At 33.6% G+C, this 547,838-nt stretch overlaps 12 protein-coding genes and 6 long non-coding RNA genes across 20 annotated transcripts; 10 read left to right on the top strand and 8 right to left on the bottom strand.

Annotated features, from left to right (window-relative positions):
- Window positions 1-2,892: 2,892 nt before the first annotated feature.
- On the bottom strand, window positions 2,893-3,726 carry LOC140432719 (UPF0598 protein CG30010). Its single transcript, XM_072520788.1, has 2 exons — window positions 3,479-3,726; window positions 2,893-3,432 (listed from the first exon to the last, which is right to left on the bottom strand). Exons 1-2 carry the CDS (start codon window positions 3,623-3,625, stop codon window positions 2,941-2,943), a joined length of 639 nt encoding a protein of 212 aa, XP_072376889.1. The 5' UTR covers window positions 3,626-3,726; the 3' UTR covers window positions 2,893-2,940.
- A 45-nt stretch (window positions 3,727-3,771) lies between these two features.
- Mpp6 (M-phase phosphoprotein 6) lies at window positions 3,772-4,472 on the top strand. The gene has a single exon (XM_072520789.1). The coding sequence runs from the start codon at window positions 3,881-3,883 to the stop codon at window positions 4,313-4,315; it is 435 nt and encodes a 144-aa protein (XP_072376890.1). The 5' UTR covers window positions 3,772-3,880; the 3' UTR covers window positions 4,316-4,472.
- Window positions 4,473-11,084: 6,612 nt separating this feature from the next.
- On the top strand, window positions 11,085-40,059 carry LOC140436670 (probable multidrug resistance-associated protein lethal(2)03659). Its single transcript, XM_072525705.1, has 11 exons — window positions 11,085-11,344; window positions 12,800-13,030; window positions 15,221-15,651; window positions 17,507-17,663; window positions 18,239-18,823; window positions 20,877-21,521; window positions 22,710-23,079; window positions 26,384-26,534; window positions 31,491-31,721; window positions 32,398-33,309; window positions 39,842-40,059. Exons 1-11 carry the CDS (start codon window positions 11,268-11,270, stop codon window positions 40,057-40,059), a joined length of 4,008 nt encoding a protein of 1,335 aa, XP_072381806.1. The 5' UTR covers window positions 11,085-11,267.
- Window positions 40,060-41,576: 1,517 nt separating this feature from the next.
- LOC140432717 (probable multidrug resistance-associated protein lethal(2)03659) lies at window positions 41,577-94,299 on the top strand. The gene is made up of 11 exons (XM_072520786.1): window positions 41,577-41,726; window positions 57,044-57,277; window positions 60,218-60,421; window positions 62,859-63,085; window positions 65,757-65,913; window positions 72,309-72,893; window positions 75,857-76,510; window positions 79,707-80,067; window positions 80,215-80,365; window positions 80,694-80,924; window positions 93,365-94,299. The coding sequence occupies exons 1-11, from the start codon at window positions 41,650-41,652 to the stop codon at window positions 94,282-94,284; spliced, it is 3,801 nt and encodes a 1,266-aa protein (XP_072376887.1). The 5' UTR covers window positions 41,577-41,649; the 3' UTR covers window positions 94,285-94,299.
- A 9,755-nt stretch (window positions 94,300-104,054) lies between these two features.
- Window positions 104,055-146,522, top strand: LOC140432716 (probable multidrug resistance-associated protein lethal(2)03659). The gene is made up of 11 exons (XM_072520785.1): window positions 104,055-104,235; window positions 106,945-107,178; window positions 110,014-110,217; window positions 113,711-113,937; window positions 122,228-122,384; window positions 125,551-126,132; window positions 127,939-128,592; window positions 134,706-135,063; window positions 135,611-135,761; window positions 137,799-138,029; window positions 145,083-146,522. Exons 1-11 carry the CDS (start codon window positions 104,159-104,161, stop codon window positions 145,997-145,999), a joined length of 3,792 nt encoding a protein of 1,263 aa, XP_072376886.1. The 5' UTR covers window positions 104,055-104,158; the 3' UTR covers window positions 146,000-146,522.
- A 7,232-nt stretch (window positions 146,523-153,754) lies between these two features.
- On the top strand, window positions 153,755-163,779 carry LOC140441751 (3-hydroxyisobutyryl-CoA hydrolase, mitochondrial-like). Its single transcript, XM_072532654.1, has 3 exons — window positions 153,755-153,876; window positions 158,127-159,106; window positions 163,080-163,779. The coding sequence occupies exons 2-3, from the start codon at window positions 158,590-158,592 to the stop codon at window positions 163,232-163,234; spliced, it is 672 nt and encodes a 223-aa protein (XP_072388755.1). The 5' UTR covers window positions 153,755-153,876; window positions 158,127-158,589; the 3' UTR covers window positions 163,235-163,779.
- A 4,795-nt stretch (window positions 163,780-168,574) lies between these two features.
- On the top strand, window positions 168,575-170,876 carry LOC140441742 (uncharacterized). The gene is made up of 2 exons (XM_072532643.1): window positions 168,575-168,770; window positions 168,894-170,876. The coding sequence occupies exon 2, from the start codon at window positions 168,902-168,904 to the stop codon at window positions 170,000-170,002; it is 1,101 nt and encodes a 366-aa protein (XP_072388744.1). The 5' UTR covers window positions 168,575-168,770; window positions 168,894-168,901; the 3' UTR covers window positions 170,003-170,876.
- A 227-nt stretch (window positions 170,877-171,103) lies between these two features.
- LOC140432714 (3-hydroxyisobutyryl-CoA hydrolase, mitochondrial-like) lies at window positions 171,104-179,677 on the top strand. The gene is made up of 3 exons (XM_072520781.1): window positions 171,104-171,288; window positions 174,888-175,863; window positions 179,402-179,677. The coding sequence occupies exons 1-3, from the start codon at window positions 171,277-171,279 to the stop codon at window positions 179,551-179,553; spliced, it is 1,140 nt and encodes a 379-aa protein (XP_072376882.1). The 5' UTR covers window positions 171,104-171,276; the 3' UTR covers window positions 179,554-179,677.
- A 1,402-nt stretch (window positions 179,678-181,079) lies between these two features.
- Window positions 181,080-207,439, bottom strand: Ak1 (Adenylate kinase 1). 3 transcript variants are annotated; one of them, XM_072520783.1, is made up of 4 exons: window positions 207,327-207,439; window positions 191,058-191,195; window positions 185,790-186,161; window positions 181,080-181,278 (listed from the first exon to the last, which is right to left on the bottom strand). In XM_072520783.1, the coding sequence occupies exons 1-4, from the start codon at window positions 207,345-207,347 to the stop codon at window positions 181,207-181,209; spliced, it is 603 nt and encodes a 200-aa protein (XP_072376884.1). In that variant the 5' UTR covers window positions 207,348-207,439; the 3' UTR covers window positions 181,080-181,206. The 3 variants fall into 3 exon arrangements, with proteins under 3 accessions (XP_072376884.1, XP_072376883.1, XP_072376885.1); XM_072520782.1 differs by lacking the exon at window positions 207,327-207,439 and adding an exon at window positions 203,733-203,867; XM_072520784.1 differs by lacking the exon at window positions 207,327-207,439 and adding an exon at window positions 194,389-194,644.
- Window positions 207,440-209,969: 2,530 nt separating this feature from the next.
- LOC140441735 (uncharacterized) lies at window positions 209,970-211,450 on the top strand. Its single transcript, XM_072532630.1, has 2 exons — window positions 209,970-210,115; window positions 211,058-211,450. Exons 1-2 carry the CDS (start codon window positions 210,092-210,094, stop codon window positions 211,412-211,414), a joined length of 381 nt encoding a protein of 126 aa, XP_072388731.1. The 5' UTR covers window positions 209,970-210,091; the 3' UTR covers window positions 211,415-211,450.
- Window positions 211,451-231,710: 20,260 nt separating this feature from the next.
- On the bottom strand, window positions 231,711-346,811 carry LOC140441718 (uncharacterized). The gene is made up of 9 exons (XM_072532604.1): window positions 346,543-346,811; window positions 309,200-309,367; window positions 300,169-300,279; window positions 276,952-277,094; window positions 276,624-276,806; window positions 258,279-258,431; window positions 246,688-247,134; window positions 235,570-235,734; window positions 231,711-233,010 (listed from the first exon to the last, which is right to left on the bottom strand). The coding sequence occupies exons 1-9, from the start codon at window positions 346,562-346,564 to the stop codon at window positions 232,666-232,668; spliced, it is 1,737 nt and encodes a 578-aa protein (XP_072388705.1). The 5' UTR covers window positions 346,565-346,811; the 3' UTR covers window positions 231,711-232,665.
- On the top strand, window positions 290,705-299,283 carry LOC140441726 (uncharacterized). Its single transcript, XM_072532618.1, has 5 exons — window positions 290,705-290,864; window positions 291,080-291,243; window positions 294,395-294,740; window positions 298,571-298,828; window positions 299,125-299,283. Exons 2-5 carry the CDS (start codon window positions 291,085-291,087, stop codon window positions 299,226-299,228), a joined length of 867 nt encoding a protein of 288 aa, XP_072388719.1. The 5' UTR covers window positions 290,705-290,864; window positions 291,080-291,084; the 3' UTR covers window positions 299,229-299,283.
- A 36,323-nt stretch (window positions 346,812-383,134) lies between the features above and the next one.
- LOC140441711 (uncharacterized) lies at window positions 383,135-399,910 on the bottom strand. The gene is made up of 2 exons (XR_011951030.1): window positions 399,533-399,910; window positions 383,135-383,309 (listed from the first exon to the last, which is right to left on the bottom strand). It is a non-coding gene; the product is annotated as an uncharacterized lncRNA (long non-coding RNA).
- Window positions 399,911-424,179: 24,269 nt separating this feature from the next.
- On the bottom strand, window positions 424,180-426,818 carry LOC140432713 (uncharacterized). Its single transcript, XR_011949836.1, has 2 exons — window positions 426,408-426,818; window positions 424,180-424,339 (listed from the first exon to the last, which is right to left on the bottom strand). It is a non-coding gene; the product is annotated as an uncharacterized lncRNA (long non-coding RNA).
- Window positions 426,819-442,830: 16,012 nt separating this feature from the next.
- Window positions 442,831-445,906, bottom strand: LOC140441704 (uncharacterized). Its single transcript, XR_011951029.1, has 2 exons — window positions 445,551-445,906; window positions 442,831-442,996 (listed from the first exon to the last, which is right to left on the bottom strand). It is a non-coding gene; the product is annotated as an uncharacterized lncRNA (long non-coding RNA).
- A 48,873-nt stretch (window positions 445,907-494,779) lies between these two features.
- LOC140441696 (uncharacterized) lies at window positions 494,780-502,588 on the bottom strand. The gene is made up of 2 exons (XR_011951028.1): window positions 502,272-502,588; window positions 494,780-495,008 (listed from the first exon to the last, which is right to left on the bottom strand). It is a non-coding gene; the product is annotated as an uncharacterized lncRNA (long non-coding RNA).
- On the top strand, window positions 497,464-500,517 carry LOC140432712 (uncharacterized). Its single transcript, XR_011949835.1, has 2 exons — window positions 497,464-497,728; window positions 497,870-500,517. It is a non-coding gene; the product is annotated as an uncharacterized lncRNA (long non-coding RNA).
- A 32,029-nt stretch (window positions 502,589-534,617) lies between the features above and the next one.
- On the bottom strand, window positions 534,618-538,837 carry LOC140441691 (uncharacterized). Its single transcript, XR_011951025.1, has 2 exons — window positions 538,203-538,837; window positions 534,618-534,795 (listed from the first exon to the last, which is right to left on the bottom strand). It is a non-coding gene; the product is annotated as an uncharacterized lncRNA (long non-coding RNA).
- Window positions 538,838-547,838: the final 9,001 nt, after the last annotated feature.

The raw sequence follows: 547,838 nt of genomic DNA, 5'->3' as shown, positions 1-547,838 counted from the left end.
CACATTTTTAAAATTTATCTAATATTTTCAACACGTAATCTAAAGATTATACTATGTGGGTAGTTTCAACTACTTTACAGATGTTTTCACTAATGATGTTCTGATATAGGACCGAAAACGTTATGAAATTTTTAATCCTTTTGAATAATTTAAATTTTTTAATAAATATATAGGTACCATATACATCAGATGTATTTACTTCATTGAAAGTTTTTTTTTTATTTTAATAAACTTCAAATCAAAACTATTTAAGAATATATCTCGATGGGTGCAACATTAGGTAAGATGAAAAATTTTATACCAATAAAAGAAGAGCCAAAATCCCGCATTCCATATGGTAAAATCCCAATTAGTAAAAGAAATTAATTTTATTATGCCACAATAAATATCTGGGTCAAAATGTCAAGGTAAGCAAAGAAAATCAGACTACCGAAATAAACAGACGTGTAAAAATGGGATGGGCAGCATTCGGAAGACTCTCATACGTACTTAATAATAAAAATATACCTCAAAGACTGCGAACCAAAGTGTTTAATTCCTATATCCTACCTGTACTTACATATGAAACTCAAACCTGGACATTCACTAAAATAAACATGGAGAAGATCAGAAAAACTCAGAGCTATGGAACGACAGATGCTGAGTATCTCACTCAAAGACCATAAAACCGATAAGATGCTGTCGAACATGCAGCTAAACTAAAATGGAAATGGGCTGAACATAACGAACGTCTTAAGGATGGCCGATGGAATAAAGAAATTGGAATTTCGCGGCCATATGAAGCCAAAAGACCACGAGGAAAAACACAAATGCGCTGGAGTGACGATATTAAAAGAACTGCAGGACCAATGTGGAAACGTCTTACAAACAACAGAGATGAATGGCGAGAATTAGGAGAGACCTATATTCGGCAATCCGAATAGAGAGAAGTGCTTAAAAAAATTCTTTGTAGTGCAATGGTCTGGATTGAAGCGGCAATAAATTTTCTGTTGTATTTATTGCATTTTCTCGAATATTTTCTGGTAAATACATAACTAAATATAAATCCAACTGACAACTACATAATGTAATCAACAAACGTCAAAATATCAATAACTGACATAGATAATTTTAAATATTTTATTTTGTCATAGCCTACTAAAAATATGCACATATTTTTTGAAGGTGTAGTAAAATAAAAAGTAGAAACGTCTCAATATCCATCCCTCGGGCCAGAGGCCCTCTGGCTGAATTATGTTGCTCTCCGGGCGTTATCATCTTAATAATACTCTTGGAGGATAAATTTTAGTTTGTGTGTTCTTTTTTTTAATTAATTTTAATTAATAGTGAAGCTGATTTTAGATAGAGAACATCTTTTAAATGATAGCTTATATTATGTCAATTAAGAAGACATTACCTATTTATATTACATAAGTATGCAAAGAGTAGATCTGATAGTATGTTTTAAGAAGATATTTATTATGGTCTAGAAATGCCAATTCTGTATAAGTTTAAACAAATATTGAAATACAATGGGAGCTCTCCATTTCTTTCTATGTTGCTACAGCACAAACTTAGCCTTGGTCTCTTGTAATTTATGTGTCCAACATTGGCTGTTACTTAGACAATTATGCAGCACTCTTTTTTTGATGTGTATAAATGTATTCTTGATCCTGATAACTTCTTAACTGCCCATTAAAATACCTATATGACGAAATCGTAGGCTTCCACGGCCAGAGTCAGAATTATAGTTTATTCGTCTTCCGGGTTTGGACCGTGTCATTTGTGAGTGACCCAAAAGTGGGTTCATCTCGACGTTTCGCTACAATTGTATGTAGCTTCTTCAGGAGAACAAAAAAGAAAAAAAAGACAGGAAGATGGGTAGTTAGCAACGGTAACTCAGTTACTCAACGCAACCAGAGGCGAATACTAACTACCAAGATGGGCATTTGGTCACAGTAACTCAACTACTCAACGCAGCCAGAGGTGAAAACCAAATGCCAGGACAGGGATTCACGTCCAACAGCTCAGAACACTAACGCGTCGAGAGGCAGGATTCACTCCCTGCCTCTCGACGCGTTAGTGTTCTGAGCTGTTGGACGTGAATCCCTGTCCTGGCATTTGGTTTTCACCTCTGGCTGCGTTGAGTAGTTGAGTTACTGTGACCAAATGCCCATCTTGGTAGTTAGTATTCGCCTCTGGTTGCGTTGAGTAACTGAGTTACCGTTGCTAACTACCCATCTTCCTGTCTTTTTTTTCTTTTTTGTTCTCCTGAAGAAGCTACATACAATTGTAGCGAAACGTCGAGATGAACCCACTTTTGGGTCACTCACAAATGACACGGTCCAAACCCGGAAGACGAATAAACTATAATACCTATATGACGTTGGTATTTTCCAATTTCCAAATATCTATTAGAATGGTAATATGAAGGCATAATTTTTCCTCCTTTAATAGGTACTTGCAATCTCTTTGCCATCTTTATCTGGGACTATTGTTTTTCATTTCTCTTAAAGTTATTGCAATTTATAATGATGTAATTTCCATGTATAACTGAATTTACTCATTGAAAACTCTTGGACTACATATTTGTGAGTGGCATGTTTTTTGTACAGCACAGTGTAGAAGTCTTCCACTATTAGTTATTTTTTTTAACCAATTATATATTATTTCCTATCTGTTCCTTAAATGTTTTGTAAAGCCATCTCAGAATATTGATGTAAATTGTTGTTTGAGAGTATGAAATAATTTTTCTATGGATACTTACATAGGATATCGATCAAGTTTATCAAATCATGACTAAAAACCAGTCTATTCTTCAATTCTACGCTTCAGTAATCATACTCATACTATGTACAACAATGATATGAAACTAATTACAGTGTACAGTAAATAAATGATGAATTACTAATATTAATATAATTTTTATTAACCATAAGCATAAAACTACAACACTATTAACTATCTTTCAACTTTATTTGCCTTTTGATACCATGAGGAATCTAAATCATAAGTAATATTTTCAAATGTAAAATGAGTAGGAGGATTCAAATCTCCATTTTCAAATGTAAATGATTTACTAAATTCTATAGCCAATTTTGAAGCGACTAGTCCCACTCCACCTATCTTATCACTACAAGGATGGTAAACTCTCCCTGTTTCAGGTAACATGATAACTTTATCTGGGAGGAATTTTGTTGTTAACAAATCTCCTGCATGATTATATCCCAAATGTATTTCGTCTGGATCTGTTTTATGGACAATATGTGTATATACAATTGGATAGTCATCACATCTAACGAAGTTCCTCTCTTTACCACAAAGTGAAATGTAGGGAAATTCCTGATAACGAGCAGTGGTGTTTATTCTGAGCTGATTAAAAAAGAATCGTAAAAATTTCTTTTCCTTGAAGCATGACGTAAAGTTCTTCATTCGGGCATCATCTAAAAACAACTGAAATTATCGTAACTCTTTAATGTGTCTTTGAAAAGTCTCTTACCATTCCTTGATGGTCTATGTAATAAAAATATTCTCTCACTTTCGGTTCAGGGCTTTGTCCTTGTATGTAAGAAATATGTCTAAGGTTTATCAGCTTATTTTCGAGGGTCAAAAAGGACTTTAAATATCTATTCATAGTTTTGATCATTATGAACAATTACTTTTCTTGAAAATCAACCTTTGAACCTTAACAATGAAAATTGAAAATATTTTCTTATAGGTTTTAAACTTTATAAAAATAAATAAATGTGAAGATAGCTTTACACTGTACCTTTATGACATTGATTTAGTAGAATAGAAGAAGAAACGTGGTTAGAAATTTAGGTTATATTTTGATAAACACATTTGAAAAAAATTGAGTTTTGAAAGCTTTTTTTTGGAAAATTTTCAATAAAGCAGGAAAATGGAAAGCAGCGAAAATGATGTTAGACTATCTCGAGCTATCCTTGAAATGAAATTCATGAAGAAAACCAAAGAAAAGGTCGAGAAAGAAATTGATGATGAAGAAGGTAGAAGTATGTATTCCAATGAAATAACAGATGAGATGAGAAAGTCGGGAAACCTTGTATTTGTGTCGACTAGTATAGTAAATTGTAAGAACCTAATTGACGGTAGATTATCATTTGGAGGAAAGAATCCTGATATTGAGAAGTTAATGGCCAGTAACTACACAAAGCTACTTGAAGAACAGGAACAGAAAAAGGAAAAAGATGTTTCAGATGCTGATATGGCAAAGGGATATTCAACTCTAGTTAAAACGATAGGAAAGAAATTTAATAAAGACAAGAAGAAAAAGAAAAAGTTTGCAAAACCATCAACAGAGGAAAATTTGATTTAATTTGTATTAAAGTGATGTGTTTAAGAAAAATGAATTTGATATTTTATTAGTGCGTTTGGACATAAGATGTAGAATGATTGTTGGAGAGCTATTATTTAAGATGTTGTTGATTGGAAGAGCACCAGAATAAATTAAAAATAAATAAAATTTTTATGTACATTTGTGATTTTGACTCCAAAATTTATCTAAGCTGAAAAATGTCTAAGTACATAAAACAAATAAATAAACTGTATTTATTATACTGTATAAAATATTTGTTTGATATTGCTAAAACAATCCAAATAATTCCTGTAGGACTATTTTTATCATATTTCATAATAAGAGGATTTAACCCTTAACTTGGCGTGCACATAACCGCTGTAAGAAAAATGTTATTGCTTACTGAATATTATCTTTAGAGGGCTGCATTTTCAGAGTTAATTACATTTTTGTTTCTATTTTAATTTTTTTGACATTGTATCTCCTAAGATACACTACTAGGCATACCATACATTACAATGTATCTAGCAAGACGCATTGCCAGGAATCCTATAAAACAAGTACTGATGACCAATAGATACATTGCCAGGTTATTAGAAAAACACCTCCTTATCTATAAAGATACATTGCAAAGATGTATATTTGTCGTTTGGACCAATATATTAAATAATATTGGGTCATTGAATTAAATGAAAATTATCAAATTTTCACAAAATACAATAAAAACATTAAACAAATCTACAATTGTTTCGCTAAAGGTCTTTAGCATTTTCAAGACTTTAAGCAAAATAATTGTAGATTTGTTAAATGTTTTCATTACATTTTATGGTACTGTGTTTTACTTCAATTATTATGAACAGATGACAGATACCATAAAGTAGGGGTTTAAACCATAAACATAATATTGGATCAATTAATATCAATCATTTACATTTAAAAATTATAAATAAACTACAAAGATGATCAAACATTTATTTTTACAGCTTAAATTCCAAACTTCAAATAAAACTTGGAACACTCAAAAAATAAAAGTAAAAAGTAATAATTATAAGTTGTTAAAAAATTAAAAAATTTAGTTATGAAAATCATAAAAACAATTACGGGATTCCACTGAACATAACCTCGCTCTACATTTTGAACAACTCATAGTTGTTTGTCCTTTGCCACAGTTTCGACATCATCCTTTGGTTGTAAAAGTTGGAAAGTGTCCAAAAAGATCTTTTCTAACATCTTCTCCAGGTATATTCTGGACGTGAGTACGAATCTTCTTTTTTAGTGTATTAATTCCGTCGGATCTCCTTTTTCTATTTTTCAATAGAAGGGAATCTAAATTCCTTTAGACCATACCATTTTCTTTGTCCTCGAGTAAATTATTATCTCTGCGATATAAAAGCCAAGCGTTATTGACACATATATCCAATATTTGGGAAAAAATTGAAAGGTATTACCTGTGGCTTTTAAAAGGTGTTCGATAAAGCGCAACTAACATATCTGCCAAATCTACGCCACCCATATGTGCATTGTAATGCTTGATAATTAATGGACGGGGTATTTCAATTTTCTTTTTAGCTTCTTTAGAGAATCTTTTAATAGAAGTCATAGGATAAGCACTTACATACGAACTGCACACATGAACGGCCTTGTTATCAAACCACTTTATAATGCAAGTTCTTTTTTCGTTATCCACTTTCTGCTGAAAAGATCCTCTTCCTTTTATTTAATTCCGCATCTGTTTGAAAACCACAACCTTGTAGACGATCTGCTCTCAATGTTCCAAGAGATAGAATTCCTTTTTCGTGTCTTAAGTAGTGTACTAAACTAGGGGAGCAGAAAAAATTATCAAAATAAACCATGCAACATTCAGGGTTTTTTATTGTTTAGCAGAGAGCTAATACCGTCTTGGCTCCCAAACCAAAAGATTCCTAGTCATCAGCGAAATATCTATCTCTGAATGTATCATCCCCTACGTAAGGTAAAAAATCGTATACTATTCCAGATACACCACATTTAAATCATTACAAGCATAATATACCAAATGTTTTTATCCCTTTTCTGTTAATCCTCTAATGGGCAAAGTATCTATACAATTAGTAGGTATTTGTCCGTATACCGGGTAATGTATCCAAAAAGATACTTATTCTATTTTCGTCAGTACCTGCCAATGTATAGGTACCCCAGGATACTAACTAAATTTTTGCTTAACTGGCAATGTGTCTTCGGAGATACTACTTTTCAAAGTGATCCTATCTGTTTGTTTATAGACAAATCATGAATATTATTTTATACAATTATTTGCTGAAGACCAATTAACTATAATTATAGTTTATCAATCCATACTGTTATGTATTTAATGAGGCACCGACTATTGTACAAAACTATTTATTAAAAGATACAGTGGTTACAAACATACATTATGGATAGATCCGTAGCCACGGCCTTCCATCACCTAACCTCACTATCGACCCCTAGTCTTTTCCACAGTGTCTCTTATTCCGCTGCCGGACTCATATATAACACATACCATAATACACAATACTAATAACTAGACTTCGGCAAATATGCAAATAAAAATGTAGAAAATATGCGCATAAATATGCACGTGTTTACCCGAAAATATGCAAATATTTTACAAAATATGCATACAAATAAATAAAAAAATCGTAAAATAGTAACAATTTTATTTAAAAAAAAAAGTGTACATAACTAAACATTTCCTACTATTCATTAAGATTTACATTTATTTTAAGTAACTACATCATTTTTAAGTATGAATAAACTTATTTAGAATTATGGTAACAATAAATGACCAAGTGGTGTTCAAAATTTTCTAACAAAAACTTGTGGCTTCTGTCTGAGTACATATATTTATATATGGAAAAACTTCGTTCAACATCAACTGATGTAACGGGAGCATTTTTCAAACTAACCAAAACATTTGGTTCTAAATTAATTGTTTCCGAAATATTTCCAGCTAGAACACTGACTACTTCAGAAAGAATATGGTAACCTTTATTTTTTTCCATAGTAGCTTCAAATTTTTTTAAAATATCTTTTCCAATATTACCTCTAACGTTCCGACAACATGACGCAAATTCTTTTATTAATGCTGTACTTTCGAACAATGACAGTTTTGGTGATTCTAACTAAGTAATTGTTTTTTGAACAAAACTAAAATTTGATTTTATAAATGAAAGTTCTTGTTGAAGCAAGTTACTCTGAAAAGTTTGTTTAGAATCCAAAAGAGATTGGGAACTTTCATCTGTTAACGTATCAATTATGTTCTTTATTTTAACAAAATGATCTGCATAAAAATTAGCTGCTTCTAACCATGTTCCCCATCGCGTTAAAATAGGTTGTGGTGGAAGAGGAATGTTAGGTAGCATTTCTTTATAAAGTTGAATTCTTATAGGAGATTTAAGAAATACTTTTTTGACACTGGATATCATGGTATTTACAAGAGGAAACTTTTTTCGTATTTCCTCTGCAACTCTGTTTAATCCATGCGCTACATAAGTAACATGTATTAAATCTGGGAAAAATATTTTTAAATTTTGTCCTGCTTTCACCATATAAGAAGCAGCATCCGATAAAATAAGCAGTAATTTATTAGAAGGAATAGTTGTCGGAAGAAAAAAAGTTGCTAATGTTTCTTGTATAAAACGCGAAATTGTTAAAGCATTTGTTTTCTCAAGTTGCTGGCATAAAATAAGATGAGATTTTGGTAAGGTATCTTCTTTAAGAACACCAATCAATAAATGAGCAATATACTTTCCTGAGGAATCAGTGGTTTCGTCTACAGATATGTAAAAATAATTATCTGCAATTTCTTCCTTAATATTAATTAACACCGACGAGTATAGCCCGTTCACATTATTTCTTCTTAGAGACCGATCACTTGGAACATTAAGTTTGCAATATTTTTTTAGAAACGAACTAAAATTTACATTTTTTGCTAATTTTGAAAGCGGTATGTTTGCAGACACTAATGCGCGACACAAGTCTTCATTAAAAGTTTCTTGCTCATCTAATTTTTTTGAAGTAGATTGGAAACATTTAGCCATTGAAGTTTGATGTTTTCCTCCTATTTTTCCTTTTTTTGCAATGTGTGAAGCAGTTCTCACATGTTGGTCTATCTGAAATTTCTTCTCACATGCTATCTATAAATAAAAATAAAAACCTTTATTTTAACCCAACCTTTAAAATATAAAAATATACAAGGTGTTTTTGGTTAATCAAATAACTGGTTTGGAAAAAAAACACTCGCTAAGTGTTTTAAATGCAGTATTAATCCACAAATTAGTTTTTGTTACTAACCATTAGTACATCATATAACTTATTTTAAAATTCAACAAAAGTTTTTTTTTTGTTAATTCAATTACAATAAAAATAATTGTGTTTTAGAATAGCTGACTTCATAAAAAAAGTAAAGGTGAAAAATTTTTCTAAATACACACCATTGTATTGTACCATGGACAATTTTTTCTCACTAAAGGAAGCTATTTTTCATTTAAAAACAACCTACGAGTACTAAATTTCAAGTAAATACGTTTATTGCTTTTAAAGTTATTGTTGTTATTAACTAAAAGAATTTAATTTTTTTTAATTTTAACACCCTGTATCTCGAAAAGTAAATAAGTTTGACCCCTCATTAACTATATCGTTTTGTTCAATTTTTCGAGAAGTATCTACAGTCAAACGTTGTAAGTGTCATTTGGAAACACCCTGTATGTATGAAATATTAGATATTTAATAGAAAATAATAGATACTTACAATTTTGCCACATACTGAACAGTAGATTTTTCCCATATCCATAGACAGCTCTTTATAAGGTTTAATCCAAGTTGAAGCACTGGTTGTTTTAGGCATTATAAAATCACAATCTTCCTTTTTGTTACGCACAACGAGTGTTTACGCTTTGAATATCAAAACAAAAATGATTTACAAATCTGAGCATCAAATTAGAAATGTTTAGGTACCTAATTCAATAAACTGGGAGATTTTGGAAAATCCCTAAATTAGGAACAAAACTATTAGCCGTTTATACCACGTCAATACCACAAGGAAAAAACAGTGGAAAAGAAAGGAATGACTTCCAGATAAAAATTCATGGCAAGATCTAAAACCAACATTAGACGAAGAAAATAATTGAGAACAAAGGATGAGAGGAGTATATATACGAACATAATATGAAAAAAGGCGGTAAAAAGTAAAAAATTTACACGAATATAGGCAAAAAATATTCCAGATATACTTTTTAGCTAATTCCACATAAAAACCAATTCGCTCGGAGAATTATCGAAACTGAAACACAATTATATAATAACACTGCTGCATAGGTAGGAAAATGCCTATGTTCAGCAACTTGATAAATCGTCGTCTTTAGATCTTCTTTGACTGCATCTTTCCACCTTTTTCTAGGCCGCCCTACAGACCTTCTTCCCTCTGGCCTTTCCCAGAACACATTGTTTATAAGGCGATTGTCGTTACTGCGTTTCACATGCACTGCCAATCTGAGTCTATTGGCCTTTATAATTAATTTAATAGTAATGAAATGGATAATTTTTAATATAGAAACCTAATATAGCTTATATCAACCCCTGGATAAGGGGTTACATAGGTCTTGTAATTTCAAAAAATATAAAATTATTTCATATGAAAGTCTAGTACTTCAAGAGTATGTTCAAGTTAATTCGAGCAATATTACCGGAGTTATAGAGATTTCAATACCGCACGGTCGGTTTAAAAGCCGTTTTTCTTTGTTTTTCCGTGCGATAGGCAAGATTTCTCGTAAACTAATTGACTGATTTTGCTAAAATTTTGCACAGTTCATCTTGTTTTTCATATTGTTTGATGATTGAACCAAGGGCGGTGGACTCGTTCTTGTTTTATACGAAAAAAAAAATGTTTTAAAGACGATGGGAATCGGAAAATTGTTTAAAAGTTTGGGACAAACATTCATTCAAACTTATTTCAAAACTTTTGGCTTTATTTTTTTTTATCACGAGTTAAGGTCATAAACTATAAAAAAAATTATCGAATTTTTGAATTCAGATGAACCTGCTCCGAAATATTCTGCCTACCGCAAAAAAAGGCTGGACGAATAAAGCTGCAGGAAAAATTTTACAATTTTCAATATTTTTAGCTGAAAATATTTTTACAACTTATGTAAATGCTAAAATTTTCTGTGTATAAATTTTAAATGACATATATTTTTGTTTTTTAAACTACAATTATTTGAAACAGTTTTTTGTTTCTTTAAGACCTATGTAACTCCTTAAACGAAATTTTACTTAAAAATTTTTATTATTTTAATTTAATTTTTATATAGAATTACATCTATTTGAATGTTTTAATCTTTCACTGTGCTGTATTTTATTTTTATTTGAATTTGTTTTAACTTAAACTGTAAGATTTGAGAGCAATGTAGTTCATACATGAAATAAAAATTAAACCATAAGAATTTTCAAACCAACAGTCAAGAGAAGAAAATAAAACAAGGAATCGAAGAAGAGCAAGCAGTTAAGCAAATCTAATGATAGAAAAACAACAGGAAAAACTTTATGCATTGAATTTCTAGAAGACGTGACACCAGTTGCGTATTTCATTCGTATTGACTTAATAAACATTGTATAATATTGGTGCTTCTTCGACTTTCACACGAATCCAATAGTAAGTAAATAAATGAATAATTGAGAATATTTTTATTGCAGGAAAATTTATCCTACCTACAATAAAATACATTTGTTGTAAACGCTTCAACTTCGTTTAACAAAATCCAGAAGCCGAATAACAGTATTGTATAGTTTTGTCCGTATTTACTTTTTTATTTTATGGTCTAAAGAATAAATGCGTCAAATATTTAACATCTTACAAACAATATAAGAATTCAATTCATTTGTTGATAAGATAAAGCGAGTTATAATATAATATACTTCTTGTCTGTGGACGATAACATTTGACGTGTTTCTAAAGATGGATACCGGTGATAAAATTCGAAGACAAAGAAATCCCAGAGAAACTGCTAATATTTTTTCTCTTCTGAGTTTCGCGTAAGTACATGTACTACCATATCGTTGGACTATTTTTTTTAATGACACCTGTTTGTAATCTGCTCTATACATACAAAGGAGTATTATCTAAGTTAAACTGATAAATTCGTTGGAGCTGCTGCTGATCAGAACCGGTTCATCGGTATCTTGGTTTTGGCTTATCTACGTCTCTTGGTTACTGTTTTGTAAATCCTGGATCTTGGATGATAAGCGTATAATAAGCTCATTGCTATTAGTGTTAGTTGTCATATTAAATTTTTTATGAAGGATAATTCCAATTGACATATTTGCCAAAATTCTTAATATTTGCGATGTGTGTGTCATAATCACTATTGTTCAATCGGGCTAGTAGAAAAGCCAATTCTTTTGTCTGCTTTGTAATTGTAATCCTACTTGTACTTTTTACCGATTAATGTATGGTTTCCGCAATTTCTGATAGATATCAAGAATACTTATTTATTCACTTTCGTGTCTTATTCTCCTTTTTTTTAGTACCGTCTTCGGTTATCGAACGTTGGCTAGTTTCGGAGATTTTAAAGCTAGGCTAGGATGTTCTTCTTTGAACTGGTCCCCTTCTTCTGACGAAATTGCTCTATATTAAGAGATGTCTAAGGTTAAACTTCTCTGGATATAAGCTAGCCGAAATATTTCAGATTTCGCATCCTAACTGTTTTACGTTATTTTTGTTTCTTTCTATCTTTTATATTCAGAATAATATTACTTCATTTTTATTCGGTTTACCCAACTTATTCGTAATATTCTTCGATAGTGCTACATCTTAAAGGTTTCCATTTTTTTCATAAGTGTCTCGTTTAGTCTGTATGAAGAGTTCAGGTCTCCACTTCTTACAGCAATGTTGAGAATATAAAACATTGTATTAATCTGAAATTTAGTTGTAATTTAATATTTTTATTTAATATCATTATTTTGCTATTAAATACAGATGCTCTAGCTAATAGACCGTATGAAGACCAGTTGTCCTACATCCTTACATCTTTGAACCATAAGCTGCAAACTGAATAATCTTTTTTTGGTGCCAAAGTTACTTCTGAAATTAAAGTGTCTTTCGCCTAATTATTCTTCCATTTTATTTTGAATTCTCGAGTGTAGTATTGTTAAGAAATTTTTCAATTCATGGCTCATTAGACTGATGGTGTGATGATCGCTGCATTGTTCAACAAATTTTTACATAGTGTGCTAAAAAAATCATCAAAATATGGCTAAAAATAAAAAAAAAACTGAAATACTTGTACTCTATCATTGGTGTAATCGCCCAAATTTTCAATTAGTCGAAGTTTCATTTTGTGTTTCACTTATAACGCCTATGTTTATGTTACAACTTTTATTTAGGTATGGAATAAAAATTATAAATTTTTTTCCAATGCCTTTTTATAATTTTCGATATGAAGACAAAGATTTAACTTTTTAATCCTTATTTTTTATCCATTCTTTTAGATACACTGGAAGTTTATTCCGTCAAGCACTAAAAAACGACTTGGAGGAGTCTAATGTCTACGATGTTCTCAAGAACTTGAAATCTAAAACATCTGGAGATCTTCTGGAAGAACAATGGGCGGAGGAAAGCAAAAGAGCCAGACCTTCCATGGCTCGGCTTATGTGGAAACGGTGGGGATGGAAGTATATTTTTATAGGATGTATTGATCTAACTTGGAGGACTTTCAGAAGGTAAGAAATAAATGTTTGTTCGAATATATTGGCCCTGACCAGAAAACAAAAAGGTTATTGTAGTAGTTTAAAATTCTAAATGGATCTGGTACTTAGACTAGAACACACTGATGTATTAGATCGATTTATTGGTGAGCAGGGACATGCAAGGTTTAATGAGAAATAAGTCATCTTGATGGATATTGTGTTCAGTTTCCAGAATATTTAGGTTTCGTTTATATGAATGTATACGTTTATATGAATATGAATGAACAAGAATCATAGGAGACTTCACCACAACAAAAGGGATCCTGCAGGGTTGTTCCACATCTCCAACCCTATTCAAAATATACTTAGAGAAAGCCTTGACTATATGGAAAAGAAAATGCGAACGCATGGGAGTACTGGAATACCTATATACGTTAAGCTTTGCAGACGATCAAGTAGTGATTGCACAAGACCAAGACGACCTCAGCTATATGATGAAGAAACTACAAGAAGAACATTCCAAGGCTGGCCTAGATATTAACCTCGCGAAAACAGAGTAACTATCTACCAGTGAAGAAGACATAGAAGATCTACAGATTGATGACAACGTAACAATCAATGGAAAGGATAAATTCAAATATTTGGGGTTTATAATCACGAGAAAGGCAACAACAGAGGAAGAAATTACACAAAGATTAGGACAAACAAGAACAGCAATCCGACAACTTAACTCAGTATGGTGGGATAGACACCTAAATATGAAGACAAAAACACAGATTTATAAAACATTAGTGTGAAGTATTATGACATATGGGGCTGAAAATTGGATCATAAACAAGAAAAACAGCAGTAAGATAGTAGCAACAGGGATGGAATGCCTGCGAAGATGCTGCAGAGTAACAAGAATGGATAGGAGAAGTAATAACGAAATAAAGCAAAGAACATCAATAGAAACAGACATATTAACATATATAGAACAAAAAAGACTAAAATGGTATGGACATGTAAGAAGAACTAGCGACAGCAGATGGATAAAGAGAATAACCGAATGGAGCCCCATAGGAAGGAGGAAAAGAGGACGACCCCGAAAATCCTGGAACGAAGTAGACGACGCCATGAGTAAGAGAGGCCTAAACGATGGAGAATGGGAAAACAGAGAGAGATGGAAACAGTTGAGCGAGGGAAGGCAGTGAATACTGTAGAATCCCTGAATATACATATTATATCAATGTTTTTGAAAACTAAAATGAAGTCAAAGCTTACTAATATGTCTATGGATTAGATAGGATATTGTTTAAGGAATGTTATGGGATACTAATATGCACTGATAATGGGCGTGATGCAGTGGAATATCGACTTTATGAATTTTAGATAGACTGTATATTCCAGGTATTCTAAAAGACTTTTTACGGGGAATAAAAGTTTGCTTTGAAAGGAGCGTTTTATTGATAATCGCTCTGGTTGTTTTCTCCAGGTAAGTTCACGGATTATTAGGAATTGGTTAAAAGTCGTGAAAAATGATGAGATTTACCAGTTTATGAATATAAAAAGTATTTAAAAGGACCGTGGGTTCCATTTATCGACAAAAAGAATGATTAGATTTGAGTTTGATTGTCTAATGTTTGGAATAGGATGCTTTGAGTTTCTAAGAACCCTGTCGTTGTCTTTTCTGCTTAATTCACAATCATCAGAACGTAAGTTGGAGATAGCTTCTTTAGTTTGACAGATGATTTTCTTAATTAAAAAGTGAGTTTTGGGTAACCGACTAACTGAAATCTTTTGCTAAAGCTTAAGTGGTAGTGGTAGAATATCAGAAAAAGTTTAAACTGCACTGGTTATTCTAATGCCTTAGGATTGCAAGATTGTTAAGCAATTAGGCATGCTAATTTACGTTTTTTAGTTTAGATATTGTATTCAAAAATGTTTAAGATTGTCTGTATGTTTACATGATCGAAATTGTTTTGTAATATGGGACGTTAAGTAAAAAAATTAATTGAGGACCTCGTATTAATAATATTGGTGTTTGTGACATCTAGCGAAATATATTTAGAGTAGAATTTAGAAAATAATGGACGTCCTAGTTTAGATTATGTATGTTTATAGTTACTCAGATGGATTGATTCTCTTTTACACTAAAAAAACCATCAATGTGATTCTTTATTCAGGTTTTAGTTTTTATATATTTCACAAAACCTACTTCATTTGTTTCTAATTATGTTTTAGTATAATGGAACCATCAGCTGTCAGCAACCTGATCTCATATTTTAAGCCAGGCCAAACTAAAGTTACCAAAAATGACGCATACTATTATGCAGCTTTAGTCCTCTTTCTACACGTAACGCACTGCATATTTCTTCACAACTATATCATGTGGGTCCAAGGACTAGCGATCGAAATTAAAGCTGCGTTTTCTTCGTTGATATACAGAAAGGCTTTGAAGCTAAGTCCAGCTGCCCTGGCAGATATAAGCTTGGGAAATATTGTTACGTTGATAACGAAAGATGTGTACACGTTTAGACTGTCGATTTGGATCATTAACGAAATTTGGACCGGAGTGGTACAAGTTATAGTTGTTTGTTATTTGTTATATTCCAAAATTGGACTGGTATCTTTTGCTGGAATTGGAATTTTGGTTCTAGCTATACCAATACAAGGTGAGTTTTTATTCAATAATAAATTTCCTAAAAAATTGTATGTGTATATAAATTTTTAAGTATTTTAAAGAATTACTTGGATTCTCTAACTAAAATTCTTTTTTAAATGACTCAAGTTTGTACAAATAATCGTATTAACATATTTAGGCAAAAGTGTATCAAAGATTATTAAAATAGACTGAAAAAGTATTTTACAGTTAAACCTTACGATTATACAGTCAAATACTGCAGAAGCTCTTAGAATAAATGTCGAAATGTAGAAATACACACGTTGAAACCACGGTATACTTCCACCCTCTAAAATGCCTTCTTTCGGACCACGAAACATAGGATCATTATGGCTAAACCCTACACTTGTTCTACAGATAGACTATATAAGGAGAGCAAAATATTTGACTTAAAGCAGTCATACGTTCTTTGTATATCTGTAAAATATCACACCATGAAAGTTAAAAGCAACTTACCTTCACATGGATATCATACTAGAGGCAAGCACCTCTATATGGCTCCAAAAATGACGAAATCTTTCTGTCAACGATCTTTCTTATTTTTAGCCCCTAAAATATACAATCATATTCCCCTTGTTATTAAAAATACGAAGAATGTCTTTCTCTTTAAAAATAAATTAAGATCATATCTCATTTTATTGTTTTATTTAATGTGTTTATCATATTTACTACTGAAGCATCTGTGTTTACACTTTTGTCCTTTCAAAAATCTTGTTAACTAATTGATTAATACATAAGTACTGTATTCATACCAAGGGTTTCTACTAAAATTTTAATTATGGTTATTTTATGATTCAAAAAGCAATATATATTATTGTATTGTATACATTTTATTGTTTATTTTATTTAGCATATTTACCAGAACATAATTTGTGTATTTGCAGATCTCGTTAAAAACTTATTAGTATCTAAGTTTAATTTTATTATACATCTTTGATTGTTGTATCTAAATTTTCAATCTGCTTGTTTCTTATGGTTAAATTTATCTTATATATATTTATAGTTTAGTATAGTATGTTGTATTTTTATTTATTGTATGTTACATTTACCGAAACAGGTGTTCCCACACCTCTCGGAGAACTTCGGGTTAATTTATTCACATATTTTTAATTATTGAAACAAATTTTGTATGACTGTTGAAGAATAAATTATTATTATTACTATTATTATTATTATTATAGATATGCACATTCAGTCTGCAAAATTACTCAAACCTCTGTTATTCGGAATTTGATCTAGCTTTAAAGTAGGTATTCACGTAACATCTCTTCTTTTATTGAACGATAATCACTACTACCTCATACTTAATATGGATTTCGATGTGGACATACTACAATCGATACAGTAGCTTAGCTGGTTCTAGATATTAAGACTTGTTTCTTTTTATAGATCTTAAAGGGACATACGATATCATAATTTTTAACACTCCTCAAGAGAGAATAATATACAGTGGTATCTACCATATAGCTTCAATCAACATTGTTTATTTATTTGTGAATGTGAAACTACAGTTTCCACAGGGTTCCATTTTAAGACCTTTCTAAGCTCTAGGCTCTAAACCTAAGTATCTTGTAGCTCATTCTTTTCTCGCAAGTTCATTAACTCTTTCATTGTAATGTATTCTGTGACACTGTTACATTCTCCGAAAGTCTATCGAATTCTTCGTGGCACTTTTACACTAACCTAGAATCTATCTTAGCGCTCCTAAAAGTCCATTGCCGCTAAACTATCTGTGCATATATTATTAATTCGCTTCACTTTGAAAGTCCTCTTGGTATTTGTTTAATATGTTGTCTTTCTATAGTTAATATATTTTTGTTTAATATGTAACAGAAATTATCTTTTAGTTTACCTGGGAAAGATTGTAACGGATCTCAAATTAAAAACTGGAGAAAAAACAGACGAACGGCTACAAGTCACACAAGAAGCACTGAATTCTATAAGAATCATAAAGATGTACACATGGGAAGAATATTTTAATAAAAAAATTAATGTAACAAGATGGTAAGTCTTAATTTTTTTAAAAACTAACAACATCTAATTAATGAATCTATCTATATATCTACCATTTATATATCTATGTGTCTATCTGTTTATCTATCTATCCGCTTTGTTGGTCTGAGCTGATTTGGTCTAATACCTTCCATTTTTTCCCCTTATCTTCAATTTTCTTTATCTTAAATCATGTGCATCCATCTCTAACTGGCGTGGATTCTCAATTCGTCTGTCATATTCTCATCCGTATTTTCCTTCTTGTTCGCTAATAGTCCGTCGTTTTCACTCTATAATCATCATATTGAATATTGTTCTGAAGCTATTTTCTTGTGGCATTTTAAAGTAATTACTATTTAAATGGGAATAAGCCACAATTAAAGGTTAAAGTACGTTTATTGACGTTTCAATTTCCACTTCGGAAATCGTTCTCAAAATACAACAAGTCTTTCAGCTCTTTATTCGCTTTTTATGACCTTTGTCACATCTTCTACAATCATACTTTTTCTTCTCATACCTACTTTATGCCTATTTAAGCGTAGAATTACAAATAACATATAATAATATATGTATTAATTTCATTTTAGCAAAGAACTGTCTAAACTTCTATTGGTATTCTACTTTAAAATGCTGATCATCTTGACTGGATTAATCTTTTCCAAAGCTGGCTTCTACGTTCTCCTAACTGCTTATATCTGGCTGGGATATTCTTCAGATACAACATTAATCTTTTACATCCTGTCAAATTTTAAGGACTTGAAACAAACTCTAGGAAATGTTATACCAAATCGCATGGGAAAAGCCGGAGAATTCATCTCGTCGTTTAAGAGAATCAGCAAGGTAATGAACTCTGAGGAAATCAATATCAAACCACAAAAGTCAGAACCAACGGGTAGTCCTTATGTGGAGATGGATAAAGTTTCAGTATCAATTAGAGACAAAGAAATTTTGAAGAGTGTTAGTTTTAAAGTTAACTCTGGATTGACCTTGGTAACTGGAAAAGTTGGATCAGGAAAGAGTTCTTTGCTAAAAGTTTTAGTTCAGGACTATCCTATTACGAGTGGAGATTTTGTTACTAAAGGTAGGATTTCTTATGCCTCTCAAGATCCTTGGCTGTTTCCTTCGACTATTAAACAGAACATCGTTTTTGGACAACAGTATAATGAAAAAAGGTAAGTATTATCGTTTACATAACTTTTTTAAAGTATAATAAACTTACAGCCATGTCTATTTTTTCTCTAGTTTGCATAACTTTTCAAATTATTTCTTGCTCAATGTCTGACATCTTGTGTAGCTGGTTGTCAGTAATTTGTTTTTTGTCTATATTTTTATTTGTCTTGTGTTTTAATTGCTATTTGTTTAATTGGCCGTGATACTTCAATTCCGTCTTATGGTACAATGATTAGAATAGACTTGTCGTATGTTTTATCTATTCTTAGTTCTTTGTGTAAATTTGTTCATTTGTGGTGGGGGACTTCTTTGAAATCTTAAATGAGAACCCTCATTTCTTATTGCAGACTGGGATTACTGATAAAAACTAAGTAATGTTTATAGGGAAAATTGTTGATAGATGGCGCTAAAATTGGAAAAAACTATTTATTGTGATACTATCGAAAAATTATGGAAACGTCTAATATCTCGAGAAATATAATTACAGATGAAAAACCAAAAAGCACTTGTATAATATTTTTTAAAAATCTATCGAATGGTACCAAACACGACCCTGCTCCCCTACCCCCTGGTAATGGTGCCGGGGGCAACTTTAAAATCTTAAATGGAAAACCGTATTTTTTATTGCAAATTTGGGATTCTACGTGAAAAAGTAAACAAGTTTTATCTAAATTTTTTTAGATTCGCGATAGATAGCGCTGTAATCACAGATAAACATAATATACAGATCAGAAGTCCGCAAACTAATTTTTATGGTACTGAATACATTTTTACGAATGTTTTGTAGAATCAGAACCTGCAATAAAAAATGGAAGTTTCTATATATAACAAATATATATATATATATATATATATATATATAACAAAAAGGATAATGCGAGTTAATAGCAAAACAAAGTTAGTAGGTATAGGCATAGCTCGCAACAAAGGAAAAAATATGTGTATAAGATGGAAGGCAGCCAAGTTAGAAAAGGAGCATATTAACTTGGGAAATGATTACTACAGGAGCAATGCGACCAATTTGTGGCAATAATGTTAGAAGACTCTGAGAGTTTCAAAGTAACAACTAACACATTCACGGAGGAAGCACAGCTATCTTAGAAAAGCAATGCCACACGTTTAGAACGTTTCAAACAACAAAACAAGGTTAATATAGGTTAATACCAAAATAAAGTTAGTAGGTATCGGCATAGCTCGCAACAAAGGAAGAAAATATAATGAAATATGTATATAAGATGAAAAGCAACCGTATATACGTATTTCTGACTATTGGTCGTCTACATTACGATGCAGCCAAGTTAAAAAAGGAGCATGTTAACTTGAGAAAGGATTATTACAGAGGCAATGCGACCAAATTGTGACAATAATGTTAGAAGACTGAGGATTCCAGAGCAACAACAACAGAGCCGATAGCTACTAACTTTGTTATTTCTCTGTACTTGTTGCAATCCGTTCTATTAACCTTTTTATCTGTATCTCTATCTGTTCTTTTTTTCATACGGCATTAAATATCTTTATTAATAACTCTGCTGCATTTTGTTCCCTGGTGCCTTCCCTTTTTTCATTTCTGCAATAGCTTTTTGCAGCTAATTTATGGTTATAGGATCTACATTATCATCTTTTATTTTTTGGATCATCAGGTTATTTTCTTCTTGATAGTAGTGATTTTTTTTAACATTTCTTGAGAATCTTCTCTCTATCTATTCATTATGTCATTTTCTTCTGTGAGAATTTCGCTAGAATAATTTTTTATGTTTTTTATGTCTTGAATTTTTTTTTCTCATTTGGGCATATTTTCCATAAATATTCTTTTACAATTCACCATAAACCATTGGAAGTGTTTTCACTTATTATTTATTTATATTTTGTTTAAGGTCCATACATTCTACACATATTCTAAACACATTGTAACTTGTTCTTTATACATGTTTATCTATCAAACTTTTTCTTCTCGTACCTTATGACGTTGGCGATTATTCGGGCACACATAATCTGAAATCATTTTTTTAAATAAATGTATTATAATACAATATTTACCTTCTTTTTGAATTGTAGATACCAAGAAGTGATTCGGGTATGTGCACTTCAATACGACTTTTCTCTTTTCGAGAACGGGGACGAGACAGTATTATCTGATAGAGGATCTAATCTTAGTAAAGGACAACAAGCCAGAATAAATCTAGCACGAGCAGTTTACAAACAGAGCGAGATATACTTGTTGGACGACGCATTAACTGCGTTAGACCAAAGCGTCCAGGACTATATTTTTAACGAGTGTATTTTAAAATACCTCAAAGACAAAATAGTTTTCTTGGTATGTCAAAAAGACAGTCATATTCAACACGCCGATAACGTTATATTGATAAAGGACGGTGAATTAAAAGAGTTTGGGAAACCGAATGACTTTATAATAAAAGAAGTGGGTTACATTATTACTACAGATGATGATCTAGAAAAAGAATGTGTTAAAACAGAGAGTGATAATCAGGTTAATGAGTATCACAAGCTTCTCGAAGAAGAGAAAGTTGAAGCAGCTAGACCCGTATATAGTGAAATTCAGAAGAAAGGTTCTGTAAGTGTTAATGTATATGGAAAATACTTTATCTATGGAGGCGGATTTGCATTGGCGCTTTTTAACCTTATGATGGGTGGACTAACGCAATATTCAGAAAGTTATTCTGATAAATTGCTTACAAGATGGTAAGTACTTTTAACATTTCTTAATATATTCTCTTTCAAGTTCAATACTGCAGTAAACATTCTTTAAAATATCAATGTAGCGCTCCTATCATCACTTTATACATCACCTTATACAAAACGTTATCAACCATAAAGGGTATCCCCGTTAAGATAGGCAAAATAACCTCACTTCAATTTATATCTAGAAATATATGAAAAAGAATATTTTCAGTTTTTGAAAAGCAAATACAACATTCATGATTTACATGAAAAAAACTGAGTTTACAGCAAGTGAGGGCTGGCTTTGGGGATGGAAAAATCATCACTGCATTAGTCAGATTGTTATTACAGGTGTAAAACTTTCGCCGACGATGATGTTGCTAAAGAGTTTGTTGAAAAGTTCGAAAAATTTGTGTCTGAAATTATACTTTGTAGCAGATCAACTTTTGTGAATAGTTTTCTGACGTAGAGAAATGGCTAGCTTGTGGACATAACCAGCGTTACAAATAAAGATCTTGCAGATGAGCATATCATTGACATCGTCGTGCAACAAGCTAGTGCTGAAGAAGAGGAATCAGACGAAGAAGAAAATAAGAAAGACGAAAACATCAACCATTCTGCAGCACATAATTCCTTCGAGACTGCCCTAAAATACTTAAAACAACAATGTACATATACAGCCATGGAAGTTACGTGAACAAATAGTCGCGTGACTCAGCAGCCAAGTCTAGGAGTAAAAAATTGAAACAAAAAGGACTTTCCAATTATTTGAAATTATTGAAAAAATTATTTAACTTCAGTTAAACACGTTTTGATTTTTAACTTATAGCTTAGTTCATTCTCTCCTGATTATTCAACTTTTTTAACCTTCGGACTACCCTCTAGTGCCGAGGATATCGATGTGCTATTGTATATAGATATCTAGTACATATATACAATTATTCTTTTTTCCTTTCTTAAAAATGTTTGTTAAAAATAGAGTCCTAACCAAACTTTACATTGAAATATCAAACTATAAATGTCACTTCATTCACCGTGGTGAGTATGCTACTACGCAGCTGTAGAAATACGCGATTTCATGACCAACTTAAATTACGATGTTTTTTCATGGTTCTATATGTACTTTTTACTACTAAAATTGATTTGGCAGGTGGGTGGGAGAGAATTAATCATCAAAAATGATATTACATAAAAAATATTTTATTTTAGGGTAGACAACCAACAAGACGTATTAATACTCCAATCCAACATATCTTGGCACGTTCCTCCAAATTCACAGCCAATGAACAATGCGTCATCTTACCTAGAGATTGCTCGTGAAAAAGAACAACACACCTTTAGAAGTTATACAATAATGATCGTCGTATCAGCGATCTTGGACCTCATTAAAACATATCTGATGTTCGATTTTTGTAGACGAGCTTCTGTAAACTTACACAATACCATTGTGAACAAAATTTTGAATGCTGTTATGTTATTTTTCGATAGAAATTATATCGGTAATATACTCAACAGATTTTCTCAAGATCTGGTTAATATCGATGAGCAGTTGCCACAGACGCTGAGTGAGTGTTACAGGGTAGGTACAAATATTATGTAAGAATGTAAATTATGTAAGAAGCTAACAACTACAGTAAAAGCCAATTAAGTGAAGTTTCGGCGCGAAGATTTTAAAAGTACCCATTTTAGCAATTTGGTAAAGTAAATCGTGACAATGATACAGTGTCTGTGTAGGCACAGGTTCGTCTGATAAGCAAAGTAATAAATGATAATTTGTATATATAAACCATTGAATGAATACAGAGTTTTCGATCGTTTCGTCGGTAGACGAAGTCCAGAGACTCGTAGCGCAAGTACGTCTTTTTTATTACTTTATAATGAATGTTATTTTTTTCTTTTTTTTTTTCTTCTTCTTTTTTGTAGATATTAATCATTTCTTTCCCGATATATTTATTTCTTCTTATTGTTTCATTCAGGCAACTTGCGGCTCTGTTTGCTCTATTCGTTTGATCTTCCACTTCTGTTTCGAGCTTTCCATAGCTAGATAGTGTGATTTCTAGATATTTAACCCGGAATCTTTCGCTATCTTCGCTAGGACGCGATCGATCGCGCGATAGATTATATCTAACATTAAGCAAATACTCCGTGGTCAGTATTATTTGATAAATGTTGCTGTTTTTAGGTACAGTGATGCAAAAAAAGTACCTATTCATATTTATTTACCACAAAATATTTATTTACAAAGAATTCTCCTCACTGGAATTGTTACAGTCAATGCAAGTATGTGGTTGTTTGTGTATGTCGTTGCAAATTTGCACATCGATGTTTGGTGAATCGGTTTTTCCTAATTGGGCAATATTTACAACACCTAACTTTTTGTTAAAGCTACTGGTTGGACAGTGATGCGGTGACCCTATTTGTATTTTTGCCAATAACATTGGTTATTTTTTCGAAATGGAACAGACAGGTTTAAAATTGAAGAACGCCCGTTCATATGTGGTCGTGTTAGCTATTTGGAAAGTTCGGCAATAAATGTTCTTCTTGCATATATATAAATTATCTGAGCATTTATTATAACTATGGTCAGTAATAAAAAAAATACTGCTAGTGGCCACCGATTGCTGACTCTTGCAACAGAATATTTCGATTTTAATCAATCTAACACATCCACCCCGCCTTTTGTGGAATTATAAAATATTATAATATCGGGTTTGTAAGATATGCTACTGCACAAAGGTCGACTTTTCAGTTGAAGGAATCCATTTGATATTTTTCGCTTATTCTTGCGAATTGTACAAACCATAGTCAGTTTATGATTTACGTGCAAGTCGTTAGCAAGTGGCACATAACTAAAGTTATTGTCCATTATCACGTGCCTTCCAGACTTATTAATAGCTTTACTACACAAGAAGTATCATTTGGCAACCGATATGAACCTTGTGGTTGGTTTCCAGCATAAATTTCAATATTGTACGTACCTATAAAATGTCTTGGCGCCAACCAAGTTATATATTTTTATGCCATATTTAACAGGCTTGTTAGCAATGTACTGCCTAAAGCGGCACCTTCCACGTAACCTATCAAGCATCTCATCTATATACACTTACATACTCTCCAACGCTATAATATGAAGAGCATTCCTTTACAAATTGATCGAATATTTTGCGAATTGAGCTAAATTATTATTTTCGGCACTTTTTTTTCTGTCAGTTATGTCGTCGAATCGTAAAGCCCGAAGAATAACATAAAATCTTCGCTCTGACATTAAAGCTGCAAAGAGCCATGCATAAAAGTCCCAAGAATGCGTATATTTCATCAAAATCAACTGGTGGACAGTCGCTAGGTCGCGAATAAGATTCCCTTAGTTTTTCTAATTTCTGGTTCGTAAAATTAACAATTTGTTCTACGACTAAGTCAGAAAAAAATAATTTCCAGGAATCTAAAATGGTTGCAGCTGTTTTGGCAACGGCTTTTATACCAGGCAGTTGAGTAATAAGGTTATAGGGACGTGTTTTTTGTTTCGACAAGTTAGGTTTGTGCTTTAGCCACTCTGTTTCTATGAAAATAGGTTCCCTTCTCGTTCGCTGTTGAGCCACATGTTGGGCAAAAATCACGTCAATGTCATTTTGGTCAGATTGTTCTATATCAGGATTATGCAAGCTAAGGTCGGAAGGAATACCGTAAACGAGAACAGCAAAAATATGTGACTAAACTTGCCAATATCACCTAAATTGGAACAAAGGGCAAAAAAAATTTTCAAACGTAATTGGTCGCGTCGTTAGAATTTTGTGCAACACATCTGTGCACGTTATCGGTTGCGTGCTAGATTCAAACTAACAACTAACCACCACGTATCGCTCGGTTCGCTCGGTCGCCAAATTACATACCGGACTGTCCTGCGCTTACGTAGTATTCCTTCAGACACTTATGCTCCAAGTGATTCTGTTGCTGCATTAATTATGGTATTTTTGAGATGTTCCCAGCTTTCCTTGATGTTATTGTTTTCTAATATTTTATCTCTCTATAGTTCTTATAATTATGTTGATCGCCCTTCTACAGGACAGGTAAAATCAAACCTTTTTCCCAGTCTGTAGGCACTTTTTCTTCTTTAAATGCTATATTGAATAATTCCAGTAGTTTTTGTTTTCCTTTTTTACTCATATTTTTAATCATTTCTGCCGTAATTTTATTATATCCAGGTGTCTTTCCATTTTTTAGTTTGCTTATTGCATCTATTCCTGATTTCTCTAATGAAATGTTTTCTGCAATGCCATATTCTTCATTATCGGTTTTTTCTTTCTGCCAATATCTAGGATTTTTTGTTTCCGCCTGTAAAAGTATATGGAAACATTCTCTTCATCTCTTTATTACAGTCTCTTCTTCTGTCAATAGGTCCCCGTTCTCATTCTTCATCGACGTTACTTTGTTTTTATAACCTGTTAGGTATTACCTATTTCACTGTTTTCCTATACTCTTTGTATTGGTTATGGTTTTTATCTCTTCTATTACGTAAATCTTTTCTCCGTGTATCCTTTTACAACCGTATTTGACGCCTATATCCATCTAAAAAGACTTAAACTACCATAAATTTACATAACTTAACTTTATTATAACCTAACCTAAGCAGCTATACTAATCAAAGCCAATTTAACATACACATGTGACATTCATTTATTATATTATGATTTTTCCCATACTTTCCATACTTGAATAGCGTATAATGCTTCTATTCAAACCACTTTATTGCTTTATTATTTGTTAGTTGTTGCTTTCCGTCGAAGGAAATACAATCTTAATACCTTTTACTGATCATACTTTTTTGCTATATAGCGTTTTAATGTTTACACTTTCATTGATACTGAAATATCCATATTATCTTTTAGTTCGTATTTTCCGTTGGTGGAATAATAATCCTAATAGCATCTATCGATCGCACCTTCCTGCTGTACAGTGCCATAATATTCACACTATTGTTGATACTAAGATACCTGTACCTCCCAGCGGGAAGAAGCTTAAAACGATTAGATGCCTCAAGTAAGTAAATCTTTGTTTTGTAAGGTCTTTAAATTTTTTTTATCAGTTTTGATTTGATTAGTGGTTCCTTTTCGAAATACGATCAAGCGAAATTTTATAACGGAAAGTACTTTTCTTTATAAAACCATCTTACTATTTTTTGAAATATTTCGAAACAACAAACAACAGTTAATGTAATTTTCGTTACAATGAATTGTTGCATAATCCCGTATAAGCATGATATGTAATATGTAACCAATTAATTCAAAAAGAGAACAAACTTTCACAAATGGTTTCTATCTCAGAATATACCTTTGTAGACAACATTGTAATTATTTCATCAATGAAAAACGAGCTATAAGGTAATACAGTAGAACTATTGGGACCGGACCCGATCCGGATAATCAACAATCCGGATAATTGAATTTTTCTCGAAAAAGACCTTTTCCTCCATCCATTTAAACGCGGTGTCTATTTCTACAAATGCCTCACTCGCAGTCGGCCCCTCGTCTAGCTCGGTAGCGAAGTCCTCGTCTTCCGGTCTCGGGTCATCAGTTCCTGCTGTCACACTTTGGACGAGTTCATTATCATCGAGAATCTGGAATCCGGGATCCGTAGAATCACTTAATAACCACTCCTCTACACTGCACTCGGAACATCCGGGAATGTTTATTTGATATCTCTGATTTCTTTAACCTTTACCTCGTCATTTTTCTCCTCTCTCTCTTCCTCTTCTTTTTTTTTCTCTTCAATCTTTTAAATTGATTTTTTTATTATGAGTGACAATGCCTTTTTCATTTTCATTTTCTATCAACAGTTTCCTAATTAATTGCCTCCTGTAATGATTCTTCATTGTTTCAATAACCGACTGATCCATCGGCTGCAACAAACTCGTTACGTTTGGTGGCAAAAACATTGCTCGAAATTTTCCATCTTCTCTTTCTAGCAGGTTACCAGTGTGGTGGGCGGGTGGGTGCATTATCAAAAAGTAACAGCACCTTGCTTCCTTCTTTTCCCAAAGTCTTTTGATGTTTTTTGACATCAGGTATGAAAACTTCATCAAACTACTCTGTAAATAAAGTAGCAGTCATCTAAGCCTTTTTTTGGTTTTTATAGACCACGAGAAGTATTTTTACATTCTTGAATGCCCTGGGATTTTTGGATTTTTCTATCATGAGTAGGGGTAATCTATGATTTCCGGTTGCGTTAGCACAATTAAGGGTAGTCACGCGCTCTTTGCTTACTTTGTGACTAGGAGCACTTGATTCTCTTTTGGAAGCCAATGTTGTTTTTGGCAAGGCTTTCCAGTTTAGGCCCGTTTCATCAGCATTGTATACAAACTCAGGGTCATAAGAATCTGATTCAACTTTAAAAGTTTCAATGAAGTTTTCAGCAGCTTTAGGGTCAGCTGAAAGCTTCTCTCCACTTAAGTCCAACTCCCGTGCCTGGCTTTAAAATTTCGTAGCCACCCATTACTCGCTTTAAGTGAACCACACTGTCCATTTTCTCGGCAAAAAGCATAGCTTTTTCACAAATAATAGGGCCTGAATAGGGGGTTCCTCAATATTCGCTGCTGCAAGAACCACTTGAACACCACTTCTTCCAGTTCTTTATTTTTAGCTGTTTTCATACTCTTTCTCGATGAACTTTCATCTTCATTCTCGAGGACGGATACAAAGTTTACAATAGAGAATTTATTTTTTTTAATGTCAGATACTGTTGACGTTCCCACTTTGTACACCTCGGCTAAATGTTTACGGGACACACCTTTATCCAACTATCTGATAATTGTAATTTTATCGGCCAACGATAATACCACACGTTTCCTCTTAGAACTCATCGTAGTTCACTGAACACAATCAAAACACTAAGGAACATGGACAAGTCAACACATCAATTCACTCTACTGAAGGTTGAAGAAGCACTGAACACTGAACCAATGACTATGTAGCAGGTGCCACGAGCGTGGGTCATCGCTCCCCCTCCCTATAGCCCGTTGCTATCGCTACACTATGTACAGTGCGTTCGCAGTTAGAAGGGTCAACTACGCGCGCGGTTCCTGCATACATATTTATTTCTCTTAGTACGTGGTGCCTAGGACGTGATGCCTATACAAACTTGATTTTTTCTTTTTTCAATCTGATCCGGATAATTGACGATCCGGATAATTGGAGTTCGGATAATTGGAGTTCAACTGTATATATTTTTGGGACAAAGAGACGGAGGAAGAGAGGATTAAAATTAAATGAAAAGATAATATTTTTAGTGGATAATAGTCATTCAATCATTAACCTATATGCGTTCACTGCTGGACATAGGTCTCTCTTAGTTCTTTTTATCTGTCTCTATCTTATGCGAGTTGCATCCAATTATTCAGTCCATCTAGTTGGTGGGCGTCCTCTGCTCCGTAGTGTTTCTTGTCTTGGTCTCCACTCGATAATACGTTTTGTCCATCGGTTGTCTGATAATTTGGCGACGTCTCCTTCCCAATTCTATTTTAGCGACGCGGTTTTTTTATGGCGTCTGTTCGTTTTTGTTCTACGACGTATTTCTTCGTTTGGGATTCGGCTCTCAGGAGATCCCAACATCTAACGCCCCATAGCCCTCTGAGTCACGCGAATCTATTGACTACCTGTTTTGTGATTGTTAATTTTTTAGCTCCATAAGTGAGTACAGGTAACATACATTGGTCAAAGATTTTTCTTCTAAGGCATATGAGTACCTAGGTCCAATTTAAATACATAGTTTAATTTACCAAACACTGTCCAGGCAAATCCTATGCGACGTGGGAGCTCACATGTCTGGTTATCTCTGCCCAACCGAATTTCATGTCCTAAGTACTTATACGATGTAGTCGTTGCATTAGTTGTTCCTGCAGTTGTTCCACCAACAGCAATATTTCGATTTAGCACTGGATTAGTCATTATTTGCGTTTTGTTCATATTAATCTTTATTCCGACCTCCAAGGAAGCGTGATATATGATGTCATCTGTAAATCTCAAATGACTGAGCTAATAATGATTAGCGTATTAATAATAGACTCCGAAGACCCAAAAACGTTGAAAGAGGGAATGACTACTATGTTAAGAAATCATCTAGAAGTCAAAACTAACATTAAAAGATCACAAAAAATAGGCACAACAACATGCTTAATTGAACTAGAAACTGAAGAGGAAAAAACAACAGTCTTAAGAAACAAATATAAACTTAAGAATGTGACGTCCGAGAAAATATGGATTATCGAGGATTTAACAAAAGAAAACAGAGAGAGAAAGAGAGAAAAAATAAAGATTTGAGAGATAAAGCAAGGGAGATGAGGAAAAATGGAAAAATAGTCAACATTGGATACAACAAAATCAGATTAGACGGCAAGGAATGGAGATGGTGCCAAAAAGAAACAAAAATAGGAGAAATAGCGACAAATCCCGCTTGTTCTTCTGATATCTTAGGTAATAGAAAAGCTTTTAGTCTTTTATGTATTACATGAAGTAGAACCCTGCTTGCATGGGATATTAGGGTTACCGTTCTGTAGTTGCTGCAATCTAGAGGAGTTTCTTTTTTAAATATAGGGATGAAAGTGGATGTTGTCCAGTCGTTGGGCCACTCTCCGGATTCCAAATCTTTTTGCAGATCATATGCATAACATTTACTCCAACATCTCCAGTCTCTTTTAAAACTTTTACGGTGATCTGGTCTGCGCCAGGAGATTTTCTATTTTTTAAATTTTTGATTGCTTTTTCTACCTCTGACTTTAGAATGTTTGGTTCTCTCTCTGTAGTGAACTCGTCGTGATTTGCATTCTGGTGATCATCTGCATATAGACTTTGACAGTATTTTCTTCATACCCCCGCAATTACTTTCTCGTCATTTATAATATGTTGGTTTTGATCCATTATTGTTTATGTGATTGGTTTAAATTCCCTGGATAGATATCGGACTTTGTTATATAGCTCATGGGATTTATACCGGTTTGCATGTCTCTCTAGTTCTTCGCATTCTTCATTTATATGTTTATTTTTATCATCCCTACATGCTCTTTTAATTTCTCTATTTAACCTTGCTAATTCGTTTTTGTTGCTGTCGTTTTGATATATGAGAGATTTCATTCGCCTTCGCTCTTCGAGAAGTTGCAGCGTTCTGTCTGCCATTCAGTGTTTTCTCTTGATAATCTTTTTTTTTTCGGTTCTGGTTCTTTCTACAGAGGTTTCTATGACAGTTCTGAAACCTTTCCACATTTCTTCTTGGGTTGTCTTGTGTGTTCAACATACTAGTTTCCTTTAATGCATCTCTAAATGTTTTCGGGTTTGAAATCCCCAGTCTGTTTTGATTTTGGTGCTGCGCTGTTCTTTTTAGCTTCATCTTAAAGCAAGCCCATAACAATTTATGATCGGATCCACATTCAGCTTTTGGTCTAGCTCAGTCATTGTGTTTACAATGGCCAAACTGTTTTCGGTTGCAAAATCTATTAAACTTTCGCCTCGGCTGTTTCTACTACCTAACCCATAGTTTCCTACATTTTGGATGTTATCATTTCTTGTTTCTCCTACCTTAGCGTTAAAATCGCCCATGATTATGAGTGGTTCTTTAGATGAAATATTTCTTATTGTGTCTTCAATAACGGAGTATACGTCTTCCTACTACGTCTTCCTATACGTCTTCCTACTACGACTACGTCTACAGTTATTAATCACTCTGTAGATTTCCACATATTTTTCAAGTATGGAGAATATCATTGCCTACATTTTAGTTGAATATCTTGTACCACAATGAAATTATCGATCGATGTGCACTAAAAAACTCACCCTGTATATTGTCAATTTTACAGCTTTCTCGCAGTCTTTTGTAACTTATTAACTTCATCATTTATGCGATTCTGCTTAAAAATATTTAGAAAAAAAATATATACTGACACAAACAAAGCCTTTTGAATCTTCTATTGAATATATTGGAATATTACACTTTTATCAACTGTTTTAGCAAGAAGCCCGATGATTGGCCACCTGAATGCTTCTCTGGAAGGCTTGACTACTGTAAGAGCTTACGGCGTACAAAAAAGACTCATAGATGAGTTCGACAAGCATCAAGATCTGCACACGTCTGCGCACTACATGTCCGCATGCACCATCAGAGCTTTTGGCTTCCTCATGGACTTTTTGTGCTCAACGTTCATGATTATAGTTATAACGAGATTTATTTTTGTCGACACAGGTAATTTGGTTTTTTGTAAAGAGTATATTCTATTATCTCAATTCCATTATGGAATTTTTAGTAATACATGAGCAGAAAAAGTGTTCTTTATCTAAACCTTTTTTTTTGACCAGTGACATTTTCTTCTTTAAAACTGTACATTGCAGCCAAATGACTTACTGCATTCTAATTCCTAATTCACAATCACCGATTAATTCTCCTTGTTTTTCTCTGCCAGTCTTTAAATTAAAATCTCCTATAACTATGACCATGTTTTCATATTTAAATTGTGATAACCGTTGATGATAATCGAAAATTTCAATTTCTTCGTCACTTGCATCTATTATGGTACCGTATATCTGAACCATCTTAACATTGTTATGATCCTTTCTGATATAAATGAGAAATTCGTTACATATTTATTGATTTTTTTGTTGACCAAATAAGTCCAGGTTTATAGTATTAGTTATTTTCAGAGTAAAATACCTCTTATGTTTTTTATTTGAAACTATCCTAAACCAATCCATTTCATTTGACTGATATTCATTATATCAACGTCAAGAGCCTGATCATTTGTTAGTTCAGCAACTAAAACATTTATGAATTTAAGTTTGATGCTTCAGAAAATAGAAAAACTTTTATTAGAAAAGTACACTATTACATTATAACAGTTCATAATATTTAATTTTGGTTTTAGATACCAGCGCAGGAAACGTTGGGTTAGCTCTAACTCAAGTAATGCTACTGGGCAACTCGGTTCAGTGGGGAGTGCGGGAATGGTCAGAGCTGGAAAATCTTATGACATCTGTAGAAAGAGCTTTGGAGTATACCGAAATTAAAACTGAAGCAAAATCTGGATCTACGCTGGAACACTGGCCGAGCAAAGGAACAGTAACATATGAAAAGGTCTCCCTTAGTTACACTGAAAATGTTAGGGTGTTAAAAGACTTAAACTTCAGCGTCAATAGTCAGGAAAAGATTGGTATAGTTGGAAGAACTGGTGCAGGAAAATCTTCAATAATTTCTACACTATTCAGACTATACGATATTGATGGAAAAATATTAATAGATGGAGTAAATATTAAACTTTTAGACTTAACATTTCTAAGAAAGAAGTTAGCTATAATTCCACAAGATCCAATACTATTCACTGGTACTATTAGAACTAATCTCGACCCTCTAAATGAATATAAAGACACTGAATTATGGGAGGCTTTGGAGAAAGCCAATATTAAACATTGGGTTACTAATTTGAGCCAGCCAATCAGTAAAGGTGGTTTAGATATAAGTTCTGGACAAAAGCAGCTGATTTGTCTAGCTAGAGCTATCTTGCGACAGTCTAAAGTAGTGTTTTTGGATGAAGCCACTGCGAATATGGACCATGAGACTGACGAACTCCTTCATAGAACCGTTAAGAGTAATTTTGTGGAGAGTACCATGTTTATTATAGCACATAGACTGCATTCAGTTTTAGACTGTGACAGGGTTATGGTTATGGATAAAGGACAAATTAAAGAGTTTGACAGTCCGAGGGTTTTGTTGCAAAACACAAATGGAGCTTTTTATAGTATGGTTAAACATGCTGGATTATTAAATTATTTATCTCTAAGTTAGCAATAAATATTTTTTATATAGATTGTTGTTTTAATGTTAGTATTTTTTTATAAAAGATTTCTTATCTTAAAAATAAAAATTTTGCAAGTGCAGCCATTAAAATAGCAAGACTTTTGATCTGGAGTTTTTAATTCGATTTTGACATGCTTTTTGAAGTAATAATAGAACATCACCAAACAGATCTTGGTGCATAGTTATAATTCGAGGAGGATTCAATTTCATTTCAACTATCAAAGTGTAACGTAAAATAAATCTGGTTGGGAAGAAAGTATTTCCAGAAGTTGGGCTCTACTTTGGGTAACCTAAAAATTAATCCAAGGGGAAGTTTTGTCTTGGAATTTAAGTGAAACGAAATATTTTAGGTTTCAAGACCCTCACTATGCAAACCGTAGAGTAGTTAGTACGAGTTTTCCCCTAAAAAATATTTCTATTTAATTTAAATTAAAGGGCAACCTCCGTTAAAGATGTTAGATCTTATAGAGGCGCAAATTACGATTTGAAATATTTCTTGGTCAAATCGTAGATAAAACAAAGAGTATCAATAATAAAAAAAGAGAAGGGTGCCAAACAAAGAAAATGGAACAGATATGTTTAAAAATCATAAGAAGAAGAAACAGTACCAGCAGAAAATAAACCTAATATTTAATAAAAGAGGAAAAGAAAATAACATCAAAAATGAACGGAATATCGTCCAAACATCAATTACCAATAGAGCAAGGTAAACATTAGGCCAACTCTCAAGCAAAAGAAATGAGGAATGGTTTGACCGATATTGCCAACAAGTAATAAGTAGCAAAAATACAGCCAGGCAGAAATGTCTACAAAGAAATTCCCAATTGAATAGAAGGGCATATGAAGAACTAAGAAGGAATGTAAGGAGAATATGTAGAAAGAAAAAGAGAGAAATGTTAAATATAAAAGTACAACAAATTACAGGCTATAATAACAAAAGGGAGACAAGGAAACCAAGCAATACACTCATGGACACATGACAAGAACAACAGTGTGCATGAACAAAAACGAGGCCATTATTAGCGAGAAAGAGGAACTAATGAAAAGGTGGAAGGAGCATTTACAATAGCTTTAAACCCAGAAAAAGAACAAAACCAAGAAGAAGAAATAATTTATCACACAGTAGAACAACTATTTAAGTGACCGACATTGAAGGAAACTATACATCGTAAAATATCTGAAAAGTAACAAAGCGCTTGACACACATGGAATAACTGTAGAACTAATAAATAATGGTAGACATGTGCTGGGGAAGTGTATCCATAAATTAATCTGCCTCATATTGATACTAGAAGTCTTTCCAGAGGATTGAAAAATAGGAATCATATTTCCTTTGTACAAAAGGGAGACAAACGACTCTGCGTGAAAATTATAGAGACATAACAGTGGTAAATGTCGCCTACAAGGTATTATCAGAAATTATATACAGCCGCCTGTACTTATTATATATTTCGGTGTACAGAAAACAAAAAGTCTAACGCAGCAGTTTAAAATTCTAAATGAATCTGCGGCTTAGACTAGAATAGGCTGGTGTCTGATCGGCCTATGGTGGAGCAGTACGGCAAGAGATAAGGGCTTGCGGCTCAGTGATACTCCTCCATAGATCCCTACCGGAAGGGCGAGGCGCCTAAAAATACCGGGTATATATATATATATATACATATATATATATATATATATATATATATATATATATATATATATATATATATATATATATATATATATATGTAGGTCTAAACAATTTTTTTTATTATTTGAAGAGGAATTAACGTTATAGTAAAAGTCCGCGATCTATGCGAGAAGTCTTTATTACATAAAATAAACTGTAATGATGTTATTTACATGTACACAAAATTACGGATAATTGTCTGCGAATTAAAATATCGAACACCGTCTTTCCGTGGTTCCGTCTTTCGTCTTTTTCGGCGTGCACGATAATTTAAGTCTACTCAGTTCGGGCGACAAAAATCGAATCCTGTTTAGCTCAGGAGGAGAGGAATGTGTGATCTCGTCTACATATCTCCTGTCCCCTTCGCCCCTGAATCCCGTCTCTTTTATAGCGACTTAAGCATATTGTTTAAGTGGTATCTTGCAGTGGCGTAACTAATGAATAAAACTATGCTAAATACTTATACTAAGAAATATTCCTACATATATATACAGGGTGGTCCTTAAGTAATTGTACAAACAGAAACCGTAGATTCTGCACTTTAAAATATTACGATTTAAGCCAACTTGCTTTAATAAAATGTTGATATTAAGCAAGATATAGGGTGTTAAAGTGGAAATTTAAAATTTTATTTTTCGCTATATTTTTTACGATTGTAAATATTTTTGGACAAAAATTTACAGTTGGATGCTTTTAAGTAGGATAAATTATAATTTTATACTTACTTTAATGTAACTAATAGAGGGCGCCACATATGCCACATGGGTGACATAAATTTGCGCTTAACTTTTTTGCTTTTTAAGTTAGCTCTATTTGTGTTAAAAAATATTAAAGATACATTATTTTTACAAAGCAAAGGTATACTTGTTAGTAACCTGAAAATTCAACCGTTTTCGAGATAAATGCATTTTATAAGTCAGCTGCACAATAATTCTTAGTTTGATATTTGTGCGGTAAAGCACTGAATACCTGTAGATACGCATAATTCATAGTATTCTTGTTAAAACAACTTAAAGATAATAATGTAACATCACAAAATGCTTTGTTATGGGTGTTAAATGTCTTATTGGAGAAAAGATATTTCATCTTCTTCTTTAGGTGCCGTGTCCGTATCCATATCCTTTGCTATCGCTCTTAAGTTCCTATAATGGCGTTGTATTACTTTTTCTCTATTGTAAAATGCTAAAAACCCAAAATATGTGGTTTATGCAAGATGGTACACCACCACATTCTAGAGAGAAGGTAGTTAGATCATACTTAAATAAAATTTTTCTGATCGTTGGATTGGTCGTGGTAGTCATATTCCTTGGTAATGTGGTAAGATATTGACATAATTATTTAATTCATAAAAAAATCCGAATAGAATACTTATTGTTCATTACATAAATTGTTTACCCATTGTTATTAGGACAAATATAAACTAGAGCACAGGTGTTGAATAACACATATGTGTCCTGTTTCATAATACTTTTGCTACAAATCTAACCTGAGAGACTCAGCATTTTTACAAAAACATCATCGTTGTTCTAATAACCGATATTGTTATAAATATAGTAAACACACAGGCAATTTATTTCAGCATAATATTAGTTCGTTAGTAAATCATAATAGTCCATTTGTTCGAGATGTAATTATAGTTACTTCGTAAGCTGTAACATAATCATATAAATAAATAATGTCATCGATAGGTTATTCCGTGTGTATATAAGTAACCAATGAACGAGATACATCACAGTTTAATACATTATTTAACTTCTGCGACAAATAAGATATGGTTCCATAATATAGCATAAGATTTGGACATGTATCCAAAATAATATATTCATCCATTATACATTATAGCCACCACGTAGCCCCGAATTTAATCCGCTTGATTTTGGTGTATGGGGCGCAATAAAACAACGTGTCTATAAGAATCCCATAAACATTCGCAACCAACTATGGAAAGAAATAAATACTGCAGCAGCTTCTTTAGAACCAATGATGCTATTTAATATGAGACGATCTTTTATGGAATATATTGACAAATGAATTAAAGAAAATGGTGGACATATCGAACACTTACTTTGACAAAAAGATATGTTCTTTAGTTTAACTATTTCTTAATTTGGTTTGTAAACAAATTTTTTTGATTATGACTTTAATTTAACATAAAACGTAAAATGTTTGATGTAAAATTCTATTATTGTGTTATTTTGTCAAATCCTATTATTAATTATCCTGCTGATATATTTATTCTATTTAATATTTTGTTAATTATTAACTTTAGTTAAAGGTATTTTATACCAAAATTCAGAAGTATTAATGTTTTTGTCTATTTTTTCTTTGTTGCCTGGAGTAATTGCCTTAGATCAGAATTATGTAGCTGATTTTTAAAATGCGATTATCTCGAAAACTGTTGCGTTTTGAGGTTAATAACTAGTATACCTTTTATTTGTTAAAATGATGTATCTTTAATATTTTTTATCCCAAATACAGGTAACTTAAAGAGCAAAAAAGTTAAGTGCAAATTTATACCACATATGTGGCATAAGTGGCGCCCTCTATTAGTTACATCAAATTGTGCATCAAATTATAATTTTTTATATTTAAAAGCACCGAGTTGTAAATTTTTATGCATAAATGTTTACAAACATGAAAGTTATAGCGAAAAATAAAATTTTAATTTTGCACTTTAACACCCTGTATCTTTCTTAATATCAACATTTTATTAAAACAATTTGGCTTAAATCGTAATATTTTAAAGTGCAGAATCTACTGTTTCTTTTTGTACAATTACTTAAGGACCACCCTGTATATACAGCCGCCTCATATTATTTTCGAAAGAATTAATTGGTGAATACCAAAGTGGTTTCAGACCAAAGAGGCCAACTATAGACCTAATACATATATTAAGAGGTATACATGAAAAATGTGCTGAATATAACATACCAATTTACAACTTCTATATTGATTTCAAACAGGCATTTGTTGGAGTAGATAGACAAAAAATGTTAAAATAACTATTTATTGTAGGAATACCAAAAAAGTTAATTAAATTTTATATTTATTATTATATTTATATTTTATATTAAGTGAAAAAGCTATAGATTTAAAACGGAAAGCCGCTGCATTTGGCTTAATATAAATAAAAGGAAAACAAAATATATGGAGTGCAAAAACTCGAATCGACATGAGAATCTGCAGGTAGACAATCAGACCTACGAATATGCCTCCATATTTCTCCACCTAGTCTCAATAATAAATGACGGCAACGTCAGTCAAGAAATATAAGCACGGATTTTTAGCGGTAATAAGTGCTTTTATGCATACAAAGACTTAATAAAGTTCGTTACTGAATCGTGAGTCTAAGTAAAATCTACAAAACAGTAATTAGACCACTGGTCACATATGGATATGAATTGTGGACTCTTTCAACCACTGATGAAAATCAATTGAGGTTATTTGGGCGCAAAATATTGGGAAAGATATTTGGTCCAACCTATTGAAGCGATAGTTTGTGAAGACTAAAAAAATGAACTATGAACTAGACGACTTAATGCAGAGCGCAGATATCGTTAAACTAAACTGGCTTGGCCACCTAGAAAGAAAGTAAGATAATCAAGCTGTAAAAGTAATCGAGAGATGGAAACCCCAAGAAAATAGAACAAGAGGAAGGCCCTGTAAAAGGTAGATAGACAATGTAGAGGAAGATCTTAAAAAATGAGCATCAGGCAGTGGCTAAGGAAAGTATCCAACAGATCAGAATGGAAGGACGTTGTTAAGCAGGCCAACAAAGAGTTGTAGCGTCATCAGAAGAAGAAGACTGTGTAAACCGTCTCTCAGGTGTTTTGAAAGACACAACGGTGAACTTTGAGAAGTCGGTCAGCAGATTTCTAGACGGGGGAAACTGAAGTCGGAAAGAAATTAAATAAGTGAATTGTACAACTAAAAATTGAACTAAATAAAAAAGAAAAAGGGCGCTACCCAATTTTTTTTTTGAGTGACAAGGAAAACTCATGGATCCTATATTTTGGAGAATTTATACACAAAAAAATTATAACGATAATAGAACAAATAGGTTAAATATTTCCTAAAATGTACAAAGTAAAAAGAAATAATTACACTTACATTACTGGACATTAAATTACATTTTACACAAACACAAATGCTCTTTATGAATAAAAAAATGAAAATAAATCAGAACAAAATACCAAATTTATCTTGGTCATATTCATTATTATTATTACATTGATTAAATGCATTTATTTAAGCATCACTATAAATACAAGAAAAAAAAATAAAAATTAAAAAAATATTCCTATCTCTATATCTATCTCTTAAGACTTTATTAACCACTGTATTATTTTAAAAGTAAACAGCACATTAAAAAATTTGTATTTGTAAAATACAATTTTTTATAATCTTCTTTAGCAACAATACTGAAAGTAAAATAAAAACTTCAATAAATTTTGGGTTTGTTTAGTAAATCCTTTTGACTGCAATCTATGCGGATCCCCCTAATAAGGAATAAGTGGATGAACTGCATCCTAGGACTAGTTCTGAACCAAAGTAGGAATCCATGGAACTGATGAACATCATAACAAGGAAACGATAAGAGATTTCTCGAAATTAAAACACACAAATTGCCAAAGATATACTTATATCGAAGACACAAAAATGCATACAATACTGTATAGCGAAAAATAGAGCGGAAAGAAAGAGTTCGGAGTAGCTTTCATAGTTGACAATAAGTTAAAACAAGCCATATTAGATTTCAAAGCAGTGAATGAGAGAATATGTAAACTAAGAATAAAAACAAAATTCTTTAATCTCTCAATCATTAACACACATTGCCCAACAGAAGAACATAGCATGAAAATAAAAGAAGATTTCTACGAACTGCTAGAAGAAGTATACGACAGCTCACCAAGAAACGACATTAAGATCCTACTAGGAGATATGAATGCTAAAATAGACAAAGAAGCACTTTTCTTAGGAACCATTGGTAAACATTCACTCCATCAAAATACCAATGAAAATGGAGAATTACTTTCAACTTTGCCAGTAGAAAAAACATGATCATAAGTTCGACTTTTTTTCCACACCCCGACATACACAAAGCGACATGGATTATGCCTGGAGGAACAACCGCCAACGAAATTGATCATGTCTTAATAGACAAACGGGCCGCAACAAGCATACATGATGTGAAGAGCTGAAGAGGAGCATGCTGTGGATCTGACCATATCCTAGTGCAGATAAAATACAGATGCAGAATTCAGAGAAACAGGAGGGAAAGACAGGAACAAAGAACAGAACAGCTAGATATACAAAAATTTAAACAACAAGATGTCAAACAGAACTATGAGAGAGAAATAACAAAAACACTGACAGACACAGGCAGTCTAGGCACCGAAGAACATTGGGAAGAAATCAAAACAAAAGTTATTGACGCAGCAAGAAAAATCATAAACAAGAAAAAAAAATACAAAAAGGGAATGGTTTAATGACGAGTGTAATAAGGCCATACAGAAAAGAAATAAAGAACACAAGAAATATATGGAAAGAAGAACCAGAGAAAGAAGGGCAAGTTACCAAGATGAAAGTCGGAGGGCCAATAAAATATGCCGAACAGAGCAAAATATAATCACATTTATTGTTTTTATTTGTAACATAAGTATCCTGTCTGAGAATAAGACGACGTTTTGTACAGCTTTATCTGTTTCCATCGTTACAATTATAGCTACACCTTTTTTTTTGTTTTGAACTGTCAATATACAATGTGATCGTCTGTAGTTACTTTGCCAGACATTGGCCATTTCATTTTACTTATTCCAAGTATACTTAACCTTATGCGCTTCATTTCTTTTATGGTGTTGTGAACCTTTCCTGTTTCGTACATGCTTCTTACATTCGATGTAGGTACCTATTTTTCTTTCAACAAAAAATGTATTTATGCTTCTAGCTGATCGGGAGATTCTTAGCACCGCTGCTCCAATTTTAAAATCTATAAAATAATTTGCGTCTCAAGGTTAAATTCCCTTCGTTTTTGGTTAGAAGAACAAAGTTTTGTATTACAATAGGATGATACAGGTTATAAATAGGTTTCATTAACCTTCTTTTGGTATGCAGAGCTTTGCCGGAAGTAATCATCAAGTGCCTGCTTTTTCGTCGAACAAGAATGGATTGTAGTGAAGTATAAAAGTTTCGATCAAAGTTAAATTCATTATTTAAGTTAGTAGTTGGTGCCTAAGTGGTTTTGACTAAATTGTTCTTATTATAAGTATGGTATAATATGGAAGCAAGCTTAAAAGCTAGCCACGTCTTCAAAATGTATGCCTAAAAAGATAAATAGGTACTCTAATGTCTGGCATATTGAGCATTACGTAGAAATTCTAAGGAGAGTGATAAAACATAAGGGACCAATATTTTTTGTTAATCAGTGAGAGGAAGTTATAAAAAGTTCTGTTTCCAACACCCAGTAAAAGGACAAATACTATATTATCTTCTAAAACAAATGTTACTTTGTACGTTAAAAAAATTAATCAGACTAAATCAAACAACGTTGATCTATTACAAAAATAAAGAACTGGCTGATATTTACTTCTTCGTGATAAGATATTCAGTTTCATTGGTGTCTAGTCATTCAATGTTAAGTATCTGTGAACAATGGATCATTGTCAAAGAGATAGGAGAAAACCTAATCCTAGAGAGACAGCTAACATCTTTTCTTTTTTAACTTTTGCGTAAGTAGATGACGATTTTCAAACCATTGTTCTAACTAATCTAAAACACTTTGAAGGTAAACTGCACGGAAAAAATGCTTTTATATTGTTCATCTTAATGTTATTATAATATTTGTATCAGTTTAAAATTCATATTTGATAGATCAATACAGTTTTCAATTAATTTTTCTTCCTAACATCTCTTCCATTGAATTTTTTCTTAATTCTTGACGTTCAGAGAAACTTTTAAAACCATTTCGGTTTCGCTTTTCCAAATTTAAAAACATTACCTCTAAATTCTCTTTCGCATAGGCTATAAAGTTCTCCTTTGGTGTTAATACATCATACAAGTATTGATGTACTAGTTTTGATAAAATCGCCAGCAGACCGAAGATTTTTTTCAATTCAGTTTTTTGTATACATCCTACAGTGTAAACTAAATTTAACGGTTTTTGAGTAATTGTTTCTCTATGATTAACTTCTCGTCTTAATTTAACTGGTTCTCTTCCTTAGCATACTTTTATGTCAGCTTATGCACTTGCATATGTTCTGAATAAGCTTTGTATAGTCGATTTGGTTACTGACAGGTCTTGCCTGTGTTGGCTTACTTAGTTCTTATAGTTTTTGAAGTTCTTTGTTCGTATTTTTTCCCGTCTTTCTTTGGTGTACTTCAATTTCTTCTTTACGTAGTTATATATATTCCTCCTTTGCTTGTTGGAATCTGTACCCCTGTTGAGTCAGTAAATATGCTTTCTTTTTTTTTTCTATTATCATCTGACGTTTTTCATCAAACCAGGTATTCATTCCTGTTCTACTTTGTTTACCTTTCGTGCCTAGTACTTCTTCAGCTGCTTCTGTTATAATTTTCCTGCACTTTTCCCACTCCTTATTTATGTTTTAGTCCGTTTTCTACTTTTATGTTTATATTTTATTTATATTCTCTATGTTTGTTTGTATCTTTGTTTCGAGTTCTTCTTTTTCGAGTCTTTCTACATTGTATCGTTCATGTACTTGTCAGGTAGTGATTTCTGAACTGACTGAGTTACAGACTGACCAACTAGAGTAAACGAGCACTATAAATATTAATAATATTCATTAGTATTTTTTATTAATACTTCCACAGTTAGTATATTATTATTACTTTCTCTGTCTTATATTATCTCTGTGACCTGTTCTGGTCGGTTGTGAAGGCTGTGGTTGTATTCGTGATGTTGAATGTCGGCTATCTTGTAATATTTTAAAGGGTCTAGTGCTCTTAGTCGTAAATCTAGCAGACAGACTGTTGTGTTGTTATTAAAATTTCGTTGATCCTTTTGTTCTATCGAAGCTAGTATTTTCTTTAGATTTTAGAATTTTGTAGGCGCCGCAGCACATCTTATAGAAGATAGATATATTTATGATACACCTACAGTTTTTTTATTTTTCAACTGTTCATAACGTTTGGAGTTTTTACTTTAAAATAACATTATTCAACACCAACAATATTACAATACTCAATACAATGACAACTATAAACTTCAAAATACTTTTTTAATTTAACTGTCAACTTCCTCTGTTTCTATAGCAGATGGTTGCCAATATTGTATCACTTAACATATCTCAAATGTTAATTTGAACAATATACGTCATATTTAACAGAATAATATACTTATTAGGATAAATAATAAACATTAACACATACATGATAATTTTTGTAACTTGGTATCATTGATTTTACTGTTATTTCAAGCGGTACAATTTAGAAAACTAGTTGTATTTATTGTACCATGATCATCATCATTATCATCATGGTGCTACAGCCCTTAGAGGGCCTCGACCTTCTCAAGCTTTCTACGCCATTCTATTCTGTCCCTCGCTTGCATTTTCCAGTTGCCGACTCCGATCTTCTCGGCATCTTGTGTTACCCCGTCCATCCACCTCAGCTTTGGTCTACCCCGTCTTCTCATTCCCACGGGTTGCGCTGTTAGAATCTTTTTTATCATGTTTGACTCAGGGGCCCGGGCTACATGTCCTGCTCACTGCAGGCGGTTTCGCTTAATTATAGTGGTAATATCTTTACCACCAAACGTATGCTTGTAGATATTCTGCAGTTCAAAGTTATATCTACGCCTCCATATTCCGTTCTCACAGACCGCTCCGAGTTGTACCATGAGTTTTCTTAATTGTACCCGTAGTAACCTTTATAGAGGGGTTAGTGTATAGTAAAATAAATTTTAGTGTAAATGCCATTAAGCATGTTTTGTTTAATACAGTTTATTTTCCAATATCAGAAATTATTTAGTTTGAACATACATATTTTTATTTAAATTCAAAGCAAGAAAAAGTTTGGGTTTTAGGTTGGACTCCTGCGCAAAGTTCGTGGCTCCATGAACGGCATTTGTGCATTGGATCATGTCTTCCATTCTTTTTTCCTCGCAAATTGAACAGAACCACTCATCAACAAACATATCTATAACAACGTCAGGTTGATTTGAACTTGACGCGGCATTCAGAAGAACAGACTCTGTAGGATTTTCACATTTCTTTTTTGCTGTTTTTCCTGACAGATTCTTTGTTCCTTGTAAGACTAGTTTTATTTTTGGAGCACTTATAATTGCACTTACACTGGACGATTTCAGTTTAACCTTTCCCAATTCCATTTTATTTCTTTTATCTGTTCTTGCGCTAACTGTATCTGTTTAGTTAATTATAATTCATTTTTATAGGGACTTCCCTTTTATGCTGTTCCCTTGTTTGATTTTGGATGAGGCTTCAGTATCGGGGAAATTGAATCAATTGAAATGTTAAGTTTTGGACTTACTTCACGAGTTTTTTTGATAGGCCTAGTGGGTGTTGTAGTCGTAGCTAAACTCTCTTTAGGACTACGTAGTTCTGGTCAGATTATTTTGTACTCTACATTTGCTCCTGTTGTAGACCTATGTGGTTTCTTGTTGGTCTCATTAGACCCTTCATTTTAACTATCTTACCAAGTTTCACTGCCTTTATGGTCATTTAAATTTTCAGCCGCCCAAAAGTCATGATCTTTGAAGAGCATGCGATCAAGAGGCCGTACTCCACTAGTTAGGAAACCATTGGCTGCAATTTCAATGCTTGCAGCTCTCCCATAAGCTTCAGAAATAACACGAGCTACGTAAAGTTGTGTAACACATAATTCGGGGTTAGAACAAAGCAGCTTTTCAACTGATTGACTGTAGTAGCCTTTGAAAGGCTTAAAGAATGATCTATTCAAAGGCTGCACGCGATGAGTCGTATGCCTAGGCAATTGTAGCATTATTACACCGTGCTTTCTAGCACGTCAAATTGCTTCAAGACTCGTGGAGTGCGTTATATGATCATCCAGTACCAAAAGAACTTTTTTTCTACCGTTGGGTTTACAAAGTCAATAAAATGCTGGAGCCATTTTACAAAGAGATCACTAGTCATGTAGCCTGATCTGATATCTCAACCATACTCCCTGGTGGAGCACCAACCCTCAAATCATTGTTCATTTTCATACGCTTAAATATAAGCATAAGTGGAACGTAAATTTCTGAAGCACTTGCACATCAAATAACTGTCCTGTTGACTCCACTTTCTCCACTTTACACTGACCCAACTTACCTTTTTGTGGAAGAACTTTTTGGCATTTGTTCTGCACGGTGCTGATACTCAAGTTGCATGAATATTATTCTCATCAACAATTTTTTCCAGAATGTCGAAAAAGACATAAACATTTCTTTTATTAAATGGACATTGCTTGAGGTTCTCTCTGTGAGATAATGTCCTTATAACGAGGTTTGAAAGCATAAAACCACTTCTTTCTTGCCACTTCCGATTCTTTATTAAAATTAGGTGGTATTTGATTTCTCTCGACGATTTGAAATGCAAGCTGTCGAACAATATTAATGAAGAGGCCAACGTCTCCAGTATTAAAATAATCAACTAGTTCCTTCTCCACTGCTGTTAGTAATACACCGTCTCGGCCAAAGGCCTTCGTTTCTTTATTTGAGCCTGGCTCATGTCGTCCACATTCAAAGTCCCATATTTTCCTTTGGCCACTTAAAACACACAAGAACGGTGTGTGTTATTTATTTGGTATCTAAATGGTACATTTGTATTTATTATGGTATCTAAAATTTTACCAGTACAATAACCGCAACTAGGCGTGGAAAATATGGGAAACTTACACTTTATGTAAATAAACTACGATTCCTAACCTTAAAATGGTCCGGCAAAGGGAAACAACTCAGTTTTATTACCCTAAATACACGCTTTTCTTGTATGTATGAATCAAAATAGTTTGCACATATCTTTCAGATGCTGTAACCTGACATATGGAACTAGAAAAATATACTGAAATACCATGAAATACACACAATTTGATAAAACAAAATCAACAAATGTGAACGTTGTAAAACTTCATCACTCAACTCTAGATAGTAACAATTCCACTAAACGACATAAAAGCGCTCTGGATTCCTCATAAAGGATAAATACAGCTGTGGTACAATTTCGGCTAATTTCGCATATATTTTCTGTCGTTCCAGACTTCACTAGGCATTTCAGGATTTTTCGAGGGCTTCTTGAATATTCTAGAATTTTAATACTTATTCTTCTTCTTCAAACCGAATTTTATTTTCTAAATGGGATAAATGTTACAGAACTGTCGTAACTCTGCTCTATTCTTTATAGTTATTTGTCTCGAATAACTGCTCTACCAGGCAACGGTTGAAGCCAACAGGGTGAATCAGTTCAATGGTCGGGAGCTAATAACTCGATATTAACTACCTTGGGTTTGCTTCTAGGTGAAAACTGGATGCGGTAGATTAGATCGTTCATTTTCTGCAGGATGGTGTGCGGGACAAGTTTCGAACAAAGTCCTTTCTTACGTGTGGAATTGTATAACCATACTGGCTCACCTCTTTTGAAAGTTGTACCTGTAGCATGTATGTCGAGCCTGGCCTTGGCTTTTCTTGGTTAGTACTGTATTTCGTTATTTCCTGTCAAATAGGTCTTACTCCATTTTAAAGCCATTCTCGTATGACTTATAAGTCATTGTCATTCTTTTAGCTCTTTTTAAGGTTTCCAATGGAAGTCTGATTATGATTTTCGTCCTGTTTAACTGTGATTCTTAGGAGATTTACTTCTTTTGTTACTTTTTTTTTCAATCTAACAACGACTTTAAACCTGTAATTTGTTCAAAGGATCTTGAAATTCTTGTAATTGTTCATTCTGCAAAATTGACACTTTCATCCTCCACAGCACTCTATTTTCCTTCACCTTCTCTGAGGTCTCTATTATAGCATTTCTTATGTATGTATTCTATTTTGTAGCAGGTCTTCCTCTTCAGTCCAATATTCTTTTTGGCCACCTGTGCTCTGGAATCCTTTGCACATGTCCTTACCATTGCAGGGCTCTGCTTTTCAATTTTTTCGTAAGTGAGCATTCTTTCCTGTCTGTTCCATATTTCCTCTATTCTTATTCTATCCACACTAGTGATTTGTAGACACCTTCTCATTAAGTTTCTTTCAACTGTTTTTATTTTATTTCGTATTGATGATGTCATTGGCCATACTTCCGCTCCATATAGGGTAATATTTATTACTATGCTTTGAAAGATCCTTTTTTTTGTTTTTTTTTGGTTAGCGTATTGTTTCATATCATTCCATAGAGAGTTTTTGTAGCTTGTTTTGCCCTTGCTATTCTCATTTCTATATCTTTCATACAAGTACCATCTCGGCTTATCATTGACCCTAAATACTTAAAATCTTGCAACTCTTAATAGTCTCTTCTTTTAAACTTAAGTTCAAATCTGCAGCTCGGATCCAATACGTAAGTATTCGGTCTTACATATATTCAGCTTGAGTCCCCATAGCTCATAATCTTCCTTTAATTTCCATATCATATATTCTATATCCTCCCTGTCTTGTGCAAAAATGACATGGCCATCTGTGAAAAGTAGTGAATGTAATATATTCTCTTGTTGAGTATGTCCATTGTTCCGTATTTATTTTGCAATTTATTAGCTAACGGAAATAGAAAAATACACAAAAAACCATTCATACACAAAACACTACATAAACAAAAATTGTAGATTGATTGATCTCCCACTACATATGGGTATGATCTCCTACTCCCATATATAGTAGGAGATCAATCTATAATTTTTGTTTGTGTAGTCTCTTATGAATGAATAAATGGTTTTTATGTATTTTTCTATATGTTTCTATGTTTCAAACCAAAGCTAAATTTAATACTAATAAAATTTACTTGGTTTTTAATGGTTCAAGCTGGGTAGACCAAGTTAAGCGCATAAGCATAAATGATAAATCAGTGTTGGTCGATCATGGAGGAAAAGTACGTAAGATATAATACAAAGCACGTATTAAAAATTACAGTATACACAAAATTTTAACTTAACTAAATTATTGAGACTACCTAAAAAGATACAAGAGAGTTTCAAAGAATTCCACAGAATTGTTGAACATAGGAAAAGCCTTTACCAAACGTCTAACCCAAGTACCAAGACTATTAATTCTTTCTATCCGAAGTTATCTGTAACTTTAATGAGCTTTGACATATGTACACCAAGTTTTTTCTTGGACCAAGAGGGACCTGTGTACCAACTCTCAAGACTCTAGAAGTTTACCTACAAGGATTACCGCATAGATAGATAAACAGATATCAAAATAATACGAGATTTCGAAAAGGATCTGTCAAACCTAATGTTGGTCATGGGAAGTGTTCTATTTTAGCAAAAATAGTTACGGAAGAATTGCATTCTATAACCAGCTCAAAGCTCTATATACATTCTTCTACAGTTCAATTTGCTAATTTAGTGAATGGCTGAATTAACCTAAAAACACGTTTAATATAAATTTAGGAATGAATTTGCAGTTCTATTTCTAAAAATATTTGCAATGTATTAAATATTTGTCTTTTACATATTGTCAGTATTAATTTTGTTAAGCTGAATAAAATCCTATTGTGACATACGAGTCAGTTTGATTTATATGTATTTGAATGTATTAAGATATACTTATTGAATAAACCAGATATCTGACGGAGTTTCCAAAAGCGTGTTATCTTGAACGATCTTAAATTCATGTTTTAATTATAAAGTGTTAACAATAAAATGAGGTATTATCAAAATTATACGTAAAAAAATCTTCTCTAGAAGACAATATTCATTCTTTGATAATTACTATATTAAAAGATTCTCTATAATAAATGTTCCTTGATTTATATTTTCCTGATCTGCTCCACAGATTCCAGGTGGTCCCTGACCCGGGGAACTAGTACCTGTTTAGGGTCCCTTGTACAGGGTTACGGATGAAGACCACAACGGCAATCTCGGCGGAGAAGGATACCTTCGGTACGACGAGGATGGCGGAAGTGGCGACCCCAGATTTTAGGGCTAGTATAAAGTCAATTTTGACCGAACGATCGCCGGTATAAGCGATGTCACTCACCTTGCCAACGGTCTCTGGATAGAGGGCTGATGACCATACGTGAGACAGGGCACTCTTTTGTCCTTAGGGTAGGAAACTGTCTTTAAAAGCGGATGAACAAAGGCTGTCAACGGCATAAGAATATGGAAGGCAATGGGAAACTACCGTATTAAAGGTTCCCAAGGATATCCCAAAAAAGACAAGAATGGAAAAGACATTGCAAGCAACGGCTCCTAGTCCGTGGCAGACCTTAAGTGGCCAAGGGATGCTAAGAATCTCCACGAAGAAAAACAATGCTAGGAACCACCCGAAAGTGGGAAAAACCCCAAAGCTAAAACTGGGTACTTGGAACGTTAAAAGTCTTTACACCGCCGGTAAACTAGACAACATAATACAAGAAATGGAACGATGCGACCTAGACATCATAGGACTTGGCGAAATCAGATGGCCTAACAGTGGTAAATGTACTAAAGAAAAAAACGACACTATATTACTCAAGAAAATGACCTACCACATCATTATAACGGAGTTGGATTTCTAGTTAACACAGCCTCAAACAAATCAGTAAGGAACTTCATGGCATACTCAGATTGGACAGCACTACTACAAGTCCAAGCCGATCCTGTTGACCTTAACAATATACAAATATATGCACCAACCTTTTACAAGCCTGAAAATAAAGTAAAACAATTGTACAGAGATATTAACGAGATAATGAAACTGATCAAGAAGAACCAGACAATTGGTTGCACTCGGCACAATGTAAATGTAGTTGACTCTTTTTGTCAATAAAGGGTTTTCCTTTTTTTAGCTAGAAGTACAATGGGTAGCAACCCTGCTATGGCAAATATTGTATCCTCAGATACTGTGCGGAAGGCGCTGGCAATTCTTAAAGCGCTCAGACGATATACTAATGCGACTTTCCTCCTTAATTTCTGATGACAATAACGTCCTCTTTTACTTTGGACCAACTACATTCGGCATTAACCGTGAGAAGGATGCTCTTACTACTGACGCTTTAGCAGTGATATACTCTACTTACTGCTTAAAGCTGAGTCTGGCATCAATTCGTACTCCCAAGTACAGAACGAAAATGATTGTGATGTGATATCATTTTCCCCAATGCTCAGTGTTATGGTTTCCACCTGTTTAGGACTAGTAATAAGCACTGCCTCCGCTTTGCTAGTTTTAAATTAACTGTGTTCATTTACTGGGAGATTCTCTCGAAGAGGATCACCACAGCCCCTGCGATCACCTCCTTAGCTGTCTTACGACAAAATCAATCGCATGTAGTGTTGAGTGTCCTTGTCGAAAACGATACTGATTGTTGTTAAGCAGTGTGTGTATGTATGTGTGTTTACACTCCTGCGACCTCTTTATATTATATCTTTCGCTGTTTTTAATTATTTGATTATTTTATTCAAATGTTTTATATTTAATGTTTAAATTTTCCCGCGCATCTTCAGTTGCTACTTGGATTTTTTTGTATATCATTGTTTTCAAGTTTTTTTGATTGTTTATTTAATATTCATAAAAATAGGATTGTGAAAATTACAATAACTAAATCGTAAAAAAACAGATGCGTCATAAAACGGAAATTTTAAACAAGTGATTATTGACAAATGATAAGAAACAATAGCTTCTTTCAGCTGCAACAAGATAAAATAAAAATGCTACTATTTATCTAACGTTGGACTAACATTTAATAGTTACTGACTAAATTATGGGATTTTTAAACAAATATTAAAAAATCAATATTTATGTACATTCTTATATATATATATATATATATATATATATATATATATATATATATATATATATAGCAAAAATCTCTGGTTTTAGCAAAGATATACAGTGAGCGAGAATACTTAACTCCTGTGTAAATTTTATAATTTGTCATTTTAAAAAATATTTTTTTTTTATTTATTTTGCTCGTTTTGTGTAAATATTTCAAAATATATATTTAAAATAAATACTGCAGATTACCAGTTTATCTTTAAATTTTACCTTAACATTTTTTTACATTTTAATTCATTTCTTACTTCATCTGGGATTGGTTGTGGCATGGAGTTGGTTGTGGTGGACCATTCGATTTTTGTAAAAATGTATTTTTTTATCCATTTTTCGAGCTATGCAAAAATTCCTTTTGGCTTAGTTAATAGTATTTACTCAAACTAACCGTGTGTGCTAGTTGTAGTTTTGGTATCTTTCACGTTCTTTTAACATTAAAAACACACATCGGTCGAGTTCATCCCAAGATAGCTTAAACCGATATATCCGAAAATCATTGATTTATGCAAGGCAGATCAACAATAGCCAGAACTTTCATAGTAAGATAGCTGATGGAAAAATATAGACATAACGAAACACACACTATATAATACTAATTGATTTTGAGAAATCGTATGTCCCCAGTGGACTTGTGAAGATTTCGAGTAAGACAGGGTTGCTCAGTGGCTCCAACCTTCTTTAAAGTTTATTTAAATTTTGTACTACGATGATGGAGACTTACCTCTTTTAACATGGGTATCTCTATAGATGATAGCAAACTTGTCACCTTTGCACTTTGCTAACGAATAAGTTATATTAGCTGAGGATGAAGATGATGTAAGATATATGATTAGAAAAATGGATGAAGAGTACAAAGCTTGGGGTTTGATGATTTGGAATATGGAAAACACTGAATGTCTAGTTGTTGAAAAAGCAGATCGAAAGAATAAAGTGCTAGAACACAATGAAATTAGGAATGTTGAGTTATACAGGTAATTTTGAGTTATAATTACTAAAGAAGGCTCTAGTGAGACTAAATTTAACCTGATGATAACGTTATGTCTCTCGCACCGACTGTTTCAAATTTTCGGTGTTTGAGCCCCGCTAATTTTTATTTCAATCTGCATTTTAGTAGGTACCTTTCGAACGCGCCTGTATACAGTTCAGTCGTAGTTTAGCAAGTGGCCAGTGTGTATCATTAATAGGAATTTTGAATGTTATACACAATTCGGTCTCACAAACCGTTATAATGGCCGTTACATCTTGAGGTAAGAATAATTTGTCTGATTTTTTGTTTGCAGTACTGATTTATATTATATTTTAGGGCATATATTTATAATAGCATCTGGAACCAGCAACCGCACTAACTGCATTCTGTAATCCATCCAACCAGCATTAGAAGTCGTTAACAAGTAATCCTGACCAACTACTTGAAGCCAACAATTTTTGCCATAAGAATTATTTGCACACTTTTCTAGATCTATAGGTAGGATTTGCTTTGTTTTTTTATTAATATTAAAATTATTTTTTTTTGTACAATAAAAATAATTAGTTAATATCTTGGTTTATTTTATCCAGCCAAGCTCATTTTTCAGATTTACATTTTAAGATAAAACGTTTTCACATCTGAGAGACTGCGATAGACGAAGCCTAACATTTGACTACCAAAGAAAGTTGTGAGTTTTATTGTTATAAATTTTCTCCCAACTTTCAGAGGTAGTTAAGTTGTTACACATTGGTGCCCACCGCTTCTAATAGTTCGTTCGATGGTTACACATTGGCGCTTAACGTGAGGATCCAAGCAATTTGAGATGTTACGGACATACAAGCGATATGACTGGAGGCAGGTGGCCAAAAAAGTTATGGAGTGGAACACAATGCAGAAAAAAAGAGGAGGATACCCGAGACGAACATAGTAGGAGGGCATCACATAAGCTATCACCGAAATAATTCTACAGGATGGTGATCTGTACAGACCGAGATAGAAAGATGTGAAAACTAGGATGTGAGAAATTACTATAATGTAAATTTAAGCATATCTATATATATATATATATATATATATATATATATATATATATATATATATATATATATATCCCGTGTGGGTATAGTCACCCATCGGGCATGTCCCCGGGTGGCGGATAGGGGAATGCCTCCCAGATATGGGTGGTACCGGGGAAATAAAATACCCGGCGTGGACCAAAAACTAGCAAAACAGTAGCGTCTGATCCAGATTGGACGGCTACGAACAGCGTCTGGCCCAGAGTGGGCGGCTGATACAGAGCTCACCAACCCGTCTGGCAAGCGAGGTGTTTTAATGCCAAAAGGCCTCTTCAGGCAACATGTCGAATTATGAAACAAACGGAATAGGACCCTAGGTGGGTAGAGTTACTAACTCGGAATCCCACACCGGGAAACCGGTCCGCCTCAAGGATTTTGGAGGAGGCAAATATTTGACAAAAATAAATGTAGGAACGTATAATATCAGATCTAACATAAGGAAGAACTGACTAAAATACAGTGGGATAATATCGGCATATCCGAAGTAAGAAGAAAAGAAGAACAAAAAATACAGCTAAAATCAGAAAAATGGACCTGGATTAGTCCCAATGGTGAAACTAAAAACGAAATTGATTATATTCTTTCAACGCAAAAATCCATGGTTAAAGACGTAACAGCCCTAAATCGCTTCTCAACTGGTAGCAACCATAGACTAGTCCGAGCCAAGCTGATCATTGGTAGTAGATTTGAAACAAGAAAGAAAATGGAAAATAATCAGAAATTAGACATGGAAAAACTAAAACAAGAAAAACAGACGTACAAAGAGAGAATAAAGGAAATATTTCCGACCAAGGACCAAGCTCTCCACGTTAAGCGCCAATGTGTAACCATCGAACGAACTATCTGAATCGGTGGGCGCCAATGTGTAACAACATAACTACCTCTGAAAGTTGGGAGCCAATGTATAACAATAAAAGTCAAAACTTTCTTTGGTAGTCAATTGTTAGGCTTCTTTTACCGCAGTCTCTCAGGTGCGAGAACGTCTTATCTTAAAATTTAAATCTGAAAAATAAGCTTGGCTGGAACAAATAAACCAAGATATCAACTAGTTATATTTATTGTACAAAAAAAAATTTTATTTTAATATTAATAAAAAAACAAAGCAAATCCTACCTATAGATCTACAAAAGTGTGCAAATAATACTTATGGCAAAAATTGTTGGCTTCAAGTAGTTGGACAGGATTACTTGTTAACGACTTCTAATGCTGGCTGAATGGATTACAGAATGCAGTTAGTGCAGTTGCTGGTTCCAGATGCTATTATAAATATATGCCTTAAAATATAATATAAATCAGTACTGCAAACAAAAAATCAGACAAATTATTCTTACCTCAAAATGTAACGGCCATTATAACGGTTTGTGAGACCGAATCGTGTATAACATTCAAAATTCCTATTAATGATACACACTGGCCACTTGCTAAACTACGAATGAACTGTATACAGACGCGTTCGAAAGGTACCTACTGAAATGCAGATTGAAATAAAAACTAGCGGGGCTCAAACTGCGAAAATTTGAACCAGTCGGTGCGAGAGACATAACGTTATCATCAAGTTAATTTTAGTCTCACTAGAGCCTTCTTTAGTAATTCTAACTCCAAATTACCTGTATAACTCAATATTCCTAATTTCATTGTGTTCTAGCACTGTATTCTTTCGATCTGCTTTTTCAACAACTAGACACTCAGTGTTTTCCATATTCCATATTATCAAACCCCAAGCTTTGTACTCTTTATTCATTTTTCTAATCATATATCTTACATCATCCTCATGCTCAGCTAATATAACTTATTCGTTAGCAAAGTGCAAAGGTGACAAGTTTGCTATCATCTATAGAGATACCCATGTTAAAAGAGGTGAGTCTCCATCATCGTAGTGCGAAATTTAAATAAATTTTAAAGGACGTTGGAGCCACTGCGCAACCCTGTCTCAATTGCAATCCCCACTGGGGACTTTTTTTTATTAAGGAAACCACATAATTTCTGTTATACAATTGTTCAAGATCAATGAGTATTATATAGTGTGTATTTCTTTATGTCTATATTTTTCCATCAGCTGTCTTCTTAGAAAATTTCTGGCTATTGTTGACCTGCCTTGCATAAATCAATGATTTTCGAATATGTCGGTTTAAGCTATCTTGGGATGAACTCAACCGATTTGTGTTTTTAATGTTAAAAGAACCTGAAAGATACCAATACTACAACTAGCACACACGCTTAGTTTGAGTAAATAGTATTAACTAAGCCAAAAGGAATTTTTGCATAACTCGAAAAACGGATAAAAAAATACATTTTTACAAAAATCGAATGCTCCACCACAACCAACTCTCGACCACAACCAATCCCAGATGAAGTAAGAAATGAATTAAAATGTAAAAAAATGTTAAGGTAACATTTGAAGATAAACTGGTAATCTGCAGTATTTATTTTAAATATATATTTTGAAATATTTACACAAAACGAGCAAAATAAATAAAAAAAAAATATTTTTTAAAATGACAAATTATAAAATTTACACAGGAGTTAAGTATTCTCGCTCACTGTATATCTTTGCTAAAACCAGAGATTTGCTAAAATAACACATATGGTTAAAACCCCTTTTTAGTTATATTGTTAGAGGTCATAGAGATTATTAAACAATGAATATAAATAATAACACCAAAACAACTTAACATATTTTCAACTAATGGAATTTTTAAAATTACAACAATGGAAATTTCCTGTTATCTAATCCAGTCGTAATGCAAATAAATAAGGACTTAACATTTAGACCTGATGCAATGTCATTCTCATATAAAATTTATCACCATCTTCAACTCCTGGACCAGAACTAGTACTATAGTAATTTGTATATCATATTCATATCTTCCACAATTGTCTTTTATATTTACTCTTTTAAGTATGTATGTATTTATAGCATTAACAGACCTTTTAGGCCTATTGCTGGATGGATCATTTCCATCGTTTTCTGTTCCTAGCTGTCAGCTTCCAATCTATCTGACATCTTCCATCACTAAATCTCTTCATTTCTTTTTCGATCTTCCTCTCTTTTTTGCTTTTAGGTACTCTCCAACCAATATTGTTGACTTGTCTATTACCTTGCATTCTTACTAGATGTCCGAGCTATTCTAGTATACATTTTTCACTATATTATTATGAGGTTATTGGAGGGTAAACATACATTTCGGAAACTTCTACATTAGTTCGTCTTCTCCATTCTTCCTCTACTATTTTTCTACCAACCATTCTGTGAAATGTCTTTCTCTGGAAGTCCCAAAATACCAAACATTTGATTGTAGACAGAGAGTTGAGTTGGTCAGGTCCAGGCCTTCTCTGTAATACCATGAGGTAGCAATTAGTATATTAGATGATTACAAAATATAATTGTATGTATTCGAAATGTCTACTAAGATAGACACAAGAAAAATATGTGGAGGAGTAAAAATAAAAGAATGAAAGAAGAAAAATAAATAAAGCAGACAAGGGAAAGTTGAAAATAAAGAGAAGTACGGTAGTTGTATTTGTTTGATTTATTTGACTTAATTGGGAAATTAGATGGCCGTCTGGTCCAATGCCAAAAATTCTCCCAACAGGTACTCATTTATCATCGATCTTTCATTGCATTACTTGTTGAGGAAGTTCTGAAGCTATTTTCTTGTGGCATATTAAAGTAATTACTATTTATTTATTTAATTTACTAATGTTTATATTTTGAGAACGTACTTTAACCTTTAATTGTGAGAAAATAGAAAAAATTGTTGGGGAAGGTTGTATTTTTATTTATATACACATATACATACGATCTGATTATGAATCCATGCCTCCAACGAATATAATGGTATGGAAAACACAGCTAAGGACTCCAATTCTTGTACGGATATTTAGTTACATGTTGTATTATGCCATTCATGCGCCTTATGTTTTTCTGCGCTTTTTCATTTCTCTTGCGCATATTCATGCTCTTGCGAACAGTTAAATTTGAGATTTTGTTTTTTGACAGGATTACATTCTTAATACTTAGTTCTACGGATATACTTTTCTCTCCTTAACCAATAAATTATTAATTTGCAGATATGTTGGAGGCTTGTTTCGAAAAGCAGGTAAAGCTGACCTCACCGAGGAAGACATTTTCGAAGTCATCACAAACTGCAAGTCAAAAACTTGTGGTGATTACTTGGAACAAGAATGGATGAAAGAGAAAAAATTGGAGAAAAATCCTTCGTTGGTCAGAGTAATATGGAATTGCTATGGTTTGAAATATCTTCTGCTTGGCTTTATTGATTTTGTAGTTTGTACAGCAAGAAGGTAAGATTAACTAAGGTTTTTTTGCTATTTGTCTTAAATACAGATAGGTAACATACAACTGGACATTTTTCTGAAGGAAGATATAACAAAACTCGCTAGGGTGTAATTATATTATTACACAAGGAGAGTACAGCTAGAATAGAAAGCTGCACATAAATTAGTGACCAGATTAAAAATTTAAAAAAGGCAGAATTAAAATTTAACAAACTAAAAAATCTATTATGCAACCAGTTATTAACCATCAATTTATGCTTACGCTTGGTTTGCTGCTCTGTTTACTCAGTTCTATTATAACCTATTAAACCCGAACACTCAAAGTAAATACTTTGACGTTTTTGAAGCCTTTGAAATGTTGATCTATAGAAGACTCTTAAAAATACCGTGGATCATGTACGTAACTCTTAACAAATTCTTTTCGATAACTAAAGTGGTGGAAATTAAAGGATAAGGATTTGGTAAGAATCTTTAATAGTAGAGTGCTGGAAAAGCTTGAGAAAAAAGATACGGTAAACGACTGGTGGAAAGCCAGCAGTAAAGTTATGGTGCGAGTGTGAGAGGATTTGGTAGAAAAAATATCTGGTAAAGAGCCTCCTAGAGACAAAGAAACTTTGAAACGATGAGATGCAATAGGAGATTAGAAAGAAAAAGAGGTATGCCAGGTCTAAAAGGAAGGAAAATAAAGATATATACAAGGTGGCAAATAGGGAAGCAAATCACCCTGCAGCTATTGCCAAGAAAAGATCGTCTACACAGCTGTATGAAGAGTTGGAAATAACCCAGGGGGTGAAAAGGTTGTACAGCATTGCTAAAGCCAGTGACAAGTCATCAAAGGTCTTGGCCCACGTACGATAGGTTAAAAGTACAAATAGGAGAGTGCTAAAAAGCGATGTTAAAATAAAGCAAATATGGTATGAATACTTTAGAAAGTTGCTAAATGAAGTAAACCACAGGAGAGACAAAGAATGCGGGATCTTAAATTAGAATATAATACCGGGTATAGTAAGAGATGAAGTTGCCGAGGCATTAAATAAGATGAGGAAAGTTGACAGAGCCTCTGAGCCAAATAAAGTTTACATCGAGCTGATTAAACCTATACATGAGGACAATTTAAGCATAATAACTCTGCTCTTTAACAAAATATATAAATCTGGCGAGATACCTACACAATGGCCACCGAGCTTTTTCCACTAACAAGAATCTCAAACACTGTAATGACGATAGATTGATCTGAGTAATAGATATGAGACTGTGTGATATCACACTGCAATGACAAGGAATAGATCTGAGTAATAGATAATTTGGCTTTCATAGTAGAACAGCTTCGGAAAAAGCTCTATCTTGTTTCATAAGTCTTGCTAAAAAATATCAAGACCAACAAAAAGAAATGAAAAAGCTTTCGACAAAGTTAGGCAAAACATTATCATAGAATATATAAAGCGAAAAGAGCTTGACAAACATTATTATAACATAGTGAGAAATCTATATTGGAACCAACAGGCTGTGGTAACGTTAGATGTAAATAGCATGGATCCGCAACACATAAGCAGAGGAGTGAGACAAGGCTGTGCACTTTTAGCATTACTACTTAATATATACTACCAAGAATTATTGCACTACATTAACAAGCACTTGAAAATTTTATAGAAGGGATCAAGATAAATGATAAAACTATAAATAACATTCGTTATGTTGACTTTACAGTCATTATCGCCCAAAATGAGAAAAACCTACATATGCTACTAAGCAAAATTTGTGATACTGGGAAACAGGTTAGCTTAACAATGAATATAACGAAAAAAACCATGGTTACGAGTAAGAGGAGGTAATTCATAACAATAATCCAAATAAAAAATGAAGATACTGAACAAGTGGACAAAAAATTAAACACTTAAGAGTTCGGATTACTAAAGATATATTTCCAGAATCAAAAATTTGATCAGGAAAAAAACAATCCAGAGCAGTTGTTTTGAAGATGAGAAAATTTCTGAGTAACCAAAGACTCAATCTACAAATCTGATATCGGATGGTAAAATATTATATCCTCTATAGTGTTCTTTACGGTGCCAAAACTTGAAATGTTATTGTTGACTTAATAAGAAAGACAGAAGCTTTTGAAGTGTGGCTTTTAGAGGACTTTTAAAAATACCATCGGCAAATCTTATTACGAACGAAATGGTGTACAGAATGTGAAGACATACACAACTTTTGATTTAAAACAAGAAAGACAGCATATTGGGTAGAGATACTTAAATGTTAAGTACGAGTTGTTGTAGCTGATTATGAACGGTAAAAAAACATTCGCGCTGGACCACGTTAAACACACAGACACTTTTAAAATATATATATATATATATATATATATATATATATATATATATATATATATATATATATATAAACTAAGGTACACTAGAAGAGTGGTGGGTTTTTCGGTCAAAGTGGAGAAATAAAAGACAAAGAAGGTGGCTACTTCATCTATTGTATGATGAAGTAGCCACCTTCTTTGTCTTTTATTTCTCCACTTTGACTGAAAAACCCACCACTCTTCGAGTGTACCTTAGTTTATTTTGGATTGACGGTCGTACTCCTTTTCTCGATGTTTTCTATATATATATATATATATATATATATATATATATATATATATATATATATATATATATATATATATATATATATATATAGAGATAAATTTGTAATGGGTGTAGTCAACCTTCATTATTAGAGTCAGCACTAGAAGAAGAACAAGATCTGACTGACATTAAAAGGTTTTTGTGCCTCGACTGTTAATAAAAATTCCTTAAATCTTTTTCCTCAACTACTTTACAGTAAGAAGATGTTTTATAATAGTAGCATCACATAAATATTATTTTTAAACTTTTATTATTTCAACGAATAAATAAGCACACTGTTTAATGAATCTATATTTTTGATTTTTAGTATAATGACTCCTTATTTCATAAGTCATTTAGTTGGATACTTCGCGCCAGGACAAACAACATATACCAGAGAGGACGGATATTTTTATGGTTTTTCCTACCTGATATATATGATAGTGGATACTGTTTATAATCATCAGTATTTTTTGTATGTCCAAATGTTTGGAATGGAAGTGCGGACTGCGTTTGGATCTTTACTATATAGGTAAATTTATCAATTATCAATTTGTTGGTTATACAATTTTAATTTTTTCACAGCTAAGTTCTTAGTATCCAGTACGATCGTGTTAATCCGAACGGAATCGGGAAAACGGGTTGTTCGGATGATCGCATCGTTCGGATTACCTACGACTTTTTTATTGGGAGCAGAAAAACTGCAAAAACACAATGAAAATTACTAAAAATACTTATATATATATATATATATATATATATATATATATATATATATATATATATATATATATATATATGTATATATATATATATATATATATATATATATATATATATATATATATATATATATACAAGGATTTTCACAGTTTTCACTGTATTCCTTCACTCAACCGTTTTCTCCAATTTTTCCTGTTAAGCCAGTCCCCTTCCTGTAGGTTTCTTCTACTCATTGCTTCGTCCACTTCATCTCTGAAAGATCTTCGGGGTCTGCCCCTCTTTCTTCTTCCTATCGGACTCCACTCTGTTATTCTATTTATCCACCCATTTTGGTCTGCTCTTCTGACATGTCCGTACCAGGTTAACCTCTTCTGTTCGATGTAGTCTATTATGTCGGAGTTCATTCGCATTCTCCTCTTAATCTCCATGTTATTTATTCTATCTCTTCTTGTTACTCTGCAGCTTCTCCTTAGGAATTCCATCTCTGTTGCTCTTATTTTGTTTTTGGTTTTCTTATTTATTGTCCAATTTTCACACCCATAAGTGAGGATACTTCTTGTCATGGTATTATATATTTTTTTCTTTGTTTTCATGCTGATGTTCTTATCCCATAGTACCGGGTTCAATTTTCGTATGCAGTCTCTTGTTTGCAGTTTGCAGTTGTAAAAATACTTTATGTATATTAATACAATATTATATTATACAAATGCATATACAATATATTTAATAAATACATATTATCTATATAAATTTCAATGGAGAGCAGTAAAAAAAATCTGTAATTTTTTTCTGAACGCCAATCTCGACGTGCTGATCAAACGCTCTGTCTCTTATACGCCTCAGCATCATAATCTCCTCGCTGCTGTTAAGGCTGTCTTCGGCCGAACTGATGGCCGTGTTCATGGCTTGAACAGCTTTAGCAGCAGAAGTTTTTGAAGCAGGTGGTTCATCATAGACATCCTCCTTCCCCGTTTTGAAAACAATGTCCTTGAGATTAATTTTCTTCAAAGCTACTACCAGATCCGTTCCACTTTGCTCGTCAGCAAGAATGTTGGAAAGTAAAGCTTTTTGATAGAGCAGTTTTGTGTTCTAGGTGACATGCTGGTCCATTGGTCGAATCATAGCTGTCGTGTTGGGTGGTAAGAACATGGCAAAAATTTGACCATTTTTTCCTACGAAGTTCATCAGCGGATGAATGACCAGGGCAGTCCAGCAGCAACACTGCTTCCTGAGCTCCAAATCTCTTGTCACCCATGTACTTTTTTTGCACTCGATACCATACAGGAAGATTACACACATTTAAATTGATTTAAATTTAAACAGATTTAAATGCACGAGGCTTGTTAGCCGTCCCCACAACATGCAAACAAAGTTTGTGAGTCCCTGAAGCATTTGCACAAGGCATAAAGGATTCTTTCTTTTATAATTTTTCGACCAGGAGCGTTTTTTTTCTTGAGATGACACCAATTTGTGGTCTGGTAACATACGCCAAAATAACCCACGTTCATCTGTAAATTTGCTTAGGTGTTAAATTGTTTTAAATCACAAGTTGTTCAAATGCAGTTTGGAAGGGTTCGATGCCGTCGGCATTACTCAAAAGTTTCCCACCAATAATTTTGAGATGTCCAACTCCCTGACGTCGTTTGAAGTTGTTTAACCAACCTTTACATGCGCTAAAAGCTTGGTAATTTGGTGACATTTCACGATTGAAATGACGGGCTTTTTCACACAACATTTCACCACTCATCGGAACATGCTTTCTCCGCTGTTCTAGGAACCACATGAACAACGCACTTTCTACCTTCGGATATTCGGAGGGTTTGATGGTTTTCCTCTTCCCTGGACCGCTTTCCGTTTCGCTGATGAACTTTCAGATCTTTTTTTCGTTCTTCTTAATGCCCGTAACGGTAGATTTGCCAATACTGAACTGTTTTGAAATGAAACTGTGGCTAGTTCCTTGCTGTATTAACTTGAGAATTTTGGTCTTTTGTTCGATAGTCAAAGTCACGCCCGTTCGGACTACTGCGTCGTTTGGACGACCTTAAGTTCAGATTAACGCGACTACTGTATTCTTTTTTTTTTAATCTGATGATAACTAATAAGGCCCGTGCGCACACAGGCAGCGGTCAGGCGACCTCGGTGGTCATTAAGAACTCTTGCGGTCTGGCGTTCTGTTCACAGAAAGAACGCGAGAACTTTGCTATATCGAAAACAAAAATTTAGTTGTTGATTTATTTGTGTTTTAGGAAAGCTCTGAAGCTATCGCCTGTAGCTGTAGCAGAGACCTCTTTGGGAAATATCGTTACACTGATAACAAGAGACGTGCAGTCGTTTGTGGCAGTAATTTTTACCATCAATGATTTTTGGATAGCAATAACACAGACAATTGTTATATGTTACATGCTTTACTCCAAAATTGGAGTTGCCTCGTTCGTGGGAATTGGAGTCTTATTAGCATCTATTCCTTTACAAGGTAAGGTCTATTTAATTTGTTATCTGGATGAATAATTAACTATATTTTTTAAATAACTTGCACTCGCATCGCACAAGAAAACTATTATGAAATGTTTGACATTTGAATAAAAAATTTTGGCAGTAAATAACGTCATATTTAGTAAACTTTTTTATTGTTGCTTTTTTACAAAAAATTTTCATTAACTCGATATCCTTGTCTCCACTTATTCACTCTGAGCTGGCGCTCAGAGATGCATAGACTTTTACTAGTACTACATTTATTTTAACTTCTGGGGGATGCAGTTGTTACATTATTACTGTTCCTGGGAATAATGCCAGTGACTGATCTATTGACAATTTTGTGCAACAACATTCCAACTCTGTTTGGATGGATTTGCTGATTGTCCGTAAATCTGTGATTTACCGATACCCGCCACATGACTTCATTAATCTAGAAAATATTGATTTTCAGTTGGGCCGTGTTTTTTTCTAAATTATGTAATTTACCAGCTTGAAAAAGATTTTTGACGTTTCACGTTCTAATTTTTAAATTCTTTCCGGGGATTTTTAGCTCCTTCTGACAATAAAACGTCTACCGGGGACTGAGGGCGTTCGCTTGGATTTCAATTTTTATGATGATTCTGCTAGGGAAGAGTAATTAAGTTGTTTCTCGTTTCTTTCTCCATCGCTGCCTAAAAGCCATTAAAACTTCTAGTATTTAATAATAGACAGGATCATTTGCTTTACGCTCTATCTTGGTACTGATGTTGCTACTGCCCGACATCAGAGTAGGATATGGAAAGGGTGACTTTGGTAAATTTATGGAAGAATGGTTCTAGGAAATAACTTTATGTCAGGTACCAGGAGACACCAGGGGTATAATTATGGCTGACGTGGACAGGGTTACATTCCATTAAGGTCAGCTAGCTTAGCTTAATACTTAAATAGTATAAGGTATCTAATAATTTACTTAATATTCATACAATATAAAAATGAATATAAAAAAAAACCTGAAAAATCTATGGCATGCCATACCATTCCGATAACGTTCTAATAGAAGAAAACATGAATCTCTTACAGAATATACTAGACAGAGTTAATAATGCAAGTAAAGCAATGGGACAAATAATAAATCTTCAAGAAACTAGATTATTGGTGATTAGCAAAACCGATGAAAATTAACGCATTTTCCTAAATAATACTCAATTTGAACAAGTTCCCAACCTAAGGGTTAAGTCTCAGTAGATCGTGCCATGGAGACTGTTCTACCAGGTACAACACCCTGCCAGGTACATAAGTTGTCTACAGATAACTCCAAGGTACAACATTAAAAAAATTATGAACCGTCGAAAAAATAAGCATGATATTCCTTCTAAAGATCCAGTCTACTAACAATAATCGATTCTACTGAAAATAAGAGCTTGTGCGACAATAATAGTGAACTACGATTTGGCTTCGATTTGCAAATTTTTTCGAGAAGGGACTTATGTTCCCGGTTTGTTATCCAATTTCATTGGCATACTTTAATTAATGTAAATCCAACCACTGTTTCGTTTTGCGGTTATGTATGTAAGTACTACAAAAGGTCACTGAAGATAGACTGACTAGTCCAAAAACGTTTTGAACTGTCAATCAATTTGGATTTTTAAATTTAATTTTAATTAAATTATATCACTTACAATAGAAGTGTTTTACTTAGAAGTTCGAGTTTTTAACCACGATTGTCTACTATATTTTGATCTTTTTGACTTTTGTAACACCAAAAAAAATATCGTTGTCATTTTTGACTAGACGGGATAGGGTCTTAATGGAATTTAGGCATAATCTCACGAATGGTAGCTTCGAACCATTACCTGCTGGAGTAAATGCATTAACCAAATGTCCAAACCTGTGGTTCTTTTCGTACTGAGCAGCACAACTATCGCACCGCCAAGTTATCAGTAGGATTAAACTAACCTATTTCACAATGATCTAAATCCAGCTTACGTTATCTGTCTATAGTTCAACAATCCAACGATTGGCAAATACTTTTTCGCAATGATGGAAAGAACCGACATCAAGGATCAAAAAGTGACGTCACTATAACAACGACCTTTTGCTGAAAACTATTCAAACCAAAAGGATCAATTGACCGTGATTTCATAGTCTCTATGCATACTGAACGTCAAGGTCAAATCAAATATTTGGCTCTAGTCGAAGTTTCTGTACTCGCTGAGCAGACCCTAAGACATCTGCGTTATTTTTTGACCCCCAAGTACCGCCCAAGTCAAACTCCCCACCTGACAATATTCTATAATCAAATCAGGTTGAAGGTAAGTAAGTTGTCTTAGTAATAAGATGTCTTTATACAATACCAGACTCGAGTTAACTTCAACAGGGTCTTCTATCAATGTCAATTTCTACAAGCTTATTTCTGTGTCAGTGGTTTCACTAAGAGGGTAGTGACATTGGGACATCCAAGACTTACCAAGACCAAGATAAGAGTGTAGTTCTGTATACGACAAAATATAGACTATCATAAATCTTAGTTGTCTAGTATTTTTAAAAATAATATGTACATTGTTCTTTGAAAGAGGAAAATATGATTGAAATTTAGTTTCATTTTATTTTTTTTTATATAAAACCGGATTTTATTTTTATACTCTGATTAAAAGTTAATTTTAAATTGATATCTTTTTTTATTTTTACAGTATGTATTGCGACTATCACTGCTAAATGTAGGTTGGCTGGATGTAAAAAAACTGACGAGAGGTTGCAACTTACTCAAGAAATTCTTTCGACGATAAAAATAATTAAAATGTACACTTGGGAAGACTTCTTTTCCAAAAAAGTTTCACTGGCCAGGAAGTAAGTATGTAATGACACAAATAATTTTTCAGGTAGTAATAAACTGGTCGTAACACCAGCACAATACGAAGGTCTAGTTGCTAATTATCGGGAGAGTCAGTGGTGTGGATATAGATATAAATAATAGAAAGATAACCGTTTGACCAAAGAAACCAAGAAATACTGGATGCTAGAAAATTGCAAACTAGGGACCAATAAATCTTAACCAGAGATAGATAAAGCACTCAAATTCGTTATAAAATATATCAAATCGGACCCTGGAAATTACAGAAGAATTAATTTATTAGACACAACACTAAAATTAACAACCAAAGTGATAACAAATAAACTGAATGAAATTATAACACTAGCAGAAGAACAACAAGGTTTCAGGTCGGGAAGATCATGCACCGACGCTATATTTATAATGAGGTAAGTGCAAGAGAAATCGTTAGAATACAACAAACCGGCATATCTATGTTTCGTGGACCTTACGAAGACATATGACCGGGTCAAATAAAAAGACGTTATCCACTTACTGTACTCAAGAGATATACCTCTAGGAATAATCAAAATGATCGAAAATATCTACTAAAACAACACAATAAAAGTAAAAGTAGAAGAAGAACTAACCAACCCTATTGAAGCTGGTAATGGGATCACACAGGGAGATTCCCTGACTCCTCTATTGTTTAACCTGATTGTGGATGAAATAATAATAATATGGGAGAAAAACCACTTAAAATAATCTGCTATGCAGACGACGCAATACTACTCTCCCAAAGTGAAGATGATTTACAACGTACGCTGTACAAATTTAATATAACCGCTAGAAAATTTGTTAAAAAATGTTAATTTCCCCAAAAAAGACAAAATGTATGGTTACAACAGCAAATTTACTAAGATGTAAATTGGAGCTGGAAGGTCAGATAATAGAACAAGTGATGGAGTTTAAATATTTAGGTATCATAATATCTAGCTACGGAAAGCTCAAAACTGAAATGGAAGATTAAGTGAATAGAGCAAACAGAGCCGCAGGTTGCCCAAATGAACCAATATAGGGAAATAAAAATATCGGGAAAGAAACGAAAAGCAGAATTTACAAAACAGTCATCAGACCAATAATGACATACGCGACAGAAACAAGACCTGACACAGAGAGGACAAATGGATAATAGAAACAGCCGAGATGAAAAATTGATGGTAAGACACTATGGGACAGAGCTAGAAGTACAGATATACGACGTAGATGCAAGGTGGAGAACATCAAAGACTGGATAAGAAATAGAAGAGTAGAATGGAAGGATCATATAAGCCGAATGACAACAAATAGAGTAGTAAAGACAGCAAGAGACAGTTCCTCAATAGGAAGACCACGAAAACGATGAAACGACAACTTACTGGAGGCACATTGAAAAACAGACAGAGTCATGTCTATATAAAAAGAAGAAGAATCAACTATTAATATTAATATGCTTATCTGCATATGTAAAGCAGAAAAAAATAGTAAATAAAATAAAATTGTAAATCGTAAAAAAAATTAACTCCAACACGCAGTATTTATTCATTGCTGTCAAAATGGGTATGTAAATTGGTTAATGAGTAAATAATACCTAAATCAAATGTGGCCACGCGTCAAATAAAAATAAGTGATTCATAAAAAAAGTAAATTAATTACTATTTAAATTTTTAAAAATGAACAATGATAGTATGGACCACAATTTTTCAGTCGAAAAAGCTTTTTGGTTATATATCGTACTTGTACTATACTGAATTAATAAATAAACATAAAATATCTGTTCACACGTACCTTAAAATTAGCAGGTCAATAATCTGAGGTTCGTCCACCATAAGCGTGTCGTAAAGCGGGTTCTTAAAAAAGGTATGCACGAATTTTTTTTAGAAGATTAAATCCTAATCTTAACTGGTCTGATTTAATGAAACAATGTCACAGAAGGAGTGATAACGTCGTAATGAAGAAGCTACGCGGTAAAACTAAGTTCTTCCTATATTTTCGTGGTCAAACAAAGAGAGACAAAATTAGAGGAACTTATCGCAAATGCGAGTTAACACTACAAAACTGTATTTAAGAGACTAATACATTAACGTCTGCCGCCATCGCACACCAAAGTAATTTGCCTCAAACGTTGCCATCTAGATACTTTTTAACTAGACAAAATACAGACGAAATTAATTATAGGGGAATTGAAAATACGGCATGGCTATAAGCAATAAAAACAGCCTACGAAACGGTATAGGTTTCACAATTAAAATTTAAGAGCAGTTATTTCTAGAAAAATAAAAACGCTATACGTACAGTAGATTATTACCATTACTTTATTCGTGCGTAGGATTTGCTTCTCTAATTACATTTAAATGTATTTTGGATAATACTTATAGCATCTATGTCATATTGAACCCTTGATTTTTAATTTTGGGCTTTATATGTGGTGCTAAAATAAAATAAAACTACGCATATAATTTTCTTAGGTAACTTTCGGCGGGTCAAACTATATTTTAAAGAACGAAGATGTACCCATGTGTTTAAAGCGTAGAGTGTATGACAAGTAAATGTTTCTAAAAAAGTGACTAAGTACGAATTGAGACCATATCTTTTACAAAGAAAACTTTAGAACAGCTCTGTCAAACTCAAAGAGCGATGGAGAGAGCCATACTTAAGATCAGTTTGAGAAACAGGACTCAAATAGAGAATACCGACATTCGTAAAAGAACAACACTTACTGATATCGTGGAATATATAGCTAGGTTTAAGTGGCAATTAATTGGGCATGTTGCTGGAGATAACGCTGAAAAATATACATAGAGAATAACAATCTGGAGATCAAGCCAGAACAGGAGACGAGTGGGAAAATCGCACAAGAGGTGGACGGATGGTATCAAATCTATCATGGATAGATTTGATTTGATTTGGATAACCCCAAACACGTGAAAACTACATGAGATTTGTTGGCGCGGTTATCTCTACAGCGAAGAAAACTATACCCAGGGGATATCGTAAAGAGTATATCCCAGGATGAGATGAAAAATGAGAGAAATTATATCAAGAATACAACGAAAGCCAAGACCGAGAAATTGCGGACGAACTACTGCACAGTTTGGATGCAGTCAGACGACAAAAATGGATGGAAACTGTGGAAAAACTAGACTTTAGTAAATCAAGCAGAAAAGCATGGTCCTTACTTAGAAAACTTGGTAGTAGCAGACACACAACTAGAGATAAAGTACCAATAGTTCCCAACAGAGTGCCTTCCACATTGTAGCTACCTCAAGAGCACCTAGAGATCGTGACCACACCACAAAGTAAAGCAAGAACTAAAAATACTGAAGTCTGAATGCCCGCTTACATCTCAATACTCTGAAGCGTTTACTCTAGAAGAAATTAACTCAACAATATCAGAAGTTAAGTCTGGAAAGGCACCCGGCTTCGATAAAATTCATCCAGAATTTTTACTCCACTGTGGCAAATATGCTAGGAAATGGCTAGTTGATTTCTATACAGATATGATAAAATCAGGAAAAATCCCCCACTCACTAAAAAGGGCCTCCATTAAAGCCATATTAAAACCGGGAAAGGCAAATGATCAGCCTCAAAACTACCGACCGATTGCACTGCTGAGCTGTGTCTATAAACTGTTGGAACAGAATTAGTAATAACATATTTGAATTGATACCTATTGAGCAAGAAGGGTTCAGACCTAACCGCAGCTGCACAGATCAGATCCTATCCCTAACAACACATATTGAAGCAGGTTTTCAAAGAAAGCAAAAAACATCCGTTGCTTTCATTGACCTATCAGCTGCATACGACACCGTCTGGAGACAAGGACTAATCTGCAAACTAATCCGTGCCATCCCGTGTCAGAAGATAACTAGACTCATTGATAGCATGCTCACCGATAGACCTTTCCAAGTCACAATGGGCAACTCAAAAAGTGTCCAAATGAAGCTCAGCAATAGACTGCCACAGGGATCTGTTTTGGCACCCTTACTGTTTAATTTATACATCGCGGACCTACCTAGGACAAATTCGCAGAAATTTGGCTACGCTGACGACTGGGCCATTGCAGCAAGACATAATAACATGGCAGTTACAGAAACAATACTAACGGATGACCTTGCCATTATGGGAGAATACTTTCGCAAATGGAGGCTACGGCCTAATGCGGTGAAAACCGAAGTGTACTGTTTCCATCTAAATAATGCCCAAGCCAACAAAAAACTGTCTGTTCACTTTGAAGACAGACTACTAACTCATAACTCAACATTAAAATATCTTGGAGTGACTCGTGACAGAACTTTAAGTTTTAAAGAACACCTACCTACAGCCTCCGTACTCAGATCATCTGCTATCGGACTTGTATACTCGACAGCTGAATATGCTTCCCCCGTATGGCTCAATAGCAAACACACGAAGATTATTGACACCCAATTAAACCAGACAATGCGAATGATTTCAGATACAATTAGACCAACACCCAACTATTGGCTTCCCATCCTGAGTCACATTCCACCGCCGAAACTACGAAGAAGTCACTCCCTTCTCAGAGAATATTGAAAAATCCAGTCTAACCATCAACTACCCATCCACCATGATAGGCGTGATATCGAAATGAACAGACTGCGCTCCAGATATCCTGCCATGTTAAGGGCCACCTCCTTACATCAGGAACACTTCGACCTTACCAACGCTTGTAGAAGACAATGGGAGCGCGACTCACCACAGGAAGCACAGCAAATGGCCTGTATCGATCAGAAACCGCCAGGCTTTGAACTGACCCGGAGTACATGGACAACGCTAAACAAAATAAGAACAAGAAGCGGTAGATGTGCTGACAGCTTACATAAATGGGGAAAAGCCCTTACTCCGGAGTGTGACTGTGGTGCGCAACGACAGACCGTCCGTCACATTGTTGAAGAATGCCCCCGAAGGCGGTTCCCTGGAGTTTTTGACGAGTTCCTGAATGCGACCGAAAATGTTTTAGACTATATTAATGCATTAGATGTTCGTTTGTAATACTCCATGTAATGTTTTATATTGCTTTTTAAATATGTGTTCTTATTGTATGCCATACGATAAAATAAATAAATATCGTGGATAAGCAATGGATGAGAATTTCTAATAAGAGTAGACATTAATAGAGACAAATAGAATAGGTCTATGTCCAGCAATTCAACGTCTATATTAATAAGCATATACTTGGCCTTATTTGAAAGCAACAAATATTAAAATAGAAAAGGTTAACCACAAGAAAACTCTTGTCCGTGAAAAATTATGCCATAAACTCAATACTTAGTAACATAACCCTTTGGTTATAATAAGTACCTGGCATCATCTTGGCATACTTTACTCTGCATTTTTGGTTGTTTTGTTGAAGTGTTTACTTCTGTGTCATACTAAGCGCTTTATCAGTTGACTCTTTTTGGTTATAATTTCATTAGATATTTCTTTCTTCATTAGCTTTTTTAGCAAAGATTTTTTGTTTCGAGCACCATTACCTAGTTGTTGAATTTTCTTACAGTTTATGCCTTGTGGCAAGGTGCTCAATCATATATACGTGAAACTGTTTTGCGGGAACCACTCCTGGATCTGGGGAAGCTTTTTGTATATGGTACTCTCAAGTACTGGTCCTCTCGCATTGTTCCTTCGACGATGTAAAGTCTAACAGTTCCTTGGCTGCTTACAATTTACGATAAACCACATCATGACATTCAGGGGATATTTTACCGATCTTATAATGTAATCCTTTTTGTACTGTCCTCAGGTCTTCTTCTTACAAATTCAGCTCTAACTCTAATATCAGAAAACCAAACTGGAATATTATTATTTTAGAATCCTGGATAATTAATCAATTGTAAAATATATAATCAAAAAACAATATTAAGTATTGTTATTTACCTTCTTCCAATCATCAACAGTTCAGTCTTTGTGATCTTTTGTCCACTGAAGGTTTTTTTTTCTTCATGGATACATCGTGTACAAGTTTTTTCCTTATGCAGTCCATAGTTACTTTTGAAATTTTAGAAATTGATACTATATTTCTGTTATAGTGATTAGTATTTAATAATAAAGTTTTTATTTCCGCTTTTTTACTTGTTGACATTTTTTTCCCTTTACCCAAGATGAAAAAGTTCTGGTCACAGAACTGACATAACATATCGCCTGCGTCACATATTGCCACGCCATCGGTGTTACCAGTAAAAGTATTAGAACATAATAAAATGGAAACAAGTGCACGACTATATTATAAATATAGCTCAATTATGTATTTCTTTTGTAAAAAAATTTGATGGCTCTAATACTTTGGTCACCCTCTGTAGGTACCTACAATACATTAATAATTAAGGTTTTTACCATTTTTATTTTAAATATTAATATAAAAAAATTACTCTTTTAGACAAGAAATGAAAAAACTTACATTAGGGTTCTACCTCAAACGAATTATGATCCTCACCGGAATAATATTTACAAACTTCGCTTTCTTCATGGTTATCTTGGCCACAATTTGGACAGGTGTCTCAACCGACACAACAGTGATTTTCTTCGTTCTCTCTAACTTTAGATATCTTAGAGGATGGCTGGGAGGTGCAGTTCCATTTGGTTTAGGTTTAGGCAGCGAGTTTGTAGCATCCTTTAAGCGAATATCTAAAGCATTACATGCCGAAGAACTAATTAAAGATCAACATGGTGAGCAACTTACAGAAAAACCATTTATAGAACTCGATGAAGTCTCAGTACAACTCAAAGGGGAAGCGGTTTTAAACAATGTTTCCTTTAAGATAACTTCTGGTTTGACTATGATTACTGGTGCTGTGGGATCTGGTAAGAGCTCAATTTTAAAAGTTATTCTTAAGGATTTGCCGTTGACGAAAGGTTTCGTTGAAGCACAAGGCAGGATTTCCTATGCCTTACAAGACCCATGGCTGTTTCCTTCAACGATTAGGCAGAATATTTTATTTGGGGAACCATACAATGCTCAACGGTAAGTACATTAATTTTTTATGTATTATTATTATAATAATATAATGCCCTTTTCTTTGCTATCTGACATATTTAAGATCTTCTTCCAGTCCCTTAATATTGTTATCTATCAATATAGTTCGTACGTTATACAGAACGTTAAGTTTTAAATTAGATATACACACTATAAATGGCAACGCTGCGCGCCGTCGACTTTTCACGAACCTTCGTTGCCCCGTCACCAATAATTTGTCATTATACAGTGGTTGTTTAAAGCAATAACAGCGCAGATTTTTAATTTATTTTTGTAAACAACATGTCTGTTTATACGCCCGTGGAAAAGCTTCAAATAATAAAATGGTTTTATGGTGGTAATTCTGGACAACGATGTGTAGATTTATTTTCTGTGTTTTTTGAGGGGAGACCCAATTACTTGCGTACAGTCAGTTGTTGTTAAAAATTTTGAGAGTTGTTATTGCCTCAAAAATTGCAGAAAAGATGTGTCACCAGAAAAAGTTGAGGAAAGAGAATACCGGGATACACAAATTTTGTGCAAAAGTCGAGGTAGATTCAACACGTTAAAGTAGATGCGTTGCTAGAGAGTTAGATGTTAGCAATGTTACTGTAATGAAAGTATGGAAAAAGCAGCTTTATCCAGACGACTACTTTCGAAGAATGGAGTTTTGTGAAACTTTAATAACGAAGGCTAATGATGAACCCAATTTTATTAAAAACATTTTATTTACTGATGAATAGTAGTAGTAGTTTCGTTAGTAGGGAGAAACAATCTTTCCATTATGAGGTATTGGGCGTGGAAAAACCAGCACAGAAATGTTGTTTACCGAACTCAACGTCCTCAAAAAGTTCTAGACTGGCATTTTAGGAGACCACATAATAGGTCCATCTTTTATTGAGGGCAACTTGAATAATAGAGTATATCTCGATTTGTTACAGAATCACATTCTTCTGGCTATTCTCAATCTTTCTGATAGAAATATAGAAAATATTTGGTTCCATCAAGATCCATCAAGTTATCAGTGGACCAGGCAATATTAAGTGGCCTGCGCGAGCTCCAGATCTTAGACAAATTGACTTCTTTTTTTGGGGACATTTAAAAAGCATCATCTACGATCATCCTGAGGCTAAAGCCCAAAATTTGGACGAATTAAGAAACCGAACAAGAGAATTCTTTAATTCTATTACAGCAGAAACTCTTACACCAGTCCGCAGAAGTTTTTATGACAGATTGGGATACTGTTCAGCCGTATAAGGTCAAATATTTGAATCATTTCTGTGGGGCATAAAGAATTATTTCTTATTTTACTAGGAATTATATTTTATTCTCAATAAGAGTATATTTTTTGTTTTACATTTTTGAAAAAAGCGCTTTTATTATTTTAATTTAACCACAAAAATTGTTCACATTATTGGAGATCTTATGCTCTTATAACCTGGAGATTTTTCGCACTTTCTGACCGCTATCTATGAATCATATAATGGTTGGGAACGAGCGAGCTTTCGGTGACTGAGGACCCTCTACTTAAATGTTTGTTCATGCCGAGAGGGTTTTGGCATTTGAGCACCACGCTTACCAGTTGGGTTTTAGATTAGGAAGATCATGCCCCGACGCTATATTTATAATAAGGCAAGTGCAAGAGAAATCATTAGATACAACAAACCGGCATATCTATGTTTCGTGGACCTTAAGAAGGCATTTGGCAAAATATTATACATATATATATAACCTGATTATAAATGAAATAATAAAAAAAGTAAGAACTAAAAGAGGATACCGAATGGGAGAAAAACAACTTAAAATAATCTGATATGCAGACGACGCAATACTACTCTTTCAAAGTGAAGATGATTTACAACGTATCCTGCACCTATTTAATATAACCGCCAGATAATTTATAATGTTAATTTCCCCAAGAAAGACAAAATGCATGGTTACAACAGCAAATTTACTAAGATGTAAATTGGAACTGGAAGGTCAGATAATAGAACAAGTGATGGAGTTTAAATACCTAGGTATCACATTATCTAGTTACGAAGAGCTCAGAACTGAAGTGGAAGATTAAGTGAATAGAGCAAACAGAGCCGCAGGTTGCCTAAATGAAACACTATGGAGAAATAAAAATATCGGGAAAGAAACGAAAAGCAGAATTTACAAAACAGTCATCAGACCAATAATGACATACGCGGCAGAAACAGGACCTGACACAGAGAGGACAAAAAGGTTGTTAGAAATAGCAGAGATGAAAACACCTAGAAAAATTAATGGTAAGACACTATGGGACAGAGCTAAAAGTACAGATATTAGACGTAGATGTAAGGTGAAGAACATCAAGAACTGGGTAAGAAATAGAAGAGTCGAATGAACTGATCATATAAGCCGAATGACAATAAATAGAGTAGTAAAGAAGGCAAGAGAAGGTTCCCCAATAGGAAGACGATCAGTAGACAACTTATTGGAGGTACATTGAAAAACAGACATGTCTACATAAAAAAAAGAAGAAGCTTGCCAGTCTAGTTGCTGGGTTAGTTTGGAAAATTGATAGGACGTGGAAGGTATTTCGCAGGAATGGGGTTAATATATGTTTTTCTTCAGTACAGACGTTGAAAGAGACTCAAAGATTGCGTATCGCTTAATCGCATTCGTGAATCATATTGGGCTTAAAAAATTCTTGTTTTAAGCTTGCTTCGTAGATGTTTTTATATTGGAAATATGGATATACATTAGGTTGAGAAATTAAATATTTTGTATGTGGTAATAAGTCGGCCTGTCAGGCTTAAAAAGTCTTATTATCTGATAAAAATAACGTGGCTAAACATAACAATTAATTAGCTTTTTTCTGATTTATTTCTAAAGCCAAAAAAAAATTCCCTACATATGCTTAGAGTTGATGGAAATATAAAAACGTATAAAGTATACAAATTTTAACTTATTATGGTAGAACCAAAAACTAAATAACTATTTTTTAGATATCAAGAAGTAGTTAAAGCTTGTGCCCTTCTTTTTGACTTTAATCTCTTTGAAAATGGAGACGAAACAATTTTAACCGATAATGGTCAAAACCTGAGCAAAGGTCAACAAGCCAGAATAAATCTGGCTAGAGCGGTATACAGAAATAGCGATATATATCTTCTAGATGACAGTTTGACCGCACTAGATGCTTCAGTTCAAGATCACATTTTTCACGAATGCATCCAAAAATTTTTGAAGGAAAAAATATGTATTTTAGTGTGTCAAACAGCATCTCAAATAAAAGAAGCTGATAACGTGATCATAATGGAAAATGGTAGGATTAAGGACATGGGTAAACCTACTGACCGAATTATTCAACAAAGTTATATGATAGCAGATCAAGATGACAATTTAGAAAAAGAAGTCATTCACGATTCTAACCAGCCATCAATAGAAGAACCAAATGAAAAAACGGAACTTATAGAAACAGAACAAACAGCAGCAAGAACTAAAATTTATAAAGAGCAGAAAAAAGAAGGTTCCGTTGATTGGTATGTGTATAAAAAGTTCTTGATTTACGGTGGAGGAGTTCTCCTGATTCTTTTAAATATAGTTATGAGAGGATTTACGCAATTTACGACCACTTCAGCAGATAGACTTTTAACAAAATGGTAAGTAAAAGACTAAATTGTTTATTATTATTAATTATTCAAAATGCTTGTTTACGTCGTTTAAAATTATGTCATAATTCTTTCTTTATCCTCATTTGTCTTTGTTTAGCCATCCTTGTCTTTTTTTATTCTTTGACATTTATTTACTTGTTTTGGTATCTGATATTCCTCTAACGTTTCTCATATAATTTGCACATCAACATTATATATGCATTTATTATTATCTTGACTTGGCTTTGTGTTCATGATATGAAATACATATTACATTACGTCAACTTTTTACATTTTATAAACAACCCAAGTTCTCCAGTTGCAGAATCGCAACTGGAGAAACTATACCTAGCCTCCCTATAAGTAGGATTAAAAATCAGCCACACAAAAACACAAATCATGACAAATCTTGTGTCAAGCGAAAAGATTTCAGTAAATGGCATGCATATTGAAGAAACCACCTCATATAAGTACTTAGGACATGAGATACGCATAGGAAGAGATAATCAAACGTGCGAACTAAGCCGCCGCATAGGACTCACTTGGGTGGCATTCGGCAAGCTAAGCTATGTTCTTAAATCAGAACTGCCTATGTGTCTTAAAAGAAAAGTCTTTAATCAGTGCGTGTTGCCAGTACTTACATATAGTGCAGAGACATTAACACTAACCAAGAAAGTAAGAAATAAAATTTGTGTTACCCAAAGAGCCATGGAACGATCGATGTTAGGCATTTCTCGTAGGGATCGGATCACGAACAAGGAAATAAGACGGAGAACAGGAGTGACAGATGCCATAGAAAGAATTATGACCCTTAAGTGGAACTGGGCGGGGCACATAGCTAGAATTTCGGATAACAGATGGACACAGCGAATAATACAGTGAAGACCGAGACAAGAAGCACATCGAAGTAGAGGTCGTCCACCAACAAGATGGTCTGATGACATAAAACGGATCGACAAAAATTGGATGCAAACAGCACAAAATAGAAATACATGGAAAAGACTGAGGGAAACCTATATCCAGCAGTGGATAGATCCGGGTTAAATGATGATGATGAAACAACCCAGGTTCTTTACATTAACAATACACCAGATCAACATAGTCTTAAATATTTCCAGTCATTAATAGGAGCGGCAAACCAAGGAGAACGACTTCTTCTTCTTCTTCTTTCTCTTTATAAGCAATTATGCTTGTTCATACCTCTGTGGAAGGTTGTCACTCCATCTTTTGCGCGGTCGTCCGATACTTCTTCTGCCGATTGGTGACTTATCTCTTGCTATTTTGAGGACACGAGTCTCCTCCATTCTGCTTATGTGGTTAATCCATTCTTTTTTCTATTTTGTGTCCATTCACTTATACACTGTACGTTACATTTTCTTCTAATGTCTTAAATTCTCTGTCAATCACTCAGCGTATTTCCTGTAATTCTTCTGAGTACCCTCATCTCTGGCTTTATAAATTCTTGACTTCATCTCAGTTTTAATGTGTCTGTTTTGCCATATAGTGTTATTAATCCATCCTGCCAGTCTATTTGCTTTTTGTACTTGATCTCTTACTTCTTTGTCCAGGTCTCCATAGCTATATAGTGTAATTCCCAGGTATTTTATTTCCATTACTTGTTCAATACTGATGCCATCAATTTCTATTTTATATCTGGTTGGTTCTTTACTGACTACCATTGTTTTAATTTTCTAAGATGAGATTGTCAAATAAAATTCTTTTGCTCTTATGTTAAATCTGTGGAATAGTCTTTGCAGACTATCTTCATCTTGGGCTATCAATATTGCGTCGTCTGTGTAACACATTATTTTTATTTATTTGTTTCTCATTCTGTATTCTTTTCCTTTGTTAACGCTTTTAATGATTTCCTCCATGATTAAATTGAAGAGTATGGGGCTCAATGAATCTCCCTGTCTTATTCCGTTGCCTATTTCTATAGGTTCTGTAAGTTGTCCATCTATTCTGACTTCAATTTTGTTGTTTTGGTAGATGTTTTTGATAGTTTTTATAATACTTAGGGGAACTTCTCTATTATACAGTAGATGGATTACATCTTTAAGTCTTACTCTCTCAAACGCTTTCTTTAGGTCAATCAGACAGAGAAATGCTGGTCTATTATACTCTAGTCATTTCTCAGTAATTTGCTTTATAACAAATATTGCATCTGTACACGATCTTCCACTATGAAAACCCTGTTGTTCATCTGCTAAACTTATCCTCTGATTTATTAGATACTGTAAGATTTTCGTTGTAAGTTTGAGGGTAGTATTTAACAAGTTTATACCTCTGTAGTTGTCTGGTTGTTTTTATTTTTTTTAAATAGTAGAATTAGTTCGATCGCTAAGAACGACTTACGCTCATTAATTACTTTTCTTCAGATTTCCATAAAAATGCAAATTTGTTTTGGGATTCTCTTCCAATATCGCTTATGACTTTCTTGAATTTAGTCATCTACAGCGTTTGGTCCTCAAAGGGTAACAGCAGGTCCGTTTGTTTCGTATGATACTCTTTGAGTAAGTCAATCTAATTTCCGTTAAATTCGATGCCCTGATGACCTGGTACGCAGATAAGATAAGATCCACCTTGTTCTAGTCTCCCATTTGATTCAATTCTCCGATGCAGTCCCAATATATACCAGAATATACGTTACTTTTTAATATGCCAATCTTTCAGTTCCACTTGAGTATAATATATGGATGTTCTCTTTTTATTATCTTTTATTGCTTGCACATTGCAGTATTGCATGAAACTTTGCAGGAAAAATGGTGCAACTCCTCCCCAAGGTAAAGCTTTCACTAACTCTTGGATATTTAAAGTATATTCCTGCGTATTTTAGCATATGTATTACCTTTGCAGCCGTTTGAAGTATATGAGTCTACTACCTCGACGCTGCATAGGTAAGTGGGAGTCTGATCACTATGTTGTACAATGAAACTCCATAATGCAAATTTCCTTTGATAATTTTAATTTCTCGTAGCACTTTTTGATTTTTGAGTTCTCGTATTGCATTCTAAACTTAATTTTCTGTTATTGTCCTTGAATTACATTGGACAGGAGCTAATATTACCTAAACACTCTCGTTCCTTATCTGGGCTTGGGACCGGCAATGGTCGATCGACCCAGTCGCCATTATCACTACGGACTGAGCTTATATGTATTTTTAGTATTATGTTGTGAATAACAAATGCCGATTGTATTATTTTAGGGTAGACAAGAAACAATCAATCATGTCCATACAGAATAATATGACAAACATGTCAACAGAAACATTCAGCTACATGAATATAACATTGGAGAAAGCTCAAGCCGAGGAACATACCACTTTTAGGTTCTATTACTTATGTATACTAGGCTCTTCTTCATTAGAATTACTAACGACATGGTTACTACTAAACTTCTGTAAAACGGCTTCGATAAATATTCATAAGGCCTTGGTGTATAAGATTAACAATTCGGTTATGGGATTTTTCGATACGCACTTGATCGGAAATATCTTGACCAGGTTTTCGCAAGATATGATGAATATTGATGAAAGTATTTCGTATAATCTGGATCAGTTTTGCCGGGTAAGGTATTTTTTTATTTATTACTTTTATATAGACACTATATTATATATTCTTATGTATATATTTGGACTTCCACGAATAGTAGAGAAATAATAAAAAAAAACTTCACCAAAGTGTTCCTTAAATGTAAATTATCCCGAATTTTAGATGCTGTTCACTATGGGAGGAATATTAACCCTAACGATTTTCATTAACCCTGCATTCGCTATATGTGTAATTATTGTGACCATGATGTTGTTTTGGGTAAGGAGCTGTTATTTGCCAGCAGGACGAAGTATGAAACGATTGGAGGCATCATGTAAGTTTATAAATTATTTACAATCGGTATATAAAGCAACCTCTGGGTTTTACCTCTACGGTAGCCAAATTATAATTGTTTATCTTGTTTACTGCGCACATTACAATTTTATAGTCTATTATGTAGGTCATTGTTATATAAACATTTTCTGCGTAGTCATTAGATTTGAAATTCTAATAAACAGCATGTCGGGCGTGTGTAGAAAAAATAAAATAAATATACTAGTTTTTATGAGAAAGGACTTATTTAAAACTGTTCCTGTATACGTTATAAGAAACACGTGTATATATCTCACATATTCATAATGTCTTGATTTTTTTGTTTACAGCTCGCAGTCCAATGTTAGGTCATCTTAACGCCACACTGGAAGGCTTAACTACCGTGAGAGCATCCAATGTTCAATCTACCCTCATTGAAGAATATGACAGACATTTAGATTTATACACGTCTGCCAATTTTACTTGGTATATGAGCTCGAGAGCTTTTGGATTTTTCGTCGATATGCTCAGTAATTTGTTCTTGATTTTCATCATAATGGAGTATCTTTTCTTTAAAATTGGTAAGTGATATTAAAATTAAATACTACTCGTCAAATATAGCGTGAGACTTGGTAATTTTGCTATATGCGAAGAAAACTAAGTGAGAACGCAGTCGGAAGAAACGAAATACATAATGAGCTATCTACCTTCGCCTTGTTGGTACACTCTATGCGACAAGTTTACAGAGTTTTCTTTTCTTCTTCCTCTTTATAAGCAACTCTGCTTCTTTATTGACAGATTAATACCTCGATGGAAGGTTGTCACTTCATCTTTTGTGCGGTCGTCCGATACTTCTTCTGCCGATTGGTGACATATCTTGCTATTTTGACGACAAAGGTCTCCTCCATTCTGCTTATGTGGTTATTCCATTCTTTTTTTCTATTTTGTGTCCATTCATTTATACACTTTATTTTACATTTACTTTTAATGTCTTCACTTCTCTTTCGATGTCTCAGCGTATTTCCTGCAATTCTTCTCAGTACTCTGATCACATCTCATCTCTGCCGTTTCCAGTAGCCTTTGCGTTGTGGCTGTGTCGAGTCTTCTTTCTGAGGCATATGTCATTATTGGTCTTACACTGGCTTTATAAATTCTTAACTTCATCTCAGTGTTAATGTGTCTGTTTCGCCATATAGTGTTATTAAGGCATTCTGCCAGTCTATTTGCATTTTGTGCTTGATATCTCACTTCTTTGTCTAGTTCTCCATAGCTAGATAGTGTAATTACCAGGTACTTTATTTCCTTGATTAAGATTACTTGGTCAATAGTGATGTTATCAATTTCTATTTTACATCTGGTTGGTTCTCTGCTGACTACTATTGTTTTAGTGTTTTATGAGATGGGATTGTCTGTCATACTAAATTCTGTTGCTCTTCTGCTAAATCTGTGGATCAGTCTTTGCAGACTTTTTTTTATCTTGGGCTATCAATATCGCGTCGTCCGCGTATCAGAGTATTTTTATTTCTTTATTTCCCATTACAGAGTGTGAGCTTAATTTGTAGAGGAACTTTTTACATGGAAACAATTTTTCAAAGTGTGTATTTGTTGAAGGAAAAGATAACCATGTATCTGTGCAATGTGTAACAATTAAAAAATTTCGGAAATTATTATATAACAATAAAATTATCGTTTAAATATTAAGTTAAATACGTGTGGTCTAATTATTTTTTTTAATGAAAATTCTTTTTGGAAAAAATCTAATTTGACTACGCAAAAAACTTGATATAATGTAATTTTGACCATACCACAAAAGACGAGATTACCTTTAAATTTTAAAAGCTTCCTCGTCTGTCTCAGAACTACTGTTTTCCAGAAAATCCACGCCATCATTATCACTCTCTTCCTGCAAATATATTATTTTCATCTACAATTAAATCTAAAGCTGGTTTTTTTCTGGAGAAAAACTCATCACAATATTTATCAATATATATCCAAATGTTTTTTTGCCACATGTCGTTTTAGAGCAGCCGACACTAATTCGATTGGATTTAAGTCCTGGTGGTAGGGTGGTTTTCCGAGATAGGTTGGTAGGTTTTAAGACATAGTGATCTATATCATTTATATTTGTGAATATTTATTATGCTATATAATTCTACCTTTCTACTTTTTTCTGAAAATGGAAGGTTCCATTGTCTTAAAGACTCCTTCATTTTGTCTTTTCTACACTGTACCATAACTAGTAATCTAGATTGTGCAGAATCAATCTTAGAACGTCAGTTCAGAAAAGGCTCCAAGGCACCGTTGCTCAGTCCAGGTAGATTATGGGTGGAGGTGTTCTTAGAGGTAAAAAACGTAAGGAAGAGAAGATACTGGACAACCAAGAAAGGAAATTAAAAATGAGAACAACTATTCAAAGAAAACAAGGCCGCAACTCTTTTGAAAATATTTAAAATTCAAAAAGAAATGTATACAATTCAAAGAAAAAAAATGCTAATATCATTTTAATAAAAAAGGTAAAATTAAGTATATCAACTACATTCAAAAATATTAAAATCATAAATATCACAAAAGAGACATATAAATATCCAGGTAAAATATTCAAATAAGGTGAAAAAATATTGTATGAAACATATCAGATATTGATACAGTTATTATCATAACACATAAAGAGCTGTCTTATTAAATCCGTTAAATAACTATTAAGTCCTTTCTTTAATAGATTAACTGTGCTGGAAATATATGAAATACAAAAAAAAATGATATTAGATTTAAAATGTAAAATGTAAAAGAAGAAATAAAAATTGACTGTCAATTTATTCGCCTTTGAGTTAAAAAAGTTGCAGACTGCTGTGACCTGTAGCACTTTCAGACAACAGAGGCAGGTTTAAATAAGAATAAAAATAGACTACGACATGGGCGCATGGCTCGGCGACCCACTGTTAAATACCTGCGAAAATAAAATGCAATAAATGTGATAAAATTGAAACGGCAATTACGGTGTATTAATATACACGCAGCGAAGAGGGAAAGAACGAGTCAGAGGAATAGAGATAAAATGGGCCGATCAACACACGGTTCGACGAGAAGTAGAAAGCAAATCAATACTTAACCACAGGAAAGAATAGATCTGTCTCAGATTTACACTCCAAAACCGGATACTGAACTGCCACTAAATCAACACTCTAGCAGAAGCGGTGGGCCATCAGTCAATACCCTAAGACCAGTGAAGTTGTGATCAGATCAACACTCTGACGGAACTCGCTTTAATAGTGCTGCGGCTGCTGTTTTATACGGTCGTAGGCCTTCCATTTCCTTTAGCGCACATCGATGGAAGAGGAATTTGTGGTGGAAGTGCGTGTGTATGGAACCTTGACTGGACCGAGGCGATGCATATTGTTACATCCCCTGCTCTTTGAGAAAAAAAAACTATGATACCTTTTTTTATGGCGTGTAGCCTACAACGGCGTGATCCCATTCAACGGTATGGTCTTGGTCAGTTAGGCGATGGCCTACTTAATAAACTGATCAAAAAGATGCTTCTGACTGTGGATCCTGGTCCCGGTCCCACCAACTTATTATGCCAAGGTATTTTAATAGTGGATAGTCACATATTTATGCTGGTTGCATCTGCGACGGTTTACACTTAAGCCATTTTCTTATAGTTTGTAACATAGCGTGTTATTATAACATAGCCAGACCACCATTTTTGCGTTATTCTGCAAACGGTTGTCGAAATTCTTAACTGGACTGCTGCAATGCCGTTCTTATTCGGTTTGGTTTATATTCGGCTTAAGTTCTTCTTCAGACTGGTTTATTCCTATTCGAGTTAGTTTAAGTTTCGGTTCTTTTTCGGATTCGGTTACCACTCGGGTCATATTTGGCTTTTGTCATATCTCTGCTATCTTAAAAGAAATTCCTCATCTTAATCCTACATCTTTGACGTTTTTTTTATAATCTAAGCTGAACTTTCCGGCTTCGTGCTGTAATTCCTTTCTGGACAGGCGGTATATCCACGACTTGATCCGCTGCTGAGTCTGTGTCTGTCGTTGTCATTTTCAATATCAATTTGTGACGGGTAACAATTTTTAATACTGCTTTATACCTGCGATAATAAAGTACAATTATTGTCATTCAATTAAAACGTGTTGATACACACGCGAAGAAGACAGGAAAATACGGGCCAGAGGAATAGAGATGGATCAACACTCAGTCCGAGTAAAAGTGTAACTGGTGAAAGTAAGAAAAATAAACAGGACATATTAAGAAATAAATGCTTTTCATCTTACCAAATTAAATTAGGTAATTTAATCAAGAGAGGCGGTGACAGAAGTTACAAATTTCTTCTGCAAATGAGTAGGTTAGTCAGAGTTGACCTATTTATAGGAAGATTTTCACATAAACTAACGGGACCTTAGATATTTCGGCCGGATCTTCTAATGAACAATAAACGATTTAAAATGTACCATTCGGCATTTAAAATATTACGGCAGTAACTTTAGCAGGTTTTTTTTTATTAGGAACCTAACGGTTAGTGAAAATAGATGAATCTTAATAAAAAAATTTCGTGTGAAGAGATTTTATAAGATAATTTAAAATAACGAAAATTGAACAGAATAGATCATCCGGATTTTAGAAACTAGGACTTGTCTTAACGATATGGAGCATTGTCTATAATTAAACACTGTAGGTTTATAGGTTAAAAATATTTTTTTAGTACTAGATTTACATTTTTAAGATCAGTTTTTTATAAAACTTATTTAGTCGCCTGCGTCAACAATAATCGGTCTCTGTACTCTGTACCCTGGCTGGCTTCTGCAAACCGTCGGTGGTATTTTCTCCTCAGTTTTGCATACGAGAAGAATGAATTTTCATCCGTCTAAATTATAGACAAATTTTTTGCAAAAACGTCTGAACAACTATTTTTGTTGTATCATATTCAAGCCCTTCTAATCTCCAACAAAATAAGATTTTAAAAAACTGCATCGAGCCATTTGTTACTAAGATATAATAATTTGTTTATCCAAGTACGAAAAATATAAAAGCATCATTTTCTTCTGAAAGCCTTATGTTTAATCACAATAATGTAAAACAAAACTCAAAAAAAGTTTTATTTATTATAATAAAAATATGATTAATATTTTTATAAACATTTGGAGACGAATAAGAGACGAGACAGCCCCTTTTCGAGCTCCGCCGATTTATAGTTCTGTATTCAATTTTGTTGCGCGCCTGTCAGCCGGAGAATGATTTCCCTCACACCTCCGTAACTTCGCAGAAGTTCAACTTTATTACTCATTTTCGATTAATCAAAAAGCGTGTTTTTTAAAATATTATAAACGTTTCTTGAAAATATAGGTTATGAGTATCAATTTCGTTTCTTAATTATTATTTAATAAAGTAGCAGAGATTAAAAAATACTATCTCAGTTTCTATTGGCCGTAGAAACTTTTTTCTTTAGCTAGATATGACTTGAAACTCGTAATCATAATCTATGTATAAGTTGTAAACTACTACGATATTTAAGGAGCGCTCAAGCTCAAGCTCTAAATATTAAAAAAAATTATCATTTTGATGTAACAAAGACTAGGTATTATTTTTTAGATTTTATTTTATATTATTCTGAAAATATTCATTAATTAGTGCATGAAATCGTACTCTTTTTAGCCACAGCTTTCGCTATTATTTGCCCACGCTACATAAAAACAATTACATTTTGCTATGACCTCCCTCGTTTATCCATACAATATCTTCTTCTATAATATCCACAAAGTCTTTTATTCTTGATCCAATATTCATGAAAGTAATTTAAAAACTCAAACAAATCACAATAACAGCTCTTCAAGTGAAGACAAAAGAAAAACAATATTTTTTTTATAGCAAACTCGGCTATTCCAATTGCAAAATAATAAATGGGGATTCCAAACCGTCAGAGACTGAGAGTCTTATTGAAATTTTGTTTGCTTGTTTAGATATAAATAATAAACAAGATAACTTTCTTGTTTAAAAATTACGTAGCTTCCTTATTTTCGGAAGTATCTTGTCCAACACTATTTATTTATTTATTTAAGTTCTATATTTAATCGCTGACCTTTTGCACTTAACTGCACTACATAATGTTTACATACCAGATAAGGAAATAATAAAAATATATTTATATTTGTATTTTTACTACTATTTTCATTATTATTATCTGTTGTTAATGCTGTATCAAATTATACATTGTCTAGAATACATGATAATTTAAGCTTATAGAATAAAAATATATATTGATCATCATCATCATCATCATCTGTCAATCTCTTGTATCACTGTTGGACATAGATCTTCCCTATTCTCTTTCACTGTTACCTATCATGTGCTTTCTGCATCCAATGTCGTGCTGTTTTTCGTTAGTGGTATATCATTTTGTTAGTAGTTTACCGCGGTGACTCTTATTTTCTCTAGGTCTCTATTCTGAATCTTTTGGTTTAACTATTATTAATTAAACCTGCTGTCACGTGCTTATACTTGCTGTTTATTATATTATAGACTTGTTGTTTTTAATTTATTTGAGGGTAACGATAAAAATAAAATAATAAATCTCAAAAAAAACACAAATATATGCCAATATCATAAACTAGGCAAATTTATTTACTGTATTTACTAAATACTCAAACATAACAATAAACATTGTTGTCAATAATAACATTGTTGAAAATAAATACAATATGAGCTGTAGTCTCGTAAAAAAACGTAAAGCTTTTCGTTTCGTTTCTTTCATCGCAGAAAAATACATTACTTTTAATAATAAAACTAAAAAATATTAATTAATCAAAAAAACTTTAACATCATTTGTCAAAATAAAATAAAACATTCACTCATAAAAACTCACATTAAAGGTCTATGCCTTTGTAGAGTACACATGATACAACCAAAACAAGTACCTACATCTTCTTCTTCATGTGCCTTGTCTGTTCCGAACGTTGGTAATCAACATGGCTATTCTGACTTTGTTTACGGCAGATCTAAATAGTTCAGCAGATGACAATCCGAACCATTGCCGCAAGTTTTGGAGCCACGAGTGCCTTCTCTTCCCTGGACCCCTTCTGCTGTCTATTTTCCCTTGAACGATCAGCTGTAGTACTCTATATTTATTACGTGTCACGTGCTCAGTCCAGGATATACGTAATATACGTTGGTAAGCCCACATTTCGAAGGCCTCTACTTTTTTCATCAATGTTGCGGTCATTGTCCACGCCTCCATTCCAAATAACAAAACTGCGAATACATAACATTTCAGAAGTCGAATTTTGGGAGGTAGGGTGAGGCTTTTAGAGGTGAAAATTTGCTTCATGCTAGTGAACGATGCTCTTGCCTTTTCTACTCTTATACGTATTTCCTTCGCTTGATCCCAATTTGAGTTAAAAAATTTATTAAAATCCTTTGTAAAAGGTATATATTTAAAAACCCAAACGGGCTGTTTGTGTGGTGTGTGATGGAATGATGTATTCCGAAAACGTTCTGTCTAACACAGCCCGTTTGGGTTTTTAAATATATACCTTTTACAAAGGATTTTAATAAATTTTTTAATATATGGTATACAGCCAAATACAGGAACGTAGATTCCTTGTGAATTTGAGTTAACTGTTGTTCCCAAGTAGATGTACGAATCCACGTGTTCAATTCTTTCATTGTCTAATATCAGTTGCTGTGGTGGTTGTTGGTGCTTCTCTTGTCCCAAGAGAATTCCGAAACCCAAACTGCGAATCTCCAATGTTATCCTCGCATTTTTTGCTTATTCTGTTGTAAATAAACTTGGTGTATGCCTTCGAAATGTGGTTAATTAGACTTATCATCCGATGTTGATCACAAGACTTTGCTTTTGGTTTTTTCGGTATGGCAACAAAAGTTGACTCTAGCTGGAAGTCTTAAGGAAACTCCCCGCTGTTATAAATATTGTTAAAGAGTCTGACGAGTGAGTCTAGAAATTGACTGTTTCGCACAGCATTTTCAATACTACCCCGTATACGTTATCGTTGCCTGGTCTTTTGTTATTTTTAAGACCCTTTATAGCATTCTCCACTTCTAATTTTAGAATAGAAGGGCCAGTATTATCATTGCTCAGTGTATACCCACTAGGACGGTCATCATTAAACAGTTGTTCCACATAAGTTTCGCAGATTTTAACTATTTTGTCGGGGTCTAGTTGTAGATTTCCATTATCATCGCACAGCCCTTTCGATAAAATATTGTAGCTTTTCTTTGTTGTGAGTTCCTTTATCTTCTTATGCATATTGTGATAGTAGTATACCTTTTCGCACTGTTCGATTTCTTCGCATCTCTCCGAGAACCATTTCTCTTTAGTTTTTCTTATCTCAGCTCTTATTCGTCTATGGGTTTCGCGGTATTTGGCAGTATCTTTAGTTTTATATATTCTACATAAATACCCAAATATACAAATTTATAGTACCTACATATGTTTCGGTAATATTTAAAAGGGCTGAAGTTTGACTCCCTCAAATAACCAGATGTAGGCGATAAAAGAAAAAAGGTCTGGCAGTGGGGGTACACGTAAACTCATCACCAATTAGCATAAATACTCTAGTACATAGCACAAACTCATCACCACCATAAAACTAGGGATTTTAAAATAGACACCGAGAGATTGGTACACTCATCACTGGCCTTCCTACACATTTGGCAGGTATAGACCATAAACCACTTACAAACCGCTAAGCTTTGGTAATTTGACATAATAAATCTAAAATAGATGAAAATTTCTCTTAATACATATTTTTGATAAAAATTCAAAGTGCTAGGATTTATAATTCATTTAGTATAAATAACTAATTTCTGTCTATAATTCCAATTGTACGCTTATAAGTTTTTTAATACTACCTGAAGATTTTAAAACTAAATAAGACTTTATTTTATGGAATAAAGTCCAGTTGTCTGAAAATGTCCACTAAGTGTTTATATTTCTATAATTCTATTATTTTAGTTGCCAAAAATATTCTGCACTGCGACTTGGAACACAATCACTTAAGCGACCTTCGAAAACTAAGCCGTTAAGTCATCAGCAACTCCTGCAAGATGAAAGCTCAAGAGAACTTATCGGAGACCATCAAAAATCATTTACCAAGAGATTGCAACTTCTTTCAAAGAACCTCTGACAACAACGGACATCTCTTGTGTTCGGAGGAATATAAGCAACGATCGTTTGTCTTTTATGCTACCTGTACCAAAGACAATGGGGAAGCTCATTAAGTAAAACGATAGATGATTCTAAATACGGACCGCGATAAATGTTTTGTGTTGCATAACGATTCGCAACAAAATATTATTTTTGGTATTCTTGAGAACTTACGTTACTTGCGAAAACAGAGGAATATTACATGGATGGTACATTTCAATATGCTCCAAAATTGTTCTTGCAATTATTTACCATCTATACAGTATTACGTGTCTCTTATATTCTGTGTTCTTCCTGACAAACGCATAGAAACCTACGTCACGGTCTTTAGTCAATTAATTCGTTGCTCCGAAGAAGTTGGTGTCGTTTTCAGTCCATAATGACTTGTGACTGATTTTGAAATTTCGATTCACAAGGCCGTAATTGTCGTTCGGCCATCTGCAAAGCGAATTGGGTGTTTATTTCACTTGACTCAAAGTTGGTTTTGCAAAGTCCAAAAACTTGGTTTGGTACCCACTTACAAGAGGGGAGATTCCAATGGCAAGTGGCTGCACCACATATTTGGCTTGCCATTTTTGGACCCAAAACGAGTCGACGATTGTTTTGTCAACGATTTCATGCGAATATCCCTAACCTGCCTTCATTTATAAAAATGGTCGATTTGTTTGCTATATACATTTCACCACAAATCCATGCGAATTCTTTCATTCCCATTTTACAACTGTTTTTAATAAATATTTTCATTATAATGTTCACTATCGAAAACCTATGCAAGTGAATTTTCAGATCTCAAAACCGTTTAGATGGGCAGATAAGTCAGATGGGCCACATCGTAAGAAACCCGATATTATTATCTATTTTAAAGCAATTTGTTTAAAATAATTTCTGAATTTAATAAATAACCATATTATAAACGAGAAGTAATGAGTTCGTACACGTCCGCAGTGGGTAACGGCAAAAAGAAGTGAATTGCCAGTCGGACTGTATAAATATACGAAAAAAAAAGAACTCTTATAAACATAATTTATTACTAAAAGGGAACTTTTAAGTACATACACTTATACGTATTCGAAGCGATAACATTAATAATTTCTACATAGAGTTAACTGAAAATATCTTCTTCTTCTTCTGGTTCCTATCCATTTCGGATGTTGGAAATCATATTGGCAATCATGACCTTGCTCGCTGCGGCTCCGTTAAGGTTTTCTTAAACCATTTTCTTAAATTCCGCAGCCATGATATTCTCCTTCTACCGGATCCTCGCTTATCTTTGACTGTACCTTGCAATATAGACTGCAGCATTGAGTAACGGTGCTGATTTCTCATAACGTGTCCCAGATATTGCAATATAATGCATTTGATCGTAAACACAATCTCTGGTTCCTTCTTCATTTTTTCTAGAACTTCCTTGTTCGTGATCCTTGCTGTCCATGATATTCTCAGCATTCTTCTATAAAGCCACATCTCAAATGCTTCAAGTTTTTTAATAGTGGTGTCTGTAAGCGTCCATGCCTCCGCCCCGTACAACAACCCAGAGAAAACATAGCATCTCAGATGTCTCATTTTTGTATCTAGGGATATGTGGTGACTTTTGAAGATGGCGCTCATTTTGTTAAAGACCGTTCTTGCCTTTCCTATGCGGCACTTTATTTCCTGTACATTGCTCCACTGTTCGTTTATAATAGTTCTCAGGTAGCAATACTGTTTTACTCGCTCTATCTGCGTCCCATTAATGTATAGATGAGCCCCATTTATATTCTCCTTGCTGATAATCATTTGTTTCGTTTTTTGGGTATTAATGTTTAGTCCGTACTGTTGACTGTACTCGTTTGTTCTGTCCATTAGCCTCTGAAGTCCCTCTAAACTATCTGCTATCACCATGGTGTCGTCGGCATATCTAACATTGTTTACTCTTTCACCATTTAGAAGGATGCCTTCGTCTATTCCGTAAAGAGCCTTGTTAAAAATTTTCTCTGAGTACATATTAAATATCAACGGCGATAGGATACATCCCTGTCTAACTCCACGTAGTATTTTTATGTGATCTGTTTCTTCTCTGTTAATTTTCATGTATGCGGTCTGATTCCAGTAGAGTACTGAAAATATAGTCTCGTCAAAAGTTTTAAATTTAAGGGAAATTAACATGCCGCACATTCATTAAGTCAAAAATGTCATCTGTCATTCATAGTTTTGTCGTTTACCACTTTTGTTGCCCAAAGACATTTTTAGTAGCAGCTCGTATATTTCTTTTGAGCGTATTCCAGATGTCATTAGATGCATTTTTTTGACTGGTTTAGTTCTTTTTGTTAATAATTTGTAACGAAAACAAAAGTTATCAATCAGTGGATTATGTAATTATGCATTGAGCCTATATCTGCTCCCGGATATACTTACTTACTTATTAGCCAATGCCCACCCTTGGCATGTTAGCCAATTGGTGGTGCGCTGACCAGTATAGACGAGCCGTTTCTCGTAGGCGATCTTCATCCTCCTCGGGTGGGTCTGTTTTCAGGGCTAGGTACTCTGGAAGGTGAGCAGCATCCATCTGGGGCTGATCACATAGTGGACAGTTGTCATTTTCGCGGACGCCGATGTGATGTAGATGGGAGGCCAGGTAGTCATGCCCCGTAGTTGTTCTGAACACGGCTACACTAATGGGTCTCGGCAAGTTGCGAGGGATTGGTGACTCTATTAGGTGGGCCCAAGATTTTCCAGCACCGGCTTGTATTTGCTGCTCTTTTATCTTCGCTTTGATTCCTCTTCTAATGGTGGACTTTGCTGATGTGTACGATTGAAAGCTAGGGGGCTGTGGAAGAGTAGTGACTTCTTTTGCAAGTTCATCCGCCGCTTCATTTCCTTCAACACCGACATGACTAGGGATCCATTGTAGAGTAATCAGCCACTCTTTTTCCATCAAGTTCGATAGTTGGACGAGGCAAGATATTGTTTTGGCATAGTCGGTGTATCGATTTGTCGACAGGGCGAGGATTGTGGCTTGGCAGTTAATGAAGAAGGCAACTTTTTGGGGGTGTTGGAAATTCTCAAGATTTTTTGCAGCTTCGTGTATAGCAGCAATTTCGCCGTCGTAGTTGGTGAGAGGAGCACCCACAGCTATAGAGCCTTTGAAGAACGTTGAGACATATCCTGCTCCTGTTCTTTCCGAGTCCGGCATCGAGGATCTATCGCAGTAGATGTGGAGCCACACATGTGCTGGGTACTTGGTGTGTATCGTCTCTAGGGCGGCTTTCCTTAGGGCAATGTCTGACGATAAGTGCTTCGGGTCGTTATGGTTTTCTAGCAGTAATTCTGTGTTTGGTAGACAGCGGGGCAGTGTGGTTTGCGCTATGAAGGGGGCGGCTTCCGACAGGACAATGTGGTATTTTTCCATGATTTGCTACTGTAAGCGGAGTGGTTTGTGTTTTAAGACGTGAGGCCGCTTGTCTATATTCGTCCCATTTTTGTGGGAGTATTCGTCTTTGCCTTTCCCAGAAGGTTAACACGTGTTGCTCTCTGCGGCATTGTATTGGTTCAATACCGGTCTGGGCTTCCATTGATGTAATCGGTGTTGATTTTGGAGCACCGGTGATGACGTGAAGGGCAGTGTTCTGAGCGACTTCAAGCTTGGAGGTGGTATTTGTGCTCCCGGATATGCTATTTTGATATATTATGTTATAATAATATTCTGATTTGATCTGATTTTTTGCCTATATGTCTAATATATACATTCTAATAACCGGCTATTTATAGATAATAATTCATATATTACGAAAAACGTGAAAAATCAATAAAAAATTAAGTTTAAACTAATCTTTTGCCTGTTTATAACACAACTTTCTGTTTTTATTCCAGATATTACTGCTGGTGACATTGGTTTATCTTTAACGCAGATTTCCCAATTATCTATGGTACTAACGTGGGGTATAAGAGTGTTTACGGAATTGGAAAACCACATGACGTCGCTCGAAAGAGTTATTGAATACACAGATATTAAAACAGAAAAGAAAGACGGTTTGACAGTACAAAATTGGCCCAGTACAGGAACTATTTCTTACCAAAGCGTATATTTGGCATACGGCGATAGCGATAGCTTTGTATTGAAGAACTTAAACTTTGAAATTAAGCCCGGCGAGAAAATCGGTGTAGTTGGTCGTACAGGAGCTGGAAAGTCATCAATTCTTGCTACTCTTTTTAGGTTGTACGAAGTCAAAGGCAAGATAATTATCGATGGAGTTGATATTAAGACACTGGCGTTAGATTTTTTGAGAAAAAATATTGTTGTCATACCACAAGATCCAATTCTATTTTCAGGAACTATCAGATCAAATTTGGATCCTCTGAATGAATTTGAAGACAAAGATCTGTGGCATGCACTGGAAAGAGTTGGAATTAATACATCTATTACCAGTTTGGAACAACCAATTAATAGCAGCGTCATGAATTTCAGTTCGGGTCAAAAGCAACTGCTGTGTTTGGCTAGAGCGATTCTACGCAAAAATAAGTTAGTAGTAATGGATGAGGCTACAGCGAATATGGACCATGAGACTGATAGGCTGTTGCACAAGATAATTAGTGACAATTTTGCTGATTGTACGGTGTTAACGATAGCACACAGATTGCATTCTGTGTTAGTTTGTGATAAAGTAATGGTACTAGATCGAGGAGAAATGAAAGAGTTTGACCAACCTCAAACATTACTTAAGAACAGGAATGGAATGTTTTACAAAATGGTTAAGCAAGCAGGATTACTAAATTATTTAGATTCTAAATAAAATTTACGTATCTATTTTAAGAATTTTATTTTTACCTGCCTTATTTATCATTATTCACAGAAAATATAAAATAGCTAATGATCATTTGTAGATAGTTTTTAAAAATTTCCGGAATTTGGATCCAATCCTTTGGATGCACAATGGGTCAATTGTGGCCTAAGTGCTGTGAAACTTAACTCGCCCTCCTTTGGAGCATCTGCGCACTATCTAACAGCAACACTGTATCGTTTGCATATCTAATATTGTTTATAAGTTGGCCATTTACAGCAATCCCACTTTATGATTCGTCCAAGGCCTCTCTAAAGATGTTTTCAGAGTATATATTAAATAATGCCGGTGACAATATGCAACTCTGTCTAACTCGGTATTTTGGTAAGTAACCAGTCTAGTAGATGTTGTTGAATAGCTTTGTAAGAGCTGTGATTTGGTATGCATATAATAGCTTTAAAATTTCACCATACACCTCATCAGGTCCTGGTGATTTTCCATCTATAATCTATCATCCATCTATATTCTTTCCATCTTCGTAAATTATCTTCAGTATTAGTCAACAACTATGCCTGTATTGCGTTGTTTTCTGGTGTTCTGTACCTCTTTAATTTTATTGTGCATATAGAAATCGTTAGGAAAATGGAAAAATTTGGCCAGCTTTAGGTGAAGCAATACTTTTATTTAAAAAGCCTCAGCTCAACCAATATAAAAGCTAAACTGGATTATACTCAAGGTGAGTCTGCTTTTTCGTTTCCAACAGTAAAATATTGAGTAGCACATTTGAAACAAGGTTGTACGAGCTACCAAGACGATTATCGCAGTAAAAGACCAAATTAGGTAACGACTTAGAAACAGTGAAGAAAATCCACAAAGTGGCACTGGATAATAGTCTACTGAAAGTGCGAGAGCTAGCAGACTTGGTAGGCATTTAAAAAGTGCGGTATATCGCATATTAACTGAAAATTTGGATATAACAAAGCTGTGAACAAGATAGGTGCCGTGAAGATGATTCAATTGTGTGTTAAGCAAAGTTTCCTAGCAACAAAGTAGAATTTTTATGCTATTTCGTAACCATAGATAGAACTTGGGTCCATTACTTCAGATCCTAGAAGAAAAAAATAACCAAAACGATGTACTCAAAAGAAAAAAAAACTGCTCAAAAAAAAACTCTCTGCATGCAAGGTCATGGTCGATTTTATGGGATACGTGTGGCATAACGTTTATTGACTACTTTGAAAAAGAGAAAAACTATCAATGATTGATATTATGCGAACTTATTGCAACGTTTGTAAAAAAAATCAAGCAAAACGGACGCTTTCGGCTAAAAAAAGTGTTGTTATAACAAGAAAATGCACCAGCTCACTCAAATGCTAGCTCATGCATTCTTTTTACCAGATTTACATCTATGAGACTATTTTCTGTTCACAAATTTGACGAACTGCCAAAGAGGTCAAAAATTTTATAGATTTGTCTTGGTTGATTGAAATCTCCTGGCTTCCTTAAAACACATGGCATATTCCGGTTGGTAGGTATTGCATTCTTTTCTTAGTTCTCTCTCAGCGATAAATTATGTTGAAGATCTTTTCGATTAATATTTTTGCAGTTTTTAGAAGAGGAATTCTAGGGTACACCCATTCACCAACCTGCGAGTAGGGACAAGAAATCTAGTGCCGTTAATTTAACTGTTGATGCTGAGGAAATCCAAAAAAAGAGAAGAGAGAAAAAAATGTGGTACCGAATATCTTTTGCAAGATTTTATCAGGGAGTCAAATGTGATACCTAGGCTATTTTGTATTGTATTGGATACGTACGCCCGAAAGTCACATTGAATATCAGTCTTATTTTAAATTATATATACTTGGATAGTCTGTTTCCAATTATATATAACTCACAATCTTTCACAATTAGAAATACATTGGTTAATCAATAAAAATATGTTAGAAATACATTCGTTAGTCATGTTGATATAAGAAAAGCTGTATATAGACTTCAGATAAGAATATAATTATTTTATAAAAAAATCTAAAATTGTTATATGTCAAAATGCTTAAATTTTAAAAGACAAAATAGTTATAAATAAAAATGTCCAATACCTCTTCTAAACGGGCCGCTTATGACTGCAATTAAAGAAACTTATTCACTCCAAACGATTCAATACATCCAACTAAATAAATGAAAAAAATATTATTACTTAAAAGACAACCTGTTTTAAAGATATTTTAATTAAACTGATGTTAGGGGGTCAACTTTAAAAGCTTAAGCTCCCTTAAAAACATTTTTGGACCCGGTGATTTACGTAAAATGGACATAAACTGACTTCCAAAATTAGTATTTTTTTATGAACATCTTTTATGGATACCCTGTATTAAAAAACACATAAAAAACCGAATTTCTTTCGGAAAAAATTAAATGTTAGTTGAATTTTCTTATCTTATCGTGGTATGTGTATTCATATTTAAGAAATGGATCTTCACTGCAAATCTAGAAATATTTACACCATAATTTTTGTACAAATAGGTTCAGTTAAAAAAAAAATCAATGGATTTTATCACAAACAAGTATGATTAACAAAAGACGGAATGTTTTATGTAATGTTCTTATGTCATAGCCTATCGAAGTATACAGGTTGTTTCATGTAGATTGCACCTCTAAAAATTATCCGATTTGAAATCTGAAAATTCGCACTTAATCTGAATTAATTTTGTTTAAGTAAAAATTTCTAAATATAAACTGCGAGGAATAAGTTAGGGATATAGCTAATTAATAAATAAACAACAATAGAACAATTATACACTAATTAACTACAGGAAAATTTTAAATGAAGAGCTGACAAGAATTCAAGAAAATTTAAGTATAGAAGAACACTGAACTAAATGCAAGGAAACTATCCATACAGCGGCTAAAGGCTTTTTAAAACCTAACGAGGCTAAAATAAACGAAGATGGGTTTGACGAAGAATGTAGATCCATTAACCAACAGAAAAATGAAGCATATAAGAGACTTCAGCAGCGCAGAACGAGATCAAACCTGGAAGACTATGAAAATCTTAAACGAGAAGAAAAAAAAAAAGTTTAGAAGGAAAACGAACGAGCCATACGAAAACGCTACAAACGAGGTTGTTAACCAACACAATAGAAAAGACTCGCGAAAATTCTACCAGAAGATAAACAGCTGCAGAAAAGAATTCAAATCCAGAATAACAGCTTGTAAAGACAGAGATGGTTCCATAATTAGTGACAAAGAACAGATACTAAACAGGTGGGCGAATCGTTTTGAAGAAATGCTTAGAGACAGTGGTGAAGAAGACCAAATAGAAATTAATTTGCCTGAAATGGATAAAAACGCTCCAGAGCCGCCTTCCACCGAAAAAGAAATTAGAGAAATCATTTTAAAACTGAAAAATAATAAAGCCCCCGGTTTGGACAATCTTCCTGCTGAACTCTTTAAAAATGGTGGTGACAACCTTTTTAAACAGATGCATAAATTAGTAACCAAAATCTGGCAACGAAAGGAAACGCCCGCGGACTGGAAATTGGGGACTCTTCACAAAAAGGGAGATATGGTGGTGTGTGATAATTATAGAGGCATTACCCTACTTAACGTGGCATATAAAGTATTGTCCAACATGTACAGAAAATTGATCCCCTATGCTGAACAAATAGTTGGGAGCTACCACTAAGCTCACTGAGTTACCGACCCAATAAATCAACTTCTTCTTCAAGTGCCATCTTTGTTTCGAAGGTTGGCGATCATCAGGGCTATACGTGTTTTCGAAACTGCTGACCGAAACAATTCGTTGTTGCTACAGCTATACCATTCCCGTAGATTCTTTAGCCAGGAGTTTCGTCTTCTTCCTATGGACATTTTTCCTGCTATTTTCACTTGCATAATTATTCAAAGCAGTTCATATCTTTCGCCTCTTGTAATGTGTCCCAAGTATTGCAGTTTTCGTTTTTTGATCGTAAATATGACTTTCTTTTCTTTATTCGTTCTTCTCAAGACCTCGACATTTGTGACTCTCTCGGTCCATGATATTCTCAGGATTCTGCGATACATCCACAGTTCAATGCCTTTAATTTTTTTTTAATAAATCAACAAGGGATCAAATCTTCAGATTCAGACAGATTCTTGAGAAAACGCTTGAGTTCGGAGTCGACACTCACCACATATTCGTGGATTTCAAAGCTGCATACGACTCAGTCAACAGACAAATACTTCAACAGGCTATGGTGGAATTTCAAATGCCGCTTCATCTTGTTCAACTAACGGAACTTACACTTAGAGGCGTAGAGAGTATAGTCAGAATCCAAAACGACTTTTCAAGACCCTTCCATTGTAAAAATGAAATGAGACAGGGAGATGGACTGTCGTGTCTCTTATTTAACCTTGCACTAGAAAAAGTAATTCAAAAGTGTCATATTAATATGAACCGCACCATCTTTAATAAATCTGTACAAGTGGCCGGATATGCAGATGCTATAGACATTATTGCTAGGTCCACAGAATCTCTGATCGAAGCATTTCGATCATTAAGGGCGTCTGCACTGAGAATGGGATTAAAAATAAACGCACAGAAAACCAAGTGTATGTATTGTACTAGATCAGGGAACCAGATACCTAGACTATTAATTGATGATCTGGAACTGGAAGGTGTGGACACCTTCGTCTACCTGGGCTCGCTGCTAACCAAAGACAACAATGTCAGCGAAGAAATTAAAAGAAGAATAGTGCTTGCCAATAAGTGCTATTATGGCTTGAGGAAACAGATGGCCCCAAAACTACCCAGAAAAATTAAATTTACCATATATAAAACAATAATAAGGCCAGTGTTAACCTACGGGTCAGAAACGTGGTCACTTACACAGAACAACCAAGAATTGTTTAAACGTTTCGAGAGAAAAATTCTAAGGAAAATATATGGAGGAGTGCAAGAACAGGGTGTGTGACGTTGGCGCTACAACTTTGAGTTATACAGAAGCTTTAGAGAACCTGACGTTGCAAAAGGTATTCAATTAGTACGCCTTCGATGGATAGGACATGTAATTAGGCGAGATAAAGATGCAACGATCAGAAAAATTTTCGACCGAAGAGGACCAGTGAGAAGACGAGCCAGAGAAAGACCAAAACTTAGGTATCAAGATAACATAGAGGTTGATCTAAAATCCATCGGAGTTAAAGCATGGAGAAGAGTTGCCAGAGACAGGGGTAAATGGTAGATTGTTCTGAAGAAGGTTTTGGCTCATAACAAGCTGTAATGCCACTGATAATGAGGACAATTATACAACTGCATAAATCAATTAAGTCACTTATGTATATCAACAATTAAGTTTTTGTTTTTTTTTATTCAAAGAAATAAATAATTTAATTAAATTAAATTTATAAGTTGTTTATAGTTTATTACATCATAAAACGAAGTAAAAAGTCACTTAAAAAATCGGAAAAATTCAATAGAAAAGGCGTATTATTTCCTGGTTATTGAAACTTTGACAGAGACATTTAAGCAAAAAAGCGAATTTTCTTATTCATTTAAATATTGTGAAAAAACTATGCATTCTGTATAAAAAAATCTCTACATGTCCGACCATGTTTAAAATATGACCTAGTGGTGACGGCGGAAAAAGTTGTCTTGTGTTTGGGCTATCGAAAATCAACTATTTTAATGATGTAATTTGTCCACCAGCTTATCTTATTGTATATTAAGTATAAATACCATTTTAATTTCAATATAAATATTATTGTTGATTTCTAAATAAGTGCTAATTTACCTATACACCCAAAATATTTGTTATAAGATAATAATTGATGTTATAAACAAATCCTAAGAAACTTTCCTTCTGTCTGGTGTTTTTGTTTAGCATGAAGTTTAGAAAAATATTTACGTATGTTTTATATATTTCGAAAAAGCCTTTAATAGAGTACCACATACACTACTATTTCAATGCTTGGACTCAGTTCATCTGAACACGTATGGCATTGGATTGCTCAAAGATCTTCTACGATCTACTACAATCAGACCGCTTATATTAACGTGGATTAAGAGGTTTCAGCTAAAGTTTCTCTTAAGCGTCACCGCAAAGGTAATAAAATCGGTAGTGAAATAATTAATAACATCAGATACGCAGATGACATTGCCATAATGGCAGAGACCCTAGAAGACCTTCAAATCCTGTTGAACGCTGTTAATAATGAACTCACTAAAAAACGTTTAACAATCAACGCAAACAAAACCAAATGGATGCTGGTGTCAAAAATTAATATCGAAGACTCAATACTAAAATTGGATAACAAAATCCTGGAAAGGGTGAAATTCTTTAGATATCTTGGTAGTTGAATTGACTGCAGGGTTGAAAGTGACGAGGAAATTTCGACCAGAACAGGCGTTCACTGGCGTTCTTTATTGTGCAGTATAAGTCTGTCGTTGACCACACGTCTAAGAGTATTAAAGTACTACGTCTGGTCCGCTTTGTGCTATGGATGAGAAATCTGGACAGCAAAAAATAAAAAATCTTAATAAATTAGAAGCACTCGAGTTGTGTTGTTACCGTCGCATGCTCAGAATCCCATAAACAGTACACATATCTAACGAACATGTGCTAGAGACCATGCGCAAAGGGCGAGAATTGATGAACATGATCAAAATGAGGAAGGTCCAATACAAAGGCAATTCATAATGAAAATTATGACAAATCATACAAGTAAAAAAAAACTAACAGCTAAAAACACTATAAAAAGCAATTATACTGACCATCAATTATACTGGTTATCAATAAATAAAAAAATATTTATAGATATCGAGAAAGAACTTAAAATATCGAAGAAAGATATCTAAGACTATGAAAAGACCAAGAAACAGAACCTGCATTGAAAATACAGTTAACCAGACAATGCAATCAAATTAATGCAAAAATATGGAAAGGAAATATATATTGACTATAGATCGGAAAATACAGTGCTCATGAAGTCACCAACAACAATGGAAATAGAATAGTAGGATTTGCAGCTTCCAAGGGCATGGTCGATGGAGGTTCCTGCTTTCCCCACAACAATATCTATAAAGTAACATGACCTTCGTCTGATGAAACAACAAAAAATAGATCCTAATAAACTGGGAACTTCTTTAATCCAATGGATGTACGTACTTATAGCTGGACTAATATTATAGAATCGCACAGGCTTTGGTAGGTATAAAGAAAGAGAGCCCCGCACAATAGGGAGGTATCAAAATTACTTTGAAAAATAAAAACACAATAGATCGATAGATGAGAATGCAACAGCTAGAAAACAATGGGATAGATGTAGAAAAACAATTAAGGAAGCAGCAAATGACGTACTAGGACCAGAAGGACCCACTTCACCCAACAGTTGGTTCGATGATGAATGTGAAGATATCAGTGAAAGAAAAAATAATACAAATAAACTTATGAATATACAGTTTATTATTAGTGACACAGTATGCAGCAGATGGACTAAGCACTTTAAAGAACTACTTCGTACTGAAGTGGAAAATATTGTGTCACCCCAAAGACTAAGATATAACACACCCACGTACAACGTCCTTCAACTTTGGAAGTGAGAGACGCAATCATACGACATAAAAATAACAAGTTTTCAGGAGTGGACTGCATCCCCACCGAACTAATGAAAGATGGAAGTAACAGCATTATACATTAAATTCACAGCAAAGTAGTCAAAGTCTGGGAATAACAATAAATGCCAGAGGAATGGTGCTCTGGAATCATATGTCGACAGCACAAAAGGGAAATAATTTGTTGGAATGTAAATAGTATAAGGTACAAATCCTGTACAAAGAATTCCTTGGTAAATAATAAAACACAGGTAGGTGAACAATTAAATAGATTTTTGTGCTACGTCCAATATTAGAAATAACCAATGAATTTAATATTGATACGTTCCATCATCTCCTTGTGGACTTTAAGGCCGTGTATGATAGCGTTCTAAGATGTAAGTTATATGAAGCAATAAATTAAATTAACTTTTTTTATGTGCCGTCTTCTACCGAAGGTTGGCGACCATCAAACGATAGGTTTCTCTGTTTTATGTCGCATGTAATATGTTCGCAGCTTCTGGTATTTGAAACCATTCTCTCAAGTTTCTCAGCCAGGATTTCTTCTTTCTGCCCAAACCTCTTCTACCTTCAATCTTGCCTTCCACGATAAGCTGTAGCAGACTGTACTAATCATTACGGACCACATGGCCCAGGTATGACGCTTTCCTCCTTTTAACAGTTGTTAACAATTCCACCTCTTTACCCATTCGTCTTAATACCTCTGTGTTGGTCACTCTGTCTGTCCAAGGTATTCCCAGTATGCGTCGATACAGCCACATTTCTAGAGCTGCTAACTTCTTTATAGTTGCTGCTGTTAGCGTCCACCCTTCAACTTCGTAAAGTAGCGTAGAGAGTACGTAGCATTTCGTGGCGCGCCATCGGAGGTTAACGCTTAGGTGGCGGTTTCTTAAGAGCTTTCTCATTTTGATGAATTTGGATCATGCTATTTTAATTCGGATCTTAATCTCTACGTCCCACGTATCATTTACTGTATATCCCAGATATTTAAATCGGTGTACTCTTTCAATACGTTCGGCTTCAATATGTCCATTCTTCATGTGGGCTGTTTGATTTCAATATAGATTTTTTATAATCTGGATGTCCTTAGTGTCAAGTCCTGTAAGATGTAGTAGTTCTATGAGTTTGTCATGTTTGATAGTATCGAATGCTTCGGAAGGAACGAACACATTAGTAGAATAGCAGAAGATAGGATAGTACGAATAGCACGAAATAAGTCACCAAATAGATGAAGAAGTATTGGCAAACCAAAAAAAAGATGTTGCGATAATTTAAACAATTTAGGAAGCTAATATTGAAGAAGAACCAGGCTTTAAAGCCTACATACAAGAAGGAAGAAGAAGACAAAGAAGAAAACACCAAAATGTTGGCATTCATTTCAACTAATAGATATATAGCTAGAAACAAATAACAAAACTTTAGCATAAACCACTATAATTTAGAGGTAGTTAATAAGTTTCCCTATCTGGGTTCCCTCATAAGAAAACTCCTTCATAACCAAACTAACAATATATAGAAGACTGATTCTACCGGTGCTGACATATGGATCAGAAACATGGACCAACTCCAAAACAGTCGTAAATCATCTGTTTGTGACAGGAAGATACTAAGCAGAATAATGGACGCAATCTATTAGAACAGTATTTGGAGAAGGCGATATAATTTCGACCTGTACGAGAAGTATAAAGATAAATCGTAAATGGCAGAAATGTAATATCTTTCATAAAAATAGGTGAGCTCAGATGGACTAGTCATGTTTGTGTCAACAGCAAATGAAAATTACCCACCCTGACCAACCCTATTAGCCGTACTAGTAGGAAATAGGAGTAGAGATAGACCAAGACTAAGATGGGATAACGGTGTGGACGAGGACAGGAATATACTTAGAAATATCGAGGCCCAACTAGGGCTGTAGCATTACTGATGATGATGAATGGTCCAGATACAATAAAATATTACATGCTCACAAACTTCTTAGCATAAATTGCAAAGAAAAAGTATAATAAAACATATTCTGTCTCTATCTTTTTTCCCTAACCTTGCCAATTTTATTACATAAATACTCGTACTTTAAATATTAATTTAGATATTTAATAAAAAGAGAAAAACATTAGGTGATTTGCATTTTCACTCAAAACAAATATTTAAACTGATTAGTAATAATTGTATCAAACTAAAAATGACAACTACAACTCTCATTATAAAAATAAAGTAGTTTAAGAATGTTTACCTCTTCGTGATAAGATATTTTTCAATTTCGTATTGTTCGTATTATTACATTGTTTGTGCAACTTGAAAATGGATCACTGCAGAAAAGAACAGAAAAAAACTAATCCAAGAGAGACCGCTAATATATTCTCTCTCGTTACTTTCGCGTAAGTTTTTATTTTATTTTTCCTAAATTTAATATAAAAATGGTTCCAAAATGAACAAACAACCAGGAATAGAGTTAAAGCATGTTTAGTGGATGCAAGCAGGGCAGAAAGAAATGTGTATTTTGGTACAATTCTCTTCTATTTTCATTTTATTCCTATAATATTAATCTTCATCTGTCTGTGTTACTTTTTATATTTATATATCGTAGGCCAAATTTTTTTTATCTTCGAATACTTTCGTTTAACAGATATATTTTGCCTAGATGCATTAAACGCAGTTTAGTCAAGTAAGATATGGTCAGTAGATTCGATTATGAAGTATATATCATCAACATTTTCAGAGTATTCTACCTATAATGGTACAAGCCCACGATTCTCTAATATTCGCTTCTCTATGCTAAGTTAAAAATGCTCGTTTCTTTGTTTATATTTCCATCTGAAGTTTGGACGTCATCTTGGTCACTTGATGCCTCTTGAATACCATATATAATTATAATGTCAGTTCTTCTCTCTAAATGTCCCACCCACTGCCATTTTATAGATTTGCTTTTGTGGATTTAATCAGTGACCTTGGTTTTCTGTCCGATTCATTATATTCTTTTGCGATCTTTCTTAGTCATGTCTAACTTGCATCGTTCCATTGACCTTCGTGTGAAGTTTCGCTATTATCTCTTTCTTTAGTATGTTTCGCAGCCGTGTGTCATGATTGATAGTATACACCGATCGAACGCTCTTTTCTTCAGGTAAAATGTTCATTCTGGATTTGAATTTTACCAAAATATGCCCAAGTCAATTTCATTCCCGTGTGGATTTCCGAGAGCCAGATTTATGTATTAATTGTCTCAGGTATACATACTCGTCTACTGTCTCAAGTGCAGTGTTGTTTATTATTACATCTTGAACATCCACTAGCTCACTGTACAGGGTGTCCCGGATTGATATGTTTTACAGGGAATACCAAAAATTAGAGGAGATAGAAAAAAAGAAGTTTAGATGCCATGACTTATTTTTTCGTTAAAGTAACGATTAAGGTCCATTTGCTCAGCTTCGGCATATTTTGACAGATTCATAGCTGGAAACCTACAACACAAACGTTCCTATTAACCCAAAAGTTCCTTTTAAATAGTGAAAGTGTATACTAAACCCATAAAATGTTGGGTAGTATATATTTAAACAATATATTTCAGTTGATATAATTCAGCATATTCCCGTAAATATTTGTATTAACCACGCTTATAATTTTTTAAATTGTTATTATACATTATATGGTGTAACTAAATTGCCATAATCACGGTGTCATCTGCATATCTTATGTTGTTAATAGATCTTCAGTTAATTATTATTCCTTCACTTTGAATTAGTAATGCTTCTTCAAAAATGGCTTCACTATATACATTAAATAGTAATGGGGACATAATACATCCCTGCCTAACTCCTCTCCTGATTTCAATTTCTGGACTGGGTTTGCTATCTATTACGATTTGTGCTCTTTGATTCCAGTAGAGGTTTGTTATTATTCGTAAGTCCCTATGGTCTATGTTTTTTGTCTTTAGAATTTGGACTAATTTTTCATGTCTTACTTTGTCAAATGCTTTTTCGAAATCAACGTAACAAACATGCACATCAAAATTCATATCCATGCATTTTTGAGCTAATAGTTCCTAGTCCGTTTCTGAACCCAAACGGACTGTCATCTATTCCTTCTTCCAGTTTTTTATTTATAAGACCATGTATTATTTTCAGGAATAATTTGAGAATGTGACTTATTAGTGGTATTGTTCTGTATTCACTGCAATATTTAGCGTTTGTATTTTTAGGGATAGCACAAAAGGTGGAGAGTAACCATTGTTTCGGTATGTGTCCTGTTTTGTATACTGAGTTAAATAAGTCTACTATAATATCTAAGGTTTCATCATTTAGGCATATTAAAGTTTCTATAGGGATTTGGTCTGGACCTACTGCTTAACCATTTTTGCTGTTTTTTAATGCCATTTTAATTTCCTCTTTTAATATCCTTAAAACCATATCCTCTTCTACTTCTATCTCCATATGTTCTGTTCTATTGTCTTTGAACAGTTCATTGATGTATTCTTCCATCTCTTTAATTTGTCCTCAGTATTCAACACAAGTTTTCCATTTGTATTTTTCAGTATTCCCGGTTTTCTTGTTCTATTGTTGCGTATTTTTTAATTTTTTTATGTGTGTTAAAACTATCATGTCTTTTCTGGTATTCCTCTATTTCTGCGCATTGTTTTTTTAACCATTGTTCTTTCGCTGTTTTAATTCTGTATTTTATTAGTTTATCCACTTTGTTGTACATCTGATTTTTTTTTTTTCATATTGACCTCTTTCTTCCATTGAATCTAAAATTTCTTCCATCATCCATTGCTTCTTTTTATATCTGGCTGGTATTAGAATTTCTTTTTGACTTTTATCTATTTCTGTCTTTATTAATAACCATTTTTATCCGTCTCAGTATTTTGTAGAATTTGTTCTTTAACATTCATTAATCCGTTATTGATTTTATCTGCCAGGCGTTGCCTTATGTGTGGGTTCCTTAATTTACTTGTATCGATTTTTGCATGTTGATCTTCGTTTTATAATTTTTATTTTGAGCCTAATTTTGGTCACTACTGGGTTGTGATCTGGTTGTGTATATAAGGCTTTTTTTAAAAAAACCATGACATTTTTATTACGTTTTGTTTTTAGATATATCGGAAGTTTATTCAAAAAAGCTTTTAAGCTAGACCTCAGTGAGGATGATATCTATGAAGTATTAAAGCAACACCGTGCCAAAAAGTGTGGTGATCTGTTAGAACGAGAATGGTTAAGTGAAAAAATGCACACAAAGAATCCGTCGGTTTCTAGGGTTATGTGGAGATGTTATGGAAAAAGATATTTGTTTAGGGGTTTCATTGATTTTGTTTTTAATACCATCATGAGGTAAGGTTTATATTTCTTTTTTCGGTTTTATCTATTTATATTTAGTTTATATGTCGTCGGTATCATATGAAAATTGCGTAAGTACCAATATGTTAATTTTATAAAGGGTAAAAAAAACAGTTTTTATCTTAGAGTAATTATAATACTTGTAGTTTTTTCTTGGAATCATGTTAGTTTTGAAAGATAATTTTAGTAATATTAAAAGAAATATCTTTTACTTTTAGTTTGGATAATTTAACGCGCTTAGGCAAAAATCACACAAACATTTGTTAAATATTTGAACTTGCGCAAATTCCATTTAAAAAGAAAATTATTATTTTATTAAAATTTTTTTATTAGTGGCTAAAAAAAAACAAAACGCTAGACATTATAAATCTATATTAACTAAAAATGATAATTTTTCGACTGTTCTAACAACCATTCAAATTTTGTCATTTTGTGTCATGTGGAACAATTTCACCCAATCATGTCAACATTAGACTGATAATTGCATTCAGTGCAATTTTCAATCCCTATGACAACACGATCGAGTTTGACAACTTAATGTTGACAACGAATCTAATGTTAACTTAAATTTTAATAATTGTACTTTCACTAACTGTACTTTTAATAAATAAATGTTTCGTTATGTTGAGTTATGATTTTTTTTTTCGAAAAATTATCCGCCGAATATCCCTCGGACATTGATGAATGCCTCATAATTTCATGACAAATTTCTCAAGCTCGTTGCTTGGTAACAGCACTCAGCCTTCGGCTTCGTGCTGTTACCAAGGAACGAGCTTTCGATTGTCATGAAATTATCTCGTCTGTTATCAATGTCCTAGGGATATTACTACTGAAAATTACGCACAAAAATAATGCTTAATCATGTTCAAGACATAAAAAGGTTGGTAATCTGGTTCCATAGTACTTTTTAGGAATTGAATATGTTCAAATTTCTCAGTTTAATTTTTAATTTACCTTGCTAAATACCCGTCTCTAATGATTCCTTTTAGGGTGAAATACGTATAAGCGGATATACAGACGCACTAAACTTGAAATCAAATCTTAACTGTGTTTTTTCTTTTACCTTGCTAAAGTTTGGGCAGTTTTTCAATGGGAACAATAATTGAGCATTTCTCATTGAATCTGACGAGAAGGATCAGAAACTCATCAGAATAATCTTATATTCTATGGATCCAATCCGTCGGAACTGTATTTTAAAGCTCTAATATTTTGCACGGTAGAGTCATTAGTTTTACGTCCAGGACGAATTGAATTGACCAAGTTGATTTTAGAAAAATCTTTAAAATAAACATGGTTTGAATATTGTACATCATAAGGTCTTGGATTTTTTCTCGCATCTTTCATCAAATTAACATAGTCGGCTGGTACATTTATTACCCTTCCTGCAATCTTCCTTTCAATTGTCGAATGCATAGAATCGTATTCCATTTGTGCATGCGCTTTCTCTAAGTATTAAGTATTTTTGAATAATATAAACATTATTTTTCATCGAAAAATTTAAAAGGGCATTCGATAAAGTGAAATTGCGATTCTGTGCACCACAATCGTCACTGTAAAGGATAATAAATTTGTTGTTTGGATCCATGTTTGGTATGTTTGGTAAGACTTTGGTAGATAAAAAAGTGCAAATAATCAAGGCAAAACAGTTCGCCTTTAACTCTTCTTCTCCCTCGTGCCATAAAAAACACTAAACATCCTTTGTAGGAACATCAAAAAAAGTAAAATTGTAAAGAATCAACTTAGTTTTATAATACAGCGCAGACACGTTTGACTGTGGCCACAATAGAACAGATTGAAGATGCATAGTAAAAACTTGATTTAGTGACTCCTTGTCTTTTTTTTTTTCATAACGCTCCTCATTTTTTTTTAATTCTGTGTTTATGATAAACTAACTCTGAAACGTTTTTTGTTCGATATCCCACACAGATATCACATTCGTCTTTTTTGGGATTAAATAAAGACAAATTTAACTCCTCAAAAATATATTTAAATAGGGTCAATCCAGCCGGTTCTGTTTTTCTATCTGTTAACCAAACATTTTTGTAAAAGTCATACAATTCAGCTTTGGTTTTCCAGCGTGGCTTTAAATATAATTTAGAAGAAGATTTACGACAATAATGAGACTCTAGCTTTGGCAAGTTGGTAAAAAATCTCTAATTGTTTCTTTTTTTCTCATCTTTTTTAACTGCTTCTGATTATCGAAGTCATTACTTTTTCTAGTTTCTACTCGATCACTTTTTTTTGTTTCTGGTAAGTTGAGGCTTCCATTTAACCAATGAGTAAAAGTTCTCATAGACACACTAAGCGTGTTGCAAAATACGGTTTTGCACACCCTTACTCTTTACTTTTTTTTGTCTAAAAAGAAAGAAAAAAAGCATTTTCTTCGACTCTCCCCTTCAGATTTTCGGTTTCTGGCTCTTTTGATACTTAAGGCAATCGCTTTTCTACTGACAAACACTTTTTTTCTTCCCATGTAAAGCTCCAGAATTTTTGAAATATCTGCTGTCTTTCTTCTTCGCTTAAACTATAACATTTGAAAGTGATTTTTTTAGACGTTTTTTCTTCACACGAACACCTAATTTTGAATTTCCTGTCATGTTTTTGCACTACAAATTTATTATCCTTTCTTTCCTTATATGATGTCCCTGCTTGTCTCTTCTTCTTGTTGGTATGGTACTTCCAGTCTTTTCTGCTTCTGAGCTACTCTCTTTTTGAAAACAGGTACTGACGGGATTACTACAAAAGGAATGTTCGATAATAAGATGAAAATAAAAAAAAATATTTTAAAGCCTTAAATACCATCAACATGTTTAATAATTTTTTTTTCAGTATTATACGCCCATATGTGATCAGCCATTTTGTTGCATACTTTGCTCCCGGGCAAAAAGTTTTAACGAAAAATGACGCCTACTTTTATGGATGCGGCATTTTGGTCATCCACTTTGTGGCTTTATTCTACAACCACAATTACATGATATGGATTCAGATGTTTGCCATTGAGATGAGAACTGCATTTTCATCCCTTTTATATAGGTAACTTACAAGACATATATACACATAGTCGGTTCGCTATATTTACGCGGGTTTCGGATTAACAAAATTATGCTAATGACTCATTGATAACCAGTTGCAGTAAACGACTTCCCAGAAAATTAGGTAAAAACTGCATTAATGGTCATATTTTAAAATACATTAAAATAACATTAGGGTAGGTATAAATTTGTTACAATATTGCAGTTGAATTGATTCTTTGCCAGTGTTGACATTGTATGTTTGGTGGAAATATTTAAAAATGCCTAGACGTGTGTTAGATGTAGATAGTCTAATTTGTAGTGTACTAAAGTATTTTACGGATGAAAAAGAAAATGGCGGTCCTTTAAAATCGGTAATGTCTGTTCAACAACGCGTATGTGATGCTCTAGGAATTAGTGAAACCAAACTAAGAGGAGTATTACAAAATCGCAATAATGAACGGCCGAAAAAAGATCACCGAAAAACTCGCCTATCATTGAAAACGAAAGATATTCCAGATGGAAAAAAAAATTGACATTCGTGATACCATTTATCGAATGCAAGCCAACAAGGAACATGTGACCTTAAATACAATTCTCTCGGAATTAAAAGATAGAAAATTTGACGAAATTGGCAGAACAAATTTCAAAAGGAGGATAACAGAAAAGCCCTTTGTGAAAGAAGTTCTGTTGTGCATAAAAGAATTAACTTTCTAAGAAAATATTCTAAATTAAAAGAAGAAAGGGCAAATTTTATATATTTAGATGAAACATGGATATTTTCTAGGGGTGCAACCAAGAGAATATGGCAAGATGATATCGTAAAGTCTATCAAACATACTGATGAAGAAGGGAAGCAACACATAATTTTACATGCAGGAGGGAAATTGGGTTTTATATAAGGTGCTGATTTAATATTTTCATCTAAATCAAAATCAAGTGACTATCACGATAATATGAACACAGAAATGTTTGTAAAATGGTTACATGAAAAACTTCTCCCAGGTTTAAGTGAGCCCAGCGTAATTATTTTAGACAATGCACCTTACCATTCTGAAGTATTAAACAAAAGTCTAACGAATTCTTGGACTGTTAATAAAATTAAAGAATGGTTGACAAAGGAACATATACCATTTACACAACATATTTTAAAATCAGAATTATTACGCTTGGCAAATATCCACGCAAAACCAAAAACCTTTGTTGTGGATCAGATTATTGAAAGTTACGGTCATCAAGTTTTACGTCTGCCACCGTATCATTGCCAGTTTAATCCCATCGAATATATATGGGGAATAGCAAAACAATATTATGACATCCATATTGGGCCTAACGGTTATAGCGACGACGCAGCTCGGGAAACTTGGCGAAAGGCACTTTCAATTGTAACTCCAGAAGTGTGGTGCAACTGTATATTCAAGTGCGAGAAACTAATAGAAGATTGGTGGACTCGTGAAAATAAAATAAACGAAATAAGTCCAATCATAATAACAATTAATGGTGATGACAGTGATGATGATGACGATTATGATATTTTTGATGATAATGACTTATTTTCATTTTTGTTGGCAAGTTAAATTTTTTTATTTTTCATTAGAAATTCTCTCCATGGAACAAATATACATAGACCATATTTTCTGTGTGAAGTGTAATATAAAATTATTATTAGGTTTATATTAGCCACATTAGACTCCATTAATGAAGTAATTCTCCTTATTATACTGTCAATTATATAAAAGATTTTCCATTATTATTTAATTAAAAAAAGTTATGGATTATTTTTCATTTCATTTGACCAGTTGATATTTCCCCAAAGAGCAGGTAATTAAAACTGGGTACTTACAATAAAATTTTTAATCCGAAACCCGCGTAAATATAGCGAACCGACTTTATTGCTAATTCCAAACTGTTTCTATGCTGTATGTCAATTTATTCAGAAAAAATATTACTTTGGTTATGTCATTTCAGTTTCGTACATGTATTGATAGAATAGAATAAACTGTGAATAAAAAAAATATTCAAAGCAATAAAAGAGATAGGAATACCAAATCAGTTGGTAAATTTAACAAAACTAACTCTTGAAAAAGTTGAATGTAGAATACGAATTAGGGGGAACTGTCTCAAACGTTTAAAACAAATAATATACTGTTCAATCTGGCTCTGATATCACAACTATTGGTTTAATATATAATAAATCAGTGCAAATCCTTGCCTATGCTGATGATATCAATATTATTGGGAGAACGAAAAACGCTATACGAGAGGCGTATGTAGCATTAAAAGAATTAGCTACAAAAAATGGATTTAATAATAAATACCAACAAAACGAAGAATATGAAAATAAGCACGCAACCACAAATCCTACGATTTGTTATAGAAACTTATTATAGAAAACGACGTCGTGGAAGCAGTGAACGAATTAACATAACACTGAGCGTTATTTGGCAACAGATGCTATTTTGGGCTCAATCTCCTCCTTAAATCCACAATTATATCGAGAAATACAAAAATAAAACTCTACAATACAAACAATAATACGCCCAGTCCCAACATATGGTTCAGAGACCTGGACTCTAACAAAAAGTAATGAAAACATGTTATGATGTCTCGAAAAAAAAGTACTAAGGCGAATCTAGGGAGCAGTGAATAACAATGGAGTGTGGAGAAGACGATACAACTTCAAACTTTAAAGAATATACCAGGAACCAGATATCGTTAAACATATTAAGATAGGACGTCTGAGGTAAATAGGGCATGTAATGCGGATAGAACAAAATGACCAAGCTAGAAAAACGCTCCTTAATAGATCCATTGACCAGAGAAGAAGAGGAAGACCCAGAACAAGGTTCCTTGATAACATCGATTAAGACATGAGAAATATAGGAATACGTGCTTGACGGAGGAAGGTGATGGGTAGGGACGACTGGAGAGAAATTCTTGAGGAGGCTAAAACCCACGCAGGATTGTAAAGTCATAATGATGATGATTGACAACTTCTGGTGTCGAGAAGCTACGAAAGTTCAAACGATATCTAGTAGAGTGATAGAGCTTCTACTATGGAGTTATTGGTAAAGATAAATAGAATTGCTCATAGAGTGCAGCAACTGTCAAACCCCGCTAAATTGAAATACTTTAACTGTCTTATACAGGCCCATATCTCATTATGACCTACTCTACCCTACTCATAAGATTAACGCTGAAACAGGCAAAAAATGCCTAAATCCTGAATTAAGTAAGAATTAAAAATAAGACAGTATTATTTAAGCAAGTTAAGGCAAAGCTGTAATAGCCGATTTGTTTTAGATTACCTAAGAGAGATTCCTACCTAAATTCAATCGAGCACCCTGAATATATACAGTTCGATATCATGTAGGTATTGTTTTTTACCAGAAATACAAGTGGATACATTAACTGATTTGATTAATTAACTGAGAGCTTTTATTCGACATATAACTTGAAATTATGTTGATTTTACTATCAGCTTTACTACAAACTTTAATGTAATTTGTTTTTAGGAAAGCTCTGAAACTTTCATCAGCTGCTACAACTGACACAAATCTGGGAAATATAGTTACTTTGATTACCAGGGACGTGCAAGCATTTGTGTCCGTAATTTTCAGTGTAAATGACGCTTGGGTATCTATAACGCAAGTTTTGGTCATTTGCTATTTGCTGTTCAATAAAGTTGGCGTCATATCATTCGTAGGAATTGGAATTTTACTATCAGTTTTTCCCTTCCAAGGTAATATGCACATTCGGTACAAAGCTTTTACAAATTATAATAGACTTTCGCAAATTTGGGTATTCATAAACCAAAAAATGTTTTTGAAATCTAAAAAAGCAGGTACCGTTGGATACCATAAGAGAGCAATTTTTGCAATGAATATCTTATAGTATACAGGGTATTTCATTAAGAATCGTCCTTATAGTAACTGGAGAAACCTTGATACAAATAAAGAAGTTCTAATCTAAAACACTTAAATAAAATATTTCTTATTGCCGAGATAGATAGTGTTTTATTATTATAAATGTTTTAAAAGGATTTTAGCCCATTGTTTTAACACCTTCCAATATGTTTTATTCAAACTTGACAAACATTTTACACATATTGGGATACTTTAACTAGTGTTAAAAGATAGTTTTCCGTTGTTACCAGAGACGTGCTGCAGGAATAGATACTTCCTTTTTCCCCTCACAATCTGCGCCACTGTCGTAATATTCATTTTAGCATTTTTTTTCATGTTTCATTACTTTCAACGTTAATATTAGCCTTTTGTCTTAACTCGATAGAGTAAGCATTTTAAAATTTATTTTCGTTTAAACGTAATTGTTCGGCTCACTATTAGTTTACCGTGAGATATAGTTGCTATAAAATACTATTTTATCAAATTAAAACAATATACGACGACAATTTTGATAGAATTGTTATTGACTAAGCTAAACGTGTGTACAGAACTGAGTTTCGAATGATACTTCTAAAAATACATTACAAAACGTCTAACAGAAGCCCCTAGTGGAGGGGAGGGCGTTTCTAAAAACTATAAAATTTTATCTTGGGAAAGCACGTATTGTCCTTCTCAGAAATACATAAATACGTAGCGGGCACGAGAACAATGAACCGCTTGATTCGACTAACTGTAAATGTTAAAACTACCTAATTTCTAAAGACAGGGATTATTATCTACAATTTTTCTGGAAGCCAATTTACCCAAACTTTAAGAATTACCGATATCAATCTAAAATAATAAAGTAAAATCGACAAACATCATGAAGTAAATTATAATGAGACGGAACAGTAATGTTTAAAATACATAATCTTATTTTTTTACTTATTTCACACGAGTGTCTTTAATATTTATTTATCGTATGGCAATTACAACACATTTAGAACAAATACACAAACACTAGTAATATAGGTATTTGACAAACTTTAAATAGTTACAAACAAACATCAAGTGTATTTATATAATCAATTGACTCTGAAGTTGGCAAACAGGAAGTCTTCAGGGCTACCATTGTAGGATCTTGAGGGACACTCTTGAATAATGTGGTCGATGGTTTGGTTCTCCCCACAGTCACATTGAGGAGACGGGTCCTTTCCCCATTTATGTAGCATGTATGCACATCTGCCATGTCTGGTTCGGATCCTATTTAGAGTGGACCATGTTTTGCGTGGAAGATCAAAACCTGGTGGCTTGTGGGTAATGCAGGGCATGTTATTTTGCCATTCGTTCCATTCTTGGGACCAGGCATTCATGATGTTGAACTCCTCATGTATCATTCTTGCCGTTTTCATTGGTGGTTTTCTAGAAAGGAGACGGGTATTTCGTGCATCCTCGGTATCTTGGTGGATCGGCAGGTTTATATTGTTCATAATCTTTTTGTATTCACGTGTAAGTGCGTCGACTCGTTGTAAATGTGGAGGTGGAATGTGACTTAATACTGGAAGGCATTGGGTGGGAGTTGATTTAATTGTACCAGCTATCATCCTCATAGTGCTGTGCAGCTGATTGTCGACCTTTTTTACGTGTGGACCATATAGCCAGACTGGAGCACAATATTTAGCGGTCGAGAAAACAAGGGCTAAGGCAGTAGAGCGGAGAGTGGAAACCGATGCTCCCCAGGTGGTACCGCAGAGCTTCTGTATAATGTTATTTCTTGTACTCAACTTTTGGGCAGTTTTTGTTAAATGCTCTTTAAATGATAGCGTTCTGTATAGTGTTACGCCCAGGTACTTCGGTGTTTTGTTGTGGGTAAGTGTGGTATTTTCAAACCGTATGTTGAGTTCCTTTCCAGCAAGTTTTTAATAATTTAACCAAGTTGCTAATAAATTTTGTTAATTTTACTCGTAAATTTTCATGAATCTTTAACAGTTATTATACAAATTTTTTCAACGATTGGAATTATGAAATCAGTCTTTTAAAAATTATCAACCTGACAAGTTGTAGCGCTCATTAAAATTAAGTAGGCCAATATATCATTTATTTATGTTACAACTGTCAGACCGATAATTGTAGTTGAAAAGCGTAACAGTACTTACTTTTATAATAAAGCCTTTGTGAAAATGCCACGTCATAATAATTTTTCAAATGCGGAAATGCGGGATATGGTTTCTTTGTGTTTCTTCTTCTTCTTCTCGTAGCACTACAACCCGGGGTGGGTTTTGGCTGACTGCACAACTTGTTTCCATCTTGAACGGTCGTTCATAATAGTTGGGTCAGTGGGCAGCCCCATTGTTCTTAGATCTGACCATATATTGTCTCTCTATCGCATTCGTGGACGTTCTAAGGGTCTTCTTCCTGTGGGGGCTTCCTCCCATATTAATTTGGCAAGGCGGTTATTAGGGAGTCTATGGACATGGCCAGCCCATCTAAGACGTTGGGATTTAATCTCTTGGACTATATCGCTCGCTCTATACATCTGCTTGACCTCAGCATTTGTTCTCATTCGGTATTGGTTGCTATTAATGTCGTGATAAGGCCCAAAGATTCTTCTGAAGATTTTCCTCTCAAAACATCTAAGTTTTCTTTCAGTTTCTTTGATCAGGGTCCACGTCTCACACCCATACATGAGCACCGGTCTAATCACCGTTTTATGGAGGCTGTACATACATCTGTTTGCTGCCTGAATTCGTCATTTAATCTCTTCCGCGATATCGTTATCTGCAGTGATTGTTGCTCCGAGATATTTAAAACTCTCCAGTCTTTCAAAGTTATATGGATCTATTGTCACATTTTGCCCTATCCCATCTCGTCCCTTTTGTCTGTTGATGCACATGTATTGGGTTTTCTCTTCGTTTACCCTTAAACCAGTTTTCTTTGCCTCTACCTCCAATTTATTAAAAGTCTCCTTCACATTGGTGACAGTGTTTCCCACAATGTCAATGTCATCTGCGTATGCTAGTAGTAATTTTGGTCCATTTACTGTCAGTAATTCTGTTTTAAGGTGTGCTGCTCTTACTACTTTCTCCAGGATGATATTAAAGAGGAGAGCTCCTTGTTTCATGCCATTGCTTATTTCGAAAGATTCTGAGAGTTTGTTACTTATCCGTACCCTGGATCTACAGCTATTCTGGAGCTACAACTATAGGTTTGTGTTTCTGCACAAGCAAATTATACAGGGCGTGCCGCTGCTCAAAAATATTCATGAATATATTCTAACAGACGACAACCCCATTACAGGACTTTTAATAATATTAAAGTATAAGAGGATATTGAGGTCTTTAAAACACGCGCAATTTTTCGAGCACGACGACGCAGCCATAATGCTCGGAATAGAGCCAATGTTTTAAAGACCAGTTATCCACGAATACTTTACGCTATTTTTTCATTGGTACACTTTGAAATCATGTATTATTACTACAAAAAATTGAAATAAGAGCTAATAATGTAAAATGGTTGAAATTGTGATGTACCTCCGTTGATCAGTATACCTTCCGTTGTTATGGAAATGAGAAAAACAAAAATTAATTTGCAATCTGTACATAAGATTAATATTGTTATTACTAGTTGCATATTGCTTAAAAATGGGTTCTAACATTGATTACCTAAATAGTAAAGCAGAATCGCAGTTCTTCTTCTTCTTCCTTCCTGTATGTAGGCTTTAAGACTGTTTCTTCTTCGATATTAGCCTCCAAAATTGTTTAAATTATCTGTGTATGTTAATATAGGTCTAATTGCTGCTTTATAGATTCTTTAGTGTGTCTTGTCTTAGGTGTTTGTTCTTCCAGATTGTGTCATTAAGAGATCCCGCCGCTTTACTTGCTTTTAAGCTTTGTTGTCGTACTTCTTCTTCAACATCTCCGTAACTAGTTATATCTATTCCCAGATATCTAAACCTTGCTTCCTGCTTTATTATTTTGCCATCAATTTCGTTTTTACATCGTAGTGAGTATTTAGATGTTATTATACATTTGGTTTTTTCTCCTGATATTATCATATTGTATTTCTTGGCTTTTGAATTGAAGATATGTGTTAATCTTTGGAGCTCGTCTTCTGTCTCGGCGATTAATGCGGCGTCGTCTGCATAACATATTATTTGGATTTCTTTGTTCCCCATTCTGTAACCATGACCTTTACGTACTGCTTGTAATTATTTCATCCATTATTATATTAAAGAGAAGTGGGCTTAATGAGTCACAATGTCTGACTACGCCTTGTACTGGTATACACTGTGTTAATTTTCCATTTATCTTTGCCTGTATTCGATTATGTAAGTAGATATTTTCGATGGTTTTTATAATATTGATTGGTATGTTTCTTTTGAGATATAGAACCGGATTAAAATAATAAAATGTTTTTGAGTCACATGCAAACGATATTTTATTCCCATCATATTTTTATACCTATTAGCGGGTACGATTTGTTATAAATGGACTTTGTATTTCTGCCCTCATAAGCTAAAAGGCCCTAACTCCAACATTTTTGTAAATGTCTTTTATGGCCATTGATGAATCAGCGTACAAAAATACACCTATAAATGTCATTAGAAAGCCTTAAATCTATCAAAAGGACGAGTTATTGTGAAATATATATTGGCCCTAAATCCAGTTTGGTGTCATTTTTGTTAAAAGAAAGCCCTATGTAGCGAAAAAGAACTAAAAGTAGGTACCCTAAATTCACACAAATTTGTATTTAGGGCCATTTTTCTTCAAATTACGGCTATGAATACCGAATTAAGGTCGTCTTCTGTGAAATACCGCGGAATAGTTTTTGGAGTAAGGGTATTCTTTTATCAAATGTTATGACGTGACTAGCTGTTTTGACGTGGCTTTTGCCAGTTTCATCATTGTCATTAATTGTTTGACGTTGACGAGTACTACTTCTTTTGTTTGTGGATTTAATTTTGTTTAGTTGTAATTTTAAGATCCCGTTTTCCCAAGAAGATATAATATCCATTTTATTTTCCGCATCATTTAATCAGGTAAGTTCATTCATATTATGTATTTAAAGATATTCAGTTATCAGTAAAGTTGTACCTACGTTAACCTCAAAATGTAATAGTCTAGGTTCTTGAATCTAATTTTGATTGACCAACATTGTTGCTTAACTAATATTACCAATTTGGACATAGTTTAAAAGTTGCTTGCTTAAAAATTGAGCAATTGAGAAATTATAAGAAAATTGACAGAAGCGTCATTAGAAATCATATCGAGAGTTACAACCCAAATATTGCTCATTACAGAAAAGAACATGCACCAAATCGCCGATACCTCCCAAATGATGTGACCATTCAAAGGATGTATGATGACTTTAGACGAAGTGATAACTTTTGTGACTGTTCTTACGATTTATACAGAAAAGTTGTTAATGAACTCAATATATCATTTACGAAACTCGGTCATGAAGAATGTGGTATGTGTTTCAAGTTTAAAGAACATAATAAAGATCACAGTCAGGAAAACTTATCATCCGATTGTTTGGTTTGCATCTGTTGGAAGGGTCATATTGCAAAAGCTACAGAATCAAGAAAATTATATAAAGAGCATACAAAACTACAGTCTTCCAATGATACCATGTTCTTTTGTGCTGATCTTCAAAAAGTCATTATGTTGCCACGCATGGATTTCTTTAAAGTCGTGTTTACTCGAAGAATGGTAGTATTTAATGAAAGTTTGGTACCTATTGGCACTAAACGTAAGACTAAACCACTCGCGGTATTGTGGCATGAGGCAATAAGTGGAAGAAAAAAGGAAGACATCCTAAATGCCTTTTACTCGTTTTTTTACCATTTCAGAGATGCAAAACATATTTGTATTTAGCTGGACAATTGCTCAGTACAAAATAAGAACTAGACTTTCTTTACCTTTTTGGTGTATATTGTTAATTATTGCGCGGAGATTTCTGTTGACGCCATTGATATTTTTTATTTCGAACCAGGTCACACTTTTATGGCTGCTGACTCCTTTCACCATCAGGTAGAATTAGCTATGAAGCATAGTGGAAAAGTGTACGATTTCCAAGATTTTGTTAAGTGTGTTCAGGAAGCAAACTTAGGAAAAGGGAAAACAAAGAAGCTTAGTGGTGAGGATCTTTTCGCTTGGAAAGTCTACACTTCCAAGCCAAAACTTAAGCCTCGTGGCAACGATAGCGTTCCGTATCTTACAGACATTGTAAAAATAATAGCTAAGCGAGGCAATACAAATAAACTATATTCCACTGATTACCAAGAATCTAATACCAAAGTGCTAAATTTCTTACAAGCTAAATATATCAAGAACTTTCCAATGCCTGAGAAAACTAAAGTAGTAAGAGGATTTAATAAAGCTAAGAAAAAAGAAATAGTTAAACAATTGTGCCCTCTTAAGCCATCTAATCGCCGTGGATTTTGGTTAACCATTTAAGAGTCAGAGGAGCCAGATTTATTAAACAGTGACTGACGCTGAATGAGTCATAAAACCAATTTTTCCCTTATGTTACTTAGTTCTAAATTATTTCATAACTTCAAATTTTTATATGTCTATTCATTTTTAGATATTACACAGTTCTTAAAAACATAAGTTGTATTTTCAGTAAACCTTTTATTTTCAGTGTTTATAAAATTACATAGTTAATTTTTAAAGTAAAAAGTTTTAACTGCCTATACGAGGCAGTTAGAGCTTATTAGAATCTAATACGTCAGCATCCAACTTTAAAATAAAAAGCCCTAAATCCATTTTTCTCCTAAAAAATTTAAATATTTTTATGTTAACGTTAAAATCATAATTTTAACATTGAAACAAAGCTATTTACACATTAAATTCATTTAAAAATATTAAAACTGTGATGCTGGAGAAAAAATTGGTTTTCCTTGTCTCCTGTAAAATTTTGTTCTCTGGAGATAGGGCTTTTTAGCTTATGAGGGCAGATTTGGTATTAAGATATATGTTGTTGCTACAGCTAGTGTTACAATTTCTAGTGGTGTAGAAGTAAAAAAACTCTTCAGTTTCATCCATTTCAATTATTATCTCATCAAGAAATAAAAAATACTAAATTCTATGCATTTGATAATGACACTAGAGTCTGTTTATTTTATTTTTCGTCGACCGTCCATTTATGATCAATTTTAACACCCTCAAAATCGTTGATTAATGACCCCTATTAATGAATGATTTTCTATTAATAAACGATTTTATTATAGGCAACACAACATACATTGCTTGCATAAATTAATTAAACGCTCTGTGATTGGCAGTGACCTGTGGTGTAGGCAACCAAACATATACCTATTTATATTCAAACTAAAAAATTAATTTATAATGAAGTAGCCGCTGTTAGTACTATCTGTCATTGTATGTTATTATTTACTTTATTGTTTAAAATTCTGTGTATTTGAAATTAAAGGATGGATATTGACGTAGAGTTTAATTTAACTCCACCAAAATTTAACTTCTTCTATCACAGAATTTACAGAGGTTCAAGAAGACTTAAATATAAATTTGTCAAAATTCTATACAGCAGATAATCATTTATCAATATCTTCCTTTAATTTCAGTAATTGCACCATTTAGAATATTAATGTTTACTATAATAAAACTACCACATAGGAAACTTTGAATAAAGTCAATGAAAGCTGAAAAAATTGTTGTTTATCGTTAAGTAAATAAATATTTAAACTAAGATATCTTTATTTCTAAAAAGTACGGTCGACGGAAAAGTTTTGTAACGAACTCGTGAATTAAAATGGCGATTAACAATCTCGAACATTAACGCGCTCGCTTTGCTCACGCGTTAAAATATCTCAATTGTTAATCGCCCTTATTAATACACTTGTTGGTTAAATAACTATTCCATGATAATATTTAATTTGAAAATTTTTTATAATGGAGTGCAATAGAGAATAAGAACCATTAATACCTCCTCATTATTTTGAAAGGGAATAATATGTAGTGCTATACTGTAAAGACATGAGTATAATAATGGCATTATATATTAGTCGTAGATAAATTATTTATTTTTTTAACTTAATTTAAAAGCGACTCATTGGAGAGCTGTGGACATTTTTAGTTACAATATCCTTATTATCTATCTAAACTCTTTTGTTTTAATTTCTAGTTTATATCAGTACATGGATAACCAAGTTAAGGCTGCAAGCATGTAAGAAATCTGACGAGAGGCTACAACTTAGCCAGGAAATATTGTCTACAATAAGAATAATCAAAATGTACACCTGGGAAATGTTCTTCACAAAAAAAGTTACTAAAGCAAGAAAGTAAGTACGCAATGCTATGCATTTACTACGATATATTCTACAGTTATATAGTGCAGCAATGTTTTTGTGTTGGTCAATATCTCTTCAATCTCTCTCTTGTCGTTTTTCCATTACTGATGACTGTAATTATTCGACAGAAATAATTAATTGCTATAAATTATGAATACCTTCAGGAACCACGTGACCAAAAGACTGTAAAATTCGCTGCAGACATGTTGTGGACAGTCTTTTGTTTATGCTAAGTTGGTTAAAAATGGAAACGTTTGTCAGATGAGCTGTTTAAGATAAGTGCAGCATTCTTCTCTAACATCGCATCTCACAGGCATCCATTTTTTGGTGTTTTTCTGTGCGAAGAGTCCAAGTTTTTGCCCCGTATAGAAATATTGAGAATACAAGTGAATTTACCAGTCTCGTTTTGATTTTTTAAGAGATAGATCTCTCTTGACCAACTATAGTTAGGCGATTCATTGCATTTTATGCATTAGAAATGCATCTCCGAACTTCTGATTCGAAATTGCTATCGATAGTTACAATAGATCCACTTTAATTGAAACTGCCTACTATCTGGTAATTCTGACTAAATTTAAGAAAGTGTTTAAGAATTGAAATATGGAATGTTCAGGAATTGATCCAAAATGATGAAAAGCTACAAATAATTAAAAAAAAATAGCAAATCACAATATTTCGGCATTGGGACTTTCAGACATTCACTAGAGAGGTACGTCTACTTTTCAGGCCCAGATAATGTAAGTATAAGTGGAGTCGTAATAACTGTACCCTCCAAACTGAACGACTGCATGATTGGACATGATACTGTTGACGACAAAATAATATCCATTAAAATGCGAATATTCACCAATACTCTACACCTTATACAGATATACGCTGCTACAATAGCTGCAAAAGATGAAGACTTTGACAGGTTCTATGGTGGTCTAGAAGAAACTATTAGTGGTATTCCCAATCGTGAACTAGTCACAATTCTAGTCACAACATTTTAACACCAGAATAGCGTTATCTAACGAAAATATTGAAGAAGTATTGGACAGTAATGGACTAAGGTAGAGAAATGGACAGTTTTGTGGAGTTCTGTGTAGAGCATCATCTTGCATTTACAAATACGTTTGATCGGCACCATCTACGTAGACTGTACACATATTTCACACCATCCGACCCTAAATCGAGATGATGCTAAGAGTGAGTCAGATCACTAAGCAACATATCTTCACTTTCTGTTACTGTCATGTTGTGAGAAATTCTCTTGGGAATATATAGTGCAGTATTTTCATTTGCATTTTGCATCGCAGTACCACAACGATTCAAAATGCTCCAGTCATACTTGGTAGTCCAGTTTGAAACCGATTCAGGATAATTTTTTCTGCGCCTTGAGCTGGTAGGAAATTAGATTTTGGAAGCATAAAGGGATGGGACATGGTTTCTAATAGTAAGGAATTGAGACCGAAGCATGGCTCGAGTAGGCAAGGTCGCTTCCCTAAAGTAGACGTATTATTTACTGAGATTGTGGAAAAGTGTCTATCCGCTACCCCACATTGGTTGGTCAATCGAGGCTAATAATTTCTCGTGGTCCACAAATATTGAGATCAGCAGTTTGCTATGTACTTGTTTTTTCTACAAACTTATCTAGTAGAAATTAAGTAGAAAGATATTGAGATTTTTACAGTTCCCAAATATCTATTTAATATAATTTTGATATCACAATGACATATTTTGGTTGAGCTCTATTGTTCTTCATTTATCTTAATGCCATTTCAGTTCCTGATTATAAAATTGTCGATATACGTATCTGCTAAACATTGATCAAAAACACGTAAAACACATATGTGTTAATTGATTATTACTTGCATCTTTTCTATAAAACATACTATAGAAATCTTGTCCTTTCCCTCTCTTTCGTGATCAGATGTTAATGTTCTTTCTATGTTTATGACTATATTTTGTTACTTTGTTACTTTTGTTAATCTTTCTCTTAGTGCTGTTAAGATTTTAGTCTTCTACATTACTTTTGAAATAGTTAGTGTATATTTATATTATACATCTTTTCTTATTTGTTTAATTTTTTTGCGCTATTATTGTGGTTTATGAGGTTGGCAGATCTAAAAAACTAACAGAGCATTGGTCCTAAGAAGCTGCTTTGTCAGATTTCTGATTTACTTAGATATAAGTCTGAATATTCTGACTGATCAAAGAAATGCAGCTGAGCAATATCGTTTATTTTGGGCGTCATGGCTGATATAATTGATTAATCTATGGCTCTATAGCTCCATCTTCTTGTCTAAATCCAAATTGGTATTCTGGGGTTTGGTTGAGGATGAGGGAACTGACTGAAACTCGCAGAAATAATATGACGATTTTCGGTACAGCAAGAAGAGATAAAATAGCGAAGAGAAATAAAATGAAAATGAGGATGAAAAAAATTGGACAAATTTAAAAGAAGACAGACAACTTATCAATCAAAAATTAAACAGCAAAACGGAATGGAAGAATGCAGACATACAGAAAAAATTGAGGAAATAGAAAACGGTAAGTGGTGTAAGAAATTCGGTGAATCATTTGGTCAAAATTAGAACAACAACAATAGAGGTTTATGGAACAAAAAAAGAAGTTTAACCATTAAAATCAGCATAATTGAAAAGCGTCAGCATCTTCCTGAGAAAGGTTTCAATTTCCCAGAACCTAACAACTTTAAGTACCAAGTTTATCCTTGGTTATTTCAACTGTAGGAATATTTAATAGAGTCACGGAAAACTAATGGTAGTGGTAGAAAGCTGAAGCTACGAGCAGATCAATAACAACTACAACTGATACGTAATTCCAAAATTTTCTCATATTTCAATAGCACCAGTTGGAAGATAGGATACTATACAGATACTTTTGTATGAACCAAAATAAGAGCTTAATATAAAAAGGATATTTGAGATGCAATTGCTCATATCTAATAAAACCTAACAATATGTACTATAAACGCTGCAATAAAACTAAACTTACATCTCAACTATATAGTTGCAACAATTTTTTACAATCAATAAAGCACAGAAGAATATTTTTTATATATGTTTCGTTACTCGATTATCAATTTTTAAAAATCAACTTAACTAATTTAACTTAACCCAACTTTAACTTAATTTAACTAATTATTTCTTTTTAGAGAGGAAATGAAGAAATTAAATTTGGGATTCTACTGCAAAAGAGTTATTATAATCACAGGAGTGATGTTTTTAAGTTTTGGTTTTTACATGCTAATAATGGCTTGCATATGGGCAGGCGTATCTACAGATACCACCATAATATTCTACATTCTATCCAACTTCAGAGATCTCAGACATTTTTTAGCTATTGTGATGCCTCTTGGTATGGGAAACGTCAGTGAGTTTGTATCTTCTTATAAGAGGTTAGTCAAGGCTTTGAAATCTGAAGAGCTCGTCGAGGAAATCACACCAGAGTCTAAATCGCCACCATTTATTAATCTAAAAGAAGCTACTATTAAAGTGAGAGACCAAGAAATTTTAAAGGGTGTTTCTTTTCAAATATCTTCTGGTCTAACTGTGATAACAGGTCCGATTGGGTGTGGTAAAAGTACAGTATTTAAAACTATTTTAAAGGATATACCATTAGACAGTGGATCAGTAGTCACACAGGGTAGGATTTCGTATGCGTCACAAGATCCGTGGTTGTTTCCTTCGACGATAAGACAGAATATACTTTTTGGAGAACCCTATCAAGCCAAAAGGTAAGTCAAATAGTCTGTAATCACGGTTCATTTAACCACAAGATTCTTCTTCTTGTAGCTTCTTCTCCTATCGGAGGTTGGCTATCATCACAGCTATCTGTACCTTATTGGCGGCTGCTCTGAAAAGATCTACTGAGCTGCAACTATACCACCCTCTTAGGTTTCTTAGCCAGCAAATTTATCGTCTTCCTATGGATCTTTTACCCTTGCTTTTACCTTGCTTATGAGCCTTAATATCTCATATTTTTCACCTCTGGTAATGTGGCCCAAATATTCCAGCTTTCTTGTTATTATGTGCTTTATGACCTAGCAATCCTTTTCTAGCCTTTTTAATACTTCTCCATTTGTAACTCGTTAGGTCCATAGTATTTTCAAAATCCTTCTATAGCACCACATCTCAAATAATTCCAACTTCTTTATATTATTTACTTTTAGTGTCCAGCTTTCCATTCCATACAACAAAGTCGAGATCACGTAGCAACTTAAGGCTCTTATCCTCAGCTCCAGAGGAAGGTCTCGATTAACAAATATTGTTTTAATTTTTATAAATGCTTGTCTTGCAATTTCAATGCGTGGCCTTATTTCTCTACCTTGTCATTTACCCAGGTTCCCAGATATTTGTAGTTATTCACTTTTTCTACTTGTTTTCCCTCTATATCTAGCCTTCCTACTGTAAGTTGCTTAGAAATAATCATGCACTTGGTTTTCTAAACGTTCATTTGTAGTCCATATTTTATACTGACTTGATGTAATCTATTTACTAAGCGTTGCACTGCTTCTAGAATGTCTGCTAAGACAGCGGTGTCGTTTGCATATCTTATGTTGTTCAAGATTTTTCCGTTTATTGATATACTTTTTTGTTCCTCTAATATTGATTCCTTAAAAATAGCTTCGCTGTACAGATTTAATGACAATGGGGACAGCATGCAACCCTGTCCAACACCTCTTTTGATTTCTATAGTTTCTGTATCGATATTTTCGATTCTAACCTTTGCTTTTTGATTCCAGTACAGATTGACAATAACCCGTATATTTTGACTATCCAAATTCTTTTCTTTTGACAGTTTTACGAGCTTTTGATGTCGTACTCTATCAAAAGCCTTTTGATAATTTATAAAGCAGACATAGAGATCCTAGTTCGTATGTAGACGTCTTTGCGCGAGAACGTTAAAAGCGAACAGAGCCTCTCTTGTTTCTAGTCCTCCTCTGAACCCAAACTGGGTGTCATCTATATCTTCTTCAATTTTTTTGTATAGTCTTCCATATATTATTTTGATAAATATCTTAAGTGTGTGGCTTATTAAGGAAAAATTCTTCGTCAATCCATTTAATTAGCTTAGTGGGTATCTGATCTGGGCCTACTGATTTTGCGGTCTTTGCATTTCTAATTGCCTGTTCTAATTTGCACATTATTATTTTCGGTCTTGTTTGTTCCTGTGGTTCTTCTTGTTTCATTATATCATGGTCGAATAATTTCATTATGTATTCTTGCCAAAATCTTAGTTTATATTTGATGTCTGCAATGAGTTTACCATTATCATCTTTGAGTATCCCATAGTGTGCTCGCTTTTTGGTATGTGTTAGTCCTTTTATTTTTTTATGCATATTAAAGCTGTCGTATTTTCTGTCGTACTCTTCTATTTCTCGGAAAAGAAGAGTATGAGTTCTATACTGCAAGATTAATATAAATCAATAGAATAAATAGAATAAATACTTATACAGGGCGATTCAACACAACGAAAAGAAGAAAGCTTTCACGTATCTGGTTAATTTTGGACAGTGTAGTAAAGTTTTTTTTTATTTTAGGTATAATGAAGTTATAACAGCCTGTGCCCTAACATTTGACCTAAGCCTTTTCGAGAATGGAGACGAAACTATAATAACCGACAGAGGACTTAATCTAAGCAAAGGTCAGCAAGCAAGAATCAATCTAGCCAGAGCTATCTACAGATCTAGTGATATATATCTTTTGGATGACTGCCTCACTGCATTGGATGCATCAGTTCAAGTTTACATATTCAATGAATGCATTAAGAAGTTTTTAAAAAACAAATCGTGTGTTTTGGTTAGTCAAAATCCTAGTCACATACAACAAGCTGATTATGTCATAATATTGGAGGATGGTACAGTAAAAGATGTAGGTCAACCAAGTGAGAAGATTATTAAAGAAGTCAAAGAAGTTGTAGATCACGTTGTGGACTTACAAAAACAACAATTTAAAGAAGATAAATCCGCAGATGTCAATAATGAAGTGACAGAGGATATAGAATTGCTTCAAAAAGAAGAAAAGTCGACGAAAAAGATCTATAGTGAAATAAAGAAACAAGGATCTGTAGATTGGAGAGTTTACAAACAGTATTTTATATATGGAGGAGGATTTCTCTTCGTTCTATTTAATGTTTTTATGAGAGGATCCACACAATTTGCAGTAAGTTATGCAGAAAGACTACTAACCAAGTGGTAAGTTTAACTTTGTCAAAGTATATGTTATAATTTTACTTAATATAATTAATAAAAACTAAAATAATGCATGAAAATAGTTTGGGAAGAACAGAAATAGATAGGATGAAAATAATAGGAGATTTGGAAATCTAGAAAGTCATCTTTAAACTGTAAATCTTCAGAAAGTTCTGTACTCTTGATGAATGCTTTCAACTTTTTACAATGGGTTTAAGCACGTCTTCTGGATACACAGGTCTCATGTGCAAAAGATAAAGATGGCCTTTTTATTCTCTAAAATAATAGTACGGCAGCTAAGTACCTTTTTTTATGCATGAAAGGGTGGATAGTTGAAATCTATTCTATCTTATGTAAAATTTTTCGCTTAATACGAATATGTAGGTCTTCCATCTGAAAAAATGGTACTAATTTTTATACATGGGCTTCCTTCCATCGGTTTGAGAAGTGCCCGTATCTTAGTATTGCGTTTCTTATGTTTATCAGATATACAATTTCTTCCCTTTTTTTTATAGCCCTTTTTCTATCCGAATTGTCGAATAAAGGCCTCTCCCATTTCTCGCCATTCATCCCTGTTGTGTGCTAGGCGTTTCCACATTGGTCCTGCGACTCTTTTGATATCGTCGCTCCAGCGCATTTGAGGTCTTCCTCTTGGTCTCTTCGCATCGTACGGTCGCCAGTTTCCGACTTCTTTGTTCCATCTACCATCTTCGAGACGTTCGTTGTGTCCAGCCCATTTCCATTTTAATTTAGCTGCTTGTTTCGCGGTGTCCTTTATTTTTGTTTTGTTCCGGATTGCTTTGTTCGTTTGCCGATCTATTAGTGAGATACCAAGCATCTGTCGTTCCATGGCTCGCTGAGTTTTTCGAATCTTGTCCATGTTCTTTTTTGTGAATGTCCAGGTTTGAGCTCCGTAAGTGAGAACAGGAAGGATACAAGAATCGAACACTTTGGTTCGAAGGTTTTGGGGTATCTTTTTGTCTTTCAGTATGTATGAGAGTTTTCCAAATGCGGCCCATTCCATTTTTACTCGTCTGCTTATTTATCTATATCAATACAATCTTTCGAATGAAGATACTTTAATGCTCTGTTAGTAATTTTGTCTGGACCAGGTGCTTTTCTTTGGTGAACTTCTTCTGATTAGTTCACTTATTTCTCTTGGTGATGTGGGAGCTGGTACTAGTAGGCACCAGACTCGTCAGCCTGGGGCCTACTACAGAAGATCCTGACAGTTATTTTTCGATACGTAAGTGCTATGCAGATTAGGGATTGGTAAAATATGCCTGTATGTCTGGTTAAAGGCATCAGTATGGAACAGCACAATAGCGTCAAAAAAATATTATATGTTATACAAATGTATATACACATTAAAAGTTTATTACATTAAAAATTACAATAAAAAAAATACATTACAAGACATACATTAAAAATTTAAAAAATCTTTAATACTATAAAAAGCATGGCTAACTAAAAATGTTTTTAGCTTTTGTTCAAAGCATTTAATAGTGCCAAGATGCATCATGTGACATCAACATGTCACTGAACTTATTCAAACATTTGATCCCCATGTAGCTAGGAGCATGCTGTGCGACTCCCAGGTGGGGAAAAGGCTTATGTATGTTATCCTTTAGGCGTGTGTTATGTGGATGAAGATCAGCGTTCCTAAGAAATGTTGTGGTTTAGTGGTTTACATGATGTAGTTGATGATACTTTAAACATAGTTCGTTGTATTTTTTTTTTAGATATAAAAGCTCCAACTATATGGAGATAAGTCCCAAAATATTAAGCAGTACTGAAGGACTGACTGCACCAAGCCATAGTACATTAGTTTTAATATATCGAAGGATATAGTATCCCTTATATTTCTAATTACATAACAACGACTACTTAGTGTCGAGGTTACTTTATCTATGTGATCTTCTAAACTTAGCTTTGGATCTAGCACCAGTCCTAAAAATTTTATTACTTCAGCATTTTGAATGGACTTGTGATCAATATATAGATAAGGATCATAGTCAGGGGCATATGTTCTTTGTTAAAAATCTCATAAAACTGGTTTTTGTTCTATTTAATTTAAGGCCGTTGTCTTTGCAATACTACTTACTAATTTACTGAGATGTTGTATTGCCCTTAGTAACAATCTGTCATACTAATGATGTAATATAATGAAGCTTGTATCATCTGCAGATTCAATAATTTGATTAGGGTTAGTGCAAACTTGGTTGATATCGTTAATAAAATCAATAAAGAGAAGACCAAGATCCGAACCTTGTGGTATTCCCACAGCAGACTTCATTGGGTCTGATAGTCTACCATATAATGTTATTGTTTTCAAACGATTTGAAAAATATGATTTTATTCAGTCATGTTGTATACCTCAAACTCTCCTGCCTTTCATCTTCATCAGAAGCAGCCTGTAATCCACCACGTCAAAAGCACAACTGAGATCATAAAAAAACCCTACGTGTTTTGTTTTTCATTAATAGCTTCATTGATAAAATTAAAACAGTCTTCAACAGCACTTAAAATAGTACAGCCTTTCTTGAATCCATTTTGGACATCTGGCAGTAAATAAAATGCTCTTAGATAGCTTGTTAGTCTTTCACAGAATGCCAGTTCAAACAACTTGACAATCTGCAATCAATTTCATCTAAACCTTCAGCATGTTTAGATGTGGTCTTACCTATAAATGACAGTACTTCTGCAGGTGTAGTTGAAGAAAGAAAGAAAGTCTTGGAAAATTGATAAATTTTAATGAGAAAATTTGAAGTTGAGTTATTATTTTTATTAATGAAATAGTTATTTATCAGGTTAGCTTTACCTTTAGTTTATATATAATCATTGTCATTTGTTTTAATTGTGTTTGCTAATGTAGGTTTATTTCTATTTTGATTATTATTGATTATTTTCCAACTTTCTTTTATCATTTTGTTGCTATTTTCAATACGTCCATTATTTCTTTGTTTTAAATAGTGCTGTTTGATTTGTTGATATTCCTTTTTAAAAGTATTATATCGTTCTGTATAAAATTGACTATTTAACCTTTTGCGTAATACATTCATTTCGCACAGCATATTATGCATTTCTTTGATGTGCTTAGGAAACTTCTTTTTGATATACAATTTGGCTCGTTTCATAGATCAAAGATTTCATAAAATGCTGATATTTTATCGTTAAAAGTGATAGTCGAATAAGTTTCATGCCACGTTTCCCTAGATAATACATTTCGGAAATCATCCATATTAGCTTCCATAAAATTACGGGTTTGAAAGGAATGATTACAGTTATGCATTAATGGGACAATAAAAGAGCCTATTTGATATGTATGATCAGAGAAAAATGAGTCAACTACTTCTATGTTATTTAAGTCCAAACTACTAAAAAAATTATCAATACATGTTGAAGATGTGTTTGTTATCTGATCTCGGTCTCACCGAGAATCCACTACTTCGAAAGTTTGCTGCAGCATACTGTTTTTCTGAAAAAACGACACAATAGCTCCTGAGGGCCACACTTCGCGCTTTCAAGCTTGTTTCAAATTTTCTCTGTTTAGTGTAACTTTTATAGAACAGTAGAGATCATGCCCCTTTGACTCATGAGGTTCACAGTCTACCTCAGGGAATTTAGGGAATAAAAATTCTTGAGTTTGTCTGGTGGCAGGTTCGAGTCTAGTCACATGCAAATGAATTTGTTTTTTTTTAATGCCGTATTGCCAGAATTCAGTAAGAGCCTAAGAAGGTATCCATTGAATTCTGACAGGCAACGGTGGGGGAAATCTTTTTTGGACATCTACATCTGCTCTTTTTTCTTCATCACTTTAGAAATTAGACAGTGTACTTCTCTCCATTATTTCTCTCCTCTCAACATTATGTTTACAACGTTTCTTTCATCCAGCCCGAAACCCATTCGCCTCTCGAAATCTCCCCTCTCATTTGCCCATCTCTGGCAGTTAAAGATGTGGGCGATAGCGTCCGGTATCCCACAAACAGTACAGTCTGCCGAGACAGATTTGCCTATTCTATTTGTGAAGGTGCCAAAACTACCATGTCCGGTTAGAAACTGTGTCAGGAAGTAGTCTAGTTTCCTAAACTTACATTCCCACCACGGCCTCAGATCGGGAATAAGCTTCTTCCTACCTTGCTTTTCCGCTATCTTTCGCCTATTCTCTCTGCCACACTACTATCGTTCTTTCTTTCTCATTTTCATCTATATTTACATCCATCCTCCTCACATACACCCTTGCTCGCTCTTTGCACAACAAAACGATCGGTATCACCGCTCCAATGACATATAGAGCCTCATTTGAAACTGTCCCATATGCGCTAAATACCTTAAGGAGCTTTCGCCTTTGCGAAGTCTCCATCAGCTTAGCGTATTACGCAATGTTTAGTCCGCTACACCACACAGGGGCAGCGTAGGTTACCACCGACTGGAAAACTCTATTAACACCTTTCTTTTGGTGCTACCTGGGCCTCCAATGTTTGGCATCAGCCGTATTAACGCCTCCAGATTTCGGTTCTCCTTCTCTACCGTCTTTAAGATGTGTACTCCGAACCTTAGTCCTTCCGACAACCAGACTCCCAGATACTTAATCGATTTAACCTGTGCAACCTCCATACCTGCTACTATAAAGCAAAGGGAGGATTTTTCCCGGCTCCCTTTGAGAACTAACAGCTCAGTTTTCTGAGGCGCTAGCTGTAGATCGTTCTCTCTGATCCACCTACTAATGCGACGCAGGGCTGTTAGCCGCATTAGCCATGTCCGTTTTCTGACTCGCCTTTGCAACCAGTTCTAGATCATCGGCATAAGCTACAAGAGTGTATTCCCTTTCCATCTGTAGCCTCAACACCCCATCATACAGGACATTCCAGATGATGGGACCTAGTACTGAACCCTACTGAACTTTAACAATTTATTTAATGAATCTAATGAAATCATTATATAGTATATGGTATATGTATTATATATTATATGTATAGTACAATCATTTTCATGTTACCTCCAACAAAGAAACGTCTGCGTTTACGTTTTTGCTGCATCCATCCACCAGAATTTTCCTCTGTGTTAGTCGGCCATTTACTAAGTTGTTTACTAAGTTTTTGCATTTTAGCAATTTTATTGTGTACAACTGCATTGTGTATTGCAGATTTTATTTTTTGGAAATTATTTCTATTTCGTTTAGAGGTACTCTTAGGTTCTTCATTGTTTTTATTTTTATTTGTCAACTGTTGTTTGTTTATATTTGCTTGCATCTGACCTTGCCCTTGACCAGCTGTTTTGCTGGCATAGGTGACTTCTTGAGTGGTCGATTTTGTCGTTTTGTTTTCTCATTGTCACTAATGATAGCTTTTACAACAGGTTTTTGTTGGACATCAATAATTGTTGAAATACGTGACGTTTTCTGCGATATGGTATTGTAATGTTTCAATAAATTGTAGTTTTCCTGTAGTAAATTATTGTTTTCTTGCAAAATTTTATATTTTTCTTCCATTTCCCGGATTATTCGATTAAGAAGTTGAATTTCTCGTTTACTCTCCTTGGTAGTTAACGCTCCATTTTCGTTGATAGAACTGGCACAGTTTTTATCATTTTCAGTGTCACAGCACTTAAGGAACTTTTCTTTTAAAAATTCTAGTTTTTTTACTTTAGCACAACTGTAGTGAAATATTTCACCGCACTTTATGCACTGAATGTTGTTAGTTGTTTTTGTTTTACAATATTTAAACACGCGCTTAAAATTATCGTCTTCGTCAGTCGGTCTGATGATGAATAATCCCATGTTTACATTTTAATTTTCATTAAACCTTAAATTACTTAGCACTTTTTCTGGTTTTTGGTTACTTCTATCTTTATTAACTTGTTTGTAGATTGGCAACTTTCCTAATCTTCTTTTTAAATATATCTATGAACTCTCATATATATCAATAAATCCATTAATCTGAGATCTGGGAAAGGAAACTTTGTTTTAAATAGAATTGGAATATTTCGAGATATTGTCTTTATTTAGGATATGTACCTATTCTCCTTAGGGTAAGGCTATGTACATAATACCAGGTATGCTTGTAGTGCTACATTTATTATAAGTAAAATGCATAATTTTTAATAATTTTTTTTAGGGTTGACAAAAAGCAAATTGTGCTAAACATCGAGAAAAATATTTCGACCAATCCTCTTTCTAATGATACTTTATTTCCCTCATTGTCATTGGCTAAATCCATCGAGCAAGACACTTTTAGATTGTACTCGGTATTTGTTGTATTAGGTACAGGAATGGAGTTGCTGACCACTTACGCTTTATTGGAGTTTTGCAGAAGGGCGTCTGTTAATTTACACAAGGCCATGATCAAGAAGATTATCAACTCAGTGATGGTGTTTTTCGATACTCATTTAATAGGAAATATATTGAACAGGTTATCCCAAGATATGCTAAATGTTGATGAGTACCTTTCTGCAGTTTTGGATCAATGTTGTAGGGTAAGATCTTATTTAATGTTTTTTTAACAACTTCACTTTCCCAATGGTAATATTTACTAGAAGTCTACCACGTCCAAGGCTATTTTAATATTAAATATGGCGTGAGTCCTGTAAATCTAAACTTTTATTTCTACCAAGTACTCAATGTGTGATGCAGAACAAAGCAACGCTCTGATAAACGCTTAAATGTTGTAAAATTGTGTAAACCTCTTTTGAACAAAACGAATTTTACACTTACTTATCAATTACTAATTTTTTAATCCTTTAGAGAATTACAAAATAATTCCATTTAATTAAGAAAGCAGTAACTTTTATGCGACCCTGTATAATGTTTTAAAACTACGCATTACAAATAACCGAAGAAAACATTTTAGTGTTTAACTTTAAATTACCTTGAGTAAAATGCTGCCTCTTGGAATTTAAGTAGTAATAAACACTTATGGTTGTAGTTAAAACTTCTTTCTTGATTTGTCAAAGTGATTAAACGATTTAACAGTAGCAAGGGGAATTGAGTGGGTTTATTTAAAATATGAAATTTTTGTTTTAGACGATATTTAACGTCGGTGGAATAGTTTTCTTAGTTACACTAGTCAACCCTTCTGGCGCTGTCATCATCGCTTTGATTTTTGCGTTAGCTTTTCTGATGAGAAAAGTGTACTTACCTGCAGGAAGGAGTTTAAAACGTCTTGAGGCAGCAAGTAAGTATTTTATTTGTATTACAGATTATTGGATGAACATATATCCTGCATAATAGCCCCTGATGTGTCCTGTTACAAGCGACCTTGGATCTTCTGGTAATTCTAGTATTGACGAATTTATACTGATGGCAATACCAAATATTTATTAAACCAAAAACCGAATAAAACCATGAACTAACGTAGATACCAAATCATAGAAAATTGTACTCTTTTTCCTTCTATCCTACTCATTATGTTTTATGTCTATCTTAATATCATATATTTATCATCTCTCATTATATTTCTCAAATAGGAAACATTTTGTTGTTTTATAGTTTGTAACAGGTTCGATCCCAGCTCATTTTGAATAATTATATATGATTTATTGATCTTAATTTGAAACACAACGCTTGTTAATGCCTGTTATTATACATTAGTATTATACCTAGATTTTACCACGCCAAGACTTAAAAAAAGAAATCTTTTCCCGTTAAAAGTATTTTTGGAATTTAACTATTGCTGACCTTGCTATCAATGTTCTTACCAAGATCATCCAGAAAGTACAGAACGATTACGCTACATGCTCGTCGCCAATCCCTCACCGCCGCGACTTTGTGCACGTTTGTCTGTTTCAATAGTGTGGACTAATCCTCGTTAATCTTTTTTTTTGGACTGAGAAGGAAAGGTTCTAAAAACGACTAGGGAAGGTGACCCTAGTACTGTTGGATTCAATCCTGAGAGGAACGCATGCTAGGACCTAACATCCAATGTATAGATTATATGCGTCGCAAGCAACGCTGACTAGTCGCCTACCAACTAAAACCACCCCTGCTTCGGAAAAGGCACCCCGGAGGAGTTAAATCGGCGAAGGAAACATTGGGATGCCTTGCACAGCCTGAGAATTCAAGTGAAAAAACTGGAAGAAGATTCTTAACTTAAAATTAAATCTAGGGGCAGTATTGTAAAAAGACCAAATATGGGATGATAAAAGTTCAGATGTTCGTGGCCTGACAAGGGTGAATGTAAAAATAAAAAAGAGGGTACACAAGGTCGTAAAAACATCGTACGTAATATAATTACAGATCTAGCTGGAAAGGTGCTTTCTATTCCGTCGTGTAGCTAGGTTGTAAGCGAGTGACCGCACTATATATAATTTGTTACCTCATTCCCCTTCCTGTCTCGTTCTTTCTAGCGTCTCCTTTTTCTTTATTATTTGCGTAATTAGGTCGACAATGACATCGAAGAATACTCTGTTCTGCATGGCTTTTTGTATCAAATTGTTGGGTGTTATCTCGTTAATCTGCGTTCATGCGTCTTTGTTATCAAAGCGAAAATTCCGCCAATGTAATGTACGCAGTGTGATTAGGTTTTTGAATGCGCAAAATATTCGCCCTATCAATATTTATAGACAAATAAAAGTTGTTTGTGGTGAGAATGTAAGAAACAAATCTTGAGTGAGGTAAATAGTGCATTATGTTTACCCAAGAAAAAACCAGTGTTCACGATTAAGAACGGAGTGGGAGGCTATCTCTTGTGACGGAGGAGTTGAAAGAAAAAGTTGAAACAAAATTCAGGAAAACCGGCTATTTATTTTAACCACATTGCATGACTGTTTTCCACAAATTTTTTGATTCCTATTTCATGAAATAGTGACCAAGCACCTTGATTATGTGAAAAATGTAAGCCCGGTGGGTACCAAAATTTCTGAAGTCCATAAGATGAAACAAATGGGAGCATCCCTTGATTTATTGACCCGATATGACAGTAATGGTGAAAAATTTGTCGACCGCATTCTAACAGGGGACTAAACTTGGGTTTCTTACACCTGAAACAAAGCGACAATGACCTGGTATCATGTTAACTTAAAATCCAAAAGAGAAAAACTGAACCTGAATACAAGAAAACTGATAGCAACTGTTGTTTGGCTCTTGTTGTTTTTAATATATTTGCCTAAGTTGTTGTTTGTTCTAAAAGCTGGTGTTATTTCATTTTTTTATGTGTTGGGCTATATGTATGTATTATTTTACACAAGTAACTGTAATAAATAAATGTTTTTAGGTCGAAGTCCTATGATTGGCCACCTCAACGCTACATTAGAAGGGGTCACCACTGTGAGAGCTTCGAAAGCGCAAGAAATTTTAATAGAAGAATATAACAGACACTTGGACTTATACACTTCGGCAAATTTTACATCCATGTGTACCGCTAGGGCTTTTGGATTTTTTATTGACTTAATATGTTCGTTATTCATCGTTTTCGTAGTGGTCAAATTTTTGTTCTTTAACATAGGTACGTATTGATTTATTCTATGTTATATATCTATAACATGGATTTTTTTATATAAACTCTTATTTATTTAATGTTTTAAGTTTTGAATTAGATTTATCGGTTTATTGCTATAAATTATTATTATATCTAAATGGTATTGACCAGTTTTTTAAAGATATTGTTCGATGTCTTCTTAATTGTTCGATGTCTTCTTAAGGTGCCCTCTCCATTACTGAAGGTAGGCTATAACTGCAGCAAATTGCTCTCTATCTGGAGCTATCCTTAGTATCGAATGTGTGTCCAGTCTCTTACATTTTTCGGTCAGGAGCATTTTCTTCTTCCTGGACCTCTTCTTCCTTCCACTTCACCTTCCATTATCAGTTGTAATAAGTTGTATTTTTCTCCTCTGTAAATATGTCCTAGATAACTCGTCTTTCTGGTTTTCACAATACTTAGAAGTTCTCTCTCAGTTCCCATTCTTCTCAGCACCTTGTTGTTGGTAACGTGCTTTGTCCAAGAGATCTTCAGCATCCTTCGAAAAACCCACATCTCAAAGGCTTCTACACGTCTCATACTTGTGATTCCGAGAGTCCATGTTTCCACTCCGTATAGCAATATGGAATAAATGAATATTTTTAAAAATTGGTATCGGATATCCAACGATAAGATAGAGTTTATTAAGAATTTTTTCATTCTTTGAAAAGCGGACGTAGCATACTCTATACGAGCACGTATTTCAACTTCGTAGTCAAGGTCGTTTGTTATCCAGCAACCAAGATACTGGAATTTTTGTACGAGTTCTATCTATTTGTTGTAGATACGAATATTAATGTCGGCATTTGGTGCACGTGTATCAGCGATTAATTTTGTTTTATTTGTGTTTATTTTAAGCCCCCAGCTATATCTCTCTCTGGTTATGGCATTCAAAAGTCGTTGCAAACCCTCAGCACTGTCCGCAGTAATGACGGTGTCGTCTGCTTATCTTAAGTTGTTTACATATTCTCCGTTGATTTTTATTCCTTCTTCAATATTTTCGAGGGCATTTTGGAAGATCTTTTTGGAAACAATATTAAACAATAGTGGAAAAAGTACACAGCCCTGGTGAACTCATCTTTTTATTGACATTTCTGTTGTCATACGATTGTCTATTTTAATCGACGCCATTTGATCCAAATATAGGTTTTTAATAAGAGCCATAGAGTTATGGTCTATACCATGTTTTATTAGGGTTTCTATGCGTTCTGTATGTTTTACTTGATTAAATGCTTTTCGTACTCGATAAAACAGAGAAACACGCCTTTTCGTTGATCTCGGCATTTTTGTAGTAATATCTGGAGGCCAAATAATGCCTCCCTCGTACCAAGCCCCATACGAAATCTAAATTGATTGTTGCTCAGATTTCTTTCGCACTCTCTGTATATACCTTGATGTACAATTTTGAGTAAAATTTTCAGAAAATGGCTCATTACGCTAAGTAATCTGAACTGTGAGCATCTATTTACTTCTTGGGTATAGGTATAAATGTCGATCTAAGCCAGTCTTCTGGGAAGATTCCAGTGGTATATATTTTGTTAAATAGTAGTGTTAAGGACTGAAGATTTTCTTCAATAATAAGTTTGATCATCTCTACCTATATCTTATCTGGACCTGAGGCCTTTCGTGGCTTTGCCGTATTGTTGGTTTTTGTAATTTCCGATCTTAATATATCAAGGATTGTGTGTTATACTATATTAATTTGTGGTGATGTTCTCTCTTCATCAAACAGATATTCGATGTATTTTTCCCATATATTTTTTACATTTTCTAGGTTAGATACTATTTGGTTGTTATCATCTACTAGAGTTGTTGTAGTGAATTTTTTCTTCATATTTGTGACTTCCTTAATCTTCTTGTATGCATTTAAGTAGTCATGTTTTTTTTTAGTACTTCCCTCAGTTCCTCACATCTACTGTTCATCTATTCTTCTTTGGCTTTTCTGATTTTGTCTCGGATGGTTCTCTGGGTTTCTTTATATTTTACTTCATTGTGGTTTTTGGAAGATCTTCTTACGTCCATCAGTTCTAGGATTTCTTCTATCATCCATGTATTCTTGGTTTTTCTTGTGTTGTCTTGTAGTTGTTCTGTTTATATAGTTGTGATTGTTGTTTTGAAGGTGTGCCAAATACTTTCTACTGAGTCTTCTGCTACCGCTGGTACTTCACTGAATTTTTGCCTTCACTCTGCTTGTACTCCTGGATCTTTAAGTTTTTCAAGGCTAGGTTTTACCTTCTCTCTGCGTTTGATTTTCTTCAGTTTAATTGAGATTTTACCGATAACAGAATTTTGGTCGGAACCTATGTTTGTCCCGGGATATGTTTTAACTGCCCTGATTCCATTTCTATACCGATTGTCAATTAATATATAATCAATTATGTGGTTTTGATTATCTCCAGGTGCTTTCCAAGTATGTAATCTTCTTTTTGGTAATTTAAACCAGGTGTTTGCGGTCATTAGATTTTCTTCTTAGCAAAATTGGACCAGTATTATCCTCTATCATTTCTTTGGCCCAAACCAAAGTTTCCGACAACGTCTTCGGTCCGCCCTTCGCCTATTTTGGCATTTAAATCTCCCATAATAATGTGTACAGCATTTTTCTTTGCGATCTTCATTAGCTGTTTGATCTCTTGGTGGAATTCTCATAATTTCTCTTTCTGGTTTTTTTTCTGTAGGAGCATATACTTGAATAAAGTTAATATTTTGAGGAGTGGTATTAATTTGTACCATAGCTACTCTATCAGATATAGGTATAAAGTTTTTACTGCTTCTCTCGTCAACTATAAATGCCACTCCGTTATAATGATGAGGATCGTCATTACAAGCATAGTATATCACATGGTTATCGATGTTTGTCTGTACAGATCCAGGCCACCTAACTTCACTAACTCCGAGAATATTGACTCCTATTCTTTTCATTTCTCTCACGATGTTATGAGATTTTCTTGGCATAAAGAGAGATTTTTCATTCCAGGTTCCAATTGTTAATGTGTCATTTTTCTTTTCCACTTTCGTTGGTGGTTCCCAGCATTTAACATGGACCCAGCATTTAACATTCTTAGCACCCCCTGACCATTTAAGGTCTGCCACGGACTAGGGGCCTTTTGTTTATCATAACTTGCCATAGTCATAATATCTTGAGAATATTTAGTGTATTGGTTTCTCCTTGCCTTACACACCGCAGTATTACAACCGATTAAACCAATATCTGATTGTCACCTATAAGTATCTGTTTCCAAGCCTATTAAGAAGTCATTCTTCTCTAGCCTTGGAGTTAGTAATGGCATAACTGCTGCCCTATATCATGCCCTCAGTTGATCCGCGGGTGCTTATTTGGCGAGCCTTATTCGCACCTATTCTGTATAATATACAGGACGTCTCCTCTCAGCCATATGGGACGCGCTGTGTCGGGGTTGAGGACTTCCCAGCACAGTCTGTCTTATGCGGAGTGCTGAAGAATCCCTACTTAGTTCAGAACTCTTCCTCCACAAAAGCTGAGACCGGCTACAAATTGTTCGTTATAGTCTTGTTAAAATGCACTTTAAAAAGGCTATTGGACTAACCTTATTTACATTTAATAAAAGTTTTATTAAAAAATTCTTTATAAAAGGTAAATAATTAAAAAGACCCTACATCACAGCAGAACGTTTCTGGACTTACTAGCCCATAATCAGTGCATTTAACAAGTGAACATGAGACAAGTTACTTAATATATGGGGAAAACTCATAAAAGGGTAGAAAATTTGTTATTTATTGCCATATAGAGCCCATACAGAGACATCGTGTCAGACTCAGTTTGTTTTCTACATTCTTGGATAGTAACTGGCGGTATGTTGACTTTTTGTCTCTAAAAGTAAATACAAGGCCAGCACAAATATTCGTATTAAATAAGCAGATTTAGGAATAAAGGGATTTATCATAAATACCAATTGAGAATATTTCTGTACTTTTTAAATATGCCGGGCATATAACCTTTTATATTTCATATAACCTTTTAAATTTTAGACCCGAATTAGGCTTTTTTTCTTTTATTGTTATCACAAGTGCATTCTTCGACTGATAAACTGTACAGTCCAAATCTAGCCTTTGCTTCCTCCAAACTACCTCCCCACCTTGCCTCCAACCTTCCCGCTACCGTCTCGATCTTCTCCATGTTCTCATGTCTACCAAAATTTGCGCGTCCGCTGCCACTTCATTTTTTCCACTTTTTCCTAGACCTTCCTTTGTAGTTCAGTAATCAGAGCTATTTTACCTCCAAAAATCATAAGTTTTGTTTTCGCATTTCGAAGCTTAGGAAGAAATCAAAAGCATTTCGCTTTTGGTTTCTTCCTAAACTTTCTGAATTTCTGCTGGTAATTTGATTCATATATTACCTATATCTTCCTTATGCTGTCTTTCGAGGAGGTCTTTTGTAGTTTTTCGGTATTTTTCACGACTAGTTTCATCATACTATATTTGATACTCGTATCTTTAACGTTTTTATCGGCTTTGGGTTTTTAGCTTGGATTTTACTAGATACTGGTCGCTGTCAACCTCATCTTTTCTGTAGCTTCTTTTCAGAGTTTTTATTTGTTTGAATAATAATTATTTACAATTCAATAATTTACCTAATCTTTAAACTAAGTACAAAAATCCAAATTATTTTCGACTTCGAACCCATAATAAATGAAATGTCCTTCAAGAAAAGTAATAAAAAATATAGAATTTATTCATTATTGACATGACGTACCTTTTTAGTTCTGCAAAAAGTACATGATAAGCAGATAAATTAATTTTTTGTTAAGTTTTATCTGCTTATTAAAAATTATAATTATATTACACGTATAAAAACGTTAATACCGGGATGACATCGTAGGATCAGAGGTCATTACTATTTATATAATGGCGCATGGCACAATTGTAAAATAGGCAACTAAAAACAATGAATATATTACTTTGTTCCACACGTATACGTTTGCTGGTTAGGAAAGAATGGAATAGGATGGCAATAACTTCTGATAGCAACCATGTTATCACTACCACTACTAAAGTTTCATATGAACCAAGACTTGTTTCGGTTTTAATTTATCTAGATACAGTATAACCTGCCACATCCAGATCAATGTGGCGACCGACCGATCCGGATATGAGAAAATTCGGATATCAAGACTATTTAAAAATATGTAGCTGTAAACAGCCTGAAATTTTTACAGTACATAGTTTATAGCGTTTTAGGCATTTAATATCAGGACTAAAATACAATACATACATACATTACATAGATAAGAAAGGTAAAATAAAAATCTAAACATTATAGAGTTTTCAAGCTGTATTTCTTTTGTTATAAACAAAAATTAAACGTTTATAAACTTAGTACATACATACTATTTGCTCCATTCCTTGTTTTATAATTGAGACCTGTTTCGTCACAATTGTAAAGCTCGTCTCCGGTAATTCATTCTTCTTCTAGTAAGCTGTGCAAGATCTTTTTGAAGACTTCGACAACTTCTGGGTCAGCAGACAGTTTCTCACCACATATCTGTAGCTTCCGCACACCGTAACGATTTTTCCAACTCTCCAACCATCCTTCACTTGACTTAAAGTCATTATCACCTTCAATTTCTTTGTTGAAGTGTAAGGCTTTTTCTTTTAATATAGGCTCTGAGATTGGTAATCCCTGTTCCCTCTTTTGGGTGAATCAAAGATACAAACACTCATTCATATGGTTGTTAGGGACGTTTTTTATTATTTTCAGTTTCTTTATCCCAGTTGTTGAAGCCTGCGATGAGCACCATCGTTCAATTTTATTTCTAGATTTTTTTCAGTCATTCACAGTGATAGTGACACCCATCTTAACAGCAATCTTCTTAGCCGTTTCACCAGCATCTAGCCTCTTCAACGTACGAAACTTTTCTTCCATTGTTAATGGAACATTCCGATGAACTTTTGAAAATTATTTTTTGCCAATGCAAAAAAGGATGCGGCGTTTCATGTGGGTGCAGAAAAGTTGGTTTATACTGTGACTCTACTTGTTTTGGGTGCTCAGGTGAAGGGTGCAATAATAGTCCACCAATAATTGAAGAAGATGAGGATGACATAGATCACGATGAAGATGTAATTGATGACGAATAAAATTAATATTATTATTGTTTTACCTATAAATGTAAATATTTTCAACTACATATTTATGTAAATGTATAAGAATATGTGGTGCCTTTTTATGTTGATAAATTTTTTTGTATTTAATTCTACTTTTTTCAATTTATATCTATTAAATTAGTTTATAAAAACTGCAATGTTGTAAAGGGTGATTTTCAAAAGTTGAAAAGTTGCAAAATTTTGGCCAAAAATTGTTTTCACCTATAGCACTCATAACAATTGATTTTTAAGGGTTAAAAATTTATGAAATTGTATTTTAAAGTATAAAAAAATCACTATTTAACTAATCCAAACCAAATTTCACTCATCTTAAGATTTGTAATGTTATTTTACAATTTTTGAAAATTAGGGGTAGTTTTCACCCCTAAGAACAATCAGTGTTCATCGGCATGACATAAACTATAAAGTAGAGGGTGAGTTGAGCTTAATTCCAAATTTTTATGCAAATCGTTCCAAGGCGAAATCATTTTCTGAGCATTACTAATTTTTTTTACATTAATCTTTAACAAAGGTTGCTTTTTAAGGGTTGAAATATGATGGAACTCTATTCAAAAGTATAAAATAATCATTATTTAACTAATTCAAACCAAATCTTACCCATATTCAGGTTTAATATGTTATTTTATAATTTTTGACAATTAGGGGTAGTTTTCACCGCTAAAACCCTTCCGGGCACTTCGGTTCGATATAGATTTTGATCCTTGGGCTATCATCTACCTTCTGTTAAAATTTCAACTCAATCCATGCAGGACGAAAAAATTGCGAGGTTTTAACTTTTTTCGAGCTTCATTTCCTGAACTATATAGATATAGAAAAGATATAGATAGCGTGTTTTTTTAAATTTAAATTAAATTTACCAATTGATTTTTTACCTTGTTTTTAATCAAATGACATTTTTTACAGATAATACAGCTGGTGATATTGGCCTTACTATCACTCAAGTCTCTGCTCTTTCCATAAGTATAACCTGGTGCGTACGGATGTTTACTGAGCTGGAAAATAACATGACGTCATTGGAAAGAATCCTGGAATACACCAATATAAGAACGGAAAATAAGGAAGGAGCTGAAATCAATAACTGGCCTTCACTTGGAAATATATCATATCAAAATGTGTACCTGTCATATGAAGGCAATAACCATTATGTTTTAAAAGACTTAAATTTTGAAATTAAACCTACAGAGAAGATTGGCATAGTAGGAAGAACTGGTGCAGGGAAATCTTCAATAATATCTACGCTCTTTAGGCTTTATGACGTTCAAGGAAAGATCCTTATTGACGGAGTTGATATAAAAACTTTGTCTCTAGATTTTTTAAGGAAACATATTGTTGTCATCCCTCAGGATCCCACGATATTTTCAGGAACAATTCGATCAAATCTTGATCCTTTGTGCGAATTTGAAGACAAAGACCTCTGGAACGCTTTACAAACAGTCGGAATCAACGATTCAATCACAACCTTGGAACAACCAACAAATAGTAACTTACTCAGTTTTAGTTCTGGTCAAAAACAACTCCTCTGTCTGGCTAGAGCTTTGCTTCGAAAGAACAAGATTGTTGTCATGGATGAAGCCACCGCCAACATGGACCACGAAACTGATAAACTTTTACATAAAATTATTAAGGAAAACTTTTTTGATTGCACAGTATTAACCATAGCTCACAGATTGCATTCTGTGCTTGGCTGCGATAAAGTGATGGTGTTGGATAGAGGGGAGATAAAAGAGTTTGGAGAACCGACCACGCTGCTCGAAAATAAAGAGGGGATTTTTTATAGTATGGTGCAGCAAAATAAATTGAATGACGTTTTGGTGGAGTAGCTAAATTAATTTAAGATTTTCTTTATTGATTGGTTTTAATAACGATTTTAGTATCGTTTCGTTTAGTCAATAATATTTCATCAGTTTTACAACGATTTATTAAAGAAATTGTTATAATAAATCACCATTTTCCCAAATTTTATGTTCTCTGAATTTATGTAATGCTTAGTAAACTTTTAAGCTTACAAATACCAAATAGAAGAAGTAAACTACATGTTTTGCAAAATTTGAAGTAACAAAATAAAAAAAATTACTTTGAAACTATTGTTAGTTAGTGTCTCCAGTGATCTTATAATATGAGCTTTTTGTATGTTTAAGCAATCAAACGTAGGTGATCAGTTGATAAATAACCTTCATTAATACAACTAAAACTAGGAAGTTACATGTTCGCGATCTGCAATTTGCTTATCTGTATTTTAACAGATCATATTGATCTTATTGTAATTTCGTAAAAATGAAACAAAATAAACTGTAAAAACATATATTTATTTATAATAAAATCTTTAATTTAGTCTACTGTATTATTTTGAAGCTGCAATGGATTAAATATATCTATCTATTTTGGTCTTCACCAATCTAGAAATCATAGCTATATTTCTACAGTGTTGCAATTCCAAGAAATTAATGCACAACTGATTCATTTTAAACCACTAGACAAAAAAACAACAGAGAATAGTAAAATAGTAATTTCAAAACATTTAATCTACTTTACGTCACAACATTCATAAAATTGGTAAATATACTCAGTGACATTAGACGTGTTACACCCAAAGGGAATCATTTCTTGGATTTATTTTTTTGGCAACACGGTAGATTTACATCAAGAATGAAACGATAACGTTGTCGAGAATTTTTATTAACAAGTAATCAAAACAAAATAATAATGTGTTTGGCCACTGTAGCTGAATATTCTCCTGTACACGTCTAGGCATTGACAAAATGAGATGATGGATGTCTGCTTGTGGTACCTCATTCCAAGCAATTTGAACTTCTGTATTAACTGTGCCAGAGTCTGTGGCGAATAGTTAAAGTGGATAGTCTCCTTCCTATCATATCCCACACATGTTCGTTTAAAATCTGAAGCACGGGGCGGCCACGGCAAAACATTAACCCTATCAACGCCATCTTATTGGAGAAAATCCATAGTTTGACGAGCAATATCGAAACGCGCGTTGTCTTGCTGAAATAAGACGTCCCGACGGCCGTCGAGATAAGGCACTAAAGTGGTTTATAAGATGTCATCAATATAACGCACAGCTATCATATTGCCTCGAATAAATACAAGTGGTGATTGGCTATCATAGGCAACAGCCCTCCAGCCCTCCAAACCATTACTCCAACTGTCCTGTGTACATGCCTCTCAATAGCAAACCCGATATCTCGTCGCTCTTACCATCCTACAACCATCATGCATTCCTAAACAGAATCGCAATTCATTGCTAAATGCTACATTACGCCATTCTGCCACCCAATGCTGCCGTTCTCTGCACCAAGTCGTGGGCGGAATGGAACCAGTCCAAAGGCTCAAAAATTAAGTTCGAGAAATTATTCCTTCTGGTTTTAACACTTCTAATGTCACTGAGTATAATTATACAACTACTGTTAAAGGCTATAGTGGAATAAGATGGTAAAATTTGCACTTAGCTGTATTTTTATTTGGGGTTATAAAGTACACATTTAGAAACCCCATTAGACAAATTCTTAGCTCTGGGGTCATCTGTCGTAAAAAATGTGCGAAATTTTCTTGAGCGATCGTTTGGTTTACAAAATTTGAAAAATTGACAAGAAATTCAAAAAACTCATTATTTTTGATACTTTTTTCCCATGTTTTAAGCACATAATCTCATTTAAATGTGACAATTAACGATTTTTGTTTCTTTCAACCTTTTATTCGAGTGGTGATTATTATTTAATTTTATTCTCCTGAGCTCAATTTTGATCCAAAAATCTGAAAAGAGTTTTTGGGCATTAAAATATATGTCCATGAATTTTTTCCAAAAAAATTGTTTCGTGAAAAACATTTTTTCCTAAATATGGACTTTTAAGTGTCCAAAATGAAAAATAACAGTCTTGAGATAATGATGTTGAGGATTCGACGCCTTCGGGAAAGTTATGTTGGGCATTATATTTGTCAAACCATGAAGGAGCTCTTTGAAGAATGTGGCATCGCTCTGGCTAGAGCTGTTGGCGCCTCACGGATGATGGAGCGACCATGGTGACTGGAGTGAGAAGGTTGCTGAAGAAGTTGATATCGAAAAATGCTTGAAACCGTTTCTATGATAGTAAGGAAGAACTAAAATGACATAAAAGAGAACTCACCCCCATCAACCCCCTAGGCCCCACCCACCACAACCAAAAAAGTTTAAATTGCAAACCCATACTTATGATACATCATTGAAAAGGCTACAAAAATTGCTCTTCTTCTAATGGCGCTACAACCCTTTGTGAGTCTTGGCCTGCTTAACAATGTTCTTTCATTCTGCTCTGTCGGGCACTTTCCTTCGCCACTGCCTGATATTCATGGTTTTAAGATCCCTGTCTACGTCGTCTATCCATTGCTATATGTGCAATACAAAAATTGCTATCCAATGTTATAAATAATAATTATACAGGGTAAATGCAATTATTGTAAAACTTTGGCTTAAATGGAAAATTTAATGAGGTTTTTATTAAACTACAAATTTGTTAAAAATGTCAATTAAGTAAATGTTCAAAGTGGGTTCCGTTGTTTCGTAAACAATAATATAGCCTATTTTCAAATTCTGCACGAACTTTGGCAAATGTTGGCAAACCTTGCCGAAATTTGAAAACTTTCTGCTTCCTGCTCTTTACAGACTGAAAAGTCCAAAGTGGCTCTATCGTATTTGGAACGGGATTTCTTTGTCGTATGCCGCTTTTTAGGTGATCCCACATGTGCTCTATTGGATTTAAATCCGGGCTAAACGGTGGCCAATTCAATCTTCGAATTTGGACCTCATCAAAATAATTACTCACTATGGCAGCGGCATGTGGTCAAACATTATCGTGCATTAACGTGAATCTTTCATATCCAATGTAACCAATATATGACAAAACATGATATTCCAGGATGTTTTAAACGTAAGAATCACTAGTCATCCGTCCAATCACTTCCACAAGTGCGGTACGTACCTCCCAACTAATACCTTCGCAAATAATTATGCCATCAACTCCAAAACTAACGGTCTGGGCGAGACTGCAGCTGACGAATCATTGTAGACGTAGTTTTGACCACCTGGTTTCCATAATAGGATTCTGGTCTCATCAGTGAAAAGAACGTTTTTCCAGTTGTCGATATTCCACTAAATATGTATTCTTGCAAATTCCAAACGACGAATTTATAATTTTGGAGAAGACGTGGAACTTTGGCGGGGCGTCTAGGCTTTAAGTTTGCTCTTTTGATCTTCGTCTAACTCTTTGTGAACTCACATTAACTTGTCTAACATTTAATAGCTCATTTCTGAGGAGCATCGATGTCAATGAACGATTTCGTGTAAAATTAAGAACCAAAAAACGGTCATTAATTCCAGTTGTGCACCTTGGCTGTCCTTGACCAGGCCTTCGTACAAAATTTCCTGTTTCGCGGTACCTTTTTCGAGTATTCGAGACTATAGATTCAGTTCTGCTGAGACGTCGTGCATATCCTTCCTCGTACAAAATTGCAATATGTGCTACTTGGGCTTCATCGCAGTATCGAATTGGTGGGATACTTATTTTAAACTTAGTTAAATAAAAACAATATTTAATTAAACTTAATAAATTAAACTAAAAATAACCGAATTAGTATGATTTTTGCTTTACGTGATGAAGGTTTTCTATGATAAAATGTACGGCTGACACCACTGAATAAACGTCAAAATAAACATCAAAATGTTTCAAACCAGTTGAGTACATCAGCCTACTTATATGAGTATTATCAGTGATCTAAAATTATTTTGAAATAATACTGACTACAAAAAAATTGGAAAATTCCAAAATATCCGATATTTTTGTCCATGAGTGTATATTGCTTTAACCATTGCATGGTGCCGATTTCAATTCTTAATTGTTTTAAACAAAGCAGCTGTAACTTTTTAAACAAATTAAGCTCATTCCATTTCTGTTGGTCGTAGAAAACTTTTTTTTAAATCTTTCTCTTGACTTTAGCTGTAAGAATCATTAAGTTAACAATATGTTACTGTATAGGAAGCGCCGTAGCTTAATTAACTATAATGCAAAAGTTGCCTGGGCTTCCAGGCAATAAATAAGGGATTGAAACATTTTTTAAGCAAATATTTTTATTTCCTCATAAAAATATAAACGACCAAGAAGAGAAGCCGTTTAAAAATAGATCTTTATCTTAAAAAAATATTTCAGGACCTGTAAAATTTATATAGTTTTAATAATTTTTATAAACAATTAAAAGTATCTCGAAAAAATAGCTAAAATATAGTGGTTCTTGCGTAAAAAAATAATTTTTACAAAAGTTATCTCAAAAAATAAAAGTTGCGAAAAATTTACATTTTTGAACATTCAATCATTAATTTTGCATAAACTATTGGGTCAACTTTAATATAGCAAAGCTCAAATTAAAGATTTTTTTATGTTATTTTATAATATTGTACTTATTTTATCCTAAAATAATGATTTGAGACAATAAAAATAAAAATAATCAATAAACACCGTTTATACATCTTAACCCTATAACGCCAAATTTTTAATGTATTCAAAAAAAAAAAAAAATTTTGTTTCTTATTACTTATTTTGCTATTATTAATTTACAGATTAAAAATTTTTGCTTAATTTTACATACATAGTAATGCACAATATCGATATAAAAGACATAATAAATTTGAAAAACATCAATTTATTATAAATTAAATACAAAAATAGAAGTTATTACGTAGTGTGGAAATGTATAAAACAGTTCTTTTCCTTTGTAATGCACAGGTGTACTTTACATTTTTTGCACATATATACTGGAGCACTTCTACAATTGATATTTTTACACCTACCCCTATCTGTGACCATGGGCAAGTGATCAAGCCCATCTAGACGTATGTCTGCTACCGGAACACTTTTAGTGGCTGGACCTAGCTTCTTCTTTTTTGAAAATTCTGCATCTGTGCTGGTTTTTGATGGACGACCCCTTTTTGATTGTTGGGTTCTTTTCCCTTCCAATAGCAGTGCCTCTGCAATGCTCATTTTGAATTCTTGGAGATTAACTATGTTTCTTTTAGGTACCTGTAAGGATTCGCAGTCTCTTCTGTAAATGAGCCAAGAGTTTACCACAGTAACATCTAAAAAGTGAAAAAACAATTTGTGATAGAACTTTGTAGATCTAATATGAATTCTGTAAAGAGCAATTAATGCATCCATTAGGTCCACTCCACCCATAAATTGGTTATAGGTTTTGACAATAGCTGGACAGGTAATTGTAATATTCTGTTTAGTCTTTTTGTCATATCGCTCGCATGTTTCAGTAGGTTCTGCAGACGAAAATGTTGATAGCAAATTGACTACCCGATTATCAGCCCATTTTACTGCTCTGACTTCAATATTATCTACTAGAGTCGAGACTTCTTGGAAGGATCCTTTACCTTTTTTTAGTAAATCTTTATCCTTGTTTAGAGGAACTCCCGATAAGCGATTTATCCTTACTGTTCCAAGGCAATAAATTTTCTTTTTTGCCAAATGCACCATCAGAGCTAGAGAGGTAAACCAATTATCGAAATATAGGAGATGATTTGCACCTACAGGAATATGAGTGGCTAATTGCAGTACCACATTGGAACTAGCTCCTAAATCTGGTTCTCCAGTTACTGGTTGGATTTTTTCAGAATATATAAAAAAATCATACATAATTCCTTTCTCATCACAAAGAACAAATAATTTGTACCCTCATTTGTATGGCTTGCTGGGTATATATTGTTTAATGCTAGATCTGCCTTTGAATGGTACTATCTGTTCATCAATACATAACATTTGAGGCATTGGAATTTCTCTAAATTTCGCCTGTAAATTATTTATCAATGGCCTTATTTTGAATAGTTTGTCATATGTGGTATTATCTTCTGGTATTGTCGAATTATCGTTAAAATGGATTTTGGATTTTATTTCTTCCCACCGAATCCTGGTCATTACTTCCGATACAATTGGACAGTTTAACTTAGTTTTCCAATACAATCTTGAGTTGGATAGTTTTACCATGGACATTGCCAATAAGGACCCTAAAAATTGTTCCAATTCAGGAATTGACAATGACAGACTTTTATTGGGATTTTCTTGAATGGCATACAAGTTTGACTGCTCAACTATGTGAGTCAGAATATCTTCCGAAAAAAAATTTCTAAAATATTCCACAGGTCGCTTTACAACTCCAGACGGCTCTAGTTGACCTAACCATATAGGAAGTGGTTTAGCAGAATCTTCAGTTGACACATGTCGCCAAAGTGGATAGGTTTTACGACTCTTTGATTTTAATGTTTCTGGTGCAGCTACTGTTTCTCCACTGGCTTCACTTTCTTCAGTACTATCGTCAGATTCATCTATAATAAAAAAAGAGTATAAATGAGTCATTTCAAACTATAATACAAAGAGGCAAAGCAGTCAATACAAATGACTAGAAAATTATAAAAAGAACTATAAAAATAATTACCCAAATCCTCGAAATTAATATCAGAACCATTTACAGTATCTGTACTACTCTCATCCATTAAGGGAAGACGTTTTTTGCCATAAAACGCTGCACAATCCATAATTATTTTGATCAATCTAAAAAAATGCAAAAGACGAGAGTGACGATTTCGTAACGCTTAAAATTTTCAATAAAAATACAGAAAAATAATTAATTTTAGCACATATTACCTTCGCCAAACGATAATCGTCCTTCTAGAAGTATGTAAAAAAAAATCCAAAGTTCATATGCTGCTTGATTCCAATTTATAACAATAAACACTCCACAGTACACTATAACCTAACTTTTCATTAGTGCACTGTCAAATAGAAACATCTCACGTGAATGTGCCGCGCGAATGTAATCAAAACGGGTTTGCTATATTTTCACTGAAATGTAACGATACCGATCCCGTCGGCGTAGCCGTCCTACATGGGTTATTGTGTGCATAAGACCAGTGTTTATCAAACGTTACGAAAACGTCACGCTCAGCGTTATAGGGTTAAAAGTGCTATAAAAAATTTATAATCAACAGTTTGGACTTAGGCGCACTTGGAGGTTACTCCAGTCCAGGCATTGCCCTGCATAACGCTGTGCTGGTTTCAAAAATTCACCAATGAATGCTTAAAATATTTCATTTTTGTCCCTACAGTCTGGACTATTTTTTTAAAATCGAATATGTAGTTGATATGACATACCTATTTTGCCAGGGTTAGATCAATGGTCAAGCGGAAAGAAAACTTTTGTACCTCGAGAAAAAAAATGTGTGTTCATACTTAAATGGCAACACTAAATGTTGTTAAAATGATAATTAAAATAATTTAAATTTTAAAATGTATTTGTTTAAAAACCATTAAGCAAAATTTTAAAATTAAAATATTTTAAGATTATTATATTTAGTACAGATAACTGAAGATACTTTAGAGAACATTACTCCTTAATGCCATTTAAAAAATTTGGTGCTATATTTGGTGTTATTATCTTATAACAGTTATATTTAGTTTCCGTTAAGCCACTCTGTAGGTATAAGTAACTTATTTATTATCGTTTGTGTTAACTATATTTAACTGCGTAAACTACTTACTTATATATTCCGTTATTAAAATGTCTTAAATTACCGTTTTTAAAATAACTACATAATTTAACAATCTATAATGTATTTTGTTTGTTGATAGCGTCTAAGCAGCAGCTTGCAATGTTGAAAGTAAGTTAACGTTTTATTATAAGACAATAAGCTGAGTTTTTAAAGAAAGTAAAAACTGTTTGACGTTAATAAACTTCGTTAACAAAAATAATAATGATTGTCATCATTCTGGTAGTCCTATTTTTATGTCACACTTTATCCAATAATGTTATTTTTTGTACTTAAAGTTAATTTGTAGTATTTTTTTTATTTAAAGAAACAAATTCGCATCCACCCAAAGGTTATTAGCGACATTCCTGTAACATTTGTAATAATATTAAATTTAACATTTGTAACAATCAATCATTGTAATAGTTAATTACAATTTGTGAACAATTGAACATTTGTAACAATTAATTAAGTTAAATTTTGTGTAACATATTTATACATTTTAAGTAACCTAATAAATTGTTCGGAACTAAACTTTTGTTGAGGAGTGCTTTCAGGTTATTTGGCAAATTGTAAGACTGTCTTTGATTTACATATTTAGGACTGTCTATCAAGAAGTGCTTTATACTGTCTACTGTATTGCATGTTTCGCATTTTGGAGGTTCACTATTTGAGAAGAGATAGGCATGAGTATACCTACAGTATCCAAGTCGTAGACGTGTAATAATAGCTTGGCATCTTCTACTTCTGGCTGTGGACTTCCATGAAAAAATATCACTTTTGATGGTTCTGAGTTTCGAACTAGAGTCATTCCACTCCCGATTCCACGCACTTAACACCTTATTTTTGAAATAAACTTTTAGATCGCTTGCGATACTCCGACACTCTGTTTCTGATGCGTCACTGGTAATAGCGTTACGCGCACTAGTATCTGCTTCTTCATTCCCTTCTATGCCTATATGAGATGGTATCCATAGGAAGTGGACTCTTCTAAAATTTTCTTGAGCTTTCATTAATTTGGCCCTGATAATTTTCTTAATGGGGTGTTTAGGGTATACATTTTGCATAAGCTTTGACTGCGCTGACAGAGTCAGAAAGGACTAGACAACAAGGGATGATTTTAATATTTACTTGCTTGATGGCTTTGAACAAACCAAATAAATCTGCAGTATAGATGCTGGAATTTAGAGAAAGTTTAAATTGAAAAGTGTCATTTGAGGTTATCACTGCCACTCTAACGCCAAGTTCACCTTTGGATGCATCTGCATACATTTTAATCCACTCGTTGTGTTGTTGATCTAGGATTGAATTTAGTTTAACTTTAAAAATAATAGGAGTAGTTTCATGTTTATTATATATACTTAACTTGAATTTAATGTTGGCTTAACTGAGATGTGTCACTTTACGCTTCCGATGCCTCACTGTTAAGATAATTGGATTTTTTTCCTTATGGACGTGAATTTACGTTTTATGGATCTTTCCTTTAAATGGGGATAAACTTGACTGAGCATATGGGACAAAGCTATGGGTAGGTCTGTGGTATATTCTTGAATTGTGGTTATAGGATCTGTTGACCCCGTAATATTAATTAGGAGCATATTAAGTTGATCAACGTTTAGAAGGAAAGGTAGAGGGTGATTTTCTATGAAGTTTTTAGCAGGGTCAAGTAAGAGAGAAAATGAGCATTCAGAAGTGGTTGCTGAACTAATTTTAGCTTTTTTAGATTTTGCTTGGACTTTAGGTGGTGGAAAAACGTTACATTCTTTTGAAGATAGATCTGCTTCAGGTGAAATAATTTCATCAAAGTTTCTTTTTGGTTGATTAATTATGTGACTGTCCTTATTTGATGCATCTACTTTGTTCGGTATCTCCGGGATATTAGAAATAGACATTTGTTCACACTGAGAAGGGTTTGTGTCATTGGATGCTTGCAAGGATATATTTGTTGCGCTGGATACCGATGCTTCATTGTTTTGGTTGGGGTTTAGTTGAGCTAGTGGTTCGGAGCACTGTGAAGCGATGTGTCCTGGCTTCTTGCATCTAAAGCAAACTAAACTGTCTTGAGAAATGAATATTATATATGTCTTGTTGTCAAAAACAAGAGTAAATGACTCTGGTAGTGTTAGATTATGAGGACTGATATAGATTTGTCTCGAAAACTAAGGATGTGATTGTACTCAGACATAGAAGCACTTATTTTGAGGAAGGTCATGGGGAGACAGGAACTATGCCCATTTTTTGTAAATCCTTGATTAGCAAGTCGTGCGGTATTGAAGGACATACGCCGGAGAGCACAAGTCGTTCCGCTGGTGTAACTAACCTTCTTGCTCTGACAATTTCACCTTGTATTTCTATTTGACCATGATTATTCATAAAATCGTCCACTATTTGTTTATTGGATAAATACATACATATGCGATTATTAGATAATCTAGAAGAGAAGATAGTGGGAGAAGGTAGTCTTGAAGTTTGGTGTTTTCTAAGGCACTAAAGATAATTGCTTGGGACTTTAATGGAAATTGCACTCTCGACGCTGCCGAAGAGTATGACTGTGATGTGTTTATGTGATTTTGATGGTCTTGTATTGTAGAACTGTTATGTGATTCCATGTTTGAATTCATTTGGATAAACGTTTGTGGAAAGTAAGTCCGACCCTGTACAAATGCTAAAACAGGTATATCGGTCTTTACTAAAAGCGGTTATTTGCTGGTAAAACTGGATTTGTTTATTGGCAACAATAACAAATAATTGCAATTTGCTGACTTTACTGCTAATTTAACTTAACTACAGTTTATTTCAATATATCACTAAGATTCACAATTTATAACTTACATTAAACTTTGTTAATGTTAAAAATATTCGGAGCCCACATTGAGTACAACATTATAGATATCGATGCAGAACCCAACCCCTTGTAGTATTTTTATTATAATATATTCATTTTCTCTCTCTAAATACGCCAAAAAATAAGCAAAATATAATCGTCTACAGGACATCTAGATATTTGACGAGTTTTTTAGTTTATATATATATATATATATATATATATATATATATATATATATATATATATATAAATATATATATATATATATATATATAAATATATATATATATATATATATATATATATATATATATATATATATATATATATATATATATATATAATCAGGCCACAAACAGGCCCTAGAAGCACAAGGTTTAATGGTTTTCTTTCATTTCTTTCGATCTTTTGCTAGGTTTCTCCAGTTTTGTACTCCTAACAATCCCAAATCTTCTTTTATCGACTCCATCCATTTTCTTCGTGGTCGTTCTCTTTTCTTTTCCTTTTTGTGTCAGCTTCAGTATTTATTAATATTTTAAGGACTCTTCCTTCCTGCAATATAGCTAGGTGTCCGGGCCATCTTAGTCTTTGAATTTTTACAATGTTTGAAATTTTTTGTTGTCTATATATTTGCATTATTTTATTATTTGTTTTTCTTCTGCAGCTATGCTCATCTTTTATACCTACATATATTCTTCTGAGTATGTTTCTTTTCCTATCAATCTAGCTTCAGTTCTATTGTTTTGCTTAAGATCCAGGTCTCGCTAGCATAAAGCACCGTCGGTCGGATATCCTTTGTATATATTCTTCTTTTTGCTCCTCGGGATATTTTCTTTAATCTCAGTATCGTATTTAGAGTTTCAGTACTTTTACTACCTTGAACCATTGTTTTTTCGATTACTTGACTCTCTTCATTTTTATTTGTTAACGTTCCTCCCAAATAATCGAACTGTCCAACTATCTTAAGTTATATTCCTTGTTTGTGCAGATTTTCAAAACTGTCCTAAATATTCATTATTTCCTCTCATCTTCATATCCTTTGTGATCTCCTTATTTAGTTTCAGGCCATACTCCTGGGCTGTTCTCTCGAGTCTTTTAAACATTTCTCTTAATTCTGTTTATTTTCTTGTTATTAGGGCAAAATCGTCCGCGTGTGCTACGCATTGATGTAAGTGGTGGTAGATTGAGCCTTGAGTGTGTATATATGGCTTCTTATAGAGAATTTCTCTATCCTGTTGCCGATAAGAATGTAGCGTAGAATATTTTTTAAATAATTTTAAACTGTTTGTCCTTGTTTTGGTGTAGTGTTATGTACAATTTAGGTTTAATTTCATGTTTATTACATTCTGCACTTGCTGGATAGCCCAAATTTGACGAAATGCCTCTGATGATGCTGTAGAAAGCGAAAGTACTTGGGCAAGATTTGATTATTAAAATTGTGCTCGATATTTGCCTTTAATTTTTCAAAGTTAATTTGTATATCATCATGGATGCGTTTGTATAATATCTGTATTAAATATACCGTATGTTTTATTTAAAATGTTTCTTGTTTCAGAGAAGTCCTATAAAATTGATCCAGCTTTTAAAAAAGGAAACCCAAACAGTCTCCTATAGAAATTTCTCTAAAGAACCTCCAATAATTAGTAAAGAAGTAGGAAATAATGCTATAGCTATTCTAAATAGACCCAAATCTTTCAACGCCCTTACACTTCCCATGCAATATGAAATTGACAGAGTAATACGAAAATGGGAAAAGGAAAAAACACTAGTTTTAATAAGAGGTGCTGGTAACACAGCATTTAGTACCGGAGGCGATGTGTTAATATTACGGCACCAATCTAAGAACAATACAAACTACTTAAAAGATCTCGTTACAACTATTAACGCGACTAACTACCTAATTTCCAAATACCGGATTCCTATAGTCGGTTTAATGAATGGTTTAACTTTGGGTGGTTCTGGTATCATATATTATTTTTGCGAAGTATAGAGTAGCAACAGAAAACAGTGTTTTTGGAATGCCAGAAGTAAAATTAGCATTTCATCCCAATTCAGGTGCGACCTATTTCTTTAACAGATGTGCAGGAAAATTAGGATATTATTTAGGCTTGACGGGAAAAACACTGCAAGGTTCTGACATAGTGCGAGCAGGTTTTGCTACACATTACTGCAAAAATAGCAATTTGGAGAAGTTACAAAATACACTTTTAAACTGTACAAACAAGGATCATATTCAAGACATATTCGAAAATATTTGTGAAAAAAGCTTTCCAGAGTTTACCTTAAATCCTATTATGGAAAGAATTACCAACTGTTTTTCTGAAGTAACTATCGAAGATATCCTTTTAAAACTAAAATCTGACGGGTCGCCTTGGGCTAACGAAACTCTGAATATTTTAAATGGACATTCGCCAGTGGCCCTTAAAGTTATTCTTAGACAGTTATTGAAAGGACAAAGCTTGGATTTGAAAAGCTGTCTTGAGATGGAGTGCAATATTTCTTTAAACTGTTATAAGTATCCTGATGTTTACGAGGGTGAGTGTATTAGTTATGTCTCAATGGTTTTGGTAAAATTAACTTGGGAAATGATCAGTACGGTATCGACACGACCATTTTGTGATTAAATACCAAAAAAATTACATTATAGAGCAATAATTATTACTACAATCGCCTAAGGAAAAAAGGAAGCACATATATATTAATACAATAGGATCAATGCCAGTATATAGAATCATCATATATAAAAATTTGTCAATATGATCTTATAACGTTACATTTTTCTGCTTTAAAAAGAACTTTCGTTAGAAAAAATATTTTTTGCTATATCATATAATGATTTATTGATTCTTTTTTTAATATATATGTTTTGTTTTGTAATTTGGATATTTGTTGGTGTGTGGGTTTTCCATACATATATATAAAAACTTGTAGCAGACTGTTTCAGGCCCACAGCTTAGTAATTCCCTTCCATTTCCTTCTGTCTCTAGCTTCTTTCCTCCAATTTTCTATCTTCTTTTCTTGTAGATCTTCCGCAACTGCTTCCTTCCATCTTCTCCTCGGTCTACCTCTTTTCCTCATATCTTCCGGTGTTTCGGTCAACTTTCCTCCAAAAATTCTTTTTAATAGTCTTCGTTCCTATATTTCAATTTTCTATTGTAGTTCCTTTGTTAACACTCATGTCTCGCACCCATACGTTAGAGTAGGTCGCAGGATAATTTTATACAGCCTTTGATTTTATTATTCTTTGCAAACTGCCTGCACACCTGTTTCCTTTTACTATGTGTAGATCTATTTCTTCTTTCTTTCCCTTTCTTCTTCGCATTTATTTGCCATAAGAACTCCCAGATACATGTAATCCTCCACCTCTTCAATTTTCAGAATTTCTCTCCCTAATGCAATTTGCATATGTAGCTTTCTGCTTTCCTTTTGTTTATTCTTCAGCTCCATGTATTTTGTTTAATTTATATTTATCTATAATCCCATATTTCCTGTGGCCTCTAGAAGATTCTCAGCTATTTTTTTTTAATTCTTTTCTACTCCTAGCCAAAAGTACAACATCATCAGCATAGGCTAGACACTGGTGACCCTTATTAAATATTGTCTCTTATTATTTTGTTAAGGGCCAAATTAAACGGCATGGTGGATAGAGGATCCTTACACCTTTCTGAACTCTAAAGTATTGGTTCTTCTTTCCATTAATCTTAACTGCGCTTGTAGTACTCTGAAGCGTCATATGTACCAGTCTGATTATCTTAGATGGGATTTCGAACTCCTGTAGTGTCTTCGTCAGTTTTGTTCTACCTACATTATAAGCACCCTTAAAATCCACAAAGGGAAAGTGGGTCGGTATGTCGTATTTATATGTTTCAGAGAGAACTTGTTTCAGCATAAATACATGGTCACTAGTTGATCGATATTTTCAAAACCAGCTTGATAGTCGCCGAATATATTTTCTGAGTACACTTCTATTTTTCTTTTTAGTATGGTTTCTTTATAGTTATCAGAACTTGACAGGTGTCTCTTCTTATGTATTGGGTATATTATAGACTCGCATTACTCTTTAGGTATTATTTCCTCTTCCCAGATATAATATAAAAGTTTGTAGATTTTTCTCTCATGTAGTCTTCTCCATATTTTAAGTTTTCTGCTGCTATCCCGTTTTCTCCAGGGCTTTTATTGTTTGTCATCACAGTTAAAGTTTCCTCAACCTCATCCTTAGTTGGTCTTGCAATATTTATTCCATTCATTGTCGTTTTCCTCCTCTATTTCACCATTCAGGTGTTCTTCGAAATATTGTTTCCATCTCTTTAATTGTTGTTGTTCATTTCCTATCAGATTACCCTCTTTGTATTTATGTGGTTTTTGAATTTTAACCTCTGCTTATTTCTTAAACCTCTTTGTAAACATATTTTATATCATTCCTTTGGTATTTTTCTTCCATATTTTGAAGTTAACTCTTTAAAAGCTCTCTTTTGTTCCCTCGGCAAATTTTCTTTACTAATTTTCTTTGCACATTATATCTTTCTTTATCATTATCATTTTTTGTCTATATACTCGCTATAACTCTATTTCTTTTTCACATTCTGTGTCCAACCATTTTTTCTTCTTTTTCCTTTTACTGTTTGTTATATTTAGCTCCTCTGTAAGTTGTTAAGAGAGAGAGGGTTATTGAACTCCTAAGTGGAGCATAGAGCTTCAGTGAAAACGCGCCATCGGGTTCTATTTTGCGCTAAGGCCTTCACCTCATTTCAAGACTTTCCTTGACTTCTTATCCCGTCCATGATGGATCTTCTTCAAGTTTGTACTGGGCGACCTCTTTTTCTTCCTCCTTGGGGTTTCCACTCTGTGGCAATGTTTGCAATACTGGAATTATTTTTTCTGAACGTTAGTTATAAGTTCTAAAAATTTATCCTAAATTACCATACGATCAATTTGGTTCGTTTCCCAGGTGAAAGGTATTTATATCCATGTGCCCATATACATCCTTTCGCTTGAAATGAGTACTCATTATCATCATTTTCCTTACTATGACTAGTGAGATTAACCTTTGTTTGTTATCATTGCTTTTTTCATGCTTAATTTCGTCCCCTGTGATTTTCTTGTACATTTCTCCTCTTCCCACCTTTGTATTTGCATCTCCTAAAATTCTCCAAAACTGTTTCTATTTCCTCGTAGAAAGCATCTTTCGTTTCTTCTCCCTTTTCCTCTGTGGGTGCGTGAATATTTACAATGTACATATATCTATTATGTCTTCTTTGTCGTATGTCTCATAGTCGATCGGATTTTGCTATAAATGCAGTTATTTCATCTTTTGGTGTGTTGTTAACGAAAAATCCAAATCTCCTACTTTGGTTTCCACTTTAAAATAAAGTATAGTTTTCTATGTGTGTTGTCCCATTTCCCACTAGATGAGTTTCTTGTACAGCAGTAATATCTATTATATATCTATTTAGTTCTAATTAAAAATTTTTATTGCTCCCGCTTCATATATACCTCTAAGATTTCAAGTGGCCATATTAATTAGCTTTACTTCATTTTTGTTCTTTTTTCTTTTATTTTCTAGTGCTCTTCTTATATCCATAATCATTGCCGGGTCCGTAGTCAGAAAAACATCCTCCTCTCTTTCCGCTTCTACTTTTTTCCTTTTGCTTTTACCAAGATCTCTTTGTCATTATCCCATCGCCATTCAATTTCAGTTTTTATTAGCTTTCTGTACGCACTTTTAACTGCATTACCACTTTTTCTTTGCCGCTTGTCTGATAGATTTTTGTATTTCTTTTCTTGTTAACTCATCATTTATATGAACTGTATCTTCTTTTAAATTATTTAGATTTGACTTCGCCTGCATAACATTTTCTTTTTCTTGTTCAGTTGGTAATTCAACTAAACATGTTTTCTCTCCCAATTTTTGGACATTATTCATACTCACTGCTAGATCTAGGTGCTTTTTAAAAAACATATCCATTTCATCTTTAAGAGATGTGGAGTATTTACTATCTATTTTGCGGCCATAAACAACAACGTTATTCATTTTCTTACTTTTTTCTAATTTTTTCATTATATTTTTGACATTTGTTTTAGCTTATTAATTTTAACCTGTAGATATTTTATTTTTTCTTTAAACATATGTTGTTCACCTCTCATTTCCTTCACTTCAGTTTTCTTTCATTATTTCTATTATCATTTTGCTGCATTTGTTTGCTCGTCTCTATCATTATCTTTTGTATTTACATTTACCCCTTTCGTTTTCATCGTCGTGTCCTTATTCTTTGCCTTTTCTTTATTTAATTGTTCACACTGCGATGCCTCTTTTAGTTTTTTGCATCAATTCTATTGAATGCATTTCCTACGTCTTCCAAAATTCCTTTTAAAACCTGTAAAATCGGTATTTTGTGCAATCAGCATTTTCTATACTGTTTATTTATTTTATAAGATGTGATTTAGTATATCTAGACAATATCTTACTATACAGAGTTATATTATTTTTCTATTAAGTAGTCTTTTTTAGGTATTAGAGTTTCCCTAGAAGACAAACATGACAAACCAAGATGGAATCCACCTAAATTATCTGAAGTGACTGAAGAAATTATCGACAGATATTTTAGCCCAGTGGTTGAAGATTTACAAAGAACTTTGTTAAAAAAAGTTGACGAAAGGACTTAAAAGAATATTTGAGTTGTATCTACTTAAGTTCTTAGAAATAATAAATATGATCTCAGTTGTATCCGATTTGAGTACAGATTAAATTGATAACTCTGATTAGAGCAGTATCTAAGTAGGTAGAGCAATTTAATAGATAAGTAGTATTAAGTTGTTTATTTTTAGCACGTAAGCAAAACGCTCGGACGAGTTGATTTTTAAAATAATCTTAGTATATTATAGCATCAATGTTTCGAACTTTACGCGATCCTTCTGCAGGTGACAGTAATAAGTTAATTTTTTTTTAAATAGTAAAATACATCATGTGACACCTCGTTTAAAAGCCTTTAAAATACTAATTTGAAAAATATATAATACTTTGGTTCGAAAATTTACAGAATTTAAATTACGCGAGAAAGAATTTAAATACGTACCTTGCAACAATTGAATGAATGTTTGTTAGTTTGAGTTAATCTTTTTTGGATGGTAGAAGAAATTTTGTTTTAAATCGAACTAAAAAATATTTATTACGGTCCAAATTATTAAAACTACATTAATGATTCAATACACGTAACTAGTGTTGTCCAAATGCAAGAACAAGACGAGACTTAGACAGTCTTGGTCTTGGTCTTGCGCCAATACACCTGGTCTTGGTCTTGGTATTGCACTCCCGGTCTTGGTCTTGGTCTTGGTCTTGCAGCAAGAGTCTTGCAAGTCTTGCAGTTACCCATTAATTAGCCTATTGCTATTTATTAAACGTTACTTTAGATCTTAGAACAACGTAACAGAGTAAGTACATTTTAAGCTTGAATTAACATAGCCATAATAAAGACTAACCAAATTAATAAATGTCTAAACAACTGAGACCGGGTGGGGTTTGAAGCGACGATCTAAGCGATCCGTGCCTATGCTCTAACTAACTCAGCTATCTACCAGGCCCTACGGAAGTCAATCTGTTTCTTAATAAATGTTTGCATTTACTAAGCTTACATGTGCTAAAACATGGTTAAAACAAAAAAAAAACAAATTAATGACATAAGCATGCCTGTATTTTAAAGAACATTATCTGCCTAGAAAGGGATTAATGGACATGATGGGCAAAAAATCCACATATATGTATCAAGGGCACAGATTTTTTAGGTCATAAGATAACAAACTATAATCCACTTATTAAAGCAAAATAAATGTTTTTACCAATCTTATCTCTACTTTTATGTAAAAAACTAATTTGAAAAAATAAGGAATAGTTAAAAAAGCAATGGTAATCAAAAGAAGTTATTTTAAATTAAGGAGATCCTACTTAATAAATATATTAATTTACCAAAATAAAGTAGTAGGTACATAATATATGTAATTGGTAATAAGGTAATAACTATATTTTTTACATGTCCACTTTTCTAGAGGTTATTAAAAAGCTTGTGATATCTCCACCGAATTTTGGTTTTTCGGGAAGAAATATTTGTAATTCCTTTTTGTAAAAAGATATTAGATGATTCATCTCATTCTCATTGTAACCTTTTTATGTAGGCACAATTTACACAAAGCAATTTGGGATGCATGAATTATTTCGAAAAACTCATCAAATTTGCTTTTAGGTCTTTTAGATCTATAACTCTAACGCTCACTACTCGGACTAGAACTATTTGAATCTTTGTCCCTCATGTCAAATTGTAAACTTGTCACTCCGGGAACAACAAGGATTAGATGAAAAACAATTATTACATTAGACTCAATGAAAAGCTCAATTGGGAATAAAGTTAAGTGATGTCGAAAAAGTAACTACTATACTACTAGTTACTTTGTGTTCGTTACTATCCAATACCCTAAGTATCTAATAAAAAACCGAGAATTATAATTATATATCGTTACTTCGTTATTCTAAATACTTCATTACTAACATTATCTGTTATTAATTTGTCTCGGTACTTTTGAATATTAGCCACGCTCTTTCAGCAAATTTTGTTTAACCGAATGATCTCATCGCACACTCGGCAGAAACAATTTATATTCTTAGGCCGATAAGATTTGTTTATTTAGATTCCTCGTGATTAAATTATAATGGGAAGAAAATTGAATTATTAAGCGGATGTCCGCAACAATTATATTTTTTATTAGCTAGGGTGACATATTTAAAAAAATATCGATAAGATTTTACTGTCGGCGTCGCAATGCAAAAATATTATTGTTATGATTAGAGGGCGGCTATTCTCAAAATATGGAAAATTAATTTCTGAGCGAAGAAGTCGTCTGCTGGAAAAGAATGTACAAAATATTTTATTTTTACATTGTAATTGTGACCTCTGAGCACGTGTCAAATGTGTTTTTTTAATGAATATTTTGATTCGGTATGTATGTTAATGGTATTGCTTGTAAAGTCCAATTTTCCAAATTTTTGTTACATATTTTTTGGGTCTTGTAGTCTTTAAGCATATACCCGAACTACTATTCTCCCCAAAACGATACTCATTCCTAACCGCAAGACGCAAGAGTCTCGCAGGCTTAGTCTTGTTCTTGCGTAAATCTTGCACGGTCAGTCTTGGTCTTGGTCTTGCTAAAATTAGGCGGTCTTGGTCATCAAGACTGCAAGACCAAGACCGATTTTGAGCAACACTACACGTAACGAACTACAAGTGACAATTAATATTGAATAAACCAATTGCAGAGTAATTATAAGGTAAAATTTTTATTTTTTTCCCGAATTTTTATTTTGTTTAATATACGTAACGAACTACAAGAAGTGACAATTAATACTGAATAAACCAATTGCAGAGTAATTATAAGGTAACATTTTTATTTCTTTCCCGAATTTTTATTTTGTTTGAAATTTGAACTTTTGATTTGTTGAATTTGAAAGAAATAATTTTAGCTTTTTGCTACTGGTTTTATATTTAGAATTTCATATCATGTTTAGGCTATTCAATCAATTTATTAGCTACAAAATGTGAAGAAAAGAACAAAGCTTTTTTACAATACTTTATCTTCTTCAGGTTCCTTCTCCTATCGGAGGTTGGAAATCATCATCGCTATTTTAATTTTATTGGCCACGCTTCTGAATAACTTTAATGAGCTGCACCCGAACCACTCTCTCAAATTTCTTAGCCAGGATATTTTGCGTCGTCCTGGGTTTCTCTTCCCTTGCATAATTAACCTAAGTAATACGTACTTCTCGCCCCTTATTATATGACCCAGATATTGAATCTTTCTAATTTTAACAGTTTTTATGACTTCACATTCTTTCTTTATTCTTTGTAATACCTCTATATTACTTACTTTTTCAGTCCACGATATTCTGTGGAGCCAATATTAGCGCCTCTCTTACAAACTTTAGTTGTGTACAATATCCAAAAGAAAATAGATAAAATTAATTAAAGTTACCTAATAACGTTATTTGTTAAAACTGGAGAAAAAAAGCACGAAACAGATCAGAATGGAGAAGAATCCTGGAACAGGCCAAAACCCAAAAAGGGTTCTCGAGCCAGTGATGATGATGATGATGATGAATAACGTTATTATCGGTGTTTATTCGCCTAATATACTCAAGACACATACAGATACTTCGCTTAATCGGTACGAACTAAATCGTAGCTCTTGTCGACGATACACTAAACTCTAATTTCACTATTTGGGAGAGTGAGTCATCGTTTGAAGGCGTAGAAGTGGAGAAAGACGTATGAAAATCCAGTGGCGGTTACTCACTTTTATTTCAACGTTAATTATATTATATTGTTTAAATATTATTGTTCAAAATAGGCCACAATATATTTATCGGGTTTTTACTGAAGTTTCAATCTCTATATCCAAAGACAGTTTTCAAATATATAAATTATAGTTATATTTATTTTATTTGTTTATTATTATATATTTATATATTCTTATATTATTTTCTTTTATTTACTATAAAACGACAAACTATAACACTCTTATTATCAATAACACGTTTTATCAATACTACAAATACAGTATTGATAAAACAGTATTGACAACAATAAGTTTACAAACTTATCACATAAAATATACTCACAAAAACACATGCACTATTTACCCATAGAAACACCAATGTTTTCTTCGTTCATTTCTTCGGCAAAAAATAATAAAAACTAGTTTTACTGCATGTCTATATCCGAATTGTAAAACCAAGTTCCCTCGCTAATTCCAACATTGCCAAACGATTGAAAAATAATGTTTTAAAATATCGATTTTTATTTTATAAATTTAAATACGTAACGAAACGGAACATATAAATAAAATTTATTTTATTACAATTTTGTACTTAATTTTTACTATTGAAAAAATCATGTTTTTTGGTATTTTTATGACGGTAATAATCGCTGCGTGGAAGAATACAGGTTTTGTATGACCATAATTACTACTTGTAAACAAGATTTGGCTACACTGTACGACAACTTCTGGTCAAGTCTACTATAGAGAAGCGCAAATAAATATACTACTTTATATATTCTGTAATTTCTTATGAGGAAACGCAAATTGCAATCGAGAAAACAGGCAGTTTTCGAGGGCCGCTGTGTACATTTAAATTTGAGGATATTCGGCGTTTAAACTATGAAATCACTCTTCTGAATTGAGGGTTTCTACTATACAAATATCGACGAATGCACACTCATATTGACAACGCACTCTTGAATCACTCTACCCTATTTCACTCTCCTTGATTTCATCTTTCACTACTCTCAAAGGCATACGTGAAAAAATCGTGGTTGAGCTTCGTCAGCAACCCGACGGTCTATAATGGCAGTTAAATGTCAGTCGTATACATGATTTTTTCTACGATCATTCACAACAATAAAGAAAGGTATTCAAATACATTATATATTTTGCAACAGAAATTGAATTAATCATTTATATTTGTATGATGTATTATATTGATAATAATTTACATTTTGAATATTACAATTATTAAAACGAATTTAAGGCGACAATTTTATTGCGCTGGTTGATGAGGTTGGATGGTTAATTTGGATGTACTCGATGGAATTAAAAATGTGATTACCTATGTTGATTTGGTTTTGAACCACAATCAGAATCTACTATTGTCCCGGAACTGCGGCGAAAGCAGTGTCCTCCCTTACCATCTAGAATGTAACAATAATATGCGACATCACAGCAGTTACGTGACAATAATAGCTACTTACTCGCTGTTTTTAAACAGTTTCTCAGAAATAGTAAACATTCCTATTACACGTATGTTTGCATCCCAAAAGGACTGAACTGATCGACAAAATTCCCTAAAGTTCTTTTTAAGTAGTTTAAAATTGACATTCCCACTTATATACGCACGAGCCGACGCTGAATTAAACTAATGTTGGTTGCTTTCATTAAACATTAAAACTAGTTCTATTTAACCCTAGAATACTAACCATCGTAATTTTTACGACGCCAATGTCATTGTTGTAGGATATTGTGGAAGGGGTACACCAGTATCTCTCGCCCGCTCATCTATTCTTACACATTAGTGTATATCGAAACGTTTTACAAGTACAGTGACGCCTACACTATTAGTGAAGTACCTGCAAATGAGCACAGCTTCGTAAATATTACGAAGGTAAGTGGTAACGTTATAATTGCCAAAAACAACGATATTGTCAGTTTTTATTTTTTTTATTGTCAGTTTTTATTTTTTTATTATCAGTTATTTTTTTATTATCAGTTTTTATTTTTTTTTTAGTGTGAAATATGAATATGAAACAGAGAGACATGCACAGGCCCCTCACGCAGCGGGAGTTGGAAGCTGAGTTGCAATTGTGCCTGGAAGAAATTTGGCCAGATGAATCAGATAACAATTCTGATAAATCGGAAAGTGGATCTGAAACAGAAGATGTCGTTTTAGAAGCATTCAGTCCATCTGAATCAGACTTCGAACCATCAAGCGAAAACGACTCAGATTCCGACCATGACTTGCCATCCACTAGTAAGAAAAGAAAAAGAAGTTCTAAAAAGAGTAATGAGTTGGAAAAACAGTTTACTTCAGTGTTTCCAAGAAAAGAAAGTAATGGCTCTAAAATCAACAAGGAAAATAAATGTCCTGCTCAGCAAACTCTACCAAAAAAAGAAAAATCTCCAGAAATTGCAGCTAAAGAGAAGCAAATTCGGTTGCCGTCGAGTCTAAAAGGTAAAAATGGACACAGATGGTCCTCTCAACCAAAGGCCGCAACTAAAACTCCAAAACGTAATTTCGTACATTTTGTTCAAGGCCCCACTAATTCTAGAATATACAAATGCAATGCCGAAATTTCTGTTAGGGCACAAAAATATAAAGTCGAAAAACTTACAAACTCGAAAGTGAATATTGACGAATTGCATGCACTCCTAGGACTACTTATTTTTGCTGCTGCCCAAAAAGACAATCATTTAGCGACAAGACAAATGTTTGATGACAAAATTTCTGGTGCGATATATAAAGCAACTATGGGCCGGGAAAGATTTGAATTTCTTGTAGAATGTTTACGTTTTGATGATAAAATATCTAGACCACACAGAAAGGAAACAGACCTATTAGCAGCCATTCGTGAAATATGGGATGATCTTATACAGAACTGCAAAACGTCCTATAAGCCCGGATCATACCTAACAATCGATGAGCAGCTACTGGCTTTTAGGGGAAGATGTCCTTTCCGGATGTATATCCCAAACAAGCCAGCCAAATATGGACTGAAAATAGTAATGCTGTGTGACGTAGGTACCAAATATATGTTCGATGCAGAATTGTATTTAGGAAAGGGAACTAAAACCAATGGACAGCCTCTAGGAGAATATTATGTAAAACAATTAACTTAGGGTGTATACGGAAGTAAGCGTAACATAACCATGGATAATTGGTTTACGTCAGTACCACTAGCAACGGAGCTCTTAAAACCTCCTTACGATTTAACTATTGTTGGTACCCTACGGCAAAATAAAAGAGAAATACCTCCCGAGATGATAAATCTCAAAAATCGTGAAATTGGTCATTCCTTATTTTGCTTTGATGGTGAAAAAACAATGGTATCCTATAAGACAAAAGTAAATAAGTCTGTGCTTCTTCTGTCGACAATCCACAATGGTCCAGTAGAATGTAATCGAACAGGAAAGCCAGATATCATTAAATTTTATAATGCAACCAAGTACGGAGTAGACACATTTGACCAAATGTGCGGAAACATGAATATTTCCAGAAAAACACGAAGATGGCCTCTTTGCCTGTTCTATGGCATGTTAAATATAGCTTGCATAAACTCTTGAATAATTTATAATCATAACCAACAACGACAGCAGAAAAAAACCATCACCAGAAAAAAATTTATGGCCATTTTGTCTGAACAACTGACTAAACCTTGGCTACAGCATCGTGTAAATTGGCCAACTTTGAACCGCTCGGTAAAGTTACTTATTGAAAATATTTTAAATCTGGAGCCGCAGCAAGAACGAATATGCCCTACTGTGTCAAAACGTGCCATGTGTCAATTTTGTCCGTCTAAAAAACGTCGAATGACAACTCATCATTGCGAACACTGCCGACGTCCATTTTGTGGTGAACATCGCGCCCTTTGTTGTCAGCAGTGTAGTTCTAAAATTTAGAATTTATATTTTTTTGTGATTTTCAGGTTTTAGAAACATCTCTTTGTTCAAAATAATTTGTAAAATTACGTTAAATAAAATACTTTTTCAGTGACCACATTTTTTTTCTCAGCGTAGTAAATTTTACGATGGTTAGTATAAGTGAAGGTAAAAATAAGGTTAGTATTCTAGGGTTAAAAAGGTAAAAGAAATAATAAATTAGACTTACTCACAATCAATTTTATTATTATTTCTAATCTAATCTAACTTCTAATCTAATTTATTATTTCTTTTACCTTTTGAAATGGACTCACACAAGCAACACATTCATGATTTGAATAGTTCCATTTAATTTCATGGTTACGCTACTGCTTTCTACGAGGTACGAGGTCAGAGATAAGCAGGCACTTTTTGTTTTTGTTGCTTCCATTCAAAGATTTTTTATTTTAATATACATACTATTATAACTGTTACAAGATAACGAGTTTAGTTAGTGCAAGGAAACCAAATAAATAATGTCGTTAAGTGTAAGTAGATCTGAATAATTAATATTTTTTGTTATAATGCGAATAATTTTAGGTTATGTTTTCAATACTGTTTCATAATATATTGTTACTGATAAAATTTTAAGAACATTTAAATTTATGTTTATTTACCGCCGTCAAACAATTTGTTTTGGCTAATAAAGTAATAAATTGATTTTGTCTCCACTAACCGTTGCGACCTACTAGAACTTGAATATTTAATCACCTTTTGAAGTCTAGAGCAGTGGCGTATCGAGTATCTCTACTTGAGCTCGGTAGAATTTATTATATTTTTATAGCACCGAGAATACACATAAATCAATTACAAGAGAAAATTTCATTTGTTAGCTTTACACCAGTCCAAATTTTACAATGTGAACAAAATTTTGAATGCCTTTTTGCATGCATAATATTTACCAAAACTAATAAATTCAAATTTGCAGTAAACAACAATAATGAAAAATAATCCGTCTTATTGTCCGCCTTATTATTTCAAAGCTAATTAAGGATAAATATGTGCATAGAAACCTGCCTGTTTTAAAATATTAAACTATAAAAACTTCAATCATATATCATGTCAATAATAAAAAAAATTACTGAAATTAAAATAAAAAAAAATGTCTCCAAGCTTCTTCTTCTTAGGGTGCCTGTCCGTTCCGAACGTTGGCGATCATTCTAGCTATGATGACTTTGGTGATTACTATACGAAATAGCTGTGTTGAGGTCTTTCTATACCATGCTCTCAAGCCAGGATATTCTTCTTCGTCCTGTGGCCTTTTGTTCCTTCAATTTTACCTTGCAAAATGCATTGGAGTAGCTTGTATCTGCCTTGATTTCTCATTATATGTCCCAAGTACTGCCGCTTACGGTTCTTCACGATATTGACCATATCCGCGGTTGTGTTAATCCTCCGCAGTACTTCTTCATTGGTAACTTTGTGTGTCCATGGTATCTTCAGGATCCTTCTGTATAACCATAGCTCAAAAGCCTGAAGTTTTGATAGAGTTTTCGCCTTCAATTTCCACGTTTCTACTCCGTACAGAAGCACTGGGTACACGTAACATTTAAGGAGCCTTATTTTTGTTTCTAGGGTGAGGTCATGGCTCTTGAACACAGAGCTCATAGTCAAGAATGCACTTTTTGCCTTTCCGATGCGACATTTAATCTCTTGGGTATTGTCTCACGACTCATTGACTATAGTTTCCAAGTAGTTTTACTGTGAGACACGTTTAATTCTCATTTGGTTCACATACAGATTCACTCCAGCTATGTTTTCCTTGCTGATGGTCATTAGTTTGGTTTTGCTGGTGTTTATATTCCGTCCATATGTTCTACTTATTTCCGTTATTTTGTTCATCAAGTCTTATTAGTTTTCAAGCTAATTACTGATAATTATACTCAGATGCAAAAAAAACAACGAAGAAAATTTTGGTCAAATTCAAAGTATTTAATTTTTTTTATTTTTAGCCCTTTTTGATCATTTTTTTAGCACACTGTGTATAAATTTATAAATTTTAATTTGGTATAGTCAGTTTTTTAAAAAAATTTTATATTGGACTTATTGTACAGGGTTAATTAAAACGTGGTTTTATTATCCCAACTTTGAAACATCCTGTGGAATAATTCCGTTTGCGAATTTTCGTAAAACCTTACTTTTTCGCTTGCAACCATGTGTTCTAAGCATTGTGTTCTTTGTTTCATATCAAAATATGCCTTGGTTCATTTTTTAGAGCCAAATGAATTTGCCACCCACAATTTAGGACTTGTTTAATTATGATTATTTTGGAGTTATTTTGTAATACGACGAGGTGGCTTTGGTGACTTTTATCATTATGTCATATTGACACTTACATTTTGTTTACCTATGATTGATCATGGTTCTTAGTGTCGAAGATTGTGCGAAAGCCGTTGCTCTGGTTGAAGATGGGCGAAATTATGAATATGTGGCTAGAGTACTACACACTCATCGCTCTACCATCCAACGGGTAGTAGAACGTTTTATACGAACTGGAACAAACAAGCGTAAAGCGGGAAGTGGCAGAAAGCGCAAAACTACCGCTTTAGATGATCGTTTTATACGAGTCAACGCTTTGCGGGATCGTCATTTAACAGCGGTACAAACAAGAAATCAGCTTCAAGAGGTTCGAGGCAATAATGTAAATGTATTTACAGTTCGTCGAAAATAACATGAATTTGGTTTGCAAAGTTGCAGACCAGCAACTGGGCCCGAATTACTTCCACGGCACAGAGTGGCTAGACTACAATTTTCCAGGGAACATTTACATTGGAATTTAGGACAATGGAATAATGTTCTTTTTACAGATGAGTCGAGATACTGTCTTCACTCATCAGATGGGAGAGAACAAGTATGGCGTCGAATTGGAGAGAGATTTGCGGAGTGCGCTTTCAGTTCCCGCGTTAGCCTTCGAGGGGGTTCGGTGATGGTATGGGCAAGAATATCCCAAGAGGCGCACACTGAATTGGTATTTATTGAGGGTTAGTTAACTGCACACCTGTATATTGAGAAAGTTTCAGCAAATCACGTAGTACCCTTTTCTCAATGTATCGGCGATGATTTTCTATTAATGCAATAGTTCGCGCGACCCCACTCTGCAATGTGTGTCAAGCTATATTTAGAGGAAGTTGGTATTAATAAAATGAACTGGCTAGCGTATTCGCCAGATCTGAACCCAAAAGAGTACGTTTGGGACATGCTTGGTAGAAATATTAGAGGCAGCGAAGTAGCACCAGCCTCAATTAACGAACTTTGCTTGGCTCTAGAAGAGGAATGGCAAAACATCCAGCAAGATGATATTCCCAACCTCATAGACAGCATGAGCCGATGTGTACAGGCAGTTAATAAGGCTAGGGGAGGCAATACAAAGTATTAAATTCTTTTTTAGTAGTTTTTCTTTGTTATTTGCGTACTTAGGTTAAGTTACATTTAAGTTGTTTTTTTTTATGTTTTGTTATTTTTATCATTGTTCATTAAAACCAAGATCATGTCGTTGCTTTTAATCATTATTTAAATACAGCACTTCTGAGATATCCATATGACATTCCTTCGATATCAGTCACCAAATCCCCCATCGTCGTATTACAAATTAATACAAAAGAATGGTAATAATAGGACAAGTAAATTGTGGGTGGCAAAGTCATTTCGTTCCTAAAAATGAACCAATCCATATTTTTACATAAACCAAAAAACATATTACTTAGAAGATATCGTTGCAACCGAAAAACAAGGTTTTTGCGAAAATCCGCTAACGGAATTATTCCACAGGATGTTTCAAAGTTAGGACAAAAAAACACCTTTTGATTAACCCCTTATAATAGGTCAAATGCAAAATTTTATTAACAAACTTACTATACTAAATTAAAATCTATAATTTTTTACACAGCATACTAAAAAAATCGTCAAAATGTGGCTAAAAATAAAAAATCTTAAATACTTTGAATTTGACCAAAATTTTCTCCGTTGCGTTTTTTTACATTGGGTATATACATTGAGTCCTGCAAGTTTTCAAATATTAAACAATAAAAAATTCAATGATATTTATCATATATATCATTCATTTAATTATTTTAATTTTTTATTTTAGTCGCCCAGTTACCTATTTGTACGAATAATTCTAAGACATACACTGAATACATCACGAAAATGTTCTACTCAATCAGTATTGACCAGAGAAGTGGGAAAAAATGCCGTAATTATATTAAATAGACCCAAAGTATTAAACTCGATGAATGTGGATCTACAGCGGAATGTATACCAAACACTCATGGACTTACAAAACAAAAAATCACTAATCGTTATTAAAGGTGCTGGAGATCGAGCGTTTAGTTCTGGTGGAGACTTAGTGCTTCTTAAAAAGGCAGCTTTAACAAAAGATTGGGTGTATGTTAACGACATGGGTTTCTATCTCAATACTAATCTGCATCTTCTTAAAAACTATAAAATACCTATCATTACTCTCATGAATGGAATAACAATGGGTGCTGGTGCTGGATATTCAGTTAGTTCTAGATTCCATATAGCTACGGACAAAACAAAATTTGCAATGCCGGAGGTAAAGGTAGGGTTTCTTCCCAATGCTTCTGCCAGTTACTTCTTCAACCGTACTATTGGACAACTAGGATATTACCTAGCTTTAACGGGCAGTACAATCACCGGATCAGACGTATTGAGGGCAAGGTTTGCTACTCATTATTGCAACCAAAGCGACTTGCCTGCGCTTGAAGAGGAGCTTTTACATTGTTCCTGTGATAGAAGCATTAACGCAGTGCTTGACAAATTCTGCCAAAAAGATATTCCAGAGTTAACTTTACAACCTGTTATGGACAAGATAAATAAGTGCTTCTCGGAACCAACTGTAGAAAGTATTTTTGCTAAATTAAGGGATGATGGATCGCCATGGGCTAGAGATACCCTTAATATAATGGAAAAATACTCCCCAAGCAGCTTAAAAGTGATATTAAAACAATTGCAGAAGGGTAAAAGTATGAGTTGGTTGGAATGTTTAAACATGGAGTATAATTTAACTGTGAACTTTTACAAATTTAAGGATACATATGAAGGTAGGTACATGTTATCAATAAATTGGTTCTTCTTCGAAGGATTTTTTTTTTCGATTAAGGCAAAGAATATTATAATCTGTTAAATTACCAACTTACTACTCTTCTCCTTAGTTGTTGAATGTAGTTGCTTTTATCTTAACATTCGCCTAAGAATCATCCTCACAAGGGCATTCTCCTTAATCCAAAAGACATGTGGAATTCGGCTAGTACGGAAGTACGTACTAGTCAAATTAAATATTTAAAAGAAAGCCAGCTCCCGTGTACATATAAAAAGACATAGACGAGGAAACAAAATAATAAACCTACCAATTTTCAGCAGCAAGATCAATCGCTGTGCAACTTTTTGCATTCGATTGGAGAAAGTGTCAGGAAAGTTTGTAAACAAAATTAATGGTGGTAAAATGGAATGAGTTCAATTTTTTTACTCAGGGGTTTAGAGTTCGCTGAATACGAATAACGACGATGGTCCTCGTGCTACCTGGTACCTAGGGTGGACCTCATCTCCTAGAGTTTTATGTTATTTTCATTCGAAATCAGTTGAAAGTGATTACTCGGGGATTTTTGGGATTGCTGAACATGAATATTACGACGACGATTGTCTCCGAGATATCTGGTGCTGAGGGTGACCTCGTCTCATTGAGTTTCACGTTAATGTCATTCTAAATCAGTCGACAGCCATTACTTGGGGGTTTTCGAGGTCGCTGATCACGAATATTTCGTTGATAAATGATCTCAGTATAACCCATACCACTTTATATAAAACTTCAAATGATTTCTTACAACATTATTTTTTAAATTTGGCGCTTTTAACCAGTTGGTACCACTGATATAGTGTCAGGTGATACATATTATAATCCTCCCTGTAGCAACTCCCCCCTTTTACTTTTACATGTGCTTTTATACTTATTCTCTCACGTAATGGCACACTGGTATCCTGTAAGTTTTATAGTTAAAGTGCGTTTTTTTTTCTTCTCGCCCGGTCTAAAATTATTACGATAATCACTGTTTTTTATATAAAAATGTGGATGTAGGAAGAATGGCTTGGTTTGTAATTGGACACGTAAAAATTGTGCTGTGTGCAATTGCACGAAGACGAGGAACTATAAAGAAACTCAAGTAACTGATACATAAGAAGACGAGGAAGAAATAAATTTAAATGATACGATTATTTGTTAATCATCTTTTTTACTTAGTAAAAATATTGCAAAACTTTAGAAGACGAAATCCACGCTGGGCACTAGATAACTTGGGGACCATCGCCTTCCTAATATTCGTGTTCAGCAACCTCAAAAACCCGCGAGTAATGACGACTGATTTAGAATGATAATATCATAAAATTTCAGTAGGGGAGGTTCACCCTAGGCACAAGATAGCTGGACAATCATCGGTGTCTAATATTTGTATTCAATGACCTCGAAAACCCCCAAGTAATGACTTTCGACAAATTCCGAATGAAAACATCATAAAACTCCAGTAGATGAGGTCCACCCGTGTCACCAGATGTTATATTTGTATTCAGTGACTTTGAAAACCCACTAGTAATGACTGTGAGTGAGATATTTTCTTAGTTGCAAATTTTTAATTTTCTATGCCCTTTGGAAATGCATTTTTCTTGTGCACAAAATAAAATGTTCATTTTATCACCACGAATTTTGTTCACAAACTTTCCTGACACTTTCCCAAATCAGCGATTTGGGAAGCGATTCATCTTGCTGCGGAAAATTGGTAGGTTTAGTGCTTGGTTTCCTTACATACCAATAAAGTCAAATTTCAAATATGTGCTTTAACTACTTCAACCTGATTTTCAACATTATCCTTTGTAAATATTTTTGTCATCTGTGTTTAAATATTCTGTCTAACCAAAACCCTAATCTAAGCCTGAACTGTAAATTTGGTTCAAAGTTCATTTGGTCACTAAAATATCAATGTGCGTCTCATCTATAATTTTTAGTCTTTCGGTAAGAAATATGTCTGGTCCAGGGCTTTTCCCACTCTTTATTGTTGTCAATGCATGTAATATCTGGACTTCTTTTGCTCATTTTGTAATATCTGGGCCTATTTCTGTTCTATATATTCCAGACCCTCTCTGTCATCATCGAACAGTTCGTCGATGTATTCTGCCCAGCATTGTCATCCATCTGTGTTATAGTAATCCTAATAGTCCTGCTATTTTTTTCACTTTCTTGTGTAGATTTTTTAGGAGGTCCTCAATCTATCTTAAAGGTATTTTTGTTTTGCCTGCTTTATCATCTTCCTGATCTCCAACTATAGAGATAATTCATAATGTCGTGGACCTGACGTAATCATTTATTGACGTCGATCTACGAACGAAACAATGAAATCAGGCATTGCTAAAAACATGCAGTTCTCTTTAGTGCGTTATCGTCGCGAAACAGAGATGAACTAGTTTTTGCGTTAGTGAAATAGATTTAATATTTTTATTATTATTATTTTTTGAACAATCGGTTTTAATATTTTATCATTTTTTGGATCATTCTGAATAAAAAGGGGTAATTGTAATTTTTCTCTAAAGTTGATCGTTTTCTACTTATAAACAATTTAAAATTGAAAAAAAAAAAAACGAAAAATAATGATCGATGGCTCAAAATCACACAATTATTTTTGAATTCACCAAACCTTGTTCTATCAGTTTTTGATACTTTAGTTTGGGCTTATTTAATTTAAAAACATTGTTTTTAGTTGTTTGCCCTTATCACAACCTTAAAATTAATTTATACAAAAATGTTTAATAAATTAGGACCACTTTTTGTATGGGCGACCTCTTGAACATTATTCTGCGGTATTTTATCAAAGTGATTATGCAATCTCATGGGAATATATTTCCCAAGGAATTCGAGGTTTTCGTCTCGTATAAACATATTTGGTTAAATTTTTACACAGCAATTCTTATCGGCAATGAAGACGGGAAGACGTAAATTTTTATTTCATCTTTCAATATGAGATAAAATAAAAATGCGATGACTAACTGGAATATTTAAGATTAGAGAAACATAATATGTCATGTTTATTGGAAATATTCGACATCATTATCACGTGGAAATCCTACCCTGTCGCCTAATTTCCTATTAAAATGGTAAATGTTTTTAGGGTCCATTTGTTTTTTCGGGCATGCGTATTTACGAGGTCCACGAGGTTTTGAAACATTTTTATCTGTTTGCATATTGTTTCCGTTGTTTCATCATATTGAGTATCTTATCATTCCCCTTCTCTTTTTTCTTCTTAAGGAAAATTTCTTTGCACGGTTCCAGTATAATGTTTTGGTTGATCCCAGGACTCGTCAATATTATTAGTGTCCATGTTAAGTTTGCTACAGTTTATATATTATGCAGTTAGTATTAGAGGCATTTACGTTGAGGATTTTTTGACGTCTTCTGTTTATAACTGTGAGTGTAATACTGGCGATAAGTGGGTTATGATCTGAGGCCACGTCTACTCCGAGATATGCTTTCACGGTTTTAACAGCATTACGATATCATCATAATGTACTCTCTGGTTTCTAACTAATTTTTTTTTATAGGTACACGAATTGTCCTACAAGATAAAAATGACACTCCCAAATGGGATCCACCCAATCTGGCCGACGTCACAGAAGAACTAGTAGAAAAACATTTTGAACAAAATTCACAAGAAGTGTTCAACAAATTCTTGGAAGAAATTAAATCTTCATAGCACGGAATAAAAGGAACCAATGCAGAACTAAATTGAAAATTTGAGAAAAGGAAGAAAGTTTAGTTTATATTTTTTATTTATATTTATACATTGTAAAATCTTAATAAGACAAATTTAAACATAAGTGATGGGAAAAGCTGACCTTTACTACCTTTTACGTTTACCAAGGATAGTTATCTTTTATCTTCTACAAAATGTCAAATTATGATAAGCATCGTGACCTCTCAAAAAAAAAATAAACACATTGTATTTAAATTATCGCTTAAACCACAAACTATCAAAAAACGAATCATCAAATCTTCCCAAAATCATATAATATAGCCCAAAATACTTATTCCAACGAAAATACAGTTCAGTAAGAAAAGCCTGTTAACAAGATCTTAAAAAATGATTATCCATTTTGACTTAGAAAAGGGGATTGTATGCAATACGGGTTGCATACACGTAGGAGATTTGTTACAAGTCTCATTACAATTATTAATTTTGGTCTAATCCCATATAAAATAATATTTAACTTTACCCTACTGGCGAGCGGGTATGCGGCAGATTGTCGCATTTTTTTTGCTCACCGAGCAATTCCAGAAATCCATACGTCTTCGCGTACTTAGGTATTTGTTATCCAACATGTCTTCCTCTACTCCAGTCGCCAAGAGACGAAAATACTACTCAACCACTAAAAATCATACGAACAAGCTGAATATTGCCGAGAATATTAATCACTTTAATAAGTAAACTTTTTTGAATCTTTTTTGGGACCCCAAAATTAATATTCTCGGCAATATTCAGTTTGTTCGTATGATTTTTAACTCTCTGACGACTGGACTACTCCGCCCAAAGACAATTTAAAACATCAGGCGACCACTCGTCACTTGAAAATTGTCTTTGAATGCAAGCAGTACAAATTTGCGCAGTGTTTGCCGCTACATTCCCTCTCATGTGAGTACTTTTTTTGTTACTAGTCTCATTTCCAAGTCACATAATCAGTGGGATTATTATATAATTGTAGTATAAATAATAAATATATTATACGCATAGGATAAGTGTACATAATCTGAAAGTATATTGTGGCTTGCAGTCATATAAATTGTTTGGAGTTGCGTGATCAAGAACCAGGAATATTTCTTTAATAGCATTATTTAGTTACAAGCGTTTTCTGTTTTACCGACGCAAACCCTAGTTTGTATTCGATGTTCAAATACAATTCATTGGAAAATTTCTGTCATATCTGAGACAGTATCAGTTAACTGGTTACAGATTACCTACCGGTTAATGTTTGTCCTTATGCGACTGTGTTTTTAGCTTTTGAAAATGATTTAGAAAATTCCAGTTTTTTCTATTATTTACGTTAAGATCACGTTAGAACTTCACTTTTCTGCACTGTTAAAATTAGAATATGTAACAAATTGTTTTTAGTAGTGTTTTATATTTAACCTAGTTATAGATGACCCATTTTTCATATCTGCGTTAGACCACATAATTATCGTACAACCCTTGCATACGCCAACAGAAAATATAAAATGCCATCATTAAGAATAAAAATATATTTGCAATAAATAAAGTCTTAATTTAAAAATAAACATTTCATTTTTGGCCTAAAATAACATTTGGTGTTGAATTTTCCTAATTGTACTTATACCTTAACGACCTAACAAATTAAGCCATCAGAGTGTCCAGAACTGATGTCACTTCGGCAAAAATTTCATCTGTTGTTCGTTCTGCATTGATCTACAAGAAAAAAACCAAAATTTTAAAAAAGAAATAAAAAATTAACGAAATATTTTTTGTTCTATTAATTATTGATACTAACTTAAGGAAAATAATGAACAAAGAAATTAGTAGGTAAGTTATTGAAAATACCTAGTTCCGCAGAGTAATTTTTAAAACATTTTTTTTCCAGAATAGAAATTTAATAATCAATTATCTTTATCGAGAAATACAAAAGTAGTACTCTTCAAAACAGTAATACGACCAATCCTAACATATGGTTCAGATACCTGGACTCTAACTAAAAGTAACTAAAACATGTTAGGATGTTTTGAAAGAAAAGTACTAAGGCAAATCTACGGAACGGTGAATGACAATAGAGTGTGGAGAAAATGATACAACTTCGAACTTTATAGAATATACCAGGAACCAGATATCGTACAACATATTAAGATATTACGTCTGAGATGTGTAGAGCATATAATGCGGATAGAACAAAATGACAATATAGAAAAACGATCCTTGATAAACCCATTGATTAGAAAAGAAGAGAAAGACCCAAAACATGATAACATCGATGAAATATGGGAATACGTGCTTGGCTGAGGAAGGCAATGGATAAGGACAACTGAAGAGAAATTCTTGAGGTAGCTAGGACCCACACATGGTTGTAAAGCCAGAATGATGATATCAAATAATAATGTGAGGAGATTTTACTACCTGAATTGAACAGCATATTATTTCACTGAGCGAACAAAACTTCAATAAAGATAAGTCGAATAGTAGAGAATAAAAAATAACAGACCCAAAGATTAAAACAAATACTTGGCAACGTCAAGTATCGACTTCTTCTTGTAGTTCCTTCTCCTATCGGAGGTTGGCTATCATCACAGCTATCCGTACCTTATTGGCGGCTGCTCTAAAAAGATCTACTGAGCTGCAACTATACCACTCTCTTAGGTTTCTTAGCCAGGAAATTCTTCGTCTTCTAAAGGATCTTTTACCCCTAATTTTACCTTGCAATATGGCCTAAATACAAACGAAAAAGAGGAAGGCCACAAATGAGATGGTCAGATGACTTGAAGAAACACGCAGGCCCGAAGTGGATACAAACTGCCTACAATAGAGAGACGTGGAAGAAGGAAGTGGAGGCCTATGTCCAAAATTGGACAGAAAGGGCTGTATAGATAGTTAGATGGCCTAAACATTCCAGCTTTCTTGTTTTGATGTGCTTTATGAGTTCGCAATCCTTCTGTAGCCTTCTTAACACTTCTGCATTTGTAACTCGTTGGGTCCACGGTATTTTCAATATCCTTCTATAGCACCACATCATAAATGATTCCAACTTATCCTCTTATCCTCAGCTACAGAGAAAGGTCTCGATTAACAAACATTGTTTTCATTTTTATAAAGTTTTCATTTACCCAGGTTCCTAGATATTTGTAGTTATTCACTCTTTCTACCTGTTTTCCCTAGATATCTAGCCTTCCTACTGTATGTTGCTGAGAAATAATCATGCACTTGGTTTTCTTAACGTTCATTTGTAGTCCATATTTATACTGACTTGATGTAATCTGTTCCTCTGTTATTGCTTCCCTAAAAATAGCTTCGCTGTACTATATCTTCTTCTATTTTTTTGTATAGTCTTCCATGTATTATTTTGAGAAATATCTTAAGTGTCTGGCTTATTAAGGAAATTGTTCTGTACTAGGAGCATTCTGTGGCATGGATTGACCTTGGTAATGTTACAAACGTGGACAGCAATCAATCTTCGGGTATTACTCCCATTGTATACAATTTGTTGAACAGATCTAAAAGTATATGCAGTGTTTCTTCGTCAATGCATTTAATTAGCTCAGTGGGTATCTGATCTGGGCCTACTGATTTTGCGGTCTTTGCATTTCTAATTGCCTGTTCTAATTTGCACATTATTATTTCCTGTCCTGTTTGTTCCTGTGATTCTTCTTGTATCATTCTATCATCGTCGAATAGTTTCATTATGTATTCTTGCCAAAATCTTAATTTATCTTTGATGTCTGCAATGAGCAATGATAATGGTAATATCATCTTTGAGTATTCCATGCTCGCTTTTTGGTATTTGTTAGTTATTTTATTTTTTTATGCATATTAAAGCTGTCGTATTTTCTGTCATACTATTTCTATGCATTGATCTGTTAACCATTTTTCCTTGACCTTTTTTATCTCTACTTTAGTTCTACTTTGTAGTTCTTGATATTTGGGCTCATTTTCCCCTTTGGCTTTTCTCTTCTCTTCCATTAATGCTAGAATTTCTGAAGTCATCCACTTCTGTTTTTTATTTGTCTCTTCAGGCTTTAAATTTTCTTCTGCAGCCTTTAGTAATGTCTTCTGAATATTGCTCCACTTTTCATTGACATCTTCTAATGTTAAGATTTCTTCTCCTACTTCTGATAGATTTGAGTTGTCGTGTTGGATCACTTTTTGATGTATTTCTCTTTTCCTTAATTTTGTATAATCAAACGTTGGTTGGTTTTTAGGTAATACAATCTTTTTGAGTTTCACGTGCATTCTAGCTATCAGCGGGTTATGGTCTGAGTTGACATCTGCTCCGGGGTATGCTTTTACTGCTTTAATTGAGTTTTGTATCTATTTTTGACTAATATATGGTCAATTTGATTTCTGACTATGCGGCCTTCGTTGTCTACAGGAGATCTCTAAGTGTATAAGTGTATACGTATGGAGACTTCAAGCCAATTTAAAAAACGATATTGATATTACAGCTGAAAGCACTAGGAAACGATCAGTGGAAAAGCAAGACAAACCAAATAAAATCCATGGCTACGGCAAGAAGGGAAAAAAATAGTCAAGAAAACAAGAAGCATATTTAAGGATCAAAGGCACAAGAAAAAAAATTTAGAGGTAAAGTTTTGTCTCTACCCATTAACAAGAAGAACTAAAGTCCGGATAGGACTCGGTTCTTAAGATATGTTCTTGGTGTTCGACTATACGGTGGTATTTTGTGTAAAATTTTGACCGTATTTTACAACTAATTTACATTTTTTGCGGTGTGTCTTACAACAATATTAAATAATTAATCTACTATTCTTCTGCTATGGCTAGCACAACCTTCAGAGCATAATTTCATCGAGTATATTTTGGTCTACTCCAGAAACCAATATCTAGTCATTTTTATAATAATCATACTGAGTGTTTAGAGGTCCAAAAAGAAGCCGAGGTAAATTGTTATATTCCTATGGTTGCAAGACCTAAGAATCAGACTTAAAAACAGAATTGTAGACCAAGCTCTATAGTCTTCAATGACAGTTAGCCCAGGCACACAAAACTCTAAAGGAAAAAAGTTTATCCCTAGTAGTAATCAGAGGAGCACCCAGATACTACTTATCTTAGGACATAGATAGCCAGATATGGCCTAAAATACCTCTCCAAGTAGGTACATTGGCAGATACAAAATTGGCAGAGTGGTGCGACAGGAAGACACTTTGTCGCCAAAACTATTAGTAACAGTCATGGAATGACTGTGAAGTAAAGTATTTAAACGATTAGAGTGGAATTCAGAGGGTATTTACATCGATGTAAAGAAACAAACTATCTTCGTTGTTGAAAGATATGTGTACTTACGCCCCGAAATAAGATTAACCCAAGACAGCCAAACAAGCGAGCCACTCAGAAGAGTAAGTTTAGGTTGGGCTACCCTATCGATTTTAAAAGGAAAGCTTTCATTCAGTGCGTTCTACCAGCCGTCACATACGGTCTACACAAAAATATCAGCAAAAAATTAAGGACACAACGTAAAATGGAAATATCAGAGCTTACAATAAGCTTGAGAATTAAACTAAGAAATGAGAAAGTTCGTACGAACCGGAGTGGAAGACATTATCGAACCTATTACAAGGCAAAAATGGAGATGAGCGGGACATGTTGCAAGAATGAAAAAGATGCGGACAAAAAACTTCCTCGAGTGTAGACCACGGTCAGACCAGCGAAGTTGATGAACTGACGACTTCAAAAGAATGTGACTAGTTGGATAGCAGAGGCAGAGAACAAAAATAGATGGAAATATCTAAAGAAGGATTATGTTCAACAATGGACAAATCAGGGCTGATTAATCATAATGATGATTAATTGTTGATTAATCAGGTATATACTGGTATGCCATATGGTTTTTAAATTCCAATTAAAACTGACGTCTGTCTTAGCAAGGAAAAACGTTGTGTTGTAGATATTTTTGAATATATTTACATTTTGTAATGCTAAAGACTGAAGTAGATAGTCATTTGTAGCCTTTATACTCATAAACAACATGAATAAAAACTGTAACTATAATAATACATACAAACGGTGACATACCAGATCTAAAAACTCCATTTATTGTTCCTAAATAAACCGAAGGCATATTAAACATAAAGTTAAAGAGAAAAGATCCTAAGAAAAGAAGAAGAAAGTTCGAAAAAAAGAACGTATAACAAATCTAATAAACAAAAAAAAAAGAAGAACAGTTAAAAGAAATTAACGTAATCATTAATATTTCTCACCTTGACCAACTTGCTATCGTAGTGTTCCAAAATCGCATTGGTATAGGTATTGAAGGTCTTCAACCTCTTCTTAATCGTTTCAAGGTTGTCGTCGACTCTTCCTGAAGTTTTCGCCCTGCCCAACAATCTATCGATCAGAGTTTGTTCTGATGCTTCGAAAAATATAATCATGTTAACGGGTGCTACGTTTTCCTCGAACAAAACTCCTTGGTCCCTTTCTCTGGGATATCCGTCAATGAGGAATCCCTTCGATGTTGGCAGGGCTTTAACGATAGCGTTTCTAATGAGCTCTAGTACTATCTGCATGGGAACTAGTTCACCGCGTTCCATTATCGCGGTAAGTTCTTTTCCCCGTTCGCTTCCACTTTCAACCTAAAAAAAAAATGAAATTAATGGGAATGTAAAGACAGATTAAACTTACTAAACAATCAGTATATATGAGATACAGATAATCAGTACATATCAGAAATATGACCGCTAAGCACGTCATATTTCTCATGTCTTCATTGATGTTATTACGCCGGAACGTTGTTCGGGATCTTTCTTTTCTGACTAATGGGTCTATCAAGGAGCATTTTTCTAGCTGGATTATTTTGTTCCATCTGCATTACATGCCCTAACCACCTCAGATGTCCTATCTTAATGTATTTTACAATACGTGGTTCCTGGTATGTTCTATAAAGTTCGAACTTGTATCATTTTTTCCACACTCCACTGTCATTAACCGCTTCATAGAATCGCCTTAGTACTTTTCTTTCGAACCATCCTAACATGTTTTCATTAATTTTTGGTTAGAGTTCAGGTTTTTGAACCATATGTTGAGACTGGGAGGATTATTGTTTTGTAGAGTTTTACCCTTGTATTTCTCGATATAATTGAGGATTTAAGAAGGAGATTGGGCAAAAAATAGCACCTGTTGGCCGTGCAAATTCTGCTGTTTATCTCTGCGGTAGTGTTACTTTCACTGTTCACGAGCACTCGCTAGTATACAAATTTATTAACTAAATTGTAGATTTACAAGTAAAAAAATCGGTGCTATAGAAGAATTTTAAAAGTTTCTTGGGTGGAGAAGATTTGAAACTCCACAATATTAGAACGTCTCAGCAAGATTACTGAGAATATAAAAAGCATTAAGAAGAGCAATCTGGAGTACTTTGGGCTTGAAATGGGGGGTCTCAAAAATAGGTTGTTAGAAAATATTATGCAAGAGAAAATAGCAGGGACCAAGAATATACGTTGTTTACAGTATTTTGAATAATATTTGATGTACTATATATGCTGGTTCCACTACAGTAAATAAGTAGACCATCAGCGTACAGTAGAGCTTTTACCGGTAGACGAACTTCTTTTGAGATGTCATTAATTGCTAAGTTAAACAGAGTTGGACTTAAAACAGAGCCTTGAGGTAGACTATTGAGTTGTTCGAGAACATTTGACTAATTACCGTTTATTCTTCTTCTTCTTTCAGTGCCTATTCGTTCCGAATATTGGCAATCATTCTGGCTATAATTATTTTATTGACTGATGCTTTAAATAGATTGGTTGTTGTTGTGGAGAAACATTTCCTCAGGTTCTTCAACCATGATATTCTCCTTCTCCCAATTCCTCGCTTTCTGAATACTTTACCCTGTAGGATTACCTTCAGTAATCTGTATTTAGTGCTGTTTCTCATTATATGTCCGAGATATTCCAACTTTCTCCTTTTAATGGTATACATCACCTCTCTTTCTTTGCCCACTCTTCGTAATACGGTCTCGTTGGTTATCTTGTCTGTCCATGATATCCTTAGAATTCGCCTGTATAGCCACATCTCGAAGGCTTCAAGTTTTTTCTCCATTGCTTCAGTTAGTGTCCAGGATTCAACTCCGTAATACAATATTGAGAAGATATAACATCGTAGGAGCCTTACTTTTATCGTTTATTGCAACTTTAAATTTACGGTGATTTAAAAAATTATCTATGAACGTGTAAATATTACCTGTAATATTATTATCGATAAGTTTCTGTAATATTAGATTCTTTGAAATTCACCGATTAGTGCTAGGAAAATTCATATACACGGGAAGACGACAAAAAGACAATATCCAGAAAGATGAGGAGATGCAAAAAATCGCAAATACGAGGTATAAAGTAGAACTTCTACAACAATTTAGTACTCGAACACTATATCAGAATAGGCTACAGAATATGCTACAGATGAACGAAGAATGGACCCCAAGAGAAATGTATCAACACCTAAAGGAAAAAATAAACAAAGCGGCAAACGAAGTGCTGGGTATTGAACAACATAAGAATGCATATTTCGAGAAATACAGCGACGACTTAGAAGAGATGATTAAAAGAAAAAAAAGTGCATTTCATAAATGGCTAAACGACAGAACCCCAGGAACACGGGGAGAATATGTTACCCTCAGACAACAAGTTAAACAAAGAATAAAGCTCGAGAAAAACGAATACTGGGAGAGAATGTGCAGAGACATAGACAACACGATAGGGTATAACAGATCAAGGGAAGCATGGAAAAAAATAAAAAACATCAGAAGTAATAAACGAAGTAAAAATACCATACAGATAATCAAAAGAGTGGACAAAGCATTACACAAAATTATTGCAGGAGAATAGGCCGGAGTATATCTCATACGACCCTGTGACAATAATACCTGAGGAAATAAAAATCACAGATTAAGATATAAATAAAGCACTAAATAAATTCAAAAACAATAAAGCACCAGGACCAGGGAACATAAAAATGGAACTGCTGAAATATGGAGGCGCAAGGATAGTTTATACGAATGTTGTTCAATAAAATCGAAGCAGGAGAGAAGATTCCCGATGAGTTGAATTTATCATACATGTCCTCCATTTTTAAAAAAGGTGACAAAAGGTCACCAAATAACTACAGAGGGAACAGTGTAATGCCTTCAATAGCAAGAATCTTTTCATCAGTTATAAAAGAAAAACTAGAACAACACATGGACCATTATAGCGAAGAACAAGCCGGATTCCGAAAAGCCAGATCATGTTTAGATAATATATTCATTATGAGACAGGTGATTGAAAAGAACAAAGAAAAAACATTGAAACACATATGACCTTTATCGACTTAGAGAAAGCATACGATAGCGTGCTCAGGAAACAACTATGGGAAGCAATGAGAAGAATGCGCGTTAGAGAGAAATGGGTGAATATAACACAAAGACTGTATAAAGAAACACAAGTGCAAATAAAGTTAGGTAATGAAATAACAAAAACAATCACCGCAACAAAAGGCCTCAAACAGGGATGTGGTCTCTCACCTACACTTTTTAACATATATATATATATATATATATATATATATATATATATATATATATATATATATATATATATATATATATATATATAGATCAGGCTTTGAAAAGATGGTATAGAAAATGTGGAACAATGGGCATACCAGAACAAGAGAATATATTACATTCACTACTTTTCGCAGATGATCAAGTCATTTTTGCACAAGACAGGGAGGATATGGAATATATGATAAGGAAATTAAAGGAAGAATATGAACTTTGGGGACTTAAGATAAAAATGTGCAAGACCGAATACTAACGTATTGGACTCGAGGTTGCAGATTTGAACTTAAGTTTAGAAGAAGAGACTATTAAGAGTTGTAAGGCTTTTAAGTATTTAGGGTCAATGATTAGCCGAGATGGTACTTGTATGAAAGATATAGAAATGAAAATAGCACGGGGAAAACAAGTAACAAGAGCACTTCATGGAGTGATATGGAACAACACTCTAACCAATAGTGATGAATATTACCCTATATGGAGTGGAAGTATGGCCAATGACAACAACAATACCAAATAAAATAAGAACAAGTGAACTGGACTTTATGAGAAGATGTCTACAAATCACAAGAGCGGATAGAATAAGAACGGAGGAAATATGGAACAGAATGGAAGTAAAATGCTCAATTACAAAAAAGTTGGAAAACAGAGCCCTGCAGTGGTACGGGTATGTACAAAGAATGCCAGAGCATAGGTGGCCGAAAAGAATATTAAACTGGGACCCGCCGGAAAGAAGACGGAGAGGAAGACCTGCTACAAGATGGAAAACAGACGTCGGAAATGCTATGATATATAGAGATGGTGACTGGGAGAATAGAGTGCTGTGGAGAACTAAAACGGCGAACTCATAATGGGAAAAGCCGAAGAAGAAGAAGAAGGAATAGTATAGAAGGCGTTTTCAATATCGAAGGCTGTCACAACTGTATCATGTTGCTTATTGGAAATTCTCGGTTATATGCTTTTGTAGTAATACTAAATTGTCCATTGCGCTTTGATGTGGTCTGAATCCCGATTGAATGGAGCTAATTATATTAAGCTTTTCAGAAAACCAGTAAGTCTATTATTGATTAGTTTTTTCATTAATTTGCACATGCAACATGTTAATGAGATCGGTCTATAAGAGGATGGCTTTATTGAAGGTTTGTCGGGTTTTTTTATTGGAAGAATGATGGATTGTCTTCACAGATAACTTTTCGTTGATCTAAAGAAGATTAAAACATAAAAGTAATTTTGTGAGTCCATTGATGGCTAAATTTTTGAGGAATATGAAGGGTATATTGTCAGTTCCTGCTACAGAATTTTTTAAGGTAGATACAGCAAAGGAAAGCTCTTGTAAAGTAAAAGGTGCGTTTAAAGCCAGAAGGTCATCTGAGAGATCTGTAGTAGAAGGAAGATGTTTATTGGAAGTCAGAGTATTTGTGTAGGTGTCGTTTTGGCTTTTATTATGAAAATGAGTTGCCATAATTTTAGCAATTTGATTTCAATTCATTTAAAATATAGTATATTTCCAGATTCTAATGATAAGCAGTTCTCTCCTTTCCCTTTTATCTCTGATAATCCAAAGATGTCCCATTGAAATTTCATGAAAGTAATGAAGTTTCTTGTCGTTAGGCAAAGATGTTATGTTAAATGTTGAGATGTATAGTTTTTCAGAGGGGTGACAAATTCATATGATTAAAATACGTGCAAAAAGGTTAATTCATATGATTGGTGGACGTTACACATTTATTAGTGGACAAAGGAATTAATCCGAAGGGGAAAAACACTTAAAAGAAAATTTAAAAATTTTAAAATATTAAAAATGGATTTCGATTAAACATTAATTAATGAGAAAAATAGTTTTATACAACAAATCAATAGAGTCGTCTAAACCATTATCATTGAGTAGATTAGTAGAAACACAAAACTAATAATATAAGTGAAAATATAGACTTACCTCTGCTCGGAGAAGATCTCCACTGGATAAGTGAGTAAATCCATATTTTTCGACTATTTTATCACACTGGGTGCCTTTACCTGAACCTGGTCCACCCAAAATCCAAACAATTGGAACGTTAAGAGCTGGAATGGGTGCCTATAATATTAAAATAAAATTAATATAAAAATCGTCACTGTAATTATAGAATATCTTTTTAATTATTAGGTGTTTCAGGAAATAAACAAAATATACTTAAGAAATATTTTATTTGACGTTTTCACTTCTAGCTCGGAAATCGTTTTAAAAATTATTTTTATCTATTTTTTAGAGCTGAAAGTAAAAAATGCTTAAAGAAAAAGTAAAAACTATGAAAACTGTAAATGAATGGGTAATAAAACAAATACTCTAGTCATACAAATAAAAAGGAAACACTTGGAGTGCTTCTTAAAACAGATGGAACACTGATTCTAAGTAACGCAAAGAGAAATATGGAGAATGATCAGAGATGAACGAACTAATAAAAACAAGACACATTTAGAAGAAAACATGGGCAGACTACTTTCGTTCCCTATTTGTTAAAGTTCACAATAATAAACCATCAACACCGGAAGTAACAACAAGAAATTTCGAGAATAAATTATATATATATAAAAAAAAAAAATTAAAGGGAGAATTTACAAAACAGTCATCGGACCAATAATGACATACGTGACAGAAATACCCAACACAGAGAGAACAAAAAGCTGGGAGGTAGGAGTGGTCAACATTTTTGTATCTTTTTGGGGTCCTAAAATTGACATTTTTTTGCTCTATTCAACTTTTAGCTGTTAATGTTAATAAACAATTAAAATACGATTTTAAGAATAAAATGCTAGCTTGGTTCCTATTTGTCATAGAAGCTTCTGTTTCTCGGAAAGTTTGTTTATTTTCACCAGCTTGGTGAGTGGCATAAAAAATGTAAAGTTATTATAAATGTTTATAAGGTAAACAGTCAGACATTTTTCCAAATTATTTTTTTAATAAAAAATTGAATAAAATGTTGAAACTTTTTTTCATATACCTTAAAGAATCGATTACGATTAACAGAATACCTCTAGAGTGACTGGGGCAAGAGAGTTTGGGAGAGAGAGTTTGAGAGTTTAGGCAAGTATAAATGTTTAAATAGTCGCTCTCCAGGATAAACAAATAAATAACTTATAGTCTATGATATCCCACTGCAGGATCACTACGTTCATAACATAGTTAATTAAACTTGGCCGCAAATATTTTTAATTTAATAGTAATTAATTTTTGAACACAAATTTTTTTTTTATTTATTTATTTTTTAAATAAAATACGCTGCTCAAGACGTATATGCGTATTTTTTATATCAAATTAAAGTTAATTTTTTTCTTACTGTGATGATATAAGGTTTCCTGAGAAAAGATCAACGCAAATAAGGGTTGCCAGCTGTTCAAAACGCGAGGTAACAAAGATAAAGTTACAGAGAGCTAGCGCGCAACGCTACTGGTTGAAGTGCTAGTTATTTTTAAAGCATGCATCGATAGATGTAAAGTTTGTTTAACAGTAAATGGTTAACTTCAATTAGTATCGACTATAAACATCTTGGGTTAACCAATAATAGTATAAAAGGCCCGGTTTCAGTTAACAATGATTTACCTGAAGTACAAGGTCATAACAATGGGCTAAGTCAGATCAATTTAATATTATTTGCGACCGTACTTATTGAAGTAAACCATATTATGCTAAACAAACTTTAAAATAATGTACATATTATCACTTATTTTACTTTTAAACGAAAATAAAATTTTTGTTCAAAAATTAATTACTCTTAATTTGTATTAAAAATATTGGCGCCCACTTTTTAACTGGCAATCCATTACGTGCATTCTCCTAATTTTTTATAATATGTAAAAGTGTGAGTTTGATTAACTACGTTATGAACGTAGTGATCCTGCAGTGGGATCTTTTACTAAAAACTGTTTAATTATATTATAAACTATTTGATTGATCTGTTTGAAATTTATCTCACTTTAATAACGTGATTAACAACACAATTTTGAGTAGCTAGATTACATGTTATTATGCAAAAAACAAAGTTATTTATAGATTATTTCAAAATAATGTTTTTTTGCAATCAACTCAGTCATTTGTTTATGTATTTTAATGGGGAAACTCTCAAAATTAAAGAACTTTTTATGATCTACGATAAGACTACTATAAAGCACTGCTGTGGCTACAAATACCTAGGTATCACTATTTCACAAGATGGAACATTAGTCAAAGCCATAAGAGAGAGAAATACGTCAGGGAGAAAAGCCATCACAATGTTAAACACCATTTTATGGGACCAATCAATCAGCAAAGAAAATAAAAAGAGGATATATGAGACCATAGTAAAAAGTATCACTTTATACAGCTGTGAGGTATGGCCACTGAAAGAAAAAACACTGTCAACGCTGAAAGCGACGGAAATGGATTTTTGGAGAAGAACCGCAGGAAGATCTAGAAGAGAAAGGATTACCAACGAACGCATTAGAGAGATAATGGGAATCAAACGAACAATCACAGATGACCTAACAACAAAACAACTTATCTGCTTCGGACACATACAAAGAATGGACGAACAACGAACGAAAGAGAAAACGAGGTAGACCGAGAAAAAGTTGGAGCGAAGGAATAAATAAAGAACTGAGAGAGAAGGCCATAGAAGAAGATCTATGGAACAACCGGTCTAAGTGGCGGAGAACGTTATAAACTGACAAGTAGTAGTAGTAGTAGTTATGATCTATAACTTTTATTTAAAGCATTTTTCTCGACTGTATAAGAAACGTTTTATAGGCAAAAAATAAATCACTTTTAAAGATTCTTAAAAAAAAAACAAAGCAAAATCAGCTGTACGTCTTTACGCATTTTTCCTCAGCTGCCCCTCATATATCTTTTAGTACCTTCAAGAATATGCACAAGATATTTTTTTTCTCCCTTTATTGGGATATAGAAGATACATCGTCCTTTTACATATAAATTTGTGATCGCGACTAAAATCAATATTTTAAAATATTTTTTGGTCTACTAAATCTAGATGTTATATTTAGTAATAAATTTGAACTTTTTGGTATATTATTATGTATATGATTTTATTGGACCCCTTATTTATTTTCTAACGCAACGCCCCTGAGAGATCTTATCAAAGACATTATAATAGAAATCTTATCAATGAGACAAGCACATAACTTAAGTTACATTACGTAATAGCTAAACCAGTTTGTTTAATTTTATTCATACTTTAAACAACCTTTCCCACTAGATTTGTATTTACTAAACAAGTATTACAGAAAAACAAACTTACCATTTTAAACACTGACGTACAACAATCTACAAAAACAATTACTCCTAATTGAAGCGAGCTGAGTACAACGCAAGATTATTTCAAATTAATTCGCTGGGCTTTATCCCAGAATAAAACCACACTAAAACACGAACATTTTTTGCTGCCCGCTCGTGAGCTGTGACATTGAAACACAACGATGTACAGGTGCCAATTTTTATATAGAGGAAGCAGGGAATTGTGAACTTGACATTGATATGGAATGGAATAAAAAGAAACAATTTGCTTATTGTATTAAGTAGAAATTAACACGGTATTTTCAACCGATAACAAGTGAAACTATTGTTTACAGTCATTAAAAAAATTTGATATTGACATCGCTACACTGAGAAAACTCTATACAGTGTGTAAAAGCCAAATGGAATAAATTCATTATTTAGGTTACTGTACATACATACAAAAAATCCCGAAACACGACAAATTTAAATTATAACTTGACATTCTTTAACGTGAAAATGCAACCCCTACCTTCAACCCCCTTAGAATGACAGGTACAACCCCCAATTTTTAAAATAGGAAGTATAGGCTTGTGATATATCGTTTGAAAGGTCTTTTCATTCTCCATTCAAAAATGTTGTCGCTTTCAAGTTTATTATTAAGATAAAATAAATTAAAATCATGTGGTTACCGAAATTCGCTAAAATATACTCAAAACTTATTTCCCGTTTAGGTCTTGATAATGAGAAAGTGAACAAAAACCATAGCAATGTGGTTTTTAGATGGTAACCATTAAAAAACTTTAAAGAATTTCCGTGGCAACGGTATTTTAACACGCATTAGTAAATTGTTTTATTTAAGTTGTCAGTATTTTAATTTAAGTAAAAAGTAAAAAAAGTAAAAAGTAAAAGTAAAAAGTTCGTTTAATTCAATTCTGAAAAATGGTTAGATTAACGGAAAGGCATAAAATAAAAGTTTTACAAATGATTGGTTACGGAGATAACACCCGAACACAACAGGAAGTAACTCGCCTATTTCATGAGAAATTTCCTAATTTACCGCCTATACCTCAAGGAACAATAAGTAAAATAGAGAAGAAGTTTCGCAAGTTTGGTCATGTAAGGCAGATAAAAAAAGCAGCTGCCAATGCACTGAGTGATGAACTCAAATTAGATGTGTTGCTTGAGTTTCAGGAAAATCCACATACATCGAGTAGACAGGCATCCATTTCATTCAATGCTAGCCATACATCGATAGTAAACATATTAAAAGAAAATAAATTGCATCCCTATAAGATGATACCTACTCAGGAGCTCATGGAAGACGATTTTGATAAGAGAACATTTTTTTGTGAGCAAATGATGGAAATGTTTGATAACAATATTATCCAATTAGAAGACGTTATGTTTTCTGATGAGTGTACTTTTTCACTTAACGGTCATGCTAATCGGCAAAATTGCCGCTACTGGGCCACGGAAAATCCTCACTGGATGAGAGAAGAACACACTCAATACCCTCAAAAGGTTAATGTTTGGGCAGGGATTGTAGGAAACAATATCATTGCTCCCTTTTTCATTGAGGGCAACTTGAATTGCAACAATTATTTGGCACTACTTCAAAATGATGTCATTCCAACGTTGGCAAATTTATATCCTGATCCAGGAAACCCTCAGGTTCCAGCGAATACGATATGGTTTCAGCAGGATGGAGTATCACCACATTACCAACTTAATGTCCGGCAGTACCTCGATACAATATTTCCCAATCGGTGGATAGGGAGGCGAGGATCGATTGAATGGCCATTAATTTATTTTATCTTAATTAATCTTAATAAACTTGAAAGCGACAACATTTTTGAATGGAGAATGAAAAGACCTTTCAAACGATATATCACAAGCCTATACTTCCTATTTTAAAAATTGGGGGTGGTACCTGTCATTCTAAGGGGGTTGAAGGTAGGGGTTGCATTTTCACGTTAAAGAATGTCAAGTTATAATTTAAATTTGACGTGTTTCGGAATTTTTTATAAATATGTACAGTAACCTAAATAATGAATTTATTCCATTTGGCTTTTACACACTGTATACCGGGCAAATTATAACCAAAGCTATTTTTGTAGACAATAAAAGGTGAAAACAATGTTATCCAAAAATTTATGATGGAAAGTGGTAGTTGATGGTATAATATATAAAATAAAAGCAACTTATTTAAATATCTGAAGAGTTTCAGGGGTGATTTGGGTATTAAAAGGAGTGAAATTTTTTTTAATCTCCGGCAAAAATTTGATATTCTATCAAAAAATTTTAAACGCAAAAGCTGTAGATAATATAAAAATCTACAACTTTTGTTATATAACATATTAACATGACCTCAAAATTATCGAAAAAATAAATAAAATCTTGTTTTTTGTCGATGTTTTCTGTTTTTATTTTTCATTTCTGTAAAAGTTATTAAATGTTAATGAATCATGGAGAAAATATAAGTAGTGTGATAATGATGGCCTTACAATAGATGCGTAATGCGTCTATATTCTTTGTTATTGATATAGGAAAATTAAGTGTTAGAGAGAAAAGTACCTTCGCTACATGTGTAAGAGTGAGAACTATATAATATGTTGACGTGATATATTACGTCGAAGGTATCTATATTACCGACTATCATAGTTTAACTATTATCCGCTAGTTGTCACGAGTCGTCATTAGTCATCCGCCATTTTTAATTCAAATTGAATGGACTACTTAAGTCTGATGTCACAATGGGAGAGGTATTTTAAAATCCTTTCCAAACATTTTTAATTTATGTGTATTTGTCCCATAAGAAGTTGGAAATATTGGTTTTTTTAATTGTTTAAAGAATAAATAACCTTATTCCTAATAATAAAATCGCACAGAATGAATGCCCATAACCAAAAGTCTTTATTCTCTATTCAAACACTAAAAAAAAAACAATATTTCCAACTTCTTATGGGAGACATACACACAAATTAGAAATGTTTGGAAAGGTTTTTAAAATCTCCTCCCACTGTGACGTCAGAGCTTAGGTAGTCCATTTACAAATTATTTTAGTTCGCAGCAATTCGCCAAGTGCATTTGGCATAAGGAATATATATTATTGACTGTCATAGATGGAATACAAAATCATTTAAATTTGATTTTAGAGGTATATTAACCTGTTCACTAAAGCCGGGTACACACATGGCAGTAAATTGGGAAAGTAGCTGGCATGCCAGTTGCTGGCATAGGCCAGTAACTGGCAAGACACATTTGCTAGTAATTTGCATGCCAATAGCTCGCTTGCCTATACTGGCAAAGCTAAAAAGCTAAGTAGATTTTTACACATGCCAGTACTAGTAAACAATCGAATGGTTTTCATAAGTACTTGTTTTGTAATTAGTAAGGTATTCGGAATGAATTAAACAAGCAAATATTGCTGATGACCACGGATATTGTTAGAAATTTAATAATGAATCCAAAGCGGAACTCAAAAAAGGGAAAAATTTGGGATTTGGGCGTGTAAGCATTGCCACGGGCTATTTTAGTTTTATATAGAGAGGATTTAGAATTCCAAAGACACTCCAATTCTCTATATATAGCAATAAATTTAAAGTTTAAAATAATAAGTAATAAGTTTAAAAATTAATTAATAACATTAATTTTTATCACCAACATAACAAATCTGGCAATTCTCTTCTAGCTACTGGCATGCCCGTAGCGGTAGCGCGCATTCACACATGCCAGTGACACTCCATGTACGCATGCGTCTTGCATCTTCAGCCAGCTACTAGCAAGAAAAATCAAGTTCTTTGCGATAAGCTAGCATGCCATAAACTAGCATGCCAGTTAACGTATACACTTGCCAGTTTGGGGACAGTAGCTGGTGCTTGCTAGGTACTGGTATGCCATTGTGCTAGTTATCTTGTGTTTATCTCCGGCTTAAGTCAGCTTGAAGTCGGATGTCTTGTTTCTGGGTTATGCTCTACAGTTTCAGACGTATGGACATACTCATAGCAAACATTATTATTAATATTATTTAATATTTTGTGAACAAAATGACTTGCATCCTATCAACTAAGAAGATAACTTCGGTACCTATTCTAAAGGAAAATTGTCAAGATCATATAAATACAGATTATAAAAATATATTACTTATATCAATATAGTAAGCGGCTAAATATTAGATTCATATCAAAAGAAACCACAAAAGATATTTAAAAAGTAAAGACTATTGAAGGTAAAAAGCAAATAGACAGAAAGCCATATTTAAGGAACGAATAAAGATAAAACTTAAAGAAGATATATAAAAATATATTTTTACTCACTTCCTTTGGACAATAACATTTTTTACAAGTTTTTGGGCAAGGCATCTTATCAACTTTCACAGTTATGAAGATTGAATGGCATTAATGACATTGACATAAGTATTTTTTGGGTATGCCTTATTAAGTATAAATAAGATGTGACGCAATTGTCTGACAACAGCGAAAAAAAATTAACGAGAATGGATAGCCGGAGTGTGACGTCACGGCTGTCATATTGTTATTGTTACTTTCCAAACAAAAGCTGAAATGTCCAATATCAAGAGTTTTTAATTTCTATAAAGTTGACATTTTGCTTCCTCTGCTGCTTTTTCTTTTAAGTATAGTGTTTTTAAGATAATACCATCATAATTCAGTATTCTGTATCTATGAAATACAGTTTAAAAGTTTAAATTAAAGAAATTCTAATCTTACTTTATTGATAGGTGCATTTTATTGCTATTTTTATAAAACAACATGCTTTATTATTTACATAACCTTGTAAAATTGTTGTAGTAACTATTAGAATACTTAGATATTGCAAAAAGCCAGAAGATTCTGTAAAAAAAATAAAACAATAACGAAAAATACAAATTATCCACACTAAACAAGGTTTGTTTGGAAAGTGAAATTGACAGATGTCAATAAAACCACGTCATTACTCCTGCAGTCCATTTGCCCTGTCATGAATGAATGGCGGTGCATGGTGAGTTGTCTACAAACTACATTAATACTAAAAGAACGCAACAGTTAAAAATCTGTAAAAAAGAACAAACATCATATTTCATCGTTTTCCTTTATTTTATAATTTTATAATCAACTTTTAAAGTTTTATTATATTTCATTTTATAATCAACTTATCTCATACTAAGCGAATGAATTAGACGCATGTCGGAAAATGTGAACACAGTTGTTGCCTTCTTTTAGCTTTTATGTAGTTTGTAGACAACTCACTACGCACCGCCACTCGTTCTTAACAAGGCGAAAATAAAATAAATAGAGGGAATGTCAGTGTACAAAAATAGTCAGGGACATATGTCAAAACCTCCATATTGGTGTCGTCGGTGTTTGGGCACAGAATAAAAAACCAGAGATAAAATTACACCGAGATTAGTAACAGGGATAGCAAAAGTCAAATCACGTTCGGATTTCGCTCCCATTTATTTGCTGGCGCTGCTAGTCTCGTTCCTGCGCGGAGGGAGTGTGCTGTGGTCAATTCAAAGTTGAGTTTAGACAAATACGGCGCCATATTTGTATTTGTTTAATTTTTTATAATTTAAATTTTTTTATATAGGTAGTGCGAAAAGATACAATTTTAGTCGATTTTTTATTATGACATCGAACACATTATATGGAATACCAATGGAAAAAAGATGAAATGAACAAAGAAGAAGATGTTCCAGATTGCATGGATACTACTAGCAAGCATTACCGTTTTCCAAATCCACGAAATTATATGGATATGTTTGATAAATGGGTGATTGCTGTTAAGAGCCCTAAATTGTAAATTTAGGCGACTAAAATTGTAGTAAAATGCCTTAAAAGAATTAAGCTTTTATTTACATAAACCTTGACATAAGAATGACAAAACAATTATTTAAATACTGACCAGTTATTTTCACAACATTAAGAAAACTAAATTATACTACACTTGGCTTGTATTATTAATATTTCTTGTAACACATATAACATTTCTTGTAACATTTTTATAAATAAAGGTTTTATTCTATATTTTATTCTTTAATTTTTTTAATCACTTTGACATTTTTATGCAATGGAAAATAAATATAGTCTCAACATAACAAGAAAACTCAAAAAGTATACGAAAAATATTTATTATCGTATATGATAACGATTTTTCTTGTTATTTTAGGATTATATCGATTTTCCTTTACTTTAAAATGAGTTCACAATCCTAGGCAATATTACTAAACTTTTGAATTTACCGCCATGTATATGTAGTTACGCTCCCGATCCCTAGATGATGCGCCAATCATTGTTTTATTCGTTAATACGGAAGTTTCAATGCTAGGTGGTAGTGTGCTATGAAATGTCAGTGTACAAAAATAGTCAGGGATATATGTCAAAACCTACATATTGGTGTCATCAGTTTTTGGTTAGTTGGTATTCGCTCCGTGCGTGCCTGACGCGACACCTACCGTCTTCATCTGACAGTTCTGGACTTCACAATTTGAGGTTAAACATGTGTTAAATACATTCGAGATTGACAATTATTAAAAATTAGTTGTTTAATTATATTTTCTCAGTTTATGTACTATTAAATGTAGTATTAAAAACTGGGTTTCTAAAAATTCATCATAATTTATCTTTTCAATCCCAAACAGAAAAGAAAGGGAAAAATCAAGTTTTTCATGTGGAAAAGCATGTAATTATAAACAATAATAGTAAAAGTTATGATATAAAATAAAATAGTAAAAGCACAAAGAGCGATGGAAAGATCAATGCTCGGGGTAAAACTTATAGACAAAAAAACAAACAAATAGATTAAAAGCAAAACCAAAGTAAAAGACGCAGAAAAACATGCTGCCAAATTAAAATGGAGCTTCGCAGGACACAATGCCTGACTAAAGGATAAAAGATGAAACCACGAAATACAACAATAGAGACCATGGTTAGGAAAGAGAAGCAGAGGAAGACCACAAATGAGATGGGCTGATGATATTAAGAAGATTGGAGGACACAACTGGAAGCAAGTGGCGCAAAATAGAAAACACTAGATTGATTTGGGGGAGACTTATGTCCAAAGTTGGATTACTTAAGGCTGAAGAAGAAGAAGAAGAATCCATTTTCCCCGAACCTTTTTTCTTTTCTCTAATTTATATGTAATCTTTGGAAACCTATAAAAACTACACTCACTATTTTTGCCATTATTAGCACAATTAAATACGCATGTATTTGCACCCATTTTTGATAAAATTTATGCGTAAAAAGATAGGTCCGATTTTGTCATTTTCGCCGCTACGCACGCTGGCATCGTTTCAAGGTACCCCTACCATGGTTGCGGACGGAGCGAATAAAGTTTTTTAAGAATATTTTATTTATTAAAAACACAGCGTTTTTCACAAGTTTCTTTCCCGATTTTATATCTGAAATGTTCTAATAGTTTGTTAAGAGCAAATAATTTCCTTGCAGACTTCCTTTATAGAAAAAAGATGAACAATCATGAATAATATTTTGAAAACTAAAACATATTGTTTACTTTGAAAAATGTAAATGTATACTTATTTACTTATTTCTAAATACCCTATATAGTAGTGTCAAACTCTATATTGCAAGAACAGGGTAAATATGAGAAATATACAGGGTGTCCTTTTTAAAAAATAGTATTTTTGCTTTACCAAGTAGGTATTAATCACCTTGTAAAATTCTGAATATTTTCCGAGTCTGGAGAATATCATTGCCTAAATGTTTTCTAAAAAACTTTTTTGGAAAATTTGTACTTTAATGGAATTATAGACCATGTCGCACTAAAAACTCACAATGTAATATATATATATATATATATATATATATATATATATATATATATATATATATATATATATATATAATAAACATTAACAACAGATTAACAAACGCCTTAGATGCTGAACAGCCGAGATAGCAAGCTGGCTTCAGAAGTGGATTCAGTACCCTGGATCATATTCGTATGCTTAGATAACTATTGAGTAAAGCTAAAAAATTAGAAATACCGCTGGCATTAACCTTCATAGATTTCCAGAAGGCTTTCGATTCTATATATCTCAAGGCAGTAATAGTAGCTTTGACCAACCAAGGCATTGACAAACCGTACATAGAAACTTTAGCAGGTATATATAGACAAGCAAATGCTAAGGTAAAAATTTATAAAACACTCCAGAATTTCCGACTACCAGGGGCGTCTGACAAGGAGACGCAATGTTAGCAAAACTCTTCACTGCAACTCTAGAAAATATATTCACCAAAATGAACTGGCAGAATAAAGGAATATCCATTGATGGAGAATACCTCAGCCATCTAAAATTTGCAGACGATATCGTTCTGATTGCTAATAATCCTGCAGAACTACAAGAACTTAATGCAGCCAGCAATGAAGTTGGCCTAACAATGAACTTGACAAAAACACAAACCATGTACAATGAGCTAGTGGATGTCCAAGATGTAATATTAAACAACACCGCACTTGAGACAGTAGACGATTATGTATACCTGGGACAATTAATACATAAATCTAGCTCCTTACTTCCAGAAATCAACAGAAGAATAAAACTGGCTTGGGCATCTTTTGGTAGAAATGCAGTTATATTCAAATCGAAGATGCCAATCCACCTGAAGAAAAAAGCATTCGATCAGTCTATACTACTAATCATGACATACGGCTGCGAACTTGGACACTAAAGAAAGAGATAATATCGAAACTCAAATGTCAATGGAGCGATGCATGTTAGGTATAACAACGAGAGATCGAAAAAGAATAGAATGGATCAGACAGAAAACGAAGGTTACTGATGTAATCCATAGAATTAAATCTTTAAAATAGCAGTGGGCGGGACATTTAGCGAGAAGAACTGACAATAGGTGGTCTACCAGAATTACACTGTGGTATCGAAGAGGTGTCAAGAGACCAAGAAGACGTCCCAATTTAAGATGGGACTATGACATAAGGAAACAAGCATACAACATGGCACAGAAAAGCGAATTTTAGACAATCGTGGGCAGAAATGAAGAATGACTATGTATGGGAGGCTGTACCATAATCAGTAGAATATGCTGAGAATGATGATGATATAAATAAATAAATCTGAAGACAAAAACAATACAATGCTCTGAAATAACAATTTGAATTAGACTGGTATACTAATTAAATTTGATATTATTTATTCTAATACTGGACTAGTTGATAAAACAAGCAAATATAATATAAAAAAAGGATACTTAACGAAAAAACTCTTCAACAATTATTCACTATTATGATAGAAAACATATACTCCACACTAGTTTCATATATTTATAGATTATTAGTAGATTTATTGTTCATATTTCTGACTAATATTATCAACTACTTAAGGCTCACCTTAAACAAAAGCTGTAGTCCACAAATAAAAAAATAGAAAATACTGAAATAGGCACTGTGAGATTTAAAGAAAATCATCAAAACGCGAACACGAGTCTCGGATTTGAATGGAATCTAAAAATATTTAGAAGCCGCGGGCCAAATTTGTGGGAGTAACATTATCAAAATGTTTTATTATTACTATAATGGACCCCTAATTTATTTGGATTGTGTTCTGATGACGCAAAATCGTGTGAGGTGTTTTTTTTTATTTTCCACCTGTTTATTATAGTACTTAAGTAGTTTCCAAACAGCCAATGTTTAAAAGCAAAATTTAATTTTTTTTTAATATAACCAGTGTTTTTCGGGCCAATATAACCAAATATTTTAAACCGGACATTAATCTAGCTCGTGTTCATGATTACTATTGTATATTGAAAATCAGTCACAATTAAAGAGTAAAATTTAATAACATGCTAATAGATTATTAACATTTAACATTATTTACATTTAAAGGGATGCATTTGAGAGAAAGAGGTAAATTTGTCTCTATGCCCTAGGATACATTTGGGTGAATGCTATGCAGTTTTCGTACATACACATCTATAGAAAAGTTTTTTAAAATTAAATTTCATCAAAATGTCATCTTTTAAAGTCAGAAATAATTTTTTTGACTAAAATATCAAAAAAAAAAACAGAAAGATACGTACTTTTTTTTTTGTCCTATAACTTTTTTCCATGGGGGTAAAGGTTTAAGTATTTATTGTGTTACAGAAAAAAACTTATTTTTTTCTTCAAAATAACGTTTGGTAAAAATATTTAGGATTTACCACTTTCAAAGTTCGCCACTGACACCATTTTTTGGCCATTTTCCCTATTTTTTCGCAAACATTATTCTATAACTTTTTTTCTACGCAGTTATAGGTATATGCAGTGGAACATTTAATTTAAAGCAAAATTATTTACCTTATTATGGTCTATAGTAAAAGATTCTGGGACTAATTTTAAACAAGATACGGTTCTTCAAAACTTTTAACGATTTTTGCTATTTTTTTTTTAAGTTTAAGATTTGAGATATACACCAAGCATCAGAATTCTAACACAAATATTAAGTCATTGTAAGAATAGTGTCTGTAAGAAAGCTCGAACTGTTAGAGAATTCTGATTGCCGGTGTCCCCTCAAGTACCACAGGGGCTCGGCGGAGCTTCTCACACGTAGAGGCCGGAATCCCAATTTAACTCCTCGAAACGAAGATGGACTCTCGAAACTTGAGATCCTCTTCGAGAGCGGCGGTCGTAGATCGTCCAGAAACCCCTGAAAACCAGGAGGACACTACGGCCGTACGACATTACTGTCGCCCAGCCTGCTGAATTGTGATTGGTCAAATGGCAACAGTAATTGCAGTAAATCATAATTCAGGAGTCTGTTGCTCATTTTCTGTATTATCGTTGGTCGAAAGGCACCTGAGCTGCAGCCAATGATAATACTGAAAATTGGGCATTGGTCGTCGTGCAGGTTCAATCGTAAAAAGGTCAAAACGACCGTTACAGATTGACCTACTGTTTTTGGCATAAAAGAAGTGCACGACGGCCAGGACATCAGACCGAGTCAGGATATGTCCGCTGGTCCAGCCTTCTTGGCAAGTTAGATCCTCTGATTGATTCAGTTCTGAGAGCTTCTGTTTTATTTCCACAGCTTTCACCTTTAAACCCAGAACCTAACGTTCTCATCTTTAACGTCGGTTTGTTTTCAAACCAAACAGCGGCCATTTTTGAGGAATTTATCTCTGCTTTTCAAATTAGTCGAATTTGCTAATATTTTCCTCAGAAGCGTCGCAAAGTGTCATCGATTTAATCTGTGCTTTTGGACTTAGTCCAAAATCTGATTATCTCGGTAGTCTTACAAGTCGTGTAGGAAATTTCTCTTTCAGGATTCTGCTAAGTCTCTACTTCACGGGACTTAGCCACCGGACGGTGCTTATATCCTTAAAGAATTGAGATTTAATAAAGACTCCTATATTGCGTTTTATTTTCTCTTCCAGGTACACTGCAAAATAACTTGTAAGTTGATTCACCTTTGATTTTTGGTATTTACATTATTTTTTTAGGTACACTGTCAAAACGTATATTTCAAACTTTAACTTTGACATTTTTAATAAAACTTATAAATTGTGTTTTATTCCTCTCTCTTTCAGGTACACTGTAAAACTTGTAAATTATTTCCATCTTTGATTTTGGGTAATTACATTATTTTCCATGTACACTGTTAAAACTTGACATTTATTTTTGACTTTGACATTTGCCATTTTATTCATTTTCAGGTATTAAAATAAACTTGCAATATTTATGCCTATTTACAATATATAAATTAACTTGTAATTCTTCCCACAGGTCTCAGCGACTTTCAGTGACAGCAAAATTTCTATAAAAATATTTCGAATTTTGTCTATAAATATTTTATTTGTGTACTTTTGTTACTTTTTATTGTTGATTCGCCCGAATGGCACTTTAACAAACATCCCTATCTTTATCCCAAGTCCCTAGCTCAATTCCTTCACACTTCAGGAATTTTTGACAAGTGACATTTTCCCTATTTACTAATTTGTATTTTGCTTATATTTTGATTATTAATTATAAATAATATATTTTCCCATTCAGATTCTTAACTTAAGAATAATTAACATAATTATCTTCCCGATTCCCGGATCAGGAGATAATTATTAATTTCTTTCAGATTCTTAGCATAAGTTCTAACATATCTGTTTTCTAACGATTTAATTACTATAATTATTATCTCAATAAATATTATTTATTGTGTTATCTTATTAAAAAGGCATTTAATCCTAGCTAAGTGTCCATAGCCCGTGTCTATGGCCACTGACCGACATTACTTTACCACAACAAAGTTTAAACCGACGGGGATTAACACGTTGTTTTATTTATAAGTATATATGTTCATAAATGCTTGTTTTGTATAACCTAAGATTACTTTTTGTTGATATTAATGTTATGCATCTTATTATTACTCTCATAAATATATATTTTTTTAATAATCAATTATAAGGTGTTTTTTCAATTTGTCGAAAAAATGTGATTTGACGTTTACAACGTTGTTTAATTTATTAACGTTTTGTCTTTCGGGTACGATTTCCGAAGTGAAAATTGAAACGTCAAATAAACTTAATTTTAAATTAAAATTGTGGCCCATTTCCAACAAAAATAGTTTCCAAAGTTTGACAAAACTTATAAAGAATGAATGATAACAAACGTATGATAATTTTGATTTGTACAGGGACATAAATGCAACTTAAATAATTACAAATGAAAATATTACATGAGAATAGTGTAGTAATTTTGTATCCTAATTTCATATAAAACCAGAAATAAGTTAAGTAATAATGATTCCAAATACTGAAATTGGAATTCAAATTAAAATTATTAAAATGATTGATAAAACATCGAATATAAATAGGTCAATGTTAGCGCAATAACCTATACATACTGCAATGTAGGTCACACAGATTCGCAACCTCAAAATTTTCATATGATTTCCCAACGATTAAGTGACTTTATTTGATGATTTAATATATAAAAATTAAAAAAAATCAAACTTACATCAGATTCGTCAGATGTCATATTTGAAAAACAATTTCACTGCTTTCTGTTGTAGAATTCTTTTATATTGAGATCAATATTACAAACACTAGCGCTCTCAGGGACTCGGCAAGGACAAATGGCAAAAGGACTGGTTGGATTTGGGGTAGCGCCCGTGCGCATTTTATTGTACAATGTAAAAGTTTCTCTGGGCAACAGAATAGGTTTATTTATTTACAAGAATACTCGTTTTTATCGATTTTCATAATAAATTATTAAAAGAAAATGTTATATTTATTTGGTACTTTAAGAAATAATTTCACAATTTGTTTTAATTATTAGATCAACGTGTCCCAATAGGTGGGATCATTGCTACATTTAGAGTAACAGAAGATACAAAAAATTATTAAAAACACAAAAATTATAATTTGCAATCCATTCCAAATGATTTTCTTAAACAATAATCGGAATAATATTTAATATACATTTAACCATATTTCAAGAAGTTTCTTCTACTTATTGCGCCGTCTCCTTTCGTAGCTTGGCGATCCAAACGGCAATGGTAGCTTTGGAAACTGCTGCACGAAAGATTTCTGTAGATGAGCGGTCAAACCACCTCCTCAGGTCTTTCATCCACGAGTTCTGGAGTCTTCCAACTGATCTTTTGCCATGCACTTTACCTTACAACATGATTTGGAGTTATTCATAGCTTTCACCTCTCGACACATGACCCAAGTATTATATTTTTCTCTCTTTGATTATGCTGAATAATTCTTTTTGTTTATTCATATGCCGAAATACCTCACTATTGGTAACTTTTTGTATCCATGGAATTCTCAGCATCTGTCTGTATATATACATTTCAAAGGCATCTATTCTTTTTTCTGTTTCAGAGTTCATTGTCCATACAGCCATACAGCCAATTAGAGAAAACTTAACATCTGATCATTCGAATTCTGAGCTCTAGACTAAGGTCTGATCTTGTAAAAAATGTTTTTATGTTCATGAGTGTTTTCTTTGCTTGTTCGATTCTGGACAGGATTTCTTTTTTTGGGTTACACTGACTTTTTTCTCCCAAATATTTTATGAAAGTTACCTGTTCTATTATTTGTCCCTTGGCCCTTGGTTTTGGAAAAAATAAGATGTAACTAAACCGAACATTTCGCTATGACGAACTACCGCATTTATTATATTTTGTAGTTCTTGTGCGTTGCTTGATATTAGAATGGTATCATCAGCGTACCTGATGTTGTCTATGCTGGTTCGGTTAATCTTGATTCCGACTTGAACCGCGTTTAATCCTGTTTTGAATATAGATTCCGAATACAAATTAAATAATAGTGGTGATAAGACCCAACTTTAATAGTTTCAATATAGTTCTGAGATAATTTGCAAGCATTGTTCGTCAATTTCAGTTGTTCTCAGAATTTCGAGTATCTTTTGATGGTTAACGCAGTTAAATGCTTTTCGATAATGAATAAAACATGCATATACATCTACATTCATATCTCTGCATCGTTGTGTTAACACATTTAAGTCAAAAAGAACTTCTCGTGTTCCCAATCAATTTCGAAATCTGAATTGAGTGCCACTCATCTGAAACTCACACTTCTTGTAAATTCGTGTATGAATGATTCTGAGAAAAGTTTTATGGACATGAGACATCATGCTTAATATTCGATAGTCATCACAGTGTGAGGTATTGGATTTTTTTGGTAATGTTACGAATGTTGATTTTAGCCAGTCTGATGGTATTTTACCTGTTTCATATATCTTGTTGAATAGTGCTGTTATTAAGTCGAGGCTTTTACTTTCCTTCTGCAACTAATTTAAGTATTTTGACATTGATATTGCCTGGACCTGTGGTTTTTCCATTCTTCTGAGCTTTTACTGCATAAATAACTTTTTCATTTATTCGATCATATGTGGATGGTGGAGAACAAGGTCTATCATCGTCAAAAAGTGCCTGAATGTATTCTTTCCATCTCTCCAGTTTGTCTTCTGTACCTATCATTATCTCGTTGATATTATTTCTTAATATCGTTTCTGGTCCTTTTCTGTGTCTACCTGTCATTTACCTGTATGTACATACCTGTCAACTATGGCAGATGAAGGTTTTAAGGGATGAACCGATAATTAATTTACACATAATAGGTCAGTGGGAGAAATTTAATGAAAATTTAGCTCAAATCGTTCATATCAAAATTCCGCGTTTCGTCTTTTTTGACTTAGACATTCTTAGCATATATTTACATGGATTTAGTAATGCAAGCAAGTTGATACGGTGCTTGTATCTATATAGTGGCTCGATATGTAAATAATTCCTTGTCATCAAATGTTGAAAAGCAAGCTTACAATTCCTAAACTACAATTAATAGCCATGGAACTTTTAGTCAAATTGATTGACTAAAAGTTTTTAAGATTATTTTAGCGTCTTTCCATGAAACAGGATCATAAAATAGGTTTCCCATATTTAATTGAGTTCTACAATATTGACATTTTAAAGTTTACTTTAAACATTTATACAATTAAAATTAGAAATATAAAAATGTTTGAATTCACTTCGCCTTTAAATTTAAATATGACATAATATTTTGATTTCATTTATATCCTGGGGAATTTGAAGTACACAATTTGTTCACTATAGACATAATATACGTCCAATATTAATTTAATCACTTAACACCTAGTTGTAAAATTTGTACGATTACCTTGTTCCAAAATTAGTATAAAATAATACAAATTTTTTTTAATTCCATTAGTAACGTTGTGATCTGTAATAAAAAATGGGGAACAAATGTGTATACTTCGTAAGTACCATTGAGTTTAGTTTAGTGCTTATTAATATAGGTTTTTGTAACTTCTAATGTTTCTCTCTTCACTTCACCTGCTTTATTCAGCATTTTCTTCAGACTGTCTTATTCAACTCGAAATATATCCAATGTAGGTTTCTGTAATCCGATTTTTCCCAGCTTCTTTTCGAAAATCATCATTTAAGCTTTGTTCATTTGTTTTTATTTGTTTATCAGTATTATTTTCTAAGATACCATATTGGTGCATCAGCTACCTTTTAATCAGAATTGCATGTGTTGCTGATCCATTTTTCACAAATTATTTCCATCTTTTACTACTTCTTTTACTACAAAAACATCTTTGTTTTTGTACAGGTACTAATAGATGAATATATGCTTTTCTATTGGTCTGGCATTTATTCCACTTCCATTATTCTATTAAATATACTGTTTAAATAAGCTGTCCATTTTCTGTTCTAACAAATTTACTTTTCTTTATTTTCTACTTAACAACTTCTTCAGTTATTAGTTTATTGATATACTGTACTATAAAGAAGTTAGTTTTTGTGTGGAAAGATTATGTTGTTGATCCTCATGTCATCGCTATTTTGCTATGTTTATTTTTGCTACTGTTCTCTCTTTACTGTTTTTACTTTTATCTTCGAGTTTGTTTTTCCAAATAATACTTTTTATCTTACCTAATAAACTAAGTTATTTTGATACTCAGAATTCTTGGATTGCAACAGATCTATACAAAACAGCTATTAAATTGTATATAGTAAAGTTTTAATAGGCCGTTTTTAATATATTACCTATATTATTGGTTTATAACTAAGTTATTACTCCTTAGTCCAGAGCACATTTGTAACAAATCTATTTAAACAAACTTTTTTATTTAACAATTTTATTTTATTTTAACAGTATTTATTTAAATATTTTATTTTGTCTGTATTATTGTAGATCTTTTTATTGTGTGTATTGGCTTACATCGAAGAAGCTACGTGTGAAGCTGATCCACAACTTGGAATCGGAAATTTACGTGGCTACGGAAGAAGACCAAACTTTCTTGAAAATGTTGGATACGGATCTAACAGAGACTACAATCAATACAGGGGACCACCTCAATATCCATTTGGTGGTCAGTACCAACCAGGATATGGCTACGGTTCCGGAAGAGGTTTTGGATATGGAAACCGACCAGGAGCTCCATTTTCTCCTAGTTCAGGCGGAGGGGTTTTATTCGGATACGCATATCGTAGAGGAAATAACTTTCCAGCTGGAAATATATTTGGTCCACCTGATTACGGCAAAAAATAGATTTACTGTATAATTTAGCAATAAAAAATAAAAAAAACTAAATTTTTAGATTATTTATAACTCGTATGGGATGTGATTATTCTGGTTAAAATAATTTATATTATATTATTAGATATTGGTTTTCGGGCTAATAAGTCATGGTCTTAGTTCGACGTTTCGTCTAAAATTGTGGCATCAATTATGAAAGACGATGTAGTAACGGTCGTATTTAACTTCCACTTACTGATTATGTATATATTTTATTTTTTATGATTGTCCTAATGATAACGACACTACTGTCTCCTATATAGAACAAATTTAAAGCAACATATACTAAACAATATAAGTATACATCTTCAAAAAGTATTAGGACGTTTTACGACATTCTTCGTTAAGCCTGTCTCTGTCAATGCTTTTTAACATCCCTTTTGCAACTATTTCTTCTTTCCATGTCCTTGTCAGTATTTTTTTACATTCATGTCCATATCATACCAACTGTTTAGTCTTGTACAGCTGGTTCCTAAAAAAACTGATACGACTCTTAATAAGATTTGATCATTTTGAGCAGTGTATTTGATTGGTCTGACATTATATTATATTTAATATGACAGACAAATAATAAAATAAACAAACAAAAAATTGATTAAATATGGTCATTCATAAATTGAAATAATTATTAAGGTCTAAATTTTGATATTATTTTGAATTCCTACATTTTATAAAGTGTCCTCTTCACTCCTGTCGTACACATGTGTGTACTAATTTATTTAAATTTCTATCCTGGAAATAACGCAAAATAAACCTGTATTTGGTAATGTATCTACTACAGGACACTACCCTCGACAGTTCTATAGGGAAGTTCGGTAAATGATTCATAGATGTCAGCAGTAGTAACATCATAAAGAATCGTAGAAAAATGGTTCCATACCATGACTTAAATAAACATGGTAAGTACTGTTATTATAACATTAATTTAAGCTGTAAATAGTATTTGGTCTTCTTTGTCGAAGTTCCCAAATGTCTACAAAATTTGCAGTATCAGAAATTTGGAGACATAAAAAATGTGTACACATTTGTGTAATCGAGTACCCAACACTGTTTCTACTATTAATTATTATGGCTCCATATCTGTATACTAGTTCCCAGCCCTAGTTGTACTATTGATTATTATGGCTACATTCAGGGTGATTGTTTGGGTTGGAAACCTTAAAATATCTCAATTAAGTACCATTTCAGCAAAAAACGTCGAGAGAGATCTATTTTTATTTCGGATAACTGCAACTGTGACGACGTCATTCATTTGATTTTTGCTTAAATGGTACTTACTCAATGGTGATATTTTAAGGTTCCAACCCAAATAATTACATTGTATGTGAACACTAGTTCGTAGTTAGTAGTAAATATTAATCAGCATCTAAAAGCGCGTTACTTTTTTACAGACCGAAAAAAACCTTTAACCTAGGAAGAACTGTTAGTCAGGAAGAAAATTAAAATATCCAAGAATAAATATGTATTGGGCTACCCATTACCGTGTTCCTTTAATAGCGGATTGTATGACAAGGAACAGATATTTTTTATTGCGAAACACAATTCACTTTGTCGACAATAATTCATTCTCTGAAAATAACAAGAAAGAAAATAGATTATGGAAAGTAATGCCCGTAATCCAACGATTTCAGCAAGCAGTTTTAAATCTACCAAGAAAAAAACATGTTTGTATAGATGAGCAAATTATTCATTTCCTTGGTCATGTTGGAATTAGGCAGTATGTACCTAGAAAAACCAATCCAACTGGACTTAAACTCTATGCGTCTCCAAAAGTACTCATTTCAGATTCGTTCATTTATCAAGGAGCTACCAAAAATTTTCCGATCGATCCTAATTCGAAATTAGGTACAGGAGGTCGAGCTATCTTAAAATTAATAGAAACACGCCCAGCAGTTACAAATGTTTACTTTGACAGGTATTTTACTGGAGTTGCACTCTTAGAAATTCTTCACGAAAAAGGGATTTCTGCAACAGGAACAATAATGACAAATCGATTTCCAAAAATTGGATTATAATCAGATGCTGAAATGAAAAAGATGAGAAGACGGTGTATAGATTCAAGAACTAGATAGGACGGCAAAATATGTATTGTCAAATGGATGGATAACCGATCAGTACTACTGGCGTCACCAATACATACCTAATGATCGACCTTTGGATGAGGCGAAAAGATATTCTAAATCGATAAGCTTACATTTATGCTCAAAAACCCAATATTGTTAAAACTACAATACCAATATGGGATGTGTGGACTTGGTAAATCGGATGATATCAAAATATCGTTCCTATCACAGGATAAAGAATGGCTCTTGAAATACTTAATGGATATGAGTGTAGCGAACTCCTGGATAAAATACAGAAATGAGTGCAGTAATCATCAGGTTCCTCCTCGAAAAGTTAAGGACTTATTGGATTTTAAAACAGAAATAGCACAAGAACTGATTTTAAATAATAAGACTAAAAGAACTTTATCTGATGAGGATGAAGATGGGCCTACTGCCAAAAAAAATGCCGTGGTAGACCTGGATTTGTTCCTCTTGTTCCTCTTCAATAAATGCGACGTAGTGAAGCTAAGCATTTACCTGTAGCAGAAGATCTGACAACTGCCCAGAAATGCCGAATAGAACGTTGTAAAGGTCGATCTAGAATAAAGTGCACCAAATGTAATGTATATTTGTGTATTCTTAAAGATAGAAATTGTTTTAAAGATTGGTAAATTAAACAAATTTTTTTTTAAAGTTTTTTAGTTATATTCACTGCCTGTGGGTCTTAGGAGGAATTTTTCATTCTTACTAAATCTTTTTCTAATATTCTAACATGCAAATACCGTTTTCTCTGTGACCTTGTTTTTCTTAAATCATGTCGTGACCATCAAGTCATTCCAAAATCTCTTCAAATTAAACATCACACTAAATCTTCAAGAATTTCCAAAATTCTTAGAGCAACTGATTTTTCGCTTCTTCAAAATTCAATTCATTCCACCCGACGCATCTTAGATACAACAAATTCCCAACTTTTCAAACTTTACAATGAAATCCACTCTTTTAATATCCATCCATCATCATGGGACACTTTCGATCGTCTTTCTCACCAAAAATCCCAACACATTTCTGACAACAAAACCCAAACCCAGAAACGCAAACTGGACCAACTTATCTCTCAACAAAATCCATAGCACATTTCGAATCTTCTACCGTTGTTCACAATTTCTCAGATATTCACATATCCGATTCAGCTACCAAAGCTCTGTCAAAAGGTTTCAATTTCCCCTCTTTCAATTTCAACTGAGAAAATTATTTGTCAAACTGAAGAAGCTATTTCTCATCTTCCTTACGACCAAGCCGAAGTTGCCAGACAAGATGTCGCCAGAATTTTTCGTACTTCCAAACTTTTAAAATTGTTTTAAAGACTTTCATTGTTAAAAAAAATATATATTTTTATTTGTTTTTATAACTTTTATTTACTGTTTGGTCCCTGTATACTCCTATGTGTATAAATTAGTTGAGAGAATATTCTACGTACGTACAATACTAGATTTGTGTACAAATTGATGACGGCGATTGTTATCAATTAGAGCTTTGTTAAGACAATCATAGTCTTATTTGGGCATAAAACACTCCGCAAAATAATAAATTATTATTAAATACCACGTTCTGCAATGTCGGGACTGAAGAGGATATCAATGATAGTTTTTACATAAAATAGGGTTGTTGTTATTATTTTTATTATTATTAAGGAATAAAACATATGACTTGACTCAACAAGATATTAAAGCAAGAATTGTAACCAAATTAAAGAACCACAGTTTTTCTATTAATAAAAAATGGAGGGAACAAGAAACTCTTGAAAGAAAGCAAGGGTCTGGAAGACCAAAACTATTCAAAATTTAGGTATGTAAAAATGAAATTAATATTTTGTAATATCTCCATCAGCATTGACAACAGCTTGTAGTCTTCGGTCCATCTGCGTGAAAGGAATTATGAAATTGTCTTCTTCAGAGAGCTCTTCCTAAACCTGTTGTATACCGTGCCACGGGTCTTCAGAATTTTGATTATAAAAATTCGCCGATACGACCGTTTTATAATAACCCTCCGCACATTCTCAATTGGGTTTAAATCTGGACTGTAGCTGGGCCGTGGTAAGGTTTCGATGTTGTTATTCTGGAGTCACTGGTTTATTATATTTGCAGTACGAACAGGACAATTATCTTGTTGTAGGATAAAATTATTTTCTGGATACAACTGTTCTACACTGGGAAACACGATGTTTTCTAGAATATTTAGATAACCTTATTCAACAAACATGCCATACCATTCCCATTCCTCTAGATGAAATCCATCCCCATACATTGGCGCTAAAATGACCAGCTGCTCGATATCTGTACATATAGAGGATTAAATCTATTATTATCTGGTCGATACCTACACCCCAATTTTGCCCTTTTTAGAAGATTAAAAAATTTTTTCATCTGTAAATATTACCCTGCCCAAAAATCTTTAAAAGCAAATATAAGTCTTGATTGCTTCTGTTATGATATAAGAGCTTGTTTTTTTGCTGCAGTTCGGTACCTAAGACGCGATACTTTAAAAGGATTCTCTTCTAATCTTTTCAAAAGCGTACGATCTTCATAAGCGGTAGATATTTTTGGTCTTTTAGAACCTTGCTTTCTTTCGAGAGTTTTTTGTTCTCTCCATCTTTTATTAATATTAAAAACTGTTGTTCTGCTTACGTTAAAATGCTTCGCTACGGCAGATAGTGACCAACCATCTTCAAATTTCTTGCTTTTAGTTCTTTGCTAGCGTGTAGAGCCATTTTTTGAGGTTGAACAGAATAAGTTATCTGACAAATTTTAATATTTGGCAGTGACAGTGACAGTGACTTTAAGAGGCGTATCAGCGTTTTTAGGTACAAGCTGTACATGTTAACTTGTACATCCAGATAGCACTGATGATGGAATAGTTATTGAGAAAACGTTCTGTGATGTAGCTCGATAGGGTTTTTTTTAACTAATAACGTATGGTCCTAAAGTTTTGGGAAAAATTTAAAAAGCATATAACTCTGACCACAATAATCTTATATTTTTATTAAATTATTCAACAATTTAACTTAACTATCCTTATTATAAATCAAAATTCAAATGACAGACAAGGGACTATTATTTTCGATTTGCCTAATAATTCCCCTGACACGTTGCATCATCCTTTGGACGACCTCGGCGTCAATTTCTCTAATTTTTATATATATGCGGCGTCTTAACTGTTCCTGATTTTGTGCTTCCCATCCGTTATTATAGACTTTTCGACTTAATATTGCCCAGAACTCTTCAATTGGACAAGCCTGAGGTAGGTTGGGGGGATTGTCTGCTTTCGGTACAAAGGTAATATTGTTAGTTTCGTACCAGTCCCTTGTGATCCTCGCGTAATAACATGAAGCAAGATCTGGCCAAAAGACTATTTGATCATTTGCATGATGTGTGTTCACAAACTAAAGCAATTTAGAGAGACCTCTTTAAATATAAATATTTGCGTTTAAGGCTTCGCCTTGAACAACACCAATGTAGAGCTGTGAGATAAAGTCAGTCTCAGAAATTGCACACCATACCAAAATTTTGTCCTCAAATTTTTTCTTACTTTTGAATTTTATTTCATCAGGTACATTTTCGTAATCGTTCGTGTAAAACCCATCGTTACCCTTCATCTCAGAGTTGGACAAAGTAAAATATTTTTCATCGTCCATCACGATCAACTTGTTGACGAAATGCACTCGCCTTAACGCGCGGCAACATCTCGGAATTCTCTCAAATTGATCCTCTTTGTATTTTGGAGCTTTCCTTCTTTTCCGGTAGATAATATTGTTACTCGATAGGGTCCTGTATACTGTAGTCTTTTCAACATGAAAACTTCTGGCCAGTTTTCGCTGTGAGACCCCAATTTTGTTCTTAGCTGCTTCAATCAGTCTTGCCTCTCTTATATGGTTCAAAATCCGCGGTCGGCCACTTTTACGCAAGTAAACACATGGTATTCCTTCTTCACATTCTCTGATTGTGCGATAAATTGTCGATTTGTTTATGTTTTGATCTCGATAAATATTAACAATATCTCGTTTCGATATTCGCCCAACCATATTATAAACACCTCGACGAATATCAATTTTATAAGACATTTTGCAGAGCACAAACCAAAATATTCTGCTTTTTTTATTAAATGTCAATAACTGATGACATTTCAATTCCATGGCCTTCTTTGTTAAATGCATTTTGCTTCTCAATCAGACCAGGTGAAATTTTTCCCAAAACTTTAGGACCATACGTTATACCTTAAAGGAAATTTTTTAAATAACATTTTTTTTAAGAATATCTTTAGAGTGTGGCTCATTAAAGCTTTCAGTGCTAACGCATGGTCTCACAGACGGAGCTAACCTATTCATACCATTTACGAAATAATTATTAAATAAATAAATTAATAAATTTTTGAAATATTTTATTAAAGAATTACAACTACATTCACTGTGTTTTGATACATTGATTCAAACTGTTTTCATTTACCAATCTTCTACATCGCTAATATATTAAGAAACTTGATAAAAAAATTTAATAAATAGGATATGACTTTAAAGTACATTTAAAACTATTAACAAAGTCTAAAAAGATACATACTTTAACCTTAAAACAATTCATCGTTATAGTATTTTCGATGTTCAGATATTTATTTGTCAAAAAATCTCTAGGTGGTTTGGACAATATTTCTGTTCTATTCGCTCTAGGTCAGCAGTAAACTCAAATTCATCTAAATATAACGGTAATGAGGCGTATTTTGTAGTAGATAAAAGTATTTATCTTGAGATAAATATACAAATAACACGACTAACAGCAATAAGAGGAAACTGAAAAAGATGGAGATTTATGTGCATTAATATGTAAAAACGTAAACGTAAAAAAAGAATAAGAAAAAGTAAACTACGGAAACAGCCAACACCATGGAAATGGAAAATAAATGCTTAAATTTAATAGATTAAAATTTATAACCATGTGTTATTGATAAGTATAAGCACGACAGAAAAAAATACATTATGTGAAGAATTAGTTTGCTTTTTGTACAATACCCCTTAACAAGAGTTAGTTTAATTTGAAAAGTTTTATTTTGAAAACTCTTGTCGATCTACAAGCTACAATTTTAAATTATTACTAAATATAATATTGACATAAAACAAACAAAATCGGTGGACTATCTCTTTTTCTACTCGTAAGATATGTCGGTTGGATATTTTGCGACCTGGGAGTCACTTCATTGTGAATGGTATAGCTAGAGTACTTCGTTCGAGCTTCCCGACAGCTATAAACTGACTATAACATGTGTGGGATATAGACGAGTTGCCTCCCAAATCTTTAGACTTATTAGTAGCTCACCCCTTGTTAGTGTTTGTGAGTCATCATTTAAAGGTGTTGTAATAACTCTCTAAGAGAAACAGAAAAAAAGCTGTTAAACTTCTCTAAAATTGATATATATGAATTGAAAACAGTTTGATTGTTTTTTTATTGCTTACATTAAAAAATTGCAAAATATGTTCTCACTGATATACAGACAATAAAAACATTTATAGACCTATTTATGTAGGAATACGGTGAATTCATTGTCTACACTACTTAAATTTGCTAAGAGGAAAAACAACTATTGAGTAACATTTTTAAAAAGTAGACGTCGCATAAAAGAATTAAAAATAAAAGGGATCTCTTTAAGAACAAAATAAGGACTATTTATGTATTAGGTATCCTATTTTATGAAATAAAAAGATTAAAAAGTAAAAGTATTGCATAAGTTATTGTTATATTGTTTCCCTGTCGTTAAATACTAATAAAAAATTAAAACACTTTTTAACGTATATTTATCTAAAAAACGATACCACATTATTTTTTTGCCATAAATCAATTTTCATTCTTATCTAACGTTTTGATTTGAAAACGATTTTTTTTTGAAAATATGAGACCACACAGAACAGAAAAATAATAAATGAAAATTTTGTTTTGGACAATTTTCCCCTAGTTTATACATTTAGTCCCAAACCCACACAACTCCAACAATAAAAAATACCAGGCAAGATAGCGTCAATGAAAAAAAATCCATTATGATGTAAAAATTTCCAACTATTTTTCAAATGTCATTTGTCATAATTTGAGCAAGTTTTCATGTCTTGATATAGCATTCTTTCGTTATCTTCATTATTGGCTCGGAAACGCTTTATACGTCTTGATCTACTCGAAAATATTATTCCAGACCTTTTATTTGATTTGTTTTTTCAGTTGGTTATCCTCTTCTTCAAGTGCCATCTCCGCGGCGGAGGTCGGCAATCATCATAGCTATTCGAACTTTTGAGACGGCTGCTCTGAAAAGTTCATTTGATGTACATCCGTACCACTCTCTCAGGTTGCGCAGCCATGACATTCTACGTCTCCCTATGCTTCTCGTTCCTTGGATCTTTCCCTGCATAATCAGTTGGAGCAAGGTGTATTTCTCTCCACGTGTAATATATCCGAGATATTCCAATTTTCTTGTTTTAATTATATTTAAAATTTCTATTTCTTTATTCATCTTTCTCAGAACCTCTTTGTTTGTGACGTGTTCTGTTCACGATATTTTCAGAATTCTTCTATACACCCACAGCTCGAATGATTCTAGTTTTTTCATTGATGTCGAACTCTTAGTTCCAATTTCAAATCCCTTGTACATAGCACTCTTCTCATTTTGTTGAAATTTGCTCTAGCCTTTCCTATTCTGATTTTGATTTCCTGAATGTAATCATTTGTGAAGTGAATCATTGTTCCCAGATATGCATATTTGTCCACTTGTTCGACGTTTGTTTCGTTTATTAGAAGATTCTCGTTATTTCTTTGAGTTTTCGATATTCTCATAAATTTCGTCTTCTTGACATTCATTGTTAGACCATACTCTTTTCCATACTCCAGTCACCAGTCTCTGAAGATCTTCAATATTTCGGCTAAGATCACATTGTTGTTAATGAGAACTCCATTTACCTTTATTCCAGCTGTTTCACCCTCAAGAGCGTTTTTCAGGATCTCTTCGGAGTAGGCATTAAAAAGAATTGGCGACAATAGGCATCCCTGTCCCACTCCACATCTAATTTCAATTTCTTCTGACAGCTGTTCGTTAACACGTACTTTTGCTCGCTGTTTATAGATCCTGAGGTCGCTGTAGTGAATCTTCTTTGATTTCAGGACATTCATTAATTGTTTATGTCGTACTTTATCGAATGCTTTATTCACTTTGTTATATTTGTGTTAGCTATTGTAGCTGTAGTGTACATCAAAATGGGACGTATTTTCATTTTGTACACTGTAGTTTTCATGCAATTTTTTGTGTTTATTGCCTCTTTGTTTAAAAGGATTCGGCTTATATCCTTTCATAAATATGGGGCACATTATACTGGTATGCAGCTATTTGGGGTTTATGTTTAACGATCATTTGCAATCATTTTGTGACTTTCTCTACTAAAGCCACACTTACATATTTTAAATTATTTGGTATTTTATCTGGTGTTAGCGATTTTCTGTTTTTTAACTTGTGTAGTGTCTCATCGACTTCCTCAATGTTAACATTTATAGTTTTTACATTTAACCCCTTTAAAAACTGCTAGATATACTCTTCATATATCATCATAACTCACACATCACAATTGACTCAACTTAATTCTTTGTGGATCTTGACCTAGACGCAGAGAAGTTACCTGATCGCAAAGATGTCAATTACCAGCAAATTTTCTGTAACTTCTGTCCTTAAGAATCTAAAGGTCTTTTTTTTACATCATCAATCCATCTTCTACGTGGTCATCCTCTACATATTAGGCCCTCTGGGTTTGAACATGTCAATCTCTTTGTGTACTCATTATCTGGTAACCTAGCAATATATCCACCCGATCTAGCCGATACCAGCAGTGTAGCTGGTATAATTTAAAGTTATATCTTTGACACTAGAGACCATTTTCGTTTATGGCCCCAAAAATCTTACGAAGAATTTTTCTCTCAAAGATGCTAAGTATTATCTCGTTGTTTTAGGATAAAGTCCATGTTTTAACACCACATATCAATACAGGTCTTATTTAGGTCCTGTAAATGTTTAATGCAACTTTTCTGCACGTTTTAGGTTTTTATTTCTCAGATGTTGAAGACCATGGAGAGAGTTCTGTTAGCTATTGCTATGAGGGTCTTTACATCGTCGTTTGTTGTATTTACGAGCGATCGTATCGTAGCCAAAATGTGGGTTTGAGCATTGATGAGCTCGGGTCTCGAAGTCTTCCATAAATATATTGACAATTACTGGAGATAGCATTCAGTCCATTGAGGCACCATTTATTTGTCTGTAGAATTGATTTTTGAAGATGAAATAAGCGTTGGATATACAATATTTAATGAGAGACTACTGCTTTTTGTAGAAGATTAAGCTGTGCGTCCTTGAAATTATTTCAACGTAATAAATTAAAACAATGTGGTAATATTTTTTAACAAATTTACAATGCCAGTCTAAGAGGTCTTTTGTTATTCTTTGCCAATAAGATTAATATAAAGAATAAGAATTATAGTTGAAAATATTTCTCATAAAAAATATTCGAAGTAAATTACTTTCTTGTTCTGTTTTTTTTTGTTGCATAAAAGAAGAAAATTTATTCTAGAAATTTAATTCGTTAGTTGGTTAAAAATCTTGTTTTTAGTGATTACTCAATTTTCCAAAATATGGCGTTATTTGTTCAATTTTTGCGTTATTGCAAAATCGATGGGCGATCAAATAACTTATGTGTTTAACTATTTATATAGCCAGCAATGAATAAGGAAACTCTTAGACTATTGGTTCTGTTATACAACTCAGTTTTTAAATTTACCTCAATATTTGGTACACTAAAATAATGTATTACAAAAACAATAAATAAAAAATCCGCAATTACTACAAACCTATTTCTAGTTGCTTATTCTTATAGCACTTGACATAAATATTGATTTAATTATTTGGCAACAGTTTTAATACAAGTTTACACATTTCTTTAAAAAGTATGTTAGTTAAGATGTGAACAAATTCGTGATATACAAATAATTTTGATAAATTTTTCGTACTTGTTTTTCTACTAAGTTCGTTACACGTAAGTCAAAAACACGTAGAAATAATTAATCAAAAATAGTACTTGCCAAATAAGATTTTGGTACATATATTTGTTATGTTATGTATATTACCGTAAAAATACAACATATTCTTAAATTTTCCTTTATTTATCCTTTATTTACCACAGTCTGCAATATATTGCAACCCTTGAGGAGTATGCCAATAAAAACAATTGGAATTTTGGTTTATGACTAACAACATCCTTAAAGAAATGACGAACAATAGATGACTAATCATACCGAACGAGCTGAAGGACATCATCAAGGACAGAAATATCACCAAAAGAGCTTTCCAGAGGACAAGAAGACAGGAATTCAAGGACTGCGGGAGACGAACTTTCCGAAGAAATAAGAATAAGACTCAGGAGTCTCACAGAAAACAAGTGGTATAACAACATCAGGAAAGCAGAAGAAAACCATGGAAACGTGTGGCAAATGCTGAAAGCAAAACAAAGAGGAAAACAAAAGATGCCACAAATCATAGACGATGAGGGAACTCACTTCGAAACCCAGGAAAAAGTGGACGCAATCGCTAGAAGAATGGCAGCAACACACTGACAGAACCAACACATGTCGGATGCAAGAAGCATCGAGTAGGTCAAAGCAGAATATAAATGAATAAAAAGAAGAAATGAATTTTTAGTAGAAGAAGATTTCATCAATCCAACAGGAGTCACCAAAATCATCAGAAGACTAACAGGAAACAGAGCACCAGGATCAGAAGGAATTCACAACATCGCCCTCAAGGAACCAAAGAAAATAATAGTACAACTGTACTATATCTTCAACTATCAAATACTGCTTGGAAAAACACATTTTTCGAGCAACTGGAAGCACGCTAAAATGATCCCTCTACTAAAACTAATGAAAGACGAAAGAAGACCGGAAGACTACAGACACAACTCAGTACTGGAAACACTAATAAAAGTAGGTGATGATAGAAGAATAGTCCAAAACACAGAAAACCACCTCGGAAAAATCACGGAATACACCGATAAATGGAAGATCAAAATCAACGGCCAAAAGACGCAATTCATCATGTTTACCTAGGAGACAAGTCCATCAGTGAAAGAAATAACAATAGTAGGAAACAGTATCTAGTCAGAAGAATCAGTTAAGTACCTAGAAGTCCATCTCGACAGGAAACTCAACTTCAAGAAAAATAACAACAAATTAAGATAAAAGCAAACACTGCTAAAAAACTAATACTTCCGTATATTTTTAGGTCCAGTCCACTAACGAAGTCCAAGAAGATCCAGTTATACCAGGCCTACGTTAGATCGGTTAGGCTGTACTCTGTCCCAGTTTGTAGCTCCATATCGGAATCCAACTGAAAGAAACTTGAAGCAAGAGAGACGTCATGTTACAGGATCATCGATCAACGAAAACAGCCAATCAGGAAAGTAGGTACGAAGCCGAAAACAAGTACTTATAGAAAAAGATGTCAAGATAGCTGAAGGACCATCGTTGTTATCATATTCGTATTTAGCGAGCTCGAAAACTCTTGAAAAACTTATTCCTGTCGATTTTTTCTGAGTTGCAAATTTTTCATTTTCTATGCACTCCGAAAATGCATTTTCCTTATGCACAAAATGCTATTTTCATTATACCACCATGAGTTTTGTTTACAAACTTTCCTGACACATCCCGATACTGAATAGAATGCAAAAAGTTGCATTGATTAAAATTGTTAGCTATCTGCCATGGAAAAACTGTTTTTTCACTAAGCCATATACTGTTTTAAAGTTAACGAGAAGCAGTAGATATTGAAAAACATGTTTTAGGAATATGTCAAAATAATTGACGTAATTGACGTATAATATACGTACCATACATTATTCGAGGTTTAAACCTTTTTGTGATGATAACTAACTGAAAACATAAAAACCTTATATTTACTGAATTTTTAAATATCTCCACAATGTTATACTTTTTGAAAAATTAGCTACCGCAGCATCGTGTGCCAAAATGACATAGAAGTGATTTGTTGATCACCTACGTGTAACGAAAATAATAATTAAATACCTACATCTATCTAATTATTTTTAATTACTTAGTATTCTAGGTGTTTTGGTGTTTTACAATAAAAGTTTGCCACTTATTCACCGTTTAATAGAAACATACAAAGAATAAATTTATATATATTTATAACCGACCAGCGGTGTTTTAAACAACTTTAAAATTTATACTAATCTACCAATTATCTACGTTTATAGAATACTGTTGGACCCATATTACACATAAGATAATAAATTTTCTGAATTTTTTTACCAAAACACAGGTCAAGATTAAATAAATCTGTTCCAAGACGCTCCTACTGATAGAATACAGACGTAAACGTATGTTGACCATATATTTAGTACTGGCGAAGTACTACTTATTCCAAGTAGAATATCCTAATACTTATTTTAAGTCTACAAGAAGAATACTAACAAGATGAGCAAGTTAAAGTAAAAAACTTGGAAATATTAATTATCAACCACTAATGGATATAAGAGTGGAAAGAGAGTATTGATATAAATGTATGGATTACGAGTACGTGTGAAGGATTGGAAGTCTAATTATATAAAAAAGCAAAAATACCGTGATATCAATAGGACATTAGGTTGTTATCTTTAAGAATATGGTCATATTATGACATATGACATGTTAAAATTCGCATTTCATATTTTTGCCTAATTTCATAACAAAAAGTGCATTTTGACTGAAGACTAGAGAAAATGACGATCAAAAATGGTTTAAACAATTTTGTACAAACAAATTGTAAAATTAAATATTTTTTGATTCTAACAAGTTTTTTTAAGTTAATTGGTTCATTCTGGTCAAAAAATGTTTAATGCATGGTTTTCGAGTTATAAACAATAATTTAAAGTCTTAAAAAGCGCGAAAATAGCCATTTTTAAGACTCGATAACTCGGTTAAAATTAATATTTTTAAGTTAAGCATTAAACCTAAAACTTGATTTTACAAGATCCGTAAGAGTTTTGACAATAACTTTATGGTAACCTATTGTTTTTAATTATTAATTTCGTGCCGTCTGAGTTCCGCGACCGCTATAAGAATAAATAAATCGGTCATTTCGAAAACAATATACGAGTCCATCAGATGTAAAACTCTGTATTTTCAAAAACTGTAAAATTGAGTTTCAGCTGACAGTTATTTGTCACATGTTATCTGTTGATGTAAAAATTCAGCTGTAAAGTCAGGTAATTGCTAAGAAGTAGGTATTAGAAATCTTGAGTCATGCAAAACTCTGTATTTGTGAGCCTATGTCAGTAGTATAACTGTGTAATTGCAATTATACTATCGCTTACATTGTTTGAGTCACATGACACGTCACATGTGCACATGTCAATTACGCCATCATACACTTTTGTTTGAGTGCTAAAAACACCAAGTTTATTAGGATCAACTTATGCATATTAGACCTTGTGAAAAAGGAAAAGGGAGACAACAATTTGTAGAAACAGAAAAACTGGAAACGAAATGTAATAAAACTTAAGAGGTAAGAGGTGTCTCTACAATTAACTAGATAGGTTCGGGACTTATTGTCAATAGTTTTGGGCATAAACCAAAGAATTGACCCGGGTTTTCCACCTGTAATCGTACAAAGAACGTGAATTGTTGTATAGATTCAAAGATGCAAGACATTTAGAGGTTCCATAATAATATGTATTCAATCACTGACAAAATAAAACAAGATATTTTTTTGCTGAAATTTTTTAAAGGTCAAAAGCCCAAGAGATCAAGTACAAACATACATGGAATTTCAATTAAATATTTTGTTCCTACAGTAGAGGGTGGACTTTTAAGAGTATGCAAGAGAGCATTTCTTGAAATAACTTATTTAAGTTCTGAAAGAATAGAGCGTGTTGTAAGAAGGTTTGTTATCCAGAGTGAAATACCAAAAGAGTAAAAAAGGGGAGATACAACAAAAGGTAGATTTGATTCAATAAAATGATTTATCCAAACATTTATGGGGCGTTTAAAAGGTGAAGAGAATTATTAAAATAGAGGACGATCAACTAGATTCTATATTGAAATTTTGAAAAAAGAAAATTTAGAAGAAGAAAAGTTAAAGGTTATAACAGAGCAGAGAGTTCATATGTAAAAAGCTAAAGTCTTTTATTCTTTGTTCAAAATTGAATCAAATCATAACATACAAATATTTTCTTTTGATTGTCAAAAGAATCTTTCCTTACCAAAGATTCCCGATCAGATGGTTTATTTCTTGCAGCAAATAAATTTTTATAATTTCACCATCGTGGCTGGAAATTCGAAATCCCATCTTTTTAGTATTAGCTGATAGCGTAATAGCACCGCTGTTTGTTTGCGAAAATCACAACATTGTGTGGAAATAACGATGTCAACTCGCCTATTGCGAGTTTAAGAGCAATTACTGAGCCGTTTCGTATAGGGCATTTTTATTAACATCATTTTTGTAATTTAGGTTACATCTGAATTATCAAATGCCGGGAATAACTACTATAATCATAATATAATTAAACATAATAATATTGAGTAATACAAAAAATTCAGAAAATTTTCTTATCTCCCAAACGACAATCCTAAGGCACTTCCTCATTCCTTTGAATACTTAAAGTTTAGTTATTGTAAAGTCTATAAAAATTATATATTCAACAATCTATCACAATATTTTCAGAGTTAGTATTAAAGTAAGAGTGTGATAACCACTTCTAATTTACTATAGATACAAGATATTCTACGTGGTATATAAAATCTTAAAAATCTTCAAATGAAAACTATAAGTAATTATATTAAGAATCTAGTAAAAGTATTTATATATTTACAAGAATAATATAAATGTAATAAAAGTGGATGTAAGGAATTATTTTTAATTATTTTAAAAGAATGATCCAATCACACCAATTAGAGAGCTCGCCCTAATATTATTTATTCACTTTTCGCTTTTTTTTAATATCTTTAAACTTAATATAATTTTTAAAACTGGATGCTTGAAAAAGTACAAATAATTTTGCCGAGAATGTCAATTTTAAGACGCCAAAAAAGATGCAAAAAAGTTTACCACTTTTATCTCCAGGCTTTTCCCTAAAACCTCCATCGTAAAGGGGAAAACGGAAAAAATCGATTTTCCAAGAATCTGTACGGCAAGTAAAAAGTTTCAAATAAAAAATGTAGCTAAGATAATAATGAACAAAAATTTTTTTTACCATTTTTTGTGTAGAATGAACCGATCTAAACAAAACAACGCTTGAAGCGATCGGCGATTTTAAATATTAGTTACGCGGGCGAAATCAATGTGTCCCTTTCATTGACCGGTCCCTATGGAGTTTCGATTGCTAAAGCCTACTTTTTAAAATCTATAGCACGAAATTTTCGTTTTGGGTTTTGACATCAGATGTGAGGAATTGGAAATATGCTTAAAAAACGCTGAATTTAAACTTTTACATGCCAAACCATGTAAAACGTTTAAAACTGCTCATTTTTAATAATTACACTAGTACGTTTTTCAAAAGTACGTAACTTTTGCTACAAATTACACCCAAAACCGTATTCTTGGATGTATTTCCCGTGACATGCGATCGTTTGTAATGTAAAAGTTTAAATGCTGCATTTTTAGTCATATTTCAAATGCCTCATATTTGTTGCCAGAACTTAAAAGTTGAAATTAAACGTTATAGGTTTTAAATATGGTCTTTAAAAATATAAATTTCACTACTACCAGTCCATAAAAGTAATAAAATTTATTGATATGACGAGAATCGTAAAAAATGGCAAAAATCCACGTTTATTTATTGAACGGATTTATAGAATTATTTGCGACAAAATATAAAAATTGCGTACAAAGACTGCACTATTCACCTTTAAACAGCATTTTTCTTTTTGTCCATAGGACAGTCTGATCAAAAGATATAGAAATTATACCGTCGAGTTGATACAAATTTTATTTAACATTGATTTCGCGCACGCAACTGACACCACAAAATCGCCGGTCGCTTCAAACGTTGTTTCTGAGAGAACTGTTAATTCTAAAAAAAAAGTGCCAATTAACATTTTTGTTCAAAATTATCTCAACTGAATTTTTTACTTAAAACATTTTTTTCGACGGCGTACAGATTCTTGCGAAATTGATTTTTTTTTCGTGTTTACCCTCCTACGAGGGATGTTTTAGGGGGAAGCCCGGGGGTAAAAGTATTTAACTTTTTTGCATCTCTTTTCAAGTCGTAAAATTGATATTCGTGGCAAAATTTAGCTTGTTCTTATGATTTTTACGGGTCGAATCTCTGACGACTGGACTACACGAGGGATGTAAAATCGATAATAGACTGAGTACATTAACATACTAAACTCAGAGTTTAAGAAATAAAAGTAAATAGAGAAGATTTTGGCTCGAATAACCACTTAGTCATAGAATCACAGAAAAGGTCATCGAGTACAATAACCCAGCAAATAGATATATTTTATAGACCTGGCAAAGGCTTTCGAACGCATCCAAGTCGAAGACGTCTTACACCTACTGTATAAAAAAAACATACCAATCAATATTATACAAACCATCGAAAACATCTACTTCCATATTCAAATATAGGCAAAGATAAATGGAAAACTAATACAGTGTATACCAGATAGGGTGACTCGTTAGCCCACTTCTCTTTAATATAATAATGGACGAAATAATACAAGCAGTACGTAAAGGTCATAGTTACAGAATGGGAGTAAAGAAATCCAAATATTATGTTATGCAGATGACGCTGCATTAATCGCCGAGACAGAAGACGAGCTCCAAAGATTAACACACATCTTCAATACAACAGCCAAGAAATACAATATGATAATACCGGCACAAAAAACCAAATGTATGACATCTAAATACCCACTACAATGTAAAATCGAAATTGATGGGAAAATAATAAAGCAGGAAGCAAGGTTTAGATATTTGGGAATATATATAACTAGTTACGAAGATGTTAAAGAAGAAGTACGATAACAAAGCTTAAAAGCAAGTAAAGCGGCGGGATCTCTTAATGACACAATCTAGAAACACAAACACCTAAGACAAGATACAAAAACAAGAATCTATAAAGCAGCAATTAGACATATATTAACATACATGGCGGAGACAAGACCTGACACACCTATAAAGAGACGACTACTAGAAACAACAACGATGAAAATACTTCGACGAATATCAGGGAAAAGTCTGTTGGATAGGGAGAGAAGCGAAAATATAAGAAAAGCATGCAATATAGAAGACATAAATGGATGGGTGACGAAACGGAAACAAGAGTGGAACGAACACATTAGTAGAACGGCAGAGGATAGGATAATACGAATAGCACAAGAGAAGTCACCAAATGGACGAAGAAGTATTGGCAGACCAAGAAAAAAATGGTGCGATAATTTAAACAATTTAGGAGGCTAATATTGAAAAAGAAACAAGCTTTAAAGCCTACATACAGGAGGGAAGAAGAAGAAGAAGCACACGTCGACTCTATTCATAGACACTGAACAAGCAGGATTTAGAGCTGGACGATCCATCATAGATAATTTATTTATATTAAAAATTGCCACAGAAAAAAAGAGAACAGAAATATAGAAAAACTTATATTGCGTTAATAGACCTTATAAAAGTAAATAAAAAATTATAGAATGCCAATTTCACAGTTCTAGAAAGAGATAACTTTACAAGAATTAAAATAGAAACAGAAATTACCACTTCGTTTAAATCAATTAAAGGTTTGAGACAAGGATGTAGTTTATCACCCATCTTATTTTAGATTTATCTAGAACTCCCTACAGAAATTGACGAGAAAATGCCAAAGCATTTCATGGAAAAACAGAAGCTTTTTACAGTGTTCTTTGCTGATGACCACATAGTGACCAAGAAAGATGAAGACGATCTTTTCTATACGATAAAGAAATTAAACGAAGAATATAACTAAAATAGTTATCCTATCTAGATAGTTTCATTCACTTTCCAATATTTCAACAATCATTGAGAGAGTAAACCCTAAAAACAGAAGTTTTGCTGTTCAAATAAACCAAGGATAAATTTTACAGCCCAAAATCTCTTCGAATCTACTTACTCTTTCAAGAAAAAGGATGAATTTACAATTACACCAAGAAAAAAGTTCTATTACTAGGTGGCTACATAAATTCACTTAAAGTTACACTTTTGGGGTACCGTATCTTAGATGAATTTGCGTGTAACAAAAGATAACCTAATTTCAGTTAATGATTGGACACTTCAAATACAACGCATCATTTGAAAAAATCAGGAATGACCGAATAAGAATATATTATATTGGCAAAAATAGAAGGAGGAAGATAGACAAATCATAATAACACTGGATGAAGATCAGTAGAACTGATAAGGAAGGATATAAGGAAGGAATAATTTTCAGAAATGAAAAATAATAAATAATCTCGCGATGACGGACATGTGATCGAAGCGATCAAACGGTGGAAATAAAATTATTCAGGCTTTGGCCAAGCTTTATACCGAATGCATCTACCAATTAAAAACTCCTTTTTAATGGAACAATGCAGTCATTATTTTTTAACCCAAGAAAGGAGACATAACAGATCTAAAAAACTACCGTCCTATCAGTTTGCTTTCACACATATATAAACTTTTTACAAAAATTATCAAAGAAAGACTTGACGCTAAATTTGACTTCTATCAGCCTAGAGACCAAGCTGGATTTAGATAGGGATACACCATTAACGACCACTTACTAGTAATAAAGAATCTGATAGAGAAGTCTGCAGAATACAACAAACCATTGGTACTGATATTTGTCGACTACGAGAAAGCATTCGATACCATAAGCCATCAGAAAATGTTAAAAGCATTGACATAATGCCAAATAGACCACCGCTACACTAACATAATCAAATATATCTACCAAACTGCCACAACTAGCGTAAAACTATCAGATTAAGAAACAAATAAATTCTCTATACAGCGAGGACTACGGCCAGGAGACACCGTCTCACCAAAGTTATTCACGACGCCTTTAGAACATACTTGTAAGAAAGAACATCTGAACAAGCATGGTATCAACATAAACAGAGAGAAGGTCAGTCATTTGAGATTTGCAGATGACATCGTCGTATAGAGCCGATCGTATGGATAATGCGATACTAATGTTTGAAAAATTATATCACACTTCCTTGGAGGTCGGATTAAAGATGACTATGAACAAGACGCAAATAATGACTAATCTGGTGCTTAATCAAAATATTGCTGTTGATGGAGGGAATATTGGCCACACTGTATAGTATAAGTACTAAGGACATGAAATTCGGTTGGGCGGAGATAACCAGATATGTGAGCTCCCACGTTGCATATGATTAGCCTGGGTAGCGTTTGGTACATTAAACTATGTATTTAAATTGAACCTACCCATATGCCTCAAAAGGAAAATGTTTGACCAATGTGTGTTACCTGTACTCACTTATGGAGCGGAAACATTACCACTCACAAAAAAGATAGTGAATAAGATTCGCGAGACTCAGAGGGCTATGGAGCGCCAGATTTTGGGTGTCTCTCTGAGAGATCCATTCCTAAATGAAGAAATACGTCGTAAAACAAAAACAACAGACGTCATCGAAAAAATCGCGTCGCTTGAATGGAATTGGGCAGAACACGTCGCTATATTATTAGACAATCGATGGACAAAACGTATTGTCAAGGGGAGACCAAGGCAAAAAGCTATACGGAGCAGAGGACTCCCACCAACTAGATGGACTGACGACCTGAAGCGTGTTAGCAGTCACTGGATGCAAGTCGCACAAGACAGAGACAGATAGAAAGAGCTCAGGGAGACCTATGGTTAGCAGTGGATGCATACAGGTTGATGGTGATGATAATGATGATATATAAAGGGATAGTTAGGGTTTTAAGCTTGCTATTAAGATGCTATTTATGTTTTTAAAAATTATGCTAAAAGATACGACTTTAGTAGTATGTTGAATGATCAAATTTATGTTGGTTCTACAAACATTCACTTTTATTTTAATACAACTTTTAAAAAATACTGACCTATTTATATTGTACAATATTGCTACATATTATTTAAATATGTCCTTCTATTTCGTGCGCATGGTTGTAGGCAGGCAACCCGTTACTAATAAAACCATTCGCATGTGTCTTTACACTGCCATTTGCCATATGGTTCACACCATTACTCACTTGTTTACTGATAGTGTCTATGGGTTCGTCTTCGAGGTCTTGCACTTGAGTGTCTTGCGGAATATGACCGTTGGATATGGCATGGCCGTTTTGTATATGTCCATTGGCATAGCCGTTTTGGGCAGCCATGGCTGTTTCTTGAGACTGGGACTTCAGGTACTCGATGTGTTCTTTGACGACGTTTCTAAAATCTGCTTGTACTGAGGGAGTATCTGTATCGCCATCAACCTACAAATACATTTTTTTTAGACAAATATAATCAATAAAAGAATTTTTACAAACCAATTTAAAAAAAATGGTATAAAAATATCATATGATAAAGTACTATGTCATGAAACTTTATTTGGAATCTTTACAACAAAAAAAACAACATCACCAGGAAACATAGTTGTTTCTGCAATCTGCAGTACACCAAGTCATTAAATTTCTTTTGAAAAATATGAATAATTTCATACTACTTTTTGGCTGAATACTTGAATATCAAATATATCATCTGAGGATTATAACTAACAACAACCAAACGTAGAGATCTGGTAAACATAACACATTCTAATATTCTTCACTACTTATCGACAGGAAAACCTACTTACTGATCAACTGATTCCAACCAGTTACCAGGCTTACCAGATTTTGCCGTAATCCAAGCTATATTCAAATGGGGTAGTGATATGCAATATATCATCCCGCCTCCTGTAGCATTACCAAGACAGTTCTACTCAATTTTGACTTGAAGAACGTTAGTAACCTTATTAACCACTTAGAAGACCTTCATAAAAAGAGCCAACGAGAGCATAAAAATGGTCCTCCCAAAAAGAGGTTGGGCGATGGGTTGGCCACTCATCCCTGGAAAACAGTAGGGTTACGAAATCAACACATGAGCCTCAGGGAATAAGATGGATTGACCAGCGATGACTTGGGCAAGAAATATGTAATTCGAGATTGGACCATCAAATGTTAGAAACCTGTGGCCTATTCTAAACTTTTAAATGAGCTTTCTAAATACAAAATCAAAATTACGATAATTCAAGAAACAAAATGGCTAGTTAATGAGACTAGAGACACAAAACATACACTGTTCTACTACCACTTGGTTTACTGCTTGGTAGTAAAAAGTTGGAAGTGGTGTTTGTAGTGAAAAGAAAATAAAGTGCTATATGCTGGACTTTTGGCCATTAATTAAAATAATGTGTAAACTAACAATTATACAAAAATCTGAAGACCAGAACCAAGATTACTCACACCAAATGAAATAGTGGATGCCATTAAAGCAATGAAGAATAATTCAGCCCCAGGCATTGATAATATATCAGCCAAAAATTTTAAATCAGAGGACACACATTTATAGCTAGATTTCATAAACTAATAACAGCCGTATGGAACACACAAGAAATGTGCGGGCTGAACGAAGGTATTCGCTCAGCTCGCAAATATAAATCTTCCAGAACCCCTAGGGTAGATCTATACCGCCTAAGTCGGTTACTCATCTAGGTCAGTTGGAGCCTGTGTGGCTTCTGGATTGCATAAACTCCCTGCTGGCATAAAATTTTCGAACACCTGAAAAATGTCGAGGCTTACGCTCTTGCCTAAATCCAAGCCAGGAAAATATCGTCTAATTTGCGTTCTTTTCTGCTTTTGGAAGCTGTAACCTAGATTGATTCGTGCACAAATCGAGGGGGTAATTGAAAGTTGGTCCGAAGGCTTGGCTTTGCTGTGATCTCGCAGACATCATATTGGCATTCGAGCGTTGGACCAATAAAAGTGCACAGTTTAAAAGGAAGTGCATTGAATGTTTAATTCAGTGCAAGAAATGGGAAAAAGAATGATGAGGGATGAGTAGTGGTGGATAAAGATCCACAAAGTAATCATGGAAGTACTAACTTCAAATGAGCGGGAGGACAAGAAATAAATATTGTTTTTTACTCTAAATGAGAGTGAAAAGATATTTTAGGTATCCGGCAGCAACGAGTAACACTTAGGTGCGTTTAGTTAGGACTGTCTTTGGCTGAGATGACAATATAAGAGAGCTAACCTCGCTTTAGGGGAGGGTAACTAACTTAACCTTACCTAACCTAACCTCGTGAGGCAGGGTTTGAAGTTTGAGCTGTCGTTCGCCTACCATGGATTTCCCTAGAGATTGTATCAGGGTTAGAATGGACATAGAAAGTCAATAGGAGAGACGTTATGCCTTAACTGAAGGTTCCATACTTACACCTTGAGTGACAGAGGGCAAATTTTTAATTAGACGCCAGCCATTTCAGGTGGCGATGAAATGAAATGTTTAACTCCTTTGGCATTACTTCTTGGCACGTATGCTTCATGGTATTAGGAACCCAACACTACATAGGTCACAGGTATCTGTTAGCAGATTTATCTTCCCCTCTATAAAGATGTAAATATGTAAAAAAGCTTATTTTGGGTTAGAATAAATAAGCTAATTTTAACTGAGGTAATGTTAGACGTAAATGACGTTAGGTCAAATGTCCTTTAGATGATCTGTCTTACGTCAAGTATTTTTAGATCAGGTGTATTATTTAGGCATTGTGTTACGGATTCATACTTTCTCAAACGTGTTATTAGACTGAAGTTAACGCCACCGTCAAACAAGAAACATGAAAAGACCACTCGTCCATTCTGATTAACACTTCGAACAGCAAACACTTCCTGCCTGTGGTTTTATATCCTAAGGACTCAAAAGATAAAAGTTATAACACAGAATAGAAAGTCTACAGTTTTATTATATATTATTATCTGGATCTATTATTATTTTATCATCTATAGTAAACTTACGATTGTTAATCTTCCTATGCTATCCATAGCTCTCAACATTGGCAGAGAGGATTGGCGGAAAATTTCTAACCTCCTTCTAAATGCGGTCACGCTATCGTCCAAGCGTCCTCTTCCTAATTGTAGTTTTGAGCAATCTAGTAGAATAACTGACGGTTTTTGTTTATACTAGAACAAATATAACATTATAAAATTAATAAATTGTTCGTTTTATATCGAGCCATAATAAAAACTGCAATTAAAGCAGAACTTGAAATAAACCTTCTTTCTTTCAGATAGTTGATCATTCCCAATCGAAAATTTAAAATAAATATTACGTGACGTAACTCAGATATACCTGATTATCTTATTTCTTTGAAACACAATTAGTGTTTAAAACACAATAGGAAAATAAAATAGTCTGAAACATGTAACACTGTAATTTGACACGGTTTGGCAGGATCGCCATGTATAGTAAGGGCAGTGGTAAATAAGGTTCTTCTAAATGTTAAGTAGCTAAGGGAGAATCAAACATACTAGGGACATACCCCCTTTTCAGGTCGATGTATATTAAGCTGAAACCCAACAGACGATACTTTAGCAAGAATGAGCATTTGAAACGTGCCATCTTAACAATAGTCCTTATAGTGGAATGTAGGTCCTGCTTATATTATTTTTACACGAATTTCATCTTTTCGTTTAATAAAAAATCATCCCCTCCTCAATTTTTAACTAACATAAGTAATATTGGCACCTTTTGTACCATACCTGATGTAAGGTTTGGTTTGAATTAGTAGTATTACAATATGCTATTTTTGTAGCTTTATAAAAATTGTACTTTACCGGTAACCTGATGATGACCAGAACACTCTAGTGGTCGAAACCAGTTGTCGCTTACTAAATAAATAGATTGTGTGTAAGTTCGTCATTTATTACTACTACCCAGTTTCAAATAATATCTACCTCTTCGTCGTAATATATATATATATATATATATATATATATATATATATATATATATATATATATATATATATATATTACTTTCTTTATTTACTTTAGTAGAATCTATCTTCAGTTCTTTAAATTATTCCTTATCTACTAGTTTCACTTCTACTGTATTCTCATAAAATTTCAACATTTCGACAACATTTGGTTGAGCAGTCCTTCCGTCCTTTAAATTAACTATTTTCTTCTGTTTCTTAGTCTGTGCTCCCGCAGACACCAATATGTTCGTGTCCTTACTTCTATTCTAGCTTCTATTCGTGATAGCACATCTGCTGTAGTGTTTTCAGTTCCCTTCACATATCTAATTGTAAAGTTGTATTCCCCTAACTTCAATCTGAAATTAGTTAGTCTTGAAGGGTTCGTCATACCAAATAGGTACACTAATAGATGGTGGTTCGTCAGAGTAACGCAGCAGGTAATATCTTGATTTGGAAATACTCCAAATTATTATTAACAATTCCTTCTCTATCGTAGGAGAATTAATTTCCGCTTTGTTGAGCGTTTTACTAGCGTACGCTACCGATTTGTAATTTCCATTTGACAAAGTTGCTCTTAACACAATACCTGACGCATCAGTTATTAAGATAAAATTGTTTCTCTCCAAAACAACTAGAAATTACATTATAAGGGTGGAGCATGAAAAAACATTTTTTTCTCGAAAGTCGGAATAGTGGTTGCTATTTCTGCAAAGTGATTAATGTAATAATGCAAAAAACTATTAAATCGTCAAGGTATATAAACATGTTTTCGTTATTTAAACCTGGCATGTTCATTGTCATAGCTCTTGAAGAATATCCAGGGCTTGTCTTAAGTTCATTCCGCTATCCGATATTCTTTCTCTGTAACTGATTGTTTATTGATTGTAAACTATTTTCAAAAACAGTTAAATCATCTAAGTATATGAACATGTTTTCGTTCATCGGTTTTGCGCTAATACTTTTGGTCAAAATCTTCCACAAATTTGTTTTTTCTTATTACCTTTTCCTTGATTTTCGATTCGATCTCAAAATACTTTAGAATTTCTCATCTTGCAGGCAAAATTGTTAATCTTTTCCTACTGTTTACATATGTACTTAATTTTTTCCGTCTGCAGAAAATGTGATGTAGATACCGTATTGTTATGCTAGAACCGCAGAACCCTAGACAAGTGGGACTGCAGTAACACCCTAACCTATTCTCGTGCGATCCTTAACACTGATTGACGTAGATTCCACCCACATGGTCGAACCATATCCACTGTGCCTACTACCTTGTTGGCGGAGTTGAATTTCTTAAGGTCCTGTATGTGCCATTTGCCATTTTGTTTATACCATCAAGTAAAGTGATAGTTTTTTCATTATCTTACACATATTGAATTTGGATATATTATTAATAAATGTAGATTAAAATAATAATCATATTCACCATCATTCTGGCTTTACAACCCTGCGTGGGTCGTACGCTCCTCAATAATTTCTCACCAGTCGTTCCTATCCATCGTCTTTCTTCCCACATTCCTCATGTCTTCATCGATGATATCAAGAAACCTTGTTCTGAGTCTTCCTCTTCTTCTCTGACCAATGGTTCTATCAAGGAGCATTTTCTAGCTGGGTCATTTTGTTTCATCCGCATTACATGCTCTATCTTCCTCATACGTCCTATTTTTATATGTTTTACGATATCTGGTTCCTGGTATATTCTATAAAAGACAAAGTTGTATCGTCTTCTCCACACTCCATTGTCATTCACTGCCCCATAGATTAGCCTTAGTACTTTTCTTTCGAAACATCCTAACATGATGTCATTACTTTTTGTTAGAGTCCAGGTCTCAAAACCATATCTTAGGACTAGGCGTATTATTGTTTTGTAGGGTGTTATTTTTGTATTTCTCGATATAATTGTGGATTAAAGGAGGAGATTGAGCCAAAAATATCATATGTTGGCCATGCAAATTCTGCGGTTTATCTCTGCGGCAGTATTATTTTCAGTGTTAGGGAGCTCTCCCAGGTATACAAATTCGTTCAATGCTTCAATGACGTCGTTTTCTATAACAAGTGGTTATAGGGTTTGTGGTTGCGTGATTATTTTCATACACTTCGTTTTGTTGGTGTTTATTATTAAACCCATTTTTGGAGCTGATTCTTTTAATGCTACATACGCTTCTCGTACAGCGTTTTCCGATCTCCCAACAATATTGATATCATCAGCTTAGGCCAGGATTTGCACTGATTTATTATATATTCAACTAATGGTTGTAATTTGTGACATACGTATTATTTTTTCCAGAGCCAGATCGAATAGGATACAGGAGAGAGGGTCCCCCTGGAGCAGTCCGTTATTTGCTTTAAAAGGTTTAGACAGTTCTATACATTCAACTTTTTCAAGAGTTAGTTTTGTTAAATTTATTAACTGATTTGTTATCTCTAGCTCTTTCATTGCTTTGAACATTTCTCTTTTATTCATAGAGTCGAAGGTTGCTTTGTAGTCTATAAATACGTGATAAGTATCTGTGCCGTATTTTAGTGTTTTTTCTAAAATTTATTTCAGGGTTGCAATCTAATGGATTGTCTAATTACCGCCTCTGAAACCAGATTGATATTTTCCTACTATCCGTTCTGCATATGGTGCCATATGGTGACATACATATTACTGTAAAAAATATTTTATACGCTGCATTTAGAAGGGTAATTCCTCTGTGGTTAGAGCATTAAAAGATATCTCTTTTTTGTGTATGGTGCAAAACATTCTAATATTCCAATCATTGGGGAGGAATTTCTGTTATGCCATTATGGTGTAGTGGGCACCTTCTTTATATAGTTCAGCTGGGAGATTATCTATTCTGGGTGATTTGTTTCTGGCTAGTTTTTTAATATAGAGGAAGAAGAAGACAACCTGGAAGACGGATTAGATGAGGTAGGGGAAATAGACGAGAGGAAAGAGGAACCACCAACGATTCTTGAAGTTAAATATGCAGTAAAAAAACTAGCCAGAACCAAATAATAATCATATTACAAATAACTAAATAATAGATTCGTTTCGAACTTTCCTGTTACACTATTGGAATCAACATAGCAAAAAAATCTGAAAACTGACAAAGGTGGAGTTCTACTCGGGCCAGTATTGTTTATTTCGGTAATAGTGGATTTATCCGTTACGGTTCGGTATACACAACCACGTACTATTTATTTCGAGCCGAAACAAATACTTATTTATTATTTTCCTATCGTTCGACCAATGTTTGTCATCGATGCCCTTGAAACAGTTCTGAATATTTTATATTGACATTCGACAAATTATGAATAACCGCTTTGTATCCGTTTTACTTCTAGAAACAACTTGAGAGTTACAATTATGACGTCAGAATGAAATATGTCGATTTCAAGCTGAAGTTGCTTATTACAGCCTTGCTGGAAGTTTTTTGGTGTGATGTCTGTAACGGCTAATTATTGGTAGTAAAGTATAACTTCGTTAGTTTCGTTGTATCGATTGTATGAATAATTGAATAATTGTACACCTGTAGTAAGAACTGTAGAAACCGATTTCTAAATAATTAAGATCAAGAACATATCTATAAATATAACCAATGATTAGTCATTAAAAAAATCGTAACTAGATAGACAACAAAGATTTGGTTGCAAATAAAAGAAATTTCTTAATATTCTTCCCGCATTATTGCTCTTGACAATATATATTTCACACCGGATGAAATTAAACATTATTGATGGAAACTACGCAGTAATTCATCACCTGGATTAGACGGACTCACCTCCTTTTATCTTAAAAAATGTGCAGAATCTGCAGCCATCCCTATCGGCCGGTTTCCGAAACGTTATTCAAATCTCCAATCAGGTAATCAAGTATCAAATTTGATCAATTGTTAACAAGCGACAGGTTTCCGAAACGAAAATTATGGTAAAATTACGTGATCACCGATTATAGATTATTTGACATACGATTTTACATGGAAACAGTAGAATCGATTGTAATCGTTTATTATTTCTGTACGAATTTTTCTTTATCTTGCTCTAAATTAAGAAAGTAATGTTACTGTTTCACTTTACCATCATTCCTGTTTATGTGTAATCTGCATTCTGAAAATCAACAAACTAACATAACCTAACTAACTAATAATTTTGTGTCGTTCGTTAATGTTTACCAATTTGTCATTTATCATCTTTAATTCTTAAACTGAACCTTTGTAACAATATTTTTGGGTTCTTTCTAAACAACAGTTTTTTATAAAACATCTTAAGTTTATGTATCTTACAACGTAACCAAAGATTTTATTTTATTTACTTACAACCATTAGTACATAACCAAAGATTATAAGATTAATCGTCCAAAAATGTCATTATCTCAGATTCTCTAAACTCGTTAATAACAATTGATCAACTATTCACTAAGAACCCTATAGCCTTACTTATCAAGAAAGAACTTGCAGCCTTACAAGAAACTGGTTCCGAAGTCAAATTTATATTTATACTCACATGGGAATACAAGGTAATGAAAAAGCAGACCTCCAAGCAAGGGAAGCTTACAAAAACGATCATGCTACAATAGTGTCAAAGACTATTTCCAGTGATATAAAACAGTTCGTCAAAGAAAAAGTGATCAGTGCGTGGCAAAATGAGTGGAATTTATCGGAATCTAAACTAAAAGAAATTAAATCGACAGTGAGTCCGTGGCGCCTAGTGAACTTAAAAAGAGCTGATCAAGTCAAAATCTCTCGACTTCGATTAGGTCATACCAACATTACACATAAGTACCTAATGAATAAGGAAGACATTCCAGTGTGTGAATACTGTCAAATCAACATTACTGTTAAACACCTCCTAACAGAATGTGGAAAATATACAGTCAACAGACAAAATAACAATATTTCCAACAATTTAAAAACAGTATTAGGTGAACATTTAAACATCAAAGACTTAATTAATTTTCTTAAAGATACATCTTTATATAATTTAATCTAATGTAAAAACTAATGTCGCTAATGACCCAAGTGGTTGAAGCGACTATTTTCTTTGTAAATAAAAAAAAAATCGTCCAAAAATCTCAGATTACCTGACAAGCTAGTATGACAGAAGTTTGACATAGATAAAACGATAATTAGCGTTTCGGAAACCCAAGATACTTCTGACAGGCTGTTAATCATCGATTATTTGCTTGTTAGATTAGTTAATGTGTGTTATGTGATTGATTTGAGATGCTATGTTTTCTCTGTGTTGTTGTACGGGGCGGAGGCATGGACGCTTACAGACACCACTAATAAAAAACTTGAAGCATTTGAGATGTGGCTTTATAGAAGAATGCTGAGAATATCATGGACAGCAAGGATCACGAACAAGGAAGTTCTAGAAAAAATGAAGAAGGAACCAGAGATTGTGTTTACGATCAAACGCATAAAATTGCAATATCTGGGACACGTTATGAGAAATCAGAACCGTTACTCCCTGCTGCAGTCTATATTGCAAGGTAAAGTCAAAGGTAAGCGAGGACCCGGTAGAAGGAGAATATCATGGCTGCGGAATTTAAGAACATGGTTTAAGACAACCTCAACAGAGCTGTTTCGAGCCGCAGCGAGCAAGGTCATGATTGCCAATATGATTTCCAACATCCGAAACGGATAGGAACCAGAAGAAGAAGAAGAATGTGATTGAAGTTTGATCGATGTTTCTGCAACTCAAAATGCATTTAATCGACTGTTAACAGTAGATTATCTAATTTTGATAATGATCAGCCTTTCGGAAACCGGCTGTATATCTCCCATAATGAATGCTTCTTTTAAACAAGGTTCTCTCCCCTCGTCCTGGAAATTGGCTTCGGTTACTCATATATTCAAGAAAGGAAATAAACTTGACTGCAATAATTATCGTCCAATCAGCCTGGTTCCTATTGTCGGCAAGGTCATGGAATCGATTATTTCGGAAGCTATGTCTGAGTTTCTTCTTCAAGAAAATGTCATCCTTCACCAACAGCATGGCTTTATTAAAGGTCGTTCAACGATCACAAACTTACTTCATTGTGTAAATGATTATCTTTAAACAATCGGCATCCTGTCGATGTAGTCCACTAAGACTTCTCCAAAGCTTTCGATTGTGTTCCAAAACGTCTATTACTAGCTAAATTGAATCACTATGGTATCCGCAGAAAGTTAAACATTTTAATTCAAAATTTTCTATCCTTCTGGGTTCGTAGTGGGGAAAACCACTCACTAGATAAGCCAGTCAAGAGTGGAGTCCCACAAGGAACAGTAATTGGACAGCTACTTTTTTGTGTCTACACTAGTGATCTTCCGCTCATTGTATTCAGCAAGGTTTCAATTTACGCTGATGATACAACATCGATCTTGAAGCAACATTTAAATGGTTACTTCCGATTAACATTAAAAAATGCCTTGTTTTAGATATCGGCAAAAATAACCCATCGCTGCCATTCTTTATTAATGGACATCCCTTAAACTCGATAATTTCGCACAACGATCTCAGAGTGATAATTAATAGTGACTAAAATTGGTCTGATCCCAAGTGTAGGTATATAAAAGTGCAAACTCGTATATTTCTAACCTCTGTTATTAAACTTGACTCAATATACGTTAGACCTATCCTTGAGTTTGCCGGGCCAGTGTAACATCCAAATCTCAGTCGCTAACCTAACTATGAAGATAGACCTTCCATGGCCCATCTTACGACATTCGAGCAGCGACGTCTTCAAGGTGAGCTAATTATGTCCTTTCGTATTTTAAAACATAATTTTGGTAATCTAACCACCATATTTACTTTAAATCAAGACAAAAGATTAAGAGGAGGCCATCGTTACAAATTAAAGAGGAAACAAACTACTGCAAGGTCCAAGGTGAACTTCTTGCTAAATAAAATATTTAATATCTGAAATAATATGGAAAAAGACACCATATCTGCAACTGGTGTTAACATCTTTAAAAGTAAACTTGATAACGTTTTATTTTATTTATAGGATTGTGTTATTTTCGGACCGCATTGTTTAACTTTACTTAACTTTATAATTGGTATTAGTTTTATAAGGATATTTTTAATAGGAGCTCGCTCCTCTGCTCTTATTTGTTATATAATAATAATAATAATTCCTTGCGCCCTGTAAGGGCATCGGATGTTGCTGGCATCTATCCACCTTTTATCCATTTCTTCGTTGTCGGTCTGCTTCTATTTCATGTGTTTACGCAGCCCAAAGTAGCACTTATTTGCCAGAATTATTCTCCGTTTGATTTCTTTTGTTCATTCAGCGATTTCATTCATTCATATGTTCCAATATTTTTCAATTCCTTATCCCGATTTTCCGGATTTGCCCATTATCCCATTTCTGGATACCTCTTTGTCTTCTTTCTTCTCTTTTGGCCTCTATCACGTTCTTTATAAAAATATGTTCTCGTATTTTGCCATTTTTTCTTTCTTTCCCTGTTCAATCCAGCTGTTTTTTTCAGTTATTTCATTTATATTATTGTTTTTATACTTCTATTATTGCCTCCATAATGTTGGTTTAGTAAGTCACTGAACTTCTTTTAACTGCCTTTTTTTTCTTTTCTTATTGGTACTTTTACTATATTTCGGTTCTGTACTGTAGTTCTGTGTTTTTAGTATTTTATTTTCTTTTGTTCCTGCCTTCTACTATTATATTCTTTCCATGCCTTTTTTTAATCCCCATTTCATCCTGCATTTCTTTGTTTCGTCACTTGGTCTTTTTGTTTAATTTTTTGATTGATAAGTCGCCGCACAGCCCTTCCGCTTTCTTCATTCTAATTTCTTTCAATATTTTCCATTTTCTACTCATTTATCCTTTATCCTCATTTCCATTTTCTTCACTTCGCGATTTTAAATTCGCTATCGGATTATTCTTGGTATTTTCTTTTCTTTTAATATTCTTTTAGGTTTTATTGCTATATTACTGTATTCTATTTATTCTTTCTGTGTCAGTTTTCGCTGTATCTCTTGATGCGCGCTGGAGATGGAATGTCGGAAAAGGTATAAAACGCCGTAGTTATTGACAGAGTTTAAATCTGAGAACTGATCTGGTAAAACCTTCAACCAGGTGCCTTTGGGTATTGATCAAAGGCCAGCCATCGTGAAAGTACAAGCTGGAGTACTGATCTGGTAGGAGCTTTAACCTTGGATCATTGGGTAATAATCAAAGACCAAAAATACTTTCTTCGACCAAGTATTAACTGATCTGCGAAAAAGTCGAATTATCCCATCCTCTCATTGTCCGATATCGAGTAGTGATAAATCGGTCACCTCTAGCCTGGACTAAATATTGATTAGTCTTCCCCGGTTTTGGGTATTTAGTAAAACGTCGTCCTTTCCTTGAACCATTCTAGTATCCTAATTAAGAAAAAAATAAATACCTAGGATATAAAATTGTAATTTGCAGGAATAATCAGACCTATGAACTGAAGAGAAGAATTGGTCTTAGATGGGCAGCATATGGAAAAATGAGAGAAACTTATTTTACATTTTTTTTATGTCGCTAAAATATTCTGTAGTTAATCGTAATATTCTGTAATTTTTTCTTCATCTGTTTATTTTATAAGGGGCTCTTGTCTATCTTTTTTATTTTAATTGTTATTTTCGATGATATAGATTTGATTACTGAGATTCTTTTGCCTATGTCTCTTGTCCTTATATTGTGAAAACAGAAACTGGTCTTTCGGATCGGTATTCGCCTTCAACGGAAAATTTATCTATTTTGGAGATATCAATCTAGTGTTTTATGGTGGCATACAATCGTACATAATCGTATCTATAGAAAGTGCGAAACAATCATCGGAGACGATCAGTTTGGATTCAGAGCCGGCATGGGAACGAGAGAAGCCCTGTTCAGTTTACTAGTTCTCGCACAAAAATGCTACGACCAACAGAAAGATATATTTATATGCTTTATAGACTTCGAAAAAGCATTTGATAGAGTAAGACACGACCTACTATTAGAACGTTTGCAAGAAGTCGGTTTAGATGGAAAAGACATCAAATTCTTAAAAAACTTGTACTGGAACCAAAACGCCAGAGTTAGGATCGAAGGTTCCACATCCGCAGAAGTAGAAGGATGGAGTCAAGGTGAATGGCGTAAATATCAACAGTATCAGATACGCCGATGATACAGTGTTAATTGCGGATTCCGACGTAGGTCTACAACGACTCATCGACAAGACCAACTCGACCTGTGAGCAATTTGGTATGAAAATAAACATTAAAAAAACCAAAGTGATGTCAATCCGAAAAAATCAAAACGTACCTTAACCTTGCACAATAAATGGGCACATTTTAGAACAGGTCAATAGATTTAAGTACCTGGGATGTTGGATCGATAGCAGCCTAAATCCTGATCTAGAAATAAGATCGAGAATAGAACAGGCCAGAAAATCTTTCGAAAAAATAAAAAAACTGCTTTGTGATTCTCGAATAAAACTCGAAATTCGACTACGTTTATCAAAATGCTACGTCTGGTCGACTCTTCTATATGCAGTTGAAACGTGGACCCTAAAAACATCAACCGTAAATAAATTGGAGGCCTTTGAAATGTGGATCTACCGGAGAATGCTCAAAATTTCATGGACATCGCATAACTCAAACGAAGAAGTGCTGCATAGAATAGGCAAGGAAAGAGAACTTTTTAACACAGTAAAAGTTAGAAAAACATCATACCTAGGCCACATACTGAGAAATAATAAGTACCAATATGCCCAACTTATAGTGAAAGGAAAAATCGAGGGAAAGAGAGGCCTAGGAAGGAAAAGACTATCGTGGCTCAGAAACATCCGACAATGGACAGGGCTAAATTTTGAACAGCTAATAAGAACAGCTGAAGATAGAGAAGATTTTAAAATTGTAGTAGCCAACCTCCATTGAGGAGAGGGCACTTTAAGAAGAAGATACGGAATAAATTAATTTCCAAATGTATTTAGCATATCTTTGGAAATCTGTTTACCTCTTTACCCCCTTTTTAGAGAAATTGTTTTTTTTAATTCTATTACGCAACTTTGGTTTGACTTTGTGGATCTAAAAGTCACAATATATAATTTGTTTGAATCCGGTAGTAGAAGATAAGTCTGAGAAAATTTATTATATATTTACCAAAAGACTTTCAGTGTTTTTATTAAATATAAAATATAAATTCTGTACTTACACGAGCTTCAAACTCCGCAACTTGCGACATATCTCTCGGATAACCATCCAGAATCAAACCGTCCTTCTCCATATTATCTACCACCACCTTCTCCACTTCCCTCATAATAAAGTCTTGTGGCACCAGCTCACCGTTACTGATGCATTCCCTTAACTTAGCAACTTCCTTATTCTTCTTTGCATCGGGTTGATCAGCCAAAGTCCTTAAGATCTTACCCAGACTAACATGCTGCCAACCAGTCTCGTTTGCTACGCTTGTGCACAAAGCTGCTTTGTTGCTTCCTGGTCCTCCTATCACCCATAATACTGGAGGGTATGCTTTGGTCGGAGATCTGAAGTTGGGGGTGCTTGGGTTCACTGATATTACTCTGGTTTTTGGCCGATCTGGAGATTGCTGGAGCCGTTCTGCGTGAGGAATGGACGTCATTTGAGTTGTTGATGCAACAGGCTAAAACAGAGAAATTATTGTATAAGCCACATTATTATTGAACTAAAGTGAAGGAATTGTCTTAAATTAAAAAAAAAAACAAAGAAATTAAATTAATAACTTTAAAAAAAATAGAAAGATACATCTCACATAACAATTTATTGTTTTTAGTAGATTCATAGAACATTACTTTTCAGAAAAAGTATATGCTGAGTATATGCGTAATTACCATTGAGAATGTGCAGAGCAAGTGCTAAGTATAGCACATGCGCCACCTTCCTATTTTGTGATATCTACACCATGGGTACTTTAGTTTATTGTTAAACTCGCATTTACGATTATGAAAACAAACTCTTATAAAATACTACTTTTTGAACTTTAATGACTTAAAATACTTGGATCTTCTACTTAAATCAATTATTTATCAAATACGCTATCAATATTATTTAATAAACAACTCAAAATATTCCTGAAGCGGTGTCAAATTTTTAGTGGCCTTGCCACCACATTCAGTTCGACTGAGTGCGGTGTATGACAAAGATAGCAAATATTCGATTTGGAAAATATCACCACGGACATGGTGTTTATTTTTTTCGAATCCTGAAAAAACTAATAAGATTACATTATTACAGAATGAAAGATTACATTATTACCAAGAGCCGAAAGTCCCTTAGAATAAAAGAATAAGTTTTTTTTAATGAGATATTCGAGATTAAAAATCACACTAAATTTTCTCTTCTTTTTCACCCCTGTAACTTATTAAAATAAACATTATAGAAGTTTTCAGGGACTTTCGGCCCTCGACAATAATGTAAAATTTTTCAAAAATACTTATTAGTTTTCTCAGGATTCGAAAAAAATGAATGCATTTAGAAAGCATTGACCTAACATTTTGCGCCTTCGCTCTTAAATTACAGTATTTAAACCGTTTAGTTTGTACTACCACACATATTTTAAGTATATGGCTTTTAAAAGCATCGGTATGGCCTTCTTTAACTCGTTTTGTTCATAACTAATAAAATAACTTTTCCGTAAGGATGATCGTGATAATTTAGAATAAACATTTTTTACACAATCTTGTTCGGCAGTATGGCCGCCGTCTGTCTGGCATAGAAACTGAATCGCCAACAAAATTAGGTTTGAGGTTATAACCAGTACAGTCAGAATCACCGTTCTATGTTTTCTATTCTGTGCTTATACGATCTAGGGGAAAACAGCGACTAGATTTAAATTCATTTTAATTATGGAAACGAAAATTTTGTTTTTTTCTTTAATACAATTAGTTTTTAAAGTTTTTTAATTTAAAGGTTGCTTCTATATACAATCTTTTTCTATTACATTTGAATACACTAATTTTAAAAATTTAAGGTACAGTCAATAAAAAAAATAGAAGTAAAAAAATGAATTTATTTTCATGGTACCATAATTTCAGTTTTAAGAAAACGTGAAATGCACGGTTTCTAAAGACCGTGCATAATTTGAACACCAAACTACAAGAATACGAATAGTCTGCAATGTGGATGTATAATCGGAGACAATCTTTCCTTCAATCTCCGCTACAGGATGGTTAAATGCTATGTATGGTCCATATTGTTATACGGCATGGAAACATGGACGTTAAAAGTACCTTCCATTAATAAGTTGGAGGCCTTTGAAATGTGGACGTTACGAAGAATGTTCCGCATACCATGGACAGGGTGAGAAACGAGTAAGTCTTAAGAAAGGCAAATACTTAGAGAGAACTACTCAATTTGATCAAGGTACGAAAAATTGGATACCTCGGCCATATTCTGAGAGGAAAAAAATTCGCAATCCCTTAAGTAATCATCCAGGGAAAGATTGAAGGCAAGGGAGGAGTAGGTCGCAAACAAATGTCGTTTGCATCCCGCAAAAGACAGACGTCTGGCCATAAGATAATTCGCCAACGCACTATAGGTGCACGGCACTATAAGAAGAAGAAGATCGGAGACATCAATGGAGACGGCTGGGAGTAGGATTGTTCAAGCCACGGATATGTGTCGTCTGTGGCATTTAAAAAACACAGTCAATTCCCTAGTCATACAGTTGTCCGGCTGTACGATCGAAGTTGAATTGGAAGGCTGCATAAAAGGTGTGTCCAAGCCTTGAGCATTAAAGGAGATTCGTTAGCTTTACAGATAATACTTTTGGGATTGCTAGACCGGAATGGCCCAAGGCATAGGCGAATAGCCCTGTTATGTACTGTGCTTAGTAAATTCAGATTGGCTTTAGTTGGAGACATATAGATGGAACATCACCAGTTGAGTTTGAAACGGATGGATCTATAAATTTTCAGTCGATTGGTTTCCTTCGTACCCCAATAATAATATGAAATTGTTTTAAGAAACTTTTCTTATACATATTTCTTTGGATTTCTGAATGTGTTGTTGTCAAGTTAATTCTTGAATTAAATATAGCTTTAAGATTTTGCAATTAACAACTTGGAGTATAAAGTTGTTGACAGTGATTTCAGAATTAAAAAAATGAACGGTTCTGCTAAATTAAATAACTGTATGAGAAGTTAAGTCCCAGAGATATTTTTTTTTAAATCATTTACGGCTGATTGGAGAAATTTACTAGTACCTCTCTTAGATTTACAATGGAAATACACTGTTTGTTAATTTGGTAATAATAAGAATGAGAAAGAATATACTTCAAACTAAACCTTGCAGAACTTCTTCATATATATATATATATATATATATATATATATATATATATATATATATATATATATATATATATATATATATATATATATATTTTTTTTTTAAATTCCTTCATATTTCGTTTGTGAAGAAGACAGAAAGTGATTAACGAAAACACTAAATGTTCTAGATATTACAAAGTTTTTTATACTAATGTATATGTTGTCAGTAAGGATGAGGTAGATAGGGTGTCGAATGCATCTTCAGTAACGAAGATAATTGTTAAAAGAGATCGTGTTTGCTATAAATAAATGCATTTTAAATGTTGTTTTGGATAAATACACGAGTACCTTTTGTAAAGCATTCCTTGTGCTAGCCCGATTGTATCTTTGGAGCAATTTTGTGTTTCTTAATATTGTTCTGAAGCTATTTTCTTGTGGCATTTTAAATTAATTTATATTTAAATGGGAATAAGCCACAATTAAAGGTTAAAATACGTTTATTGACGTTTCAATTTCCACTTCGGAAATCGTTCTCAAAATACAAACATTAGTAAATTCAAATTATCATAAAAGACGTTTGTTAATCATTTTTCCATTTGTTTACACATATTGCATGTGAGTGAGATGGGTCTGTCAGATTATGGTGGCATAGTTGGCTAATTTGACATAAGTATTATAAGTATATTGCGTTGTGGCCTTTGTAGATGTACAAGAAAACCTTCCTAACGTCAGTGGGGTTACAGTGTTCGTTAAAATGAAAAAAAAAATAAGTAAAAAGCTACCAGTAAGGCGTTATGTGGATATTTGGTAACAAAATATGGTAACGAAATATGGCTAGCTGGCGTTGTTTTACAAGAAAGCCTCGCCTGACGTCAGAGAGGTGAGATTGTGTGGATATGTGCACAACGCCACCTAGTCATCCAAATCTTCCATCAAAGTGATTGAAAATTTTTTATTCATTTCGACGAACACGTATTTTTCTACTCTTTGCCATTTTCACCCCTAAAAGACTCCTCTGATGCTAGGGAAGGCTTTCTTCTACACTTATACTTCTTATTTATCATCCCTTATATTCCCAGAAGCTTCTTCTACGGCCTCAACGTCACATACCTAACTACCCAGGTGTCCGCCATCTTTGATCTGACATTCTCATATTATATCTACTTATATTTCTCAACTTCTGTTCGAAATGGCCGGAAAAGGTTTTGAGAATTTATTCATATATCGTAATATCTATGCAATTTTAAATTAAGCAATTGATTTTATTACAATTTTGTATTGATTTGTATTGATTTATTACAAACAATATTACATAATTCTCCCATTTTTGAGTAAATTATGTTTCGGTAACGTAAATACGAGGAAGTGAAATTATGTGTAGGTGAAAGCTTGAAGAGTCATACGAAACCTAAGAAGAAATGACAGAAATACAAAAAAGATACAAATCATCAACATTGATGTATTTAAAAGTCACTACGCAAAAGACCTACTTCATGGACCAGAAATAAATATCAGGGACGACCTAGCCAAACTTACAAAAATCTATGAGAAATAAAAAAAACTTATGGACCAGAAGGAATCCCCGCTGAACTTTTGATAAATGCAACACTTGGTAATATGCTGACAGAACTTTTTAATAGATATCTAAACAGAGATAATATACGTGGAAGATAGAAAGAAGGATGGATTACACCGATCTATAAAAAAGGAATCAGGCAGACTGCAAAAACTACCGCTGCATCTCAGTTACCAGCAATCTCAGTAGATTGTATGAAAACCCTAGTCAAAAACGAATATGAACCACTTAACCTGGAACAGAAGTAGGATTTCCAACTGGAAGATCTTGCATCGACCATATCTACTCTTTAACACAACTAAATGAAAATAGAATGGTTAAAGATATACCAACTCATATAATATTTGTGAACTTGACGAAAACTTATGATACAATATCCTGATGTAGACTATGGCAAATACTGGAAAGCTCAACTATTAATATTGCACTTGTAAAAGCAATAGAACGATTTTACAACCGTCTTTGATCAAAAATAAAAATTAACAGCCAGTTCTCCGAGAATTTTAGGATTAATAAAGGATTTAGTCATCGCACAAGACTAGGATGATCTGCAATTTATGACAAAGCGATTAATACAGGAATGTGAGCGATGGGAACCAAATATTAAGTCAAGAAACACGAAATACATGTGAATATGAAGAGCTGAATACGAGTAAGTAAACTTAGAAGATGAAAATGTAATTTCGTTATGTTCCGAATGCATGTATTTGGGGACAAAGATGGAAAGAGACCGGACAGACTGAAACAGAAATCAAGAAACGAATTATATAAAGGAAACAAATAATAGGCGCACTAAACTCACTACCCTAATCAAAAACTATTTCCAAACAGAAAAAGATACAGCTATATAACAGCATTTTTAAAAATTTTGTACTTTATGGATGCGAAACCTGGCAACTCACTAAGAGAACGAAACAAAAAAAATGCTTGTTCTGGAAATGGATTTTCGGCGCAGATCAGTAGGCATATGAGAATGATACAAGTAACAAATGAAAGAAAGACCAATCATGGACAGAACAACCACCATCATCGAAGAAATACAGCAACAACAGCTTTTTGATACGGACATGTACAGAGGACATCACCTACCGAAGATAATATTGGATTGGCAGCCAACTGAGCGAAAAAATAAACGAAGAAAACCAAAAACAACATGGATTGGAGGAGTCCAGAAGGTAATGTCAAAGAGACCAGGAAACTAGATCGAAAGCAGTGAATGAACACTTGGCACTGGACGGCACACAACGCTATAAACCGGACATCGTATACATAATAAATTATAATAGTATATAATTCTGCCAGAATGATATTTTCCTCTGCTTTAATCCGTATTTGGCTTTGGTTTAAAATTATTTGTAATTTATTAGATCTTCGAGGCTTTTGTTTTTATGGCGATGTTCTAATACCTTGTAATGTAATTTCTATAGTAAACTTTTTACTCAAAACAGTGGTAGTAATCAAAATAAATATTGACATAATATATCGTCACCTTTTGTGTTTATACCTTGTTCTACTCTAAGTAATGACTATAAAATAAAAAATAATTAGGTGTAGTACATCCACATAGAATGTCTTGATACGAAATAATAATAATATGCGTTTCGTGTTTACTTTTAATACACATACAAGTGTTTTGTAATTATTTATTTGTACTGACAATATAGTTGATACGCCTACAGAGTAATCGATAGACCAGGTGGTTGCGCTTGTGTTGTTTTCACGTCGTTCTTGTGATCATAAATATTCATAGGCTGGAGCGTGTATTATGTTAAACAAATCTATATTCACATTTCGACTGCCAAATTAAGAAGTAGGTGGGCATTTTGACTCTGCTTAGAATTTTTAAAGATAAAAATTAAAAAAATCAATTTTAGTATAAGATCGTTGCACTGTTTTCTTTAATGTTTATATGTAAAAAATATTAAAAAATATAACTTAAAAAGACGCAATCAGTTTTATACTATATACTAGGGAACTAACGATTTTCCTATAACACTCGTTGATACAGATATCTAACAACTACTTTTGATAAATTTATATGCCAAATTTTAAACGTCATTTTTTTACTTATAAACAATATATAAACAATGTAAGATCGTTGTCATTTTAAATACTAAAGATAGAGACTGGTAAATTATATGGAAAAGTGACACAATTTTAATAAAAAAGCATTTAAATCCTTTAAACTAAAAGTTTGTAAAGGTATTTTTGTTAATTTGTTGCTTAATTATTACAAACGCCCTTTTTCGCAAATTGGCAAATATCTTAAAACAGAAGAATTGCAGAAAAATTATGACACGTTTAACCGTTAAATGAATCGTGTTGCCGTTCGGCAACATAGGTAAACGATTGAATGAAATGTCTATTCTGATTCTAATTTAAAGTAACTGAATGGCGTTGCCTGTAGTCTACATAGTGTAAATATAAAATAGTTCGGCACTTTTGGCACAGATGGCATAAGCTCGCACTTCTATCCATTGAATTGTTTCACAGCTAACCTGTAACGTCGTGTATTATTTGATGAAGTTTAAGAGTCGTATCTAGTTAGAATATTAGTGATTTATTACTGAAAAAATATTCTAGATAGTAGGTAAGGTATAGTTCTTATTTTTATTATGCTTGCTTTTAGTATTTACGGCATTTATTAGAAAAATGGAAAACATGCTTTGTTGCCGTTTTGCTACAGTGTGCACTCAAGAATCCCTGACACAGAATATTTACATTCTGATACAAAATGCATCGTCAGAATTATTTTTCGGAAAAGGATTTGCAGGAATATTGGGCAAATTTTACTGGCCTCAGCAGTAAATATGAAAGTGATTTCTCCGACACAGATATTATTGCATACCCTAAATTTAAACCTATCTGTGGCGACGAATCTGATGAAGAAACGTGCAATGGGGCTAAAAATATGGCAGAGGAGATAGACACAACAGAAAATATGGCTAGAAAGTAAGCAAATCATCCAAGAGAATGAAAGCTTGTCATCTACGAGTAACTAAAAAAAACCAACGGAAAACGCAAATAAAAAGGTTTCTAAAGGAGCAAATAAAAAAGAATCTAAAATATATAAAAAGAAGACTACTACAGAACACATCACTTGGAAGAAGAAAGGATTTTGTCTCAATAATGATCAATTCCACTTTTATGGAAACACAACTCTGAATCAACAAGTGATGGAATTAGAAACGCTGCATCAATTTTTTACTTACTTATTTACGGACGAGTTGCTGTTGCGCATTACCAATGAAACAAAGTTGTATGCCTAACAAACCAAATAGAAAGAAACGAATTGTTTACTTCTGTTGACATTGGACAGTTCATTGATATAATTATATATATGCCATTGGTCGATAGGCCTAATGTACGCTTCTTCTGAAGTAAGAAGCTTACATTTGAACCAGTAAAAAAGACTATGTCTCTAAATAGATTCGAAAAAATTAGGCAATGCATACACTTTAATGATAACAACCTTATACGTTTTCTGAACCTGGACATGACAAACTTTACAAGATAAGGCCACTAGCTAACACAATTAACAAAAATGTTTCCAGTGTAACACTTGAACAACATCTAAGCATTGATGAGCAAATGTGTTTCACCAAAATTAGTCATTATATTAAACAATACTTGCCAAAAAACCGCATAGATGGGGATTCAAATTGTTTGTGCTGGCAGAAATTTTCGGATATTCGTATAATTTTGAATAGCAAATCAGTAGCATCCGGTAATGTAGTTGTTCACTTGGCTCGCAATATTCCAGAGCATCAAAATTTCCGTCTTTATCATGATAATTATTACCGCTGCTTGTAAATAATGCCAAAAAGGGAATATTATCATTTTGATTGGCATCAATGTGCAAACATACGAATTGGTCAGAACACGATAAAAGCAGTGGCTATATGACATAGAGTGAAACATGAGTGTATTTTATCACCTCTATTTTTTAATACCTACATTTAGTTAGACCACTTAGGAATTTTCGATCTGTCACAGTTAGTAGTAGCCACATTACTGAAACTACTTCTCTTAAATTGGTCGTCAGTTATTCAGTTTATTTCGTCAAACTCCGCCGATTTTACGGTAGCCGTAATTCTCCTACCAAGAAGACTATTCGCAGTGTGGTAGATAAATTTAAGTCCGTCTATTCAGTAGACAATCAATCAAAATCCGCAAGTCAACGAATCGGAAGATCTGCCGAAAACATAGACGATGTCCATAAGATTGTGCACAAGAATTCGATGCAGTTAATTTCACGTCGCTCAACTGAAGTACCTTGAAGAATTATGCGTCGTGACTTGAGCGTGCACGGGTACAGAATTCACCGGATCCAGGAGCTAAACGACTATAGACAATAATGTGTATTCGCTGTTAAATTTGGGATGATAATAATTCAATTAAGATACAAGATTATCCGGTGACGTCTAAAAAACTCACTGTATGGTGTAGATTTTAGGCTGATGGCGTCAACGGTCCATATTTATTTGAAAACGACATTGACCAGGACATCACCTTCAAAGGTGAGCTATGTGGGTCCATATATACGGATAGTTCGATGATGATGATGAAATAGACACCAAAGATATATGGTTTTAACATAATATGTGCCATACTACTCCTACTACATTGGACATTGTGTACGAGCGATTTGTGGGCATAGTCATTTCATGTAGAGGTGATATGAACTAGACACCGTAATCGTGCAATTTAACTCCGTTAAAGTCGTTCTTATTCGGTTTTTAAAGGTTTGGTTATTCGAATAACCAAAAACTCTAGAATCTCTTCAACATAATCCATGCCATTCCGTCAGACTCTTGCTTCACGTGAGCCGTTTAGCCATCCTGTATACTCTTCATTCTTCCATGCATTGGATGTCAGGTTAGATGAATAACCTCGTAGGCCAATTCAACTCTGCTCCTTATATTTGACATAGCTGATATGTATTAGACCATCCATTAAGGTATTTTCGAGCTTTATTATAATAGTATCACTCAGAAGTTCAGAGGCTCCGCCTCTGGTAGTGACTGGGTCAATTCAGTAGCTCAATTTGGATGGTTTGTGTCAGAGAGGACATCCGGCAGTAAAAATTTTGCTGAAATCCTAAAAGAAGGAATACGGAAATCAGTTCAGCGGCTAGGACGTTCCCCGTAAGCGACCTGCAGTTACTGAAAGGTGAGCTAGGGTTAGTTCTTAGAGGACGGGAAGAACAAAAGAAGCTAGTCAATGGAGATTGCAGCACTCAACATCGGAAGTATAAAAGCTAAAGGAAAAAAGCTGGTCGATTTCATGCAGCGAAAGATTGGTGTACTTTGTGTTGAAGAAACTGGTTGCGAAGGCAACATACAGTAGTGCGAACAGTTACGGCAAAAATGAAGTAGATATTATTTTAAACAACGAGTGGAAGGAACATCTAACAAGGGTAACCAAAAGAAGAAGATATAATAATCAGGGTCCAAATGAATACAGGCGATGTGAACATCATATGTGCCTACGCCTCACAGGTAGTATGTGTAGAACGGGAAAAGGCAGAATTTTGGAGTGCCCTTAATTGTGAGATTCTCGAAATTTCTGTACGAATAGTATTTTATTGGAGGTGATTTGAATGGACATATTGGCAGAGAAAAAACGAGAATGGAAAGAGTTTAAAAAAGTTTATGGAAGATGAAGGATGGGAATCAGAACTAATAAAGGAATTTAGTGTGATTGATTTTAAAGTGGAATGGGATTTGGCGACTAAGAGAATTTAAATATCTTGGATGAGGACGATTAAGTACCATGGATTGTAGACTAGGAATAGGAGTAAGAGAATTTAAATACCTTGGCTCCAACATAACGGAGAATGAAACACTACATCGAGAAAGTTTCCACAGGATACAGACTGGTTGGTTTAACTGGAAGTGAATAGGGAGGTTTCTCTGTGATCGAAAAATCGGTGAAAGACTCAAATAAATGATATACAATAGTGTGGTGAGACCTGAGTTAATAAACGTTGGTGAGTGTGGCCTGCAAAGCGGGTTCAGGAAAAGAAGATGGAGATATCTGAAATAAAAATGTTACGGTGGATGTTCAGTGAGACTAGAAGGGGCCAGATCAAGAATAACGTAATTAGGATTAGGATTAGAAAGACAACAATGGTTTGATCATGTCAGACGTAAAGATGAGGACGGTGTGGAATGAAGGAGAGAGCTAATGAAAATCGAGAAAAAGATGGAAGAACTGTGTGGCAGAGGACTTAAGAGAGAAATGTATAAATGAAAAAGACACGATGGTTATGAAAAGAGAACAGCTAAAGGAGAAGAAAAAGAAGAAGATGACTCAGAAAATCAGAGGCTGTTACAATTAATATCAGATTATTATACGGTCTTATAACAAAATGCTAGGACCTACGATGTTTTCTAAACGCCGGCGCACCTGCTTTTGCTGCCTAAAGTATTTTCCTGTATATATTACTTTTTATACTAATGTTTTATTTATATTTGGTACAAATAAATAAAAAATGATAAAGTAAATAAATACTCCTTTCCCTCCATTGTCCCCGCCTATGTTTACGTTAGCATTCGACGATTTATCGTGATGATTATCGACGATCAAAAATAATGCTGTGCTGGCTAGTTGAATGTTTTTTGACATTTTGATATTGAATAAAGTACCCTTTATGCTATGTCACGGCACGCAAGGTTAGGGTCATCCAGTAAATTAATTTTTAAAGAATGTACGGTAAAAAGGATACATATTTTATAACTACAAAAAAATCGAAGACTGTAAATATTAGGCAAACAAAATAGGGTAAATTCAATTAATTAGTATTCGTATTATATCTTGGTTTAGAACTGAACTGTATTTTGAATAAATGCGGATTTTACGAAAGACTAAGCTTCATAAATTGTACTCAACTACTCAACTTGTATTATAGGTACTTACCACAAGTGGAAGTTCAGTCGAAACTACATCGTCAGGGACGGGGGCAACTTTTCCATTAGCGAATACTGGCGGATTATCTTGCATTCCTAGAATTCGGATAACCGCTTCTCTGAAGTCTTGATAAACGTCTGCTGGTACCCGTTCACCATTTATCTGAGACAAGTAATAAAAAAGTCGTTTATTAAATTGTATTAATTTTATATTTACACTTAACTCTTTTGCTTACGACATCCTAAATAGTACATAATTTTTAGTAGTTTGTCATACATATATTTCAGGTAAATATATGTATGACTGTACCAAAGCAGTCCAAAGTCTGTATAATGGAACGACTGCAAAAATTAAAACTGGATCAAGGATATCTGAGGGATTTAAGGTCACGAAAGCAGGGTTGCTGTATTTCGCCTACCCTTTTCAAAATTTTTCTGGAACAAGCACTCAAGCTGTGGAAAAGAAAATGTAATGGCATGGGAATCCCTCTCAATGACGAGACTACACTGTATACCTTATGTTTCGCTGATGACCAAATACTGATTGCTCAGGATCATGACGACTTGAGTTACATGACTCGGAAGCTAATAGAAGAATATAACAAATGGGGTCTCGAAGTCAATATTAAGAAAACTGAAACCATGTGTATTCGAGGGACAAAGCAGTCCATTATATTAGACGATGGGGTAGAAATTAGACACTGTGATGAATACAAGTACCTGGGTAAAAAGATAACTCAAGATGGAACACTCGATGCTGCTATAAAAGACAGAAACATACAGGGTAGAAAAGCCATATCCATGATGAACGGCATTCTGTGGGACCAAACAATATCTAAAACCAACAAACAACTCATATACAACATCATACATAAAAGTGTAATCACATATGGCAGTGAAGCAGTTTGGCCAATGAAACAAAGAACAGAGAAACTGTTACTAGCAACAGAAATGGACTTCTGGAGAACAGCAGCCAAATCAAGAAGAAATCGGATACCAAATGAGAGAATACGAGAAATGATGGGAGTCAAGCATACAATAGTTGATGACATAAAAACAAAACAGTTAATATGGTACGGCCATGTACAGAGAATGCCAGATGACAGGATTCCGAAACAGATTTTGACGTGGATACCACAAGGGAGAAGGAAAAGAGGAAGGCCGAGAAGAAGCTGGAGAGAGGGAATTGAAAAAGAACTAGAGGAAAGAGAAATCCCTCCAGGTCTATGGTTAAATAGAGAAGAATGGCGGTTAGGACTCGGAAGGCGTCGGAGAACGTTGTAAACCGATAGTAGTAGTATATTTCAGGTAAATAGTATATTTATTATTCCTTAGGCTAAGCTAAGCTTTGCTAAGCTTCTCAAATACTACTTGGATCTGCTTCCAAAACGAATCTCAATTTCACGTCCTCACCAAAACTCCTATCTCCTTTTGGATACTCGAAAAAAGCTGTTTGAATTAATTGAAGCTGGACTTTTAGATGTTGATGGGAATAATAAAAATTAATCGGAATCGTAGATATATCAAGGGTTTTAATCTTTAAACAACGTGTAAGAAAAATTACAAATTATAGATATAGGTTTGCAGGATTCCAGCAAACAGAGTAAGGTAAACCATCTTGCTATATTAATCTAGCTCACTTTCAAATACTATTTCTTGGTCCTTTTTGTTTTGCTTTACACATTTCTTTTTAGTAAATTCTCCCATATGCTTCTGCAATTGACTACCTAAGTCTGACGTCATAATAGGCGGAGATTTTAAAAACCTTTTTTTTTAAAAAAGGACTTTTGGTTATGGACATTAATTCTGTGCGATTGGTAATAATTGTTGTTCGTGAACTTGTGAGGTAAGAATATTACAGTATTAAGATATTTCCTATGAATGTTCATATTTTAAGGTTATGTTATTGTATGATTAAAACTTGAATTATTGTATTTCAACTGTATTTCAAGGTATTTTTTTATTAGGAATATTTCAAAATAAATCAATAAATTATTGAATTTATTTATGAAGTTGAAAAATATTTAAATTATTGTTTTATTCTTTTTTTATTGCGATTAATTTATAATATCCTGTAACAGGATAATTAATAATTATCCTGTTAAATACTAAAGATATTTGTTATCTCGTAGTTTATGTCTATCAAATTGCCATAATGAGTGCTAATAATAAAAACAACAACAACATACCTAGAAATACAGTAAAGCATAATTAAAGTTTTATTTAAGCCATGACATAACTTTAAAATATGAACATTTATACTAAATATCTTAATCCTTTGATATTCTTACCTCACAAATTCACTAACAACAAATAATACCAATCGCACAGAATGAATGTTTATAACCAAAAGTCCTTATTTATTCTTCAAAAAATTACCAATATTTCCAACTTCTTACGGGACAAATACACACAGATTAGAAATATTTGGAAAGGTTTTTAAAAACCCCGCCCATTGTGACGTCAGAGCTTAGGTAGTCCATTTAAATACCTTATGGACTCTGAGAAGAAGACGCCAGGATGCAACCAGCAGAAGTCCAGGAATCCGAGAGAAAAAATTACCAATATCAGGCGGTGCAAGAGCGGGACGTCGTGAAGAAGAAAATGAAATATAAACAATTTGAAATGTAGACTAATAATGGCAATAAACGTTTTTATTTTTATTTTATTTTTATTTTTTATTATTATCATATATTGAACAAAGTTAAGGTCGTTTTAAAACAATTTTAAATTCTAAATGGCTTTGTTGCGTTTATTTCAATTATTATAAAACGTTTGAAATATTTGAGTATATCATAGGTTAAAAAAATATTTAATGCAAACCATTAGGCTAAATATTTTACAATCTTCGTGTTAGCTTACACAATACTGTCAATATAATACATTAGGATTTTATGTTGTAATATTCGTGCTGATAATTTCTGTCAGAACAAATCGATTGGTTATATCTAATACTAATTGTTATTGTTTTAAAATGCAAATATAATAGTTTTATACAGGCTATATATCTATGTCTGTGTGCGCCATATCATAGTCAAGACTTAAATATCTTCTTCTTCCTATTTATTAGCAATTCTGTTTGTTTATTGACGGATTAATACCTCTATGGAAGGTGTCACTCCATCTTTTGCTCGGTCGTCCGATACTTCTTCTGCAGATTGGTGACTTATCTCTTGCTATTTTAACGACATGGGTCTCCTCCATTCAGCTTATGTGGTTATTCCATTCTTTTTTTCTATTTTGTGTATACTCTGTACGTTACATTTTCTTTTAATGTCTTCACATTTCTTTCGATATCTCAGGGTATTTCCTGTAATTCTTCTCAGTACTCTCATCTCTGCCGTTTCCAGTAGCATTTGCGTTGTAGCTGTGTCGGGTCTTGTTTCTGAGGCATATATCATTGTTGGTCTTACACTGGCTTTATAAATTCTTGACTTTATTTAAGTGTTAACGTTTCTGTTTCGCCATATGGTGTTATTAAGGCATCCTAGACTTAAATATATGTAATAGCCTATATCAAAATACCATATTTGATATTTTTGAAGAAAATGTCTATAATGGGAAAACACTTTTGACAGAATAAAAAGAAAATATATATATAAAACGTAAGAAAATGGGCATCAATAAACAGTTAATAAAAAAGTTAACACTGACACTTCGAAAAACAGAGTCAAAGTAAATGAAAAAAACAAATAAACGTTAGTGAAGTAGTGTGACTCTTTGTTATCGCCGGCGCCGTTGGTTAATAATACGATTAAGGGCTAATTTCTCATAACCAAGGTAATCCATAGTTCAAATAACTAAGGTTCATAACAAGTAAACGTTGAACTTTGGTTATTTTGGGAAATACATTTCTCATTGACAGTTCAGGTGTAGTTCTCGTTCTACGCCTTAATGATCGTTGACAACGCAAAAATCCGTAGGCTAGTGATGGGAAGACCTGGTTCGTTTCAGTGACCCGGGTCTTCCAGATCATTCATTAAAATGATCCGTTCATAAAGATCCGTTCATATGATCGATTAATTAAATTTGTTGTGTAAAGTTCAAGTGTGTAGAGTTTAATATTGATATGTTTATGAATCTTTCTGACAATATATGAATTTATAATAATGCAGGACCAGTTCATAGAAATTTGTTCATTGGAACGACTTTAATTATATTGTTATTTACGTGTAGAATTCGATATTGTTACTATAAATAGTAATCCATCCATACACCCACTAATGAACTCTTTAGGTCAGCTGTAAACAAGATCAGGATAGCCTTGATGATTTACAATCTCCGAGAGGAGTGGCACAAGAAGAAGAAGACTATAAATAGTTTAAGGCTGGCATAGAGAGTGCCTCTCTCTGCTGAAACTATCTGCCCAATTTGTTTGATTCCCTTTTGCATTATAACATTTGGAGCTTGCAGGATAGTGCTGATACCAGTTTCGTCTAAGTTATAAATCCTGTCAGGTGTGAAATCGTGGGTTGAAATAGCACTTTCATAATTGTCAAAAAATTTTTTTTTGTAAAACTGGTAGCTCGGCTAAGGCTGGTGTTTTCGGATTCCTCAATGCCAAAGTCTCTACCAGCAATGTTATTGGCATTCCATTTACTTATAATCATAAGCAAAAATTCTGATTTGAGTGTATGTTAAACCATAATTTATTTTTGAAGATCTTAATATATAACTAACTAAAAGGTCTTTTTCAGTTTTGTTAAAAACTTGAGCAGTAGAATACTTGAATAATTCGACAGATAAACTACATCATTTTGTTCTGCCCTTTCTCGTTCCTGTTTCCTTTTTATTCTATAAAGTAGTGTCGTATGTTTAATTTCATAGATTGCAGCAGCCGTGAGAAGGATTATGCAACCCTCCACTCACTGCTTGTATGGCATTTTGAATATCATTTTCAGTTGGAGGCACTTTTGCACGTGTTCTTTTGTATGTACGAACCATCTCAGTTTCTAAAAATCCACATTTAACATTAATTTTAATTGAAGTTAAATGTGTCGATAGCAATTAAAGTAAACTGTATACCCAAGCTTAATCAAGCCATTCAGAGCGATGCTGGAAATATTTATATTCCACTATGCATAAAAAATTTACCCATATAAATTACAATCTTCTTGTACTTATTGCGTCGAGTAAGAACGATAAATATACGAAGACGGTTGCGTTTTGGTTTGGTTTGCGTTTTCTTACAATACAAATTCTCTCTCTGATGACTCTCTCTCAAAAACACGTGTTAGGGAGTGGTAAGACACTCAAATTAAATCAAAACGCAACCGTCTTCGTATATGTTAATTTTAATTCTTCCCAATGGAGCTTGCAGTAATGGGTCACCTTTCAACAAAGTTCAAAAGTGCCCCCATTCCTGTTGTTCAAATGTGCCCCGCAAGTACAGATTTTAAATTTATGTAAGTTACAAATTTAGGATTAGAATAACGAGGTTAAATATCGAACACATACCTTGGAAAACGCAAAATATTGCGGTGTTTATAAGAGGAAAATTTGATTTGTTCAAATCCACCCCACGCCCACGTTCAAAAGTGCCCCCTATATATTTTTAAATAATATTAAACATTACCATGCTTAAAGTAAAAGTAAGAAGTTAATCTACATTAAATTTAATATTGTTTTGAAGCTATTTTCTTGTATCATCTTAATGAAATTACTATTTTTATTTGGAATAAACCACAATTTTGCCAAATTATGGTTTGGAAAAATAAGCCACAAATTTAAAATTTGTTTCAACACAAAGCAAATTTTTTTTTAATTTATCAATGTTTTGTATTTTGAGAACGATTTCCGAATATATTTTTCTCAATAAAAATAATAATTGCATTGCTCAACAAATGAATATTTCCTGACAATTATACACTTATCTAGATTTTATTGAAACGTATATAAAAGCATTGAACATTAGGCGTGGGAAAGGAAAGTATCCGACAGGGTATAATGGAAGAAAGTTGCCAAGCAGGCCAAGACCCAAAAAGAGCTGTAACTAGATTGCTATATTAATAGAAATCTTTAATTTTAATCCCTTTAATAAAAAAATATAGAGATGAAGCCTACATATTTTACCTTTGAGACAATTTCAGTTCTAGCCCCATTAAACTATACTGAAGTGCTGATTCACAACTATTTTTTGTTATGATTTCAATACTATCTGTTTAACAAAGAAAAGATCATTTAAACCAAAATAATTCAGCAAATTAAAATTCCCAAGACTAAATTACATTTTCTACTTTTCAAGGTATTATTCTGTAAATTATTCTGTATATTCTGTATATTCTGATCGCGTTCAGCATACCAGACTAATTACCGCCTTGCAGAGCATTCAACTAGATGAGAAAGACATCAAACTTATTGCCAAACTTTACTGGAACCAAACAGCCATTATTAATACCAACAACAGAGAATCAAAGCCAATCAGTATTGAACGAGGCGTAAGACAAGGCTGTATACTATCTCCCACCCTCTTTAACGTGTATTCTGAGAATCTATTTAGGGAAGCTTTAAAAGATCAAAAAGGAATTATCATAGGAAGAGAAATAATTAACAATATACGGTACGCCGACGATACTGTGATTCTAGCTGAAAACATCGACGATATGCAGGAGCTAATCAATAGAGTTGACATGGAATGCACAAATTGGGGACTGTCGATAAATATCGATAAAACTAAATACATGGTGACCAGTAAAGTGGATATCGGCGCAACCCAACTGATATTAAACCAACAACCGCTACAGAGAGTTCAGAGATTTAAATACCTTGGATGTTGGATTACCCAAAATCTAGATCCATTCTTCGAAATTCGATGTAGAATTGAACAGGCAAGAAACTCATTTCAAAAATTCAAGCCTCTATTATCCAATAACTCATTAAATTTGGAAATCCGTGAAAAGTTTACAAGATGTTACGTGTGGTCTGTACTTTTGTATGGATGTGAAACTTGGACTTTAAACGCCGATATCATAAATAAAATCGAGGCGTTTGAGATGTGGTTGTATCGAAGGATACTAAAAATTCCATGGACTAGCAGAACTAGAAACGAAGAAGTTCTTCGAAAAATAGGACATCAACGAACTCTATTAAATATTATTAAGAGGCGTAAACTAGAATATCTTGGACATATAATCAGAGGACCAAGATATGAGTTCCTTCGGCTAATTCTCAACGGTAAAATCGAAGGAAAGAAATGGATAGGACGGAAGAAACTCTCTTGGTTGAGGAATTTGCGGCAGTGGACAGGTTTGACTGCGGACCAATTGCTACACGTAGCGCAAGACCGAGATTAGTATAAAAATATTATAAGCATGGTAGTCGCCGACGTTCCGTAGGGATATGGCACTCTAAGAAGAAGAAGATTCTGTAAAGAATTTGAAAAAGTATCACATTCAAGCTATGACTTTTTTAGATGCAGCCAAATATGATCTACCACTTTAAAAAGATGACTTTATAATTTTATCATTCCGCACACAAGTTTATATAATATTTATTTTATGAATCCTTTAACCTTTGTTAACTACATTGCTTAAAATTTTAAATTGTGTTGGGACATTTTTTTATATCCCGTTGGAGGCAGTTTCAGATAAACCGGCTTATTATTAAATCAGACATCGACAAATATGTTAAGAAACTGTGAAGATTTGGACATATTGTATTAATAGAATACAGAAAAATGCCAGGATCAGGTTCAGATACCTAAATCACCGTCTTAGCTGTACAAAGCCAAAGGTTAGGAACAAAACTACAAATCAAGGAAAAACTGTTACAAATTAAACACTTTTTATGAATTGTTTTAACCAAATTTAAATATTATTACGTAATAATAAAACTTTTTTGTTTAGAAATATTCTAACCCAAACCGATTTGTAGCAAATTTACAACACAAAAAACTATTTTTCAAAGTGTATTTCAAATTATATTCGTACAAATCTATCAACTGTAATTTTTTGTTAACAAAAAATTTTCGAGGTAGCTTCGTTTTTACTTTTTTTAATGAAAATTCCTTAATTCAGACATTTACCCGGTCCGGCTAAAAATAACCTAGTGAAGATTTTCTAAATAACTAAACTCTTCAGTTCTAAAAATACCAACGAAAACTAGAAAGAAATTGGTGTAAAAAACAGGAATTTCATGACTACCTAATAGATGCTTATTGTTGCTGCAATATCGCGTGCAAAAGAACTTCACGGCTACACATTACAAGACGATTAGAACGGGCGAATTGATTACAAAAAAGTGTCTCAATTGTAAGTGTAACTTCATCGCTTGTAGTTATTTCTGATCTTTATGGTTCTAATGTTATTTATTACCACTTTATTAGATAGTCAATCTATGTATGCCTTTCAATGTATTTCGAATCTACTAGTTCCTCTACATCCGTTCTTTGGCTTTTGATAAACCACCATATACCTTTTATAGATCATAAAAATCATGGTCCGATTCTTTTGAAAACCTGGATCTCTCCTGATGGAAGAACAACAAGTCAGATTGATATTGAACACAATAGATTTAACGCATGGAACAGACGTAATAGACTACACATATTATAGAGGCGCAAACATAGACTTGGGTTATTGCCTAGTGATCTCAACATTAAGGGCTAGAATTTCAAACACCAGTAAAGAAAATAAAATGGATAGAAAAAAATGGAGAGGCAACAATTGCAAAACGGTCCTCGGAAAATATCACCAACAGGCTAAGAAATCAAAATGTAAATGAAGAAGACCAGACTGATCTAGACATTGAAGCAGCAGCCAAAGATGAAATAGGAACAGAAATTTGTGCCTATAAAAATCGTTGGCAATGCAACAAAAGAAAAAAATAAAGCCTACAGAAAGATGCTTACCTGACAAACTAGAACAACTGTAGAAAATTACCAGATAAAGAGAAGAGAAGAAAAGAGGATACACAAAAGAAAAAAAACGAAACCACTTAAATAAGGAACTTAAATATACAAAAAACCTCAACAAAGAGAAAAAAACTCAAAGCACTCTATAAAAAAGTTAACATCAACAGAAAAGAATTCAAGGCAACCACAAGTCACCGCAGAAATCAGAATGACGACCTATTATCAACAAGGAAAGATGTATTGAATATATGGGTGAAATACTTTATCCCTGCACTTTATACAGAGAAAGAAAAAGAAAATCTGGAAGACAAAAGAGATGGGGTATGGCGAATAGACGAAAAGAAAGAAGAACCACCAAAGATTCTTAAAGTTAACAATACTACCACAGAGATAAACCTCAGAATTTGCACGGCCAACACATGGTATTTTGGGCTCAATCTCCTTCTTAAATCGACAATTATATCGAAAAATACAAAAATAAAACTCTACAAAACAAAAATAAGCTCAGTCCTAAAATATGATTCGGAGACCTAGACTCTAACAAAAAGTAATGAAAACATATAAGGATGTTTCGAAAGAAAAGTACTAAGGTGAATCTACGGAACAATGAATGACAATGGAATGTGGAGAAGACGATACATTTTTGAACTTTAGATTATACCAGAATCCAGATATCGTAAAAGATATTAGGGCAGGACGTCTGAGGTGGATAGAGCATGTAATGCGGATGGAACAAAATGAGCCAGCTAGAAAAACGCTCCTCGATAGACCCATTTGTCAGAAAAGAAGAGGAAGACCCAAAACAAGGTTCCTTTATAACATCAATGAAGATATGAGAAATATGGGAATACGTGCTTGGAGGAGGAAGGCGATGGATAGGGACAACTGGAGAGAAATTCTTGAAGAGGACCCAGGCAGGGTTGTAAAGCCAGAGTAATGATGATTATAATTTATGACATATAAATACAAATCGTTCTCACAATGTATTTTGAGAATGATTTCCCAAGTGGGAATCAATCAGAACGTCAAAATAAAGATATTTTAAAACAAAATAATGATTTTTTCGCAGTAAAAAGAGTAAATTGATATCGTATCGTCTCGTAATTTGCCATAGCAAAAATATATTTTTATTTATGATCCTATCATCAAGAACTTCTTTTGGTGAGTATAAGATGTTTTATTAAATTTTTGTCCAACTGTCTTCGACTTTACCACTTTCAACCATATATGTTTATGCTTCTGTCGGATAATTTTTTTTTTAAAAGATACCTTATTTATTAATCTTATTTTACTACCTTATTGATTATTATAGAAAATGTCATGGGAAATTCTAAACTATTCAATACCTGCCTTCTTAATTATTTTACATCATAAGTTAGGAGAAACAATTTGAAAAGTGGTAGAAATAAACAAGAGATTTGTTCCACAAATTGGGATGGCGATCGTATTACCATTTAGAGCTTACTAAGTAGTGTAATTAATTCCAAGTCGAAGAACCACCCACTAACGTGGGAAATAATAACACAAACATTAAATAATACGTAATTTAATAATTAACTTTGTTACTACAACTAAGTTAAGATCTAGCCAAAGTTTTAGCGCAAAGTTTTTATATCTAAACCGCCGATCACTGTCCAATTTACACGAGTCCGCGAAACACCACACGAGAGCACTGTTACAGTTTAAATATCTTAATTAAAAAATTGCCATATGAACCAAGGATGTTTCCTTCAGTATTAATATACTTGATCAATAATGAGCGATTGTGAAACATGTAGCCTTTAATTTTATAAACTATATAACAATAACTATGTATACTGAATATGCGAGACTCTAAAACTCTTAGACCAGAAATGCGTCGACCCCTTTGATCGAATACTAAACTGACACTGACTAATATGCGAGAGTTAAAAACTCTAACCAAGCGACCAGCTATGCTGTGATACAATTTTATACTGACTTCCTGACTACTTTCAAATTATCACTGCGTCACCTATCAGGGGTCAGAGGAAATTTCTTCGAAATCTCTATTAGGTAGCTAAAACCCCCTTTTGAGTGATTGCTAACCTGGAATTTTCTAGGTACCAGTTTTTAATGGTCAAAAACAGCTTTTAAATGATTTATACCAGCGATTTCTTTGGAATTTGCTCGGAAAAAGTTACCTCGGTAGATCTTATGAAATTAGTAATTGTTTGCTACCAGTGGCGTACCAACACTTAGATAAATTTCAGTAAGAGGATTACAATCTGTAATAAAAACAAATGTAATAATTGCTTCGTGAGTTAAACACACTCCATACTTTTGCAAAAATATAATACATTTGCCAGAGTATAATTGTAAAAGTTAGATTATATAGACTGCAGAATGTGCATAACGAAGACATATTTAAGCAATAAAAATGTGAATTAATTAAGATCGTGAAAAAATAAAGTCACGCGTTTTGGCTAATGTTACGATTACTATTTTACAATCGATTGTGATACTGCCTAGCACAAAATAGTGGATTGTTGGGACATTTGCTGCAGTTTTTATGTTTAGAATTTATGATAACTTATTTTTTATTCGTTTTTTAAATAACAAAAATGTACAGTTACAATAAGGAATCGCGGTCCCAGTATTTTCAAAGTTTTTAAAATCCTTTGAAATTTTATATAACCTGTAATTGGTCTATAAGAATATCTTACCCTAAATAAAGATCTGACAGTGGTCAAAATATTGCCTGAATAAAACATTATTGCTGATTTTTCCTCGACAATTTATTGCTTTGCAAACTTCATTGCTTTTTAAACCATAAATCATAAAACAAATATTGACATGACAATTCAAATATTGTTAATATCTAACTTCATTGTTACCGAACGCAACCCGTTATACACATTCTGCACTATGTATCACCTATATTCTTCATCCTTCCTTCTTAATTACTATTTCATTATTTTTCCTATTTCCCTTCCATCCTCATTCCTATTTTCTTTCTTATTGCCATTTTTAATTCTTTATCAGTTTCTTCTTGGTATGTCTTTTGTTGTTCATCTTTTCTTCTTCTTCTTGTGCCACTCCTATCGGAGATTGGAAATCATCAAGGCTATCCTGACCTTGTTTACAGCTGACCTAAAGAGTTCATTAGTGGTACAGCCAAACCACTCTCTCAAATTACGCAGCCATGACATTCTTCTACGGCCTGGACTCCTTTTTTCTTCTATTTTTCCTTGCATTATATTTTGAAGTAATGCGTATTTATGTCCTCTCATCACGTGACCCAAATATTCGAGTTTTCTTCGCTTGATCGTTGACAAAATTTCTGGGTCTTTTCCTATCCTTCGCATTACTTCAAAGTTTGTAACTCTTTCAACCCAACTTATCTTCAGCATTCGACGGTAGCACCACATCTCGAAACTTTCAATATTTTTTATATTGTTCTGCTTGTGAGTTCAGGCCTCTACACCGTATAATAGCGTGTTAACTACGTAGCTCCTTAGCATTCTTAATCGGAGAGGTATGCTTATATCTCTGTTGTAGAAGAATTTCCTCATCTTTTAGTTTTGTTATTGCTACACATAGTTAAAAGTAACAAACTTCTTATAATTTTATACCAATATCGACATTATTTTTTGCATTTATCTCTATACTTGTCGGCATTCCCTATTACATTTTTTCATAAATTTTTATCTTTAGTAATACCAATATCAAACCCCTTTATTAACATATCCTGTCTAAGCTTCCCATCCAGGTCTTGTTTGGTCTTCTTTTGCTGCTCCTCATAGAAACTAGTAAATTATCAATTCTTCGTATAAGGTGATTATCGTCTTGACCTTGAACATGCCAAAACAATCTTAACATATTTATGTTTTCTTCTTTTTGCATTAATTGGTGCCACCTAGGCTTCCCTCAATATACTCATCCTTAATTCTATTCTTTTTCTGTAACTCCGTAACATATATTTTCATACATCATAGTTAGTTTATAACAGTCTCGTAAACATTTTCCTTTCAATTTCATTGAAATATTTCTGTCACATAACATACCACTCCCTTTCTTCCACTTTATCCATTTCACCCTAATTCTTCTTCGTGCATCTCCATCTACTTCAACCATTACTCTGTAATACCGATACTAGGTACTGAAAACTATTTTTTCACAATCCAAAGTTATGGTGATGTTACAAATACACTAATTGATCTTTTAATGAAGCTGACTTTACTTGGTAATAAGTCAATTAGCCAACAAATACGGTAAAAAAATATTGCGGCAATACGGTAAAAAATATTTCAAATGTAGTGTTATGTCAAAACATATAAACAGGTTTCATAATTTAGTGTGTGAGGAATCTGTAGACGCTTACTCTATTTGGTAGAGCTCACGTTTAACCAGCTTGTTCAATTTTAGACTCTACAATATACTTAAGTGCTCAATATGTAAGCATTAATGGATTTTCAGACTTCCGAGATTTTTTATTTACGAAATATTCTCCAAACATATTTCAACCGTTCTCCCGGACTATCGAAATGCCCGCTACGTTTGTTCCGGAAGGAGCTGTGTTAACACGGTAGTGATTGAGAGGTGAAATTAGTAACATTAGAAATATTAATGATACTGTGGCTGTGATTACTATAAAAAGCTAAATTATTTTTAGATCTTTGTGATACAAAATAACACAATATTACCATAAAATATTCAATGCCATTAAACAAAGAGCCAATTATTTCTTATCTCTACTTGGTTGAGTAATGGCTACGATGTTATTAGGACTAAAGGGTGTGCATAATTATTGGCCTAAAGACCAATGCGGTAAATTTTTTATATGGGAAAACATAAAAACGTCTATGCAGGGAAAAAATGTTTTCCAAAATCGAATATTCTCGGCAGAGGTATTTATAATATTTCTATATCAATTTAATCACCCACATATTCTTCCTCTTTTATTACTATTTATACATATAGCGAGTTTTTGCAAATTACTGTCGGGTCAAGCGTCTCAGACGCCATTGTTTTGTATCGTTCCAGTCTCCTTCCGGTTACTTTTTTATAAAAAATTTAAAAAGATTCAAGGATTAAGATAAAATAAGAAAAGTAAAAAGAAAGAAAAGAAAAAAAGCAAAACATAGAAGACAAGAGAAAAGGAAAGGTGAAAAAACAGTTAGAGATAGAAAATGAACAAGAAAGGTTTAAACTAAAGAAAAGGTCAGCCTATTTAAAAGTCCTAATAGGAAAACCCTCAAGTGCATCTCCACTTTGTAAGGACAGTGATGATGAGGATGATTTTCTTAGTGCGAATGAAAATTCATATATGATTGTCTTAAAGATTACGACCAAATCACTGAAACAAAACATTAAATTAAGTATATCAAAAATGTTCATGTTGAATGAATGAAAACTGTACTAAATTTGGAGAAATATGCGATGGTTATGGTAAAACGGAATATAAAAACAATACGGAAACATATTTTTTAGTTTTTTTTTCTTAATGTTGAACTTCAGCAGTTTTCTATCCTGCATGTTCACTTAAGTGTAAAATTTTTTATTTAACTTTGCATCATATTCTAAGAGAGAAGAAAAACAGTTTTTCATATCTGATCCAATTAGATAATCAATTTTTTTATTTCTTGTAGTGCTTGAAGAAATTCGTCAGTTGACACTATGGCCACTACTGCTGTTACTCTTTTTGCTAGTTTGACTGATTTTCTTTCAAATCTTTCGTTTAATATATTCTAGTATTTTCATAGTATGTTAACGAAATCAGCTGTTTTCTACTGTTTGGAAAACTATTTAGTATTTCAAATCCACAAGGAAAATGAAATTCCTGTAGCTGGCTGTATATCATGAATAATAAAAAGATTTTTTATTTAAAAAATCCTTTATAAAAGGTATATATATATATATATATATATATATATATATATATATATATATATATATATATATATATATATATATTGTATATATATATTGTATCAACAAGCTTATTTTGACGTACCCCATATAATGGTTGCATCACTCGAGACGATGATGTGTGCAATAAATATAGACGCATATAGAAGGATCTTTCACTGTCATTTTTTTATTCTCGGCAAAGGTTATACACATGTTATAGAAAAGAAGCAGAAGTTGATCAAGATTTTAGTTCCTGATTTGTACCACTAGAGAGCGGTCATGTGAGCGCTATTACTGCTCCTAAAATATGAAAGAGTGGGGCAACAAATGCAACTTTGGATATTTTCGTATGTAGATGCCGCGAGGTCGTAGAACCGCATTCAATTTGTGTGTTTCTTTTTTTTTTAATTTTGTGAAGAATAAAATATTATTTTAACTTTTAATAACTGAATATTTTTAGAAAAAATATTGTGACTCAAATTTTTTATTTAAATATGTACAAATCTACAAATAATATAATTAAAACCCTCTTTCTATAAACTACACATAAAATTAATTAAAAGTCAATCACTGCGAGAGAAAGCCCAAAAAAATTATAAGGTGTTTCGATTAAAAAACAATTCCTAATCTTGTTAGTACGCTAGAATTGCTTTTTATCACATACACCAAAGAATTATTTTTTACAATTTGAAAATTCGAAATTGAGAAATGAGCTAAATTAAGGAAGATAAGGAAAAGACAAAAATGCAGCAGAAATATAATAACCGTGAGCAAATCGCCCATTTGAACTGTCCTTCTATATGTATCCTATATTCTTTGATGTGTGTTCGAGAATGTTCATGATGTATCGACCGGCTGACTGATCCAAACGTTCATACAAGCGAGAATAGAGGTGGACTATTCTAGATTATTCTAGCACATAATAACTTGTATGTATAATCTGCGCTCATATTAGTCTAGTTAGTTGATTGTAAGCTTATAAATAAATATATTTATATAAATTAGAACCGCTCGTTTGATTGGTAAAAAGCCACAGTGGTGTTACTGTGTGAGGTAATTTATTTGTTTAAAAATAAATTTAGCAGATATTTTTGAACGTTTGAAAAGTATTGTTCGTCGGGAACATCCGCGTAGGTCGGTAGTGATCTTGTAAGAAAGAACATTTAAAAAGTACGTGTATACTTGACCAAAGATGCGGCTTGCAGAACTATCAGTAAAACAGTTACGCGAACAACTAGAAAAACGGGATGAAGACTGCAGCGGATCCAAGAAGATCCTTCTAGAATGACTGAGGTATTTTCTCAACAAGAATGGAGATGTTCCAGATACATTCTGTCTTCAATCAGCAGAAGAAGCAGTTGTAACGAAAATAAATGAGGAACTCGAAAATGTTTCTCAACTGATTGAGGAAACTTCTAGAAAGAATGATGATAAATTCGAAAATGTTTCTAGAAGATTTGACGAGAAATTTGAAAATGTTTTTCCAATAATCGATGATAAATTCTAAAATGTTTCTAGAAGATTCGACGAGATATGTGAAAATGTTTCTCAAATGATGGAAGAAACTTTTAGAAAGAACAATAAGAAATATGAAGAAGTTTCTAGAACATTCGATAGGGTAGAAGAAAAGATCAAACAGTTAGAGAGCATGATAACTAATACGAAAGTGTTAATGCAGTAGTTTTAGATCCTGCAATGAAAGAAGAATCACCAAGGGATGAAACCACACATCATATGAGATTCAAATTGCCATCAGTTCTTTCTTTCTGCCATTCTTAACTAAAATGATTCACAATCTGCAAGATACGTTCTGCCAGTTAGAAATTTTAATCCTTTATAAGAAAGTTGAGAGCTGAGAAATTGACCCTCTCCTTTTTGGTAATTGTAAATATTTTGTACCTGTAGAGATTACGTAGCAGCAGCTTATAAAAGAAATGTGGATACAGAAGTCCCTCCCCAATGATTGGAATATTGGAATATTTTGCACCATACACAAAAAAGGAGATATCTTTGGTTAAGTTATAAAATATTTTCCACAGTATTATGTTATCGTATGGTACCATATGCAGAACGGATAGTATTAAAATACCAGACTAGTTTCAGAGGTGGTAACTCGACAATTCATCAGATTGCAATTCTGAAACAAATATTGAAAAAAAAAACACGGGAATATGGCATTGATACTCATTACATATTTATAGACTACAAAGCAGCTTACGACTATGTAAATAGAAGAGAAATGTTCAGAGCAATGAAAGAGCTGGGAATACCAAATCAGTTGGTAAATTTAACAAAACTAACTCTTGAAAAATTTGAATGTAGAGTACGAATTGAGAGGGAACTGTCTGAACCTTTTAAAACAAATAACGGGCTGCGCCAGAGAGACCCCCTCTTCTGTATACTGTTCAATTTGGCTCTCGAAAAAGTAATACGTATGTCACAAATTACAATCACTGGTTTAAAATATAATAAATCAGTGCAAATTCTGGTCTATGCTAATTATATCAATATTGTTGTGTCAACGGAAGACGCTGTACGAGAGACGTATGTAGCATTAAAAGAATCATCAACAAAAATGGGTTTAATAATAAACACCAATAAAACGAAGTATATGAAAATAAGCACGCAACCACAAATCCTACAACCACTTGTAGAAATAGAAGTAGAAAATGACGTCATCAAAGCAATGAACGAATTTGTATACCTGGAAGCACTCCTTAATACTGAAAATAATACTACTGCAGAAAAAAACAGCAAAATTTGCATGGCCAACAGATACTGTTTTGGGCTCAGTTTCCTCCTTTAATCCACAATTATATCGAGAAATACAAAAATAAATCTCTACAAAACAATAATACGCCCAGTCCTAACATATGGTTCAGAGACCTGTCTCTTAAAAAAAATAATGCAAACTTGTTAGGATGTTTCGAAAGAAAAGTACTAAGGCGAATCTATGGAGCAGTGAATGATAATGGAGTGTGGAGAAGACGATACGGACTTTATAGAATATACCAGGAACCAGAAATCGTAAAACATATTAAGATAGGACGACTGAGGTGGATAGGGCATGTAATGCGGATGGAACATAATGGCTTAGCTAGAAATACGTGCTTGGCGGAGAAAGGCGATGGATAAGAACGACTGGAGAGAAATTCTTGAGGAGGCTAGGACCCACGTAGGGTTGTAAAGCCAGAATGATGATGATGATGATGAGATTAATAGTACTTATATTATTTGTTGATAAAAATGACTACAAAATTTAAGACACAAATTGAAGTAAATTGGTATCTTTAAAAATGTTAGGTAAAACCCAAACATTTTCAAAACAATGCTGAATATTTTATTTTAGAAAATCTTCGTCACTGTTTTATGATGTGATATTTGGTTTTATCTCACGTGCAATAAAATTTGTGCTATCAATCATTTTCATAAGTACTATAATTGATTTACATTTATAAGAAAAATAAAAAAAAAACAGAGTACGTCATTCCAAATAAAAAAATAAGAAACTCGTTGTGGAAAAATCTTTATAATATTCGTTGTTTATCCGGTCCTAGCAGCAGATTTTCTTAATTTATTTGTTTTGTTCCTCGTTTTCAAAAGCTAGTTAATAATTAATAGTAATTTGCTTACCGATATCAGCATATTGCTTTGGTCGAAATACTCGGCCACAGGTAAAACATTTCGATAGAAATTATTGAGTTCCATACGAGCTAAGGATAAAACAACTTGACCTAATTTGGCACCATAGTCTATTTGTCGTTCTAAAACTTTTTGCCTCCATGATATCAGGATCACACCTTGAACAGTCTGAATCTACAATAAAAATAAAATAGTTAAAAAATGATATTTATTAAATTTTGGCATTTTTTAAAGTTATAACCAGAGGAACACCAACAGGCAACCAATACAAACAACTAAAAATAATTTTTAAGTTATTCTGGTGCAAAAAAATGATTACCTTTTCTGAGTACTCTACAACGTCACGCATATTTCGTGGATATCCTGATATAAGATAGGTTTTAGCATTGGGGGCCATCTTCATTTCTAACATGAGGACTTCGGTGACAGTCTTGCTGGAAAGAAGACCAAAATCTGGCATGTCTGAAATAAAACGAATATTTGTTTAAAGTTAAAAACATACAAAGTTTTACCTTTTGTGAAGATACCGATTTGTAAAAACCGGTTTGTATAGAAATTTTTAGTTAATATTCCTCAGTCTAATTGTATTCAGTGTAAGAAAATGCCTCGAGTTCGTAGACATCAAAATCACCACCATGTAAGCGATTTTGACAGGGGCAGAATTATTGCCTATAGAGATATGGGTTTGTCGTATCGCGAAATAGACTTTCGTGTTAATTGTACGCCACAATGCCGGTTATGCGTGTCTGTCGTGTGTGGACAAACGAAGGTAGAGCAACACGAAGAAGACCTACTGGTCAACCGAGGCGAGTGTCAAGATAGGCGCTTTAGATTACTTGCTCTGCGAGACCGTTTTGCTACTACGCGTCAAATTGCTGACCAATGGTTTGGAGTAGTAGGTAGACCTGTTAGTATGCGTACACTATATCCTCGCATTCGAGCCTTTGGACTGGTTTCATTTCGCCCACGACTAGTGCGTCCTTTGACTGCGGATCACTGTCAACAACGTTTGAATTGGTGCAGAGAACGGCAGTATTGGGTGGCAGAATGGCGTAATGTAGCATTCAGCGATGAATTAAGATTCTGTTTAGGAATGCATTTTGGTCGTAGGATTTGGGTTTGCTTTTGAGAGACATGTACACAGGACAGTTGGAGTAATGGTTTGGGGGGCTATTGCCTGTGGTAGCCGATCACCACTTGTGTTTATTCGAGGCAATTTGACAGCTGCGCGTTATGTTGATGACATCTTATAAACCACTTTACTGCCGTATCTCGACGGCCGTCGAGACGTCCTTTTTCAGCAATACAACGCGCGTCCCCATATTGCTCGTCAAACTATGGACTTTCTCCAAGAAGCTGGCGTTAATGTTTTGCCGTGGCCACCCCGTGATCTGGATTTAAATCCTATCGAACATGTATGGGATATGATGGGAAGAAGACTGTCCACTTTGCACCATCCTCCACAGACTCTGGCACAGTTAATACATGAAGTTCAAGTTGCTTGGAACGAGGTGCCACAAGCAGACATCGATCATCTCATTTTGTCAATGCCTAAACGTATACAGGAGTGTATTCAGCTACGGGGTCTCCAAATACATTATTAATTTTTTTTGATTACTTGTTAATAAAAATTCTTGACAACGTTATCGTTTCATTCTTGATGTAAATCTACCATGTTGCCACAAAATTAAGTTCAAGAAATTATTCCTTCTGGGTGTAACACTTCTAATGTCACTGAGTATATTTTTTTTGGTTTTAACAAATCTAGTTTAATAAATTATTAATAAAAATGTTATTATCTTTTTACAAAAATAGTGCCGCTTCACCCAATTCTCTTAAATTTATTTTATCATAGTTTGATCTATTTAGAGAAATGTCTCATTTAAGCTGTTGGTGTGTTTTCTGTTATGGTTTTTACCTTGTTCTTCAGATTGTATGTTTAGTCCATAAGTTTCCTGTCGGTAATATTATATTTTGTTTTTTATTTAACGGGTATTTATGTTTCGTATGTTTCATTTGCTGGGCATTTTCGAATGGGCAATTAAGTAATGCTCGAAATTCAGCAAAATATACCGAAAATTGAGAACTAATAATAAACTTCTGCACGAATAACTGACTTAGAATAAACTTTGATCAAATAAAAGGCAGATATTGAGCACAGTTTTATTAATTAAATCTTGCCCAAGTACTTTCGCTTCCTAAAGCATATTCAGGGGCATTTCGTCAATTTTGGCCTATCTAACAATCAAAGAATGTCATAAACATAAAATTGTACATTTCTCTACACTACACAAGGACAAACAGTTTAAAAGTTTAAAAAATAGGCGAAGCTACATTGTGCTTGGCATCAGGAGAGAGAATCTCCTGAGAGGTCCGGTGACCGAGCTGGTCATTCTATCGTACTTCGTCGTCCAATCCATCCACCACAATAGTCCTCATCTAGGTAACGTCTTACTGCACTATAATAGTGTGCACGAGCACCATCTTCTAGAAACGTTATTTCCAAGTTGCCGAATTCATCTGGATTATCCTCCAGAATTTCAAGTATTAAAAGTTCGATTGCATTTTGTAACATGCCATCATATCACATCCAGATACACTTCACCGGTTAAGTCAGTGTTGAGAAAAACAGGCCCAACTATGTGGTTTCCCAAAACATCTGCCCAAACATTTATTTTTTTTTGGAAAATGAGTATGTGTTTCACGAAAGACGTAATGATTTGTGTTACTCCAATACCTCATGTTGTGTGTGTTTCCATCATTGAGAGAAAAAGTACTTTCGTTACTAAAACAAATAAATTGTTTTTATGTAATCGGGCTGTTGGTTAATTTTATTGAACAAATTTTCACAGAATTCTAGTCTTCGGTCGGTGTCATCATCTGAAAGTTGGTGCACAATTTTTAATTTGTATGGATGCAATTTATTTTCAGTCAACACTCGGTGTACAGTCTTTTGACTGATTCCATAGATAGATGCAACTTGGGCTGTAGAAGAAGTAGGGTTCACTACCATTTCTAAAATTATGTCAATTTTTTTGTCATCACCAATTGTTGGTCGACCAGATCTTTTGACACCTTGAACACTACCTGCTTGTTTAAACTTCCGAAGAAGCTGCCTCAAATAAGTTCTCGATGTATGGCGACCGGGGTAGCTCTCATTAAAAAGACGTTCCACTGCATGGAAAATATTTCCACATTTACCAATTATTAACATAGCTGCTACTTTGTCGGCTACAGTACGTACCATTCTGCCTTTGTAAAAATTTAAACGTCTCGTTAAACAGTAATTAAACTAAATAAGAAATAAGAACAACTAATTAAAAACAACTTGACAAAACTAAGCAGAAACAGAAACTAAATATTCAAGTATAAACGCTTTTGGCAAATAAAAACAACTAAAGAATTGACAAACGTTAACTTTTTTGAAAAATAACCAAAGGCAGACGTTAGAATCTGTATTAATTAAATGCTAAACTAGAACTTTAGTATTTATTTAATTTATTCGTTAAAACAATCCTAAATTCAAACAAAATTAGTATGATTGAATAGGTATATTAAAATAATTGTGGTGTGCATTTAATTAATAAATATTCTAACGTTCGTCTCTGGTTAATTGTCAAAAAAGTTGACGTTGACGTAAAAACAATTAGAGAATTGAAAAACGTCAACTTCTTGACCAGTAACCAGAGGCGTAGGTTTAAATATTTATTAGTTAAATGAGAAACTACAATTTTAATATTTATTTTATTTATTCATCAGAATGAGCTTAAACTGAAATAAATCAAGTATAGTTAAATAGGTATTTTCAATACCTTTCAAATGAGGTATCACTTGCCATAAGGTGCTATTTAAAATTACCTATCACAGTGGCGCTGTAACGTCATCCGTCACTATTACGTCACTTGTTATGACTAGATAAGAAGCCTACGTCTGTTTATTATCTCTCTCCAAATTTCACCATTATAAGTATAACCGTTCGAAAGATACGAGGGAGGGGGGAACGGACTTTTGACTAGCACTGTATAAAAATTGCCATTAGGCATTCTGTTGAGAACCATTTCCTGATTTTTAATTTAAGTCAGTACAAATATAATGTAGGATTTAGATGGGCTAGAAAAAATATTTTCATTTCCCTATATTAAATATCCGCAAATGAAAATAATGCCCTAGCACCTTTTAATATCGTACACCGCTGTCCTATTTTCTTTAAATAACTAATTTATTTTTTGTAGCTGGCTGAAGCTTGAAATTGCAATTACAGCCAGTTCCGACCGTTAAGCTACATTCTGCATATATTTAAGAAATTTATGGTTTTATCGCTGAACTATATTACAAGGTATGCAACTAGTCGACTTATCTTATAAACCTTATAGAAGATAACATTGCAGTGTTGCAGTATTTGTTATACACTTAGAAAAAGGTACACTGTTTTCATAATTTATTTTAAACTTTAAAATATTTATGTAAAAACAGTATTATAAATATTAAATCGATTTTATAAGTTTACGATTACTATTTATTAGCTAATAGTAATAATTGAGGATATCAATTGGAAAATTAAAAACGCGTTCTGCACACATAGATATTCGTATATAATATCATAAGAGAGAAAATTTTGTCGGCAATATTTTCGATTGGTATGAAAGTTTGTTGCCTGGCAATTTTCGCGAAATAAATGTTGACAGGTAAATAACGAGAAGTCAGTCCTGTGATTTTGTCAAAATTTCGTAAGCGAAAATTGCCAAAAGACAACAAACGTGAATAAAATCAGAAGAAAATTTTTGCCTTAAATAATTTTCACTCGAATGATATTCGATAAGACTATTTCATGAGACAATTAATGCACCATATCAACGAAACATAACCTTTATTTATTATTTGTTAATATTAAATGTTCAATTATTATAAGATATAGTAGTTTGCCCATTCTTTTCTACCAAAGCATGATTTTGTATATTATTGACCTGTCACCATCATCAATGGCGCTACAACTCTTCGTGAGTCTTTGCCGCGTTTACTATTCTCTTTCATGTTTGTCGGTCGTGTGCCAGTAATTTCCATTTTCGCACTCCCATTTTCTCTAGATCTTCTTTGACTGCATCTTTTCACCTTTTTCTAGGCCGCCCTACAGAGCTTCTTCCCTCTGGCCTTTCCCAGAACACATTTTTGATAAGGCGATTGTCGTTACTGCGTATCACATGCCCTGCCCATCTGAGTCTTTTGGCCTTTATATATCTGACTATATCGTTATTGTATCTGCCCCTCCATTCGTTTGTCACGCTGTCATGCTGTTTGTTTCGCTTCCATACGCGACTGCTGCTCGTATTATGGTCTTATATATCCGGATTTTTGTATCTGGTGAGAGAAGTTTTGACTTAATTAGATGTTGCATTGTAAAGAAAGATCTGTTTCCTGCTATTATTCTCGCTCTAGTTTGTTGTCATTTGTGATTGTTGCTCCTAGATATTTAAATTCTTTAACCACTTCGAAGTTGTGATCATTTATAGACCTAGTTATTGACCTGTAGCATTTGGGATCTCGAAGGTCCAACTTCGTTTGTTGTTCTGAGATTTTCGATCAACTTCTGGAGGTGATTGGAATCCAGTGGAATTTAAGTGGCCCATTAATTTTGAATTAACTCCTGTTCAGAAACACTTTGCTCGGCGAACAAGGCTAACACAACTGAAGATCGATGAGAATGGTTTGTTATTTTATGTTATTTTGTGTCTATTCCAATTTTTTTAGCTGATATTTTTGGCCACTTAGATATGGTGTTGATTTCAAGTGGACAAGTGGTTTTTGAACCAAGATCCATCCTTCTAGTTGGGGTGAACGGTAAGAAAGAGTCTGATTGATAAAATCTTTGGTCCCCCTTTTTCTATTAATTTCAAAAACAATCTAACTAGGCATAGATTTTCGTTTGATTCTTACCAGTCATTTGATGCTTGCCAAACTTTTCGGACCGCCTTGAATTGTTTTGGAAAAAATGCTGTAGAATTAATTTCGGCCCATAAATTCTCCCATAACATCAAATTTCTTTCTGAAAAAAGCGAATAATCTTGCAGTTTACGGTCTGATTGCCTCTCCAAACAAGTTCAAATAAGCAAAGGTGAAATATTTTTTTTTGTGGTCCAACGGGGGTTTCCTCGTCGTAGCTTTGGATGATTTTTAATAGTTCTTTGGTTGATAATGCTTTTAAACTGAGTTTTCTTTTTTCTTGAACACTTTGAAACTCCCTCCGCGTGGTACCTCTGGCCAATCTTGTATATTGAAAAGATATATCTGTGAAAGGGTCTATTTTTATGCCGTACTCCGTAAAATATTTTTCGTGTACCATTTTTGCTGTAGTATTCCACATTGACTTAACAGATAACTCTTTATATTCTTCGCCATTGCCTTTTTTTATGTTAAAGGCATAATCCTCGAGAATTTTTGTTAGTTCCGTTATGGTAGTACATCTTTCAAGCGTAAAATTTCTCACCCGGTAGGAACTTTGAAAATTGGGTCCAAATAGAGCTTCTGGACCTCTGCGTGTTCAATGGGACATTTTCCGAAACCAATTTTTTAATTTCTTTACCTGACTATCATCCAAATCTTAATTTTTCGTCTGCACTCATTATCTGTCCAAAATTGATTACATCTCAATGACGTTGGTCAAACCACAGAATTCACCGCCCAACAAGAAGCGAAAGCTTTGTCGGTACCTTTGATGTTCGTAGGACAGAAATTTCGGAAAGAGAATGACAGGTAAACTACTTAGTACACTAAGGAAAGTAATTAAGAAGTCGTTCAAAACAGTAGTCAAGTTATAGTTACACTGAGAAACAAAGTAATTATTAAAACTAAAGTTTTTAAGTAGATCTATTTGATATGAATTATATTTTTTTCTGTAAAATTTAATCTAACACATATATCAATTCTATACTGATAAGTAAAAAGGTCTTAAGTCAAAAATATCGATTTGGTTTTTTTTACTCGACTTGTCCTATATCATGTAAATAATCTTTCAGGATGAATAAATTATAAATTATTATTAGTAATATTATCTGATAGTATTTCGTCCTAACTCGTGAGAATAAATAATAGACAAAAGGATAAGCAATAAAAGAGATGGCTCAGAGGGACACTCACAATTAATTCCAAAACAAAAATCTAACAAGAGCGATCAGAGGGGCGAATCTCGTCGTGGATTTTATCCTGCCCAAAAATATTTGTCCATAAGGCGTTCGGAAAGTAAGTGACTCTAAATTAATTATTAAAACATATCTATTCGGACCTCTGACGATATACATAGGAGAAGAATCATGAATATCCGCTGGATTATGAAACCAAAAAAAATACACAAAACCAGAATGGCAATGGTTAAATACAAGGGTAAAAAATACTATATCGGCCCGCAACAACGATTCGCTTTAAAATCAAAGAACTCTAACAAGTAGACTAGTTTATACAGAAATTTACGAAAAGTATTCAATATAATAGTACTACACAGGCAATATTCTAATACTCAACCAGATCAGGCCTATTGTCCACAAACTAGAACAAGCAATAAATAAGGTTTCCATCGGAAAAAAGAATCAACTTTTACAGTTCCATAAAACAGAATTTTAGCTTAGGCACCCTGTGGATGGGCGATGCTAATAATTATACCAAGAAATAGACTGTTTACATGAAGGTCATGTAAAAGTAAGCAGACTTATCTGCAGTCGATCCTAATAATATGCCTTAGCCCTACGGATACGCACCTACGTCCTCAAGAAAGAGATTAATGAAGAACATATCAGGAACTGTCTAAGAAAATTAAATCATCTTGTACAAAGAATTAATAAAATTCTGAAAAACCAAGAATAGATCCTAGTTCTTTTCATCCATGTTTATTTAAAAACGCATCCTAGAATGCCATTACAAGGGTGAATAGTCTCAAATTGTTAGTAAAAACAAATTTTAAACGAATAGACTTCATGCTAAAGCGCTGTGTGATACCCGCAACGTTACTGTGGAATACAGTATCAGCAAAAGTAACCAGAGACTATCCGCAGTAGGGAGTTTTATGTCCCTCTTACAGAATCTGGTTATGGATGAGCTAATAGCAACGACATATGTACTGTCCTGTTCTAGAAGGAAACATTTAGAGGGATTAAAGTTCTAATATGTGGCTAGTATGAGAATGCAAAGACTCTGCCAACAATACATACATACAAGACAATTCCAACTCGATAAACTGGCGAAACATAACAATCTCACACTGATATAAGTTGCAGGTCATTAGAAAATACACGGTAATGCAAGAGCCGATGTAGTTATGAGAACAGGATCAGCTACAAAATATTTCGGTCCAGAGCCGGCAGTAAGAGTGCCAAAAATCATCGACCACGAGCGGAAAAAAGCCTAACATAACTCTCACTAAAGGAACATGCACTAATGGGCTGAAGTACTGCGTCAAACAAGCAGAAATCAGCTTTGGGTCATAGAGAATTCCATATTGGACACGCGCCAGTCGAGGGAAACTTTTACACAAAGTAAAAAAACTTTAGATACTGTATTAGAGAACCTGAAATAATTGACCATATCTTACATGATTGCAAGAAGAGATTGCCCACAAGATTGCCCACAAACACTTTTTGGAGACTATTAACTGACCACCAATAGACCTGTATACGCTCGTATGAGGTTCCAGAATTCTGAAATGGAAATCATTAATAAACGAAAGATGTACAGAAAGCCCCTTGGCTAAAGTATGATGGGAAAATATTTTAGACAGGTGTTAATATTCAATATTTATATAAAATTACAAGTTAATTATTATTTACTAGTAACAACAATCTTTCAAATAACACCAATTTACATCAATATTTTCTTGTGACCTGCAATATACAATTTGCTTTCACTTCATTAGTCCAATATTGTATACGATATTTCTTATTGATTACTACTTGAGTTTTGTTGGATATTGACTGTGGATAATAAATTACTTTCCATAATCTTTATACCTCCTAAAAATTAATTTGATGGAAAGTTCCAGCTGTTCTGCTGGAGGTTTATTTTTAGCTAGAAATGTAGCAGCATCGGAGTAAGTACTTGTTCGATTTGGTTGATAACACAATCAATATATTTTTGAAATTCTAATAAGCTTAATAATTAGCCTTTTAATAAATTCTATAAATATTGTACATTGGCGGGATAACAATTGGGTTAGGTACTCTGAAATGGTTAGGTGGACGTAAATATCAGGATCGAATTGTTTTCTAATGCCCATTTGTACGATTATTCTCGATCGACGATGGTAAATAAATGGTTGAAGTGTGGAGTAAAACTTATAGTTTTACTGACAGCTACTGATAATTATACTCTAGTGATTGGTTAGGTAACTTTCTATAATAGACTGCGCTCAAATGAGCTCAAATCCCCAATTTATAATTTCACAAATAATGTATATCTCAGCACAGAGGTTAATGCTTCTATCATACTAACACATACTTTGAATTATGAGCTAACAACACAATTCAATCTTAAATTTGATTGTGATACTGTATGTCTTCGAGGCGCTAGATGAGGTTGGATGCAAGAACCTCGATGTCTTTGTTTTCTGGCTCTCTTGGAGTTTCGAATATATCTGACTACCTTTCACATAATGACAATCAACATAACAATATATAGTGACTAGTCCTGTGATTAAATGAGGAATTTATTGATTGTTAGCAATGGTTTTCCACGTCTGTTCGGATATATCTTGGTCAAACTACTTTGTCTCAAGTACAATATTTGGCAACTCATCTCCCCGAATATCTATATTATGTCTGGTAATGTTGTTCTGCTTTATGATTGGCCTCTGCATAAGTTCTTCAATGGGACTCACGGGAGTCTTTGAATAACTTTAAATTGCTGTTTCCAATCCATTAGTGGATGTGAGTAATGTTATGTTTCGGGTCTGAGCAACGCATTTTGGTGACAGTTTTATATAACTCGTTTGATTGATTATATGTTCAGATCGAGAACCGTGGCACATTATAGCTAAATTTATAGCGTATGGTGAAATGACTATCCAGAGGTTCAGTATAGTCATTTTCAACCAACTGGCTTCCTTTATCGTGTACTCTATTATATTGCAGGTGGTGTTGGTAGTTCTATCATATAATTCATTTAACCCTTAACCCGAAACATAGTACTTTTATTGCTAATGCGAAACATATGGTCTATTGGACCAGTATAGGTAAAAACTTATTCATACATAATACTTACATAAAACAAAATGTGTAATATAGAAAACAACATTATTAGGCGTAATTAAGTAAACAAACATATATATTTCTAGATAAAATAAAAAATATGCTACAGCTACCTACTAATTTTGAAGACAGGTAACGCAAACCTTTCTACTACACTCCAGACAAATAGCATTTGAGCATCGCACACATTTATAATTTGTCTTCCTCATTTTTGATGATGGACAAATGCTACACAATTTTCTTTTGAAAAGCTTATCATCTGGAACATTGGCGCCGATATTCTCGACAGGCACTTCGGGATTTATTCCCAAAAAAATCTCTTTCTGCTTTCTAAGGTCTCGGGGAAGATTTGTTTCAAGGCTTTGCCTTAGATGAGGCTAAATTAGTATAAAGGCCAAATCTTTTACAAATCTAAAACGTGGAAGTAATTAACTATCTTTGTAACAAAGATAAAGAATGTAACTGTTGACTGAACTTATATTTATAAGTGTATAAAATACGGTCCAAATAATTGGCACATTTCATGTCTAAAACATTAACTTCCGATTTTGTACTGTTATAATATCAAATTATTTCTGGTTTTCCTAATTCATTGTCTTTGCTGTGATGCATAGAGGATAATAAAAGAACAGCTCTATTTTTTTTTTCGGTACATATGATATTAAGGTTATCTCATTGGAGAAACCATAGAGTGTTGTACCAATTTCCCTACTTTTATTAGCGTGGAATTCCAAAGGAACTTCTTGCTTATTTTTTTACTGTATCCACATACGTGAGGTGGCGTTTTTGCAACTCTGTGACTAACTCTATTGAAGACAAATAGTTCTGCTCGAATGACACATTGAGCAGGCTTGGAAAGCTTTAGTTCTTCTTCTGAAAGTCCAACACCATCCGAGTCTTTCCCTGAGTATATATATCCATTATAGATATACGAGCTCTTAGTATCTGTCATGCACATTACTTTTATGCCGTATTTCGCAGGTTTACTGGGCGTGTAAATTCGAAAACCACAGTGACCTTTAAATGGAAGTAGCATCTCATCCACAGTTACACAATCTGACAACGTGTATAGCCTCTGGAAATTACTCACAAAATTATTAAAAATATTTAAAATAGCCGCAGTTTTATCAGTTTTCTTCCGCTCTTCGCGATCCATGCTAGTGTCAAATCAAAGACACGACAAAAGTATATCAAATCTTTTCAAAGACATCGTCATTCTGAATATTGGTTGACCCAAAACATCTTTAGAAAACAGTTGAAGCATATCTTCATGAGAAGATTTTATAATTGAAGCCTAAAAAGCCCAAGCAAAGCCTTCAACTCAACTATATTTGTGCTTCTCTAGTTTGATGTATGAGTCGAATCAGATAACTTTTATCTCATTATAATAATTTTTTGATTTGTCCATGTTATAATTTGTTCCAACATTTCATCAGTAATCAACAACTTTCAAATATCTGATTTAGAAGGGACATTTCCCAGAGTCCTGCTTACCGCTGTTAGGTCTCGTAATTCTCTGACAATGTTATGTGTTCGTGTCCTTGTATTTCTCGGAGGCTCCATTCCCTGCCACTGAAAACCATTTTTTCCTTTGAATAGGTTCACATACCCTGCTACTTGTGACAAGTCGGTTCTGGATTGTAAATCATTCGACGGTTTATCTAATTCCAAAAGTTCGTGATCTGAATTCGATTCTTCGCTGCTAGAGGGTTCACTTTGTCGAATTACATAGTCGGAATCTTCATCCGAATCATCTATAACATCTGTTATGTCCTCGTCACTCCTTTGCTCTGATAAATATAAATCTTGATCGTCGGCATATATATTCTTTTCAAAATCTGGGTCAGCCAGATTTACTTTTTTATTACAGCCAGTTCCGCTAGGTCCTGCTCTATCCATTATTACTACAAAATTAAAAATTTTTAGAGTAATTATGTTTATTATACAAAAAATATGCAATACCCTATTATTTATCACTACACAATCCGTAACAAGTGGCCTCCTAGACCTATCATAAAAACACAGCAATTCGAAACACCTGGCTTACTAGACCTACACGTTTTGAAAACTACTGTTTTACACTAAGGTATTTAAAAGGACTATCCTTTCGCTGTGGTTCGTTAGACCAATGTTTCGGGTTAAGGGTTAAGATACAGTTTGGCTGGGTATCCATAATATTGATTCCCATTGGTGAACATGCCAACTCTCCTTTGTTTAATTCTATACACCTTCCTTTATCTTCATATGTCACTTCAAAATAGTGTAAGTTATTGTAATCTACTGCAAATAGATTCCTTGGGACCAAAAACGAGCGCACAACACCACCTCTCACCTACAACGGAAAAGCTGTGACTCTCAGTAGGTTGTATCTAGTGTTGTCAATTATTAGGAAATAGCCAATAATGACTATGTCTCCTTCTTCATGTTGTACGACCGTATCTATTATTGGCTGCCTTTTTATATCTTCTTCATGTGAAAGGAACCTTGTAGCATTCGAAATGACTGACTCTATTTGTCCGGATTTAATAATATCTATGAAGTGTCCATGATTGTAATGAAGATTTAATATTTTTTCGTATATGTTCGTATATTCTTTTGCATATTCCATTACACGATTATAAGTCGCTTCCACTTTAAGTCGTATGTGTTCTTTCTCTAATATGTCAGCTCTATATGAGACATCACTTAGGCCTTTAGATATTTCCTTAGTTTCGTGTATCAGTGCTTTTCGGAACCTATTTAAATGTCCGTTCATCCTTTCTTCTGTAGAGTTAATCGAAGCTATTGTTTGTAACATCAGCTACGTCTTATGTTTTGAATTTTTTATTAAATCCTTCTGATTTTTGTCCAAGGAATCTATGTCCCTATATACTTCATCATTTATCTAAATACTGATGTGAGGACTGTTCCTAAAAGACCCCTCTTCGGTCTTCTTTTGACTTCCAGATCTAATGCTCTACTTATAATTTTTGCTCGTTTTTGTTTCTCTTTTAGCTGACTCGATAGTGAATCACAATTTATTATATTGCTTGTCTTACACATATCTTCCAGCGTTTCTACCATTGAATCTATCTTTCGTTCACCATCTAAATTTTTTTTCTTTTCTAGATCAGTTTTTATTCTAAATATCCCTTGGTCTATGTATATTGTGTTGTATAAGTTATTTTTGAAGAAATACTTTATTGTTATTGTACGTGTTTCATAGCGTGCAGTCACCATTTTCCATGTCATTCAAGTGTATGTATATGCCGACAACAAATGTTCCACATGAAGACATTGACGACATTTACAACGTAGCAAACATCTTGAAGAAAAACCCACAAAAAGAGCCAGTATATACTATTGGTGACTTTAGCGCCAAGGTGGGAAAAACACACATTAGGATGGAAGGGCTGGTTAAGGTAAAATATCTCTCCTGGTGCCCTGCTATCACCCGATTTCCGTTCTTTCTTCCACACATTTATCGGGATTTCATCCCTAATCCAAAATAGTTGCAAATAAGTGAAATATATTATAATAGAGTATTTAGTACTTTGCGGTCATAAATTGCGCTTAGAATTACATAATTCTTGATAGATATAAAGAAAATTAGTGTTTTTCAGGTCTCCTCAGGCTTTCAATCTGCTTGCATCGACCTGAAAACCACCAATTTCCGGTATTGTACCGTAAATTACGATTTTGGAATTATTTTTTTAGATGGCAGTTTGGTTTATTCAGATCCGATGTGGATCCGATACTACACTCACGATAGAATGACGTCACCATCAAAGTGGCGTATCAGGAAAAACTGCCTATGTTTTACTGGTAACTTTACTTCCAGTTTTAAAAACAAATTTATCAGGAATAAAATTCATAGTCATCCAAGAAACTACGTCATGGCAACGACTAATATTTAAAAAATTGTTTGCGATATACAATCCGTCAAAATTGATCATTTTTTTAGAAATGATATTTTTTTTACATATTTTTGATTTTTAATTCCTTTTTATAAATTTTTGTGTAACAGGTAAGCATGTTAGATTATTTTATATATAAATTATATTCTTTTATTTAATACGTCAAAATTTGTTCACATTTTTTTACTTACGATATAGGTATTGTAAATATTTTTTAATGCATCCATTTTAATAAATTATTGCATAAAAGAAAATGAATTTAGCTAGAGACGGTACAAGTTTGTATCACTTTAATAATTTATTTTTATGATTACTAATTTTACAGAAAACATGAAGAGAGCTCACAATCGTCCCCGTTTATTTAACGAAGTAATTGAAGCTATTGCTTCTCTAAAAGAATCACATGGTTCTACAAAGGATAAGATCATGGATCAAGTGGAAAACATCCTAAGTAGAAGAATTACCCGTTTGAAGAATGACAAAACACAGGTTTCGTATTATTTGTGAATTCTTATTTAGATAATCTGCAAATATTTCCTGTTTCCAGTTAAGTTCTTGAGCTTCATTTGTTTAACCGCCGTTTTAAACCGATCATGTATATGGTGGTTTCCAGAAAGTGTTTAGCGCCTGCGATCTTGTAAGTAACATGCAGTAATGCAAGATATGGTTGACTCTTTCAAGGTTCTCTGATGCTGATGCTTTTCTGATGATGTAGGTGTCTCGGCTGGCGCAAGTTCAATTAGGGAACACTATTATAAGTCTAATCTAGCTACAGTTTGCATATTCTATTTATTCTTTCAATGAGAGTTTCAACATATTCTTATCTAGGCTCTCTGGTAGTGCACGATGCTTTTGTCACTCTTAGAATCGGCTCTAGACCGAAATATTTTTTAGCTGATCCTGTTCTATTTCACATCTCTTCACATGAAGATTTTTCACGTTTTCATTACTTTGTATTTTCCGAACTGTCTAGTTTTTCTTAACATAACACAACTTAACTAGTCTGCCTTCTAAGAACCTTCAAAGCCGCCTTATTATCTGTCCATATATGGAGATATCTCTCTTCAGTCCTAACCCCCCAGAGGGAGTGTAGTTGTCTTTTGCAAGTATTTTAATTTTTAAAGAAGGACTTTTCTAAGAAGCCGTTTGCAGACCTTTAGCTCATTTGAAATTGAAATATTTGCCCTGTGCTTGGTCCACGGAATTTGAAACATTCTTCTTCAATAGAACATTTCAGTGGCGTCTATCTCTCTTCTATCCAGTTGTCGTAGGGTCCAATATGATTCATATTAGTATGTCAATATGGTCAGTACAGCGACTTTTGCTAGATCAGATGTTCGTTTTATTTCTTTCTGTAGTAATCCTGTATTTGTGATCAATGATCCCATATATAAGTATGAGCTCACAACTTCAAACCGGTCAATTGTGATTATTTGTAGATGATTGTTATGTAGTCTATCCACTATCATCATCTTTGTCTTTAATATATTTAACTGTAGACCAAATATTTGACTTTTGTTTTCAACCAGTCATCTTAAAACAATTAACTCCTCTTAACTATTTGCAGGGCTGTGTTGTCTGTAAAACGAAAGTTGTTTATATTTCCAATTAATATTTCCCATATATATTAAATAATTGTGAAGACAGTATACATCCTTGTCTGACACATTTTTTATATGGAAATCATTTGAGAATGTGTCAAGCAATGTAATTGTTCCAGTATTGTGTTTGTATAGTTCAGATATAAGTGAAATTAAGTATTGTGTTAAGCCTTATGGACATATCCTCCTCCTCCTCTATCCTTTATCCTTCGTAAGGATGTGGTGACGTTATGGTATTTGACGAACGGTTGCTATCCATTCTTCCCTCTCCTGGGCGCGGTGTGCTGCCTCAGACAGAGAGTAACCGGTAGCGCGCTTTATTTGGACTGACCATTGGAGTGGCAATCTTCCTCGAGTTATTTAACCACTTACCTTGCCTTCAACCACCAACCTCTCCATGCCTTTCGTTTGTCTGGTAATGTGTCCAAAGTAACTCAATATATTTTGGTTGATGATTGTGGTAAGACTAGTATTGATGTCGAGTTCTGTCAATATTGAGACATTTGTGCGATGTGATGTCCAGGGTATGCGCATCATTCTACGATATACCCACATTTCAAAGGCCATTATACTCGTGAGTCGAACTTTTTAATGGTCCAAATTTCCGAGGTATAGGTAGCGATAGGAAAGATAAGCGTCCGTACTAGTTTCGTGTTCCTGGTTATGTCAGTATCTTTCCAGATTTTAGTAAGTTTGACCGTTGCTGATCAATAATTCAAAGTCACCGATGTGGTGCAAAAACCATTAAAGTTGAAATGGGAATACGCTGGACATGTAGCTAGGAGCGATCTAAACAAGTGGCACAGATCAAATTTTAACCTGGAGACCATGCCAACACAAAAGACCCAGAGGCAGACCTCCTATGAGATGGACAGATGATCTGAATAATTGACAATAAAGAACAATGTAAAGGAAGACTTGAATAGGCTTATGTTCAGATGTGGACATAAATCGCTAGACGAAGAAGAAGAAGAAGAAGAAGACTGTTGCTGATCTGGCCATTGTAAGGAGTCGGCGTATCTGTTCTTCGCATCCACCGTTGTTTGTGATAACAGAACCTAAGTAATTAAAACAGCTTACCACTTCAAACCCCGCTACGTTTCGTATTTCCGGCTGGTTATTTCTAATTCGATCGATTATCATTACCTTGGTCTTCTGTACATTAATTTTAAGTCCATATTCACGACTAATAGTGTCTAGTCTGTTCATGATGTATTCAAAGTCATTTGTTGATGATGCTAGTACTAAAGTGTCGTCAGCATAGCGGAGATTGCTGATTTTTCGGCCTCCGACTGATATTCCTCCTTGCCTTCCGTCGAATACAATGTGCATGATGTGTTCGCTGTATATTGAATAACGTGGGAGAGATATTACATCCTTGATGAACATGTCAATTTGTAATATATCCTCGGCATATATTTCATGTTAATTTATCTTGCACATCGCATATCATTCTAGAGAAAATAGAAATGTAAATATTTCCATCATTACTGAATATTCCTATAACCGCCCCTTCTGCAATTTTAGACCCGGCAGTGTAGCAGGTATAACTCTGGAACTAAGGATGTGTGTTTTCTCTGATCCATTCCTTTCGTGGGTAGATGTCTTCTGATCTTTACTGTTATTTTAATACCTTTATTAATCAGAATTCTTTGTAGATTAAGGAAGACGGCAGTGCCTTCTTCCATGCATAGTCTTATCCCTTTCCTATTATTTTAGTTTTCATTATGATTGGCGTCCATATGTTGATATTATTAACTCTTTCTAGCTGTATTTCATACGCTCTAATCTTTATTGGTTGTACCTTAAACATCAACAGCTAAGATGCATAATATAAAGGTCTTGGGTCATTTGAACTCTTTTTAATAAATGATGCAAAGACTTCTGCTAAGTATTGATGATAATTTTTGGTGCATTGTAATTAAAAAAAATATTAAGACGTCCCAATATATAATATATAATAACTATTAATATTTGTTTTTAATGCATTAATAATAACTATTAATAATGCTTAACTAATAAACATATTTATTTTTCAGATACATAGAGCTTTAAAACACGGCCTAACAACTGGACTAATAAAAGCTAAAAACGGAAAGTACGTTCTTGGTATGAACCAAAAAGACTATGGAGCTTTTAAGAAATTAAAAATGCTTGGATCCATGGGAGATATGCTTATGCAATCTAGAAGAAGAGGAGGTAGACGCAGAAGGAGAAGGAGCAGATCTAGGCGCTCCAGAAAAGGTAGGAGAGGTAGACGAGGCAGAAGGCGAGGAGGTAAAACTAGGAAACGATCAGATTTGAGCGAATCTGAAGATGGCAGTGAATTTGACGACGAAGACGATATTGATGACGATTCTAGCGTTGAGAGTATTAAATCGGGAGGTAAATAAGATATTTTTGTAACAAAATTTAACAAAAAATTTGAGAATTTTTATTTTTAAACTAGTTTACATGCCCTATTTTTATAAATACTTTTTTTGCGAAGTTAATTACCTTTAAGCGTTTAATGCTTTGTTGCATCCACTGCAATCCCCCTAAACCCCTTCCATGCCACTATTCAGATCATATCTATCTTATTTGCGGTGTCTTTTTTTTCATTTGCGTTTTTTTTGCTTTGAGGTGCATTCACCATTGAATATAATCTGATTTATTTCGTATTTGTAATAACTGTTACCGGAGCTATATTATAGAATTGAATCTTTTTTATTCCTAGAAGATAAATCTTTAAATAACCAGAAAAAGGTTATAAAAGGAACGAAGAGATACCACTTACATCATATTTAAACTCGCTGACAACATTGTTTTATTAGCCAATACAGAAATCCACTAAGCAAGCCATTCAGGGCATCGCTTACTCTACGGATTTTGGATAGAGAATTTCATCCGAAATAAAAATGCGAAATAAAAACGAATAAATAGATCCAAAGTGAGGGATCTAATAAAAAAAGTGACAAAATAGAATGAGACTGTTCACGGCAGGATGTGGCCAGACAATCTGAAAACAGATTTGATAGTAGAGTAACAGATTGGAGTTCCAGTTAAGAGGTAAAGGCAGGCCCCATAAAAGGTACAGAAAGCAAATGGCACATATTAGAGGAGGAATTATGGTAAGGAGTAGATGAATATAGTTTGTAAAAAAAGATTCATTTTTCCTTAATAACAGTAGGTGAGTACTGAAATAAGAATTAAAAAATCAAATAAAATCCAAAGATTCTGGTACCTTTGCCTTAATAAAATATGGAGGTAGTTATATGCGGGCCTGTATACTCAATTAATCAAAAAAATCAATCGAAGGGCACTGCAAAAATATAAAGAAATATTAACAACTTGATATCTATAAATTAGTTGAAGATCTGTCCTCTACTAAAAAACCGTGAGCAGTTAGATTCTGCATGCCAGAATAGTGGTGGCTCGTGACTTTATAGACAAGGTCGGCAAGGTTTTTTTTTGTCTTCTCAGATAGGTAACTCAGAGTAAGTATACCATCTAATAAAAAGGCTTTAATCATCATAGGACGTGGTTTGGAAGTAGCAAAATGGGTTATAGCGTCATCGTAAAATTTATTAGTTTTGGAGAGATTTTAAAAGATTTTTTGTCTATTGACATTTGAGACAAGCTTGACATTCTCTTTTGTTTCATTGTGTTTCGACAATACTTTTTGATTCTTTTGAGACAAGAAAAATCTCGTTCATTTAAGGCAGAAGTTGACGGTAATGAGAGAATTAATGACAATAATTTATTAATTTTGGTAACAGTTTGTTGTAATGAATTGTAGTATATAAAATTATACTTATCTTTTAACTTATAACACCTTCCGAAAATATTTGGATCAGCTTATAAAACTTTTAATTCATTTTCTGATTTGATTTTATTAAAGAATGATCGATAATTTTTAATTATCTTGTCGAATAGATATCTTGGAAATTTGAGAGTCTGGAAAAAGGAAATTCTTCAAAATTCCAAAAACGAGTATCTATTTGCATAATAATAGTATAGTATACAAAATTGCAAAATATACTCATGCCTTTGTCTTTTTTTGGGAGGTTCGGAAATATCAACCTAGTCCAAAACGTCACTGTGTATATACTGGAAATTACTATCATTACGAAAATCTTTGAGATTTTGCACCAGTTCTGTTATTCTATTTTTGGAATATATATTGTCAGTTAACTGATTTTCAACAACATTGAAAATCAAATCGTTTTGGGTAAACACTTTCTTAAAAATATTTAAAAGTATTGTAGCGAGATTACCCCACTTCTAATTAGTCTCATCGAAACCGAATCGAAAGACAAGCGCTATTGAAATGCCAATTCTTAAGGCCGTATGACACTAAGCATTTTCTTGTATTCATTTCTTATATCGTTTCTGATATAACAAAAACATGGATAGTGTCATACAAGCGTATAAGTTCTTTATCAGAAACGATACAAGAATTTGTGTCCGCTGCAGTTTGTTGTACAAGAAATTCGCCAATTTGTGCGCAAAGCCGCAAAAGCAAAAACGTAAAACTTCTATCATAATGGCGGCTGGAGGAGAATTTTGATATACAATTAGACCAAGCAGACATCAGAGAAAAGTGCCCACCAACAATAACCAAGATTAGAACAGCAGTAGCCAAATTAAAAAACAATAAATCACAGGGATTGGATCAAATAGCATCGGAACTACTGAAAGTAGGGGGAGATGTATTACTAAAAACAATACATAACCGCTTTAAAAAATTTTTTTTGAACCACAGTATTTTAAAAAATAATCAATAGTATCTGGCTTGGGGTCCTCAGGTACTGGTACTACAGTTCTATTTTTATATGTGTCGAAATTTCGACCAATCATGTGCCGAATCACATACAATTTCCGATAAAAGAACTTGCATAGTGTCATACAGAGCACAAATGTACGTGCAAGAAACGATACAAGAAAACATAAATAACTTTCTATATCAGAAACGATAAAAGAAATGATACAAGAAAATGCATAGTGTCATACGGCCTTTACGTTTTCTAGATTTATCCTTCTAAGAATTATTGACGTATCGGAGAGGGGCTATTTCGTTACAGTATGTTAAAAGAGTAATCATTTAATAAAGTTTTCAAACCGAATGCTTCCCAGAACGAGATATTCACTTTCAAAATCGTGATATTCTCCTGCAAACTAAATTCATTCTATGCGCATGACAGTGAGTAAATAAAGCTTACGGTGCAATAGTTTTAATTTTTGCCTGGAGACCATTCAATTTACCAGATATCACGGCAGCGCCATCATAAGTTTGCGCTACCAATTTATTTTTATCTAATGAAACATAGTTATTCTGTTTTTCAAATAAATCTAATTTAGTCTGGCTGTATGTATGATCTTTTGAAATATCATATTTCTGTAAAGCCATGAATAATTTCTTTAAATTGTCGTAACCAGATTCTCACCACGGATTTTGATGTTTGCCGCTATTTGTCGAAAATAAAATGCAAGGCCAACAGAAAAGTTTGTTTTTTATTTAAAAGTACTTGCTGCACCAATTATCCGAAAATAATCTATTACTTCCATTAACCCCCGCACTAATATTTATAAGCTGGGACATTTTAAGCAAAGGACGCTTCTTATTTTTGATATAAATTTTGTTCTTCGTATGGAATAGATGAAAACCAATTTTACAAAATATAATTTACAATATCAGATTTATCAGTACTTACAGTTTCTTCCATAGCTTGCATTTTTTAGGTTAATCTACCTGAATTAGCCTGAACATAATTTATATCAATAAGACAGTTGGATTTTATGGTATCCAATATGATTCTTTAATTTAAAATAAGATTTTTTCGTATTTTTGTATCATAATTCGATAAGAAATAATACATTTAGCCAGTTTAATATCTATAACTTTGATCTAGTAATGTTTCAAATATATGCACAGATTTTGATTAGCTTGTTTTGAATTTTTATCTCTCTATGCACATTGGTGTGTTCTTTTAAATATTTATACTCTTTTAACGTGTTTTTCCTTCTACCTTCGGCAAAAATTGCTTTTTACAAAAATCATTCATGAAACTACTTCATTGCTGTAGTTCTGCATCTTGTTCTAGTGTCTTGTTTCCCTGAAATATTTAGAATCGAATAATCTTCACTTTTATCAACTGCTCTTCATAATAGTGGCATAAAACATGAAAGCAAGGTTCAATAAATGTTAATGGTTTCTATTACCCTTTCTGTTTTAGAAGGAAGCGGCTCACTAGAAGATCGCGCAAGAAGACGCCGTCGTCGTAGAAGGAGAGGAAGAGGTGGTAGAAAAGGTGGAAGGAGAGGAAAAAGGAGGAGAAGGAGAGGAAGAAGGGGAATAAGGAAAAGTAGTACAGGCGGTATTGTAGATATACACCATCACGCTACAAGTGAAAACAAGTTTGAGGTTTCTTCCAAGAGTTCTGACGAGGAATTTAAAATAAAGAGGGATTCAGACACTTCCCCGCACGAACATAGTAATTATAATTTTTATATTAACATAGTTAAATCAAACAAAATAGCAAAAAAAAATTCTAAACTAGATAATATATTTTCTTGACAAAAGATGTTAAACTGAATTTAAACTGGGTAATATAATTACGGTTTGAGACGTAAGATTGTAATATAAACTACGATTACTGTTTCTGAATTTTTGGTTTTTTTTTGGTTGTCACTTATTTTATGGATACAGTTCTATTTCTATTTTTTTAAGATCTTATTACGCAGGTCATTAATTAGTATCTTTAAGGTTAAGAAAAATTGTTTTTTCCAGATCCAGATATGATCCAGATCAACAATGATGATGAACCAATGGATGGTGGCCATCTCAAGTGTGAAAAAGAAAATTGTTTATGTAACTCCCACAACGATCATTAGAAAATTGTCCTGTGTATATGTGCTGTGTAATAAAAATTTGCAAGTACTGAAATAAGCAGTTTTAATATTTGTGATGTAATATGTTATTACGGATTACTTCAAAGCTTTTTCTTTCTCTTCTTAGTTCAGCTGAGATACGTTAATCTCTGTTATTTGGCCATAAGACTTCAGGACCATAGTCTGTTTTTTTCCATTGTCCAATAAGTTCTGTGGCCCCAATAAAGGCTCACAGTTTTTCCACTTGTAGTTTTACGATCTTTTCTGGTTTAATCCTCAGTTGGGCAGTGAATTCTTGTCTCATATCACTTAGCACTTAGCATTTAGGATGTGTATGGCATTCTGTATAGGTGTTTTCTTAAAAGACCATGTGCAATGACAATTTCGGTGACCATTTTAATCTCTCGTTTATTAAGGTTCTTGAATATTTTGTTAGTCTGGATTTGTCCTTGAATTTCTCTTCATTTCTTTTGATGGTTCATGTTCAATTACTTCTGAACCTCGTTTCATACATAATCTTCTCATTCTGGACTCAAAAGGTTCTGGAACTACAAGTTTTCTGTCTAGCCTAGTTTCGCTAATAAATATGTCTGTTCATTTCCATGCAGCCCTACATGACCAGGCACCCATATTAATACACTTATTGTTGTTGCCAGATTGTTAAGATTTTTGTATTTCCTTCCCAGTTTTGATTTGGCGAGCGAGTTCTTTATGGCCAGAATGGCCATTTGTTGAATACTAAAAGGTTATAGTATAGGCTTGTAAGTTAATATTTCTGCACCGCTGTTGTCGTATCTTAAAGATTATAGAGTCTTTATATCGTTAAAGTACAGATTGCGATGAGGATCGCCAACATCCGAAACGGATAGGCACTACATGAAGAAGATATCGATAAACGAGACGAACATCTAAAGCACAAATAATTTAAAAAGTTCAAACTTACCATTTCCTATTGCATACTGCTGCAGAAGGTCAGTCATGTTGATATGGGTGACCCCCTTTTTCTCCTGCATTAGATTATCACAATGGGTCACCTTACCGCTTCCTGGACCACCTGAAAAATAAAAAAAAAGTATAGTATGCAGTACTATAAACTAGCGCGAAGCTTCATATTATGTTTTGTGTATTTTTATATTTTAAATAAATACTGTTATCAATGGATTCTCCCAATTTTAAATGTATGTAAAAATGTGATTTGGATTAACTACGTTATAAAAGTAGTGATCCTGCAGTGGAATCTTAGACTGTATAGTTTGTCTAGAGTAAATGTTTGTTACGTCACATAAAGTTGGCTGCTTTCATGCGTCACATAAAGAGGGCAATTTTTTAATTTACTGTTTGAAAATCAGTGGCACCAATGGCAAATATAGATCCAATGAAGAAAATTTTTTTTCTATTACAAGAATTCTTATCTATTGTCTAGTTATTGCGCCACCAATTCTAAGAAGTCTTAGTTTTGGTTACTACTAATAGACCAGCGTAGATGCCTTTAAAAAGGTAAAGAGTCAAAAAAAAAATATAGTAGAATGAAACCTATTGGAAAAGGAAGAGAATATGTTAAAAATGGAAGAAAAAATAAATTCCACTCCATTCAAGGTCGGATGGAGTGGAATATTAAATGGCAAAGTTGTAGGCAATAAAAAGGTATACAGCTTTTGTATTTACACTTTTTTCACATAACTTCAAAATTTTTGTGGAAAATTCTAAAAACTTTTTTTTTACGAAATTTGGTGAAAACTTGCCTTAGTACGTACCAAATACACAGTAATTTTTTGGAATTGAAAAATTTATTTTTTTACCTGATATTGATTTAATCTCGAAAAAGCACCCTAATTTTCAATCAAAAATTCACGTGTCAAAATATCAGCTTTTTTAAAAAAGTCGGTGGGATTTTTGTTCGTTGAAATATCTACTTTCCAAAAGTGTAAAAAAAAATATACATTACTATGGGAAATGTTCTCAAAAAACGCAAAAAACGAAGAAAACTCGAATCGAAAATTTGTTTTTCATCATTATATAATTTTGAGATATTTATTAAAATTAACACTGTAATTACTCATGTTGCGTAAGATTTCATGGTACATTGACAAATAAAAAAAAAATATAAATTGAAATATTCTACTATAATTAACAAACAATTAAGTTAATAATGTTTATATTTGATAAGACATCTACAATATTATAAGAAAGTAGATGTAGAATTTTCTTTTAATTAAATGCGTACATACTTATTTATTGCTATTTGAAGATAATGTATATACCTGAGTGACCTTCGGAAAATTTTAGTCCATCAAAAGGTAATTCGTAAAGAAGTGGGGAAGGGACATGGCTGGGCAACAGATTGGGCTGGAAACAACATCAACGAGGGATTATGCCCAAATTTACAGAAAATGAATTGATTCCGGAAATACTGCTCAAAACTATTTGCTGCAGCTGTGAAACTGGATGTAACAATTTAAAATGTGGTTGCCGAAAACATGGTTTGAAATGCACAAATTTATGTTCAAGTTGTCACGGCTCAGAAAAATGCTCTAATGTTGAGGAAAAAGCCTACGAAGAAATTAAGGATAATGATTCTAATGAAATTATGGATGAGGAAGTAACGCAGACAGGAAACAATATTGGAGATGAAGACGGTGATGGTTTGGAAGATTTCGAAGATCTAAAATCAGAAGGCGACAAAGGAATGCCATCAAAGAGGCAAAAATTAATGCCCTAAAAAATATGATGATAAATATATACATCATAAATATATATATTGTAAGATTGCCCATAACAAAAATGTAATTAAACATTAATAAACCAGCTTTTAATTGTAAAAAAAATCGTATAGCAGTCACAATTTTTTGATGAAATTCCCTTTAAATCCTATCCTGAATATTTTTAACAGCTATTTTCACATCTTTTTGCAATCTTAATGTTTTGTGGATTTATAACTTTTTTGTTTATCAATGTATAATGAAATCTTAAGCTACATGACTAATTACAGTATTAACTATAAGAAATATTTCAAAATTGTACGTAATGATAAAAAAAAAATTTTTTTCGATTTGAATTTTCTTTGTTTTTTCCATTTTTTTGAAAACATTTGCCATAGTAATTTATATTTTTTTATACTATCGGAAATTAGAGATTTCAACAAACAAAAAGCTCACCGACTTTTTTAAAAAAGCTGATATTTTGACTCGTGAATTTTCTATTGAAAATTAGAGTGCTTTTTCGATATTAAATCAATATCAGGTAAAAAATAAATTTTTTAATTCCAAAAAATTACAGTGTGTTTGGTACATACTAAGGCAAGTTTTCACCAAATTTCGTAAAAAAAATTTTTTTTTTGTAAAAGATAAAAATAAAAAATCAAAAACTTATTTTTTTGAATTTTCCACAAAATTTTTGAGGTTATGTGAAAAAAGTGTAAATACAAAAGTTGTAGATCTCTTTGTTACCTACAACTTTGCTATTTAACTTTTTTCCATAGCACTTGCAGTTTCGCCAAAAATCGCGATAAACCGATTTTTACTCTTAAAAACTCACCCCCTTCCACTTCCCGACCTCGGATGGAGTGGAATTTATTGTTTCTTCCATTTTTAGCATATTCTCTTTCTTTTTCAATAGGTTTCATTCTACTATTATGTTTGGTTTCAAAAATCATCGACCCTGGTCTATAAAACACTGTAAAATGTAAAAGGTATAAAGGCTAAACTAATGTAAAAACAAGAACTACTTTGAACAACAGACTTCGGTCACGAACAGAAAACACTATTGTTTTAACATAAAAAGAATAAAAGTTAAAGTATCTCGTGAGTGATCCTTGCTAGAAAGTTTATGTATAATGCTCACGTATAAGCAAAATAAATAATGAATTTTTATTTCTTGAAATATTAAATGTTTTAAATGGGGAGTGTACCACTTCAGAAATTTTGAGTTTTTGCACCTAGTTTAGATAATAGAGAAATCTAACACATCATAAAATCTACCGATACTATCTGAGTCAAGTGAACCTAAGTTTTAATTTATCAAAAAGTAAGTAGCATTTTTAAAGTTAAAATAAAAGAAGTCAGAGCTTAGACATATTTTTTCAATAATTGTCAAATGATAAGGCTGGATGTACCTGTCAAATTTTAATAAAGATTTATCGACAATTTTTGATCTGTTAATTATATTGTAACGATAATATATTTTGCCTACCACATGGGGTATTATTGTAAGGGGTAGAAAATTGGGGACGGAAATTATTGGGGCGGTGATAGGGCAAGCAAAATAATCGATACTGGTGCGAACGGTACTCAGGATTTGTTAGGAGAGCTACAACTACAAAAAAATGGAACAAAGGGGTAGTAGAATGAATCTCTTGGGACAAACAAAACAAAAAGAAACAGGAAACACCTCTAGTAATTCAAAAAGGACGCCACTTCGAGGTTCCTAATTATAACTATTGCAACAGCTAGTTGTAACTATCGAAATAATTATTAAAAATGAAAAACATACCTTTTTCAAATGAAACTTAAAAAAGGATTAGTTAAAAAAATAATTAAAATGTTAAGAAAAAAATTAACATTTATTGTGTCTAACCACAAACAGTTATAAAAATTAGACAATACTAAAATACTATATGAATAGTTACCAAGTACGAAAATATAAAGAAAAACTTACATGTTTTCCATCATGTTTACAATGGGGAATTGCTACAAAAACTTTTAAAATTGTTATTGCATGGAGGTTAACCTTTTTTAGCAACAAAACAAATAAACATCAAAAATAATAAAACGAGCTGTCATAAGTTAACATTAAATTAAAAAAAACTGAAGAAATAAATTGACAGCTAAAGTCAAACCCTAAAATTTTACAATTTATTAATTATTACAAATCCTTTTTTATAGTATGAAATTATGAAAGCAATTATTACTTAAAAAAAAAAATGTTAAAAAAACTTTACTTTAAAATTTGACACAAAAAAAGTTACCTGGATTTCACAAAAACACTTATATAATATAATAATAAAAACACAGTAGTTTCTTAGCCGGTAAGGATTAATGAACAAATCCGCAAGGTGATAAACTAATTTTCTTAGATCCTCGATGATGTGAATAATTTGTACAGTGATCACTTGCAACTAACTCGAAAAACGGTATCAACATCATAATGGGCGATTTTTAATGCCAAAGTCGGTAGGGGTAGATTTGGTAATTTCTGGAACTATTACTGGAACTATTACGGGAACAAAAAACTACATTTTACTCTGCGATAGGACTGACTATTCGTGGTTGAAGTCGGCACTAAACACAAAACTTATGACTCGGCCTCTTAAAAAACAGGAACAGGTAGAATTAGACTGCATAAACATTAATTTGCTACGATTAACTGCTACTAAAATTGTTTTTCATAACGTAAGACGAAGATTTCCATAAAAAGGGGCAAAAACAGAAAACTTTACAAATTTGACGTGAATTTGGACATAACGCTGAAGCCTATCACTCTTGACCGCAGCTCCAGCGAGAGTGATGTAATTACCTTTAAAATTAATTCACATTACTTGGTATAAACAAAACGCTGGGTATAAACAAAACACAAACAGAAATTAAGACGCAAATTATTAATTTGAAAACGCAGTATTGGGCGGTTTGAACAAGGAAATATCGAGAAATATACGCAGCTGCGAAATAAATAAACAACTCTAAGATGATTTATATTAACTCGAGCCGACCTAAGAAAGAATTGAAATATATTTCGGGTATTTTAACTTAAAAGATACGAACTAAGAAACATGAAAAAAAATTCTTCGTTATTATAATGCATATATGAGGGGATTTCAATTTAATACATATACGAGGAGATTCCAATACATATCCAAAGGATTTTCAAATGCTACAATATTATACACAAAATATAAGCTAAGAAATCTCCAATATAGTTTGGTAGACCATCTAGTTCAAAACAATTTTAAAAAGCAAAACTTTCTGCAATACATTCAACTTTGTCAGTAATATTTCCTTTAGGTCTTGATCCCTAGTTCTTGTTCATCATTTTTCCAATGGCATTTGGTAGGGAAGGTCACAACTTACATACCTAGTTTTTATAAAAACTTAAGGGTTTGGTGGTAAACACTTTCAATTAACCTCATTCAAAATTTCAATGAAAACTGAAGCGATAATTTATTATAACTGAAACAGTATTCCTATTTATTGCTGTAAGGATTTCTTTTAGTGCAAAAATTAGCTGATTAAAGTCATGTGCATATAATTATTAAGTCGCATTGATGATATTCCTTCAGCATTTCTGAAACATCTCCTTGTTTTAGTTACAAAGTATGTCTTAAACATACATATTTAAAAAAATTTGGCTTCACCACCAATGGTCAGATCACCAGCTATTCACCAGCACTGGCCAGGTCAAAGGCAATAGTCATTTCTCTCCTAAAAACTGACAAACCTAAATATGACTCATATCTGTGACATGGACACCATGCAAATTACTAGAAAATATTGTTAACTCTTATGGGTGTGAAGATGTATAGTCATTTACATTTCTACTTTTCTAAATACCAATAAAAAAATCGCATTTATATAACCTCTAAAAATACATTTCAGCATAAAAAATCTACATAAACTCTATAGATGCATACACATGCAAAAGTAATCTGTATGTTAAACAGTATTTTTCAAAACTTTGTACTGAAACAGATAAGCGAACTGTTATTTTATTCTTGCGGTTTATTTTCTGTACCGTCTTTAAATTTCCAAATATTTGAATTGCAAATACCACCATCGCATGCAGCTTTGATGTTATTGTACGTATATGTTAGTAGGTTAATACTCCAGAAATGGAAATATGTACTTATAGATCATGTTTATTTCTAGAAAGGCTGTTGAACTCCTATCGAATAAACTGTTGCTCAGCGATAAAAATAAAAACCAAATATGCAATTCTGCACTTGTAAATAGGAATATTTTATTAGGAGATTCTATATACCTGTTCGATGGCTGAATGCTTTTGTTTAAAACCAAATTGATGAGAGGAAATTAGGTACGAATGCCATTCTGAGTGACGTATTGATAATGTTGGTCAATTTGATAACAGGACTCTTACCGTGGAAGTTGTTTGTGATAAGATTACAAAACCTTCCACAAAATTTATCATAAATTCTTATCACTACACCTGTTTCGGCAGAGTGCCTTTCTCAAGTGATCTATTTTTGGTATTTGTTTACACTATATAGTGTTTAACTAAATAGGTGGAGGAGGGAAGAACTGTTTATGTCAAGTTGGTTATTTAGAATTGTCTGTATTTTTAAATTTTTTGATTTCCATAGACTCTAATAAAGATAGCTTAAGGCCTTTATTTTGGATGTGAAGGATTTGAAATTCATCATTAAGAGAATGATTCTGGTCTCTAAGGTAAAGTGCGTACGTAGAATTTGTTTTTCTGTTATTGAAAGCCCTTTTATGTTTTGATATACGTTTGTTAAAAGTTCTACAAGTTTGACCGATGTAAGTTTTTAAGCAGTCGTCATATTTAAGTTTCTATACACCACTGTCTAAGTGCTTTTTCTTATGGCTCTTCCTATTTTTAATATATTTGCCCAAGTTGTTGTTTGTTCTAAAAGCTACTGTTATTCCTTTTTGTTTTATGTGTTTGGCTATTTTTGTTGATATCTTGTCTGTATATGTAATCGAGCAGAAGGTTCTAATTTCAGAGCTTTCTTATATAGTGTTTTTTTTCTAAATTTTAGTTGTTGTTTGTTCGTTGTACCCATGATTTACTGCTCTTTGTTTATTGATGTTTAATTTTATCTCAAAGTTGTTTTTTGACATTGGAATTTCTATTAATCTATGTACCATGCCATGGTAGACAGCCAATTTATGTTATATAGGATGGGATGATGAATTGTGTATAGTCGTGTCAGCATGGGTAGGTTTATGAAATACGGAGAACTCATGTTTGTTTTTAAGTCTGATAAATTTTTTAATCTAGAAAATTTATGAATTGATTCTGTTTCTATTGTTAATTCAATATGACCATGGAGTGAATTAATATACGATAAAAATTAGTCAAGTTGCCTGTCTGTTAGTTGCTGTAAAATACACCAGTACATCGTCAACGCATCTTTATTAATATAAAAACTGTTTAAACACGGGATGTTTTTAAATCTTTGTTTCTAGATGACCCATAAAAATATTTGATAGCAATGGGCTTAGACGATTACCCATTATAAAGCCTGTACTGTTGTTATTCGTATATTATATTTTATTATTAATTTCAAAGTAGTCCCGATTTATGCAAATTTCAAGAAGATGTAAGGGCCTCCCTCATTTTTGTCCATTGTGCTCTATCTTGAGCACTTTTTATCTAATTTCTTGACATTTTTTTGAGATCGTCAGTCCAACGAGTAGGGGTCTTCCTCTATTTCTTTTGTTTAACCTCGGCCTCCACTCAACCAATCTCTGCGTCCACCTTTCATCACTGATTCGGGCGACGTGTCCAGCCCAGTTCCATTTTAGTGTGACAATTTGGGAAATTACATCGGTAACTCCTGTTCTTCGTCTTAAGTTTTCATACCTAACTCGGTCACAAAGCAATATACTCAACATTGACCTTTTTATTTTCCTCTAAGCTATTTGCAGCATTTTAGAAGTTATAGCTGTCAATGTCAAAGTTTCGGCACCAATGGTCATCACAGGCAAAACACATTGGTCAAATGTTTTATGTTTTAAAGAAATTGATATATCGCTTTTAAAGATGTCTTTGAGTTTTCAATAGGCTGTCCATGCTAGGTTTATTCTTCTTAGTAGTTCGCATGTTTGTTTGTCTGTTGTGATCTTTATTTCGTATCCAAGGTATATGTATTTTTCCACCGGCTCTACTTCGTTGTCTCGAGTATTGATATTTCGCTAGGTACCAGGTTTGTCATGAATTTTGTTTTTTAGACGTTTATTTTAAGACCCACACTGGCACATACTAACTGAAGTTCATGTAACATTGTACATATCTTCTTGAGGTTGTCCGAGAACAAAACTATGTCGTCTGCGCATTTCAAATCTGTTAATCTTCGAGCGTTAATGTTCAGACTTTTCTCTTCCCAGTTAAGTTTTTTACAAGCATATTCTAGACCATTTTAATCTTTAAAGATAGAAATGGTGGCATCATACGCAGTATGATTTGTCTCTAACGAATTTGCGGTACTTATGTGTACATTCGTTTACTTTTTCTTTTTAACTAGTCTTCATCACTAAAAGAGGAGGACAGAGCATTTATCCTATATAAAAGTTGATAACTAAAGGAGCGTTTTTCTTTTTGCATAGTCTGCATTTCTAGGTGATTAAAAGTAGGAGTAGAGGGTTGGATTAAGTAATGATTTTGAAATTGAGGTTAAAAATTTAAGATTTGTGACAGCGAAAAATAGAACATTGTTTTTATGTAACTAAAAATAAAAACTACTTTGCAGAGATCGGAGCAAGAATAGGTGTTTTGAAAGGTGGATGTATAGAAAAGCTCTGAAATACATGGATCAACAAAGTTACTAATGCAGAGGGGCTGAAATGAAGAAGAAAAGAAAAATATATAGAAAGAACACAAAATGTTTGATGAAACACGTAGAATCCTACGATTTATCAGGTAAGAAAAAATAGTGGGCAAGAAGAGAATCGGGAAAAGACGTACATTTTGGTTCAAAAATTTGAGGAAGTTGTTTGAATGCACTTCAGGTCATTTCTCTAAAGCGGTTGTTTCTAAAATTAAAATAGCCATGATAATAGTCAACCTTCTCAACGAAGATCGGACCTGAAGAAGAAGAAATATTAAAATATAGAATTTATTGTATTTGCCTATTTCACACCCTGAATAGTATTCGAATCAACCAAAACCGCTTAATTGAACATCAATATTAATGTTCTAATAAATTTACTTAATTTTCTGATTTAATCAATTACATTTTAGTTAAAATCTATGTTTCATACAGTACAAAAAAAGTTGCTTACCCAAAATGAATATAACAGGCACCTTTGGCGATTCGAAATGTACATGAGATCCGTTAAGCATCGGAAATTTTCCTGCGGGAGGAGTAGCAACGTTGGCAGCAGCTCGGGGAGTATTTTGGGCCCAAGTCTCTTGTCCTTCTTCGAAATTCTGAGAACCATCACTTTTGTCTGAAACAACAAAAATTATTTATGACTAACAAAATGTATTAAAGGTTATGTAAATATACTCAAAACGCCTAGTAAAATAGCGGTGTAAGGAAGTATCGAAAGTAGACATTATAGTACATTTGAAAACACACTTTATAGCAAAGGTCTAAATACATGATATTTTCTACGAGGTTGAGGTTTTCTTCATTACTGAGGTTGAGACTACTATTACTAATCTCCCAACAGAAATAGCCGAGATCATACGCCAAGATGTATCAAAAATATTAAGAACAGCCAAACCACCAAAAATAAATTTAACTCGCGAAGAAAAAGACGCCTTACATAATTTGAAGAACAACCAAAAAATATTTGTGCCAACAGCTGACAAAGGCAATGCCACGGTAGTAATGAATATTTAAGACTACAAAGCAAAAATAAACGACATCCTAAACGATACGACATTCCAAAGAATCTCGTCGGATCCCACAACATGTCTATAAAAAGTAACAAAAGCCAAGATCAAAGCCTGAGACATCAAGAAAGAACATCAGTTACATCTTGTACCTAGAGAGAAGTCGTCAAGATGTCCAAAACCTTACGGCCTACCCAAGGTACATAAGGCAGGATTACCATTGCGACCAATAGTTAGTTCTATCAGATCTCCTCTACAACCTCTGGCAAAATTTCTGTCTAAACAGCTACAACCATATGCAGAAGAAGCGGATTCTTACGTCAAGAATTTAAGCCACTTCATCGAACGTATAAAAGATGTGACTCTTGAGCCGGGACATTTATTAATCAGCTTCGATGTGGTTTCACTTTTACGAATGTTCCTATAGATGAATCATTAGAAATTATAAGCAGAAAGTATCAAATACCACAGGATACTCTAAATCTAACAAAGCACTGCTTAAATAACACATATTTCACCCATAAGAAGCAAAGATATAAACAAGTTGAAGGAGTACCGATGGGTTCACCACAGTCACCGGTAATAGCAAACCTGTTTATGCAAGAAATAGAACAGCTAGCAATAGCAACAGCCGAACACAAACCCAAACTTTGGCTTAGGTACGTGGATGATACTTTTATAATCTGGATACATGAAGAAGAAAAACTAAAGGTATTTTTAGAATACATCAATAATATACACCATAAAATTCAGTTTATTATGCAACTGGAAGAAAACGAACAATTACCATTTTTAGATGTGTTAATAATAAAGAAGGAGGACAGGCACATAAGATACACAGTATAACGAAAACCCACACATACCAATAGATACCTACATGCCGATTCACATCACTATCCTGCACAATTACATTCAGTCAATAAAACCAGGATGACACTATCCTAAAAACTGACAGATGAAGAACATAAAAATTAAGAAATGTATAATGTGAACACAGCGCTAAGAAAAAACGGCATTTCAACATATAGTATTGAAAACGCTCATAATGCTCAAGAAAGAATTAAAGATCCAACAGAAGAGAAAAAATTGCAAAAGCCATTCTACCATATGTAAAGAGTACAACAGAGGAAATAGAGAGAGTGCTAAGAAAAAACAAAATAGAAACGATATTTAATACCGACAGAAATATCGTTAGAAAATCAAGGAGTATACGAGATTCCATATGGGGACTATGACATGACAAATCGTACATCGGACAGATCAACCAATGAATCAATGTAAGACGAGAAGAACATCGAAATGCCATCGAAAAGAGGAAAAAAACGTCGTCCCTTTCCCCAACATGTCTCAAACACAGGACAAACCTGAACCAAACTACGCTGCTAGCTAAGATTGAAATTAGATATGAAAGATAAAATTATGCGTTAATTTATATATATATATATATATATATATATATATATATATATAAAAGGAAAATTCGGGCATTATCCATTTGTTTTAAACGTTGCAACGTTTGGAATTCCTTTCCTTAGGAAGCTGTAGCTTCCTCCGTGGTTATTGTTAGTTGTTGCCCTGGAAACCATCATGGTCTTCTAACACTAATGCCACAAATTGATCGCATTGCTCCTGTAGTGATCCTTTATCAAGTTAACATGCTTCTTTTCTAACTTGGCTGCACCGTACTGAAGACGACCAATAGTCAGAAATACGTATATACGGTTGCCTTCCATAGATATGTATACCTTATGTATATATATTGTTATGATATGTAAAATCGAGAAAAATATTGGTTTGTTTAAAAATATTTCAAAGTTCAAAAACATTAAAATAATTCAGATAAGTAGGATAATATCCAACAAACATTTCGAAGAAGGAAAGTTATTAAATTCTTGGATTACCTGTACTAAACAAAATGTAAGCTTTGCATAAATTATTTCTTTGTTATACTTGAGTGACCCGCATAATTTTAAGTGAAATCCAAAGACAATTGAACGGGGTTTTCCAAAATACATTAATGCAGTGATTAGAGACAAATAGAAGAGATTTTAGAAAGAGGTTTTTGTTAGTTTTAAGAATTATAGAAAATATTATTTGTAAATAAGTTTTAGGAAATTTTATAATTATAGGTAAAAATTTGTTTGTTATCGAAATGAAAAAATGGGGGAATTGTGACGAGTTTTGATTAGTGGAGATTGAAAAAGGTGGGATAAGTATGTAGGAAAAAGTTTAGCGAGATTGAGGAGAGAGAAAAGATAATCAGTTGGTTTTCCAAGTCTGTAAGACGAACAGTGATTGTTCTCTGGTGGTTCCCAAGAAGTAGCAAGCAGTAGTGTTGAATGTTAGTGAGTTTTTGTGGAGTTAGTGTATCTGACAGAAGCTGAAGCAGCAAAATATTGTAATTCATATTTTCCTACTTATATTCCAAGAGTCACTGTTCAGGCCAACGAGAGATTCAGTTTATCGTAAAGAGAAGATATTCCAAGAGTCATTTTTCACTCGGGCCAACGAGAGATTCAGTTTATCGAGAGGAGAAAGGCTATCATAATTTGAATGATTGTTGCTTTTGAAGGAGATCATTACGGACGATATACTTGCAACAATCTGTTGTAAGATTGCTGATTACATAGGGAGCGGTTGAGAGGAGATAATACAGTCTACAAGGAACAAGGATTTGGACCACTCATCATCAGAGAGAGATATTTTTGTTTTCTGCAGTTTTTTCTTTTATTGATAACACAATTTTTACACGTAATTTAGAAAGGATATAAATATTTTGATTAGGAGAGTTAGAATAGTTTGGGATTTTGAGTTTTCAATTAATATTTTTTGTACCATTAATTTTGATTGTTCACGTACGGAGAACAAAATTTTGAGAATCCTTATATGAGATTTGTTTATTGAAAACTTTTGAGTGTGAATTATTTCATTATTTTTATTTCAATATATAGTGTTAGATCATATGTGTTTTTTATTATTCCGGTATTCCCTGGACCTTACCTTTCACATGTAATAGCTTAGATATTGAAGCACGAATTTAACCCTGAGATAAAAGAATTAAAAATTGTGATAGAGTCATAATCATATCATTTAAATAATTTTAATTAATCAAAAAAATTAATTATCTAATTATTGCTTGGCGCACCAAGACTTTAAATATCACAATAATATATATATATATATATATATATATATATATATATATATATATATATATATATATATATATATATATATAAAATGTAATGGCATGTCTTGCAAAACAGAAAACCAAGAAAGGTATACATATCTATATAATATATAAAATATTAGTATAAGATATTTCACATTTCGTTATCACATTAAATGAGCCACAAAGTGTGAACCTTTTTCGATCGATCGTTTCAATTTGAAGGTGATTTCAGCTTATTCCCTGTACACACGCGACCTGGCCTTAATTAATATTGGAATACTAAACGGCCTCTATAAACGTCCTTTTGGAAACCGATTTTGTTTTGAATTTGGCGTGTAAAACTTCCGAGTCATTCATAAATCCCGACCCAATCGTAAATACAGCACATTTGCACGTGTCGCATGGTGTTACTGGTTGCAGAAGGAGAAAGCATTGAATTTTTTATATTTTGCTCTTTAAATAGTGCAATGTTATGAACTTTAAAGATGTGTTTTGTTTTTTTCTGGACCGAAAGAAAGAAAATGTCCATATAATAATGTACCAACACGCCGAATTGTAGGAAAAAGGTCTAGAAGTGCCTTCGGTAAAAGAGTTTGTAACTAGTTATAGTGTCAAATCTGGTAAACAGATAAAAGTGCATCTCAATGTACCTGTGAAGTGGTTATTCGATGACAGTAACGAAGTGCATAGGCTGAAATGTTTTAAACAAAATGATCTACCAAGCAGATTTAATGTTTAAGCAAAACCAACTGCATTTTTAATTTTACCTTAATTTTGTTATACGTAATTGTGATTGTGTTCTATTATTTTTTCTTTTTAATTAAACTATTCATAATGAAGTAGTAACATGTACAGTTGCTAAAGAAAAAAAGGAACTCTCTACTGCAAGAGGCTCCTACACGCTATGAATGTAGGACAAATTACTTATTCGGTATTTTTGAATATAGTGTAATTTTAATTGAAGTTAATAAAAAAATTTAGGTATATCACTCAGATTTTTAATATCACCTTTAAGATTGATAGAAAAATCATTAAGGAAAATTTAAGATATTTCAAGAAATTCCCTTTTGACTTTATTATTTTCACGATACTTCTTTGGAAAATCGAAAGAGTGCCCTGTTGTGTTAGCATGTGTGGCTAGAGAACATCTATCAGGGTGTAACCTAATGTTACTCTTGTGAAGAGTCAAGCGGCTAGAAACTTTTTGGGAGGTGTGACCTATATAAGAACCTTCACAGCCCAAACAATTAAGTTTGTAGACAACATCACTTTTGGTACTTTATCTTTCAATGACTTGTACAAAGATCCCACAACTAGAGTGCTTTTATAAGCAATTTTTACATTTGGTAGGTATTGAGCAAAAATTCTGGTCAATTTGGGAGAGACGTCCTTAATAAATGGAAGTGATACAAAAGATATATTAGGAATATTGTTAGTCAGTGAGTCGGAATCAGAGCTAACTTTCATAGCACCTGTATTATGGGGAGGGTTTACTTGTGTGTTGAGTATAACAGAGGATGTGTTAAAGATGATTTTCCTAAGTAAGGATTCGGGGTAAGAATTATCTAGGAACAACTGTAAAAGGATGTTGAGATTCTTCTTTCTAAAAACAGGGTCAGCTAGTTTACAAACTCGTGTGGTCATTTGTTTGACTAGATTAATTTTCATGCTTGACTTGTGGTAAGAGTGGTAGTTGAGATATCTTCCAGAGTTACACTTTTTTCTATACCAATCAATTGTAATGATGTTATTCAGTTTTCTAATAAACATTGTGTCGAGAAAAGGAACAGATTGGTTTTGATCCTCTTTTTCAAGAGTAAATTGAATGTGGGAGTCGTAGCTATTGAAAATGTCTAAGAGCTCAAATTCTAAACCTTGTGGGCACGACATAATAATGTCATCAACATACTTAATAAAAGGAACATTGAAAGGAACAACCTGAAGAATAATATCCAACAGATCATCCATTACATATGTAGCTAGAATTGGAGAGATACTGATACAGATTTTTAATATCACCTTTAAGATTGATAGAAAAATCATTAAGGAAAATTTAAGATATTTCAAGAAATTCCCTTTTGACTTTATTATTTTCACGATACTTCTTTACTTTCCGTATTCGGAATACCAACAGCTTTAAATTTTGTATTTCAAATGGTTGGCCACATAGATGGCCCTATCATTCGCTAAAAATAGGTCTTCTTCTGTGCAAGACTCTCTCATCTCTGTGCATGATAGTAGATGATGACTATTCTGAACCGCGCCACAGTCGCAGGTATCATCCTCCTGGTATCCCCATTTGTTCCGATTACTAGCACAACGTGAAACGCCAGTTCGTAGTCTGTTGTGACATGTCTTCTGATAGCAGGTGGAGCGATTCCAACTATAGAGTTTTCCCACGCTGGTGCTCCAAACTCTAAAACTGATGCTCCATAATGCTAAGGCGGAAGTACGGAGAGTGTGTGGTTGTGCTTCTCATTTTGTATTTGTTAGTTTGCGGATGATATTATTTCCGGCGCTTACTTTTTTCTTGACATCCTGACAGTGGTATCGATAAGACAGAGTTCTATCCAGACGTACGCCGAGGTATTTTGGCGTCCCATTGTACTCCAGCATATAACCACGCCATTCCACTTCCAGTATCCTTCGGGCATACTTGTTTCTAAGCTGGAAAGCACACACCTGGGTTTTTGTAGGATTTGATTTCAGATGGTTTTCGTCATAGTATAGTGCTAAGTCTTCTAGGGCATCTGTCAATTTTACTTCGACTTCATTGAAGGTATTTCCCTGAGCTTCCATAGCTGTATCATCCGCGTAAATAAACTGTCTTGTTGGTTGGTTTTTGGGTTGGTCGTTGGTGTAAATTTTTTATTATATCGGCGCAAGGACACTTTCCTGTGGGAGTCCATTTTTTTGATCCCTTCACCGACTGTTCTTAGACTGGAAGGTTACGTAGAAGCATGCACTCTGGAGAAGACATTTCATTAACCTTGTTAGTCGGAAATCCTTTGTAATTTCGTAGAGTTTTACCAGCAGCCGTTGATGGTTAACTATGTCATAGGCGGCGACTTCGTTGATATTTCCTTGTACTCTCACTTTGTTCTTCTTTATTGTCGTCTTACCGTGGGTGTGACTTTTGTCAGATTGGGTGCCGGTGCAGCGAAATTGTTGCCAAGATGTCATTTTTACGATAAAGAACAGTGGTATTACCAAATTCCATGGAGTGACATGTGGAATGGACATGTTTAGCTAATGCACAACGTTCTAGATGATGGCGTGAATCAGTCTTATGAAGAGTGATCCTAAGCTTGAGTAGTTGAGATGTTTGAACAATGTACGACTTATTACATGAAAGCAGGGAATGTTATAGACGATCAGTCTATATATTTTTTTGTTTTGTTTTTAATTAAAAAAAAATGTTGTTCCTTCTTCTTATATTATAATTAATTTTATTATTTAATTTTTATATCTGCAATTTTTGATGTTGATTTGGTAAATTTATTTTTTCGAAAATCTCATCAAAAATTAAAATGTTGGTGTCAATACATTTCTGTTAAAGTTCGACAATTGTAATTGTTATTTTGACTATGGCAAATGGCTATGAAACTTAACTAAGGTAAGAAATAAGCTGGTTATTGTTTGTGAATAGTTTCCGGCACTTTTGTTGCTTTTGGGTTCGAAGAAAAAGATTTATGAAAAGTTGTGCTACCTAAAAAAAGGTATATATAGGTAATTTACTCAGAATTAAAAGTGTATATTTTTAGATGTTAAGACTGATTAACTACTATTTAAATGGGAATAAGCCACAATTAAAGGTTAAAATACGTTTATTGATGTTTCAATTTCCACTTCGGAAATCGTTCTCAAAATACTTATTCTTATTCCCATTTAAATAGTAAGTAATTTAAAATGCCACAAGAAAATAGCTTCAGAACAATGTTAAGACTGATGTTACTACCTCTCTTCTCTCTATATTTTATTAACCATTTTTGCAACTTAAAACATTTTGTATTATTACTAATCGAAACGTAAGCATATGCATATTTTGATAGAAAAAATAAACATTCTATTAAACTCTCGTGGTATATAGCTTTAAATTAATAAACTAATATTTTTCGCAAATATATCTTATGGAGAACTGGTATTGGGTCAGCATAGTACTTATCTGCTAGAACTGACTTCTGAGCCACATTGATTTTAGAGCAATTATTAAAGCAGGTGTAGATATTGCAAGTCATATCTCTACATCTTTGGAATAATACCTGTAGACTAAACAGTGCATCTTTCGTACCTACGTCTTTCATGAATCCAAACTGTGTGTCTTGTATTCTCTCTTCGCATAGCTTGTATATTCTGCGATGTATAATTTTAAGAAAAAGTTTTGGTGTATGGCTCATTACACTTATTAGCCTATATTCTCCGCACTTTTTCGCTCCCTGTTTCTTTGGTAACGTAATAAATTCTGAAACTAGCCAATCTTTTGGAATATTACCTGTGTCATAGATATTATTGAAAATTTTACATAGTTTTACATATTTAAAGTTAGAGTATAAGAAAAACTGTCGTTGCTTTAGTCATCAGGATCAACAGTGTTGGTCGGGGGGAATGTGATAAGCCTTTATTATGGACTGGTTATTCAGAAACAACAACAATATTATTAAAATTGATACAAAAAATCAGAGATATAATAGAAGCAAAACTGCTTTATTAGGATGTAAAGAAGTGAAATTTTAAGAAAAGTGTAGACCTTACCAATTATTTATCTTCTAGGTTTGAACATTGGCTTATATAGACGATATGTTCATATATTTATATAAAGTAGTGCTATTGTTTGAAATATGTAAATGATAAAATCTTATATTAATTATGCTATATGTAATTGTGCGATCACCTCAAACATGTTCAATCATTTCGTGGATATTGAACCATTTAGAGCAATTTTTCATGTTATAGTCATAAATCAAAGATAACAATAACGTACATCAAATGGGTACGGTTATTTGCTGAAAAACAAAAATTACTATCATTTTCTGGTTGTACTTGAAAACAACTGATTACAGCTTATTCCAAATAAAAGTTTAATCTACAAAATACAGTCCATTTAGTTATTACGACTTATGTGATAGAAGCAATCAATAATACAGCGGTAGGAAAACAAACAATATTATACAAACATCAATAGATATTTTCTGCTATTTGTAAATTTCCAATACTAATTCTTAATTCGATTTAAGGACATTATTTTCGATATGCTATATACTTAAAATTATTGTAATATTAAAACTATCCTGGTTTAGATTGAGTAACATATTATATTTTTATTTAAATATCTATGGTGTAGTTTCAAAATTGTAGGCACTAAATTCCAAGAAATAGTGATCATGAGTCAGCGTTATTGTTGGTTTTCCAGTGGCGTACAACAATATTTTGTGAGAGGTATAAATAAAACTACTTGTATTGATGAATTTTTGCTAATTATATGTACAAGTTGCTGTGTGACTAAACATATAGAAATAGGGTGTTAAACATAAAGATGAATATTAAACAACTGTAAGTACTAAAATTATGTCATTACCAATCTATATAATAAACGAACTCGGTACCAAGAAAAAAAAAGTCATGTCTTCAAAAAGCTTCAAAGTTACTTTTCGTATTTAAATTAAATTTTACTTTTAGAGTGTTAATTTTATTGACTAGATATTATTGTTATTGAAAGATATGGTAAGGGACAGTCTCTGAACTCTGGAAGTGTACTTAACCTTGGTTCCTTTTAAACAAAACCCAAAAAAAAATTGAATAAAGAATTAAAATATATAAAAAAGATAAACCAACAGGTGCATATTGAAAAAATATTGGAAATGGCCTATTTTTAACAACAGCCAACTACTCCGACTGAAGCGGCATTAATACAAACACAATAATGCATTATTTCAAGAAAATTATAACAGATTTCAAAACTAACAGGTCTTGTTGTATAATAAATAGCAGAAAGCAGAGAATTAGAACAAAGCTATATATTTATGTACATCTGAAATAACTTCAATAGCAGATGACAGCATTACAATCTCAAGTAGTGACCTGATCAAAATAATCAAGCGGTTATAAACAGATAAAGAAAAGGAACGGACGAATATTGAATATAAGACTGACGAATAGGAATTAGCTAAGGAAACAGAATGGATACGAGTAAAATCAAGAAAGAACAAAAAAATGGATACATCCATATCTATACCACAAAGTGCCCCAACTGAAGCAAAATCCTCTACTAGAAAAGTAGTATTGCCACCGCCAATTATAGTGGAAGGTATCAAAGACTTCCATAAATTACCCGATGAACTTACAGCCGTCATTCATGATTTAAAAATAAAAGTAATTAATAATGAGAATATTAAAATGGATGCCTTACTAAAAGAGAAAAACTGCTCATGGCATAGCTATGAGAATAAGCAGGATCGCTCGATTAAAGTAATGGCCAAAATATTGCATCATTGTTGCTCCAATGAGAAAATACTTGATATCTCTATCACATCTATCTTAGACTCTATCTTCCTAATAATTACTATTCGTAGCCGTTCCATTCTCCATAGTTTCCCTATTTAGATTTGAAGATCTCTATACTTGGCTATCTTCTCGTTAATTTTAAGATGCAGATAATTATTTCATTGACAATGAGCATATTATTTACGAAGACACATTTTTAATATCCGTTCATTCTTGCTGAAGCTTTCGGCCGGCTATATTTGGAGTACGGCTCTTCTCCAGTCCAAACGGCATACTTATATCATTCAAAAAAGATTCTACAATTTCAAGTACGGTACTGTAATTTTTGAAAGTAAAACCTAAGTGACCAGAGTTCAATAGCTAGGATAGTGGGTTTGTCAGTAAAGAGAACCACGGTAAACTCATAGGTCCCCTTGAAAAATGCCAAAATATTGAATTATTTTTAGTTTCGATATTGTTTCACCAGGTATTTGAAGGTGAGTTCTTGTCTTCCAATCTATGATTATATGTTTTGAAAAAAGGATTATCATCAACTTTGTATATTCTTAATATATTTTTACGAACGGTCCATACGATTTCCACATATTGGAAAACAGCTTCCAAATTTCATTTATTAGTAAGGCTAGTTTTATAATTCAAATATAGTTACATCTGATTTTTTATGGATTGAGTAAGTGATTGTAGCTAGACTAAATTCTTACATGATGTGAATTTTATATTAGTATTACTGCTTATGTAAATCATATTTTTATTATTATTCTTTTATCTATCAACACAAGAAGTCACTTATTGGCTTTCTGTTTTAATTTAAAAAGCTTCATTAATCCTTCTAAAAGAGTTTTACTCTTGCAGATTTGGACTGATGCTGTTTTGTAAGTACAAAACGAAACGCTTCCGCTAATATATGGAACAGTAACATCTTGCTTTGTTTCTTTTCTCCTCTTATCGGACTGAGACCTCCAAGAGTTACACAGTGAAAGGTTTTTCATTGTTTTATAATTGCTTATTAAGTTTGATAGTAGTTGCTCCTTATAAATATATATATATATATATATATATATATATATATATATATATATATATATATATATATATATATATATATATATATAGTAAACTCTTAAATATTGGGGAAATCTGCAAGAAATACTCTAATGTGTATCAATTGTTTCGCCGAACGTTTTCGCCAAAGAGAATTAATTTGGCTTCTTCAGGGCTGAAAGAGAATAAATTATAATTAGCTACCATATATTATCTATTAAAACATTATTGATCTTACCGTAACTTAGAATTGTAGAGTTAGAATATTAAAAAACTTTGCTAGTAACATAGTGGTGTTTTTTGTTACTATGTGCAAAAAAAAGTTTTTTATAAGAATTGAAATGTATGGTAGCTTCGAACTTGACACGTAAAGGCTTACCCAAGGTTAATCGAAAAACCCAATGCAACTACATTTAAAAGGAGGTAATTCTTTGAAATGTCGGCAATAACTAAATTTTTGATTTTAAATAGTTAAAAGTGAGGTTCTGTTTAAGCCAGAACGCAAGCGCTGACAACTTCATTATAATTGGTATGAATCTTTATGTCGTTAAGGTTCATTGGTAAAAAACGAATGAATTTAAATCCCAGTAAAGGGAAATATTATTTTGATTTTCTTTATTTAATTATATTATATTGTTCATGTATTATTGAATCTTATTGAGACGTATCTAAGAAAAGCAAGGGAATGTTATATATTTTTTTTGTTAATGAAAATTAATTATAAAGGTATGTTAGTTGTTAATGGATATATCAGTCACGTTAGTAATCTGTGATATAGTATTGTTCTTGGTATCTGATTTAAGTAACAGGTGGTATATATCGCTTAGATTCTTGATGTCACTCTTAACATTAATGAAGAAATCGTTAAGAAAAATATAAGACATTTCAATGAACTCTCTTTTAGATTTATTGTTCTCACGGTGGAGAATTGTGGTGTTGGTATAGTCCATGAGATGACCAGTGGAATGGACATGTTTGGCTAATGCACAACGGTCAGGGTGAAGTCGAGAATCACTTTTGTGTAGTGTAATACGTGATTTTAATAATTGAGATGTTTGACCGATGTAGGAATTGTTGCAAGAGAGACATGGAATGTTGTAGACAATATTACTAAGCCTATCTATGGGAGTCTTATCTTTTATCTTAGAATAAAGATTATTAATTGTTAGGGCTGATCTACAAGCTACATTAAGTTTAATGTTGTTATTATTATTGCCAAAGCTATTTTCAACACTTTTCAGAATCCTTGTTAACCCCGGAGTGATATCTCTGAAATATGGTAATGAAAAATATTTGTTTATAGGAGTATCAGAGACTGGGTTCCCACTTAAGACATCAGGATCAGCATTGTTAGTCGCGAAGGAAGGTGAAATATCTTCGTCATGGATAGTATTAAACAAAATCTTATTAACTAATGGTGTTGGATAAGCGTTTGAAATAAAAAGTTTCTGTAGGATTTGTAGGTTTTTTTGTATGAAATGAAGGATCTGATAGTTTTGTTACTCTATTTTTCATCTGTTTGATTAAGTTGACTTTGGTAGAATTATTATGGTATGAGTTGTAGTTAAGGTATCTACCAGAATGGGTCGGTTTTTGATACCAATCTATTTTGATGTTGTTGGTTTCCCTGATCATCCTTATGTCGAGAAAGGGGACGGACCAATTACCATCTTCCCTCTCTATAGTGAACTGGATGTAGGGGTCATAACCATTAAAAGTGTCTAATAGTTCATCTACCTTGTCATTGGGTATAGCCAAAATGATATCATCAACATATTTTTTAATAAATGGAATATTAAAGGATAGTAAAGGAATGACTGAGTCTAATACATAATCCATAACGTAAGTTGCAATGATAGGAGAAATCTTAGCTCCCATAGGGGTACCGAAAGTTTGTTGATAGAATTTATCATTAAATGAGAAGTAAGTGTTGTTAAAGAGAAATTCGACGATGCTGATGAATCTGTCGTAAGACATGGAACAACAACCTCTAATACGGTCCCAGTTGATCTCTATTGATGTCAAACATATTCCTAGATGAACATTGCTGAATAAGGATACAACGTCAAGGCTAACGAGGACATAATTTGATGGAAGTATGTAGCCATTATATTTATTTACCATCTCAAAAGAATCTTTAATGTAATATTGACTTTCATAATTATATGCATTAGTAAGTATGTCTGTAACAAAAGCTGAGATATTTTCAGTGGGTGTTCCAATGGAAGCTACTATGGGACGAACCGATAGTGTTGGTTTGTGGATTTTTGGCAAAGCATAAAACTTTGCAATGTTCCCATTATATGTTGTTAGTTTTTTCTTTGTGTTACGGTCAATCTCATTGGAAGAGGCTAAGGATGCGATTAATGTATTGCATTTCCTTTGCAGAGAAGAAGTGGGATTGGATGTAAGTAAAACATAAGATCTATCATTATCTATAAGAGAAGAACACAGTTGTAAGTAGTGAGTTCTTTCTAAGATGACTGTAACATTACCTTTGTCTGCTTTTGTCACTAAGAGCTCAGGATTGTATTTAAGAAATTTTTTAGTTTTAGTATATGTTATGAAAAAAAGTATTAGAAGATTTAGAAGTATTCAAAATGTGATTAGTGATAATGTTGGTGGTTCTAGATCGGATTAAGTTTTGTTCTAATTCAGATGGCAATGAAGAAATTATGTATTCTAAGTCTGCTAAAAGTGTTTTTACTTGAAAATCTTTTCCTAACTTTGGTTCAATGCTAAATTTATATATATATATATATATTTATATATAATTTATATAATATATATATATATATATATATATATATATATATATATATATATATATATATATATATATATATATATATATATAGAAAATTACTAAGTTCTCGGAAAGGACCGCGTTGAGAATTTAATACTCGACACGTTTCGGCACTTGGAGCCATTATCAAGAGGGATACTACGGTTCCGTTCGAGTTCTGGATTTCAATCTACCGTACAACTCGTGACGTACCAGTATCGTGTCCTGTACAAATACAAGAACCGTCACTGATGTCTTAATTTGTCTACTTCTCAGTGTCGAGTGACTCTACTATAGAGTATATTAGAGTGTTATTTCCGTATCCCTACGTCTACAGACACTCGGTATGATGGAAATTTATACACGGAATAGAGACCGAATGTATCAGAGATCGAATAACAATAGTAGTCAATCATTTTTGTTTATGGCCACCAGGGACGGATATACGGGAGGTGAAAATAGAGAAATTCTCCCTCTTCCCCCCAAGAAGGTCCAAAATTAAATAAAACGTATTAGTTATGTGTTTTGTGCAGTTTAGGTTTCATTTTTTTTTGCTTTTTATTGTTGTTTCATTAAAAGTTCCCCAAATTGGGAGTTCCCCTCCCAAGGCAAATGTCTAGATCCGCTCCTGATTTATCAAATAGTTTTTAGTTTTGATTAAAAAAGCTTTTAAAGACACTACATTAAAATAAATAGACAGAAAGATGGACACCACATTAAGATAATTAGACTGAGGTTGCTCCAGTCCAGGACCCGGTCTATGAATACTTGGATGAAGAATTGGATAGTAGAAAACTGAAAAAATATGGGATTTTCTAAATAACGGCTATGAATAAATGTTATAAAAAATTCTATACATTGTTTTCGTAATGACCGAATGTATCCTCGACATTGATCGTAAATGCCTTAAAAACCTTTCTACATAATTTGATATAATCATGTTTCATATGGTGAAGCGACCGTGATAATGGCCGTGGCGAAAATCGATGATAAAACATTTGTGAGAAGTAATTTAACTAGTTGTTTATGTTTTTCAGGGAGACCTTGAAAACATAAAATCAATGTTTTATGTGTCGGGTCATCACTATATCTTTATTTCCTTTACCCCTCAATAATTAGAATTAAATCTGATACAATTTTGTTTCCATGTGCTAAAAAGAAAGCTATTATCTAAGTAAAATAAGTTTAAAAAATATACGATATTTTTGCAGTAAAAAACCATAAGCCTAAATTGATCAAGGTTTCTGAGGGGCTTACCTCTTCAAATGAGGAATTCATCAATTGGTTATGATTTCTACTAAAAGACAAAAAGTATATATTATAGCCTTACACCTAACGGTAGAAAGGCTTAGGACTAATTAAGTAACTAAGTAAAAATATATGCAGTTTGTTTACTATATCAAAATGATTTTAACAGTTTGATAATGATTAATTTGTTAATCGTTTATGATAATTACATTGCGTAAATATTTCTTAAAAGCATTCACTATAATAAATAGTGAATGCATTCAAATGGAACTTAACATCAACACAGATAAGACCAAATTTATGATAGTATCAAGGAGTCCAATAAATAATCAACAACTAACTCTTTGTGAACAGCAAATAGAGAGAGTGACAAAATATAAATATCTGGGAGCTTACATCAACACAGAATTAGATCCAGACCAAGAAATCAGGGTACGAATAGAAATGGTAAAGGCAGCGTTCTTAAAATTCAAGCAATTGTTCTGTGACAAAAATCTGAATACTGCAGTGAGACTGAGGTTTGTTAAATGTTACGACGTCTGGTCGCAACTATTGTACGGGATAGAAACATGGACGTTAAAAGCGCAAATAGTTAAGAAGCTTGAAGCCTTTGAACTTTGGATATACCGGAGAATGTTGAGAATTCCATGGACTGCCAGGGTCACCAATGAGGAAGTGCTGAGAAGGATGGGTCGAGACAAAAAATTGTTGAGAACAATAAAAGTACGCAAGACTGCATACCTTCGACATCAGGAGTGATAAATATAGTCTTCTGCAGGTCATCATACAGGGTACAGTCGATGGCAAAAAGGGAATAGGTAGAAAGAGGAAGTCATGGCTGCGAAATCTTCGAGACTGGACAAACATGACTGTAGACGAATTATTCCACGTTGCAAAAGACAGAGAAACTTTTAGAAATGTGGTCGCCAACCTCTGTTAATGGGGACGGCATAGAAAGAAGGAGAAGATATTTCTTAACCCACCCGCTATGTAATGCAAATTAGTCCAAGCTGCAGAGAAAAAAACGTGCATTAATTAGTGAATTTTTGAAAACGTCACATCCTTATAAAGGGCAATGCCTGAAATAACCTCCAAATCCGTGCAACTTTAAATGATGGGTTATAATTTTTTATCGCACCTTTAACCCTTTGCGGCTTAGTGGCTTCACGGTAGAACCATCTTTAAATAATGTTTTTTTGCCGGAGTAATCGTACGCTGGGACCAACAGACGGAATGCAATGTGTTCGTCGTGTATTTCACTTCCCATGTGATTACCAAATTGTAGGAGCAGTTATGCATAGTGTACAATACATTTAGTAAGCTTACAAGTGAATGACAGTGATGTTATTTATTGTTCTAAATAAACAAACATTCTTCTACCAATAAAAGGTATGTATTATATTAATTTGTTAATACATAGACGTATTTATGTATTACCGTATTGAGTCTTTATAATCTACGTAGATAACTAAGTGGATTTCGATATTTTGATTCCAGTGGGTGCCACTAGGCCGATCAGTAAATAATAGGTATATTTTGTTACAGAATTTCAAAATGAAAAGACTTCTTGATTTAAGTAAAATAACAAGTAATAACGCTTGCAGCTTTACTAAGAGATATCCCATCGGATGGATCTGACGTATCCGATTTTGATGAGAACGAGGATAAAGATATCGACATGACTTTGGAGTCAGCTGTTTTAGATGAACAAAAAGATATTTCAGACAATGATAAAGGTGTGCATGACAGTAACTGTTAAGGTGAAGACGAGGTATCAGTTATTTTAGAGACTCCCCTTGATTTCTTCCTTAATTTGTTTAGTGAGAATCTGATAAATACACTCGTTTCCCAAACTAATTTACATGTTGTCCAAGAAAATAACAAAAACAACACTCCCATAACAGTTGAAGAAATAAAGTGTTATTTGGGAATAAACCAATTGATCGGTGTGAAGAAATTGCCCAGTTATAGAGATTTCTGGTCTGAAAATTTTGTTATCAGGGATCAATTTATTTCTTCATGTATGTCGCGTGACAGATTTGGATGGACAACCTAAGAAAGATAATGGAATGAGATTAACTGTACAAAGTGCGGCCATTACTAGAAGAACTTTTAACTACCTATAAAAGCTTATTTTATCCCAGCAAGCAACAATCAATAGACGAATCGATGATAAGGTTCAAGTGACTAAGTAGTTTACCCCAATATATGCCGATGAAGCCCATAAAAAGGGGGTATAAGGTATGGGTACGTGTTGATCAGTCAGAATATGTTTTACAATTCAAAAAATACGCCGAAACAGTAAAAGATCTAAGGGAGCAAAACCTTGGGGCAAAAGTAATAAAAAGTCTTACAAGAGATTTAGCTGAAAAAAATATGAAGTTTATTTTGATAACTGTTTTAATTCTGTTGCATTACAACGCGAGTTGATAAAAGATCTACAAATGTGGAACAATTCGAAAAGATAGAAAAGTTTTTTCAGATGAACTTAGAACAAATAAAAAAATGAAAAGGGGTGACTCAAACTGGAGAATGAGTAAAGACGGCGTGCTAGCTTTGCAATGGATGGATAAAAAACTCATTCATTTTGTAATCAATTTTCACATGGTCTTAGAGATTTTTGTAAACAATGTCTCTCAAAATTTTGAATGGATTTTTTTAACATAGAGACAAATTTACATAGATACAACTTACTAGAATCTGCTCTCGATAATCGACTATGTAATCCAACGTCAACCTTCCCAATTGAAACAACTGCCGTAAGGGTATACTGTGGATCAGAATGTGGATCCGACCATCGTTTACTTATGACCAACGTGATAGTTAACTATCGCAAAAACAATAACACTCAGGTACAGAATGTAGATAAGGGACAAGAAGTAACATCCTCTAATTATAACCTAGAAAACTTAAAAGAAGATTAAACAAAATTTCTTTACCAATTACGACTGGTCACAAAATTACAAAATCGGATCGAGAAAATATATCAGCGGAAGAATTATACCAGCAACTTAAAAAATGCATTCATTAGGCTGCAAGTGAAGCTTTGGGTTATAAAGACAAACATGAAACAAAAAATCAGGAATGGTGGTCGGAGAATATGAAAACGTTAGTAAACAAGAAGAAAACTGTTCATCAGAATTGGATGTCAACTAAAAAGGTGGAAGATTACAAGTTATATAAAAAATTAAATCGAGATGTAAAAAGAGAAGTAAGGGAACAAGAGTTGGGCAAGCCTGGAAGGTGATAAAGTCTCTCCGGAGGGAAGGAAAGAAAAAATCTAACTTACAGTTAATAGATCTAATACAGTGGAAACACCACTATGAGGTCCTACTGACAGAGTTCGAATTTCAAGCGATCAAAATGAAAGAAATATTCGAACATACACAAATAATTCAGATAACAACCGGAGAGTTAAGCGATGCCCTCAAAAGATCGAAAATCGGTAAAGCAGCAAGGACCTGGAGACATCCCAATTGAGTTGGTAAAGTATGGATCAAAAATATTACATGAGATGTTGCTTCAACTATTTAACAAATGCTTATTACGACAAAATATCCCTGATGATTGGAATGTTGGATACATCAACCAAATATTCAAGATAGGGGATAAACGCAAATGCTCTAATTATAGGGGAATAACTGTTATCAGCTCAGTGGGGAGGTTGTACGGTCGAATAATAAAAGAAAGAATAGAATTAGAATACGAATACATAGAAGAACAAAATGGATTTCGTGCAGGAAGATCGTGCACTGATGGTATATTTATTCTGCAGCAGGTAATCGAAAAACGGAAGGCAAGGAATCTATCAATCCACCTATTATTTGTAGATTTAGAGAAGGCATACGATACGGTACCTTTGAAAAAACTGTTTTAAACATTGACGAAAGTGGGTCTCAGTGGAGAATATGTGGATGCTATCGCAAATATATACAAAAACGCAAGAAGTGTCGTTAAAGAAGGAAACTTTATATCTGAATCATTTCCAATAACAAAGGGGCTTAAACAAGGATGTTTTCTATTTCCGACCTTATTTAAAATATATATTCAATCTACGCTAGAGCAGAGGAGGAAACAAGTCTTCTGAATAGAAATAGACATATGTGGTGGTAAATGTCTAACAACTTTATTTTTCGCAGATGATCAGGTGGTCGTAGCGAACTATGGACTACATGGACTACATGTTTAGAAAACTAAAGAAAGAATATGAAAAATGGGGCCTCAAAATGAATATGTCAAAGACAGAGTATCTTACAATAGGAGATGATGGAGAAGATCCAGAGTTAGAAATTAGAAACACAAAAACATGCAATGAATATAAATATCTCGGATCTATAATATCTACAGAAGGCACTCCCAAAAGAGACATCGAAAACAGAACACAGCAGGGAAAAAAAGCGGTAAACATTCTAAACTCTCTACTATGGTCTAAAGATATTAGACTAGAAACGAAATTTACAATCTATCGAACCTTGGTAGAGCCTATTATGACTTACTAAGGATATAATTTTTATTTTTAAAAAACCCGAATTGGCTGGTAGTGGAGGATCTCTTATCCAGCCGTCCCTACAAGAAAAGAACTTTACTTGTTTATCGTTTATCATTTTAATGCAACAGGTCATCACAATACTTCTAAATCGACTCATATCTATTACTAAGTTATGACAAAACTGAATAAAAAACTCTATTTACTTACTTACGTAGTTTTTGCAAATCAAGGTAATTTCACAATACGATACTCTTATAAATTTTGGTGTGGGATATGGACCGATATGGCTATTGAGCAAGACCTAATGCGTTCTATTAAATGTGTTGTAGATCTGACTCGCGCCCACTTTATTGCTGAATACATATTCGCAAAGTGGATCGTATGTACTATAGATATTTGCAACGAAATGGAGAATTTCTATATGACTACCCATGAGAGATCTATGAACAACTGCAGGATAGACTCCTGATACAGAATACCCATACACAATATTTACAAGAAAGCTACAACGAAAATACAAATAGATGCGAAAACCAAAGCTATACCAATCAACAACGGAGTTCGCTAGGGAGATGTTATCCCACCAAAGCTATTCACACTTAGACTGGAAGACGTGTTCAAAAACATTAACTGGGTAGATAAAGGAATAAATGTTAATGGAAGAAAACTGAGTCATTTGAGATACGCTGATGACATTATAATATTCGCTACAAGTTTCGAAGAACTACAGTCCATGATGACGCAACTATTTCAAGCTTCGGAAAAAGTAGGCCTTAAGTTGAACTTGGAAAAAACAAAAATAATGTCAAATACACCGAACATTAGAGAAATAACGTTGAATGACATAAATTTAGAAACAGTAAGCGAATACATCTACCTGGGATAGATAATGAAAGTTAACAAAGAAAATCAAACTACCGAAATTACCAGAAGAATAAGGGCAGGATTTGGAAAACTGAGTTTAATCTTGAAAACCACTAAAATAGAACAATATTTGAAAACCAGAATTTACGATCAGAACTTAAGAAAAGAAGTTGTAGATTTAAGTTACAAAGAGAGATGGTTGTATAATATTTTTACCGAATAAAATATAGATTTCTTTAGTAACTTAGTGGATGGGATCGGTAAATACACATCAAAGCTTGAATTTCTGGTGGAGTAGTCATGATTAGGTCTTGCCGGAAAAAAATGTAGGTGTTTACGAATTAAGCAAACAGTTTCTAAAATATATAAAGCGGAAATATATCAGATTAAGCAGCTGTACTAGAACCCTAAGCAGAAAGGCCATATCGATGATGAGAGTCGAACGAAGAAAAATATGTTATTTTGGAAGATGCTAAATTGATTTCCTTCGAAGCAGATTTTATTGTACAGCAGGCTGAGGCTAGTTTTGTACTTAGCAAATCGATATGAAGGGACCATTTAAGGTCTATAAAAGTACCAAGAAATTTAGAAATTTTACAGAATCAATAATACTGATCTGGCTGTTATTAAAAACCAAGGGTTAAAGAGCTCCTTTATAGGATAATGCTACTGTCTTACTCACGTTAAAAGAGAGTAAATTAGAGTCGGACCTTCTTCTTCCTTTGCCCTATCCGTTTCGGACGTTGGCTATTAACAAGGCTATTTTGACTTTGTTTACGGCACCTCTGAACAGTTCGGTCGATGTTAGTCCGAACCATTGTCGCAGGTTATGCATCCATGAGTGTCGTCTTCTTCCCAGTCCCCTCCTACTGTCGATTCTTCCTTGGACTATTAACTGTAGCAGCCGCTACTTAGTATGCCTCATGACATGTCCGAAGTACTAAAGCTTCCGTTTCTTTACGGTGAAGATTATTTCTTTGCTTTTGCCTATTCTCTGCATTACTTCCACGTTAGTGATGTGGTCTGTCCAGGATATCCGAAGAATACGGCGATATATCCAGAGCTCAAAGGATTCAAGTTTCTTCAGGGTGGCTTCCTTTGTGGTCCATGCCTCTGCTCCATAGAACAAGACCGGGAAGACATAACACTTGACCAGTCTTAATTTTAGTCCCATTGAGATTTTGCTTGTGAACCACTTTTTCATATTGTTGAACGCGTTTCGCGCTTTTTCAATTCGTGATCTTATTTCTGTTGACTGGTCCCATTTTGTGTTGACTGTGGTTCCAAGGTATGTGTATGTCTCCACTTGTTCTAATTTTCGATTGTTTAATGTCAATTGCATCGGAGGTTGTTGTGATCTGCTGATGAGCATGCATTTAGTTTTGGTTGTATTAAGTTCTAAACCATATTCTTGACTTGCTGTGTGTATGCTTTGCATGAGTCTTTGAAGCTCGTTGCAGTCATTTGCGATAATAACTACTGTATCGTCAGCATATCTAATATAATTGATTACCTCTCCGTTTACTTTGATACCCTCCGAAACTTCTCCCAGTGCTTCTCTGAAGATTTGTTCAGAGTATATATTGAACAGGAGCGGCGAGAGGACGCAACCCTTTTTAATATCTATCTTCCCACTGTGTAAGTTGCCCATCTTTATCTCAGCACTTTGGTTCCAATTGAGACTGGTTATTATGCGCAGATCCTTGCCATCAATATGCATCTTCCTGAGCATGTCCATGAGTTTATCATGTTTGACCTTGTCAAACACCGTGGAGAAGTCGATGAAGCACAAGTGGACGTCCTTGTGCATGTCTCTGCATTTTGAATTAAAACTTGCAGACCGAAGATCGCCTCTCTTGTGCCCAATGCGCTTCGGAATCCGAACTGTGACTCCGATATATTTGCTTCGCATTTGTTATATATATTCTATTGTGTATGATTTTGGTGAAAACTTTGGTAATGTGATTTATCAAGCTTATTAAGCGGTGTTGATCACAGTGTTTTGCACTTGGTGTTTTAGGTATGGCTACAAAGGTCGATCGAAGCCATTCCTCCGGAATCTCCCCTTTGTCGTAAAAGGTGTTAAAAAGGCCTGTCAGAAAATCGAGGAAGTGGTCATCCGTTTCGCATAGGAGTCGCATATGATCTCGCCCTGTATGTTGTCGGGACCTGGTGTTTTGTCGTTTTTTAGTGATGAAATGGCTTTTTCCACTTCAGACCTTAGTATTTCGGGTCCTGTCATGTCGTCATCTTGGTCCACTGTCGCTCTGCGTTTATCGTTAAAAAGTCGTTCTACGTAATCTTTCCATGTGTCAATGAGCTTCAAGTCGTCTGAAATAAGGTTACCGTCTGCGTCTATTAGTGTCGGGTGGGGATTATTGGTTTTCTTTTTAGTTGTTAATTCTTTGATCTTTTTGTGCATGTTGTGGTAGTCATATCTTCTGTCGCACTCTTCGATTTCATCGCATTTCTCCTTCAGCCAGCGTTCCTTCGCTTCCTTTATCTTTGTTTTTATATTGTGACTTGTTTCTTGATACTTCACTTGATTTTTGTATTTGTGTTGTCTTCTTTCTTCCATCATATCAAGGATTTCATCCGTCATCCATTCTTTCTTCTTTACGCGCTCCTGTAACAGAAGTGTCTTGTTTGTCATTTCAACAGCTCTTTTTATTTCTTCCCATTTAGCAACTGCGTCTTGTGCGGGTTCACTCAAGTTTCCAATGTTTCTTCTTAAGGATTCCTGTACTTGTTGTTTAATGTTGGGATCCTTTAATTTCCTAATGTTTATCTTGGTTTTGTTAGGCTTCCCTTCTATACGTTTTAGTTTGATTCCCAGTTTACCCACCACTGGGTTGTGATCCGATTGAGCGTCAGCCCCGGGATAGGTTTTCATTGATGTGATTGAGTTTCTGAATCTTTGAGAGTCGGACCAGGTTTTTATTTTAAGAAGATCAGAAGTTATAGTTGCATGAAGAGTTGCAACATTAGAGTTCCTCCAGGTGATACTGGTATCATCAACAAAAAGAAAAAATTTTCCATCGATTTTAAGGTTAGTGATTTATAAAGATAAGGGAAAGTAGAGGACCCAATTCTGAACTTTGCGGTACTCCACATACAATGCTTTTGTGACTAGAGTCAGTATCATTTGCTCTAACTAGTTGTTTCCTATTCCTTAAGTAAGATTGGAACCGATTTAAAGAAATAGCTTGAATTCCGCAAAAATTTATTTTTTTTATTAAAATGAAAAAAAAACAGTGGCAGTGTAAAGCTTATTGTTTAGTGATTTATAGACCTTATGTAGTACAAAAAAAATAGCGTCACTGGTACAGTTATTAGATAAAAAGCCGAACTGAGTTTGTGATAAAATGTTGTTTTCAACATGACATGACGTAAGTCGAGCTTTTATAAATCCCTCAATAATTTTCGATAGGATCGGTAGGAAGGCAATAGGTCTATAGTTGCAGACTCGATTCGATTTTTCAGCACCCTTATGAAAAGGAATAATAATAAATGTCTTTAAGCACTCTGGAAATATACCTTTTTCAAAGGAATCATTAATAATTACTGAGACCAGAACTTTCAACACATTTTTTTAGAGATATAAGAACATTTTTAAGGTTAGTTCATCAGTACTACAGGAAGATTTGCTTTTGATAGTACTGATTGTTTGGATCAGTTCAGATTTATCAACTGGTCCTATAAAGAATGAATTCACGACCTATCTTAAATTGGAAAGATAGAAAATAGAATCTTGTTGTGACAAAATAGTTGATGTTATATTTTTACTGACATAAACGAAGTATTCATTTAGATTTTCAGGGTTTGGAAGAGAAAATGTTTGAGCTGTGCTAGTTTTATTTCGAAGATCGTTTATGATGGACCAAGTTTCTCTTGTAACATTTTTAGAGCTTCCCAGTTCTTCCCACTTCACATTCCGGGAAAACTAAAAGCAGTGTTTTATTTATGGTATTAGATCTATACTTATCAACAAATAATTGGTTAATGAGATAAAATACGATTACATTCATTCAAATAATTTTTAATTTATTTAACGAAATAATTCATTTTGATTTGTCAGATTTTTCATTGGATTTGTACCTATTTAATTCTGTTTATCCTCAAACCTCCTCAGTTACTCGAATAAAACCCTTTTAACCTTACTTCATAAACAATTGATCAACTTAAGGGTGGCGGTCTACTTGATGCTTTTGTTTCGTCCGCGGTATAAATTGAGGGTCACGGTTATTGTCAAAACGTTCCCTCGAAAAACGGTAATCGATAACTATTTCTATTCGGATTATATAAAAGATCAATGCATGACATTGAATGTTGTATTCGATTCGGTTAATAGGAGAGTGGTTTGAGGTAGAAAATAATACATCATTGTTAAATTATATTTGATAATGGCGAACTGTTTACTTCGGCTTATAAAAAAGTGGTTGAAGGTACGAAGACAGATTAGTTCGCTGTTATATTCAGTCTGAAAATAAAGTGGAAAATTCTGAAAAGAAGTTTCAAGGACACAAACACTTGAGCAATAAGCTGTTCTTTATCTTTATTAATATTAAAAAAATATTTAAAAAACATTTTTAAATAAATATAGGCAAGCTAACACTGACAGCCGACAGCTAATCTGTGTTAGTTGTAGCTCTAGAAAGTAGGGTCTTTTGATATTATTTCCCCAATTGGTAGCATTGCTTCTGAGTGATTCTTTCCTCAGGTAGTTGCAGCTTCATCCGTAGCTGTATTACAGAGTCATAGGCTGGAATGCAGAAACTTCTGACAGTACTGCTATAATTGTTCACATGGCTCCTGTAGATCCTTTTCCAAGTTAATCTGCTCCTTTTCTAACTTGGCTGCACCGTACTAAAGACGACCAAAAAGTCAGAAATACGTATATATGGTTGCCTTCCACTTTAACTTATTTTCTTTTCTACTATTTCTTTCTTTGTTAAATATAAATTAGATGTGGTAGAAAATATACTCTGGTTACTTACTTTATTTTACTTTAATTGATTGTTTAGTCATTTATAAGATTTAAAATAATAAAATACGTTTTTCTCCGGCGTGGAATTGAACCCCGGTCCTCCACGTGCAATATAAAAAAAAGTAAATAGACGTAAAGATAGTTACATTTTAGTGACATCAATCCAAAGATGTATATTACTGTGTATATATGTGTTTGTATTTAAATTGTTGCTTCCACTAATTTCCTTATACTTTCATTATATTTTTCTACCTTTTTCAGCTTCGTTGAACTTTTACAAATATTTCGTAGTAAAAATTAGCCCAATCGATCCAGTTATTCTCGAGTTGTTATAAAAAAAGTTCGAGTCCCACAATGCTCCTATATGTATTTCATAGTATCAGTAAGAACTGTTAAAAAACTCAAATTGAAAAGAAACTGTCCATTCACCTGGCAATTATAATATAATATAAAAGTGTACGCTTGTGATGTGAAATTGTTAACAATGAGACTTTTCCTGATTTTATTTAACTTGAAATAAAGGTCGCCACAAGCGTACAGTAATTGCCTAATGCAAAGGAGAGAGATTTTTACTTCCTTGAAAATGTAGGAGATGAAGACCAAACAAGTTCTCAGGAAAGATGCTTAGGTAGGACATCTGCGTAAAAGGGATTGATATTATTATAACACAAGATAGATAATCCCGCATAGGGATAAAGCCAAAGATCATGATCTGTACTCTAGATGAATCTACGTTGGACTAAATTGTACATTTAAAAATATTTCTTCTTCTTTCTAATGGTGGTTGACAATGACTTCTGTAAATTCATCTCTAATTTGGGCTTTTCTGGTTAAGGTTTTGAAGTCTGGTTCTGTCGATTCCTTGATGTAACCCAACCATGTCGTTTGTCGTCTACTAAAATCAAGTTTTCATTCCCATCGAAAATATATAATTAATAATATTACTATTATTAATTGAGTAGTCCACTTGCAAACCACGCTATGCTAAAAAAATATATATTTTCGTTTAATGGCGCCGATGTGTAGACAATATTGAAATGAACGTGTCATTATTCTTATACTCTATCAAAACTGGTTATATTCTGAATAAGACAAGGTAGAAAACATAATACTCTTGCAAAAGTCGCTATCTTACTTAGAAATCCACTTTCAAAAATTGCTATGTGACTGTTAATTTGCAAACAGCGCTGTATGACATGTTGTCACCTCAGCAAACGTAGGTATCTTTCAGTCTGAATAGTTCACTCCGTATGCACGCACGTGTTGTGTTCAGTTTTGTTTATTTACTGTTTTCTGGGAAAATAATATAATGGATTGTGAAGAAAAAGAAATAACTTTTGCACCAGACAGGAAAGGGCGTAAAAGGATTATAGATAAGTCTACATGGAAAAGAGAACGTGAAAAATCGAAACGGTGAGCATTACTACTATATAGATTTTTATGTTATTTATTAATTTTAACAACTTAAACACATGTAGAATATACCATTTTTTTACAGGCATATGCCCAAGAAGCCACCAGTAATGCCACAATGTGCACACGGAAATTTAGAGAAAGGGTATAAGTGTACGGATCTGTCTTTTCAACACTACAGTCAATTTCATCGACATTTTTATTCGTCCGGAGATAAAATTGATCAAGATACATTTTTTCTCAAATATTGTGTGGCTCAAGCTCCAAAAAAAGCAGGTAAGCAGAAAAAGACGCAGACCATTTCTTATTTTATACCACAACATGAACTTACATCTACTGGAAGTCGCCGCGTCAAATTGAAGAAAGTATGCCAAAAAGCAATGATTACAATTTTGGGGATATCTAAAGACAGAATATAAAGAATTTGTACAAATAACTTAAATACAATGGCTTTGCCCAGAGAGAGAAGAGGAGGTGATAGACGGTCTAACCGGTAATCTAGGCAATCAGTAAAATCTTACATAAAAAGTCTAAAATCATTGGAATCACATTATGTAAGAGGTAGATGTTCTATGCAATATTTAAGAAGTGATCTCAGTATAAGAAAATTACACAATCATTACAGCAGTGCGATATGAATTTTTTCGCCGTATATTTAATAAGTTTTTCAATTTAAGTTTCAAAACACCAGCAACAGATGCTTGTTTAAAGTGTATTCAATTAAAAGAGGCTATTAAAATTGAAAAAGATTTGTCTAAAAAACAGACGTTGATTACTCAATATTGTGTACATACTTTAAAGACAAAATCCTTTTATACAAGTTTGAAACCACAATATCTCGGACATATTACACGTGGAGAGAAATACACCTTGCTCTAACTGATTATGCAGGGAAAGATCCAAGGAAAGAGAAGCACAGGGAGGCGTAGAATGTCATGGCTGCGCAACCTGAGAGAGTGGTACGGATGTACATTAAATTAACTTTTCAGAGCAGCCCTCTCAAAAGTCCGAATAGCTATGATGATTGCCGACCTCCGCCGCGGAGATGGCACTTGAAGAAGAAGAAAACACAAGCTGACGATGATTTGATTTTGTCCTTTGACTGCCAAAAAAATTTGGTTTTACCAAAGTAGGCAACTGTATACGTACTATCTAACAATGTCAAGGAAAATCTTCTGGACCTCAGAATATCTCAAATACCTTCAGTTATACATGGTTGGAATCCGAGGTTATGAAAGGGTCCAATCAGATAGCCTCAGCATTATTTCATTGATTACAAAACACCAATTTTGAAGCCACTATTTCTCATGTCAGGTTATTTTGTGATGGCTGTGGAGGCCAGAACAAAAATACGATAGTTGTGGGAATGTTGGCCTATTGGCTTAAAACAGAAGCACCACGACACATAAAAAAAGTAACAGTGACGTACCCTATTGTTGGACAATCTTTTTTACACCCTGACCAAGTTTTTGGAAATATAGAAAGAGAAATACGACCTATTGAAGTAATTGTCGAACCCGACACACACTTCGATATTTTTAAGAAATATGGTACGGTTCTAAGGCTTGGTGCCGATTTTAATTTCTATGATTGTAAAACTACCGTCAAAGATGTAGTGAAGGTACCTGGTTCATGGCATTTTCAATTCAAGGCATCTAAGAAATTCTTTTTAAGAAAGGATAAAAATAACAAAATTGCAATTAAAGGAGAGCAACACTATGCATCTAAGCTGTTGAGTCACGGAAATGTTTGTAAAAGGGGCAAATCCTTCGAAAATATGGAACGTACGATCATGGATGTTGAAGTTCTTTAGAAGCTATCAAAATTACAAGACGTAAAAGGCCTTCTTAGTAAGCATTATGGTGAAGATTGGATTACTTTTGATAGCCTCAAATATTACCGTTTGCTTCAAGGGGACCAAAGTGACAGTGTTCCTGAAGAAACTGACAATGAAGATACTGTAATGCAAGACGACGTAGATTTAAGAGTTTAATGTTAAGATTAAAAACATTTCATATTCTCTTTGTGTACAATAGCATATGACATGTTTATTATATTTGTTAGCAATTAGTTGTTTCATAACTATCTAAGTTGATTAAACGGTCCTGCTAAAAACACTAAAAATTTAAGTAAAAAAAAACTATTATTGATACGTGTTTTTTTTATCTGACTCGTATCGATTCTATATTAATCTTTTCAAAATTAGTACAAAGCAAAATATTTATTTTCTATTTTTATTAAGAGTGTAATGTATTTTTTACTTTACTCAAGTTAATTATTCATACACATAGCGGTGTTTGCAAGGGGACTCCTTAATTGGTTCAACATTTCACACTGTATCAATCATACATACTATGTTAAAGTTCGTTGATGTCAGCTTATTAAGGAGCTTTTAAAAATTCTGCAGGCTGTTCTATTGAAAAAGAGTACAAGGGTACTCACGTGAATCACTCTGTATATTTAAATTTTTATTTAAAAAACATTAATGATGGTCAACAGTTGATGATATGAAGCCTTTATTAAAATTCTAACTAAAAACTAACCGGCACTATATAGGTAATACATAAACAAAAATAAATTTTTGTAATTTTGTAATAAAAAGTAATTTTTTCTCTAAAATTATGACCTAATTTTCATTCTATTGTACTTTAACCTATGAAAAACCGTATAACATACAGAAACCTACAATCTTTTTTAAAGAACTAATTTTCCACTACATAATTGATCGTAATACGTGTTGTTAGCACATGAATAGTTTATTTGGGAACGTCCCTGAAGCCATCACGAAAGAGCTTTTTACAAAATTTTGTCATGATAATTTTTAAATTATCCAACGCTGTAATATAATTTATATTAAATAATATTAAAGGTAACCAATTATTCTTCTTCTCTCCTTCTCCCTCTTTATAACCAATTCTGCTTGTTCATTGGCGGATTAATACCTCTATGGAAGGTTGTCAGTCCATCTTTTGCACGGTCGGCCGATACTTCTTCTGCCGATTGGTGACTTATCTCTTGCTATTTTGACTACACGGGTCTCCTTTATTCTGCTTATGTGGTTATTTTATTCTGTTTTCCTATTTTGTGTCCATTCATTTATACACTATACGTTACATTTTCTTCTAATGTCTTCACTTCTCGTTCGATCTCTCAGCGTATTTCCTGTAATTCGTCTCAGTACTCTTATCTCTGCCGTTTCCGTTTCCGTGTCGAGCCTTGTTTCTGGGGCATATGTCATTATTGGTCTTACACTGGCTTTGTAAATTGTTGACTTCATCTCAGTGTTAATGTGTCTGTTTCGCCATATAGTGTTATTAAGGCATCCTGCCAGTCTATTTGCTTTTTGTACTTGATCTCTCACTTTTTTGTCCAGGTCTCCATAACTAGAAGGTGTAATTTCCAGGTACTAGTACTACAACTACTTACTACCAGGTAGTAATTTCCATTACTTGTTCCATACTGATGCCATCAATTTCTATTTTACATCTGGTTGGTTCTTTGCTGACTACTATTGTTTTAGTTTTTTAAGATGAGATTGTCATATTAAATTCTTTTGCTCTTATGTTAAATCTGTGGACCAGTCTTTGCAGACTATCTTCATCTTAAGCCATCAATATTGCCTCGTCTTTGTAGCAGAGTATTGTAACGCTATTATGACTTCCATTTTGTTGTTTTGGTAGATATTTTCGATAGTTTTTATAATATTTAGGGGAGCTTCGCTATTACATAGAAGATGGATTACCTGTTTGATTCTTACTCTGTCAAACGCTTTCTTTAGGTCAATCAGCCACAGAAATGCTGGTCTATTATACTCTAGTGATTTCTCAGTAATTTGCTTTATAACGAATATTGCATCTGTACACGATCTTTCACTATGAAAACCCTGTTGTTCATCGGCTAAACTTATCCTCTGATTTATTAGCACTTATAAAATTTTAGTTGTAAGTTTTAGCATAGTATTTAACAAGTTTATACCTCTGTAGTTTTCTGGCTGTTTATTATCTCATTTTTGTGAATAGTAGAATTAGTTCGCTCGTTCTCCATTCATTTTGGTACTTTATTGTGTTTTATAATTTTATTAATTAATGTTGTTAAGTATTCTGTCACTGCTGCTTCACAATATTTCAGTTACTCGTTTGGTATTCCGTCTTTACCTGCTGCTTTTCTGTTCTTCAGGTTTTCAAGAATTTTTCGAACTTAATGTACATTTATATTAAGTTTTTCATTTGTGGTAATTTCTGGAGTTTGCGATTCTGACGTCGTTTCTTCTTCCTCTGCATCTAGCTTTTTTAGGTAGTCAATCCACGTATCCTTTTCTATATGTTTTGGTTCTATTAGTTCCTTAACCTCCGTTCTTTTGTACAAAACCATGGAGTTCTTCGCTTTGGGAACAATTTATTTTTATTTATATTTCTTTTAACAAGAACTTCCTTGTCCGAGGCTAAGATATTAGACTTAATTTTTGCCCAGCTTTCTTCGACTCCATCACTATCTGTGATATATGTATTTCTGTTTTTTTTCGGTTATTCTTTTTAAAATAGGTATCTTGTGGAGTCATCTTGTAAGCTTTCGACTTTGATCTTTGTGGTGTATTCTGGTGTTTTGTTATCACATATATGCGTTTTCATTCGGATTTTGCACAATACCAATTTATGATCGCTTTCTATTTCTGCTAATGTTAGTATTCTTATATCCAAGATTTAAGAGGGCTGTAACTTTCTATTCGACAGAATATAGTCTATCATAGATCTTTATCCTCTACTGTTTATAAAAATGTATTTGTGTTATTCTTTGTTAGGGAAAAATGAATTATTAATACGTATCTCGTTTATGCTGCAGACATCCGCCAGAAGGTCTCCGTTTTCATTTCTGATATTTTCGTTATATCGCTGTTTTATTCCTGGCACTATATCATTGCCAACACGGGCGTTAAAATCACCCATAATGATTAATGTATTCATTATTTGAGGTCCCTTTGGGATAAATAAATTTTTACTATAGAGATGTGCCTGCAGAAACTAGTAAAAAGAAACTAGAAACAGATCTATAAAAATTATGTCGTATAGCGGCATTAAAAGCACTGGAATCAAATTGAATTGACTTAAAGTTAGTTTGGAACTATCTTCGAAATATGATTCGTATACGATAAAGTAACAGTAATATTAAAGATAGGTTTACACTGGGTCCCTGGACATACTGGTATTAAAAGGAAAGACAAAGCTGACCCACTTGTCAGGCAGAGAAACCGGATGGTTATTTTCCATTGTTTTTTCGTATTTCTGTTTAAATAGATTGAGAACTTGAAATACAAAAATTTATTGCGACGGACAACAAATCATTGAAGATACAAGAAACCTCTAAGTTCTAAGGAGAAAATTGTCAATTGCCAAAAAAAGAAATAACGAAATTAAATGATGAAGATGAAAATATTATCACCAACAGAGATAATTTACTATTGGTAGTAGATGATTTCTAAACAGTAGTCAACAAAATCATAATGAGCAGCTAACATAAAGTTTAAGGAAAAAGATTAATCAACCAAGGATCGGAATTTAAGCCTGATATATCAGAAGACCAAATAAGCAACGCACTGTAAAAAATAAAAAAGAAATATAGATTTGCGAAAAGATAATATCGGTAAACAGGTCGCAAAGATTGAGGAAGACATACCTTTAGGGAATATAAAGAAATTGTTCAACTTATGTCTGCACTAAAGTGAAACTCCTTCAAGATAGCAATGTGCACTTACCGTTTTATTACACAAAAAGGACGGTCCAAGCGACCTCGAGAATTACGGACCCATAAGCCTGTTATAGCTCTAAAAGTTATTCACGAGAATAATAACATTTTGACTGGAAAAAAAATTAGATTTTTACCAAGCTAGGGGGCAGGTAGATTTTAAGAAAAACTTGGGCAGTAATGACCACCTCCACTGCATAAAAGGGATTATAGAAAAACCTATTGAACTACAACCGATATTGCTCCTGGCTTTCGTAGACTTTCGCAAAACTACGAAAAAACAATTTTACAAAGATGTCACACTAAGCAGAAACACAGTGTCAACTGTCTTAAGATTAAAAGTAGATCATGGATGTTTTCCGAAACATCTACACAAAATAGGAGTTCTCTCAACAGACCGATGTGAGTGTAGAACTAGTATAGCTGATTTAAATCACATATTCTTCAACTTCCCACTACATCGTAACACAAGCACGTGGCTGCTAAAAGAATTGATAAAAGAGGGTTTAAGTACACCCTTAAACGTAAATCTTCTATTAAGTGAAGACAATATAAAAATCTTTAAAATAATTATGATATTTCTTGTAAAAATTAAATTAAAGGTATGAGTGTAAAATTGATCGTATGCGTGAACATTTCCTTTGTATCTTTACCATATATGTTGCCCACCTACCTAACCGTGGTTTATGTCTTGTTTGTTACAATAAAGCCGCTCTGATGAATCCCTGAGCGTCAAAAGTGTCCTCCTTGTACAATCCTGTATGAATGAATACTAATATTTAGATGTAATTACGTGGCTAAAGGTTTCAAGCCAAAGCCAATATAAAAAAAAAATTCGCAAACATTCGATGAGAAAGAAATAAAGGAAGGGAAAGAGAAATAATTGGAAGAAAGTTGTAATGGTCCTTCTAGAATTAAACGGTGTCTATGGAAATGGTCAAACTGAGGTGGAAACTGATCTTGCTGCTTTTATGTCCTTTCTCACTTCGAAAAGAATTATTCATCTGCAAAAATCAAGGGAATATCACCGAAATTACTATTCCGTTGCCTCTCCAAAACGCAATTTTTAAACAGTACAATGTGTTCTGTATGACTAGAAACCTCAAATTATTATAGTGATGACAACTTTGCCATGGATCTGATTAACATTCTTTCTATTAGATATAAAACAGATACATTGTTTTTGTTTCTAGTTTGTAGAAAAATATACCACAATTGCTAGATATAATCGTCCAAGTTCAGCTCATGGTGGCACCTTAATTTTTTCTACAAATAATGATTTCTCTCCGGTAACAAAATATTACTTTCTGTTGAATGAAGCCTTCTTTGAGTTTTCCTTAGTTTATAATAAGAGTTTTAATCTATATATTCTTTTCATTTATAGATTGTTTGACTCTTCCACGGAACTATTTTTTGAGATCCTGTTAAATTTGTTAGATTACCAATATATTCTAAATGTATCACAATGCACGTTAATTTCTCCTACAAGAATTACTAAAACAACATCTACCATAATTAATTATATTGTCTCAGATTGCTCACCCCTTGATGAAAGCTCTACAATTATTAATTCAGGACTATCTGATCACGAAGCAGTATATACCAAGTTTAATACTCTTTTATTTAATAAACATTAATTTAAACCCAAGGAGGGTTTGTTTAATAAACAAACCCTCCTTGAAAATCCGATGTTTAGGTAGGATTTTTATTTGCTCGTAAATTGCAAAATTTATGATTGACTTCTAGGTGGCATTTTCGTTGCGTGGATGTGGACTACAATATCAGTGACGTTTTAGATAAGTTTGTCTGTATTTTTAATAAGGCATTTTCTTTAATTATAGTTAAGCCAAAACGTCACAAACCCTGGACTACTAATCAGCACAGAATATGTGTTCACTACTTTATATTAAGAAATTTACTGCCAATGTCTTTATAACTGAATATGTCACCAAGTACAGAGAAACCTATCTAAAACTTACTAAAACAGCTAAAAAATCTACTATCAAAATCGTCTGGGAAGCTCTAAAAGTGGTGCAAAAGAAACTTGGTTCATTATAAACCATTTTTGAAATGAAACGAATACAGCTTAAAACTTTTTACCTTCCAAACCTTGAAAATCTAAATTAATACTTTGTTAATGTGGGTAAAAATGTAACATCACCTATTTTAACATAACAAGATCCCAGTTCCTATTTCCCTTATTTAAAAAAGGTCTCGAATTCATTTATTTATCAGTTGGTAAATCTGAACTGTTTCAAACAATCAAATAGTATCAAAAGCAAATTTTCCTGTACTACTGATCTACTATCCATAACAATTCTCTTAATTTTCCCAAAAAATGTGTTGGAAGTTCTGGTCTCACTAATTAACGATTCTTTTAAAAGAGGTATATTTTATCTTTATCTTTTTCTTAAAGTGCCTATCCGTTCCGGATGTTGGCGATCATCACGGCTATCTTTACTTTATTTATTGCAGTGCGGAACAGTTCAGTGGTAGTCGTGTTATACCACTTTCGTAAATTTTGAAGCCAGGAAATGCGTCTTCTTCCCGGTCCTCTCTTACCATTTACTTTCCCTTGGAGAATCAGCTGGAGAAGGCCGTAACGTTCTTGATTTCTCATTACATGTCCTAGATATTCCAACTTTTTAGTTTTGATGCTCATGAGAATTTCACATTCTTTCCCAATTCTACGCAGGACCTCCACATTAGTAACTCTGTCAACCCAGGATATACGTAAGATGCGCCTATAACACCACATTTCGAAAGCTTCGAGCCGATTCATAGATGCAACAGTCAGTGTCCATGCTTCCATTCCGTAGAGCAGAACTGTGAATATGTAGCAGTTCAATAGACGGCATTTTGTTTTTTATGATATGTCTCGACTGTTGAAAATGGTTCTTATTCTAACGAATGCTGCTTTTGTCTTTATAAGGGTTTCTTTTTTATCTTTATAAGGGTGGCGAAAAATTGAATGCCTGTAACTATAGACCTATTGCCTTAAGAAGACACGTTATCTCTCAAACTCTTTACGGCAGCATGCTTTCAAATAATTGGAGTGGGACGTTAAAAAACTCAATGTCAACGGCGAAATGATTTCCCACCTAGAATTTACGGACGACATAGATGTCATAACAAATAACTTAAAAAAGATTGGAACTATGATTACTAAGTTAGATGTATGTAAGTTGGTTTGAACATCAATTTTGGAAAGGCAATGCATGACAAATCTGGTACCAACCGAAAATCCAAAAGTCTACTGCAACGAAATAGCATTAGTTTATGTAGTGAAATCCAAAATGCTAGGGACAACTAAACCGCTGAAATGCAAATAAAAATCACTTTAGCGTGGGCTGTATATGGACCTCTATCAGACATCTTCAAGAGCAACATGCCAAATTATTTAAAAAAGAAGACGTTCGACCAACGTGCGCTTCGAGTCACGACTTACGGCGCCAAAATACTTTCTTTCACCTACGCCACAGTAACCATATTCAGAGTGGCACAAAAACGAATGGAATGCTCGTTACTTAGACTGAGTTTTAGAGACATGATTAAGAATGAGGAAATAAGAAGGTCAGGCGTCACAGATGTCATAGAGCGCATGGCATGGTTGAAGTGAGACTGGGCAAGCCATGTGGTCAGAATGAATGACGTGCGATAGACATAAAAAATTACAGTGTGGAAACCACGAGCTGAAAGACGAAGCAGATGTGGACCACCTATACGATGGATAGATGACGTCAAGAGAATCGCTGGAGGAAGCTCAAGACTCATGACAAAAAAATATGGTCAAATTTGGACGCAAAAGGCTGGATGATGATAATGATATTGAGAATTATCATCTTGAGAAGAAGTTTGAGAGAATGACCTAAGAGATTAGTTAGTCTAAAGTCTTTTCATGATGATGTATTAGGTTTTTTTGGTGGGATAAATGCCATAATAAAGACTCAAACCATATATTATAGTTAAATGATAGCCAACTAAATACCAAAAATAAATTATTGCGCATAATAGAATTGCTAAGCCAAAAATAGCTTTCTAAAACTGAGATGAGTCCTTTTCGATCCACGTTTTGATAAAAATTTTAGTCTAAGGATATCAAAATGTTATATTGTCGGTTTTAATGTAGAGAGAAAAGACCTGGACTTTAAACATTTTATTTAACTTTATGTAGTTTTATCGACGTAATATTAAAGTACCATGAACCGCAAGATGGCGCAACGAAGAAATTTTGCTATGAGTCAACCGTGATAGATAATTTATCTTAACAATTAAATTTATAGAAACAGCATATCTAGACGGTCAAATATATTTAAAAAGGGGAATAGATGATTACGTACGACTAGAAACTGGAGATAATTAGGCTTGGAAGAATGAATCAAAACAGCTGAGGATAGAGATAAGTTTGTTGTTGTAATCACTAATCTTCACTAACGGAGACGGCACTGGCAAAAAAAGACCGGGTTTTTATTGGAAATATATCTACCAAATCAACTTAATAATAGCATTAAAAATAATATCCAAACATTACAAATAACCAATTACCTGTATCCAAACAGATTCCCATATTCCGCTTCACGTGTAATATAGCAGTTTTCTCAAATAACAACGATGCAAACACAAACGCGGCTTCCGCGCTTCCGTTTGCATGAGACACATCGAGGCGCAAAAAACACCTGTCTAGTTCCCTACGACTCAACGACACAAACGATTCAAACGCCGAAAATAAAAAGACTCTCAGCCACCCCGAAACACTAACCCATTAAAACCCTCGAGTCTAAAACGCGTAGATCAAAAAGTTGGATCACGAAATGAGCTAATAGTTAGCACGGAATGCACTGCTTGCGGCGGCTTGGCAAAAACTACTTTGGCCAGGTGGAAAAGTAGCTTGTCTTTCAATTGGAAAGCGCCGTGAAATTTGAATAATTGATGACCATCGTCGGTTAGCCATTGGTTGCTATGGCTTTGCGTCGACGTGTATGGTGTGGACAAATGAAAATTGAAAAGTGTTATTTGGTATACAACTTTTTAATAATTAAAAAAAATAATTCTTAGAAATACAATGACTAATCTTAGGAAAGAGTGTGTGGGTTTATGCTCTAGATTTTGGCTTAGACGTAAGTTAATTTACCACAGATACCTTTTAATTACACTGATTTAAGGATTTATGTTATTACTTGTAAAAAAAATCAGTAGATCTAATATGCCTGTTTCGTTAGTACAGGCAATATTATGGATATTGTAGACAGAAAAATCATATTTAAATTTAAATTGAAAATAATTAGTATATATACATATATTCGGTTTTTTATAACGTCTTACGACGTTTTCCGACTCCCAAACGCCACTGTATTCTGTCTTGAGTTAGGTCTTAGTCCAGATTTCGAGCGCTAATCGCTTTTCTAACTTCCAGGTTCCAGCTCTGTGGTGGTCTTCCTCGTTTCCTCTTCCATACCATTTGAGCTGTTTTCTCTCAATATCCTCAACTATAGTGCCCTCTATACCCATTTGTTGTTTTATCACTTCATTCCGTATTCTGTCGGCTCTTAATATTCTCATCGATCTTCTGATGGCATCCATTTCCGTGGCTTCGACCTTTTTCTTATATTTTTCGGTTATTCTCCATGTCTCAGCTCCATAAAGTAGGCTAGTTTTAACCATTGTCTCATAGATGTTCCATTTTCTTTTCTTTGATATTTCTTTACTCCATAGAACTCCGTTCAAACATACTATAGCTCTTCGTGCTTGTACAATTCGATGTTCTTTTTCTCGTTCGTCTTTTCCACTACGGTCGAAGATGACGCCCAGGTATTTATATTGGTTGCATGGATTTATTTTTTGATTGTCATCGATATCGAGTTGTTCTGCTTCAGCTTCAATTAAGAGGTATTTTGTCTTTTCTAAATTTATATTTAATCCCCATTTCTGGTATTCTTCAATTAGTTTTCTAAGCATGTATTCCATGTCATCTTTGTCATTTGAGATCACCACCTGATCATCTGCAAACTGTAAAGTATATATGTAATCCTGATCGTTCAATTGTATACCCATTCCTTTGACTTTCCTTTTCCATTGTTTCAGAGCTGCAGAGATATAAATCTTAAATAGAGTCGGAGAGATACAATAATTAGTATTTTAATTAAAATATATAATTTTCTCTACAATTCATGTAAATAAAAATCTATGGTTTCAGTTATGTTACGTTACGTTGTAGATTTTCCAATTACATTTATCTCTAGAGTCGTACCACTTATAATCTTCTTCAATTGTTCGTATTGAATATTTATTATTTCGAAGTTAAACATGGCCTATCCATTTTAGCCTATACTTTGCCATTGTACCAAATAGAACAAATATTAATTAATGAAATTGTAAACAAAATAAAATACCGGATGAAAATAGAACGAGCGAACCAATTCTACTATTCCAAAAAGGAGGTAAAAACAGCCAGAAAACTACAGAGGTATAAACTTAATACTATGCTAAAATTTTACAAGTGCTAATAAATCAGAGGATAAGTTTAGCAGATGAACAACAGGGTTTTCGTAGTGGAAGATCGTGTACAGATGCTATATTTGTTATAAAGTAAATTACCGAGAAATCACTAGAGTATAATAGACCAGCATTTTTGTGTCTGATTGACCTAAAGAAAGCGTTTGACAGAGTAAGACTCAAATAATGTAATCCATCTTCCGCATAATAGAGAAGTTCCCCTAAAAATTATAAAAACTATCGAAAACATCTACCAAAACAACAAAATGGAAGTCAGAATATATGGACAACTTACAGAACCTATAGAAATAGGCCGCGGAATAAGACAAGGGGATTCATTGAGCCCCATGCTTTTGAATTTGAACATGGATGAAATCATCAAAAGCATTAACAAAGGAAGAGGATACAGAATGGGAAACAAAGAAATAAAAAATACATCGTCGCAGACGACGCAAAATTGATAGCCCAAGATGAAGATTGAAGTCCACAGATTTAACAAAAGAGCAAAAGAATTTATTATGACAATCTCATCTCAGAAAATTAAGACAATAGTAGTCAGCAAAGAACCAACCAGATGTAAAATAGAAATTGATGGCATCAGTATTGAACAAGTAATGGAAATAAAATACCTGGAAATTACACTGTCTAGCTACGGTGACCTAGACAAAGAAGTGAAAGATCAAGTACAAAAAGCAAATAGACTGGCAGGATGCCTTAATACCACTATATGACGAAACAGACACATTGAACAAAAACAACAGACGCTATCGAAAAAATCGCGTCGTTAAAATGTAATTGGGCAGGACACGTCGCCAGATTATCAGACAACCGATGGACAAAACGTATTTTAGAGTGGCGACCAAGGCAAGAAGCAATACGAAGTAGAGGACCAACTAGATGGACTGACGACCTGAAGCGTGTTAACAATAACTGGATGCAAGCCACGAGACAGAGACAGGTGGAAAGAGCTGAGGAAGACCTATGTCCAGCAGTGGACGCATAAAAGTTGATGATGATGACGACTACTTTTATATTCACTAAAAAAATGCTGCTTACTTTTTGATAAATTAATACTAAGGTTTAGTTGACTGGGATAGTATCGGTAGATTTTATGATATGTTAGATTCCTGTATTATCCAAACTAGGTGCAAAAACTCAAAATGTCCAAAGTGGTACACTCCCCATTTAAAACATTTAATATTTTAAAATATACCTGAAATTACACTATCTGGATATGGAGACCTGGACAAAGAAGTGATAGATCAAAAATTACAAAAAGCAAATAGACTGACAGGATGCCTTAATAACACTATATGGCGAAACAGACACATTGAGACTGAGATGAAGTCAAGAATTTATAAAGCAAGTGTAAGACCAATAATGACATATGCCTCAGAAACAAGACCCGCCACAACGCAAAGGTTACTGGAAACGGCAGAGATGAGAATACTGAGAAGAATTACAGGAAATACGCTGAAAGATCTAAAGCGAAGTGAAGACATTAGAAGAAAATTTAACGTACAGTGTATAAATGAATAGGCACAAAATAGAAAACAAGAATAGAATAACCACATAAGCAGAATGGAGGAGATTTGTTTCATCAAAATAGCAAGAGATAAGTCACCAATCGGTAGAAGAAGTATCGAATGACTGCGCAAAATATGGAGTGACAACCTTACATAGAGGTAATAATTCGCCAATGAACAAGCAGAATTGCTTATAAAGAGGAAGAAAAAGAAGAAGAAGAAGAAAAAGACTTTACCATTTATTAATCAATTTGTGCTATCTCTAGACATTCCCCAATAAATAAAAATATATAAACCAGCATATTTCTTTGATCACCACTAAAAATAAAATACTACTTGTACGGTTTAATAGAAAACTGAAGCAGTATAAAGGATCGTCGCGATTATAATGAGCTTTGCTATCTTTATGTAAGCAACAAAAGTAGATACTTTTGCATGTCATTTATGACTATGAATCACTGCATTAAAATACTAATTGTTTTTATTAAGCCGAAATCAATTGTTAATACTTTCGCTAATTTCTTTAACAGTGTCCATAATCCGTTTTTTTTTCATAATCTGATATCAGTCATAGCCATACACACTGCTTAACTACAAAAATTTCTGACAATTTCTCACGCTTACAATGTTTTAATGCCTATAAATGTCCAGCTCCAGATAGGATATTTAACTTGCTTTTAATAAATCTCTGACCGAGGGTCACTTTCGATCACAGTTTAAGCCCATACACAAATATGACGATAAATCATTAGTTTTTAATTATCGTTGCAATATAATTATTTTTGTTATTTAAGCACATGTTTGGATGTTAATCGAGATCTTTATGTATGCTTTATAGACTACAACAAGGCATTCGATAAGGTAAGGTTGCATACTGTCGCCGTTATTGTTTAATGCTTATTCTGAAGAAATCATAATGGAAGCTTTGGTAAACGAGACAGTCGGCATAAAAGTAAACAGAGATTTAATTAACAACATTAGGTATGCCGACGATACAGTCATAATATCCGACAACTTGGAAGACTTAGAAAGAATAATGAACAAAATATTAAGATATAGTGGAGAATACGGACTCTCTCTTAACATCAAAAAAACCAAATTCATGAAAATTAGCAAGAACAACAATACAAACGAAATATTAACGGTAGGCGGCCAGCAGATTAAGAGAGTAAAAAAATATACTTACTTGGGAACGATAATCACAGAAAATACCGATTATACTGCAGAAATAAGAGTCAGAATTGAAAAAGCACGTGCCACCTTCGTGAAAATGAAAAAGATTTTATGCAGCAAAGATCTGACATTGGCCCTCAGAATAAGGCTAATTAAATGCTATGTACACAGTGTACTCTACTATGAAGCTGAATCATGGGCATTAAACCGGATTACATTAAATTGACTTAACGTGTTTAAAATGTGGACATTTAGAAGATTGTTAAGGATTCCATGGGTAGATAGAGTCACGAATACAGAAGTGTTAAGAAGAATACTCAAAGAGAGGGAAATGGAAAATACAATAAAAGAAAGGAAATTGCAATATCTCGGACATGTAATGAGAGGCGAAAGATACAATATCCTGAGACTCATAATTCAAGGAAAAGTAGAGGGTAGGAAAAGCGTAGGAAGAAGACGCGTTTCCTGGTTGAAGAACCTGAGAGAGTGGTTTGGTTGCAGCTCATGGCAATTGTTCAGAGCAGCTACCTCGAAGGTTAGAATAGCCATGATAATTGCCAACCTTTCTTGCGAAGATGGCACTTAAAGAAGAAGAAGATAAAATTTTTGTATGTATGATAAAATTTTGTATCTCAGAAGCTGGTGTTTCACAACCGTTTCTTGGGCGTGTTAGCGGTGAAGCTCTCAATGCTGACAATTACGTTGACAGGTGTCTTAAAAATCTTGTTCAGTTTATAAATATTCATCACTTCAATGATGAAATTATATTTTGACCCGACCTAGCGTCATACCATTACGCCAGGTAAACGACAGATTGGTTAACTACTCAAAATATAAATTTTGTTCCCAAGTGCGACAACCCTCTAAATGTGCCTTAGGCGAGACCTATAGAAGAGTTTTGAGCTGCTTTGAGTCGACATCGAGCTGGTGTATAATTATGGCTGGGAAGCCCAAAAGAAAGATCAGTTAAGGGGAAGAATTTTGCAAAAATTTCGTGATATCGACTTAGAAACAGTCCAAAGGCTTATTGCACATGTAAGACCAAATTTACGTACCATCGAAGATCACGGACCTCGTTCTGTTCTATAAAAATACATTACAAACCTTAAATATGTATTAATTAAGACCTACTTTCCTGTATTTAGTTAATAAAATAAACTTAATTTAAAATAAAAAAATACTTATTTATTTTTTCCGAAAACTTTAGGGACATGCCATAGTTACAGCTTGGTAATTTATAGTGGGGACTTATAAATTATAAAAGATAGCAGATATTCTCTAACAGATATTTTCGTCATTGTTTATCCCATATTCTGCATCAAATGATAGTTTATTTTATACAGGGAATCATTATGGACCAAATGACAAATTTCGCAGTAGTGGACAAACTATAACATAGCGCCTGGCGCATGATTGTTCATAATTCAATCAGATATTCCTACCTTTTGAGACATATTGCTTCATAAATTTATTATTTACACATTGATCTGCTCAGAACTTTCGATTTTCAATAGATTTGTCACCGACCACTGATAGTTCGTAGTAAGACACGAAAGCTTTTTTCATTATATTCCAATAAATATTAAAATTAATAATGAATGTGTACATGTTTTCAATGCTTGACCAATTTTTACTTAATATGCTTGTGAAACTATTTTCCCACAGATTTTTTTATATTATCTATAATTTATACTACACAATTTTAATTGAAAATACATTTATTTTGACGTTTCGACTTCCACTTCGGAAATCGGTATCAAAATTCAAATTTAACAAATTATTATAATTTAGGCAATATTATATATACAGAGTGGCCCATCCTATACGCGTCAGTCTCTGTACGGAAAACGACTTAATATTCAAAGTTTTTTCTTTTTAGAAATATACAGGGCCGTTTAACACTACGCTTTAAAAATAATGTGAATTATACAGGGAGCTCCAAAAAACTGGTATACCAAAGCTATATTTTTTTCTCGTAGAACACCATATATTTGATAACACGATTGAATTTTTCATAAAAATACACTATACTTTTATAAATTTTCGCTGTACCTAAATACAGGGTGTTAGAAGTAATGGATTTTAAGAAGCGCTATGAGTCATACCGACGCAGTAAACAAGTTTACGTGTTATAAACTTTCTACTAAATATCCGTATCATTGCGGCTCTTTAAGTTGATTCTTAGACTGTCCTCCATGGAGAAAACTTCGACTCCAAATTTTGTAATAGAGCACTAAATTTTGTTTCCTTTTTATTCTACGAGTAAGACAGACGTTTTCAGTTTTCATTTTAGGGTCCCAGTGCACTGTTGTCAGTTAGTTCCGCGCAAGTATTTACAACGTCATAGCTCTTGTCAAAATCTACGAGGTCTATGTATATGTTATAAAAGAAAAAAAAAGAAACTCTAAAAACAGCAAAACTGTTATATAAATTAATTAAGATCACTTCAGATAACATATCAAAGAATTATCAATCCTCCTCCTCTTCATTCCTTGAGCCATTGTCAGGGCATGGTGACACTCTAAATATTTTTGGCTTACTGCATCTATTTGCTGCGATCCTATGCCAGATTGAAGAGTTCATAGATGGATTTTCCCACCAGCCTTTATTTGGTCTGCCCATCATGGAAATCTTTCTTTTGGTCTTCGGCTTTCTACATTTCGTTTTACTACCGTTAGTTCCATGGTCTTCGTTCTTTTAGCTATGTGACCGAGATATACCATTAGGTATTATCGGTTTACTTTTTTTAATACCCTGTCTTTAATATGAAGTTGTTCCAGAATTGACTGGATGGTTCTATGTTCTGCCCAGGACATCCCTAGAATTCTTCTATAGACCACATTTCGAAGATTTCGATCTTACTCCTATTGATTTTTTTGATAGTAACGATTCGACTTCATTCGCTGCTAGTATAAGCGTGCCATTTGTGTATCGTAGGTTGCTGATTTTTTTGCTTCCTATAGTGATTCGTTCATCCCATTCTTCTAGTACTTTTTTCATTTAATATTTAGAATATATATGTTATATTGTAGCATTTCCGTTTTACCGTTTAGATTGATAATATAAACATTTTTAGTCTGGTTATAATAACACAAATTGCTATTTTGTTTGATCTTGATTCCGCTTGGACATTTTGCTCATCAAATAAACAGGAATCTTTCCGTTTATGTTTATACCTACCAATTTGGGAGAATGATGTCACTCTTGGTGGACCCGCTGCCAAAAGCAGTCGGTTTCATTGTTTAGTCCGGATTTTCTTAAAATTCGTTATTCGTTATTTGTTTTTGTTATCGGAAATTCAAGTAAGCAGTGAAAAGAAAAAAAAGCAGTTTCCATCTCATATAGGTCAAATCCAATTATTTAAAGTTTGTATGGACAGTGTGTTTGTTTTGTATCCAATTCCAAGGTAATAAAATTTCTTATACAGTGTGGTGAATCGTCAAACTGGCCATAGGAAACTCAATGGGTAATTCTAAATTGTTGAATTCCTGCTTCCCTAATTATTTTACACCAAACCTGTACAAACAATATTGCTGTGTTACCAAGAAATTTAGAAAATTAAAATGAAATAAATGTATTAACAGCAGTTGTAGAAAATCCTAGAATAAGTTCTCGGATCATTGCAGACCATTTTAATATTCATAATTCCATGCCCTTAAAATTTTTCAAAAGGAATACATTCCGTTCATATAAATTTCAATGTCATCAAGAACTAAGAGAAGGAGATGCTGAGCGACGATCGGAATTTTGTTTTGAAATTTTAGAGAGGGCTAATGCAGACAGACAATTTTTAAAAAACATTTTGTTTAGTGATGAATGTATATTTACATTAAATAATGAACCAAATATTCAAAATTATAGAATTTGGTCGACAAGAAAGTATGAAGATATTATTGAAAGCCATACCCAATATCGTCGAATTGAAAGCCATACCCACATCAATAAGTGTTGTTTGCCTAGTAACTTGATTAACTAGTATGAGATCAGGTCTATTATGTGCCACTAGATGATCTGTGAGCACAGTGCGGTTCCAGTATAGCTTGTAGTTGTCATTTTCAAGCATTCTGTCAGAGACGTAATGATAATAAGGAAGATGTTCGGTTTAGAGAAGTACCAGTTTGTCGGCTAGTTTTTGGTGGATAATCTTTTCTACTGAGTCATGGCGTTCTTTATAATTAATTTCGACAAACCGCTGGCACCACCTGGCAGCCCCCAGTAAGATGTTGAATGGTTTCTTGGGCTTGGCATCCATATCGTCATTTGTCATTTTGGACTTGAGGATCTTTAACAATATATTTCAGGTAATTTTTAGTTGGAATAACCTGATTCTGAATGGCAAGTAGAAAGCACTCAGTCTGGGGCAACATCTTTTCTAATGTCAACCAATAGTTCTATGCTGTATACTCGACATATTCTTGGCTGATCTCATTGAGATGTTACCCATGCAGAGGTTTACTCATCCAGGTGCGCATTTTTTCTTGCTAAGTCATGTGGTTTATGCGCATTTCTTGTTCCCTCAGTTTAAGCGGCGTTGTATCATCTACTGCGCAAATTGATCGATGTAAGGTAGATGTGTCAGCCTGCACCTGAAAATAAGTATTTAAATTAGTAACCTGTTTAACCAGTTGCTTACCTATGTCCATAAGTCCTCTTCCCCCTTGATATTGCGGTTATGTTGTTCTCTCTACTGCACTGCGTGGATGGTGTTTTTGCACCTGTGCAAGAAGTGTTCTTACTTTTCGTTGAAGATTTTCTATATCTGTTTTTGACCACTTTATAATACCAAATGAGTAGCTCAGCGCAGAACATGCGTACGTATTTAATGCCTTAAACAAATTTTTACTATTGATAAGATATGACCGATTTAGTTGTCTTACTCTTCGTACGAACTCGGAAGTTAGTTAGGTTTTCATTTGTTTATGGTCAATTTTCGGAGCTTGCTTTACTACAAGATATTTGTGCATATTATTTTCACCCATTGCCTCGATGTTTTGGCCATCTTGCAGATCGAAACCTCCAAAACTTTTCGAGTGCAAGCCATTAATTTCAAATCATCCATATACAATAGATGATTAAGCTTCGCCACAACAATATTGCTATTTTTGATGATAAATCCTGTGTCAGTCAAGTTCAGCAGCTGATATAGTAAGTTCATCGCTATTCAAAATCAAAGTGAACTCAACGAGTCCCTCTGGAAAAGGCCACGGTTAATTGGGATATCGTCAGTTTCGATATTGGTTTCACCATGTATTTGAGGGTGAATTTTAGCCTTTCACTCTGCTATTATATGCTTCAAAAAGGTCACAAGATTATTATTGACCTTATATATTTTCGATATATCTATGTCATTCATCTGACACTGAATCAAAGACCTTGGCGCCCTTAGCGCATCTTTTCTGTTAAGGCTCTATGATATTGTTTGGAGCACAGTATTGGTAGATACGTCGGGCTACACAGGATGTGATCAATTTGTACAATGTTGAAAGACAAGTAATTGGGCTACAGCTGGATATTGGGTATTATTTTGATCCTTCTGTATTATATAAGTGGTTACCCGAGGAAGAAATGATGGTATTTCCTGTGAATTAAAAATAATATGATTAAATAATATTGTTGAAATTTATTTCAATTTTCACATATTTCCAGGTATGAAACTCTTTGATAATGTTCGAGATTTCTTTAGTAGTGAATAGTTCATGTAGACTTCGGCAAATATGCATATTGCATATTTTGCATATTTTGCATATTTTGCATATTGTGCATATTTTATGCAAATATTTCATATTTTGGCATATTTGTATAAAAGTTTGCATAAAGTGCATAAAAGTTCAGATTTTTATACTGTATTTGAAAATTTTTAAACATACCAATTTATTTCAATTCTTGTATAAAATTTTGTAGTCATTTTAATCAAGAAATGATCTAAGTACGTAATCTCTACAGGTACAAAACATTTACAATTTCAAAGAAGATCAATTTAAGTAGCCCTCAACATTCTTAGAAAGTCTCGGTCACTGAGGCATTCAGTTATTGGATAATCGCTAAGGGTTCGCTCATTTGCATTTTATGATCTAATCCCCAAATCTATTTACAATTTATTGTATCTTAACAGCAGGTAAACGCCTAATAGTTTTGTTCCTAATTTAGGGATTTTCCAAAATCTCCCAGTTTTTTGAATTAGGTACCTAAACATTTCTAATTTGATGCTCAGATTTGTAAATCATTTTTGTTTTGATATTCAAAGCGTAAACACTCGTTGTGCGTAACAAAAAGGAAGATTGTGATTTTATAATGCCTAAAACAACCAGTGCTTCAACTTGGATTAAACCTTATAAAGAGCTGTCTATGGGTATGGGAAAAATCTACTGTTCAGTCTGTGGCAAAATTGTAAGTATCTAATATTTTCTATTAAATATCTAATATTTCATACATACAGGGTGTTTCCAAATGACACTTACAACGTTTGACTGTAGATACTTCTCGAAAAATTAAACAAAACGATATAGTTAATGAGGGGTCAAACTTATTTACTTTTCGAGATACAGGGTGTTAAAATTAAAAAAAAATTAATTCTTTTAGTTAATAACAACAATAACTTTAAAACCAATAAACGTATTTACTTGAAATTTAGTACTCGTAGGTTGTTTTTAAATGAAAAATAGCTTCCTTTAGTGAGAAAAAATTGTCCATGGTACAATACAATGGTGTGTATTTAGAAAAATTTTTCAGCTATTCTAAAACACAATTATTTTTATTGTAATTGAATTAACAAAAAAAAACTTTTGTTGAATTTTAAAATAAGTTATATGATGTACTAATGGCTAGTAACAAAAACTAATTTGTGGATTAATACTGCATTTAAAACACTTAGCGAGTGTTTTTTTTTTCCAAACCAGTTATTTGATTAACCAAAAACACCTTGTATATTTTTATATTTTAAAGGTTGGGTTAAAATAAAGGTTTTTATTTTTATTTATAGATAGCATGTGAGAAGAAATTTCAGATAGACCAACATGTGAGAACTGCTTCACACATTGGAAAAAAAGGAAAAATAGGAGGAAAACATCAAACTTCAATGGCTAAATGTTTCCAATCTACTTCAAAAAAATTAGATGAGCAAGAAACTTTTAATGAAGACTTGTGTCGCGCATTGGTGTCTGCAAACATACCGCTTTCAAAATTAGCAAATGTAAATTTTAGTTCGTTTCTAAAAAAATATTGCAAACTTAATGTTCCAAGTGATCGGTCTCTAAGAAGAAATAATGTGAACGGGCTATACTCGTCGGTGTTAATTAATATTAAGGAAGAAATTGCAGATAATTATTTTTACATATCTGTAGACGAAACCACTGATTCCTCAGGAAAGTATATTGCTCATTTATTGATTGGTGTTCTTAAAGAAGATACCTTACCAAAATCTCATCTTATTTCATGCCAGCAACTTGAGAAAACAAATGCTTTAACAATTTCGCGTTTTATACAAGAAACATTAGCAACTTTTTTTCTTCCTACAACTATTCCTTCTAATAAATTACGGCTTATTTTATCGGATGCTGCTCCTTATATGGTGAAAGCAGGACAAAATTTAAAAATATTTTTCCCAGATTTAATACATGTTACTTGTGTAGCGCATGGATTAAACAGAGTTGCAGAGGAAATACGAAAAAAGTTTCCTCTTGTAAATACCATGATATCCAGTGTCAAAAAAGTATTTCTTAAATCTCCCATAAGAATTCAACTTTATAAAGAAATGCTACCTAACATTCCTCTTCCACCACAACCTATTTTAACGCGTTGGGGAACATGGTTAGAAGCAGCTAATTTTTATGCAGATCATTTTGTTAAAATAAAGAACATAATTGATACGTTAACAGATGAAAGTTCCCAATCTCTTTTGGATTCTAAACAAACTTTTCAGAGTAACTTGCTTCAACAAGAACTTTCATTTATAAAATCAAATTTTAGTTTTGTTCAAAAAACAATTACTCAGTTAGAATCACCAAAACTCTCATTGTTCGAAAGTACAGCATTAATAAAAGAATTTGCGTCATGTTGTCGGAACGTTAGAGGTAATATTGGAAAAGATATTTTAAAAAAATTTGAAGCTACTATGGAAAAAAATAAAGGTTACCATATTCTTTCTGAAGTAGTCAGTGTTCTAGCTGGAAATATTTCGGAAACAATTAATTTAGAACCAAATGTTTTGGTTAGTTTGAAAAATGCTCCCGTTACATCAGTTGATGTTGAACGAAGTTTTTCCATATATAAATATATGTACTCAGACAGAAGCCACAAGTTTTTGTTAGAAAATTTTGAACACCACTTGGTCATTTATTGTTACCATAATTCTAAAAAGTTTATTCATACTTAAAAATGATGTAGTTACTTAAAATAAATGTAAATCTTAATGAATAGTAGGAAATATTTAGTTATGTACACTTTTTTTTTAAATACAATTGTTACTATTTTACGATTTTTTTATTTATTTGTATGCATATTTTGTAAAATATTTGCATATTTTCGGGTAAACACGTGCATATTTATGCGCATATTTTCTACATTTTTAATTGCATATTTGCCGAAGTCTATTCATAAGGAATATTTCTGTAGTATTGACAATTGTTCGTCCTGTCTTCAATTCATCCAGCATTGTTGTTATGAGTAGATGGCATCGAAAGTTGATTGTCCTTGAGGAATTTCTTCTTGGCTTAAGTAGGATTTATTTACAATTTTTACAGTGAAATTTAGTTTCCTACAGAAAGCCTTCTCTGCATGGTCAAAAAGTATATTGTCCCATTTTCGGTTGTTACTAACTTTGTATTTCCTTAGGCGTCCTGAATAAGCCGAGAGTTTTTGTTTTAATATTTCGACGCAGTGTTGAGCTGTGTTGTTTTCTAGATGTTGTGTTCATCATGTTGTATTATTATTATTATTATATTTTTAGGTACTGAGTTTCCCTACTTGCATCTATATAAATTTAATCTTATATAATTACTTTTAATTGGCCTTTAGTTTTTCTGTATAGTGTCATTTTGATTCTTTCAGGTTTCTAACCTTAAAAATACTTAAAAATTCAAATAATATTAAATATATGTATTCTCAGCATAACATTTAATAACTTTGGTAAAGGTCATGACACGTCTAATATCGCTATTTAAACACCCTTAGTAAACGTATAATTATTTTCAATGTCATAATAATCGAACTTTTCGAGATGATTAATGGGTATATTACTTTTTAAAAGAAGGAGTAAGCCTTTAATTATTAATTAGCCGTAACCCACTACGTGTCGTACTTGAAACGTCAATTTCTTTCGTAAACCAAAAAATATGCCTTTAGATCGAAGTACTTAAAATAATTGGTTTTGTGTATTTTAATTTTTAACCAATAAAAGGTCCTAAATTTTAATATTATTCTGAAGCTATTTTCTTGTGGCATCTTAATACAATTTATTATTTTTACTGGAAATAAGCGACGATTTTACTTTAGTAAAATTTTACTAAAGTAAAACTGTGGCATATTTCCAGTAAAAATGCAAAGCTACAACAAATGTTTTACAGTCTTGGTGAGGGAATTAGGAAAAATTGGTCCGAACTAGTTTTTTCACAGAATATTAAGTTTATTTTAAATTATCTGGAACATCCTTTTTGAAATTATTACAAATAAAAATATATTTAAAAAAAATATTTAAAAATGTCTTTATAAAAGGTATAATAATAGAAACCCTATCGGGTTACATTACAGAACGTTTTCGGAATAACTATTCCATCATCGGTACTATCATAAAAAATATAACAACTCTAATTAAATCAAACGTGAAAGTTAAAATTTGGTCCAAAGTTATTACAAAAAGTATGGTTAATACTTACTGGATGTATATGTTTGAAGCCACTAAATATATGGGTGAAACCCTTTAAAAATTGTTTGATTACCTTAAAGTTACATTTTTATAAACATGTATAGTTTATTTCACGAAAAATGGTTGAGTGCTTAATGATTGCAATAAAACTCGATCGCAAGTACCCCAGCTTAGTCAACATTAGTTGAGCAGGTAAGTATTCAGGTAAAATTGAAGCTACTATGGAGTGTCGTTATCTTATTTGTATAATAAATTCCTGGTAATATAAAAACGATTAAAAAATCGTATAAAATTATAAAAACGATTAGAATACATTTTATTTCATAACGTTGTAAACATTTTAACAGTGATTTTCACTATCAATGGTTGATCTTTTAATGACCACAATAAATTTGTTGATCGTTAAGTATTTCCTGGAATAATTATACAGGTTCCCTCTATTCTGTATAATTTGTTAAAGTATATAAAACCGATGAGAAATTTTTAAATATACATTTTGTTTCATTTAGTTGAAAGTGTTACAGTTTTACCAGTGTTATACCTATTTATACCTATAAAACAGCATTATGTGGCGTCCGTGGAAAAATATTGATGGTGCTTCTTCCAGTGTTCCAGCAAAAAAAAGCATTTATCTGCTGACGCTAGAGAAATCGTAAAAACAATATATAGTTCTTTACTTACAAGAGGACTTACTGCTAATACTGCTGCCAGTGAAATATCTGATTTAACGAAAATACCTCTAACCACAGTGAAAAGAATTACATCAAATCCCATTAAGTCAAGAAGGAAGCGTAAGGATGGTTCTACCAAATGTATTGACGAAACTGATAAGGACTTAATAAGCCGAAAAATTTACACAATGTACGAAGAGCAACGGATACCTACATTACATGCTTTAAAACAACGGCTTACTAATGATGATACATAAATAAACTGTAGCCGCATTAGTCTTTGGAGGATTTTTTCTAAAATGGGCTTCAGATATCGTACAATTGACAAAAGGCAAGAGCTTATGGAGTCCTATAGTTTACAAAAGTGGCGTACTGAATATATAACTTCCATAAGAAAGTAACGTACAGAAGATCGACCAATAATTTATCTGGACGAGACATGGTTTGACACTCATGAAACACCATCTAAAGGATGGTCCAATTCTTCCAACAGGTGTCAAACAAACGCTCCATCAAACAAAGGGAAAAAAATAACAATTTTAGTGTGATAGTAATGGACAATGCAAGTTACCACAGTCGTCAAGTACATAAGTCTCCAAGTGCAAATAACACGAAAATTGAAATTCAAAACTACCTGTTAGAAAACGATATATATTTTGAAGAAAGTTATTTAAAAAATGAACTGTTAGAAGTGTTAAAATCATTTTCTATTAAAAAAGTATATGTTTGTGACGCATTGGCCGAGGACATGGGACATACAGTGTTACGGCTTCCGCCCTACTATTGTTTATTTAATTCCATAGAGCATATATGGCACCAACTAAAGTCAAATGTTAGGTCACAAAATGTTTCTCCGACTTTAAGTGGTAGTGTAGTCGAATTAATAAGGAAATGTGTTGATGATATCTCCCCAGAAAGTTGGAAAAATTCAGTACTTCATGTAATGAACGTAGAAAATTCATATGTTATTTTGAATCACATAATTAAACCAATTGTTATTAATCTTGAAGAGGATAGCGACAGCCAAACAGAATTAGGTATTTAGAAATTCATAAATATATTTTGGTTATTTTGGGTATTTTTTTTTGTAAACAATAACTTGTATATATTTTTCTATATATATATTTTTTTTAATTTATCTATTTTTTGTACATTGTGTATTCGTTTGTATGTATATACTGTAAATAGAACTATTATTACTGTACATTTTTAACGATATCCGATTAGGAAGAGCAAAAACTTTTAAATACGCCAGTTTTTTGCTGACAGTCCTAAGCCTGTAAAAAGGGTGAAGGAAAGTACCTTTCTGAATTTAGATCCATATACTACAATTATTCACGTAGGACAAAAAAACTACTTTCTTCATGTTAAAAATTGTTCAATTATCAAGTATATTCACTTGAGCAACCTGAAAATACCATATGAAATAATTTAATTAATTTTTATAATCGTGTATTACACAGCTACCGATGAAATATATTAAATAACAAACTTTCTGAAGTGCGACCCTGTGTACTTCGGTAGTTTATTGAGAGACTCTTGTGTATACAATAGGATCAACTCAGGTAACCATTAAGCACTCAACCATTTTTCGTGAAACAAACTATACATCCAGTTTTATATGTACATGTTTTATTTGTAAACATGTACATACATTTTTAAAAACTATGATGTTTAAGTTACAAAGGAATTGATTACAGGGCAACTGGGGTTGCTATTGCTTTGCTAATCCTGCAGACACGTCTAAGAACTAGCAACCCCAGAGGAGTCTTACGTTGCTATTAAATCAATTTCTTTTGTAACTTAAACATTATAGTTTTAATTATTAAAAATGTAACTCAAAGTTAATCAAACAACATTTAAAGGGTTTTTATCCAAATAGTTAGTGGCTCCAAACATGTACGTCCAGTAAGTATTAACCACACTTTTTGTAATACCCTTGGTAAAAATTTTAACTTTTAAATTTAATTAAAGTGGTTACACTTTTTATGATAGCACTGTTGATGGAATAGTTATTCCGAAAACATTCTGTGATGTAGCCCGATAGGATTTTTATTATTATATCTTTTCTAAATGAATTTTTAAACAAACATTTTTGTGATAGGGGAGCGCCGGGAGGGTTTAAACAATTTTTTAATAAACAAATATGGTGTGGACATGGATAACAAATATCTAAAATTTTGAATTCATACTGATTAATGTATGTCTCCTCAGTATATATTTGCATAGTTTGTGTACAAATATAACAATTTGAATGAAATAGTGGCATATACATACTTGAGGGTAATGTGTCCAAACCCTCCCGTCTGACCAGGAGGGTTTGGACAATAAACGAATAAATACAAAAATATTATTTATGGTTTTTATTTGCCAAAAAAGCTTTAGATAAGAAAGAAACAAACAAAATATTTATTATTAAAATAAACTGTACTGGGAAAGATCAATGTTAAAATATATCATGTCCTTATATCTGGAACTTTGATCTGTCAAAGGATTTGGTAACCTTACAATCAGTTTTTCGTATGTTTCAAATGCTGCAAGCTAACTATAAACCGTCTGGAAGCAACTTGCTTTTTTATAAATTTCACGTTGTAGCGATCTATAACAACTTCTTTAATTTTGGCGGCATAATGTCGAACCGATTGTTTTCCAAACACCTTACAAACCACGAAACTATCAATTCGAAGTCTAGTAACACTGCCAGACTCGCTCATTACTTTCCTCTTCACCATCTCCATTTTTTTATTAGTTTGTGGTATCTCTTTTTTCAGTTTCTTGGTTGTTCTTTTTACTGGACCTTTTCTAGTGAATTTTCTTTCTGGGCTTTCTGGTATAGTTATGTTTGGGATGGATATAAGCAATCTTTCTTGTGCTCGCTTTGAACTAGAGTGTCGAGCTGTGACAACGCAGAGAGGCTGAATTGCGATGAGATCTCCACATTTTGATTTGAAAATTCACTTGATGAAGAAACATTGGGGTCTTTTGATGTTAAAGGAACCATTCTGTCTGTTACAAACGAGCATAGAAAGTCTTTTTTACCAAAAATATTTTTATCCATTGGCGAAATTTCAGTGCAACGAAATACAGATTTTATGATGGAAGGAGTTGCATATCGATGCCAAGCCTTCATACATATTAGTGCAAGGTCATAAATTGATAATGACTTCCCTGGATGAGGGAGCATCCAGTCATCTGCTTCTTGATTGAAACATCTTTTAAATGGTCCAAAAACAGTCCTATCTAATGGTTGCAATTTGTTAGATGTGTGGGGTGGAAGAGTTTGAGAATTGTAATTCAATTACCTTGGTAGTAATCAATAGCAGAAACAGATAAATGGGATTCATGATTATCCATTAATAAAATAACTTGGCGTTCTTTAGAACACTGAACATGAGTTACAAAATGCTCTAAAACTTTTAAAAAATTATCACTGGTCATCCATCTAGATGAATGCACTAAACCGGTTGCATCATACCTTTCTGAAATACCATTTAGCATTCTGTCTTTGTCAAATTTTTTCTTTGAAAACACCCAAACTTTGGATGTGCCTTTCCATTCGCTCCAATAATACCCACTTAAGTAATCAGTTCTCCTCTCTCACGGAACACTACTTTACCAACTTGATGCTGACCTTTAGTAGCATCTTCTTTTTAAGTTTTTTGAATTGTGGTTACGCCCGTCTCGGCCAAATTAAAAATGTCTGATCAAGTGAAACTGTAGATTTATTGAAACTGGAAATTTTCGCTAAGCATATATTCTCCGTGGTTTGTAAGGATAGTTTTGATTGTCGACTCAAAAATCCTGTAAACCAGTCCTTCCCAGCTGATTTGTTTACTTTCTAAGGCTCTAGAAATGTGACTTCGTTTTTTTTTCTGCAAATTCGTATGCAAATATGCGAGTCGCTTTTAAGGTACAACGGGTACAACATCTCTTAAGGTACAACGTAAGGGAGGCTTCCATTTCATTAAAAAACACTTGGCATGTGAGAAAATGTGAAGAGAATGTCGTATTTTCAATTCCTACTTCTCTATCTTTCTTTACATATAAAGCTAGTGGTAATTTTTTTAACTTTATGCTGTTGAGCCCTTTTTCTGATAGAAAACTTTCCAGATAAAACATCATACTTCTTCGGGAAATCGTCCTTCGGTTAGTCGCTTATATTTATGAGGCATATTTTCTGTAACAATATTATAAATTAGGGAGGGTTTGGACACACTCAAGACAGTTGAGATAAATAAATACAAAGTTTACAAAATAACACCAAACTTTCATTATTTAGGCTTACTTAATAGTAATAATCAATAAATATCCCAAAACAAACAAAACCAGCTAATTAAAAACACATTTTCAAATTGTTAATGCACTTCAAGTTATATTTGCGGTTATGCTTGTTGTCTAGAGGAATGAGAATTATGAGAGTGTTCAATGCCTCCCGCTTTCCAAACCCTCAATGGCGCTTCCCTACATGGTAAACAGCCAACTACAATAATGTAGTTTCCTTGTGGATATATTTTTAGTTAAAGTCTGTAAAAATAAAGTTCTTTCCTGTGTTTTTTTAGTGGAATTCATGGAGTTTAAAGTTATTTATGGGAAAACAGTTTTATAGTATTTTAGCATTGCTGCAACACTATATACAACAGCAAGAAGAGCTGCAATACTATCAAATGTAGTGGCGGATCTAGTGTTCAAGCCAATAAACATAGGAAGAAGAAAAACAAATGTTTTAAATGACCTCCCTTAGACGTGACACAAGATTCAATTCTTCGCCTCATTAACAATCGTATTCGCGCAAATATTTCTGGTGTATTTGTTATTGTCTTACAGCCGGCTATAATTCGACTCCCCATCTATTTTGACCAAAATCTCCTCTACTTGCAGGTCTATTAGAATAAATCTATTTTCCAGCATTGTTTCATCCAGTTGCATACGGTAGTGGATAATCCCTTTTGATGTTGCTGCATCATAACGATAATTTGGTAGTGCATATCAAATACGCCTTTTTTTATCTAGATATGTGATTAATGCAATCTCCCCATTAATAATTTAGTGACTAATTTAGTGGACTACTTCGTCCAGTGCTGTTTTTGTTGATTTTTCTTCTTGATATGCACGCTGATTGCCATTGATGAGATGATTCTTCAATGATCCCTTCTTAATATGTCCATCGATAATTGTTTCATTGTCTTCAACAGAAACTATGTAATACTGATAAGCCTGTAGGATTTAGGTATGGTATAGCTTATTACCTCTCGAATCAGGTACTACTAAGTACTAGTCTAAATGTATGTCTATAAACCATTTTATTTTTTTTATATTGTATAATCTTATCACAGTACGTTAACTATCAATTAGAATTTCTACTCGAACTAACATATTTTCATAGAAATTATTGGTCACTTTGGTTAAAACTATTAATTTTTAATAGCCACGTATCACATAAATACATATTTAATCACCTTTCTCTATACCTTATTACAGCTCTATTAAAGTCGTCTAAACATAATTTATAATAATAGGCCAGTTACCTCTTAGAAACTGGAGCAGGTGTCTTATTATTTTTACTTTCATAAAGCCTAAATTATTTATGTGTATTATGATTGACGGCTATACTTTTTAGGTCATTTCAAGAGTTAATATTCTGATCCGTTTCAAAGAAGTACACCACTTACTTATAATTATTTTATAGGGTTATAATTTCAAATATACAACTGGAATTTGGAATTCTTTTTTTTTACATCACAAGCATTGGCTATTTGACTAATGTTTGTAATTAAGTTTCCCTCAATGTCAAGAGAGTTAATTTGGTTGCTGTATGAAATGCCTAATCATACGGATTTTATTCCAGATCTCTGATAGAGGAATATTTTCGGTTATTGTGGAAATATAATTTTGCCATGATTCAGTTTACTTTTTTTAATGACGTACCTTGCGTAGGCTCTATATTTTTTAAAAGCTGTTACTTTTTCCGGTGTATGATGTTTTTTTAATACATTAAATGCATGCTTACTTTGTTTAAGTGCCTCTTCACATTGTTTGTTCCACCACGGTACTGACGTGTTTACGTTTTGATTTTGCTGTTTTGCCTATAATATTTGTGGCTACCTCTGTTAACATTGAGGTAAGTTTGTCTGTAACAACATTAATATTATCTCCTATTGTTCCAAAATTAGGTCGGTAGTCTTCAATATGTTGTTGGTAAGCTATCCAATTTGCATTTTTAGTTTTCCATTTTTCTTAAAAATGTGTAATTATTCTTGTGGAATTATTTCTTATTTTTATAGGCCAGTGGTCACTATCGTAGGTATGGGTTAATACTTCCCAGTCTATTCTAGGAGCCAGGAAACTTTCACATATAGTCAGATCAGTAGCAGAATGATTGCCGGTAAAAAAGGTAAAACGAGGTTTTTTTCTCCTGTATTTAATAGTACAAAACCTGTTTCATTAAGAAATTTTTCTATTTGTTCTCCTCTTTTGTCTGTGGAATAACGTCCCGGGGAAATATTGTGAGAGTTAAAGTCAGCTAGAATAAATCTAGGTTTTGGAATTTGCTCGATTAAATGTTCCATGTCTTTTGAGACAAAATCCATATCTGATGGGATATAAACATTGTATACAAATAGCTGAGTTGGACATTGAATTTCATTGCTACGGCTTCTAAAGCAGAGTGTCAAGGAATCTCTTCTGATTCCAGATTAGAATTAACATATATTGATACCCCACCGCTTGCTTTGTTGGCGTGGTTTCTGATTTGGTGGTATGTATCAAGTTGTATTTTTAGTTGTATTTTTGTTGCTTTTAAAGTTTGTTTTTTGTAGAGCTATAATTTGTGGGTTTATTTCTTTTATTAAAAGTTGAAGCGTTGTGATGTGTGTAAATAATCCTTGTATATTTCACTGAATAATAACCATTTATTCTTATTTCTTTTTAATTGGTGCTTTCTTGAGAAACATCTGTATCTTCGGTGTTATCTTTTTTTTTCAATTTGTTCTATATTTAACTGACGACGTATTTTCCTCTTTATTCGTGTAATTCTAGATTTAATACGTCTGTCTACGAGTTTGGGATAGATTTCTGTTAGTATTGTTAATAGTCCTGATATGGTTTTCGTGTATTCTAGTGTGATATTTAATGGATTGGGGGAACCATGTGCATCTGCCAGAAAGCTGACTATCTCTATATAGTTTAATTCGAACCGAGTTGAAGTTTCATTAATAAATTCCTTTGCGGGTTGGATAAGTGATTCTGTAGAAACTATTTCTGTACTTTTTGTATCAGATTTAGTGGCTTTTAACTTTTTTGTTGATATTGCTTTTGGTTTTATAAAATCTATTACTGTGTTTTCTGTCGTTGGTATACAAGTGGTGTCGATATTTTAGAATGAGAACGTTTCTGTATGGTAATATCTGTATGTAGTTTTTGGGAGTCCATTACGTCACAAATATTTTCCGTTTGATTCTGAACAGAGTGATTTTTGGTTTCAGCTATCGCATTGTAGGAAGGAATAGATTCTTGATCGGTTTGGGATGTAAGTATGGATGTATTTAAAAAAAAAATTATTAAAAATCCTTTATAAAAGGTATATACTTTAAAATACCCAATCGGGCTATATTACAAAACGTTTTCGGAATTCCTGTTCCATCATCAGTGCACTAGGTGGGTATACATGTATTGAGCCACTAAATATGTGTGTATAAATTCTAAGATGTTAAAGTTACCAGTGAATTTGGTAACATGGCGACGTATGACTCCACGTGAAGTTGCTGGTCCTAAGGATGTATTTGACCAAATCGCCATATTGGTACATGTTGAGGCTATATGACCAGATTGATAACAGAGATAGCAGGTTCATCAAATTGATCAGAAAGAAATATTCGGTAAGATGTATTATCGAAGTCAACGAGAATTGATTCAGGAATGACAAGATTATCGACAGGTGTATAGAACACCTGTCTACGGAAGCTTAGGACGTGACTATACTGAGGGTTTTGGATTCCCGATTTTAAGAAAAACATCGGTGAAAGTGGATGAAAGCCCTTCTCAGCAAGATATTTCTCGATAATGTGATGAGAAATAGTAACAGTAACCTATTAGCAGGAGTGACTAATCGTCTCGCTCTAATGATATTATTTCTTAGTTTTATTCCTCCGTGATCTGTTAAAAAGGTGTCAACAACTTTTTTGCTGGAGAGGTAGATGCAGATTCTGTTATTAGAAATTCTAGATGAAAAGAGTACAATTTTTTGCTGTACGAGTGATTCTACTACTGTAACGTAGTCTTGTTGAGCGGGTAACATTGCAGGACCCCTGTTTTTTATTTTCATTTTCTAATAACGTTTCATTATATTGTAACTGGGTCGGTACGACTCTGTGTTAATTATAAAGTATTTAACTTATCAAAGATAAGCCAAAAAAAAAGTTAAACACTTTTTAATTTACAAAACTGTATGGCTGGATTGAAATTCGTAATTATGTGAGATTTTAATGAAACCGTATATATTTTGATAAAAGTACTTACGGATAATTAAAGCACCACTAATAACTAAATTACTGATTATGTTTTTTATAATAAATTTAAAGATTTACTATAGGAAAATGATGAAAAACTTTGAAAAAAGTTTTAGATGTCTACACAAGATTTCTCCCCTTATTAAATTAGATTTTAAGAGAAATTATTGTTTTGATACAGGAAACCCTGATAAATTCTTTATCTTATTTCAAGCTGGAGGTAAATAATTGAGGGTAACCACACATATATAGGCAATTTTGGTGTGTGAGAGACAGGAAGCCAAGACGGAAAACAAACGAAGGAAACTTCTACTTTCTGGTACCTATGACTTAAAAATATACTGAAAATTAAGCTGCAAGTGAATAGTTGTCACGACTCGACTTACCAAGGCAATAAACAAAGGTTGCACGTTAAGCCTATGGTTATTGTATACAAACATTTTAAAAACTGTTAGAATAAAAATAAATGTAGTCGTTGTATATACAAATAATAAAATAATATTTAAAAAATCTTGTTTTATCATTTATTCACATCCCCAAAAATTCTCTTATAGACTTTGGCGCATATTCCTTCATCGTTACATAATAATCCATCTACACATTTTCCATAGTATGGACCGAATAACCAAAAAGGTCCGTCACCGTCACACTTATCGCCTTCATCTACAATACAAAAAAAGTTAGCTTTTAAAAACATGTAAGCAAACAAAAATAATAAAAAAATGTGGTGCAGGAAAAGATGGGGAGAGATGGTTAACTGGAAGAATTGACAATCAATAATTTCGCAATTTTTTAACTGTTTACCTGAGTCTATACTATTAGCCCAGTCTGGTTATGCAAAAATATTAGTACAGATCAACTTCAAGTAATAGCAAATATAGATTATCTAGTCATCATAGCAAAGGCGAAGATGACACTTATAAGAGCAATTAAAAAATTTAATAAGAAAACAAATAAAATAGGGCTACAGATAAACCAGCACAAAACAATATATATCTAATAATACAGAACCACAAATTTAAAACTGTATTTACCTTTAGATACTTCGGAGTAACAATAGGGAAAAACGGAAAAGGGAGAACAAAGGAAAGAATTCTTAAAGGCAAAAAAACATATGGAATGAATAGAAACCTGTTTAGAAACCTATGTAGAAGCAATGCTCTAAGAGTGTAGCATTTTAAATTTTTTTTAACTACGAAATATTTATGTATTAAAAATTTTCCAATAACTCCTGGACTATATACATAAATCTGTCTTTATTTACAGTCAAATCCCCCAAAGAAAAAATCGAGTTACGAAGTTAAAATAATCAATATAATACATGTTATTTCTACGAATTTAAAATAGTTGTTTTGATTCAAGGCTAAATCCCCGGTTTGTCAAGAAATTTAGTTGTGAGAACAGGTTAGATTTGAAAAGGGTGGCAGACGTAGTCGGCCGAGGGAAATTGAAGGCAGAAAAGGAGTCAAGCAAGAGATTTCAGACTAGAAAGCTGTTTGGGCGATTTTGAATCAGGAGTCGATTCAATTTTTTTGTGTTATGTCTTAAGACCGGTGAAAGATTGGATAATACTCTTTTGCAATAATGCAGTTTAGAACAGAGTATCAACCATAAGATTTGTGCAGTACACTGGAACTAATGAAATTTTGGAAAATGATTATATAGGATGTCCCACCAACTTTGTTGTCGTTTGCCTGCTTGATCCAACCCCATCTACGTCAGATCTTCGTTCCTGAGTATGGAAATGGTTTCCTTTTTGTTCCAGTTGAGAGTTTTGTCCTTGCAGCTCCAATCCCAGAGATAGTAGCAAGTTTTTTCAAAGTTAAGTGACAAAGTTTGTGAATTAAGGTAACAATTAACATATTAATTTTTAAAAATTGAATAGACATTATTTTTAATAATTGATAATTGCTTTCATTAAAATAAAAGAATTTGTAATATTTAAAGTTTTATTTGTGTTAGAGGCGTGGTCAACAAAATGACATAATTTATTCTGTCTTACAATGTTCTGTTGACATATGACATTTTGGCTTAAATCTGCTGTTGTTGTAAAACAATTTTAATTTGATTATTATATAGAAAAGATATTTCATATGTAAGGTTAAAATTGAAGATATTTTCATAAACAAGGATATCTTTAATTTTTAATAATCTAATTTGGCCATATTAATAAATAACCTAGGAACCATTTCGAAAATTTTTGTAGCAATCTTCTTTGTAAACAGATAAGCACGTAAGTTTTTGTTAATTTTGTTATTATGTTATTTAGTATGCTTCTTGTGCAATCTGTATTTTTGATAACTGTTTGTTTGAGATAAAAATAAACGTTTGATTTGTTTCTCTGATCCATTTTTTTGTTTTTATTTAGAAAAGTCTCCTAACCTTTTTTGTGTTTACTTTTTTTAAGAAGGAAGAGCCTTTTTCTTCTCTCTTCCAGCAAGATTAGGGTCCTTCGAAGCGGCGCCCTTATTTTAAAATTGCTAGAAGCCCTTTCTTGTTATCCATTTTTGCCCAGTTGTCCAGGAGATTTATGTAAGTATCCCTTTGTTTCATATGCTGGTAGTTACCTCAATCCGACACCCTTGTCATTTACTTATCCACGACCCCAGCTCTCCAAACAAACCCCTGAGTGCCGTTCGCACAAGTAACGATTGTTTTGCTTGCCCTATCTTCGCCCCCATAGTTTCTGTCCCCAATTTTCTACCCCCATAATCTTACCCTGAGGTAGGCAAATATATTCGCTACAAGAGAACAAAGGTAACCTATATAAGACTTTAATAAGACCTGTTTTTGTACATATACAGAAAAGAAACAACGACGATTAACAAGAAAGGGGAAGATAGAATACTGAAATTTGAAACAAAAATAATAAGAACGATACTGGACCCCATTTTAACAAGAAGTGGAGAAAGAAGAATAAAAATAAATGCCGAAATTAAAGAATTATTAAAGAAAGCAAATATAGTCAAATAAATAAAAACTTAAAATGGATAGAACATATACAGAGACGTCCGCAATCAGATATGTTGCGAAGGATAACTAACTGGGTACCACTATAGCCCAGGTATAGAGGAAGACGTAGAAACAGATGGCTGTATGATGTAGAATCATATATTAAAAAGAACAATAAATCTTAAAAAGTGAAAGGTTCAGTATGAGGTCAGGAGGAAATGGAAAAGAGCTACAACAGCGGCAAATACACACCAAGCTGTAAATACACACCAAGCAAATATACACCTAGCTGCAAATACACACCAAGCAGTAAATGACAAAGAAATAATGCACCTTAATCAAGGATAGGATTTTGAACGCAATGGCGTTGGCTTTAATCCCTAGGAATTGTAAAGTTAACGAATAAATGAAATTGATGTGATTTAGTAAAATTAGTAAATAATCTAACGTTAAAATTAAATCATAATCTTGAAGTAATGGTCAATTAATTAAAAAAAAAATGAAATACGTTTTTGGCAAGAATGGAGGGATTGCAAAGAGCAGTTGATATTAAGTTTTGTTATCTTTTAATTTATTTTTATTTTATTTAATTTTACTTAAATATCAATATATTTTATTTAACAATTTAATTTACAAAACAATAGTATATTGCACAATGTGTAGTTATATAAATATTTATTGATTTCTAATTAATCTTTTTTTATTTATTAATTATTACTTTTATTTATAATAGTTCCACAATAGAACCACAATGGCTGTGCAATTGTGGTTTTTGCTTGGCCCGTCGTTCGCCAGACGTAATTGGCTGAAGTAGTGTGCGGAAGAGTCTTCCAAATCTCCTCAAGCGGCTCTTCGGTTATATTTGCGTTTGGGTGAACGTCGTGTTCATCTTTACCACAAAATCGTCCTAGTACAAACCTCCTCGTTGGTAGAGCCGGGAATCCATATTAGTTGAATCGGAAATACGGGCACTTTTTAGAGCACGTACTCCGATTTGCGAATAGTGATTGCTGATTGTACAGGGTGTGTCCGATTGGTAGTGTGCGCCATATTCGAGCTTTCGGTCTATTTCAGACCCTTGAGTCCGCGCACCTGTGTAGTTACTAACCAGTCGGATTTTTCGAACTCCTATAAGGCTACACACCCTTCCAGTTTCCTGGAAGCCTTAGTTTTAGAGCGTAGGTCCCAAATATATAAGAGGCGAGTAAGTTTTATTTCCTACTCGTCCAGTTACTCTCAAACCATCATACGAGATGGTCGTCTGTGTCTGTGGTACCATATTGCATTTTTTCCAGAAGAAAAAAATAATAATAATTGAATGACATACAATAAAAACACATAATCAAAAATCAATCTAAAACGTTACATAAGTATTACAAACGAACATCTAATGTATTATTAATAAGATGTAAAACATTTTCGGTCGCGTTGTGGAACTCATCAAAAACTCCAGGGAATCGCCTTCGGGGGCATTCTTCAACAATGTGACGGACGGTCTGTCGTTGCGCACCACAGTCACACTCAGGAGTAAGGGCTTTTCCCCATCTATATAAGCTGTTAGCACATCTACGGCTGCTTGGTCTTATTCTGTTTAGCGTTGTCCATGTATTGCAGGTCAGTTCAAAGCCTGGCGGTTTCTGATCGGTACAGGCTATTTGGTGTGCTTCCTGTGGTGAGTCGCTTTCCCATTCTCTTCTCCAAGCGTTGGTGAGGTTAAAATGTTCCTGATGTAAAGAGTTGGCTCTTCGCAGTGAAGGATATCTGGAGCGCAGTCTGTTTATTTTGATATCAAGCTTATCATGGTGGATAAGTAGTTAATGTTTAGTCTTGATTTTTCGATATTCTCTCTTCTTTATACATCAACACATTTTAAGAGAGGACTGAACGATGGAGAATGGAACAACAGAGAGAGATGGAAACGGTTGAGCGAGGGAAGGCAGTGAATACTGTAGAATCCCTAAATATATATATACATTTTAGTTTATACATCAACACACAAGGGCATTTTCCAAATGAACGATAATATTTTGTTTTAAGTTGTAGGAATCTTGAAAATATCAAGATATGACTGTGAAAGAAGGAAGATCGCCTAATGTTTACAATAGACTCTTGGTTTTTTCTGTTTATCTAAGAAAAAATATTATGAGCCTAAATTAAAAGCACTTAATTAAGTCCAATATATATGTTTTTGTTTTAGTCAAACAAAGGCAAGCTAACGCTATTGTACGAAAGAAAAATGTTAAGCATTTTTTCATTAAACTATTAAATGATTTGAATTTTTAAGATCCTATTTTTTCTTCACAAGAATTAAAAAAACTGCCTAAAAAAAATACATCGATTTATTACGAACTAACCTTGTGTCGTTACGTACCTATTAAAAAATATTCTCATATAAAAAAATTTAGTTGTAAACTTTAGTTCTGTTTGAAATATGGGTTTTTATCCAAGTATCTAAGTTAAAGAACTGTTTATTTTCGGCAGTTTCAAATTACAATTCAAAATTCTGGAGACACCTACTGGTTTCAATTTTACAATAAAAGTGATTTCTAAAATCTCTAACATCTAACATCTCAATAAAAATTTTTACCTATAGCTATAAACTGGCAGAGTTTGTAACTCTTATTCAAGAACAAAACTATAAATATCTACAGATATTCTTCTTCTTCAAGTGCCCTCTCTGCTACGGAGTTTGGCAATCATCATTGTTATTCGTATCTTCAGCCAAGATATACGTCGTCTCTCCACGCTTCGTTTGCCCGGAATCTTTCCTTGGATAATTAACTGGAGCAATCGGTACTTTTTTCCTCTCATCACATGACCAAGCTATTCCAACTTTCCTCTCTTGATGGTGATCAACTGCTCCCGTTCTTTGTTCATTCTTCGAAGAACTACACTATTTATTATTTTGTCTGTCCAAGGTATTTTCAAAATTCTTCTGTATATCCATATTTCGAAGGCCTCTAGTTTATCGGTATTGCTCTTGTTTAAAGTCCAAGTCTCTACTCCGTACAGCAGTATCGAGAAGATGTAGCATCTAACCAATCTCTTTCTCAGGCTTAAGTTAATGTCATGACTTTCCAGAATGTCCTTCATATTAACAAAAGCAGCTCGAGCCTTTCCAATTCTAGTTTTTATTTCTTTTGTAATGTCGTTGTTGTTATTAACGCTTGTTCTCAAATATTTATATTTGTGCACCCGTTCGATTTGGTTATTGTGAATGCACATGTTTGCATTCAATCTTTGTTTTTTTTGAAATAATCATGAATTTCGTCTTCTTGACGTTCATTGTTAACCCTTTAAACTACTAATATAATACCTTCTTTATCGAAATTTTAAAGTTTTTTGACTGTATATTTTACTGTAGCCAGTTTACTCAATATATTGGAATTAGTACTTATACCATATTCTAACCTATTCAAATGATATTTATTTATATTTTATTATTAATATTTGGTCTAAATTTGAAAGGTTTGTCATAAGTAAACAACTTGTGCTTTACAGGTGGCGTTAGGAGCAAACATAATAATTTATTGAATTTGTTTAAAATATGGAGACCAAAGGAAAATAACTTGATAAGTGACATTTTTGGTTTTGTTCAGGAGAACATTTTTAAAGTTTAAAACTCTATGATTATGTTAAAATACATCTTACAACTAATCAGTAATAATAAGATAAAAATTTGCTATGTTAATTGTTGGTTTTTCGTTTTAGTTTTTTTTTAAATTTATATCACATAATAATGGTATTAATTATTTTTTATTCGTCTACATGGACTTAACAAGTTTTTCCCCTGTAAAGAAGTACGAATCACGTTATTTCCCTATAAAAGCATTGTCTATTTTTTGTATAAAATAAAACAGAAATACAGCAAATATATTTTTAACGCAAAAAGTATCAAATGAAACATTGTCATAAAAAAATTTTACAATATAATTCCAGTTCTCCATGTCGCATGCCATTGTTGCCAACTATTAGGATTACCTGGACTTATCAACGTTTTCCCCTGTTTGCAATGGACATGTCAAGTTCTTTCCCTATGTAATGAAACATGTAATGAAACTATGTAATTATAGCTACAAAGTGGTACTAAAAATGAGAAATGTCAAAGATTGGACTTATCAAGTTCTTTCCCTGTGGTCTTGATATAAAAAATAAATAAGTAATAAAATTGCTTTATTTAATTTTAAATATTTTATTTAAATTTTAAAATATTTTTTAATATAACTTGTTCTATTTAATATAATTTCATATAAATAAAGACAAATTTTACAATTTTAAAAACGACAAAGTACGTCAAGAGAACACTAACAGACGCTAACGTTTCACTAACGTTTAAAACGACTCTTAACGTGACGTAGTCCCGCCAAATAGGACCCACCCACAGATGCGCAACATATTATCTTTAGTTGAGTGTATCGTGCAAATCTACTATCAAGGATCAGCTTGTTACGTCTTTAATCATGGATTTTTGCGTTGAATGCATATAATCAATTTCGTTTTTATTTCGTTTTTTTTTATTATTCTTGATCTATTTTGATGATTCTATTTTCACGACCGACATTTGCATAAAGGCTCTTCTGCGTACACTAATCCATTCGCCACCTTGCTTTGGTAATCTGTAATTTATTGATACCTGTTTTTAAGAAATTGTGCTGGTCACTTCGCTCTTTGCTTGCCTTCTTCTTCTCTTCGATGTCTTAGCTTCACAACATTTTAATATAAAAGTATCTTGCTCAAGTTTTGGTGTAACTTCAGAAACTCTGTCATAAACAAATTGCAGATCCCTCATTGCGCTAAAATATTTATAATAAATTGTGCTTTCAGAACTTATTTTTATGAACACATCTTTACTCCAGTCGTCAAACACGACTGGATGTCACTGAACCTCTAAAAATCATATGAACAGGCTGAATTTTGCAGAGAATGTCAATTTTAGGACTCAAAAAAGGATGCGAAAAAGTTTACCACTTTTTCCCTCAGGCTTTCTCCTAAAACACCACTCGTAAAGGAGGGTAAACGGAAAAAAATCGATTTACCACGGATTTGCACGCCATAGAAAATAATATTTCAAATAAAAAATGTTGCCAAGATAATTTTGAATTTTGCTTACCTATTTTTCATACAGATTACTCTTTTGTGTTTTGGATGCTATACGATTCATTTTCGGCTACAGTCTGAAGTCATTTTGTATATAGAGATACCAATATTATGGTTATCCATTCCTCCTCCTCAGTCCTAATCGCTTTTGGGATGTGGTGACACTATCAGGCTTTTACAGTTATTTCACGATTTCCTTCCATCTTTCCCTGTCCTGGGCTAGTTGTTCGACTTCATGTACCCTTGCTTAATCAATATTTTTGTTTGATCTACCCAACGGCTTGGAGATCTTCCCCTAGGTCTCTTTCCTTCAACTCTACCCTCGACTATCAGTTTTTCCATCGTACGTGTTCTTCTAGCAATGTGTCCAAAATGCTGCAAATATCTCTGTTGTATTTGTTTAAAAAATATATTCTTTACTTTAAGTTGTTCCAATATCGACAGGTTAGTGCGATCATCAATCCAGGATATTCTTAACATGCGGCGGTATACCCACATTTCAAAAGCGTCTAGTTTATTTTGATCCGCTTTCTTTAAGGTCTACGTTTTGGATGCATATGTGGCTATGGAAAAAATGAGTGCCCTTACCAGCCTTAGTTTTGTGTGTATTGTTATGCTAGAATTTTTCCAAATTATTACCAGTTTCATCATAGCATTCTACGTATCTCTCTGTCACGCCCTCCGTCATTTGTTATTAGGAACCCAAGGTATATAAAACTTTTTACTACTTCAAAGCCCCAAATTTCTTTAATGTGTTGAAGATTATTCCTAGCTCTATCTACTATCATGATCTTTGTCTTACTCCTATTTAGCTTTAGTCGATATGTTTTGCTTTTCTCCTCCAGACATATCATTATGTTTTCCATTTCTTCTTGATTTGCCGCGATTATTCAAGTGTCATCATCATCTCAAGTTACTGATTTTTTGACCTAGTACTAACATTCCACTCTTCCATCCGTCTAGTACTTTTTTCATAATGTGTTCGCTGTAGATATTTAACAGAGTTGGCGAGATAATGCATCCCTGTCTGACACCTGCCTCTGTTCTGAAATGATCGAAATCGGTATTGTTTATTTTTACTGTGCACTCATTATTTTCATAAATAGACTTCTAATTAGTTGAATTAAGTGGTGGGGTGTTCCAATTTATGCTAGTAAGGATCATAGCTGCTGCCATTTGACTTTATCGAAGGCCTTTGTGTAATCCACAAAGCACATAACACACACAAGTGCTTTGTGCTTTGTGCTTTGTGGTTACCCATTAAAACACAACAAAAAAAATTTACGCAAACCTACTTCGACTACCATCCAAACAACACTAAAAAGATTACACGGTTAGAAGCTGCTACATGCCATCCGCGGGAAAGGGATAAATAAACTAATTTTTTTTGGACAAGGTAGGTTTTGCACACAAATAGAGATATACACTTGGCATTTGTGGACCTGAGAAAGGCGTATGACTCTGTACCAAGGTCAGAACTATGGGAGGCAATGTACAATTTAGAAATACAGACGGAACTCATAGAAGCTACAAAAGCTCTGTATAAAGAAAATAAAGTGTCCATTAAAATGGGAACAAGAATCATAGGGGACTTTATCATAACAAAAGGGCTCCTGCAGGGTTGTTCCACATCTCCAACCTTATTCAAAATATACTTAGAGAAAGCCTTGAGACTACATGGAAAAGAAAATGCGATGGCATGGGAGTACCGGTACGGAACGAATACCTATATACGTTAAGCTTTGCAGACGATCAAGTAGTGATTGCACAAGACCAAGACGACCTCAGCTACATGATGAAGAAACTGCAAGAAGAATATACCAAGGCTGGCCTAGATATTAACCTCGCGAAAACAGAGTACCTATCTACAAGTGAAGAAGACATAGAAGATCTACAGATTGATGACAACGTAACAATCAAAGGAAAGGATAAATTCAAATACCTGGGGTTTATAATTACGAAAAAGGCAACAACAGAGGAAGAAATTACACAAAGATTAGGACAAACAAGAACAGTAATCCGACAACTTAACTCAGTATGGTGGGATAGACAACTAAATATGAAGACAAAAACGCAGATTTATAAAACATTAGTGCGAAGTATTATGACATATGGGGCTGAAAATTGGATTATAAACAAGAGAAACAATAATAGATATTGATAGTAGATATAAGATAGTAGCAACAGAGATGGAATTCCTGCAAAGATGCTATGATAGGAGAAGTAATGACGAAATAAAGCAAAGAACATCAATAGAAACAGACATACTAACATATATAGAACAAAAAAGACTAAAGTGGTATGGACATGTAAAAAGAACTAGCGACAGCAGATGGATAAAGAGAATATCCAAATGGAGCCCCATAGGAAGGAGGAAAAGAGGACGACCTCGAAAATCCTGGAGGAACGAAGTAGACAACGCCATGAGTATGAGAGGCCTGAACGATGGAGAATGGAACAACAGAGAGAGATGGAAACGGTTGAGCGAGGGAAGGCAGTGAATACTGTAGAATCACCAAATATATATATATATATATATATATATATATATATATATATATATATATATATATATATATATATATATATATATAGGTTTTGCAGCGTAAGCGTATTTTCTACATAAAATTACTCCGATTTAAAGTGGAACTTACACCTAAATTATGTTTAAACTTATGTATATACACATGAAGAACAAATTCCCGTATCAAACGCAAATTTCCCAAAAATGTGACTGGGCGGGTTTTGCTTCCATACCCCTTATTTTAATTGTGATTTTATTTTTAAACCGAAGATTATGTCTTATTTGTTTTAGTAGTCGGGGCGGGCAGCTAGTATTACAATAAAAGAAGCAAAATCCTAAAACTAAAATACTACTTACTACTTACCAAGGTCTTTGGAATGTCTTTGCGAATTTTTTGCAAAATATATTGAGAGTCAAGGTAATATGTGTGTATATGTAGTAATCCTAGGTGTCTAAGGAGGGTTCCAATCAACTATAGGAGAACTTCTTACACCAAAACCTTCTGACACGAACTTATTGGTTTATACAAGAGAATGTTTTAGGACATTACACACTTCTTGTCCCCAAAGAGACAAATCCTTGACGGATCTGGAGAGCATAATATACGTGTAGTAAATCCTTGACAGATTTTGAGGATTTCTAATTTGAAATTTTGCTTTATGCCTATCTGAAATCGCTCTTCTACTTAGGCGGGTCTGCCTGGAGTTCAGGAAGTATTTTTAATACTAGATATATCTATTGGACACTTTAACTGTCATTTACATATTTATAAATTTTGAGACATTAACAAATAATTTTTAAAGGTGGAATTAAACTTTTATTTATCAATAGAAATATTCTTTTATGGTTTTATCTGTTCGAATATTCGGTAAACTGTTGACTGAACGTGCACTAGTAGACCAGTCTGATTAAAAAAAAAAGGTCAAAAAATGTTTCGCAGATATCTGAAGCTTTTAAGACATAGGTGGGGGTTACTAGATGACGAATAGATGAAAAAGTTCTCGTATTTTTACCTTTCGCTTTTTTAAAACAATAATTTATGGTCACAATTTGATTTTTTGTCTATAAGTTTTTTGCCTTATATTTTACATAAACAATATTTTAAAAATAATGTTTTTATATCAAGAATATCTTTATTTTCCCGTTTTTTAAATTAAATTGATAAATCATTTACGGAGATATTTGCAAAAAAGCAGTTTTTTTGCACTAATTTATAAATTTTATTAATTTTTTATTAACAAAATAAAATGTTATTATTACATTTGAACATCGAGGAATTACCGTCTTTTAAATTTGTGGGAAATTTCCCCCCGATCGGTCAAATAGTTTAAAAGTAATTTTATTTATTTACCCCTGAGGCTAAATATTTAAACTACTGAACTTGTTCTATTAATGGTGCTAGTCACATTTAGCAAATTTCATAGGATTCTTTAAGACTTAAACTATCTCAGAAGTTAAACGCATATTGCGTTTTCATGGAAATTATTTACAAAATAAACGTTTGAAAAAGGGGTATGTTTTTTACTTATACACAATTTTAATAACTTCTATATTTTTTAAGCTACAGACTTGTACGTGCAAGCATTGGATAGCTGCTAAAAAAACATTAAAAAAAACCTTCTTTGACCAATTGCACCGAAGTTAGGGACTATTTTTTTAAAAATCATATCTCCAGTGATTATGAACATTAAGAAGTAAAATTTGCAAAGAAAAGAAGAAAAGAAAGAAAATCTAAATTTTATATTGAAATTTATGGCTATAAAATTCATCCAATTTTTTGAAACCTTCAGCCCTTCGAAACGAAAGTACTTTCGAAAGATCGACATAAGAAAGTGGAGGGGATAACTGTTTCAGCACCGTTTTTTTTTCGAGATCGGAACTTCAAATTGAAACACGTAGGAAAAATTTACATTATATTGGCTTCCATTGCAGCTAGAAGTCTCTTTTTTTTAATCTGGGGTAGCTCGTCGGAATATGAATAACTACATAGTTTTCACTGGGCGGGAAATATGAGAAACCTCGGAAAAATTTAGTCCATTTGAAATTCACCGTAAAAACTTACTTTTATTTAATTTGGCTGGAATAGTCTGTGGCAGTATTAATAATGATGACATAACAAAGCGAAGGAAACAAATGAAGAAAACTTCTACTTTGTGGTACCTATGACATAAGAATATACTGAAAATTCAGCTGTAAGTGAATAATTGTCACGATTCGACTTACCAAGGGGCAATAAACAAAGATGGCACGTTAAGCGTATGGTTATTGTCTACAGACATTTTAAACTGCTAGAATTAAAAATATAAATGTAATCGTTGTATATACAAATAATAAAATAATTTTTAGAAAATCATTTCTGTCATTTATTCACGTACACAAAAATTTTCGTTTATAATAATTAATGATACGTTTTGGCGCATACTCCTTTCGAGTTACATACTAATCCATCTACACATATTGCCTGGAGTGGACGGCGTCCCCAAATCCTTGGTCCCTGACAAGAATTGCCTTCATCTACAATACAAAAAAAATTGCTTTTAAAAACATGTAAGCAAACAAAAACACAAAAATTATGGTACAGGGAAAAATTAGAAGAGATGGCTAAGTGGAAGTATTTAAAATCAATAATATCGCAATTTTGGAATTGTTTAGAATGTATTTGATTGGTATATACCGGTACACATTGTAATGAAAAATTTTGCCTACCACATAGGGTATTATTACAGGGGATTTAAAATTGGGGTCAGAAATTATTGGGACTGAAGATAGGGCAAGCAAAATAAACGATTCTTATGCAAACGGCACTCAGAGTTTATTTGGAGAGCTAGGTTCGTGGATAAGTTGAATGGCAAGGGGGTTGGATTGGGAGGATACAGGGAATGCACAAATGAAGTCCTAACTCAACTAACACTACAAGAACCAGAAGAAGCAACAAAGAAAGTAAGTGAGGCCATACTTAAATGTGCAAAAAAGTGCATACCGCGAGGACAAATTAAAGGGTATAAGACTTTCTGGTCCCCAACGCTATCTGTAACGAGTCCGTTACTTAAATAATCGTTTACCTTTTTTTGTGACTGGAATCCTTTAATTTAATTCTAAATTAAATTCATATTGAAAATTCTTAAACTAAATATTTAAATAACTCCCAGTAAATCTTATTTTCTAAGGTTGGCATTAAACCGCGCCACCAGTGGTAAGATTCTGAAAGTACATCCATTCTATGACGTGTAGAACCTCAACAGGGACTTGTCAACTGGATGTGATCGAAGAAAGATCGTTTCGATCAGAATAGTAGCGGCTGGGAAGTGCCATTTTTCCCGAATTGAGTTTAAGTTTATTTTATTGTCAAGAGCTGTTCGTTTTTCAGAAGAAATCATTTGAGTTATTTTGTTGTTTGTACGAGGATACTTTGAGTTGGGTCACCCTAGCCGCTTACTCCCAGAATCCAGTTGCCAGGGTCAGGGGATCCAGAAGTCAGGGGAAGAAAATCTTTTTAGTTTTTTTGGATTGTACTTACTAAGGACAAGGGGAAGAAGTTTCAAGTTCATTGGTTTTTATTGGAAATTTAAGAAGAATTTTAAGTTGACTTATTTGTCTAAGAGTACCTGATACAGGGAATCCAGGTTTGGTGTACCTTTTACCACCTGAGTCTAGTTCTCCACCGGATCATCTTCAAGGGCAACCTACGGAAACCGGCAGGAAGAACTTACTTATACTTTTGTTTCTCATTCAATTATTTTAAATAACTTTTGCTACGTCCTCTTCAAGGTTTTAACTTTTGGTTCCACTTTTAATTTAAATATATATCCTTAATAATAAATACCTTCAATTTTCTTAAAACATTAATCATTGTAACTTAATTTAATTATTTATTGTCTACCAAGGGATGAGTTTATAACTCTCCCTTGAATTTCTCTTTGTTAGGTTATCGTGTGCACACATATCCAGAGAGTTTTTCACTTGAAAACCTAGACAATTCTTGAAGGAAAACTAAACTATTAGTGAGTAGTATATAATTATATTTATTATTTATACATTATTATTGGGCATAACTTTTGTCACGATTTGAAATTAAGGGGTATATCGGGGGTAAATTGTTTTATAATTATATTCAGGGATTTACTGTAAATATAGCTAAGTTAACTGTATATAAGAGGTGGTGGTTAGTATATAAGCATTTAACATAGTCTGTACCTAAGTTTGGTAATTATTAAAGTTGTGGTTAAAATTTAATATTTCAATTAGTACCTATCTTTCATATTTCAGCAATACAAGATATCTCGGAAGAAAACATTTAACTTCCTGGCGCCCAAGCATTCATTAGAGCAACTATTATCTTTAATCTGTTTATTTCTTGGTAGTTTTCTTGTCATTAGTTCTTATATCTTACGGTCTCTGTAGGGTATGCAAATTGGCCGAATCCTTCTTTGAGTGTCAAGTGGTCATTCTCCTGCATAGTTGCTAGCCAACACTTAATTCTGCTATATTTTAAAATTCATATTTACCCTTTATTTATTTCTTTTACATAATATATTTCTATCAAATCCCTTCCATCTTCCGTTATTCCACATATTAGTTCGCTAGTGTATCAAGGTACATTTTAGAGTTCACCCTTTTGCTACACTGGATAGAGTCACCCAGACTCCTTAGCACAATTTCTGTTACATATCCAGAAAGCTGCCAGAAATAAAGCCAGAGGAAAAGCTGAAAAATCCAGGCAAATTAACGATTGTATAGAGCTTCGAAAGAGGCAAGCGGTCCTAACTCAAGCCATTAAGTCAGGTAAAAGAGAAGATTTCAAATCCTTTCTTGCTAAGCTCGATTTCCGAAAAGACGGCGTCAAAGCGCACAGGTTCGTTACTACGCTAAACAACGATGGAAACAAGCAACAGCAAATGCCAATGAGAGGCATGGCTAGAGAACTCACTACACATGCCGATATAGCAAACGAACTCTGTAAGCACTACACTAAAGTGAGTAATATTAAAATAAATAAGAGGAAGAGAGCAAGACTATTGCGTTATCCCCCTCCCCGGCGGATGAGCAAAAGTATAAACGACATCTGTTCAGAAGATTTCTCGGTGTTGGAGCTGGAAGCGGCTCTCTCTGACACAAAAACGAACAAGGCAGCAGGGATTGATGAGTTGTACCCGGAAATGCTTAAATATCTGGGAGCCGCAGCCAAAGGCACCATTCTGAATTTGATTAACCTAACATGGAATTCAAGAGTCCCAAGTCAGTGGAGGAAGAGCGAGGTCATACCCACCTTAAAGAAAAGAAAAGACCCGAGCCTGACTGATAGCTACCGGCCAATATCCCTCACAAGCTCCTTATGCAAAGTAGCCGAAAAAATGGTTCTGGGCAGACTAAACCGAGCCTTAACCCATCTTGAACTGATTGACGACGCTCAAGCTGGCTTCAGGAAACACAGGAACACCATGGACCATGTAGTCCATTTTGCCCAAAAAGTCAAGGATGCTTTCCACCGTAAGATGTCAACAGTAGCAGTGCTAGTAGACCTCAAAACTGCATACGACACAGTATGGAGAGGTTTGCTGTTATACAAGATAGCGAAGTCCGGAGTTGACGGCAAACGATTCAATTGGATAAAATCCTTTCTCGGGGAAAGGTATCAGAGAGTCAAATTTCACAACCACTGTTCCAAATTCAGACTGCAAAGACAAGGGCTGCCACAAGGAGCTGTCATCAGCTGTCAATTGTTCAACTTAATGATAAACGAAGTGCTCGAAATGATTAGAGAGACACCTGGTGTGGAAGTCCTCCTGTATGCTAATGACCTCCTAATATGGGCATCAAGTAGCAGTCTGAGAGCGCTCGAGGAAGTAATGAACCAGGCTCTGAAAAATCTAGAAAAATGGGAGAATAAAAACTGCCTAACAGTCAGTACAACCAAAACCGTATATCAAGTACTTAGCCTTTCAACAAAACAGACTGCTGTCAAGCTGACGTATAAAGGAGTTGATCTGGAAAGACAGGACTTAACAAAATACTTGGGGGTGTACATAGATAAGAAAATGACGTGAAAATCTCAAATCGACGACATTGCAGAGGAAGCCACAAAGAGATGTCGACTGCTCAAACGTCTCACAGCAACAAAGTGGGGCGCCACGCAAGGTGTTGCTACCATGTCCTGGTAGCAACATACAAAACCTATGTCCGGCCGATATTAGAATATGGGAGTGAAGCTACAATAACTGCGAGTAAAAACACCACCTCCAAGCTTGAAGTCGCCCAGAACACTGCCCTTCGCGTCATCACCGGTGCTCCAAAATCAACACCGATTACATCAATGGAAGCCCAGACCGGTATTGAACCAATACAATGCCGCAGAGAGCAACACGCGTTAACCTTCTGGGAAAGGCAAAGACGAATACTTCCACAAAAATGGGACGAATATAGACAAGCAGCCTCACGTCTTAAAACACAAACCACTCCGCTTACAGTAGCAAACCAAATCATGAGAAAATACCACATTGTCCTGTCGGAAGCCACCGCCTTCCCAGCGCAAACCACACTGGCCCGCTGTCTACCAAACACAGAATTACTGCTTGAAAACCATAACGACCCGAAGCACTTATCGTCAGACATTGCCCTAAGGAAAGCCGCCCTAGAGACGATACACACCAAGTACCCAGCACATGAGTGGCTTCACATCTACTGCGATGGATCCTCGATGCCGGACTCGGGAAGAACAGAAGCAGGATATGTCTCAACGTTCTTCAAAGGCTCTATAGCTATGAGTGACCCTCTCACCAACTACGACGGCGAAATTGCTGCTATACACGAAGCTGCAAAAAATCTTGAGAATTTCCAACACCCCCAAAAAGTTGCCTTCTTCATCGACTGCCAAGCCGCAATCCTCGCTCTGTAGACAAATCGATACACTGACTATGCCAAAACAATATCTTGCCGCGTCCAACTATCGAACTTGATGGAAAAAGGGTGGCTGATTACTCTACAATGGATCCCTAGTCATGTCGGTGTTGAAGAAAATGAAGCGGCGGATGAACTTGCAAAAGAAGGCACTACTCTTCCACAGCCCCCTAGCTTCCAATCGTACACATCAGCAAAGTCCACCATTAAAAGACGAATCAAAGCGAAGATAAAAGAGCAGCAAATACAAGCCGGTGCTGGAAAATCTTGGGCCCACCTAATAGAGTCACCAATCCTCGCAACTTGCCGAGACCCATTAGTGTAGCCGTGTTCAGAACAACTACGGGGCATGACTACCTGGCCTTCTATCTACATCGCATCGGCGTCCGCGAAAATGACAACTGTCCACTATGTGATCAGCCCCAGATGGATGCTGCTCACCTTCCAGAGTGCCCAGCTCTGAAAACAGACCCACCCGAGGAGGATGAAGATCGCCTACGAGAAACAGCTCGTCTATACTGGTCAGCGCGCCACCAAATGGCTAACATGCGAAGGGTGGGCGTTGGCTAGTAAGTAAGTAAGTAAGTTTTTTTTTGAAATTACCATTGTTTTGGTTTTCTACATTCACCTTAAGGCCGTATAGTTCTCTTTCTCGCACTACTTTGATTAACAGAATTTGTAGTTCTTCTTCCCTGCCAGCAATCATTACTGTATCATCGGCATACCTGATATTGTTTACGATTTTTCCATTGACTTTTATTCCTTCTTGTGCTTCCTCTAGAGCATGTGCAAAGATGTCCTCTGAGTAAAAGTTGAATAATAATGGTGATAGTGTACAACCTTGTCTAACTCCTCTTTGGATGTTTATGGTTTCAGTATCACCTATTTCAGTTGTGACAAAGGCGTTTTGGTTCCAGTAGAGTTCACGTATTGTATTAATGTCGTTTGGATCCAGGTTCTTTTTTTGCAAGCATTCTATTAGCTGATCGTGTTTGACTTTGTCAAAAGCCTTTTCATAATCTATAAAGTACAAGTAGACATCTTTTTGTTGATCCCCTCATTTTGAATAATTCCCCAAAAACACCTACGTATACAATATAAAATATACACACTTGGGCACATTTTAAAAGTTTAATTTTCTTAAAAGATTTAATGATATGTCGCAACCTGACTGGCAATCTACCATCAACTTAAGAAAAAGATATGATGTCTGAGATTATTCACAGCGATTCACTTAATGATGAGTATGACCTGTTATTACAAAATAATGGAATTCTAACTGAAGAATATATTGCAGATGATAATATATCACAGGCTGAAATTAATACGGGAACTTCCAACGCCAATACTTCATTATATAATGAAGAACTTCAACCTAGTACGTCATCCTCTAGTAAGCGCTCAAAAAATACTAACCAAGGGCGTAAACGTAAACAAGATGATTTGAATATCAAGTGATTCATATCTTTGGAAAAAAAAATTAGAGTTACAGGGTAGACCCTAAGATAGGCTCTATGATGAATAATGAAAATAGATTTGAGTTTCTCTGATTCCTCTCCTCGTTTGTTTCTAAATACACCCATTTCACTGCCAAACTCTGTACTAATGTATGGTACATTTACGTACAATGCGTTTATCACGTTATTTTCCAACATGAACTCCATCAGAAAATGCAGATATATTCTCTCACCGTTTTAAGTTTGCTGTCGTAACCTTTTTTGGATTGTCTTTTATATCTATTCTTAGAGTTCCAGTACAGTATGTATTTTTCTCTAGTAACATAGACGCCAACTCAACACTATTATAAAAATTATCTAGATATACGGCATGTCCCTTACCAAGTTTCTCTTCAAGTAAATGTAACACTATTTTTTGTGTTACCGTGTGTCCAATTCCACTATATACATCTGAAGATCCCTCGTAAATTCGAAATTTCAAAATTAGGCCATTTGGTTCTGTGAGCATGTGTAATTTAATGCCATATTTATGGCGCTTATTTTGAATATACTGCTTGAATTGTAGACGGCCCCTCCACAGCACCATAGGTTTATCCAACTATAGCTCTCTTCCAGGGTAATCAATCTCATTCATTTTTTTATTGAAAAAATCTACTACAGATCTGATCTTTCCAAGACGATCAGTTGCAGGTGTTTTTGGAGTCGTAAAATGCAAACACGTCAATATTAGAAGGAATCTTATTCGTGCCATATATTTTCTAAAACTGGTATGTCAAATAAAAAGTCGTTTAGATCACTCAAATTAATTGTTCCCGTGTGGAGCAACAGACCCAAAAATATTTTTAATTCGTCCACAGTTAACTGTTTCCAAGCTGTAATTCGAGATTTGGCAGATGTTTCTGGACATAAAAATACCTTAACTGCATAAGAATTTGTATTATCTACCACAGCTTGCACGAATGTGTCGTTAAAGATTATTTGAAAAAAATCGAGTGGTGTACCATCTCCTGGTAAAGGCACTAGTAAATTTTAAGTTTCCTTAAACACAAGTTGCTTAAGCTTACTCGTATTATTCCATTGTTTAATATAAGAACTTTTTACTTCTTGATTAGTAATATTATTAGAACTATTGCTATTGTCCTCGTCAGTCTGGGAGCTTGAACTACACTCACCGTCATCTATATTCGGATTAAATTCATCACTACTGTCGTCATTTTCCAAATACCATAATAATTCTTTTTCGCATAACTTTTGTTTTTTGGTAATTTTTCTTTTGTAAATATTATATATATATATATATATATATATATATATATATATATATATATATATATATATATTATTGTGATATTTAAAGTCTTGGTGCGCCAAGCAATAATTAGCTAATTAATTTGTTTTAATAATTAATATTATTTAAATGATATGATTATGACTCTATCACAATTTTTAATTCTTTTATCTCAGGGTTCAATTCGTGCTTCTATATCTATGCTATTACATGTGAAAGGTAAGGTCCAGAGAATACCGGAACAATAAAAAACACATATGATCTAACACTATATATTGAAATAAAAATAATGAAATAATTCACACTCAAAAGTTTTCAATAAACAAATCTCATATAAGGATTCTCAAAATTTTGTTCTCCGTACGTGAACAATCAAAAATTAATGGTACAAACAATATTAATTGAAATCTCAAAATCCCAAACTATTCTAACTCTCCTAATCCAAATATTTATATCCTTTCTAAATTACGTGTAAAAATTGTGTTATCAATAAAAGAAAAAACTGCAGAAAACAAAATTATCTCTCTCTGATGATGAGTGGTCCAAATCCTTGTTCCTTGTAGATTATATTTTTACCTATAATTATAAATTTCCTAAAACTTATTTACAAATAATATTTTTCTATAAATCTTAAAAACTAACAAAAACCTCTTTCTATAATCCCTTCTATTGTCTTTAATCACTGCATTAATGGATTTTGAAAAACCCCGTTCAATTCTTTGGCTTTCACTTAAACTTATGCGGGTCACTCAAGTATAACAAAGAAATGATTGATGTAAAGCTTACATTTTGTTTCGTACAGGCAATCCAAGAATTTAATAACTTTCCTTCTCCGAAATGTTTGTTGGATATTATCCTACTTATCTGAATTATTTTAATGTTTTTTTTTTGAACTTTGAAATATTTTAAACAAACCAATATTTTTCTCGATTTTACATATCATAACAAATCCCCGCCATTTGATCTGCCGAAAACTCTTTGTTAAATTTTAAAAATGACAAAAGTTTTCTAGGATCAAATTATTTCACCATGTTATTAAAATCTATTCATGATATTGATAGATGTCGTGAATGTTAAAAATACCCCGTATATTTCCTGTCTCTATGTGCGCTAATTCATAACTATTTACCCCATTTTCCGTATTGACCCTATATGGACCTTCAAATATCGGCATCAATTTAGCACAAATACCATTTTGTAAATTCGACACCCTCAGTGCCTTCACTAAGACTTTATCTCCTTTCTGGAATTTGATCGGCCTTCTTCTTCGGGTTCTCTCTTGTCTTTGGAGATATTTCTCTCCACTTCGTCTCAATCTTCTTTGAACCAATTCGATCACTTCTTCGTATTGTTTGGGGGCGGTGTCTTCCCACGGTCTTGTAGGCATTGTTCCTTTCATTATATATAAAGGCGTCTCTTTGGTAACCGTATTTGGAGCACAATTCAAATAGGTCTCGATCTCAAACACTTTTCTGTCCCAATGTCGATGATGTTCTTCCGCGGCAATTCGTAGAAATTTTGTGACTTCTTGTATAAAACGCTCCGATGGGTTGCTCTGTGGATGACGGATGCTTATAAATTTTGTATCGATGCCTCTCTCTCTTAATTCCCTTTTAAAACGTTCGTTCCTAAAATATGTCGCATTGTCCAATAAAATATTGTCTGGTCTTCCCACCGTTTCTATAAAATTGTCTATCTTCCTAAGTATTTCAATTCCTTTTGTGGTTCTGCATGCGTACAATTTAACATATTTTGAGAAAAGATCCACCATAACTAATATGTGTTTATTCCTTTGAGTTGTTGGTATCAAATCGCTCAACATATCAATAGCAACAATATCCAGTTTCTTCCGGGCTACGACGTTTTTTGTGACGTTTTCATTTTTAAAGTTCCTACTTTTACACTTTTGGCATGTCACACAATTTCGAGTCACCTCCTTGGCTATTGTATAGTCCTGTCGACAAATGTAGTTCTCCCTGAACATAAGCCACACCTTTCTACTTCCAATATGTCCGTTGTCACAGTGTAACTTTAAAAAAACTTCTTTTGCCATTTGCTCCGTGATTACATAGAGTTCTTTACCATCGACCCTCTTAAAATATAGGTTATTTTCTTGTTCAGCCCTTTGCTTTTCTCTTTCATTCAATTCTTCCTGATTTTCCCTGATTTTAGCCAACGAAAATAAGCCTGCTTCTTCTCTCATTATGTTCATGCCTACGTGGAGAGTTTTGTGATCCTCTTTGCGGAATTGTTCATCTCTCGTCAACGCATCAGCCAAAATATTGTCCGTTCCTTTGATATATTTAAATTCAAAATCATATTCTTGGAGTAAAAGAATGCCCCTATGAATTCTATTATTTACCAACCTATTTTTCATTATGTGTATCAACGCTGCGTGGTCCGTTTCAATGGTGAATCTTGCCCCAAGTAGGTAAAAACGTAATTTGTTTACACAAAATAACACACTGGCAAACTCTAATTCAGTAACGCTGTATTTTCTCTCATATGGTTTCTAATTGTTTCTTTGCAATCGTCAAAATATCTAGTATGTTGTAATTTGGTTTTCAAATTTTTAACAAACGGTACTGGGTGTGTTTTCCGAATATCCCCGCCAAATTGTATTTTTATGTCACCCGAACTTTGGATGAGTACTTCTCTCCTGTCTCCCATCTCTCGTTGTTTTCTGATATCCTCAATTTGTTTTTCTATTTCTTTCTTGTCTTCTTGTAAAGCCATTTCAAATTTTGTTTCTAACTGTTCTAATTCCTTTTTCTGTACAGTCTCAATTTTCTTGATCTTATTTTCTACTTTCTTTTCTTGTTCTTCCATTTTATTTTTAATTTCATTATTCTCTTCTAGTTGTTGTATCAGTTCTTTCTTTATCCCCTCAACACATCCTTTAATTTCCTGTTCATAGTTTTCCAAACGCTGCTCTATATTGCTCATTGTTTGTTTTGTTTCCTCCATTTTTAGTGATGTTTCTTGTTGATTTCTATCCATTTTTTGTGACTGGAGTTGCATTAGTTGTAATATTTTATCTATTCCTGATAGTTCTTTTTTCTCCTCAACTATTGTCACATTTCCTTCATTATCCGATACTTCTTCCAAAATTGTTTCATCTTCTCTGTTATCCTCCTTCCTTTCCTGCATTTTACTTTGCCTCCTTGTGACAGACATGTTGTTACTTTTTGTTATTGTTTTTGTCCCCGCCAAATGTGAAATTTTACAACACTCTATATGTTTCAGAACACGACAATATTTCTCCCCAAATGTATTAAATTTTCACGACAAATATCAAATATGCAATCAGTAAAATTCAATTAATTCAAAATAAATATCAAATGTATGATTGGTAAAGAAAATAAAATCAAATAATTCAATAGCAGTAAATATCCACTAACTACGATCAATCAATAAATCAAATTTATATTCCCTGGAAAAAATTGTCAAAATACTTTCAAATTCAAATTCCCTCAATGTTATATGTTTTTATCTCTGGATCACCTGTACTTATTCCAGATCTCTTTCCCTTCCTTCAAATGTAAAGCTGCGATATTTTCAAGCCCCACGTTTTGGAAGCCAGTTATTGTGATATTTAAAGTCTTGGTGCGCCAAGCAATAATTAGCTTATTAATTTGTTTTAATAATTAATATTATTTAAATGATATGATTATGACTCTATCACAATTTTTAATTCTTTTATCTCAGGGTTCAATTCGTGCTTCTATATCTATGCTATTACATGTGAAAGGTAAGGTCCAGAGAATACCGGAACAATAAAAAACACATATGATCTAACACTATATATTGAAATAAAAATAATGAAATAATTCACACTCAAAAGTTTTCAATAAACAAATCTCATATAAGGATTCTCAAAATTTTGTTCTCCGTACGTGAACAATCAAAAATTAATGGTACAAACAATATTAATTGAAATCTCAAAATCCCAAACTATTCTAACTCTCCTAATCCAAATATTTATATCCTTTCTAAATTACGTGTAAAAATTGTGTTATCAATAAAAGAAAAAACTGCAGAAAACAAAATTATCTCTCTCTGATGATGAGTGGTCCAAATCCTTGTTCCTTGTAGATTATATTTTCTCCTCTCAACCGCTCCCTATGTAATCAGCAATCTTACATCAGATTGTTGCAAGTATATCGTCCTTAATGATCTCCTTCAAAAGCACAAATCATTCAAATTATGATAGCCTTTCTCCTCTCGATAAACTGAATCTCTCGTTGGCCCGAGTGAAAAATTGACTCTTGGAATATCTTCTCTTTACGATAAACTGAATCTCTCGTTGGCCTGAACAGTGACTCTTGGAATATAAGTAGAGAAATATGACTTACAATATTTTGTTGTTTCAGCTTCTGTCAGATACACTAACTCCACAAAAACTCACTAACATTCAACACTACTGCTTGCTACATTTCGGGAACCGACAGAGAACAAACACTGTTCTTTCTTGAAGATTTGGAAACCAACTGACTATATCTTTTCTCTCTCCCCAATCTCGCTAAACTCCCTCCTACATACTTATCCCACCTTTTTCAATCTCCGCCAATCAAAACTCGTCACAATTCCCCCATTTTTTCATTTCGATAACAAACAAATTTTTACCTATAATTATAAATTTCCTAAAACTTATTTACAAATAATATTTTTCTATAAATCTTAAAAACTAACAAAAACCTCTTTCTATAATCCCTTCTATTGTCTTTAATCACTGCATTAATGGATTTTGAAAAACCCCGTTCAATTCTTTGGCTTTCACTTAAACTTATGCGGGTCACTCAAGTATAACAAAGAAATGATTGATGTAAAGCTTACATTTTGTTTCGTACAGGCAATCCAAGAATTTAATAACTTTCCTTCTCCGAAATGTTTGTTGGATATTATCCTACTTATCTGAATTATTTTAATGTTTTTTTTTTGAACTTTGAAATATTTTAAACAAACCAATATTTTTCTCGATTTTACATATCATAACAATATATATATATATATATATATATATATATATATATATATATATATATATATATAGTTCAGCTCAACGGGCCTCAAAGGCCCAAGGCTTCAAAGGTTTTCTTCCATTTCTTTCTATCTTGTGCCCGCAGCGACTTCAGATCTTATTTTGCCGACTCCAGCCATTTTCTTCGGGGGCGTCCTCTTTTTCTTTTTGTACCAGCCTCCGTGTTTATTAATTCATTGGGAACTCTTCCTTTCTTCATTCTTGCTATATGTCTGAGCCATCTTAATCTTTGAATTTTAGCGAGTCTTGTTATTTTTGGTTGCCCATATATTTGCATTATTTCTTCATTCGTTCTTCTTCGCCAGACGTTACCCTCTTTTACACCTCCGTATATCCTTCTAAGAATTTTTCGTTCCCATCTATCTAATTTTACTTCCATATCTTTATTTAGTGTCCAGGTCTCGCTAGCATAGAGTACTGTAGGTCGGATAACTGTTGTATATATTCGTTTTTTTGCTTTTCTGGATATTATCTTCGACCTCAGTATCTTAGTCAGGCTCCCAGCACTCTTACTACCTTTGGCCATTCTTTTTATGATTTCTTGGTTCTCTTCGTTCCTATTTGTTAGTGTCTCTCCCAAGTAATCAAATTGGCTAACAACTTCAAAGTTATATTCTTTACTTGGGCTTTGTATCTTAAAGGACTGTCCTAGATGATTTTCGTTTCCCCTCATCACCATATATTTTGTTTTTTCTTCGTTTATTTCTAAACCATATTCCCTGGCAATTCTCTCTATTCTAGTAAAGATTTCTCTTAATTCTGCAGGTCTCCTTGTTATTAAGGTAACATCATCTGCATATGCTACGCATTGATGCCTGTGATGATATATTGTGCCTCTAGTGTAGATGTTACATTCTCGTAAAATCTTCTCTAAGATCAAATTGAAAAAATCTGTTGATAACGGGTCACCTTGTCGCAGACCTCTATTGGTGATAAAGCTATCCGAAACCCGTCCTTCTAACATGGCTTTACTTTTAGTATCATTGAGTATATATTTAGTCAGTCTTACTATTTTTGGTGGAAATTCAAAATATTCTAGTGCTTCATATACTTTATTTCTTTTTATAGTATCATATGCCTGTCTAAAATCAATAAAAAGCATGTGTAATGTTAGGTTGAATTCATATGAGCTAGCTAAAATTTGTTTCATTGTAAAAATTTGGTCTATTACCGATCTGTTTGCTCTGAAACCTGCTTGATATTCACCTAGACAATTTTCAACTTTTGTTTTAATTTTATTTCTAATTGATATGGCCAGAATCTTATACACTGTATCTTGTAGAGCTATTCCCCTGTAATTTTTACATTCTGTAACGTCTCCTTTTTTATGCACTGGACATAAGATTGCTTCTTTCCACTGATTGGGTATTTTTTCTTTGATCCACACTTCGCGTATTAACTCAGCGATTTCTTCTTGCACCATTTCGCCACCTTCTTTTAGAAACTCAGCAATGATACCATTTTCACCAGGTGCTTTGTTGTTTTTTAAGTTTTTTATGATCTCTATAATTTCTTCCTTGGTAGGTACTTCTTCATTTACATATGGGTCCCTTACTTCTTCATGTTGTAGTTGCGTTTGTTCTCTTTCATCTTGGTCGTCCGTACATAATATGTTCTCGAAATCATTGGCCCACCTTCTTAATTTTTCATCTGTTCCACCTAACAGATTTCCCTCTTCATCTTTATAATATCTTGATGTGGTTTTGTACTGGGTTCGGTCTTGTTTTATTTCTTGGTAGAAATTCCTGACTTGTTTATGTAAAAAATCCTCTTCAATACGAACTAGTTTCTGCTCTAAACTTGACCTGAATTTTTTCTTAACTTCTCCCTCCTGAAGTAGTGCACCGTTATATCTTTTTATTTTTTTTTTACAACTAGTGGTATTAATTGTGGGTATTATTTGCTCCATTTTAACTTTGACCAAAAAGTGGTCCGAATTTGCATCAGCACCTCTGTAACTTCGGCTATCTTTTATGGCTCTCATATGTTTGGCTTCTATTAGTAAACGATCTATTTGGTTTACTGTTTGTCTATCTGGTGATACCCAGGTACCTTTATGAATTTCTTTGTGATCAAAATAAGTGCTCATAATTCGCATATTATGTTTGAAAGCAAATTCTATTACCCTTTTTCCATTCAAATTACTGTCTCTATGATTACTTTTTCCCCCTGTTATTTGTTTGTATACATCCTCCCTGCCAATCTTGGCATTCAAATCTCCTACAATTATTTTTATGTCATATGATGGTAATTTGTAAAACATATGTTCTAATTGTTCATAAAAGCTATCTTTAACGTCTTCATCTGTATTTTCTGTTGGTGCATGCACATTTATAAGGGTTACTTTTCTATATTTTCCTCTTATTCTTATTTTACATAATCTGCTTGTGACTGCCTCAAAATCTATCACCAGATTGGCAAATGTTTTCTTTTTAAAAAATCCCACCCCAAATACACGTTCATTGTCTCCACTGTTGAAAAACACGTAGTTTCCCACATCCATGGTGAAATTTCCTTTTTGTTTAGTTTCTTGTATAGCTGCAATATCTATTTCATATTACTTAATATGTAAATATTAACTCTTTTATTATTAACACCAGAAGGTCCAGCTTTACTGTTCATTTTTAACCTCAAATTATCACCGAACCACAAACGAAACTGCGAAACCAACAAATGCACGTGTAAAAACAAAGTCTTATCTCAGACGCTTGAGACTGGAATGCGGCTATGATAAACTAACAATAATGAAATAATAAAGTGTACTGTCAAGAGATACCATTCACTCCGATCGCAGTGGCCGGCGTCATCGAAGCTGGCCGATGCACTCCGATCGAGGTGATCGGCAATCAACCTGTTAAGAAAAGACTAAAGACTTGTTTACACGAGTAGAGTTGTGAAGAGAGTACAGTAGCGAGTAGAGTCGACTCTACTCGCTACTCTCCCAAAAATGGCTTGATATCGTTCACACGAGGAGAGTTACAAGTATAGTACTTATGCCAGTATACTGTGGAGTACGTGTTTGTTTAGTACAAAATGAATTCAAGAAAAAGAAAATTAATTCAAAATTGTTTAGCTACTTTTGCAAATGCATTTGTAACTGAGGTCGCTTTGTAACAAAGAAAAGAATGGATGAGATAGTGGCTTTAAAGAAGGAATACACACGTGGCCTCAGCTGTTTTATCTTAATAAGAATACATTTTTTATTTCTTATTGTATTTTTTATTAACAAGTAATAAAAACCTGTAACTTGCCCGTGAGCCTTCAGTTTTCTTGTTTCTTTCTTGTTTCGGAACGTATACATCGGCTGAACCTGAACCCCATTTTTTTGATTTTTGTATTTTTAAACACTCTTGATTATAAGTGCACCTTATATTCTTAATTTTTTGCTTGAGCTCGTTTACTCCAAAGCCCCCTTTTGCCATTCTTTCGACGATTTCATCCTCCGCAGCTTGCCTCATACTTTTATTTCTGTAGTGTACACTACCTAAATTCCATAAACACTGGTATTCGCCATACATCTCTACAAGTTTTAAAGTAAAAGTGAAATGAAGTTCATCTTCGGTGAACTTTATTTTCACTATTTACATAAAACACAACTCCAGACGGAATGACAGCGTCCCTATGCACTCTCCTACCTACTCTACTCTACCAGAATTTACCGCGTTCCATGGGTAGAGTGCCAGGCGAGTGGATATTTTAGCGGTGGTGGTGGTAGTAGAGTAGAGTTACTTTGCCACATGTTGCTAGTCCCTCTACTCTACCACGTACTATGCACGCTATTTTACTGCGCTGAGCGTTTTTACGGGTAGAGTTACTCTACTCTACCAAGTACTTGCATCATTACTCTACCCGTGTAAACGGGTCTTAAGAATACAATATTAGAACAAATTTTCGTGTTTCGAAGAAAAATGGTCTGGGCCTAGGAGAAGAAATATAACAAAAAAAATGAAGGACTAGTATCAAAATATATCGAGCTCTTATATGGCAAATTTTAAAAAGATACAATAAATATAAGTGTGAAATATATGAGGAAAAAGATAATTTAATAAATACTTACATAATTTTCTATAGCACGCATCGCAACAGTAACAAAAACTTCCATTTTTAACCAGAACATGAGAATCATCGCAAACGAGGTTTGCTTCACATTTGACATTTGGGCACCACCCATTACAGGCAATTCCATATATTTCCTGATGAACGGCGGAAAGAACAATCATGGCAACTATTAAACTTTTCATGATAACGGAAGAATAAATTAATATGACAATATATTTTACAAACTTGACAAATGTTTACTAATTTATGTAGATTCTATGTTCAAGTGCTAATATTTTTAAGTTTACTGTCTCCTTAAATAAGGATTTCAGTTAAAATGCTGCAATATGCTGTGACTTCTAATAATTACACGCTGAGAATAAATAATATTTTAGAATTAAATATTATTTATTATGCTGAGTATTTTGAAATAATAATTATTTTTTATTACGTAAAATTCAATAATAAAAATATAAAAATAATGTTTCCCTAAACAATAGCATAATGGGTAATTCCTGTTCATTTTTATTGACTAATAATTAATTTTGATTTGATTTTTTCTAAACAATAGCATAATGGGTAATTCGTATTTATTTTTATTAACTTTCAATTTATTTTGATTTGATTGTTTCAACAACAGAGGGCTAAGTGTCATAAATTTACTCTCAAAACTCAAGTCAATATGAAAAAATAATAAAAAATAAAATTAAAAAAGAGATGACATATCTAGAAAAACATAATGGCTTTCGTGTAAGTTGTAACGAATATTTTGCCTACCACAGAGCATATTATTATGGGGGGTTGAAAATTGGGGACAGAAGTAACTGGGTGTGGAGATAGGGCAAGCAAAATAAACGAAACTTATGCGAACGGCGCTCAGGGTTTATTTGGAGAAACTGGGTCGTAGATAAGTGAATGGCAAGGGGGTTGGATTGGGGCAACGACAAAAAAATTAAACAAAGAGGTACTTTCATGAGTCTTCTGGACAAATGGACAAAACACAAGAAGGTCCTCTAGCTATTTAAAATGGGACGTCGCTTTGAGGTGTGTAATTGTAACGATTACAACAACTAGTTTTAACTATTAAAATAATTATTAGAAATGAAAAATACACTGCGCGTCATTAAAAGAGGAGAATTTTTCAATAATTTTAAGTTTATACAATTTATTCTATTGTAAATAAACTCCATCGGTTTCTTTATACACAAAAGACTTGCAGATGACATTGTAATTACAAGAAGTATATACACAAGAGTAGCCTATTTAATCGTAAAGCTAAACCGAAGGTATAAAATAAAGATTATTCAGGTATACGCACCAACAACTGACCATCCGGATGAGGAGATTAAAGACTTCTACAATGACAACTCTGCGGCATTAAAAGAAACACCAACACACTACACTATTATATGCGGCAACTTTAACGCAAAGATCGGTCTAAAGCAGGATGAACAGGAAACAGCACTAGGTAAAATTGGATCCAAAGGCCAAAGATCTTAATAACAGAAAGATCCAAAATGATTAGGAAGAAAGCCAACCCAATATGGAACGACCCAACGAATTTAAATGAATATCAAGGCAATATCAATAAAATCCTACAACAAAATAAATGCATGAATAATGTAAATGCCCCAAACGAAAATATCGGGGAAGCTATTCGAGAGGCTTAAGTAAAATGCTGCCCTAAAAGACGCCAAGATGAAAAAATAACCATTGAAACAAAGCAACTAATGGAAACTAGAAGAAAAGCAAAGGAAGAGAAAGCATTAACGAGGAAGAACTGCGAAAAATAAACAAAGAAGTATCAAAAGCTATAAGGAAAGATTTAAGGAAATTTAAGAATGAAAAAGTCCAGCGAACTATAGAAGAGAATAAAAGTTTGAAAGTCCTGAGAAGACGACTAAACAATGAAAAATGCGAAATACACAAACTAAAGAACAAAAAACGAGTCCCCATATCAAATAAAGAAGAACTACTACACATAGTAGAAGACTTCTATCAAGAACTATACACAAACCAAAGAAAAGACCAAAAGAACTTGGAAGCCGCCGCATCACGCAAAATTATCAACCAGGATTTAGAGCTTATGCCAGAGATCACGCTAAGCGAAATCTAGGACGCAATGAAAAAGATGAACAACAACAAAGCACCAGGAGAAGATGGAGTCGTAATAGAAGCTATAAAGATGGGTGGACGTGCCCTTCTCAACCAAATAAAAATGTTGTTTAACCTTTGTCTAACAGATTGTTGTATACCAAAGACATGGAACAATGCAGTAAAAATTTTACTACACAAGAAAGGAGACAAGGCGCACCTAGAAAACTATAGACCAATCAGCTTATTAAACCACATCTATAAAATGTTTACCCGAATAATTACGACAAGACTAGAGAAAAAGTTAGATTTCTACCAGCCCCGAAAATAAGCTGGCTCTTGCTCAAAATTCGGAACAAACGATCACCTACAAACAGTAAAAACTTTAATAGAAAAGTCGCTAGAATATAACAGACCACTGGTACTTATCTTCGTAGACTTTCACAAAGCCTTCGACACTGTGGAATTAGATCGCATTATAACTGCTCTGAACAATAGTAGAATGGATTACCGGCTCACAAAGTTAGTACAAACATTATACCAAAACCCCACAATGCGTGTAAATTATTTATAACGGTCCTTGAATACCTTTAAAATGCTAAAGTGGGAAAATAGTGGAATAAAAATAGATGGAGAAATTCTCAATCATCTGCGTTTTGCCGAAGACATAGTACTTATTACCGAAGATCTGGGTGAAGCACAACAAATGGTACAAGAATTAGAAAAGATCTTCAACAATAGGTCTAAAAATGAACATCAGTAAGACCAAATTTATGACAAATTTAGTTCCCAGCGAACACCTAATCATCCAAAATCAAGTAGTAGAATTGACAGAAAAGTACATATATCTTGGTCATGAAATCAGAATAGGCAAGGACAACCAGACCTGCGAATTTCAACGACGAATAATACTTGCTTGGACGGCGTATGGTTCACTAAGAGACATCTTTAAAAGCAACATCCCGATAGCTACGAAACGGAAGAAATTTGACCAATGTGTTCTTCCTATTATGACATATTATTTACTTACTTAGTCCTAAGCCTTTCTACCGTTAGGTGTAAGGCTGGTGGGGTTAAGATTTGCACTGTTGTCTCCATGCTATCCGGTCTTGTGTTAGATTTCGTGCACTTTCCCATGTCAATCCTTTCTTCTCAACTTCTTTTCTGATTTCGTCTACCCACCTAACTCTTGGTCTTCCTCGTTTGTTTTTCCCTTGCATTCTCGTTTCAAACACTCGTTTTGTTAATCTTTCATTCGACATTCTACACACGTGCCCGAACCATCTTAGTTGCCCCTCTACTATTTTTTCGTTTATTGGTTCTAGTTTTAGGTTTTGTCTGATTGTTTCGTTTCGTATTTTGTCTGTCCTCTTTCTGTTTGCTATTTTCCTCAGGAACCTCATTTCCATAGCATTGACTCGAGATTTTTGTCTTCCTGTCAATGTCCATGACTCGCTATTATAGATGATTGTAGGTCTAACTACTGATTTAACGACTGCCGTTTTTACCTTCTCCGGTATTTCTTTTTACCCCAAAAATGTTGTTTTCATAGTTTTAAATAAGCTTCCTGTTTGTCCCATTCTCTCATTTATTTCCATGTCTTGTTTACCGTTTGATTCAATTATTACTCCTAGGTATTTAAAATGTTCCACTTGTTCTAGTTGTTTTCCGTTTAATTGTATTGCGTGTGTCTTTCTCTTATTTGAAATTATCATTGTTTTTGTTTTCTCTGTATTTATTTTCATATTTATGTTTGACAGTTCTTCTTCTAGGATTTCAAGGTTGTTCTGTAGGTCTTCTCTGTTTTCTGCTATCAAAACCATGTCGTCTGCAAATAGAAGCTCTGATAGTTGAGTCTGTTTCATTTGCCAGTATCCTAATGTTAGTTTTCTCATTCTTCTCTTGGCTTTCTTTATTGCTTCATCCAGTACCACTGAGAACAGCAGTGGGCTCAACACGCATTCCTGTTTGACGCCTTGACTTGTAGTAAATTCTTCGGATTCCTCGTTGTTGGTTCTCACCGTATTTGTATTATTATTGTACATATCCTTTATTACATCAATTGTTATCCTGTCAACTCCTCTTTCCTTTAATGTCCTCCATACGTCCTTTCTTTGTATTCTGTCAAACGCCTTTTCCAGATCAATAAAGCATATATGTATTTCTCTATTTTTATTGATTACTTTCTCACTTATTTGTCTTATTGTGAATATGTGGTCTTGCGTGCTTCTGTCCTTCCTGAATCCACATTGTGTATCTTCCATAGTTGGTTCTATTTGGGTTTTTATTCTTGTTTCTATTATTCTTGCGAATACCTTCCCAGGAATACTTGATATAGTAATACCTCGGTAATTATTACAGTTTCTCTTGTCGCCCTTTTTGTGTATTGGTAGTATAATGTCTTTCTTCCAGTCCTGTGGTATTTCTGCTCTCTTTATGACATACGGAGGAGAAACTCTCACGCTCACAAAAACAACAGCACTAAAAATGCGAGTGGCACAAAAGCACATTGAAAGATGAATTCTCGGTGTGACAAAAAAAGACAAAATAAGGAATCAAAACTTAAGAAAAAGAACAGGTATCAGTGATGTCGTCGAACGTATAGCCAAGCTGAACTAGAGTTGGGCAGGCCACATAGCGAGACTGAAAGACACAAGATGGACCAGAAAACTAATTGACTGGCGCCCACGAGAAAACAAACGCAGCAGAGGACGACAACCAACACGCTGGATGGACGACATTAGACGAATATCCAAGAAATGGCAACAAGAAGCATAGAACCGTGAAGATTGGCGAAAAATGGGAGAGACCTATATTCAGCAGTGGACGGAAGAGATTGCATAATGATAATGAAATAAACTCCCACAATGCAGAAATACTTTTGGGCACCGCCATAGGGTGCCGACAGGTCATTTAAGGGTATTAAGTTCGCAAAATTGATATCAGTTTTACGACTTCGGGGAATACACGTGTTTTTTGTTCGTTGTTTTTCTTGGAATATGACTGTTCTGTTTTTGAAAAATCTTTTATTAGTATACAGTTGTTCAAAGAGTGAACTTGTGCAATTTTTAAATTTAAAACTATTGCTGAGAGATTGGCTAGATCTGTTATTGTTACTTTGATTGATAATGGAATGATTCAAAGAGAAGTGACCAGACAGCTTGGAGTCAGTCGTTCTATGGTCCAAAACACATACCAACGATTCGTAGAGACTGGATCTCACGAACGACGACCATGATCAGGCGCGAGAAGAATCTTGACAGTCAGAGAAGACCGTTCTTTACAACACACTTCTTTGCAAAATCGGTTCTTTACGGCTAGATCAATCCAAATCCGTTTCCAAAATTCTCACGGGTGGAAAAAAAATTAAACATTTATTACTGTCTCACCTCAAACAGTTACAAATACAAACAATAACAAAAATACTATATTGTTGTCTTTATTAATTCTAATTTATTGTTCTTATTTTAATTTACTAAAACACGATAATTTATATCAATTTATTAAACCACTGTACAACAATTTATTTGACTAATAATTACATAATTTATCTATCGGATGTTACAATTTGAACGCGAGCGCGAGCTTCTTTTTTGACTAACTATTTTCTCCAAAAAGATCCTGTTATATACTCAGTACCGTTAGACTAGAAAAGTCGACGGCCCTCTCGACTAGACAGAGCGGCGAAATGGTCTCTCAAAACTGGTATGTTTACATCGGCTCGTCTCCAGAAAGTTCGAGTGTTGTTTTTATAATGGAGGGGGACCCATCGTGTGTCAGGTAGGCATTACCTAGAAAAAACGTGAATGAATGAGAATATTATTAATAAATATATTTACGGTTTTGGGTCAAAATTTATCGTAACAATATTAATAGTTACAAAAGTAAATACAAAATAAAACAAAGAGACACTTACTATGTCCTATCCGTTTACAAACTCTAGAAGTTTTAGATACTACAAAACTTACAACTGCGACTGGGCTATAACTTGTAGCAGAAATAAATCATTACAAAAATAAAATTATCTTCTTAAATGAAACTATGCATAGAGGGTTAACCTTTTTCTAAAAAAAAACCAAAACAAAATCCCAAATATGATTAGATATTTACCAGATGTCAAAAATAATAAAGTTAGCTGTCATATGTCAAAACTAAATCTAAAACTGAGAACAAATAAAATGACAGCTAAGCCACGCCCCAAGATCTATAATTTTAATTATTACAATTTCTTTAAATTATGAAAGCAATTATTAATGAGAAAACGTTAAGACATACAAATTTGAGGTTGAAATTGGGACTCTGCTTCTTAAATACTTGAACCATCGTGGTTATTTTAAAAGTTGTTTTAAACGACACAAATCTCTTAGATACTTTCTAAACATTAATTACTCTTTCAAAACTGACACATTACATAGAGTATAATTCACTATTTTCAACAAGTTTGCCGTTTTTTTTTCGGTTTTAGGTTTTTCATGACCAAAACTTCAAACCTCTTAAATTACACAATTAACTGCCACAAAACTACTTATTTTCCATAAAAAAGACAACTAACGAAAAAACTATGAATTTGAAGCTAAATTCGGACTCCAATAAAACTAAACACGCCTTTAACAGCGGCCGGCTTTACCAAGAGTGAGTAAATTCTTAAAAATCATTCGCTTAACTTGGTATAAACAAAACTTATAAACGGGAATATTTATTTGAAACGCAGAATATCAAGCGGCTTCGATCAAAGAAAAATACCAAAGAATATGGGTCTGTGATATATTTAAACAGACTGTAAGATCTGCTTATATCAACTCGTCGACGCAAACAGGATTAAAAATACGTTTCGGTATTTTAACATATACGAGGGGATTTCAATATATACTAAGGTATTTTAAAATACTACATTATGCGCTGAAAAGCTGCGTAAAATTTGTCCGAAACGTCTACCAGACCTTGTTTTAGGAGATATCGGAAAATAGTTTAGTGCTTTTAGTCTAAAAGTCTTCTCATATCGCGAGTTTTCGTTTCTCCCTGTAACAAACATAAGCCTAAAAATGTATATCAACTCCTGCTTATCAATCGGTTTGTAAATCCTCTTTCGGGAGTGTCGGTTTTTAGGACGAATCTGCTGACAAAATATCTGTCCGTAGTTGTTGGTACAATCAAGTAAAAGTGTCACACTTTTATCATCTCATAGTTTAGCAAATATTTCAAATGGTGTGTGAATATCACCGTCAATCGGTATTTGTTCTGTTAATGATTCTTTACAGAAAACACTAATATCAGCAACATCACTATGCCATCCAATATCTGGTTCTTAAATAATATCATGTGAACCAGCTGGCTCTTGTAAATTGACATCAGTCGTTTGTTCTTAGTCATCACTTTAAGCAGTTTCAGTGTTTCTATTATCAAGATCCGAATCTGCTCTGAAACTTTCATCACTTACCTACTGAATATAAGCGTGCTTTATCGTCTGTACTTACGTCTTCATACAACCGTAAAAGCCGCTTTTCCTCTTTAGAATCCATATCTATAATATCATATGTTTATAGAATATATTTTATTATAATATTTATCAACAACTTACCATAAAAAATACAAATACACGGTGAAAACAGTATCAAAATATACACTTACGGAAAATAGAGGACGTTACCTGTATTATTAACGGTCACTAAGGTATTACTAACCTTCTTCTTCTTCAGGTTCCTTCTCCTATCGGAGATTGGAAATCATCATCGCTATTTTAATATTATTGGCCGCGCTTCTGAATCATTCTAATGAGCTGCAACCGAACCACTCTCTCAAATTTCTTAGCCAGGATATTTTGCGTCGTCCTGGGTAATACGTACTTCTCGTCCCTCATTATATGACCCACATATTGAATCTTTCTAATTTTAACAATTTTTATGACTTCACATTCTTTGTAACACCTCTATATTAGTTAATTTTTCAGTCCACAATATTCTGTGGATTCTACTGTAGCACCACATCTCAAAGTCCAAATCTCATCTCCTACTAACCGTTACCCAATAAACAAGTATTATGCGAACTAAAATGTCTGAAATGTAGGCACCCAATTTTACAAGTGTACAGGGAAACAATAAGTGATTCTAGCTAAACTTTACAGAGTTTGCGAGACAGTTGTCACCGCTATGTATTTCTAAACAGAGGACGGGTATAGCAGGGGTGTCGCAGCAAGCAGGATGCTTGTAGCAGGTGTGTCCAGCAATGTGTTAAAAAAACTCGAGGCAGAAAGTGCTAAATTTGGACTCAAAGTTAACTACAACCAAATCAAAATCATGTTTATTGATCACCAACATCAGTTTCAGTTTTAGTTAACAACACAGGCAGCTGTGACTGAATGACTGAACTTAATAGGGTCTGGCGTGATCGTCACATTACTATGATAAACAAGAAGAGACCCGTTTTAACTCTGGACTTATCCATATTTTGCTATATATACTATGTAGCCGTCAAATATCTCGGTTCTAGATGAAATTAAACCCAATCAACGACTTTAGAACTGCTTACTCCAGAAGTTTAAAGTTTTTTGGTCATATCCATCAGTGATCATAAAATGGAGCGGTTGGTGATCCAAGGAAGGCCCCAGAGTCAACTCAGACATTACAAAAAAGCTTTTCAACAAACAGTATACTGAGGCAGTGCATGTAACAGATGACTGGAACCAGTAGAGAAATTTCCAGTCGTTTATTAAACTATCCAAGCTGCTGAAGCTCAATGATGAACCACAACACATCTGCGAAGGTCTTATTGACTATGATGGTAAGGCTAGTCTTGGAAGTAAATTGTTTAAAAGTCTTGTTTAAATTTTATTCATCCAAATAAAATGTCTAGTTTATAATAATAACGATTGACCTAGTATAGGTTTGTCGCATTTTCCTTCAGTGTTACATTCTAAACCATCCACACATTTTGCAGTTAATGGAACTCCCAGCACACCACGGCGAGAACAACTCTGACCTTGATCTAAAACACAAAAAGGAAGTTAGCTTTTAAATGGATATAAGCATGAAGAAACTATGGTAGAAACAGGGAGAGATGGCAATAGATACCTTTATCTAGAAAATGCATTGGCATACATCAGTGCACAATGACTGTTTTTAAACAAAAATAAAAAAATAGGTTGTACTTGATACTTGATACTTCTTGACTTTATTAATGTTCTGAGTAATTTGTCTAGTATAAAATTTCCAAATATCCTATCAATGTTATACTGTTTGATAGACAAAGTGAGAAATGAACAAATTTGAGAACTGATGAATGTAAAGGAGAGAATAATAATAATAATAATAATAAAGAGGATAAGAGGACGTCCTAGATTACAGAAATATTTTTAAATACTAGAAGTTATTTGTTGATCGTTATAATATTTGGCTTTAAATTGGTGTATATATTATATAATAAGGAAGAGAAATACACACTGGCTTGATACCAACTGGTCTATTTATTTCTTCAATGACTCTTCTTTCCTTGCAGTGACACAGTATCTTCTATTCTGCAACATACTCTGTGTAGAGTTGTCTGTCTCCCATCCGACGCATTTCCATGTGGTAGATGGGGGAACGCCCTAACCGGCCTTAGGAATGGTGGGTAGTTTGGAAATAAAAATACCAACCGCGAACCTAAACAGACCAAGGTAACCCTAACAGAACATTCCTTGAACCTCCAGGTTGGAGGCCGACAACCTATTCCTGTATATATGTTATGGACCCTCAGGAACTATTATCTGGACGGAATGACGACGACTCTGCAAACGAAAAATGGAATTGAGATTAGGAACATGAAATACCCGAACCCTCTACCGAACTGGAGCACTCTTATCTTTACTAAAAATAGAGAACAGGTACAAAGTGGATGTTTTAGCACTGCACGAAATGCGATGGACGAGAACTGGCTTTCTTGACAAGGGAACCCATTCCATATGGTATAGATGCAATGAAAGCCAACACATAGATGGGGTGGGATTTATTGTAAACCAAAAAACAAAAGGTCAAAGCCTACATTCAAATTATATGTTGTTTGCGCTTAAAAGGAAAATTCTTTAACTACAGTTTTATAAATGCACATGCCCCAACTGATGATAACCAGAGCGAATAAAAGAACAGTTCTTGAAAGACAAAGATCAAGCCTACAGAAGATGTCCCAAAAATGACATTAAAATTGTATTAGGTGACATGAATGCAAGAATAGGACGAGAGACAGTTTTCATGTCCACGATAGGAAAGCATAGCCTACACAACATCAGTAGCGATAATGGATTACGACTGATAAACTTAGCAGTATCACTCAATATGACCGTCGCTAGCACCTATTTTGAACACAGGAACATACATAAGGTAACCTGGTCCTCTCCTGATGGAAGAACAACGGGTCAGATTGATCACATCTTAATAGATTAAAGGCATGAAACAGACGTAATAAGCAGCAGAAGTTATAAAAAACGCAAATATAGACATAGATCACTGCCTAGCGATCTCAACATTGAGAGCTAGAATTTTAAACACCAAGAAAGAAAATAAAATGAATAAAAAAAATGAAATATGCAAAAGCTGAGAGATGCGGTAATTGCAGAACGGTACTCAGAAAAAAATACCACTAGGCTAAGGAATAAAGAAAAATGTTCAAAGCAATAAAAGATCTAGGAATACTAAATCAGTTGGTAAATTTAACAAAACTAACCCTTGAAAAAGTTGAATGTACAGTACGAATTCAGGTGAAACTGTCTAAACATTTTAAAACAAATAATAGACTGCGTCAGGGAGACCCCCTCTCCTATATACTGTTTAATCTGGCTCTGGAAAAAGTAATACGTATGTCACAAATCACAATCATTGGTTCAATATATAATAAATCAGTGCAAATTCTGGCTTATGCTGATGGCATCAATATTGTTGGGAGAACGAAAAACGCTGTAAGAGAGGCGTATATAGCACTAAAAGTATTAGTTACAAATCCTACTACCACTTGTTATATAAAACGACGTTATCGAAGCAGTGAACGAATTTATATACCAGGGAGCGTTCCTTAACACTGAAAATAATACTACCGCAGAAATAATGGGCAGAATTTGCATGGCCAACAGATGCCATTCTGTGCTTAATCTCCTCCTTACATCCACAATTGTATCGGGAAGTACAAAAACAAAACTCTACAAAACAATAATACGCCCAGTCTTAACATATGGTTCAGAGACCTAGATTTAAACAAAAAGTAGTAAAAACATGTTACAATGTTTTGAAAAAAAAAGTTCTAAGGCGAATCTATGGAGCAGTGAATGACAATGGAGTGTGAAGAAGACGATTTAACTTTAAACTTTATAGAATGTACCAGGAACCAGATATATGTGGTTGGCGGAAAAAGGTGAAGATAGGGATCACTGGAGAGAAATTCTTGAGAAGGCTAGGACCCACACAGGGTTGAAAAGCTAGAATGATGATAATTCTGCAACATACTCTTTACACTGTTTGTTAAGTGTTAAATCTTATCGTTCACATCTTAGTCAATTCTTTTTAAAACCAGCACCAAGTTTCAGAAGTACCACGTCGTACTTCAGAACATAATCTCAAGAAATTTGTTTGTACTTGGTTCGAAACGCTGTATTCGTTTTATCCTTTTGTTCGTACCATCGGCTTTTGTTTTTTTTATGTGTCGAATAGGAGTTTGCAGCTCTTTGGGGGCGAAAATGTGGATATAGAATGTTCATATTACAAGCTCTCTTTTTCTTGCATGTAATCTTACCAGTAAGTAAGAGCTTATGTGCTCTTTGATCTGGCGTCACTTTTAAAAACTAAGGGTGTGGCAAATGGGTAGGTACACATTATACAAGTTTTAAATAATCTTCTATGCCCTCCTACCCTTTTGATTTATGTTGAAATAATATAATAGTTTGGTCCATTTTTCTTTGTTTTACCGCAACCAAATATATTATCAGTTCCTCTCCAGATTGAATAAAAATATCAGAGAATGGGCTGTCTTCATACCTAGCTTGATACTTCTCGAGCAGGTTTGTTGTTAATACTGGGACAAACTGTGTGCGATAGCCCCGAGGAATGTGTTTCCGTAACGCATTCTGCAATTTGTTGGCAAATTTCTTGTATCTGCGTAGATCAACTTTAAAGCTTACCTACCTATCTGTACCCGTTTGTCTAGTAAAGGAGTCCCACTTCGCGTTTTTTAAATTAAATCTGCGTCAAAATGAACTACCTCAGGATATATACGATGACTCTTACTGACTAACCATGATTGAGTCTATGCTGCTAATTTTACTATTGTCAGGCTTATACACTCTTCTCCATCTACCGCTGTCGAACCGTGGGGTCATGGATCAGTTTTAAGCCTTCTTATCACGGTCAGCTTTTTCATCAAGTTTTGTTGCCTGCAAATCCGAGCTGTGATTATAAGTAACAGAGGTAAGAGGAAGGAACAATGATAAATTAAAAAATACTTACATAATTTTTCGTAGCATGCATCGCAACATCCGCAAAAACTTCCTTTTTCAACCAGAATTTCGAACTCATTGCAAGCGACACTTTGTGCACATTTAAAAATGTTACAATAGATGTGGCTACAGACAATACCATCTACTGCCTGATAAACGGCGAAAAGTACAATCGTAGCAAGTATTAAGTTTTTCATGTTGAATTGTTTAATAATGCTCGTCGATTCTTAGGTTGAATGCTAATAGCTGATATTATTTTATATTCCCAGAAAATTATTATTATTTTTTTGTTATGCGGAATTCAAAAGAACAATGTAAAAATACTAAAATATGTTCAACATGAATTGTTTGGTAAAAAATAATTGAAATATAAAAAATGTTTTACAAAACATTAACACAATGTAAAATAACTAGTTAATATTTTTTGTTATCTTTTAATTAATTTTTATTTTATTTAAATATTAAATATATTTTATTTAACAATTAAATTTACAAAACAATAGCCCATTACACACTGTAGTTACATTAATTTTTATTGAATTTTAATTAATTTTTATCTAATTATCACTTATTAATTTTCTTTATAATATTCATTGGAGAAATGAATGCGAAAGTCGGAAAAGAAGAAATATATAAAAGAGTAACAGGGGGACAAAGTTTGAATAAAGAATTAAATGGTCTAATGGTAAATTAAGAAAAGTCTACACAACTTCGATCTTTATAGAATATACCAGGAACCAGATATCGTAAAACATATTAAGATATGAACTTTGATCAGATAAAAGGCATATATCGAGCACAGTTTAATTTAATCTTGCCCAAGTACTTTCGATCCCTAGATCATCTTCAGGGGCATCTGAAATAAGCCAAGAAACGTTTTTTTATAACCAAAGAAATTGATTAACTTCGATAAAAACTCGAAGTTTATGGTTGATAAAGAGTTTTTATGTGATTAACGTTTATAGACTTACTTCGTCAATTGCGGCCTATCCGACAAGAACAAAATGTCATAAACATATATAAATGTACATCACACTACACTACAAAAGGACAAACAAACACTTTAAAATTATTTAAGAAAGGCTACATTACTTGCAGAAGCCGGAGACAGAATGGCTCCCGATCTAACGGAAATGTTGGGGTGACATGTGACAAATGACAGCTTGGATGAGCAGTCACAATCATAGATATGTGATCTGTACCTTTTACAATTCTATGAAACTAAGTATTGACCAAAAGTCCAACTGACACTACTATAGGAGGTCACTGATGAAATATAAAATTATATAGAATATTTTTTAAGTAGATTGAATAATCTAGATCTCACACTCAAACCTGTCTGTAATAATTAAGGTGTTAGTTTGAGAGCAACTGAAGTCGACGTAAAGTGAGAATGCAAGAAAAGGACTAAACAATATATTAGACAGTGGGTAGTTGACTACAATAAAATGGTCTACCAAGCACTATCTGTAATGTAGAAAGGAAGAGATCTGACTATGTAATTAAAATACTAAAATACTAATTTAATTATTTGTCACATGTCACCCAACATTTCCGTTAGATCGGGAGCCATTCTGTCTCCGGCTTCTGCAAGTAATGTAGCCTTTCTTAAATAATTTTAAAGTGTTTGTTTGTCCTTTTGTAGTGTAGTGTGATGTACATTTATATGTTTATGACATTTTGTTCTTGTCGGATAGGCCGCAATTGACGAAGTAAGTCTATAAACGTTAATCACATAAAAACTCTTTATCAACCATAAACTTCGAGTTTTTATCGAAGTTAATCAATTTCTTTGGTTATAAAAAAACGTTTCTTGGCTTATTTCAGATGCCCCTGAAGATGATCTAGGGATCGAAAGTACTTGGGCAAGATTAAATTAAACTGTGCTCGATATATGCCTTTTATCTGATCAAAGTTCATTTATTCGAGCATTCAACCTTATATTTATTTATATTAAGATATGACGTCTGAGGTGGATAGGGCTTGAAAATGACACAGCTAGAGAAACACTCCTTCATAGACCCATTGGTCAGAGAAAAAGAGGAAGACCCAGATCAAGGTTACTTGATAACATTGATGAAGACATAAGAAATATGGAAATACGTGCTTCGCGGAAGACTGGAGAGAAATTTTAGAGGAAGACGGACCCACGCAGGGTTGTAAAGCCAGAATGATAATGATGATGACCACTTCACAAACCGAAGGATGCTATATAGGTCATGAGAACATTAGAAAAACCAGAAATGCTTATAAGGCTAGTAAGAATCACGCTTAGTACGGACATGGTTTTTGCCAATTTCTTTGGATTTTTTATTTTTGGATATGATCCCTAATTTCTTTTTGACAATTATTTCCTGTTATTTTATGTTTATTTTAAGCGATGTTTTTCCAAGTTCTTTGCTATATATTTTTAGTCCAGGAAGATATTCGACTTCCTCGCCTAATTATTCTATTTTTCTGCACTGGAAACAAAAGTTCAATTATTCGTTTAACAATGATTTTCGTTTCCAGTCCATTTGTTATTTGGTTAATCGTGAAATTCTTTTAATTTCTTGGTATTTGAAAGTATATTTTTTAATTTTTGTGTATAAAGTGTGTTTTATCTCAAGTATTATTTTGTCATCATTGTACCCACCTAATTTATAAGACCTTTGGTTAGGGGGTTTAATTATGTCGTTAGTTGATTGTGCAGCCATATAAGAGGTAGTTTGATTCTTTATCTGTGGTGTTTAGGATTTTGTTCAGTGCGCATATGATGTGATTTCGGACTGTGCGTTAGGTGTACTGCTGTTTGTTAACAATATGTTGTAGGACAGCTGTCTGCGCACTTTACAAAGCAAGGTTTTGTGAACAATACTCTTGACAATATAAGCAGTGTAGTATTTCTTTAGTTCATTAAAAATAACATTTGAGTATAATAAATACTTTGTGTTATGATCCTATGTTTTTAAACTGTATTTTATTTCTTTGATATTTCTTAATGGAACAGATATTTTTTAATACATAAAATTTTGTTTTTCTTAGCTTTATGTATATAATATTGTTTTTTTCTCAGCTAAAGCCTGTATAATTTTCGGGTATACACTAAGAGACTGAAAGAGGAGTGAATACATCATTATCACTGTCCTTAAAGTGCCTCGATCTTCTCAAGCTTTCTGCACCATTCTGCTGTGTCTCTTGCTTTATTTTCCAGTTAGTAACACTAATCTTAGAATTTTGTGTTACATAGTCTATCCACACCAGCTTTGATCTGTCCCACCGGCTGCGCTGTTAGAATTTTTTTTATCATGTTCTGCTCATTTTGGTGATAGGCGACATGAAATCGAAGATACTTAAAGATAAAAACGACAGAAAGAAAAGAAAGAGGTGGAATTGGTCGAAACTAAATACAGATAATGCAAACAGAAAATTCTGCACTAAATTAGAAGAAAAACTACTAGTCTTCAAACCATCAAACATAGATAAAACATGGGAAGACATAAAAGATAGTATCTTAACAACAGCAGGGGAGACGATAGGACTAATGGAAGACAATAAAAGAAAGGATTGGTACGATGAAGAATGCGAGCAAGCTAGTAAAGACAAGGACAAAGCAAGACACAGGTGGGTGGCCACAGGGAAACAAGAAGATCTCCTACACTATAAAGAGAAGAAGAAAGAGTCAGACAAATGCTGCAAAACAAAAAAGAAGAAATGGATTGAAGAATTACTGCAGGAACTCGAAGCCAATAGTAATGACAATGCAAGACTATACAAATACATAAAATCACAGAGAAAAAAAGAGATACCAGCAAATATTGGAAAAATGGAATGGGAAACACACTATAGAGAACTGTTTAAAAAGAAAGACGAGGCTGAAAATGCAGAAAATGAAGAACAAACAGAAAATAGGAATGGAGAACAATCAGAGCCTCCCTCATACAGCGAAGTATTGGCGACCATAAACAGATTAAAGACAAGGAAAGCAGCAGGACCAGACGACATTATAAATGAGTTCTTCAAGAAAGGGGGAGAGGAACTAGCCCACAGAATCCACAACCTAATAGAACGAATATGGGAAGAAGAACGCATGCCGAACGACTGGAATTGTGGTCTGATAACAACAATCCCTAAAAAAGGCGACAAGACGAAATGCACTAACTACAGGGGAATCGCGTTATTAAATACAATGTACAAAATATTAACTAATTTGATCAGACAAAGAATAGAAAAAGAAACTAGAACAAAAATAGGTGAATACCAAAATGGATTCAGGGAAGGTAAGTCAACAATAGATGCAATACACATTGTAACGCAAATCGTCGAAAAAAGTTACGAGCACGGAATAGATCTACATATACTATTTATTAACTACAAGCAAGCTTTTGACAGTGTAATAAGGGAGGAGCTAATTAAGGATATGAATCAATTAGGCATCCAAGAAAAACTAATAAGTCTCACGAAAATGACGATGAAGGAATCCAAGGGAAGGCCCGTCAGATGAAGTACACATGGAGGTAGGTGTCAGACAGGGAGACTTCCTGTCAACAACATTATTTAACATTGCCATAGAGGGGGCAGTAAGAGCAGCCAAAATTATGGGAAGGATTATCGAATCTTCAGCCCAACTGATAGCGTATGCAGACGATATTACACTGGTTACTAGAGATTTAAAAACCATGCAGAACATAATATTAATACTAGATAAAGAAGCAAAGAAGAAAGGGGTAGTAATAAACCAAAGCAAAACGAAATACCTCAAGTGTTCAAGAGAGAATACGAACATAGAGAAAGAAATTAAGCTTGGTGCATATACATTTGAAAGAGTACACCGTTTCAAATACCTGGGAGTGATGGTGACTGACAGAAATGATAGAACGGATGAAATAAATGAACGCATCCTACTGGGTAATAAAACCTACTGGAATTACCAAAAATTCCTGAAAGAAAAGTACATTAGTAAGAAAACCAAATTAAAAATTTACAAGACTGCAATCAGGCCAGTGATCACCTATGGTGCAGAGACGATGTGCCTAACGCAAAAAGATGAAATGAGGTTGGAAATCCTAGAGAGAAAGATAATTCGACGAATAATGGGACCGGTGGGAATAAGTGTAGGCGAATTTAGAAGATTAACCAATGAAGAAATTAAAGAAGTCATCGAGGGTGAAGACATAATCAAGTTCGTGAAGACGCAAAGGCTCAGGTGGCTGGGACACACAGAAAGAGCTAACCCAGACTCTACCCTAAAGCGAATAACTGGATGGAGACCAACAACAAAGAGACCAAAGGGGAGACCCAAAACAAGATGGAGAGATCAAGTCTTAGGAGACATAAAGAAGCTGAGAATCTACAATTGGAAGGAGCGCTGTAAGGACCGGAAAGAATGGAGGAAAATTGTAGACAGGGCCAAGTCACACACGCTGCTATAATAATAAAAAAAACAAAAGCGGACTGATTCTCCGCAATAAATAAATCAGAGAGCCCAAAAGGGCGGCAAACACTCCGCCAGGAGTGAATAAGCCATGATGATGATGATGATGTTCTGCTCACTGCAGACGGTTTCGCTGATTGTAGTGGTAATATCTTTTTTAACCAATCTTCATTGAAGACATTAAATAAAAATGTAACGTATACAAGATGAAATAATTATATAGTCAAAATGGCAATAGATAAATCACCAAACGTCTTTATGCAGACGACACAGCGATTGCAGCCAAACACAGAAACTTAAAAGAAGCGGTCAAAAATCTACAGACAGCATTGGATAACATTGAATATGGCGTATTCAATGGAAAATAGCAATAAATCAAAAGAAGACATAAGCAGTCATATTTAAAAAGATAAGAGAAACCCCGACGAATAGCAGTTAGTGCACGATAATTCCATCGAATGGAAAAAAAAAGCAAAATACCTAGGAGTCATTATGGACCAAGGCTTAACATTCACGCAACACGTGGACACAACCATCCCGAAAGCAGCAACCGTCAGAGCAGCAATAAGCGCACTAGCAGGTAAAAAAAGCAAACTGCTCATAAAGACGAAAATGAAACTGACAGACAGCATCATACTTCGAATAATTACATATGCATCTCTCACATGGGGACACATAAGTAATTTAAATAAAAAGAAAGTTCATGTAGCCTACAATAACATCCTCAAAGAAGCGGCAAATGTATCCAGATACGTGGCTGAACGCTTTCTGTTTAGAGAACTGCAACAAGTAAGGGTGATAGATAAAATGGCATAAAAAGCCAAACTGAGGTTTAGAGAATTAGAGAATCACTCATGTCCGATCCTGCGAGAGATAATAAGATATAATGCGTTCCATGTAAGCACAAAAGATCAAAATAGCAGATCCTGGCAAATACATAAAGTCTAGATAATTCGTAGTTCTACCAACAGAAGAAGCCCCAGCACACAGCACTGGTAATTTTAATAATTGATATTTATTTTTAGGACAACCTTCAAAAAAGTAAATAAATAAATAAGGGCTTTGGCCACCAAAAAAAAATTAACAGAACCCTAAAACCTTGGCACGAAGGGCACACATCCTCGGGTACCGAGATGCCGAACTGGGCGTAGCCCAAAGCAGAAACTCGAGGCCCAATCAAGTAATTTCATTTCGATAATACGTCACTAGAGGAAGCAGAAAAAAGCGCCTTATCCTAGCCTGCATTGATCGGGTTAGGATATGGTGTTGGAGTTCTTGTACCCAGGACTTTTACACGAAAAGTATTTGGTTAATACTGAGCCCCTATTGCGCATCAGAGTACTAAAGGGGGGATAGAGATAGTCTGGGGTATTGCAGCGCGGTGGAGAGGTTCCTGATAACACGAATTAATACACCTGAATGTACAATGAGTTACCTACACCTACACCTACTATAGAGTTAGAAATCCGCCAATTAACAAGCAGAATTGCTTATAGAAAGGAAAAAGAAAGAAATAATTTTTAAGTTGATTTATCTGTCTCAACTCTGAATGTTTACTTCACAATCAGTACCGGATTTTAACATAATGGTGCAGTGTCTCATCATCATCATCATCATCATCAGCCCATAGTCGTATATTGCTGAACATAGGCCTCCTCGAAAAACCTCCATACAGATCTATCTTGCGCTGCTGCAATCCAGTTGGTACAAATCCTCTGTATGTCGTCAGTCCATCTTGTGGGTGGCCTTCCCGGGTTTCGTCTATCCGCTCTCGATCTCCACTCCAAGATTTTTTGGTCCACCTATTATCCTTTATTCTAGTGTCGTGTCCTAATCACCTGCATTTAATTTTGGCTATGTGTTTTATAATGTCTTCTACACCACTTTTTCTACGGATTTCTTCGTTTCTTACCCTATCTCGTAACGTTATGCCTAACAATGATCTTTCCATTCTACGTTGCGTCACTTGTAGTTTTCGTATAGATGTCCGTGTTAGGGTGAGTATCTCTGCACCATATGTAAGTACAGGCAGGACACACTGATTAAAGGCTCTTCTTTTAAGCTGATAGGTATATCTCCTTTAAAAATATCACGCTGTCTTCCATATACTGCCCATCCCAGTGTTATTCTTCTTAGCAGCTCAGCAGTTTGATTATCTCTGCTATTTTTTAGTATAGTAAATTAGTCATCATTTTTGTCTTTTGGTAGTTAATATTTAGACCTACTTTACATGCTGCATCGCTGAGTTCATTTAACATGTCACTGGCAGCCTTTAGGTCATCTGATATCAGAACAATATCATCTGCGAATCATAAATGACTAAGCATCTCACCATCAAAATTGATTCCTTTACTTTCCCATTCCAGTAACTTCGAAACATGTTCAAGTACAGTAAAGAACAACTTAGGAGAAATAGTATCTCCCTGTCGAATACCTCTCCTGATATGTATCTTATTGGTAGGACCGTGCAGATTTATAGTTGTTGTAGCATTTCTGTATATATTTTCTATAATATTGGTGTACCTATGATCAATTCGACACTCTTCCAATGTCTTTAGAAGTGCGGGTAGTTCGATAGTATCAAACGCTTTATGGAAGTCTATAAATGTTAGAACTAGAAGTCTATTGTTTTCAATTGATTTTTCAATCAAGACTTTTATGCACTGTAGGTGGTCATTTGTACTAGCCGCCAAGTTTTATAGCTTCTGTAACTATTCCACCATCTCCTGGCGCCTAGTTGTTTTTCATTTTTTTGAGTGCATATTGTATCTCATCTTAAGTAATTTCTGGAATGTCCTCAGATCCCTGGTTTTGAAACTTTTGTCTACCGTCTTTATTAACGTTATTGTTAATTTGATTTATTTGTGTATAATATAGTGTAGAATTTTTCGACTATTTCACGTATTTTGTGTCTCTCGGTTGTTACTTCACCCTCTTTATTTCTAAGCTGGAAAATCTATTTTCTACTTGTCGCCATTTTTCTTCTTATTACCTTCATGCTCCTGTTTTGCTCTATAGTCTCTACGATGTTTTCATGTTTAAATTTCCTAATATCTCTTCTCACAGCTTTCGATATGTCTTTATTGAGTGCCTGAATGGTTTGTGGGTCAATGTCCCTTTCACTTTGTAACTGTCTTTTTTCTGTTATTTTGAGTTGTGTTTCTAAAGTGATCTTTTGATCTCGTTTAGTCTTTGGGCAAAAACATGATTGTATCAGATGCACATGCACATCTTCGTAAAATTGTTCTACCTCTTCGTCACGATGGGTTGATGTTGGTGCGTAGACTTGGATGAACTTAACGATACATCTTTTATTTAATTGTATATTTATATATTACTCTCTCAGATATTGCTTTTACTAAAACCACATTTTGGGAGAGTTTCTTGTGTATTATGATGCCTACTCCTCCTACAGACACGTGTTCACTTCCCATATAATAAAACAGGTCACCCGAGTTTTCAAGACGATTCTATAACGTCGGATCACCTTCCTCTGCTGGTTAAGGAACAGATACTAAATCCTCCACCTCCTGACCCTCCTAAAGTAATAAGAGACTACAAACGCGCCAACTGGGAACTCTTCCAAACATACTTGTCAAATAACACTCCAGAGTTAGGCAATTTTATGTACCCAGATGATATCGACCGAGGTATCATGGTGATTACTAACCTGATAAATCAAGCAATTGATTTGTCGGTCCCTAATAGGGTAATCAACCCTAACAAACCACCTCTACCTCAGTTTATCATCGATAAAATCAAACAAAAGAGACGTCTCCTCCGTCAATTCCAACGCACACGCAATCCCCTCGTCAAAACAGAATACAACCGTCTGTCTGCGGCGATAAAACTGCAGGTCAACAATCTGCAGTCCAGACAATGGGCTGCAGCGACCTCCAGTCTTGATTACCGCGACAGCGGCAAATTCTGGCAAAAATTCAAATGCCTAACCAAACAAAAAACCAATAATCTTTCTCACCTTGTGGTGAACAATCAAATTATTAACTCAAACGAACAGAAAGCAGAAGCTTTTAAAACCCACCTACAGAACACCTTAGTATCTCCAGACGATCCGAGATTCGATCATGCCTTCTGTGATCGCGCAGTGAGAGACATAACACGACTGCTCAGAACCCCTTTCGACCCTCAGGCACCCCATGAACATCCAATCATGGCGCCTGTGGATCACCAAACATTCATACAATTCTGCCAAATCGGCAAATTAAACGCACCGGGGCCTGACAAGATTGCCAGGAACTGTGTGCGTCACCTCCCGCTGAGCGTCACTCTATACTTGACGAACATAGTCAATGCCACTTTTAAACTCTGCTACTTCCCAAAACCTTGGAAAGTAGCACATACAATTATGCTCTTGAAAAAGGGCAAGCCGCGTACCAACCCACACACTTACAGGCCGATATCTCTCCTGAACTCCTTGGCGAAAGTCTTCGAGAGGATCCTTAAAGAAAGACTCGTAGACTTCGCCACAGAACACAACATCATCCCACCTTACCAATTCGGCTTTAGAGAAGGGTACTCTACCAAAACGGCATTGACTGAAATCGTCACACACCTTACACAAAGTCTGAACGACGGCAATTTGTCACTAGGCATCTTCCTCGATGTTCAAAAAGCCTTCGACCAAGTCTGGCATGTGGGACTGGTCAAGAAACTCGTGAGCATCGGGCTACCTACTCCATTCGTCAGACTCATCCACTCATATGTCTCTCAACGGCAGATTACAGTCAAGGAGCGTGATCGATACTCTACATCCTTCACTCCCACTGCGGGAGTCCCTCAGGGTTCCGTGTTGGCACCAATACTTTACACAATATACAACAGCGACTTCCCCAATCCCAGATATACACATACAACTACCTTACTATACGCAGACGATACGGCACTTCTTACTACCACACCACACGTCGACTCTGTACTTAGGTTCGCTCGAGATCATCTGCTCCTTGTTGAACAATGGTGTCAGAGATGGAGAGTGACACCTAACCCTAACAAAACACAGATGATCCTTTTCAGACACCCATATCGCAGCCAATACATTACACCTATCATCACCGAAAGGCACAATTTGAGTCTATGGGGAGAACGACTCGGCCGCACTCAACCACGTACACTTATCCATACTTACAAAACATTTATCAGACCGGTCATCGAGTACAGATCTTGCATCTGTGCTGTGATGCCAAAGCACCTCAACAATAGACTAATCTCACTGGAAAGGAGAATCTTACGTAAACTCAACAGAAAACGACGCGACTATCCCTCTGCACTCATTCATCGCCTGTCGAACATCCAGCCCATCAATGAGAGGCTTTCCTCTCTGAGCAGGAGTTATACAATTCGCACCATCCGGGGCCAAAACCTCAGAGCCCAAAGCATTCTAAAAACTACCTGCTCGTCCCTCGGCAATGTATTCAGAAGACGACCTAAACCCAAACTCCCATTCCTACCCACTATTCTGCTGGAACTCGCCAGCAACGAGCTCCCTGACGAATACATTGACATACAGGAGGCAACTCCCCTCTATTACCGCCGTATATTATAATACCGACGGGGGGGGGGGATCGGTTTTCTGTGGTTTTCCGATCCCATTGTACAACGATACCCCGTCGTTTTTCGAGGTACCAGTCCACAGCTGCCCTCACGCGTCGCGATATTCACTCAAAAATTAAATTGATTTTTTAAATTAATAAACATATAAATTTCATATATTTACTAATTCTGTTTTAGACCAAAAAATATTCTGAAAGGAACCGTTCACTTCTAACCCTTTCGCCCCCGATTGTCCAGGACTAGCAAAGCAGCACAACCACTAACAACACCGCAACACCAGTGGACACTTCCAAAATCCCAGTGCCACACCCACCAAAAAAGGAAACACGTCCTGAAGAGGCACAAGCCTAAATCAGGACATCAGACACATCCAATACAGAAGATAAACACACACTCACAAAAACCAACGCTACAATGCATCGAGTTTTCAAGAGTTTAGTGTTTCAAGAGACTCTCCTCGTCTTCTTACTTCACTGAGTCCGACTACGTCCCATTTAACATGCTGTAGCTAGTTTTCCAATTCCAGCAATAAGGATCTAGCGTTAAGCGTTGCAACTTTCATCGTAAATCGCTTTATGTTTATCTCAGGTTTTGTCAAAACTTTGTCCCCCCCCAGAATCCGTGGGACAGACTGATAGATCAGTATCTGTATCTACTTAATACAAGAAATAGACAAACGTTTTCACTTTTATTCTATACAAGATTTAATTCCTTGATAATTGAAGTTAGAATACATGAATTTTATTGATTAATTGATTGAATTGATTATTTTTGACAGAGGAACTGCCTCGGACAAATTCTACCTCTTTAATTTAAGCTTAAGATACATAAGTACTCATAACCAAGAAAACAAAGCTGTACTGGTATCCAAAAGACAAGAAGTCAAAGAATTACACAAAGCAAGGAAATATATTTTGGTATCTTTTAACTCAAGTCAAAAGAGTGTCTCTTTGACACTTAAAAATTATGCTCTAAGTAAGTATTTCACACGAGTCAATCTACAGAGTCATTCAAGAAAGGTTGAAAGTTAAATCTGTAGTTGTTGTTTTATACTAATGGTATAAAGTTCTAAAATATAATTTAAAAACTAGCATGGTATTGTACTCGTACAAATAATATAATAAAATTAAAAATATCATTTTTATTATTATTTATTTATCTACTTAATAATATTTGTTTATAATTAAATTAGACTTTGGCGCATTTTCCTTCAGCGTTACATTCTAATCCATGGACACATTTTCCTTTGAATGGACCTCCTCCCAGAAAACGTGACCTGCAAGCATCGCCTTCATCTACAACACAAAAATAAGTTAGCTTTCAAAACATGCACTCAAAAAAAAATTTGAAATTATGGTACAGAGTAAAATCGATTATCCGTGTACGAGGAAATATAGCGATAACTTGAAATTTCATTTTAGGAAACGCATGATAAAATTTTACTAATGCTCAGTGGTATAATATGGATTCAGGAATATAATATCATATCTTGGATATATAATGCGGGGAAAATAGTATAATAATCTTTGGCTGATTTTAATGGGTAAGATTGAAAGAAGAAGTGGACTTGGTAGAAAACAAGCCTCTTGATTAAAAAATACCACGGAATAGATCGAGATGTAAATAGTAGAACAACTGTTTAGAATACTCGCGACAAAGTCTTGCTATCTTAATCGTCAACGTCAAGGGGACTTTGATAAAGCACATTATGGCTAACATGGCTAACTGGGAAAAATAACTATCAGTATTATTGCCATTTATAAACATATGTTCTGTCTCTCTCTATCTACCATAAAATGATCAGTTAGTTGAAATTTCTTTACTTAATAAATGTTCTTCGATAAAAACCAGAAATCTCTTCCCGGTGGGGTTTGGAACCCCAGTCATTAGAGTGCTAATGACAGCTCTTCCCCACCGGGATGAAATTTTTGTTTTTTTTTAATCCATTATGTCTTTGTCTTTCAGTTTTTTTAAATCTTATAAATGATAAAACAATCAATTAAGTTATAATGAAAGAAGTAACCAGTGTATATCTTCCACATCTGATTTATGTATATTTAACATGGCCTGCATTTTTGTTGTCTATAGCTTTTGGAATCTATGTTTATCTCCAAAAGTATTAACTTTAGGCATAAGAAACCCTAATACTATTTAAAAGACAATTTATTATATTAATAATAAAATTATAAAACACAGGGTGTTTCATTTGTGGACACCGTGTAGTTAGAAATTCGATTTCTATGTACATTTCTGAAATAAAGTTACACACTCTTTGTGTACAAAGAATTTCAAGAAATTTTGATTGTGAATGGATGAGCTATTAACTTTAACTGAAAAGTTTATCTCTATTTGTCAAATTTTTTGAAAAAATATGAATAGCTCAAAAAATATAAAGTTTTAACTTTATACAGTAAAAATACAGTAATATATGGAATCAGTAGAATACGCTGCGAATGATGTTAACGATAATGATGATACATATATAGAATTTTGAGCAGAAAACCGCCATATGCTTAGACGAATATGTAATTTAAAGCTTATTACACCTTTTTGTAAGTGGCTGGTTTCAATTGCTAACCATATGTTCACTGATGATGGTTTGATAAGATTAAAAAAAAGTTCTGAAATTTTAATCCGTTTGACGAAATTAAAATTTTTTTAATATTTTTTTGCACTAGAAGTTTTTTACTTCACTGGAAGCATTATCAGACTTTTCCTATACATCTACAAACGGAATGATGTTGACTGATGCCAGTTGGATGGTATGTTCCATATCATTATAATGTCCTTATTTTGCCCAGTGGTTAGTATGCTCCTTTAAAGGAAATACTCTAACATTGGTTTTGTTTCACATTTTTAAAACTCAAGATTTTTATTGATGATGGTGTGATAAGACAGAAAATGGTTCTGAAATTTTTCATCTTTTTGGATAATTTAAATATTATAATAAATATTTATCACTATAAACCAGAAGTGTTTTTTTGTAAGATCTTCTTAAACGTCACTTTCATTTTTCACTTTATAAAAGCAACTCTACAATGAAAGGCGAGTAGATGAAGAAAACCTGCAGAGACCAAACGATGACTTTAAACAGCGTCGAGTTTGAAGGTCGCAGAAACAAGGATTGAGTGCTCAAAAAGGTTGAAGTATTCCAAGCCGGAGCAAAGAAAATGGGCTAAAGCAAAGAGCGTTGCAATAACCACCGTTGATCAGAGAGGTTTGAAAAAAAAATGAGGCGACAGTCCGATAGAAATATATAAAAGCTTTTAAAAAAAATATATATAGCTCTTGTAAAACAAAAAATATAAGGATATAATAACATGAATTATGAGAGGTAACTGAGATTATTTAATAAATACTTACTTAGTTTTCTGTAGCAGTCGTCACAACATCTGCAAAGACTTCCCCTTTCAACCAGAATTTCAGAATCACTGCAAACGAGATTTTCTGGACATTTTACACTTTCGCAATAGTTGGGGGCACAGGCAATAAGACCATCTACTGCCTGATAAACGGCGAAAAGAACGATCGTGGCAAGTATTAAACTTTTCATGGTAACGATAAAATAAATTATTATATGCAAATATATTTAATATAACTTCACTTGACAACTGTTTAATAATGTATGTCGATTCTATGGTTGGGTGCTAATATTTTAAAGCGACCATTTGTTTACTGTTTGCTTAACTTATGACCTTCAGTTAAGTTGTTGCGATATGCTGTGACTTCTAGTAATTACGCATTGATAATTGATAATTTTTGTACAATAGAATAATATTTATAATGCTTGGTAATCCGGGAAAATTATTATTATTTTTTATTATGTAAAATTCAAAAGAACAATGTAAAGACCCCGAACAAATATGTTCAACTTGAGTTGTTTGTTAAAACACCGAAAAATTCTGTTAAAGCAACGTTTTGTAAAACAATAAATGCACACAATGGGTATTTAGTGTTAATTTTTATTGATTTCTAGTCAGGGTTCAATAATGAAATCACTTTAGAGTGTCTCCTATAATTACAATATGATCTTCTTCTTGGGCTACCACATTAGGTCCGACCAACGTTGGTCCTGTCAAATTGTGAATGATCTTGAACCTTACATCTGCTTCTTTCTAATTTCATTTATTCATTCATTCAATCATTTTACTAATGAAGAAATGCGAGATATGATTTGCGTATACGCACAAGAAAATTTTTGCGGTCGCTCGGCAGCCAGAAGGTATGGAATGTTATACGCAAACAGAAGGCAACCAAATCACAAAACTTTTGCAAGATTATATCGTAGTTTAGGTGAAACTGGGTCATTTCACACTAAAAATCGGGGTGGTCGACCGAAACAAATCACACCTAATCAAGAAGATGAACTTTTGGTTCGAGTAGATGAAAATCCTGAAATAAGTTCACGACATCTATCAGCAGCAACAGGAGTAAGTCAGTCGTCTATTGTTAGAATTCTAAAAAAAGAGAACCTTCATCCTTATCACTTCACTTCTGTTCAAAATTTACTTCCAACAGATCTTCCACGACGGTTACAGTTTTGCCAACGTATTCTGAATAAACATCGCAATGACAGACACTTTATTAAGAATACTATGTTCACCGACGAAGCAACTTTTACCAGACGAGGGATTTTTAATTGGCGAAATAGTCATTATTGGGAAGAAGAAAACCCGCATGCTATTAAAGCTAGACATTTTCAGCATGAGTTTAAATTGAATATTTGGTGTGGCATTATAGGCGACCAACTACTAGGGCCTTATGTTCTTCCTCCGAATTTAAATGGAGATTCTTATTTATTTATTAGGGAACATACTCTTAGTGATATTTTAGATGATCTGTCACTGGATGTAAGAAGAAAAATGTGGTTTATGCAGGATGGAGCGCCACCTCATTTTTCATTAGCTGTTAGAAATCATCTTAATGTCGTATTTCCTCAAGGATGGATTGGCAGAGGCAGTGATTTTCAATGGCCACCAAAAAGTCCTGAGTACAACCCGCTAGATTTTTATTTTTGGGGACATATGAAGTCCTTAGTTTATGCCAATGAAATTAATTACACGAGACGAACTTTGGAGATACATTCAAAATGCAGCTAATCTTATAAGGCGACAGAATAATATTTTTTTTAACGTCCGAAAATCCTTTATAAAAAGAATTAGAAAAAGCATAGAAATTGGAGGAGACCATGTAGAACCTTTAGTTTGAGTTTTTGTGAGTTCTTTTAAGTTAAAGTGTGTTTAGTTTTGATTTATCTTCAAAACGGAAACCTTACGTTAGTTGTAACTTTGTTTATTAGTTTGGTATTTGATAGGGGAATTGTAAATAAAATACTATTTATTGTCTAAGATTATGCCTCTGTGTCAATTTTGATAGCAATTTATAAATGTACAGGGAAACTATTAGCAAAAAACGAAAAACAAAGATTAACTTTAACACCCTGTATCTTTTTTCTCAGCAACATTTTATTAAGGCATATTTGGCCCATTAGCCATATTTTGGTCCAAATAACCTGTCCTTAGTCTATGTCCCAATAGTTATGACTCACCCTGTAATGTGTTATATATGACCTCATTTTGTACCTTATTATTTATAGTTAATTTATCGTTAGTTATCGTTTAAATACATAAAACAGATTAAGTTTTTAACGCTAATTGAGAGAATTCGGTAACATTCGGGCTAAGAGATTATTATTTACATAACACAGTTCAGGTTAAGTGTGATAAACTGTTTTTCGAATAAAAATATTTAATTGTTTTCGTATGTAACGGAACCAAGATAAATCTGAAGCAACTGATTCGAATTTCTTTGAAGCGAAAAAGAGTATCTTGATCTACTCTATTTTGAGATTGTCCTTGTTCTACAATTTATTGTGTTCAATTATTATTTAGGCAGATTAAAAGCAGTATTTATTAAAATAATCTATTTTGGCTTAAGGTAAGCTTTGGTCCGATCGGTGTCAGCCGATATGCGCTCGACCGTTTTGCGCCCGACCGTTTTGCGCCCTTACCTAAAATCGGCCGGTTTGCGCTCTAACACTTTCTTAATGGAGATGTATAGCTAATTATTTTCTTATATCGACCGTTTTGTGCTCTCTTGTAATCGACGTTTAATTTTATTCTACCATAACCATCAGGTAGCGGTTAGGCTAGTAAAATTAGTTTTAAAAAATCATAAAACTATAAAAAAATAAAAATAAACCATCTTCCCTTCACACTTTCATTCAGGCTTAGGACTGTCATAGGTTATACATAATATAAACATTGGCGTGTTTAGAAGATGTTTTTTTTTTATTTTTTCATTTTTTTTCGTTTTTTTTTAATTTGTTAATTTTTTGTTCTTTTTTTAATTTTTTTTACAGTAAAATACAAAAAATTCTTGGGAATAAAAAATTGTCTATTTATTGCAGCTCTTAGATATATGCCAATGTCCTTAAACACAACCTTAAGTCCCTTATATCTTTATATTTCTGTAAAGTTTTGGATATTCTTTCATCAAGATTAATATATGTTTTCTTGTGCCGCTTTCCTTCTAGATTAAAAGTAAATCGATCATAAAGGTGATCACAATATTCTGCTTCTTTAACCAGGCACTTCACTAATTGGAATACATTGGGATGTGGTCTTATTAATGTATTCAGACGATGATTCCAACCTTCTAAAACGTTATTACTGCGATGTCTTTAATCATGGCAATTTCACATTTCCTTGGTAATGTGAGTATTTTCTAACCATTGATTGACAAAGTAGTCATAAAACTGTTCCATTTTTTCAGAAATAGGAGAGGTTTCTTGAATGCATAACCAGCCATCATCGATATCTTCTATGGGTAGATACGCTAACGCAGCACACATTCTTATATGCAAACGTATCTCTTCGTTGTCAGTGTATTCAGAAACAAGTCCAATATTTTGAAAATTTTTCCATATACATTGATTGAAATGAAAATTATAACCAGAAATTTTGGCTTCGGGAAAATAATTTTCTAAGGCACCAATCACTGCCTGTTCTAAATCCAGTTTTAAAAGAGAAGGTTTCCAATTTGGTAGTTTCTCTTTCATTGATTAAAATAACATATCGTATGTCTCTTTGGATTTGTTAGGAAGTAACGCAAATATAGTGCAAAGAACAAATTGTGCAAGAGAACAAAATTGGACTTGAGAGTTAGGCTGGCAAGGTGCTATATTTTCTCGACTCTGCTTTATGGTATAGAAGCATAGACACTTAACGCGTAGACTGCTAAAAAGTTGGAAGCATTTGAAATGTGGGTGTATAGAAGAATCCTGAAGATATCATGGACCGAGCATGTAACAAACAACGAAGTCATGAGAAGAATCAACAAAATAATGGAAGTATTGGAAACCATCAAGACACGAAAGCTACAATACCTGGGGCATGTTATGCGTAATGAGAGATACAACCTACTTCAATTGATTATACAAGGGAAAATCCAGGGCAAGAGAAGTGTAGGAAAAAGAAGAATCTTATGGTTGCGTAACTTGAGGGAATGGTACGGATGCACATCAATTGAACTGTTCAGAGCAGCCGCATCTAAGATCAGAATAGCCATGATGATTGCCAACCTCCGTCGCGGAGATGGCACGTGAAGAAGAAGAACGCAAATATCAATGGAATTGTATTTGTCTCCTCTGACGTACTACCAATATGGATATGAACGGTATATATTTGACTAAATTGCTTACTGCAGCTTTTGAATGTTTCATCCATAAATACAGTGTCCCTACTGTTAACCAAAATCTTCCTAGCTTTGTTGCTGGCAAACACCAAGAATCTGTATCCCGAGGAACTGGTCTTGTCGATAAATAAAAATTTCGTTTTGTCGCTCATTGTAATAATTTCTTCTGGAAATACTATTTCTTATGCTGCTACTGGATCTGTGAGCAGCCCACGCGCTCGTTTTCTACAATCGTTTAAACCACTTTTCACTGAAGAGAATTTTGGGATGTCTGTCACGAAATCCAGTCCTTGACTATATAATCTTTGAAATTCATCTTGATATATTTTTGACATCGGCAAATAACTATTGTCTTCCCTAGCTCTTTTTCGAGCATTGAAGACACACTGCTTCACTTCTGTCCCTGCACCACTCGGCTTACACAGATGTTCGGCTTCCTTAATTATTGTGTTATTATCCATAATTATGTGGCCTCGACATTTTTCAGTTTTCTCTTTTAAACAACTCAAAAAAACCGAACCATCTTTATTTGTTTTTTTTTCATACTAAAACTGTACCCTCTATACAATGCACATAGTTTTCCCTTCGAAGTTTCAATAATTTGCACATCCATTTTTAAAACACTAACTCACACTAACTCACACTGATTCACAATAATTCTTGATCCTACTATCTCAAAGAACGCAATATAAATGATTCACCGTCAATATGGTCATTATCACGTAGAATTTTCAGGTTTTTTTCTGTTACCACACACACACACGCAGTGATCAACCCTGCCCCTAGGAACATGTGTATACCAATGTAAGAATGGGATCCACATGTCCGAAGATCAAACCGGTCACACCCCGCTAGTCGAAGTGGTACCTATCTGACCCCCAGGCTTTTCCACCACCCCTCCTCATCGTGTGACTTACGTGAGGAGGCTTATGATCTGAAATTTACTTAAGATGCCCTGGGTAATAGGACATCCTCGGTTTTTAGTGAATGTGGTTATGCCACCTAACTGTAGGGGTAGCCACATCTAGGCTTTTCTCCCTATTTACTTTACTGACTCAATTGATTTTACTCTAGCTTTACGTCGGGACTTGAGTCCCTAAAAAAAGAAAAAAGAGCGTGTGTTCCGACCATAGAGCCATCAGCCTGAGCTGACGACTCTATGTCCGGAAAAGAGTGTGTGCTCGGTCACTCAGCCGCCGATTTGGCAAAATAAATTTTGTTCTCCTCGCCGGCTGAGCACCCGAGAGGGGTCCGGCCACCAAGCCCATGCATGCCGCACATGACCTCAGTGCTCGGATTTCGCGGGTAGATCTTTCATTTCGATCTGCCTTAAGGGCCTAGTCCGCGGAGCGGTACATAGAAGGCCTGGCGGGCCCCTTCTATATTTGCTATATAAGGTAAATTTACGTTAAACGGTTTAATGAAAAGTATGAATGTATCAATATGAATTTACGTTATTTAATCAGAAAACACTTTTTTTTTTTTTTTGTTTTTTTTGTTTTTTTTTTTTTGTTTTTTTTTTTTTTGTTTTTTTTTTTTGTTTTTTTTTTGTGGACTTCCTTGTGGCGTCGGGACTATAAAATGCCTGGGCAACAATTCTTTCCTTTTTTCCTTAATCCTATTTGTGTGCGTGTATTGGGGTGTGCATTCCCAAGTGTATAATGCTCTCACACACCCCGGTGTATATTGGACTTATAATTACCTAAAAACCTAAAAACCTAAAAAAGAAAAGCGTACCCTCTCGCCAGAGTTTTTTTGGTGTGTTTTCTGATTGACTGCATTTCTTTGTTCGTTCTTCTTGCAACCATCTCATTCTTTATTTATTCGTTCGGGTTCTCCCTATATCGAGCTATCTGTTGTTTTGGTCTTCTGTGTACCGTCCTTGTGTTTTCATTGTAGTTAGTCAGCTCTCTTAACATTCTGCTGGGGTGGTTTCTTAGTCCGTTAAAAATTTCATATGCTCTCTCGTCTAGCGTGCGTAGGATTCTTGTTTGTCCTGAGTCTCTATATACATATCTCAAGGGTACGTACCTTGGTATCTTAAGGGCATCTCTGACTATTTGATTTTGAGTAGTCTGTATCTTTTTCCTGTTTGTTTTACAGGTGTGTCCCCACGCAGCGGATGCATATGTTAGGACTGGCAGGATAATACTATTCGCAACCCTGATTTTGGTTTTAAATCGTAGTTTACTTTTCCTTCCAATAAGTGTTGAGAGCTGACTTTTCAACGCTTTGGCTTTGCGTATTTGCTGATTGATGTGCTCAGTGAACGTTAGCTTCTTATCTAGATGTACCCCTAGGTATTTAGCCTGGTTGGTCCAGTCTACTGGGGTGTTTTCAATTGTAATTTCGCGATTTGGTACACTTCTTCTGTGACTAAACATTACAGCCTGTGTTTTATCTGGATTTAGGGCTATTTTCCATTTTATGCACCATCTTTGGAATCTGTTTAGTGCTCTTTGCAGATGATTAGCTGCATGATCCGGGTTTCTCCAGCTAACAGCTATTGCTGTGTCGTCAGCGTAAAGACTCAACAGAGAGCCTGGCTCTTTTGGCGTGTCGGCCGTATAGATGGTGTACAGGTACGGCGACAGCACCGCTCCCTGAGGCACACCCGCCTCCAGGGTCCCGACTTCGGATAGGGTTGCCCCTATTCGAACTCTGAACCTTCTGTTGGCAAGATATGACGCAAGGAGGCATGTCATCGCCTCACTGTAACCAAATTCATTCATTTTATAGATGAGTCCATGGTGCCAGACTCTGTCGAAGGCTTTGCTGACGTCCAGAAAAGCTGTAGCTGTGTACATTTTTTCATTAAATCCTTTGGTGATGAATTCTGTAAGTCGTAGTACCTGTAATTCACAGGAGTGTTCGCTTCTGAACCCGAATTGAGCCTCTGGTATGGTTCCTAGCATTTGTGATTCTTCATTGAGTCTTTTTAGTATAACTCTTTCCGCTATCTTGCTTATAGATGATAATAAGCTGATAGGTCCGTAATTTTGCGGAAATGTGCCGTTTTTACCAGGTTTTGCAATCATTATTACGTGTGCCTCTTTCCACCTATCTGGGAAATATCGTAGTTTTAGCATGTTGTTTATTATGTTAGTGATATAAACAATAGCTTTTGTTGGTAGATTTTTCAGCGCCCTATTTGTGATGTTGTCGGGTCCTGGGGCTTTTTTGGCATTTGTCATTTTTATAAGTTCCTTTATTTCTTCGGGAGATGTATGTGTAATACCTATTCTGCCCTTTTTCCTTCTAAGTCTTCTCGCTGTTCTTTCTACCTCTTCTTCAAAGTCTATGTCATCGTCGGGGTCTTCGTTGTTTCTACACGCCCTTTCTAGTTGGTCCTTCATGACTTCGGCTTTGTCGATTTCCGTATGGACAATCCCGTTTACTCCGTGTAGGGGAGGTATGGGTTTCTTGTCCTTTCGAAGGATTTTAGATAACTTCCAGAAGGCGGATTTGTTAGGATTTAGCTCATCGATATAGGAGTCCCAGCTTTCATTTCTATGATTTTGAAGTTGTTTTTTCACTTCCCTGTCTAGCTCATTTGCAATCCTTTTGTCTTCTACCATTCTTGTGCGGTAGGCTCTTCTTCTTTTCCGGTTTTTCTCTTTGATTAGGTTTTGAAGTTCTATACTTATATCCCTGAATCTTCCTTTTTGTCTTGTGATTGTTTCGGTTTTGGAGCTGGCATCGATAGCATTGTTTATTGCTTGTTCTAGTTTTATTACACTGTCTTCTAGTTCTGTAATATTATTAATTGTTGGGATGTTACCGATGTTCTCGCTCACAATTCTTCTAAAGTTTGGCCAACTTGTTTTCTTTCTGTTGTGGGGCTGCAAATAGTTCAATTCTGTTGCGCCCAGGGTCAGGACGATTAGGTTATGTGTCGAATCGCCTTCATTTAGAGAGTGTATCTCGTATTGTTGACCCACGTTGTGTAGGATTGCAATGTCGAGATACGTAGGGAGTTCTCCGTGGAAACATGTCGGTTCTGTTGGTCCGATGACATATGTGTTCGGTCTGTTCTCGAGATGGTTGCAGAGATATCTTCCGTTTCGGTTGGTCGTCCTGTCAAACCAATTGGGAGATCTAGCATTTAGGTCTCCAATAATTACAGTTGGCTCTTCTGAGTTCAGTATTAGGCTCAAATCTTCGTTGAAAATCGGATCATGTGGTCTAACGTAAGCTGACACTATTTTTAGTGTTTCGTTGTTGGCCTTAAGTCGAATAATTGTGGCTTCCATTGTCACCAGTCCGTCTGGTGTTGGGATGTGCTCGTGTTCGAGTCCCCTTTTGACTAATATAGCTGTTCCTCCTGATAATGCTCTATGATCCGTTCTATAGATATCGTAGCCTGGAAATTTTGTTTTTTTCCTTTCCACTAGTTTGGTTTCTTGAAGGGCTACGATATCGAGCTCTAATCTGTTTATTATTTCATCCAGAAGGTTGATCTTTTTGAATATTCCGCCGGAATTCCATGACCCAATGCGTAGATCTTCGTTTTGGTTTGCTAACATTTTCGGACGGCTTCTCCAAATGCAGTCATCATTTTTGTTGCTTTGTCCATCATGGACATCATTTCCATCATTTTGTTATTATACTCTGTATGGAAGTTTGCGATGAGGGTAGCTGCGTCCTGTACCGACACTTCTTGTGGTTGTGCTGGAGATTCTGAGGTGGTTTCAGCGGATTTTTTCGCTGCCTGTGCGTAGCTGACTCCTTTGTTGATTGGAGCGCTGTTTATGGGTCTTCCTACCGGTCTTGTTGGGGCAGGTGTTTTCTTTTTGGGGGCCTTAGAGCATCCTCTATAATTTGCTGTGTGCGCTTCACCACAGTTTGCACATTTGGGGTCGGTTTCCCGGCTTTTCTCACAGTCGTTACTGATGTGGTTTTCTCCGCATTTTACACATCTGGATCCGCAATGGCAAGCCTTTGAGCTGTGATAGAACCCTTGACAGTTATAACACTGTAGGGTGTCTTTTGTGATTTTGAATTCATCCTCCACATAGATGCGCATGTAGCATATATCAGATATTTTTTTAATTTTTGCAACGTCTTCCTCTTTGAGGGTGACGATAAAATGTGGCAGTACTTTTTTATCAGCTTTTTTGGAGATCATATTGATCACCCTTGTTGCTTCTATTCCTTTATTGTATAGTTCGTCTTTAATTGCTACTGTGCTAGTAGTAGCAGATAGCCCTTTTATAATGACTCTTTTTAGTTTATCGCTATCTATGGGATATGCGATGAATTCTACTTTTGGACTGTGTTCTTCTAGGATGTGTACCATTCCTAGGTAATCTTTTCTGGTTTTTGTGTTAATAACAATCGATCTGCCTGATCGTGCAAACTTATTGACTGATATTATGCCTTGGTTGGCTGCTCTCTGCAGGATTTTTTGGTGTTCTCCTACAGTTTTTAGGATTATCGCCGGTGGTTTCGGCTCTTTTACTATAGGCTCCTCGCTTGTTTGCGGTGAGTCTTTTGGTAAGTCGTTTTCTTTTTCAACTTGGCTATTTTTGCTCAAGTTATTTTGGGCAGTTTTCTTTTTCTGGCTTCTTTCATGAGCCTCTTTCGCAGCCTTGTTAAATTCGATTTCTTTCCGCTGATTTATTATCTGCGTCTGCTTTTCGGCGACGCTTATTTTTGTTTTCACACTACTGTCTGATTTCTCAGTAGTGGTGCCTGTCTTTTTTCCTTTTTTGTTTTGGACTTGTGTCCAACCTGCAGGTTCTTTGGTTGTTATGATTCTTTCCGGCTCTTTAGGCTTGCCTTTGCTACCGGATGGCTTTACGGGGGGAGGTGAACCGATTCCTAGTTCCACTAGCTTTACAACGTCATTATCGAGGGAGGCTTTCCACGGGTCGATTTCCATTATTGACTCTTCTTTCTCCTTGGCTGCTGTTAATGCCATTATATGTTGTACAAGTTTTTGTATCTCCTTGTCCTTTTCTTTGTTTTCGTTTCTCAGCTCAGTCATCTGAGCGAGAAGGTCTTGGATTTGTTTATTTGCCTTTTCCTCGCGGATACGGCTTTCTTCTTTAAGGGATTTGATCTGTTCCGTCAGTACATTGACCGACCTTAAAAGCTCATTGGCCTTTTCCCTTTCCGCCATTTCTCTGGCCTTTTTCTTTACTTCTTCGTCTTCCGAAGAGTCTTCTTTGGGCCTTAGCCTTTTCATTTTCTTGCCGATTTCGGGCTCGGCTTCATTTTTGGAGACGTTGTCCACGGCGGGTTGTGTCTCTACTACAGTTGGGGGTGGGGCTTCGCGCGATTCTACAGCTGGGCTCGGCTCTTCGTCGATGGCGTCCATCGTATTGATATCGTCATCGGTGTCGATTTCGCTTTTTTCTTCCTCCGACTCGGGCAGATAGGAGTCATCGTCAGATATTACGATTTCTATGTCGTCGATCGCGGGATTAGTCGATTTAATAAATTTATTATATAGCTCGATCGAGCTGTCAACAGAGGGGTTTGATGATTCGGCTAAATCATTCTCTTCTTCTTCTTGTGTTGTCACCTGCGTGACAACACTTTCTGGGGGGGGAATATCACTCATATTGCCGTAAGGCAGTGAACAAATAGTTCATAAGATATAAGAAAATTCTACTTAGACGACTCTGTTTTTTTTCCACCGACTGACCGCTGTCAGTACGGCTTACTGGGTGCCGTCCTAGGTACCTCGCGGTAGTTCACTCCCTGTATTCACAGTGAGGGATCCTCTTCCTGTTTCTTACACCTCAGGAGCAGGGGCCGTTTCTGTCCGACCTTGTCAAATGTCAAGGCCTTACAGTGTCATCCCTGACGACACACTGAGGTGATCCCGAATTCTTCGCAAACGCGAAGCTATTATAGCCTCCGCGAGGAGCCTATAAAAACAGCTCCTCGACGGTTTAACTAGTAACAACCTCGCATCCGCTTTTCGCTAATATGTAGGACAAGTGCCTATGCCACACTCGGTGTCTTACCCACCGGGAGCTGAGAAGCTCCGTTGACAATAGGTCAGTCGCCCCCACCTAAGCACGCTTCTCTCTCACGTCCGTACTGTTCGGCTGCTCGAGTCGAACTTTTTCTGTTACCATACCCTTTGTTAATGACTTAAGTAGTTACCAGTTCGCATTATCAGGTAGAAAGGAAAGTTAGTTCCAGCGATCTCTCAGTTTGAGAATTCTAGTTACTAATTATATCTAAGCAATTAACTTCCAGGTAGGATTATAAACAGAGGTATTAAAGATTAAAGAACACTGTTGTTCGACAGTATTAGAAAAATTTAATAATTTTGTTAGTTTTGATTTGACATTTTTTTTTCAAATCTAAAGGAAAAAGATGTTTCTGTTTATTTGACATGTTAGTTTGTTCACTGCAGGTTCACCAGACTATTATTGTAGAATGAAATTAAAATTATATTGCAAGAGAGCGCAAATCGGCCGATTAAGGAAACTATAGTAGTTAGATATTTCTATTATGAAAATTGCAAAGCGCAAACCGGTCGAGCGCAAACCGGCCGTATTCGGTCCGATCTGCCTGTATATGATTTAAGAGCATGTATTAATTTGCATATTTTGATATACAGGAATAGCAGTATATTGGAAAATCCATTTTAAGTAAAATGTGAAAGTATTATATTCGGCTGTTAAGCTCATTTCTTGTTGTACCCATATGCATATTGCTCGGTATCATTAGTGGTATTACCGTGCGGGTGTTTAATATTATAGACTTTCCGGAAAAGATAACGTTAGTAAATGCCTATTATATTTTGAATATTACAAATACTACCAGTACTTCCGGCTTTATGAATTATTCTAAGATAAACAACCAATTATAAATTTTAAATGTAGGGAGGTATCTTAAATTGTTAGTTTTTTGTGAAAATGCCTAAAATAGCAAGGGAAAAATAAAGTTGTTGTGATTTGTTCCCTTTTTACAACACACGTAGCGGGCCAGACGCTGGAACTGGCTAAGTATGTAGACTTGGATTAAATAATCTTTCGTCGAAACAATTTTTTAAGTCGAAATGGTAATAATAATGCTTGACGAATTTAAAGGCATTTTATTTTACATTGCACTGTTACAAAAAATAGTTATTTACCAACGTATTCACTAAAATATTTACTTTTCTGCCATGCGAACAAAAGTTTACGTTGGGCGCGTGTATTTTTACACAAATCTTGAGAGGTCGAAATGTACCTACCATTAGGTACGGGAACAGAGAACGGAGTGTGTGAAGGCTAGTATTCTGTAGTACTGTCAGGTACGGTGACCCAGAACGAAGTCTTTGAATGCACACACACACATGTGATCAACCCTGCCCCTAAGGAACATGTGTATACCATGATAAAGTGAGATATACATGTCCGAGGATCAAACCGGTAACACTTCGCTATTGAGGTGGTACCTACCTGACCCCCAGGCTTTTCCTCCACCCCTCCTCAACGTGTGACTTACGTGATGAGGTTTATGATCTGAAAGTTACTTTGGGTGCCCTGGGTAATGGGACACCCTCTGTTTTTATTGACTGTGGTTAAGCCATCTACGATGTAGCAAACATATCGGCTTTTCTCCCTATTTACTTTACTGATTCTATAGAAGTTCCTTTAACTTGACATCGGGACTGGTGTCCGTAAAAGAAAAAAAGTGTGTATTCCAAACAGAGAGTCACCAGCCTGGGCTAATGACTCTCTGTCCGAAAAGAGTGTGTGCTCGTACAATCAGCCGCCGAATTGGCAAAATAAATTTTGTTCTCCTTGCCGGCTGAGCATCTGAGTAGGGTCCGGCCACCGAGCCCATGTATGCCGCACATGACCTCAGTGCTCGGAATTCGCGATAGGATCCGCATTCGATCTGCCTTTATACCTGACGGCTGGTATAAAAGGCCTCACGGGCCTTTTATACTTTTTAATTAGTTTTTTTATATCTTTATACGAAACAGCAGATGGCGTTCGGTGTTCTGAAGAAGACATGATTTTGTTTAGACAGTGAGCGATTTTTTTGTTTTTTTTTTTGTCTTAAATACTACGACTAATCTAACTTAACTATGGAGTGTGCATTCCCAAGTGTATAATGCTCTCACACACTTCGTGTATATATATTTTGGGTTTTGTCTTTTTTACTACATCTATAATACTATGTGTGCGTGTGTTGGGGTGTGCATTTCCAGGTGTATATTACCCTCACACACCCCGGTGTATATTGGTCTTTTTCCCTATCATTTTATTCCCGCCAGACTGTGACAGAACTGCTGCAGCCATCCAAACCCATCCAACCAACCATCTCTTGATTGGTTGCAGTGGCTCTGTCCCATTTTTTTGTGCTCACTGACTAAAATACGTTAGTTTGACTCCTCTGTGGTTATCGTATTTGTTCATTTTATTCCTCTTCCCTATATCCAGTTAGTTGTTGCTTCGGCCGTCTGTGCACCTTTCTTGTGTTGATGTCGTAGTCTGTCAACTCTCTTAGAATCCTGTTGGGGTGGTTTCTGAGTCCGTTGAAGATATTGTAGGCTCTTTCGTCCATTGTTCTTAGGATCTTTTCTGGCCAGAGTCTTTAAATACATATCTTAGCGGTACGTATTTAGGTATATTTAATGCCTCTCTGATCATCCAGTTTTGGGCTATTTGGATTTTCTTTCCTTTTTTGCATGTGTGTCCCCATGCGGCACATGCATATGTTAGTAAGGGTAGTATTATGCTGTTAGCTACTCTCATTTTTGTTTTGAATCGAAGTTTGCTCTTTCTATCTATTAGTGAAGAGAGTTTACTTCTTAGGGCTTTTACTTTGTAGACTACTTGCTTTACATGTTCAGTGAAAGTAAGCTTTCTGTCTAATATTACTCCGAGGCATTTAGCCTCGTTTGTCCATTCTACAGGGGTATTGGCAATGGTGATCTCCCTGTCCGGTCTACTTCTTCGGTGTCTGTACATGATGGCCTGTGTCTTTTCGGGGTTCAGGACAATTTTCCACTTTATGCACCATCTTTGGAATCTATTCAGAGCGCTTTGCAGGTGCTGGCAGCTAGGTTAGGATCTCTACTGCCAGCTGCTATGGCTGTATCGTCCGCGTACAGACTAACCAGTGTTCTGAGGTCTGAGTATCAGCTGTGAATATAGTATATAAGTACGGCGATAGCACCGCTTCCTGAGTCATACCAGCTTCCAGGGCTCCGAGCTCGAATAGGGTTGGTCCGATCCGAACTCCGATCCGAGCTAGGTTGCTCACTTTATAGATCAGACCTTGATGCCATACTCTATCAAAAGCTTTATTCACGTCGAGGAACGCCGTTGCTGTGTAGAACTTTTCGTTAAAGCCTTTAGTGATAAATTATGTCAGCCTAAAAACCTGCAGTTCACAGGAGTGTTCTGTCCTAAATCCGAACTGAGCCTCTTGAATAGATCCCAAAGCTTGAGAATATTCGTTGAGTCTGGTTAGGATGACTCTTTCTGCTATTTTGCTTACTAATGACAGTAAACTAATCGGTCGGTAGTTTTGTGAAAAAGTGCCGTTTCTTTCCGGTTTCGCTATCATAATCACGTGAGCTTCCTTCCATCTGTCCTGGAAGTATCTTAATTTAAGCATGCTGTTTATGATGTTCGTAATGTATACGAATGCTTTCTTCGCAGATTTTATAGGGCTCTCTTTGTGATATTACCCGGTGCTGGTGCTTTTTTTTACATTTGACATCTTTATTAAGCCTTTGATCTCTTCAGGAGAGGTATGTGTTAAACCTGTTCTTCCCTTTTTCCTTTTTAATCTTCTGGCTGCGTATTCGACTTCTTCCGTGAAGTCTGTCATCGTAGAGGTGGTAGTTGTTTGTACATACTCTTTTTATTTTGTCTTTTAATACCTCTGCTTTGTTTGTTTCGATATATACAATTCCATTTTCCCCGTGTAGTGGTGGGATAGGTTTTTTATATTTTCTTAATATTTTTGATAGCTTCCAGAACGAGGAATTATTGGATTTAATTCCTGGATATAGGTGTCCCAGCTTTCGTTATTGTGATTGTATAGCTGTTTTTTACCTTTTCTATTTTAGTCTCTGAATGTCGCTTCAATTCAGCATTTTATAGGGAAAAGAACCGCCAAATTTTCAACGGTTTGTAACAAACTTTAAAGGTACCAACGGCGGGTTTTAATAAGCCAGTTTTTTATACATTTGCGTAGAAACTGCGTAATAATATAACAATAGAACTAAAAGATATATTGATAACATCAAATGTAGAAAATTGGCCTATTTTGGACACGTAGTAAGGGGAGACCGATATAATATTCTTCAACTTATTATGATGGGTAAAATCGAAGGACGCAGAGGAATTGGTAGAAAGCAGGCCTCTTGGTTGAAGAATATCAGGGAGTGGACAGGAATAAGGAAAGCTGAGCAACTCTTTAGAATAGCTCAAGACAGAGACAGTTTCGCCATGTTAATCTTCAACGTCAAGGGGACTCAATAGGGCACATTAAGAAGAAGAACTAAAAGATTTATTGCTCTTTTACGAGTTCAGAGAACAAATAAACATTATTGACCCAGTTCTACGTAGACAAAAAACTTGTTTTTTGTAACGAATAAGCGAAGCGGTTGGTACGAGGAAAAAACATTTATGACCTGTTGTGGTCGCAAAAATGATAACTTTTTATATTAAGAAGAGGAGAATTGGCGGTAACATAATATCGAAGCATGTTTAGATTCCAAAAGAAACAACCTGTTTTAGCGGGCGGACGAGACAAAAAACTTGTTTTATTTGAGCTGAGATATATCGAAAATAAATAGAATATATTTTAGTGTTTTATTAATAACAGCAACAAAAATAACGAGGGATTATTGGTAATATGTTAAGACTTTAACACAAGTCTTTTAGGAAGATGTTTTGAAAGCAATAATTAACTAAAAGTTATCTACAGTAAAAAGATATTTTGCACTATTTTTTATAAAAAACTAAGATTTCTATCATAACCTGTCTCTGTCTTATTAAGACAGAGTCCTGTTCAGTCCTGTCCAGTATCCTGTTTTCTTAATGATACTTCCACCATTTAATATAGTTAAAAAAACTACTAGAAGTAAATTATTTCTAATCCATTTAAAAAACTTAACTTTCGAGTAATATATTTTTATTTATTTTCAATAAGAGGTAGGTACAGGATTATTATTGCAATAGATAACTATTGCTAAATTTTGTTTTTTATGCAAACGCCCCTAACACATTTCAAATTATAGCCGCATACTGCAAAATTTTCTTCTCCACAGGATTCGCCATCACCTAAAATATAAAATATTTTAATAATGTAATAATGAACAGTGTATTACAGTAAACATGTCTTTACAATGTAACCTCGGAAACCTTTTTTGGATGGTGCTAGAAAGGTCACCAATGGAGACACTGCGGACGACAGCCAGATAGTGGGTGGAGAGCGAGTCGTGGGTTTGAAATTAGCTTTTGGAACCGGGAATGGGCCAACGGACGAAATTAGTAAAGATAGGACAGTATAAGATATATTAGAAAGATATATTATATAAGAAAAGATACAGAAATAAACAAAAAGATAGATGGGTAAAATTACCAAAGATACGATAAGATAGAAAAAGGGCGCCACTTAACTTTTTAGGGTTCAAGAGGAAAATTAAAAAACCTTAGAAACGAAAAGAGATAAGGAAAGATATTTAGGTTCTGTTAGTTATTTAATAATAAATATATTAGGTGGACTCCGTCCACCTACTTACCTACGAAACTTAATTAGCCTGATCTTTCTCCTTGTCGAAGGTATAATAATAATTTAATATTATAAGCAAATATTCAGAGGTATTATTTTATCAGAAAACTTGGGAGTCGAGAAATAAAATTCATGGATAAAACAAAACAATATATTTAACAACACAATTAAATAGGTGGCTGAATGTAAACACAAGTAAAAAAAAAGCACCATCAATTAATAAATTATACATATGAAAATAAACAGTATTATGATCAAGAAATACCTTTACAGATACAATATAATAAAATCATGCACAGATTAAATTATCAGCAAAGAGAGCCTGGGAGTATTTTAAAAAAATCAACTAAATCTGATTAAAGAATTCTCTCTTGGCTGTTTATGGGCTTATCTCGAGATAACGGGTACAGTACATTTAAAAATGGATAGCAATTATCGCAAATAAAACAAGATTAATTCAATTTAAATTCAAAAGAATACAAAAAGATTACAATAATTCTGTATTATAAAAATGAAACCAACCCGCACTTGGTTGTAGGTTAACTGTCTGTCCCGCACTGTTTTTAGTTTAATTAATAACTGTTCTTACTGAACATTGAATGTTCATAATTATTATTTGTGAGAAGTTCTTATTAACTGATTGAAAGTTCGTATGAAAATATTAAATGTTCTTCTAATTGAATTGCCAAATCAGTAGTTAACCTTAAGTACAGGTGACAAAATGGTTGACGCAGATTTGTCCAGGATTGGGTAATCTTATTCCAATATTATTCACCCAGATAATTGAAGGTAATAGGATTACGATAATTTACAATAAATCTCGATGACTACTGCACTATTTCACTGATTCTACTATACTTTACTAGTATCAAGCACTGAATTTAATCAAAATGAAGGTACTTTATAACAATGTTTAATCTAATATGGTATTAGATTAAGATATGTTAAAGATTTAAGTATACACACACTTAAAGAAAAAATACACAGAGAACTGTAAGATAACCAAGTGTCTTTACTCGAAGACCGTACTGCCCAGAGTCCTTTTTTTCCTCCTAAAATATAACAAGCTTAAAAAAAAAAAGTAGTATATCCCCCACTCAAAAATGACAACTTGCCTAAAAGGACGCCAGGCTGTTTCCATCTCTAGGAAGATACCCGAATATAGAAAAGTTCGAGGTAAGTAACGGGAATCTTGTCGTTGGAAACCGTGAGAAGCGATAGAACCTTTTGAATTAGGTTCTTTCAGAAAGATACTATAAAGAGCTTTTACGACTGCATTTACAAATTATAAAAAGGATCCGCCTGAATAGTCGGTATGTTCGTGATAGTCGGTATGTTCCAATAAACATTGCTAAGGGCGAGCGAGCCCTTACTATCGATTTGCGGATATGGTCATGGGCGTATTAGCAACAGGGGTAAAGGGATTAAAAATTATTTCCTATTTTAATTATAAACAAAATGTTGAAACAATATATAATGAGTTGCCTATTATTAGGCCCTGATATTAAGTTCAACTAACCGAAGAATTTATTTTGAATGGGTCAAGATCATTAGATTAGAACTAAAATGCTACATTTATTCCATACTTCTATATATTATGGAGACGTGGTCCATAAATAAATACAGCTGCAACAAAACAGAAGCATTCGAACTCTGGACTAATAGAAGACTATTAAAAATTCCATGGACTATTAATATAATAAATTCAGAGATACAAGGAAAAGCAGAGAAATGAAATTACTGGTGAACATCAAAAACCAAAAACTTTTAACAAAAACAATATTTTAAACATATTTTACAGAAGAAATAAATGTCAACTTCTATAAAACGTAATAGAGGGAAGAATGGTAGAAGAGAGAAGTAAGTATAGATAGAAGAAAAATATTTTAGTTGCGAAATTTAAAAGAGTGGTTAGTCAAACTTCAAATCGGAGACCGAACATGAAGAAGAAGATTATTGAAATAGAATACAATATATTATAAACACCGTAAAGGTCTGAATTTTTATAAAATTTAAGAATATAACTTTAAAAAATATAATCGTAATCTGTCGTAATAAGAAATATTCGTAAAAGTAATGAAAAATGTATAAGATAAAAATTACCTTTAATTTTGTAACACTGTGGGCAACACCTGCATAATTCGGGATAATCCATTTCAACATAATCGTCTGTACATGTTGGTATATCACAATTATGCTTTCTAGTAAGGCAATAATGGGGCCCACAATCTTGTCGTGCAGCAGTTTCCACAAACAGATATACCATCGATAGCAATATAAAAAGAAAAACTGTAGAGGAAGTCATATTCAAGCTAAACAAATTTTAAATGTAAAATACAGGAGTCTCTTGCAAATAAGTGTTCTTGATTATTGTGTGGAAATTTATGTATACTTTTAACGGGTTTCCCCTTTTTACAGCACTAAAAATGCAATGTTAATTTATTTATTAACGGATAAACCATTTTACAATATACTGAGTTCCTATAATAAAATATAAAAATTTTTAGAATTTACATAATAAATACATACAATAACTAACAAATACATTAAAAAAACTGTATACAAATATAAATATTGATTAATGTAGGAAGTAAAAAAATATTATGGAGGAAATACGTCATAAATAAAACTGCTTAGGTAGAACTTCTAATATGTTGTTTTATTGTGTAAGTATTTTGGAGAGTTGAAGATATCTCTGTCTGATTAGAAAGAATAAGCTGAATTATGTAGACACATTCTTCTTCTCCTCCTTCTTCCTCAGCTTTTTCCTTTTCACGTCGTTGTTCCCTAATTTTCTTCGCCATTCATTTTTTTCCATCGTAACTTCTATATTTAAACCTTTATCTCTCATGTCCTTTGCCACACAGTCTTTCCCACAACTTCTATTAGCTCTATTCTTCATCTTATATATAGGGTGACAAGAAAGTGCCTTTAGAGTAATGAATTGTTTTTGTTATACTATAGAGGGAAACACAATTAATTTATTCAAAATATCGCTACGCATACCTCCATTGTTGCAACGCAACTTTATACGACGCCATGTTCGTATGTTCATTCGTCTCAGCATGTCTGGAGTCGAGAGCTTGGCGAATTCCGTTTCGCAAGTCTTCATTCGAAACATATCAGCATTTTCTAACCTCATCTGAGTCCTTAATTGCGGTAGTAACTGCTTGTTGATCATCTACAGATAAGTGTATAGGAGTTACGGAGCCTTCAGAAAAATATGGCCCAAGCAGATTGATTAAAGTCATTCCAGTCGATATCATGATTATGATATTGGAATAAAGATCTCGATTTCGAGAGTTGCAATAAATCGCAAACTTATTAGTAAAAAGAACATTTTGTTTTTCACATGCTCTCGTATAGCGTTGAATCTGTAATTGGCATGCTTGCAGTCGGGAATCCATGTCAGTATCACTTAAATCATTAACAGATACTGATCGAAAGACCTTGCACTTTTAAATACCTTTGCATGTGATCTTGCATTGTTTATCATCGAATACCAATCTCTTCAGAGCCTTTCCGCGTCGAATTTATAGGTTCACGTATAATGGATTCCTCAATGCCGGCACTGAGAGCTTGGTCTTCTACTTCTTGGTACGTTGAGAACGGTTTCCAACGACAGTAAGGTTGGTTTAGTGATGATGACTTTTGAAAACGAACAAAAATAAAGCCCTAGATGATGCAGGCGCCCTTGACGATGCGCTTGTGCGCTGGAACGCCAACAAAAATTAGCCCGGTATTATTATTACTGGCATATTATTACTGTAAAGGGATTTTCCGGCCACCCTTAGTTCTCGTTTCTATGTCTGACCTGACCAAATAGCAGTCTTTGTTCTTAAACCTTTTTTGAGACTATAGCCCCGGATATTTTCCTAATGACCTAATTCCCGATCTTGCCCAGACTAGTTTTACCCAACATCCACCGTGACATTTTTATTTCAGCTACCTCACTCTTTTTTCTCTGAATCTTCTTTTCAGGCAACAATTTACAGCCCTATACCATTGCAGGAATAAGCATACTCTTGTATATCTTTCCCTTTTCACGATTTTTAGATTGCATAGTATCAGTTAAACCAAGCAACCTGTATCCTGTGGGCAATTTTTTGTCAGTGTCCCATTTTCCGTTTTGTAGAAGCCGAGATATTTAAATTATCCTATTAGTTTTTCTCCAAAAATTCAATATCCTTAACCATTTCTATTCCACTTAACTACAAATACTCCGTTTTCGACCTATTAACCTTAAGTTCTCCCTCTTCAATAGCTCTTCTTCAACCTCCAACTATTCAAACATTTCTTTGCTCTAGTCGGTGAACACGATATCATCAGCAAAGAATATTGACAAAATTAGACCCCTCTCAAATCTTCTCTGTCAGCACATCTATAACAAGATGGTAGGGAATCGGTGAAGAGCCTTGATGCGAACCGACCACACCAACCACAACAAGTATTTACTGTGGTGTAGAAGGAACCCATTTCTCTTTAATACATCTCCATAGCTTTTGTCTAGAAACTGTGTCGTACGCCTTCTTAAGATCTACAAATACCAAATGTAGCTAGATTTTCTTTTTGTCGACTGTTTCTATCAACTTTCTCAAATCAAGCAAATTCTCCTATCGATGGGTTCTTCTCCTTAACCTTCGCTCTACTGTTTTCTCTCCCAAATTTTTATTTTTTACCGATAAAAGATTGATGACAAACAAATTATCCGATAGAAGTGATAAAAGTGAAAGTAATTATTTTTAGATCCCCAATTAGACTCAATAGCCTAAAGATGTAAGATCTGGATGATAAAGAGAAAGTGAAGAACAGCTTAGGATATTTAAGTGAAAGATATTGAGAAAGGTATATGATCCTGTACAATGGTTTAATGATGGTTTAAGAATAAGACGAAATTACACAACTAGTGAGTTGGATGAAGGATATTCATCATCATCATCATCCAGCCCCATTTTCACATCCATTGTTGGATATAGGCCTCCTCCAAACGTCTCCAGTTCTCTCTATCTCTAGCTACTGAAATCCAGTTTGTTTCTATTCTCCTTAGGTCGTCGGTCCATCGGGTGGGTGGTCTGCCTCGACTTCGCTTGTCGGCTCTTGGTCTCCACTCCAATAATCTCTTCTTCCATCTTCCGTCTTCCATTCTAGCAACATGTCCAGCCCACCTCCACTTTTGTTTATTGATTCGCAGTATAATATCGTCTACGCCAGTTCGTCGGCGTATCTCCTCATTTCTCACGCGATCTTTCAAGGTCAGGCCCAGCATTGATCTCTCCATTCGCCTTTGTGTTCCCCTCAGTTTTTCGGCAGTAGCTTTCGTTAAAGTTAGGGTCTCTGCTCCGTAGGTCAAGACTGGTAAGATGCATTGGTTAAATGCCTTCCTTTTCAGGTGAATTGGGGTATTTGTTTTAAAATGTCTCTCATCCTTCCATATGCCGCCCATCCCAACGTGATTCGTCTATTTAGCTCGCACGTTTGGTTGTCTCTGGTTATTCTGATTTCATGACCCAAATATGTGTATTTATCGATTAATTCTGCCTTGTTGTTATTGATCTGTATCTCTTCGCTGGGAACCATATTGGTCATCATTTTGGTTTTCTCGAAATTTATCTCCAGCCCAGTTTCTTGTAGTATGTAATTCAGTTCTTGGAGCATGTCTTTGATCTCTCCCAGATTATCTGACAGAAGCACGATATCGTCCGCAAAACGTAGATGGTTTAATCTTTCTCCATCGATGGATATTCCTTTCTGTTGCCATGTTAGTCTTTTAAATGCATACTCAAGAACGGTAATGAACAGCTTTGGTGACATGGTATCACCTTGCCTGACTCCCCTCTTTACCTTTATTTTATTAGTTGCTGAATGTAGACTTATGGTTGTTGTGGCATTTTCATATATATTTTTAACTATATTACAATATCTGTGGTCGACCCTGCAATCTTGTAGTGCTCTTAAGATGGACGGTAATTCCACTGTATCAAACGCCTTTTTAAAGTCTACAAATATCAATGCCAAGGGACGGTTATATTCGTTAGTTTTTTCTATCAGGGTTTTTAGGCACTGCAGGTGATCGTTTGTGCCGTAATTAGGGCGGAAACCGGCTTGTTCCCGAGGTTGGTAAAAATCCAGCTTTGTCTCTAATCTGTTCGTTATTATTCGGGTGTATAATTTATAAAGATGGTTAAGGAGACTGATTGGTCTGTATCTTTCCAGGTCTGCTATATCTCCCTTCTTGTGTAAGAGTACAGTTATTGAATTATTCCACTTTGTTGGGATATTTTGATTCCATAGGCATATATTAAAGAGCTTTTGAATTTTGGTTATCAGTACTGAGCCTCCTATCTTTATCGCTTCCATGACGACACCGTCCTCCCCCGGAGCTTTGTTATTCTTCATCTTTTTTAGAGCCTTGTAAATTTCGCCCAAGGAGATTTCTGGGATATCTTCGGAACCCTGATTTTGAACCTTCCTCTGCTGATATTCAACTGCAGAAGGATATTATATGGTACAATTTGTATAAATCATAGTCTGTCCTGCATAAGATACGTTAAGAGATAAGAAGACATAATATCTTCTAAAAAAATATTGCAATGGAAGCCAAAAGGCAGACTAAAACAGAAGGACTTATAATTAACATTAAAAAATGTAGAGGATGACTTAAGTAAGATGAGTGTAAGAGAATGACTAAAAAGGTATCAGAGAGATTAGAATGGAATGAAAAAGTCAGGCAGGCGAAAATCCTCTAGAATTATCAAGCCAAAAAAAGAAGATCTACTGCATTTCTGTGGAAGTTAACAGGAACTACATGAAACATCCTGTAATATTTTAAACAATTAGTAATACAATTTCGGAAAGGTTGTATTTAAAATTGCTTTATTTATCACAACAATTTTCTGTATAAATTACCTAAAGCAGTTAAATAAATATTAATAATGACGCATGTAAAATAAACTAAAAAAAGAACTCTTATCTGTCATATTTAACATAAATATCCAAACAAAGCTAGTAAACATTTATAACAAAATCGGTAATTTTTCTTTTAAAACCTGATGAGTTTGAACATGACTCCCTTCAGAGCATTATTTTGTATAGTACTTTCAGTGGTATATTTTTCTCTGATTGCCACTGCAAGGGATGATTGTGGACCTCATTTTTGCGATAATATAAAGCCAAAATGTGTAGTAGCAAATTGTACAGCGAATCAGATTAAAAAAACATATCCTCCATTGTGCAGATGCTGTCCTGAATGTTATACGATCAAAGGTAATTAAACTCTTGGAGCAGTAGGTATTATAGTTATTGAATTTATTGTTGAATTATGTCGAATTACTTTTTATAATAAATTAAATTTAATAAAGCTTTAAAAAGAAGCTTATTAACATGTCAAGAAAAAAAAATATTACGAAAATTGAAATTATTTCTTTATCTAGTTCATCATAATCTCGTGAACTTAAAGTTTGTTTACTATCAAATGTTATATCAAAATTTAGATTCACGACAGAATTATCAATATATTTAGCAAATTTATACTTAAACTCAATTAAAAAGAAGCTCTACTACATATTTAATCTTAAAGCTTATACCACCTATACTCAGTCATAAGAGCCTCGTTTTTTTTTAACAGTAGTTTCTAAGGGAATATGAGGTTGTCATTAAGGTAGTAGAGGCTTTATATGACGCATACTTACCTCAATAAACTATGTTAATTAAAATCTGTTCTTGTAAATTTCTTGGTAAAACTCAATTATTTTGTGTATCATCTAGAAACATTGTACCGTATTAATATTGATTTCTATTATTTTAGATGAAGATGAACCGTGTGGAGAAGACATTTATGCAGTTTGTGGTCCTTATTTAAAGTGTTATAAGAAAGTTTGCATAAGAATACGATTTTAACAATATAAATCAACTAATTTAGTCTAAAATATTGTATTTAATATAAAATTAAATAAAACTCGTTTAAATATAAATGAACTTTTTAAAACAAGTAGATGTGGGTCACTTGGCACCTGGGTCACTTGGCACCACTTTGCGGTTGCCGCAGGGTGTGTGGATGGCGTGAAACCGCAGGGTCGGGGCGTGTGGTTGGCGCGAAACCGCAGGGTCGAGATAAGGGGTGTGGATGGTGGCAATTATTGGATAATTGCCCCATGTGTCTAATGGTATACAATAAATGGGGTTGTGGTACGGCTTTAACACCCGCCAATATTAACAGTCTATTTTGCTCGTTGTATTGGTTGTGTGTTGAGATAAGGTGTGTGGATGGCTGCAGGGTTGTTTATAATTATTTATAACGGTACACAGCAGCAATAGATAGACATCCAATCACTGTATGGGGTAAAGCACATACTATTAAAAAAGGGTATCTATAATCGGTATACACAACAAAAATGAGTATTTTAACAAGGCCTCTCACTATGGGAACAGCAAAACATAACGGTGTTTATCACCCCTTATCTCGACTTTGCGGTTTCGCGCCAACCACACGCCCCGACCCTGCGGTTTCGCGCCATCCACACACCCTGCGGCAACCGCAAAGTGGTGTCAAGTGACCTTGGTGCCAAGTGACCCACATCTACTAAAACATTTAAAAATTATCATAAAAAAATTTTCATATTTAGCTGTAAAAGCCCCTTACAAAGTAAATATCGATAAATCAAATATTCTGATATGGAATTGGAACACATTTAATTTATAATAAAAGAAATAGTGCATAAGCTAGTAATATTCTTTGTCCTGTATATGATCGAACTGGCTGTACTTAAGATTCACCTATAGGGCTCCGGTTGAGGATGTTAAAACTTATTTAGGGTTAACTCTTCGCTTGTTTTTTCTATAAATTTGTCTGTGGTCTCTTTGTCTCGTGTCCATTTTTTATGAGTCAGGACGAAATGCTGTCAGGCACTTTACACCATGGTAATTCTTATAATTCCATAGAATTGGCCAACTGGCATCGACACTAGTGAGATAGCTAGACAAAACCTTTCCTGTGTCAATAGGAGTTAAGTAACTTGTAGGTAGAACGATGAAATGCAACAGAAAGTTGTGGAGAATAAACAGGCTAGAAGGAGGTATGATAGGTTTTAAAAGAAAGGAAGATAATGATATAATCATGGTAGCAAAGAGAGAAGCAAAGCCAGCTGAAGCTTCTGCTAAAAAAATATCGTCTACACAGCTGTATGACGGGTTAGAAATGCCCGAGGGGATGAAAAGTTTATACAGCATTGGTAAAGCAAGGAACAAGCCATCGAAGAAGTTAACTTCAGGACTTCTGGTCAGTTTAAGAGTGTTGATGGAAAGGTGTAAAGATCCGATGTTGAGATAAACCAAATATGGTGTAAGTACCTTAGAAAGTTACTAAATTAATAAACCAGAGGAGAGCTGAGGTTGCGAGAGCCTAAATAAGAATGTAATACTTGGGAATAACAAGAGATGAGATTGTGGGGCCGTAAAATGGGTTGATGAATGGTAAGGCAGTAGGAGCTGATGGAATACCTTTAGAGGTTAATGAGGTTCTAGGACAAATTATAAGTAGGATATGTAAGAAAAGAAGGATGCCCAATGTATAAATAGGGATAGACAGCGTGATTTTATGTGGCATAGATAAAAAAATATTTTGTTGTACTTTATTATTTGGTTGGAGGACTTTTTGCAGTTCAGATTCGCATCCACAACTGTAGATTTCAAATATAATTTATTGCTAGTAACTCAGCTTTAAATTATATTTATTTCCGAGGGCTATTGATAGCTTTGTATTGTGATAATTAACTCATATCCCTACTTTCTTATGTGGTTCTTATTTATCAATCAATCAATCGTAAAAGATCCTCCATAGGTCAAAGATTCATCATCATCATCATTTGACCCGGATCTATCCACTGCTGGATATAGGTCTCCCTCAGTCTTTTTCATGTATTTCTGTTTTGTTCTGTTTGCATCCAATTTTTGTCGATCCGTTTTATGTCATCAGACCATCTTGTTGGTGGACGACCTCTACTTCGATGTGCTTCTTGTCTCGGTCTCAACTGTATTATTCGCTGTGTCCATCTGTTATCCGACATTCTAGCTATGTGCCCCGCCCAGTTCCACTTAAGGGTCATAATTCTTTCTATGGCATCTGTCACTCTTGTTCTTCGTCTTATTTTCTTGTTCGTGATCCGATCCCTACGAGAATGCCTAACATCGATCGTTCCATGGCTCTTTGGGTAACACAAATTTTCTTTCTTACTTTCTTGGTTAGTGTTAATGTTTCTGCACCATATGTAAGTACTGGCAACACGCACTGATTAAAGACTTTTCTTTTAAGACACATAGGCAGTTCTGATTAAGGAACATAGCTTAGCTTGCCGAATGCCACCCAAGTGAGTACTATGCGGCGGCTTAGTTCGCACGTTTGATAATCTCTTCCTATGCGTATCTCATGTCCTAAGTACTTATATGAGGTGGTTTCTTCAATATGCATGCGATTTACTGAAATCTTTTCGCTTAACACAAGATTTGTCGTGATTTGTGTTTTTGTGTGGTTGATTTTTAATCCTACTTGTAGGGAGGCTAGGTATACTTTCTCCAGTTGCGATACTGCTTCATCGATTCTGTCAGCAAAAAGGACAATATCGTCAGCAAACCTCAAATGACTAAGCATTTCTCCATTGACATTAATTCCTTTTTCACTCAGATTTGCGTTCTTAAACATATGCTCTAATAATGTTGTAAACAATTTTGGCAAAATTGTGTCTCCCTGTCGCACTCCCCGTTTTATTTTAAATACGTTGGTCTGTTTATCTGCCAGTTTCACACTTGCTGCCCCATTTTGATAGATGTATTTTATCATTTTTATATAGCGATAATCTATACGGCACTCTGTTAAGGCTTTTAACATCTTTTGATGACTTATTGTGTCGAAAGCTTTTTCGCAGTCAACAAATATCATGACTAATGGCTTGGTTTATTCAACACTCTTTTCTATTAAGTTCTTTTCAAAGATTAGCCATTCAGTAAAATGTCAAAAACTCGTCCACAAAATACCTAGAAAAAATTTTGAATGAAGTTAAAGTAAATGGATGGGTCACTGAGAGAGATCAGTTTGATCGGAGATATTTGTTACTGTATTTTATTGATTCCTTCTCTTCTTCGGGTACTGTCTTTATTTAATATATTTTGGTAACAACAATGGCGTATATCAGTCGGCTTTAGGTAGCTCAAACCAATATTGTTAAGCTCATATTTGTAAACTGTTTTTTAGTTGTGACTATTGTCGACACCTTCGACGAGGTTTTCCCAGTTGTTTACTTTCTATTATTAATTTTAGTATATATATATATATATATATATATATATATATATATATATATATATATATATCTACGGCATTAAGTGAACTCCGCCCATGTTAAAATTCAGGTTCAATTGAGCTCCATGGTCAAGTGGATACCGATATACGGAGCTCACTTGACAATTCCGTAATATTGGTTCAGTCGATTCATCAACATGTAGAGTTTAATAATTTATAAAAATTTTTTGGAGCCCGTAAATACCCCTGTATCATAAATGTATATCGCTTAGTTCACGTGTATATATTATAGGGGTCGTTCAGATCTTCTTCATTGTATATTTGAACCATACGTTTATCGGTTTAAGTAAGCTCTGAGAGTTTGGCAACTGTGCGATTATACCGTATATTTTCAACATATACCCTGAACGGTTTATATGGGCTCCTTATTTTTATCTACTGTTTGTAGACAGTGGAATGTCATACGCATTACACTGTGTAACAGAGGATATCATATTACCTGGTATAACTAAGTACTAAAATGTAACTGGTTCTTTAAAAAACAGGTATGTAGATACAAAAGGATTTTGAGCTTATTATTGAATGGAATGTTCGCTTGCATAGAAAATTTTATTTTTTCTGTATTTTTAAAGATGTTGTTTTTTTATTTAATATAAACCGAGCATTAGTTCAATGCCGAACTTGATGTTTTTTTTAATTACAGAAATTTCGTAATATATTTTGTTTACGTGAGTATGTCTTTGTACATTTTATGTAAGCATCTGATTAATAAAAACTACTTTTGTTTTATCCAATCTTCTGCGATATATTGTATAAAGCTTTTTTAATATTTTAGTTCTGGTCTTATTTGTGTACTACATATGATATCTCGATAAAAGGCTATCTCAAAATAAATATGGTTAAGTGCTTCAATAGATATTTTTGTGTTAAAATGGGTAGTAGTGTGCACAAAAAGAAAGAATGGTTAATTTGTCTAACAAGGTATATTCGGCAGCAGAAGCATATAGTACAAGCGTCTATGTTTTAAGGGCGGAAGGACGTGCGCCTCATTTTTAGCTGACAAGCTTGCGAAGAATATTATTTCTGGTCCTCAATTTACCTTTTAGTTTTAAACAATAATCTGTGACTGACCCGGTGTGATACAAACTATTTTCAAGGAATTTATAGGAAGTCTACAGTTCAATGATTTTATGACAAGATTGGATGTTCAGTTTTGTGAAAACGTCTATGTTGAGGAAATTGAAGGAACACCCACGAGTTTTTCAGGGGTTTTGGCTGAAAATTGATTCATAGTTTATTTTTATTGTGCAATATTAGGTGTCTCGTCTATATAATAGAAGTCCTAGTATCTACCGGTATGGATCGTTTGTTTGTGTAAATGTTATACAGTGTAGGTGCCTTTATGCTACCCCAAGCGAGACCGTTCTTCATCTGCTATTCTTACCAGTGAGTAATACAAAAAATATTCTCTTATGTTGGCATACGCAGACAATGTAAGTGAGCTTGTTATCTAAGGGGATATCATATAGTTTTTGGAGAAATATTCTGTAATTTAAGGTGTCATAAGCGGCATTTAGATTGAAAAATACCACCCCTGATACCGGATATTTTTCGCGCCCGGTCTTTTTTTTGCCAGGTTTAAGCAAGGTAACAACTTTGGCTTGTCTCTAAATTTTGGGTATCTCCATAATTTGAATACAGTTGTTCATCATCCGGATAAGCCATTGTAAAGTGTTTTTGGTCCAGGTTTCGTAATAAGCTTTGTGCTCGAATCCTCAATGTCGGTAGTTGTATTATTTTTTATTAAATATGTAGATGGTGGATCCAAGCTCAACATCGTTAAAAGGTTCTCTCGGCTGACTGGTTTTGTCCTTTCTTACTTTAAGTTATTCTTTGCTTCTTTTCCGACAGAAATAGCATGTCTATATCTATGATGTGGTTTTCAGCGATCAGCTATATACCAAATACCCTAGGTTAGGCCCTATATGTGTTTCCTGCACTAGAAGTAAGTTACATCCGTGTTTAGCTCATATGTCTGATAAGTTTAAGTAAAGTAAAGTTTCTTGATCTCTAGATATACCCTTAACAGTTATAGACATATATTATTAGAATATTTGGTCCTAAAAAGGACCAATTTGACAAAATCATATTAAAGGGGTGACTGAAGAATTAGCCGATTAATTAATTCATCATTACCCGGGGTATGCCCGATTGCGGTGATCTTATTAGTACTTCAATCTTCCTTAACGCTCGTTCTTTGAATCCCATAAGTAATGCCTAATCTTTTACTTTGTATTAAAAATTTAAATTTTACATGCCGTGTATTACTTTTTGACGATTTTTCGAATCAGATTTGTATAGTAATAATTTTAGGTATTAAAGAGCCTCTTTATGAAAATTAAATAAGTTTGTGATATCGGTCGCAACTCATATCTAGATAATAACAAAATAAACAGTTAAAATAAGTGTAAACAATTTCAACTACATATATCGGCGCCACTGTTCAGGTGATGGGTTTATCACAGATTATCAAAGATTACATTTTAATTCAATGTTCTATTTACGTATTTTCAATATTAAAAAAGTAGGAAAAGACATGTTTATGCTTTTATTTTTTTAAATCTATTCTATTTTCTTTTTAGAGCTCCATCTTTTTTGGACGACCTGTGTTCTTTTTTTAATTGGGCACTTATCCAAAGCTATGACAAATACTCTGTCCTCTACTATTCTACATTAATATGACTGATTCATTATTTTCTCTAAACACTATGTCCTCTGCTATTCTACATTAATATGACTGATTTATTTTATCTTTCTTGCAGCAATTTTAATGTTTATCCTGTGTCTTCTTCTTCTTCTTCTTCTTCTTCTTTTTATATAGACATGACTGTCATTTTTCAATGTGCCTCCAGTAAGTTGCCGTTCCATCGTTTTCGTGACCTTCCTACTGATCGTCTTCCTACGGGTTAACCGTCTCTTGCCGTCTTTACTACTCTATTTGTTGTCATTCGGCTTATATGATCGTTCCATTCTACTCTTCTATTTCTTAACCAGTTCTTGATGTTCTCCACCTTGCATCTACGTCGTATATCTGTACTTCTAGCTCTGTCCCATAGTGTCTTACCATCAATTTTTCTAAGTGTTTTCATCTCTGATGTTTCTAATATCCTTTTTGTCCTCTCTGTGTCAGGTCTTGTTTCTGCCGCGTATGTCATTGGTCTGATGACTGTTTTGTAAATTCTGCCTTTCGTTTCTTTCCCGATAGTTTTATTGCTTCATATTGTTTCATTTAGGCAGCCTGCGGCTCTGTTTGCTCTATTCACTGGATCTTCCACTTTAGTTTCGAGCTTTCCGTAGCTAGATAATGTGATGGCTAGATATTTAAACTCCATCACTTGTTCTATTATCTGACCTTTCAGCTCCAATTAACATCTTAGTAAATTTGCTGTTGTAACCATGAATTTTGTCTCTTTTGGGGAAATTAACATGTTAAATTTTCTGGCAGTTATATGAAATTGGTGCAGCATACGTTTTAAATCATCTTCATTTTGAAAGAGTAGTATTGCGTCGTTTGCACAGCAGATTATTTTAATTTGTTTTTCTTCCATTTGGTATCTTTTTTTGGTTCTTACTTTTTTATCATTTCATCCATAATCAGGTTGAACAATAGAGGACTCAGGAAATATCCCTGTCTTATCCCATTATCAGCTTTATTAGGGTCGGTTGGTTCTTCTTCTACTTTTACTTTTATTGTGTTATTTTGGTATATATTTTCGGTCGTTTTGATTTTTCCTAGAGGTATCTCTCTTGCGTACAATAAGTGGATAACGTTTTTGTGTTTCTTCTGCATATAATTATTTCTTCTGTGTATTAAAAGTTAAATTTTTGGAGCTTTTGGAAGTTTTTGATTTTATTATTGAATGCGACGATTTTCAAAGTGATGATATCTCGATCTGTGAAGCAATCGGTTTGAAAACTTTATTAAATGATTATTCTTTTAACATATTTTTAAATATTTTTAAGAAAGTGTTTACCCAAACCGATTTGATATTCAATGTTGTTCAAAATCAGTTAACTGACATTATTCATTCCAAAAATAGAATATCAAGACTGGTGCAAAATCTCAGAGATTTTCGTAATGATAGTAATTTCCAGTATATATGCAGTGAAGTTTTGGACTCGCTTGATATTTCCGAACCCCCCAAAAAAAGATAAAGGCATGACACAGAAACAGATATCGAAAAACGAGTATATTTTGAAATTTTGGATACTATTATTATGCAAATAGATACTCGTTTTTCGAATTTTTGACCGAAGATTCGAAGATTTGCAAAGTTTTGACCTCTTTGACGATTCAAAATTTAAAAGTTACGCCAAAGAATTTCCAAGATATTTATTGGACAGGTTAATTAAATATTATCCATCATTCTTTAATAAAATAAAATTAGAAAATGAATTAAAAGTTTTATATGCTGATCCAAATATTTTCGGAAGATGGGATAAGTTACAAGATATTTATATACTGCAATTCATTACAACAAACTGTTACCGAAATTAATAAATTATTGTCATTAATTCTCTCATTACCACCAACGTCTGCCTCAAATGAACGAGATTTCTCTTGCCTCAAAAGAATCAAAACTTATTGTCGAAATACCATGAAACAAGAGAGAATGTCAAGCTTGTCTCAAATGTCAATAGAAAAAAAAAACTTTTAAAATCTCTCCAAAACTCTAATAAATTTTACGATGACGTTATAACCCATTTTGTTACTTCCAAACAACGTAGACTTGAGTTAATTTATAAACATGTTTAGGTTCTAAATTTATAGGAAAAAAAAAACAAAAAACAAGAAAACAAAAAATCTCCTAGGATGATTTACTTAAGTCTTTATTAGACGGTATACCTATCTGAGGAGACAAAAAATACCTTGCCGACCTTGTCTCTCAAGCCACGAGCCGCCACTGAATAGGAGGCATGAATGTAGCAGTTTTAATAGTTTGGTGACTGCTTGCTGAAATCGGGGAGTAGAGATATCAGTAGCAAGTTAATGACTATAAGAAGTGTTGCTTGATCGGCAAAATATTAAATACCAGAAGGTATAATGGTAGCAGTCTCACTGCGACCTCGATGGAGAAAGCAAAGTGAAACAACTTTATTATTATTAAACAACATTATATTTTCTAGTAAAATAATCATGATTTTACAGCAGGACAAATTTTCTACTGTTGGTAATCAAAACATCATTTACGTACCACCAGGTTCCCTATGTCGGTATCCAGCAAAATCCCTGTAGTAACGATACAGGAAACAAAACATCAGACATATAAAATAAATAAACCAGAGATCTAATAAAATACAAATTCTCGATTCAAATAGTTAAAAAATTAACGAACAGCTTACCAAAATAGATATAACGTCCATTTAACATGTAATCCGTTAACGGTCCAATGTACAAAGCAGCTCCTAACATAATGCTGATGATATCGATTTCATAAGAAACTACAACATCAACGAAGTGAAAACCAAATACAAGCAAATACACAGAAGACACCAATTAAATAAATCTAGATAAAACAAAAAAGTCTACAACTGCAATTTCGAAAGTATGGAACACTTAAATATTATTGGATCAATAATCACAGTTAATAATACCGTCACTGAAGGAATAAAGAGCATAATACAAACTTCAGACCTATTTTAATATATTGATGCAAATTAGGAAGAATGAATAAATCAAATAAGGCCTTATTAGTATAATGCTACAAATCCGTATAGATTAAGAACAGATACTGAATGAAGAAAGCTCTTATAATGATATTCGGATATCTCAAAAAGTTAATATTTCATTTGATTGCAGATATGTAGAAGACCGATCAACGTGGAGAAAAGTTGTAGTTAAAAGAAAGGAGAAACAGTGACAAAAGCAACAAAAATGGGTCAATGGTTCAGAGCTGCTCGAAAATCTTGATTGGAACGAATTAATATTGAAAATATAAGAAATACAATGGAATTAACATACACTATATACGCTATAATAACTAGAAAACTTATATGATACGGATATAAACAGAAAAAGTTTAATGAAACAATAAACTACCCAATATGTGTTATGAGTGAGAACGATATGAATAAATAAAATGACGAAAGCCATAGCAAAAAGAGTAGTGAATAAAAAATGAAGAAGTACCTTGTGGATAACATGTGCTTAGATAGGAACGAATGGAAATGAAGATTCAGAAGACGACAAAGAAATAGGTAAAGAAAAAGTACTTTTACTTGCTGTTGAATTATTTCATATTATGTCGCGATTTGAACCTTTGAATTGAACGTTATATTATTGTCGTTTTGAAATTATAAACTTTCTAGTGGGTATCTTTATGTCTTTATTACCAATTGTTATTAACATGCGTTTATGAATCATCATATATATCATTATTATATTATATGTATATCTTTTTATAGTTTCACCTTTATAACGTTGTGTATTATAAAAGTATTCTATTTCTTTTTATCGTAGTAAGTCATTACTCAGACAAAATATTTCGGTGTCTTATGGTAACTTGATTCTGTAATAAAATTCATGACAGACGACAAGCGGTTTCATAACCACTAAACATATCTATTTCTTTATTGTTTCCGTATATATTATGTTTTACAGTTATGATATTATGTTCGGTCTAATTGTTTTAAAAATTTTGTCACTTGTATAAGCTTTAACTGTAATAATAATTTTATAGAAGTTAATCATTTAGAAGCAAATGAATATATAATTTTTTTTCTGTCACTTGGTTTAAATATAGTTCTTATTATATTATATATATATATATATATATATATATATATATATATATATATATATATATATATATATATATATATATGTATGTGCAGAAAATAACACTTATTTCAGTTCGTACGATTTGCGGTAATTTATTTAATGTTAATTCTGGAATTTCACGTTTATACTCAGTTTCTGTTGTTCCGCTTATTTATCTGAGAGATGTTACTTTTTTTTCTTGTTATTATTTCTCTTTATAAGCAATTTTACTTGTTCATTGGCGGAATAATATCTTTATGGAAGGTTATCACTTCATCTTTTGCGCGATCGTCCGATACTTCTTCTGCCGATTCGTGACTTATCTCTTGCAATTTTGACGTCACGGGTCTCCTCCATTCTGCTTATGTGATTATTCCATTCTTTTTTCTATTTAGTGTCAATTCATTTATACACTTTACGTTACATTTTCTTCTAATGTCTTCACTTCTCTTTTGATTTCTCAGCGTATTTCCTATAATTGTTCTCAGTACTCTCATCTCTGCCTTTTCCAATATTCTTTGCGTTGTGGCTGTGTCGGGTCTTGTTTCTGAGGCTTATGTCATTATATGTCTTACACTGGCTTTATAAATTGATATCATCTCAGTGTTAATGTGTCTGTTTAGCCACATAGTGTTATTAAGGCATCCTGACAGTCTATTTGCTTTTAGTACTTGATCTCTCACTTCTTTATCCAGGTCTCCGTAGCTAGACAGTGTAATTCCCAGGTATTTTATTTCCATTATTTGTGCAATACTGATGCCATCAATTTCTATTTTACATCTAGTTGGTTCTTTGCTGACTACTATTGTTTTAGTTTTCTGAGATGAAATTGTCATAATAAATTCATAATGCCAGGTATTTTATTTCCATTACCTATGTGGTTATTCCATTCTTTTTTTCCATTTTGTATCCATTCATTTATACACTATACGTTACATTTTCTTTTAGATTTCTCAGAGTATTTCCTGTAATTCTTCTCAGTACTCTCATCTCTGCCGCGTCCATTATTCTTTGCGTTGTGGCTGTGTCGGGTCTTGTTTCTGCCAATGCCATCAATTTCTATTTTACATCTGTGGTCCTTTGCTGACTACTATTGTTTTAGTTTTCTGAAATGAGATTGTCATATTAAATTCTTTTGCTCTTATGTTAAATTTGTGGACCAGTCTTTGCAAACTATCTTCATCTTGGGCTATTAATATTGCGTCATCTGCGTAACGGAGTATTTTAATTTCTTTGTTTCCCATTCTGTATCCTCTTCGTTTGTTAACGCTTTTGATGATTTGATCCATGATCAAATTGAAGAGCATGGGGCTAAATCTCAACGAATCCCCTTGTCTTATTCTGCTGCCTATTTCTATAGATTCTGTAAGTTGTCCCTCTATTCTGACTTCAATTTTGTTGTTTTGGTCGATGTTTTCGATAGTTTTTATAATATTTAGGGGAGCTTCTCTATTATACAGAAGATGAATTACATCTTTCAGTCTTACTCTGTAAAACGCTTTCTTTAGGTCAATCAGACACAGGAATGCTGGTCTATTATACTTCAGTGATTTCTCAGTAATTTGCTTTATCACAAATTTTGCATCTGTACACGATCTACCACTAAAAAAACCCGGTTGTTCATCTGCTAAACTTATATTGTGATTAATTAGCACTTGTAAAATTTTAGTTATAAGTTTTAGCGTAGTATTTAACAAGTTTATACCTCTGTAGTTTTTTGTCTGTTTTTATCTCCTTTTTTAAATAGTAGAGTTAGTTCGCTCCTTCTCCATTCTTCCGGCATTGTATTGTGTTTTATAATTTTATTAATTAATGTTGTTAATTTTTCATTCATTTGTCATTGCTGCTCCACAATATTTCAGTATTCGTTTGGTATCCCGTCTTTACCTGCTGCTTTTCTGTTCCTCAGGTTTTCAAGTATTTTCCGAACTTCCTGTACATTTATATTAAGTTCTTTATATGTTGTAATTTCTGATGTTTCCGGTTCTAGCGTCGTTTGTTTTTCTCCTGTATATAGCTTTTTTAGGTAGTCAATCCACGTATCATTTTCTATGTATTTTAGTTCTATTAGTTACTTTACCTCCGTTCTTTGACGTCTGATGAAGCGCTATATTTCCTTTTGCAGACGAGAAAAATTATGTTCCATTTCTTTCGAAAAACGTTCCCAGTGACCATTTTTTATTTTTCTTATAAGTACATGTGTTTCGTTTCTAATTGTCTTGTAATTATGTTATGCCTCTTGTGTTTTGGTTGACATGTATTTCAGGTAAGCTTTTTTGTTTTCTTTACATTTTTCCTGCACTTTATTTATATTTCTTTTACCAAGAACTTTCTTGGCCGAGGGTAAGATATTAGACTTAACTTTTGCCCAGCTTTCTTCGACTCCATCACTTTCTGTGATATATGTTTTTCTGTTTTTTTCGGTTCTTCTTTTCTGGAATAGGTATCTTGTGGAGTCATCCTGTAAGCTTTCGACTTTTATCTTTGTGGTGTATTTCGGTGTTTTGTTATCACATATATGTGTTCTCATTCGGCACAATACCAATTTGTGATCGCTTTCTATTTCTGCTGATGTTAGTGCTCTCTATTCAACAGAATATAGTCTATAATAGATCTTTGTCCTCTACTGTTTTCAAAAATGTATTTGTATTGTTCTTTGTGAGGGAAAAATGTATTATTATTACGTATCTGGTTTTTGCTGCAGAGGTCCGTTAGAAGGTTTCCGTTTTCATTTCTGATATTTTCGTTATATCGCTGTTTTATCCCTGGAACTAAATCATTGCTAACACGGGCGTTAAAATCACCCATAATGATTTTATATTTATAATTTGGGGTCTCGTTTATTACAGTCTGAAGGTGTTCGTAGAAGTTTTCCCTTGTGGTGGTATCTTTGTTGTTCTCTGGTGCATGAATTGCTATCACATTCAGAGGTTTGACATCCAGTTTAATTTTTACACTTACTATTTTTATACTTGGTGTAAAAATTTTTTGTGTACTAACAGAGCGACTCCTTCTTTGGCTCTGGTTTCTTTGGCAACACCACTGTAAATCATGAGATGGTCATCTATAATAATTTGACCCTTTTCCTTTTTTCTTTGTATCTTTTAGCGCACACATGTTTATATTTTTTTTCTACAAGCTCTTTTGTAATTTTCTGCTCTCTTGTAGAGATTTTAAGTTCAAAGCACCGATGCGAAGTGTATTTCTCGTTTACCATAAATTCGTTGTCCTCTTTCTCCCGTTAGTCGTCGTAATGAAATCATTCCTGTCCCGAGGCATAATTCTGTTTCTATGAGCTGTATGGTTTTAAAGCCTATCAGTAGAGTGATAAACGGGCTGTAGACCCCCTCCTCCTTTATTTGGGCTTGGGACCGGCAACAGTTCTGTCGAGCTACTCGATCTACCCAACAAAACTGCAGGCGGATTTGAGATATGTTACTTAAGGATGTACTTAATCTGTATTAATTCTTTGATCTGTTTTTTGTTCTCTTTCAGATCTGTTTTATATTAGGTAAATTCTTATTTCATTCCTTAGGTAAATTCTTATTTCAAACCCTCCGGCGCACTTTCAGGTCTACATATTATATAAGTGTTTTATTTTTCTTTTCATTTTACTTTTACCTCTTTTTATACTTACTTTACTTTCCGTGTCCGGAACACCAACAGATTTAAATTTTGTATTTCCAATGGTTGGCTACATAGAAGGCCCTGTCATTCGCTAAAAATAGATCTTCTTCTGTGTAGGTCTCTCTCATCTCTGTGCATGCTAGTAGATTTTTTGTGGTAACAAACTTTATAATCTTACCGAAGGGGCTTCTAATTTCAGAAACTGTTACTCTATTTGATATACGTACATTAATGTACTAAATGTTTTAATGCCAATGCATTTTAATAAAAAATACTAATTGATAAAAACGGAAATTTTCGCTTTTCCAAGTTTATAATACACACTTTCTTATGTTTGAAAATATATAAAGCAAGTAATATAAATTACCGCCTTGCTTATTAAAACTAAAAAGTAAAATAAAGGTATATGTCGGTTAACAATTTATATTTAACTACATAAATTAGCCAAATAGTCCTCAAATTCCTCCATGATTAAATTGATGGATATTGAAATAAATTTCAAGTTCCAGAATGTACCTGCTGTAAAATTTGAAAATCTACTACTAATACAATTATTGGCAACATCGCAGGAGTTTAGAAGTATATGCAATATCGTAAATACGGATCCCAAAAATGGTTTATCCTTTTGTGGAGTCCACTTAATCCTACGTGTTGGTCGGAGTCTACATAAAGCGCTACTCAGATAATAAAATACAATGTGTATATTCTACTGGAGTTAGTATAATACCGTTTTAGAACGGAGCTTACATTAACCGCTAGATGTATATATATATATATATATATATATATATCCCCAATTGGCTGTTTTTTTTTTCTAGTTTTTTTTAGTGACGGTAGTTATTTTCTCCTTGTAGTATAAAAGACTTATATTAACAATACTATGTAAAATAAAGTTATCCAAAATATTCGTACTAATGTAACAGTTTTTGTCATCCTAAATGGGCATTTTTAAATTAACGTAGTCCAATATGCAGTGATAATTTGAGATGAAATCTTCTTGGATTATTCCATTCGTTGAAATAGGAAAGTTGTTTTCTACCAATTGGAAAGTATGTACGAAAAGCTTTCTCTTTCATCTAGCATTGTTTCAATTTCTTCCATTTTTTTTATATTAGGTCTTACATATGCCTGCATAAAGATTTCTAAGCATTTAAGCATAGAAATATCTACTCCTGTATCTGTAATAAATGTATTTACTTGCCTTAATATTCTTGTTTTTATTCTTACGAAGTTTGTTAGATTAAGTCGAAGTTGCAGATGTAGTAATCTAATTTCAGCTATGCAATTTTTTGTTTTTGTTTATTGATGGATTGATTTATTATTAGATGTCGCTATTGCGTCCATATCAAAGCCATTTTAGTGTTCCTTCTACTATGACAGGAAAGATTGTTTTCACTTTCAGGGCGTTTGTAAATAGCCTCTCCGAAGATTCCTTTTGGGATGAAATACGTATAAGCGGATATACAGACGCACTGTACGTGAAATCAAATCTTTACTGTCTTCCTTTTATTCTTCACTACAAAGTTGCTGTTAAGCACTTCATTCTCTTGCAGCTGTTGTTTTAATGATTTTCCTGCCATTTTTATACCATGGTGTATAAACCTCTGTTCGGATGAAAATTCTCAGTTTTCTACCATTTTAGGATTATCATATGGTTAAACAGTGGGTCAACTAAATTTGAGGTAGGCATTCTGTCCTATTAGCCATTCTCTTGCTATCCTGGGATCTCATATTTGGGGTACAGGGAGTCAGAATATATGTATAACTTGTTTCTTACACCTTTATTGACGACACACTTTACAATTTACAACTTATAGTTAATGATTTATAATAGTACTTAGTTAAAGATATAACGCGATTACGCGTAACTAAGATTACATCTATTTAATTACATTACCTCTACACTGCCATTATTAAGTGACTCGAATTCTTTCTGTTTAACTTTTTATAACATCAAGATTCTACTACACATCAACTCGTTACTAGGTCGAGTATGTTAATAAAATTGCTAAATCTACAAAGTTAACTTAAAGTGTAGCGAAAATGTTGTGAAATAAGACACGCATGTTATACAATACGTGTGAATTACGTTTTTGGATTACTTAAATATTATGTACTTTATGTTACTTTAATATTACATCCCTCAGCGATTGACACAACGAATTAAATAGGGTTAGGGAAGGATCTTTGTGTGAAATATATCGATTAATAAAATAAAAAAGAAATGTAACAATATAAAATTTATTTAAAAAAAAATCCATTATATTTAAATACAATTAAAAATATACCAGTAATAATAGCTAAAAGTAAAAAAACGAATTTTTGTTTTTTTTTAGTTAGGCCATTTAATAAACTCTGCTAATGATAAAGCGTAACTTTGAGGCATTTATTTCTAAAACATCTTAATCCTGGTTTGCACAATTCAAAATTTTCCACACCACAACTTTTTCTGTGGTCTAAAATATAAAATATTTTTGGCTAATATTTTATTGTCTATTTATTCTCTAAAATTTAAATTATATAGCAATAGCATTTACTAAAGACTGTCAAAATAGTAGAAATTATCATAAGAACCATGCAATGTTACTTTAGAGCAGGATGGTCTACACAAGATAAAATTTACGTAATTAGACCAACACTTATCCATATAGAGAAGTGAAAAATACCTGGAGCTAACAAATCTCACCACATTAACCACTTTTTATCTCAAAAAGATGCGCAACAGATATAACAAATTTGAGAACAAATCACCGAGATACGACTCAGATTAATATCTTGTGCATGTATAAGCATCAAATTAATTAAGAGAAGCAAATAGACGACAAAAAATGGAATGTAAATGTGCTCAAAAGCTAAGCATTAAAAGCATTAAAAAATAATACTAAATTGTTCTGCAAAGCCAACTAAATAAATACAAAAAGAAACAGATTACAGAAAAGTAATGGAAACAAATAAAAATGATAATAAAGAAAACTGCATAAGGACCTGCATAACCGCATACAGAGAGAATACAGAGAAATAGCGAGATAAGTGAATTTATTGTACAGTTAGTAAAAACTTAGGTAGATGCTGACATGATATTGTACGTTTAAAAAAAGTCAGGTGCTGGCATAGCTAGGACATGTACAGAGGTTAGAAGGCTTAAAAGCAAATAGGAAAATGACACAATGAACACCAACAGACAAATGAAAGAAAGATTGATATAGAGCCAGATGATTGGACAAAGAGCAGGAATATTTGAGAACGAATATAAGCAGATGGAAGCCAAGGGCACTAGAGAGATTTTGATTAAAAGAAATAGCCAGACAGGTTAAAGCACATTTAGAGTTTTATAGTCCAAACAACAACAACGAAAGGATTATTAAAAAATATATTATTATCGTAAGTTGGTTAGACTCTTGAAACCTAGAAAGACTAACTTTAACTTAATCTCTCTCATCAGATTGTAGTAACAAAAATACCATTAAAGAGTTTTATTTAAAAACAATTATCAAACAAAATATTGTGAGTAACAAAAGGTCTTAAAAATAGTATTTTATATACTTTTGAGCTATTTTCTTGAGGCATCTTAAAACAAATACTATTTTAATGGAAATAAGCCTCAATTGAAATGCATAAACTTTTACTTCTTGTCTGATAAAATAAGGCCATGCCCTGTGAATGGTCTCAAGGTATGATATGCTCGTTACATAAAAAAGTCTTCAGTGTAACAACTGCAGAGGTATAGCCCTGTTAACAACTGCTTACAATATACCAGCAAATATTCTCTACGAAAAGCTACAAGTTTACACAGTTGGGATAGTTGAAACATACCAGACCAGATGTACTCTAGAAAAATCACTAATTGACCGGATTCATTTAATAAAACATTAGAATTTGACATTGAAAACCATCACCTATTCGTCGATTTCAAGACCGCATACGACAGTGTCAAGAGAACAGTATTATAACAATTAATGCGTAAGTTTGGTATACCAGGAAAAATTTTCCGATTAACGGAAATGACAATGTCTAACTTAAAAGCCAGCGTTAGATACAGGGAGAAAATTCTCGATCCTTTGAGATAAGGGATGAACTCAGATAGAGTGGCTTGCCTTCTATTTTACATTGCCTTTGAAAAATCAGTCCAAGACACACGAATTAGAGACGGCGGTGCTATTTACAATAGATTGATACAACTCTTAGCATACGCTGATGAAATTGACATAATAAGGCGTAGCCAACGAGATGTTGAGCAATATTTTGTAGAATTGGAAACGGCGGCGAAACAGGTCGGTCTATTTATCAAACTAGACCGACCCGAAGACAAAACTAAGTACATGTTGGTTAATAAGGATCCTGTAGCAAATGAGGAACGGGAAACAACATTTAAAAGTCATATCTTTAAACGTGTTGACAGCTTCACATACTTTGGCTCGCTAGTGACGATTACCAATAAAACAAGCGATGAAATTAAAATACGAATAAACCTTACAACTTGGTCATTATATGGAATATGGAATTGAGACCGATTTAGGGATACTAGAGATCAGAAGATGACAGCACGTTGCCAGAAACCGAACAGAATGACGACGAATCTTAGAGCAGATCAGGGTCTACAGAGAATTGTCGAGCCAAAGATAATGATGATAAAGCCTCACCATCATTATCGTGTGGATTATAGTGAAAATTGTAACGTGAATAAACTTATTTTAAACTTCAATTGTGGCTTATTTCCATTAAAAATTGTAATTACCTTTAAAATATTGTATATATCAGTATTACATTAGAAACAAGAGATGCAAAGGTAAGAGATAATTCATTTAATTCGATAACCTCGCTTTTATTATTGAATGTTCTCAGGAACATATAAGTTGAAGACACCATTATACGTATATATTCTATAACTATTTTTAAATAATAAAAGAGGTCTGTCAACATCAAATCAAAATCTATTTCTACTTCTTCAAATAGTAGGTAAAATTAAATTTAAAAAATAATAAAAATATTAAAAAATAATCATTACCTTTAAGAGTATAACATTGAGGACAGCATCTGCATAATTTTGGATTTGTTTTTACTATCTGATTCGCTGTACATTTTGGAACGACACAGTTTGGTTTTATGTTATTGCAAAAATTGAGCCCACAACTTAATTTTGATGTGGTAGTTTCAAATAGATATACCGTGGAAAGTAGTACACAAAATGATACTTTACAGCCAATCATATTGTAGTTTCAGAAGTTAAAATATCCGATTTCCCTATAAATACCCAGTTTTTTCAATTTCTTGGCGATATTTATGTATATTAAGAAAGATAAGGCATTTAAGGTTATTTTAAGGACGTTGGTAATAAAACACTCTTTATTATATATGTTTTGTTTACTGATTAAAGTAATTATTGTAAAAACTAGGTTACTTTTACAAAAAGACATAAATTCAAGGTTTTTTGAAAACTTTTGGAAAGAGTTACAACTTTTTGAAACTTTCTGCTGAATTCTTAATTTGGTTGGACCATCTAGTTGGTGATCGTCCTCCTGATCTTCTCTCGGGAACGCTTCCAGAAAGAATTAATCTCTCTAAACTATAGTCATCTCTGCGAACCACGTGACCGAAAAATTGCAAAATACTTTGCAGACATTGTGGAGAGTCTTTTTTTAATCTAGAGTTGGTTTAGAATAGAAACGTTTGTCCTATGAGCTGTCCAAGGTATGCGCAGCATTATTCTCCAGCACCACATCTCAAAGGCATCAAGTTTTTGACGCTCATGTCCGCGAAGAGTCCAAGTCTTTGCCGCGTATAGAAATATTGAGAATATAAGGTCATTTACTAGTCTCATCTTGATATTTTGAGAGATAGATCTATCTGTCCAAATTTTAGTTAGGCGAGTCATCGCCTTTTGTGAAAAACCAATTCGTCTACGAACTTCTGCTTCACAGTTACACTAGACCCGAGATAGACAAAACTGTCTACTATCTGGTTTTCCTGTAATATGTTAGGTAAAAAAGTCTGATAAATAGTATACAATCTGTCGACCACCATTATTTTTGTCTTTACAAATGCCCTTTACCTCTTCAGTGAGTTTCTAAGAGTCGCAGTAACGAAAGATTGTAGTTTGCCATTTCTGTTTCAATTGTTTGTAACTTTTCAGGGTTTTAGATCAGTCCCTGGACGTTCCATGTACCAATTTGCTGACATTTTCTGAAATTGAGTGAACATTTGGATTTAGTCGCACAATTTCTGCCAGTTGCCTGGTCCCTCACACCTTGGCAGGCGGTAACATATTTCACACCATCTGACCCGCAACCGAGATGGCGCCGAGCATGACTCGGGTAGAAATTGTCTTAGAAAAGTAGTGCAGTGGTTTGCCATTGCCTTCTGCACCGCTGTATATGTGCAGTTTCTGTCGCTATCATTCTCGCCGCATGATCAGTTTGGGAACACCCAGCTGCCACTGTCCAACCTATCGCCATGTCTGGCTACCCTCACTTTGTAGAAGAGTATGTAGTAAAAAGAAAAAAAGTGACCCGTCTGCCATCGGAAACCTTATATACATTAGGGATCGGAAGAAACAAGAGTTAGCACAGAGGGGCTAATAGAAAAGATTAAAAGACATTTCACTCAAGACTAGTTAAAAAAGAGTAAAATGTGAAGGCCCTTATGATGCGCCAGGTGCGTTTTATAAGCATATGAGTAATGCTACACTTTGTAACATATTGTTATTGTATAAGCAAGTCCTTTAACTGATATGGACATATGGGATACAGCTATGGAGCTGTACAAAAGAAAGTAACGTCCAAATTATACAACGATATCAGAATAAATTATTAAGGAACATCGTTAACGCTCCATAGAGGTTACCACAATCTTCCATAGAGGTACTAATTCATCAACCAACAAGCAAAATTGCTTATAAAGAGGAAGAAAAATTAAAAGAAGCCTTTTAAAGAGGTGCTTATCTTTTACAGATATCATGACTATTTTTATTTTGTTGACTGTTGCCCTAAAAAGTACGGTATTTGTCAAGTTAAAACATTTTCGTAGGTTATGAAGATATTCTTTATATATTCGTTATAAAATATATCTTCCTGGACTTCTTTTTTCGTGCACCTTACCTTAAAGTATGAACCGAAGTGAGTCGTATCGTTACATACTATGCATTTTATGGCCCAGGCATTCCAATTTGGGACGTTTTATGGTTATAACTAGCTTGTAATCTTTACATCTAAGTTGAGAAAAAAATTAAAGAAAACCTTAAGTTTAAGACTAGTATACAATATTTAATATATTTAAATTTTATTTATTTATAAAATCAATAAATTTCCATATTCTACAGACTTTATTAAAGTTGAAATTAGATTTACAATGGATAGGTACATCTATTGCTAAGACATATCAATGGTTTTTTACATACTGCAAAAATTTGATCTCCACAAGTTTCTCTTACACCTAAAATCAAAAATATAATTATTTAATTAAAAGTAGTCACATTCGGGGGTACAGGATTGTGTTACCGAGATGTTACCTTTAATTAGAACGATAACGGATCATCGAAATGATCATGATAGGGCAACTGCATAAGTCTGCAGGCTAAACTAAGTGAGGATAGCCAGACATGACGAAAAGACTAACAAGAGCAAAATAGTTTTTTATCCAGGCTTCGTAGAATAAGGATGTAGAAGTCAGGGAAAAACAAATACATATATTTTGTATATCTTATGCCTACAGGTTTGGGAGTAAAGACTGCTGTCTATGTATATCTGAGTACAACATCCGGCATAAGAGGAATGCCACAATAAAACCGTGGGGCCTGCATGAAGCATAGACCAAAAACAGACACATCTACAAACACTAGACATGCAACTATGCCTGGCACAATGTACAAAGTCTATGCATGCTTTATAGACTTTGAAAAAGCATTTGACAAGATGTAACATCAAAAGTTATTTCAGATACTGAAAGAATCTAGTATTGATAACACATATTTACGCCTAATTAAAAATTTATACTTACAGCAAAGGGCAACTGTACGAGTAGACAATGAAACCTCACAAGAATTCATGATAAAACGGGGAGTACGTCAGGGTTTTATTTTATTACCGACATTATTTAATACTCATTCGGAAATGCTGTTCAGGAAAGCTATTGATGGTTTAAGAAAAGGTATAAAAATCAATGGTGAAATCATAAACAATTATGGATCTGCAAACATTAATAGACCGTGTCGACGACAACCCATTTTGTATTTGAACGGTCCGCCACTGCAGCCCAGCCAGCCAGCTAGTCGGTACAGACGACAGATGACAGAATGACATTCCATCACCAGCCGTTGAGAAGCATAAAACTATTTGTTATTGTTTTCATATTTTTGTGCAAATTCATAAATAAATGCAGTATTTCAGACTATTAATTAATTTCAATGAATACAGTCCACTACAACAATAAACATTGGTCCATTCGACCCGATATTTGTGATAAAATCAGTGCTAAAAGTGATTCACAGTTAACGGTCAAGTGAAAGAACACGTGGGATTGCCGAACAATATACAGCCAAAAATACCGGTGAGTTCCCATCTGATTCCTATACCTATTTATACTGTTTTTGTTTGTGTAAGTTGCATAAAACTATTTACAATCTATATATCTATTTAAATTCAATTCGAATCTATTTGATTAATAAACAATGTCGGACGAACACTTAAAAAGATTAATTAGAAAACGTGCTGGTCATAAAGCTTCATTTACAATTTTCTCCAAATTTCTAGAGTCTATTAAATGCAAATTAGAATTACATGATGTTGAAAAAATCGAACTAAGCGACAGAATAAATAAACTAGAAAATACATTTTTAGAAATTAAAATTATCCAATCAGAAATAGAAGAATTGGCAGACGATCCCGAACCACACTTTGTGATAAGGGAAGAACTTGAAAACAATTTTTATTCACTATCGGCTAATGCCAAAGCATTGTTAAATAAATTCATTTCAGATATTGATGATAAAAAGTCGGTGACAAGCGAGCATACAAACAATAACACTTCTATTTCTGACGGGGCTTATCGTTTACAAGGTGTAAAACTGCCAACAATACAAATTCCAAAGTTCGACGGCACATACGAATTTTGGCTAGAATTTCGAGACACTTCTGAGTCACTCATTCATACAAATGATAGTATTACAAATATTCAGAAGTATCATTATCTTCGGGCATCATTACAAGGAAATGCCGCCGCAGTCATAAAACCTATCGAATTTTCCGCAAACGGGTACAATTTGGCATGGGACTCTGTATGTGATCGATACAATAATAAAAAACTCTTAATACACAATCATATTAAAGCTTTATTTTCATTGGAATCTATTCACAAAGAATCTTTTGTAAAATTTCGTAAATTAGTAGATGATTTTTCAAAACATTTAAAGTCACTTCAACAATTAAATCAGCCGTGTGAACAATGGGATGCCTTACTTATATTCATTATAACATCAAAACTAGACGAAACTACTATTAGGGAATGGGAAAAGCATATTGCTACTCAAACGGAACTACCAACTTTATCCGATCTAAAAGGATTTTTAAAATCAAGAGCAGATTTTCTAGAGGCAATTGAAATGAACATTGAAACAAAAAATAAAAGTAAGGAGAACAGGACGACTAGGGGATTCTTAGCAACAAAAACAAACTATACATGCGTCTCTTGTCAAGGCGACCATAGCATTTACACTTGCGAAACATTTTTAAATTATCCAATAAACGAAAGGTGGAATTTTATTAGATCAAAATCATTGTGTACAAACTGCTTGCGATCGGGTCACTCCAATAAACAGTGCAAACTCGGGCCATGTCGCAAGTGCAAAGCACGTCACAACTCACTTTTACACAATAATACAAATGATAGGAGCATCATTATAAGCCAAAATAATTCGGGCACGTTCAATAGAAATTCGAATATATCCAATAGCAGTATTAATACAAATCCATCACAAAGTACAAGTGAGCCAATAAATCCAGTAACAAGTAACAATACATTTTGTGGTAACAGCATGCTTTCTTGTTCTGATACAGGCTATGTTTTTCTCTCAACAGCAATCTTAAGTGTTAAAGATATGAATGGTAAAATGCAAAGGGCTCGTGCACTATTGGATTGCGGGTCTCAATCTTCATTTATCACAACAAACATGTGTAACAAACTAGGAATCAAACCACAAGATGTCAGCTTAAATCTTTTGGGCATAGGCAACAAACTATCAACTATTACAGGTCAATGTCAGTTAGAGATTTGCACATCTAATAATAAATTTGTAAAAATAATCAACTGTTTTGTATTGCCAAAAATAACAAATATTCTTCCTCATACAAACATTGATGTAAGCGCTATAAACATTCCTAATACAATTCGGTTAGCAGATCCTAATTTTGGCAATGCTGGATCTATTGACATTCTTATCGGCGCAGATATTTTTTGGCATTTGATTTGTAAAGGTCGCATATCTTTAGATCAAGGTCCTATTTTAACAGAAACAATATTTGGGATAATTTCTGGCCCGCTGGGATCGGTTCCCCACAATACAATATCTTGCAATCTTAGCACAAATCTGGAACTAACTAAACTTCTTCAGCAATTTTGGGAAGTAGAGGAATTGCCAAATATTCCTCATCTATCTGAAGAAGAGCAATTGTGCGAGGACAATTTTCAAAAAACTACTACACGTGATCCAAATGGTAGATTCATAGTTATGATGCCATTAAAACAATATCCGCATGTGTTGGGTGATTCAAGGATAAAAGCTGAAAGAAGATTTCATCATCTAGAAAAAAGATTAGCACAAAACAATCCTCTTCGCGAACAATATATACAATTCATGCGCGAATATCAGGAGCTAAACCTCATGTCGTTAGCAGATATCTCTGAAAACTCTACTGTCGACTACTACATGCCACATCATGGTGTCCTAAAGGAGGACAGTCTTACAACAAAACTTCGTGTCGTGTTTGACGCATCTTCACCAACAAGCAACGGGTTATCATTAAACAATATTCAATGCGTCGGACCCAGTATACAACAAGATCTATTCTCAATTCTCATCCGATTCAGAAAACACAAATTCATCATAAGCTCAGACGTAACCAAAATGTACAGGCAGGTGTTAATTCATCCCAGCCAACGCAGTCTTCAAAAAATAGTCTGGAGGGAATGTCCTTCAGATCCATTACAACATTTTGCTTTAAATACGGTTACTTATGGCCAAGCATCAGCTAGTTTTCTTGCTATCCGATGCCTTTTCGAGTTAGCTAACGAATGCCAATTGTCGCAACCAGAAATCGCGAAGATATTACGTCAGGATTTCTACGTAGATGACTTGTTAACCGGTGCGGATACTATTACTGAAGCTTCGAACATTTGCCGTGAAGTCTCACGTATTTTACTTACAGGTTGTTTTCCACTCAGAAAATGGATTTCAAATGACCCAAGAGTTTTAGAAAGGGTAAATAATCAAGATGATTCCTTTGGAATTCTAAACCTCTCTAAAGATGGAGTCACAAAAACTTTAGGACTTATTTGGTCATCCCAACGTGATTCACTATTATACAATGTACAATATAACAATTACAAGGAAACTTGTACCAAAAGAGATGTTCTTTCTTTAATTGCAAGAATATACGATCCACTAGGCTTAGTAGGTCCTTGTATCATACTTGCGAAGATTCTAATGCAAAGGCTATGGACTGAAAACCTGAATTGGGATGAAAAATTAAGCGGTTCATCACTAAATACTTGGAATAGATTGAAAAATGATCTTGCCAATCTGAAACAATTAAGTATACCACGTCATGCAGTGTGCAATAATGCTAAAGATATAGAAATATATTAAGGTAATTGAATCCATTAATATAGACCTCAATAAATGTTATTTATGGTCAGATTCCACAATAACCCTTGCTTGGATCAATACTTCTCCTAACAATCTTCAAACCTTCGTAGCTAACAGAGTCTCCGAAATTCAGGTCTTAACAAAGTCCTATACATGGAAGTATGTACCCACACAAGATAATCCTGCAGACCATCTATCAAGGGGATTATCTCCTTCTCAAATACTAAATTCTTCACTATGGTGGGACGGTCCGTCATGGTTGTCTTTAAGGGAAGAATTTTGGCCCCTTTTAAATCCAAAGGTAGACATTCTACCCGAAATAAAATCTCAAACTATTCTCAATTTTGTTTCCTATTCTCAGCAAGAACAATGGTTTCCATTCAAGGCCTTTTCACAATATTCGCGTTTACTGCGCGCATTTGCATACATCCTTAGATTTAAAAATAATTTATTAACACCCAAAATTCTTAGAGAGTGTGGCTCTCTAACATTAACCAATATTAATGACGCTCGTCGTTATTTATTGAAGATCATACAACTACACTCTTTTCGCGAAGAGTATGATCAGCTGTCAAAACAAAAAAGCGTTAGTTCCAACAGCAAGCTCTTCTCTTTAAACCCATTTATTGACCAGGATGGTTTAATACGTGTTGGTGGTCGCTTGGCTAACTCGGATTTTCTATATGACAAAAAACATCCCATTGTCTTGGATTCAAAACATCATTTCACGATATTATTTTTCCGTCATGAACACCTGCGTCTATATCATGCAGGCCCTCAGCTGCTTCTATCTACTATTCGGGAGACATATTGGCCTATATCAGGCAGAAACCTATCTAGGTTGACTGTTAAACAATGTACTACTTGTTTACGATTTAATCCTAAACCTATACAACCAATCATGGGTGATTTACCACGTGACCGATTACTATACACATTTCCCTTTTCCATCACTGGTATTGACTACGCCGGTCCGTTTTTGTATAAAAATAAGGGCAGAGGTGCCAAATTAAATAAATGCTATATTTCATTATTCATATGTTTTGCTACAAAGGCGATTCATCTTGAGCTCGTAACCGATTTGAGCACTCAAACATTCATGCTTGCCTTGCGCCGCTTTATCGCTCGTAGAGGAAAGCCAGCCAAATTGTACTCAGATAATGGTAGAAACTTCGTAGGTGCCATGTCTGAACTTAAAAGATTTTTAAAAATTAACAATGCACACATACAAGATTCATGTACACATGAGGGTATTGAATGGCATTTAATTCCGCCATATTCTCCACATTTCGGGGGACTCTGGGAATCCGGAGTAAAATCTTGTAAATTTCACTTAAAACGTTCACTTAAAAATACAAATCTTACATTTGAGGAGTTTGCAACAATACTATCACAAATAGAAGCAGTACTCAACTCCAGACCTTTGTGTCCTATTAGTCCTGATCCTAATGATTTAACACCACTCTGTCCCGCTCATTTCCTCATCGGTAGAATGCCAACGCTAGCTCCAGAACCAGATCTACTCCAAGAGATTCCACAACGACTCAATAGATTTCAACGCATCCAACAAATTTTCCAAAGTTTCTGGAAGAGATGGTCTTCCGAATACGTCGTCGAGCTACAGAGACGTTCTAAGTGGCAAATATTCAAGGGAGAATTAGTAGAAGGAACTTTAGTCCTTATCAAAGATGACTGTCTGCCACCAGCAAAGTGGAAACTAGGCAGAATAACTCACATACATGACGGATCGCAGAATACCGCTAGAGTTGCAAAAATAAAGACTCAAGAAGGTATCATCACGAGGTCATTCTCCAAAATATGTCCTCTCCTTCCATTAAATTGAAAGATTCAGGATCTTTCAAGGCCGGGAGTATGTCGACGACAACCCATTTTGTATTTGAACGGTCCGCCACTGCAGCCCAGCCAGCCAGCTAGTCGGTACAGACGACAGATGACAGAATGACATTCCATCACCAGCCGTTGAGAAGCATAGAACTATTTGTTATTGTTTTCATATTTTTGTACAAATTCATAAATAAATGCAGTATTTTAGACTATTAATTAATTTCAATGAATACAGTCCACTACAACAATAAACAGACCGTGTAGTGGAAGTCTGTGACAGATACGACATGAAATTAAACTGTAAGAAGACCAAAATTATTGTAGTAAGTAAAAACCGCGTAATACAGCACCAATTCACAGCTAATAATGAACCCTTGAAAATAATCGACAAAATTACATACCTTGTATGCAGCCTAAATAAGAAATTGGACCACTCACAGGAAATGGGATGTCGTATAAAAAAGACGAGAGCTGTCTTCAATCGCATCAGGAAGATTTTATGTAATATGCATCTAAACATTAATATAAGATGCCTTGAAATGCTATATAATTTCGAGTCGAAGCCTGGACTCCATCAGAGGCAACATCCAAATGACTAGAAGCCTTCAAAATGTGGTGCTGCCGACGCATGCTCAGAATTTCCTAATATATGATGCGCAATGAGAAGTATTAACTAATTCAACTAATTTTATAAGGCAACATAGAAGGCAAAAGATCTCAAGGGTGCAGAAGGACATCGTGATTGAAGAACATCAGATAGTGGGCAGGAATGACTACCATACATCTATTTAGAGCAGCTGTCAACAAAGTTGACAGTAATAAAGTTAAACAAATTTAAACGTGATTGCCAAGATCCACAGAGGACAGGCACAAGAAGAAGAAGAAGATAGAACATTGTACATGGCATATATCAAGAACATCCTCAGAAATCCAAAGAATAATTAATATACAGAGTCTTGTATTTGAAATAAGAAAGTTGGTATTGACCACTGTTCCACGACACACCCTATATAGAAAGTTTTGCCGAGGTGCCGAATTCTATTTGCCTGTTCCACCCTGTATAAGCAAAATAATAAAAACAAGGATGCCATAGAAAAATATTGCACCATTGATACTGGACCAACAAGTAATTAAAAATAATGGCAGTAGCAACCGCAGTAAAACAAAATATATAAAATAATTATTACCTTTAATTGTGTAACATAGAGGACAGCATCTGCACAATTCGGGAACACTTTTTGCAATTTGATTCGGCTTACAATGTGGATCTATACATACTTGCTTATTATTATCGCAACAAGTAGCATCCGCAGAAGTAGTTTTAATTAGGTATGCAACGGAGAATAATAAAAGTATTGAAATTCTGCAGGAAATCATTTTAAAAAATTTGAAAAATGCTCGATGCTTTATAAATATAGTATCCAACTTTTTTGTTTTGACATTTATATTTATTAAAGAAGATAAGACTATTTTCAGTTTATTATACAGACGTCATTGTTAAAATTCCAGTTAAAGAATGTTAAAATGTTCTACTTTGTATAATGTATTATTTATTGTATAAGGTAATTACTTTAAAAAATACAGTGAGGAACAAAAACAACCCTAATTTAACGTATAATGTTGTTTGACGTTAGAATAATCCCAGAAGGTATGTTAAATCATCAGTAAGTTCACTGAAGGACATAGGCTTCCTCTATTTTTGTCTATAATACACGGTCTTATGCAGCATGGATCTAATTTTAATCTTTTTAAGATCATCTTGCGTCTTGTTCCTCTTTCTTACCATTGTCAAGGTGGTCTTATGATTTGTTTATCTGTTCTTGGTCCCGATTCGGTTAACTTGCGTGGCTTCCTTCCATCCTTTATTTTTGCCACGTGGTCCATTTCAATCTGCAAGTTTTCTCCACAACATCTGTAACTCTGGTTTCGTTTATTAGGTCTTCGTTTGTGATCTTATCTTTTATTACTTGTGTTACTCCTATCATTAAATAATCTATCCTTCTTTGTGGTATACCTAGTTTTGAAGCATTGTTTGTTATTAGGGACAGTGTTTCCTCACCGTAAGTCATTACTGGTACAAAACACTAATCGAAGACTTTGCTCTTCAGATTAATCGGTATGTTGCTGTCTTTAAATAGGTTTTACAGAGCTCCATATGCTGCCCATTCATGTAATATTCTTCTTGATCCCTCACCTGTTTGGTTGTCCTTGCCTATTCTAATTTTGTGACTAATGTATATTTATTTATCAATAATTTTTACTTTTTCTTTTTGAATTTTTAAATTCCTACTGAGCACAGGTTCGTCATGTATTTTATTTTGGGAATATTTATTTTTAAAGCGATTTTTTTACTCGCACTTCCAGTCCTTTTAATACCGTGTTAATTTTGCCTATGCCATGCCCTGTCAAAACTATGTCATCAGCATCAGGTAGTGCAGGCTTTCCTTGTTAAGAGCTATCCCTTTCTGATCCCAATCAAGGGTTTCAAAAGCACGCCATATGGCTGTTATAAAAAGCTTTGATGATAGTGTGTCACCCTGTATATATTGTTATTTCGTTATTATTTGCGTGTAACTTTTTTAATGTGGTGTTATAGGCGCATCTTACGTATATCCTGGGTTGACAGAGTTACTAATGTGGAGGTCCTGCGTAGAATGGGGAAAGAATGTGAAATTCTCATGACCGTCAAAACTAAAAAGTTGAAATATCTAGGACATGAAATAAGAAATCAAGAACGTTACAGCCTTCTCCAGCTGATTCTCCAAGTAAAGGTAAATGGTAAGAGAGGACCGGGAAGAAGACGCATTTCCTAGCTTCAAAATTTACGAAAGTGGTATAACACGACTACCACTGAACTGTTCCGCGCTGCAATAAACAAAGTAAAGATAGCCGTGATGATCGCCAACATCCGGAACGCATAAGCACTTTAAGAAGAAGAAAAAACTTTTTTAAGTTTGTGCATTACTATAAATATTGTTTACTAATCTGGATTATCTTAAAAAGATTTTAATCTAAAACTCTAAGGACAATCGCTAATGCCCCTTGGTATATTCAGAATGGCGCCTCACATAGAGATCTCCAGGTACTAAAACTCTCTGAAAAGTGCAAAAGAACTTCTGAACAATATCAAAACAGGTTCAGCGTGCCTCCTAACACCCTGGCATACAATCTTCTCCACAACCAACAAGTAAAGAAATTAAAGCGGTATGATCCCTACCAAACTGTGCCTACAGTAGTAAAAGCTACACCTTCAACAGGGTGAAGGTGTAGGTGTGTTATAATACTTTAGTCACTGGACCTTAGATCTCTCTGACATTGTAAAGACAAATAATTTTACTTATTGTTTTTGTTGTGAAACAAATTGTAAAAAGTCTTAGATGTTAATGAAAATAAATCTGGATTAACGGCTATCAACGAGGCTTTAGCAGGGGCTGTTTTATGGATTTTTCAATGAGCTGTTTTATCGTTTGGAGCTGGTTGTTAGTGCCAAACTGTGATCTAAATCCTGTTGGCTCTCTGGTTTGGCACAGGTCAAGTTTTTTATCCAATCTCGTCATTTAGATTTTTGTGAGGAATTTGCACATATGGCTTAACAGGCTAATGGACCAATAATTTTCTAGGATAGTTTTATCTCCTTTTTTTGTAGCATAATCGTTACAGCTCTATTTTATTTAGAGGGTATCGACTTGCATACAAAGCATCTTATACATTGCTTCTGATTTTACCAAGCGTTATCTCTAGTACTAGTTTAGAATCTGGATTTACTATGGTTTTTTAATTGCCTTTTTTTATTTTTATTTTGGTGTCCCGTCTAATACTGCATAGTTCTTAATAGAAATCTTTCACAGTTTCTAGGTCTTTTATATCTATCTTTCATAGTGTAACTCACTCCTGTTGGTTATAATTTTATCCTGTTTTTTAATTTGATCATTCGACTCTTTCCAGTTTTTGTTTTTTAAAGTTTCTTTAAGCTGTTATTTTTCTGTATCGTTTGTTGGATTTTTTTCATTATCATATTTTTGAAATCTTTTCTGATTGCTTTGTGTACTTCTTGATTCATCTGCCCCTTTTCTTCTTTGCTTGTACTTATATACTCTTTCATATTTTTTCTCTCTTTCATTAGGATTTTGGTTTCACTGCTGAGTGTTTTTTCGTTCTTTATTTTTGTAACATTTTTTTATCTTTCTCGGATAGCTTGTATTTTGCATTCATTGAGTACATTTATATCTCCAGTAAGAGGGGCCCTTGTTTTTGATTGTAATTTGATCTCAATGTCTGTTTGGTATATTTTAACGTCATTGGGTTTTGTCAATGCGTATATTTCATTTTTTATTAATAATATTGTCTTAATTGTCTAGAATATATATTTACACTTTAGCTCGTACTATTCGATGACCACTACCTGTATAGTATTTTTTAGGTTAGTCACATCTATAATGATTTCTTTTTATTGCTTATCATATAGTCTATTTCGTTTTTGATTTTGCTATCCGGCTTTGTCCAGTCCATCTTCTTTGTGGTTTTTTGTAGAAAAATCTATTCATTTGGAATAAATTATTCTGAAGAAAAAAATTAACCAGGGATTCTTCTGTTTCGTTACGTTGGTCTGACCTGAATTTCCCTATAGATGTTTCTTCAAAACATGTTTTGCTATCAGTTTTAGCATTAAAATCACTTCATAATATAACATATTGCGTAGGTGCTCTGTTTAGCGCTATTGGTATTTTCTCGTAAAATTCCATAACTTTGTGGCTTAAACCTGAATAATCTTTATACAATGTCTTTTTTTTAAGTTTCAAGATAAAATAAGCAACTCTTCTTGACATTTCTTAAAGGGATGTGACGTTGTAATTGTAAATTTTGCGGATAAAGAACGCCCACTGAGGTATCTTTGTTTCCAATAGTATAAAAAACTGACCTTATTTTAGAGTTTTCAAACTTTTTTCTTTTATTTTTACTTTATTTGCACATAGTTATTGCCTTAGTTATTGTTTGATATTTAGCTTTTTATTTCTGTAAATCTTTCTTCTGATAAGAGCCTTCTGGCATTATGCTGCTACTTGTAAAGAGGTTTTTTTTATTCTACCGACGTTATTTTTACTTTTATTTAGCGAAATTTTACCAACCCCAACCTCGAGGTTTAACTCTTTCAAAATGTGAAATTTGTTAAATACTGATCTACTCACTTAAGGTGCCACATCCACTGGACACTAAAGAAATCTTGGCCAGAAAAACAAAAAAATAATAATAAAAGGACAGTGAATTCTTGTTTTAAGTAAAAACAAAAAGTCAACCTAAGTAATACTGTAACCCAAACACTTTATTTTTATCAGCACATTGGAACAAAGATCTTTTTTGTTGCCACTGCTATCTACTTTGTGTTATATCCGCTATAAGAATGGTATTATCCGCATACATGATATTGTTATTATGTTTACCTTTATTTTTATACAAATTTTGGCTATGTCGAGTGCTTGTTTGAATATGCATTCAGAGTACAAGTTGACCAGAAATTAAGATTATGATACATCCTTGTCGGACACCTCTTTATATATAAACGCTTTCACTAGCAGGATTGGAATTTTTTAAGGTTGCTTCTGATGCCAAGGGTTTGCGGATGAGGGTTCTTGAGCCTCGCAGATCTCTACGGACTTCGTAAGGTCTTCAGACTTCGACCTTAGAGTAAACCTGGTGTCTATGATTGTCTATGCTTATTTTGGGAGTAAGGTATTACCGTAAGTTTCTCGACAAGTACATTTGCGACACTTGTGAATGGGGATCTGTCTGGAAATTCCTTCAAAATTATTATCTAGCGTATGGTCTACGCTAGGTGAGATTTCGCTAGAAATAATAGGAAGTCTATAGCAATAATAAAATAGTACAAATATTTGGGTATTTCTAAGTGTATGATCTATGGACTAGCTCTTAACATAAAGAAAACCAAATTTATGACAATTAGTAAAAAACCAATACTAAACGCTCAACTTACAATCAACCAACAGAATATCGAAAGAGTCAAGCAATATACATATCTAGGCACCAATTTAAATAGCCAATGGGACCACTCAACAGAAATTAAACAGCGAATAATAAAAGCAAAAGCAGCATTCGTTAGAATGAGAACTATTTTCAACAGTCGAGACATATCATTAAAAACAAAATGCCGTCTATTGAACTGCTACATATTCACAGTTCTGCTCTACGGAATGGAAGCATGGACACTGACTGTTGCATCTATGAATCGGCTCGAAGCTTTCGAAATGTGGTGTTATAGGCGCATCTTACGTATATCCTGGGTTGACAGAGTTACTAATGTGGAGGTCCTGCGTAGAATGGGGAAAGAATGTGAAATTCTCATGACCGTCAAAACTAAAAAGTTGGAATATCTAGGTCATGTAATGAGAAATCAAGAACGTAACGGCCTTCTCCAGCTGATTCTCCAAGGGAAAGTAAATGGTAAGAGAGGACCGGGAAGAAGACGCATTTCCTGGCTTCAAAATTTGCGAAAGTGGTATAATACGACTACCACTGAACTGTTCCGCGCTGCAATAAGCAAAGTGAAGATAGCCGTGATGATCGCCAACGTCCGGAACGGATAGGCACTTTAAGAAGAAGAAGATGATCTATGGGACCTAGAAATATCATAAGAAAAGAAATACAAATAAATCATTCAATATATATATATACAGTAATTCTTGTATATATATATATATATATATATATATATATATATATATATATATTTATATATATATATATATATATATATATATATATATATATATATATATATATATATATATATATCTGTTCTCTTGAATTATGACGTAGTAGTTTGGTTTTTCCAGCCATAAAGCAAGTTGGTAATTTTTACCGATGCGGGAGGTGCTGGCGCTACGCTGATTGGTCAGTAAGCGGCAGCAAAGGTCTTTTCCATCCAGCTTCAGTTTTTGCAGTTCATTTAACAGTTTTTCATGCGGATTTCTATCAAAAGCCTTCTGATAGTCAACGAAGCAGACATATATTTTTTGCTGTTGATCGGGACATATTTGAGTTAGCGTTTGAATCTCAAAGAGCGCCTCACTTGTTTTCAAAGGCATTATTAAATCCGAACTAAAAGTCACTTATGTCTTTTTTTCACTTTTTATAAATACCATTCCCTATTATAATTTTTAAGAATATTTTTATTAATTTGTTCATTTAGATAATGAGCCTAGGTTTGTCTCATCTGCGGAAGCTAACTTTGTTTGGTATAGCTATGAATTCTGGTTTAAGCCATTTCTCTGGTATTAGGCCAGTTTCATAGATGTTGTTAAAGAGATTTGTTAGCAGATTTATGTTTTCATTATTAGTTTTTTCATTTGTCTCTATTTTGTCTGATCTACAAGGTTTTCAGTTCTTTGTACCTACATTAATTCTATTGATTTCTTCTTTTAATATTAGTAATTATGTATTCTATAAACGTGAGTCTCATATTCAGGATCCTGTTTAATATTGTCACAAAAACAACTTTCACATACTCTTCTTCTTCCTTATATGTTTTGACACTCTATGATATACGTTGTATTTTTTTATTATATGAAAAAAAGGTGGAGGCGCATCATTAAAATTAGTAATTGAAAATTGGGCAGGTTGAAAAACCTGCTGAAAAAAATATAAAAAATAAAACTACGTTTATGCAGTAATCCATTACCTTTATGTAGTTTCAGAATAGTATGCAATATTATTATATTTATATTTTAATTTTAACATTTTTATTTACTACAGACATCGCTGAAGTTAAAATTAACCTTTCAATGGAAAGCTGCATTTGCTTCTTATACATAGCAATCCTTTTTTACATACTGCAAAAATTTGTTCTCCGCAACTTTCTCCTAAATCTAAAATCAAAAACATAATTATATAGTTAATATTTGGGAGTCATATTTATCTTTATCTGAAAGGTTATTCGGATATAGTAGACGAATATTACAGAAACTAGTTCAAATAAAGAACACAAAACTGAAATCGTCTAGATACTCATGCGAAAAAAAAAATTAAAAACCTCAGTAATAAACGTAAAAGCTATACCTGGAGCGTACTGTGCATTAGATCATGAATGAACCAACATGAACTACAGACCCTAACTAGAAACACAATCAAACAAAACAGCTGAGGGGAAAATTATGCGGAAGAACTGCAGATCAAACTAAATAAACAAGGAAAAACCATAAATATTAGAAGATATATATAAAACATGGAATAGAATAAAAAGCTGGATAAATTTAAGCGAAAAAAGTGTGCACACAGCATAAAAATCTAAAAGAACAAATATTCGATGTCAAGGAAAACCTTAGACTTTGTAAAAGTAAGAGTTATGTTACAAAATACCACAAAATCAGAAAATAACAGTCAAAAAATAGCGGAGCTAAGCAGTAAAATTAAATGTATGTGCATCAGAGATAAATAAAATTTCATAAATAGCGTGTTTTAAGAACTGGGGGAACATGCAAAGCTGCGAAAGTCAGGAACTGTTTAAAAATGTTAAATATTTGGTCCTACAGTTCAATCCACAACTTTAAGAAGTTTAAGATCCTAATGGAGAAGTAAAAACCGACATAGAGAGCATTGCAGCAACCTGAAAAAATTACTGCTCAGAATTATATAAAGACACTTTGAAAGATACATTAGTTTCAGAACACATAAAATATACAATCAAAGAGTCAAAACCAATCATTTTACGAACAGAATTAAAGAGCGCTCCCAACCAACTATTCACAAAACAAAAAAAAACAGGCTTAGATACCAGCAGACACTGCAATATGTGCAACATAATATGGATCACAGGTGAGTGGCCTGATGAGTGGTACAACTCAATCTTTATCGCTAACTATCTGTAGCAAATACAGAACCTTTGCCCTTATTTCTCATGTAAGCAAAATACTGCTACATATATTTACTAAACTTTCTACTTCCAGAGATAGCCGAAAAACAATACGGGTTTGTACCAGAAAAAGAAACATGTCAGCAGATATTAAACAATAGACAGATGACAGAAAAAGTGAGGGATCATAATATACCAATGCTGTTTCGTTTCTTAGATTACAAAGGCTTTTGATTCGGTAAAATGGGATCCCTTCTAGGGTATAATTGGGAATATCGGAGTACCTAAACGTTCTAAATACCTAGTTCACCTAGTAAGAAATCTATATAATATAAACTCCAAAGTTAAAGTACACGGAAAATATCCAAATATATTTAAAATCAAGAAAGGAACTAGACAAAGCAGCATACTGTCACCAGTATTATACAACATATATTGTGAATATATAATAAGGAAAGTACTAGACAAATGATATCGAGGAATCTCTATAGGAGACAAAAAATCAGATACGCAGATGACACACTTATACTAGAAGCCAATAAAGTCAAAATAAGTACCATCACTGAACTACTATGCTGGAATAGCAAAAAATTTAGGCAAATGACAATAGTAGACAGATTTGTAGACTTGGGCTTCCTGATAACGAATAATGGCGATAGCTCCTCAGAAATTAAATGTAGACTAGCAAGGGTCCAAACTGCAACAGATAAATTAATTAAAATATAAAAAGACAATACAATAATAAGGAATATAAAACTCAGGTTGGCCAATTCCCTTATTTTTCCTATTGGTACATACGCAGCAAAAACATAGACTTTTAAAAAACAAGATCGAAACCTACAAAATATGGGTCTACAGAAGAATTCTACGTGAGTCTTGGACAGAACACAAAATCAAGGTGTCAATTGGGAGGCTATAAAACAAAGTAAACTGAGTATACCTAAATTTCTTATAGCCAGAAGAACGGGGACTATGGAACCGTAGGGAGTAGAAGGAAAGGTAGAAGCCCAAGAGGAATATCTCCAATAAAATGGGCAAACCAAAAGAAAATTGGTATGAAAATCCTCACATGGAGTCGTCTATCTGCCACAGGATCGCAGTCAATGGAGAGAGGAAGCTAACAATATTTAGAGTGTGTCACTATGCTCTGACAAGTGATTAAGGAATGAGAAAGAGGATTGTAGAAACAATAAAGTTGGTATTACGTTGTAACAAAGCATTTACTTAACACACATATATATGTACATACACATAACGCACAATTCAAAATTCGCTGTTAATTTCATTTTAAATTGTTTTTTATTTATCTTAACCATTGATGGCTTCTATTTGTTTAACGGTGTTAAGTTCTTTATTGCAGTTTAAAGTAGATAAAAGAATAATATTAAAGCTGTTTAGCTTTAAAGTTTGTGTGGATCTCCGGTAGATACAGTAGTTGAATTTATCGTCAGGTCTGGTTAGGTTTTATAAACAACTTGATATTTGAGTGAACTAGCTTGATTTTAAGAAGTTGTTGATGGGCTAAACATAAATTACCTGAAACGTGTTTGAGAAGATTAAACGGAGAGAAAAAACCAAAAACGAAAAACCGATAAGAAATCTAATGTTCTTTTTATTTCTTTTTCTTAGTTGTGTAAATTTTTTCAGAACTGCTTTGCATAGAATTGTGTTTATGGTAGCTAACTATTTTGGGAGGAGTTCTAGAATCCAACAGTACTATTAAATATAAACGTCAACTTACTCAAGTAATAAAAATCAAGAAGGATTATTTCAACAGATGTTAGAAACTCCAACAGTCATGTGGAGCCTTATCTCTCACAATTTTAATTAATAATAGCTTTATGTAAATAGTATAAAATATTATTTATTACCAAGTTAGGTAAAGACTGTGTATATTATACAAAGTCATGCTTTTACAATTGTTTAAATTGTTTAATGTAAAGTGACTTTGTTGAGGAAGGACCTGATCCTATTATTCTCCCTTAACTACTATTACTTAACTAACTTAGTTGCATTATTAATAGTTAATCACTCGCAAAATCATAAGAATTTAAATTAACAATAGCGGCAGAATATTTAGAGAGAGTAGAAAAATTGTTACAAATATAGATGATATAGATATTACAGCGAGTAGCGAGACTGTTATAAAGAGGCATTTTCGCAGCTAGAGGAGGTGGCCGCGAACACCTTCAAAGACAGATGGAAAAATTTATTATAATTATGAATAGACAAACTGTCAAAGCTATTAAAGAATTTGTATATGTTTGCTTTCTTGTCATTATAAAAAATAGTATTAGCAATGAAATCAATAGAAAAATCATCCTTACTATTTTGGTCTATTGAAGCAACTTAAATCGTAGAGTGTTACGAGAATTTCAAAAACTAAAATGTATAAAACTCTGATAAGACTTGGGCACTTACCTACCGCCTATTCTGGGGACCAAGTATCATAAAAACAATTAAAATCAACAGAATGAGTCAGCTGTCGTAAAGCTTAAGGATGAAAAATAAAAACTCGGTCTGAAAATCGTTTGAAAAAATTGTGCGACAGAGACAACGAGAAAAAATGTGAAATACGCTGATAAATATGAAGATTTTTTACCGAAAACTACAAAATAATGGATAAAATAATATATGTAGGTAATATTAATTAAAAATAATAGCAATAAAACAAAATATATAAAATAATTATTACCTTTAATTGTGTAACATTGAGGACAGCATCTGCACAATTCGGGAACTCGTTTTTCAATCTGATTCTTGGTACAATGTGGAACAACACATTTAGGCTTTATCTTATTACAATCAGGTGTACAAGCAGCCTCCGCAGAAGAAATTTCAAATAGGTACGCAATGGAGATTAATAAAAGTATTGAAACTCTGTAGCAAATCATTTTAACAGATTTAAAAGCTCAGCTGCCTGATGTCCTTATAAATACCCTATCGAACTTCCTGCTTTTGACATTTTTATATATTAAGGAAGATAAGATTATTTTTAGTTTATTATACAGACGTCATTGTTAAAATGCAAGTTAAAAATTTTTTACATTCATATTCTTTAATAATTATGATAATTAATTTAAAAATTCAATGAGAAATAAGAAGAACATTAACATAACATATTTGGGAAATGTTACAGTTTTGTTGAATTTATGTTCTCTTTGAATTTTTTGATAATCCTTTGGAATAACCGGCGACAACCCCGCTGCGTCAAATGCGCTGCAATAAAATATTCAGCCGACACAGTAGACTAGTAAGAAGATTCATACTATTTTTATAATAATTCAATAAATTATTATTATTGCTCCTAACGCCATCTGTTAACGTATTAACAAAGAATACCTTGTTTACTTCTGACAGACCTGTCAGATTCAGACGAAATATTAAATTAATAATAAAATATAACTGAATATCATTTGATAGGAATTTTTTTGTTGGTTTTTAAGCTTTCTTATCAGTTTCACTGAAATATTTTTGTTACCCAATATACTACCTGTCTCATTTTATGTCATCTATTCCGCGCTATCTCTATTACATGCAACTTTTTTCATGTATTATTCACTGCAATCCTAGGTTTCCATGAAATGTATTATCCTTCCCCGCCTCTGTCCTAACACTAGTTGTTACTTCCTCATACATCAACCCACACAACCGTTCGTTTATTTAGTCCTATATTATTTATTCAGATATCCGTTAGTGAACATTGTATTTGTTGTTGCGTTGCCTTCTTCTCCTTTTTCTTCTCGCTGTTCTCCCAGGCATTTTCTCTAAGGCCTCTTTTTATCATTGCGTTTCCTATACACGTCTTTTATCTTATAGTAGGTCTTCCTCTTCGTTATTTTCCCGGCGGGTTCCAATCCAATATTTTACTTTTATTCTGTTCCATATTTCCTTTGTTCTCATTCCATCCTCTCTGAAGATTTGTGGACATCATTCCGCTTCATATAGGCTATTATCCAGCACTATGCTCTAAAAGATCCTTTTTTTGTTTAATATAAGAGTGTTGTTCCATATCCATCATAAAATATTTTCGTGGCTTGTTTACCCCGTGCCGTTTTCATTTCTTTATCTATCATATAAGTTTCATCTCGGCTTATCATTGACCCTGAATAAAGTATTAAAACTCTTAATAAGCTGTTCTTCTAAACTTAAGTTAAAATCCCCATAGCATATATACTTTATTTAATTTCCTTATAATAAATTCCATGTCCTCTCTGTCTTGTGTACAAATGACTCAATTGCCTAACTTTATTTGCATCTCTGCTTTTTTATACAGTCTTTGTGTTATATTCACTTCACCCATTTCTCTATAACGTCCATTCTTCTCATTGCTTCTCATAGTTGTTTCCTATGCATGCTATTGTATGTTTTCTCCAAGTCGATAAAGATATGTGTTTCAATATTTATCTCTTTGTTCTTTTCTGTTACTTGTCTCATGATGAATATAATTATCCAGTTATTATCTGGCTTTTTAAAATCCGGCTTGTTCTTCGACATAATGATCCATTGATTGTTCTATATTTTCTAAAATAAGAACAACATGTTACGTGCTATGTCTTTAGTAGTTTAAGAAAGATGAACAATAATTATTTCTTGAATGATTATACCTGTTTTTTTTTTAATATATTTAGGAGTATGTACCGGAGTATGTTCTATACATTCCAAATTACTTTTGTTTGCATTTCTAATTTGTTATACTATCTAAAATAAATCTAATACTCTATAATTACTTTATTTCACTTTTTCTGTGCCACTTAAACCGTTATTGATTGCATTTAATGAACTGTATCAGTTTATTAAAATCAACTCCTGAGCCGACAAGAAATTTTCTGTTAAGGTAGGTCGTCAATACAATGTATTATAATTTAGTTTCCTTGAGTATGTCTAATAAACAATTGTTGTCGGTGTTATTTGGTATGAATTAAAACATAAAAAATATCACAATAATATAGGTAGGTGTTTAATTATCAACAGATATATGTAGTTAAAAATAAACTAGAAATTGCAGTTCAATACAACAGTTCAAGGCAAAACACTTTGCAACATATTCCAACTTTCTTCTTTCCTTTAATTTTCAGTATAAATAATATACAATGAACAATAAAGTTCATATTTAATATTTTTTAAAATATGCCTGTTTTATGTGACATTTCTTAATCTCAATCACAGTACTTTTAATATGAGTTGGTTATGAAATATTTAGTCCTCTTCTATATAACTAAAGTTTAAAAGCTTTCATTTTGGTATTTCAAAAGTCTTCTTGTTTACATTTTCGTGTCAGTTAAAGATCGTGAGGGAAAGCTCTAAACTGAGTAGGAACTCGCAAGGGACGGTCTGCGTAAAAAGGTTTTTATTCTTGTCACTTCAAGTCGTAATGGCTATTATGGATTGTCCTATATATAGACACTATAATATAAGAAACTTATTAGGACAATAATAAAAATAATAAGACAGTTACAATCTAAATAAACGAGTGATACACTCATTGGGGTAGCTCTTAACAAAATTTACAGTTACTTAAATACACAACATCGAAGACAAACGCAAAATCAAAAATTACAGACCATTTGTGTTACCACATCTGTACAAACTTATTCTTTTTCTTTTCATGTAGACATGACTGTGTCTATTTTCCAATGTGCCTTCAGTCAGTTGTCGTTCCATCGTTTACGTGGTCTTACTACTGATCGTGTTTCTATTGAGGAATCGTCTTTTGCCATCTTTACTACTCTACCTGTTGTCATTCAGCTTATGTGATCGTTCCATTCTACTCTTTTATTTATTACCCAGTTCTTGATATTTTCCACTTTGCATCTACGTCGTATATCTGTACTTCTAGCTCTGTCCCATAGTGTCTTGCCATCAATTTTTCTAAGTGTTTTCATCTCTGATGTTTCTACCATCCTTTTTGTCCGCTCTGTGTCAGTTCGTGTTTCTGCCAAATATGTCAATATTGGTCTGATGACTGTTTTGGTAAATTCTACCTTTCATTTCTTTCCCGATATTTTTATTTCTCCATATTGTTTTATTCATGCAGCCTGCGGCTCTGTTTTGTCTATACACTTGATCTTTTACTTCAGTTTCGTGCTTTCTGTAGCTAGATAATGTAATGCCTAGATATTTAAACTCCATCACTTGTTCTATTTTCTGACCTTTTAGCTTCAATTTACATCTTAGTAAATTTGCTATTGTAGCCATGTATTTTGTCATTTTTTGGGGAAATTAACGTGTTAAATTTTCTTGCAGTTGCAGCAAGTCACTCAGGGAATCTCCCTGTCTTATTTCATTGCCATCTTTAATCGAGTCGGTTAGTTCTTCTTCCACTTTTACTTTTATTGTGTTGTTTTGGTAAATATTTTTGATCGTTTTGATTATTCCTAGAGGTATCTCTCTTGCATACAATAAATGGATAACGTCTTTTAGTTTGACCTGGTCAAACGCATTTTTAAGGTCCACGAAACATAGATATGCCGGTCTGTTGTATTCTAATGATTTCTCTTGCACTTGCCTCATTATAAATATACCGTCGGTGCATGATCTTTCCGATCTGGAACCTTGTTCTTCTGCTAGTGTTATAATTTTATTCAGTTTATTTGTTATTACTTTGGTTGTTAATTTTACACACAAATCTGCTTTGTTACCAGCATGTTTGATAGTTACCAGCTTGTTGAACAAGCGGGATTTTGCAAAGGCTGTAGTACCATAGAACATCTACAGACAATGCAGGCACTTATAGAACAGTGGAATGAATACAATGAATCTCTTGATTTGGTATTTGTCTGGTAATGGAGAAGAGTAGGAACTCATAGGTAGGCCTCTGTCCAAGAGTTTACGCAAATACGCCAAGGTAGAAGAAAAAAAAATGTTAAATTATAGAAACCACTCAAGTACGTAATATTTTCATTTCTAGTCTAGTCATTTCAGGTAAAAATCAGCATCGTATACAAAATAAGTGAATCTAAATATTTTTATCTATAAGTAGGTTTTCAAAAATTATAAAACTATATATCCTGTTTTAATGGACTAAAGAATATACAATGCAGAAATGTATATTTCTTTTTTTAGTGTTACAAGATATTTTATTTGATGTACATAAGAGCAATAATTAAATGACACATTTTATATAAATAAATAAAAATTTAAGTACACTTTCAATGTATTTTTCATATTTTATTCGATTTTCCGGCAGACGTTACTGCAACATTTTAAACCATCTGGACATATTGCGTTTATGTTATCACCTCCACATGGTTCGCCTTCAGCTAAAAGGAATAATAAAAATTATTAGCTTTTGTTTCTTTTTTTTTTAATCGAATTCTGTTCCATTTTTTTTTATTATATATATTAAAAAAGAAAGAAGTTAAATAGTTGCCATTTACTTTCACAATAACGATCGTGCCAAAGCCGCTGCAAAAGTCTTTATTCAAAATCATGCAAACACCAACACAACACACTGACAAAGTACTGGTTCAACCGACAACATCTAACGACACGTAAGTTATTCAGTTCGAAATGAATTTAGTTAATTTTATTAATATTTTATTTAATTTTATTTAATTTTTTTTATTTAATTTTATTTAATTTTATTTAATTTTATTTAATTTTATTTAATTTTATTTAATTTTATTTAATTTTATTTAATTTTATTTAATTTTAATTTTTTTATTTAATTTTATTTAATTTTATTTAATTTTATTTATTTTATTTTAATTTTATTTAATTTTATTTAATTTTATTTAATTTCATTTAATTTTATTTAATTTTATTTAATTTTATTTAATTTTATTGAATTTGATTTAATTTTATTTAATTTTATTTAATTTTATTTAATTTTATTTAATTTTATTTAATTTTATTTAACTTTATTTAATTTTAATTATTTTATTTAATTTTAATTGTATTCAATTTTATTTAATTTTATTTAATTTTATTTAATTTTATTTCATTTTATTTAATTTTATTTAATTTTATTTCATTTTATTTAATTTTATTTAATTTTATTTAATTTTATTTAATTTTATTTAATTTTATTTAATTTTTTTTAATTTTATTTAATTTTATTTAATTTTATTTAATTTTATTTAATTTTAATTTTATTTTTATTTTATTTTATTTAATTTTATCTAATTTTATTTAATTTTATTTAATTTTATATAATTTTATTTAATTTTATTTAATTTTATTTAATTTTATTTAATTTTATTTAATGTTATTTAATTTTATTTAAGTTTATTTAATTTTATTGAATTTTATTTAATTTATTTTATTTTATTTCATACAAATATTTTAAAATAATATTTAGCCATATGGATCCAGTCGTTCTCGAGTTGTTATATAAAAATATATTATATAAAATTATAATAAGTGTAGATGTATGTAGATTATGTATATTACGGTATACCGCAAGATTACTACACCTGTCTCGATTTTTCGAGTTACGCTAAATAGGATTTTGAACCCGTACAAAAACTAGCAGCCAGCTTCCAATACGTCGGCGTAAAAATGAATATGAAAAAAACAAAAATAATGACAAACACAGATGACCCCAGACGTATAACTATAAATGGCAGTGAGATATAACAAATCCAGGAATATATCTACCTAGGCCAAATCCTGAAACTTGACAAAGAGAACCAAAGTGCGGAAATTACTAGAAGAGCAGGACTAGCATGAGCAGGATTTGGAAAACTTAGTTGGATACTTCAACTGGTTCAACTAATGCATCCTTCCTATCATGACATATGGATGTCAAACCTGGACCCTAACCAAGGCAAACATGAATAAACTACCCACAACAGAAAGAACAATGGCAAGAGCAATGTTAGGTATACGACTGTCAGATAAAAAGAGAAACGACTGGTAAGATCCAAAACAAAAGTCGAGGACATAACAACAAAAATTGCCAAACTTAAATGGAGCTTCACGGGCCACACTGCTAGACAAAAAGACCAACGTTGTAAACTCCATTCGCTTAGCTCGGGCATATTTTGACAGATTCATTGTCGGAAACCTACAACACAACAATTCCTACTTCTCAGTATTAATAGCTCAAGTATCCTACTATTGCAGACTTCTTTCTTTAAAAAAAAAAGAAGAATTATTCTAAATAGTGGAAGTGTATACTAAACTCATCAAATTTTGGATAGTATATATTTAAAAAATATATTTTAGTCGTTATAATTTAACATAACCATTTATTATATGGTGCAGATAAATAAATATTAATTGTCGGTAATTCGCAAAGTTCTATTTTATTTACTATTTAGTTTGTTTACTATTAATATTGGCTGTGAGTACGTGTGCTTGGTTGTATAGTAATTTCCAGCCACTTTTAGTCTGTCAAAAAGTAACTAACTTCGCAAAAAAATAATTACTAAATGCACTAGACAGTTCCATAGATAAATTACACCTAGATTGGTAACAGGGATAGCCAAGGTCAAATCATGTTCGGATTAGGCGCCCATTCGCTTGGTGGCGCTGCTAGTCTCGTTCCTGCACGGAGTGAGTGTGCTGTGATCAAGTCAAAGTTGAGTTTAGACAAATACAGCGCCATATTTGTATTTGTTTTATTTTTTATAATTTATTTTATAATTTAAAATTTTTTGTATAAATAGTGCAAAATCGTACAATATTCGACGATATTATATTATGGAATCGAACACATTACATGGAATAACAATGTAGAGACGAAGAACTGAACAAAAAAATTGTGTTCCAGATTGCATGGATACTACCAAAGAATATAGACGCTTAAGCGTCTATATTCTTTGATACTACTTTTTTAAGTCCAGGACATTATATGGATATGTTTGATAAATGGGTGAATGCTGTTAAGAGCCCTAATTAGAGAATGCTGCAAAAGAAACTATTTATAACAATTTTCGTGTATGCGCTAGTCATTTTAAAGAGGAAGATATAGTCAATGTTGGAAATAGGGGTATTACGAGAACAGCCGTTCCGAGTTTGTTTTTACCAGGACCAGGTAAGAACTATTATACCACTGACCTATATTCTTATTCACATTATATCTGACCTTTTACTATAAAATTAGTTTATAAATTTAACCTAAAATTATATATTATAAAACCAGTCTTACTTAGCTTAGTATTTGAATTATTTGCAGGTGGTGGTTCAACAACTATCTTAAAAAGCATCACCTTAGAGAGGGTTCGGCATAAATTTCTACAGGTGTGCGCCTTTCAAAGTTGGATTAGATTAGCAGACCATGACTACACTATCATGGAGAGGTCTATGAGCTTGCCTGCTTTAAGTATGAGGAGGGATCTGTCCCTCTCTTGTGAGTGAGATTGGTCTTAGAGTACCATATTATAATACCATGGTTTGCCTCATCTATGTACTTTTAATGTTCCATTTTGTAAAACAACCTATGGTGCTAATAGCCCACTGAATAGATACTTATCTTTGTTAAACAACCTAAATGTAAATGTATTTAATATGTCCCTCAATAAATATATAAATATTAGTAGAAGAGTTACTGGTACCATAGAGTTTGGAAACTTAACTGTGTAAAATACTTCATGTTTTTATTGTAACTAGGTAATACTTTACATATTTTTTTATTTTTGTTATGTTATTTTTCCATCTTTATTGTTTGTGCTGGATTTTAGAATCATAGAACTAACTGTTGGGTTTATAGGTTTTAAAATGTCATTACATCTTTAATTATATATATATATATATATATATATATATATATATATATATATATATATATATATATATATGTATGTGTACATGCATGTGTTTGTGTACATAATATATTTTTATTTCACATTATTTAATTTTATTATCTTAAAATACTGTGTACTTAACCACTAAGTTGTAACACTTAATCGGCTTGTCCCGTATATTAGCCTGCATCCACATAGACAGCGGTAAGGCGTTCAGAGTTATGAATAAATAAATTTGAATGTGTTGACAGGGATCTTTCCTATTCTGTTGATGACAGGGATGGGATGTCTGATCTTAAGATGACATACTGGTGAAAAAATCTGTTGATTGTAATTGTGTTTGTCATTTCAGGCATAAAAACATTATTATCCTCTGTTGTTTGGAGTTTATACTGAGCAAATAAAGTTACTATATCAGGTTTTAGCAAAGCTTACATTCTGGGTGAAAACTTTAAGCATACCTTAGAAATAAATTATTTACCTTATCCATTGTTCTTTTTTTTTGTTCGTTTTTTCTATTTGCTATCATTCGGTTATTCCTCATTCTTGGGTTTTCTTTTTGCAAGAAGCAATATTTTGCTAATCTAATCAAAATCATAATTTTGTTGATAACCAGAATATTTTTCTGGAACTCATATTATGATTCTGATTATAAGAATAAAAGTATTATCATATAAATATATAACATATAGTATGAGTATAAATGTATATAAACTTCTTTCTAGAACTAAATCATTTAATTGTTCTGTTTCCAACTTAGCAGGGTCCTTGAGTTCTCTCTTTCTGTGAGTAGAACGCCAGACTGTAAGAGTTTTCACTGACCACTGATAGTGTGTGTTATTGCATTAGGATGAAAGTACTACAAAAAACTCAGAATGTCTGATGGCTGTCTGTTGCTTATTGGGCTTTAATTTGACATTAGAATTACAAAAAAAATATTTAAATACTGACAAGTTCCTGTCATAACATTTAGAACACTAAATTATACTACATTCACCCGTCCCTATTTTTGAACAAAATATTGCAACTATTTTGGTTTATTTTTAGCTCCAGCTGATTTACAGCTAGAATGAAAATCTGAATTTTCCAATCTTGGTTCATCATTATCATCAGGTTTTTGAACAGGTAAATTTTCTGTCTCATCTGGTATTTATTTAGTAGTGGAATTCTCTAGTGTGTTATTTGGACCTTCATCATTATCTTGATTCAATAATATAACAATTCAACAGTAAACTTCTTATATAGTGCAGAGCACATGGTAAAGCAGTTTTCCATTAAGTGAATTCTAAATTTTTGGTTTTCTAAGCTAGATTCACCAATTTCCATATAACTCATTGTATTTTTCGACTTAACCATTTTCTTCATGATTATATGGTGTTGTTCTACTTGAATATATTCCTTTAGAGTGTAGATAATTAATAAATTCTTGTGAAGTAAAGCTAGTTCTCCTTGTTAGATTTGATATATACCGTCATTCTATATAAACCAAATACTGATTTAATCTGTAATTGGTTAGAATTGCTTTTCTACCAGATAATGTCTGCATTTTTTTAAATACTTCAACTCATTTGCTTTTTTTTCAATTGCATAATGTTTTTATTCAGAATCTGTGAGGGTATGTGTGAAAAAAGCAATTGGTTTTCCAGATTGATTGCTTCGCTTATGTAATCGTAGATTAATTTTTTAAAAGCATGTACTTATCGTTACCTTCTAGGGATTTATCTTTAGATTCATTGCTTTCTAAAAAATTCTTGAATGTTATATACTTACTAATGTTTGAATTCTTTGGTGGAAGTTTGACAGTTTGGACCAGCCTCTAGTTTATCTGGTCTAAAGTACTTCCCCATTGTAAATTTATGCGAATAAAATTGTAGTAAAATGTCTTTTGCAGAATTAGGCTTTTATTCACATAAAACTTGATAAGAATGACAAAACAATTATTTAAATACTGACCCGTTCTTGTCACAACATTAAGAAAACTAAATTATACTACACATGGCTTGTATTATTAATATTTCTTGTAACACATATAACATTTCTTGTAACATTTTTATAAATAAAGATTTTATTCTATATTTTATTCTGTAATTTTTTTAACCACTTTGGCATTTTAATGTAATGGAAAATAAATATGTCCCAACATAACAAGAAAACCCAAAAAGTATACGAAAAATATTTATTATCGTATAGGATAAGGATTTTTCTTGTTATTTTAGGATTATATCGATTTTCCTTTACTTTAAAATGAGTTCACAATCCTAGGTAATATTACTAAACTTTTGAATTTAGCGCCATGTATATATAGTTATGCGCCCGATCACTAGGTGATGCGCCAATCATTGTTTTATTCCTTAACACGGAAGTTTCAATGCTAGGTGGTAGTGTGCTATGGACAGTTCGGACTGGGAATAGCGAACCGAGTTTAATACTACAATACAACATTGGAGACCATACGAACTTAAACGACCAAGAGGAAGACCACAGATGAGATGGGTTGATGACATTAAAAAAATAGCCGAAACAAATTGGAAATATGTTGCTCAGGATAGAGACAGATGAAAGGAGTTGGGAGAGGCCTATGTCCAAACATGGACGACAGAAGGCTAAGAAGAAGAAGATATTTCTAGACGTGAGAACTTAAGAACTTAGAAAAGATCGACGCAAGACCAGCAAAGTTGGAAGAATAGTTTGGAGTAAACCAACCCTTCATTTGGGCTTTAGTGCCATTGGAGAGAAATATATTATGGAAATGAGGGTAAATAAGTTAACATTGTTTAGACATGTTCAACCTCAATATTAGAATTACCAAATACGAAGAATTGCTGATCTGTAAGTTCCTGGAATGACTAGAAAAGAAACACCAAAGACCTGCACAGAGACGATTAAGTGGGACATGTCAATAAAGACGATTCATATTGGTACGACCAAAATTAGAAACTTTTGGAGAAATGTAATTTGGGAAGTAGATTCCTATAAGAATAAAAGCAAAGATGATAATGGTAACGATAGTCAAAATCGAATTAAACAAATATGTTAAGATAAAATAAATTACTGACAATATTTTCCAAACTTTTGTCGAAAGAAACGACGAAGAATAGTAACGACGACTTACATAAGGTGAATTTAACTGAAAAGTCAGTGTTCGGTAAAAAAATTGTAAGTATGTAATCCTATTATAGTAACATTAACAAGACACGACAACAGGACTACTCAGAAGGTAGATTGTACATATGTAAGTGCAAAGGGCATGCATTGTATGAAGAACAAATTGTAGCTACAGTGGATATTTTAGTAAACAGACTTCACGTAGGCAAGAAAATAAGTACCTTACAACAACTGTTTGGTGCTTAAGTTTTTTGCATCGTCTATGTGCTAAGATACAAAAAAGTCAATAACAAAAAAGTAGTTACGGAATTTTAGTTATTTAACTAAATAATACGGAATTATATATACACTTATGATACGCCATCTCAAGATTTAATGATTTTAAGATTCATTTTAATTTCCACTTCATCCTTTTGTTATTACTTACTTACAATTTATTTAACGTAACAATTATAAATAAAATACTTTTATTACATATATATTACAATAAATACAAAAACACCTTATGTAAAATTCTTAGAGACGGCCCTCTCTTTAAGTTACCTAAATTGATAAAAACCTTTATGGCTTCGACCTTACCAATGGGTACCCTTAAAGAAGAACAACAAATTATTTCCATAATAAATAATAACTGTCATTAGGTATATATTTATTATAATAAATGTTATTATGATAGTATCCTTGAGAAGTGTATAAGATATAAGATAAGTCAATTATACCTATACTTACACACTACGTTAAAACAAGTTTGACAGCAGACACATTGTTCAGGCCATATTTGCTGAACTTGTGTATTATTGCATGGTCTTTCAAGAGGACAGAAAAATTTCTTATTGTCACAATAGGTCGGTCCACACCCTTTTTTGTTTTCGTTACAGTGACACGACGCACCAAATATAACCGGTAATGCTAAACAAAGTACCATTGTTGATAATATAATAAAACGAAGCATATTTACGGTATTATTAACAGTGTGTGTTGAATAAATGTTTTTCTTTATTTATAGGCAAAACTCAGGTTGTGGAAACTTTGTTAATGATAAGACGTGAAACATTATGACTGTATTAACACATGTACAGGGTATTTCAAGTTACTACTAACGAAATAACTTAATTATAACGATAATATTAAACAAAACATTGATAACGTGGTAGTATATTTTCACCTCATACTCAAACAGAATTATACTCGTACATCGATACACTCGATATTTTAATCAGAGCAAAACCCAAAATGAACATTATACAAGTTACTGCTCCAATTGCCGACAAACCAAAGAATGGCGTTGAAAGTTTTTACGAGGACACAGACAACATTTTAAAATCCATTAACACGCAAGATATCACAATTATAATCGGATATTTTAACAAAAAAATTGGGAAACAAAAGTAAGAGAATAGACAGGAGAATACGGTCTGGGAAACAAAAAGAAATGGTGTGATAGGCTTTTCGAATTTTGCCAAAACAATAATTTTGTTATAGCGAACACATTGTTTACTGTCGAAGAGAAGATCATACACCTATAAGTCATCAGCAAATCAACGCAGCAAGCAAAGAAAATTGTAAGCATCGCTAAAGAATATGTAATAGTTATACAAACATACAGGAACCCAATTATGCTAGTAAAAACATATCCTTGTGCTAACAGGGGATCCAATCACAACACAGTAGTCACCAAAATTAGGCTCAAAATAAAAACAATAAACGAAAAATAAAATATGAGCAAATTGATACTAGTAAATTCAGGAACCCACTTATAAGACAAAGTCTGATAGATGAAATCAACAATCAATAGTTAAATATTATGTTTATATGGGATTATTCCGCAATGGACTGTAACGGAAATTAAATTTGATAATTTTTCGACTGTTCTAACAACCATTCAAATTTCGTCATTTTGTGTCATGTGGAACAATTTCACCCAATCATGTCAACATTAGACTGATAATTGCATTCAATGCAATTTTCAATCCCTATGACAACACGATCGAGTTTGACAACTTTATCCAAATAAATTTCAAAATGTCACGTTTCGGCAATGAGAATGTTCAAAGTATAAATGCGCTAATTAAAGAAAAAATTCCCAGAAATACAACCTATTTAAATTATATAATATAATTTAAATTGTACTTTCACTAACTGTACCTTTAATAAATAAATGTTTCGTTATGTTGAGTTATGATTTTTTTTTTCGAAAAATTATCCGCCGAATATCCCTCGGACATTGATGAATGCCTCATAATTTCATGACAAATTTCTCAAATTCGTTGCTTGGTAACAGGTTACCAAGGAACGAGCTTTCGATTGTCATGAAATTATCTCGTCTGTTATCAATGTCCTAGGTATATTACTACTGATAATTTTTCGATTTCAAAATCGATTTCAAAAAAGATTATTTTAAAACAGTGTGATGTTTCTATAACAACAGACGTAATAAACTGCAAAAGTTATAAAGGGGCAAACATAGACTCAGATCGTTGCCTAGTGATCTCAACATTGAGGGTTAGAATTTCAAACACCGTAAAGAAAATAAAATGGCTAGAAAAAAATGGAATGTGCAAAAGTTGAGAGATGCGAAAATTGCAGAACGGTCCTCGAAAAACAGGCTAAAAGCAGATGCGAAAGATAAAATAGGAACATCAGTTTGTGCTCAGAAAAATCATTGGTTTGACGATGAATGCAATAATGCAAGATAAGAAAAAAATGAAGCCTACAGAAAGATGCTGACCCGACGAACTAAAATAAATAGAATTACCAGACAAAGAAACGAGAAGAAAAGGGGATACACAAAAAAAACGAAACCACTTAAATAAGGAACTTAAATATATAGAAAACCTCAACAGAAAGAAAGGATTCAGAGCATTCTATAAGAAAATTAACATCAACAGAAAAAAAAATTAACAACCACAAGTCAATGCAGAAATCAGAATAGCGACCTATTAACAATAAGGAAAGATGTATTGAATAGATCGGTGGATCGCAGGAAAAGGAACCACCAACGATTCTTGAAGTTAAAGACGCAGTTAAAAAACTAACCACAAACAAATCACTTGGAATAGATAATCTCCCAACTGAACTATATAAAGAAGGGGGTCGCGATACCATTATGGCATTATAGCAGTTTAAAAACGAAATATGGACATATAAATCACTCTCCAATGATTGTAATATTGGAATACTTTGCACCATACACAAAAAAAGGAGATATCTTTAAATACTCTAACCACAGAGGAATTACGCTTATAAACGAAGCGTATGAAATATTTTCTACAGTACTATGTCACCATATGGCACCATATGTAACGGATAGTACGAAAATACCAGGCTGCATTCAAAGGTGGTAAATCGAGAATTCATCAGATAGCAACGCTGAAACAAATTTAAGAAAAAACACAGGAATATGGCATAGATATTCATCACATATTTATACACTACACAGCAGCCTACGACTCAGAACTGTGAATAGAAGGAAAATATTCAAAGCAATGACAGAGCTAGAAATATCAAATCAGTTGGTAAATTTATCAAAACGCTGTACGAGAGGCGTATGTAGCATTAAAAAAATCAGCTACAAAAATGGGTCTAATAATAAACACCAACAAAACGTAGTATAGTGAACGAATTTTTATACCTGAAAGCGATCCTTAACACTGAAAATATTACTACCGCAGAGATAAACCGCAGAATTTGCACGGCCAACAGATGCTATTTTGGGCTCAATCTCCTTCTTAAATCCACAATTATATCGAGAAATACAAAAATAAAACTGTTTAAAACAATAATACGCCCAGTCCTAACATATGAATCAGAGACCAGGGACTCTGCAACAAAAAGCAATGAAAATATCTTAGGATGTTACGAAAGAAAAGTACTAAAGCGAAGCTATGGATCAGTGAACGATGATGGAGTGTGGAGAAGACGATACAACTTTGAACTTTATAGAATATACCAGAAACCAAATATCGTAAAAATTAAGATAAAACGTCTGCGGTAGATAGGGCATGTAATGCGAATGGAACAAAATGAGCCAGCTAGAGAAACGCTCCTTGATAGACCCATTGGTCAGACAAGGAGAGGAAGATCCAGAACAAGGTTCCTTCATAACATCGATGAAGACATGAGAAATATGGGAATACGTGGTTGGCGGAGGAGGAAGGCGATGGATAGGGACGACTGGAGAGAAATTCTTGAGGAGACTATGACCCACGTAGGGTTGTAAAGCCAGTATTCTATATAACTAAGTTGTTTGGCGATTATTATTGTTTTCCAAAAATTTACGGTTGACTCACTTGGTCTTGATCTTGGAGGTAACCAAGCTACTAGTTGACAATTGCAAGAGTGATGCCTGTACCCTCCAGATGATATCAAATTCTGATTGATTTGTATGTTTGTGTATAATATGTTTACGCATTATGTGGTTATGTATTATATGTTGATTTATTCCTTTGTTTTATACGTGTTATGTACAATTGTAGGTGATGTTACTTATAAATAAAATGGGAAGTCTCGAAATAAAATGATGGTTGGTATGGTTTTGGAAAGCAATAAACGTTCAGGTAAAATATAATTTTCATATTTTTATATCATATGTTCATATCATATTTTCAGATGTAAATAATTGCATAGGATTACTGTTTGAAGTACGTACCTACACAATAAGCAAGATAATATTCAGAAAAATACACTTTCATTTATTAGTAGAATAGAATAGCAATATGCTTTATTCTCACTGAAAGATATTTAGACAATATAAAGATCGAAAGATTTATAGGCAAAGTTTACAAAGAGTCAGAAAAAAAACAATACCTAATACAATTTACTAAAATTATACAAATCGTCAATATAAATAAAAAATAATGAAGTAAAACAAAACCAATCTATTGCAAAATGTAAATAAATTGCAAGTTGCATTTACGTCTTTTTGACAGTTACATAAAATTTTGTTTTTTTTTTCAGATGACGAACCTAACGATTTTTCTTTTGATTCTGACCTAGACCCTGTATTCTTCCTGTCCAGCAATGAAGTAATTGCATATAGCTCCGATAAGTCAGAAGCGGAAGAAGAAATAAATTGGGAAAATAAATATAGAAATTAAACACTTTTGTTACAAAAAGGGGAATTGGTCATGAGCCATGCTGTTCTAAGCCACTTTCCAGCCGGGATAACATTCCCAAAGAAATACACTCTTTGGGTGAAAATTCAAAAAATATTGTCCAACTACAGCCTTTGAAATCGAACAGTGCTATTTTCTCGGAAGTATTAGATGATTTTTTTAAAGTTACAGTCGATCAACAAAACCAACAAAACATATTATCATTTGAGCAAAATGAAGATCACCAAAGCCAGAAAAATTCTGCTGATGGATACGAACAACTCTCATGGAAAAAACCTATTGGTAATCACAAGATTTTCAACTATTCTGCAGAAGCTGGATTACAGGCAAATTACGCTGCAGTTCTTATAAAAAATTTGTCCCGCTATAATTGTTGATGGAGTTACATATAAGATGGTTAATCAAACTAACTTGTATACCACCCAGATTTTGTGCGATACTGATACTATCAGTAACGAATCTAGACTACATCGATGGGTTCCAACCAGCAGAAAATAATTGATACAATGTATTGGCCTTGTGGGTTATATGGGACTTGTGAGGCTGCCTTCTATTGACAAATACTGGAGCACTGACAATTTCTACATAAATTGTATGGTTCCGAAAATTATGCCTAGGAAACCGATTTCAGCTCCTTCTAAGAATATGGCACTTATCCGATAATACCACGTGTCCAAATGATGACCGCTTGCACAAAGTCAAATCATTGCTAGATAAACTTATTAAAAACTTTCAAGCAGTTTATACACCGGGGCGTATATTCTGTATTGAGGAGTCTGTAATAACGAAGCAGTACATACTGCAAAAGACGCATAAGTATGGAGTTAAGCTTTGTAGTGACAACGGCTACACGTGGAATATAAGGATTTATACAGGTAAGGAGAAAAATGAAGGTAACGCATCTAATTAAACAAATGTAGTGATTAACCTATCAGAACGCCTTTTTGAATTCAGAACGTACGATAGTAGCTGATAACTACTATACAAGCCTAGAGTTAGCTTACATTTTTCTTGATAAGGAAACTCACTATATTAGGACGCTAAGAGCAAATCGTCGTGGAAACCCAAAAGAAGTAATAAATAAAAAGTTTAAAAAAGGGGAAACGTTTGGGTTGGAAAACGAGAGAGACATCTGCGTTTTTTAAGTAAAAGGATAAATGAGATTTCTTGTTACTATCTACTAAATACACTACCGAGACTCGAGCAATTCAGCGACGAAGTGGTGTTGTTCATAAACCTCAGGCTGTAATAGAATACAATGTGGCAAAGTTCTCAATTGACCAGTCAGACCAGATGGCAAGTTATAATTCACCTCTACGAAAGTCACTGAAATGGTACAGGAAGCTCGCTGTGAAATTTTTTCTTGGCACATCACTCGTAAATTCTCACATTATTTTCAACCAACTAGCCGATAAAAAGATGAAAAGAACTGAATTAAGAGAGCATGTAATAAAGTCACTTTTAACTTATAAAGACAACATTGAGTCAGAATGATTCCGAAAGGAAACAACAACAAATACGAACTACAAGGAGATCGATGCTAACTCATACTTTGGTGAAAAAAAAACCATATGATAAAATAAAGAAATCCTGTAAAGGTTGTTATAAAGAGAAGATTTGGAGAAACATAACAAAAAATCGGGTCAAAAAAGTAGTAACTTACGGTGATACTCGTGAAGGACAACCACACCTTTGTTTAGATTGTTTCAACGAACACTCCAACTAACCGATAATTTTTAATTTCTTTCATGTTCTTATTTAACTTTAACATAATGTATGTCTTTTAGTTTGAAATGAATATTTTTTAGAATTTTATATTTGTTACTCGAAATAAAGATATGTCAAAATTTCGATATCATTTCAATCTCCCCCATTCAGCCAAAATGAAAACAGATATGTATATGCGACGACTGTATGCCACGGCGGTCGAATACTGCAATAACTCCGCTTCTATACACGACTTCTGGCAAAACAAGATCTATATCACTGACCGTATTAAATCGGTCGTATACGACCGCCGTGGCATGAAGTACTTATTGAACTATCGGTCGTATACGACTGCCTGGCAGTCAACCTGTTAAAAATAATAATTTACGTAAGTTTTCAGGTCTCGAAAATGCGTATTTTCGCAATTTCAGATTTTAAATCGCTTATAACTCGAAACACTTAAAATTTTTTTTTAAATGATTTTGGAGCAAAGACGTTATTTTTGGAATTTGTTTAAAAACAATTTTTGACAAAAAATTTCGCCCGGCATTCTTTAGATTTGTTTAGAGGGAATCCGCAAAGAAACCGAATAAGGAACATTTTTTATACGGAAGCGGTCTCACAACATGGACTATAATGGGTTCTAATGATTCTAATGATTTACTTAGTGTGTTTCACCGTTTTGTTTATTTTTATTACTCTGTATCTTACATATAAATTAATAGCATGTATGAACCATAAAACATAATTTATCTAAATTTATGTTTTATATGGCAACTGGTCTATAGTAGAATTTCACTATTTGGGAGAGTGATTCATCGTTTAAACGCTGAATATCCTCAAATTTAAATGTACGCAGCGGCCCTCGAAAACTACCAGCTTTCTCAATTGCAATTTGCATTTTCTCATAAGAAATTACACAATATATAAGTAGTATATTTATTTGTGCTTCTCTATAGAAAAACTGACCAGGAGTTGTCGTACAGTGTAGCCAATTCTTGTTCACAAGTAGTAATTATGGTCATATAAAACCTGTATTCTTCCACGCAGCGATTATTACCATCATAAAAATACCAAAAAACATGATTTTTTCAATAGTAAAAATTAAACACAAAATTGTGATTAAATAAATTTTATTTATATGTTCCGTTTCGTTAAATATTTAAATTTATAAAATAAAAATCGATATTTTAAAACAATATTTTTCAATCGTTTGGCAACTTTGGAATTAGCGACGGAACTTCGTTTCAATTCCGACCCACAGAAAGCCGTAAAACTAGCCGTAAAAGACGTTTTATAGTAAATGTTTAGTTATATTCTGTGATTATTTGGTTTGAGTTTTATTGGAGTTGGACGAAAAACCGAGTTGTTCCAAGAGAAGACAGCAAAATTCTGATGTTGATTCCAAAAATGAAAAGCCGCAAAAGAGACGGAAAATGTTAACGTCCGAAGAGAAGGTAATGATACGAAACGTTTATAAAGGAATTGTCGGCAGAAAAATGGCATTAAATGTTAGCCAAGCGGTCGACATTTGTAGCTGTTTAACAAAAGTATCCGTTAGCTGTATTTATCGTGTACTTAAAAATACATCGGAAAATAAAAAGCAAGAAAAAGGTAAAACTAGAGGTAGGAAAAGCATTGTTTTGGATGACGATACAAGGAATATTATACGTCGAAAAATTCATTCATTTTATTTTCGTAGTGAAATTCCAACACTGAAACATATTTCTCAAGAGCTCGAAAACGATGACTCCTTACCCAAGATATCTCGTAGAGTCTTAATCAGGACCATGCGCGAAATGAACTTTCGATATGTAAAACTCAACAGAAAAAGTATGCTATTAGAAAAAAATAAAATTATTGTGTGGACAAGAAAATATTTAGAAGAAATACGCAAAATTTGCAGCACTGGACGCAAAATATGTTATTTGGATGAAACCTGGATTAACGAAGGTCATACAGTTGAAAAAGTTTGGCAAGATTTAAATGTCGAAAGTAAACGCGAAGCATTTATAGAAGGCTGATCTACAGGATTAAAAGCTCCATCAGGAAAGAGACGGCGTTTAATCATCACCCATATAGAAAGTGATACAGGGTTTCTTGATGATGGTTTTCTTCCATTTGAGTCGAAAAAAACAGGTGATTATGAAAGAAATTGAAAAGGAGGATTCAAGAATGGCTTACAGAAAAGGGGATTGCATACAAAGAATCAATGCTCAAAATTTAGCTACTTGACATTACACAGTTAAGAAAAAGTGAATATCTTAAATATGCTATAGATGAAACTGCAAAATATTATGGTGTCAAAGTTCTGCGTCTACGACCATATTATTGCGAACTTAATCCCATTGTACTGATCTGGGCGCAAGTGAAAGAAGAAGTAGCACGCAATAACAAAACGTTCAAATTAAACGAAATTAAGAAACTTTTGATTCAAGCAATCCTCCATGTAACTCCAGAGAAATGGGCTAAATGTATAGGCCACATAATTAAAGAAGAACATCGTATGTGGAAACTTGACACTCATATCGAAGTTTTACTAGAGCCAATTATAATTACACCAGGTGGTGAAGATAATGACAGCGATAGCAGCACTGCATCTTTCGATTTAGACAGCGAATAATATTTTCTAATAGTTTAATAAGCATAAAAAAAACCAAAAACAAAAAAAAACTAGAAGAACAAAGTAAGTGTGTATAGTGTTTGTGTTTAAATAGAATAGTACAATGTTTTGTTACATCAAACATTATTTTTATTTTGTTTTTATAGAATTTTATTTTGTTTTGTTTTATACTGTTTAAGTGTTTTGTTCATTTTATTTAATAAGACAATATAGCTCTTGGCGAACACCCATTTAAAAAAAGTAACGCGCCACAAGACATATCTCTGGGGTGGTGTGGAAACTGTCTTAAAATTTGTTTTAAAAAAATTTCATTATGTAACTCTTTAAGGACGGGTCACGTCAAAAGACGTTTTAGCGTAACTTCCGCGACAGCAGGTTGGTATCAGTAAATTTTCTGCAAAATTACTTGTTTTTTATAGCTTTTTGTTTGTGGCATTCTGTACTTTTAGGGGAATGTAGGGAATGAGCCACAAAATATTTATTTATATGTTTATTTATTGACGTTTCGATATTTATATCCAGAGACCGTTTTCAATTATACAAATTATAGTAATATTTATTTTCTATGGCTTTTCGCTTGTCGTTCTATATTTTTAGAAATAATGTTGGGAATAAGCCACAATATATTAATTCAAATGTTTAATTTACGGACGTTTCGATCTCTATAAAGAGACCGTTTTCAAACATACAAATGACAGATATATTTATTTTTCTATAGCTTCTTGTTTGTGGCATTCTGTATTTTTAGGGAGAAGGTTATAAATAGGCCACAATATATCTATTTCCATGTTTAATACACTGAGGTTTCGATCTCTATTCCGTTTTAAAAGATAGAAAAAAAAAGAAAATAAACAATATAAGATTATAAAAATATATAATAATAAACAAATAAAATAAATATAACTATCATTTATATCTTTGAAAGCGGTCTATGGATAATAGAGATCGAAACGTCAGTAAAAACTTGTAAATAAATATACTGTGGCCTATTTCATACATTAATATTTGAAAAATAAAATATAATTAACGTTAAAATAAAAGTGAGTGTACGTCACTGGATTTGCATACGTCTTTCCGCATTTCTGGGCCTTTAAACGATGAATCACTCTCTCAAATAGTGAAATTATACTATATATCATTGTATTGGATTAATAAAAATGTATTAATTTATTATTTTGTTTATACGTATATTATTATTTAAATGTAACTATGCATTATACAAATGAACAAATAAATATTATTTTTATGTTTGCTACTGTTTATTTTGGTGATCATTGTATAAATTTGTATTAATTGTATCTTTAAAAAAATTTGTTGGTAAAACATATCTAGAAATTTACTACCGTGAAGTAAACAAATAAATATTGATCACCTATTTAATAAATCTAAATAAGTCAGTGATATACTTACAAACGGTTTTAAAACAAGTTTCACAGCATACGCACTGCTCGGGCCATATTTTCCAGCCCTCCGTAATATTACAAGATTGAATAGGACAATGAAATATCTTATTCTCACAGAACGTCGGTCCACATCCTTTCTTAATTTGGTTACATTGAGGAGTTGATGAAGTAAATATAACTGGAATTGCAAAACAAAGCACCGTGCTTGATAATAAAGTAAAACGAAGCATTATTACAGTTAGAAACTGCATTTAAAAATTTGCTCATTATTTATACAAAAAGCCCACAACGTAAAATTTTGCAGGTAGTGATAAGCCGTGGAAAATTTGTATGTCATAATTTTATTTATTTATGTATACTTACTGGTTTTTTTTATTTTTTAATTATATTTACATTTTCAAGAAATGTATCCACATACATTTCTTGAAATACAAAATACGTATTCCTTAATTAACTGAATTTATATATGGTGTCCCAAAAGTATAAGTACATTTTTTGATACAAACGAGTACATAGATTGAACTTTGCCTAGCAAGAAGACTGTAGAAGAAGACTCAAATGACTTTGACTCTATGAACAGGTACAGCTGGTTCCTAAAAGACTGATACTACTTTTAAAGCGTATTTTGTAGAAAATTGAGCAGTGTATTTTAAAGAATAAATACTTATTATTTACATACTGTCATTATCACTGCCAATCTTAAAATTGGTCAGATAACTTATTCTGTTCAACCTCAAAAGATGGCTGCACATGCTAGCAAAGAACTAAAAGCAACAATTGAAGACACAAGTGGATAAAGGTGTCATGTACTAAAATCATTATTTCCAGAAAAATGAGTTTAAAGTTTATTAACTGGAACTTTCTTGCGCTGTTTCTGATTTAAAATTATATCAAGGTGTTTTTGTATGTATGGTTATAGTTTTTTAAAGTAACTATAGAATTTTAAAAAGGCATTATAATTTTGATGAAAATAGACTTTGAATGTACATAACACCTTTATCCAGCAAAAATCAAACGCTGGTAGTATAGGTGGGAAATGGAAAAAGAGGCTATGTACCAAAAAATATTGTATTTTCAAAAACAGAACATTGCAAAAGAAAACTATATGCTACATTTACTAATTACTATTTAGGTTTTCTCATTTTCTTTGTGTTTTCTTGACTATCTCCTATAATATTTTCGTAAAACCACTTATATTCATCCTTAACAAATGCAAGCTGCTTGCGCAAGTTGTTTCTTTTGTCGGAACTAATACTGCCCCTTTTTTCTTTAATTCGTCTCAGTGTGACGTGATCTTCGTTTGTTACTACCCTGCTTTCTTTTTTTAATAGGTCTACCTTTTGAAAAGGTGAAAATTCATCTACAGAAGTTTTGTACAGGTAGCTACCAATTTCGTCTACTCTTAACCACGTAATGTCGTCCCTAAAATTGACTTTGTCTCCTGTCAGGTTTGTTTATCTGTTAAACAGATGTAACTTTGCTGGTAACTCATCAAAATCATAAAAGTAATTTTCCATATCGACAACAACACTATTTTTAGTGCTCGAGGACTGGATAAGATCACTATATTGTTCAGGCACCTAGATGTTTTCAACTTTCCGTATTTTTTTTTCTATTCGCCCGAAATTTTGGTCTGAATCGAGGTATGAATGACCCACCTCAGGGAATTTATGGTCGGTAACCCTAAACATACCCTTTAATACCAAAAACTGATAGAGACTGATAAGCGTAAAGTTTTTGTTTTGTGCTGCGCACGAGTCTGACCAGATAATAAGGTGATCAATATTTGTTTGGCTTTCTTTGAACAAATGACAAAACCTAAGCAAGCAACTAGCCACTTCCAGACTGCCTCGATTGGCCATATTTTCCGTGCTTGCTCAGAAGTTATGCAGTGAATCCCAAAATTATAATACCACATTTGATGCAAATAAAACGCCTTGTTTGTTGTCAGTTTTGGAAGAGGCATTGTTTGCTGAAAATCCATAGTAATATAGCAGGTGTTAGGTTGGATAGCTGGTTTTTCTCTATCCAGTTTTTGAGAATCAAATGCAGATTTGTACTTCTCTCTGTGAATTACTGTATTTTGTCCCGAGTCACAAACACTACAAGTGTCACTTCTGGGTTGCCCAAAAGACAAGTTAAATTTAGTTAAAAAATATTTTTACGTAAGAAGAAAGGCTTACTCTATATGCCTTATCCAGTTGATTTTGCTCACACTCTTTTAAGTACATCTTGTACATCTGTGTAACATACAAGAGAGGCAAGAGATATTTTTGTGTCCATTTTTGTTACGCGAGTAATGGGACTGTTCTGCTGGAAATCTTTCCCGTTTGAGAGCTATATTCTTCTCCCCTCTCTCTAGCAATTGCCGCTTTTCTTTTTTTCCATCCGTCAGGATTTCTCGGACGAATTTTTTACGTTTTTTTCCTTTAATTCAAATACTTTCCTTTTAACGATTTCTCTTTTTTGTTCAAAAATGTGGTCTGCAGTCCTTTGTTAAAACGAACAAAGTCTGTACTGTATCTGCAGTAATGTGAGTGAAAGTTTCGTTATCTGATTCGTTTGATGATGAGGTTCCACTGCTTTCAGGGTTATACTCACTACCAGAGTTTATATCTCTATTATAGAGAGTCGTCAAATACTGCATGCACGTCATCTAAAACAAAATGCAAACGTTTTATCTATGAGAAGAAACCCTATTCCTTATGAACTAGTTTGCAATATTAGTATAGTTTACTTACCGTTTCCGTCAAACGTAACCCCGCCAGTACCGTTTAGATTAGATGTATTTGACCTTTCTTCTACAATTTCGTTGCTTGTTCCAGGCTGATCAGCAGTATCTACAAATGTATTTTTAACATTAATAAAATATAGCAACAGTATCGAGCAGCGCAATAGTAGCCTAACTGCATTCATTTTAAAAGCTATTAAAGAAAATGTTGGTTTTAGCAACAACGTCACAATGTTTTGTTTAATTAGAATCTGCAATATTAAACACACACAAGTTAACTAGTTACTAGACTATTAATAGAGAAATTTAACTTACTTTAAAACTTAAAACTTAAATGTATACTTGTTACTAGTTTTATTGATTTGATTTAATATTATTTCCTTTTTAGTATTGTTGCATAACCTCAACATTCTGCATTTAACTAAAAAACTAATAATTTTACCTACCTTTTTGTTGCAAACACCTCAAATTAAGGTGTCAAGTTGGGTGGCACCTAAATCAAAAGTAAATTTTTTCTCGTGGATGAAGGTGTCATGTTACCTTGTCACCTTTATTCACTACAGAAGGCACCCTAGTATGACACATGACACCTTTATCTTTTAGAAATCTCATTAACTGTTTAAAATAAATGCACAAAACCCTTACGTAATGATAATAGGGAACATTTTTGACAAAAAACAATTTTTTCAAAAATTGTTACATGACACCTTTATCCACTTGTGTCTTCAATTGTCACAAAATTAGAAGATGGTTGGTCACTTTCTGGGGTGTCGAACCATTTTAACGTAAGCAGAACAACAGTTTTTATTATTAATAAAAGATGGAGACAACAAGAAACTCTCGAAATAAAGCAAGATTCTGAAAGAACAAAAATATCCACCGCTCATGAAGATCGTACGCTTTTGGCAAAATTAAAAGAGAATTCTTTTGAAGATGGGAAAACTGCAAGAATAGTCACAGTTTCCGGGAAGAAAGACAACAACTTGGAGCAGAATTAAAGCATCGCGTCTTAGGTACCGAATTGCAGCAAGAAAATAAACTCTTACACCACAACAGAAGCAATCAAGACTTATATTTGCTTTAAATCATTAGCTACAAAATCAAGATTTTGGACAGGGTAATATTTACAGATGAGAATGTTTTCCACTCTTCTAAAAAAGGCAAAATCGGTGTGTGTAGACCAGATAATAATAGATTTAATCCTCTATAATATGTTGATAGATATCGAGCAGCTAGTCATTTTAGCGCCAATGTATGGGGATGGATTTCATTTAGAGGAATGTGAATGGTATGGCGTATTGATATCAGGTTTGTTGTGCAGACTTATCTGAATATTCTAGAAAACATCATGTTTCCCAGTGTAAAACAGTTTTACAGTGTAAAAAATGATTTTATCCTTACAAGACAATATTATCCTGTTTACACCGCAAATATAATAAACCATTGGCTTCAGAATAATAACATCGAAACCTTACCATGGCCTAGCTACAGTTCAGATTTAAACCCAATCGAGAATGTGTGAGGGGTTATTATAAAACAGTTGTATCAATTTAGTGGGAATATCCTGATATTATAGTGATTGGTCAGAGAATCAAATTGCCTACAGAAGATATTTGAAAGACTGCTAAATAAAATAACCAAAACTGTACCATTCGAAAACATAATTTCCGAACATTGACAAAACTATTAAACAACCCAACAGTGTGATAAAATAGTAAATAAAATCAATCAAAGTTTAAAAGAAAAGACTATGTGTGCCTCAGTATTTCTCGATATTTAGCAAGCTTTTGATAAAGTCTGGCACAACGGATTGCTATATAAATTAAAATGATTACCACCTAGCGATATGTATAATAACGAACGTTAGTTCCAAGTAAAAATCAATAATGATTTCACAACCCATCACTTAATCCAATCCAGAGTTTCCCAGGGAAGTATTTGCGGTACCTTCCTGTACCTAGTCGTTACTACTGACATCAATATTACAGATGACTTCCCAGTGGCGACGTTTGCCGATGATACATCCGTTTTAGTTTTAAATAAGGACCCAGGCATAGCATCCGAAAAGCTGCCAAATTACTTGCATACGTTGGAGAATTGGTTGACAAAACAGAAAATTAAAGTCAATAACGAAAAGTTACCCCAAATCACATTTACAACAAGAAGACGCACCTGTTCGGATTTGATTCAAACTGGCAACATCAATCCCGCGTCCTACCCCTGACCATCTTTTGGTACAGCCCAAAATTTGACTCTCTGAAAGATTGTATAGATCTCGCACTCTTTTACATTCAACTGCCTAAGAAGAGAGACGGCTCTTAATTTTCAGCTGCCGCATTTTGTGAATCATCCGATAACATATTAACAGTTGTAAGTGATAATGATGATTTCTTATAGAATAGAATAGAATAGAATATTCTTAAATAATCTCATCAGATCACATTGTGATATCGGACAAGTCATATAGTTCATAAGACATGATCAACAAGTTATATAGGACAATTACATAAATCAAAATCAATAAAATCTGAACCCGTCGGTCCTCATTCCCTGTAGTCTTTTATTAAGTCAAAATAATCATTTAGGTTGTAAACGCCTAATTGGATCAAGCATAATTTTAATTTATTTTTGAATTTTTGAATATTATTTTCATTTCTTATATTAAGTGGCAAACAATTGTAAAATTTAGATCCTGCAAAATCAGGGCTAGTTTCAAAGAGAGTTGTGGAGTGTTTACACACGCTTATCAACCTCCCGTGTCTTGTCGGGTAATTATGAAAGTCAGAGTTGAGGGTAAAATTTTGAAATTTAGTTTTGACGTGAATAATACACTTATAAATATATAAAGCATGAAAAGTCCACAGTCTGTGTTCAAGAATTCTCTTTTGAGTTATAAAAACTCTAGAAGAGTTTCTAGAGTTTCCCCCACAAGACAACATTATAATAATACACACTTAAACCAACGCATAATACACACTTATCAATTGATTGGTGTTAAATAGAGTTTTCAACTGAAGGATCGCATAGTAACCCTTATTCATTGTTTTGCAGAGTTTAGTGACATTTTCATCCCATGTCATATTACTTTCTAGAATGCTACCAAGAAATAGTGTTGTATCACTAAAGGGTATTTCCTCAGAACTGACTGTGATTTTATAACCATGGGATGGCGTACAGTGCGAGTAGAACTGCATACAAATAGTTTTCTTTGCATTTACCATTAAAGAGTTCCTTTTACACCAGGTTGTAAATTCCTGTGCTACTAAGTTCATTTTTGAAATGAGTTCGACTTCAGTTGACTCGTCAACTACAATTGTTGAATCATCTGCATAAAGAACTGTATGGTCTGCAGTTAAAAAATTTATCAAATCATTGACATATAAAAGAAATATTAAGGGTCCCAATACGGAGCCTTGCGGTACACCTTGATCAAGATTAAAAATAGATGACTTCATATTATCGACTTTTACTAGGAATTTACGATGTTGTAAGTATGACCTTAACCAGTTCAAGAAATGACCCCGAAAACCAAGGGCTTCTAATTTATGCAGTATAATTTCAATGTCAATAGAGTCATGTTAGAGCCTTTGTTAAGTCAAAAAAGAGTGCATCCACATACCTTTTTCGATCCAAAGCAGCGTGGATATAATTAAATAATGAAATAGAAGCACTCTCTGTAGATTTATTAGGAAGAAACCCATGCTGGCATTTATTTAAGATATCATATTTATTCAGAAAATTTAACATTTTACTGTAAATACACTTTTCGATAATCTTAGAGAGTACACTTGTTACGGTGATTGGCCTGTAATTATCAACCAAACATGGATCTCCTTTTTTGAAAATTGGACTAACTACTCCCGTTTTAAGGTCACTTGGAAACTTGCCATCCTTGACAGATAGGTTGATGATGTAAGACAGAACAGGAGATATATATGAAGAAATGTATTTAATTATTTTAGTGGGGATTTGATATATAAAGCAGAGAGCAAATAAATGGTAACTGTATTATCTATTAAATGATTGAATAATGATTAAATAATTGAATAATACTGTTATAATTGAAAAAATACATTTCTACTGAGTAAGAAGTACTTTATTTAAATACACACAACAAAAGAACTACCGCTTAATGGAAATACACCAAAGTTTAAGGTTAATCCGAAGTAATTTAACTTAATTACTTGTACCCGGCCGATATATTTATTCGGCTACACTTGGACGGTGCAGAGGAGCCCTGCCCGTTCTCAGCACCTGTCCATAAGTTAGTCTAAACAACGCTCCATTACAACAATAAATAAATAATTAAATTAAATTAAATTTACAAGTTGTTCATAGTTTATTATCCCATGAAACGCAGCCGAAAAATCACTTTAAAAATCGAAAAATAACTGGAATATCTGGGGATGTTGATAGACAAGGAGTATCACCAGGGAGTATGTGATGACATTTCAGCAAAGAAATGGACTTTTTTCGTTTATTTAAATATTGTGAAAAAACTACTCATTCTAGATAAAAAAAACGGGTGTAGCAGTTCAGTGGGACTGCCGGTGGAAGCTACACTTCTTACACGCATTTGCCGTTACAAATTTATTTGGGAGTCAATCTGCACAATCATTACATATGTAATTTTATAGGTAAGACATAGCAGAAAGAGAAACAGAATTAATAACAACTTACTAACAATGAAGGATTGAATCAATATTTTGATGAAAATGTATATTTTTATTTTCATATATGTATGAAAGGAGTTGAATGCAAAATTTTTTTACACACACTCTGCAGTAAAATTCATTGTTGATTTTGTTATTAATATAATAAGACAATACAAATTAAACTGCAATATTCATAAGTATTTAAAAATGACAATAATATACATAAAAAAATACACTACAATACAGTACAACATAATTCCATATATAATAATACAATACAAATTAAAATGCAATATCCATAAGTATTTAAAAATGACAATAATGTAATAACATTAATAAAAAAATCCTCCCCGACTGGGAATCGAACCCCGGTCTCCCGCGTGATGGGCGGGGATACTGACTACTACACTACCGAGGACATAACAAAAATGTATTTCAAAATTGACAGTTCTGGATCATACAGTGATTTATTGAGATTATTATTTTGAAATACAAAAGAATAATATAATTATGAACATTTAATAAATAATATAAAACATATCACATAAATAATAATATTAATAAATATTTTATTATATGTATAATATTATATGTATTAAATCTTTATATAATATGTATAATATTAAATTATATATACAAAAGGAAACTTTTAATTTGATAGAGGAAGAGAGAGAAAATATATCTTCTGTCTCTCTCTTACTCATTATCTTACATATGTAATGGTTTCACAGATTCACTCCCATACAAATTTCCAACGTGGAGCGCGCGTATAGAAGTATAACTTCAAAAAGTTTAACAGGCGACTTTCTTGAAAATACTTTCTCTTTAAAATAAGATATTTTTAATTGTTTATAATTATTAAAATTAACAATAAAAACATTTAAAAGCACATTTCATAATGTTAATTTTTATGTAATTTTATGCGTTTACATTTGCAAAAGATGGACACTATCGGTCTAGTAGTTTTTCAACAAATATTTGGTTATCCCATTTAAGAGAACAAAGGTCATTTTCAAATGGCTGTACCGGTGCTTTGTGAATACTTAAAATGTTTTTTTTTCTGATTATCTTTATGAGGTTTCAAATTTACATGTTTTTTTAAAACCTGTAATAATTTTTAATTGTTTACTTACAAATAATACCGTTCCCATTATATTGGCAATATCTCTAATGTATGCCGCGCGTATAGTTAGTTGCATTAGAGCCGATCCCACATATTTGCTTAGAAATTTCTTAGCGCTAAAGAGAGTTACATATAATTTATAAAAATTCTTCGTTACAAAAAATTTTTGTTCCTCATTGCAAGACCAAAAATCAAAATTTTCATCATTATTTCTTGAAATTTAGTATCTACAATTTCAAAACTATACTATAGTCAGTATAAAAAGTAATCTAAAACAAATTAAAACCAAAGATAGATAAAAGTAGTAAAGATAATTCATAAAAGCCACAGATTGTTGTTTTTTGTTGAACATAAATTCAGTTGTTATCACATTAACATTTTAAAACCAAAATAAAATAACATCGTTAGGTAGCCACTAATTACAAAAAAAAATTGGTAAAAGATAAACCATTTACAAATGTTATGTGTTATTTCAATAACAATACAATAATGTAGACATAATGTAAACATTTGGAATTTCCATTTTACTTACAAATTATTTAAATAAGTGCTGACACACATTTAAATATGAACAAAAATAATACCATAAATTTGTTAACTACTATCTAGAAATTCTTGAATAAAATGCAATTTATCGCATAACTATTATAATTATATAATATTTTATAATTATAAAATTATATTTTATAATTATAAAAACGTTTCTATACTGAATGGTACCACTATTAATCTCCTTAAAAAATATGTCTTCTCTAAGCGCCTCACGCAATGTCTTTTTGGACTTTCTCTACTACGCCTTGCATGATGTGATTCTCCATATTGGATGATCGTTATTTCAACGTTACTTAACCAATAATCTTCCTTTTTGAGCACAAGTGGTTTCACACCTAGACATTCCCCCAATATCTTTATTGTTAATATTAGTTTCTTTGAATTGATATTCGCATCGATTCGTAGCAGATTTGAGTCCTTCTTGGCATTGATTGGATTTAGTATCCCTCTCGTCGTTTCCCTGGTTGTTAGGTTTCTGCTTTCTCCAATCATCTATAGTAGTTCTCGGTTGCCTTTTCGAATATTGTCCCCTAACATTTTCTAACACGTATGTAGAAGAAAGAGATGGCCTTAGACATAGTCTATTAGCCACAGGATTTTCTAACATAACTTTGATAATTGAAAATTCGTTCTATCGGCATCATGTCTAACATGATTAGGTCAATACAATATCAATGTAATCAAAATAGGGTTTCACCCTGTATTAACTTCCATTTTGTACAGATTAGGATCCCTACTGTAAGAAAGGCTCTATCAACCAATGTACTGCTGCAGAGGTTCCACCCCTAAGAAGTACATACTTCTTGTCCTAAGACTGGTCATTACTCACAATCTTAATATACCCTTCAAGATATTCTTTCTTATTGAACCACGACCACAAAACTTTTAAGAAAGCAAAAGGATGCGCCTTTTGGGATTATTTCCATATTTTTACATCAGCTGCCTTATCTCTTATTTTCGTATCATATCTTTGTTAGGTATAAATTAAATAAACCCGAGTTTTGTCTTTTGTATATCATATGTTATTGCCAAAAAAAAAATAAACAGGTGTTTTTTATATATTTTTATTTAAATCCAATCAAAAATTAATACAAAATACGTTTATTTAGATTCTTTTGCATTTATAATTAACACAAACCAAACCATCGTCGCAGTGTGATGTAGTATAGTAATCACATGGTTCTCCTTCGACTGCAAATACAAACAATTAATACATTATTATCGAGCGATTTAAGATAAATAGTGTAAGTCTTTTCAAATAAAACTTAAGGTATTGCAATGAAGGTAGGCATAAAATACTTAGTATTCTGTTGTACCTTATGCAAGCAGTTACTCTAGATATACTAAGTGACATAGAAATCCATACACCTATTATAAATTCTTATATTTTGAAAATATCTTGTACAATTATAGAGGGTAGCAAAAAAATTTATAGGGGTAAATCAATTAATAATTTGTTGATGCACCTCAGTGGACAACACACTCCTGGATGCGCCTGGGCTCGTTTCTGATTAGATGGTGAATATCATCCTGAGTTATCTCGTAAAATGCCCCAATCGAAGTTTTAAAGCGTTTGAATAGAGAACGTGAACTCACAGAAATTGTCAAGAAGCGTAAAACGTCTTATCTTGGATACATATTTAGACACGACAGGTATAACTTCCTTCAGCTTATTATAAAAGGAAAAATAGAAGGCAGACGCGGCCCGGGTGGTGGACAAATGATCTGGCTGCGCAACATCAAAGATTGGACAGGATTAGACTTTCAAAGTTTAATAAGGAAAGCTCAAAATAGGGAAGACTTTGCAGAGGTCATCGCCAACCTTCGCTAAGAAGACGGCACCTAAAGAAGAAGAACTCCTCCCAAAGTGCTCCTAAAGTTTAAGGAGGATGCCCCACATTACAAAGTCTCCTTGCAAACCATGCAAACCATTGATTTGCAGTAGACCTAGTAGTGAAAAAGCTAGTAGTCAACCTTAGGTGATGCATATCGCTGAATTTTGATCGGTACTAACCTTTCAAGGTAAAATTTTTTGTGGTTAGCAAATTTCGAACAAAAAATAATAAAAAACGAAAATCTTAAGTGATATAGCTAACACTCTAAACATTTATTGTTTTTGCCAAAATAATGGTATACCAAGTTTTATTAAAATGGAATAATTTATACTGAGTGTTTGGATTTTTATATCACTTGGTGTATAAACATAAATATAAATAAGTTATGAATGATAAATAAAGAAAACTGAATAAGACATAAGTAAACTAAAATATCTTCTTATACATTAACGATAGTACGTAAGTGCGAAAGTATACAAATACGAAAAAACACGCAAATTATCTATCTATCTATATAAGAATTTTTACGGCTGTCGCCGCCTTCCTTCTTGGACTCCAATCCAAAATCTTTGCTATACACGTAAATTAAAAGATTCTAAAAATATGTATGCTACAAAATGATTTACTTGCTTATCTAACTAACTCTTTTTATATGGGGGCCTTATACTAAGTAGGACTTCGCGCTGGACATACTGTGTGGAAAATTTTTCATAGATACAGTGGGAAATATGGTTAATAGAAAACAGGTAATCAAGTACAAATAAATAAATACCTGTGGATCAACTAATAACAATGATAAAGGTATTACTGCATCTATAAAATATCCTGTTTATGTAACAATTTCTACGTGGGAGCAACTGCAAAACTACTAAGTGTCAGGATAAATAAGCATAAAATATATATCTATTAAAAATAGAGACTTCGTCAAATCATAAATATGCAAATATGCCTGAGAAAATGAGCACAAAGTATAATAGCAAGATGTATCAATAATCATGAAAGAAACAGTCATGAAAAAGAAAAAAGTCAAAGAAGCAGCTCTTATCCTACTTAATAAAGAGAATGTAGCAAGCTTTGGTTGCCAATATAAAAAGAAGAAGTCAATATTAAGAATATACCAACAATATCAAATAATAGTAAGTCGGAGACATTTCACCTGTAATTTATACACAATACATATGCAACACACAATGTACAAACATATAATCTAGCTTACACAACTACAATTGCTATACACAAAATATAATACAAAAAACACACAAAACAGTCACAATTTGACATTTCGAGAATATGAACACCACTCTCAGATTGTTTCAATTATAAGCATGTTATTGCCTACAAGATCGAGGTCAAACATTACTGCAATAAAATACTCACATTACTTTTTAGATAGCTACACATAGGGTTAAACAAATCTTGTTAAATAATGTCGTAGTTAATGAAAATACAAATAAAAATACTTACATAATTTTTTATAACATTGTGGACAACAACTACAGTAGGTCGGAACTATTCTTTTTATTTCATTTGGTTTACAATGCACTTCTAAGCAACTGACTTTGATATTGTCACAAAAATCAGAAAGACAAACTCTGCCTACATTTCGCTGACATGATATTGAACTTAAGAATAACAAAGCTAGTAGTACCCGTGTAAACATTGTGTTATTGTTTAAAATACATTAAAGCGGTTATTAAAGTGTATAATGTGTATATTTATATTTATACAATAGTTTTCCTGATAACCTTACGGGGATTTTTATGGTTCGCGGTATATATATGGTATAAACACAACTTTGTGTAATCAAGTAGAATGAATATTTTATACATTTATGCAGATGGTAAAGGAAACTTTATCATTTCAATGAACCTGATAATTTACTAGAAATTGTGTGTCCTGTTTAATATGTTACGAGGGCCATTCGTTAAATAAGGTTCCCATGAATTCTAAAAATAGCCAACTTTTTTTGTTCTTAGTGTTATACATCATTTTAAAGATTAATTACACTATTTTTCTACATAATCATTGATTCTGTGTATTAACTTTTGCCAACGACGCTCAAACTTTTCGATCCCCATGCTACAGAATTGTACTGCAAATCCTTTGAGGAATTAAGTAACCTCTTCCTTGATTTTATCATCGGTACTGAAGCGGAAGCCACTCATATGTGTCTTTAATTTTGGGAATAAGTAATAATCACTTGGTGCGAGGTCGGGACTGTACGGAAGGTGGGGCACAATAGTCCATCCAACATCTCTTAACAGTCTCAGCAGTTGTTCAATTTGATGTGAGACATAAGGGCGAGGGTTGTCATGGAGAAGCCTCACACCATTGGACAATCGTCCTCAATGGCTGTGTTATAGATCGCACGATTCACGTGATTGCTGCTTGGTTTTGGGGGTTAGGTGAAACACCCATGTTTCGTCGTTTGTAACAACGAAATGCAAAAATTTTTACTTGTTGTCTTCACATTGTTACAAAAATTGCTGGGCATACTCCACAAATGGCTGTTTATAATTTTCCGTAAGCAGTCGGGGTACCCACCGCGCACACACTTTGTAGTAGCCTATTTTTTCTGTAAATGTCTTATGAATTGTGTTATGGGAAGTCTCAGTAATACGCAAGGCATGGTTAATAATGGTGAACCTTTAATCTTTAAGCAATATTTTTTAACTTTTTCAACAATTATGTCTGAAACTGAAGGTCTCAACTCGATTTTCATTGTAAATTCTAGTTCGGCCTTCACGGAATTCTCTTCAAAATTTATAAATATGTTGAACAGACTTTTCCCATAAACTTCGATTAATCGACGATGAATGTCAATAAGTGAAATCCATCATTTGGCATTTGGCATTTAAAATACGTACCACAGCTTGAATTTCTCATCTGGCTGTAACAGCGATCGATAAGAAATTTAGTATGGCTATCAGATTAAGGTTCGTCGAATGTTATGTATGGTCGCAACTGCTATATGAGGTAGAGGCTTGGACTCTTAAAGCACAATCCGTAAAATAATTAAAGGTATTCGAAATGTGGCTATATATTGTGTGGAGGTATTCTTGAAATTCCTTGGACTGCAATCGTCTCAAACTAAGAAGTGCTAAGACCAATTGCATATGGCAGAAAACTGATGAACACAATTAAAATAAGAAAAATATCGTATCTGTCCCACATACTTGGAAAAGATAAAGACTACCTTCTACACATCATCATACAAGGAAGAGTAAAGGAAAGAAGAAGCTTGAGAAGAAAGAAGAAATCTAGGCTTAAGAAATATTTCTCATTGCAAAAGATAGGTAAGTGTTTAAAGAAGTGATCGCCAACCTTCGTTAGAAGATAGCACAATAAGGAGAAAAAGAGGTCCTCCTAATAAACCGCCACCCGGCATTACGGTGACACCACCAAATGATGATACCTTTAAATTTTACTGTGAACGTTATAAATAAAAAAAAAACTTTCTTTCCCATACTTTTTAATAACTACCTCGACACAAAAATATTAGAAATTCATACTGGCCAAAACACTGAGAAGCAATTAAATTTGAAAAACGTTTTTATAGCAGCAAGAAATAAGATTATACAATAATACAAGAAAACAAATTGGGAGTTTTATATATATATAGTGAATATATATTGAATAAGTACTTTTTTGTTCTGAGAATAAGTTTTGAGTGTGAATTATGACTCTATTATATATACAGTGTGTCTGTTCGGCAGCGAATGGGACGTTTTTCTTGTATTAGTTTTACGAAAAAAGTTATTTTTTATGAAGTTTTGTATGTTCGAAAACCTAAAATACAATTATCAGATATAAATGATATAAGATGCTTGTCAAAAAATATAAATTTTATGAAGATATCTAGTAGGTACCTTTATTTTTAACAATATTCATAATTTTTGAGATTTGATAACAATAATTGAGACCTAAATGTCGTTTGATGATTCTCGTTTTTCTGGAGAACAAGATACTGGTACGTCACTAGTGAGGAGAGTAGGCAAATTGAGAACCCGAACTCGAACGGAACCATATTCCTCTTGGCAATGGCTCGAAAATGGGTGCCGAATCGTTGAGTTTTAAATTCTCAAATTTAAATTACGAATGACCACCTATAGTGCATAAAAGTCTTGAATAAAAAATTAATTGAATATAACAGATCTCTAGTTATAAAGCGTTTGAGACTATCGAAATACCCACACTTCTAAAGACATTGGAAGAGTATCCAATTGCTCATAGGTATACCCATTCTAACATTATAGAAAATTTATACAGTAATGCTACAACAACTATAAATCTGCATGGTTTCACCGATAAGACACATAGTAGGAGAGGTATTCGACATGGAGGTACTATATCACCTAAATTGTTCACGTCTGTACTTAAACATGCTTCGAAATCACTGAAATAGGAAAATAAAGGAATAAATATGGTTGGTGAGATGCTTAGTCATCTAAAATTCGCAGATGACATTGCCCTAATGTTAAATTAAATCAACAATACAGTACCTAAAGTAATATTAATAACCAAAATGCAAAAATGATGACGAAGTTGTTGACAGCCTCATATAATTTAGAATATGGTAAAAATTAGCAGAGATAATCATACTGCTGAGCTGCTAAGGAGAATAACTCTAGAATGGGTAGCATATGAAAGACTGCGTGATATTTTTGTTTGTTTGATGTACCTATCAGCTTAAAAATAAGAACCTTTAATCAATCTGTTTACATCTGCATAAAAATTACATAGACTGGAAAAATCATTGTTGGGAATAACGTTAAAATAATTAAAAACAAAGAAAAATTTGTAAAAGAAGTGATGTAGAGGACACTATAAAACACATAGCTACAATTAAATAGAAGTGCTCAGGACACACCGCTAGAGTGAAAGATCATAGATGGACCAAAAAACTTAATGTGATTGACTGTCGACCTAAAGAGGATATGTATCAACAGGCTTGCAACCAAAATATAGTCATATATTCAACAGTGGATAACTATGAGCTGATGATGATGAGGATGATGATGATAAAAATGATAAAAACATTTGGGCTTGTAATAAACAAGAAGACAAAATGCATGATATTGGAAAAACAGATAAAAAAAAAGAATATCACATTAAATGTAGACCGAGAAAATATATGCGCTTTCAAAAGAGTGTTAGAATTTACTTATCTGTATATAAAATAGGTGAAAAGTAACAGAATAACTGGAAATAAAGGTAAACATAGCAAGAGAAAATAAAAAGTATAAAACATTATGCGCATTACCCAAATATGTCTCAAGAAAAACAAAAATTAGAATTTACAAAACAGTTTTAACAGGTTGACTGCCAAGCTGAAAATTCTAATTTTTCCTGTTGCGCCAAAGTAATTTATACTAGAAAGGTGTATTAAAAAACAGTTTGGCACAAACTAAATTTTGTTATAAATTAAAAGAAAAAAATTACGGCCAAAATTTAAAATCGGCTAAAATGGCCGCTCTGGCGTAGGCGGACAAAATAACCTGTCTACGCCACAGCGGTCAGCTATAGCGGCCACCTCTATCCTTATGCTAAGGTAATAGTTCGCGCGTTTTAGCTAGTTAGTTAGTGTAGACTATTATTGCAAGGGTGTGGCTCGTTGTTTTTTATTGTGTGTGTACTTGTATTGCAAAACTACATTATGTTTACAAATCGGCGTACTTTACGTCTATTGAAATTAGCTGGAGAAATGCCTCAAACAGATGGTAATATGTGCATTATTTTATTGTTTTTCTGTAAATATAGGTTAGATTGTTTTATTTCAGAAGAGTCAGAAACAGATGACGACTTTGGTTCATTTAATTCTACAGATTTATATGTACCCTCAAATTCGGAAGAAATGGACATATAGAAAATAATGAGATTGGAAATGATCCAATGGTTGATAGAGGCGATTTTGTGATTGATCAAGCAATTAGTAGCCCAGTTCCAACAGAATGGACAAATCCTGTTAGTAATCACCAACAATTCGATTTTACTGAGACATGGGGGCTCAACCCAATTTATGCAGCAGCTATTTCTTTAGAACAAGTTTCACCGTCAACCTGTTTTTACGCATTTCTTGATAATGAAATAGTGGATATGATAGTCAATCAAACCAATTTATATGCAACACAGCAAGTGTTAGGAAATAATGTTTCACTGAATTCGAGGTTACACGCCTGGCAACCAACGAATAAAAAGGAGATGTATCAGTTCATCGGTCTTCTGGGTTACATGGGATTAGTTCAAATACCTTCACTATCACATTACTGAAGCAGAAAACCCTTATTTCGTAATGATATTGCTTCAACTGCTATGAGTCGAAATCGCTTTGAGCTGTTGCTCAGAATGTGGCACTTTTCAAATAATGAAGAACGCGAAGAGGGAGATAGACTGCACAAAATTCAACCACTTGTCGACCCACTCTTAAGAAAATATCAAGACACATATATTCCAGGAGAAGTATTTTATATCGATAAAAGTATTGTTTCCATTCAAGGAAGATTAGTGATGAAGCAATACATGCCTCAAAAAACTCATAAATATGGTGTTAAACTATTTTGGAATTACAATTATACTGGAATTTACAAATTTATGCTGGCAAAGAAAGAGGCAGAGGAGCTTCAGTTCCTACCAAAGTCGTGATGAATTTGTCAAGAAACCTCCTGAATGCAGGTCGAACTGCCATAACTGATAATTATTACACCAGCCTTGAACTGGCTAATCGTCTACTAGACAACCGTAAACATTTGATTGGAACTTTGAGATCAAATCGTAGAGGTAACCCAAAGGAAGTTTTGGATAAGACATTGGAAGGGCGAAACATTTTGCAAAGAAAATTCAAGAGGTGTATGTGTGATAAAGTGGCATGATAAACGCGATGTTCTTATTTTGTCTACTAAGCACACTGATAGTTGCCAACTTATTGAACGCCATTCAGGACTCATAAAAAAACCGGTTGCTATAATTGATTACAACGCTGGGAAATCATCAATCGATTTGTCAGACCAGATGTCCAGCTAGAATTCCGCTTTGCGTCGATCATTAAAATGGTATCGTAAAATCGCGATCGAACTTCTGCTAGGTACAACTATTGTAAACGCTTATATAGTATTCAAGACACTTTCTAATTCAAACATGACGATTACTAAATTCAGAGAAGAAATTGTATCTGACTTAGTCAAAGGTGGGCCCGTTTATGATCAAGTCGAACAAGCTGAAGATGAACCACTGCCACCAGCAACTACAAGAAAGACTTTACGAAATCATACATTGCTAAAAAAAGATGGAATTGCTACTTCTGTAAGGAAATACTGCAGAGGTTGCTACAAGAAAAAAACTACAGGAGAAATATCTAAAAACAAAGTAAAAACAGTTACTACATATTGCACAGACTGCCAGGGGTATCCTCATTTTTGTCTGCCTTGTTTTAATTTCAATTATTTAAAAATGTAATGACTTTTAAAACCATGTTATTTTTCAATTATTTCAATAAAAACTTACTTATTTCTATCTAAAATCATTGATTTTTTACTTATAATGTACAATTTTTTTTGTGGTATACACAATAATACATAGCGCATATGTAAGTAAATATATTTACTCACATATCCATACAGGCCAGGCGGTCATGTTGCCTATGCATTTTTAACGAAATCGGCGGTCATATACCCTTTACAGACACTTTTGTTAAACAATGCACGGCGGACAATATGAGTTACTAGTACTATGAGCCGGCATAATGACCGCTGTGGCAGTCAACCTGTTAAGGATAACAGCTATATATACATTCGAAATATATGTGCTTAAGACTAGTACCTTTTAGAAATTTGGCAGAGGAAAATGTAAAGAGCAATATTTATGTAGAGGTGTGTAAATAGTCAATTGAGAAGAAGTAATAAATAAAGGGTACAATAAAAGTACAGATAATATAGTAAAATGGTATGGAAAAATGGTGGTCTAACGAAATTTAATATGAAAGAGATGGAAGCACAGTATATCTGAAGACTTAAACAAAATTAATATTCAGAATTGGAAAGAAAAAAACATTAAAGAATGCGATGCAACAAAATATTTAAGAAATATATGAAAAGACTAAAGCGAAGAACACATCTAAGCGACCATACGATCGCGTTCGTGTCCAAGGTGGGGAAGGGGATCTCGGTTTTTGTAAAATGCGAACACATCGGACCGATAGCGACCAACTATGAAAAATACAGTCGAAAATATAGTTTATAAAATGTGCGATTTACAAGAAGAAGAAGCACTGTAAAAGTTTAATAAAAAGTATGCGTAGGCGCTCTATTTTGCAGAAAAATTAGAGATGTTTGAGTACATGAAATTAAGATGAGGAACAAACAACAAGGAAAATTTCATAAATTGTACTTCCAACTTCGCAGAGATGAGAACCATTCCTATTCATATTTTAGAACAACTTTTGAAAGTTTTGATGAAATTTTAGATGAGACAAAAAATTACTAAACAAAAAACAGATTTTAGGGAAATAGTTGATGCTACAGAACAATTTTATTTTAACCCTTAAGTACCATGGCGGGGTCAAAATTGACCCCCCGCGTTTTTAATGCCAAGTTTCGCTACCGAAATATAGATTGAGCATTGCGCGCTTTCTGCTAATCTTCGACCGGTAGGTGATTTATCGATCTACGAAAATTCCGTTAGTTTATCTGTTACTACTGCAGAGTTAGGCACGCATAGGGTCAATTTTGACCCGCTTATGGTATAAGTGTTTCTAGTGCAATTAACGAGTAATTTGAAATGGCGGGGTGTAGTCGCAATAAACGTCCTCTGACACAGAAAGAACTTGAAGAGGAGGGACAAAAAATTATGGACAATGGACTAGATAGTGACAGTGAGTTTTTAGACCAGACTAGTGAACACAGTGATCACGAAACAGACAGTGAAGAGGAATGGGACGATGATGACGAAAAAAATTGGCAAATTAATAATTCCGAAACTGGTAGTGAATATTCGGGTGAAGAAAATGATATAGCTGACTCAAGGGATGTGTTTTATGGCAAAAACAGGTACAAGTGGTCTAAAACTTCTCCCACTTTTTCTCGTACACGTAAGCATAATTTAATTAGCCATTTACCTGGTGTTATTGGAAAAGCTCGAGCTAGTATGCCAGAGAAACCAGTTGATGCTTGGGAATGTATTATTAGTCACGATATATTGCAAGAAATTCTTGAGAAAACCAATAAAAGAATAACTAATATGGCTTCTAAATATAATTTACACAATTTATCGTGGCAATATACCAATCATCTTGACATAATTGAATTAAAGGCCTTCTTAGGCTTATTATATTTAGCTGGGGTATTTAAATCCAATAATGAAGATTTAAGGTCTTTATTTGCTACGAATGGTACTGGCCGTGATATATTTCGAGCAACCATGTCACTAAACCGATTTTATTTTTTGCTTGGAAGCCTTTGTTTTGACGACCCAGCTACTAGACAAGAACGTGTTGCACACGGAGATAAACTGGCAGCTATATCCAATATTTTTAATATGTTTATAATTAATTGCCAGTCCAATTATAGCTGTGGTGAATATCTCACAATAGATGAAATGCTTATTTCATTTAGAGAAAGGTGCCAATTCACGACGTATCTCAAAAATGAGCCAGACAAATACGGTCTGAAAATGCAGTGTTTAGTAGATTCTAAGACACATTATTTGCTAAATGGTTTTATATATACTGGAAAAGATACACGCAGAGCAAATCCAAAAAAGTTATCTATCCCCACTCTAGATGTTTTGACACTTATTCCACCAATTTCTGGTACAAATAGAAACATAACAGCAGATAATTGGTTTTCGTCCATTGAGCTCATAAAAGAACTGAGAAGCCATAAAATTTCATATGTTGGAACTCTAAAAAGAAATAAAAGAGAGGTTCCTGCTGAATTTCAACCCCAAGAAAACAGGCCACCTAATTCTGCTTTATTTGGTTTTACAGGAAGCGAGAGCCTTGTATCTTTTGTTCCTAAGAAAAATCGTGCAGTGTTGTTAGTGTCAACTATGCATCATTCCAATACAATGGTTAATGGAAAGCCAGAGATTATAAATTTTTACAATGAGACAAAAGGTGGGGTGGATTCATTGGATAAGAAATGTGCATGCTATAAAACTGGCAGAAGAACTCGTAGATGGCCTCAAGTAATATGGTTTCGCATTTTGGACATGGCAGGATTAAATGCTAACGTAATTTTTAATGGAGTTCAGCAAAATCAAATAATGGAAAGAAGATTATTTCTAACCACTTTAGGTCAAGAACTTATTAAGGCCCATTTAACTCGTAGAGCTCAGCAAACTTGTTTACCGAGAGAAATTCGTAGTGCCATTTTTCAAGTTTCCGGACTTCAGGAACCAATGCCTGCCGCAAATCCAGAGCCACAACGACGAAAATAGAGGAGAAGGTGTAAAATATGTCCATATTCCAAAAACCAAAAGAAAAAAAGCTCATCGTGCGATAAATGTCGAGATTTTATTTGCAAAAATCATTCCCGCATACAGACGTTATGCATAAGTTGTGTTGAAAATTAAGGTAAAATCATGCTTGTCATTTTTTAGATACGAAATCTAAATCGATTTTTTTTTTAGGTAGAAGCTATGGTACCTAGATTTCACCACTGGATATAAAAAAACTGCACATTGTTATTATTTTTCTTATAATTCGAGAAAGTGCATAGCTATGTTAATTTGACTGAATACAAAATTTTTTTTTAAATAAAGTTATATCTAATTAACCAAATTCGTTTCTTTTTATATAAATGTAAAAGTAGTTGTAAACAAAATAATTTAAAATAAAACAAGTTAAAAAAAGAATATTTATTGATACAAAAAACAATGGGGGGTCAAATTTGACCCTCCCATGGTACAAATGTTACTATTTTTGGCCATGGTAGTTAAGGGTTAATATGTACGTTCTTGTAATCGTGGTGAGACATGTCGAGCAATATATCATAATTTTAATAAGTTTTTCGATATCTTTTTTTTTTACATCAACGCGACCAGCGAAAAACGTAAACTGTTGCGTTCTGAACGCTAAACTAATTATATCGCCGTCAGAACGCTGCACAAATTCTTTTGATCGCTAGCAGGTCACGACCAGTATGTGCTGGTTCACTTGTTTGTTCGCCTGTCAGGCGAGTCGAATCGCGGTCGCCATGTATTGTATGTATTTTTGTATTGTATTGAATGTATTTTTTATAATTAAAACACAATAAAAATAGTAATTGTAACTGTAAATACACCTTTTTCAGCTATAGGTATTTAAGGCTCGCTGAGATTTATAAATAAAAAATAAATGTTTACGTTTAAAAGTATTTATTCAAATTATTCAGACAGATTTTATTCGTTAGGTATTCAAAAAATGCATATAAAGTTTTACAAAGGCTCAGCTTCATACTTCCGGCAAACACCGTTTTTACATGTTAATCCGATATCACAGATAGCTTCGTCATCATCTCCGCACTTGTCTCCTGCATCTAGAACAAGATAATATAGTTAAATAATTTTAATATTACAGTTTATCGTCACCAATAGACCAATCGAAATAAGATTATGACAAATAAAAGACATTAAAAATTAACTGGTGTCAAAAGTTACATTTTTGTCTCATTCTCGCCAAAACAAAGCTTCTCGCTGTTATGATTTGCCAGGGTTTTTAAAAGGCAGTGTCCTTTCAATTTAGTAATAATAAAGAGAGCGATACCACCACAAATAAAAATCGGAAAAAAATATTAGAAGACGATAATAACAAAGAAGGCTGGGAAAACCCCAAATATAACATAATTAATGTATCAGAAGCACTTAGTGAGAAGAAAGTATTGATCACTAACATATTAAAAAATAAACCTTATGGTTTAGAGAGGAAGTAACACTAGCAGAAGAACAACTAGGTTTTACGTCGAAAAGATCAACGCCAACGCTATATTTATAATGGGGCAAGTGTAAGAGAAACCATAAGAATACAACAAACAGGCATAATTATGTTTTGTGAACCTTGATAGAGTCAAAAAAAAGGACGTTTTCCAGTTATTGTACGCAAGAGAGATACCTCTAGGAGTAATCAAAATTTCGAAAATATATAGCAGAACAACACATTAAAAGAAAAAGAAGAGGAACTCACTAATCTAATTAAAGCGGGCAATGAGATAAGACTAGAGAGTTCCGTGAGCTCTCTATTGTTGAACATAAACATAGATGAAATAATAAAAAAAGTACAAACGAAAACGTTTATCAAATGGGAGAAAAATAACTTATAATGATGTGCAACGCAGACGATGCAATACTAATGTCTCAATAGAAATGACAAAGACAACTTACTGTATAGTCCTTTTCCATTATATTGATAGCACATTATGTATGCAAATCCTGAACAGGTCAAAAAACCATAGGCGTCACCCTATACTTGTTTTGAAATAAATAAAAAAAATTAATATTTTAAGATGCCGTCAACAATTCATTATCTTTTAAAAATTCTTCTGTATAATAAGTGTCCACTAATCTCACTATACCTTTTTTGTGCGTAAAAAAACGTCGGTATATATGCCACACGATTATTGTTAATTATACACGGGTGATTAACGAGAGAATTCAATGTTTCACGAAATAAATTAATGTAAACAGTAATTTAAAGGTGATTATTGTTTTCCATACAAGTTATCGCCTGACACAAAAAGAATACCTACTTTGAACGATTACCTGGAATTACTGATAAGGCTTCACTAATGATAGTTTAAGTAGTTTTTATGCCACATTACAGCTTATGCCAATAATATAAATTAGAAATTGTTTGCATCTTCCATTTAGTTTGTAGATGTACATTGTTCATGTCTTACCTACCTACGTTTTTGGTGTCGATATTTTGTTATTTGCATTTAAAAATGACGTCGACAACAGGTTTTATCCCGGTTAAGTATAGTTTTAAAGGTGCCTTCAGTCTAAGAGAGAAAAATATAATATTAAATGTACACGATGCACTTGTACATCAACGTCCTTTAAGTAATGTTCGTGAAATCGTTAACATGTGTTCAAATATGACAGGGGTCGGAGAAGCAACAATTTATACATTTCAAAAAGAAAGAAAAGGAGGAACTGTTTCATCTCCCAAGAAGAGTGGAGGGAGTAAACCCTTAGAAATTAAAGAAATACATAAAAACATCATAAGACGCAGCGTCCACTCATTTTTTTTAACAAAGAATTTCCAACATTGGACAAAATCCAAACATTAATTAGAGAAAACGAAGAGTTACCAATCATAAGCAACAAGAAATTATGGGGACTATTGAGAGAGATGGGATTTCGTTGGCAAAAGAATAGAAGAAAATCCGTTTTAATTGAAAAAGATTACATTGTATGTTGGAGACGAGATTATCTAAGAACTATTAAAAAGTACCGAGAAGAAGGGAAAACAATTTTTTATTTGGACGAGACTTGGCTAAATGAAGGTCATACTGTACCATATCTATGGGTTGATACAAATGTGAAAAGTTCCCGTCAGGCATTCATCGAAGGTGTATCTACTGGAATAAACAATATTCCCGTTGGAAAAGGACGCAGACTCATAATAACCCATATTGGAAACGAATACGGTTTTGTCAATGGTGGATTATTAAGTTTTGCCTCAAAATCAACCAAAGATTACCACGAGGAAACGACTGCTGACGTTTTTGAAGAATATTTTGAGCAAATGTTGGATTTAATTCCAAAAAATTCTGTCATAGTCATGGATAATGCTAGTTACCATTCCAGACTAGCAGAAAAATTGCCAACAACGGCATGGAAAAGAGGAGAGATAATCGAATGGTGGATAAACACGCAATTGAGTACAAGGAGAATTCGACAAAAAAGGAATTATTACCTATTGTAAGGCAACATAGAGCAGCTTATAAAAAATATATAATTGATGACATGGCATTAAACCGTGATGTAATTATTTTACGTTTACCCCCATACCACTGTGATCTGAATCCGATAGAAAATATATGGTCTCAAGTAAAGGGTGAAGTCGGACGCAACAACAAAACTTTTAAATTAGAAGACTTACAACAATTATTAGAACATTCCTTATCAAAAGTAACTCCAGAAAATTGAAAATGCTGTTAGTCATGCTCACAAGGAAGAAAATAAAATGTGGAATTTGGATAATATGACTGATGCAATGCTGGAACCGGTAATAATTAACATTGGAGTTGAAGATTCCTTAGATTCTAAAGAAAGCAGTGAATCTGAAATGGAATTTGATTAAAATAATATTCATTTTTTTACAAATCGGCCCCTGTTACGGCCACAAATTATTTTATATATAACCAATAAAATAAACATCTTACATTTCTTGCAAACTCATTAGTACCTGTTAATCTCCATCACTCCGACACTGGCAACTTTATTTAGGGATTAGTAACCCTCAAAACTATTGTATTCTATTCTGCTTCAACCTTTATACCTGGTGGTCATACTCAATTTAAAATAGTTTTCCTATATGCTTCTGTAAACTTGTTGACAAATATCTATTTTTCATTGATTCACCCGTATCAACAGTTTAGGGATTTGCATACATAATGTGCTATCAATATGATGGAAATGGACTATAGGCATATTAAAAATAGTGTCTATACAAAAAAGGAAAGAAGAAGGACCAGAAGAACTTACTATCGAAAGGTGATGACCAAATCAAATCGATAAAAAGGATACAAAGCTACATAACTGTAGTGATTATTTTGTAAACATATAAAACACAGCGTTTTAGTATTTTATTTATAAAATGTTTTTGTCCCAATACACACTGCATATAATATGAAATATTTTATAAATAATACGAAAACAAGAATGTTTTAGAATGAAGTATGTACTAATTTTTATTTTTTGTTCAAAGAAAGAAATAACTTACTTATTTTATTATAACAACGTGGACAACATCGGCAAAGTTCAGGAATTCTGGTTAGAATTTGATCAGCACCACAATCGTAGGCTACACATTTAAATCTTTTATCATCACAAAAAGTAGAAGAACATTCTTCGTTTGGTATATTATTTTCCGATAAAACCATTGATAAAAGTGCTATCACAAGCGTTACCAAGAATAAACTTTTATGTATTGAAATCATTGTTGCAAAACCAATACTGGTTATGATAATGGCAATTTGATGTGAGGCAGCTAACACAGAATTTAAATCATTTATTCAAGGTTAATTATTATATGTCCGATAAATGTGCGGGATCATTGATGAATCAGGGGATTTTTGTATTTTTGTAATTCTTCTTACTGTATGGCAAACAATTGAGTTTTAATACCTAAATATAAAAATATAGTCAATGCAAAAAAAATATCGTATAAAATAATGGCTGTAAAAATATTTACACAAATTAGTTTTTAAGTAAATAAAATAGTCAAGGACCTTTAATTTTTAAATACCAAGAAAGTATTGTACAGAAGTAATACCATTAAACGCTTTATAACCAACATTTCTTACCACCAGCTTTTATCAATGTAAAGAAAGGACAAATCTATTATTTGGCGATTGAGAATAGGTCACACATGCCTTACACATGGATACTTAATGAATTCCAGCTATCAGATTTTGTGCCAGTACTGCAATACCACGACTTCCATAAAAGATGTACTTCTTGATTGTCAACACTACATAACGCTCAGAAGAGAATACAATCTTGGTAACAGCCCAAAAGACCCCAATAGCAACTATCTTCTTCTTTAGGTGTCGTCTTCTTAGCGAAGGTTGGCGATGACCTCTGCAAAGTCTTCCCTATTTTGGGCTTTCCTTATTAAACTTTGAAAGTCTAATCCTGTCCAATCTTTGATGTTGCGCAGCCAGGTCATTTGTCGTCTACCCGGACCGCGTCTGCCTTCTATTTTTCCTTCTCTAATAAGCTGAAGGAAGTTATACCTGCCGTGTCTAAATATGTGTCCAAGATATTTTACGCTTCTTGACAATTTCTGTGAGTTCACGTCGTCTATTCATACGCCTAATATAGCAACTATAAAAATATATTAAACGTTTTGAAAGATACAAAGATACATTTTAATTAAAAAAATATATATACCACGAAGTATAATGTAAGTAATATCTATATACGTAACCTAACCTAACCTAACCTTACTTTACCCAACGTAAAGTCAAAGAATATAGACGCTTATAAGCCTCTATATTCTTTGGTAAAGTATTAAAAATTTAAATGTAAACTTATACCTGTTTCAACGACCCTTAGCAGTTAAGACACACATTTCGAAATAAAAAATATTTTGGTGACACTTATAAAAATAGAACTAAAAAAATTTATAGACATATTACTGTAAAACTAAAAAAAAATACCTACGCAATTTATTGAAGCAACTTGGACAACATTTACAATATTCAGGAATTACAGTTACTATTTGATCATCTTCGCACAAATATGGAGGGCAAGTAAGCTCAAGGTTATCACAGGAATGCTTGTTACATGGTTTATAGAGCTCTGTATTTAAAGGTTGTACCTCTTTGAAACATGTTATAATTATCGTTATTAACAAAAATGTGCAAACTTTTTGCGTTGACATTTTCTTAGCGACTGAATAACGATATCATTTTGTATTAGCTTTTTATTTTTTTAATTAATCTATACTGGGAAGTCCAATCTTACAATCGTGACTGGCTTTTTAGTCGCTATATGATAATTATAAGTATGAAAAAAATCGTTACTGAATATTTTGCTTTTTTATGCTTTATTTTTATGGCAATTATATAGCCATGTCATAAGGAGGTAGCTTAGAAAACGCTGTATACCTATGTCTCTATAATTCAATATATTCTCCGAATAATCTGTTTTTAGTAAAATCATAGACGATAAAAAATAAAAGTGTTGATATAAACAAAATGGCTGGACGAAAGACTTACTTAATTTTGTGTAACATTCCGTACAGCATCTACAAAGTTCGGGTTTATACCCCTCTACTTGACCCTCCTTGCAATCTGTGGGGTGGCAAACAAAAAACGCTGCAGAACATAAATGGCGGCAATAGTCAGGGTCTTTATTTTTTGCGTTAAAATTATCTTGGGATTTTATGTTTGTAATCAAAACAGTTACGGTAAACAATAATAAAACAATTTTTGCCGGCACTAATGACATTGTTTTCGTTTCACTTCAAGGCACTATTTAAATGAAATAACTTTTTCATAAATGATACCGGAATGGAAATAACTTACTATATACATATCTATGAGGTCAGAACAGGTGTTTTTATCCGATATAAATCTTTTATAAATTACCGTCATAAGTGGGGAGAGCACCAAAAAATTATATACAGGATGTGACACTTAAAAACTTCGTTGTGGAAGATTTCAAAAATATAAAAATGTTACCATGTTGCTATATTTTTATGGCCAATTAACAAGTGTAACACAAACGCTAGAACTATTTGGGGCCGCGTTGCTTAGAATCGAAAGAGATGTGGTCGTGGTTCTTTGATTATTTCCTTTGTTACACAAACTAAAGTAAAATGGAGGAGAAAGCAAATAAAAGAATGAAAGATAATAGCTAACAAAGCCAAACCAAAAATATTAAAGGAAAAAAACAAAGAAACAAATGACAATCTTATTTCCGAAAGGGAGCCATCGATATTTTTGTTTATCGCTTCGAAAAATTGGAAAACATAAGCATAAACATACAAAAATATACACACATACATATATGATGTCAAAATATAGATGTTACAATATGCGTATAATAATTAAATATTTATTTATACTTAAAAGTTCAACATTACCAAAATTACAAAGGATTTTTTTGTTTCTCAATAATATTTTTTCTGACATATTTTTATAAATTGGGATATAATGTAATAAGTTAACTTAATTTAATTAAATTCTTGTTTAGGAGTCGGCATCTTAAAGAGTAATCTTTACATATTTTCTCATAAGGCATTATAATTTCTACACAAACTTTAAAAAACTAAACAAAAATTACTAAATCAAAATGATTTAACATGGTGTGGAAATAATTATATCAGGTTTACTATAAAAAAATAATATAATTGAATTTTGTTCACTTCTTCTATAATTCTGATGCTGATGATTTTCAACCAAATAAAAAAATGAGGTACTTATCTGGATTGTACATTATTTTGTCGGTCAGAAAGAACAGGAAGGCCTTTGTGGTCTCTGGATCCAAAACTCACAGAGTTTAGTTAAGAGATAATGTGAAGTATATGCTCCACTATTAGTTTATGCATTCATTATTTTCAAAAATTATTGAAATTTCAAAATTTCTTTGTATCCTATTTTGTAAAGTAAATGTTCCATATATCCAGAATTCGCAAAACCAAAGTTCCACCAGAAGAAATATGAGTGAAATAGACAAAAGTGTTATTTATTTTTTTTCTTTCCGCAAGCAAACAGAGATAAAATTATTGGTTTTTTTACACTAAGAATTGTTACAAAAAAAAGAAACCTTATAAAAATTGATAAAAACTAACCTGGTGGACTGAGATGAACACACACTGTACAAGTGACACTTTACACAAAAGACTAGTATCGAGTGAGGATGTGAATTTTCCAAGTCGTCTTTCTGTCGAAAGAATTATGTTAGATTCATGTCGTGATAGCTACCAACCATTCGGATATAATTAACTAAAACGTAGTTTGGGAAACAATAATTGTTTGTAGCGACTTAATAAGATCTTAACTTGAACCAAACAAAACAAACACTCTTAATTTTGTTTATCCCATTGCCTGAGAACTAAAATGCTCTTATAAGCAGAATTTGAAATGTTTACAAAAATCATTCCTTTGAATTAATAATTGCAAGTCGCAGAAAATCTCAAGTTTATATAGGGTCTGACAAAAGCATTTAAATAAAATTAATTCAAGTAAAGGATTTTTTGAAATACGGGAATTACACTCTATAGATCTTTGAATCGTTACAATGCAACTCGGAAACAACCCTGTACTAAGGAAAACATAAAAACCAAGTTCTTCAGAGTAAGTGTGTTTTATTTTAATAAAGCTTTAAAATATGTGGCAAAAGTTTGACTAAAATAAAAGACACTCACTCTGAAGCACTTAGTTTTGTTGCTTCCTTAGTACAAGGTTGATAGGGTTATAGTGTAACCTCGGGGGAACAATTAAGGGTCTAACCACCTTCTGTTGTCTCCGGGTGCTCTGTAGAGGGCTTCGAATATACTGTCGAGAGCTCCCCTACTTAAGTCCATTTTCGGGTTATGGACTTGGAAAATATTTATCTTCGGTGTCTTGCCTTGAAAAAGGCAAGATATTTCTTACATGACAATTTCTTCGTCGAAATAAAACACCAAGTTAAGTTGAAACAATTCTCAGCCACAGAGTATGGTAAATAAATGCAGGAAGCAGAGCCCCGAGAGCACTAAGCTCTCGGAGAGCCCGTGAGGGACTGACCTGGCTGACCTGAAAATCGCCAATATTTATATGCGCTGTTCGAGCGATAAATAGGGATTTCCAGGTCAAGAGCCAATGGGAAAATTCGAGGCGGGGCGATGCGCATCGAAATGCACAGACTATGGCATTCGATGACAATAGTGACTAGGTGAGTATTTATACATATTTATAGATATTTTGGGTTTGTATTCATCTATTGGCCTTTAAGTAAAACTCTTTAGGTTTTGCTGAGCTTTCGAATTTATTTAACTCTTTATAAAAACATATTACAAATTAAAGAAACTAGAATATACAATAAGCTCTAGAGATTATGCGTAATGCATTGTTGTGGAGAGCCCTCATTATATGAACGACGGAAATTACTTAGTCTATCTTATGTCTCACAACAATCATCACTACAACCTGACAACCATTTTCTTACTCAGTCATCGTTATCAAATATCAATATAAGAACACATTTACCATTGTAATTAAGGATCAAAAACATTTTAAACTCTATTGAATTTTTTAACTATCCCTCAACACATTCAGCAAACGTAAACACGCCACCTCCCTGGTTAATACCTTTGCCTACTTTAAATTTAAAACTATCATCATATCATAAATCTGAAACTAATCCACAAATATGTATAAGCAATTATAATAGAATACTTTCTTCTTTCCCTGAATATACCGAAGTTTACACAGATGCATCTAAAACAACTTCTGGTGTAGGATCATCATTTGTTATAAGAGACACAATAAAAAGTTTCAAATTGCCCACAAACTCCACTGTGATAACTGGAGAATTGTATGCAATATAGAGAGCTCTAATTCACATACAAACAGTGAAACCAGATAAATTCCTTATTATTACTGACTCAATCAATTCCCTCCATATATTGTCAAAAATGTACACTTGCAACCCGATTGCTAAATTAATTAAAAACAAGATGCAGCAGCTGGAAAACAAATCATTAGTCTTCGTGTGGGTACCATCACATATAGGCATTAAAGGAAACGAACTAGCTGATAAAAATGCTCGAGAAATAGCAAATTCCCCAAATATCAGACCGATAAGAAAACCATTAGAAGAAGATCTCAATCCGTACTTTAAACAAAAGCTGATATGTAATTGGACTAAATGTTGGGAAAAAAATCCTCAAAGTTAGAAGAAATTAAACCAAATTTTGGACGATGGACTAACAACGCCTCTAGCCGTTTCCTTCAGGTTGTATTAAGCAGACTCCGATTAGGACACAGCAAACTCACACATGAATATCTCATGAAGAAGGAACCTCAACCAAAATGTACGAGTTTTGCCGTTAACAGTGAAACACGTATTAACGGTGTGTCCCAAATATAGTGCTGAAAGACTAACTAATAAAATTCCATCAGTTATAAGGGATATTTTTAGTGAGTGTGCCAGTGAAAATATTGTGAAATTTTTAAGAGACTGTAACATATTGAACCACATATAAGTATGTTATTTATTTGTTATTTGTAATCATTATTGTTTTCATTAAATTCATCCGCTAATAACCAATATGGTTGATACGGCTGCCTTTAAATAAAAAAACATAGAATATATAATGAAGTTGCTGTACCTTTACAAGTTTTCTCCTGTGAGACTGCTGCTATAAAATTAGCAGAATAAGTTAACCTGACATTTTGAGTAATTTGAATGAATTACAAACCTTGGAATAACCCCATCTCATAAAAAATTTCGCAGATTAGAGTGGTTATTCCAAGTTCAAATGAAATCAAGTGTTGTTGTTAATGTTTTTTATTGGAGTTTGGTTTTTCCCTTCTTTATTAGTAAGGTAAACTCTGTTGATTGTTTAATAAATACTAAGAGAGTGTAAACGGAATATTTCTATCTATTATGCTAAAATGTGATGTGGGTTGCATAAGCATACCTATCTCTCTCGCAGAGAGAGATAGGTCAATGTAAGGTGCTATTTTGTTTGCTTTTCGCTAGTATGAGTTTTCTACTTCGCTCCTCTGTTACACTAACATAAAATGTATACAGAAATGTCGTCATGTTAAGTTATTCTGTTAGTTTTATAGTAGCACATCACAAGGAAAAGCCTTCTGTAAAGATACAACAACTTTATTGCATAATTTAGTTTTTTTAACTTGTAGTATGTTTTAATAAAGAGGTTTCACCTAAAGTCTACTGTAAATTACCACTATTAAAAAATAGCAAATCACCAAAAGAGGACATAATACCCAACAAACTCTTCAAGTTTGGAGGACCAGATCAAACAGCTGTTAAAACTAATTCAAAAAATAATAGAACAAAACAGAATTCCTCAAGAATGGAGATCAAGCATTGTAATACCTTTCTTCAAAAAGGGAGGCAAATCGGACCCGGAAAATTACAGAGGAATTAATTTATTAAACACGGCACTAAAATTAACAACCAAAGTAATACCAAATAAACTGAATGAAGTTATAACACTAGCAGAAGAACAACAAGGTTTTAGGTCGGGAAGATCATGCACCGACGCTATATTTGTAATGATACAAGTGCAAGAGAAATCATTTGAATACCACAAACCGTTATATCTATGTTTCGTAGACCTTAAGAAGGCATTTGACCGGGTTAAATAAAAATATGTTATCCACCTACTGTACGCAAGAGAGATACCTCTAGGAACAATTAAAACGATCGAAAGTATCTACCAAAACAACACAGTAAATGTAAAAGTAGAAGAAGAACTAACCGACTCTATTGAAGCTGGTAATGGGATAAGACAGGCAGATTCCCTAAGTCCTCTACTGTTCAACCCGATGATGGATGAAACAACAAAAGAAGTAAGAACTAAAAACGGATACCAAATGGGAGAAAAACAACTTAAAATAATCTGCTATGCAGACGACTCAATCATCATTCAATCTTCGCTTATCCACTGCTGGACATAGATCTCCCTCATAATTTTCCATCTATTTCGATCTTGTGCCTCTTGCATCCAATTCCTATGACAACGTTTTAGATCGTCAGTCCAACGTGTTGGAGGACGACCTCTACTTTGGTAGGCATCATCTCTTGGTCTCCATTCCAGTATCCGCTTTGTCCATCTATTGTCTGTCATTCGAGCCACGTGACCTGCCCAGTTCCATTTTAGTGTTGCTACTCTCTCTACTGCATCAGCCACTCCTGTTCTTTGTCGTAGCTGGCGATTTGGGATCTTGTCTCGTAATGAAACGCCCAACATAGCACGATCCATCGCCCTTTGACACACACGGATCTTTTGAACTGTTTTCCTTGTCATGGTCAACGTTTCGGCACCGTAAGTTAACACTGGCAAAACACACTGATTAAACGTTTTTCTTTTAAGGCATATTGGTATATCAGACGATTTGAAAATATGGTTCAGCTTGTCGAAGGCTGCCCAAGTCAGTCTTATACGACGGAGAAGCTCAACGGTTTGGTTATCTTTTCTTATGCGAATCTCATGACCTAAGTATTTATAGGCCATTACCTGGTCTATGGATCTTGTTCCTACGCATATATCTTCGCTGACTACAAGATTTTTCATCATCTGGGTTTTAGATATATTTATTTTCAATCCCCCTTCTAGCGAGGAAAGGTAGAGCTGATTTAAAAGTTCTTTGGCCTCATCTATCCTATCCTCGACGACTCAATACTACTCTCTTAAAGTGAAGATGATTTACAACGTATGCTGCACTTTAATATAAACGCTAGAAAATTTAACATGTTAATTTCCCAAAAAGACAAAACGCATGGTTACAACAGCAAATTTACTAAGATGTAAATTGGAGCTGGAAGGTAAGATAATAGAACAAGTGATGGAATTTAAATATCTAGGCATCACATTATCTAGCTAGAGAAACCTCGAAACTGAAGTGGAAGATCAAGTGTTCAAGATCAAAGGCAAAATTTACGAAACAGTCATCAGACCAATACTGACATACGCGGCAGAAACAAGATCTGACACAGATAGGACAAAAAGGATGTTAGAGACAGCAGTGTTAAAAAAAAATTAATGGTAAGACACTATGGGACAGAACTAGAAGAACTGGGTAAGAAATAGAAGAGTAGAATGGAAAGATCATATAAGTCGAATGACAATAAACAGAGTAGTAAAGACGGCAAGAGACGGTTTCCCAATAGGAACACGATCAGCAGTAGGAAGACCACGAAAACGATGAAAGGACAACTTACTGGAGGCACATTGAAAAACAGACAAAGTCATGTATATTAAAAAGACGAAGAAAACTTAAAGTCCAATACATGACTAGAAAAGAATTCTATATAAATATAAATATATTATATATAATATATATATATATATATATATATATATATATATATATATATATATATATATATATATAACTTCGTCCAGGTCGGCTTTGATTTGCACATTCGTTTTACCCTTTTTGTGGAGGAACTTAATCACCGAACGATACTCGACTTCTTCCATTTCTCCGAAAACACAAAATTTGCTTGCTTTTGACGGCTGTAAAAACCAAACTTATTGTTTTTAAAACTTAAAATTTTAACAGACGTCATGTCATGAATTTCAAATGTCAACATTCGGTTTCAAGTAGCGCCATCTATCAAAGGCTAGTTTAATATCAATATATCCTCGTATACCAAATAATCCACTGTAAAGAAGTAGTACTGCTAGGTGATATAAATGAAAGAACTGGCAAAACGACCAATAGCTCAGTAGTAGGCCCTTCTTAAGTAGAGTCTAAGAATGATAATAGTGAAAGACCAATATGCCATCAGCAAACATTGAAAATCACTAACGCGCGATAATACAACGACATACACTTAGATGAGTTTAGATCATCGTTAGGTACTAATAAAAATATGAAACTTTCTAGTATCGGCTCTGTATCTATAATTAACATTTTAAGTACGATTTACATACTTGATTTTAATTTTTATATTTATAATTATAAAAAATTAATATGTTCAAAATATATTTGTAATGTTTTTTGATCTAGAAAAGTAATTGTAAAAATAATAAACATAATTTAAGACAAATTAACACATATAGATTTGATTTTCAAATTAAAAATAATTTTTTTGGTAAAATTTAGTTATAGAAGACATTACTTATAACTATAATAAATATTTAACTCACCTAACATTTCATATT

Source organism: Diabrotica undecimpunctata, chromosome 1, assembly GCF_040954645.1.
Source record: "Diabrotica undecimpunctata isolate CICGRU chromosome 1, icDiaUnde3, whole genome shotgun sequence".
Classification (NCBI taxonomy): domain Eukaryota; kingdom Metazoa; phylum Arthropoda; class Insecta; order Coleoptera; family Chrysomelidae; genus Diabrotica; species Diabrotica undecimpunctata.
This window is presented reverse-complemented; position numbering and strand designations above follow the sequence as displayed.

Excerpts from the sequence above, each read along its gene's own strand:
- LOC140432716 (XM_072520785.1), top strand. The coding sequence starts at position 104,159 with ATGGATCACTGCAGAAAAGAACAGAAAAAAACTAATCCAAGAGAGACC. Across the intron at positions 126,133-127,938 it reads GAACCCTATCAAGCCAAAAG|GTATAATGAAGTTATAACAG; the intron begins GTAAGTCAAATA and ends TTTTTATTTTAG. Across the intron at positions 128,593-134,705 it reads GAAAGACTACTAACCAAGTG|GGTTGACAAAAAGCAAATTG; the intron begins GTAAGTTTAACT and ends AATTTTTTTTAG.
- LOC140432714 (XM_072520781.1), top strand. Across the intron at positions 175,864-179,401 it reads ATTTAAGGATACATATGAAG|GTACACGAATTGTCCTACAA; the intron begins GTAGGTACATGT and ends TTTTTTTTATAG.
- LOC140441726 (XM_072532618.1), top strand. The coding sequence starts at position 291,085 with ATGAAGAGAGCTCACAATCGTCCCCGTTTATTTAACGAAGTAATTGAA. Across the intron at positions 291,244-294,394 it reads TGAAGAATGACAAAACACAG|ATACATAGAGCTTTAAAACA; the intron begins GTTTCGTATTAT and ends TTTATTTTTCAG. Across the intron at positions 294,741-298,570 it reads TGAGAGTATTAAATCGGGAG|AAGGAAGCGGCTCACTAGAA; the intron begins GTAAATAAGATA and ends TTTCTGTTTTAG.
- LOC140441718 (XM_072532604.1), bottom strand. The coding sequence starts at position 346,564 with ATGGGAATCTGTTTGGATACAG. Across the intron at positions 277,095-300,168 it reads GCAGTATGCAATAGGAAATG|ACATGCCAGATTTTGGTCTT; the intron begins GTAAGTTTGAAC and ends GTTTTATTTCAG. Across the intron at positions 258,432-276,623 it reads AAAGCAATATGCTGATATCG|ATAAATGGTGAACGGGTACC; the intron begins GTAAGCAAATTA and ends TACTTGTCTCAG.
- LOC140441742 (XM_072532643.1), top strand. The coding sequence starts at position 168,902 with ATGAATATGAAACAGAGAGACATGCACAGGCCCCTCACGCAGCGGGAG.
- Ak1 (XM_072520782.1), bottom strand. The coding sequence starts at position 203,810 with ATGATTTTCTTTAAATCTCACAGTGCCTATTTCAGTATTTTCTATTTT. Across the intron at positions 191,196-203,732 it reads GACTACAGCTTTTGTTTAAG|GCACCCATTCCAGCTCTTAA; the intron begins GTGAGCCTTAAG and ends TTAATATTATAG. Across the intron at positions 181,279-185,789 it reads ACGATAGCAAGTTGGTCAAG|ATCAATGCAGAACGAACAAC; the intron begins GTGAGAAATATT and ends TTTTTCTTGTAG.
- LOC140441751 (XM_072532654.1), top strand. The coding sequence starts at position 158,590 with ATGCCAGAAGTAAAATTAGCATTTCATCCCAATTCAGGTGCGACCTAT. Across the intron at positions 159,107-163,079 it reads GTATCCTGATGTTTACGAGG|GTATTAGAGTTTCCCTAGAA; the intron begins GTGAGTGTATTA and ends AGTCTTTTTTAG.
- LOC140441735 (XM_072532630.1), top strand. The coding sequence starts at position 210,092 with ATGGGGAACAAATGTGTATACTTC. Across the intron at positions 210,116-211,057 it reads GGAACAAATGTGTATACTTC|ATCTTTTTATTGTGTGTATT; the intron begins GTAAGTACCATT and ends GTATTATTGTAG.
- LOC140432717 (XM_072520786.1), top strand. The coding sequence starts at position 41,650 with ATGGATCATTGTCAAAGAGATAGGAGAAAACCTAATCCTAGAGAGACA. Across the intron at positions 41,727-57,043 it reads TTTTCTTTTTTAACTTTTGC|ATATGTTGGAGGCTTGTTTC; the intron begins GTAAGTAGATGA and ends ATTAATTTGCAG. Across the intron at positions 76,511-79,706 it reads GATAGACTTTTAACAAAATG|GGTAGACAAGAAACAATCAA; the intron begins GTAAGTAAAAGA and ends GTATTATTTTAG.
- LOC140436670 (XM_072525705.1), top strand. The coding sequence starts at position 11,268 with ATGGATACCGGTGATAAAATTCGAAGACAAAGAAATCCCAGAGAAACT. Across the intron at positions 11,345-12,799 it reads TTTTCTCTTCTGAGTTTCGC|ATACACTGGAAGTTTATTCC; the intron begins GTAAGTACATGT and ends CCATTCTTTTAG. Across the intron at positions 18,824-20,876 it reads CAACAGTATAATGAAAAAAG|ATACCAAGAAGTGATTCGGG; the intron begins GTAAGTATTATC and ends TTTGAATTGTAG.
- Mpp6 (XM_072520789.1), top strand. The coding sequence starts at position 3,881 with ATGGAAAGCAGCGAAAATGATGTTAGACTATCTCGAGCTATCCTTGAA.
- LOC140432719 (XM_072520788.1), bottom strand. The coding sequence starts at position 3,625 with ATGATCAAAACTATGAATAGATATTTAAAGTCCTTTTTGACCCTCGAA. Across the intron at positions 3,433-3,478 it reads ACATAGACCATCAAGGAATG|TTGTTTTTAGATGATGCCCG; the intron begins GTAAGAGACTTT and ends CGATAATTTCAG.